The sequence below is a fragment of the Lynx rufus genome, unplaced genomic scaffold, assembly GCF_022079265.1.
Source record: "Lynx rufus isolate CCGP_SWC_20201006 ecotype Redwood Valley unplaced genomic scaffold, mLynRuf1.p SCAF_3, whole genome shotgun sequence".
Lineage (NCBI taxonomy): Eukaryota > Metazoa > Chordata > Mammalia > Carnivora > Felidae > Lynx > Lynx rufus.
Genome location: NW_025814845.1, coordinates 36,931,652 through 37,492,510, shown reverse-complemented (window position 1 = coordinate 37,492,510; position 560,859 = coordinate 36,931,652). Strand labels below are relative to the sequence as shown.

At 39.2% G+C, this 560,859-nt stretch overlaps 5 protein-coding genes and 3 pseudogenes across 8 annotated transcripts; 6 read left to right on the top strand and 2 right to left on the bottom strand.

Moving 5' to 3' along the window:
• Positions 1 to 13,397: 13,397 nt before the first annotated feature.
• NIPAL1 (NIPA like domain containing 1) lies at positions 13,398 to 43,178 on the bottom strand. The gene is made up of 6 exons (XM_047091718.1): positions 43,088 to 43,178; positions 30,762 to 31,049; positions 27,634 to 27,690; positions 19,398 to 19,488; positions 17,732 to 17,892; positions 13,398 to 17,209 (listed from the first exon to the last, which is right to left on the bottom strand). The coding sequence occupies exons 1-6, from the start codon at positions 43,131 to 43,133 to the stop codon at positions 16,590 to 16,592; spliced, it is 1,263 nt and encodes a 420-aa protein (XP_046947674.1). The 5' UTR covers positions 43,134 to 43,178; the 3' UTR covers positions 13,398 to 16,589.
• Positions 43,179 to 51,376: 8,198 nt separating this feature from the next.
• Positions 51,377 to 52,717, top strand: LOC124520678 (tubulin alpha-1B chain-like; annotated as a pseudogene).
• A 22,838-nt stretch (positions 52,718 to 75,555) lies between these two features.
• On the top strand, positions 75,556 to 96,199 carry CNGA1 (cyclic nucleotide gated channel subunit alpha 1). The gene is made up of 8 exons (XM_047092419.1): positions 75,556 to 75,671; positions 76,779 to 76,904; positions 78,352 to 78,414; positions 82,448 to 82,489; positions 82,579 to 82,689; positions 84,367 to 84,474; positions 85,247 to 85,353; positions 94,785 to 96,199. The coding sequence occupies exons 1-8, from the start codon at positions 75,565 to 75,567 to the stop codon at positions 96,197 to 96,199; spliced, it is 2,079 nt and encodes a 692-aa protein (XP_046948375.1). The 5' UTR covers positions 75,556 to 75,564.
• Positions 96,200 to 112,259: 16,060 nt separating this feature from the next.
• Positions 112,260 to 185,023, top strand: NFXL1 (nuclear transcription factor, X-box binding like 1). Its single transcript, XM_047091745.1, has 23 exons — positions 112,260 to 112,303; positions 112,642 to 112,887; positions 116,158 to 116,331; positions 127,947 to 128,056; positions 130,316 to 130,449; positions 133,337 to 133,515; positions 133,748 to 133,909; positions 134,249 to 134,349; positions 134,997 to 135,111; positions 136,259 to 136,383; positions 137,068 to 137,190; positions 142,136 to 142,226; positions 147,886 to 148,006; positions 148,233 to 148,392; positions 149,107 to 149,198; positions 157,461 to 157,482; positions 157,909 to 158,049; positions 164,083 to 164,249; positions 169,821 to 169,890; positions 176,191 to 176,295; positions 180,349 to 180,435; positions 181,233 to 181,286; positions 183,855 to 185,023. The coding sequence occupies exons 2-23, from the start codon at positions 112,644 to 112,646 to the stop codon at positions 184,026 to 184,028; spliced, it is 2,751 nt and encodes a 916-aa protein (XP_046947701.1). The 5' UTR covers positions 112,260 to 112,303; positions 112,642 to 112,643; the 3' UTR covers positions 184,029 to 185,023.
• Positions 185,024 to 192,068: 7,045 nt separating this feature from the next.
• On the top strand, positions 192,069 to 448,840 carry CORIN (corin, serine peptidase). Its single transcript, XM_047090824.1, has 22 exons — positions 192,069 to 192,153; positions 225,191 to 225,335; positions 242,962 to 243,162; positions 271,625 to 271,832; positions 292,822 to 293,003; positions 352,528 to 352,641; positions 363,993 to 364,100; positions 366,002 to 366,112; positions 367,807 to 367,923; positions 371,898 to 372,005; positions 378,826 to 379,057; positions 384,651 to 384,796; positions 385,565 to 385,672; positions 395,555 to 395,668; positions 397,510 to 397,620; positions 399,709 to 399,838; positions 420,417 to 420,533; positions 422,849 to 422,898; positions 423,047 to 423,221; positions 437,579 to 437,850; positions 439,981 to 440,114; positions 448,646 to 448,840. Exons 1-22 carry the CDS (start codon positions 192,082 to 192,084, stop codon positions 448,826 to 448,828), a joined length of 3,138 nt encoding a protein of 1,045 aa, XP_046946780.1. The 5' UTR covers positions 192,069 to 192,081; the 3' UTR covers positions 448,829 to 448,840.
• Positions 282,585 to 283,436, top strand: LOC124520155 (40S ribosomal protein S4, X isoform-like; annotated as a pseudogene).
• Positions 342,769 to 343,752, top strand: LOC124520153 (NIF3-like protein 1; annotated as a pseudogene).
• A 1,757-nt stretch (positions 448,841 to 450,597) lies between the features above and the next one.
• On the bottom strand, positions 450,598 to 559,369 carry ATP10D (ATPase phospholipid transporting 10D (putative)). 4 transcript variants are annotated; one of them, XR_006964262.1, is made up of 24 exons: positions 559,161 to 559,369; positions 531,698 to 532,024; positions 529,387 to 529,581; positions 512,466 to 512,670; positions 510,371 to 510,456; positions 503,877 to 503,983; positions 503,463 to 503,594; positions 502,932 to 503,059; positions 502,558 to 502,810; positions 494,785 to 495,023; positions 487,247 to 487,435; positions 484,210 to 484,819; positions 483,484 to 483,590; positions 482,025 to 482,151; positions 479,754 to 479,938; positions 474,963 to 475,272; positions 472,027 to 472,103; positions 470,424 to 470,549; positions 467,536 to 467,736; positions 462,683 to 462,763; positions 461,368 to 461,472; positions 457,293 to 457,480; positions 450,834 to 453,237; positions 450,598 to 450,627 (listed from the first exon to the last, which is right to left on the bottom strand). XR_006964262.1 is itself a non-coding variant. In XM_047090820.1 (23 exons), the coding sequence occupies exons 2-23, from the start codon at positions 531,985 to 531,987 to the stop codon at positions 452,907 to 452,909; spliced, it is 4,272 nt and encodes a 1,423-aa protein (XP_046946776.1). In that variant the 5' UTR covers positions 531,988 to 532,024; positions 559,161 to 559,369; the 3' UTR covers positions 450,598 to 452,906. The 4 variants fall into 4 exon arrangements, 3 of the variants coding, with proteins under 3 accessions (XP_046946776.1, XP_046946778.1, XP_046946779.1); XM_047090820.1 differs by having other exon boundaries at positions 450,598 to 453,237; XM_047090822.1 differs by lacking the exon at positions 462,683 to 462,763 and having other exon boundaries at positions 450,598 to 453,237.
• Positions 559,370 to 560,859: the final 1,490 nt, after the last annotated feature.

Genomic DNA, 560,859 nt, shown 5'->3' with positions numbered 1-560,859 from the left:
CGCAATAAACAACTCTGCATAACAAATGAACAGGCAGGTTAGGGCTTGGTCGCCGAGGAGAGCCCTAAACAAGAAAAGACAGGAGCTCAAAGGAGCGAGGGAAGCTCTGAAACAGACGGAATCTGCAGGCCAAGCGCAAAATATGTTCAGTGTAAATACTCATTGGGCAAGAGTAGCCAAAGGGCTTTTTTTTTTTCTTTAGTAAACTTTTTACTGAAGTACAATACATGGTTGTACTATTGTGTGGGTAACATGCTCCACCCACAATCAAACTCACACAACCCGACAGCATTTCATTCAGCACTATGTTTTCTCAGTTTTTAAGATGGATTAAGGGCAGGGAAGAGCATGCACAGCCCTTCTGTTTCTTTTGTTCTTTTTTTAAGCTTATTTATTTTTGAGAGAGAGAGAGAGAGAGAGAGAGAGACATGCGGAGCATGAGCAGGGGAGGGGCAGAGAGAGAGGGAGACACAGAATCTGAAGCAGGCTCCAGGCTCTGAGCTGTCAGCACAGAGCCCGACGTGGGGCTTGAACTCCTGAACAGTGAGATCATGACGCTTAACCGACTGAGCCACCCAGGTGCCCCACAGCCCTTCTGTTTCAAGGGGGGGGCCTATCAACTGCCTGTGTGCATAGATGCTTGGGTCCCTCCTCACCCACCTAGAGAGTGTGTATGATTGCTGGTGATAAGGCCATGGTGTGTGGAGTTTGTCCTTAGGCAAAGAAGGTTCTATCTCGGTTTCCCATCTGTCACGTAGGCCTACAATTCTCAGGTTTCCCAGCCCACGTGCTTTCTCACAGAGCAGAGATTTTCGCAGCATACAAAACATATGTCTGGCCCTGGGACCCAACATTCCAAATGTATCTTGGGACATATTGAAGGCACTGTGCCATTCATTTACCATCCAAGTGCTGGGAGAACGCAAACCTAAAATCCAGACAGATCTAGGTCTGGGATAAAAAGAGTATAGGTCTGCTGTTAACACCTTGTTCATGTACATAAGGTACACAAGTCATGTGTACGTAGCTTAGTTTTCATAAAGTGAATATATCCGTGTAACTAGCCCTCAGATGAAGAAATGGTACATTCCAGAATTTCAGAATCCATTCTCATTCCCTATTTGAGTCATTCATCCAACAGTAATCAATATCCTGATTTCCAACACTGTGGATTGGTATGGGCTTTTCGGAATTTTATGTAAATGGAATCCTATGATATGTACTCTCTTGTGCCTGGCTTCTTCCACTCGATATGTTCATTTGGCCCATCCATGTTGTGTGTAGTTGTGTTTCATCAATTCGTATTTCTGTATAGTCTACCACTGTATAATTATACTGCTGATTATTTGTTCTACTCTTGATGGACTTTTGGGTTGTTTCCAGTTTGGCTCTTAGGGTCGGTGCTGCTATGAACATTATCCTACATGTCTTACGGTGAAAATATGTATGTGTATCTGTTCTGTGGATGCCTAAGGGTGGAGTTGCAGGACCAACAAGTATGTGTACGTTCAGCTTTTGGAAATAGCGCCAAGCAGCGTTCTAAATGCACATTACCAAGGACACAACCAGCCGCTATGTATGAACATTCTAGTCGCTTCACACCCTCAACGGTATTTGGAGTTGTCTTTCTCATTACAACGGCCAAAGGATTTGTACGGGCAAGGACGTCTCGTCTTAACTTTTGTTTGTTGAGCTGCAGTAATCTGAGCCCCCTACTCTTTGTGGTCAGCATAGCAGGATGCCCCGTGCACAGCCGAAAGTAAATAGTATTTGAGAGGCTGGAAGTGATTTGGGGTGATACAAAAGGATAATATTAGAGATGAAATGCAGAGAAGGGGAATTTGATAGAAGCAAGAACTTGTATCTGGAGATATTTTGAAAGATCTGGGTGTCTCACCATGTGTGGGATGAATACATACATACACACACACACACACACACACACACACATATTTCTTTCCAGGGAGTGGGGGTCTTATTAAATGGAAGTCCATGATTTGGTGAGAACTTTGATAGGTTTGTCTAAATAAGTTTGGGTGTAGGCATCAGAGCCAGGTGCATTGCTTGACCTGGAGAGAAACTGGAGAAAGGAAGGGGAGGAGAGAAGCAGATCAAAGAGCTAGAGGGAGGAGGACATTGCCTGATGGCAGTAAGAGACTTGGGGGAGCAGGAACATTTGTTTTCTTATGTTTGTCCCACCCCTATCCCTATAACCCCAGCTATTCCTTAAAGTCAATTGGCCTCATGAAGGCTGTTTGGATTTGTGTGTGTGTGTGTGTGTGTGTGTGTGTGTGTGTGTGAATTTCGCATGGTGCAGGGCAGGGACCATATGGAACATGCCTGGGAAGAAGAAACTGGGAGGCAGAAGAAACTCTAAGCATATAAGCCTGCAGAGAATTTGTCTAAATCTTGGGAAAGACTTTGGTTGTGTACAGTTGTACAACAGCTACACTGAGGATTTAACTTGGTTTTGAAGATAAAAAGAACCTCCCCTAACATCTGGGCTACAGACATGTGACTTCATCGCAATCTGGATAACTGGCAGAATCAAGGAGTTCTTCTCTGGTTGATAGCTGCGTTAGCGGAAAAATCCAATATAAATGGTATGGGAAACAGAAGGGAATGTGTAACAGAAGAGTATCAGCCAGTGACACAATGGAAGAAGGAAAGTATGGACCAGGGTGGAGCCATGTCCCTGAGCCACGCCCAGAGAAGAACTGGATGTTAAACAGAGGACCTCATAACACACACACATGTTCACACATAGCCACTGTAAATACACTGCCCAACACTCAGTGTAAGAAGCATAACATTATTTTTCTGAATCAAATTAAGCCTGATTTGGGGTCTCTCCCTTGCTGTGGTTGGTGAGAAATGTCTTATGTGAGAAGACACTGTGCCTGACTCCCCAGGGCAGTATGGGAACCGTGGAAGCTTATGTACTACATGGAAAATAGAGATGAGGGGTGGGCATGGAGGGAGGGCTGTCCTGAGCCCTACGTGTTCAGTGGTTCCTCTTTCAAGTTGTAGCTGTCCCTGGTCCTCTGCTTCTGTCAGGCATACAGATTCCCCTTGTAGGAGTCCTCCCTGCTCACATGGGCTCGGCCACAGAGAACCTCAGCCCTGCTCTCTACGGGGGCCATTTTCATTAGTGCTCAGCTCCCTCCATATCGTGTGGCCACTCCCCCATTCTCAGCACTGCAGAGCTTGGGCCTTGACTATTAGAGAAAAGATATTTTAACATGTGTCAAAACAATAAGGAAGACTTTACTCAAGACTATTGCGATAGGGAAGTTGGAATTCAACTCCAAATACAGCAAAGACACTTGGGACGTACAGCCAGAGTGAGGGGCTCAGTAGATGGACAGTTACCAAATGGAGATATCAGGGGTAGGGGGATGCTTGCTAAACTGACTTGACAGGATTCTTACTATGGGTAGACCATGGATGGGCCTGATGATGAGGCCTAGACAAGAAGAGGGCTCAGAGGAGCTGGACTGAAGTTTGGTCAAGGAGGAACTCTGTTGCCACCTATCACATTAGCCCCAGTGTTGGGAATTCAGCCCCTCAGTCCCAGAACAGCCCATTTCCATACCTCATCTCTAGGCGCCAGCTTCTCCTTCCTCTCCTTTTGTTCCATCTGGCGTAATGGCCCTCATTGGATCTAAGCCTCAAATGCTATTTACTTTGATCCCAGGAAGTCTGGGTGTCCTATGGAGCACATGCCTTTAGAATCACAATCCTGTCTCTTTCTCCTGGGATGAGAGTCGGGGAGCAAGGACTTTCCTATAGGAAACCAACCAAAACAAAATCAGAGCATGAATGCCTTACACCAGTCGGTTGCCTTTCCCACCTTGCTCCTTTGCGCATATTGTCCTGCTCTTTCTTTGTGTCTGCCCTGAATTGTGTTTCCTGGGAAGCTTCTTTTTTTTTTTTTAAACTTTTTTTTTTTTAACGTTTATTTATTTTTGAGACAGAGAGAGATAGAGCATGAACAGGGGAGGGTCAGAGAGAGAGGGAGACACAGAATCCGAAACAGGCTCCAGGCTCTGAGCAGTCAGCACAGATCCCGACGCGGGGCTCGAACTCACATACCGCGAGATCGTGACCTGAGCTGAAGTTGGAGGCTCAACCGACTGAGCCACCCAGGCGCCCCATGGGAAGCTTCTTCTAAACAGACAGAACTTAGGATAAAGTTGGGGGATGATATACTTTCCAGGCTTCCTAAGGACTATGTGGTTTGGGCAAGGGGCAGACTTCCCAGCTGTCTCTACAAAGCCTTCTTCATCCTGACCATAGTTTTTCTAGGCCTAGTATTCTTCCGCTAGTTTAGCGTTTCTCAGTCTCAGTGCTACTGACATGTTGGGCTGGATAATTCTTTTTCTTTTTTAAGTTTATTTATTGAGGGGAAGGAAGGGAAGAGAGAGAAGGGGACAGAGAACCCCAAGCAGGGCTCAAACCCACAAATTATGAGATCATGACCTGAGCCGAAATCAAGAGTCAGACACTTAACTGCCTGAGCCACTCAGGTGCCCCAGGGCTGGATAATTCTTTATTGTAGAAAGACGTGTTGGGGCGCCTGGGTGGCTCAGTCGGTTAAGCGTCCGACTTCACTCGGGTCACGATCTCGCAGTCCTTGAGTTCGAGCCCCGCGTCAGGCTCTGGGCTGATGGCTCAGAGCCTGGAGCCTGCTTCCGATTCTGTGTCTCCCTCTCTCCCTGCCCTTCCCCCGTTCATGCTCTGTCTCTCTCTGTCTCAAAAATAAATAAACGTTAAAAAAAAATTAAAAAAAAAAAAAAGAAAGATGTGTTGTGTCTTGGTAGGGTATTCAGTGGCATCCTTGCTCTCTACTCACTAAGCCAGCAGCACACCCCAGCCCCAATAGTATGACAACAAAAAAAAGGTCTCAGAAACTTTGCCAAATGACCCCTGGGGGGCAGAATAGCTCTTGGTTGAGAACCACGGATCTAGTTACAAAAGCTTCTTGACCTGGGATCAAAGAGATCCATAAACTTGAGCAACAACAACAACAAATCACATATCTATTTTTATGGATCTTTAACTGAAATTCAGTATATTCTGTAATTCCAAATACAGGTAAAACAAAACAACAATAGAATCCAGTATTTTATATTAGCAGTTTCTGTGACTTTGTTGCATTGTGAAAAACTGGTATTTTCATATCATGTGACAGTTGTTTCAGCTTTTTGGGGGAGAAAAATCTACATTTATCACTACTTCAAAGACATGAAACTTTTAGAACTGCCACTAGATCTTTTCATTTTACTAAATAAAAAAAAAAGTATTACTTAAGGCGCACGTGTCTTTAAAATATTTTGATAACCTTTTTCAAGATGATTGCTTACCTTATTCTGTATATTTTGTTTTATGCATTTAAGGGCCTTATTCTGAGAAGGGGTATATAAAGGCTTCACCAGATTTCCAAAGTGATCTGTAGCATGAAAAAAATTAAGAACCTCCATGTTGAACAGAACTTCTGAATCTGGAAAGGTCTTTGTTGGACTACACCAATGAACAGCTGCTTATTGTGGTATTAACAGAAACCCCTTGAGGATTTAGTGTGGCCAGTGCTGCAGGCAGATTCTCCAATGGAAGATCCATCCAGGCCCTTTCCATCCTCAGAGCCATCTCTGTGGCTGGTCCCCATTGCCGGGGATGGTCCTCAGTTCTGGTTTGCACGGCCTCTCTCTCACCCACCTTCTGCCCCCATGGTGAGTGTGATGCGGGTGCAATGAGTCTGACCCCACGTGTGGCAGCAGAGAGGGAGGCTGGATGGTAATCAGACCCTCTAACCTGCATGGGGTCCAACCCCAGATGGGTATTCCTGGCTCTCTTCTCCTCCGGAGCTCTCACACCTAGCTAGCTGGAGGGAGAGAAGGGGATGAGTCAAGTCTCGCGGGATGCCAGGGTGGCTCCATTCCACTTCCAAAACAAGAAGGCAGAAAAAAAAAAAAGCCAAATTCAGATAAACATTTTTGACCATCACCCCCGGTAGGGAGGTGCTACTGGCATCTAGTGACTAGGGACCAATGATGTTGGTAAACATCCTATAATACACAGCACATTCCCTCACAAGGGAAGAATTATCCAGCCCCAGGTCAATAGTGCTGAGGTTGAATCAGGTATTATTGGACCATATGACTGTTAAGTCGAGGGGTGCAGAAATTCACCCTGTGATTATAGTTCCAGCTCCTTTTCTTGGTCCTTAGGCTGCCTCCTCTTCCTCCCCACTTCATCCTCAGAGGAAAAGTGGCTGCTGTAGCCACATACCTCACCTTGACACTTCATATCATCCAAAGGGAGAAGACATCTTTGTCCCAGCATTCGTACCAGAGTCCTGATATTCTCTCTTACTGGATCAGAGCCACATACTTCCTTGAACAAATCTCAGCAGGCTCAGGTATGGAATGCTTTGATTGGCTTAGCCTTGGTCACATGTTCTCACAGGAGCCAGGGATGGAACCCATTTACCCACAACCACTTGGAAATAGAAATGGTGAGCTCTAGAGAGGCAGGGAAGGGAGGGTAGTAACAGATCTGGAATGATAATCAACAAATATGCACTGCTCTACTCTTCCTAATTCCTCTTGCTTTCTGGCCCTTTAGCATGTGATCTGCTATCTTTTCTAGTAACCAGTTGGAGGTGCTCAGCTATGATCCATGCTTCTTTAATGCAGATTAGCTCAAACATAATTAGTAAATTGGGGAATTTTTCTGTTAAGTGACAGTTGGCTAGGTCCAGTTTTCTCCAGCACCTGAACGTTTTGGAAGTGATCTGAAGTAAGCTTTCTCACAATTAAAGAGAGAGCTTTAGCAATATATGAGGCTCTTAAGTAGAAGCTGAGGGGAACCTGGGTGGCTCAGTCAGTTAAGCATCAGACTCTTAATTTTGGCTCAGGTCATGATCTCACGGTTCATGAGATTGAGCCCCATATGGGGCTCTGCGCTGGGCTGGAGCCTGCTTAAGATTCTCATTTTCTCTCTCTCAAAAGAAGGAGAAGGAGAAGGAGAAGGAGGAAGAGGGGAAGGGAGGCAAGGGGGAAGAGGAGGGGGAAGGGGGAGAGGGGAAATAGAAAGGGAAAGGGGGGGAGGGAGAGTGTGCATATAATCAAGAAATGTCACAGACCACTGTACTCCCTTAACTGATTAAACCCCTTTAAACATTTCTGGGCCAGGCAGAAACCTTGGAGTTGGCTTTTGGACAAGACTCCACCTCCTCCCCAGGTGGCCAGCCTCCTGAGTAAAGCTCATATTCCTTTCTAATCAAAAACCTGTCTCTTGAGTATTGCCCTTTCCAGCTGTGGGCCTCTGAACCCGGGTTTCAGTAACATTTCCACACAATGGTGGATTGTTTTTCTTCTGGTTGTATTGTCTAACCTCAGGTAGTTACCAGTTCTTTTTGGTAGAGATCTCACCTTTTCCAGAAAAATTTGACGCACACATGATTTTCTATATCTCCCTTTCCCTACTTACGTAGAGAAAAATACATCACGTTAAAGACTGACACCATATTAATAGAAAAAAAGATGCCTGAATAAGTCCGTAGAAAAATATAAATTCACATAGATAGATAAATGTTTAATAGAGGAAGTAGAGTATCCTTGCGTCTATAGCAAGGATGGAAATTTCGCCACTCCGCTGCCAGATGCAGGCAACCTGTAGCTAACTTATTCATCTGTAACTATCCTATTTTCCTCATGTTTTCTCACTTGCCAATGCTGGGAAAATCCAATTTAGCTTAATCTCGTAACTTCTGCCCAGGACAAAAAAATGAAAACATTCTTCATAAGTAAATAGGGTAGTCATTCAGATTTTGCCTTTCCATCCCTCTGTTTCTGCCAAGGTAGTATCTGGGTATAGAAGGGAGAGGGGTGACTTTATCCAGGGGTGATATTCAAAATATTTAACAACTGATTTGGCACAGGCACAGACCAATCAGAAGCTGACTGGCAGTAATCAGCCCAGCCCTTCCAATGCAGACTGTGACCATCAGCCCCAGCAAGGTGACCTTGAAGTGGTGACATGACTGGGAGGGCTGCTTGGATTGGAACAGGGTCCCCTGGCACCTCTGGTCTCAACAATATTTCTTATCAACCTACTTGGCTGGCTCACCCTGCTGGCATTTGCAGACCAAGTTGGTGGCTGTGTGGGTTGGTCTCTCCTGACTTGATCAGGGCACAGAAGCCCTTCCTGGCTGACTCGACCTCACCCCAGCGCTTGCTGGCACTGTAGGCTCCACCATAGCTTCCACTTGCCCTTGGGCTGGGATGCTGGTGCAGCTGGTCATCCAGCTTCTCATATGGCGGGCGCCATGACAGCATTTCCGGTGCTTGATTCAGCTTCTTCCTGCTCCCATCTTGAGCACATATGGAAACTTCTGAGTCCCAGCCGTATCACAAGGGGACTGAGCATAGCTCAGAAAATGTTCTTCACTTCTTCAGTGTTCTTCTATCTCCGTTCTTCTCAAATTTTAATGTACATACAATCGCCTGCAAACTTTGTTACAATGCAGATTCTGATTCAGTAGGTCCTAAGTGGGACCTTACATTCTGCATTTTTAAAGCTCCCAGCTGATGTCAAAGGTGCAGGTCCTTGGAGATGTCCTTCCTCCCAGGTGACTTTTGCATCCCCATACCCAGCAGGCTAACAGGATTCAGAGAGAAGGAAATGGACTTGTGGGTAAGTACAGGTATTTTGAAAATATCCCCATTACATGTGGCAACAGACAACTTCATAGTTGATGCTGTGGGTTAATCTTCCAAAAGGCAGCTACAATCCTTTGTTCTTCTTTTTAGGCAAAGTTGAAATACTCAGCTTTCAAGGCTCGCTTGCAGCAAGCGTGCCCGTACCCACATAATTCCACATAATGAAATGCAGCCAGAAGCACCTGAGGGGAGCTTCCCTTCCCAAATAAAAAGCTGAGACTCACCAGAAAGAGAACTCTTTTGCCTCTTCCCTGTTGGAGCATGGCTTTGAGACCTGAGGGAAACAGACACGAAGAGGAGGGCCCATAGATAGGGTTGCTGGATAAAATATAGGCTGTCCGGGTAAGTTTAAATTCCCGATAAACAACAAATAAGTTTTTAGAGTTAAGTGCTGTGGTCACCGCTCCTGTGGTGGTCAGCCCCAGAAGTAGATGGAGACCCATCCCAAATTTGGTTCAGAGGTTGAGACTGTTGACACCAAATACATAGCAAGAAGGTACGAAAGGTTTATGACTCACAAAATGAGGGTTTCTGCAGACATCTGCTGGGCATATCCCCAGGGGATCCAGATGGGGCGACTGCCTTGGAGTTTCGTGGTGATGAGGGGGTAGGGCTGAGATGAGGGGGCTGCGGGTGCGGAGTTTGAACTCCCAGCTGGTACCAGGGAGGGAGCAGACAGCCTTTCTTATCAGCTTGCTCGGGTGTGGGGCAGAAAGGACCTTGAAAGCTGTTGGCAAACATCAAACTTGGAGTTAGATTGTTGCAGTGAGTATTTCCAAGTATTGCATGCGACGTACTTCTACTAAATGTATTTGTCAGAAATTCAAATTTAACTGCTTGTCTTGTATTTTTGTTGTTGCTGTTAAATCTGGCGGGCCTCTCCGAGCAGAAAGAATGGCCTGGTCCCTCCTAGGATTGTGGGGCTACTGCTCCAACTCGGAATGGCCCACTTCCAGACTGCTTGTTATATGACACGAATGAGCCCCCATTTATTTAAGCCACTATTAGCTGTTCAATGACTTGAAGCCGTGCCCAGTCCTAAATGATGCTGACTTTTCTGTTGGCAGCTATTGAACTATGTACTTCTCCTTAGGTACGGATTATGTAACTTATTGCAAAGATTGTTGAAACCTGTCTAAGGAATTGAAAACAACCATAGAATATGCAGATGTTATATTTCAGCACTCAAAAAAAAAAAAAACCAACCAAAAAACAAAACAACTGTGAAATTGGGATGTGACTTCTAATAGGTGGGGCCTTAGATTTAGATCTAGGTGGTGCTCAGCCCTGGCTGCATATTAAAGTCATCTGGGGAGCTTTTAACAAACGCTGCTGCCTCTGTCCACCCTCAGAAGTTTTATTTAATTGGTCTGGGGCTGCGCCCAGGCATGATAATTTTAAAAAGCTCCCTCAGTGAATGTAATGTGCAACCAGGGCCAAAAATCATTGCACCGGATAAAATACTTCATGTATGTGTAGACATGTTCAGTCTGCATCAAGCCTTCTTAAGAAGTTTTTTAAAAGTTGGAACAAAGAAAGATGTCCCCTCAATGCCTGATGACTAAGCTGTCCCCTTGCTAACTTGACAAATGCTTTAGCTAACCTGCCCACCAGCCATCAGAATAGCTATGCTATTCATAGCTAAGGAGAGTGGAGGAAATACAGTGCCTTTTTACAAGGAGCCAGAAACCCAAGGCAGGGAGCTTGGTAGCATCTCCTCACTTGATTTCAACCCTAGCGGGTCGCTGGAGAAGAATTTCCTCTGTACATCTCACTGAAGGGGGCCACCCTACATGCTGAATTCCATGAAACCTCAGGAAAGAGCCAGAGGTTCGAATGTTTTAAAAAGGAGTTTGTTGTTTGTTGTGGAGCCTGCTCCTTAAATGGCGGAGATGAAAGTCAGCTGAGCTTACCTCTGACTTTGAAGCAAGCCTCGCTTTCTTGTCTGCTTGCTAACAAAATTGAACGTGTTTCTGCGTGGCTACAGATATTAGATCTCATCCTTGATGTCTCATTCACCATTCTGGAGTTATGGCCTTTCAGAGACATTGGACTCTAGTTAATCTCATTCTGCTGGACTGTAAATTGTCCCGACGTTATGAAAATAGATCCTGTGCTCATATTGTGGGTACCTGCTTCAGCCAGCCCCAGCTACTCCGTGCACTGTGCGGGCAAAACAAGCATAACACTTGATCCTGTTTGACCAGTTCCTCCAAGCTTTTTATTTTTCCTTTTGCTTCGGGCTAATCTTCAATCAGCAGGCACCTCCCCGTAAGGGGACCTGCGCTGTGTGACTTAAATTGCATTGAATTCCTTAAGTCTGTCTGATTCTAAACCAGTTTGGTTCTCACAGTAAGACAACTTCATGGTGCCGTTGATGTTGACTGTCCTTTCTGCCTGTGTAAACTTAATCCGGCAGCTTCCCTTTGCTGAGTCTGTCTCAGCTTTCTGGAAAGATTGAATCGCCGCATTACAAAGTCTACACACTATGATCCTGAAAGCAGTCTCTCCAAACTGGTGGACAGACTTGCCCTTTTTTTCTGTGCATGCAAGACTACTCAGAAGGAATTAAGTTCAAGTAAGGTGACAGGGGTAAATAAAACCCAATTCTACCAATAGGAATTTTTCTGTCTCCTCTAAGGTTTGCCCATTATAACACAGCTTTATAGTTTCATGAGTTAAGGAGAAGAGTAATCTCTTTTATTCCAATGTCTTTTATTTAAAACTCTTGCAGTGATACGATGAGATGTTAGTGGTAAAAACAAAGGCAAAAGTTAATTGATAGAGGGAGAGACTTTCTGAGTCAGAGGGCTATTTTGCCCATTCCTGGTCTAGGAAACAATCTGTTTTATTGAGCTTAGACTGTGGATGTCTTTGAGTGTACTATCCCGACGTTTGTTAAGTACACTTAACTCTAGGAGGAGCCGCATGTCATTGCCCCGAATCTATTCTAGGGGAGATCCAGAGGCTTTCTCCATTGGGACGAATTTGCTTTCTATGGTCCGTGGTCCGTGAGTCCCTGGAGAAGGCATTTGCAAAGCAGCCCACGAGCTTTTGGGCCGGGATGAGTTGATGGCTGTTTAGTGGCAGCCAGGAATTACGGACTGGATCACAGAAGGCAGAAAATGGAAGGGGATTCTGGGAACAGGGTATTCAGAGCATGGCTCCTTTATCTACACTACCAACTCTATCTGCTTTCTCGCCCCCTCCCCCAAGTAGTTCCTGGGGCTTATTCAGGACTGAGTGGGAGGGAGGTCCACATGGTCTTATGAGTGTCCCAGTACAGGAAACTGGTGTCAGGACTCGTCTTCTTAGGGCCAGAAAAGCTCTTGAGGCTGGTAGAGCTTGGCCTGCAAAAATTCTCTCTTCTCAGCCACAGGGGAGGTTCTACATAAAAAGAAACTAAAATGCCTTCCAACTCAAAGATTTTCTCCTGTACCGATGGCATTTATAGAGATTCAGTTTTCCCTCCAGAAGAAGGGTTTGTCATGATTTGTAACTGAAGGGGTGAAAGGGTGGCTTGGGCAGTCAGCTCCCTCAAAAGGCTTTTTTGGTCTTTTTTTGTTTTTTGTTTTTTTTTGCAATCAATCAAAGCTTTCAGTTGGGCAAAATATGTTGCTCATTGTTATAAATGAAATTTAATCCTCTTTGTAACCTATGCTTACCTCTTAGAGGCTTCCTACATACAGCAGCCAGGAGGCTGAAATGTTTAAGCACAGACACAGCTTGCTGTGAAAAATGTGTTCTAACTGCTTCTATACATGATGTACTTCACCAAGCCCTCCTTAGGATCTCTTACGGTCAGTGGATTGAGTACTTTGAGGTGTTGGTAACCATGTGATTTAAGGAATTGCATATTGTTTCTTTGTTTATACAATGGTGGGGAGGGGGGGGGGCAGGGGATACTGTAAAAAGAGGCCTTTTGTATCCTAGACAATTCATTTCCATAGAAACAAGTGAGAGAGTTGTCCTCAAACATGAGTTCAAATCCAAACAGGGCAAATTGATAAAGTCATAGTGATGTGGTCAATGCATGTAAAAATATTTTTGTAAGTAAACTCTATCCCAAACCTGGGGCTCAAACTCATGGTACAGGGATCAGGAGTTACTTGCTCTTTGGACTGAGCCAGCCAGACACCCCCGTGAAGCGAAGATTTAGTCCTACAGGGGCCAGGAGGAAATTTGCTCAGGGTTTGTAAATGCAACTTGTAGTGTAACGCAATGGTACCAAATATTTTTATAATGCTTTCTCCCTCTTCCTCTGTTTCTTTAATTTGCTGAGTTTGCAAATGTGAACTTAATATAATGCAATGCTACTAAGTATTTTTAAAATGCTTTCTCCTTCTAAATTGCTGACCTGAGCAATTTCATTATACTGACTGCTTTGTACTCCTATCTTGTTCAATACAGTTATTGAAAGATAAGACAGTTTCTCCTACCTTTGGTTCAGGTGTCAAATCAATTATACAGGAAATGGTTTTATGGAGAGCCTTCTTCTAAAAAACAGACTTCAATTTCACGGAAAATGACAAAGCAAAGTTAACCTACGTGCAGATTTTTCTTTTAACCTCAAAACTTGGAAAAAAAAAAAAAGTCTCAAATCTAAATGGAGGTATTTTTGCCATTAACATACACTTAACTTCAATTAACTACAAACTGAAGTCTAACAAACATAATTAAAATGCATTTTATTTCAAATGAAAAATATACAGAAACATTAACATTTGTAAACTTTCTGAAATGAACAGTACGTATAAACATTTGAAAAATAGAAAATTTCAGGGCTATAGAGTTTATTCAAAATATTTCAGAACATTTCATATATATTCAGACAAATTACTTTTCCACAAAATTTTGTTAGAATGTGAGCAGTGCACTTAGTTCAGTTTTAGTGGCTCTAAAAAAAATATTTTTGTTGGAATAATTTTGTATTGGTGTTGAGATAGTATAATGATGGAATTCATTTTCATTTGGATTATGTAAAACAAGATAATGTGACACAAATTAAGAAAAGTTGAAGAATGTATGAGAATTGGCAATGAATGGTACTTACCTATCTGGTAATACGACTCCAACAATCAAAATGTTGATTCAGAGAGAACTAAATTCTATTAAATGCCTCATACATCAGGCACAATGCAGAGTGCGTTCCAAGTATTTCATTTAATACTCTTAAAAAACAAAGGCATTAATTTAATTTTATGCTGCTAAATCTAAAGGGTCTTATGAACATTCTGCAATCTGAACTAAAAATAAAGTCACTAACCATTGCCTAAGAATAAAATGAGGAGTCAAAAAATAAAATGAAACTACTACATTTTCAGAATTATGGAAAGCTTTCAATTTGGCTGCATGAAGACAGCTCTAATCCTTAATGACCCATGTGCCGATAGTTATATAATTAATCTTAAGATATCTATGTGAGATAAAGTATAAATATGAAGATATATACATACATGAAACTACCAGTCAAGACTAACATAGTCTGAATATAGGCTTCCAGCATTTTATTCCTTCTTAGACAATATCTTCCTATTTGGGAAAAATTATTCTTAGTTTTAGATTGGCAATAACATTTTAGTTTTTTGATGCAAGTGCCCACCAGGGATTATTTAAGAGTTTTTAAAATATTTCAATGGTTCTCAACACACTTCAACTTATTAAATCTTTCTCAGCCTTTCTCCTGGGTGTATGTGCAAAACCAGTTCATTTTCCAATCCAAGATCCACGTGGGTTCTTGCGTTCCAAAAATCTTTAGCCTGGGCACAATACACGAAGGGCAAAGCTTTGCAACAGGTGGCATTTAGAAATACCTGACACTGAATTTCACTAGAGCAGAGAACCACCATAGCCTCAGGGTGGATGTCTTTCATTTCCTCACTAAGAAAGTGTCCTAGAGAAACCAATACAGTTTTTCAACGGGGGGGGGGGGGGGGAACACTTTAAAAGAATTTTTACAATTTTTAAACACGACCTTTTCAGAAAATACTTTTCCTGCGAACTTCTGTTCATAGCTTATACATCTGATCTACAGTTAAAGTGAAACAGCAATCAACAGAGTAAACACGTACTTGACCTGAGGTATCAACCCATGTGTCTTCCATGGATTATCGGTTTTCAAAAATCAGAACGCACTGAGTTGCACTCAACACTGAAAAGTGCTGAAGAGAAGGTGACGGCCCTTTACAACTTCGCAGTCCTCTCTGGACATCCCTGGGAACATTAGTCATAGCTAATAGAACTGGGAAATGCTTGAAGTCCGTCTAATAGAATTCTAAATAATAGAACTTATCATTATGACCCAGAGTGGACTTGAGCTAGATTACGAACAAATGAAACATTCTGTTGGAACAGAAAAATCCAATCAACCTGAAGGGTTTTTGTTCTTTTTTTTCCCTCTAATATCGTAACTTTTTAGTTAGGATTTTTGTTTTGTTTTGGATGGAAATAAGTTTAGTCTAGAAATAGGTAATTTCTTTCCCATGAAATCAATGAGTGATAAGATACCTGTCCATACACATTAAAGGCTACCAAAAATGTTATTCCTGCTGTGTGCTTAGAGACAGGAAAATTGTGTGTAAGTTTTAATAAGCAAAAGGTATTTTCCTGTAGTAGTCCCTGAGGTCTTAATATTTTGTTTTCTAGGAAGTTAACTTCCTTTCCTAGCCTCCCAAAACACTTGTCAACAAAATGTATGGAAAACATGGTCAGGATGAAATTCAACAGAAAAAGACAGTCTGCCACTTATTGTGACAGGATATGCATATTTTTGTAAAGATTAGTAACGAATTATAATTTTCTTGATAAGCATGAAAGTGCCAAATTTCAAGGGAATAATTATGATAACTCATTCAGGTTTTTACAAAGATTTTTCTAGTTGTTTCCAAAAGCTTACCCTTTGGGAATCAGACAGTTGAGAAAAACCTAAGTGTACAATATACTATTAAAATAATGTGCCAATTTACATTTACAGACTTTACAAAAGTCTCTATGTCAACAGGGAAAATGACCTTTGGGATAATAGTAAGAGAAAGGGACAACATGAATATAAGGAACTCCAAAGCTTAAATCATTTGGTCTTCTCCAGAAACTCAATTTTGTCTCACGTTGTTCAGGTTTGAGTTAAAAGAACCCTTGAAACTAATCATTTGCATTTGTTTTTGTGAAAAGAGAAAACACTGTTTCACTTAAGTATTTCTCTCCTTCCTCTATTCTCCCCTTTTGAATTGGTCGTAAGTTTTTATGATCTGCTAATAAATTACAATTCATAAGCTCTTCATGGACTGTGTCTTGTGCATTCTAACCCACCAAGGAGATTTCCAAAGCAGGCCTATTTTTTCTTCCGCATTCCCCTCTTCAGCCATCTAGTTTAGAAAGAAAGAAGTTATGGAAGGGGCGGGGGGAGCATCAGTGATTTCGCGTCTCAATTTTAATAATTTGAAACGATGACTCATCAGAGAATGATGGCTGATGTTCTGCTTATCAGCACATAGCTAAGTTTATCTATGAATTACTATGAACAGCAGCCAAAGAAATGAAGAGCCACCTGGCACAGCCAAATATATTGTGACCAGAAGAGTAACTCAGAGACCCATGTAACTCTTGAACTTCTTTTGTGCTCAGGGAATGTTTCAAGTTTGTAGAAATGAAAAACACTGGAAGTCCTCTGGAGGAGGATCCAAACCTTGGTTTTCAAATTTGATGGCTAAAATCGAGGCTTTTGGGGGGAGGGGGGTGGGGGGAGGCTCACCTCTAAACTATTAGTTAGAACTTTAAAAATGTCAGCTTTCCTAATAGTTCTTCTAAGAATTAGGTATTTCTTGTCCTCTCCAAGTGTCTTACATTGGCTAAAGTTTGGGGTTTCTAGAGACTTTGATCGTCAATCCTGCTAAACAAAGTAATGTCATCATTGTATCCTGGGGTTGAATATTCTGTGTGCTCCAGTAAGACATATTTGTCTTCACTGCCATTCAGCGAGAGGACTTCTTTCTGTGTGGTGGATGTCAGGTCATTCCAGGTAATGTCAGTGTTTTTAAAAGCATGTAGAAGAAAGATGCCATTGATGATGGTGAAGAACCCACTCAGGGTCCCAATGATATCTCCAGCTTTCATGCCATACCATTCTTGGAATAAGATGGCGGAGCAAGTTACTACCATGGACGTGAAGAACACATAATAAATGGGAGTCACAAGAGATGTGTTAAAGGTGTCCAGTGCCTTGTTGAGATAGTTAATCTGTGTCGTCACCGAAAGCACGAGTACACCTAACAAAACAAAGACCAGTGGGTGCTTATAAACTGGCTTCCATTCCAATAGTTCCTTAATGGCAATTCCCAGGCCCTTGACAGAAGAAACTGAAAATGCTCCAATCAATGAACAGATTGAAATGTAGACCAGTATATTGGTCTGTCCCTTCCTGGGAGCCACGATCAAAATCAGCACCAATGAGATCACAGTTATGATCACAGCAAAGGAAATAAATCCTGTTTGGAAGAAAAAAAGAATTAGAATTCAGAAAATGCTGATAGGATCATATCTTTATGAAAGCTTGTTAGGAGTGTAGGAGCATAGGTGTTTCAGAAAGGGAAGTGAGATTAAAATAACAAAACCAAAACAACATTTTACTGCTTGGCTCTCAATATTTTACAATGGACTATGACAAACATATCTTTTGAATTTCATAGCTAACACTATGGGGCATGGCAGCTATTGTCTGACTGACTTTTTATTTTCAGAGAGGGAAAGTAGCCAAAATTGGGGTTGGAATATATGCCTTTTGCCTCTCCTATCCCCATCTCCTCCTTTCAGGTATAGAGAGGAAGCATGGACAGAACAATAAGTTGTGTCACCTTTACAGAAGACTTGTAATACAGTCAAACCTTACTGTATCTCACAACCCACCATGAGGCTTGCAGCCTTTTACAGTATTATCCCAAATTCACTTGATGAGGAGAGAAAATGGAACCAAATATTGAGTAAGAGTTTCTTTTGGTTGAATCACAGACCTGGGTCTCTCAATTTCATTTCCATTTCATGCAAAGAAGTGACTTCCTCTTCTTGTGGGGCATGGATAACCATCACAGTAGACCCCAATATACTTAATATGCAGCCTATTTTGCCATGAATGTTCAGTTGTTCATTTAAAAAATAGGAAGACAATATTGCACTGTTAGGAGAAGAAAAACAAAATCACTCGTTCAATTAGCTTTTGATCCCATAGCAGCTCAGAAGTCACACTGTGGTATGTTGCACCCTGTATCCCAGTCACCAATGAACTGATCTGAATATGCTACATGACGCTGAAAAACCTGATTAATTTTAAAACTCAGAAATGATGGTCAATCAAATCTGCTTAATTGCTTTTGTACCTAAAGAGTTTTCAGGGACATTCTATATCCGTGTAATCTTCCTATGAGAAGGCATTTTCAATTTCCCCATCTTCTCCTATAATGCCAAACAACATACAAGATCTTTTACATCATACTGGCTTGATACATTTAGGAGATCTGTGCTCACGAAAGCTTCAAAGACAGATACATGCCTAAAGAAGAATCACTCTGCTCAGGGCTGATGTTTGGCTGGTATGCACAAGTACAACCATATGGGTTGTCAAAATATTGAAATATTTCCTTACCGGCTGCTACCGCCCTGATACTTCCACTTATCCAATAGTCCCACTGCTTTGGTTGTCATGGCCTCCGGAAGTCCTGTCGGCCTCACCACAGACACCAGACAGTGGATCCTGATGCTCCTCCAGCAGGTCTGTCGTGATGCCTGCACACCAGCCTTCCCTTGACGCCCTGGCACTCCCATCAGGGTTGTATCTGTACCAATTTGCACGCAAGACCGTGGCACCGTTACTCGGTGCCTTCTTAGAGTCGTGGTCATGTGGCCACTTGTGAGGACTGCAGCCTCCGCCAAAACACTGCTGCTACTACTGATTACCGCTCCTTGCACAGACAGTGTTCTAGTGCTCTCTGTGTACTGACTCATTTACTTCTCACAACAGTCCTACAAAGAAGGTGAAAAGAAATGGGTAGGCCTAGCCGTAAGCTTTCTACTAGAGGTGGTTAGATAAAAGGAACAGACAAGTGCAACAAAACTGTGGCTTAACTGTAAGAGTTCACGTGCCCGTTGAGCACATTCATCTGGGATCATGATAAAGACCAACTCAGAAAAATTAGATGGACATTCTAGGAACATGAAAATTACCCGTTTCCATTACTAAAAGAAACTCAGAGGTCTCCAAATATAACTATCTTACAAATGATGTAAGACTTTAAGTGAGAGTTGAAGTTTAACCCAAACACTCTGCTTTTAAACCCTCTGATAATTGTGGTCATTAACCACTATGACAACAGAAAGGACTAAAAGGGCTGTCCGTGGCAATGTGTTCAGGTAAGAGAGAGAAAAAAATCCCCTAGGCTTCACTGAATAAACGCAAACATAACACGTGATTATTTCATGTTAGCAGGAAATTAGGCCCCCTCTCATATTTTTCTAAATAACAACAACATAATTTATTTCTCATTTCTGTTGCGCTTGATTGTGTCTTCTCAAATTAGTTGTGTGATATTTTGTTTTGAGATATGCCTAGCAATATATTTCTTGTGGTTTAAGCTCATCATGCTATTGACATCTCTACAGAAGCCGAGCTCATTTCTCACATACCTTACGAGCACACTCAGAGCACCCAGCGGGGTGACCAAGGTGGCCGGTGCAAAAGCATAAGCTGCAAAATTCGCCGCTTCTCCGGCTCCCACTGGAAAGCAAGCCGTAGTATTCATATGAGAGATAGACTTGTCAGAAGAGACAAACCAAGGACACAAACAAAATGGTAGACTTCTATGCCAGGGGTACTGACAGATCTAGCTAAAAGGAACAATTTAACTTTTTTAATGGAGGTTGGGGGGAGGATTGGTATTAAGGGATGCAGATAAACTGTAAATACCTGGTGATATGAACTCAATGCAAAAAGTGGTAACAGATGATTACACATTTTAAGTGACTTCCAATAGGGATTTTAGTTACGTCACTACCAAGAACATATTCGGTCACTCTGATAAAATCTAATTAGAGGTAGCTTTAACCTAAGCAAAGAATTTTTCTATTTGTTTAACAATACCTACTGTTACGCAAATGAACAAAAAGCAATGTGGCAAATTAGAGTGCTTTGCAGAGATTTACTGACTGGGCAGGGGATAGCCAGAAATGCCTACCACAGGCCCAGGTAGCCAGGGGTGTCTGAGTTGCACAAGATCCAAAAACACTTTAACAGGATCTTAGAAGCTCGAGGAGATCCAGAGGGCTGTTTTAAAGTCATAAGGATGTGTTCCTGCAATCTTTCTCTCATCTGAGGAACTCTAGATCTCTGTGAAATGATGTCTATAGTGAGGGGAAATCCCTCTAAGAACTACACTCTTGTCTGGGAGCCAAATTATTCTTATGGGTCACATGTGAACATTTGCCAACAGAAACCAGTATTTCACAAGGGCAAACTAAGCCAAGAAAACACTTATATTGTAGACAGAGCTTCTGGAACAGATAAAAGACACCAGAATACTTTTTATTTTTCCATCTGGCTGCTATGTCCCCGGCCTTCCCCCTCTACACCCCAGCCAAAACTTCAGGAGTACTCAGCTTTAGGGACACTATCATAAAACACATAGAAAATTCCAGAACAGATAAATTAGGAGACTGCTCTTCTAGGAAAAGGCATGGCAGTTTTCTTCAAAAATTAAGCTTTCGTGAATACTTGATATTATTTATATTTGTATCTCTTATAGACAGCTTTCCAGGAAAATATTAATTTCATAATTGAAGTGCTGTATGTTTATCAATAGATAAAATCTCTAATGTTGTAGACATCTGCTTTTCTCTCTTCAAAACTAGCATGAACTTTGTACATGATGAGAATAAAATTGTAAATGTAGCCACATAACATTCTCCTTATATTTTCATCCTACTGTGTGGGTAGAGGGGTGGGGAGACACAAGTTGGAGAGAGAGAGAAGGAGAAAAAAAGAATCCAAATCTCTGAAATCTCCCCAGTACGTCCTGGTCAACTTTTGTTCAAATGAAGTAAGAAAACAGAACTGAAAGGGCTATAGACACATTTAAATGATTTTTATTTATCATCTTTTTAGATTCTAACACTAAAGGAAAGTTATCCAATTCCTTTGCATAGGAGGCCCACACAAGTACTGAAATGTGTTGGTTGGTATTGGAAAATAAATGGAAGTTTTTTTGTTTTTTTGTTTTTAATATGAAATTTATTGTCAAATTGGATTCCATACAACACCCAGTGCTCATCCCAACAGGTACTCTCCTCAATACCCATCAGTTTATTCTCAGTTTTTAAGAGTCTCTTATTTTTTGGCTCCCTCCCTCTCTAACCTCTTTTTTTTTTTTTTCTTCCCCTCCCCCACGGTCTTCTGTTAAGTTTCTCAGGATCCACATAAGAGTGAAAACATATGGTATCTGTCTCTCTCTGTATGACTTACTTCACATAGCATCACACTCTCCAGTTCCATCCACGTTGCTACAAAAGGCCACATTTCATTCTTTCTCATTGCCACATAGTACTCCACTGTGTATATAAACCACAATTTCTTTATCCATTCATCAGTTGATGGACATTTAGGCTCTTTCCATAATTTGGCTATTGTTGAGAGTGCTGCTATAAACATTGGGGTACAAGTGCCCCTATGCATCAGTACTCCTGTATCCCTTGGGTAAATTCCTAGCAGTGCTACTGCTGGGTCATAGGGTAGGTCTATTTTTAATTTTTTGAGGAACCTCCACACTGTTTTCCAGAGTGGCTGCACCAGTTTGCATTCCCACCAACAGTGCAAGAGGGTTCCCGTTTCTCCACATCCTTGCCAGCATCTATAGTCTCCTGATTTGTTCATTTTAGCCACTCTGACTACCGTGAGGTGGTATCTGAGTGTGGTTTTGATTTGTATTTCCCTGATGAGGAGCAACGTTGAGCATCTTTTCATGTGCCTGTTTGCCATCTGGATGTTTTCTTTAGAGAAGTATCTATTCATGATTTCTGCCCATTTCTTCACTGCATTATTTGTTTTTTGGGTGTGGAGTTTGGTGAGCTCTTTATAGATCTTGGATACTAGCCCTTTGTCCAATATGTCATTTGCAAATATCTTTTCCCATTCTGTTGGTTGCCTTCTGGTTTTGTTGATTGTTTCCTTTGTAGTGCAGAAGATTTTTATGTTGATGAGGTCCCAGTAGTTCATTTTTGCTTTTAATTCCCTTGCCTTTGTGTATGTGTCAAGTAAGAAATTGCTGCGGCTGAGGTCAGAGAGGGTTTTGATGGTTTTCCTGCTTTCTCCTCTAGGGTTTTGATGGTTTCCTGTCTCACGTTCAGGTCCTTTATCCATTTTGAGTTTATTTTTGTAAATGGTGAAGAAAGTGGTCCAGTTTCATTCTTCTGCATGTTGCTGTCCAGCTCTCCCAGCACCATTTGTTAGAGACTGTCTTTTTTCCATTGGATGTTCTTTCCTGCTTTGTCAAAGATTAGTTGGCCATACTTTTGTGGGTCTAGTTCTGGGGTTTCTATTCTATTCCATTGGTCTATGTGTCTGTTTTTGTGCCAATACCATGCTGTCTTGATGATTATAGCTATGTAGTAGAGGCTAAAGACTGGGATTGTGATGCCTCCCACTTTGGTCATCTTCAAAATTACTTTCGCTATTTGGGGCCTTTTGTGGTTCCATACAAATTTTAGGATTGCTTGTTCTAGCTTTGAGAAGAATGCTGCAATTTTGATTGGGATTTCATTGAATGTGTATATTTCTTTGGGTAGTATTGACATTTTAACAATATTTATTCTTGAATCCATGAGCATGGAATGCTTTTCCATTTCGTTGTGTTGTCTTCAATTTCCTTCATAAGCTTTCTATAGTTTTCAGCATACAGATCTTTTACATCTTTGGTTAGGTTTATTCCTAGGTATTTTATGCTTCTTGGTGCAATTGTGAATGGGATCAGTTTCTTTATTTGTCTTTCTGTTGCTTCATTGTTAGTGTATAAGAATGCAACTGATTTCTGTACATTGATTTTGTATCCTGCGGCTTTGCTGAATTCATGTATCAGTTCTAGAAGACTTTTGGTGGAGTCTATCGGATTTTCCATGTATAATATGTCACCTGCATAAAGTGAAAGCGTGATTTCATCGCTGCCAATTTTGATGCCTTGATTTCCTTTTGTTGTCTGACTGCTGATGCTAGAACTTCCAACACTATGTTAAACAACAGCGGTGAGAGTGAACATCCCTGTCGTGTTCCTGATCTCAGGGAGAAACCTCTCAGTTTTTCCCCATTGAGGATGATATTAGCTGTGGGCTTTTCATAAACGGCTTTTATGATGTTTAAGTATGTTCTTCTATTCTGACTTTCTCGAGGGTTTTTTATTAAGAAAGGATGCTGAATTTTGTCAAATGCTTTTTCTGCATCGATTGACAGGATCATATCGTTCTTTTCTTTTATTAATGTGATGTATCACATTGATTGATTTGCAAATGTTGAACCAGCCCTGCAGACCAGGAATGAATCCCATTTGATCATGGTGAATAATTATTTTTATATGCTGTTGAATTCGATTTGCTAGTATCTTATTGAGAAGTTTTGCATCTATATTCATCAGGGATATGGGCCTGTAGTTCTCTTTTTTTGTGCTGGGTCTCTGTCTGGTTTAGGAATCAAAGTGATGCTGGCTTCATAGAATGAGTCTAGAAGTTTTCCTTCCCATTCTATTTTTTTGGAACAGCTTGAGAAGGATAGGTATTATCTCTGCTTTAAATGTCTGGTAGAATTCCCCTGGGAAGCTATCTGATCCTGGACTCTTATTTGTTGGGAGATTTTTGATGACTGATTCAATTTCTTCACTGGTTATGGGTCTGTTCAAGTTTTCTATTTCTTCCTGTTTGAGTTTTGGAAGCATGTGGGTGTTTAGGAATTTGTCCATTTCTTCCAGGTTGTCCAGTTTGTTGGCATATAATTTTTCATAGTATTCCCTGATAATTGCTTGTATTTCTGAGGGATTGGTTTTAATAATTCCATTTTCATTCATGATTTTATCTATTTGGGTCATCTCCCTTTTCTTTTTGAGAAGCCTGGCTAGAGGTATACCAATTTTGTTTATTTTTTCAAAAAACCAACTCTTGGTTTCGTTGATCTGCTCTACAGTTTTTTTAGATTGTATATTGTTTATTTCTGCTCTGATCTTTATTATTTCTCTTCTTCTGCTGGGTTTAGGCTGTCTTTGCTGTTCTGCTTCTATTTCCTTTAGGTGTGCTGTTAGATTTTGTATTTGGGATTTTTCTTGTTTCTTGAGATAGGCCTGGATTGCAATGTATTTTCCTCTCAGGACTGCCTTCGCTGCATCCCAAAGCATTTGGATTGTTGTATTTTCATTTTCATTTGTTTCCATATATTTTTTAATTTCTTCTCCAATTGCCTGGTTGACCTACTCATTCTTTAGTAGAGTGTTCTTTAACCTCCATGCTTTTGGAGGTTTTCCAGACTTTTTCCTGTGGTTGATTTCAAGCTTCATAGCATTGTGGTCTGAAAGTGTGCACGGTATGATCTCAATTCTTTTATACTTATTAAGGGCTGTTTTGTGACCCAGTATGTGATCTATCTTGGAGAATGTTTCATGTGCATTCAAGAAGAAAGTATATTCTGTTGCTTTGGGATGCAGAGTTCTAAATATATCTGTCAAGTCCATCTGATCCAATGTATCATTCAGGGCCCTTGTTTCTTTATTGATCCTGTGTCTAGATGATCTATCCATTGTTGTAAGTGGAGTATTAAAGTCCCTGCAATTACCACATTCTTATCAATAAGGTTGCTTATGTTTGTGATTAATTGTTTTATATATTTGGGGGCTCCCGTATTCAGTGCATAGACATTTATAATTGTTAGCTCTTCCTGATGGATAGACCCTGTGATTATTATATAATGTCCTTCTTCATCTCTTGTTACAGCCTTTAATTTAAAGTCTAGCTTGTCTGATATAAGTATGGCTACTCCAGCTTTCTTTTGACTTCCAGTAGCATGATAGATAGTTCTCCTTCTCCTCACTTTCAATCTGAAGGTGTCCTCAGGTCTAAAATGAGTCTCTTGTAGACAGCAAATAGATGGGTCTTGTTTTTTTATCCATTCTGATACTCTATGTCTTTTGGTTGGAGCATTTAGTCCATTTACATTCAGTGTTATTACAGAAAGATATGGATTTGGAGTCATTGTGATGTCTGTGAGTTTCATGCTTGTAGTGGTGTCTCTGGTACTTTGTGGTCCTTGGAACATTTCACTCACAGAGTCCCCCTTAGGATCTCTTGTAGGGCTGGTTTAGTGGTGATGAATTCCGTCAGTTTTTGTTTGTTTGGGAAGACCTTTATCTCTCCTATGCTGAATGACAGACTTGCTGGGTAAAGGATTCTCGGCTGCATGTTTTTTTTCTGTTCATCACGTTGAAGATTTCCTGCCATTCCTCTCTGGCCTGCCAAGTTTCAGTAGATAGATCCGTCACTAGTCTTATCGGTCTCCCTTTATATGTTAGAGCATGTTTATCCCTAGCTGCTTTCAAAATTCTCTCTTTATCCTTGTATTTTTCCAGTTTCACTATGATATGTCGTGCAGAAGATCGATTCAAGGTACGTCTGAATTGAGTTCTCTGTGCCTCTTGGATTTCAATGCCTTTCTCCTTCCCCAGATCAGGGAAGTTCTCAGCTATGATTTGTTCAAGTACACCTTCAGCCCCTTTTTCTCTCTCTTCAGCTCTTCTGGAATTTCTATTATATGGATGTTGTTCCGTTTGATTACATCACTTAGTTCTCTAATTCTCCCCTCATACTCCTGGATTTTTTTATCTCTCTTTTTCTCAGCTTCCTTTTTTTCCATAATTTTTATCTTCTAATTCACCTATTCTCTCCTCTGCCTCTTCAATCTGAGCTGTGGTCACCTCCATTTTATTTTTCACCTCATTTATAGCATTTTTTAGCTCCTCCTGACTATTTCTTAGTCCCTTGACCTCTGTAGCAATAGATTCTCTGCTGTCCTCTATACTTTTTTCAAGCCCAGCGATTAATTTTATGACTATTATTCTAAATTCTTGTTCCGTTATATTGCTTAAATCATTTTTGATTGATTCATTAGCTGTTGCTACTTCCCGGAGTTTCTTTTGAGAATTCTTTCGTTTCGTCATTTTGGATAGTCCCTTGGGTGGCGCAGAACTGCAGGGCACTTTCCCTGTGCTGTCTGGAGTAACTTGTGTTGGTGGGCGGGGCTGCAGTCAGACCTGATGTCTGCCCCCCGCCCACTGCTGGAGCCACAGTCAGACTGGTGTGTACCTTATTTTCCCCTCTCCCAGGGGCAGGACTCACTGTGGATGGTGTGGCCCCCATCTGGGCTACTTGCACACTGCCAGGCTTGTGGTGATGCTTTGATGGGATCTGGCGTATTAGCTGGGATGGATCCGCAAGGTGCACAGGGGCGGGAGGGGCAGGCTTAGCTCGCTTTGCTGTCGGTGGTCCCCTGCAGGAGGGGCCCTGCAGCACCAGGAGGGAGGCAGACCTGTCGGAGGGATGGATCCACAGAAGCACAGCGTTGGGTGTTTGCGCAGTGCAAGCAAGTTCAGTGACAGAAACTGGTTCCCTTTGGGATTTCGGCTGGGGGATGGGAGAGAGAGAGATGGCGCTTGCCAGTGCCTTTGTTCTCCACTGAGCTGAGCTCTGTCTTCTGGGGCTCAATAACTCTCTTTCCCGATGTCCTCTCGCCGTCGCTGCTCTCCGAGGGCAGAGCTGTTCACTTTTAACATTGCACATGTTAAGTCCTGCTGGCTGTCAGAACTCATGGAGTCCAGCCCTTCTGCCTTTGCAAGCCAGACTTTGGGGGCTCTGCCTTGCCTGGCGGGCCGCCCCTCCGTGCCCCCCCCACCCCCCTGCCTCCCTCCCGCCAGTCCGTGTAGCATGCACTGCCTCTCCACCATTCCTACCCTCTCCCGTGGGCCTCTTGTCTACGCTTGGCTCTGGAGAGTCCAGTCTGCTAGTCTGGTGGTATTCTGGGTTATTTAGGCAGATGTGGGTGGAATCTAAATGATCAGCAGCATGCAGTGAGCCCAACGTCCTCGTACACCGCCATCTTCTCGGTCCAGGTCTAATAAATGGAAGTTTAAGGCTTCTTGCTGCAGAGGGAGATGACGAGCAGGAAGTATGAAACTACAGTTTATGAGCTCCTATCTTTGGAAGTTTTAGGGTTGGGATTTCAGAGGAGTTAGAGGAGGAGATAGAAATCTGCAAACGTGCCTGTGAGCATCAACACTGCCTTCTATTTGCACAGCATATGAGCATCTACAAGGTGCTCTCCCATCCAACAGTCTCATGTAGTCCTCAGAGCAAGTCTGGGGGGAGGGGAGTGCTGACAGCCTTCATCTTCTTTCCATTCCTTCCATGCTTAGCACCCAGAGGGGACTTTAATTTGCCCATGTTTGGGGCCTGACCAGGAAAATGCAGCCATTCATTAGTCAATATGCAGCTAGAACAGTCACAGATTTGAATTAGGAGCAGGGAAATGTGGGAAGAAGGCATTTTCCTCAATTGTTCTGGGGAATAAAATATAACAGAAGGGGAAGCTTGTGATAAAATATAGTGGTTCAGATGTTAACTTTTTTCTGACAGTACTGAGAACATGGGAGTGCAGGGAGAGAAGAGGAAAAATTAATTCTAAATATATATGACTCACTTTGTATGTAAGACAACATATACCCACATGAAAATTTCTAGACTTTTATGCCATCCTTACCAAGAAGATAAACTAATCATTTTTGAGCAATCCCATGTAATTTATTTATCATTTTACAAGCATGCACTATTCTCAGCAGTAAGGACTTACTTGAGAGTAATCCTGCCCACCAGAGCCATTCCTTGAGGTAAGAATGTCCACCTTGTCCTAAGAAAATAAGAACAATTAAAATTTAGTTCGGAACTGGAGGAAGAAGTTCGAAAGAACTGACTGCTGGGAAAAGTAATGGAAAACGGTTGGAAGAGGCAAGATGTAAGGCCAACTCAGCATAGCTAGTCTTTAGCTTATTTACTTGGTCACTTCTAAAGATCTTCTATTGGTTTTGATTATGTCACTTTTGATTTTTATAGAAAGTAAGTTTTTACGTTTGCAAGAAAATCTTATTTAATCATTATGTTTAGTGTATTTATGCCTGCCAGAGATGTGGACATAGACTCTAAATACTTTGCTTCACCCACAGTTAAAATTAAAGACAGAAACTGTATATTGTAAATTACATCAGTACCTAATGAGGACCTAGAAGGGAAGAAGATGGTTAACATACAAGCTTTTGAGATTTTGGATGGTCAATCAGAGAACAAGTATTAGCCAGTAGGACTCTCCTTATTCTTTACCTTGGCATCATGAAACTGAGTTTCTCTCTAGTTTACTGAAAAGGATAAAAAGCTTTCCTGAGATATTCAAAGTGTTATCTTTTCTTTACTGTAATCTGTGACCTAAAGTCATTGCTATGTTTGCTATAGAAAATGGAATTTTCTCACCAATTCAACATACTTAATCCTGTGTCTTTGACCTGATTTTGTTACAATTAAATGAAACAGAGTATATTAGCTGTGAAGATTATCTTGCAAGGTAGTTTATTTATTTAGGATTTTCTTCTTATAAAATGTGCAAGTGATTAAACTGGAATATTACAATATGATTTCATAATCTATCTTTAAAAAACTTAATAATATATTGCAAATATTTTTCTCATGTCCTTATTTAATGGCTTAATATTACTTCAAAATCTGGCATATCATTATTAATCTGTGTGCAACTACACACACACACACACACACACACACACACCGAGTTTCTAGTTTTGTTCTCATTACATAAAACCTTTAAATAAATATCCTGTTATGTAACTATAGGTGTCATTCTTGTTCACTTCTTACGATACATTTCCAGAAGTGAAATTATTAGGTTTTAAGACATTAACATTTTTAAGCTTTACCAAATTTCTCTTAGGAAAGTTTGTACCCATATATGCTGCCTCCAGCAATGTTTGGGAGGGCTATTTATTTTCCAAATTCCCTTACCAGCATAAGGCCTTTTAACGAAAAAACGAAATCTTGTTAAAATGGTAGACAACAACCCAGGAGCTCATTGTTATATAGTTGGTGTCTCTTTCGGTACTAGTGAAATAATATTTACTTCTATCTGTTTATTGACCACTTGCATTTCTTGCTTTGTGAGTTTCTTATTTATGTACTTTGCCTATTTTACCTTAGGGTACTAATCTTTTTCTTATCACCTATAGTCACTCTTTATATATTATGGATCTTAATATCATTTGTCTGTCATATATTTTGGAAACATGCCCCCCCTCCCATGTCATTTGGTTTTTAGTTTCAGTTAAGGTGTTTCCATGTAGGATTTTTTAAAAAATCAATTTAGGTAATCTCTTCTTTCATATAGAATAGCTTCTTCATTTATCTGTATGGTTAGAAAGACCTTCTTTTAGGTTTTTTGAAAAAAATCATTTCATTTTAAATTGCTGAATAGTATGAAGTAAAACTCTTACATTTTTCTCCTCTAATTTTTGCCGATTGTCTCAACACTTTTAAAAAAATGTTTATTTATTTTGAGAGAGAGGGAGAGAGTGCACGCACCCACTCTCATGCAAGCCGGGGTAAGGCAAAAAGAGAGGGAGAGAGAGAATCCCAAGCAGGCTCTGCATGCTGTCAGTGCAGAGCCTGATGCGGGGCTCAGTCTCACTAACCGTGAGATCATGACGTCGTCATGAGTCGTGAGTCGTATGCTTAATCTACTGAGCCACCCTGGTGCCCCATTAACACTTTTGATTGAATAAGCCATCCTTTCTCCAGTGAATTGAAATGCCACTTTAAAAAATCATATATTAAATTGTTATACGTACTTGGGTCCCTTTATAAGTTTTCAATTATCTTTCATTTTTTTGTCTATCTTTTTTAGTGCCAGTACCAAACTGTTTTAATTATTATAGCATTATAGTATGTTTTATTTCTGATAGTGCAAATCTCCAATAGTACTTTTTATGAACTTATTTGTGCAATTTGTAGTCATTTTTCCATATGAACCTTAGAATATTATTTAGCTCTTCTATGATATTCTTGATAAGAAAGAATAGAAATTCATGGTTAATGGAGGGTAGTCAAGCTAAGTTACTTAGCATGTGAAATATCACTATAGTAACAGCAACCTAATTCTGCTATCCACTTACTGATTTAACAAATACTTATTGGCTGTCAAACACTATGCTAGGGAAGGTTCCTGCTCTTGTGAATCTACTATCAATTAACAAGTAAATAAACATTAAGTGTACAGTGACAGATTTTTTAGGTACAATTAAAGAAACCCTTAGGGCAATGATAGAGAGTAACAGGGCGGGATGAAGGTGGTAAGGGACATCTCCCAGAGAGGAAGACCAGGGAAGGTGATGATATTTAAGCTGAAGTCCGAAGGATGAGTCAGCCAAATGAAAAGCAGGGAGAAGAGCGTTCCATGCAAAAGGAAAAGACCTTGAGGTGGCAAAGAATTTGGTCTATTCCAGGAACCAGAGAAAAGTAAGGGATAGGGACAGTAGAAGATAAAGCTGCAGAGTCTGCAAGGGCCAGTTTACGCAGGAGGTCAAAGACTGTGGAAAGGTGTCTGGATTTTATTCTGAGTGCAAAGAAAAGCCACTGACATGTGTTAAGCAGGAAAGCAGCATCTGACCTTGAACACTGAAATCACACACAACAGCTATGAAAGAAGAATTCATTCCACACTCTAAACCTCTGGAAACAAGAATTTTAGTTTTACCCTGAAGGAGACACAGCAGGCTCAATCCGGGACACCAGAGAGGAGATTTGCTAAGCATAGAGACAGGGAATAAGATAGAGACAGTAAAATATTACTGCTGTAGCACTAAGGTCTTACAATAGGATTATTTCTGCAGAAACTTGAATTCTCTAGTTGCATCCGTTTCTTACCAGCTCTGGTAATGCCCTTCTTTGCCAGTTGCAAGAGGCCCTTCTTTTTCAGTATGAAGCTGGAGCCAATAAAAATACTGGAACTTACTGCCAGCATTAGGCCTACATACAGACTGTATCTGTTTTCTACATTTGCAGAAATGATCAAGTTGCTTATGCTGGAATTCAGGTCCCTGTAGCTGGAATTCAGGTCCCTGTAGAGGACAGGAGAAGCCAGCAGTCGTGACACATTTGTGATCTCACACCAGGCCTGGGAGGAGTTTGCACAGACTAGAGATAGCATGTAGCCTGGAAAAAAGGAAAGAAGGAAATGTCAACAAACACAAAAAGGAGATACATTAATGTTTACCCCTTTTCTGTAAACAGAAAGAGAAACCCAAGTGGATGGTACTGAAACTCTGTTTCTTACTGCATGAAGGGAAGTCTCCGGGAGGTGGTTCCCAGTCCTGTGGACACGTTCCATTTGACTCACACAGGTTCTTAAAAATGTTTTGAAATTGTTTAGTTGTCATCATTTAAAAATGAGAGATTTCACCTGAAAGTCTGGTGAATCTTATAAATTGGAGAATCTGGACAACACTTGCTTGGTTCTTTGTTCTAGCAAAACAACAACATGACTTGTGCTCATTAATCCATCACTGTCCCCCACACACACCTCACTCCTCATGATCAGCATGGCTGGAGAACAGTGTTTATGATGCCTGGGCATAGGGACGGGCAGGGGAATCCATCGGTCAGAATGTTACAGGAAATGCAGCTAACCCATTCTGTGGGGTGTGAACTGTGCCTTTCAGAAAACGTATTTAAAAGTGGGTTTAGGGTTCTGTACTACTTTCCCTGAAGAGAATGATTTTTCAGGTCTACTCCTCTCCCTTCTCCTAAATTAAATAGAATCTAATAAAAAAAATGAATTAAACCTCAGTAAGCTTTTCTTAGAATGGGATTCAAATAAACATGTAAATCTACTGAACCAGACCCAGTATTAGAAGTGCCTTGGAATTTGAAAGCTAAATCTAAAAACACAAATGAACCCACGATAGACAATGTAAGAAACTTTTATTTATTTTTTATTTATTTTTATATGATTGTTTTTGAGAGAGAGAGACAGAAAGCACCTGCACATGAGTGAGGGTGGGGTGGAGAGACAGGGGACAGAGGATCCCAAGCAGGCTCCAGGCTGACAGCAGAGGGCCCAATGTAGGGATCCAACTCATGAGCCAAAGTAGGACAGCCAACCGTCTGAGCCACCCAGCTGCCCCTGTAAAAAACTTTTAATCTGTTCTCCACTTGAAAAGCTAGCTGCGAACAAAGTGACATTGTGACTAGATTTTCTGACTCTCTTCTAACTTTTTTCCTTTTATTTTTATTTTATTTTAAGTATCGTTAACATACAGTATTATGTTAGTTTCATTTTTGTCTTTAAAAAGCATATTTTTTCCATTCTAACAAAGAAGGCAAAGCTAAATGAACCAACTACAATATTAGAGTTCAATGAAAAAAATTAGTTTTACATCTCAATTTTTTTTTTTTTTTTTACATCTCAGAAATCGTAAGAAGGCCAAACAGTTTGACCAAATGATGTCTTAGGGATAAAACTTTGGTAACTGTATTAATGCCTCTCTGACATTATGCAGTTATCTGAATTTACCACTTACAAGTTAGGAAACAACTATAAAATTCAGGCCTTAAAAAGGTAAAATAATTGAATTCAAGCCTTTCATGATTATTATTTCACTTATTTCTTATCATTTGAAAACGAATAAACCGTTTCAAAGATACAGCATAAATTCTAAGTCAAAATTGCTGAATATTCCAAGAAGAATTCTATGGCTATAGGTATAGTCTATAACATTGAGGAATTTTCAGGCAGGTTGTTTTAATAAGAATTGCTACAAATTTTCAAACAAGCTAGCCATAGCAATCTTGTTCCAGTCACTGTTCATCTCATCTAAACCTCAAGAATGGAAAATGATTTTCATAGTAAGAGTTTCCATTCCATTAATTCCTGAGAGAGGAAACATCTGACTTGACTTTCCAGTGAATTCCATGGCTGCAGTGGTGTTACTTACTATGTAATTAACATAACCATTCCAAAACTTCATCTGGGAAAACAGTGTGGGCAGGTCTCATTCCAGTGAAACAATATTCTTTCTAAGCTGTTGACACAGCAAAATGTTTCCGACATTTTAGGGGGGTGTGGGGGCAGAGGGCAATAAGGGAAAGCAAATAATCTTTGTTGTATTTTGTAAGTTCTTATTGTGAACAGTAGATATTAATGTGCAAGTTTTATGGCAGGAACAATAATAAAAATCTTGTCTAGTTTCTGACCTTCGAGAAATGGCTTTATGTTTTGGGTGCATGTTGATGAGAGGAGCCTACAGCAGATGTGACTGAAGCAGGAAGTGGGGGGGGGTGAAGGGTGGGTTGGTGGGTGTGGAGTGGTGTAGGGCAGAAGGAGACAGATGGGTGAAGTACAGTGTGTGGGCAGAGAGTCTGTGGAGTATTTCAGAGGGATCAGATATCTGAGTTGGCTTCTGAAGATTCTAGTAAACAAAGTAAGTTTAATCTAAACTTTATTCAACACAGAGAAAATCTATTACATTCATTATATTTTATTTTTTAAATGTGTATTTTTGAGAGAGAGAGAGAGAGAGAGCACACACGTGTGCAAGCGGGGGAGGGACAGAAAGAGAGGGAGACATAGAATCTGAAGCAGGCTCCAGGCTCTGAGCTGTCAGCACAGAGCAGCAACATCAGGCTGGAACCCACAAACCAAACTGAGGAATCATGACCTGAGCCAAAGTCAGATGCTTAATCAACTGAGCCACCCAGGCACCCATCGTTATATTTTATTTTAATAGACACTATAATACCCTCTAAAATGATGGAACCAACTCATACTCCTACAAGCAGGGAGCATGCATTAATTCTTTGGTACTATTATTATTAATTTGTGTAAATATTGAGTAATTAATATTTAGAAAATATGTGTCAGTTATAAAGAAAAATAATTCAATATGCATCAATGTGTCAACCACCCAATTTAAGAAATAAAACATTACCTCTATCATTATCCCTGACTTCCTGCAAAAGATCCCTATTCTTTACCAAAAAAAAAAAATTTCCCTTATATGACTATATCTTTAAAAAATAAATTATTTAGTTTTACCTCTTGCACCTTATAAAATATAGTCATACAGTAGGTTCTTTGGAGACTTGCTTGTTTTTGAGATTTATCAGTGTTGATGCACCTGGCTTTAGGGTTTGTTTTTGCCTAGTTCTACCGAATTTCACCGTATGATTATCTCACAATTTTTCTGTTTTACAGTTGGTGGACATTTGGGTAATGTACAACATTTTTGCTCTCCAAACAGTACTGCTAACGTTCTTAGTTATGTTGAAACATATAATTAATGATATCTGACAATTTTTGACCCCATGAAAATAGCAGTTTCATATTGTTGAACTTGATATGTATGTTCTATGTACAAGTGTGAGAGTTCACTTATACACATACAACTTAAAAATTTAAAAACAAAGTTAAATTGTCTGTAGGATTGTATACCTTTCCTCACCTCGAGCTCTGTTGCTATCTATAAACATGGACAAGTTAAGTATTCACTCTTGACTTCAATTTCCTCATCTCTAAAATGAGGGAGTTTGACTCAATGATTCTGAAGATGCCTTCTATAATTTGTGATTTGATCATAAGCTATCTTTGTTCCCAGAGTAATTTACTTACAATCCCAGTGGCTCATAAATGTTGCTGATACACCAGCTTTAAATTCACAGGCACTTGGAGTTGAAAGACATTTTAAAGAAACCGATGCCAAGATTATTAAGTGACTTGCCAAAGCCATGTAATTGCCTAAATCACAGCCAAGTATTTGGCTGGCCAATTTCCAGGCCAGTATTCTTATTTCAGAAAAGTAAAAACATAAAGTAAAAATAAAGCCCGTTGAAAGTTATTAATGTTTATACAAAGATGAAATACTTTGAATAATTTTTTTCAGGTACAATTTACCTATGGAGAGTAATAATTAAAATTGTCCAGTTTATTACATACAGTAGGAAGTTGGTTCCTAAGAAGTCAATGATTGCGTAAAACTGCATTTTTAATCACTACAAGATATTTCCAGTTTGAGGAAATCATTGTCTCACCATCTATATTATGTGTTAGTTTGGCTTATTATTCAGCAAATATTTACTCCCTCATACCTCCCGATGTGGGCAGAGCATTCTTCCCCTGAGGTCAGGCTGAAAGTGAGTTGGTGGTCAATGGGACAACAGCAGAGGTGATATGAAGACAGGCTTCAAATGCCCTTATGTGCTTAGGTTGACTCTCTTTTACCTCTGGTCAGGAATAGAGCTTCCCTAAGGAGCTGCTGCCCCTTCAGCCTGAGCCCCAGAATGAAAATACATGGAGCAGATCTAAGTTCATCCCACAGGAAGGAGCCAAGCCTGCACGGACATGTAGCCTGATGCAGAGACACCCAAGTGAACACAGGTTAGTTCAATCACCATCAGCTGATCTACAGACACATTGGCAAGAGTATATGATTGTTGTTTTCAGCCATTGAGTTTGGGGCTATATATTACATAGCAATAGCTGACTGATACACTTGTCTATTCCTATTAGCATACAAAAATAAATAAATAAATGAATCTCTTTATATTCCCTACAATTTATTCTCCAAATATCAGCCAGTGTGAATCAGATTATGTCATTCCTCTGCTTAATTTCCCTCTCCCACCCCATGACTTTTCATTGTTATTATAACAAAATCTAAACTTCTCATCCTGGACTCTTTAAAAGCTTTACATGCTCTGACATTATATTGCATCTCTCTCTCTCATTCATTCTCTGAAATAACACTAGCTGTCTTTTCAATCATTAATTCAATAGTTATTGAGTATCTACTGTCTGTGAGGCATTTTCTAGAAGCTGGGGATACAATGATGAATAACATAGAATTCCTGCTCTCATGTTTATTCTAATGAGGGGAAACAAACAACTAAACTAATAACTACATATCTTGAGTTCCATGGAAAGCAGTAAAATTAGCATAAAGGAATTTTTTTTAATGAAGTGGACAAACCTCTCTGCTATGTATAAATGCAACAATCTTGACGCAGTGATGTGCTTGAGGCTGACTGGGATGATGGAAGGGAGATGGCAAGAGATGAGGTGAAAGTGTGGTAGGGGGCAACATCAGGTGAAATGAGTCTTTAGATTAGTAGGTCCAAACTTGTCATTCTCCCTGTAAAATTCTACAATGGCTTCCTCTCCAAAATCCCCACCATAGTCTATCAGGGCGTACAGGATGCTGCCTCCTGTCATCTCTCTAACCACATTCCCTAAAATTTTTTTTGGTCCTGTTTCTTTCATAAACTAAATTCCTTCTCACCTTAAAGCTTTGTGATGTGTGTCTTAGCCTGGGTAGTGGCTGGCAAGCTAACCACTCCTCATTGAGCTCTTACTTGAAAATGGTACTTCCTTAGAAAGGCCTTCCTGCCTACCCACTCTAAAGAAACTTCTCACTTTCCATCATATCACCTTACTGCCCATGAAACAAACTTCTTCTCACAGCTTCATTATGGCTTTATAACAGCCTTGTAAATTCATATATCTATTTCTTTTTTAAAAATTCTTTTTTTGTTTAATGTTATTTATTTTTGAGAGAGCGAGTGAGCAAGCAGGGGAGGGGCAGAGAGAGAGGGAGACAGAGAATCACAAGCAGACTCCACACTGTTGGTGTAGAGATTGACGCAGGGCTCAAACTCATGAACCATGAAATCATGACCTGAATAAAAAATCAAGAGTTGGATGCTCAACCGACTGAGCCATCCAGGCACCACTTTTTATTTACTCAACAAAATAATTGTTGAACACCTACCATGCAAGGCATTATGTTAGGTATTCATTTATTCAACACTTTGCAAATTCTTATTAAGCAATTCCTGTGTTCCAGGCCCTGCTCTAAGAACAGGTGAGATAGTGATCAACAAAACAGGTGAACAGGTCTCTGTTCCCCTGAAGCTGACTGACAACTTTAGTGAGAGAGAACTATCAGACAGGAACAAGGGGAGCAGAATAGGAATGAGAAATAATTTGGCACAGAATAAGAACGAGAAATTATTTTGAGCAGATATGGAAAGCAAGTCATAGTAATATATCTACATATAAACTCCATTAAGGCTGGGTAAGAAGACCATGATTTCAATTAACCAAAGTAAAATTGAGAAGACACTCTTGATGAAAGAAAAAAAATTAACCGAGATCTTACCACCATCGGTGTGTTTGGAAGCCAAGTACTGTAGGAGGACTGTTGTCCATCAAATCTCCTACATAACCCGCTGCTCTTTTCACACCTTACAATCTGTATATTACTAAAGTTACTAAAGCACTAAAGATAAAATCCTCCAGAAATTAAAAAAAGGCTTAAAGAATGAAGATGTAGGAAAGGAACTTAAAGGACAATATTGCAATAAGGTACATTTATATCAGACAACAAAAGGAAACAAAAGGCATCCAAATTGGTAAGGAAGAAGTAAAACTTTCACTATTTGCAGATGACATGATACTGTATATAGAAAGCTCCAAAGACTCTACCAAAGAAACTACTAGAACTGATAATCAAATTCATTCAGTGAGGTCGTAGGATACAAAATCAACATACAGAAATCTGTTGTATTTCTACACACCAATAATGAAGCAGCAAAAAGAAAAATCAAGAAAAGAATCCCATTTACAATTGTACCAAAATAGTAAGATGACAGGAATAAACCTAAGCAAAGAGGGGAAAGATCTGTACTCTGAAAACTGTAAAACACTGATGAAAGAAATTTAAAAGAACACGAAGAAATGGAAAGACATTGCATGCTCGTGGATTAGAAGAACAAAGATTGTTAAAATGTCAATCCTACCCAAAGCACTCTACACATTTAATGCAATCTCTATCAAAATACCAACACCATTTTTTAAGAACTAGAACAATCCTAAAATTTGTATGGAACCACAAAAGACCCCAAATAGCCAAAGTAACCTTGAAAAAGCAAAGCAAAGCAAAGCAAAGCTAGAGGTATCACAGTTCTGGACTTCAAGTTATACTGCAAAGTTATAGTGATCAAAACAGTATGGTGCTGGCACAAAAATAGACACATAGTCAATAGAACAGAATAGAAACCCAGAAATAAATGTACAATTATATAGTTAATCAGTTTTTGACAAACCCGGAAAAATATGCAATGGGAAAGACTGTCCCTTCAACAAATGGTGTTGGGAAAACTGGATCACTTTCTTACCCATACACAAAAATAAATTCAAAATGGATTAAACCCCCAAATGTGAGCTGTGAAACCATAAAAATCTTAGAAAAGAACACAAGTAGTAACTTCTTTGACATTGGTCATAGAAAGTTCTTTCTAGATATGTCTTCTGAGGCAAGGGAAAGAAAAGCAAAAATAAACTATTGGGACTTCATTAAAATAAAAATCTGCACAGCAAAATAAACAGTCAAAAAAACTAAAAGATAACCTACAGAAAGGCACGTGGGTGGCTCAGTCATTGAAGCAACTGACTCTTGATTTAGGCTCAGGTCATGATCTCATGCTCCTGAGATGGAGCCCCACATTGAGTTCCACACTGAGCATGGAGCCTGCTTGGGATTCTCTCTCTCTCTTTCCCTCTCTCCCTCCCTCTCACTATCCCTCCCTCACTCAGCATGAGCATGCACACTCTCTCTTTCAAAATAAATAAATAAACATTAAAAAAGAACAACCTAAAGAATGAGGGATGATATTTGCAATGACATATCTGATAAAGGGCTAGTATCCAAAATATATAAAGAACTTAGAAAACTCAACACTCCCCAAACAAATAATCCAATTAAAAAACAGGCAGAAGACATGAACAGATACTTCTCCAAAGAAGATACACAGATCATCAACAGATACACGAAAAGATGTTCATTATCACTTACCATCAGGGAAATGCAAATTAAAACTACAATGAGATATCAGAACTGTCAGAATGGCTAAAATCAACAACATAAGCAACAACAGGTGTTGGTGAGGATGGGGAGAAAAAGAAACCCTTATGTACTGTTGGTGGGAATGCAAACAGGTGCAGCCACTGTGAAACACAGTATGGAAGTTCTTCAAAAAGTTAAAAATAGAATTACCCTACCATCCAGAATACAAAAACACTAGTTCAAAGGGATACATGCACCCCTATGTTTATAGAAGCATTATTTACAATAGCCAAATTGTGGAAGCAGCCCAATTGTCAATCGATTGATGCATGGATAAAGAAGATGTGGTGTGTGTGTGTGTATAATATTACTCAGCCATAAAAACAAATGAAATCTTGCCAATTGCAATGACATGGATGGAGCTAGGGAGTATAATGCTAAGTGAAGTAAGTCAGAGAAAGACAAATACCATATGACTTCACTCATGTGGAACTTAAGAAACAAACAAGCAAAGGGGGCAAAAAAGAGGGACAAATCAAGAAACAGACTCTTAAGTATAGAGAACAAACTGATGGTTATCAGAGGGGAAAGGAGTGGGCAGATCGATGAAATAGGTGATGGGGATTAAGGAGTGCACTTGTGATGAGTACTAAGTGATACATGAAGTGTTGAATCACTATATTATAAACCTGAAACTAATATTACACTGTATGTTAACTAACTGGAATTAAAATAAAAACTTACAAAAATAAAAACAATTATGTATAGCCCATATTAAATATTAGACTAAACAATTTTGAGCATACTGTTTCCTGGAAAAAGTTTAGTTGAGAATTTTAACTACCTTTAAGCACTCTTGAATTTCAGCACTTGGGAAATCTATGGAAGGCTGGAAAAACAACCTGTAAAAATCTGGAGGCAATCTTTTTTAGTGCAGTAGAAAAGCAGCTATCTATTACACAAAAAATAATTTTCCTGATAATAAATGTTGTGTTCACTTGGTGAAATTTTTAAAAATTTTTTAAATGTTTATTTATTTTTGAGAGAGAGACAGAGAGAGACAGAGACAGCGTGTGAGTAGGGGAGGGTCAGAGAGAGGGAGACACAGAATCTGAAGCAGGCTCCATGCTCCCAGCTGTCAGCACAAAGCCCGATGTGGGGCTCGAATTCATGGACCATGAGATCATGACCTAAGCCAGTTGGATGCTTAACCAACTGACACACCCAGGCGCCCTCACTTGGTGAAATTTTGAGAAATGTTTATAACAAAGAATTTTTTTAGAGTAAGATTTCAGAATCATTAAAATGAATACCACTGCATCCAACAGAGCCAGAAAATGGGGTCGGGCACCTACAGAAAAACAAAGGCCCAAATAATTTTGTGCCTGGTTTGATCACTAATTACGAAACATTATTCAATTGGCTGGGCCTTGGTTTCTGTATCTGTAAAAAGGAGAAAATGACTACGTGATAAAATTCATAGAATTTAATTACGCGTGAAGATAAACTAATACATCTTTATGCAAACCTGTTTTGAAAATTTAAGATTATATACATGAATACAGGACATATCCTAATCAGTACAAGAGAGATACAGCCAGTCCTCAAAGAATACAGTTCCTTAATTTCTTCTTCTCAGAACCATGACAAACTGAATTAGCCCTAAAAACCATCTATGTCATTTTTTATTCTGCTAGCTGGCTGCACCCTGGAAAAGTGGTCCACTTGGTTAAAACTTTGAAAACCACTGGGTCCTCTCTATCTCCAGCTTATTGTCCCTACTGCCAAACCAGCTCAGAATTCTCAAGCAGAGGCCCTGGAATATATGGTTTGTCCTCCTTACAGCCCAGTCTTTCTGTCCTTTGTTTCCTTTATCACCTTCTACAGTCCCATGGTACACAATCTTCATGCAGTTGGTGCTTCATAGGTGACAGGTATATTTCTTACATTCTATTTTCATGGTGTCATATTTTCATAGTAATAAGCCCCTATTGGCTGTTGGACTGAAATTGAGATCTGTGGAATATGTGACATAATATCAAAAACCTAAATAAAAAAAAACCTTCATATGTATTATTTATTTACTTATGTACTTATTATTTATAGAAAATTATGGCTTAGAAGATTTTTTGAAGCGTCTATGGTTTTAAGAGTCAAAACCAAGACATGGGGTCAACTTTTTCTTCATGGAAGTCCAAAAGGAATATTCTAACCTCAGATCTCATGATGGACTCTTTGTCATTCAGGCCTCAGCTCAAATACAACTTTTTCTAAGGGGTCTTCCCTGAGTACCCAATCTAAACACCCCCTACTCTCTCAAGACATTATCCATAACACTTACCACTCTTGTAATGTCCTTTTTTATTCATTTGTTTCTTGCATAGTATCAGCCTTGTACACAGTAAGCTGCATGCAAGGCTTTAACTAGAGTCTAGGCTTAAAAACTGAGAACAAACTGAAGGTTGATGGGGGGTGGGAGGGAGGGTAGGGTAGGTGATGGGTATTGAAGAGGGCATCTTTTGGGATGAGCACTGGGCGTTGTATGGAAACTAATTTGACAATAAATTTCATATAATAAAAATAAATAAATACATAAAAATAAAAAAAAATAACTAGAGTCTAGGACTAGACTGTCTTGTGAATCCCTTCATACCAGCACCTAGGTCAGTGCCTGGCACATGGGACTCTTGTTATTTGGATGACTGACTGACTGACTGAATGAATGAAAAATTGAGACTCTACTCCATTTCAGGCCCTGAACTGTGTGTTTCCTATGTAATCTCACAACTGTAAACTGTATGAATTATTCCCAATTTATTGATGAAGACTCAAGGAGGTTAAGTCATAGCGCAGAAGACTCATGCCAGAGCCCAATCTTTTCCCACCATTGACAAGGATTCTGATTTCTCTGGTCTTTCCCACACAAATAGAATTCATCACAGGTATTAAGCATTGAGCTTGAGTATTTCTTGTTGGAACTAAAGGCATGAGCAAAGCAGGAAAAACACCTGTTCCTAGAGCAAGTGTAATTCACATACCCTTCTTACTTACAGATCCTTGGGTAAACAAGGGTGGATGTGTTATTAACAGTCTGACTTACTGGTTTAGGAATTATTCAGACAAAGGTCACACCACCTGACTATCTAGGAAATAATTCCAGATCCAGCTGCTTTAGTAACCACTTCCAAAATCTCACCTTTTGAGTAATTCCTGAATTGTTCAGGCGTTTTCTTTTTGTGTCCCTTCTCTCTCTTGCCGGGCATAGTTTTGATTAGCTCAGTGTCTCCCCCTCCAATTCCCCCCACCCAACGTCTTTTTAGTTCAAACTTCCCACATCAAAGATACTCACTCCGGAGGAGCCCAGAGGAGAGAAAAACCGGGAAATGCTCAGCAACTTTGGGAAGGTATTCTTACCACGCCCTTCAATCCTCCCCCCCTTCCTGTCCATACCAGGTAATTTAGAAATCAGCGTTCCCCTAGACACCTTGAAAGCTGTCACGTCGGTTGAGGCACACCCTTCCTGTCCTGTGGCATGCCCTCAGGTATTCCGGTCCCTACTTCTGTCCCAGCTCACACGCGCCTTCTGTACTGAGACTTCAGAAAGCCTGCCAGTGTTGTAAACAGCTGGCAAAGGGCAAGTGGCGTCCTCGCCCAGCGATTTTTCAGGATTCGAGTGGGGGCCGAAACCCCAGCAGTAACAAGCCTACAAATCACTGCGCCCGGTTCCCGGTCTCCTCTTCTGTTCGGCTCTCGCCTTAGGCAGCCAAGAGGTGGCTGCACAGCGAGCCAGACGCGAGGCTAGCAGGGTTGCAGAAGTGTTCATCTCGAAGACAGAGGAGAGAGGTGGACAGCCCAGGCGGGTCCGGCGCCCTCCCCCGAGGTCCAGGGCGCCTGACCTTCCACCGTGTGTGACCCTCTCGGAGCCAGCGCAGGGCGCCACACCAGACTCCCGTCCCGTCCCCGGGCACGCCCTCTGCCCACCGGGTGACTTCGACCGCGGACTCTGGAAGAGTCTTTCTCAGACGAGACTCGAGAATCTTCCCACACCACCCTGAATTTCCCCGTCCCGACACTCAGCACGCTGTAATTTACGTGGGTCTGCCTCCTGGACCAGAGGGAGAGCCAAGTTTATGTCTTTTTCGACTTAGGCTTTCCCAGAGCCTGGCTTATTATAGGCACCAATAAATATTTATTGACTGGCTGACTGGCTGAAAGACCGAATGCGTAAACTCAAGAATGAATGCGTTACGAGCGGGTGTATTCGTGTCTCTTCCCCACAAGTACCCGGGACCGCTCACCCGGTCTCATCACTACCCAGATGCCAGATCCCTCGGCTCGGGGACAGACACTCACCTTCCCGGCAGGGCTCTCCAGGCGGCAGCCTCACCTGTGCCCCCATGGCCCCCAGACGGGGCTTCCCGGAGCAGGCGTCGCTCCTCCTCCACCTGGGCCTCTCCTCCTCCTCCTGGACCCGCGATGGGGCGGAGCTGCAGGGTCTGGAACTGGCGCTCACTGACTCCGCCCCCGGGCAGCCTTAGCCAATGTGACTGGAGCCTCCTCGCGAGCCACGCCCCCGAGGTATGAGGCTGGGAGCCGGCTCCTAGCTTGCAGATCCTGGTCCCTGTGGCTGGCGGGAACGCCACCTGCCGCTGTGGTCGGAGGCTGGAGCCGCGCAGCCGGGAAGCACAGACACACCTCACAGGGTAAAGACGTCTCTGGGAGCGTGGAGGCCGCCGAGCCAACTCTCCCGGAATTTAGTGGAGAAAAGGCTGTGCGGAGGGCCCCTTCTGGCCGCCTAGGCGGTACAAATGTCTTTTTGAGGGCCCTGCTTCGGACGTTAGAGGCTTTGTAAGGAAGTTGCTGGCCACTGGGATTCTGCTCTAATCACCATGCTAAAGTTGATTCTAGTAGATTTTGCCCTTGTGGTGCTATCACATTCTCCCTGCGGTCCCTCGGCTACAAACTCCTGGTCCCCCCAACACCGTTTTCTAAGTCGTGTAGTTATTTGCAATAAACGCTAAAGAAGAAGCAATGTTCAAACTGAAAAGACTTATTCCCACAAAATAGTAATAGCTAACATTTATGATATTCTTGTTTTACCATGCATGTGTATACATTAACTCATTATATCTCACAACCTAGTCTATTAATGCCTAGTTTTTACTGATGAGGGATCAGATGCAAAGAGAGAAGTAATTTAACCAACTAGTTACTGGAAAGCTTGGTAGCAGGTCATTATGCAACACCAAATGGATATAATTCCTGCTAGAGCCCTCACCACAGAAATGGGGTGCCTCTGTGCTCAGGGACTTCAGCAATGAAGAAAAGTCCTTTTTGTGTGCTCACCTTGCCTTTGCCCTAGCTAGTGTAAACAGCACTATTATTTTTATTGACTCAGAGTTTTATAGTAGCGGCCTCAATCTTGCTTTTCTTGTTCTTAGGCTGATGAACAAAGAGTTAAGAACAATCAGTTTATCAATACAAGGCCCACACTTTCACATGTGGATGGCTTAGTGGAGAAGGAATAGCATAGGGAGGGGAATAGGGGAAAGTTGGAAGGGAAGGATGTTTATGCCAAATTTGGAGAACAAGCCTTAAAGCTTAGATTTCTATTTAAACGTATTGTTTTATATGTATTGGGGGTGCCTGGGTGGCTCAGTCAGTTAAGCTTTTGACTTCAGCTCAAGTCATGATCTCCAGGTCTGTGAGTTTGAGCCCCACCTTGGGCTCTGTACTACCTAACAGCTCAGAGCCTGACGCCTGCTTGGAATTCTGTCTCCATCGCTCTCTGCCCCCCCCCCCACTCATGCTCTGGCCCTCAAAAATGAATAAATGTTAAAAAATTTTTTTTTAGTTTAAAGATTTTGTTTGAACATAAGATTGAAAAATTTGCTTTTATTGATGATAATAGTAACTGTTATCTAGAGTATTACTTATTTATTTAACTAGCACCAATATAGCATTTATGTGAACAAGCACTATTCTAAGCATTTATAAATATTTGCTTTTTAAATGATCACAATGCATAGATACTATTATGAATCCCTACATTATAGATAAGGAAAGGGAGGCACATAGAAATTAAATAACTTGCTTATGGATATGTAACTGATAAGTGGTAGAGATGAGATGCTAACTAATGAAGTCTGGCTTTAGAACCTATGCTCTTAACCCATTTGCTCATTGGATATTTTTTGAAAAAAAAAAACACTGAAAAATGTACCATTGAGATTTCTTTTTTTTTTCTTTGAGAGAGAGAGAGAGAGAGAGAGAAAGCATGTGAGGGAGGGAGAGGGGCAGAGGGGGAGACAGAGAGAGAGACACAGAGAGAGAGAGAGAGAGAGAGAGAGAGAGAGAGAGAGAGAATCCTAAGTAGGCTCCATGCTCAGCATGAAGCTGGACATGGGTATCGATCCCATGACCCTGGGATCATGACCTGAGGTGAAATCAAGTCGGTCCCTCAGCTGACTGAGCCACCCAAATGTGCCCAAGATGATTTCTTATGAAAATCAAATCCAGTTTCTTATTTAAAAAAAAAAAAAATGTTTATTTATTTATTTATTTATTTTAAGAAAGAGAGTGAACAGGAAAGTCGGCAGAACAGGAGAGGGAAAGAGAATCCCAAGCAGGCTCTGTGCGGTCAGTGCAGAGCCCCACCCCGGGTTCAATCTCCAGAACTGTGAGCTTATGACCTGAGCTGAAATCAAGAGTTGGATGCCTAGCCAACTCAACCACCCAGGCGCCCCTCTCGTTTCTTATTAAGGTCTATTTTAGATAGGAGGCACTTTGCTGTACTTCTCGCTTTTCAGTTCTGAAAATAAGGAGAAAAACACTCAGAAAAAAAAAATTAACCTTATTAAAGATCCTTGTTTTCTCAGCTTAATTGTTGCCTAGCAGAACTTTATATTTTCCTTCACTGCCTGTTTCCAGATGATTTTGGATTTATGCAGTTACAGCACCATGGACTGTCCTGAGTGACATTAACTTTGGGGATTTTTATTCTCAACAAAAAACATGGTGTTTATGTAACCAAAAGAAGAACATCAAAAAAATCTCCAACTGGCCCACTGTACAACTCTGGGAAAATTCCTTTTCTGACTCAAAACTTAAGATAAGAAAATGAGATCCTCTAAAATGTCAGCTCCTGTGTTATTGGTTTTTGTTTTAAATTGAAAAAAACCCCACTATTTTTAAATGTTTATTTATTTTTGAAAGAGACAGAGAAAGACAGAGACAGAGGGTGAGCAGGGGAGGGGCAGAGAGGGAGACACAGAATCTGAAGCAGGCTCCAGGCCCCCAGCTGTCAGCGTGGGCTGATGCGGGGATCGATATGAGGCTCAAACCCACAAACCAGGAGATCGTGACCTGAGTAGAATTTGGACGCTCAACTGACTGAGCCACCCAGGCGCCCCTGTGTTACTGACCTTTGTGCTAAGTTGCTTAGATTCAGTAGTGGTGGTCAAAATAATGAGTCATCAGTAGAGCCTCAAGGCTTCCAAGGACAAGGACACAGGTTCTGTGAGCAGCAGAGGCTGAGAGGGTTCCTATCCTGTGAAGCTTTAACCTCTCAGCTGCTACACTGTGGAGAGATCTGAGGTTTCTGGAGCAGGGAAGGCATGACAGGCTGGAAGAATGGTGTCCCTGCAGGGGCTTGCAACTATCATATGTTATGTCTTGCCTAGCACTGTGCCAAGCCTACAGTTGAGAATTCGTGGTCCCTTATTTTTTTTCTCAATTAGTCTATCTAGGAGGTTTTCAATTTTATTAATCATTCTAAGAACCAACTGCTACTTTTATTGGTTTTCTTTACTGATTTTTAAAATTTCATTGGCGGGGCGCCTGGGTGACTCAGTTGGTTAAGCGGCCGACTTCGGCCCAGGTCATGATCTCACAGTCGGTGAGTTCGAGCCCTGCGTCGGGCTCTGGGCTGACAGCTCAGAACCTGGAGCCTGTTTCAGATTCTGCGTCTCCCTCTCTCTGACCCTCCCCTGTTCATGCTCTGTCTCTCCCTGTCTCAAAAATAAATAAAACGTTAAAAAAAATTAAAAAAAATAAAATTTAATTGGCTTCTGCTTTTATTATTATTATGTATTCATATTGTATTTATTATATATATTTATTATTTTTACTTCTTTCCTTCGACACTGACTTTAATCTGCTGTTCCTCCCCTAGTTTCTAGGGTGGAAACATAGATCGTTTATTTTAAACCTTTATTCCTTCTAATTTCAGCATTTAAAACTAATTTGCCTCCAAATACTGGTTTAGCTCCTTGCAACAAATTTTGGTATGTTGTGTTTTTATCATTTAGTTAAAAGTATTATGTATGTACGTATTTATTTAATGTTTATTTTATTTTTGAGAGAGAGAGAGAGAGAGAGAGAGAGAGAGAAGGGAAGAGGCAGAGAGAGACGGAAACAGAGAATCTCAAGCAGGCTCTGAGCCGTCAGCTCAAAGCCTAATGTGCGGCTCAAACCCACAAACCTTGAGATCATGACCTGAGCTGAAATCAGGAGTCAGAGGCTCAACCAACTGAACCACCCAGGTGCCCCTTTAGTTCAAAGTATTTTAAAACTTTCCTAGTGATTTCTTCTTTGATCATTGGGTATTTAAGAGTGTGTTGCTTGATTTCCAAATATTTGGAGATTTTCCAGACATCCTTCTATTATTGATTTCTGATTTAATTCTGTTTTGGACACAGAATATATTCAGTATACTTACAGTCCTCTGAAATTTATTAAGATTTGGTTTATGGCTCAGCATACAGCCTATGTTGGTAAATGTTCCAAGTAAAATTAAAAAAGATTTTGTATTCTGCAGTTGTTGGGTATAGTGTTACATAAATGTCAATTAGGTTAAATTGGTTGCTCAAAATCTAGTTTATTATGGCTTTTTACATTTGTTCTATCAATTACTGAGAAAGAAATGTTAAAACCACCTGTAATTGTGAACTTGGCTATAAATTTAGTGATGTCACTTTTTATTTTATGAATTTTTGAAGTATTGTCATTAGGTGCACATATAGGATTATTTTGCTTTCTTAATAAATTGACACTTTTATCATTATTAAATGTTCTTGTTTATTTCTAGTAATACTTTTTTAAAATTTTATTTTTAATTTTTTAAAATTTACATCCAAATTAGCATATAATGAAATAATGATTTCAGGAGTAGATTCCTTAATGCCCCTTACCCATTTAGCCCATTCCCCCTCCCACAACCCCTCCAGCAACCCTCAGTTTGTTTTCCATATTTATGAGTCTCTTCTCTTTTGTCGTCCTCCCTGTTTTTATATTATTTTTGTTTCCCTTCCCTTATGTTCATCTGTTTTGTCTCTTAAAGTCCTCATATGAGTGAAGTCATATGATTTTTGTCTTTCTCTGACTGACTAATTTCACTTAGCATAATACCCTCCAGTCCCATCCACGTAGTTGCAAATGGCAAGATTTCATTCTTTTTGATTGCCGAGTAATACTCCATTGTGTGTGTGTGTGTGTGTGTGTGTGTGTGTGTGTGTGTGTGTATATATATATATATATATATATATATATATATACCACATCCTCTTTTTCCACTCATCCATTGATGGACATTTGGGCTCTTTCCATACTTTGGCTATTGTCGATAGTGCTGCTATAGACATGCGGGTGCATGTGTCCCTTCGAAACAGCATACCTGTTTCCCGGTGGATAAATGCCTAGTAGTGCAATTTCTGGGTCATAGGGTAGTTCTATTTTTAGTTTTTTGAGGAACCTCCACACTCTTTCCAGAGTGGCTGCACCAGCTTGCATTCCCACCAACATTGCAAAAGAGATCCTCTTTCTCTGCATCCTTGCCAACATCTGTTTTTGCCTGAGTTGTTAATGTGAGCCATTCTGACAGGTGTAAGGTGGTATGTCATTGTGGTTTTGATTTGCGTTTCCCTGATGATGAGTGATGTTGAGCACTTTTTCATGTGTCGGTTGGCCATCTGGATGTCTTCTCTGGAGAAGTGTCTATTCATGTCTTTTGTCCATTTCTTCACTGGATTATTTGCTTTTTGGGTGTTGAGTTTGATAAGTTCTTTATAGATTTTGGATACTAACCCTTCATCTGATATGTCATTTGCAAATATCTTCTCCAATTCTTTCAGTTGCCTTTTAGTTTTGCTGATTGTTTCCTTTGCTGTGCAGGAGCTTTTTATTTTGATGAGGTCCCAGTAGTTCATTTTTGCTTTTGTTTCCCTTGCCTTCAGAGATGTGTTGAGTAAGAAGTTGCTGTGGCCAAGATCAAAGAGGTTTTTGCCTGCTTTCTGATCGAGGATTTTGATGGCTTCCTGTCTTGCATTGAGGTCTTTCATCCATTTTGAGTTTATTTTTGTGTATGGTGTAATAAAGTGGTCCAGGTTAATTTTTCTGCATGTCACTGTGCAGTTTTCCCAACATCACTTGTTGAAAAGACTGTCTTTATTCTATTGGATTCTTAACTGCTTTGTGTCAAAGATTATTTGGCCATATGTTTGTGGGTCCATTTCTGGGTTCTCTATTCTGTTCCATTGATCTGAGTGTGTGTTCTTGTGCCAGTACCATACTGTCTTGATGATTAAAGCTTTGTAGTATAGCTTGAAGTCCAGGATTGTGATGCCTCCTGCTTTGGTTTTCTTTTTCAAGATTGCTTTGGCTATTCGGGGTCTTTTCTGGTTCCATACAAATTTTGGGATTGCTTGTTCTTGCTCTGTGAAGAATGCTAGTGTTATTTTGATAGGGATTGCATTGAATATGTAGATTGCTTTGGGTAGTATCGACATTTTAACAATATTTGTTCTTCCTACCCAGGAGCATGGAATATTTTTCCATTTTTTTGTGTCTTCTTCAATTTCTTTCATAAGCTTTTGATAGTTTTCAGTATATAGATTTTTCACCTCTTTGGTTAGATTTATTCCTAGTTATTTTATGGTTTTTTGTGCAACTGTAAATGGGATCGATCCCTTGATTTCTCTTTCTGTCGCTTCACTGTTCGTGTATAGGAATGCAACCGATTTCTGTGCATTAATTTTATGTCCTGCAACTTTGCTGAACTCATGAATCAATTCTAGCAGTTTTTTCTAGTAATATTTTTTTTTTATATTTAAAAAAAAATTTTTTTTCAACGTTTATTTATTTTTGGGACAGAGAGAGACAGAGCATGAACGGGGGAGGGGCAGAGAGAGAAGGAGACACAGAATCGGAAACAGGCTCCAGGCTCTGAGCCATCAGCCCAGAGCCCGACGCGGGGCTCGAACTCACAGACCGCGAGATCGTGACCTGGCTGAAGTCGGACGCTTAACCGACTGCGCCACCCAGGCACCCCTCTAGTAATATTTTTGATTTGAATTTACTTTGTCTGATATTAATATAGCTAAACTACCTGTTTTATTACTAGAATTTACATGTTATATATTTTTCTGCCTCTTTATCTCTAACTTACTGTTAATTTTTTTTTAACTTTTGAGAGAGAGAGAGAGAGCGCACATGTACGAGTGGGAGAGAGGCACGGGGGGGGGGGAGAGAGAGAGAGAGATAGAGAAGCTCAAGCAGGTTCCACACTAAGCTCAGAGGTGGTATGTATGTATGTATGTATGTATGTATGTATGTATTTAGAGAAAGAGAGAGAGCATGCAGGTGGGGTGAGGGGGCAGAGGGAGAAAGAGAATCTCAAGCAGGCTCCACGTTGTCAGCATGGAACCCCTCTCGGGGCTCAATCTCATGACCCTGGGATCATGGCCCCAGCCAAAGTCAAGACTTTGGCACTTAACCCACTGAGCCACCCAGGCGCCCGAAGAAATGTTTTAAATATAAAGATAAGTTAGAGGGTGCCTGGGTTAAGTGATATTGAGCCCCACTGACAACGTGCCTGCTTGAGATTCTGCTTGAGAGCCTGCTTGAGATTCTCTCTCTCCCCCTGTCCCATCACCAGCTTGCATGTGCTCTTTCTCAAAGTAAATAAATAAACTTAAAAAAAAAAAAACATTGTTTATAAATGACATAAAGATGCATTTTATTTTATTCTACCAAAGACTTGAGAAGACCCCTTTGCAAATTTCTGGAGCTTTTTCTCTGCACAACTTCCTTCTCACTGGTACTCTGTTTTGCATATTCTAGACACTTTGGTCTCCAAGATGGTAATTCAGACTCCTCAATTAAGCAAGAGCATTGGGCTGTGCCTGATTTCCTTTTTCTCGTGTCACAATTCTGAAATTGCCTCTGGGCAGGGTTCAACTCATCCCCCCCCCCAGCCCCCGCTTCTCTCAAGTATCACACTCCTGTGCTGCCTGTTGTCCAGTATTTTGAAGATAGTTGTTTCATATCTTTTGTCCAGTTTGGAGTCAAGCTACTTTTTCATGAGCAAAAACTAGGTGATTTGTAGGAGCCAAATGCAATGTTTGAACATGATATTTAAATTTATTATTTCTTTCTGAATCTAAGTAACATATTATGAGTTGTGTTGACAAACAGTACAAAGATTTCTCACATAAGAAATTAACAAAATGATCTAAACTCTACCATGACTCAAAAAGTATTATCTAACTTGACTGCATTACTTACCTCGACTCTTAGCTTGTTGGGGGCTGTAACTGGGACCTGGTATCTGCTCTTGTTGCCTGACCCTGCTAACCCGTAGCCACTATGCATGACTATATTTCCATCGACATTGGTCAGGCTGGTGTCCAGATTGGTAATGCTTGCTGGTAACTCTGTTGCCTGGAACACAGCATCCAACTCAATGGCCAGATGCTAAGTGACAAGAAAGACCATTGTGGGGGGGAGGAGATGACTCGTTTAACATTTGTTCAGTGAGACAGGTGCTGGAAAGCACGTGCCCAGGGCAGTGTTTGTAGACCTGGAACCCACAGTCATTGATGAAGTTTGCACTGGCACCTCCCACCAGGTTTTCCACCCAAAGTAGTTCATCACAGGTAAGGATAATGCTGCCTATAGCTACACCCAAGGGAACTACACCACTGATAAGGAGAACATTGACCTTGTCTTGGACCGAATTGGGAAATTAGCTGGCCAGTGCCCAGGTCTTCAAGGCTTCTTGGTTTTCCACAGCTTTGGAGGGGGAACTGGCTCTGGGTTCATCTCCCTGATAATGGAACATCTGTTTGTCAATTATGGAAAGAAATTCAAGCTGGATTTCTCCATTTACCCAGCCCCTGAATTTTCCATAGCTGTAGTTGAGCCCTATAACTCCATTCTCACTACTCATACCACCCTGGAGCACTCTGATTGTGCCTTCATGGTAGACAATGAGGCCGTGTATGACATCTGCCATAGAAAGTGCAATATTGAACACCCAACCTACACTAACTTCGTTGCCTTATTAGCCAGAGTGTGTTTCCATCACTGCTTCCCTCAGATTAGATGGAGCCCTGAATGTTGATCTGACAACATTCCAGACGGTGCCCTATCCTCGCATCCACTTCCCCTACCCACAAATACTCCTGTCATCTCTGCTGAGAAAGCCTACAATGAACAGTTTTCTGCAGCAGAGATCAACAATGCATGCTTCGAACCAGCCAACAAGGTGAAATGTGCCCTTTGGCATGGTAACTACATGGCTTTCTGCCTGTTGTACCATGGCAATGTGTTCCCAAAGGTGTCAATGTTGCCATTGCCACCATCAAGACCAAGCATTCCATCCGGTTTGTGGGCTCGTGCAGCACTGGCTTCCAAGTTGGCATTAATTACCAGCCTGTGGTACCTGGTGGAGACCTGGCCAAAGTACAGAGAGCTGTGTGCACGCTGAGCAACACCAGAGCCATTGCTGAGGTCTGATCTTGTCCGGACCACAAGTTTGACCTGATGTATGCCAAGCGTGCTTTTGTTCAGTGGTATACGGGTGAGAGTATGAAGGAAGGAGAGTTTTCTGAGACCTGTGAGGACACGGCTGCCCCTGAGAAGGATTATGAAGTGGGTGTGGATTTTGTTGAAGGAGAGAGTGAAGAAGAAGGGGAGGAACATTAATTACCATTCCTTTCAGCCCTGAAGCATGTCCCACTCAGAACTTCAGCTTCCACATTAGCTGAAAGCTTTCTGGTTAGATTGTCTTCACTTTTCACTGCGATCATGTCTTACTTTTCCTTGTGTACCTGTAAGATTTGTCCATCATACCTCAAAGTAAGAAAGAAAGAAAAAAAAAAAAAGTGTTATGTCATTTGGCCATACTGTCAATAGAACACAAATAATGTAAAATCTTGATTGTTATAAGGCACTTAGTAATTTTTCTGAAAAGGCAGGAAAATAAATTATGTGTAATATATAATAACTTATCATTTAGGTGTATCTTTATTTTATTACTGATATGAATATCCCTGGCCCATCAATAGACCAACCCAGACACGTGCAATAATTAAATCTAGTTGTCTTTGAAATTTTGCCAAGTTTCAATAACATTATAACAATCATTTTATAGATTTGATTTTTTTTTTTAATTAAAAAAATTTTTTTTAGGGGCGCCTGGGTGGCGCAGTCAGTTAAGCGTCTGACTTCAGCCAGGTCACGATCTCGCGGTCCGGGAGTTCGAGCCCCGCATCAGGCTCTGGGCTGATGGCTCAGAGCCTGGAGCCTGTTTCCGATTCTGTGTCTCCCTCTCTCTCTGCCCCTCCCCCGTTCATGCTGTGTCTCTCTCTGTCCCAAAAATAAATAAACGTTGAAAAAAAAAAATTAAAAAAAAAAATTTTTTTTTACATTTATTTATTTTTTTGAGGGAGTGGGACAGAGTGCGAGCTGGGGAGGGGCAGAGAGAGAAGGACACACAGAATCTGAATTAGGCTCCAGGCTCTGAGCAAGCATTCAGCACAGAACCCGATGCAGGGCTCGAACCCATGAACCATGAGACCATGCATGACCTGAGCTGAAGTCAGATACTCAACCGACTGAGCTACCCAGGCGCCCCTATGGATTTGATTTTTGTTACAAAGGTATATTTTTCAAGGTGAAGACAAAACACATTTTATTTAATGCTTCATTAACTTGATATTTAGGCATGTGGTATGTAGGCCTCTATTTGTTCTCTTTCCTCAGTCCTGCTGATGGTAGTGGTGGGCCTGTGGGAGAAGCAACCAAATTAAAAAAGTTAGGTATCAGGGACGCCTGGGTGGCTTAAGCCAGACGGTTAAGCATCTGACCCGGGCTCGGGTCGGCTCAGGTCGGCTCTGGTCACCTCAGGTCGGCTCTGGTCACCTCAGGTCAGCTCAGGTCACCTCAGGTCATGGTCTCATGGTTTGTGGGCTCGAGCCCCACATCGGGCTCTTTGCTATCAGTGCAGAGCCAGCTTCGGATCCTCTGTTTCCTTTTCTCTCTGCCCCTCCCCTGCTCACACTCTCCCTCTCTCTCTCAAAAATAAAATAAGGAAAAAAAGTCTTTAAAAAGAAAGTTAGGTGTCATATAGATGATTTGGTTTATCTGAGAAAGCTGAATCCAGGGCCAGTTGTGGGAAGGGCAATAAGCAACCATATTTCCACTGTAGCATCTGCAAAAATCCCGATGTATTTAAAGCACAAAGTTACAAAATATGAAGTGTTTTCATATTTACCTAAAAGACTTAAAATCCTCTGGTACAACCATACACTTTTCCAGGATAGATTCATTCCTACTCTGAATTCTTTGAGCCTTTCTATATCTAATTAGGTCGTTTACGTAGAAATTTGACACTCTGACAGTACTAATTAACAGTGAGCATCAGGAGCTATTTGTCAGTAAAATAATAACAATCTTAATAATTATATAATTGAGGACCTTATTTATGCCAGACATTGTGGGAAGTCTTAATGCGATTACCTCAAATTAGCATAACCTGATAAAAAGAATCCCTCCCATTCCGCTGATAAAACATAAAGAAAATAAACATTTTGTTTATTTTAATTTTTTTTTTAATTTTTTTTTTTAACGTTTATTTATTTTTGAGACCGAGAGAGACAGAGCATGAACGGGGGGGGGGGGTGGGCAGAGAGAGGGAAACACAGAATCGGAAACAGGCTCCAGGTTCTGAGCTGTCAGCACAGAGCCCGACGCGGGGCTCGAACTCACGGACCGCGAGATCGTGACCTGAGTCAAAGTCAGCCGCTTAACCGACTGAGCCACCCAGGCGCCCCACATTTTGTTTATTTTAAATTGCATAATTATTTATGAGGGGATTTTGTAATTTCAGTTACTATAGAAGGAGGGTAGACAGTAGACACACAGTAATGAAAAGCACAGACAGTGCCTGCCACCATGGAATTTGCAGTTCTTGGAAGACACACATTAAACAATGAATTACATGACATTTAATGTATAGGGTTATAAACGTTGAAGAGACATCACTGACCACTCTGGCTAAAAGTCTTGGTGTGCTGGAAGACAGACTATGAAATATTTAATAATTTGGGGTCAAGAGCCAGAATCCCTCAAATCACATGATTTTTGAGATGAAAATACCAGAGTCAATGTCATGCAAATGAGCAGCTGTGGTTAGAGGCAGTTTAAATAGGATTATAAAGATTAGAGGGAGCTGACAAAGCAAGACTGGGAACCAAACTAAAAGTAGCCTACTAAAACAGATAATCCAATGTGGCTATGTTCTTTCCACCAGTCAAGGTTACTGCGGGTCCCAGGAAGAGAAATCCATTGATAGACTAGGTCAGGCTAATCACATTGGAGGGGGAAACAAAACAAAATAAAATCGAACACACTCTTACCCTTTTTAGCCTGAGTAATTTGGAAAAATATCCTAGCATGTATGTTTTATATATGAAAACAACATTCCTACTTACCTTCCATTTCAGCAGAGATAATTTTCCCCTGGCAGCCTTCCAGTCTAGCTCCTTTTCTCCCCAAATCTTAGGGTTCCTTGTTAGTGCTTCCTCAGCTCCTGAGCACCTTGTATTATAAGCATCTCTTCTTTTGCCTGTCTCTCTCCTGTGTACTGTCTCCAGGAAAAAGACTTGTTTATTATGCTCCCAAACCTTAGAACAGTGCCCAGCACAGTGTGGTGCTTAGAAATTACATGTTCAATGAACGAATAAACACTTGGACTAATTCTATGCCTTTATGAAGGATTATTATTTCACATTGTTAAGTGCTCTATACATAAAATACAGTTTTTTTATTAAAAAAAAAATGAATGGGGCGCCTGGGTGGCTCAGTCAGTTAAGCGTTCAACTGTTGGTTTTGGCTCAGATCATGATCTCACAGTTTGTGAGTTCAAGTCCTGCATCAGTGTTGAGCCTGCTTGGGATTCTCTGTCTCCCTCTCTCTCTCTGCCCCTCCCCTGCTCACCCTGTATCTCTCTTTCAAAACAAGTAAATAAATAAACTAAAAAAAAGTGAATTACTTATTTGGTCACACTTACTAGAATTATATAATAAATTATTTAGAGAGAAGGTATAAATAATAGCTCTACAGCTTTCCATAAGGCAGTTATTTAATGGCTGCGTGTACCTTGCTGTCGAAGTCCCATTACAACATATGGAGGACAGGTGAGGCTTAAGCAAAATGCTTCAAATCTCGCGCTTTGGTGCAGTCCGAGGGCTTAGAGGAAAGGGAAAGAGCGGGAGCGCACATTTATTGCGTATACCAAATGGGTGTATGCTCTATAACCATGCTCCATTTATCTTCACAGAAACCTAATGGAGTAGGCATTACACTTTAATTTTACAGATAAGGGAATTGAAGCTCAGAAAGACGAAGTCATTTTCTCTACGCAGCTACTACGCATTATCCCAAGAATCAGTAACATTCATTTCATCCTTAATTATAGTTTTGGAGTGGAAAGGTACAAGAAAGAAGTGTAAAAGCTGGTGAAAAGAAAGGTGCATTGAAGATGAAACAAATGAATCATTCCAAAGAGTAAAGAATTTTGTGTGGGGGGAGGGGGAGGGAGAGAGGAGAAAGAAGGAGAGGGAGAGGGACAGGGAGAGAGAGAGACATTTGAGGAGGACAGAAGCAGGAAAATGTTTACCCTTTGCCCAGAAGGCTGACCTAAAGCCTGCATAGTTCCGATGAGGATCAAATATGTTCTGTTTGCTACATTCTTTAAGGGTCTCACCACTGCCTCACCAATAGTTAATATTGAACTGAGTGATAAGCGCCAGAGGAATCTTACAAAAGTAGTTTTAGGAGTAGAAATGCAAAGAAATTTGAAGACATTTTTGTAATCTGATACTCTCTGCATGCCTCCTCCCCTTTGGTTACTAAGTAAGTATATAACCACCAACCTCACACAGCAAAAAGTCTTGTCCCTGTACTACTTAAATAAACTTACTAAGTTGAGCCATTAATGTCTCAAGAATTGTTTGTGATTGTTGCCCTCAATGACCTCACGTTAAGATTCACTGGGGCAAGAGCTATTTTATAATTATAACAAATTCTATGAAGTTTCATGATGTCAACCAGGAGTTAAGCTGGCAGGAGGAAGAAAGGTTTGTTAGAATGATTGTTCCAACTATTTAGTTCATTAAGTCATTTGATAAAGTTTCAAGTAAGAAACAATCCATAAGAAAATGAATATTCTGTGGAGATATATGGGAACAAATTCCCAATCTGGTCATCTTGTTTTGTTTTTAGGTATATTTATTTTAGTTATGTCTTTCACATGTGAGATAGGATTAGAAAAAGATTGCTCTAATTAAACCTAGTATATTTCTTAACCAAAACATGCATTTTTAACTTTTAAAAGAAACCAGGCAGGGGCGCCTGGGTGGCTCAGTCGGTTGAGTGTCTGACTTTTGATTTTGGCTCGAGTCATGATCCCAGGGCCTTGGGATCAAGCCCCCCGTCAGGCTCAGTGCTGAGTGTGGATCTTGCTTAAGTTTCTCTCTCTCTCTCCTCCTGCTCCTCTCCCCCACTTGCTCTCTCTCTCAAAAAAAATTTTTTTAATTAAACAATAACGAAACCAGGCAAATTTATTTCATTATAAATGAAGCTTAATTCTGCTATTTGTCTTTTAAAAATTAGAATACTAGCCACTGTCAAGTGTTTACTATGCTTTTGGGACTGTAAAACAAATTCTTCATATTAATATAGTTCCTTTTAATCCTTATAACAAATCTATCAGATATTATCATGTCCATTCCATGAATACTGAAACTGGGGCCCAGAAGGTTCACTTACCATGCTCCAAGTCCCAGAACTAGTGAACCATGGAGATGAGATGCAAACTCAGGCCTGGGACTCTAATCCTCTGCACTTAAATCTAGCACAGTGTCATAGAAACCACCTTCCCCCCAAACGGGGGAACAATAATTGGCATAAGACAGGCAGAGGCAAAATCAACACTAGCGTTAAGACCGAAAGAGTCTTGGGGCGCCTAGGTGGCTCAGTCAGTTAAGCGTCCGACTTCCGCTCAGTTCATGATCTTGCCATCCATGAGTTCAGGCCTCTGGGCAGGCTCTGTGCTGACAGCTCAGAGCCTGGAGCCTGTTTCAGATTCTGTGTCTCCCTCTCTCTCTGCCCCTCCCCCACTCACACTGTCTCTCTGTCTCTGAAAAATGAATAAACCTTAAAAAAATTTTTAAAAAAGGCTGAAAGAGTCTTCTGTATTAGACAACGAGTAGCAATTTTCTGAAAACCCTTAGTCCCAAGAAGTAAGATCTAGCTGAGAATATGAAGAAAGTCCACAAAGGGTCTGACTCCTTTCCTGAATGATAGATCCAAACTGGCTGATTAAGACATTTAAAATACTTCAAGGAGAAAATTTCTTAGATGTGAAGAGCAGACTGATAATACAAAAACTGATAGTTAAAAACTATAATTTTTGAGCACTTACCTGCAGATAAAATGCTAAGGGGTTTACAGGTGCATGCAAATAATAGTGTTTTCTCATATGCAATGATTTTCGCTGTTGCTGTTAGAGACACATTGCTGATATGGGTGACCTGATTTGATTTTAGTGCTCATACCTTCCAGATATTAGGGCAGTGTGGTGCTCTGGAGTCAGACAGGACTTGCTGCAGGCTTGACAGATAAAAAACAGAACACCCAGTTAAATTCTAATTTCCTACAAACATCAAATAATTTTTTAGTATAAGTCTGTCTCAAGTAATATGTGGGATATACTTATATTGTATTTTTATTTGCTGAATCTGGGAACCCTATCAGGGTGTAAATTCCAGCTAACTCTGACACAATACTAGCTATTTTGTCCCTGAGGAAATTACTTCACCTCCCAGCTTTCCTTTCCTCCTCTGTAAAATGAAGTTGATACAGTACCTACCCCACAGGATTGTTAAGTTTTAAAACATTTATTTACCACTGAGAAAAGTTAAATTCCTTTCTGTCTTGAGAATTTCCCTTTGTGGGTCTCTTCATTACTTACTATCCTTTATATGGGTGATTTTAACATTTATTACCATTTCATGCTTTTTGAAATGTTTACAATTAATTTCACTGAGATGGGTTTGAGATACTGCCATAGTATTCAAAGAAGGGGCTTATTTTCCTAAGGAGATTATGTAACTCTACTTAAAGAGACTGACACAATAACATTTTAGCATAGAACTAAATTGTGACCAAAATGGCTACATTGATTAGTTTGGAGGAAGTTTATAACAGAGTGGACTTATCAAACACACCCATTCTAGCAGTTTAAAGGGTATGTTTTTAACTACAAGATGGCAAACACGTAAATTAAAATAGTATATTTGGTAACACATTGATTGAAAAATTGAAGGAAGTCAACAAATTACAAATGATAATCTTTTACTTAATGTTGTGAGGTCAAACAGGTAAACAGATTTTCTGGAAATTATACTGGCAATACAAATTGGAAGTAATAAGAATGGTAATACACTTTAATCTAGTAATCTCATTTCTAAGAAAATAGTAATCACAGGTATATATAATGATTTAAAAATAAAAACATTCACTCAAAATGGATGAAAGACCTAACTGTGAGACAGGAAACCATAAAAATTAGTACTAGAGGAGATGGGGTGCATGGGTAGCTCAGTAGGTTGAACATCCGACTTCGGCTCAGGTCATGGTCTCGTGGTTTGTGAGTTCGAGCCCCGTGTCGGGCTCTGTGCTGACAGCTCAGAGCCTGGAGCCTGCTTCGGATTCTGTGTCTTCTCCGCTCTCTGCCCCTCTCCTGCTCATGCTCTCTCTGTCTCTCAATTATAAAGAAATATTAAAAAAATTTTTTAAAAAATGCTAGAGGAGAAAGCAGGCAAAAACCTCTTCGACCTGGCCCGCAGCAACTTCTTACTCAACACCTCTCCAGAGGCAAGGGAAACAAAAGCAAAAATGAACTATTGGGATCTAATCAAGATAAAAAGCTTCTGCACAGCAAAGGAAACAATCAGCAAAACTAAAAGCAACCAACGGAATGGGAGAAGATATTTGCAAATGACATATCAGATAAAAGGCTAGTATCCAAAATCTGTAAAGAACTTATCAAATTCAACACCAAGAAATATAAACAATCCAGTGAAGAAATGGGCAAAAGACACAAATGGACAATTTTCCAAAGAAGACATCCAGATGGCTAACAGACACATGAAGAAATGCTCAACATCACTCATCATCAGATAAATACAAATCAAAACCACAATGAGATACCACCTCACACCAGTAAGAATGGCTAACATTAACAACTCAGGCAACGACAGATGCTGGTGAGGATGCGGAGAAAGAGGGATTCTTTTTCATTGCTGGTAGGAATGCAGACTGGCGCAGGCACTCTGGAAAGCAGTATGGAGGTTCCTCAAAAATTAAAAATAGAACTACCCTACTACCTACCAATTGTACTACTAGGTATTTATCCAAAGGATACAAGTGTGCTGTTTCAAAGGGACACATGCACCCCAATGTTTATAGCAGCGCTATCGACAATAGCCAAAGTATGGAAAGAGCCCAAATATCCATCAACAGATGATGGATAAAGAATATGTGGTATATATATGTATACACACACACACACACACACACACACACACACACACTGGAGTACTACTTGGCAATGAAAAAGAATGGAATCTTGCCATTTGCAACTATGTGGATGGGATTAGAGGGTGTTATGCTAAGCGAAATTAGTCAGAGAAAGACAAATGTCATATGACTTCACTCATATATGGAATTTAAGATACAAGACAAATGAACATAAGGGAAGGGAAGCAAAAATAATATAAAAACAGGGTGGGGGACAAAACATAAAAGACTCCTAAATATAGAGAACAAACTGAGGGTTTTTGGGGGGGTTGTGGTTGGAGGGCTGGGCTAAATGGGCAAGGGACATTAAGGAAGACACTTGTTGGGGTGGGTGTTATTACTGGATTCTACTCCTGAAATCATTATTGCACTATATGCTAACTAACTTGGATGTAAGTTAAAAATAAATAAAATAAAATAAAATAAAATATAAATATTTTAAAATAAAATAAAAAAATAAATAAAATAAAATAAAATAAAAATAAAATAAAATAAATATAAAAATAAAATAAAATAAAAATAAAATAAAATAAAAATAAAATAAAATAAAATAAAATAAAATAAATATAAAAATAAAATAATATAAAAATAAAATAAAATAAATAAAATAAAATAAAAATAAAGACATTCACTCTGAAAAATTTAGACTAGAGGAAATATGTCCAATGAAAGGGAAATCAGTCAATAAATTATGGAATAATGGAAGATAAAATATTATGCAGTCTTCTAAAGGATGCTGTAGGACATACTTAGGAATATAAAAATGACAACAATATAATATTAAAGAAAACCAGAATGATTTTATATAAAAACTATCTATATGAATGTCTAAACGAAAATGTTAATATTGATTATGATAACAATAAGAGTAGGGTAAGAATATATTTCAGTATTTTTTCTTCCTTTCTATAATATCCAAATCTTATGAAACATGTTATTTTATGATTAGAAATTAAATATTATTTAAAAAATCCTGAAACCCAAAAGTCAACTTTCCAAAAGAAAAGAGTGCTCAGTACTGGACTCATTTTCTCTGCTCAGCATCGTGGGGTATTTCCCCTTTTGGGAGCCTTGCAGTCCGTTGGGTGCTGAGGCCATTTAACTGAAACAATAAACATTACCGGGTTGTTCGATGGCTAATTAGTCAGCAGGACAAATAGTTCAAGTACTGGAAAAAGAATGATGTATTTTTGGAGCTGATCGTTTGAAATGAAAGCAGTTTTGCTAAATAGAGACAGTATTTATTTCATGCTGTTCTATTTTCAGTCAAAAGCCAAAGTTTTGTAACTGTAAACTATCAAATGTCGCACTAAAAATTCTTAAGGAAATTTATTTTGGGGTCATTAGAATAACATTTAGATGCTAACTGGCATATCTTAATGTTTTTTCATAGCTGAAGTATGAATTACTCTTTCAGGCAAGTTCAGACTTACCCTATTTTTATCTCTTGCCCAGGTATATTTCACACATGCAATTATTTCACAAAATACACAATAAACAGATCAATGAATAAATAAATGCCCCCTATTTATAGTTTAATAGTTTTTAATATGATGGCACTGTATTTAGAAATGTAATCATACTTTGTAAAAACCTGAACAATTCTTTCAAGAATTCACCCTGGATGAATTGATAGTGTCATTTTAATAAAATCCATTAGGCAGTATTACCTTTGGCTAACTTTACTTTCAGATTTGTTAAGAGGTGTATGTAGTTCTGAGAAACCTCCTTTTATCCTTCACTCTTATACATATTAATGAGCTCCAGCTCCAGCTAAGGATAATGGTGATTTGGTTGCTGTTATTTTCATCCGTATATAAATCCGCAAATCCAATACCGACTCATGAAATCCTCCTTTGGCAATGCCACAGAATTGTTTCTTTCTTTGGGAATGATTAAGAAAACTAGCCGTTTTCACATGTTTAAAGAAAGGAAAAAGATCTGTATATTTATTATTTTAAAAAATTAGGACCTGGCTTTTGACAATGTCAAGATTTGCACTATCTCCCTGTTTGTTTTGGATATACTACTGACTTCTGTTTCTAGAAGACACAGATACATTGCTTAAGCAACCAAAGGTAAGAACCCAGTAGTAATTACTGTTGTATTTTCACATATGTTTACACCTCTGTTTTGATTTATTAAAGTATCAGCTTTTGCTTTGTTTTCTGTTACGTGCTTTCTATTTACAGCAATGATTGCTTGTATCTTTATTGACTTCTCTGTAGTTTTGTCAGATAAATGAATATTACACTAAAATACATTTTTAGTTAAAAGTAATAATAAATAAATACCTGGTAATATGATTCTGTTAATCGGAATATCACAACAGTAAATACTACCTGCTTTTTGCAAATTTCAAGTTCATTTTTAGAGGTCAGGAACAATAACTTTGGCAGATGTGTCTTTTTTCAAGGGAAGTGTCTTATGCTGGGTTTTCTTTCTCTTTAAAATGTTTGAAGATTGAGCACCATTAAATTCATATATATCTTAATAAAAAATTAATTCCTGAAAACATGAGCTTTAACTCATTGAGAGCTTCTTAAGTGTTAGATACTTCTAAGCATTATTATAGCAACCTGCACACTTCCTTTTAGAGATAAATAAGTGTTCTAAGGAGATTAAGAGGGTTCCTCAAGGTAAAATATTATTGTCGTGTGATGGAGACAGAACTGAAATCACCTTGCCTTCTTTTAATTCTCCATGATAGTCAGTATATTTTAATTAGACTTTTAAAAACTATTATTATTTACTGTTATGTTTTATTTTTATAAATTTAAAAACTACTCTTTATCACTTTTATTGTGCCAAGAATACAAAATTATAAATACTTGTCATTTCATTAGGTATAACAAAGTGAGGTGTTGTTAAACTAAGCTTTTAAAATGTTCTTATTAATAAACACACGGCTTCTGACATTTTGGTTTTTTTCATTTATATAACCATTAATTGATTCGTTTAATTACATTCATTTTTTTGCTTAACATTCTTTCCATAGACATCTTTCACTCATGTCTTTGTTAGATCAAGCAGGCAAACGAAACAGGATGGTGTGTGTGTGTGGGGGGGAAGCATCAGAGAGAAACTGTAAATAAAAGCCCTAATAGTTATTGATTACACTTTATATATCATAGAGGGTACACCCTCTTTTCTCTACACTTGGAATGTTTATAAATTGGTCACAAAATGATCTCGGTAAGGCAAAAAAGCATACAGGCTATAATCTCTGCCAACAGTCAAAGTTAGAAATCAATAAGTAAAGTTTATATTAAAGACCCTACCCTTAGGAATAAAAAAAAAAATACTGAGGGTAAACTTGGGGGTGGGGGAAGAATCATCAAAAACTTCTTTAATTGAAGATAGAAAAACAGCAATTATAGATTTTCCTTTTCATGGAGGTAATTTTTTAGGCTGTGATGTTAATATGTGTAAAAGATCTGGATAAAATAGATTATTTTCTATAAAAACAAATGTAAAAAAAAACAAATTCAATGTACATTGAATTTAGGAAGTAAAAATTCAATTGATGAAAAATTATGGGCAAAAGTGAGAAGAGTCCAAGAACTTCTTCCAAAAAAAAGCCACTTGTAACTTAAAATTTTTTACTCAATAATTTATTCAACAAATGTTTAATTAGTACCTATTATGTGAAAGGCATTGTCTTAGCCAGAAACTTTGGTTTGTTTCTTACTGTGTCCTCATCAATAGGTCTAAGGAATAAATCCACATAATGCCAGAACCTTTCACCTTGGGTAAAAGTACGCGAGAATTTGGATAGCATATTTTAAGTTTTGGCTACGGCACTAACCAAACTTCCCACAGCTACATCCCCTTAAAGGAGAAATATAACGTACCTTCCCTTCAGCAGACAACTGTTGTGCGAAGATTTTGAACTATGCTATGAACTATGCTAATATAGGCAAAAAAAAGTATACAGGCTACATTCTCTGTCCACTCTACATGGGGGACAAATAGTTATATTTATGCCTAATTGTTCTCACATGAACAAACGTTCCATGGTACACAAATTTAGCTTTAATTCATATAGTTTTAGTTGATAAAAAGGTAACTGATAAAATTCAACATCTATTTTTGATATGATAGCAAATTAATAATAAAATAAAACTCTTTAACATAATAAATAATTTATCCGAAATCAACGGGCAAAAATAGGAGAAGCTCCAAAGTCTGAAATAAAACAAGGAGTGCCGGGGTATCTATTATTTAACATTGTTCAGTGACTTGTATTCAACACAATAAGACAAGAAAAATAAATAAATACAGTTTTCAGAGATAAAATTATCATTACCTATGGATGATATAATTGTCTACTCAGAGTACTCCAAAGGATCAATTTAAGACTATTAAAACTAATAAAAATGTCAATAAGATAATAGGCTACAATATAAATATGTAAATTAATAGTTCCTAGTCAATACAATAAAAATAGATCTTATTTACAAATAAAAATTTAACTATGTATAATGCATTTAATAGGAAATGTACATGCTTATTTAAAGGAAATAATAAAGACTTGGGACGCTTGGCTAGCTCAGTTGGAAAAGCATGCTACTCTTGATCTCGGGGTTGTGAGTTCGAGCCCCATGTTGGATGTAGAGATTACTTAAAAATAAAATTTTAAAAAAAGAAAGAAAATTATAAAGACTTACAAAGTAGATTTTTAAAGCCATCGATAAATGAGATGTCCCTTGTCATGTGATTTTATTTTCTTATTATTTTTTTAATGTTTATGAGTGAGAGAGAGAGAGAGAGACAGAGAGCAAGCAGGGAGGGGCAGAGAGAGAGAGGGAGACACAGAATCCGAAATAGGCTCCAGGCTCTGAGCTGTCAGCACAGAGCCCGATGCAGGGCTTGAACTCACAAACCTCAAGATCGTGACCTGAGCCGAAGTTGGCCCTTTAACTGACTGAGCCACCCAAGTGCCCCCCTTGTCATGTAATTTTAAAAGTTTTAATATATTAAGCATGTTGATTCTCCCAAAATTCGTTCATACATTTAATGAAATATCTTTTTAAAACATATTGTGTTCCAGGGAACATTATTCTAAAGGCAACTGGGAATAATAAATGTACACGTTGTAGTGACATAGAAATAGTTATTTAAGTGTAGTCTTTAACACGATGATGGGGTGTAGATGTTTATTACCTCTACATGTAGTGTAGATGTGGTGTTTGTGCAATACAATAAGTAACGAAAGTAAAACAATTTTTTTGGTTGTTTATTATGAGCCAGATATTATGTAAAGGGCTGCAGACATAAACATCAGAGCTCACTGGTACCTGCTCTCAAGGCTGGTGGGAAAGACACCGCTATAAAGGGATCATCATAAAAGATCCACGCTCTGATAATAAGTGCTCCCCATTATCTGAGTGTTCAAGGGAACCACACACACCCAGGCATCTTCTTCCAGCCATTAGAAATATTTGCTCTTTTCTTCTTTACCTTTTTCACATGCTGTTTGCTCTGCTAAGAATGTTCATTTCCTCTCCTGTCTGGCAAACTACTCATCCTTCAAAATCCAGGTGCATATCCCCTGCTTTGGAAAGCTTTTTGTGAATCTCCCTGCTGTACGGTGTTGCACACACACAAAATTGTCCCACTGGATTTTTATTACGTACCTGGTTCTCTTACTAACTTTTCTTGGCCCGGAAGCCTGTCTTCATCAACAACCATCCTCTTTTGTTTCTCGCCTTCGCACCTCAGCGAGTTACATGGTGCTACTGTTTACACGGCCTGTGCTCATCAAATGTTGAGAAGCAAAAATATTGAGTGCAGATTGGATTACGTTCTCTGCAAATGGTTTGCAAGTAAAAATATCAGTACTCTTAAGGTGTTTCTTTTGGATACAGGTATAAATTTGTAAGAAAAGCAGGAAAAAAACTATCCTAAATCTCAAATACTCACTGTGACTGACAAAATCTCCATATAATTAGAGTCCAGGGGACCTCAAGTGCTGAGTTCTAAGTATTTTTTGAGTTTTATATGTTTCCTCAATTTTGTTATTTCCATAAAGTTTGTATTTGTGTTGTCCCAGGGCATATACAGAGAAAAAGGAAGTTCTCTGTCCTTAAGTAGCTTAGAGACTATTGGAAAAGTGGGACATTCACATGCAACCATAGATGTACGTACCAAGAAGTAAATGCTTAGGGCTAAAGAAATGATTTAATATATAGTCTCTTTCTGTCTCTCTCTCCCTCTCTCTTTATGTATAATATATATAATTCATAATTTATTAATATATTTATTAATTTTGGGGGGTCAGTTTTTAGAATTCTGACTGCTTTCTGATTTAAAGGAGAAAGTAGAAAGATAACACATTAAAGCCTCTGACCATTGCAAAAAATTCCTTGTTCTTACCCTTGATCAGTAGACTGTATTGATTTTAAAGAAAACTTTCTTCAATGATACAGGGTTTTGCAATACCCCAATGTCATAATATATATGACTTTGTAGTTAAAATCAATTCTTTAAATTTATTTGAAAAAGATTTCTAGTCAGTGGGAATGTAGGAGTGAACAAAACACAATTTTTTGCTCTAATGCGCTTACATTTTCTGACATTTAAACCACTCTCTATCACTGTGTTTTCTTGTAAAATGTTTTGGCCAAAAAAAAGGGAATATTGGAAGATGTATTTATTTGGTTACTTGCTGGTTTTGTTCATTGGCTTTTGATCAATCAAGATTTTATTCTATGATGGTCACTCTATAAATTTTCTGTGGATTTTGAAGGGGATGGTAATGATTATAATAATTACGGCCTCCTTGGTGAAATTGTTTCTTCCTGAGAAAGAATCGTGTTTTCTTCATAAGTTGGTAACAAGTGACTTAGCAAGCCTGTCGGGTCCCAATGTTTGTTAAAGGCAGATAGAGCAACAGTGTTGTGCCAGCTCTGTTTTCGTTTTCACGGGAATTACAGGTGGTTTATAATCCTATAAAGATAATTATTAAATAGTTGCTCTGACCAATTTGACCTCTTAAAGTGATAGTTCAAGGGGGAAGGGTTTAAAGAAAGATTATTTTAATCATTTAACTCTCTTTGTCTCCATGAGAAAGTTGATGGTCGCTTCTCTGAGCCTGGGGATTACATAACAATATCATCAATTTGCATTTATATAGCCCTTCAATATTGCTTTCGAGGTATTTATGTGAGTTTTTTCATTAGCCCCCCATAGAGAATCAATCATCACCTTGGACAGGGCAGGTATTATCATCTCCACTTTACAGCAGAGGCGACTGAAGCTCAGAGAGATCTCTCTGCCAAGATCTCACCAGCAATTTGGGGAAGAGCTGGGGCCAGAACCAACATCATTGCCAAGCAGGTGGTGGCTGTTTCCAGGCACTGGCTGCCTGTCTCTGGTACAGCCAGCAAAGCCTGTTCTGGATGGTTACACAACTCTGGGAGGATTATTAAATATTAAGCAACAACCTTAACTCTGCAACTGAATACTGAGATTGGGCAAGGGCTGGGAAACATTATTTTAAAGAAAAAGTGCTGACACTAATTATTCTTGTTATGAAACAAAATTCCATTTAAGAATACTACCTTTTTTCCCATTAAAAAAATAAATTAGGAGAAAATGCAGAAGCGCGCAAAGAAGAAAGTGAGAACACTAATGATCTCACCACTGAAAACATGTTTACCATTTAAGTGCTTACCCTTTGTATGCACATATACACAATTTTTAATAAAATGGGATGATATTATAAATATTGCTGAACAATCGGTTTTTTCCTGCTTGACACAGTAGCGTGAACATTTCTACAAGTTGTTAAGTTATGCTCTTTAGAGAAAAAAATATCAAAATTTATCCTTTTTTTATTAAGTTAATACATGCCCATTGTATAAAACTTGAATAATACAGAGAACAATAGAGAGTGCTCCAAAACTGTTGTTTACAGTGTAGTGCATATAGTTCTGCACTCTTCTATGAGGCTGAATTTTACCGGTTGCCTCGGCAGATGAGAGTGCCTTCTTTAGAAAAGCTTTGCCCTGTTGGAGAAGGGCACATCATTTATTTTAGAAGGTACATATTTTACTTATTAGAGCCAATATAACAATGGCCGAAAAACAAACACATCATTTATAATAATCATTTGGAACATTCACAAAGAAATCTACTCCAGAAAGCACCAGCACACAGCAATCCTTATACAAGCTGAATCATCCTTGGCCCTCTCCAAATAATTAGGTGGTGTGGGTGCTCTGACCTGCTTAATATGTAACTATCCTCTTTTAAAGATAATGTTTTTGGGTGCCGGGGAGGGGGCGCTTAGTCAGTTGAGCATCTGACTCTTGATTTTGACTCAGGGCATGATTCCAGGGTCATGGGATCAAGCCCCTCATTGGGCTCCACACTGGTCATGGAGCCTGCTTAAGATTCTCTCTCCCTCTCCCTCTGCTCTGCCCCTGTGTGCCCACATGCTCTCTCTTCCTTTCTCTCAAAAAAAGAAAAGTAAAGATGATGCTTCAAAGTCTGCGTACTATGCCGGCCTTGCAAAATGAATTTCTCGGGTCAGTTTTCAATTTTATCCAGAAGTGGTATAAAAGTGCTTGGGTGACATAATACAGCCCATTATGGATCACGACATAGTAGAGATAATAGTTAACTGAGATTAGAGGAGTCAGATTGCTTTGTAAGCCATATACTGGTAAACACGTATTGCTATGTAATTGAAGGGACTTACAGATTAGTAAAGTACACAAATGACATTAGTTGATGGCAGAATTTTATGTTTATTTTAGCAAAGTAAAGTACAGTTAATAATCGGGGTGCATATTCACGTAGGGGATAGTAATAATGTCTGATGCCTAGCAGGCATTTATTAAACACATGTTACATGTTGAATGGGTGAAAGAATCCAACTGAAGAAAAATTAGCCAAGAATATGAACATCTAATTCACAAAGAAGAAATCCAAATGACCAATGGACACATGCGACTTTTGCCACTTTACTAGTAAATGCAAATCAAAAAAGTTTTACTCATCAAATTGGGGAAAACCTTAAAATTTGGTGGCAGGAAGGGTTGGTGAGGATGTTGGGGATATAGCACATTTGTATAGGGTTGGCAGGATACATAAAATGATATTCCACTTCGGACAGTGATTTGGCTGGCTCTAGTAACCTAAAACTAGAACTAGCCATTCCATATTTGGATATGTACATAAGAACCACTCTCGCACATGTGTCTAAGGAGACATGCAGAGGAATTTTGATTTTGCTACAGCGCTGCTCACAATTGCAAAACACTAGAAAGAACCAATCTTTCGTTATTAGAGAGAAGAAATACACATAGAGAAAAGGAACACAATACGATACACGTAGACTGCAATATTTACAAACAATATTATAAAAGGAAAAAGCTCTGTATATTAGCATACTTTTCAAAACATAATTTTGAGTGAAAAAAGCAAGTTGCAAAATTATACACAGGTGAAGCTTTACATGCTTAAACAACATGTCCAAAACTATACACTGATGGATGCATATGTAGGCATGTGGTAGGAGGGAGAATGTTCTGGAAGAACACACCCCAAATTTACAGTAGTGGTTGCTTCTGGGAGGTAGGGAATGGGACAGTAAGAACAGCACTGGGAGGTGGCAATTTCTTAAAGGGCTGTAACTTTAGGCATCAAGTTTTATTGTTTTTCACTTACCATAAAAGGTGTGGATGCAAATTTGACAAAAGGCAAAAGGTAACGGTAATTCTCGGTGGTAGAACTATGGATGATATCATTTTTGTACTGTTTTGCATTTTGAAATAAGGGTCACTACGTGTATCCACTAAGTACTTAATTTATATGATACAAAACTTAAAAGGTACAAAATATTCCCTCTTCCTCTCCTATCATCTAGTCCCATCCATAGTTCCCCTTCTTAGAGGAAGGTAATCACTGGTACCAATTTCTTGTGGCATCTCTCCCTCTGTCTACACATGTGCACACGTGTGTGCACACACACACACACACACACACATACACACACACACAGGAAATTATATATCCTTTTTCCCTGCACATGGTACTATATTATATCTTTGAGGACTTTCAATACCTGTTCATATAGAAGTGTCTTCTTATTAAAAAACTATTTTTAATGTTTATTTGTTTTTGAGAGAGAGAGAGAGAGAGAGAGCATGAGCAGGGGAGAGGCAGAGACAGAGGGAGACACAGAATCTGAAGCAGGTTCCAGGCTCTGAACTGTCAGCACACAGCCTGATATGGGGTTCGAACACATGAGCAGCGAGATCATGACCTGAGCTGAAGTTGGGCGCTTAACCGACTGAGCCACCCAGGTGCCCCTCTTTGGGCTTCTTTTTTACAGCATCTGGCAGAGAACTTTGTATACAGTACTTATTTATTGAATTGGACGTAGACATTACTTGCTTGTTATGTATATATTCAATTTCATTTCATTTTCTACTTATTCATTGCTAACATACAGAAAGAAAATGAAACTTTTATATTGATTTTTATCCTGAGACCTTGCCAAGTTTACTAATTTGTTCAATTTCCTTTTTTGTAGATTCTTTAGGGTTGTCGAATACACTATTATGTCATCTGCAAATAAAGATAGTTTAATTTCTTCACTGTATGGATATCTTTTATTTTTTTATATTTAAATATTTTGGGGGGCTTGTTGCAAGAGACAGCACAATGTTGAACACCTCTAAAATATCCTTGCCTTCTTCTTGACTTTAGGGAGAACATGTTCAGTCTTTTATCATTAAGTATGTTATTAATTATAGGTTTTTTGTACATGTTCTTTATTGGGTTGAGGAAGTTCCTTTCTATTCTGAATTTGCTGAGATTTTGTATTATGAATAGGTGTTGAATTTTGTCAATGCCTTTTCTTCATCTGTTGAAATTATCATATGACTTTTCTCATCTTTCTTCTACTAACATAGTGAATTTTACAGACCATTTTTCAAATCAAAGTCTATATTTTTTACATTCTGTTATGAAATTGACTTCTTGTTACAATAGTTGTTTGTGAAATTTGTCTTCAGGAATTGATTCTAAAGTTTTCAGATTTGTAGATCTGAAATGTCAGAGAAGTAACAGCGATGTTGAAGCCTTTCCTGATAGTTAATTCGTGTCTCTCGATACTATAATCAGAAATACAGATATGGCTGGGGTAGTGCGCCAAGATCAATAGCATAGAGTAATGTTCCTTTAAGTGTGACTCAGGAACCCCTTGAAACAGAATTACTTATGGTGCTTGATGAAATTGTAGATTCGTGTCTGCTTGAATTCATACTTCATTCGTACCCTGAGAGCAGGGCTGTGATATCTGCATTTTAAACAAGTTTCACAGGTATCCTTCCTACTAAATTTAGAATTTACTGCTGCATACTAAATTATGTTTGGATGTGTGGATTTGAGATTGGGGGTTCACAACATCTTTATTGGATATAAAAGAGATTTTATTATTCTGATTTTATACATGATAAAATTGAGGTTCAGTAAGGTTAAAAAAAAACTCACTTGAGTTCATTCAGGTAGTGAGAGAGTCAGGATTTGAACCCAAGTTAGAGCCTGATGTCAATCAATAGAATAGATGACTTCCTGGGAATTCATAGTTTATATTCCAAATTAATTTTTCCTGAACTCTCCATAAGATTTTCCCTGTCATTTGCTTTGCTTTATCTTTGTTCGGGTTTTTACATCCTCATTTAAGTGAGAAATTTTTGTGATTCAGCTAAACATGAAAACTGAACCTTATTTTATTTTTTGAAAAGTTAAAAAAAAAGTTTATTTAGTTTTGAAAGGGAGAAAGACAGAGCACGGATCGGGGAGGGGAAGAGAGACAAGAAAACACAGAATCCAAAGCACAGAGCCCGACACAGGGCTCAGGTTCAGGAATTGTGAGATGAGGACCTGAGCTGAAGTCGGATGCTCAACCAACTGAGCCACCCAGACACCCCTGAAACTTATTTTTAAAAACAGCTATTTCTCTTTGATTCACAAATTTTGATTTAAAATTCATATTCGGGAAAACCAGCAAAGCAATGAATTCTCTAAAAGAAGAATCTTTTCGTTCTTTTCAGATGCCTTCTTAACAATCCTATGATACCAAAAAGAGCTGAAAAGTATATGAAAAACGTCAACATTTACTGTCAAAAACCCTTTCCCAAGCAACAGAATAATTTTGTGTTTTAATACAATGCAAAACATTTTAATGTAAAAATGCAAAATAAAATACAGTGTTAGCGAGGTTCCAATAGCATACGAAAAGAGGAATTTACCATAATCAAGAAGAGTTTATTTCATAACTATTAAAATAATTCATTAATACAGTTCATCATGTTAATAGAAAAAAATTAAAAGGAAAAATACTATTTCTATAAAAGTAAGAGATTCTTTAATAAAAATCAATATTCATTCCTATTTCTAATTTTAAAAAATTGATAAAATAAGAATGAATGGAGACTTCCTTAACACAAATCAAACATTTCTCTCAAACCAAGGGTTGTCACCATGCTTGAGGGTAAAATGCTGAAAATATTTGTGTTGTTTTTTAAATTTTTTTTAATGTTTATTTATTTCTGAGACAGAGAGAGACAGAGCATGAGTTGGGGAGGGGCAGAGAGAGGGAAAACACAGAATCAGAAGCACGCTCCAGGCTCTGAGCTGTCAGCACAGAGCCCAATGCAGAGCTCGAACCCACAGACCGTGAGATCATGACCTGAGCCGAAGTCGGTCGCTGAACACACTGAGCCACCCAGGCGCCCCAATGCTAAAAATATTTGTATAAAGCCCAAACCACACTTAGGTATCTGTTAAGACAATGTTGATATCAAGATACGTATTATGTTCTGGAACTTTTTAGTCAAGATAATTAGCCACCTGGGTGGCTCAGTCAGTTAAGCAGCTGTCTCTTGGTTTTGGCTCAGGTTATGATCTCATAGTTTGGTGAGTTTGAGTCCCATGTCCAGCTCTGCACCTCTCTCTCTCCCCCTGTCTCTCTGCCCCTCACCCCTCATGCTGTTTCTGTGTCTCTCAAAATAAATAAGCCCCTAATGTGGGGCTTGAATTCATGAACCCTACGATCATGACCTGGGTCGAAATCAAGTCCAATGCTTCACCAGCTGAGCCACCCAGGTGCCCCAAAAAACAAGTCATTCCTTAACATATTTTACTATAAAGAATGAAGTGTTTTATACATTTTTTCCATATCAAATGATTCCTTCTCTCTCTCTCTTTTATTTTTTATTTTTGCTTTTCTATGTTATTAATAACAAAGGCACATTTGTTGCCCAAACCTAGAACTCAGTGGTAGAAAAATAACAAAGGAAATCTCCCCAAGTCATACAATAAAAACTTGAGAGTGCAGGCTAGGTGTGTGTTGTGGTGTAGGGGATGGATAGATGACCCGCCATCTTGGGAAGGTAGAGGTATGGGAGGTATTGAAGTTGTCTAGCACCCCACAGTCCTCCTCTCATCGCCTTGACCTTTTTTGGGTCTTCATCCCCAGACCGTGGCACACACCTTCAATACAAGAGCCTGTCAACAGTGGCACTTTTCTTGGAGTGACCAGATATTGATTTTTTTTTTTTTTTCCTGCCGACACTGGGAGCTTTTAGAGTGAGGAAACTTGGTCTGGGAGAGGGGAGGCTGGGATGGACACCCAGCACCCATCTCGAGGGATTTTCCTCCAGGCAGATTTGGAGGAAACACCATCGTGGATGAAAAGCCCAGAGGGCAGCGCGGTAACTGCCAAGCAAGCGGGGTGGAGGAGAGGCGCCCCAGGCACAGCGGGGCCCTGTGGCCCGGCTGGGCTTCCAAGTCAATGGTCGCAAAGCAGCGGCTGTATCTCCCCACAGGCACACCGTTCGTGCCCACCAGGAACTTCTCCGAGGTTCCAGGCGACGTGGTTGCAGCACACCGGAGGCCAGCGGACGACCGTGAGAGGTCGCTAAGGGCAGTGGCGTGGTCTCTGGGTGACTGCAGAGCCTCGCCTGGAAGGTGATGCGCAGCGCGCCTGCGCTCCATTCAGCGCTTCTGTCCAAGAGCCAGAGGTTGGTCTCGAACTGCCAACTGCCGCGGGGTAGGACGTACCTGGGGGAATTCAGAATCCCTTCGTTCTGGGCATTCTCCTGATGCCTGAGATGGTTGCACGAGCAGCCGAGCACTATATGTAATCATTTAGGGGCCTTGCTAAGTGTGTCACATCCAGTTTTTCCTCCAAAGTTTAAATACCGCTCAAGACCCCCCCCCCCCCCGCCCGCCCCCGCTCTGTTTTTTTGGAATGCTTGTAGAAATTCATAGCTGATTACAGTCATTTTGGTATTTTATTTTACTGCTTTTTATTATTACTTGTTTGATCTGTATGTGAGGTCCCTATAGTTTTGTTCTCTGACGACATTGCCTGAATATTTTAAAGCTGGGGTAAATTCAGGGGCACCTGGGTGGCTCCGTGGGTTAAGCCAGGTCATGATCTCACGGGTGGTGAGTTCGAGCCACGTGTGGGGGGCTCTGTGCTGACAGCTCAGTGCCTGAGGCCTGCTTCGGATTCTGTCTCTCTCTCTCTCTTTCTCTCTCTCTCTCTCTCTCTGCCCCTCCCCTGCTTGTGCTCTGTCTCTCTCTCAAAAATAAAAATAAACATTAAATGAAAAAGCTGTGGTAAATCCAAAATTAAGAAAAAAAAGTTTACACGTCTGGTATATTCTTGAATTAAAAAGATACACAAAAAAACTGGCTAGTGGTAATGAAGGGCTTAGGCCACATCTATATTCTATTAGAGAATAAGTCCTATATATAACTGGAAATAAAATTATGATGAGAGCCTTAGATGAATGGTAGAGTGAAACTTTTGATTGTATATGTAAATATATAGTCTTTCTACTAAGAAGACTTTTTTCTCCCCAGATATTAAACTAACCATGAAGAAAAATATTATCAATACACGGTTCTCTTTTATAAACGTTCCCAATGTGATTGTTCCAGATATTGAAAAGGAAATAAGGAGGATGGAAAATGGAGCATGCAGGTAAATCCATGCGTTGTTAATACCAGCCACCACTAATAAATTTAACTAGGCTTGATTTCAGTTTAACTTTTTCTTTGTGACTTTACCCTTTGTAATTCATTTAATTTTGTGAATGTGTTTATACTTTGGAACAGCATAACTTGTCTCACAAGTGAACAGAGATATTATTGTGGTGATTATTTAGAAGCACTTAGGCCAGGCCTTTTCTCATGGGACATTTCAAATCTAAAGGGGTGGCATTGCCATAGATGAATGTGAAAATAATAGTGTGATATGCTGAATGTTTTAGAAGTATAATTTAAAGTGGCTACCCCATGAATGCATAGACATTTATACACATATATTGCATTTATTTTTCGTGGAAAGAAGTGTTATTACAGGTTAGTCCATACAAATGGATAATGTGACCTAAAAACATAGATATCATACTTTCTATTTGATAAATATTAACGTTGATCAATGCGTCAAGTAATAGAAATATGGAAGACCTAGAAAGTGGTTTCTGAACTACAATTCAGTAGTATGCACTGAATTATGCATATATTCTATCTAATTCCATGTATTCTAGAAGTTCTCATTTCCCTCTAATTAAAATGGGGGTAGGGGCACTCGAGTGACTCATTTGGTTGAGCATCTGACTCTTGATTTTGTCTCAGGTCTTGATTTCAGGGTCATGGGATACAGCCCCACATTGGGCTCCGTGCTGGGTGTGAGGCCCACTTAAAAAAAAAGAAAAAGCGTCATATGTTAGTTTGAGAGGGAAGGAGAAAAGATGAGGCAGTGGTCCTCCTAATGAGAAACATTATTCCTTCATAATAATTTATTTATTTTAAAAAAATTTTTTTTTCAACGTTTATTTATTTTTGGGACAGAGAGAGACAGAGCATGAACGGGGGAGGGGCAGAGAGAGAGGGAGACACAGAATCGGAAACAGGCTCCAGGCTCTGAGCCATCAGCCCAGAGCCCGACGCGGGGCTCGAACTCACGGACCGCGAGATCGTGACCTGGCTGAAGTCGGACGCTTAACCGACTGCGCCACCCAGGCGCCCCGCTTCATAATAATTTAAAACATTGATCTAATTCACCTCTGCCTCCTATTGGACCTAGCTCCTTTTCTGATGATGATGATGATGATGACGACAGTGCCTCCATGTTTGAAGAGTCAGAGAATGAAACCCCCCATGCAGGGGATTCCGTTAGAAATAACTCACGCAGAAGGGGACCAACACAGAGGTGAGCAGTATAATCTATCCCTCCGTATCTCTTTCTAAACTATTATTTAGAGGGAAGAAAGGTCTTCTACTCCTCCATTTAGTGGGCTTGGCAATGCTCCTGCTACCCAGCCACTGTGCAGGATCTCAGGAGTAACTTGCTACTTATTCTTTTCCTCTCTTGGAAAGCACAGGCTGATGATTATCGATGCCCACGGGGCTTTGAGTCACAAACACTCTTGCTGATCATTTCCCCTGAGACTGGTCTCTGCCCCTTTAGAACCTGATGCCTCAGTCCTCTCTGACTTCTTCCGCCTTTCTGATCCTTCTTTCAGGGCCCTGAGGCAATGGTATGTGGGAAGGGTTGGCTGTCTTCCTCTGAAATGCTGTATCCCATTTGCCCCTACTTTCAGGGAAGTTGAGCACAGGAGTGCGTAGCTAGAACAGAAAAGCTAAAAGTCCTTAGTAGGAAATGAAGCACTCATGAGAACTTCACACACATGCCTCTAAGGGTGTGGGCACGAATGTGATTTTGGTGTGGATCAGGAGTTCCCATATTGTGGGACACATTTACTTTTTCTTTGCTTTTTCTCCCTCCTTTTTTCCTCTCTCTTATTTCTGCTTCCACCAACAACCTTCAGTTTCCCCAGTGTTTTTTATTTGTCTTTTCTTCTCTTCCAATCTTCTCTGACAATCTAAGTCTTAGATGTCTTGCTGGCATCCAAGTTGCCTCACTTGAGGCCATGGAGGATGCTAATTTTTGGTGCTAGCATTGATTGATAGGTGTTTACTAATCACTCTGGTTCATCGCATTGATATTTAGCAATTCAAGCTTCATGGAGGCTCTATATTTTCAAAATTTGTCTAGACAATAGTAACTGAAGATAATTTGGTCTTGAAAAAAATTTTTGTAATGTTTATTTATTTTTGAGAGAGAGAGAGAGAGAGACAGAGCACGAATGGGGGAGGGGCATAGAGAGAGGGAGATGCAGAATCCCAAGCAGGCTCCAGGCTCTGGGCTGTGTGCACAGAGCCCAACACAGGGCTCGAATTCACCAACCGTAAGGTCATGAACTGCAAGATCGTGAACAGAGAGATCATGACCTGAGCCAAAGTCGGCTGCTACACTGACTGAGCCACCCAGATGCCCTGATAATTTGTTCTTTAAGACTTCTTGGGGCACCTGGGTGGCTCAGTCAGTTAAGCATCTGACTCTTGATTTTGGCTCAGGTCAAGATCTCATGGTTTGTGAGTTCAAGCCCTACGTCAGGCTCTGCACTGAAGGCATGGAGCCTGCGTGGGATTCTCTCTCTCTCCCTCTATCTCTGTCCCTCCCCTGCTCATGCTCTCTCTCTCTCTCTTAAAATAAATGAACATTAAAAAAAACAATTTTTTAAAAAAGACTGTTCTTTAATGGCATTATGCAGATGGTAACTGTTATGATTTTACTGTACTTTTTCATTTTCCAGGGAGCACTACCTGCCTGGTACCATTGCACTTTTCAACGTTAACAACAGCAGCAATAAGGAGCAGTAAGTACATTTACAATAGAAAACCAAAACTTTGCTCTTAAAGAACACCAGTAAAATGTAGGAATATATCTGAATCTGCTATAGAGGAGAACTTTATTAGGAAAACTCTATTTAATGCAATGGCAATGGTATTCTATTATTTTGTCATGTGGTTATTTACTTCTGAAAAATGTGGCTACCCATATTAAAAGCAGAATGTATTTAGGTATGTATGTGTGTTTAAATACAAATAGAAAACCATGTCTCCTGTGTAAATGCAGTTGCCCCACCTGTTGGACAAAAATGAATGAAATATCAGTAATCCTTTCCATTCTGAGCCAGTGTGCCTTAGGTCAATTCCTCAGGAGACGATCTCTGAGAAGGGAGTTAGGGGAGCAGAACGGGGCAGAGGGAGAAGTTGAACTTCAGAGAATAGAGTTGATATGCCATACGATCCCATGGGAAACTCTAGAGCAGGGATGGCCCTTCAGAGTTGTGTCATAGTTAGGCAGTAGGACCGGGCCTTTACCCTCATGCACACTGTAGTCATAGTCACCCTTATTCCTGATGGATTTCAGCCCCTTGTCACTGTGCCTTTCTTGAGTTATAGCTGCCATATTTGTCCATTTACCACTAAAACTGGGCTGGAGAACACCAAAGGCACCAGAGTGGATGATCTATGTGCCAAATACATCCCCCTCACCCACTCTAACACAGCAACACTATCTAGTTCTGATTAAAGAACTTGCTTCATGCCTTGCATGAGGGGCCTAAAGTGACTGGGGAGCAGTCATAGCTTAATGTTTAATGGGACACCTACCGTGTTCCCTGGAAGACACGTGACCTATCTGGAAGCCTTTAGATCCACAGAGCAGAAAGTTGTGGGGATGAGAAGCACACATTTCCTATGTGAATCACTCCTACTTCAACTCCTTGGTTCCCAGACCCATGCATGGCCATTTCCTTTTCCACACAAAAGGGATGACTGGGCACTGCTTGGAGCTGTGACATTAGAAAGATTAACTTTACCATTGTTTTTCAAGGTCACTTCTAAGGAGGGCTATGGTATAGACATAGCCCATTTTGGCTTGTATCCTGATGTCAAGCTGACCCATTCATCGACCAGATCATTGATGATGACCTGTCCTGTAAGACCCACACATATGGCCCTGGTGGAGAGTTGAAGAGTAGGAGCTGATGCAACGGTGGTAGATGACATGATGGAAGGGTAGTGAGCACCTGCTCAATCCCAGATATACCACTTCATCATGTGATAGATTGCTGTACAACCTCATGACTTGTTAGTTCTGACAGAATCCAATTCATGGTCAACAGTCATCTTCTGTTCCACGGTTAGTCAGTCCTCTTTCAAGGCCCTATTAACATGATGCCATTGATATAGTGGGCCAATGTGACGCTCCAAGGAATGTCCAGATAGTCCAGGTCCCTCTAGGCTGTGTCATGACATTAAGCAGGACAGATAACATAGCCCTGGAAGAGACTATAAATGTGCCATCTTCCATCCCATAACTATTTCAGATCCTCTTCCCTGATAGTGATAAAAAAAAAAATAACACAGTCACTGTGACTGGCCCAGAACTTTAGGTATATGGTTTAGATAGCACAAATGCATTGTTTTTCACATTTGCCACAGGAGCCACAATTGGGGCTGCTATGTGCTTGATTTTCAGTAGTCTACTGCTGTTCATGAGTATCCATGTGAATTTTGTAGGGACAAGACATTGAATTAAATGTGGGGGGACTACCACCCCTGCATGCATTAAGTCTTTAAGGGTCTCATTTTCTTTCCCTCCTGTTTAGGATGTAATATTGTTTTCGGCCAGCAGGTGGGAGGCAGCTTGAAAGCTTCCACTTGGCCCTCCCCCTTATAATAGCTCTTACTCTACAAGTTAAGGAACTAGTAGGGATAAGGTTCTGCCAATGACCAAATATATGTATCCACTTACATTCCAGTTAACATTGAGGAACTGGAGAAATGACCACAATAGAGGTCCTTAGATCCAGTGGAAACCCCCACGTTGTAAATCATACAGGATTCTGTTATTAGTAGGTCACCATATGCTGCCCCCCACTTTAATGGGAGGCATGATGACGCTTCAATCCCTGGGTCTCAATAACAGCTTGGGTCTTTTGCCAAACAGTCTTTAATGTATCTAGGTACTCCCTCTTCTCCCAGCGTATAGTCACCTATGTAAGTGACCATGGGTTTTCTCTGGGGAAAGACTGGGGAAATCATTACTGAGTATACTGGTCATAGTGTTTGCAGAGTCTTTCTTTATGGGGGCTTGGCTCCCTCTTCAGTCAGTGGTTTCATTTCTGAGAACTGGCTCAGGTTTAGAAACTACTCATAAGGTTGTGACTTTTTATCCGGTTAAGTTGCCTTCAACCTCTTAATCATCCATACCTGATATGTTTTCATTGTATACATTAAACAGTACCCCAACAAACCAAAAGGATGCCCATCTATCTAGGAATCCAGTATACAATTAACTTCTTCTATAGCTGTCTATGAGTTAAGCCCTCTGGCTACCATGCTCACCTTCATGGTAATTATAGTTATTGGACCCATCTCTCCTCTGATGTGTAAGCACTGCCACCGATCTCTTATTCCCAGGTTCTGTCATATCAGTTGCTCTCAGAGAACCCAGTTTTGCACCCAGTTCAGTATCTCCCACTACCAGCTCTGGCTTATAGAGGACAATACCACTGAGTTTCTTAATGATGCTGGTGCACCTCTCACCAGCATATTCCTTATCATTTTTGTGTCTTCTGAGCCCTCTTAGGGACCATAGTCAGTTGGTGGGTTATCTTCCTTACTTGGTATGTCCACTTCAGCACATCACTTCTCTCAGTCTCCCTGATACCTTCCTCCACCGTCTGTCATGGCACTTTGTAATTTCTATTACACTTAGCACAAATCATCATTTTTTCTGAGCTTCTGAGAGCCATCCCAGCAGTGTGTTGGCACCATTTCCATGGATCTGGGCTAGGGTGTTGAAGCCTATAACACAAGAATATGCTGTCATGGCAGTAAATTCTCCCTTGTCCAGTTTTATGTTCTGTTCCCCTTTGTACGTGACAGTCTTAGGTGCCAAGCCCCATGTCTTTATCTAATTTATTTCATATTTCTCCTCAATAGCAGCATTCTACTTTTCCTGGGCTATTGATATGCAGACTAAATTCACTTGTACATTTGCTCCTGAAAATTTTCTTCCTTTTAGTGTCCTCACTCTTCTCAACCACTCCAACTCTTACCCATGCTTTGAGGCCTAGCCCTATCTCCCTTTAACATCCTCTCTGACTACCCTAGTGGTAGTGCAATGCCTGTTCATTCATATCTGAATAATAAACTTTCCCAAGACATCTGAGCCAACAATGGCAGCCTGTTTTGACCGTAGGTCTGCCTGGCTCCAGAATCCATTCTTCAGCTAATAGAACCAACTGTAGGAAGGAGCCTCAAATCGCATAATCTCCACTGCAGAAGAAATTGTATATAGAGAAAAGGTGATCTCAAATTCAGTGAATGATTCTAAGAATTGGGATTCCACTGTGTGGAGTTTTTTGACTACTCATAAAAAATTGCTTCAGTCAGGATTACCCTTCTAAAGAAAATTGATGGCATTTTCTTGAAATTCTCCAAGTTCTTACTCAATAATAAATATAAGTGATATCAAGAAGCTTACATTTTAAATAATAATTTTTTTTTGTACACATTGAGACTTTTTGAAAGTGCACTCTTGGGAGTTGTTGTTTTCTAAATTTCCCTTGTTGGGTTTATGCCTTTATCCACCTCCCTTGTCTTCAATTTTCCATGTGTACTAACCCAGGAATGTTTGTTTGTTTGTTTTATTATCTAGGTGTAGGTCTATTTTTGTATAACTCTCCATTAGAAGACCAGATTTCTAGTTCTTAGCACGCGGGCAGGTCTCTGAAGACAAGGTTCAGATTTCTTGCTCAATAGAGAGGGAAGTAAATAAGAATGGAAGTCAGGATGTAATTTGATTGTGTGACTTAGATATTATTTCTTCTTTAGAGAACCAAAAGAAAAAAAGAAAAAGAAGAAAGAAAAGAAGAGGTAAGTTAGGCTTTGGCATGAATGATCCCAGATTTTTTGGCCCATAAAATTTTCATATTTTATTACTGACTACATCTCTCACTTTTCAGCAAGTCAGATGATAAAAATGTAAATAAAAAGGACTCAGAGAAGAAAAAGAAGAAAGAAAAGGAAAAAGAGAAGAAAAAGAAAGAGGAGAAAGGCAAAGATAAGAAAGAAGAGTAAGTGTTTTTACTGGCGTTGAAATTAGGAATGAATTTGTAATGGATTTTGGATGCAAGGCTAATTTCCTAAAAGTTTATAATTATGAAACCTTGTGTAAAAGACTAAATAGATTGTTATCTAATGGGAATTAATTTTTTTTTCTTATTTCCTTAAAGTGACCAATGGTAGTTTTATTCTTACTTTTCTCATCAAGACTTTTCAATGTTATGGTTAACTGACTTCCTCAAGTCCTGGTGAAGATAAATTTACCATTCGGAGATATTTGGATTTCAAGAGAATTAGGTTTCTAGGGTCTTACCATTAATTTTTTTTAATTGAAATAAAAATTTAATAATTTTACTAACATTTTTGAGTAATAAATACTGTATGGCAAATACTCCAAAGTAAGCTAGTCTCCTTGCAAAAGCCATGCTTAATTCTGAGAGCAGGACAGGGCGCCTGGGTGGCTCAGTCAGTTAAGGGTCTGACTTGCACTTGGGTCATGATCTCGCAGACTTTGAGTTCCAGCCCTGCATTGGGTTCTGGGCTGACAGCTCAGAGCCTGGACCCTGCTTCTGATTCTGTGTTTCTTTCTCTCTCTGTCTCTCTCTCTCTCTCTCAAAAATAAGGAAACATTAAAAAAAAATTCTGAGCTCAGTACAAATGCTTATTAAAACTCCAACCATTTGCAAGATCTTTTGTAAGCAAACATTTGAGGGTTAGAATTTCATAAGGGTGAGGCCGAATGATATTTTCAAAACTATCTTTTTACTTTTTATTAAAGGGGAAATTGTTTTCTAAGCTTAAAGAAAACTCTTTTTCTTTACCAGATAATATTCACTTATTTGTGCCTGCTAGAAAGCCATTGAAGTTCTTACAAAGGAAAAAGTCCTTTGCAATATAGGCTTGGGGTGCCTGGCTGGCTCAGTCAGTAGAGGGGGCGACTGTTCCTCTCGGGTTGTTAAATTCAAGCTCCACACTGGGTGTAGAGATTATTTAAAAATAATATCTTTAAAAACAAAAAAACCCAACCCCTCTCCCCAAACCCAATAGAGGCTTGATACTAGGCAATTAAAAAAATTTTTCCATTTGACGATATATTTCCTTCCTTCCTTCCTTCCTTCCTTCCTTCCTTCCTTCCTTCCTTCCTTCCTTCCTCCTTCTACCTCCTATTGCCTCTTCATCCTTCATAGATGCTTATGAACAAGTACCTTTTATTAGATTGTGTTACAGTCTTCTTTCCACACAGATGAGAGCTCCCTCTCACAGTGTAGTTCCTGATTATTTTGTTACCTGGTAGGAAAAGTGGTAACACCACCATTCTCTCACCACCTACAACCTACCAAAGAAGTCTACGGAATATTCAGAATCTGGCATGATCTGTGCCATTATTCCTTTTCAGTGGCTGAATTGATGGAAGTATCTGCAGCATGGCAGTAAAACAGGGCTTTAATAAAAGTCTAATGTAAGGTTTAATGTAAGACTAATAATTTAACCATCTATCCAGCCCTCACTAGGCAATTGCTGATGTCTAATACACTCATGCCAAGCTAATGTTCTCCCTGGAGGGTGAGCTTCTCCAGCTTAGTTCTGTTTCATTAATTGTGGATAATGGACATAACCATATTTAACATGTGAAATAAAAATTTTCTTGTTTCTTGGTAACCTTCTACTTCATTTCAAATTGCTGCTAGGGAGAAGAAAGAAGTCACAGTTATTGATCCCTCAGGAAACACATACTACAACTGGCTGTTTTGCATCACCTTACCTGTCATGTACAACTGGACTATGATTATTGCAAGGTATCTATATATTTTTGTGGATCTCAATTTGCTTCTAGTTTCTGAGTTAACTGACTTAATGGTTTGGTCCAGAGCTCTTCAGGACATACATCCTTTCTCCACCTCAGGTTGTAAAGAGAGGTTATGTTATTCTCAATGTGTTTTCCTGACATCAGGAGAAGATGTATTGGTTGCCAGTATACTTGGAAATCCAGTACTGGAATGAAGTGTGGGGGGATAGTTTTAAACTTTTGATTGCTGAGTCGTTTTATTAGAATTTTGGGAGAAAATAAAGTTTGGGAGAAACTTTATTTTCGTGGCCTAAGAAAAAAACATTGCCAGGAGTGGAAGAAGATAAAAAATTTAGGTTGTTTTAGAGCAAGATATGTTTCTCAGGTATGTCTATGGTTCTCTGTCTTTTAGATAGTAAACATCTCAGCAACCTAGGACCAAGCACAATTCCTGGAAGCATTTTGGGTACAGATAGTCAATAAGAACCTGGTTATCAATGTGTATAAGCCAATATATTTTGACATTAGCTTGAGGCCATTTATTCTTATTTGATGTTTCCACAAAGCGAACTAGTGTAATCGAAAGAATGTTGGAATTCAGACACATGAGAAAAATAAATCAAACCATTCAGATTCGGAAAAGCTGTGGTTGATTAAATGGACTCTAAGGACCCTCTCAGCCTTAGTGCATTATACCTCTTACCATGATAAAAAGTATACAGAGAAGACTTTTACTTAAACTGGCTCCCAGTTCATTTTATTTACATGTTTTTCTTTTACAGAGCATGTTTTGATGAACTTCAGTCTGATTACTTAGAATATTGGCTCATTTTTGATTACCTATCAGACATAGTCTATCTTCTTGATATGTTTGTACGAACAAGGACAGGTAAATACGTTCAGCTTTGGATATTTTGCAATGTTGTGCTTTTATCTCTATAGTATAATTTGAAATTTTTTAATTCAAGTCTTCTTCAAAATAAGCTCACAGATCTATTTTAGAAGAAAAAGCACTGTTGGAAACAAGAATACCATATATTCACCCACAAGCTTAGGCCACTCCAACGGATTCAGGTTACTTGGCAACATTTTGAATGTGGATTGGTGGGTTTCCTCCATTATCTTGTTCATTGGTTTTATGCCAGTGGGAGGAATAGAGAGAACAGAAATATTGTGCCAGCTCTGTGGTAAAAAGGTAATTACTACCTCACAGAGAGATTCCATGAAGAGGCATGGGGAGAAATCAGTGTATCCGGCACAGCTGTACTAGACATTATAACAGTACACACATCCTTTTTTTATTTTATTTTATTTTATTTTATTTTATTTTATTTTATTTTATTTTATTTTATTTTTACTTTTTTTTCAATATATGAAATTTATTGTCATATTGGTTTCCATACAACACCCAGTGCTCATCACAAAAGGTGCCCTCCTCAATACCCATCACCCACCCTCCCCTCCCTCCCACCCCCCATCAACCCTCAGTTTGTTCTCAGTTTTTAAGAGTCTCTTATGCTTTGGCTCTCTCCCACTCTAACCTCCTTTTTTTTCTTCCCCTCCCCCATGGGTTTCTGTTAAGTTTCTCAGGATCTACCTAAGAGTGAAAACATATGGTATCTGTCTTTCTCTGTATGACTTATTTCACTTAGCATCACACTCTCCAGTTCCATCCACGTTGCTACAAAGGGCTATATTTCATTCTTTCTCATTGCCACGTAGTACTCCATTGTGTATATAAACCACAATTTCTTTATCCATTCATCAGTTGATGGACATTTAGGCTTTTTCCATAATTTGGCTATTGTTGAGAGTGCTGCTATAAACATTGGGGTACAAGTGCCCCTATGCATCAGGACTCCTGTATCCCTTGGGTAAATTCCTAGCAGTGCTACTGCTGGGTCATAGGGTAGGTCTATTTTCAATTTTTTGAGGAACCTCCACACTGTTTTCCAGAGTGGCTGCACCAGTTTGCATTCCCACCAACAGTGCAAGAGGGTTCCCGTTTCTCCACATGCTCTCCAGCATCTATAGTCTCCTGATTTGTTCATTTTGGCCACTCTGACTGGCGTGAGGTGATATCTGAGTGTGGTTTTGATTTGTATTTCCCTGATGAGGAGTGACGTTGAGCATCTTTTCATGTGCCTGTTGGCCATCCAGATGTCTTCTTTAGAGAAGTGTCTATTCATGTTTTCTGCCCATTTCTTCACTGGGTTATTTGTTTTTCGGGTGTGGAGTTTGGTGAGCTCTTTATAGATTTTGGATACTAGCCCTTTGTCCAATATGTCATTTGCAAATATCTTTTCCCATTCCGTTGGTTGCCTTTTAGTTTTGTTGGTTGTTTCCTTTGCTGTGCAGAAGCTTTTTATCTTGATGAGGTCCCAGTAGTTCATTTTTGCTTTTAATCCCCTTGCCTTTGGGGATGTGTCAAGTAAGAAATTGCTACGGCTGAGGTCAGAGAGGTCTTTTCCTGCTTTCTCCTCTAAGGTTCTGATGGTTTCCTGTCTCACATTCAGATCCTTTATCCATTTTGAGTTTATTTTTTGTGAATGGTGTGAGAAAGTGGTCTAGTTTCAATCTTCTGCATGTAGCTGTCCAGTTCTCCCAGCACCATTTGTTCAAGAGACTGTCTTTTTTCCATTGGATGTTCTTTCCTGCTTTGTCAGATATTGGTTGGCCATACATTTGTGGGTCTAGTTCTGGGGTTTCTATTCTATTCCATTGGTCTGTGTATCTGTTTTTGTGCCAATACCATGCTGTCTTGATGATTACAGCTTTGTAGTAGAGGCTAAAGTCTGGGATTGTGATGCCTCCTGCTTTGGTCTTCTTCTTCAAAATTACTTTGGCTATTCAGGGCCTTTTGTGGTTCCATATGAATTTTAGGATTGCTTGTTCTAGTTTCGAGAAGAATGCTGGTGCAATTTTGATTGGGATTGCATCGAATGTGTAGATAGCTTTGGGTAGTATTGACATTTTAACAATATTTATTCTTCCAATCCATGAGCATGGAATGTTTTTCCATTTCTTTATATCTTCTTCAATTTCCTTCATAAACTTTCTATAGTTTTCAGCATACAGATCTTTTACATCTTTGGTTAGATTTATTCCTAGGTATTTTATGGTTCTTGGTGCAATTGTGAATGGGATCAGTTTATTTATCTTTCTGTTGCTTCATTATTAGAGTATAAGAATGCAACTGATTTCTGTACATTGATTTTGTATCCTGCAACTTTGCTAAATTCATGTACCAGTTCTAGCAGACTTTTGGTGGAGTCTATCAGGTTTTCCACGTATAATATCATGTCATCTGCAAAAAGTGAAAGCTTGACTTCATCTTTGCCAATTTTGATGCCTTTGATTTCCTTTTGTTGTCTGATTGCTGATGCTAGAACTTCCAACACTATGTTAAACAACAGCGGTGAGAGTGGACATCCCTGTTGTGTTCCTGATCTCAAGGAAAAAACTCTCAGTTTTTCCCCATTGAGTATGATGTTAGCTGTGGGCTTTTCATAAATGGCTTTTATGATCTTTAAGTATGTTCCTTCTATCCCAACTTTCTCGAGGGTTTTTACTAAGAAAGGTTGCTGAATTTTGTCAAATGCCTTTTCTGCATTGGTTGACAGGATCATATGGTTTTTATCTTTTCTTTTATTAATGTGATGTATCACGTTGATTGATTTGTGAATGTTAAACCAGCCCTACATCCCAGGAATGAATCCCACTTGATCATGGTGAATAGTTCTTTTTATATGCTGTTGAATTCGATTTGCTAGTATCTTATTGAGAATTTTTGCATCCATATTCATCAGGGATATTGGCCTGTAGTTCCCTTTTTCTACTGGGTCTCTGTCTGGTTTAAGAATCAAAGTAATACTGGCATCATAGAATGAGTCTGGAAGTTTTCCTTCCCTTTCTATTTCTTGGAAAGCTTGAGAAGGATAGGTATTATCTCTGCTTTAAACATCTGGTAGAACTCCCCTGGGAAGCCATCTGGTCCTGGACTCTTATTTGTTGGGAGATTTTTGATGACTGATTCAATTTCTTCACTGGTTATGGGTCTGTTCAAGCTTTCTATTTCCTCCTGATTGAGCTTTGGAAGCGTGTGGGTATTTAGGAATTTGTCCATTTCTTCCAGGTTGTCCAGTTTGTTGGCATATAATTTTTCATAGTATTCCCTGATAATTGTTTGTATCTCTGAGGGATTGGTTTTAATAATTCCATTTTCATTCATGATTTTATCTATATGGGTCATCTCCCTTTTCTTTTTGAGAAGCCTGGCTAGAGGTATACCAATTTTGTTTATTTTTTCAAAAAACCAACTCTTGGTTTCGTTGATCTGCTCTACAGTTTTTTTTAGATTGTATATTGTTTATTTCTGCTCTGATCTTTATTATTTCTCTTCTTCTGCTGGGTTTAGGCTGTCTTTGCTGTTCTGCTTCTATTTCCTTTAGGTGTGCTGTTAGATTTTGTATTTGGGATTTTTCTTGTTTCTTGAGATAGGCCTGGATTGCAATGTATTTTCCTCTCAGGACTGTCTTCGCTGCATCCCAAAGCGTTTGGATTGTTGTATTTTCATTTTCATTTGTTTCCATATATTTTTTAATTTCTTCTCTAATTGCCTGGTTGACCCACTCATTCTTTAGTAGGGTGTTCTTTAACCTTCATGCTTTTGGATGTTTTCCAGACTTTTCCTGTGGCTGATTTCAAGCTTCATAGCATTGTGGTCTGAAAGTATGCATGGTATGATTCCAATTCTTGTATACTTATGAAGGGCTGTTTTGTGACCCAGTGTGTGATCTATCTTGGAGAATGTTTCATGTGCGTTCGAGAAGAAAGTATATTCTGTTGCTTTGGGATGCAGAGTTCTAAATATATCTGTCAAGTCCATCTGATCCAATGTCTCATTCAGGGCCCTTGTTTCTTTATTGACCGTGTGTCTAGATGATCTATCCATTTCTGTAAGTGGAGTGTTAAAGTCCCATGCAATTACCACATTCTTATCAATAAGGTTGCTTATGTTTGTGATTAATTGTTTTATATATTTGGGGGCTCCTGTATTCAGCACATAGACATTTATAATTGTTTGCTCTTCCTGATGGATAGACCCTGTGATTATTATATAATGCCCTTCATCTCTTGTTACAGCCTTTAATTTAAAGTCTAGTTTGTCTGATATAATATGGCTACTCCAGCTTTCTTCTGACTTCCAGTGGCATGATAAATAGTTCTCCATCCCCTCAATCTCAATCTGAAGGTGTCCTCAGGTCTAAAATGAGTCTCTTGTAGACAGCAAATAGATGGGTCTTGTTTTTTTATCCATTCTGATACCCTATGTCTTTTGGTTGGCGCATTTAGTCCATTTACATTCAGTGTTATTATAGAAAGATATGGGTTTAGAGTCATTGTGATGTCCGTAGGTTTCATGCTTGTAGTGATGTCTCTGATATTTTGTCTCACAGGATCCCCCTTAGGATCTCTTGTAGGACTGTTTTAGTGGTGACGAATTCTTTCAGTTTTGGTTTGTTTGGGAAGACCTTTATCTCTCCTTCTATTCTAAATGACAGACTTGCTGGATAAAGGATTCTCGGCTGCATATTTTTTCTGTTCCTCACATTGAAGATTTCCTGCCATTCCTTTCTGGCCTGCCAGGTTTCAGTAGAGAGAATAGTCACAAATCTTATAGGTCTCCCTTTATATGTTAGAGCACGTTTATCTCTAGCTGCTTTCAGAATTTTCTCTTTATCCTTGAATTTTGCCAGTTTCACTATGATATGTCGTGCAGAAGATCGATTCAAGTTACATCTGAAGGGAGTTCTCTGTGCCTCTTGGATTTCAATACCTTTTTCCTTCCCCAGTTCAGGGAAGTTCTCAGCTATGCTTTCTTCAAGTACCCCTTCAGCACCTCCCCCTCTCTCTTCCTCCTCTGGAATACCAATTATGCGTAGATTATTTCTCTTTAGTGCATCACTTAGTTCTCTAATTTTCCCCTTATACTCCTGGATTTTTTTATCTCTCTTTTTCTCAGCTTCTTCTTTTTCTATAATTTTATCTTCTAGTTCACCTATTCTCTCCTGTCTCTTCAATCCAAGCCGTGGTTGTCTCCATTTTAATTTGCAGTTCATTAATAGCATTTTTTTTAGCTCCTCCTGGCTGTTCCTTAGACCCTTGATCTCTGTAGCAAGAGATTCTCTGCTGTCCTTTATACTGTTTTCAAGCCCAGCGATTAATTTTATGACTATTATTCTAAATTCAGTTTCTGTTATATAGTTTAAATCGTTTTTGATCAGTTCGTTAGCTGTCGTTATTTCCTGGAGGTTTTTTTGAGGGGAATTCTTCCATTTCATCATTTTGCATCATCCCTGGAGTGGTGCGGGACTGCGGGGCACTTCCCCTGTGTCGTCTTGGATAACTTGTGTTGGTGGGCGGGGCCGCAGTCAGACCTGATGTCTGCCCCCAGCCCACTGCTGGGGCCACAGTCAGACTGGTGTGTGCCTTCTCTTTCCCTCTCCTAGGGGCAGGATTCACTGTGGGGTGGCGTGGCCCGTCTGGGCTACTTGTACACTGCCAGGCTTATGGTGCTGGGGATCTGGCGTATTAGCTGGGGTGGGTAGGCAAGGTGCACGGGGGCAGGAGGGGCAGCCTCAGCTCGCTTTTCCTTTGGAGATCTGCTTTGGGAGGGGCCCTGTGGCACCGAGAGGGAGTCAGACCCGCTGGAGGGATGGATCCGCAGAAGCACCGCGTTGGGTGTTTGCGCGGTGCAAGCAAGTTCCCTGGCAGGAACCAGTTCCTTTTGGGATTTTGGCTGGGGGATGGGCGAGGGAGATGGCACTGGTGAGCGCCTTTGTTCCCCGCCAAGCTGCGTTCTGTCGTCCGGGGCTCAACAACTCTCCCTCCCGTTGTCCTCCAGCCCTCCCGCTCTCCGAGCAAAGCTGTTAACTTATAACCTTCCAGCTGTTAAGTCCCGCTTGCTGTCCGAACACACTCTGTCCGGCCCCTCTGCTTTTGCAAGCTAGACTCGGGGCCTCTGCTTGGCCAGCGGGCCGCCCTTCCGCCCCTCTGCCCAGGCTCCCTCCCGCCAGTCCTTGTAGCGCGCACCACCTCTCCGCCCTTCCTACCCTCTTCTGTGGGCCTCTCGTCTGAGCTTGGCTCCGGAGACTCCATTCTGCTAGTCTTCTGGCGGTTTTCTGGGTTATTTAGGCAGGTGTAGGTGGAATCTGAGTGATCAGCAGGACGTGGTGAGCCCAGCGTCCTCCTACGCTGCCATCTTTCCCCCCATCCTTTTTTAAAAAAATATAATTTATTGTCAAATTGGCTAACATGCAGTGTGTAAAGTGTGCTCTTGGTTTTTGGGGTAGAGTCCCATGGTTCATTGCTTATATACAATACCCACTGGTCATCCCAACAAGTGACCTCCTCATTACCCATTTTCCCCTCTCCCCCCCATCAACCCTCAGTTTGTTCTCTGTATTTAATAGTCTCTTATGCTTTGCTTCCCTCCCTCTCTGTTTGTAACTAATTTTTCCCCCTCCCCTTCCCCCATGGTCTTCTGTTAAGTTTCTCAAGATCCACATATGAGTGAAAACATATGATATCTGTCTTTGTCTGAGTGACTTATTTCACTCAGCATAACACCTTCCAATTCCATCCATGTTGCTACAAATGGCATGATTTCATTCTTTCTCATTGCCAAGTAGTATTCCATTGTATATATAAACCACATCTTCTTTATCCATTCATCAGTTGATGGACATTTAGGTTTTATCCATAATTTGGCTATTGTTGAAAGTGCTGCTATAAACATTGGGGTACAAGTGCCCCTATGCATCAGCACTCCTGTATGGGTAAATTCCCATTGGGTAAATTCCTAGTAGTGCTATTGCTGGGTCATTGGGTAGTTCTATTTTTAATTTTTTGAGGAAACTCCACACTGTTTTCCAGAGTGGCTGCACCAGTTTGCATTCCCACCAGCAATGCAAGAGGGTTCCCATTTCTCCACATCCTCACCAGCATCTATAGTTTCCTGATTTGTTCATGTTAGCCACTCTGTGGTGAGGTGGTATCAGTGTGGTTTTGATTTGTATTTCCCTGATGATGAGTGATGTTGAGCATCTTTTCATGTGTCTCTTGGCCATCTGGATGTCTTCTTTGGAAAAGTGTCTATTCATGTCTTTTGCCCGTTTCTTCACTGGATTATTTGTTTTTCAGGTGTTGAGTTTGGTAAGTTCTTTATTGATTTTGGATACTAACCCTTTATCCGATATGTCATTTGCAAATATCTTTTCCCATTCCATCGGTTGCCTTTTAGTTTTGTTGATTGTTTCCTGTGCAGTGAAGAAGCTTTTATCTTGATGAGGTCCCAATAGGTCATTTTTGCTTTTAATTCCCTTGCCTTTGGAGATATGTCGGGCAAGAAATTTCTGCAGCTGAGGTCAAAGAGGTTTTTTCCTGCTTTCTCATCTAGGGTTTTGATGGTTTCCTGTCTCACATTTAGGTCTTTCATCCATTTTGAGTTTATTTGTGTGTGTGGTGTAAGAAAGTGGTCTAGTTTCATTCTTCTGCATGTTGCTGTCCAGTTCTCACAGCACCATTTGCTAAAGAGACTGTCTTTTTTTCCATTGGATACTCTTTCCTCTTTGTCAAAGCTTATTTGGCCATATGTTTGTGGGTCCAACTCTGGGTTCTCTATTCTATTCCATTGGTCTGTTTTTGTGCCAATACCATACTATCTTGATGATTACAGCTTTGTAGTAGAGGCTAAAGTCTGGGATTGTGATGCCTCCCACTTTGGTTTTCTTTTTCAACATTACTTTGGCTATTTGGGGTCTTTTGTGGTTCCATACAAATTTTAGGATTGCTTGTACTAGCTTCGAGAAGAATGCTTGTGCAATTTTGATTGGGATTGCATTGAATGTGTAGATAGCTTTGGGTAATATTGACATTTTAACAACACAGCACAGAGTTGGGTGCCTTCTTTCACTTTTTTTTTCTTAGAGGATCTTTGTAGAAGAATTCCTTATACTGGTTTATTTTCTAATTTTCATCATTGCAGGAGATGAGTTTTGTCTTGATGAACTCTTTAGTGAAAGTTTGTGTAGGGGAGTTATTCTTGATTTGGGGTTTTAAGTGAATTTGTTGAGTTTTGCTTCTCTCGAAGCAATGAAGGTAAGCAGCAGTGAAATTCTAGCAACCCAAAGACTCTTTTGTGCTCCTACAGAGACAGAATTCTTACAAACATGGCTAGCATCTGGTTCCTTGGAAGGCTCATCTTTGTCTTTTAATACCATAAGCATGGAATGCTTTTCCATTTCTTTGTGTCTTCTTCAATTCCTTTCATAAGCTTTCTATAGTTTTCAGCATACAGATCTTTTACATCTTTGGTTAGGTTTATTCCTAGGTATTTTATGGTTCTTGGTGCAATTCTGAATGGGATCAGTTTCTTGATTTCTCTTTCTAACAGTACACACATCCTTAACTCAACTTTGTGGTCATGGTGAGGCATTACTGACCAGGGAGCAGGATCTGATAGCTTCCCACTTAAATATGCTTTTTAAGTAGGTATAAGCTTACTGTTTCTACACTGCTGTCTACATTCAAAGGTAACCACTGTACAGAGAATAGCATTTAAGAATCATTATGTAAAATAGGGACGTGTTGTAAATCCCAGTGTGCTGGGGCAATGTTCCTGTTATTCTGTCCTAGTCACAGCTCTGGTGGCCAGTATAGAAAGGGGAACAAATTCTTTCCTTGATAAAATGTATCAGAATGCTAAAAGTCACGGCCTACTGTGTTAATATCGGAGAAGGGAAGATCCCAGATGTCTAAGGAAGCCTGAGGGATAAGAGGGCTAGAGAAAATGAATCTTTGAAAGACATTTATTCTTCACATTGGTGGGACAAGCAAGAATACACATAATACACAGTAAGGCAGGTACCCAAATTTCAAGGGTGTGGCTAGGATTCTGGGAAGAGAGTGGTGTATGGCTTTAGGCACAAGAGCTGGGGTGTTTTAGAAAACTTCCCAAGAACACTGTTCTTGGCTTTACGTGCATAGACAGGCTGGATCTAGAGAGAATTGCAGATATACATTGTATGGAATCTCTCACTTTGCACTTACAAAGTTTTATTTTTTATTTCTGCAAAATAATATTTTCCGTAGCCATATGTTGATTGGTACTCATATCTGATTGCATTGCTAAAAGCATTTTTACTGGAAATGAAGTCTTGTTTTGCACTCAGTGAAGTTCACTGAGGGTTATTTTAGAAAAAATTCCTAATGGCATAAAAGTGAAAAACATTACAAATTTTTTTTTTTCTATTTTAGGTTACTTGGAACAAGGACTGCTGGTAAAGGAAGAGGTTAAACTCATAGAGAAATATAAATCAAACTTGCAATTTAAACTTGATTTTATATCACTGATACCAACTGATCTGCTGTATTTTAAGCTAGGGTGGAACTATCCAGAAATTAGATTGAACAGACTGTTAAGGATCTCTCGGATGTTTGAATTCTTCCAGAGAACAGAAACGAGAACAAACTACCCAAACATCTTCAGGATTTCTAATCTTGTTATGTATATTGTCATCATTATCCACTGGAATGCATGTGTGTACTTCTCTATTTCCAAAGCTATTGGATTTGGAAATGACACATGGGTGTATCCTGATGTTAATGATCCTGAATTTGGCCGTTTGGCTAGAAAATATGTGTACAGCCTTTACTGGTCTACACTGACTTTGACCACAATTGGTGAAACACCACCTCCTGTGAGGGATTCTGAGTTTGTCTTTGTGGTGGTTGATTTCTTAATCGGAGTGTTAATTTTTGCTACCATCGTTGGTAACATAGGTTCTATGATTTCCAACATGAATGCTGCCAGAGCAGAATTTCAAGCAAGAATTGATGCAATCAAGCAATATATGCATTTTCGAAATGTAAGCAAAGATATGGAAAAGAGAGTTATTAAATGGTTCGACTATCTGTGGACCAACCAAAAAACGGTTGATGAGAGAGAAGTCTTGAAGTATCTACCTGATAAGCTGAGAGCAGAGATCGCCATCAACGTTCACTTAGACACATTAAAAAAAGTGCGTATTTTTGCGGACTGTGAAGCTGGTCTATTGGTGGAGTTGGTCTTGAAATTACAGCCCCAAGTCTACAGTCCTGGAGATTACATTTGCAAGAAAGGGGATATCGGGCGAGAGATGTACATCATCAAGGAGGGGAAACTGGCTGTGGTGGCAGATGATGGAATCACTCAGTTTGTGGTATTGAGTGATGGTAGCTACTTTGGTGAGATCAGCATCCTTAACATTAAAGGTAGCAAAGCCGGCAATCGAAGAACAGCCAATATTAAAAGCATTGGCTACTCAGATCTCTTCTGTCTCTCAAAAGATGACCTCATGGAAGCTCTGACTGAGTACCCAGATGCCAAAACTATGTTAGAAGAGAAAGGAAGGCAAATCCTGATGAAAGACGGCCTGCTGGATATAAATGTTGCAAATGCTGGAAGTGATCCTAAAGATCTTGAGGAGAAGGTCACCCGAATGGAGGGGTCCGTAGACCTCTTGCAAACGAGGTTTGCTCGGATCCTGGCGGAGTATGAGTCAATGCAGCAGAAACTGAAGCAAAGACTCACTAAGGTCGAGCGATTTCTGAAACCACTTATTGACACAGAATTTTCAGCTCTTGAAGGATCTGGAGTTGAAAGTGGGCCCATGGACTCCACCCAGGACTGAAAAGCTGGTTGTTAACAAGGACATGCCTCATGATCCTTTTGGTGATGTTATTAGGCCACTCTAATTTGGAAGAAGAGGAAGATTCAGCTGGGGGATTTTTCCATAAGGAAAATGTGCTTTGGTGCAGGGCACAAGGCCCACATACTCACTTGCGAGGTACTGTGATTAAAGAATCATCGTACTTAGGATTTTTCAGAATGGATAGTGTGCAAAGATATAGAATGATTGTCAGTCTCTATATCTTCTGATCTTTTTCATGTATGTTCCTTTTGTGTAATATGCTTTATAAAAGTGAATAAGTATCCCTCACTTTCAGGCATTTTTGGATCACTGAGGAGCAGCTGGGAATTACCATGTACATCATGTTCAGGGTACCATTTTGAAAAGACTTACAAGGCAGTAAAGTAAAATAAATCCTAAAATGAATACTCTTTATCTGATCATTTAGTAGGGAGTTTAGGATCTTACAGAGCTTCAGAGTCATTTTAAGGGTAGTAATCATTGTACTTTTGGACTTGGGAAGCGTGGTTAAGAGAAACTTCTTATGATAAAAACATGACAAATTAGACTTCACATATATATGCTAATATATAAATATGTAACATTAAAAATCATAAAATGTAGGAATCTTTTATAATAAATTTTTTAAAATTTCTCTGATTCTTTTTTTAATTAAAAAAATTTTTTTGAATGTTTATTTTTGAGAGAGAGAGAGAGACAGATCATGAATGGGGGAGGGGCAGAGAGAGAGGGAGACACAGAATCCAAAGCAGGCCAGGCTCCGAGCCCGACACAGGGCTCGAACTCAGAGCCATGAGATCATGACCTGAGCCGAAATCGGACGCTCAACCGACTGAGCCACCCAGGCGCCCCAAAATTTCTCTGATTCTTAAGGCCTGACAGCAATGACTACTATCTTCCTTATCTGACTGGCCAGCAATAAAAAAAGGGATAAAAATAATTCTATTGCTGGGTGATTAACAAAGGAAATTGTTGTAATGTTAGAAAAGGAGATCTGAAAGTTCAATGGCAGCTTCTTAGAAATTCAGAATCTCAGGCCCTACCCTAGACCTACTGGATTAGAATCTACTTTTTAGCAAGACCCTTGGGTGATTCATACCTACATTAAAGCTTGAGAAGCACCTAATTAGACAACCAGGAAGGAGTTAATGGGATTGTTTTAGAAATTTCAGAAAAGGGAACTGTGTGAGAAGTGTGTGGTTGTGGAAGACATTGCTAATCAGTCATACAGCTCTCTACTGCTTAACCCATGTGGTTCAAAAGTTCTTCTTAACACAGATCGCTGGAATTGATATAAAATTTCTATCTCTGCCTATAATAGTATGGCTTGACATGACATCTTGTTAATTTGACATTTCAAATACTTATATGGACTTTGATCAGTGTATGTCTATGGTAGAGTTTCTTCTGTTCTACCAAAAAGGATATTCATTGAACTATGCATGGTATTTGCAGTCTTATGTTGCCATTTTACATGTTATTTGTTCAATGTCACCCACCAAGTGTTTCTTCACTACAGAGGAAGTGGCTGGTTCTGGAGTGGGTGGGTTGTAATTAAAATGTAATATGGTTTCTGACTGAGACAAGTACTCTTTTTACTCTCTCTTTTTCTTATTTTTAATACTCCTTCTCCTTCACACACATTTTATCCTTTGTGCTCCTTGGTGCCTGTTATAAAAACCTCTAAGGCATTGCAAAGAGACTTGATTTAGTAAGATAAGATGGCTCAGGGCTGGGGTGCTTGGGAGGCTCAGTCAGTTAAGCATCCGACTTCAGCTCAGGTCATGATCTCACAGTTCCTGAGTTCGAGCCCCGCGTCGGGCTCTGTGCTGACAGCTCAGAGCCTGGAGCCTGCTTCGGATTCTGTGTCTCCCTCTCTCTGTTCCCCCACCACTCACACTCTGTCTCTCTCTCGCTCTCTCAAAAATCAAGATTAAAAAAATATGGCTCAGGGTCTGGTTCCCAAGGAGAAGCAGCTCCAGTCACAGCATCCAGGAGGGTGGGTACATCGAGTCTGATCTGGGCTAGAGACACCCATTCTGATTTGATGACCTCGGACCCAAAGCTCTGTAAGTCTTTCTGATGCTTCTATTGGACATGTGGCGGATTCTTGGTACAAAGACTTGAGTCAGGAGGGCTAAGCCAATTCCTTTTCCATGACTCTTCCAGGTGGAGGCTCTGACAGGTAGTGGCAAAGTTCCACTTTAGACACCTGGAGTGCAATGCAGAGGTTCACAACTGGGTTCTGGCTTCATACAGAAATCTTTTAAAGAGACAGGAAATATGTGGCTTTGGGAGACTCATGGTAAGGATGCTGACCTGGGTACAGATAGATGCCAAAGCAGGAACTCACCTTTTGCTAATGCAAGAAACCACCCTTATTCTAGATTGATTCCAGACTCCACTTGCCTGTCTTAACATATTAAGACTAGGACAGGGTATAGATAAGGACAAGGGAGAAATGGTTGAAATTTGAAGTTGTTTAGTAACTAATCTGAGAGCAGATGAGAGAGAATTCTAGAACTCATAGATGGCAGATCAAGGAGGGAGCAGAAGCCCAATCAGCTAGTCTTGCCAGTGTGTCTGATGAGTGTTTACTCTGCATTTCCTGCCCCACTCTAGTATAATGTAATGTTTCCATAGGAATGGATTACTTCAGAGTTTTGCATATATCTTTAAAAAACCCCGGGGCGCCTGGGTGGCGCAGTCGGTTAAGCGTCCGACTTCAGCCAGGTCACGATCTCGCGGTCCGGGAGTTCGAGCCCCGCGTCAGGCTCTGGGCTGATGGCTCAGAGCCTGGAGCCTGTTTCCGATTCTGTGTCTCCCTCTCTCTCTGCCCCTCCCCCGTTCATGCTCTGTCTCTCTCTGTCCCAAAAATAAATAAACGTTGAAAAAAAAAAAATTAAAAAAAAAAAAAACCCCAACTTTTCCAACTTGAAATATGATATAGTTAAACTTCTTACCATTAGGTGGCAATGTTGGTCTACAATCACAACCTCCAAAGCCTGAATGGAACTACATTTTTCTTCACAGAAATTATAGGTAGTAAAATCAGAGCTCTTTGGCAATAATGGGCATTTTTTTCCTAACATGAATATTTCCAGAAGATTTTAGCATAGCAAACTATATGCCAGTCTAAAATTAAAGCATGATCAAATAAAATTTAATATGCAAATTTAATGGATACAGCAACAAGATAAATCGAAGCATTTTAGTATTTCTTAATTTCAGAAAGCTCACCAATGCAATAATGACAATTACATTACAAGAAGCTTTTTACCAATCTGTGAGCTATGTATTAGAGGTAAGCACACACAAAAAAAGGAGCAAGCAGCATTTATATTGAAATTCACTTTATATTTTTATTAAAAAATATCCATTGCTTTAAAAAGTTTGGAAACTATTGATATGTTTTAACAGTGTTGGAAGTATGCCTGGCTAAAACACTGTCAATGTGGTTAATATTCTACCTTATGACTACAGAAATTGTATTATTGGATGCCTTTGTTTATAGACCGTTCAGAATATAAAATACCAGACAACAGGCCTATAGACTCAAAAGAAAAGGTTGCTATTCCCTGGACTAGTTTATCTCTAGGTGAAGGAAGAAAGCAGGAAATTCACGGAAAGGAAATTGGAGCACATAGAAAATGCAAAAAGATTCCAGAGATCGTCTAATTCACCCCTCCTCGTTTTACAAGTACAGAAATGATGATGAGGCAACACTACAGTTGGTGAGGGTGTAGAGTGTCAGGAACTTGGAGTAGCAGTGGGAATTTTTACCTTATGTTGGAGAGCCATGTGCTAATATCTGCTAAAGCCAGGGTCAGGCTGATCTAAAAGCCATCAATTTCATTGTTAGGTATAGTCACTACAGAAAATTGGCCACATATGCATCATAAGACATGTCAAAGAATGCTTATAATAGGTAAAGGTTGGAAACAACCTAAATGTCCATCAAAAGGAAGCCAGATACATGAATTGGAATATAGCCCCATAATGGAATACCATACAACATGCTTGAATAGTAACAGATACCAACACTTAACCTAGTGTTTAGTTTGTGCTGGCACTGTTCAAGTACTTTCTAGATTTCAGTGCATTTAATCTTCGTGATAGCTTGTAAGTTAGGTTCCACTATGTGTTCTGTTTAAAAGATGAGGAAAGGGAGGCACAGAGAGTGTAAGTAATTTGCCCAAGGCCCACAGGAAGGAAGTGGTATAACTGCTCTTTGAACCCGGACAGTGAGGCTTCAGGGCTCCTGCTCTTCACCCTTGCATTCATGAGCCGACTTTCATGTGCATAAAATATCACCTGTACAAAATTTACAAACACACAACACAATACTCAGTAGTGTGCATGGATCTGCACCTCTGATGTCACAGTTTAATAACAGGCATGGGAATATTCGATAGCAGAAATCGGAACATCATTTACACTTGTGGGGCTGGAGAGAATGAGACGGGGGTGGAGGGAGAGTGAAAAATTCAGAGGACTTCAACAGTCCGTGATGTTTTATATTTTTAAAAACAATCTGAAAGACATAAGTTCAAATGTTAAGATCTGATGAACCTAGGTACAAATACATGTATTCTGTCTATAATTTTTGGTATATGTGAACTATTTCAAATGGAAGAGAAAAGAGGCGTAGAAGAGGTGAGTATGAATTCACACAGTTAGTTTAGTGACAAAGCCTGGACTTTTGACCCTTGGTTCAGTGTTTACTTCACTGTGAGGTTGCCCTTGATTGCTCTCTACACAGACCAAGTTGAGTGCTTTATGGGGTTCTACTTGGTGATAACATGTCTGTTACCTGTATGTTTCCACTTTAAGCTAGTCAGACTGCATATTGAGTAAATTCGAGACAATATCTTCTAGAATTACATTTCATGTCTGGCTCTTGGTTTCCTGATGAGTTAGAGGTGAAAGAATGCATTTTTCACCAATGGATTCCTTTGGGGTTCTGAAAATAGCAATTTACCACAAAATTACTCATCGGCCTGACAATGTTGGCCCTTAAAAAGAGTTGATATTGGATTTCTTGTCAGATTGCCAATTTCTCTTTTTAGTTAGATTCATTTTTGTTTTATCTGGGTTGAGCTTTAGCTAGTTGGAGGTGGTCCAAAAAGCTACTTGAGTTAGTTCTTTAGAGATCATGGAGCCTGTTTCCTGGGTTTGTCACAAAGATTGATGATGCCCAGGAGCACAGTACCGTTATGGCACCAAAATCCATGATGTTCCATGCTTTCCTTCAGTGGTCTCATTGCTTTCTCTCTGCAGAAAGGGGGACCAATGAGCCAGCCACTCAGAGCACAAGGGATGAACATTTGCCTACCATTATCAGGAGTCTCTAGAACACAGATGTATTTTTTTTCCATTCATTTTTGAATGTAATAAGTCACCGTCCCTAGTTCCTTCATTTGCCAAAAATACTGATAATCAATAGATTTATATTACAGATATTTCCATTGTTCCATTCAGATATAATTTCAAAATGCCCAAAGAGCACAAAATATATAAAATTACTACGGAAGCATACCACAATAATGTAATATGAAATTTACTTCAATTATATTTCTTTTATTTTTACATCTAAAATAATTGGGCATTCGAAACTTTTTGATTAAAGAGAGGCAAGACTCTTTGGTGACAGAAAACTGAGAGTTGTTTTTTACTGAACTGCAATAATGGCTATTTCCTCCCCTTTTAGAAATTCTTTTTTCACATTTTGGTACTAAATCTCTTAACATAGACCTCTTGGTTTAACACCAGTGACCTAGTTTCATTTCTATCTCTTACCTGGCGAGGGAGACTGCTCTTCTGGCCTCCATGCCAAACCAGAAAGACTTTGCTTCTTTGCAGCTCAGAAAGGATGGTCAAAAATAAATCACAAAGGATCTAAAAATACATAATATAGGGCGCCTGGTGGCTCAGTCGGTTAAACGTCCGACTTCGGCTCAGGTCATGATCTCACGGTCCGTGAGTTCGAGCCCCGCATCGGGCTCTGTGCTGACTGCTCAGAGCCTGGAGCCTGCTTCAGATTCTGTGTCTCCCTCTCTCTCTGACCCTCCCCCGTTCATGCTCTGTCTCTCTCTGTCTCAAAAATAAATAAACGTTAAAAAAAATTTTTTTAAAAATACATAATATAGCTTAACCATATTTCAAACACTTATCTGCAATCAAATATAGTATGCCAAAGGTATTGACCATGTGGATTGAGAGTTTGCTCTCTGAGTCCGGTTAAGATCACGCTCTTCAAATTAAATGGTCCTTGAGAACAGGAAGCCATAACTAAATCACCTAGTTGAGCTATAAATAGGTTTGTGGACAAAGGAAATAAGTAAATATCACTTATTTGAACTTCCAAAAATTTATCATAAGGATGCTTACTATTGTTTCAATTATATATGACATTTAGAGTAAGATCATACAACAAGTGGTAAGGTTGAATAGATTCTTGGCTTACTGATCCTGATGGGACCAGTTACACCTAACATGTTTAAATATGATCTTAAAATCAATGGATGAGCTTCAGTATAGATAAGTTCCACTGGAGTACCCCAAGTAAAATAATTCAAATTATAACTTTTAAGTAATTGTCTTTAAGCAATCAAATACAGTAAAGAATACAGTAAAGGCCTAGATAAGGAGTTTTGTAGCCTGTAATGTTCCAGGGAGTACTTACAAAAAAAATCACAAAAAGTTTGGGTTTCGTTAGGAAGTTTTAAGAAGAAATTTTCCTGCCTTTGTAGAAAATCATGAGCATCCAAACTTAGGAAATTGTGTGCTCTTCTGTTTAATGAACCCTGAATATATTTTATTAGAGCTGGGTGGGGTCTGGAGAATGAGTGAAAAGGTGACACATGGATTAATGGTGGTGCGGGAGAGAACACAGGACTCCAGTACAGAAAGACAAAGGCTGGGAGAAATGGCTTAAAAAAACAGCAACAGCAACAGTAAAGATACCTACATGATTATTAAGAGAATGGAAAGACTTAACATTGACTAATTCATCTATAAAGTTCCTTCAGAAGCTGATTATTCCCATACTTGTCTCTGAGGACTAAGAGAAAAGGAATATCTAGTCTTACTGTGCAAAGAGGCCTCAAAGCTCATCATCTACTCCTAAAGCCAAACGTAAGAAAAACAGAGAGATCCAGCAGCTTCGGATTTTGCTTCACTGATTGGACTTCCCTGAGTGCTGCACTTGTAAGACACATGACAACATGGTACCAAAGGAAGGCTATTCCCATTGGGGAACAAATGATTCTCAGAAGTGTAATTTAAGCAGAATGTTGAGGCAAAGAAAAAATATTTCTGAGCTGAGAAAGGTCAGGTGCGATAATGAGGGCAACTGTTTCCAGGGCAGTCTGTTCAAACTTCCTTGATTATGACCCATAATAAATGACCCATATAACATGCATTTTGATTGCGATCTAGAAAACACATAGCTGTAACAAACCTTTCAGAAAAGAATACTTCCCCTTATAACGTGCAATGTACTCAAGGACTTTCTCTTTTATCTATTCTATTTTAGTTCTTTTGAAAAAATGCTTGTTGCAAATTACTAAATTGATATCGTGATTAATTAATGGACCACCACTGGCAATTTGGAAAAAAAATAAGCTCTCTTTCAGAGAATAAGTAGGATTGCTTGGAAGAGGAACGAACTCACTTTAAACTAGGCAGAGATGAGGAAAATCACGTAATGGGAAAGGGGAGGGAAAAATGTGTAATGGTGGAGGTTCTGGAAGTCTCTTCATACAAAACATTAAGAGTATAACTCCTCACAGTGCTGTCACTAGGAATGAAAAATAGCTTATTTGGAGTGGTTGCCTGTTATTTCTTGAGAGCAAACTGTGATAATGAATCACCTTGTTGCCAGATGGTTCCATCATTTTTAAAAAGTGATATGTGAATGTCAACCTCATTTGCAGGAGTTGCTTCTAGTTTTTAGAAGATTTTCTTTCAGCACATTCAGAGAAATAGTGAGTCTTTTTCTAGATCACCTGTAAGTGGCAAGGATGTTTGAAATGTTTTGTAAGGTGCCTTGAATCTCCTCAGAACTAGGGTTTCTCAGATTTTATTTTTCTCTTCAAGAGAAGGCAGTAATTGTGGAAATGAAGGCTCCTACTAACTTCAGAAGCATTAGGCACTGTTTGGCACACTGTCACGCCATATTAGGAACTAACATGTTTCTAGTATCATGGTTTTGTTTTTTTTTAATGTTTTATTTATTTTAGAGAGAGAGAGACAGACAGACAGACAGATGAGAGCAGGGGAGGGACAGAGACTGAATCCGAAACGGGCTCCAGGCTCCGAGCTGTCAGCACAGAGCCCGACGCGGGGCTTGAACTCAAGAGTGGTGAGATCGTGACCTGAGTCGAAGTCGGACGCTTCACCGACTGCGCCGCTGAGGTGCCCCTCTAGTATCATAGTCTTGATGCCAACCCTGGAAAAACAAACACAACAGAATATTCCAATAACAAGCCTGGAAAGGATCTTCAGATGTCAAGTTAACTATTGCTCAGCTCATCTGAGTAATATCTAACGGAATAATATCTAAGCACTTTCAAAAGCCTCAAGGAATTAAAAATTTATCACCTCTTTTAAGCTGATGATTGTATTCTCTGACAGCCATCTCATTTCTGTTGGAATGTTTTTCAAATTCTTGTAATGACTTTTGATTAAAGGTCTGTAGAATATTTATTGAAATCGAATTATCAGCTTTCCCTCACAAAACTGGATTATTTGTGTATTGTGGGTTCAGATGCAAGCAGAGGATAGTAACGGCTTAGAAGAATTCAGGAACTGTCGTTTAAACATGATTAATCTATATTTACTTCTCATGCTGAAGTCCGGATAGAAGCAGGACAGGCCTGCCATGACATTTCTCAGAGAAGTTCTCCGGGATACTAGCTCCTATCTGGATGTCTCAACAGATCTGCCTTTCATCCCGTAGGTCTCCTCTCCCAAGATCGCCTCGTGGTCTGAGATGGCTAATTCAGCTTCTGCCATCCTGTTTACACATTAGGCATCTGGAATGAGAAAGGGGGAGGACATTTCTTTCCTTTAGGACACTTTCATTTCCACTCACATCTCACTGGCAAAAACGTAGTTGTGCGGTTACACCTAAAAGCAAGAGAGGCCGACACGGCATAGTCTTTATATTAATATATAATATTACATACATGATATGTTCCGTATAAAATATATGTAAAATAATAATATAACATATCATATACAATACATAATAATATAAATATAAGTAACATATAATAGTGTATAATATACATTATATATAATATTAAAGTCTAGCAGAAATACCTGTCTTCTTCTTTTAGCAATGGAACCCCTGAATTTATATATATCTCATATTTGGAATATCTGCCCAAATAAATCTGTTGTTTCTTGAAACCATTATGCACTCATGAGTTATCCTGCTCCCAGCCTATCTTTTTTTTTTTTTTTTTTTTTTAAGGTGCTATCTGAATGTCAACCCTACTTCCAGGGCTTTCTCTTCTAGTTTTAGAGAATTTCCTTTCAACATATGCAGAGAAATAGTGAATCTTTTACTAGATCACAGATGAACGGCATGAACATTTTACAAAGTGTGTTGCATTTACTCAGAAGTAGGATTTCTGCTAGACTTTAACTCTGAGCTGGGGGAAGGAAAAAAAAAACACCTGTTGGTTCCTTGGGTGCTCCCCAAGGCTATAGTAGGCCCTCAAAGGAAACAACCAAGTTGAACATGGGGAAGGCTGGATCCTAGACCTGGAGTCCCTAGCCTCTAAAAGAGTCTCATGCCCCAAGTAGTGCACTGAGACCGCACACGTTAGGGTCTTGCCACCACAGCATCGGGCATGGGAGCAAGCCTGAAGAATGTCTGAGACAAGTCTCTTACAATGGACAAGCACCCTAAGTTCCTGTCTGAGAAACTGTATCTTCTAGTTGTGCACAGGTTTCTAGACCCTCTCTTGTACTCAAGGACTTTTGTTGTTACAATCATCTCCCCCTTGCCTTGCCCCCCCCATGCTTTACCATCTTCTCACCCCCTTTGGATTGTCCCCTTCAATGTGCAATGGCTCAAATCTTAAAAGAACATCTTCCTGATGCTTGGCCCTGTATCTGCTTCCAGCCAACACCGCATTCTGCTCTCCTTGACTGTCAAACTTCTGTAGAATTTGTCTTTGCCAACGGAGAGAGTTCCTCTCTCTCTGTTCTTCCTTGAACCTGACACGATGAAGTTTTGCTGCTATCACTCCACTGAAATCTCTTGTCAAGGTGACCAATATCAATGACCCCTGCTTTGCCAAATCTTGTGGTCAGTCCTGAGTCCAAAACTCACCGGATCTCTCAGTGGTATTAGGTAGAAATGATCACTTCCTTTCTGGAAATGCTTTTCTTCACTTGCCTTTTGAGATACTTGGCTTCCAGTCACTTCTCTGACTGGATTTCCATCTCCCTTGGTTCCCCTCCTCATTGAATCTTTAAAGGCCAAAGTGTCCCGTGGCCACCATAATCACTCCCTAAGTGAACTCACATATCCCATAGCATTTTACAACATCTATGTGCTGAAAACTCCCAAATTTGTATCTGCAGCCTCTCCTCTGAACTCCAGACTTGTATATCGAACTGGGCACATGGTATTTTCTTTGCTAAATGTACTTTAATAAGAAATATAAATTTTGGTCTTTGTTTCTGATTCCTGGCCCAAGCTCCTAAAACCGTTGTAGTTCCCTAAGTGATAAGAGCTATAGGAATATCTTTTTTAAGATTTGGTTTTTGTCACTGACTCCTGAAGCCAGCTCCAGAGTGAAAAAAATTTAAAAAGCATTTTTTTTGTTTTTCATAACATGCCTCTTTCAACCACATCTGAGTTTCTGTTGATGAGGTAACTTTTGGAAAGTCCCTAAGGATGGGGGCTGGTTGCCAGGGGAATAAACCATGGGATTAGATAATTGGAACTTTCAGCCCTAACCCCTGACCTTGGGAAGGGGAGAGGGACTGCAGGTAGAGTCAATCACTAACACCCAATGATCTAATCCATTAGGCTTACGTAATGAGGCTCCAATAAAAAATCCTTAACCCAAGGGGTTTGGAGGGCTTCTGACTTGCTAAACACATTGAGGTACTGGGAGGGTAGTGCCCTCAGAGTTATGGAAGCTCCTTACCCCTTCCCACATTCCTTGTCCTATGAATATCTTCCATGTGCTTGGTCCTGAGTTGTATCATTTATGATAAATCAGTAAGAAAAAGTAAACTCTGTCTCTGGCTCCTGTGAGCCATTCTAGAAAATTATAGAACACGAGGAGGGGACATGATTTATAACTAGTTGGCTAGTAGCACATGTGACAACATGAGACTTGTGACTGGGCATATGAAATGTGTGTGAGGGCAGTTTCGGGGGACTGAGCCCTTAACCTATGGGGTCTGTACTCTCCAGGCAGTTAGTGTCAGAACTGAGTTAAGTGTCAGAACTGAGTTAAATGTCAATTCTGCAAATTGAATTGTTTTGTTTGGAAGAAGCTATACATCTAGTGCCAGAAGCATTGTTGTGCAAGCTGGTGATCTTGTTTGTTTGTTTGTTTGTTTGTTTATAGTGAGAATTTGATGTGTCCTAGGCAGAACTCATAACTTTTTTCTCAAGCCTGTTTCTTTCCCTGTCCTCTCTGTCAGAAAATGACACTACCATTGACCCAGTTCCTCTGGTGAAAAACTTTGAGTCTTATTTTCTTGACTCTTAATCTCATACCTGTTATCTAAGCTGTCAGTGAATGTTGTGAGCTCAACCTTCAAGATATACCCCGAGTAATCTGTCACATCCATTGCTCATCTAAACTACCGTCTTTTGGGGCGCCTGGGTGGCGCAGTCGGTTAAGCGTCCGACTTCAGCCAGGTCACGATCTCGCGGTCCGTGAGTTCGAGCCCCGCGTCAGGCTCTGGGCTGATGGCTCGGAGCCTGGAGCCTGTTTCCGATTCTGTGTCTCCCTCTCTCTCTGCCCCTCCCCCGTTCATGCTCTGTCTCTCTCTGTCCCAAAAATAAATAAACGTTGAAAAAAAAAATTTTAAACTACCGTCTTTCACCTAGATTCCTACAGTAGCCTGTTACCCAGCATCTAATTCCACTTTTACTCTTCTTACCTCAACAGTCCATTTCCACGGAGTTGCCATTGTGATCTTTCAGAAGCAAAATCAGATAAAAAAAAAAAAAACCTAAGGCTTCTTTTTAGGATATTGTTTCCCCTTTCTTGAACCTCATAGTGATTACTTAGTGCCATCATTGAGAACGAATTTTTCTACTTCTGTTTTCAAGATGCTCTCCAACTTTCTTTATGACCTTTGCCTTGGGATTCAACGGAATTTTCTCTTTTCTGGTTCAAACACGTGCCATGTTTATTTTTTCTTCTAAACCTTGGCTTACCACTCAGATTGCATCTTTCCATTCTATCCAAATCTAACCCTGCCCCTGGCGTCTTCATGAGTCTCTTCATTCTAATCCTGGTACTTTACCTATCGTGAATCTCTCTCATCTCTGAGTACATTATGTCCAGTGCCTGATAGTATTAGATATCTGCTAGACTCAATTATTGATTGATGGATGGATTAAGCTGAATATTTGAAAACAGTTTACATTAAATATGAATAAATGTTTGTTTGATTTTTGTTTCTCTTGTGGTTTTCCTCAACAAAGTAAAATGATAAAGTCAAAAAAATTTTTAGTTTCATTTTCATAAAATTTACATTATACAGTGCTATTTTTATCATTCAATTCTGAATATTACTAACTAAAGGAAAAAAGAATAAGTCCCCTAAAGTTATATTTTGAAAGTTATTTTAATGTGACTATGGAAACAACCTGATTATTAATATTCTAGTTTTCCTCTGCCCTATGTATGGCAGAAAATCTTTTTTACTTATTTTGGCTGGTATATTTTGCACTTTATGTCGTATCCTTAATTTCCTTAAAAAATTTTTGTTTTTAATTTAAGAGAGAGCGAGCAGGGGGCCCTGGGCCAGTTTCCATGTTGAGTCTGTTTTGAAGGTTAACTGCAGGCCAGGCAGAGACTGCAAGGTTGCTGACCCAACGTGCGGTAGCAGGAAACACCGGAAAAGTTCTTTCCCACGATGTCTCTCCAGCGCCCTCTGCTGAGAAAACTTAAGGTGGTGCTCTCAGACGAGGTGCTTAAAAGAGTGCTGTCCATTATTATAGAGCGTATATTGAAGGGTGAATTGGAGTTGAGAGGCAATAAATTGATAACTGGCATAGTGTTTACGTAAAGATATATGTATCTGTCAAGGATAAATGTATTTGGGGGGTTCTGTATGGGTACTCTGGCAAAAAGAATCCACATCAGGATAATGTACCAGTAATGGACAAATAAATATAATTAAATCACATTTTTCAAGGGGCTGGACAATAGACGTATTCAGATATCTTATTTTTTCTATATTTTATAATTATTTTCAGAATTGAGGGGTATCACACATATCATAAATTGCACAAATCATAAATGTATATATTTTTTGTTTTTATATGTATACACACACATGAAACTACCACCCAGATCAAGATAGAAGTTTTCCACCACTTAGGTGGCTACCTCACTCCTCTTCTCAGTTAAAATCCTTCTACCCCCATCAGAGGTAATCACTAATTTGGCTTCTATTTCTAGTTCAGAAACTTTATGAAATTGGAACCACACGTAAGTACTCTCCTGTGTCTGGCTTCTTTTGCTTAATATGATATCTTTGAGATCACCCATCATGTTATATTCATATATGTGTGTGTGTGTGTGTGTGTGTGTATTCATATATATTCATGTTATATTCATATATATATGTGTGTGTATATATATTCATATATATTCATGTTATATTCATATATGTGTGTGTGTATGTGTGTATATGTATACACACACACACACACATATATATATACACACATACACACACACACATTTGTGTGTGTGTCCATTATATGACTACACCACATTTATTTTTCTATTCTGGACATTAGGGTTGTTTCTAGCTTTTGGTTGCTATGAATAAAGCTGCTCTAAATGTGAGTTTTCTGGACATATGCACTCATATCTTTTAGGGGTATATACAGAAGTGGAATTGTTTGGTTATGGTGTTATAGTACTAAGTCATATTTTAGTAGATATTGCCAAACATTTTTTGAAAGGGTTTCAACCAATTTCCACTTCCACCAGTAAGTATGAGAGTTCCAGTTACTCCACATTGTTGCCAACACTTTGTATTGTCAGCCTCTTTTTAGCTATTCTTCTGGGTACTATTTCCAATAATTAAAATTAATTGGACCTGCACAATTATAGTTATTGATCTTTATAATTTTAATTGTATTTAATTATATTTATTATATAATAATTTAATATATACTATATAATAACATAATATGATAATAAATTAATAATTTAATACATAGGATATATACTAAATAATATAATTTTAATTATATTTATTATAATTTTTAATTATGTTTCCCATAAACACACACAAAAATCTTGTTTCTCCCAAATATTATCTGAAATTCCAAAGTAAAAATAACAGCAATGGTCACTTTGTAAACAGGTTCTCAACTGACATATGCTTCCACATGGTATACAATTCTTCACTGCAAAACTTTACTATCATTCTGTAATAGTTTCCTAACACAGATAACACATATGATTCTGATTCCAAAATAATTATGATTATAAATTTTTATTTTGTCATATGGCAGGGGAAAAATTCTCATTATGTGAGGATTTTTTCACTTGATTAGGCCCTCTAAAAGTAACTGGAATTTCTATGTAAACATTAAATACATTTATACAGTAATCATATGGCATGGTGTTTAAGAACATAGGTCAGGAATCACACTACTCTGTTGCGATTTTGATTTTGCTAGGATTTTGAATAAGAAAATTTTGTGTTTGTTTCCTAATTTAAAAAATGGTAATCATGATAACAATACCTAGTTCTATCAGCAAAGGCAGATTACTTAACCTCTCTGTGCCTCAGTGTTTTCAGGTGTAAACTGGGAATGAATAGGGTTATTGTGAAGAATTCATTAATACATATATATTAAGACACTTTGAATAGTGTCTGCAACTTAACAAATGCCATTTAAACATTAGGTATTTATTATTAATGTAGAGAATTGAGGTTGAAGAGTTGTATAAAGACAGTAGTTCCAAACAGCAATCAACATATTCCTCAATCCCAGTCAGACCCCCAATTTTTTGAAGTTTATCTTTTTTTAATGTTTATTTATTTTGAGAGTGGGGAGAGGGGCAGAGAAAGAGGGAAAGAGAGAATCCCAAGCAGGCTCCCTGTTCAGCGCTCAGCGCAGTATATCTTACTGGAAAAGTCAGCAAAGTCAGGTCATGGCTTTCAATTACTTTCCTTAATAAAATCTACTTTAGGGAGTTGTCATGAAGGTAAAAATCAGCCTCCCTCAGGACCTTACTGTAAACTATAAACTATAAAAAACTGTGAGACTTATCCTTTATATCGCTATAGCAATTCAGAAGGGCGCTTGTCTGTATTCCATCCACTTTCTCTCAATACTCCCAGCTTTCCTTCCTTCTTCCTCTACGCCCAAGTGTTTTCATTGTTTATTTCCGTCAGTGAGAATTCTCCTGCCACCTGAAAGCGCGGAGTCAAGGCTAAGGCTGGAGAATAGTCAATTACAGCCACTCTGACAGAACCCTGATACCCAACTGGGTTTAAGGTACCGTTGGGGAAGCCTTAGTATCCTCTGGAGTTGAGAGCACTTAGGGCCCGCCCACCTCCCAATCTTCCGCCCTCTCTGGGCGACGATCCCACCCAAGCCCCAGAGCACGCCGGGAATTGTAGTTTCCGAAGGCTCGGTGCAAGTCAGCGCACGCGCTTTGAGCAACTCTCCCTCCCAGAAACGCTCCCGGATAAGGAAGTGGCCAGTGATGCCACGCGTTCTGCGGGCAGTCGATCTGGGCTTCTGGGAGTTGTAGTCGCCCGGGGCGGGCGCCGTCGGTAAGGATACGTAGCTTTCCTTGGGGTCCGCTACTACAGTTGGTCTCCCGCGAGAGCCGAGGGGTCAGTCTGTACTTTTATCCGCACTACGCTCCTTCTGAGGCTGAGGAGGCGCTTCCCTTCTCCCGGGCTCTCCCTCTGCGGTACTGGATGCTCCTTGCCCTGAGGTCCATTTCTCTGTCTAGTCCTCTCTCTCCCTGGTCCATCTCCTAAACCTGTGCTTAGCGGGGACTGGCCCTCCTAGTGACAGGGCCGCGACCTTCTCACACCAGGTCCTCGCCCCGCGGGGACCCTCCTCATTCTGCTCCTCGCACTGGCTTCCCCCACTGCCCCTTTACCCGCCTCGGCACCCGCTGCGCTCACTCTCCTTCCACTTATTTTTTTTCCCCCTTCCTCTGCAGGGATGGAAGCTTCCTGGCGCCAGGTGGCCGGTGGCCGAGGCCGAGCCCGAGGACGGGCCACTGCGGCCCCCTCTTCGGGAAATGGACTCCATCTTCGCGGCGCCGGAGGGGGGCGAGAGAAGGGGTCAGTGGGCGCTGTGGGTCCTGGCCCCAGCCCCAGAGGAGCCGCGACCCCTGCGGCCGCAGGTAGTTCGGCCGGGCGCAGCCCCGCGGGATCTGAGGCACTGCAGACCTCCGTAGCCTGTGGTGAGAAACACTCCGTCCTCGGTTTCACCTGGATACCTATTAAGGCACTTACTGCCCAGAACTGCCTCCCTGCCCTTGCTCTCGTTCACTGATTTTCTTCTCCTTCGAGTTTATTATTGCCCCTACATCTCAAACTCTGCAAGGAAGCTACTCATTTCGGCATTCTAGGCAGATTCCCAGCATAACTTTAATTTTAATTGACGTTAATCAGCGTCTCCTCTTTGTCCGGTGTTCTTTTCTTTATTCGTTTTTGCCTACTGAATCCCTAGACCAAAAGTTGCAAACTGTGGTCCGGGGTTCTGATTTAGCCTATTTGGTTTGGTTAACACAGTCCTTTAAATCTGAATTGGTTGCCAGCAGGTTTTTTTGTTTTTCTTTTTAAAAATCTCATAAAAATCTGGTTAATAAGTTTTCTTGTAAAATAGGGTCGTGTGGCTTCATTACCTTTGTTCATGGTAACAGTCAACTTGCAGAAATTCCGTTTAGGCACTCCATTTCACGTGGTCTCTCCTACCTTGGGGGCAGTTGTCATTTTCCACCTTTGCAAGATTGCCTTAGTTTAGTAACTTAAATGGTCTATGCCCCGTAAGCACTTGAGCTTGAGGTGTTTTCCTCAACTTTGGTTGCTATTCACAAATTTCATGTCCTTTTCCGGATGTCTGATGTGGCCGCACCTGGAATGTCAGTATCCTTCATCCAAGGCTGTTTGAGTGGAGCCTGAGAACACACAGGCAACTGAATTGTCCATGCTAATGGAGGATTGCATGAAGCTAAAGAAATAATCCCCCAAATCATTTCACTTTTATGTTTGGAATTTATTTTTCAGAATATATTTTTTGAGGGAGGAGCAAGTTAAGCTTGAGTGCTTTTTTTCCTAAGCTACTTTTTAAAAAAATTAAAAAAAAACATTTATTTTTAAGAGAGAGAGAGAGAGAGCATGCACGCCCGCGCGTGAGCAGGGGAGGGGCAGAGAGAGAGACACAGAATCCCATGCAGGCTCCAGGCTCTGAGCTGTCTGCACAGACCCTGACGCCTGGCTCAAACTTGTGAACCGTGAGATCATGACCTGAGCTGAAGTCAGTTGTTTGAGCCACCCAGGTGCCCCTTTCCTGAGCTACTTTTAAAGTTATTCTCATAGCTTGCAGTTACTGAGTTTATTTTAATTCCAGTATAGTTAATAGTTAACATACAATGTTATGTTAGTTTCAGGTGTACAATATAGTGATTCAGTTCCATACAATACCTGGTGCTCATCACAAGTGCCCTCCTTAATCCCTGTTATCTCTTTCACCCATTCCCCTATCCCCTCCCCTCCGGTAGTCCTTAGGAGTTTATGATAGTGGTGGTGGTGAAATGTGTAAGTTGGAGACCAAGAACAGTTTTGGTAATGTTTCTTGGACTTTGTGGATAGTAGAAAAGCAAGCATTCTTCACCTGTATATATGAGATTTGACTGTAAGAAATAATATATATAGGAAGTTTGTTTTGTCACCTTTCCTTGAGAGGATCTTATGTGGATACCTTGATCAGGTTATGGACGTTTTTATTATATCTTCTAATTCAGCCTTAAAAAATGTATCCTTGGGGTGCCTGGGTGGCTCAGTCGGTTAAGCGACTGACTCTTCGTTTCAGCTCAGGTCATGATCTTGTGGTTTCATGAGTTCGAGCCCCGCACTGGGCTCCGAACAGGCAGCCTGCTTGGGATTCTCTCTCTCCCTCCCTCTCTCTGCCCCTTCCCTATGTGTGCTATCTCTGTCTCTCTCAAAATAAATAAATAAACTTATTAAAAAAATAAATTAAAAAAGGATCCTTAAGTGGTCTTTTCCCAAAATTAATGACATTTATCATCTCTCTTATTGCACATCAAGTTTTGGGTCATATAGCTCATAGCCATTACTTTTTTCCTAATACACAAAGATTCTTATAAAGGCACTGTATACATTTCTTTCAGTTTTATTTGAAATACTGAAATAATCCCCACCTAAACTGGCTTTAAAATGTAAATTTTGATTTAATGAGGGAACAAAAGATAAAACACCATTAAGTACACATACACAACCCAGATTAAGAAAGTTTATCCTGGTAGGGGCTCATCAGTTTCAAGCATAAAGTTTAATTTTAAATTAGTGATTCATAATTTTAAATAAGTAAAATTAAAATCCTCTCAATATGGACATTAATAAGTTCATATCAATTCAGTATGTTTGGGACTTATTTCCTAAAACTGTGGTTGTTGTCCATAAGACTTTATTAATAGTTACTTAGTGCTTAAAGAAATTTCCCCTGGTCCTTGCCCTTAAGTAGTTGGGAATACACTATGAAGTAATCTAATTCTTTTTGTGTTATTATTTAACCAAGTAACAAAATGAGAAGTATAGTCAGTGATAGAATAGTGGAAGAACTGATCAATTTATTTAACATTTCTTTTTGGAATGAAGCTGTTGTAAGAACCACATTTTCTGTATTGGCAACATTCGGGTGGATTAATGTTAAATATATATATTTTGTGACCACATTTTAATAAAGGCAAAATGTCCTTGAGCTTTCTAAGAACAGATGATAAAATAACAGGTATGCAGTGAATATTGTTTGTGCAAAATCTTCGGTGGGCTAGGTAAGGCTGGGCTGTAGTGTGGAAGAGGATTGTTTGAGAAAGCATCCCTTTTAACTGATTCTGATGTGTTCCCAGTTGGCATGATTCCCACCTCTTAAAAATCACTGTGTATGACTTGTTTTTAAACATCCCATTTTTAATTTTTTAATGTCCTTATTTTGGGATTGATTACAGTTTTTTGATGCTTTTATCATATCTTCATAATTTTTTAATCGATTTGTTAGTCACTCTGTTTCTAGAACAATTTGCTGCATTTAGGATATTTAACAAAAGTGAAAGTTTTCATTGTAGTATTCTCTTTTTTTTAATATTTTATTTTTTATTTGAGAGAGAAAGTACATGAGTGTGAATTGGAGGGAGAGGGGCAGAGCGAGAGAGAATCTTAAGCAGGGTCCATGCTCAGCGAGGAGCCTGATGCAGGGCTAGATCCCATGACTCTGGGATCATGACCTAGGCCGAGATCAAGAGTGGCTTGCTCAACTGACTCAGCCACCCAAATGCCCCAATGGTGGTATTCTCTTTAGTTATATGACAAGAAACTTGAAAATACTTTTTTTGTGCATAAAGCAAAACAGAATGCTCCAAGAGTGACTTTTAAATCTGTGCTTTTAGAGATTGTTTTGAAGAAATGAAACTAATTTTTTTTCTTTTAAACAGAGCTAATGTCTCAAAGGAAGTTTGAGGAAATCAAGAAGGCCAATCAAGCTGCAGCCAAAAAACTTGTTGAAGAACACTTTAGCTCTTCCTCTGAAGAAGAAGGAGATGAAGATTTTGAAGGAAAACAGGGAAAAATAGTTGCTAATACATTTACAACTTACACTACTCAGACAGGTGCTGTATGGTCTTTTAAATTTTGATTTTTTATAGTTTTTATTTAAATTCCAGTTAACATACAGTGTAATACTAGTTTTATGTGTACAATTTAGTGATTCAGCACTTATATATAAAACCCGGGACTCATCACAGCACATGCACTCCCGTCACCTATTGAGCCCGTCCCCCCCATCCATCTCCTAGTAACCATCAACTAGTTCTCTGTAGTTAAGAGTCTGTTTCTTGGTTTGCCTCTCGCTTTTATTCCCCTATGATCATTTGTTTTGTTTAGAAAATTCCACATATGAGTGAAATCATACGGTATTTGTCTTCCTCTGACTGACTTACTTCGCTTAGCATAATACTCTGTAGCTCTATTCATGTCATTGCAAATGGCAAGGTTTCATTCATTTTTATGGCCCAGTAATATCCCATTGTATATATAAACCACAACTTCTTTATCCATTCATCAGTCATGGACATTTGGGCTCTTTCAGTAATTTGGCTATTGTAGATAGTGCTGCTGCAAATACTGGGGTGAATGTATGTCTTCGAGTTAGTATTTTTGTGTTTTTTTGGAAAATGCCTAGTAGTGCAGTTGTTGGATCATAGGGTAGTTCTATTTTTAACCTTTTGTGGAACCTCCATACTATTTTCAAGAGTGGCTGCACCAGTTTGTATCCCCACCAACAGTGTAAGAGGGGTTCCCTTTCTCCACATCCTCGCCAACACCTGTTGTTTCTTGTGTTATTGATTTTAGCCATTCTGACAGGCGTGAGGTAATATCTCATTGTAGTTTTGATTTGTGTTTCTCTGATGGTAAGTGATGCCGAACATCTTTTTATGTGTCTGTTGGCCATCTGAATGTCTTTGGAGAAATGTCTGTTCATGTCTTCTGCCTGTTTTTTATTTATTTATTTTTATTTATTTATTTTTAATGTTTATTTTTGAGAATGAGAGAGCGCGCAAGCGGGGGAGGGGCAGAGAGAAGGAAACACAGAATCTGAAGCAGGCTCCAGGCTCTGCGCTGTCAGTACAGGGTTCAACGTGGGACTCGAACTCACGGACTGCGAGATCATGACCTGAGCTGAAGTCGGACACTCAACCGACTGAGCTACCCAGGCGCCCCGTCTTCTGCCTGTTTTTTAATTGGATTTTTTTTTTCTGGGTATTGAGTTTTATAAGATCTTTTTATTTTAGATACTAGGCCTTTATCAGATATGTCATTTGCAGATATCGTCTCCCATTCTCTACATTGCCTTTTAGTTTTTTCGATTGTTTCCTTTGCTGTGCTGAAGCTTTTTATTTTGATGAAGTCCCAATAGTTCATTTTTTGCTTTTGTTTCCGTGGCCTCAGGAGACATACCTAGTAGGAAGTTACTATGGCTGATGTCAAAGAAGTTACTGCCTGCTTTATCCTCTAGGATTTTTATGGTTTCCTGTCTCACATTTAGGTCTTTAATCCATTTTGAATTCATTTTTGTGTATAGTGTGAGAAAGTGGTCCAGTTTCATTCTTTTGGGTGTTGCTGTCCAGTTTTCCCAACACTATTTGGTGAAGAGACTTTTTCCCATTGGATATTCTTTCCTGCTTTGTTGAAGATTAATTGACCATACAGTTGTGGGTTCATTTCTGGATTTTCTATTCTGTTGATCTATGTGTCTATTTTTGTGCCAGGACCATACTGTCTTGATCACTACAGCTTTGTAATATAACTTGAAGTCCAGAATTGTGATGCCTCCATCTCTGCTTTGCTTTTTCAAGGTTGCTTCAGCTATTGGGGTTCCGTACAAATTTTAGGATTGTTTGTGAAAACAGAAATGTCTGCAAAAAATGCTGGTGGTATTTTGATAGGGATTGCTTTAAATGCACAGATTGCTTTGGGTAATATAGGCATTTTAACAATTTTTTGTTCTTCCAATCCATGAGCATGGAATGTCTTTCCATTCTTTGTGTCATCTTCTTCTTCTTTCCTCAGCATTTTATAGTTGTCAGAGTACAGATCTTTCACCTCTTTGGTTAGGTTTATTCCTAGTTATATTATGGTTTTTGGTGCAATTGTAAATGAGATTGATTTCTTGATTTCTTTTTTGATGCTTCATTATTGGTTATAAAAATGCAGCAGATTTCTGTATGTTGGTTTTGTATCCTGTTACTTTAATGAATTCATGTATCAGTTCTAGCAGTTTTTTGGTGGAGTCTTTCAGGTTTTTATATATAGTATCATTTTATCTGTGAAGAGTGAAAGTTTTACTTCTTCCTTGCCAGTTTTACTTTACTTCCTTCCTTCCTTTTTGTTGTCTGATTGCTGTGGCTAGGACTTTCATTACTATGTTAAATAACATGGTGGTGGTGAGATTGTTTCGTTCCTGACCATAGAGGAAAAGCTCTGTTTTTCCCCATGGAGGATGATCTTAGCTGTGAGTTTTTCATATATGGCCTTTATGCTGAGGTATATTCCCTCTAAACCTACTTTGTTGAGGATTTTTATTGTATTTTGTGTTGTGTGTTGTATTTTGTCAAATGCTTTTTCTGCATCTATTGAAAGGATCATATGGTTCATATCCTTTCTTTTATTAATGTGGTGTATCATATAGATTGATTTGCAATATGGAACCACCTTTGCAGCCTGGGAATACATTCTTCTTGGTCATGGTGAATGATTCTAATGTAATGTTGGGTTTGGTTTGCTAGTATTTTATTGAGAATTTTTGCATCCATATTTATCAGGGATAACTGGCCTGTAGTTCTTTTTTTTAGTGGAGTCTTTATCTGGTTTTGGTATCAGAGTAATGCTGACCTCAGAGTATGAATTTGGAAGTTTTCCTTCCTTTTCTATTTTTGAAATAGTTTGAGAAGAATAGGTATTAACTCTTCATTAGATACTGGTAAAATTTGCCTGTGAAGCCATCTGGCCCTGGACTTTTGTTTGTTGGGAGATTTTTTATTACCATTGAATTTCTTTGCTGGTTATCTGTCTGTTCAAGTTTTCTATTCCTGTTTCAGTTTTGGTAGTTTATATGTTTCTAGGAATTTATCCATTTCTTCCAGATTGTCCAATTTGTTGGCATATGGTTTTTCATAATATTCTGCTGTAATTTTTGCATTTCTGTGGTTTTGGCTGAGATCTCTCCTCCTCATTTGTGATTTTATTTATTTGGGTCCTTTCTCTTTTTGATATGTCTGGCTTGAGGTTTATCAATTTTATTATTTTTTTTTCAAGGAACCAGCTCCTTCTTTCATTGATCTGTTATATTACTTTTTTAGTTTTTATCACTTATTTCTGCTCCAACCTCTCTTATTTCCTGTCTTTTGCTGGCTTTTGGCTTTGTTTGTTCTTTTTCTAGCTCCTTTAGATGTAAAGTTAGGTTGTTTATTTGAGATTTTCCTTATGGTGGGCTTGTATTGCTATATACTTCCCTCTTAGCACTACTTTTGCTGCATCCCAAAGGTTTTGGACCAATGTGTTTTCATTTTCCTTTGTTTCCACATATATTCTTTATTTTTATTTCTTCTTTAATTTCCTGGTTGACTCATTCATTCTTTAGTAGGATGTTCTTTAACCTCCATATATCTGTGGTCTTTCCAGATTTTTTTCTTGTGGTTGATTTCAAGTTTCTTATCGTTGTGGTCAGAAAATATGCATGGCATGATCTCAGCCTTTTTGTGCTTGTTGAGGCTTGATTTGTGACCTAGTATATGATCTGTTCTGGAGAATGTCCGAAGTGCACTTGAAAAGAATGTGTATTCTGCTGCTTTAGGGTAGAATGTTCTGAATATATCTGTTAAGTCCATTTGGTCCGTGTGTCATTCAAAGCCATTGTTTTCTTGTTGATTTTCTGTTAGATGATCTGTTCATTGATGTATGTGGGATGTTAAAGTCCCCTAATATTACTGTATTATTATCAATGGGTTCCTTTATATTTGCTACCATTTTATATATTTGGGTGCTTCCACATGTTGGGTGCATAAATATTTACAATTGGTAGATCTTGTTGAATTGTCCTTTTTATTATGAAACAGTGCCATTTTCATGTCTTGTTATAGTCTTTGGTTTAAAGTGTAGTTTTTCCAATGTAAGTATTGCTACTGTGACTTTCTTTTGATTTCTATTTGCATGATAGATGTTTCTCCACCCCTCGCTTTCAATCTGCAGGTGTCTTTAGGTCTAAAATGAGTCTCTTGTAGGCAGCATATAGATGGCTCTTGTTTTTTTAATCCATTTTGATACCCTGTATCTTTTGATTGGCACATTTAGTCCATTTATATTCAGAGTAATTATTGACATGTATTTAGTCCCATTTTATTATTTGTTTTGTCATTGTTTCTGGAGATTTTCTCTGATTCTTTCTTGTCTTTGTCACTTTTGGTCTTTCCTTTTCACTCAAAGAGTCCTCTTTAATATTTCTTGCAGGGCTGGTTTTATGGTCAAGAACTCCTTTAGTTTTTGTTTGTCTGGGAAACTCTTTATCTTTTCCTTCTATTCTGATAGCCTTGCTGGATAGAGTATTCATGGCTGCAGATTTTTGCCATTCAGCACTTTGAGTATATCATGTGACTCCCTTCTGGCTTGCCAACTTTCAGTTGAGAAATCTGCAGCTAGCCGTATAGGTCTTCCCTTGTAAGTTAAGGACTTCTTTTCCTGCTTTTAAGATTTTTTTCTTTATCACTGTATTTTGCAAATTTGGCCTGCTTTTGATGATTTTGATGGGAGTTCTTTCTGCCTCTGGGATCTGGATGGGTGTTTTTTTCTCCAGATTAGGAAAGGTTTCAGCTATGATTTCCTCAAATAAATTTTCTGCACCCTGTTCTCTCTCTTCTTCTTCTGGGACTCCTTTAATATGAATGTTATTACCTCTGATGGAGTCACTGAGTTCCCTCAGTCTTATCTCGTGATCGTAATTCTTCTTTTTCTCTTTGTTCAGCTTCATTATTTCCATTATATTGTCTTCTATGTCATTTATTCATTGCTCTGCTTCTTCCAGCCTTGTGTTCATCGTATTAAGCCTGTTACCAATCTCAGTTATTATATTTTTAATTTCTGACTGATTCTTTTTTTAACTCTTTCATCCCTGCAGTAAGGGTCTCCCTGATGTCTCCCATTCTTTTCTCAAGCCCAGTGATTATCCTTACGATTGTTGCTTTAAATTCTCCATCAGGCATGTTACACATACCTGTTTCGCTTAGATCTCTGGCTGTGACTTTATCTTGTTCTTTCATTTGGGATGAATTCCAACATCTTGACATTCTAAGTCTCTGCCTTCTTCTTTGTGTTAGAAAAGGCTGTGTGTTTCCTGCTTCTGAGAGTAATGGCTTTATGAAGAAGAGGTCATGTAAGTGTCCAGGGCCTGGTACCTCAGGGAGTGTCTCTGGTGTGTGCTGCCTGCACCCTGCTATTGTGTTTTGGTTGCTCTATTCTTCAGGCCAGTCATCTACAGAGGCTGTCCTTGCCTGCAGTGGACAGTGTTTGGACCTTAGCCAGAATGTGGCAAGTTTTAACTAGGTGTGCTCTGGTCTGCTTGTAAGTGAGATCTGATACTACTTCCACTAGACTGAAGCTCTGAGAACTCTGGTTAGGAGATGTGGTATGAGCGGGGTTTCTTCTGGTCTTCTGGGGAAGGAGCCTGCTGTGCTAGGACTGAAGCAAGCTTGCCTGAGAGCGGCAGTCCCGCCAGAGCACAAGGGTGTGGGACTTTGTATATAAGCAGGTTAGGCAGTCAGTGTTGGTGCTGTGCTGCTTTACCACAGGTGGCTCTGTGTTTATACTGGGGGGTGGGGGAGGGAAATGGCACGAGCTGGCTCCCTTGTCCCTAGGGAGACATCTCTGAACACTGCCTCTTAGGAATACACTCCAGGAGGAGTGAATAATCTCCTCCTTGTGTGCCCCAGGTGTTTTTCAGATCACTGTTTCCATGCTGCCTGACCCCAAGCCGTTTGCCTGCCGTCTCTCCGAGAACAGTGCATGCAGTGCTGTCAGGGCTCTGTGCCAGCCAAGCCCTATGACCTTTAAAACTCTAGTGTTTAATCCCTACTGGTTACAAGAACTCATGAAGATCAACCCTTCTCGTTTTCCCAGCCAGTGGTTTTGGGGACAGTTCTAGTGCATTCTGCTATGTGCTCCTCTCCCTTGACTTTCTCTGGGACCAGGGCTCCCTCCCCTCCTCAGTACTTGTGATCCGTTTTTCCCCTAAACCATGTCTCCGCACTGCCTATTCTTCAGTGTGGCTTCTTCTTTCCCTTTAATTATGGAATTTGTTTTGTCAGTCTTCAGGTTGATTTCTGGGGTATTTAGAAGATTTGATAGTATCTAGTCACGTTTGAGGGAAGAGATGAGCCTAGGGTACTCTGTCGCTGTCTTAGTTCACCCTAAATTGACTTTTTTGACATCAATGAATATATATTTCTGATGTTTATATGTTAAAAAAATGTTTTTAATTTTTATTTTAGAGAGAGACACACAGAGTAGGAGTTCAGGAGGGGCAGGCAGAGGGGGAGACGCAGAATCCAAAGCAGGCTCTAGGCTATGAGCTGTCAGCACAGAGCCCTATGCGGGGCTCGAATTCAGGTGCTGTGAGATCATGACCTGAGCTGAAGTCAGAGGCTCAACACTGAGCCATCCAAGCACTCTATATTTCTGACTTTCAAAAAACTAGTCTATATGGAATAGTTGTTGCATTTTAATTTTTTTTTTTTTTTTAACGTTTTCTTTATTTTTGAGACAGGGAGAGACAGAGCATGAACAGGGGAGGGTCAGAGAGAGGGAGACACAGAATCTGAAACAGGCTCCAGGCTCTGAGCTGTCAGCACAGAGCCCGACGCAGGGCTCGAACCCACAGATGGAGCAATCATGACCTGAGCCGAAGTTGGCCGCTCAACCGACTGAGCCACCCAGGCACCCCAGTTGTTGCATTTTAAGAATGAGCATTTTGTATCGTTTTGTGCATTTTATTATTTGAGTTACATGTTCTAGAACACTAATTTTTCCATAGAGCAAATAGAATGGCAGTGTCCCTTATAGGCTTAGAAGTTCTCCTGTATGTGTAATTGGCAGTTCATTAGATTCTGGAGGGGGATGTCAAAGTTCTCTGAAATGCATGGGATCAAGTTGTCCCCAGTTATGATTTGGTTGGGCTGGAGTACTTTATTCCCTTAAATCTATTCTTCATTTTTCTGTTTTTCATTGTGTTAAATGTGTTTTGAAGTCAATTTCATTTCTTCACTTTATTCCTTTATATCTTAAAAAATTGATTTTATACTTTTTTGAGAGCTAAGTCTTCTCATATTTGATGTGTACAGTCACATTAAATGTTGTATGTATCTGGTTTACCCTCTTTAAAAAAAAAATGTTTGTTTAGTTTGAGAGGGACCACAAATGGAGGAGGGACAGAGAGAGAGAGAGAGAGAGAGAGAGAGAGAGATTGAGAGATTGAGAATCCCCAGCAGACTCTGTGCTGTCAGTGCCGAGCCCGTCTCAGGGCTCAGTCCCATGAATTGTGAGATGACCTGAGCCAAAATCAAGATTCGGAAGCTTAAGTTCAAGTCCTGCATCGGGCTCTCTGCTGTCAGCACAGAGCCCGTTTCGATCCTCTGTTTCCCTCTCTCTCTGCCCCTCCCCTGCTCACGTGCTCGCTCTCTCTCTCTCTCTCTCTCTGTCTCTCAAAAATAAATAAACACATTTTTAAAAAAAGAAAAAAAGAGTCAGAAGTTTAACCAACTGAGCTGCCCAGGCACCTCCTGGGTTACTCTTAATACCACATTTGTTTATGAGAGAAGAGGGCCTGTGTGTGCTGTGTGTGCTGCTGTGAAGGATTTGGTACTAAGCATAAAAACAGATTATTTTAAGTTTAAGTGTTTTAACATTTTATACTTAAAGACATTATTGGAAAGATGCTTGCATGTGTTGTCAACATTAGTTAGTCGCCTGAGTGTTCTGATGGCATCATGAGGGCACATATTGTCAGGTAGATTTTACCCTATCTGCTAAAGAATTGAGATCAGGAAGCTTCTTTAAAGTCTGGCTCAGCCACTGTAGGTTGATAAAGTGTGACCTTTATCAACTGGCTCAGCCAGGTTAGTTGATGAAGAGGTAATTTGAGTTTAGTAAGTTTCTTTCTTCTGGAGGACATTATAGGAAGCAACCTTAAGAAGTTTACTGCCTTAAGAAGACCTTACTTAAAATAGTCTAGATAGAGAGAAGTTTTATTTTAAATAGAAAATTGAGTACTTTGTAGTGTTGAAAAAACATTTTTTATGTATAAGTTACTAATTTTTGGTCTGGCTTTCGTCTTAAAGTGTTAAGGCAATTTTTCTTACATTGTTTTTTGTCAAATCCATAAATATTTTGATTCTTGTTCCTTTGTGTTCTCTACCTATATCAAAGGAGGGAAATCTTACTACTTGATTTAAGAACAATAAATGTGGGGCGCCTGGGTGGCGCAGTCGGTTAAGTGTCCGACTTCAGCCAGGTCACGATCTCGCGGTCCGTGAGTTCGAGCCCCGCGTCAGGCTCCGGGCTGAGGGCTCGGAGCCTGGAGCCTGTTTCTGATTCTGTGTCTCCCTCTCTCTCTGCCCCTCCCCCGTTCATGCTGTGTCTCTCTCTGTCCCAAAAATAAATAAACGTTGAAAAAAAAAAATTTAAAAAAAAAGAACAATAAATGTTAGAGTAATGAGGTGTTTCCCATCTCACTTTAGTGAATTAAATGGCAGAACTTTGCCAAAGAAGTTCATTCTTTTTGTCTGAGTCCCGCCTTTGTATTTTCATGATGTTTCTCTCAAATTTCAGAGTTGCATGGTCACCTTCCCGATGGATGTCTCTATCTTGTTGACCCATGGACATACTGAACATCTGTTGAAAGATAACTTATTTCTTCTCTTGTTTTGTTTACTTCAGCACCAGAATTTTTTCACCCAAGCCAGAAATCTGGGCACAGTGATGGCATAGACATAACATGAGTGTGTCTCATCCAGTACCATTCCTCCCCTCTGCCCATGTCAGACATCTCATCAAACACAGCACCCTTTCCTTTGAATGTTGGCATGAATGTTGGCGTTTAAAAGCAGCACAATCTAATTGTCACCAAGCTCTGCTGAGTTTTACTTCCTATATTTCTCAACTCCACCCTTTTTCTCCCCACATGCCATAATTGCCTAATTCAGTCCTCTACAGCTGTTTAATATGTGGATTAAATCTGTATAACTCTATGAGATAGATACTACTATTGCTATCATTACTGTTTTAAAGATGAGAAAACAGACAGGAACAGGTAAGTTGTTGAAAGTCATTTTTTGCTTTATCTGCTGCAACTGCCTCTTAACTGGTACTTGAGGCTTCTGGTCTTGGCCTCCTTAGACTCCTCTTTCTTCTGTTGCCAGAGTGATCTTTTTAAAATGCATGACTTCAAATGCCAGGCTATCCACTATGACATCTTGGACAGTATACCTAATCCCACAGCCAAACTTCAATACACTTTTCAAAGAAATCTTAAATAAATTTTATAAATATAAGGTTGGACTTTATTTTGTTAAAACCTGTTCCATCATGTTCTCAAATTCTGTTTTACATGTGAGCTGTTAAATTAGGTGAAATTTAAAATGTTTTACAGTTGGGGCGCCTGGGTGGCTCAGTCGGTTGAGCGTCTGACTTCAGCTCGGGTCATGATCTCGTGGTTTGTGGGTTCAAGCCCCGCATCGGGCTCTGCGCTGACAGCTCAGAGCCTGAAGTCTGCTTTGGATTCTGTGTCTCCCTCTCTCTCTGCCCCTCTCCACTTGTGCACGCATGCTCGCTCGCTCTCTCAAAAATAAATAAACATTAAAAAAATTATAAAATGTTTTACAGTTGACCCTTGAACAACATGGGCTTGAACTGTGGGTCCACTTATTTGTGTTTTTTTTTTAAATAAATTTATGTACAGTATTGTAAATGCATTTTCTCTTCCTTATGATTTTGTTAATAACATTTCCTATTTTCTAACTTGAGAATATAGCATGTAATACATACACAACATATGAAATATGTGTTAATTGATTATGTTATCAGTAAGGCTTCTGGTCGGCAGTTGGCTACTAGTAGTTAAGTTCTAGGGAGTCACAAGCTATATACCCAGATTTTTGACTGCATGGTTGTTCAGGGGTCAGCTGTCCATTTGTTAAAGCCATCTATGTTGAAAAGCAAAGGAAGCTCACAGAATATGATCATTGAGTCTGCCTTTAAGGATACTCTTTAAACTTCAATGTTTATTTAAAATAAAGCAATCGTGGGGCGCCTGGGTGGCGCAGTCGGTTAAGCGTCCGACTTCAGCCAGGTCACGATCTCGCGGTCCGTGAGCTCGAGCCCCGCGTCAGGCTCTGGGCTGATGGCTCAGAGCCTGGAGCCTGTTTCTGATTCTGTGTCTCCCTCTCTCTCTGCCCCTCCCCCGTTCATGCTCTGTCTCTCTCTGTCCCAAAAATAAATAAACGTTGAAAAAAAAAATTAAAAAAAAATAAAGCAATTGTCTTTAATAATTTTATAATTTATAGTTATGGGAGTGAATTTATGTATATTTTGTTTAATATTCTAAATTATATTTGTTTATAGAGCAAGTTAGCAAGGTAGAGCAAGTTTTTGTAAAGTGCTGTGTTTACTTGGGTGATTTCAGAAACTAAAGAATTAGCCACGTGTCCTTTTTATTTGACTTTTCTCTTTGGTGACTTAAGTTTTGGTTTGAACCGTTGTATTGCCGTGATAGTTTATGCCATTTGTCTACTTTTCTTCGAGATTCAGTTAACCTCTATTGAGGAATCTTTATTGTACCAAGGGCATGTAGTTTTATTTCTCTTACACTAAAGTGACTCAGATTATTAGAGATCGTATGCTTTGAGGTAGTTTTTCAGCCTGTTACTTCTTGGATCTCTTGTAGTAACATTTAGAGGCAGCATAGCATAGTGGTCAAGTAAGGCTCACGTTTAGTCAGACTGAAGTTACTTAATTGTTCTCACATCAGTTTTCTCATCTGTAAAATGAAGATAAAAATAGCTTATTTAATCCCACTAAAATACAAATAGTATAGTGCCTATCAAATAAATGCTCAATAATTGCTTACAGAAAATACAGTTTGGTAGTATTTTCTAAGAAGTTCATGTTCCCCTTTTAAGTAAAGTTGTGAACATAATTTAATGAAACAAGGTTATCATAGTGCAACGACCTTGGGATCACTTCATTTAACACATTTTATTAAGAGTATACTGTGTCTCAGCACGCACACTTATATTTAGGCTAAATGGCTCTGCTGAGCTTTGACTTTCCAGCTTCTTTCACTTTGCTTTTAGGTGTGCTTTTCCTTAGTTACTGGACATCTTGGAGCTCTTGCCTATGGCTCTGCCCCCACCAAATTTGCTAAGGACGGTAATAGCAGTAAAAGCAAGTATGTTCTGAGAGGGCGGATGTACTGTTTTTAAATCAAGTACATAAGATTTAATGCATGTACTTTGTGACCTTTTGGCAGCTCATTGGTTGCTTTTTTTTTTTTTAACTTCTCATTTTTCACCTGTATTTCAAGCAATTGATATGGCTTCAGTCCTCAATGTGATGCTATTAGTGAGTTTGTGTTATTTTCAGATGTTGCTTAACATGAAATTTTCAATTTTTAAATTTCAAGATGGAGATATGCGTGAATTAGAGAGAACCAAACAGTACGTACATGAAGCTTTCCAAGCAGGGGCCATGACTTGCTTAATTTGTATTGCTTCAGTGAAGAGAAACCAAGCAGTAAGTTTTTCTCTTTACCTATATTAATGTATCTTCCCAAAATATCTTACTTTGCATTTATAGTTATTTATTATTTTATTTTATTTATTATTATTCTTTTGCTTATTTTTGTTAAAAAATGCTTCATTTGTGATTTTTGTTTATGAATTGATTTTCATTTTGTGAATCTGAATTTGAAAAAATTACCTCTAAAGGAGCATCCAGTATTTTTAGCACTCTTAATAAGTGAAGCAAGTATCTTCAGTTTTAATGTACACCTCAGTTTGATAAAGCATAGCATCTGTACTTTAGAGATTCCCACAAATACTAAAGTGTTAAAATGCACTGTGTTTCACTACTTTCAGCAGGGTTAAAAAAAAAAAAAGGTAGATATGGTCCCTGCCTTCAAGGAAGTAGAGCCTGGAGTGAGCTTCTCTTGTGTTGAAGACACTGTAGAAAATGGCTAGGGTCACTGGGGAGAGATGGATTCAGATAAAACTCATGGACTTAGAGGTGCTGCTATGGTCTAATGGTGAAGTTATCCATAAATAAATAAGGGCATAAATTAAAAGGGCATTAAAGAAGCAGTTAAGGGGAAGTAATGACTGAATATGGTAGACTCCGTGTTTAGATTCAGATTAATCTGCTGTTACAGCAGCATTGCCTAGACACAGAAAATCAGGCCAGATCAATTGAGTTGGTTGTGTAGAGTGAATCAGAAATTTAACATGCATTGGATAGGATAGATATAGATGGCATGTGCCTTTGGTGTCGCATCTGGTGACTTACTCTGATCTCAAGTGCGGTGGGTGAATAGTTTTTCCGCATATGGTTATAGTCCCACCTTAAACACTTGCTGTGTATGTAGATTTATTTTTTTTTAACCTTAGTCCTTTCTTCTTGGGAACTGACTCAGGTAGTACACAGGCATTGTACACAAGCACAGGGGAATTAGTGCCCCTTGGGGCAACATTCTTCCACATGGAATTAATTGGTGGATGAATGTCCCAACATCCTCTCTGCTAGGGGTTGGGGCCTGGGTAATTGAGATGTGTTTTACATGGTTCTCCACAGGGTCCCTAACAGGACTGAACTTTGGCCCTTAGTGCTAATCAGCTCAACAATTTACTATTTATTAACATTTCCTCTTCCCCACCTTGTCCCCTCATTGCTGCATACCAGTTCTTTATTCAGTCACTGCTTTAGGGCTAACTGAAACTAAGAAATTGCCTTATTTTTTTAATTCTATTGCAGTTTATGCATTATGCTACTTGTCTGATTGTATTGAATAGTTGCCAAATGTTAAAATGAAAGCAGAATTGATTTTTGTCATTGAAATGTTGGCAGGTTTTAAAAATTAAACTACTTTACTATTATTCTTCAAGGTTTAGTATGTGTATATATATATATATACATATATATATATATATACATATATATATATATATATACACACACTTTTTTAATTTTTGGAATTTAACATTAAATGCTAGGTTACGAGATTTTACATAACAAAGGGGCTATGTAGAGAATATATGTACATATTATATTTCAGGATTCCTTGGTGGCATTATTTATGATTGGAAATACCTAAATGTCTAAAAAGAAATCGGTTAAATAAATGGCAATATATAAATCTACATGATACACTGTATAGCTGTAAATATCATGTATGAACATATTTAATAACAGTAAATGCTTATACATATCAGTACAGCATAACCTTATTTTTTATTTATTTATTTAAATTTTTTTTTTCAACGTTTATTTATTTTTGGGACAGAGAGAGACAGAGCATGAACGGGGGAGGGGCAGAGAGAGAGGGAGACACAGAATCAGAAACAGGCTCCAGGCTCTGAGCCATCAGCCCAGAGCCCGACGCGGGGCTCGAACTCACGGACCGCGAGATCGTGACCTGGCTGAAGTCGGACGCTTAACCGACTGCGCCACCCAGGCGCCCCAGCATAACCTTATTTTTAGAAAAGTTTGTAATATATACCAAAAACATTGGAGATCATTCAGAATGTTAGTAGTAGTTATTTCTAGCTAAATGAATCAGGGTAATGAATCGGGGTAAAAACACTTTTTATTCAAAATGTTTTATGCTTAAATAAATAGTTATGAAGAACATTTCTTCTATTAGAATGGAAGGAAAATTTTTTTTCCTTTATACTTCGGTAGCCCTTCAAAATAATTTAATGGGATGCTCATTTTAAAGTATTGTGGAATTATCAAAGAAAATCATGGCATGTGTGTTAATTTCTGATACCTTTTTCTTAGGTTTGGAGCTGTTCAGGATGTTTCTGTATATTTCACATGCCCTGTATCCAGAAGTGGGCTAAAGATAGCCAGTTTCTAGTATCTTCTCCTTTGACAGATGACGATTTTGGAAAAAGAGATTATCCTTGGCCATGGTAACTTTTTGCTAATTTAGTTGGAACAGTAAGTTGTAAAATAAATGAAAATTGTAGCTCCAAAGTTGCTTTATTGGCAGTTTCAGGATCCATGTTGGGTTTTCAATTAGTCATTTGGTTTGTGAAGTTAAGGAACTTTGGTAATGGCTTTTTCTTTCTTTCTTTTTTTTTTTTTTTTAAATTTGTGTAACTACTTGTTCCTTTCGAAAACTAATAAAGCGTTCAGACTTTTTCTTCTGCAAAACGACTCCTTAATTATCCTTTTTAAAGAACTTTCATTTCTTTAAAATTCTGTAGGACTAGAACCCTCCATAATTCTGGTACTTCTTTTCTGGAGTTACTGTTAGTATACATTAATTAGTATCACCTTGTAGAAGACTGTCATCTAATGTATTTTAATCATAGCCTTCCCGGGTTTATCTCTGAAATCTCTCAAACTGCAGGTGTATGTTATCCAGCCTTACCAGTTTCTCCACATTTATTTATTAGTATGCTTATTGTTGATGAGTATTTGTGAACTTCTGTTACATTTCCAGAAAGAATTGGGGTGTGGAGAATTTATATCTCTGCTAAATAAAGATAATAAGAAATTAATCCATACTGGCAGCTCAGAGGGTAGATTTACTGTCAGGGTAATGAAGCATAAACTTTAGGGATTCTGTGTTCATATAAATATTCACTTTTGTAACTTATATTTGTAATTTTATGTTCTTTTTCTTAACAGAGGTGCCCAAATTGTGTAAGATTCAGACCTCAGAAAATCTGGATCCATATTGGACCTCCCCTTTTTACTACAAATACTGATACATTTGTAAAATTGTGGTAGTGTAGTTTTTAAAAAACATTTAGACGCGCTACTTTAAAAATAATTCTCCGCATTCTGTGAAGGTTTATATTCCCATGTTAATAATGGGGATATTGAAGTTGATAAAGCAAATTGATATGTTCAGCCTTCTCTTACTCTTAAATGGTGAAGCCAGCATTTGAAACCTAGGATTTCTGACTTGTAAATTCAGTGCTTTCTCTATTCTACTGAGTTCTCGCTTGTAGTACTACTTTTAGAGATATTATTTGTTTTCTCTTCAATGAATATTAGCTTCTCTGAAACATTTTAAAATTTCGGTCTATATTTGTTTTGCTACTCCATCTTATTTATTTGTGGGAGAATTTCAGTGTTCAATAGGTACAGAATTGAACTAGATTCTCTGGCTTAGTTTTAGAGATCTAAACTTTGTGTATACTTTTTATCACCCTTGCTCTTCTCACTTCTTTTTTAAGAGGTCATTTTGCCACAGTGCTAGGAAGTAAGCAGTTAAGAGATGAATGAACTGCTACTCTTCACTTAAATCTAAAAGGAACAAAAAATTGAATCAACCGTGTAGTAGTAATCTTGCATTCTGTACTTCACCTTTCTTAAGGAAAATCAATGACTAGTCTGGATTTTGTTTAATCCTTATCAAGATGGAGCTAGAACTTGATAAAAATGTTAATGGTTTTAAATTGGTTGTTTTTGTGGAATTCAAACATTTAAAATACATGTTTCTACTAAGATATTGCTTGTTTATAAATAAGATATGGCCTAATTACATTTCATTATTGCATGCCATTATTTTAAATAACACATGCATTTGCACATAATGTCCTTATCTCTCCCAGTCTCTTGGAGCAATTCAGCCTCACTGTTGGGCAGGCAGTATTAGGGTTTTGTGAGTTGCATTTTAGTCATCCATATCTAGCCTTATTTAAAGTACACATCCCCCTCCACACTAGCTTAGAGGAATGTAGCCATTTGTCCTTTAGTAAAGGAAAATTATAACTCTTCCAGCAAAATTCTAGAGGAGCGTCTAAATGAATGTTTAAATGAGACATGGTATTTTGTTTTTGATTTTTGATTACAAGAACAAATATCTGTCATTATTCTGAATATTTTTGTGAAAAAATATTATTTTGGAAACAGAACATGTTCTCAGGACAACGAGAATATATATGATACAAGAGAAAGTGATGACATGACTTTTTCCAGTATAGTGTACTAACTCTACTCATTTGTCTACAGGATAGTAAGGGTTAGAGCATCTTTTTAGAATGAAGTGATGTATAATCTACAAGTGAATTTGATAGAGCTTAAGGTTAACAGTGCTTTTTAAAAATCTTACTAGGTAAGAATCTGCTTTAACAGAGGATTTGAGACGATATTTGAACTTTCTTTGAGGCACATTTGGAATATATCTATTTTGTATTAGATGTAGAAACATTCATTCTTTAAAGGATTTTCCCCTTTAATTGTGGATTTTAGGCAGGTTTCTTGCTGCTGCATTGCCTGCCTATAATCTGGTTTCTCTTTTCTGTTCACAGTTGCCAGTATATTTTACTTATTTGCACATCACCCAACCAAACTTTTAAAACATTGAGCTTTATAAAAATTAGAGTGAATACCTCAGGAATAAAGTTCATCTGCTTAGTAGAAAGCTAATGTGCCTATCTTTTTGTAGCTTCATTCTAACTATGTTTCATATAGCACCAACTAGTCACATGTGGTTATTTAAATTTTGAAAAATTATGAAAATTTCTGTTTCTTCCTTAATTGTATGTATCAGCCACATTTTAAGTGCTCATTGGTCGTATGTGGCTAATGTCTACTGTCCTGGACATGGCAGGTAGTAGAACAGTTCCATCATCTCAAGAAATCATATTGGACAGAGCTGTTCTAGATTGTTGAAAACGGCTTTTGTAAAATCTTATTTCATACTAACATAAAGATGGAGTGGCTGGTACATTAACATAAAATTGAGTATATTGTACTCAGTGTATTTATATTCCTTTCCCTCGTGTCACTTTTAAAAAATGAAATTCATTTCATAATTTTATTATTATTATTTTTTTGTAGTCCAAAATGTAGATTTGAATACAAGCGATCTGACACACCTAGTAGGTACTACTGCTACTGTGGAAAAGTAGAAGATCCACCTTTGGATCCATGGCTTGTGCCTCATTCATGTGGCCAAGTATGTGAGAGAGAATTTAAACCTCCTTGTGGCCATAAGTGTTTGCTCCTCTGTCATCCAGGTGAGCTATATATCACATTTCTGATTATTCGTGGGTGGTTATTTCTTATGTTGAGGCAAAAAAAAAAATTGTGAAGGTTTAATTCCGAGCTTACGTGTACGTAAGAAGGTATCAGAAGGGAATGGTTTTTAAGGCATCACTAAAGACAGCTTTACAAATTACTGGTAGGTGTAGGAATTGAAAGTTTTAAAGTTTGACTTACGATTTTGTTTTTCCTTTCATTGGATTCTAGGTCCCTGCCCTCCTTGTCCAAAGATGGTCACAACTACTTGTTACTGTAAGAAAGCAAAACCGATCCCTCGTAGGTGCAGTGCCAAAGAATGGTCCTGTCAGCTTCCGTGTGGGCGCAAGTTGCTTTGTGGACAACATAAATGTGAAAGTCCTTGTCATGCAGGTAAAAGGTCATACCTCTAAGGTGTTTTGACTTTTTAGGTAAAAATCAAAGCAGCGTTGGGGCACCTGGGTGGCTCAGTTGATTAACGTGTCCGACTTCGGCTCAGGTCATGAGCTCGCGGTCTGTGAGTCGAGCCCTGCATCAGGCGCCATGCTGACAGCTCAGAGCCTGGAGTCTGCTTCAGATTCTGTGTCTCCCTCTCTCTCTGCCCCTCCCCTGCTTGTGCTCTCTGTTTCTCTCTCTTTCAAAAATAAATAAACATTAAAAAAATTTTTTAAATCAAAGCAGTGTTTATTGTTTTTATAACATTTCTATGCTAATTTATCATTGTGACTTTAGGAAATTGTCCTCCCTGTCCACGAGTCAGTAGACAAAAGTGTGTCTGTGGGAAACAAGCCGCTGAAAGAAGCTGCGCCAGTCCACTGTGGCACTGTGATCAAGTAAGTGCATGTGCATTTGGAGGGCTGGGAAGTAAAGACTGCAGAGAGCATAAGCAGTTAGAGGTGCTAATTAGGTTTAGTTGGATAAAAGGAGAAGAATGGTGACTCAAATGAATTACTTTCATGTTTCAGGAAACTGTTTTCCAATTTAATACAATTTTAATTACTGGGAGAAATTTTCTTTTTCAAATTAATAGCTATTTGTTGAATTTTGGATTTAGTACATACGTGCTCTGCTTCTTGCTGTCTCTCCCACCTTCCTTGTCTTTCCCTTCTCTTGAACTGACACCACTCTCTTCTTAACTTCATCCAGTTGAGGAAGTAGGATTGATTTTGTAGATTGTCCAAGAATTGACATGGTTTTCGTACCATTTGGAATTCTTTGGTAGATGGCCATGTGAAGCTATATGTACTTTTTTCCTTTTATTTTTAGACTATACCCTTTGGTACATAGGAAACGTGTGTGTATGTATGTATGTGTGTGTGTGTGTGTATGTATGTGTATATGTTTACATGTATATGACACATGTAAGATACAAAGCATAATAGGAAGAACATAAGTTGCTAATGATCAAAAAATGAGTTATGTGCACAAAGGCTTTGTAACTTTTAAGTCCTTCACTATTGCTTGTTGCATTTTATTTTAGGTATGTGGAAAAACACTGCCATGTGGTCATCATACATGTGAGCAAGTTTGCCATGTTGGTGCTTGTGGACAATGTCCTCGATCTGGGAAAAGGTTCTGTCCATGTCAGAAGTCAAGTAAGGCTTTTTTTTAAACCTTTAACGGAATATGATTATCATGTTCATTAGAGTACTTTCCTAATTAAATTAGACTTCTCTGGGAGTTCATAATGTAGTTTTGGTAATAATACAAATATGATACTAGATTTCTTTACGTTTGGTGAAAGGACAATATAATTTGGTGGGTTAAGAACTCAGACTTTGGAGTCAGGCATGTCCTGGTTCAAAACCCACGTTCATGAAATGATAGTTTTCTAAAGTTAAATGGGGACAGTAATAGTACCTTCCTTATAAAATGAAGAGAATGAAATGATAAAATGCACATAAAGTATTTGATGTAGTGCCTGGCAATAAAGGAAACCTCATGATCAGAGACTTGTCATTATTATGTATTAGGTTACAGGTGAATTTAACTTTTGGCTGCTTTGAGATAAGGCACAGAAGGTTGTAGTTTGAGTCTTTGACTCTGTACCAGCTGTACCAGCACACGTGTTTATAAGATTATTGGCAATATTTGTCTTACTATGTTTATGTTAAAGATTAGTTTCATAATGTTTTCAAGTCTACATCTTTCCTTTTTTTTCTAATCCTGTGAGGTTAAGAGCAAATTTTCCTTTTATAATTCTGTAGATTGTCTAATTCTTCATAGAGGTGTACATGGTCTTACTCTTTTATTGAGATAAGTATTTCTGAAATAGTTAGCTCATATAAACACATGCTTTTTGAGGATGGTAACTTGTCATGTGTCACATTCTTTTGAAAAAACAAACTTTTTTACTAGGGATTATTTTTATTAAATGTAACTGTTGCTGGGCACCTGTGTGGCTCAGTTGGTTAAGCCTCCAGCTTTGGCTCAGGTCATGATCTCACGGTCTGTGGGTTCGAGCCCCATTGTCAGGCTCTGTGCTGACAGCTTGGAGCCTGGGGCCTGCTTCAGAGTCTGTGTCTCCCTCTCTCTCTTCCCCTCCTCTGCTCACTCTCTCTGTCTCTCTTTCTCTCTCAAAAAAGAAATAAAAAATTTTTAACTGTTTCTAAAAATTATGTACGTACACAAATTCATAGTCTAAAAGGGTTGCCATTCTTTAGGAAGTCAAAAGAATATGGCATGTTATTAGTGCTTTATAGTAATGTATCTTATTAACTTTGACTTTTTGTCTGCTCTTAGAGTTTTCTTTGCCTTGTACAGAAGATGTGCCAACTTGTGGAGACAGTTGTGACAAAGTACTTGAATGTGGAATCCATAGATGTTCACAGCGTTGTCACCGAGGTCCTTGTGAAACATGTAGACAAGTTAGTCATCTCCTGTAGTAATTAATTTTAAGAACCACCTAGCATAATATGTCAAGTGAGATTATTCTGTAATTGTTTTCCATTATTTATATAAATATCTATGTCATGATCTGTATGAGTTTAGTGACCTAATACTTATGATGGAGAAGCAAGAGAGTATGCCAACAATCAAATGTAAAAATTACCTTTTGTTTGATTGTGTTTGGTAAAAGTTTGTATGTTGTTATTTTCATAATCCAGCTCGGGGTTGGTTGTTTTCAGAAGACACTCAAGGCACTGATAAAGTTGATCTAATGATAATGAAAGAAACAAATGCCTAGAAGTGAGATGTTAAAGTTATATATGTCATTTTGGTTTTGACCATATTACTAGATAATCTAATTTCTTTTATTATACTGAGACAAGATGTGCAGATGGTATGGTGTAACTAGATGTGATTTTAATGTGTGGTATTGTTTTACTATTTAATATCCAATTTTTACTATAATGAAATTCTATGAAGTCTTTGTTGGAGCAAAGTAAGATACAAACAATATTTTAAGGAAATTTAGCTTTATTTTTGGTAAAGCCTTTGTATGAAATTTTTATAAAACTTTTCTTCATTTTTTACTGATTATAGAGATTGCAATGTGGAAAAAAAGTCAACAGAAGTTGGTTTTAATAGCGTTTATTCGATATTTCCAGGAAGTGGAAAAGCAATGTCGCTGTGGAAAGCATACAAAACGAATGCCATGTCATAAACCTTATCTGTGTGAAACTAAGTGTGTTAAGATGCGGGACTGTCAGAAGCATCAGTGTAGGAGAAAGGTATGTGTAGGAAGCTTGGGAAACTGTTTGAAAAACCGTCTTGAATTTGTCCTTTTTGTGCCTGTGATAAGTGTTACCATGATTTGTTCTTCAGATGTTCAAGCATATTCTTTGCTTTCCATATGAAATACTAATAAATGTTCTAGATTAATTTTTTTTATTTGAGAGAGAGAGAGAGAGAGCAGAGGGGAGAGAGGCAGAGGGGGAGAGAGAAAGAATCTTAAGCCCACTCCACGCTCAGTGCGGAGCCTGACTGCAGGGCTTGATCCCACAACCCTGGGATTATGACCTGAGCCAAAATCAGGAGTTGGATGCTCAGCCAACTGAGCCACTCAGGCGGCTCTGTCTTAGATTAATCTTAATTGTTTATATCAGTGGGAAATCTTATCAAGTTGTTTAAATGATGGGTCTTTTTGGTCCTGGACATAAGCCTTTCAACTTGGTTCCTGGGCTGTTTCTGTTCCCTGGATTTTAAGTCTTTTTTTTTTTTTTTTTTTAATGTTTATTTATTTTTGAGACAGAGACAGAGCATGAATGGGGGAGGGTCTGTGAGAGAGAGGGAGACACAGAATCCGAAACAGGCTCCAGGCTCTGAGCTGTCAGCACAGAGCCCGACGCGGGGCTTGAACTCACGAACCGCGAGATCATGACCTGAGCCAAAGTCGGACGCTTAACCGACTGAGCCACCCAGGCGCCCCTGTTCCCTGGATTTTAAATCATCATAGCAGTGTTAGCGTGATAGTTCATTTGGTGGTAGAGGCTTAACTTTTAGTGTTCAAATCTTATTTATAAACACTTGGTTCTATGTAAGGTTGACTGGAGTATTTTATTGAGTCTGTAGATTTGTGGTTTTTTTTGAGTCCTGTTTATCATTGTGAATTATCCCTTACCCTTCTGGTAAGGTTTTCTTGTGCCTAAATCCATTTAGATATAGTGATACCAACTTTGTTTTTTTTTAAATTTTTTTTTTTTTCAACGTTTATTTATTTTTGGGACAGAGAGAGACAGAGCATGAACGGGGGAGGGGCAGAGAGAGAGGGAGACACAGAATCGGAAACAGGCTCCAGGCTCTGAGCCATCAGCCCAGAGCCCGACGCGGGGCTCGAACTCACGGACCGCGAGATCGTGACCTGGCTGAAGTCGGACGCTTAACCGACTGCGCCACCCAGGCGCCCCATACCAACTTTGTTTTGTTTAACGTTAACATGAGTATCTTTTCCCATTCTTTTACTTTTAACTTATTCATATCTTATCTTTAAAGTAGATTTCCTGGGGTGCCTGGGTGGCTCAGTCATTTAAGCAACCAACTCTTGATTTCACCTCAGGTCAGGATCTCAGAGTCATGAGATCAAGCCCCGAATAGGGGAATAGGGCTCTGCACTGTGTGTGGAGCCTGCTTAAGATTCTCTCACTCCCCCTCCTTCTCTCCCCCCTCCCCTGCTCACATGCACATGTACTCTCTCTCTCTCAAAATAAAGTGGATTTCTTACAGATCACATATAGATTTTATTTTATAATACCTTCGACTTTAAACATTGACAGTCTTTGTCATTTAATTTGGCTGCAAGTCATTGACATTTAATATGATCTTTGGGGCATGTGGGTAGGTCAGTTGGTTAAGTGCCTGACTCTTGATTTCAGCTCATGTCGTGATCTCACGGTTCATGAGATTGAGCCCCACCCCCGAGCTGACAGCGCAGAGCCTGCTTGGGATTCTCTCCCTCTCTTTCTGTCCCTCTGTCACTCATGCTCACACTCTGTCTCTTCCTCGCTCTCAAAAACAAACTTCAAAAAAAGTTTTTTTAAGTTTATTTATTTTTGCTGACAGCAGCAAGCCCAATGTGGGTCTCGAACTCATGAACTGCAAGATCATGACCTGAGGTGAAGTCGGATGCTCATCCGACTGAGCCACCCGGATGCCCTTCCCCCTGCCCCAAATACACTTTTAATGTGATCTTTAGTATGGTAGTATTTAAATCTGTCATTTGCTATTTATTTTCTATTTGTCCATCTGTTGTTTTTTCTTTTACCGTCTTTTTGTTTTCTGTTTAAGTGAGTATTGTTTTTCCATGATTACATTTTAACTCTTTTATTGGATTCTCACACATTTTATATACATGTATTTTATAAACTCCAAATACATTAATTTTACCTTTGCTTTAAATAGATATCTTTTAAAGAGTTTGAAAAAATAAGAAAAGTAGTCTTTTATATTTATCATCAAACTCTACTTCTGGTGCTTTTCATCCTTTTACATAGATTGGGGTTTCTGTTTTCATTTTTTTTCTGTCAGCGGACTTCTTCTAACGTTTTTTGTAATGTTGGTCATGACGTCTTTCAACTTTTATAAACTACCTTTAGCCTTTGTGAAACATAGTTCTATGGTAAAATTCTAGTTTGATAACTTTTCTCCCATACTTTAAAGATGTTGCTCCATTATCATTTAGCTTGCCTTTTTTTCCCCCCCAACAAAGAGTGTGCTGTGATTGTTATCTTTCTTCCTCTGCATGTAATGCCTCTTCTTTCCTTTGGGTATTTTTAGATATTTTTCTTTATACTGTTGGTTTTCAGCAGTTTATTTGCGGTGTTCCTTCATATGGCTTTCTTTGTGTTTCTTTAGCTTAGTTTTTGTTGAGCTTCTTTGGATCTGTTTATAGTTTTTATCAAATTGTGAAATTTTCAGTCTTTGTTTCTTCAAATATTTTTCCCACGTGCACTGCCTTCTGAGACTCCAAAGACATGTATGTTATGTAGCTTGAAGTCCTACAGCTCACTGATGCTCCATTTATTATTTAGTCCTTGTAATTTATGTGTTTTATTTTAGTTTATGTAACTTTGTCTTCAAGTTCACTTATTTTCTTCTACATTGTCTAATTTGATGTTTATATCTGCCTGTGTTTTTTCATCTCAGATATAGTATTTTTTCATCTCTGAGAGTTGGAGTTGGGTCTTTTTTATATCTCCCATGTCTTTCCTTACCATGGTCATGCTTTCCTCTATCTTCTTGAATATATGGATGGGCTATACTTACAATGCCCATTTTAATGTCTTTGCCTTCTAATTCTGTCATCTATCATGTTTGGGCCTATTTCTATTGATTGACTTTTCTTCTTTTGCATTATATTTTTCTGATTGGTAATTTTTGATTAGTTTTCAGACACTGTGAACTTTACGTTTTTGGATGCTGGGGGTTTGTTTTGTATATCTTTAAATATTTTTAAGCTTTTTTCTGTTTTGAAGTTAAGTTATTTAGAAATCATTTGGTTCTTTTGAAGTTTAATTTTATTAGGTGTTTTGAGGCCACCCTTTTAGTTAGGACTAATTTGGTGTTGCTACTGAGGCAATAATTCTTGTAAGTACTCTAGGTGATGCCTGTGTGTTAGGAAGTTCTTCCATTCTGGCCATAGGGAGCACAACCTATTTCTAGTCTTGAATAATCTCTGGAAACAGTTGTACCTTCTTCCACTGGTTCTTTCTCAGATTTTGAATAGTTTCTGCTTCACACATGTAGAGACCAGTACTTAGCCAAAGACTTGAGAGGTCCTTTTGTAAGTTCGACAGAGCTTTCTTTGTACTGCTACCACTTCTCCACAAATTCAAGCCACACTGACCTCTCTGAACTATGAATTTTGTCTTCTCAGCTTGGTGAGACCACCAGACTCTGCTTGTGATCTTCTTCCTTGTCCTGTAGCCTCCAGGTCTGAGCAAGTGCTATCATACGACTCACATTGTTTGTTTCTCTTCTTTTAGGGTTGCTGTCTTACGCTGTCTAATTGTCTAATGTCCATAGTCTGTTGTTTCATATATTTTGTATGATACTCTAGTTGTTTAAGAGAGTAAATCTGATTGTTATTCCTCCATGGTCAAAAACACAAATGTCAAAAGTCTTATTAAGTCACGGACCACATAACTTTCTTTTCTCCCACTGTTAACTGGCAGAATGATAGGCACATAGTTTTACTTGGTAAATATTTGTCTAATTGAATGAACTATTTTGACTTTTAATTGTTTTTCAATACTGCGTGTTCTGAGTTATTTTTATATACTGAAACTTGCTCTTAAGTAGGTTACAACCCTAAGTTTCTTTAAGACAGTTGTAGTATTTTTTTCTCCAAAGTTTGGATATATGAGAGGCCAAGGAAGGAGTTAGCATGGCAAGATGGACTTTAAGTAGTTAGTTGCTTTGTGTTCATGAATGAAAATTGGGAGAAGTTTGCACGAATGGATTGGAAAACAGAGAGGTGACAAAACAAAGTTAGAAACAATTAGCCTTTCTCTTTTTCTCTCCTTTAGTCTTTGATTCCATGATTTGAAAATAACTGCTGGGGTGCCTGGGTGGCTCAGTTGGTTAAGCGTCCAACTCAGGTCATGGTCTTGTGGTTCTTCAGTTTGAGCCCCACATCAGGCTCTGTGCTGCCGGTGAGCAGCCTGCTTGGGATTCTCTCTCTCCCTCTCTGCCCTTGCCCTACTCTCTCTCTCTCTCTCTCTCTCTCTCTAAAGATAAATAAATAAACTTTAAGAAAATAACTGCCAAACTAATCTATACATTGAACTATACATTGATTTATTTTCATTAAATTTAAAAAATAGACTAATTGCCTAAATTGACTATAGGAGTTGACCAGATCCGTTCCTTTGGTTAATGCTGGCAATCTCTGCATAGATAAGTAGAAATGAAATTATCTAATGGGACTGTTGTTAGTCACAGAATAATTAACTGAAGGGCAAGAAACCTTAGCTTAATATCATTAAATTAGGTCATTGTCTATTTACATTTATAAGTTCTTAATACAGTCTGTCTACTTAGAACAATGTGGATACTCTTGAATACTTTTATTCTTATGGTGAAAAGTTCTTTTGCTTTTCATAAGTTCTGAGAATAATGACATTCATATTATGTGTGGTTTTCAAGTGACCTGTTCTCTGTATATTGCTTTCCCTTCAGTGTTGTCCTGGAAACTGTCCACCTTGTGATCAAAACTGTGGACGGACTTTAGGATGTAGGAACCATAAATGTCCATCTGTCTGCCATAGAGGTAAAATTTAATAATAGCTGTAATTTTTTGTTTGTATTTATACAGTGCTTTATAGTTGATAGAGTTTTATATTCATTATCTTACTCTTAACAACCTTGAGAATGTAGGGCAGCACCAGTATCCCTATTTTATGGACAAGGAGATTGAAGCCAAAGATACTTCAATGACTTACTCAGGGAAATACCTAGTAAAGAAGTATGGCTAAGATTTGAACACAGGCTTCCTACATATAAAAGTTCTTTCCATAATACCATGTTGTTTCCTTACTTCTTCCCAGCATCTCCCCCACAGTTTTTAAATTAGTTATTATGTTCTTAGGTTTTTCAGCATTATTTTGAATATTAGACATTTATATGGAATAGACATCTAGTAAGGGATTGGATGTATCCTAAGCCAGTGTTCTCAGCCTTTTTGGTCCCAAGATCCTTTTATATTCTTTTTGTACCCAAAGACCTTTTGTTAATGTTAGTTTCATCTATTGATATTTATTGTATTTGAAGTTAAAATACAATGTAATAATATTTATTATTTTATTTAAAAATAGCAGTAATAAACCCATCACATCTTAATACAGTAACATTTTTTTGGTGAAAAATGACTGTTTTCTGAAACAAATGTAGTGAGAAGAATGGTATTTTACATTTCTGTAAATGTCTTTACTGTTCAGCTTGATAGAAGATAGGCTACATTCACATGTGTGCTTCTGCATTCAGTCTGTTATACCGCTTGACCCATAGCACCTGGAAAACTACTCTAAGCACGTGGGACCTTGCAGACCTCCTGAACAGGTCTTAGGGTTGCTGAAGTTATTAGACAATGAAAACTGCCTGGGTGGCTCAGTCAGTTAAGCATCTGACTCTTGGTTTCAGTTCTGGTCAGGATCTCACGGTTTTGTGAGTTCGAGCCCCAAGTCGGGCTCTGTGCTGGCAGGGCAGAGCTTGCTTGGGATTCTCTCTCCCTTTCTCTGCCCCTCCCCCACTCATGCTGTCTTTGTCTCTCTCAAATAAATAAACTTAAAAAAGAAAAACTGAGTTAACTTTACCCATTTGGAGTAGGATGATATAAAAAAGAAACACTGATTGTATAGGGTAGTAGGAAGGGATGGACTTTAGGGTAAGAGGTCCTGGTTCAAGTCTGGACTTTGCCACTTAGTAATGTTATGACCTGGGGCAAACTAAACTGTGGGATTAGGTGGATGCTTGATACCTTCCTTAATCTCTTAGTCCTCAAAAACCTCAAAAAATATGTTGCGCTGCTGTTATTTTGTACAGTAAGGAAATAGGCAAAAAAACTATTGGCCCAAGGTCATAGAACTAGTTGCAGGCAGGTCAGATGGGAACTCAAACTTAAATGATCTTTACATCATATCACATTGCCTCCCTGTTAGGAAAAGTGGCAGATTCTATTAATCTCATAGACATTTTCCTATGAGTGTTGTCTCATGGGACTACTCATAGTGTTAGTGTCTTCAAATTGTGAAGTTTAGGACTAGTTTTTCAGTTTTCACCATTACTGAAAGAATTTTATTTTTATATAGTCGTATGACATCATTGATTCATTAGATTTCATTAACTTTAAGACAAATTTTTTTAATGTTTATTATTTTGAGAGAGAGACAGAGCATGAGCAGGGGAGGGGCAGAGAGAGAGGGAGACACAGAATACAAAGCGGGTTCCATGTTCTGAGCTGTTAGGTTAGAGCTTAACATGGGGCTCAAACTCATGGACTGCAAGATCATGACTTGAGCTGAATGAAGTTGGATGCTTAACCAACTGAGCCACTCAGGTACCCCAGATTTCATTAACTTTTCTAATGTTACTCATTAATTCAATTAAAAAAGTGTTTTTGAGTGTCTACTAAGTACCAGGCACTGGGAATATATAATTGAACGATATTGACAAAGTGCCTTCTGCTCTTATGGAACATATTTTTTTTTTTTTTTTTTACTTCCCCTCAGAATATAAATAAATAAATAAATTAATTAATTAATTAAATAAATATAGAATATCAGGTAGTGACAAGTATAGAAAGAAAATATAGTGTGATCGGGGAGGACTCTAGAAAGGTGACATTTGAGAGGAATCCTAAAAGAAGTAAGGGATACAAGACATGTGAAAAAGAGAGTGGAATAGTGTTTTGGGCAAGAAAGCAGTAGTTGCAAAGGCCTTGAGACAGGAGCATTTGAAGGAATTGCAAAGAGGACTGTAGTAAGTGCTCAAGGGACAAAGGGTAGGAGATGAGGTCAAAGAGATGGTGGGATGAAGGGTGCTGGAGAAAGAATATGTATAGGACCTTGTTGACCGTTACTAAAATGCTGGCCTTTACTACAATTAGAAAACCTATCTAGTTATATTACCATTAAAGGAATTGGATCAATAGTTTAGAATTGCCAAGAAAACACCAGGCTTAGTTGATTTTTGCACATTAACAAAATTTAAGATACATATATTCAATCTCTTTATAAACTGTTCAAGAGTATATATAAAAAAGGAAGATGTCCGATTATATCATCTGACAAGGAAACTAAGAGAAAATGATCAGCCAATCTAACTCATAAACTCTGTAACTCGTAAATATTTGTAAAATATTAAAGTTTCAGCTAGTCAAATCCAGCTATCCAGTATTACAGTATTAGCTGTCTAAAACCTTAATCTTTCATAACCAAATTGGGTTTATTCCAATAATGTATATGATTGGTTAAACTTTAGTAAATCTAATAATGTGATTTACCACATTAGTAGTTTAAAGGAAAAATGAAACTAAGTAAATGTCTAAAAAACAGTTGATGAAATTCAATATCCATATTTGATGGAAACTTAACTGGAAATAGAAGGGAACATCCTTAGCCTGATACAGAGTATCTGTAAAAAAAAAAAAAAAAATGTAGAGCAAGCATCATATTTAGTAGAGGAGTGTTGAAAACATATCCCACTCTTGTTTATTTTGACGCAAATCCCATAAATCCTTCAGTATTCATTTCTAAAATGTGGATTCTTAACCTGAAAATAGTTAATATATGTAACATCAGCAAACATCAGCTGTTTAGATATCTTGTCTCATAAATGTCTTCATTTTTTACTTTAGTGTGTAAGAATCGACAACCTGATAAGATTGACATATTGCAATTGGTTGATGTCTCTAAAGTCTATGAATCTATACTTTCCCTCCTCCATCTCCTTTTTTTTTTTTTTTTTTTTTTTTTTACCCCTTGTCACTTATTTAAGAAACTAGGTTGCTTTATTTAGTCACAAAGTCTACATATTACAGATTGCATCTCTGTGGTATTGTTTGACATTTTCTTCTGTATTTCCTATAAATTATTACATTATTAGTGGGATGTAGAGGTTTGATCAGATCCAGGTTCTTCTTCTTCTTTTTTTTTTTTTTTTTTTTGGCAGAGTATTTATTTTTATTTAAAAAAGAAGCTTATTAGACCCTAACAAAAATTACTTTAATGGAAAGTATGTGGAAGATACTATTGTGTAACTTTCACCATCTACAGTTATAGAAGACATATAGAACCATTATTCCATACCCTTTTTCATCATTCTAGATACCTTCATAATCAAGGTTATACTGTGACTCTTAGGAAGAGGATGCTAACTGGATGTTTGCACTGTGAACATAGGAAAATTTGACTTAAACTTCTTTAAGTTCAAGGTTATCTGTGTTTATGGTTCCAGAACATTCTGCATGAGTACCCATTTTGGCCGTTGACCCACTGGTCACTGTAGTTACCTTCTGTATGCTGCTTTTTCATTTTTTTTTTCAATGTTTATTTATTTTTGGGACAGAGAGAGACAGAGCATGAACGGGGAAGGGGCAGAGAGAGAGGGAGACACAGAATCGGAAACAGGCTCCAGGCTCTGAGCCATCAGCCCAGAGCCTGACGCGGGGCTCGAACTGACGGACCGCGAGATCGTGACCTGGGTGAAGTCGGACGCTGAACCGACTGCGCCACCCAGGCACCCCTGCTTTTTCATTTTAAAAATCTCTCTGAAGCTATTTTAATTTGTCATGTTGTACAGGTATCTGTAACAAATTCTGTTGATCAGTAGGAAGACCGTTCACAGAAATTATTGCTTATTTTTCTCAAGATTTAATTTTCATAAAAGGAAAAGTGATGCTGTAGGTTAGCGTGGCAAAAAAGGTGTTATGTTTGATAAGTTTTCTCTTTGAATTGCTGAAAGTGATTGAAAATTATCATTGTTAGGGAGAAAATGATATAATATGCTGCATGAGAAGAGTTAAAGGTCATTATTAACTTTTAGAACATTTGACATCTAGTCATTCTTTTGGAAAGATTAAAATTGATCATGTGGATCAGGATAACTTGGCTTGTGTTACCATCAGGGAAATACTTCATGGATTACACTTATCAAAACACTGAAATATAAATTTGGTAATTTGTATAATCCATATATATTTATATTTTTCCCTATTGTACTTTTTACTCTCATTTCCTTACTCTGTGTTCATTATTTCAACCAGAATTCTTAACTTCTGTTCCTTTTAAGAGCTGTTTTAAGAGGCTTTATCCAGGATGCTTTTCATCATTTATCTGTTATCAGGTTAACTGCTATTCAGTATTTTGCTTGGTCTTGACACAAAGGTGGCAGTCTCTTATGATCCTCACTCCTTAGTTGAAGACTCTTATTCCCTTCTTGCTATTTCAGTTCTAGTGAGGAGCCTTAGTTACTGAGAACACTCGAGTGGGAAGAAGATGATGTTGGAACCGTGGGGAGAATGTTATAGCCTGTTTAAAAGAGTTTCTTTGATTTTGTTTTTATGTATCCTTACCAACATACAACAAAAGAAGGTAGAAAGCTGAAACCCAAATAACTGTTCTTTTTGAAATGTTTAGAAGAGAAATATTTGGAATTAGAAGGGTTATAAGGGTATAACCTAAAATAAGGGTTGAGAATGAGTCCTTCACAAAGCACGAGTAATAGAAAATTGAGTATTCTTGTTAATAACGTGAAGAGAGATGTTATTCTTATTGGGGAATTTATCTAAAAATAATATACTTGAATAAATTTAAGTAAGTTTAAATTTATCTCTTGCTGGGGAATTTATCTAAAAATAATACACTTGAATAAGCAGTATGTGTGAAAGTAAGCCAGAAAGACTATTGGCAACTTTAGATTTTCCAAGACTTAAATCCATTTTGCTTGTGCAGCGGCAATTAAATTAGTAGAGTGTTAAATTTGTTATTTAGAGTAGAACTTTTAGGAGTTTTTAAAGAAAATCCTAAAACTTTTTAATGGAATTACCAGTGTAGATATAAAAAGTATACAAATCTTAAGTGTATAGCTTGATGAACCTTTACAAACTGATCATAACCAGGTAACCAGAACTCAAGATGATTAAACAGAACATTACCAATATTTCCAAAACCCTCCTTGTATCCTTTGTAACCATCATCCTGATTGCAAACAGTATAGTTTTTTGTGTTTGTTTTGTGTAAATGGAATCATATACTACATACTCTTTGTGTCTGACTCTTTTGCTCAATGTTATGTATGTGAGGTTCATTCATGTGTTTCCTTTATTCTCATTGTAGAACATCCAGTTGTGTGAATGCTAACCTCATTGATTCTGCTGTTGAGGGGCATTTGAGTAGTCATAGTCCTTTTTAAGTTTCAGACTTTTTTTTCAGGTAGTTGTTATCCCTGCCCGGAAACTGTAGATGTGAAGTGCAATTGTAGTAGTACAAAGGTGACAGTGCCCTGTGGCCGGGAACGTACCACAAGACCACCCAAGTGCAAAGAGCAGTGCAGGTTAGTATGAAGTTCTGCACAAACTTACATCTGGTATCTTACGAATTTACATTCATACTGACTTTTAATATTGTTAGTATCTTTAATTTTTCTTTAATGTTCTAAAATACTGATATTCACAATATTCTTGTTCTGTATGGAGTTAGAAGATAAATAGATAATTGCACTTTAGATGTAATTGTTTAATGATCAAAAGTAATTTAAAAAATTGTACTTTATGATTTAGTCGACCACCAACTTGCCATCATACAAGTCAAGAAAAACATCGCTGTCACTTTGGCTCTTGTCCTCCATGTCATCAACCTTGCCAAAAAGTTTTGGAGAAATGTGGTCACTTGTGTCCTGCTCCATGTCATGATCAAGCATTAATAAAGCAAACTGGCAGGGTAAGGGAATATATTATTAAGAGGTAGTGCATTGCTGTGGGTCATATTTTCTTAATTTTACTTAGTCATTCAACAAGCAATGATTAAGTACCTACTGGGTGTTAAGCACTGTGATAGGAGTTGGGGTACAAGGTAAATAAGACTTGATCTTTTGTCTTACGCTCACAGTATAGAAAAAGCGAGAAACCAGTAAACAAATGTTCGCTAATACTATGTGATAGTCATGTTGTAATCATGATACACAAGAGTTTGGCAGTCTTCCTTCATATATTGTGGTTCAGGGTTAAAGATATCTTTTGGTTTCCTCAAAGATTCATTCACTTACTCAGTGAATATTTGTTAAGTCCATACTGTGTGATAAGCGTTCTTCGAGGTGCTGGGGAGACAACAGTGAACAAAATAATGGAGATTACATTCTACTGGTGGAAGTTGGATTTTACAGTTCTGTTTGTCATTCTTCTTTTGGCTAACAAGAAGTGAAGGAGGCTACGTTGCCTTTGTTCTGCCATTTAAAAACTGGGGTCTGCCTCAATTTTTATTGTCAAATGTGTGTAGAGGGGAACAATCTGATAATGACAATCTGATGGAATAAAATATTTCACTAAGCACAATTTGTTGATGACTTGAAAAAATTTCAATCTGCTTGAGCAGAGGATATGTGGCCCTATGATTTAATTCCTCTGCCTTAAAATTGTTAATGTATTTTACTTGTAGCACCAGCCTACAGGCCCTTGGGAACAGCCTTCTGAACCAGCATTTATTCAGACTGCATTACCTTGTCCTCCATGTCAAGTTCCTATTCCTACGTAAGTATTTTACAATTTTAAAATGTTTATTTATTTATTTTTGAGAGAGAGAGAGAACATGGAGGGGAGAGGCAGAGAGAGAGGGAGACACAGAATCCAAAGCAGGCTTCAGGCTCTGAGCTGTTAGCATAGCATCTGACGCAGGGCTTGAACCCACGGACCATGAGATCATGACATGAGATCAAGACATGAGTCAGACACTTAACTGACTGAGCCACCCAGGCACTCCAATATTTTAGAATTTTAACTTAAAAAAAAAAATCTTTCTGGGGTATCTGGGTGGCTCAATTGGTCAAGTGTCCGACTTTGGCTCAGGTTATGATCTCATGGTCCGTGAGTTCGAACCCTGTGTCGGGCTCTGCACTGACAGCTCAGAGCTTGGAGCCTGCTTCGGATTATGTGTTTCCCTCTCTCTCTGCTCTTCTTCTGCTCATAGTCTCTCAAAAATAAACAAACATAAAGAAAAAAATTTTTTTAAATAAAACAAATCTTTTGACACTTTAATTTGAAGTGTGTCTTAGGCCACCTACTCCCCTTTTTCTTTGTTGAGTTTATCATTCTTTCAGGCCTAGTCCATAAACCAGTCTCTCTTTTTCAGCCTTATTCCTTTCTAAATATATTTTACATACTGCTTGAAAACCTCTCCTATGTATATATTTTTTCAGCCTTTCCCCCAGCTGGAGTTTAATATCCTTATTAGTTTCCATAGCAGCTCTTCTTATCATTACAATAATTCATCCAAGAGATCATCCTCTGTTAGTTTTTCTGACTGATTCCCATGCTAGTCTTTGAGTTCCTTTAGGATGGAGGAAAGCCAGGTTTTAGGTAAGATGTAATTGAAGGAAACATTGAAAATGAAAGCAGGTAGTTTTCTGGAGGGACCAGAAAATGACCTGGATTGAGTTGTAAGGAGCCAAACCTAAGGTAAGAATAGAATCTTGGAATGGTTCATACTTTCAGTAGAGGTTATGGAATATAGAAGAAGAGGAAGCATAGAATTCTGGGAAGCAACATAAAATCACCATTAAGGTTCCAAATTGAATATTGGTACGTCTTATGTATCAACCTTTTCCAGAGGGGCTTCTTGTTTATTTTTAAAAGCTCTCACTCTCATTTTGTCTCTCCACACCTTCTTTTCTGTTTAAGTAGCATGTATATTTTTGTATATTGGTTATGGAGTCAGGTTCGGAGGCAAAGTGTTGCTGGGAGCTATATCTACAGAGTGATTTTAGTCTGGATATTAGTGAAAGATTCATAAACACTAAAATTGTATAATTGTAGTCAGTTATCTTTGAATTCCTTAGTTTATCTTACAGGAGGATTATTTAACAGATATGCCTATCTTCATTCATTCAATTAATTTGCTTGAAATCTTAGGTTGGATTAAATATTTTATGACAATAGAAAAATTGCCTGGAATTACTAAGTCATGTTTACTAGAGGTTTAAAAAATTAATTTAAAGTCTTTCCTTTGCACTTGAATGTGCTGCTGGAAGTTTTTTTGGATATGTATATTAAAATTGTGGTTTAGAGTAAGAACTTTTGAGCCCAGTGTTGTGCTTCCCGCTAACTACTACTATGAATAAGTCATATCCCTTCTCTGTTTGTAAAATAAGGAAATTCAAGATATCTACAAAAATGTCAGTGTGGAAGAGAAAATTTTTGGAGGTCCTTATCAAAATCTATTCATTGTGTCTAATAACAATTTTTTTCTAAAGTCTGTTTTTTCTGATATTAGTATAGCTACTTATACCCTCCTTTGGTTACAGTTTACATGGAGGGATAGACAGATTCTTAGAAACACAAAAACAACTGAAGCTGACTCAGAAGTAGAAAATCTGAATAAAACTATACCTAGTAAAGAGATTAAAGTAGTAACCAAAAGCTTACCATAAGGAGAAGCTGAGGATGGGTGACTTTACTGCTAAATTCTACCAAACGTTTAAAGAATTAACACCAATATTTCACTGTGGGGAGACATTTCCTGATTCATTCAATGAAGCTGGTATTTCCCTGATACTAAAAGCAGAGAAGGACCTCATAAGAAAACTATAGACCAATATCCCTTTTGTATATAGATAACAAAAATTCTCAACAAAATACTAACAAACTGAATCCAGCAACATGTAAAAAGGATTATGCATATGACCAAGTGGATGTATCCCAGAAATACGAGGTTGATTCAACATATGAAAATCAAAATATCAAAGTAATATTTTATCACTAGAATAAAGGACAACTGATAGATTCAGAAAAACATTTGACAAAATTCTACACACTTTCTTGATAAAAAAAACTCAACAAACTTGGAATAAACAACCTCCCTCAACCTGATAAAGGGCATGTATGAAAAGCCCTTAATCATACTTAGTAGTGAAAGACTGAAAGCTTTCCTGTTAAGAACAGGAACAAGACTAGGATGTCTGCTCTTGCTCCTATTTATGTTTACATTGTATTAAAGGTGCTAGCCAGACCTATTAGACTAGAAAAAGAAATAAAAGATGTATTCATACTATTTGTATTGTTAGATGATGTGATCTTGTATATGAAAAATCCTAAGGAATCTTTACATAAGTTATTAGAGATATTGAATGAGTTTAGTAATGCCATATAAGCAACATTGATATACAAAAGTCGATTCTATACACTAGCAATGAACCATCTGAAATGAAATTAAGAAAACATTTCTACCTCCAGTAGCCCTAAAAAAGCAACTTGGGCGGTTCAGTCGGTTGAATGACCGACTCTTTTTTAAAAAAAATTTTTTTTTTTTTCAACGTTTTTTATTTATTTTTGGGACAGAGAGAGACAGAGCATGAACGGGGGAGGGGCAGAGAGAGAGGGAGACACAGAATCGGAAACAGGCTCCAGGCTCCGAGCCATCAGCCCAGAGCCTGACGCGGGGCTCGAACTCACGGACCGCGAGATCGTGACCTGGCTGAAGTCGGACGCTTAACCGACTGCGCCACCCAGGCGCCCCTGAATGACCGACTCTTGATTTCAGTTCAGGTCATGATCCCAGGGTCGTGGGATTGAGCCTCACATCAGACTTCATGCTGAGTGTGGAGCCTGTTTAAGATTATCTGCCTCTCTCCCTCTGCCCCTCTCCCCCACTCTCTAAAAAATTAAAAAATTAGAAAACCAACTTGTTTATTCAACAAATTTAATGAAAGAAATCTAAGGTTTTATGTACTGAAAACTGCAAAACATTGTTGAAAGAAATTAAAGAAGACCAAAGGCTCTGGTACTGGCATACATACATATAGATCAAGGGAATAGAATTGAGAGTCTAGAAATAAATTCATACACTTAATGGCCAGTTTTTGACAAGGGTACTAAGATAATTATTTAGTAAGTGGCAAGATATCCCACTTTTATGGGTGGGAAGACAATATTGTTAAAGACACTACTACCCAAAGTAATCTACAAATTTAACATACTCCTTGTCAAAATCACAGCTGGCTTTTTTCCAAAATTCATATGGAAATGTAAGGACACAGAATAGCCAGAACAGTCTTGAAAGTGAAGAACAGATTTAGAGAACTCATACTTCCTTATTTTAAATTACAAAACTTTAGGGGCGCCTGGGTGGCTCAGTCTGTTGGGCGTCCGACTTCGGCTCAGGTCATGATCTCACGGCCCGTGAGTTCGAGCCCCGCGTTGGGCTATGTGCTGACAGCTCAGAGCCTGGAGCCTGTTTCAGATTCTGTGTCTCCCTCTCTCTATGACCTTCCCCCATTCATTCTCTGTCTCTCTCTGTCTCAAAAATGAATAAACGTTTAAAAAAAATTAAAAAAAATAAATTACAAAACTTTAACAATCAAGAATCTGTGGTATTGTAATGACGGACATATTGATCAATGGAATAGAATTGAGAGTCCAGAAAGAAACCCATATGTTTATGGTTAGTTGATTTTTCACAAGAGTGTCAAAAAAATATAGTGTGTGCTGAGAGAACTAGACATTCACACAGAAAAAAAATGAAATTGGAACTCTACTGCACAACATATATAAATCTTAAAATGGGTCAAAGATCTAAAAGTGAGGTTTTAAACTCTTAGAAGAAAACAGGTGTAACTCCTTGTGTCCTTGGGTTAGGCAGTGGCTTGTTACATATTGCTGCCACCTAAAGCGTAAGCAACAAAAGAAAAAATAAAGTCAGGACATTATTAAGAAATTGTGCTTTAAGGACACAATAAAAAAATTGAAAACGTCACCCACAGAATGGGGGAAGATGTTTGTAGATCATATATTCTATAAGAGTATTATCCAAAATATATAAAGATTTCTTTTTTTTTGTTTTCAAGTTTATTTACTTATTCTGAGAAAGAGAGCACAAGCAGGGGAGGGGGCAGAAAGAAAGAATCCCAAGCAGGCTCTGTGCAGAGCCTTCAAGCAGGGCTTGAACTCACGAACCATGAGATTATGACCTGAGCTGAAACCAAGAGTCAGATGCTTAAGCAACTGAGCCACCCAGGTGTCCCAGAATATGTAAAGAATTCTTAAACTGAGAAGCAAAAAGGCAATCTGTTTTAAAAAATGGGCAAAATCTTTGAATAGACATTTCTCTAGAGAAGATCTACACATGGCCAGTAAACGTGAAAAGATGCTCAAGTAATTATTAGGGAAATTCAAGTCAAAACCACATTAAGATGTCAATTTATACCCACTAGAATGACTAAAATAAAGAAGACATAAGTGTTGGTGAAACTATGGAATAGTTGGAATCCTCTTACATTGCTGATGGGAATGTAAAGTGGTGCCACTACTTTGCAAAGCAGTTTGGTAGTTTCTCAGGAAACTAAACTTGGAGTTACCAATTTTAGGTATATACCTAAGAGAATTGAAAATATGTGTTCATAAAAAACTTGTACATGAGTGTGACAATAATAGCATTATTATTAATAGCCAAAAAGCGGAAACAACTCAAACGTCTGTCAACTGATGAGTGGATAAAATGTGGTATAACTATGCAATGGAATATCATTCAGCTATAAAAATGCATGAATTAACTGATACGTGCTGTAACATGGACGAACCTTGAAAACAGTATGCTAAGTGGAAGAGGCCAGACATAAAAGGCCACATAATGTTTGATTCCATTTATGTGAAATGTCCAGAATAGGCATATGCATAGCACCAGAAAGGAGATTAGTGGTTGCCAGGGGCTGTGGAGTGATTTCTAAGAGTTACAGGTTTCTCTGTTGGTAGTGAAAATATGCTTGATACTGGTGATGGTTACACAACCTCGTGAATATACTAAAAACCACTGAATTGTGCTTTAAAAAATTTTTTTTAATGTTTATTTTTGAGAGAGAGAGAGAGAGAGAGAGAGAAAGAGAGAGAGAGCATGAGCAGGGGAAGGGCAGAGAGAGAGACGGAGACGCAGAATATGAAGCAGGCCCCAGGCTCTGAGCTGTCAACACAGAGCCAGATGCAGGACTCGATTCCACGAACTGTGAGATCATGACCTGAGCCCAAGTCAGAGGCTTAACCGACTGAGCCACCCAGGAGCCCCTTAATTGTACTTTTTTAAAAGTATAAATCTTATCTCAGTTTTAAAGAGACAAACATGTAAAGGTCTTTGTAATTCTGACATAATGATTTTTCAGTGGCAGGTGTAATAAAATTAGTATAAAGTATATGTTAAAAATATTACTTGTCACATGAACGCCGAGGTAGTATAATTTTTTCTTAGAGTAGAATGTTCATGTCTTCTTGTCCCTTGCCTACCATTTTTAAACATAACCTGACTTTTAATAATTTGGCTGTGTGGTAAAAGAATTCTGAACATAAAATACGTGCTGTATCATTATGGTGCCTTTGGCTTCAAGTTAAAAAGAACCTACATAAAAAGTGACATAATAACAATGGTTTTGCCTTGTGCAGTTAGACTGGAGGTAGAGCAGCTCTGTGGTTGGTTAAGCTGATTAATGTAGTTCTGCATCATCAGGGGTCCAGATTTTGTCTTTGTGTTTTATCCTCAGTGTGGCATCTTTGCTCTCAGGCTACTTGGCTTTCTGTTAAACTTCCCATCCAGACAGGAAGCTTTCCAAAGAGAGAAACAAACTGTTTATGTCTTCTACCATCATCCTCTATTTTTAAAGAGTGAGAAGCCTTTTCCAGAAGCCCCATAGCAAAACTCCTTTCACATTTCATTGGCCAGAGTAGGATCACAAGACAGTTTAGAAACTGTCCCTGGAAAGGGAAATGAAATGTTTATTTTTTAGTTTTTTTTAAATAGACTTTATCTTTTTTTAGATGATTTTCAGGTTTACAGAAAAATTACACAGAAAGTAAAGAATTCCCATATGGTCCTGCGACACAGTTTCTTTTGTTAACATTTAGTGTGGCACATATTTTTTTTTTTTTTTTTACATTTGAGGAACTGATATTGAATAATGATAATATTATAAACTAAAGTTCATAGTTTATACTAGGGTTTATATTTTGTGTTGGATGGTTTTATGAGTTTTGGTAAATGCCTGATCTTGTGTATCCGCTAATTACAATATCATACACTATAGCCACTGCCCTAAAAACATCGTGTACTATTCTTGTTTATCCCTCACCTTCTTCCTCAAGTCCCTGGTGACCACTGATCTTTTTAATGTCTCTATCATTTTGCCTATCAGAATGTTATATAGTTGGAATCAGATGGTTTACAGTCTTCTCTATGCATTTAAATTTTCTCTATGTCTTTTTATGTCTTGGTAGTTCATTTCTTTTTATTGCTGAATAATATTCCATTGTATGAATGTACCACAGTTTGTTTATCCATTCACCTATTGAAGGACATTTTGGTTGCTTCCAAATTTTGGCAGTTACGAAGAAAGCTGCTTAAACATTCACGTGTAGGTTTTGCTGGATCATATGGTAAGTCTAGCTTAGCTTTGTAAGACACTGCCAAACTCTCTGACAAAGTGACTGTACCAATTTTGCATTCTTATCAGCAACAAGAGTTCCTGGTGCCCTGTATTCTTGCCAGCATCTGCTTGTCAGTGTTTTGGGTTTTAGTCATTCTAATAGGTATGCAGTGGCATCTCATTTTAATTGGCAGTTTTGTAATGACATGATGTTCAGCATCTTTTCATAGGTTTGTTTGCCACCTGTATGTTTTCTTTGGAGGGTGAGGTGTCTGTTCTCTGTTCACATCTTGACCATTTTTCGTAATTGGATTGTTTGCTTTATTATTATTAAGTTTTAAGAATTTGTCTTACAGTTTGGATACAAAGCCTTTACCAGATACGTTTTTTCCCAAAGTCTGTGGCTTTTAAGTGTTTTTCACAGGGCAGATGTTTTAGTTTAATAAAGTATAGCGTAACCATTTTTCTCTCGGAGATCACGCCTTGGGTGTCGTACCTAAAAAGTCATCCCCACACACAAGGTCACCTAGATTTTCTCCTATGTTGATAATTTCACATTTCACATTTAGGTCTGTGATCCTTTTTGAGTTATCTGTTGTGAAAGGTATAATGCCTGTTTGGATTTTTTTTTTTTTTCCCCATGTAGATGTCTTTATTCCAGTACCAACCATTTGTTGAAAAGACTATCCCTTCTCTATTCAGTTGCGTTTTTCCTTTATCAGAAATCAATTGAGTATATATTTGTGTAGGTCTGTTTCTGGGCTCAGTATTCTGTTCCATTGATCTATTTGTCTGTTTACTGTTACCAGTACCATACTGTCTTGATCACGGTAGCTTTATAGGGTGTCTTTAAGTTGGGTAGTGTTAGTACTGTGTTGTTCTTCAATACTGTGTTGACTATCCTGGGTTTTTTTGTTTTTCTATATAGACCTTAAAATCAGTTTGTTGGTGTCCACTATTAATAACTTGCTGGGATTTTGCTGGGAATTATATTGAATCTAGATCAAGTTGGGAAAGAATCAACATTTTAACAATATTGTGCCCTTCTATCAATGAACATGAAATATCTTTATGTAGTCTTTGATTTCTTTCATTAGTGTTTTGTAGTTTTGCTCATATAGATCACGTATATATTTTGTTAGATTTGTATCTATTTCATTTTTTTGTGCTAATATAAATGGTGGTGTGTTTTTAATTTCAAATTCGAATTGTTTATTTCTGGTATATGGGGGAGCAGTTGGCTTTTGTATGTTAATTTTGTATCCTGCAATCTTTTTATAATCACTTATTCCATATGTGCTTTTTTATGTAGTGAAACTAGTGGCGTTAGCACCTTTGCTTTAGGTAATCTTTTTGAAGAATTTATAATGTTTTCATTTTATTTTTTTTCTTGCAGAGAATGTCTTGGGAAGCATGAGGTGAGTTATAGGTACAAGTTTTAAGTAAAGCTTATAATCTATGCTACTGTATAGGGATTGTTAGAAATGACAAAGTCAAAGTATTGTTTTTTGTGTGTTTTTTTTAGTGCTCTAAAAAGTACAAGAGTTTATTTGCTGATTTTTAAAATATACAGTGCTTTTGAGAATTAGCCTATGTCTATATGGTCATCATTATATTGAATTTCCCTTTTTAGGAATAGAATGTTTTGCTTCTTGGCATTTGTTTTTTTGGATTTTTTGACAGGTTACTTTGATTTTGATAATAACTATTATTAATGAAAACGTGTTAGACCTTTATGAAACTTGTTCTTAAATGATAACAGAGTCATTTCAGACATATGGGTCAGAAGGTTTTGTGTGTGTGTTGCTAATATTTTCTTTTCTTTTCTTTTCCTTTTTTTTAAGGTGAGTCCACTACCATGCCATACTGTAGGACCCTACTCTTGTAAGAGGGTCTGTGGACGAACCTTACATTGTCAGAATCATACATGTATGAAAGAATGCCACGAAGTAACTGAAATAGATGCCTTCATTGGCAAAAACAAGGTAATATCCTTAGGTTGAATATATATGTGCTTATAGTATGCTTGAAACATTCTTTTGGATAATTATGCCATAAATATTTTTCCATTTTGTTATAACTATTTTCCTTTTTCTTGCCCTCATCTCTTCTCCTTCCTTGCCTTTCTTAATACAAGCAGCTTTAACAGCTTGGTGTACATTTCTCTGTATCTTTGTGCTAGCTCATGATATGCCTTTTAATGTACTCTTTACATACTGTACCTGTGTTAATACATAGGCTTTCGTTTTATGATAAAAGTACAGAAATTATGTATCTATTTAGATAGTAGATAGCAATATCACTTCCACTTCTGTTCGTTTATATCTCTGAGTTTAATTCTGGAACACTTTTTCTTAGCTGTTTTTTAAACCTAACATGTATGATAGACAATGTCCACAATTTTAATAAATTTCAAATCTTTTGTTGGGAATAAAGTAAATAGCATCACAGATGTAGGGTATGTGTGTGTGAAATTCACTAAAAGCATTTTACAAATCATGTAAGTCAACCATCGAAAGATCTCTAAAAATTGCCATTTTACAAGGAAAAATAAATATAGCCAATAAAATTTTAAATGATACTAAATTTTTTGTATATAATATATAAACAACATAAAACATAAATATATATATAAGTATATATATTTAGAGTGGGAGAGTATGAGCCAGGGAGAAGGACAGAGGGAGAGAGAGAGAATCTTAAGCAGGCTCCATGCTCAGCATGAAGCCTGATGCAGGCCTTCATGCCACGACCCTGGGATCATGATCTAAGCTAAAATCAAGAGTAGGACACTCAACTGATTGAGCCACTCATACGCCCCTATTAAATTTTATTTTTAAATGTTTAAATTCATCAACAAATAAAACTAACAAAACCCAGCAAAATCATTTAAAATAGCAATAAAATATACCAGATTCCTGTTGAAACAGAATACAGATAGTCTCCTGCTCTGAATTTCCTAGGCCATATGCAAGGTTCTGGCCAATAAAACATAGGCAGAAATGTTATTCAACTTCAGAAATAGTTAGAGAAATCTTAATTTATCATTAACCATTCTTTCTCTGTTTCCATGATGGAGGAGGTTGTATGTCTCTTGTGATACAGTTAAAAGCTAGCAAACTCCTCATCATCCTGTATCCCAGAATCGTTGATTTGCCGGAGTCCCCTGCCAGCCTACATTTGACATGATGTATGAATAAAAAATAAACTTTGTTATATAAAAAATTATATATTTTTAAAATATTTAATGTTTTTTCAAAGACTTCCATTCTATAGGGAATCATAATATTATTAGCAAGTGTGTGTCATGAGAAGTAAGCCAAAGATTTTAAGAATCATTTTATTAAATAACATTAAATTTTCAAATGTTTAAATTATTAATATGAATTGTATGCTATTGAAAAATTCACTTGCATTGTTACTTTTTTTTTTTTGTCTTTGATTCAGTGGTTGTAAAGCCTGATAATATAAATGTCCATAGTATCATTCTTGCTCATGTGCAGACATATATGTAGATATATTGCCTATAATTTCTTCATTGATCCGTGCTTTGATCCTTAATAAAAATGTTCTCATGATAAAATGAAAAAGAGAGTGGAATTATAAAATCATACTCACATAAATATTTCAAAATCACTTTAGTCACAGTACAGCTGCTATATCTTCTCTAGATTTCCAGAACATCAAATGAGTTGGAAAAACTCATTTTAAGAGCTGATAAGACACCAATTGGGGAATTATCTTGGATTATCCCAGCATTGCTTCATGGGCAATGGCTGTGGTAAAGTATGGGTTATAACTTACATGCAATTCATCTCAATTTAGCTACAAGTCCACCTTTGTCTCCCACTCAAGGAAGGCTACTACAGTGCAAGTGAATGAAAATTACATTATTTAGGGGATAACTTTGCAATCATTCTAATTTATATATTAAACATGAAATATATCATGAACTCTTTAAAATTCCTTACTGTAACATCTCAGTTGAGACCCACTGGAGATGATCTCCTTGTATGTCTGTCTTGACCCAAATGGCTCAGGAATTGTTAATTCAGCTTCTACCTTGAGTTGTAGCACAGAGCTTACAACATACTAAAAATATTAAATTAATAAATATTAAATATTGGGTATTTAAAAAGCGTTTATTGACTGGAATCAAAAGTCTTTTGTTTCTTATCTCTGTAGATCTCTCAGTCCAGTCAAAGCTGTTCTTATACGCTATGGCTCTGATTGCTACAATTAGCAACAGATATATCTCTATTGTCTAATTCACTGGCTGCAGTGAGTGGAACTGTGGTTAATTGGGGAAAGGTGTGAGATTGATGGCAATTGAAGTGAGTGTATTTCCCAAGCAAACCTGGGCACAAATAATTTTTAGAGTGACTGAAAGAAGAAATAATAAGTATTTCTGTTTCTTCTACTTGAAGGGAACATACTCTCTAAGAGTACTTTCCATAGTGATTTTGATGTATTAACATAAAAAATAAAACCTTAAAAATACAAAAAAAAAAAAAGAAAAGAAGAAGAGGAAGAAATAATGAGGATAATCTTTGGGGAAAATCTGTACCAAAATTAAATGAAAAAGAAAAAATACATCGGTACATAATCACACATAGACACACACATTTCGTATACGCTTATGTATATGGTAGACCCTTGCCACGCAGCATTGGCATCACCTGTAATCTTGTTGGAAACACAGAATCTCAGGTCGTACCTCAGCATTTAACGATTGCCAAGTGATTGATCATGCACAAAAGTGTTTGAAAATCACTGCTACAAGCAAGTGTGTATGATGTGTCATGTTTCATTGATTTAAAAAAAAGAATTTTGTTATAATCATCAGACTTTGTAAGAGATTGGAACTTAATTATTTCAGCCATTAAAAACAAAGGATAATTCTGTAATGTGATAGAGGTTCTAATTTTTGCTACGATGATAATCATAGTATATAAATGTCAAACACCTTAAATTTATGAAATGTCAAATATATTATAATAAAACGGGAAAGAAAAATTTTACTTATCAAGATTCATTTTCCAATTTGTAATAATAACGCACATGTTTATTCTGCCTTCTCATCGTCTCCTTGCTTATAATTAGGATTGCTATCCTTCTGGGATTTCTAGACATCAGATGAATCAGGAAAAACTCATTTAAAAAAGATGGTATGACTAATTGGGGAATTATTGTAGATTATCCCAATATTGCTCCCTTGGTTAAAATTCCTGTCTCCCTTTAAAAAAAAAATTTTTTTTTAATGTTTATTTTTGAGACAGAGACAGAGCGTGAGCAGGAGAGGGGCAGAGAGAGAGGGAGACACAGAATCTGAAGCAGGCTCCAGGCTCTGAGCTGTCAGTACAGAGCCTGACGCGGTGCATGAACCTGTGAACCATGAGATCATGACCTGAGCCAAACTCGGATGCTTAACCGACTGAACCACCCAGGCGCCTCAGTGTCTCCCCTTTTTAAAATAAGAACTGTGTAAGATATTTGACAGCCAGTCTTGCTGTATTTCTGAATTAAGGTAGATTCTTCTGGAAGATAGAACTTGATATTGGAAGTGATCCAGGAAGATAGCTTAGCAAGTATAGATTCAGTGATTTTTTTTTTTTTTTTTCGTAACTGGAACAAAGGAGCCCCATACCATCTGTATATTTCTTCTTTTGCAGATAGGGAAACTTAAGGTTTTCAAGTGACTTGTTCATGATCATATAACCAAGAGAGTAGTAATAAGAAGGTAGTATCCCTGATAGTACCTGATATTAACTTCCAGCCCAGTATGGTCTTCTATTTATTTAAATGAAAGATTATTACACATGTACCACATAGCCAGGAAGAAACAAATGAGATAGACTATGTGTGTCATCTTTGGTTATGTTTGCATATTTTGAGATTCACTGCTTCTCTTTTTCCAGTCTTTCCCATTTCAGAAAGTTGTTTTATCAGTTTTACACCATTCTGCAGATCAAAGACAGGAACATTGCTTGATTTCTTTCTTATCTTCCTTTCCTTGTCTCACAACAAATCTTGTTAGGTTTATTATCTTCAAAGTAGATCCCTGAATCTATTTCTTAATAACCGCTGACACTAACCTTCTCATTCAAGCCACCATCACCTCTTCCCTAGATTTCTGCAGTATTTTCCTAGCCAGGCTGTCCACTCCCACGTTTGTCTTACTGCATTAGCCAAATTCATCTTTTAAAAATGTAAGAAAACAAAATAAGTCATGTGTCATCTCCGTGCTCAAAACCCATCAGTAGCTTTCAGTTACTCCCAGGATAAAATGCAGATGGCCTTATGATAGCCCAATAAGGCTTTATACTGATCTAACTTCTGATGACATTTCCTACCTTTTCATTCGTCGCTCACTTGTTCCCTTCTACTTTTGTTCTTGCTATTTGAATATTCCACGTTTGTTCTTCTGTCAGAGCTTTTGCACTTAGTTTTTTTTCCCCTCTGGAACTCTATATTCTTGTGGCTTTCTCCCTTAGTTAACTTAATTCCTGTTCAAATATGAACAGGAATTTCTTCATGTTGCTCCTATTACCCTCTCTTATCTTGCTTTATCTTTTTTCAGAATATTTATGAAGACATTCTGTTATGTTCTTTATCTCCCCCATTTAAATTTAAGTTTCTTAGGTCAGGGATCTCTCCCATTTTGCATATTCCCAGTGTGTGAATGATTCCTGGCACATAACGCTGAATAAGTGTGAATAAATTAATATAATTTTTAAATTAAAAAATAGAAATTATTTATAGAAGAATGTTTCATAACTGAGACACTTTTTCTTTTTTTTTCTTTTCTTTTTTTTAAATTTACATCCAAGTTAGTTAGCATATAGTGCAACAATGATTTAAGGGGTAGATTCCTTAATGCCCCTTACCCACTTAGCCCCTCCCCCCTCCCACGAGATACTTTTTCTTTTTAATCATGTATGTTAAAAGTAGCTTGGGTTTTTATTGACATAATAACTCGTTTGTAATCATAGCTTTACTTAGGAATGATAAAACGTTTTTAAACTTTAAGACACTACCCATGTCTATAGCTCTCTTATTTTATTTCGTGTATGACGTATGAAAATAAATACTATCTTGTAATAACAATTTTTAACCTTCTTTTGTTGATATAAATTATTAAATTACTAGAGGAGAGAGGTGCCTTCTTGAGTTACATTCAAGTACATTTATTTTTTTCATATTTTTTTTCAAGTTTGTTTATTTTGAGAGGGAGATCACATGTGTGTGTATGTGTGAGTTGGGGAGGTGCAGAGAGAGAGGGAGAGAGAGAACACCAAGCATGCTTCATACCGTCAGCACAGACCCTGATGGGTGGCTTGATCTCAGAACTGTAAGATCATTACCTGAGGAGAAACCAAGAATTCTACCCTTAAGCTTAACCAACTGAGCCACCCAGATGCTCTGAAGTACATTTACTTGAAAATGTAATGTAATCTTGGTTCACTGAAGTGCATTAAAACATAAACTTCTGGTCATTCTTTTTCCCCTCTATACATGTTGCATTTTGGCTAGATGAGATCAGTAACTTCAGAACACTGAATGCTTTGGGAATTGTTATTTATGTATTAACAGGGTGTTGATTTCTTTAGTTTGATGGTGATTGTGCTTGTTGGGTGGAAATGAATTGATAATGTTTTACTCTTTATTTTTTTTCTGCTACAAACTATTCTTTAGGAAGTAATTTAAATTTTTAGTAGGAATACTTCATGTAATCAAGTACAATTTCAGATGACACAGTTTGATTTAATGAAGTTTGTAGACATAACAGTTTGTGAATAGTGGTGATATTGATAATTTTCCTATTCTTCATTTTTAATATATATTTTTTCATTTTGAATAATTTTAAAGAGTGAAAGCATGCAGCGTTTTATTAACTATATTCTCAAGAGCTGCAAAAGTGCTTTTTTTTTTAATGGGATATGTGAATTTTGTAGTTTTAATATATAGAAATGTTCAACTTCTGTACTTAGATGATTTATTTCCTTACTACCCATCAGGCTGGCCCAGAATGCCTTCAGTGTGAAGAAGGGTGCTCTAAATCACGGCCTCTGGGTTGTCCCCATCCATGTGTTTTGCCATGTCACCCTGGAGAATGTCCTCCTTGTGTTCAGATGCTTAGAATAAAATGTCACTGCAAGATCACAAGCCTTTATGTGGAATGTAGGTAAGTGGACTGAAGAAGTATTTACTATAATTATTTTAACCAGTATCTCTTTGTAATTCAGAACCCTATACAGTATTCTTTAGGAAACATTATTCACTGTTGCCCGTAGACACTAGAAGCCTAGACTTTCCAGTAGAGACCTGAAGAAAGACATGTAGAATCCCTCACCTTCTAGATACTTAGTCCTGGTTTCAAGGGCAATTCTGCTTTTTCCATTTGGGAATTCTGTGTAAGAGTTTTTAAGGGAAAAAGTTGCATCAATCACTGCTTAAAAAAAAATAGAAATATTCCTATAGTGGATTGTCAAGCAACTGTGTCAAACTAGAATTTTGTTGGATCAAAACTTGATGTGCACATAGTTACTAAGGCATAATTTTTAAATTCTGTGGGGCGCCTGGGTGGCTCAGTCGGTTCAGCCCAGGTCAGCCGTCCGACTTCAGCCCAGGTCATGATCTCGCGGTCCGTGGGTTCGAGCCCCACATCAGGCTCTGTGCTGACAGCTCAGAGCCCGGAGCCTGTTTCAGATTCTGTGTCTCCCTCTCTCTCTGACCCTCCCCTGTTCATGCTCTGTCTCTCTCTGTCTCAAAAATAAATAAACATTAAAAAAAAAAAAATTTGGGGCGCCTGGGTGGCGCAGTCGGTTAAGCGTCCGACTTCAGCCAGGTCACGATCTCGCGGTCCGTGAGTTCGAGCCCCGCGTCGGGCTCTGGGCTGATGGCTCAGAGCCTGGAGCCTGTTTCCGATTCTGTGTCTCCCTCTCTCTCTGCCCCTCCCCCATTCATGCTCTGTCTCTCTCTGTCCCAAAAATAAATAAACGTTGAAAAAAAAAAAAATTAAAAAAAAAAAAAATTTAAATTCTAGACTTTTGTTTATTACAAGTGTAGCTGTTATGGCATATGCCATACTAGGCTATGACTTCTATATTTCCTTTACTTAAAAAAATGCACACTTAATAATATGTATATTTTTGCTTATCAATTATGTGGAGGGGAAAAAATTACCATTTTTTTCCTATTTAATCACAATCTAACATAATTTATCTAACTTGTTCAGCTCTGTTTCACCCAAGTTTGTAAAGTGGGCTGTGTGTAAGTGTATTTGACTCAAGTTAAAGTTGGGGATATGACTTTGTTTCTCATTTTTTTAACATAAATACTTTTTGAAAAATGCCTGTTAGTAGTATCTTAAATTTGCTTTTGTCATTTATACTATAGACTACCGTTTTTTTAAATTGGAAAAGTTAAATTTTATTCTTTTTATATATTAAAATTATTTTGTTGAACTTTTAAGAATGAACTATTATAATTTTTAGCTTTAGAGTTTTGTTTGTAGAGTGAAGAGGGCAATTTTGCTTTAGTAATTAGTGATACTAAAGAAAGGAGATTTTCTTTGGTCTTATAGGGTGTAAATTTCCTTTTCTTACTTCTTTTCCCTTTGTTATGTGGTCTCCAAAGTGTGACTTTGCCTTTTTACCTTCTTGTCCAGAGTGGTTGCCTTTCCAAGATTGACTCCTTGATTCTTGTGTAGTTTTTAAAGTTTCTTCCTTTTAGTTAGTGTTCGTATCTACCAGTACTTTTTCACATTTAGGGTGGACTTTCTCTTTCTGGTGTGATGTTAGCTCAGTTGCCCTCTTCTCTTTTCTGCTCAGTTTTTCCAGAACCCTACTAGTTCTCTGAAATGATATGCTGTGGGAGCTTGAGAAATAGCTTCGCTATGAATTGGTATTTATTTTTCTACTTGCCTGTAATTTGAAATTTGTAGAAATTTGTATCTTCTGGTTATATGCAGGTCATGGGATTTGAGTGATTTTATCATTAATGAGCTGAATGATTTTGTGGGGAGGATATGTAGATAGATATATTTGGATTGAGTTGGCTTCCATTACTACAGTTATCTGGAGTTCCTTTTCCCTTTCCTTGAATGTATATTTAAAGTGTATGATTTTCAGCAGAATATACATTCTTTTCAAGTGTACATGGAACATTCTCCAGAATAGATCACACAGTAGTTCACAAAAGAGGCCTCAACAAATGCCAAAAGATTAAAGCCTCACCATGTACCTTTTCTGACTACAACACTATGAAACTAGAAGTCCAACTACAAGAAAAAAATTGGAAAGACCACAAATATATGGAGTTTAAACAACATGCTACTAAACATTGAACAGCTCAACCAGGAAATCAGAGAAGAAATAAAAAATTATATGGAAATAAATGAAAATGAAAACACAGTGGTCCAAAACCTTTGGGATGCAGCAAAAGCGGTCATAAGAAGTATATAGCAACATAGGCCTACCTCAGGAAGCAAGAAAAAATATCAAACAACCTAATCTTATACTAAAGGAGCTAGAAAATGAATATCAAACAAAACCCAAAGCCAGCAGAAGGAAGGAAGTAATAAAAATTAGAGCAGAAATAAATGTTATAGAAACTAGAAAAATAGAACAGATCAGTGAAACCAGGAAATGATCCTTTGAAAAAAAAATTAATAAAATGTGATAAACCTCAAGCCAGACTTATCAAAAAGAAAAGACAAAGGACTCCAATAAATAAAATCACAAATGAGAAGATAAATAGCAACCAACACCACAGGAATACAAAAAATTATAAGAGAAAGTTATGAAAAATTGTATGCCAACAAATTTTTTAAAGTTTATTTATTTTGAAGTGGGGGGAGGGGAAGGGGCAGAGAGAGATGGAGAGAAAACTCCAAGCAGGCTCCACACTGTCAGTGTGAAGCCCAGTGCAGGGCTCAAACTCATGAACTGTGAGATCATGACCTGAGCTAAAACCAAGAGCCAGATGCTTAACCAACTGAGCCATCCAGGTGCCCCTGTATGCCAACAAATTTGACAACCTAGAAGAAATGGGTAAATTCCTAGAAACATGTAAATGACCAAAACTGAAACAGGAAGAAATAAAAAACTTGAACACACTGGTAACCAGCAAAGAAATTGAATCAGTAGTCCAACTCCCAACAAACAAAAGTCCGTGACCAGATTCTACCAAACATTTAGAGAAGAGTTAATAACTGTTCTCAAATAATTCAAAAAAATAGAAAAGGAAGGTAAACTTCCAATTTCATTCTATGGGGCTAGCATTACCTTGGTACCAAAACAAGCTACCACTAAGAAAGAACTACAGGCCAATATCCCTGATGAACATAGATGCAGAAATTCTCAATAAAATACTAGCAAACGAAATCCAACAATGTATTAAAAAAGTTATTCACCACCATCAAGTGGGATTTATTCCTGAGTTGCAGGTGTGGTTCAGTATTCACAAATCAATCAACGTGATACACCACATTAATAAAAGAAAGGATATGAACCATGTGATCCTTTCAATAGATACAGAAAAAGCATTTTACAAAGTATAATATCTGTTTATGATAAAACCCCAACAAAGCAGATTTAGAGGGAACACACCTCAAAATGGCAAAGGCTATATATAACAACCCCATAGCTAATATCATCCTCAAGGGGGAAAAACAGAGCTTTTCCTTTATGGTCAGGAACAAGGCAGGGATGTCCACTCTCACCACTGTTATTTAACATAGTAATGGAAGTCCTAGCCACACAATCAGACAAGAAAAAGAAATAAAAGTCATTCAAACCAGCAAGGAAGAAGTAAAACTTTCACTATGGCATGATAACTATATATAGAAAACCTGAAAGAGTCCACCAAAAAAAACTGCTAGAACTGATACACAAATTCAGTAAAGTTATAGGATACAAAAATCATGTACAGAAATCTGTTGCATTTCCTTACACCAATTGGAATTTAAATAAAAACTTAAAATCACAATGAGATACAACTACATACCTGTTAGAATTCAAAAGATAAAAGATTGACAGGTGTTGAAAAATTAGTTTATTACTAATTATAAATTTTTTTAATGTTTGTTTATTTTTGAGAGAGAGAAAGAGAGACAGTGCGAGTGGGGGAGGGATGGAGAGAGGGAGACACAGAATCCGAAGCAGGCTCCAGGCTCTGAGCTGTCAACACGGAGCCCTATGCAGGGTTTGAACCCAAGAGATGTGAGATCATGACCTGAGCCGAAGTCGGCCGCTTAACCAACTGAGCCACCCAGCACCTCCCTCTGTTTTTTTTTAATGTTTATTTATTTTTGAGAGAGCGAGATAGTGCAAGTGGGGGAGGGACAGAGAGAGGGAGACACAGAATCCGAAGCAGCTTTGTGTATTCATTTTTGAGAGAGAGATGAAAAATTAGTTTATTACTAACTGTAAAATGATAGGAACAAAATGATATTAATTCTTAAGTTCAGAGGTGAGCACCATACTTGTAAGGATGAAAACGTACAACTTCTGGGAGAGCCAGAAATTATTAAGTGATATTATTAAGTGAATTTTTGCTAAGAAAATTGCATATGTTACCTTAGAGTACATTTATACTAATTTGATAACACATATTTAAGATAATAGTTTTGACATTAGGCTAAATTTATGGTATATTTTGGCAATTATGTATACTAAAAGGAAATAGGAAAAGAAGGAAAAGAAACAATAAAAAGGAGAAGAAAGGTAATGGGAAGAGAAAATAAGATTCATATGGTAGGGATTTTAAGAGTATCACCAGTTAACTGACTCATGCGATGTCTGTTGTGGTTGTATTCAACTAGATTAGAAAGTAGGTAAAGCACCAGTTATTCCCTGGTGCTCATGACTTTTCCTGAATTACCCACCAAGTCAAATATAAAAGCACACAGACTGCTCTAAAATGATTGAATCTAAAATGAATGAATTTCTAATATTAATAAATAAGTTACCAAAACAACTTAAAAAGATTTCCTAAAACAAGCTTACTAAATTCTTCAATTTGAAGTAGGTTTTTTTTTTTCTCTTTAAGAAAAAACAAGCAAAGGGGGGGAAAAAGAGAGAGACAGGGAGGCAAATCAAGAAACAGACTCAACTACAGAGAACAAACTGATGGTTGCTAGAGGGGACGTGGATGGGGGAATGGGTTAAATAGGTGATGGGGGTTAAGGGGTGCACTTGTTGTGATGAGAGCTCTGGGTATTGTATGGAGGTATTGAATTACTGTATTGTACACTTGAAACTAAATTACAATTTGTGTTAACTAATTGGAATTTAAATAAAAACTTAAAAAAAAGAAATCTGGGTGAGCATTTTCTCAGGATCAATTTTAAAGTAATATATTGAGCCATCAGTTTTTAACTGTTCATGGAAGTATTAGGAAAATGATAATTATATGATAATATAATGGTTGATCTATCAACAGGGAAAGATAATAGCAGGAACTATTAAAGAGATCATATTTTGTATGTGTTTTATACTCCCTTTTTGCAGCGATTGACTTTTTGGCATTTGATTTATTGGTAATAGATAAAGCGCTGGAAGTTTTCAGTTATCAGACCAGGTAAGTAATTTGAGATAATTATTACAGATGGTACACAAAATAGTTTTCAAGAAAAAAATGAAGTAGGGTAATTTTATGGATATGTTTGAAATTGTGAATTACTTTTAGAGAAATTATGTTATAAAATGGACTTCGGTTTGAATGGCATCAAAATTTCCTCTTTTATTTTTAGAAAAATAACCACTGCTGATATAGATGAAAAGAATCTCCTTAGTTGTTGCAAAAATCAGTGTCCTAAAGAGGTAAGCTTTAATAGAAACTTTTAAGTTGTATTTCTATGGCCTTGTTTCTCTTGGATTTTCTCTTTTCTCGTTTGGTCTTATTTCAGGTCCTTTCTGAACCTGCTAGACATGTGGGTCCAGAAAGGAAGATGTGATTGAGGTCTGTAAAAATGTAATACCTACTAACTGTGGATGCACATCTCTTTATGAAATTTTGGGGCTATTAGGACTAAGACTGACCCTTCGAAGATTGTTTTCTAAGAGCAGTTTTAAATACAGCTTATATACTTTATATGATAGAGTATTGACCTAATGCTTTGCCCCTCCTTAAAATATTAAATAGGTGAAGAACTGTGTGAGTCATAGGCTGTGAGACAGTAAATCCATAGTAGGTTATTTAAGAAGCAGATTTGTGTGTGTGTGTGTGTGTGTGTGTGTGTGTGCGCGCGTGTGCATGCACGTATGTATGAACTTTAAAGTTCATTATTATTTTGAATTAATTCATACAAAGTACTTATGTTAAAGTTTTATTTTTAAATATTCTGATTCTTGTATGTGCATTGTATCCAAACTGAAAGTATTAAAAATAGTTCAGAAAAATTATTCAGAGTGTAAAGGTTAAAAGTCACCAGTGATTTTTCTTGGTGATAATTTGAGAAACCAAAGTGGTCCGTCTATAGTTGGTTAACTTAAAAGTCAGAGTATTCCCTTTTTTGTTGTTGGAGGTAGGGCAGTAATAGTTACTTGATTTGGTTGGACATTTATAAAGGAATCCCTTTGACTTACAGATATACTCATTGTACCACTTTTATTTTAATTCTGTCTTTATGTATTTACCTGTTTCTCGTCCTCTTTATAGTCAGGGAGAGATGACAACAAAGTCTTAATGACAAGTATAGAAGTCATTCTCTTTAATTAAATAAAAAGAAATTAACGCATGATATGCCTTTTTGTTAGCAATATTTCCTTTTAACTAAAACTGGATTCTTTTTATGGATTTCTGTTTAAGAACTATTGGAAGTTGAACCTGTGTATTTTAAAAGTTATGTGAGATTATAAACAGACATTTCAAGCAATAAATGATTATTTTAATAACCTGTCTTTGTCATACAGGCAAAACTAAGGGGGGCATTGGGATATTTCAAATTTAATTTTCTGAATTCTTCAAATCCTGAGTTTTTCCTTTTTAAAATAAATTTTCTTCTGTCCAAATTCAGATTCCAGGTAATAAGTGGTTGAGAATGTTTTATTTTTAATCTGACTCAGTAACTTGGTATGAGATTGTAGTTAGAAATAACAAAATTAAATTTAGGGATTGCTAATTTGCAGTTTAACATTTCCTTGGCTGTGATTCGTTTGTGATACTGTTATGACATTTGGTGGGACTAGATGAATGGTCACTGTTTAAAAATTTGTTTTCCATGCTCATGATTATTTGGATTCTAGATCATTCTGGAGCCCTGAGTATTTCCAGAGTCTCCTTGGGCTCTCTTGAAAAATATACCCTTAGTTTGGGAACAATCCAGGTGGCTGTTATAGTTTGAAACAGTCTAGGAGCGGACAGGTGTCTAATAGAACTTACTCTAGTTTTTGGCCTCTCAACATTGGTAAGGCTACAGCAATACTTCTCAAACAGTCAGTTTAAGAGCTTCTTGAAATGGATTAATGGGCCCTGCCCCAGAGTTTCTGGTTTTGGGGGTCCAAGAATTTGCATTTCTAATAAGCTTATATATAATAGTGATATTGTTGGTCTGGCACCACAGTTTTGAGACTCACTAAGCCATAGAATCAAGTCACACTTGGGATCAACCAAGAACTGTGTCACTTTGCATCTGCAGCAGATATCCTGTACTCAGAGTTAAGGTATAGGATGATGGTAAATTCTGATGTAGCGATAGATTCCTGTTCACTTTCTCTTCCCCTCCCCATACTATGGATTTCTTGGGGGCAGGGACTATGTCATATTTGTCCTTGCATCCAGTCCTTTGTTCCCTGTTTGTATGTATTAGGCAGTTGGTAAATGTTTGTTGAATGTGAATTAAACTGAACCATGGGAGTGATATAGGCATTTCCTTCTAGATATACACACTCTATGTCTTCTGGACTGGTTTGAATTTAACTAAAAGAAAATATAAAGATACCATGAAGAACTAACTACACCTTTAAACTGCCCCACATACACAATTCTGCTTTTAAAACATATTTCTGAATTTGGTTTTATCATCCCCATGCAAGCTTTTTTACTTTTTGCTTGGGAAAATTATTTAATGTCTCTGTAACTCAAATTGTTCATGTATACAATGGGAGAAATAATACTCACTTCTGAGCGCTGAGTATTAATGAGTTAATAACATGTAAATGTCATAGTATATGGTAAGTGCCTTATATGTGCTTGCTGTAGTGATGATGATATATGTGGGTATTTATCCACAAACATTGTTTTGCAAGCTTTCCTTAATTATTTTTAAAGAGCTTTTTTAATTGTGATTAAAATGGAACATTTTGAAGTAGACAGTATTGGTTATTGATGAGGTGTTGGATATGACATATGCAAATGTTAGCAGAATGATGTTAGGGACTGAGTAGAAGAAAACCATTCCGCATTGAGTAGAGTAGGCTATCTCTGCTTTAAATGAATGTGAAGGTTAGATGTTTTAGAAAAACCTCAGTATTTTGGTGTGAAGTCTGTAATGAAGATACAGTTTTATATATTTTGCATTTTAATCAGCTTCCTTTGAAACCGCTTTTCAGCTCTTTTAGAATATAAGCTGGCTTTTAAGATAACACATACTTGTACATCTGATTTTTTTAAACAATGAAATTATTACCTAGTCAGAAATACGTAATACATATGGACAGTTTAACAAATGGTTAAAAAGTCAAGACTGTATAACTCCACCCAGGTTAAAAATTACAGTGTGACTGCATCTCAGAAGTCTACCAAAGTCCCTGTCTGACTGTGGTTTCCTCTTTCTATCCTATATGTTATCTCCATCTCCCTTTTATAGTAATTTACTTGCTTTTGTTTATAGTTTTCATCTGGAAACAATATTGCTTGCCTAATTTTATATTAAAAGTTCAAAAGTATAAACTTATGTGATCTACTTACTGTGCTTTATGTTATGTTTGTCACGTTTATTACATTTGCCACAGTCTTTATTCCATTATATGAGTAGACTATAGTTCACTGTGTTTTCTTTACTGTGGGTAGATATTTGAGTTGCTAAAAATACTGCTATGAACATTCTTGTTTGTACATTCTAATATATGTGGATATAGGTTTCTCTATGTGTCATTGCTTATTCATAGGGGATGTATAATTTAACTTAAAGTCGTATTGATTTCCAAAATAGTTGTACAATTTACTGTCAGTAAATTTTCCTGTTTACTACCAGTATTTTAAAGTTCCAGTATTTTAATTTCCAGTTACCACCACACTTGGTATTGTCATAATTTTTAAGTTTTGCCAATTCTATGGCATCTGGTGATTTTAAATTACATTTTCCTGATTACTAGTGGTTTTTAATACTTTTTCAGGATTAATGACATTACTTTTGTCTGTGGGGCATATGTTGGATACCAGCACAGCAGACTTCTGGATGAGTTTCAGTTCTCCTTGCAAGCTACAGAAATCAGTTTGGTTAACTTACCACACACAAAAAAAGACATATTTGGAGGATTTGGAGGCCAGTTCATAGATTTTGAAGGAAATGCTGTTACAGCAACTTTGGGAAGGGCAGGACCTGGGCAGCCCCCAGGGGCTTGCCAGCAGGGGCTTGAGGGCTCTGTAGTGAGATGACTATTCAAACCACCATCTCTTTCTTTTTAGTTTTCAGTTATCAGGAGAGAAAATCTGATTGGTCCCCTTAGGTATGGGGGCTCCCTTGGCACAGGCAGCAACAGACAGGGAACTGGAATGGGTGGTACAGTCATGGCCATAGCTCCTGGGAGAACTGTGGTAAACCAGGCAGCCATTCCAATTTATGTCTTCTGTTTCTTCTACCAACAGAGAAGGTGAAAGGCAGGGAGATTCATGGAAGAATTGTGAGATGGGGGTAACAGGATCAATACAGTATTTAGAGAAAAGAGGTACATTTTAAAGGTAGAAGACCCAGCCAGAGAAAAGAGACTTTTAAGATGGTAGTGAAGTTGTGGAGAGTGACCATGGGGTCTTTTAGGACTAAGGCAGAAAGATAGGACATCCAGAAAGATATGACATCCGGTTTTTAGCTTTTCATCAAACCCCAACACGTTGAAAATATAGAATACTATAGTCACAATTCTGAGTAACTTCAGAAAGTCTATATTGATTCTGAAAAGCTTCCCTATTCACTTTCCCCATTAGAGTTATTGATTTAAAGTTGAAGTAGAGTGGTTAGTTACTTTTAGAGAGGATGACCGATGTCATTACCTCGATGAAGGAAAGAGCAAGAGGCTACAGAGACCTGTTTGGAGAAGAAGAGAGGATGGGTGGTAAGTTGATGCCAAATGTTTGTCTTCTTCATGAAGTCAGGCTAGAGGCACTGGCAGGAATGGAAATGAGGAAGAAGTTGAGGAGGACAAAGACTTTAAACCACCTTGTGAGGCAGATATTTGATAGTTCAAAAGTATGAACTTTTGAGCTTATTAAGCAGTGTTCAAGGCCTGTAGTTAGGTAGAGAGAAAAACAAAACTGAAGTGGTCCAGGAATGCTAGTGTGGAACTCATTCCAGCAGCGCAGCCCTATGGTGGGACCGATGAAAATGTAGTCTGAGTGATCCATATTTAATTTTGGTGCGAACGTCTCAGCTAAAAATGAAAAAACAAGAAATTTAGTTGCACACCAGAGAGAGACTAAAGGCAATGGAAAAGACTTCTGAATGTTTTAAAGTCAGTAGAGATAATAGTTTGAAGAATCAATCTGGTGAAATATAAAGATCAGAAGTTGGAGAATTCAATGTTTATTAAGGTGTATTTGTTAATGAATATAAGAGACACAAAGAAATAGAAGACCATTGCCCTCATTATAATACCTTTTATTATAATAGCTAAATATATTGAGAACATTTAATCCTCACGACAGCCTTACAAAGTTCTGTTTCCCTTCCCAGTTTTATATGTGAGGCACAGAAAAGTCAGGAGGTTTGCCCAAGATTTCACAGTTGGTAAATAGGGAAGCTGAAATTCAGTTCCAGGCAGCTTGACTTTGGAATTTAACCACTAACCAATGGTGTCTTTTATTCACAGTCTGGTTCTAGAGACAGGAATCTATGAAGTGTCTAAATTTTTAAAAATTTTTAATGTTTTCATTTTTGAGACAGAGCACAAGCGGGGGAGGGGCAGATAGAGAGGGAGACACAGACTCTGAAGCAGTCTCTAGGCTCTGAGCTGTCAGCACAGAGCCCATCGTGGGACTTGAACCCACGAACCATGAGATCATGACCTGAGCAGACGCTCAACAGACTGAGCTACCCAGGCGCCCATAATTTTTTTGAAGACCACACAAACAGTGTCACAATAGTTTAAAAGTAGATTTCTTACATAATTACTATTATTTGTTCAAATATAGGCAAATTTCTATCATGTTACTATGGTGATCTAAGCCATTTATTGAAGTCTGGATAAGATTTGAATACAAAGAAGATCACAATGTTTCATCTGAAAGCTTGACTGTGATAAGAAGATAGTAAATAACTAAAGACAAGGAGCCACGTAGACATCATGGCAATTGCTTAGTTGGTTTGGCTACCTATATAATATGTTTTAATACATAGTGGCAAAGAGAAATGATTTAGAGTAAAAGGCTAAGCAGTTGTATTACAACACAGTGCCTTAAGGACAAGAAAGTTTTCTTTCTTTCTTATATAACCATATAGGGAAGGTAGATGTGTTATCACTGTGCTCCATGTATTCATCCAGGAACCCAAATAAGTCAGGCAGCTCTGCTTCATCTTGACACATGGTTTCCATTCGTGCTCTAAATGTCATCATTTACAGCACATTGGGAAGGGAAGAACATGGGTGTATGCTCTTGAAAAGCTTGAAGGCACAAAAGCACTTTTGCTTACATTTCATTGGCCAGAACACAGTCACATGGCTATAACTAGCCGCAACCCTGATGTAAGATACACTCTTGGAGTGGAACTGGGGAGAATATTTAACATTTATGTGTAAAGTAATTTATATCTAAAAGAAAAAGTTGGAAAATTAGATCATTATCCAGGGTTGATTGACCGACCCTGCTGTGATAGACTCTCTTAAAATAGCTGTTGGAGGAAGGGGAGTTTGTAGAGTATGACTAGAATATAAATATGCAATTGCTTTATTTTCGTTTTATTTTAGCTTCCTTGTGGTCACAGATGCAAAGAAATGTGTCATCCTGGTGAATGTCCCTTTAATTGCAACCAGAAGGTAAAACTTAGATGCCCTTGTAAAAGAATAAAAAAGGTAAGTATTTTAAGTTATTGAATATACTTTTCTGTGTACAAAAATTTTTTTTTTGTCTCTGTTTTGGTAGTTTTTGACTTTACTTTTTGCCTTTTAATTTTAAGGTCTTACCTTTTAGAATCTTTATTGTTAGCCTATTTCTGTAGGTACTTATTTTTAAAATCAGCTTTGTTTGGCAATTTAGTTTTCTGTAATTTACTCATAAAAGAACTTTGTTTTATGTTGGAACTAAGTTCAGTGCCCTTTTTTTGGGTAGAATCAATATGCTCTAGATTTGAGGGGTGCTTGGGTGGCTCAGTTGGTTAAGCGTCCAACTTCAGCTCAGGTCATGATCTCGCAGTTTGTGAGTTCAAGCCCTGCGTTGGGCTCTGTGCTGACAGCTCAGAGCCTGGAGCCTGCTTCGGATTCTGTGTCTCCCTCTCTCTCTGCCCCTCCCCCACTCATGTTCTGTCTCTGTCTCTCTCTCTCTCTCTCTCTCAAAAATAAAGATTAAAAAAAATTTAATATGCTCTAGATTTGAGGTCTTTATACAAGGAACATGGAATGAGTAATAGAGTGAGTTTCATGGTTTAAGAAATGGTCTGGAATTTAACCTTTGTTGCTCTTAATTATGAAATAGTTTTTGCCATCAGTATCATGTTGTGAAAACACAGCCTTAAAAAGACTTCACATGCACAGCCTTATAACAAACTGGGAGAGAATTCATTTTAAGATAAAATAGTGGTAATGGAGGAGTAAAAGGGCAAAACTTTTTTTTTTTGTAATGTTTGTTTATTTTTGAAAGAGAGCGAGAGAGACAGAGTCTGAGCGGGGAGGGGCAGAGAGAGAGGGAGACACAGAATCCGAAGCAGGCTCCAGGCCCTGAGCTGTCAGCACAGAGCCTGAGGCGGGGCTCGAACTCACGAGGTGTGAGATCATGACCTGAGCCGAAGTCGGACGCTTAACCCACTGAGCCACCCAGGAGCCCCTGAAAGGGCAAAACTAAGAACTGGAAAGCTCAGTGGAAGCAAACTATACACCATTCAGCTAAACTAAGCTTACACAGAAGAGTCTCACTGTTCTCCAGTGTCAGCAGCTGGGTGGTCTTGTTTTCAGCCTCCTTTTCCTTGACTTGCCTGTTTACGCTGTTGACCTCTGATTTTTGCTATCTCGGTTACAGTTGTAACTCCTTTTTTCCTTCATATTCTTATGGTCATCCCCTAAAGTTAGTCTTTTTCTTTTCTTTAAATTCATTCAACAAATATTTATTGAGAATCTTCTGCTTTTATTCAGGATATTTGCTTTTTACTTTTTTTCACAGTTCCTACCATCACTTCCTGGGATAGGTAGCTTCTGAATTTAAATTTAGAAGCCTGACCTCTTCTGAAGTTGAATCCCTAAGTTTTAGATATTTAAATTGGACCGCTTTATGTGAAAATCAATGCTTAGTCAAGTCACTTTTCATCTGCGATGTCTCTCTCATGTCCTGTTACTGTCCAAATACAGTTCGCCACCCACTAGAAGAACTTTGGCAACAGCTCATTCTTGGACTCTGATAACAGCTTCATAGCAGATTTCCCTGCCTCCAAGTCTAGTACTTCCTTAATCTAAGTTCTTCAGTGGTTCTTCATCACTATGGGAAAAGAATATACATTTAGAAGAAACATCTATGTACATACTGACTTGGCATTCAAGTGAATCTGTGATGGTGAATGTTTGCCTGCTTATCTCCAGTCTCATCCTCTAGCAGCCATCTCTGTGAATCTGTTACTTGGGTGTCCTAACATATGTGCTACCTTACGCTTTAATCTGTGGCGATGTATACATTCTTCCTTTTGTGTAAAATGCAAAGTTTTTTCCCTTTACCATTCCGTCCACTAGAATCCTGCCTCTAGTATTCAGTGCAAGCATTTCCTTGTTTGGGAAGCTCTTCCTTGTCCTGACTCCCTTAGGAAGACTTAGATGCTGTTTTCCCTTGGTTTTCTTTATCCTAGGTTCATGACTAAGAGCTTGATGATCCTAGGGACGTCTGCAACCTTGTTTTCTCATCCATAAAAGAGAATTTATACTTAGATTTATTGAAAAGAATAAAAGAGGTAATGCTTATGTAGCATTTAGTACAGTGATTGCTATGTTTAATAAATAGCTGCTGTTATGATTAGTTAACCACTTGTCATATTATTCCATTCTTTTCCTTATTGTGTCCCTGTCCCTCATACAGTGCTTGGCATGTAATAGGTACTCTGTAAGTACCTTTTTTTTTCTTTTAAATTTTATTTATTTTGAGAGAGAGAGAGAGAGAGAGAACGTGAGAGAGCACACACAGGGGAGGGGCAGAGAGAGGGAAAGAGAGAATCCCAAGCAGGCTCTGTGCTGCCAGTGCAGAGCCAGACATGGGGCTTGAACTCACAAAACTGTGAGCTCATGACCTGAGCCGAAACCAAGAGTTGGACACTTAACCAAGTGAGCCACCCAAGCGCCTCACCAAAATTTTAAAACTTTTTTAAAAAAGATTAAGTGGTTGAGAGGGAAATTTGTAGCTCTCCAGAAAATCCTCTAGAACTGAATGAGTTGGTAGCCATTGGCCACATATGGCTGTTTATTTATTTGAATATTTTTTAGCTTTATTGATGCACAGGTGACAAAAATTATACGTATTTAAAGTGCACACATGATGATTGTCCACACATATACACTGTGAAATGATTACAGCAATAAAGCTAATTAACATTTACCTCACAGTTCCTGTTTCTTTGTGGCGAGAATACTTACAGAGCATATTTAAAATATATAATACAGTATTAGTAACTATAGCCAGCATGTGGTGTATTAGGTTCCTTAGAACTTACTCATCTTATCACTGAAAATTTGTAGCCAGTGACCAATTTCATCATATTCTACCTAGTCCATAGCTCCTAGAAATTTCCATTCTCTTCTCAGCTTTTCTAAGTTCTTCTCAGCTTTAATTTTTTAGATTCCACATGTAAGTAAGCTCATACAATATTTGTCTGTATCTGACTTATTTTACTTAGCATGATTGTCTCCATGTTCATCCATGTTCTCTAAATAACAGGATTTCCTTCTTTTTTATGGCTGAATAATACTGCATTATAGGTAGGTAGGCAGATCACATTTTTTTTCATTCACTTATCCATTGATGGACACATGTCTTGTTACCATATATTGGCTATTGTGAATAATGATGCAGTGAATATTGGAGCACAGATATCTCTTAGATACTATTTTCATTCCCTGTATAGCCAGAAGTAAGACTGCTAAAACCTATACTACATCTCTTTTAAGTTTTTAAAGAAGCTTCCACACTGTTTTTCATACTGGCTATACCAATTTACATTCCTGCCAACACAGCGCAAGGTTTCTTTCTTTTTTTTTTCTGTAGTCTTGCCATGACTTGTTATTTATTGGCATATCAATTATAGTTATTCTAACAGTTGTGAGTTGATTATGTCATTATGGTTTAGATTTGCATTTTCCTGGTGATTAATGATATTGAGCCCATTTGCGTATACCTGTTGGCACATATGGGTATTTAAAATTTGAATTTTAACGAATTAACATTAAATAATAGTAAACCTCCAGTTCTTCAGTTTCACTAGACACATTTTGAGTTTCAGTAGCCATATGTAGTTAGTGTTACTCTGTTGGGTAGTGCAGATTTAGAACGTTTTCATGATCTCAGAAAGCTGTGTTGGATGCCACTACTCTAGAGCATTTTATCCCCTGGAAGCCTTAGAAATATAATAAACAATAAAAATAAAGAATAAAAATGAAATTAAAGCTAAGTTCGTAGTGGCTCTAGTAAATAATTATTAAATGGATGCTTTGAATTTTATGTTCTTTACTTTTTTTCAATTATGAGGCAATAAAAGAATGATCCCTCTTTGAATTAAGACATTTAATGCTTGTAACCATATCATCATTAAATATTCATGAAGTGACTCTTAATATGCATAACCTTAAGCTGTTAGAGAAATTTTGCTTTTTTGTGGCATACAGTTAGGACTTTGAGGGAAAAAGCTTTTAAAATCAAATTTTTAAAAATATTATTTGTAGGAACTACAGTGTAACAAAGTACGTGAAAATCAGATTTCAATAGAATGCGACACAACATGCAAGGAAATGAAACGGAAAGCATCTGAGGTAATGTTACATTAAATGTCAATTCTAATTTGCTAATTAATAGCCTTTTCATATTTTGTGGATTACTTTATGTGCTTATTACAAACAGATCTCATCTCTTTTTGCTTTTGTAATAAAAGCCTAGTTTTGTAGGCCTATTTTCAATCCCCAGGTGTATTCTTCAGTGTGTACTAGATTTTTCCATACCAGTTAGTGTATAATGCTCTGGAATGGGACATAGTTTTTCATTTTAATGTTAGTCTAAGCCTCCTGAAAGCTAGGTTAAAATAATACAAAATAAGGTTTTGGAATTCTTTGCTGTTTGGGTTACCTCTAGGGTCATCATTTGCCTCCATTAATGCATTCAATGAATAAACTCTTGATTTTGTTTGATACTAAGGATTCCCTTCCAGATAGAACATTTGCAGAAAATGGTCAATTTCAATTCTAGAAAAAGAGTGGTATTGAATAATGTATTATAGACTTAGTATGATAACTCAAGAGAAAAAAATCAGCTTTAAAAATATTTCATTTTGCAGTTTTGTGACTCTTTGAATTGTGATCTAATATCTATTATAATTGTTAAACTGAAATGTTTATATACTGTGTAACACTATCCCTCCCCTCCCCTTCCAGTCGGTTAGACAGAACCTTGGTAACACTTCTCAGTATAACCTTTACATGTCATTAAGTAACTTCCAATATAAAGTTCCTAGAAGTCATTCTGGGTTAGTGGATCCTGGGTGGGAAGATGTTAAAATTCTGAATAAAATTTGATGGTTATGATGGTAATATACTTTTAAATGTCTATAAAACAGATAAAAGAAGCAGAAGCCAAAGCTGCTCTTGAAGAGGAAAAACGAAGACAACAGGTAACTAAACAAAATACCTAGATTTATGTCTTTTTGTATCGTTGTTAGTTTTTAGAGAAACACAAGGTATATTCCACATACAAACTAGGGGCTGGTCTACTGTTTTCTGGACTGAAAATAATACATTTCCTACAAAACAGAAATTAGCCATTCCCTCACTTCAGTCCAGCTATCCTGAACCTCTCAAGAAGCATGAAATCTTGTATATTCCCAGATATTTTGTATATTCCCAAATTTACTTCCTTGCCAGGCTCATCCATTCTCTAGTGATAAGAATTTTAACTCCTCTTTAGGTTGGTGGGTGTTGGTGGGGTGTGGCAGCATCCATTTTTTTTCTTAAAAATTTTTTTACGGGCGCCTGGGTGGCTCAGTGAGTTAAGTGTCCGAATTTGGCTCAGGTCATAATCTCACAGTTCATGAGCCCCATGTCGGGCTCTGTGCTGACAGCTCGGAGCTGGAGCCTGCTCCGGATTTTGTGTCTTTCTCTCTCTGCCCCTCCCCTGCTCACACTCTGTCTCCCTTCTCTCTCTCAAAAATAATAATTTTTTAAATGTTTTTTTTTTTTTTTTTTCTTGAGAGAGCGAGAACGAGAGAGAACAGCTGGGGAGAAGCAATGAGAGAAGGGGACAAAGAATCCTAAGCAGGCTCTGCGCTGACAGCAGCAAGCCCGATGCAGGGCTTGAACTCATGAACTGCGGGGCTCTAACCCACAAATGAGATCATAACCTGAGCCAAAGTCAGACACTTAAATGACTGAGCCACCCAGGCCCCTGGCAGCATCCATTTTAAAGTACCTCTTGGAGCACTTGTCTTCACTTACCTAAAATTATTTGAGTTCTATTTTACTGGGTTGTAAATTGTCTGTAAAAGTCAGTGTTGTTTACTAACCAATGCACTTATTTTAATAATACATTCCCTTATTTCTCCTTTATTTTCATAAATGCAGGATTATTATCTGCTCTTTGTTCTATAGCAGATAACAACTACATTTCTGTACATTTGCTCAAATACTATCTTGATTGTATACTCCAAAGAATGGCTTAAGTTTCTAATAGTGACATGATTGTTTATCAGTTTGCATTTTGAGATGCTCCATACTTAGCAAAAAGGGTATATTATATGCAAACTGCTGCCTTTTGAATGAGGAAATTGAAATTTATATGACTTGAGGGGAGGGCATTGGAAACAATTCAGGTAGCAAATAAAAGTGGGCTAAAATGACCTCTGATGTTAAATGGTTCTATAAAGTTGGTTTGCCTAATATTCCGAAATTAGTTATCAAAGCTCTTACAGTAAAACGTGGATTGACTAGAATCCTGGGAGGTTAATTTATTAGGAATAGTTGAGGGTGAATCTTCTTTCCCTTTTTATAAACCATTGTGGACGGAAATTTTTAATATATTCACTATTTACTGACCTTTTCAACAGAGTGTATAGAACATTGTTTAAATTCTGCATGATGAATATGGGTCATCATTAAAGCATCAATTATTTTACTGTGTCAGTTCCCAAGTTTGGCTCCTTTTCATGTATATTGATCTTGTTCTCTATTTCAACCACCACGAAAAATATTCTGACATTTTGATTCCTTGAAGAATGCTACTTTGTGTTAAATTAAGTCCAGGAGTAGCTCATCTTCACATGTGGTTTACGGGTGAAGTAATGGATGTGTTAACTGAAGTTTGTACAGTTGACTCTCGAACAACACAGGTTTAAGCTGCAGGGGTCCACTTAAATGAGGCTTCTTTTTGATAGCTACAGCACAGTACTGTAAATGTATTTTCTCTTACTTATGATTTTCTTAGTAACATTTTCTTTTCTCTAGCTTATTTTATTGTAAGAATACAGTATATAATACAACATACAAAATATGTGTTCATCAACTGTTCGGTAAGGGTTCCAGTCAACAGAAGGCTGTTTATTAGCAGTTAAGTTTTGGGGGAGTCAAAAGTTGTATGTGGATTTTTGACTGTGGGGTCAGCACCCCTGACTTCTGCATTGTTTAAGGGTTAACTTAAAGCATGAAGCATTTTTCCCCTGAAGAATTTCTACTCTGTTTTTAAATGTATTTGATAAAGAGAAGACTCAATTTCTGGCAGTTTTTTTTCTCTACTCACTTGAATTTCCTTCATAAAGCCATTAATGTTTATTACTAGCATTGTAAAAAGCTAGAATTACAGGTATTTTTATTCTCACTGGGCATCTCTTATCGCTTGCCAGAAATTGTTGTGAAAACTCAGTAGGTTAATGGTGTTGAAGTATAAAACTAATGTCTATATTTAGGGCACCCTTTTTTAATCAGATATTTCTGTATTTTGTGTCAAAGTCAGGCCCATGGTCTGAAATAATCTGTGACTCCCTATTTCCCTTTCTGCTTACTAAACTCTGAATGTGTTGAATGCAATCTGTAGTGGAGAGAGTTTTTTTTAAAAAAATCAAATCAATATATTTATTTTATACCATTACTATTAAAACATTTCACAAATTGATTTTCATCCAAGTGGAGAATTTCAAATCAGCGTACGTATCGAATCTAATAAAAATGATACTGTTTTGTTTTTGACTTAGGCTGAACTGGAGGCTTTTGAAAACAGACTGAAAGGTCGTCGGAAGAAGAGCAGGAAAAGAGATGAAGTGACAGTGGAGCTGACGCTATGGCAGAAATACAAATATTCTCTCCTTCCCGCATGTGCACTGGTGGTTTTAGTGTTTGCCTGGTACATAGCCCGTGATGTGGCATAGAAGTTGTGATCTGTTCACATACCTCAGACTGGATTTAGAGAAGTCAAGTCTGGAACGTTAGGAAGTGTATACTGTAGAACATATATATTCACATTCGTCTCTGTGTTCTCTTCCGGCTGTTGTTAGAAGGACGGAATGCTAAGCTTTCTCCTGATGAGCATACCGGAAGTGGTAGGGTAACATTGTTCACTAGTAAAAGCATGACCGAAATTGTGAAATCTTTCATAAGTCATAGCCAGTGGCAGGGTAGCACATCAGTTGTTCAGTGCGCTTCCTTGTGTTAACACGGTTGTTTCATTGACTATTTCAAACCAACTTTCTTTTCTTTTCTCTTTTCTTTTTCCTTTCTTTCTTTCTTTCTTTTGCAAAATTAAGATGAAACTGAGCCATATGTGCAGTAAAAGGAATATTTCACAATGTTTTGGTTACTTATTAAAAGGTACTTTTCTTGATCATGTAACTTTGTACTTTAAAAAAAAAAACTATTCTCTAAAAGACCTCTTAAATTGTAACATGAAGCTATAATTAGATGTAATTAGATTCCAGAAATTGGCTTATTAGTGAGGAATTTTTATCAGTTATTGAAATAAGTTTTTATGTGGTGGGTTTCTCAGAGGAAAATACAATTGTTTTTAAAAAATGTCAGGCTAGATTTCTCACATGTGGCTATTTCTTGTGTAAGAAGCACTTAACTGAAGTTTGGCATGTTTTGTAAAACTTGTACGTGTCTTCTCAAAGTAACAATAAAAGAAAAACTGATATTTATGAGCAATAAATGCTTGAGCACAGGGCTTATGAGCTTTCTATACTTACTCTCATTTCTTTTTACCATGATCCTGTAAGTAGATTTCAGCTGGAAATCATCAGTTCTTATGAAAAAAACACTCTGATAGAGAACTATCAGTAAGCCAAATCTGTTTGAATTGTCATTTTAAATGGTTTTGCTATTTAATTTTTGTATGATTAATGTTTTCATTAAACTTTTTCATACCAAATTTGTAACCTAGAATATTTACTATTATCTAGAAGATTCAGGAGCCAGTAATTTTAGGTTAGGTATTAGTATCAATGTATAAAAGCTCTAATACTTGATGCAAAACATAGTTAATTGGTAGATACTGAAAAATGCAGAAGTATGTTTTAAACAGAAATACAAAGAAGGATTTTTACACTTTGCTGACCTGAATTCAAAATTTTTTAATGTTATATGCATTCGTCTAGTATTAGTGTCTAAAATGAAAGGGCAGTCATTCTTTTCATTATGGTATTTGTGTTTTGATTTTAGACTTTTTTTTCTTTTTTACCTTTCTCCATGTTAGAGTAACTGGGTTAGTGTTTCAGGAGCTCTAAGTTAGAGCTGCTACACTTATGTCATTTCCTGACTCTAAAAGGTGAATATTAAAGACTGTGAGCAACTAGGTGTCTACCTGAGGAGCTATTTTTCATGTATCTCAGAATCTTGGCCTAATAAATGAGCCTAAAGCCTATTTCCTATCTGTTTGTTGGGCTTCTGTTCTTGCTAGTTTTCTTTCGCATTTGTGGGGAAGAATTTAGTGAGCTGAGGAATGAGACTGATTAGAATAATAATAATTAAGCTGTTTATTATTTTGTAATTGCTTGGCTAGTAGTTCAGAGCTTTGTTAATTTACCCAAAGTCACACAATTATTTATTTATTCAGTCAACAGATGTGTTTCCTGTGTTACAGGTACTTTGTAGGTACTGGAGATGAGAGTGATCCTTCCTCTTAGGGAGTGACTAAGGAGAGGAAGGGGACAGGAAGGAAATAGATACACAATAAAATGAACATCCTTTCATGTGTGATAGGTGGTATTAAAAAATGAAAAGTCATGAAAATGGGGGTAAGTGGGGACTAGCTGTTCTATTCTGGGAAAGTCCCTCTGAGATGGGGACATCTGAGCTGTGCCCTGAATGACCTTCACTTGAAGACGTGAGGGAAAAATCCATGAGGGAGGAAAAGTAGCAAGTACTAAGTCTCTGAGCCCCATAGACCATGGTGAGGAATTGGGGTTTAGTCCATTCGCAAAGGGCAGTGTTGGAAGGCTGTAAGTGGGGAATAGTTAACTGTTGTTAAGGTGACTGGCTGGCTGCTGGCTGCTGGCTGCTGGTGGAGAAAAGACTAGAAGGGAGCAAGGGAGGGGGATGGGCTGGGAGGCAGCCTAGGCTGGAGGTGCTGGTGATGCCTCGCCCCAGTTCCGCATTGCCCTTGAAAGAGTGGCGAGCACGAGGAAGTTGCCAAAACCGCTGCATGATGAGTGGAAGGGGAATGAATGAGATAGGATAGTTCTTTAAGGTCAACGTGAAGTTCAGTTTGGCCTAACTACTGGTTTGGAGGGAAATAAAGCGGTACATATGGACCTTTTTTTGCTTCAGTCTGAACCAGAGAAGGAATGGAAGAGTTATCAAATAGCCACTAGAAAGGACACAGATAAAATTGTGAATGTCATGGCCTTACTTTCCTATTCACTCTGTGTCATTGTAAAAGTTTAGTAGCTTACTATTTGAAATTTGTGGAAATTTTAGTTTTTCGGCTTAAACTTTTAGGGAGTGTTCAGAACCTAGTGTTTGTATTTCAATTACTTTAGTCAAGTCCAAATTAAATTCAAATTTCAAATGAATAGGTATAATCTGCTGAAATTGACAGAGGAACTTGGTTGAAGCAAAACATTGAAAACATTTGCTTTTTGCAAAGAAGTCTGATGCTTGAACTTCATGGCTATTAATGTTAAAAATTTTATTTATTTACTTATTAATTAAATGTTTATTTTTAGAGAGAGAGTGAGCGGGAGAGGGACAGAGAGAGAGAAAGAAGCAGACTCCATACTGCCAGTGCAGAGCCCGATACCGGGCTCAAACTCACGTCAAGATCATGACCTGACCTGAGACAAAACCAAGATAGGGGACGCTTAACCAACACCCAGGTGCCCCTACTTACTTATTTTTTAAATGTTTATTTATTTATTTTGAGAAAGAATGAAAGCCCATGAGCAGGGAAGGGGCAGAGAGAGACAGACAGACAGAATCCCAAGCGCTGTCAGCACAGAGCCCAATATAGGGCCCGACCCAGAGTCGATCTCACGAACTGAGCTGACATCAAGAGACGGAGGCCTAACTGACTGAACCCCCCAGGTGCCGCGATTTTTGTTAAAAATTTTAAACGCAGATAAGTATCTGTGGTAGTGTTTCAAGATGACCTAAAGCTTTTTTGGCTCTTCATGTTATTTCACATGACCCAGGTGACTCCTCCAGGTGTTACCTTTGCCCATCCTTGGGTGTTAGTGAGGCAGATGTTTAAGCTCTGGAGTCAGAATTGATGTAGGGCAGCTATGTCTCCTCTCTGGTCTTTGGAAGTTGTCCTCTGTATTGAGTGGCAGTGATTAGACCACTTAATCCTTGGGGCTTAGAGTCTACTTATAAGTCGGTGAGCTTCGTAGAGGGAAGAAGCACCCCCTAGAAGAGATGCAAATTTGGGAGGGGGAGCTTCGAACGCCTCCGCGGACAAGAGACCAGGCATCCACCTGGAAAACCGTTTCCAGGTATTGCAGAATCTTGGTCTATTGGGGTAAGCTTAGGGCTCTTATTTGCTGCGCTTCTCTTATTTCTAAGCTTCGATTTCAGTTAATGTGCAACATGTACTTATGTAGAACTGTGAAGAGTTACCCACATACAGCCTGAAATTCCACAGTCCAGATTCATTTGAGTTAAAACACTTTCAGAGAGACATTCCCTTTTCATCATCATCTGGCCATCCTCTACCTTACAATATTTTTTCCTCCTAGCACCAAACAGTACCTGTCATTGTATCATGGATTTGTTTGTTGTCTCACCTGCTTCACTAGAACATAAGTTCCATGAGGGCAGGAGTGCAGTTTTGTTTGCCGCTGTAACCTCAGGGGGGCACGCCTCGCCACAGAGTAGATGCTGGCATTAGTTTTCTGGGGCTGCCATAGCAAATGGCCACAAACGGAGTAGCTTGAAATGACAGAAATGTATTCTCTCACAGTTCAGGAGTCCAGAAGTCCAAAATCAAAGTGACAGTGGGATTGTTTGGCTGCTTCTGGAGACCGAAAACTATTCCAGGCCCCTCTCTCAGCTTCTGGTTGTGGGCATCAGTCCTTCGCTTGTGGACATAATCACTCCAGTCTCATCTCTGTCTTCGCATGACCTTCTTCTCTGGGTCTGTGTCCTTTTCTGTCTCCTCTGTATGTTTAAGGTCCACTCGGCCGGTATAATCTCATTTTAATTAATTACATCTCAAAGGACCCTATTTCCAAATGTGGAAGGTGACATTCTCAGGCTCCAAATGGACATTGGTTTTGGGAGGGATGCTATTCACACTGCAACACTTATTGTTTAACTTCTGTAAGCCTCAATTTCCTTTTGTAAAATAGTGACAAGCATTAGCTATTATTATATGTCTGCAACTATTTTAAAGCAGTTTACGTTTTAAAAATTGCCATGACAGCCTATGCATTCTCCTTTTACAGCAAAGGAAAGTAGGTTTGTTTCAAGGATCAAAAACAAAATAGATATGTCACTTTGTGAAGTACTTGGTCACATAGTGGTTAGAAAATCTTAGCCACTCACCTGGGTGGCTCAGTCGGTTAAGCGTCCAACTTCAGCTCAGGTCATGATCTCACAGCTCATGGGTTCGAGCCCTGCATTGGGCGCTGTGCTTACAGCTCAGAGCCTGGAGCCTGCTTTGGATTCTGTGTCTCCCTCTCTCTCTGTTCCTCTCCGGCTCACGCTCTCTCTCAAAAATAAGTAAACGTTAAAAAAAAAAAAACTTTAAAAAAAATCTTAGCTATAATAATATAGGTAAGTGTGACTTAATCTCATAACTTCAAGACCTCTGTTACAAATGGATTCACAAATCAGAGGGGGGAAAGTCTGTCGTGAACTGAGGCACCTCAGCTTTTGCTCATGTGGTCACTGTCAATGAGGTGGGCACTATCCCTCTGAAGACCAGGCAGAATGCTGGCCAAAGGTAGGGGCATTTGGACAAATTGCAGGAAGGGGCCCTGTTGGTGAGGAAACAGCACTAGGTGGGCAAGGGTGCTAAAAATAAAAATTCCTTTGGAAATTTTTCTGGACCAATTCTTATTCCCTTTCCCCAAATGACTGCTCTGGTATAGTAGAGGAGGGGACTGATACACTAGTAATAATATGTACAGCAAAGCAGAAGGTCTACCCATGCTACTCTTAACATATGCACAATATTTCAGTGTGCTGATAAGTGTATGTTGATTTTGTCTTTTTAATTAAACTCTCCCCTGCAACAGGTGAATTTCCAGTCCACCTATTTCTTGCTCTTTAACATTGTAAAAAAATCTTTGCATCTTTAGATCTCAGCTAAAACTGCCACGTTCTAAATCCCCTAAAGCCAGCCTCACATTATTTTCAAGTATTTTTACAAAGCTTATTCTTTGTGTATGTTTAATGCCTCTCTTCTACTAGACTGACAGTTCTCTAAGGGCAGGAGCCCTTATTTTGTTCACCTGGTGGCTAGCAAATCCTAAATGAGTATTAGTTGAATGAATAGCTAAATAGATAGGTCGTGGGGGTAGCGTATCTATCTTAGCCACTGCTTGCCTATTACCGTCCTCGGAGGCTGGCTGCAGCTTTAAAATATCTTTTTCTTGTTCTCAAACTGCCTTCATTTGTAGTACTAAGCACTAAGGAGGTCTGTCATGTATGTGACCAAGGTTTCATCTGTAAAATTATCCTTTGCAGAGATACATTCAGTATGTTTAAGAAGTTGATTTTTCCCATCAACCTCTTTAAGCTTTGTCTTATTTCTTTTAAATGATCTAACTAGTTGAACATACACTGGAAGTGCTAGACAATAAAAATTTCAAAAGGCTACAAATGTTTCTCTTGTAAAATTAAAGCATTTTAAGAGACTAGTGGGCGGTTGTTAAGTTGAAAAGCAAATGTGGCAAATTTTTAAAAAGGAATAACTCAGGGCATTGAAGATTACTGTGGGCCCTCTGCATATCCGAAGCACTTCAGATGTTATGAGACTTCTCACATTTTTGTGATTTCTTACATTATAAACCCTTCGTACAAAGTATATAAAAATAGATGTTTCCTGTCATGCCACCAATACCTCAAGTATTCACTCTGGTACCATTGGTAACCAGAACTGGTTGGGTTTTGGGTTTTTTTTTTTCTGGAAAGAAGTTTAAGGAATTCTTATCTGACACCAGCAATGCAAGCAGTGTTAGTTCTCAGAACACAGCTGGTGTGGAAGAGAGAGGGACACCCGTCCACACCAGCTCTCTCCAATCCACTGATTTATGTACTTTGCTTTCACAGTTCCTGCAGCACCTCCACCAGAGGGCAGAAAGTGGAAGAGAAAGGAGGGGACACAAATCCATACCAGCCTTCGGAATGCCTGTAGAACCCTTGAGGACTGAATCCAACCCTCCTTTTGGAAACGGAGTTAACTGTGGCTCAGGAAGGCCACGTGATTTGCTCAAGGTAGAGCCGGCTGAAGAATCCCCTAGGCTCTTCGTTTTCAGACTGGTGTCCCTGCAGTAATAACTTCTGATGAGGCAGTATTTCAATAAGAACACAGTCCTCAAGTTACAAGGCTTCCGAGGCATCCCAGCTCAGCACTTGTCTAGCCGTGTAACCTCGGACTGGCCACTTCATCTCCCGAAATCTTCCTCATCTCTAAAATAAACAGTAAGAGTACCTACTTCATAAAGGGGTTGATAGACCCAAAAGAGAGAATCCGTGTACAGTGCTTAGCACAAAGCTTGCCTCAGATACTAAGAGCTTAATTTTTTGAATGATGGTAAACTTGTCAGATACTGGATTTCAAATCTGATGTTTGGAACACTGATGAAATCAGCGTTTCTACTATTTTACTATATATATTTTTTACTGTTTCATTTCATTTCAGAAACAAAATACAGATTTCCCCCCAGTTGTACAAAGGTAGACAGTTTCCCTCAGCAATATTATTCAAGGAACAGGTGCCTGGTGCATACTTTGTTGACTATGCATGGCCTCCACCAGAAAAATGGAGATGGGTGTATTCCCTGACCTCATGAATCATTTTTGAAATTTCCATTAAGATCTTGACCGAAGTCGGATAAAAACTCATTTTTCAGAAAAAAATGCAATGTAGTCTCCCTGCCCCCCACACCCCCGGACAGATGACAATGTCTTGGCCTTCACATGAGAAAGGAATCTTTACCCTTGTAAATACCGGCAGTGCCCCCCTTGCTGTCTGCAGAAGAGCGGATGATAGCGAATGACAGAAAAGCAGGGTTGCCGGACCCCTCCGGGGCAGCCTGTGGATCCCTCCTTAGGAAATTGCCACCTGGGCTTATTAGGGAAGCAGCCTGAGGTTCCCCCACATGCCTGCAAAGCTCAGCAAAGTCTCAGGCAGTTTTGCAAAAGCAGTTTCTTCACCAAATATGTAACAGGAGGCAAGTTTCTATTTGTCTATGCAAATAATGCTCGCCTTCAAAACGTTACATCTTTTTTTGAGAAAACAAAGTTGGCCTTTTATTGCCAGTGCCCGCAGTTATTTCGATTTTTACTTGGCTAAGCTCTGGCTAAAAGAAAATGGTGTAGGATGTGATAAGGAGATTTTGGGGCGCTGAGAAGTAACTCTTGCTCTCAACTATTCCGTCTCCCAGGGCCCAAAATTTCAGGTCTTCTTTTCTTGCCGTCCTCGCGGGGTGTAAGTCTGGGGGGTGGGGAGCCAGCAGTCTGCTTGGCCTCCCCTTCTGCCCCTGAAGAGTAACTTCTTTGAATGCAAAAGAGGTGGGGTTGCGGAGGATCTGTCCTCAAGGGCTCGTATGGGTGGGACCCAGAGACGGCAGTGAAGGGAGGGAGTGGTCCGCGGGTGGGATCTGTGGAGCAGACAAAATGTGGGGCCCCTGTCCCTTGAAGTTCAACTTGTCTCTTCCTGAGTGAGGAGCAAGTCGTCCGTAGTACGCTCCCCCTCACCCCCAAAGGGCACAACGGGGAAAGAAAAGCGACCAGGTTAAGAGTGGGCAGAGGAAAAAGCGAGTCATGTGCTCCAGGAAACAGTCCCCAGCCCTGGCTCGGGAAGAGCGCTACCGCCCAGCCGGAGCCCCGGAGCAGGTAAGATCCACGAACTGCGCTTGCCCGCAAACAGGTCGGATGACCTCTCTGTGCAGATGAATTCGGGGTCGACCCCTCCTTCCCCTGCGTCCTCCTCCCCTCGGTGCCACCTTCCTCCCCCGCCGTCGATGAGCTCCGGCTTGCCCGGCGGCGTTGAGCTCCCAGCAACCAGTCCTCGGGGCGCACGATCCTCCACGGGTCGCCCAGCGTCCGCGACCCTCGCTAGGTCATGAGCAGACTTTCCTTCAACGTCCGAGTCGGGTCGGTCCGGAGACCCCGCTCTCCTCGGCAGGGGCGTCGGCACGTCTCCCGCAGAGTCCCTCCTCGGCCGGGCGCCCTGCACGCGGCAAGTGGACTGAGCGGCGCGCGGCCGCCGGGGGAGGCGGCAGCAGGAGCCGTCGGCACGAGCCCCTCGGGGATCCCCGGCTTCCCCTCTGCGCCAGCGCCGCGGACGCTCTGGACGCCCCGGCCCCGGAAGCACTGCGCAGCAGCCCGGCCGGCCCCAGACGTAAGCCTGCTTTCCGACTGTGCGCCTCTCGGTCTCCGTCCCTCGCAGAGCCGGGGCTCGCGCTCGCTCCCCCCGCGGACAGCCGGCCCATTCTGAGCGTTGGCTTATCGCAGAACCGGCCCCTCTTGCAGCGTGCCGCGAACTCCCGCGTCCCCTGCGCGCCGACTGTCTCTGGCGCAAGTCCGCCTGGACACAACGGGCGCCGGCTTCCGGGGGGCGCAGGCTCGGAGCTACTCTGGGTTTGGCGGGCTCCGATCCTGTCTTGGGAAGGGACCGCGCTGCCCCTACTTCGGGAGACGGAAGGGAGGGAAGGGCGTCACAGACGGTTCGCACTGGCCTGAGCCCCCAGGAACGGGGTCTGATTTGCGACCGCCCTTCTTTTTCGGGGTCAGGAGGGTCGCAGAATACGCTCACTGCCGGGCGGTGCCGGCTGCACGGAGTCGGGGACCAGTGACCGCTCTGTGCGAGCGGGGACCGAGGGGTAGGCGGGCGGGAGGAGGGTGGTGTCGTGTCGGATCCTGTGGGGACTCTGCCCCAGCTCCCGTGGCGGGCGCCCCACCCCCGGTGCCACCAGCTTGGGGCCGGTGGATGGCGGTGTAGGCGCTTTTAGCACTGCTGGTCAATCCCAGACCGAGCCCCTGGCGCTCGGAGCTGCGAGCCCGACAGGAAAGCGGCCGGGCTGGGCATTCCCAGGGAAGCTGTCCTCGCAGTTCAGAAAGTGGAGCTGTCCTCCCGCGGGGAACCTCTGAGAACAATGCGCGGCAAAGACCAAGCCTCCGACGGCTTCTGGGTACACATTTGTAGTTTTTAGGTTTTTGTCTTTGTAGAGTGGTTTGCTGGTGGAAACAGAACTCTGCGAAGAAATGCCCGACTGCTACCAGAAAGGGAGCCAAGTTCAGGATGTACTGACGAAGGCGGGATCATTATCCAAGAACACACACTTTAGCTGGCGGTGTTGAAATTAAAGATGCTGCAAAACGTTAATTTTTTGGCATGACCCGGAGAGCATGAGGAGAATTGCACCCATGCATCCCGTTTGCCCCATCACTGTCTTAGGCATTCCACTTTGCCTGGCCAAGCGGAAAATGGGGCTGCTTGGCTAAAGGAATACTGACCAGTACAGAACACTCGATCTGCAGGAAGCGCTCAAGCAACCTCCAGACTTAACCTGTTCCACAAAATCTACCCGGACCAAGTGCACACACATACATGCTTTTGTGTTTGAGACTGTTTATTGAGGGTAGGGGTGGAAAAAAAATCACAAGGGTGAAAGGTGCTGTTAGCTGGGGTGCCTCGGAGAGTAGAGTATGGGTTTTGGTGTCTAAGTTCAAATCTCTGGCTTTACCCCTTGAAAGCTACAAAGCCCTGGGTAAGTCAGATACCCCTGTTGAACCTGGATGTTCCACTTGGATCCAGCAAATGGAGATGATACTGTTGGCCATTTATAAGAACGCTGTGAGGGTTAAGGAAATAAATATGTCCCGGAAAGACTATCCATGATAGTTGTACATTCTATGAAGTCTCCCTAACCTGTTTTTACTTACAGAGCTGGTCCCATCTCAGATCCAATGAGTCTGCAGGCTTTTCTGCACAGCCAGGCTTCTGTGATTCTAAAGCCGTGCTCTCCAATAGAGTAGCTGCTGGTCACACATTGTTATTTAATTAGTGTCATTATTTAAATTCATCAAAATTAAATCAAATGAAAAATTCCATTCTTCAGTCTCACCAGACATTTTTCAAGTGTTCACTAATCCCACGTGACTAGTGGCTACCGTATTATGTTGATAGAACATCTTCAATGTGGAATGTTCTCTTGAGCTTTCTTTTACTTGAGTGATAATTTAATGAGGCTCTTGGATGATAGAGTTTTTCTGTTCAGTTGCCTCCTTTTGCTTCTTTTCTTCCCAAAGAGTGGTTTTGTATAGCTAAATCACTTCTGTTTTGTTGAGGTCTTTGACACGGGGCACTTGTTGAATGGTAAATGGCTAGACTCCTTTATAAATCAACCAACAAGTGTGAATTAGCCACAAAGTCCTTGGGCATCCCCTCTCAGCCTTGATGGTTTTTGCTAATGTATTGTTTTCCCTTCACCATGAGCCTTATGGCTGATGGTTTTCCTAGTTTTAGAGCAGAAACTCTGACATAATAGAGGAACGCTCTTCTCTCTCCCTTATGCCCTCCCATGTTGTACCATTTTTTTTACACGAATGACAGTTCTAGAATACTAGGTTCAATGTTTGCATCGAAATTTACTGGGAGTGTTTGATTTATTTAGATTTGAAACTAATACCTCCGCCTTATTCTGTAGGACCCCTTCCTGAACTCACTACCCTTTGACAGACCATATTTTACTTCTTTATTCTGATTATTTTCTGTGTCCTCCTACACTGAGAAGCTCCTACGCTGAGAAGGAAGAGATTTTTCTGTGTTTGCATTCATTGCTAGAAGAACGCCTGGTACATAGTGGGTACTTATTAATTATTTGTGAATGAACGACTGTACAGAGGTGTACTTGGAACTAGCTAGGACAGATAGATGCTGAGTTGGTTTCCAAGGGCTCTGTAACAAATAACCACAAACTGGGTGGCTTAACACAATAGAAATGTATTCGCTCACTGTTCCAAAATCAAGATGTCAGCAGGGCCATGTTCCTTGAAAGTTCTAGGGAAGAATCCTTCCTCCCCTCATCCTAGCTTCTGGTGGCTGTTGGCAATCCTTGGCTCATAGCTGTATCACCCCAGGCTCCACCTCCATAGTCCTTCTTCCCTGTGTCTCCATGTTCTTTCCTCTTTTTTTTTTTTTTTAATTTACATACAAGTTAGTTAGCATATAGTGCAACAGTGATTTCAGGAGTAGATTCCTTAATGCCCCTTACCCATTTAGCCCATCCCCCCTCCCACAACCCCTCTAGTAACCCTCTGTTTGTTCTCCATATTTAAGATTCTCTTTTGTTTTGGCCCCCTCCCTGTTTTTATATTATTTTTGTTTCCCTTCCCTTATGTTCGTCTGTTTTGTCTCTTAAAGTCCTCATATGAGAGAAGTCATATGCTTTTTGTCTTTCTCTGACTGGCTAATTTCGCTTAGCATAATACCCTCCAGTTCCATCCACGTAGTTGCAAATGGCAAGATTTCATTCTTTTTGATTGCCGAGTAATACTCCATTGTGTGTATATGTATATATATGTATATATATATATATATATATGTGTGTGTGTGTGTGTGTGTATATATATATATATATATATATATATACCACATCTTCTTTATCCATTCATCCATCAATGGACATTTGGGCTCTTTCCATACTTTGGCTATTGTTGATAGTGCTGCTATAAACATGGGGGTGCATGTGTCCCTTCAAAACAGCACACCTGTATCCCTTGGATAAATGCCTAGTAGTGCAATTGCTGGGTCGTAGGGTAGTTCTGTTTTTAGTTTTTTGAGGAACCTCCATACGGTTTTCCAGAGTGGCTGCACCAGCTTGCATTCCCACCAACAATGCAAAAGAGATCCTCTTTCTCCACATCCTCGCCAACATCTGTTGTTGCCTGAGTTGTTAATGAGCCATCCTGACAGGTGTAAGGTGGTATCTCATGGTGGTTTTGATTTGTATTTCCCTGATGATGAGTGATGTTGAGCACTTTTTCATGTGTCGGTTGGCCATCTGGATGTCTTCTCTGGAGAAGTGTCTATTCATGTCTTTTGTCCATTTCTTCACTGGATTATTTGTTTTTTGGGTGTTGAGTTTGAGAAGTTCTTTATAGATTTTGGATACTAACCCTTCATCTGATATGTCATTTGCAAATATCTTCTCCAATTCTTTCAGTTGCCTTTTAGTTTTGCTGATTGTTTCCTTTGCTGTGCAGAAGCTTTTTATTATGATGAAGTCCTAATAGTTCATTTTTGCTTTTGTTTTCCTTGCCTCCGGAGACGTGTTGAGTAAGAAGTTGCTGCGGCCAAGATCAAAGAGGTTTGTGCCTGCTGTATCCTCGAGGATTTTGATGGCTTCCTGTCTTACATTGAGGTCTTTCATCCATTTTGAGTTTGTTATTGTGTATGGTGTAAGAAAGTGGTCCAGGTTCATTCTTCTGCATGTCGCTGTCCAGTTTTCCCAGCACCACTTGCTGAAGAGACTGTCTTTATTCCATTGGATGTTCTTTCCTGCTTTGTCAAAGATTAGTTGGCCATATGTTTGTGGGTCCATTTCTGGGTTCTCTATTCTGTTCCATTGATCTGAGAGTATGTTCTTGTGCCTTTTTTTCTCTTATTATAAAAACACTGGTTATATTTGATTAAGGGCTAACCCTAATCCAGTATGACCTCACCCTAACTAATTACAAAGATGGATCTTTCTTTCTTTCTTTCTTTCTTTCTTTCTTTCTTTCTTTCTTTCTTTCTTTCTTTTTTCGTATTCTTTTTAATTCTTTAAATCCAAGTTAGCTAACCTATGGTGTAAAGACCCTATTTCTAAGTAAGCTCACATTCTGAGTTTCCAGTGGACGTGAGTTTTGGGGGACACTATTCTAGCCAGCACAGAAGCATAGATAGACAGTCTTTTCCCTGCCTGGATTCCCAACTCCCTAGAGGTTGATTTTGTTTCTGGACTTTGCTGGATCTGCTTTGTTCCAAATACAGTCCACAGCGTTTGTTATTCTTACAAAGAATCACCACACGGGTTGGGAGGTTATGTGTGCTGTCCACAGCCCCTTCCTGAGCCTGTCACTGTTCCCAGCCCTGTCCCTGGCCTCTAATATCTCTTGGCTCAGGTGGAGCCACTGTGGTCCGAGAGCACTAGCTTGTCTGCCCGCCTCATCCGTGAGCCTTTCTGCAGGGGTGTTTGCTCAGCTCTGAGCTCTGCTGAAGGGTGCCCATAAATTATGTTTTCCTCTCAGCCTGCTGGCAGTTGCCTCCATTAGCTCACCTTACAGCAGCTGTTTGAATATTCTCCTGCAGTACGTTTCTACACATCCAAGCCATCAGAGCTGGTGGTGACAAGCGACGTTTCAGTGCTCAATGCGGATCCAGGGTGGTCCTGTAGGTGATCCATCTTGCCATTCAATATCGGTGTTGAAACTCTGTCAGCAGCTCAGGAGGACATCTGTGGAGAAAGGCCAGGCAGCCAAAGGTCTGGCTTAGGAGTGGGCAGAAAATATTGGGGTGGGTGGTGAAGAACGTTTTGGTGCCACTACCTGTGCTTAGCCTGGCACCGCTGGGAGCCTTTTGGCTGAAGGGCACCTTTTATTTCCAGCAGTTGGGAGGCTTTTAAAGAAAGGTCTTTGTGCAGCTATGAAAGTGCACCTCCAAAGCCACGAAGGTCATTCTGCTAAAGTGTCACAGTAGCACCAGGAAATCTTGATTGGGGGGTCCCTGAACCCCATGGGTGGTGAAAAATCTCTATGAACAGTTCCATGTGAATTTTTCTGGCTATAATACCCTGAGAGGTTAAGAGTCTTGTGCTAGACCCAAATTGCTTCAGCTTATGAGAATCCAGCCACACAGCCTGGACAGAAGGAGGAGTAGATCCATCCATTTGCTCAACAAACACTTGTATGCCAGGCACGGTACTAGGCATTGGGATACACCAGTGAACAGAACACAAAGATTCATGCGCCTCGGGAGCTTTAGTTTTCAACTAAGCAATGGCCACTTTATCAAGAGTGCAGGGGAGAGAGCTAGCTGTTTAAGTAGTATGAATCACATTGCTGGTCATTCTACCTAGTGCCCCGGAATGAGAACCCGAGATACGAGAAGGGGATCTACTGTTAGTGTCAGAACACTGGTGCCTTTCTGTGTGTTCGTGTTGCAGGTCTACATGTGATTCTGTGCCTTCTTGTCCTCTGACCTCAAGCCAGTTCATTAATCTGGTGCTAAACTGATGAGCTTGCTCAATCTCTGAAAAAACTGACCACGTGGAATTTGTTTACAGAAGTTATATTGGTCTCCAGTGTGGCACTTCTCCTAAGGACTTTCAAGGATTACTTTGACTGCCCACGATTTTCACTTTTGTGTGCCCATTTCAGAGCCTCATCCTGAAAGCAAGATGCTCCCTGAGTTTACTTCATGTATTTCTCTGTGATCATTCAGAACAATTTTGGTCCAAGTTGAACAAAAACAGGAAATCGCAAATGGGCATTCTAGTCTTCATCTGATACTAAGTTGCTCTGAGACTTTACAGAAGTCACTTAATCTGATCCTGGTGTCCTCATGTGTAAAATGAGGTAGTTGGACTAGATGCTCTCCAAGCTTTCTCGGTCTAAAAGCTGAAGTGTTAATGTGGCAGAGAAAATGAGCAGCACATTGTACCATTTTTTTTTTTTCTTTCCTTCCTCTCTTTCCAACCTTTGAGAAGTGCTGTCTGGGGAAGAAGCATCCTAGCAGATCTTAACGTCTGCTTCCCTCTTTGTGGCTCTTTTTGCTGATTCTTCTTATGGTGACCATCTGCCAAAGTGCAGAATTGCCTGTTCAACCCCAAGGAAGACTGATCAGGGAAATCCGATCACCAGAGTTCCAATCTGTCTGGGATATCTTTTCTGGCCAGAAGTCAGAGCTGAGCATTTCACCAATGCATGTGGCTTGCGGGTGGTGGAAAGTGGGGCGAGACAGTCTTGGGTGTTGGGGTCTTCCAACAGATGACCCGGGACCAAGTTGGGAGCCAGGTGTGCCTCTGGGTGTAGCTGAGGAGCAGTTTGACACAGGAGAAAAATCATCTTCCTTAAATGGCTAGGTAGGACATGCACCCCTCTGTATTCAGTTAAGAAATAATAATAATAATAATAATAATAATAATAAAGTGTTCAGAGTAGCAAAAAGGAGTAATTTTTTTTTTTTGAAAAAAGGAAGAATTGTTGGATCTCTGAAAGTTAGGAAGCTTGGTTGTAAAATAACTCAGGAAGTAGAGTGAACCTGATTAAACTGTTCAACCCAAGCCCGGAAATAGGCTCAGGGCAGCCCTGGGTGCTCATGCTTGCAGACCTGGGTCAGACTCTTGCTCGTCACTTAGGAGCTGGTTGTGCCTCCAGCAAGTATGTTTTCCTTAGGCTCAGTTTCTTTCTCTGAAAAATGGGAACAAGGTCCCTCTCACAGGATTATGATGGAGGATTCAGTGAAATAATGCTTTGTGGAGGTGCTTTGTAAGAACACAAGTTGCTAGAGATATATATGTCTCTATATATACCTAGATATATATAGATATATATATATTTTTTTTTTCAGTTACTGTTTTTTAGTTACTGTTGTGCATGTCCCTAGATGATATCCGTCTTGATTTGAAATCTCAATTCTGTGTTCAGTTGCTCTTCCTAGAGAAGGTTGAAAGAAGAAATGTTGCTCTCTACATCTGGGCTCCCTTCTAAGTATGAGTATGACAAAAATAAAGCAATTGCAATTTACCACTACCTTGCTTCCTTTGCGGTCTATAGCAACACTGTCCCTTAGAAATACAATGTCGGCCACATGTGTAATTTAAAACCGTCTAGTAGCTACTTTTGAAAAAGCAAAAAGAAACAGATTAATTTTAATAATGTATTTTATTTAACTCACTGTATCTGGAATTTTATAATTTTAACATGGAATCAATATAAAAATTATTAATGAAATCTATTCCTTTTTTTTTTTTTTTGAGCGGGGCAGGGGAAGAGAGAGAGAGAATCTTAAGCATGCTCCAAGTTCTGTGCAGCGCCTGATGCCAGGCTTGATCCCACACCTCTGGGATCATGACCTGAGTCCATACCAAGAGTCAGATGCTCAACCGACTGGGCCAACCAGGCGCCCCTATATTACTTTTTGTTTATAACAAGCCTTCAAATTTCAATAGTCTTACAGCACATCCCAATTCAGATGGGTCACATTTCAAATGCTCAATAACCACATGTGGCTAGGGGCTAGTGTTTGGATAGTAGAGAATCATATGGAGTATGATAGGTTGAATAGTGCCCCCCCCCATCCACGTCTTAATCCCTGGGATCTGTGAATACCACCTTATATGGCACCAGGGACTTTGCAGATGTGATTCGTTAAGATTCTGAGATGGGGAGATTATCCTGGATTATCTGGGAGGACCTGCTGTAATCAACAAGTTCTTGGACAGGAGGGTCCATCAGAAGAGGAAGCAATGAGATGGTGGATGTGGAGATTGGAGAGAGGTGCTTTAAAGATGCAGGAAGGCCTACCAGCCATGCCCTACAAGACAGGGAGCCACTAAAAGCTGAAAAAGGCAAGGAAACAGATTCTCCCCCAAGAGCCTTCCATAGGAAGTGGCTCTGATAACACCTTGACTTTGGCCCAGTGAAACTGCAGACTTCCGACCTCCAGATTTATAGGGAAATAAGTTTGTGTTGTTGTAAGCCACTGTGGTAGTTTGTTACAGCAGCCATAGGAAACGAATTCCTTACTAGTAGCCTAACAGTAACATCATTTCTAAGACCGCTTTGAGAACGGCTACATCACCTTACACAATTAGAATTACTGGCTTCATCGCAGCCCAGTCTAGGGTACCTATGCACAGTCATTCATTCTTAGGGTTTGCATGCGTCATGGCCATTCTCCCCGAGCAGTGGGGTCTGTTTCTGACTCTGACTCGGTTGCAGCCCTTGATGGCAAAACTCAGTTGATGTCTTGTCATTGTCCTTGAGAATGAACAGCGGAGAGAGGTTTTTCACATTAGGGTATACAGTACACAGGAGGAAAAAAGGTGTTCAAAAAAAGTTATTAGCTCTCTCTACCATTCGCTCAATGTTTTCCTACATCTAAAAATGTACAAAGAATTACTGTCTCTTAGTTTGCAAAAATGTACTGCCATGTGGATTTGGTATGAGTAAAGGTTTACTCTTTATTTTTTTTATTTTTATTTTTTTAACGTTTATTTATTTTTGAGACAGAGAGAGACAGAGCATGAATGGGGGACGGTCAGAGAGAGGGAGACACAGAATCTGAAACAGGCTCCAGGCTCTGAGCAGTCAGCACAGAGCCCGTCGCGGGGCTCGAACTCACGGACCGCGAGATCATGACCTGAGCGGAAGGTGGCGCTTAACCGATTGAGCCACCCAGGCGCCCCTAAAGGTTTACTCTTATGACCTTTTATCTCTGAATGTTAATGAATGTGATTGGACCACTGCTTCTCAGCAGCATGGGAATTATCCAGAGGGCCTGATATAACCTGGGTCGCTGGGTCCCACTGCCACAATTTCCAATGTAGTAGATCTGGGGTGGGGCCCCAGGATTTGCATTGCCAACAAGTTCCAGGTGATGCAGATGCGGCAGGTGGGCTGCAGAGGTGAGTAGGTGGGCGCTGGGAGAGCCCCTGGGAATACTCTGCCTGCAGGAGGACGTCCCAGGCCTGGCTTCCGTGGGGAGGGTGCAGCACTATTGCTGGGAAGGCCCCCAGGCCGGCCTGCCCAACCCCCGCCAGAGTAGACACGGAATCTTCTTCCAACAATAAGCTCCGTGGCGGCTGTTGCTAAGGAACCTCAAAGTCGGAATCCCTCATCTTGCGTCTTGCGTGGCTCTTTTGTGTCTCCCTCCCTGAGGTCAAAAGTAGATGACAATCCTGACATCCCCAAGTCTCAGCTAAAAATACCTCCTTTGCCACACAGGCCTGAGCTGACTTCTCAGATTTCCCAGCTGGAGTGAATCGCCCAGCCCTGGGGCTGCCCCAGTGGAAAGGCTATAAGCAGAAAATACCAGGTTAAAAATAGCCCTGGGGAGGCCCCACAAAGCTCTCACACCCAGCTGCTCCCTCCAGGTGACCAGTTCCAGGCAAGGGGGCAGGTAGAAGAATTAAGCCAAGAATGACTGAAGCCCAGTGTCATTGTGTAGAAGAGTTAGGGCAAATTTTAGAGACTAGCTCCCTCTCTTCTGATGTGTGTGTGTGTGTGTTTAATGTAAATTCTAGACTTGGTAACTATGGTCCTCAACCTGGCCTGTGGTGATTTTTATGCTGCCTTCTTCTGCATAAGAATAAAGCTGAGGGGCACCTGGGTGGCTCAGTTGGTTAAGCGCCACCTTCCGCTCAGGTCATGATCTCACGGTTCATGATTTTGAGCCCCACATCAGGCTCTGTGCTGACAGCTCGGAGCCTGGAGCCTGCTTCAAATTCTGTGTCTCCCTCTCTCTCTGCCCCTCCCCCCACTGACACTTTGTCTCTCTCAAAATGAATAAACATTAAAAAAAAAAAAAGAATAAAGCTGAGCTTCCCACTCTGAAATTAAAATAGAGGTGAGCCTTTCCGAAGGTGTCCTTGGTGAGAAAGTCAAGTGGACCCTTGGAAGGACCTGTGAGAGCTGATTTATGTGCCAAGGTCAGCAGACTGCATCATCTTGTGACCACCTCAGCTTGCCTGCTTGGCTCCCTCCTGATCGCACTGACCCTTTCGTCTGGATTGTTTTGACTTTACCTCTATCAGCTCAATGTCAGTAAGAGAAACAAAAATTCTCCCTAGGTAAGGGATAAATATTCCTAACTAACAATATTCTCCAATCATTTTGTGTCAGAAACTCCTAAAAGCAGGCAACTCTCTCCCTTTCTTCCTTGAAGAGAGTTTTCCCAACAGGTGAAAAAATATCTTCGTTCCAGAAAAATTATTTATTCCCCCTAATGGAAGTAAGCAAAACTCATGGGATAGCTACTGTAATTTTTATTAGAACAAATTTGTAATTAAAACAAAATTTCTTTAAATTGTTTATTGCTTTTTTAATTTTTAAAAGCAGGCTTTTCTTTTTAAAAAGTTTGTTGTTTCTCCACTCACATTTCTCAAAGACAAAGGAAAAATGTAATAAATTATCCAATTTGGCCTTTCCCTCCTTTATGGAGTGCTGGATGTTCTGCCCTGTGGCTGGGAAATTGGTCAGGTCGGGTAGGAAGCAGTGAACACAGAGCTTCAGTGGTGGTCTGGCTGCTGGAGCATAAAACGGGACACACACAATGCATACACTCATGACCTCCTGACTGACAGGTAGGGGAGAAGGTTGGAGGATCTAGATCTTGTCCTTTTATTCCTCTTTTGTGTATGTTTCAGTGAGAAGCCAGTGAACAGAGGAAGAACCTGATTGCCCCCTGTAGATTTCAGACCTTTGTTTGGATCTCCCTTTTCTTGCCCCTTAGTGATCAAGTCCTGAATCTGTTTTATGGGTAGAGAAAAGCAAGCTCTCTGGTCCCAGGAGGGGCAGTGCAGTGTCCAAGACCTGGCTGTGGAGGGGTGCCCTGTGGGGTGTAGGGGAAAGGAGGGCCTGTGTGGGGTTGGCGTGGGTTGAGGGTCAGAGCTCGAGTGGGATGAAGGTCCAAGCGTGGGGCAGCCGAGGCAGGGCATCAGAGCTTGGACAATGTGAGCATGGCATCCATACGACATGGGGCCGGGACACTCCTTGTAGACTGCAGGACTGATCAAATAATTACACATATTAAGAATAAGACACATTCTTGCTATTGGAAAAAGGAGTTAAAGACAGAGAGAGGCAGAAAGTTAAATCTAGAACCCTGTGATATGGGATTGGAATTGGAGATACTTGTGTAAATGTATGTTTCAACATATAAAATTAGATAAATATAGAAGTAATGTGTGTGGATATGTGGATACACGAGTGCACATGCCGTATAAATACATTTTCCCCTCTAGCTCTGTCTGCTGAAAGAGACTGGGCACAGCAACAACCTAAGAGTGATGAGCACACCCTGTGAGTTCCAAGGGACAGCCAGAGCTAGGTTTAAAATACCATTTGTTACCAAAAGGAACCAAGGTTCTTGGAGAAATGATTGATTCCAAGGGTGAAGTAAGAAAAGAGGCTAAAACATCTTGTTCCAGAAAGCAAGGAAGGGCTCAAAGAATGATGGGTGCATGTTAAAAGGACACTGAAAGCAGACTGACGTGGCTCCCACTGACCAAATGGGGGGCAATTTAGCATGAAATAAATAATGGTGGTAACAGATTATAAACCATTCAATAAAATAGGAAACCAAGAGTTCATGCACATGTCAATAAAAGAATAAACTGAAAATTTGAAGGGATGAGATAGTTTCATAATTTCAATACCTCACCACAAAAAGCTTCTTGATTACACAAATGAGATGGGGAGGAGGGGGGTAATATTCTAGCAGGGAGGCGTGGCACATACCATGTGATTGATGTAATTGTACCAGTAGAGAAATACATTGATAGGATTCCCATGAGAAGAATATAGTATCACTTTTGTGATATTTCTTTTTTTTTTAAGTTTATTTTTATTTATTTTGAGAGAGAGAGAAAGAGAGGGAGGGAGCAGGAGAAGAGCAGAGCAAGAGGGAGAGAGAGAATCCCAAGCAGGCTCCATGCTGTCAGCACAGAGCCTGACACAGGCTCCATCCTGCAAACTGTGAGATCTTGACCTGAGTGGAAATCAAGAGTCTGATGCTTAACTGACTGAGCCACCCAGGCACTCCACTTGTGATATTTCTGCCACAGATATCTAAATTTAATCCTAAACCACAGCTAAACATCCCACAGAATAACTGGTCTGTAATTCCCCAAAGCGTCAAAGTCATGGAAGTCAAAGGAAGACTGAAGGAGACCAAAGAAACATGAAAACTGGGGCACCTGGGTGGTTCAGTCAGTTAGATTTTCTCTCTGTTTGTCCCTCTCCTGATTGTTCTCTCTCAAAACAAAACAAAACAAAACAAAACAAAAGCTAAGTGTAATATCTGATTCTAAATTAGACTTTTTGGGTGTAAGGGGTATTATTGAGACTTTTGGCAAAACTTGAGCGAATTCTGGGAATTAGATGGTAGCAATGTTCTAGTTTTGATGGTTGTACTGTGGTTATATAGGAGAATGTCCTTGTTTGTAGGAAATACCCACTAACATGTTCCAGAGTGATAGGGCATCTGGTTAGCAACCTATGAAATGGTTCAGAAAAATCGTTGTTTTGTACTTCTACCTTTTCTATAAATAGGTGGTTGTTTTGAATTTTTAAAAAAGGAGAAAAAGGTAAATGAGTTTCATTTGATAATTTTAAGAGATTTTAAAACTTTTTATGTTTGTCTCTACACTAAGTTTATTTATAATCATGGCAACTTATTTATTTTTTTGGAAAGCAGTAAACAAAAAGTATACTGTTAATACGCAATTTAATCTTATATTTCCAAAAGGAGAATTTCTTCTAACTTCTTCATATGAAAACAGGATTATTTATAATCACTTAGTTCACAATCATATTTTTAATTTTTTTTGTAGAAGATAAGAGTCAATGCACCAAGTTTATGTAATTATTAAACATTGAAAGATATCTTTTTCGTATTAGTTTAGTCTCTTAATTTGGATTCAGGGGTTTGCCTTCTCATAAGCAAATTAGATACATCCAGTAGATACATACTATGCATTTTAAAACATTTATCATTTATACATTTGGTTTTGTCTCAAGGTGTAGAAAACTTTGGCACTGGCAAAAAAAAAACAAACTCAGGAGAGTTAACAGATGTTATTCTTTGCAAAATACTATATTATCATTTTTAAAAATTTCCCTTTCACCTATTTGCCCATCCACCCCCATCCACCTCCCTTCTGGTAACCACCAGTTTGTCCTCTGTATTTAAGTCCGTTTGTTCATTTGTTTTGTTTTTTAGATTCCACATATAAGTGAAATCATATGGCATTGGTCTTCTCTGTCTGACTTATTTCACTTAGCATAATAGCCTCTAGATCCATCCATGTTGTCACAAATAGCAAGATCTTTATTCTTTTTTATGGCTGAGTTTTCCACTGTACATATGCACCACATCTTTTTTATCCACTCATCTATTGACAGACACTTGAGTTGCTTCCATATTTTGGCTATTATAAATAATGCTGCAATAAACATAGAGGTTCATTTTTCTTTTCAAATTAGTGTTTTCATTTTCTTTAGGAAATTGCCCCAAAGTGGAATTACTGGATAATATGGTATTTCTATTTTTAATTTTTAAAAATTTTTTTTTCCAACGTTTTTATTTATTTTTGGGACAGAGAGAGACAGAGCATGAACGGGGGAGGGGCAGAGAGAGAGGGAGACACAGAATCGGAAACAGGCTCCAGGCTCTGAGCCATCAGCCCAGAGCCTGACGCGGGGCTCGAACTCATGGACCGCGAGATCGTGACCTGGCTGAAGTCGGACGCTTAACCGACTGCGCCACCCAGGCGCCCCTCTATTTTTAATTTTTGAGGAATCTCCATACTGCTTTCTACTGGGGTTGCATGAATTTATATTCCCACCAAGAGTGCACAGATTCCTTTTTCTCCACATCCTCACCAACACTTGTTATTTCTTGTCATTTTATACTAGCCATTCTCACAGGTATAAGATGATATCTTATTGCAGTTTTGATTTGCATTTCCCTAATGATTAGTGATGTCAATCATCTTTTCATGTGTCTGTTGGATATCTGTATGTCTTCTTTGGAAAAATGTGTATTCAGGTCCTCTGCCCATGCTTTAATTGGATTATTGGGGGGGGGGTTGGCATTCAGTTGTATAACTTCTTTATATATTTTGGATATTAGTCCCTTATTGGATATATCATTTGCAAATATCTTCTCTCTTCTGTAGGCTGCCTCTTTGGTTTGTTGATAGTTTCCTTTGCTATGCAAAACATTTTTATTTTGGTGTAGTCCCAACAGTTTAATTTTGCTTTTGCTTTTGAGACATATTTTTAAAAATGTTGTTAAAGCTGATGTCAAAGACATTATTGCCTATGTTTTCTTTTAGGAGTTTTATGGTTTAAGGTCTCACATTTAGGTCTTTCATTCATTTTTAGTTCACTTTTGTGTATGGTATAAGAAGGTGGTTTAAGAATGTGGTTTTCATTCTTTTGCATGTAGCTATCTGATTTTCCCAACACCATTTATTGAGAAGACTTTTTCTTAATGTATATTCTTGCCTGTTTTGTCATAGATTAATTGACGATATCAATGTGGGCTTATTTCTGGGCTCTCCAATTTGTTCCATTGATCTATGTGTCTGTCTTTGTGCCAGAACCATACTGTTTTGATTACTATAGGTTTCTAGTATATCTTGAAATCTGGGATTGGGATACCTCCAGCCTTGTTCTTCTTTCTCAAGATTGCTGTGGCTATTCCAGGTCTTTTGTGGTCCCCTACAAATTTTAGGATTATTTTAGCTCTGTGAAAATGCACTTGGTTTTTTGGTAGGGATTGCACTGAATCTGTAAATTGCTTTGGGTAGTACGGACATGTTAGCAATACTAATTCTTCCAATCCATGAGAATGGTATATCTTTACATTTGTTTGTGTCATCTTTAATTTATTTCATCAATGTGTTACTGTTTTCAGAATATACGTCTTTTACTTACTTGGCTAAATTTATTCCTAGGTATTTTATTTATTTATTTTTGGTATAATCATAAACTGATTTTTATTTATTTATTTATTAAAAAATTTTTTTAACGTTTATTTATTTTTGAGAAGAGAGAGACAGAGCATGAGCGGGGCCGGAGAGAGAAAGAGGGAGACACAGAATCTGAACAGGCTCCAGGCTCTGAGCTGTCAACATAGAGCCCGACATGGGGCTTGAACTCACGGAATGTGAGATCATGACCTGAGCTGAAGTCAGACGCTTAACCGACTAAGCCACCCAGGTGCCCCTAAACTGATTTTTAAAATGTTCTATTCCTTGGGAATACTAACTGTAAAGACATTAAAACGGTATTTAAAAATATGATGGATGGGGGGATGCCTGGGTGGCTCAGTCGGTTAAGCATCTGACTTCAGCTCAGGTCATGATCTCACGGTTGGTGAGTTTGAGCCCTGCATCGGGCTCTGTGCTGATAGCTCAGAGCTGGAGCCTGCTTCAGATTCTGTGTCCCCCTCTCTCTCTGCCCCTCCCCTGCTCATGCCCTGTCTCTCTTTGTCTCAAAAATGAATAAAAACATTTTAAAAAAATTAAAAAAAATATGACAGATGGGCTGATGAGGCTTATAGTCTGAAAAGTCTTCTTTTAATCATCAGCCTCTTATAATTTTAGGAAATGTTATACAATTCTTAATACTTTGGACTCTGATCATAAATATTAAACAGCACAGTTTATGTTGTAAATATGATTAACATAGGGGCTATTCGGTGGCTCAGTCAGTTGGGCGTCGAACTTCGGCTCAGGTCATGATCTCATAGTTCATGGGTTCAAGCCCTGTGTTGGGCTCTGGACTGACAGCTTAGAGCCTTGAGCCTCTTCAGATTCTGTGTCTCCCTCTCTCTCTGCCCCTCCCTGCTTGTGCTCTGTCTCTCTCTGTCTCTCAGAGATAAATAAACATTAAAAAAAATTTAAAAAATAAATGTGATTAACATATTAAAAACATTTGAAACCCTCATTGGAAAGAAATTGGGAAGCTAAATTATTTAATTATGGATGAAATAATTCTAGTAATTCAGTTTTGAGTGCTAATAAGCAAGTATTCATTAGAAGTCCTTGTCACTGAAGTATTTTCAATATTAGACTATTCCCTGTTGTAGTTAAAACAACATGTTAAGTTTTAATGAAAAAGTGGTAATTAGTTTTGTATGTTCCTTTTTCACGTTACCACATATTATTTACCCAGTAGTTACTCTGTATAGCACTTAATGCAATTATAATTAAATGAATATTTGAATAACTATATACTCTCTTTCTCCTCTGACAGATTGTGTGTTTCATGAATATCGTTTTCAGTAGCCACTTGACATAGATGTACAATCTTGAAAGCATGGTTTCCAAATTGTTCTTGCAGTGAACTGTCTACTGGCAGCTTTAAGAAGCCAGTTTTCAGTAATTTCTCCAATTCTTTCCTCCTTGGGGGCAATCAATTTATTTGTTCTTTGAGATTTTTGCCTTGCCCCTCCTTCTCTGTTTGACTTCTTTGGGTTCCAGCCATGTATTATTGTCTAATAACTGCCAAAACTATCTTCCCTCTTCTAATAGCCTCCCTAAGAGTAGTAGACCTGGGTGAAACTTTGCCATTCTCTATCTAGACCTTCAGAGTCATGTTTTCTTCTTCCTAACTGCTCAGCCTGTTGGCTCAAGGCTCAGCCTTTCTCTTAAGGAAATCTCTTTCTTCCTCTAGCTTCATTAGTTTGTTGTTAGGGAAGTAAGACTGAAGTGTGTTTTTTAAACCATTCCACATCTCCTTTGACTCTCTGAGTTAAGTTGATTTTGTCAAGACAGATTGCTCAATGCACAGGCCTGTTAAAATGTCTTTTTAGGATTGCATTTACAAAAATTTTATTGAGTTGTGTTCCTAGTTCACCTTAGGAAGATGAAATACAAAATGATAAAGCTGTCTATTCCTCTTTGTTTTGAAACAAAATCTGCCACCTTTCCCTGACAGAATCCATGAATTAGTCTCTAAAATCTAAAGCCAGGGCTAGAGGTTATTTAATTAACAAATCCAGAGTGAATTAGGACCATGTGGTGGAGGATGGCTAAAACTTGTGAACAAGCCCCATGCATTTGGGTACCTCCACTTGTTGGTTTATTTCCATGGATCTGACTATAATTTAAAACAACATCATGAGAAATGGCATCTGGGGAAGCCTTCCTTCCATATCTGTTCTAAGACTGACACAAATAGTCAAAACTAGAAGTACACATCTACTCCTGGAAAGCCAAAGGATCTCAGTTGCTTTGTAGTTTCTCAGAAGCACATTTGGATCTGCTCACCTCTAGGACTACAAAGGCTTGGTCCTACCTCTTCCTCATTGGAAACATTGGACCAAGCTACACCTGGGTAGCCTGGGGGCAGAGCCTGCAAAGATGGTCCAAAGTCTAAAATCCTTCATGGCTCATACTTGGTATGGATCCACCAGAGCTTAAAACCTCATGCCCTGTCTACCCAAGAAGTAATCACTCCATGTATATTTCCCCCCAGTACAACTCCCTCTTACTCAGTATTCCTAGTTTAATGTAGTAGATGTTAGGTTTCGAAGGACCTAATAAATTATGCCTCTCTTCTTTAATTAATTAATGTTGACATTAAGAATCTATGTGTGTGTGTGTGTGTGTGTGTGTGTGTGTGTGTGTGTGTGTTTTATATGCCAAGTACGGTGATGGTCACAATGAAATGATAAAATGTTTGATCTCGAAAAGTGTACCATCTCTCTGTGGACAAAAAGGTATAAATGCTCATCATTTACCTGAAGGCATTAACTCTCAGTGCTAGTTAATGCCTATAGAATGTGGGAGAAATTTGCTAACCTAGGACTTTGCCTTGCATCCAGAGCATAGAGCTTACCGTGCAATATGTGTTCAATAGATGCCGGTTGAACAGCCCCAAATGTTTCTTAACCAGAAAACATAGTACCCTGGGAACACTTAGAAATAATGGAGGATGTGCTGTTGGTCACAATGCCTGGGCAGGGTGAGGAGAATTACTGCTGGCATTTATTAGGTGGTGGCCAGGGATGCCAAATGTCCTGAAATATGTGTGAGAGTCCCATCAGTGAAAAATTGCCCTGCAAAAATATCAATTATGTTGATTTCCCTTGGCTTCCCTCCTCCCTCAACCAACACACACATGCTCCTAGCCCCATCAGAATGAAGGCTGGAGAAATACTGTTGTTTAATCTTGGGGCAAAAGTGAAAACTTACATATTTTTAAAAACATAGCAGTGTGGACTGACTGTGCCCTAGTTCACTTCGCCTTTATGGTTGACTTACTGTCCTTTCTGCATAGTTTTACTGCCGGATCATGGGCTATTGAAGTTACTCATTAAGGTGTGCATCTCCTGGGAGGTAGACTGTCAACTCCCGGAGGGCAGGGGCTATGTCTTTCTCACCTTTGTATCCTTAGAGCTCAGCTGCACAGAGAATAGGCTAAATAAGCATGAGTGGAACAAGCCAAATTAATGTTTTAGCATGTAGCATAGACATGTTTTGTAATGGAACACAAGACAGGACTTCTGAATTTTCCAACTAAAATATTCATGAAATATAGCAAAACAAATGATGACTGTGAAGTTTGGAATACACCCCTTTGCTACAGGTATTCAGAAAGAAATTGCTGCTTCATCTAACACATAAAATCCTAACTTGTACTTTTTTTTTTTTTTTTTTTTTTGCTGCAAGATCCCTTTCAGGTAGGTTCAGTAGGTTAACTGTTTTCGACATCTGTTTATGTTTTACTTTGCATTGAAATGCCTGAAATGGATTGTTGTAGAGCATAAAATCCATTTTGTCTTGTATGCATTCCCTGATTATTTTCAGCTGTAGGGAGTCAATATTTTAGTTCTGTACTCACTTTCCCAATCTGTTTGAATTTTTTAAAGTCACAACATTTCCATTGTTATAGGATCAGCAAGTCAATTAGGTCTCAAATTTGCACGAAGTCAACAGCTTCCTTAGTGCTCCATGAAAAATAGGTTTGGCTTCATTTGACAATATGTTAGGCTCCTCTGGATTTTGCTGTAGCATCCTTAGAAATATAGTAACTTATAGTCAGGATGTGAAATTTAAAACATTTTAATGAATGGATGTCAAATATTTAATTTCCTGAGGGACAGATAACCCAACCCTCTTCCCCCTTTCCCGCTCCCCCCCTCCCCAGCCTCCATTGTTTCCAAAGAAACATACTGAAAAGGCTTTAAGACTCTGTAATACATGCAGAAAGACTTCTGATATTGTGTCTACTTTAAAAGGAATCTTTTATTACTTTACGATTTGTGGCTGTCATAAAATGGTAACATCAACATGTTTGAGATTGGGGGCAAAGTCATCTCACAACAAGGACGCAGGGCCCCATTTATCTATCTTGTCTAGATGGGGAGTTGCCTGCTGTTTCGTTCTGAGATCATCTTCTGTAACTGTAACAGAAATATGACCCTCCCACCTTGCTCTGAAGAAAATGAGGTTTACCTTAAAAGATTTTCCTGTTGCCCCTGAAGACATCGCCTCACTTGAATAAAGATTATTATAACTTTCCCCCAGAGACTGAATTGAACAAACTCAACACAATGTGTTGGAGAGAAATCAAGGCTCTTAGAGCTTTTTGAACTTGAAAGAGACATTGTTATTCTTCTTTTCTTTTGCTTTACCAATTTCATTTTATTTTTGGAATATTTGTGGTTGGCACCAGACATTTATTTTTCAACCCTTACTTTACACATATGGAAATATGGTTAGGACACGGTGATGGCTTATTAAGGTCACCTAGATTGTCAGTGGTGGAGACAATATTGTACAAGTTGTCTCTGAAACATTCCAATCTTCCCTCTCATATTTCAGACTTCGGCTAAACAATGCTACCCTCAAAACAGAAACAATGAAGTGATATGCTGCCTGGGTACTGGATTATTATTATTAGTCTCCTCAGCAGGAAAAATATTTGTCGGTATTTAGTGTCTGTATTGAGCATCCCTTCTGGGATGTGGGGATATGGAACTTGCGTTGGGGGTACTATCTGGTGCTGCTGTTAAGTTAATTTTCAAAGGAGAAAATGTGAGCCTGGTTGCCTTGCAGAACCATGTGTTCTGGTGTGAACTGAGTAATTTCATTTCGAGAGAGCTCATGAGTTCTTTGAACTTTTTATGCTTCAATTAAATACCAGAAAATGGGATGAAAAGACTTACTGAAAACCAGATGCTTGTTTTTCATGCCTCTTGGAATATTAAAAACAAACATCACAACAAAAGACATTTGGGTTTGGCATAATTCACTGATGGATGATTTTGGAGGCATTTTGCTTAGTGGTAGAGTGGGAGCTAATATTTGAAGAATTAACAGATGTCTGGTCTGAGTGTATCTAAATCACTAATCTCTTATTCAATAAATCTACTTTTAATTCATATAGGGAACGCTTCCACAGCTCATTGAGACCAGAGCGGAGAAAGCATCTAGCGCTGGCAGGTTTTCTTCTCAAATATGGGGTAACAGTTGGCTTGTTTTTTGTCAGTGGATAGACAGTGGAAGGGGATTGGAGAAGCTCTTTCTTGGGTACTGAAAGCACGTTTCAAATCACATTTTGGAGTGATGGTCGTACAGGACCATGTTCCATGCTGAATATCGAGCAGCAAGTGGAGTCTTGGGTGTCTGCATGTTTTCGGGACTGTAATTACATTAACACGTGATAGCATAATATTCCCACAGCGTTTAAGGGAGCCTCTACGTCCTGTTCAGGCCACAGCAGGCAGAGTGACCTTGTCCTTCTTGCAGGCTGCTCCCTGCATCACGGAAGCAGCAGAGTACAGAATATATTGACAGTTTATCAGCTTTCTGCCCAGCAGGCTAAGGTGCTAGGTTGGTCTCGAGCCAACACATAGTTTGGCGGTGGGATGAAATTGTTCTTGTGAATTGTTTCTAACACTGTAAGCAAATCTTGTTTGGTAGGACAGATGGGTATTGGATTCTGCCATAGTTTTGCATAAAATCCCATCCACCAAAATGTGTGCTGTCATTTTGGCTTAGGAATGTTTTTGATATTTGACTTGCTCGTATCATAAACCGCGAAGCGATACATAGAATTTTACTAGATCTATGAGTTAGGATAACTTGTGGGTAGTAGGTAGGAATATTTGTACATGGCTAAAATTAACAGGCTATTGACTAACCAGCCCATCTTAACTAAGTCTACATAATTTCATAATTGTATTTAAGAATATAATCATTTTGGGGCACCTGGGTGGCTCCAGTTGGTTAAGCACTCGACTTCGGCTCAGGTTGTGATCTCATGGTTTGTGGGTTCGAGCCCCATGTCCAGCTCTGTGCTGACAGTTCAGAGCCTGGAGCCTGCTTCCGATTCTGTGTCTCTGTCTCTGCCCTTCCCCTGCTCATGCTCTGTCTCTCTGTCTCTCTGTCTCTCTCTCAAAAATAAAAAGTACACATTAAAAAATATATAGTCATTTTGATTTTTAAGAAAATCCATAGTATAGTATCATGTTATAAAGGTAGAATTAACCTCCACATTTCAAAATACTCTGTTAATCTGGAACAGTTTGTATACTACCTCAAGTTTGTCTAATCTTTGGTTGTAATTTAAGCAAATCCTATTTGAAATAAAAATAATCTACATATCTCTACATATGATATTGTACCTTAAGAAGTAGCAAGCTGATACTAGTCTTTTATAAACAGTGTCTTTGGGTGTGCATACCACTTTTGGAGCTATTGTAGGCCAAGGATAGCATATGTTTGGCAAAACCTTGGAATGGTCAGGAAATAGGGTTTTTGTTGTTGTTGTTGTTAATTAGTTTTTTCACGTATTACATATGAACCTGAACCTCCTTTCTATTCTGACTTTTTACTGTTGAAATGATGTTACTTAACACTGTGCTAGGCAGAACAATATCCCTATCTTTGAAAACTGATCATTAGGGCCAATGCCCTGCATTCTCAGGGCAAAATATTCTACACTATAGAAACTGTAGAAGATTCCATATTTTCCAGAATTTCAAGTCATTCTCTGGTAATATTTTATAAATTTAATTCTTGACAGTTTACTTATTTTCTTATGATTTTTCCATCTCTCATATCTAAAAGATAGAGAATAGAAAACTTACGCACTTAAAGATTCCAGGTAATTAAGGTTTTACTAGATAATTAGATCAAGGTTATAAAGGTAATTTTGAAATGTGAGCTCTAGAAAGAAATTGAAAAATACCACAGACAGGCCACTTCTAAAATGTATCTCTTAATGGCTGGCTGTGGTAACCTCCATTATGCCATATCTGACCTGGGAGGAGGGGCAGAAACATGGAGACTCAGGAAAAGGTCTATTTCCTACCTCCAAAGGACGAGCTGTACTCAGGAATGGGTGGTTTTGAGTTTTTTAGGATGAGGGCCATGAGATCTGGTCCTTCATAGGACATCTGGATCCAGCTCTGCATGACTCAGGGTAAAAGCTTAGTCTGTCTTCGCAGGGACAGAGCTGGAGTGTGGACAGTGTGTTCTAAAAAGTTCCGAAAACCATAGAATTCGATCAAATTAAAAAATCATGAGATCTCTGGTCTTTCTACTGAGCTTTAGAAAAAGGAACTGAATGACTGAATATTGCTTTGGATTCTGCCTTTTTGTCAGTTGCTTTGAATTATTTTTATAAGTTATTCACAAAGAGCCTCACACTCATCTATAAATGGGTATGGTAATAGCAACCACCTAGTAGAGTTTTTTGAGGATTAAGAGCATTTTTATATGCAAAACACTGAGAGCAGTGCCTGGCTCACAGGAAATGCCCAATTGATTTTTTGCTGTATTGTTATTATTTCTGTTATTATTATGACGGTAGTACTTATTCCAACATGGAACAGCATTTTACTCCTTGTGTTTCCAGGACTCTTCTGACAGTGGAAGGGCAGATTTAGATGAATTTATTGATTCATCATTTTAATACTTTTATGAAGTGCCTACTACAGTCAAGGCCCTTTTCACGTATAGGGCTACACTGGCGAGCAAAAGCCAACATGGTCCCTGACTTTATGGCGCCTACAGTGTGGCAGGAATAACCAACAGAATCTAATGAGCACACACATATATGTAAATTGCAACTGGGATAAAGAGCAGAAAGATGAGAACTAATCATGGTCGTGAGTGGATGTAGGAAGGGTGAGTCTTGAGGGACACAGGCTGGTTGGGAGATGGAGGGAGGCCGTTCTAGGCAGAGAGTTCTTCTGAGGATCTGGAAGAGCCAGGTGGCAGAAGGTAGAGAGGGAGGCCATGAGAGGTGTCCAAAGAGGCTAGCATTGGCGGTGCAGACCCAGAAGGGTCCCTAGATCCTGCTACTGCAAAGTGTGGTTCTCAGACCGCTAGCATCAGCGTTACCTGGGAGCTGGGGAGGAATGCACAGTCTCAGGCTCCACCCCAGACCTGCTGGCTCAGACTCCTCCCGCATGTTTCACATGTACATCGAAGTCTGACAAACACTGTCTTCTACGCCACGTGAAAGAAGTTTTGCCTTTGTTTCTGGAGGGTTTTAAGCAGGGCTACAATGTGAGGTTGGAAGGGGACAGGTGAGGATAGGGGGAAACCAGATAGGAGATCGCTGAAGTTGGGAGAGAATGTAGGGTTTCCAATGGGATTGCGAGATGACCTAGTCCACTAATTGCCTGCATTTTAACCAACCTCACGTTTTATTGCTTGCTCCCTATTAACTCCTGATGAAACATTTTGGCTACTACACTGTATTTAGAAATTTAAAAAAAATGTATATTTATTTTTGGGAGAGTGTAAGTAGGGGAGAGGTGGAGAGAGGGGGACAGGGGATCTGAAGTGGGCTCTGTACTGATAGGATGACAGCAGCGAGCCTGATGTGGGGCTCAAACTCATGAACCATGACCCGAGCTGAAGTTGGATGCTCAACTGTCTGAGCCACCCAGGTGCCCCTTTAGAAATTTTTTAGAAGTTTATTTATTTATTTTGAGAGAGAGTGCAAACAGGGGAGTGCAGAGAGAGAGGAAGAGGGAATCCCAAGCAGGCTTCGCACCGTCAGCACAAAGCCCTACTTGGGGCTTGATCTCAGGAATTATGAGATCGTGACCTGAGCCAAAATCAAGAGTTGGACGCGTAACTGACTGAACTACCCAGGTGCCCCAGAAATTTTTAATTGAAAATTGATAAGCTATATTTTACTATGTTGTAAATTTTTTCTTCTGAATTTATCCTTGTTAAAGACATATAAAAGGCGCCTAGCTCCTGAGTAGCAGGAGATAATCTACTGTGGTCACACTGAGTTTCTGTGATTCTGGTCAAAGGCAAACACACTTGACAGTTATATTATTTATCAAAAAGTCTCCTATGGTTTTTATCTCCCTCCCATACACAGTAAGTAAATTAAAAACCCCAAACATTTCTTGGGACGTGTTTTGAGCTTTAATTGTGAGTCATTTATTCAATTGAGAAAACATATATTTAATTGATACTACTATGTACTATGTACTATGTACTAGTACTCCTACCTAGTACTGAGATTGTAGATTGATAATTTTAGTTTGTACATACATGACCATGATCCAAAGTAGAAAGTGATAAGTGCATAGGTCAGTTAAAATTGCTTCAACTGCAAGTGATAGAATATTCAGACTGACAGTGATTTATCAAGAATTTATTCTTTTCTCATGGGAATGTAGTCTGGAAAATAAGCAGTTCAGGACTGATAGATCAGCTTCACAAATCTATCAGGGATTCAATTTCCTTCTTTCTTGCTACTCGGCTGCCTTCTGCATATAGTTTTTACTTCAGAGTCTAAAATGGTTGCTTGAGCTCCAGCTATTACATTCATATTCCTACCAGCAGGAAAGAGGAAAGACAATACCCCTCTCTTTGAGGACCCTTCCTGTAAGTCACATTTACTACTTCTAGTTTCATTTCATGAGCAAGAACTCAGCCACATGGCCTTACAGAGCTGCAAGCGAGGCTGGGAAATGTTGTCTCTATTCTTAGTGGCCATTAAATATTGACCCAAACAAAATTTAGGATTCTGTTTCTAAGATTAAAGGAAAGAATAGATGCTAGCAGTCAATTAGTCTCTGCCACCTACCAGAAACTCAGATAAGGCAGAGGGAGATTATTTATAGCTAGGGTATCAAGGGAAACTTTCTGAATGAGGTTAAATATGAATTACTTCTCCGAGGATTTGGACTTAGGCAGGTAGATGTTGGAGAAATAGTGTGGAACCATGATTTCCAAACTGTGGGCTGAGGTCCCCCAAACACTGCAGTGACTCACGGAGGCTCTGCTAGTTATTTTCAGTTTTTGAAGGGAATCCAGTGATACTCAACATTTGTTGGTTATCAAAAGAAATACTAGCTTGAGATAGTTTACAGTTTCCACATTGTACTATATTCCTCTTGATACCATCCTGTCTTCATAAGGCTGGGTTCTTGATGGTTACTGTGTAAAAAGTTGTACCACAGAAAAAATCACACGCGATGAATGGTGGTGATTTCCAATCTGATTCCAAGGTTTGAGGTGTTGTGTGTAAGTATTTGTCATTACTTAAGAATCACATGAAAATTTTGCTTATTTCAATTTATGTGTTGTATTTTTTCAAATGGCTACTAAGTGCTTAGGATGCAAAAACGTATAAAATAGTGGTACCAAGAGACTTAAAAAAAATGGAATTGTTAGGCATTTCTTTTGGTTTAGGCCACTGAAAAAAAATTACCTGGAAGCCGATAATTCCCTGAGCCAAGAATGTCTGGGAATCTCTGATTTAGGGGGTTAATGGTGTTACAAAACCACTTCTTTTCATGTTCTTAACAAAGATAGTATTTAAAAAATTTTGCCTATAAAAAAACTCACTAAAATTTACTCCTTGAATCACAAAAGTTTCTAACTGACTTCAAAGCTCCTAATAGGAAATGTGAGTATGGAATTGTACCAATACTCCTAGTAAAAGCCAATTTTATTAATTTTAGTATATTTTCCCGGAACGGGAAATATTTTTACTTTTTTTACCAAACACATTTTCTACTCCATGATTTTGGAATAGACTTTGTAAGGCGTATACAATTTAAAAAAAGAAGTAGTAATTTCCATTAATGATGCACAGAGCAATTTCTGTTTAGGTGATTTAATTCATTTATTTATTCAATTGGTATTGGTCCACTCCTGATTGTGTTCAGGTGCTACTGTAGACGCTGGTACACTGATGAGAAAAGGGAACGATTTGCATATAAAGAGAGAGTCACAACTGAGTTAGTACTATTTATGCTATGATTACAGAAGCAGGTATCTCCTTGTTCTAAAGCAGCTTCTGCCATTTGCAGCTGTGGAAGTATTCCCAAGACTGCACTATGGGCTAATAAAGTCAGATGTTCTAGGAAGGCAGAACAAGATAAAGGCTAATGTACCTGAAATGTCAACTGTGGTCTCTTTGACCTTTGAAATCTTTTTTAAGTTTATGTATTTATTTTGAGAGAGAGAGAGAGAGAACACGAGTGAGAGAGCATGTGTGAGCAGGAGAGGGGCACAGAGAGAAGGAGAGAGAGAATCCCAAGCAGGTTCCATGATGTCAGCATAGAGCCTGACACGGGCTTGAACTCAAGAACCATGAGATCATGACCTGAGCCAAAATCAAGAGTCGGATGCTTAACTGGGCCACCCAGATGTCCCTGACCTTTGAAATCTTAACAAAATGGACTTGAAATCCCACACACCCCTGTGGAAGTCCAAAGCCCTCTCCAAATCTCTACCAATACACTGGGTACATGCTTCTCATGATCGTATCTTGGTTATAGGCTCTGAATTTTCTGAATTAGTTAAGTTTGGGAATCATTTTTCATGTTGCCTTTTCTCGTATCCAGTGATATACATCCTCTTCATCATTCTGGCTAGAATGTAGAGAACAAATTAGGGAGAGAAATAATGGATATAGGTAAACATGATGGTAAATTTTTATTAGAATATAAGATCTATGAAGCTGGAGATTTTTGCCTGCACAATGATATATCCCAAGTGCCCAAACATCACCTGACACACAACAGGTGCTCAATTACTTTTTCCTGAGATAGGAAACTCTAGAAAAATACCAGATAGGAGGATAAAGATTATTTGTTTTGTTTCAGACATGTCAAGTTTGAGGTATTTTTGTAACATCCATTGAGAAGATGTCAAATGGCCTGTTGGTTACAAAAGTCTGGAGCTCAGGGGAAAGAGTTATGCTCAGTATTTAAAGATGTAAGTCACATGTACAGGGTTGGCAATTGATGCTATTTGTGTAGGTGACATTGCCTGGAGAGTGTGAATGTGAGAAAAGAGCCTACAGAAAGAGAAGGAATGATCATAGAGGCAGGAGAAAGAGAAGTTAAGGGAAGAAAGTGCTTGAAGCAGATGGGAGTGGCTGAGAATTTGATCATTCAAATGATATTGAGATGTCATTACAATGATGACTGAAAAATGTCATTTGGATATGGCAATATGGACATTGTTGGTGACCATACCAAAAAGTCTTTTGGTGTGGTGACAGAAGTGGGTCCCAAATTGTAGTGGCCACAAGAGTAAATAGTAAGTGAAGAAATTTGGACAATAAATATGAACAACTCTTAGGGTGTTTGGGATGCAAAAGAAGGAGAGAAATAGGACAGTGGCTGTTGCAATTAGGCTTGAGGACGGTTAAAAAAATAACTGGAGAAATCTAAACATGATAAAAAGCTGATGGCAGTGAGAGTGGGGTGGGGAATGAGGGAGAGAGGGAGAGAGAGAGAATAAGAGAGAGAGAGAGAGAGAGAGAGAGAGAAAGAGTTTGGGTTTGGATGTATGATTTAATGGAGAATTAAGATGTAAGATTCCTGAGCAGGGAAAAGGAGATGGAGTGTGGGAGGATTAGCCTTTAAAAAAAATTTTTTTTTAAGTTTATTTACTTTGAGAGAGAGAGAGAACACGTGGGGTAGGGACAGAGAGAGAGAGCAAGAGAGACTTCCAAGCAGGCTCTGTGCTGACACAGTGCAGAGCCTGAAAGGGGGTTTGAACTCATGAATTGTGAGATCATGACCTGAGCCAAAATCAAGAGTCAGATGTTTAACTGATTGAACCACCCAGGCACCCCAGGATTAGTCTTAAATACAAGGAGCCTTAAATAGCTTCTCTGTTTGAACAGGAAGGAAGGGTCTATAAATGATCAGGCGTGTAAGTTTAGATTTAAGTAAGTGAGGCAATTCTCATTTGACAGTTTTTGTTCTCTGTGTAAGATGGGAATTGAGATGGGTCATTTTTTAGGGTGAGGGTGAATGGGAGAAGGCAGTTTGAGGAGAATGGAGAAAGCTTTAAGTCAGCAATTGAGTAGTCCTGTTGAGTGACTTTTTACAGCTACATTCAACTGTCCAGGTGTAGATACAGAGAGATAAGATTGTTGGATTCATCTGGTATTGACTTTTACATGATGGGTGAGAAGAAAATTTAGAGGGGTGAGCAGGTTCAGGGCATTAGCAAGAGTATTGTTGCATTAATGGCACAAAGATTTTAAAGAAGATATGTAGGGAAATGAAAAAAGGAGAGAGCTGATAGACTGGAACAAGATAGAGGCATCCATGGACAGCCGGTCTCCAAAGAGTCAGAGGATGGCTGTCATGAAAATGGTTGAGTCAGCAAGTTCAGGGGTGAGCATGAGAGAGTTAAAAATATGAAAGGAGAGGGATGAGAAGGTCTCCCACATGGAATCAAGTTGACTCAAGAAAATATCCTAGTTAGATAGATTGTATCTTTACATGTGGTATAAACCAACATGGCAGCTTTTAAAAGAAATGTAGCTCTTAAGATATAAGAAATGAGTTTTTACCAGCAGGATTAACAAAACACAAGAAAGACATATTTGAAGTATGTGCAGGTCAATCAGATGCAGTCTTGCCCGCCTGTCCCATAGAATGCTGTGCTTGTGCTTGTCTTACAGTTTCAAGCCCGTGGAGGTAGTTTCTGGAAGAGGGTGCCCTCTGGAGAGAGGGTTGTAGTCCACTGAAATAAAGCTTAGGAATTTCCCTAGCAGGTTATCTCATCTGGTGTTATTAACTCAACAAGAGAGTCTAAGAGTTATGTTATGCCCAGGGGAAACTCCTCTGTCCTCTGAGTAATGCAGCACTTATAGCTATAGTCCTAAGTGGTCATGAGTACAGGAGGACAGTTATGAAATTGACAATAGTGCTGGCTTTCTTCTAAGTATTTCTTTCTCTTCTCCCCTTGATAAGAGCAAACAATTTCCTAGACACTGGAGAACATATTTGCACAAATCATGAATTTGGTTTCTGGAGGTCAAGTACTTGTTGACTTGTTGACTTGACTCCTATATCCATAGGAGATATCAGAATGAGCTTCTAGCACTTTCTCCGCTGACTCTTCATGGATCAATACTAAATAGGATGTGCTTGGCTACAAGATTCCAGACAGTGCTGAGGCCATTGTGAATTTGCTACCTAAGAAGATGATCTCTGTAACCTCCTGTGACCATCTTAACAAAGAAACCTTTTCTACTGTTATAGAAGCCAAAGAAAGTTCATAACTTCCTTACCTCTCTGATTGTATCTTACCACTCTTTAAAACTATAGTAGGACTTTTCAGGGGTACTTTTCTCAGAATTATGTTTGCCTCAAGTGCTGGTTCTCTGTAATGCTTTACCTGATCCTGAAGCAAGAAATTGTATTCCTATCTTTTGAATTCTTACGGCACTTCAGCTGTAAGTGTCATGGTGCTTAACATTTGCTACCTTGACATGTAGATATATCGCTTATGGACTTATCTCTCCTATAAGACTGTGAGCTTTTGAGGGACAGTTAGTCTGAAATCATAGTTACATCCATCACCATGCTGATGATAATCTTAGGTTTTCAATAACTAATTGCTGAGTAAATGAAGTAAGTCAGTAGATTCTCCTACTGTCTCTGTTGGGCTGTAGTCCCACACTTGCTTATTTCCATGCCTGAAAGGACACCACCCGTCCAATGCTGGTGTTGTAATTATTATGCTATTGCAGATCTTATATTAAATTGTGTCAGTGTGTTGGTTTGCAAACTTAGGAGCTTCCTGGGTAAAATTCGAAACTGGCTTTTAAACACAGAGTCCAAGGAGATACTGAAGAAAAAGACAGACCACTTCAGATTGGTAGATGGTAGGTTTAAGAAGCAAGGTAACTTACTATGAGGCTTGTCTTAGGCAGACAAGATGAGTGAATTTCCACACCTGCCTGCCTGAATCATAAAAGTTTATATAGAGGCCTTAACTAGGTTTAGTCATGTGTATTGTCCAGATGGTCTCAACAACACATTGCTCTCTCAAGGCTGCATTCTTGAAAATGGCTCTGGCTGTGGGAACAGTGGTACATTTCAAGGACAGGGGAGGGGGTGAGGAGCCTCTGATTGCCTGGGTCCCACTCACGGGTCGATGGGTGGTCACATTCTTTTTATGGTCTCCTCTAACACAGTGCCATGTCTTCGTGCAGATCAAATTGTAAATTCACTCTGATCTCACTTTGGCTGATGGATTAAACCAGGTGCAGAGGGAATGGGTCAGTAAAGACATTAACCTAGCAGATCAAGCCATTCTCAAGCTAACATCATAGGTTCTTTCAAATAATATGTCTCATGGGGTATGCTTAAAATTACAGAGGGTGTCATTACATCACAGTACATGTAGTGAACACTGCCTGCAATATGTGTTAGCAAATAAGAATTGATTCTGATTTAGGGGGAATAAAGCAGAAATGGAATATCACATATGCCTTGCAATCCAGAAGAACGTATCCAAGTTGCCTTTTTATCCATGAGAAATTTTCAAGTACTTGTTATATACTGTAAACGATCAAGTACAGGACCATTCTATTAGGAACTTCTTGATTAGGATAAAGGTCTATCTCAAAGGCCATTCATTTTTCAAAATTAGACATTCGTTATAAGGGAAGAACCAACAAAACCTGGTAATGCGTGGCATGGGGGGATGATGGAGAAGTGAGGAGTCTTGGGGTACTGGAGTAGTGGAATGTCTGTTAGCAAAAATATGGAAATCAAGAGAAGAACTAGCTTTAAGGTAGAGACAGAGAAAGAGATTAATTTGGTTTTGGACTTGTTGAGAAGAGATGCCGCTGAGCACCGGGCATTGGAAATATATGATACAACTTGGAAGGAAGTTGGAGACTCGAGAAAGGTTCAGGAGTCACTCATGCAGAGGTTATCGTTCAAGCTCTGAAACTGTCACAGAAGAAAATGCTAGGAGAGTCAAAAGTCTAAGAGGAAGCCGTGAGAAACACCTTCACATGGGATTGGAAGAATCGCTCATAGTGAGGGACTCAAATCACTTTTAATTTCATCTCAGACTCCTGTTGAAAATGTCAGTGCCCTAAACTAGCCATTTGCAAGAAATGAACTTCCAGACATCATTTCTGGCAAGGGACCAAACTAAAAATTAAAGTATTTAATTTTAGTTTAAATTAGCAAAATTTCAAGTACTTTAAGATAAGAATGTTGTCGGAACCATCTCATAATGCTTTCACAAATAGATAGACTGCAGGGGCAGCCTGGACAGTGGAAGGTATCCTCAGGGGTTGTCAGTGTTTAACTGGTCAACAGGACAGGCTCTCTTTTTCATTGTTCAGCTTGTCACTAAATACATGGTCAGTAATATTTAATCTTGCTGAATTATAAATGGCTGAAAATTAATTTTATCCAGATTCATGCAGATTGGGCTTAGGACTGAGGGGACGAACAACAGTGAAATCTAGATAATGTCCTGTCTACACCTACTCACCAATATTTTATCACTGTACTAGGTAGTCTTTGCTTGTAGCTCTGGGCCAAGATAAGTCCTTGCCATGGAAACTCAGAGCCCTTTGAAATAATACCAAATTGGCAAATATGTTAAAAAATTCAAGATGGGATGTCATTAAAAGTTCATGTACTCCTGAAAAACACTTTAGAAACAGATGATTTTATCTGCCTTGAATGTGGTTGTATAGTTATTTGTTCACTTAATAGTGTGATTTAATGCCTAAGTTCATTTTCATGCCCTAAAGTACACGCACTAGAATCTCTCAGGAATGCTGCTACTCTGAATGGACAGCTGTACTCTATAATTTCATACCGTGTATTGCATTGCCTTGTAATATTAAAACCATGTTTCATATTCCTCTTTTACGTTAGGTCTTGGGAGCTGTTGACAATAACATGGGTGATGGCTGCTCTCAGAAGCTGGCAACTGCGAATATTCTCCGCTTCCTGTTGCTGGTCTTGATTCCATGTATCTGTGCCCTCATTGTCCTGCTCGTGATCCTGCTCTCCTTTGTTGGTGAGTGATGCCACTATTAAAGAAAAATGAAGTCAAAATGAAAATGAGCATAACCGTCATTTCTACTTAGTACTTATTTAACCTGAAGTGTCAACTTGGTGAAAGGGTTACCTGTTGACTATCTAATGCAAATCTGAAGTTTCTGCCAGTGTAATCACTCTGCTAGTGATTATTATCAATATAAATTAATGAAGTAATTAATTAAAAGCACTTAAGGTGTGATTACCAGGTACCAGGCACTTTGAAAGTCCCTGAGAACCTAGGGATGGTTAACTTAAAGTCCTTTCTTAGGAACTCATTGGGGAGAGGAAGAGATGATTACTACACAAGGCAACACAAGTTGATGGAGGTTTACCCTAGGTACTTTGGGGGAAATCGAAGAAGGGTTCATGAGGCATTAACATTTTAACTTTGGGAGAGTTCATAGCAATTCAGGTAAGAAGGCCATAGTACAAGTACAGGGTTTGGCAGAGAAAGTAGCAAGTGCAAAAGTATAACCTTGTGCTAGATGGAGGTAGACTTAGGAGATTGGGTAGAATTTTGGCAGTGGGAGTAAATGCAGTTAGATTGATAGATAAAAGTCCAAATGACACAGGCCCTTGCATGTTGTCCTAAGGGAATTGGGCTTAAGCTCCTAGGTAATTGGTTTTCAAACTCTATTCCATGAAACCAAGGTTCTGAGGAAGAATTCCAAGGATTACACAAATGTTTTCTTTTTTCTTTCTTTTTAAAAAAAATGTTTTAAGTTTATTATTTATTTTTGTGTGTGAGAGAGAGAGAGCACACACAAGCAGGGGAGGGGCAGAGAGGAGAGACAGAATCCCATGCAGGCTCCATGCGGTTAGCGCAGAACCCAGTGTGGGCCCAAACTCACAAACCTTGAGATCATAACCTGAGCCAAGCTCAAGAGGAATATGCTTAACCAACTATGTCACACAGGTGCCCCCCTTTTTTTTTAATTTTAGAGAGAGAGGGGGGAGAGCTGGAAAGAGGGGCAAAGGGATAAAGAGAGAATTTTTTAAAAATGTTTATTTATTTTTGAGGCGGGGGGAAGGGCCAGAGAGAGGGAGAGAGGCAGAGAGAAGGGGACAGAGGATCTGAATTTGGGGCTCGAACTCATGAACCACGAGATCATGACCTGAGCTGAAGTCAGATGCTTAACCCCTGAGCCACCCAGATGCCCCAGGAGAGAGAGAGAGAGAGAGAGAGAGAGAGAGAGAGAGAGAGAGAGAATCTTAAGTTGTCTCCACACTCAGTGTGGAGCTTGACATGGGGCTCAATCCCACTAGCCTGGGATCACGCCCTGAGCTGAAATCAAGAGTCAGAACCTCAACCAACTGAGCCACCCAGCCTCCCTGCAAATGTTTGTTTTGGCTTTCAATTTATAAAAGAAATCTTAAACACATACTCAAACTAAATATTACACACCAATTTTTTTTTATTTTAAATTTTTTTTTCAACGTTTATTTATTTTTGGGGGGACAGAGAGAGACAGAGCATGAACGGGGGAGGGGCAGAGAGAGAGGGAGACACAGAATCGGAAACAGGCTCCAGGCTCTGAGCCATCAGCCCAGAGCCCGACGCGGGGCTCGAACTCACGGACCGCGAGATCGTGACCTGGCTGAAGTCGGACGCTTAACCGACTGCGCCACCCAGGCGCCCCATACACACCAATTTTTAACCGAGTGGAGACCAACAACCAAGTAATTTGTGCTGACAGATTAATTCATTTGTATTTGGATCTTGCTATCTCTGTAAATGAATCAAATGCTAAACTTAAAAGGTGACCTGTTAGTGGGGAGAAACCCCAAAATACTACTTTTGGTAGTTACCTATTGCTATGAATCAGGATTTTTTTGATCATGTGCATTCAAATGAAATAGAGAAATAAATAGCAAGATGATTTTGATCAAATTGCTTACCAACAATTTTGAATTTTTATATTTCATCAAAACTACCTATTATTTTCTAATTGGTTTTTAATAAGTTATACACTTATAACTTATACAGTAAATTAATCCTAATAAAATACAGCTTCTATTTGTAGATATTAGGAACTTATATAGTATTAATTTGAAAATAGTATTTATTTTCTAGAAAAATGCTTGAGAACCGCTGCTATGAGTGGTAGTTTACCACTAGAGGATCTTTCCAAGCAGGGATAAATCTGATCATATTTGCATCTGCAAAAGACAGTAGGTCTAGATAAACCACAGAGGATTGGAGGCAGAAAGTCAGGAGGCCTTTTTGAGGCTCTGGCTATGGTCTAAGTAAAAAAATGATAAGGGCTTGAATTAAGGCATTTGGTGCATTAAAATCAGAAATCAGGACTGATTGGATTTTGCTGTGAAGGAAAAGAGGTATCAATGTTGACCTCTGAATTTTTGGCTTAGGCAACCAGGGTGATTTTGGTACCATTTGTTCAAGGAGGATATAAAAGTGGAAGAGTGTGATGTAGGTAGATGGAAGGCAGGTTGGAAGTTTAGTTTGGACATGTTAACTTAGAGATACTTGTGGGAAAACAAAATATATTGGCATCATAGTTTAAGTGCATTTATCTTGATCAAATTCAACAGTGTAGACAAGACTAAGAAATGAATGTAGGTATAGGGGCGCCTGGGTGGCTCAGTCGGCTAGGCGACTGACTTCCGCTCAGGTCATGATCTCACAGTTTGTGAGTTCAAGCCCCGCGTCGGGCTCTGTGCTGACAGCTCAGAGTCTGGAGCCTGCTTCAGATTCTGTGTCTCCCTCTCTCTCTAACGCCTCCCCTGCTCATGCTGTGTCTCTCTCTCCTTGTTTCTCTCTGTCTCTCTCAAAAATAAATAAACATTTAAAAAAATTAAAAAAAAAAAAGAAATGAATGTAGGTATAGAAGAACATGTTGCTTTCCTAAGGAAATTTCAAGGGAAATTGTGACTACACATGATTTTTGGCTTTCGTGTTCACTTTAGAACTTAGGGTGCCTGAGTGTCTCGGTTGAGTGCTGACTCTTAATTTCAGTTCAACTCCTGATCCCATGGTCATGAGATCAAGCCCCAAGTCGGGCTCTGTGCTAGGCTTGGAGGCTGCTTGGGATTCTCTCTCTCCCTCCCTCTCAGCACCGTGCCCCCCCCCAATAAATAAATAAACATTAAAAAAAAAAGAACTTAACTCTCACCCCACTGTTACTGGTTTGAAGCTAGAAGGATCCAGAAAGGAAGCCGAGTCTGACCAGTTATGAAGGTGTGAGTCTCACTGGCAGTTGAAGCAATAGAAATAGATGAACCATAAACAGGAAGTGTACTGATCAAAAGCTGAGGGCAAAAGCCCTGGGGTATTTAAGGGGAAGATAAAGAAAAAGAAGGAATCAAGAGATACAGGAAGAATGGTCAGAGAAGAAGGAAAAGAACCCGAAGTGCTGGGTTTCATACCCAAGAGAGGAGAGACACTGCAGAGGTTACAAAGTGACAAGTTAGAAGAGGAAACAGGAAGTGGCTCAGCCCAGGAAGACTTCAGGTAATCTACTGGAGTTTTAGTCGCCCTGCCCCCACATGGTACCAACTGTGGTCTGCTCTCAGGCCAGAGACAGGACAAAACTCTGAAACTCTTCTCTGCCACTCTTTTCTTCCAAGACTCAACTCCCCTCCAGAATTGGCCAGCTTCTGTTTCCTTTCCTGGGCCTTCGGGTACTTTTTTGGTGTGTTTTGTCCAGATTTATAGTTGTTATCTTTGCGAGGGTCTGTCTGATAGGAGCTCCCTCAGTCAGACCACTGTCATTTTTAAAGGTCTAATTCTTGTAAGAGGTTCAGAGGCTCACACACACTGAAGAGTATTTCCTTTCATTCTCAGGGTAGAATGCTAAATGTAAGTTTTAAACACATTTTTAAGTTTCTCAGGGGTTGATGGGGGGGTGGGAGGGCGGGGAGGGTGGGTGATGGGTATTGAGGAGGGCACCTTTTGGGGTGAGCACGGGTGTTGTATGGAAACCAATTTGACAATAAACTTCATATATTGAAAAAAAAAATAAGTACCTCTGGGCTTAGAGGCCTCTGCACGGAGGTGAGATGCTATTAAAGCAGTGCTTTAATCGGGTTAAATTTGTTTGTTTGCTTCTTTATTTATTAGATTCTAATTTTTGTACAGCTTTATTGAAATATAATTCACATACCTATTTAAAGTGGATATTGAACAATTTTTAGTATATTCACGGATAAGTGTCACCATCCCTACAATCAATTGTGGAACATTTTTATCACTTTAAGAAGACACTCTATACTTTTTACTGTTAGTCCCCTATATTTCCATCCTCCTCTTGCAGCCACTAATCTATGTTCTATCTCTATAGATGTCCCTAGTCTGGACATTTCATATGAGCATATGTGGTTTTTGTAACTGGAATTTTTCACTTGGGATAATATTTTCAAGATTCATCCATGTTGTTTATGTATCAGTACCCCACTCTTTCTTATGGCCAAATAATGTTCTATTGTATTGATTTACCACATTTTTAAAATCCATTTGCCAGTTGATGGACATTTTAGTTGTTTCCGTCTTTTGGTTATTATGAATAATGTTTCTCTGAATATTCATGTACAAGTTTTTGTGTGAACCTGTTTCCATTACTCTTGGGTTATACCTACGAGTACAATTTTTTTTATCACTATATGTGGGATTAGGAAATGTACCATTTATAACCACTTTTGAGTACGATTTTGGCTTATATTTAAGTAACTTTTAGAAAGTGAGAGTTTCCTGGACAGTTTCTTCAAAAACATTCTTTTCATAGATTCTGCCCCAGATGATTTGATATGGATATGTTAAGTAGTATCTGCTCAAATAAATATTTTCTATTTTATAACTGACATGTTTGTTTTTGTGATAAGCAATAAAACAGTTTTATATTTTTGTTTTTAAAAATAACCTCATTAAATTATTCTGCTTACTTTAAAAAATGTTCTGTTTGGTTTGAGTTTTTAACTACATGCTCTTTCAAAGTTATTTATTTATTTATGGGTCCATAAGTGTTGCTGTGGGATGCTGGGATGCCAATTTTGTATAAATAACAGGAGTTGTAGCTTCAAAAGACAACAATAATAGCGAGAGGATTATGAATAGGAAAAGATAATAAAAGCCTTATGCTAATACAGATGCACTCCGTGTAGTAGTGTTTTGTCCCTTTGGGCTTCTCTCATGCAAAAAGTCAAGTTAGTAAAGAGATTCTGGAAGATAAGGGAGTTGGACTTTCTAAATAATTATTTCAGGAGCAGGATATAGAGGAGAGCAGTAGCAAATTATTTCTCTCCTCAACCCACAAACCTGAAGCTGGAGCTACAAAGGTTTAGTTTAGTATTTCTTTTTTTCTTTCTTTCTTCTTCTTCTTTTTTTTTTTTGAAAGTTTGTTTATTTTGAGAGAGACAGAAAGAGAGTATGAGTTGAGAAGGGGAAGAAAGATGGAGAGAGGGAGAATCCCAGTTGGGCTGTGTGTGATCAGTACACAGAGCCTAAAGCAGGGCTTGAACTCATGAAACTGTGAGATCATGAGCTGAAATCAAGAGTCGGATTCTTAACTGACTAAGCCACCCAGGTGCCCCAGTTTAGTATTTCTAAAATTATTGGATAGTCTGAGCTGTCCATATGGTTCCAAAAATTTGGACTCTAAAATAAAGATTTAGGTTTTTAAAAAGTGAAAGTCCAGGATCAGATGGATTTCAAGGTGGATTTTACCAAACATTTAAAGAAGAACTGGGGCGCCTGGGTGGCTCAGTCAGTTAAGCTTCTGACTTTGGCTCAGGTCATGATCTCACAGTCCGTGAGTTTGAGCCCCGCGTTGGCCTCTGTGCTGACAGCTCAGAGCCTGGAGCCTGTTTCAGATTCTGTGTCTCCCTCTCTCTCTGCCCCTTCCCTGCTCTCTCTCTCTCTCTAATAATAAATAAACATTAAAAAATAATAATAAAAAAATAAAGAAGAGTTAATATGTATTCTCTTCAAACTATTCCAAACAACAGAAGAGGAAGAAGAGCTTACAAAGACATTCTATGAGGCCAGCATTACTCTGATACCAAAACCAGACAAAGACACCACACAAAAAAAGAAAATGATAAGCCAGTATCCCTGATGAACACAGATGCAAAAACTCTTAACAGAATAGCAAACTATTCAATAATACATTAAAAGGATCATTCACCAGAATCAAGTGGAATTTATTCTGAGGTTGCAAGGATGGTTCAATATTTGCAAATCAATCAATATGATCAACCACATCAACAAAATGAAGAATAAAAATCATGTGATCATCTTAATAGATGCAAAAAACCATTTGACAAAATTCAACATCTGTTCATGATAAACACTCTCAACAAAGTGGGTTTAGAGGGAACATACCTCGGCATAATAAATGCCACATGTAAAAAAGTCACAGCTAACATCATACTCAATGGTGAAAAACTGAGAGCCTTTCCTATAAGATTAGGAACTCTCACTACCTTTATTCAGCATTGTACTGGAAGTCCTATTCATGGTAATCAGAAAAGAAAAGAAATAAAAGGAACCCATATTGGTAAGGAAAGAAGTTAAGCTGTCACTATTTGCTGATGGCATGATACTATACATAGAAAATCTTAAATCCTCCACCAGAAAGCTATTAGAGGAAATAAATAACTGGTAAATCTGCAGGATACAAAATTAACCCCCAGAAATCAATAGTATTTCTATACACTAATGAAGTAGCATCAATAGGAGAAATTAACAAAACAATCCATTTAGAATTGCACCGAAAAGAATAAAATACCTAGGAATAAACTTAACCAAGGCAGTGGAAGACCTTTACTCTGAAAACTGGAAAACATTGATGAAAGAATTGAAGATGACACAAACAAATGGAAAGATATTCCATACTCATGAATGGGAAGAATTAATATTGTTAAAATGTCCATATTATCCAAAGCAATCTACAGATTCAATGCAATTACTATGAGAATACTAAGAGCATTTCACCTAGAACTAGCAGAAATAATACTAAAATTTGTATAGAACCCATAAGACCCCAAGTAGCCATAGCCAACTTGAGAAATCAGAACAAAGCTGGAGGTACCACAATCCCAGATTTCAAGATATACAACAAAGCTATAGTAATAAAAACAGTATAGTGCTAGCACAAAAATTGACACATAGATCAATGAAACAGAATGGAGTTCACAAATAAACCCATACTTATATAGTCAATTTATCTATGACAAAGAAGTCCGGAATATATAATGGGAAAAAGTCTCTTCGACAGCTGGTGCTGGGAAAATGACAGCTGCATGCAAAAGCGTGAAAGTGGACCACTTACTTACAGGATATGCAAAAATAAACTCGAAATGGATTAAAGATCTAAATGTGGCACTGATACCATAAAATTCCTAGAAGAAAACATAGGTAGTGATTTCTTTGAGATCAGCCATAGAAATATTTTCCTTGTGTGTCTCCTGAAGCAAGGGAAACACAAACAAAATTAAACTGTTGGGCTACACCAAAATAAAAAGCTTCTGCACAGTGAAGGAAACCATTAACAAAACAAAAAGATAACTTACTGAATGGGAGGGGATATACACAAATGATATACCTGATAAGGGGTTAATATCCAAAATACATAAAGAATTTATACAACTTAACACCAAAACCCCACAGAAATCCAATTAAAAAATGGGCAGAATGGGAAAGCAAGCTGGTACAGCCACTCTGGAAAACAGTATGGAGTTTTCTCAAAAAACTAAAAATAGAACTACTCTACGACCCAGCAATTGCACTACTAGGCATTTATCCAAGGGATACAGGTGTGCTGTTTCGAAGGGACACATGCACCCCCATGTTTATAGCAGCACTATCAACAATAGCCAAAGTATGAAAAGGACCCCAATGTCCATCGATGGAATGGATAAAGAAGATGTGGCATATATATTCAATGGAGTATTGCTCGGCAATCAAAAAGAATGAAATCTTGCCATTTGCAACTACGTGAATGGAACTGGAGGGTATTATGCTAAGTGAAATTAGTCAGTCAGAGAAAGACAAATATCATATGGCTTCACTCATATGAGGACTTTAAAAGACAAACAGATGAACATTGGGGAAGGGAAGCAAAAATAATATAAAAACAGGGAGGGGGACAAAACATAAAAGACTCTTAAATATGGAGAACAAACAGAGGGTTACTGGAGGGGTTGTGGGAGGGGGGATGGGCTAAATGGGTAAGGGGCATTAAGGAATCTACTCCTGAAATCATTGTTGCACTGTATACTAACTAATTTGGATGTAAATTAAAAATAAATAAATAAAACAATTAAAAAAAAAACTGTAAGCAAAAAAAAAAACAAAAAACCAAAAAAAAAAGGGCAGAGGACCTGAATTATATTTTTCCAAAGAAGACATACAGACACATGAAAAGATGCTCAACATCACCAATCATCAAGGAAATGCAAATTATAACACAATGATACATCACTTTACAGCTGTCAGAATGGCTAAAATCAAGAACACAAGAAACACTAAGTGTTGGTGAAAATGTGGAGAAAAAGGAACCTTCATACACTGTTGGTGGGAATGCAAACTGGTGCAGCCCCTGTGGAAAGCAATGTGGATATTCCTCAAAAAATGAAAAAAAAAATAGAATTACCATATCATCCAGCAGTTTCACTATGGGTATTTACTCAAAGAAAATGAAAACACTAATTTAAAAAGGTGTACGTACCCCTATGTTTATTGCAGCATTATTTGCAATAGTCCAGATATGGAAGCAACCCAGTTGTCCATCAATAGACAATTGGATAAGATGGTGTGATATATATACACAACGGGATATTATGCAGCCATAAAAAAGGATGAGATCTTGCCATTTGTGATGGCATGGATAGACCTAGAGTCTGTTATGCTAAGTGAGATAAGTCAGACTAGGAAAGATAAATACCATATGATTTTACTTGTAAGTGGGATCTAAAAACACACAAAAAAGTGAATAAACAAACAAGCAAACTAAAAGTGGAATGAGACTCTAAATACAGAGGACAGACTGATGGTTGCCAGAGGGAAGTGGGTGGGAGGATGGGCAAAATGGGTGAATGGCATTGGGAAGCTTCCTGTTACTAAGTCACAGGAATAAAAGGCACAGCATAGGGAATATAGTCAATGATATTGTAGTAGCATTGTATGGTGACAGATGGTAGCTACATTTGTGGTGAGCACAGCATAACAGAGAGAAGTTGCACTACGTTGCAGAGCTGAAACTAATGTGACACTGTATGTCAATTACACTAAACATTTTTTTTTTAAAGATTTAGGTTTTTGAAAGACATTGAAAGGAAAATTGAAGAGTTGGAAAGTTACAATATTCTCCCTAGATTTTTATTTCTTTAGTTATAACCTAATAATGAAGGGCCATGTGACATAGAAATGTAATTTATAATGTCACTGGGAAGCTGGGGTTTAATGTCTTCCTCTTCCATTTACTAGACGTGTGAGTTTTGGTCAGATGCTTTAACTTCTCTGTCAGCGGAGGAATATAATTTTTATTCATTTCGCAGCATTGTTACAAAAGTCAAATGAAAAAATTTGTGAAAGTGTTTTTATAAATGACAAAATTCATTATTAAAGGAAAGAATTAGTTTTTACTATACTCAAAAATTGACTAAAAATGGGGTTATCTTTTTTAAACTCTATCCATAAGACCTAGAATCTTTGTGCAATGATCCAGTGTCATAGTAATCCCATAATCCATAACCCCATAACCCTATTACCCAGCCATTGCCACAGTGTATTTCAGTTACGAGTATAGTTGCTAGGAAGGAATAAAATTGACTCGTTGTTGGATTTGCAATGTGATGGCAGGTTTCACATGAAACCTTTATGCTTAGACCCGAGTGTTAATTTCAGAGGTTATTCATTTCTTATCAGAACTAAACTGGGGGCAGGTTATATTGCCATCACATCCTTAGAAGAGTGAGTTTATGCCCTGGAGTACTTTATTAGAGACTGAGCTGATATCTGCTTGAAATTATATGTAAATGTATAAACAATATCTAAACATATATATGCAATATTTATTTTGCTATGTTGGGAAACATTTGAAAGAGATAGAATTGTGGCTATATTTGATACTGAATTATTCAGTCCTTTAACAAACATTTATTGAGTGCAAGGCAATCTTCCTTGAATAAACTTGGCATTGAATAAACTTGGCATTGAATAAACGTACCCTCCTGGGTACTGGACCCCACAGTTCAATGAGAGAGGAAGGCATTAAAAAATGATCACTCAATTAATTAATGCCAACAGAGGTAACTGATGTGGGAAGAAACAGTTGCTAGGAGAGCTTATGACAGGGGCCCAAAGCTAGTTTGAGTTGAGAGCAGACTTTTCTGATGGAGTGGCACTTTAATCTTGAACTCCACAATGGGGACAATAAGGGTGTTGGAGTAAGGGAGTGACATGTTTGATCTGGTAGAGGCTTTTCAAAGGTGCCTTTGGCAGGTATAGGGAGAGAAGGTTGAAGTGGGTAGAGTATGTGTCAGGGAGAAAAAATGAGGGGGGGTATTGCAACATTCCTACAAGCGTGGTGCTTTGGGTTTTGGTTTGCGCTGAGTTTTGCAAACCATTGTTCATCTTAATTTAATTTCATCAAAGTTATGGTCCAAAAAAATCTCATTAGGATGCTCCCTATCTTCTTTCCCAGGCTGTTGAAGCCTTGGTTTCAAAGGCTGTTCCATACATCCACATCAAAAATACATTTTGTTTGTTTTAGGCATAAGCTTATTATGAGTGGTATAAGGTAACATTCCTAATTTTCTTAATACTATGAACGGACTATGTGGTTTGTTTGTTTGTTTGTTTGTTTGTTTTTTGTCATGCAGTGAAGAAGAAAGGAAAATGATAGTGGTGAAGATTGTCGCAAGTATGGTAAATAGGCCATTTTTCTTGAACTCAAGAGAAATATTCCTTACAAAAATGCTAGATCAGCTAAAGATCATTGAACTTAGAGTTTTTCTCTTAGCAAATATCTTTGCAGCTTGTGGCTTTTACAAGAATTTGGAATTATAAGAATTTTAACTTCCTAATTTATAATGTTGCATTTTGACTATCACTTTAACCTGGAAAAACCTCCCAGATCCTTATTTCCTTACACCAAAAAATTTAAGATCCTCTACGATCCTTTATGACCTGACTCGGCATTTTATTTAGTTGAGCCCCCAAATTCCTTTAATAACCCTGGCCTTCTGGTACAGATTCAGGGACATAAAGCTTCCAAACTTGAGAATAGTTTTCTTTAACCGCTCAGGTCTGAGGTTATATGTAACGTCTAAAGCTTTTTGAAATGGGAGTCTAAAGCCTTACACTCGAACATCACTTGAGAGTTTGTGTGAAATGCAGATTCCACTCCCACCTCCTGCCTTTGCCTTCCAGCAAGATCCCCAGGTGATTTCTGTGCTTGATCCAGTCCTCAACCCACTGCAATCTGGTCTTCCCCTCTTTCTCTTCTTGTCCTACTACTAAATATTCTTACTGAGGCACTGAGTGCATTGTATGGTGGTCTCACTGAGGCGGTGATTTTTTATCCAATGCACAGCATTTGAAACTGATGTGTGTTTGAACAAGACTCTGAAATGAAGAATGCATGCTTTCTCTCTGTGTTTGTTTACACCAGCTCACAAAGAGCATGTTCATTGTTAGTTGGTGCCAGCAACACTGTCTTTCATTCAAGTAGGGTCACGTGACCAGATATAATCTTGCCCAGTTTTGACTCTCTTCCCAAAATGCTCTTCTGTTTGGCCTGCATATTATCATTTCTGATTTTTCTTCTATTTCTGACTATTCTTTCTCCGTCTCCTGGAGCTTATCTTTCTTTACCTAGCCATTAAATGGTTGGGGTTTCTGTCCTAGGCTCTCTCTCTTCTCACCTTACACCCATGACTCTCTTGGAAGTGTCATCCATGCCCATCCATGAGTTGCTTCATCATTCACACATGCAACAAATATTCTTTAAGGCCTACACTGGTGCCAAGCATTTTGCTGGGCACTTGAGATGCAAACATGCATAGAACACCTTCCTACCTTCAAGAAGGCAGACAAGAAAACAGACAATTCCTCTTGAGTATATGTGTGATACAAACAGTGTGTGCGCTGGGACCACAAAGATCAGATTTGTGGGGGTCTGACAAGGCATTCTGGAGGAAATGCTTAGATTGCTCTAGATTTTATACTCAGTGAATTATAACAATAACGAAAGCCAGCTCCTACAAATTCTATTTTTCATTCTCTGTATTAGTCAGGATAGGCTATGCAATACTGTGTAACAAAAATAACCCTAAAATAATAGTGGCTTAAAAACAGCAAAGGTCAATTTCTCACTCATGCTGCATGTCCTGTGCGAGTGAAATGGGGGCTATGCTCATTCAGGGACTAAACTGATCACCCAGCCATCATCTTGCACCTGTGTAGTTATTGTGCCAACGAGAAAGAAAAAGAGCACTGGAGATTCTTTTCTTTTCCTCAAAGGGGTATGATACAGTATTATTAACTATAATCGCCATGCTGTACATTAGATCCCCAGAGCTTATTCAACTTATAACTGGAAGCTTGTGCCCTTTGAGCACAACATCAGAAATGTCCAGAGACAGAGAATGTGACCCAAGCATATGTCTTAGTGAATGCGAGAGACTTGAAAATATTTGATGAACAGCCTTAATGACTATCACCCTTATCTCAGTGGAAGGTCCCTTCATACACACAGTAATTCAAACCAGAAACCTTGAAGTGACCTCTGACTCTTTCCCTGATGAGCCCATAATTTTTGCCTCTTCCAAATGTTACCTGAGTCCTCACTGCTTTTGTCTTGGATCAGACCTTCCTCTTTTCTCACTTGGATTTGACCCCTTTCCATCACCATGCTGCTGGCACAGTGATCATTCTAATGTGCCACCCTATTTAAGATCCTTCAAAAGTTCTTCATCACAAGAACAACTCCAAGCCTTTAACAGGAACTCCTCTTCATAGTCTGGCTTCTTCTCTCTCTTTAGCCTTTCCTCTTGCCAGGCCCCCATGTGCTAGCCATGTTTAGTTACTTGCCGCTAGGTTTTCAGTATCTTTCTCCCTTTGCTCCAACTAGAAAGTTCTCCATTCCCTATTACTATACCTCCTTCTTCTTCCCCACAGATGCTTTGCTCAAACCTCGACAATCCTTAATTATCCTTTAAGATTTATATTGAGTATGATCTCCTCCTAGGAAACCTTTCCTGGCTTTCTCAAATGGAATGACAGCTACCTCTCTGCTTTCTGTCATCAGATTGTCTTATGCTTACCATTCTCAAAGCACTTGTATCATGGTTTGTATTTTTAGACTACATGCCTATTTCCCTCAACTAATCTGTAAACGTCTTGATGATAAGGAGCTTTTACAAAATGTCGTGTTTTCAGCAGAGAGTAAATACAGCATTCCTGGCACATAGAAAATGCCCAGTGAATGTATTACCGCATGGCTTGAGATGTAAAGATGAGGAATTACTTTTAAGCTCCCATCATAGGAAGATAATTTTTTTACATGCGTATGATGGTTGATTTTTTAAAACCTGCAGACTTTGTCCAAAGTGAGAAGTGTATATGGGTGTATATATGTGTGTGTGTGTGTGTGTGTGTGTGTGTGTGTGTGTGTGTCATGTCCTGACTCCATTCTTGGGTGCATTAAATAACTCTTGAAAGCTTCAGTTTCCTCCTCCCTGAAACTCTATAAATGAGAGTTAATTATAGCATCTGTTTCAAAAGATTTTTGGAAGACTAACTCAGTAGATGCTTATAGTGAAGATCCTTAGCAAGGTGCTTGTGTTTGTTTCCTATTGCTGCTGTAACAAATTGATTACTCGGTACAATGCAAATACCTTACCGTGGAGTTGTAGAGGGCAGAAGTCGAAATAGGTCTCAATGAGCTAAATTAAGGTGTTGGCAGTGCTGTATTCCTTCTGGAGACTCTAGGGGATGGTCTGTTTCCTGTCTTTCCCAGCTTTTGGAGGCTTCATGTGTTCCTTGGCTTGTGGCCTCTTTCCATCTTTAAAATGAGCAATGGTCCATTAAGACCTTCTCACACTGCGTGGCTCTGATACACAAAACCTCTCACCTCCCTCTTCTGCTTGTAAAAACCCTGTGACCATCTTGGGCTCACATGAATAATCCAGGGTAATTTCCCCATCTCAAATTCCTTAACTAATTCACATTGGCAACATCTCTTTTGCCATTTAAGGTATGTAGGGTAGCATATTCACAGGTTCTGGGACTTAGGAGGTGGATGTCTCTGGAGGAACGTTAATTTTGCCTACCACAGTGCTCGATACGTTCATTATAAGTGACCAGTGAAGTTCAGATATTATCATTGGAATTATAGACTTTTCCTTAAACATTTTTATTTTTAATGTTTTATTTATTTTTGAGAGACAGAGGGGGGGGGGTGGGCGGGAAGGGGCAGAGAGAAAGAGGGTGACACAGAATCCGAAGCAGGCTCCAGGCTCCCAGCTGTCAGCACAGAGCCTGACGTGGGGCTCGAACCCACGAACCATGAGATCATGACCTGAACCGAAGTCGGACGCTTAACCAACTAAGCCACCCAGGTGCCCCTCCTTAAACATTGTTAATTAAACAGAGCTGTGTTCCAGAGCTGATACACTTTTGAGCCAAACAACCTTGATTGGTGGGGCCTTGTATTATTAACTGGGCGTGAAAGAGCCACACTTCTTTTACTCCAAAAGTAGGTTAGGCGATTCGCTTTTGAAATTTTCCTTAGCCATTTTGTTATGTAGGATGCACTTAGAGTAAATGGAAATTGATAGTTATTTAAAAGTACCTAAATAGCCCTAAGGAAGACAGTTTTACTTTCATTACTATCATTATGTACTAATGACTAACAGTTATTGAGAACTTACTATGTGCCAGGAACTGTTCCAAATGTTTATATATACATTGACTAATTTGATCTTAACAGCCAGTCCCATGAGGGGAGGGACTTTTATTTTCCTTATTTAATGGCAGTTGAGACTTTGCCCAGTTTCGGGGCTAGTGAGCACCAGAGATGGGATTTAAACCCACGTGGTCAGGCTATAGAACCTGTACTTTTAACCACAGCACTGTAAAAATAAGAGTGTAGAAAATTCTGGGGCGAAATTGGAAGAGTGAACCCTCGATTGTGGGCTAATCACTCTCAGCATTTTTATAGCTCACCGTGGTGTAGCTTGAGGGTATTTAGTCTTATCGAGTTCTAATGTTTGTACGTTTTAAAAAATGACCAACTGTGAGGTGAGAATTGGTCGGTTTCCAGAGCTGCTTGAAAAGAAATTGTCTAGTGAGTTCAGGCTTTTAAAGACAGGTCCTTAGGTTTATTCTCTCTCCTTCTTTGTCGGTTGGTCCATCTGTCTGTCTCTTAAAAATATACTTTAGGGACATTAACTACAGCAACTACCATGTATCATATATTACCTGTCCCTTTCTATCTATTTTGCCAGCTTGTTTTCATATGTAGAATTTAAGAGCAAGGAAGCTGAATTTTTTAGAAAGTTATTATCTCAGTGTTTCCAGTCAGTATTTCAGAAGATGACCCCCTTCTTCCTCTTCTTCTTCTTTTTCTGGTAATTCATTTAGCTAATTTTTTAAATATAATTTATTGTCAAACTGGCTAACATGCAGTATGTGAAGTATGCTTTTGGTTTGGGGGGTAGATTCCCGTGGTTCATCGCTTACATACAACACCCAGCGCTCATCCCAACAAGTGTCCTCCTCAGTGCCCCTCACCCATTTTCCCCTCTCCCTGTCCCACCATCAACCCTCAGTTTGTTCTCTGTATTTAAGCGTCTCTTCCGGTTTGCCTCCCTAAGCAGATGTTATTAACACTTTCACCACTGTGGTTTGATGAAAAAGATAAAGGAAAGATTATGAATATGGTTAATTATTACAAGCAAAAGGTTGAGAACAACTGCCATATGAAATATTTCCATATGGAAAGCAACTCCTTTTGAATGGATTACTCAGGGATGTAACTGTGAGGAGTTTGCATTTGCTAAATGTGTGTTGACAGAGCTGGATGCTGACTCAGAGGGTTAGCCTGCTAAGTAAGTCAACTTTGTGGACTTTAAAAGTTCATCATGGCCACGTTAATGGAATTAACATGTTATTGTGAAAAGTCTATTTATGCCAAAGTAAGGAACGGTGAGAGCAACTAATAAATGGGTGAAAATAAAATTATATCTAATTGATTGGTAAATTTTCCTGTATGAATGAAATCTGTATTACATAGTCATCAAGCCTATCAAATACATTTATTTTGATCTCAATCATTTTGAAAATAAAAAACAATTACATAAAGTCTTTCATTTTACTTACTTACTGCATTTAATACTTACTCATAATCATACACACAGTTTGGAGAGTATGTTACCTGCACCACATGGTCACGATTGAGTTTTTATGCTCCGACGTTTTATTTAGAATCCTTTGGCAGATGAAACTGTTGACCTTAGTTAGCTAGAAAACAGCTGCTTTTCTATTTTGATTTGTAGTTAATGTTTTCCAAGTGTCAAGCACATGTAGGGAAATTTTTTCCATAGACTGATATTAAACATTTTATTTATATTTCTTTTATTTTTAATGGTCCGTGGACTGTTTGGAAAAGTGAGAGCCAATTAGAGCATTCGCCGTAAATTCTTCTAGAAAAAAAATCTCCCTTGGGTATTTCTATAATGAATCAATATCACATATGTTTATTTTAGTGACATACTCAATTGCAGTGCTATATTCTGGAAACAATCTGTTGTCTATTTTTACTAAGTTAAAAATACATGATCTCTTTCAAGGTTTTCAGGAGTTTCGGCCCAAAGCCAAAGTGAGGTGATTTCCAGTAATCTTAGGTTTGACTATTTTGTCGATGAATGAATACCTTGAGAAAGTGACCAGTTGATAATCCTAGTTTTAATGCCTGTATCTTATAGTCATATTTATAGTTCTGGTCAAAGATGAAGGTAATTTAGTTCCTTCTCTTAGTTTTTCTAGAATTAGAGTTTGCTTTTTGGCGGGTTTTCCGATCTAGGCTTGGTAAATATATGAGCCCTATCATTTTTATTTATTTGTTATGCGCAGGTCACTGAAACTTAGTGGAAAATGTGGAGAAATAAAGGCTGAACCTAAGCAGGCACTGTTGTCCTTTGGCGGCAGATATAGAGATATGAAGAGCTTGTGTCCTGGGTACTAAGTAGCGTAAAATGGTGGATGAAATTGAGAAACTGAGAAAGCCAGAAGGAAACACCAAGATTCACCACATTTCATTTATTTGTTGTGAGTCTCAGGCGAAATGGAATTGCCCTGCATTCTTTGGGCACCAGGAACCCTAGATGGGAGGCTCAGTTTCTATGCCTGAAGCTTTTGAGAAAGCAGTGGTTTCTTCACAGGATTAGGTTATTTGTGGTAGAAAAGAAACTCTCTTGGTTGTTCCAATGAAGTGGGTAGTTTTGTGAGCCATCATCTTCCTCTTTGGGTTAGCCAGGATAGAATGAGACCTGGGAAAGTAGTTCGAGAATTTTCTCAATATGTTTTTAAAAATAAACACTTCTAGTTATGTATCAGAATTTTTTTTTTTTTTGTCTTTCAGGAACATTAAAAAAAGCCTATTTTAAATCAAATGGGACTGAACCTTTGGTCACCGATGGTGAAGTCCCAGTGTCTGATATTGTTCTTACAAATACGATTTGTAACAAGAGCACTGTGACGTCTGCCACGCATCCCAACCAGCACATTCCAGCCTGGACCACGGATGCTTCTCTCCCAGGGAACCAGAATCACAGGCACACAAGTAAGTCTGAAGGTACTGAATACCCATGCCCTTTAATGTTTGTAGAACCTACAGGTGGATTTTAAGTGTGGCAACCAAGTGTGACCACGAACTGGCCACAGAGACCACATTGCACTCACTTACCCAGCAACCCTAACTGAGGGTTCTGTTCCTAAGCATGAAATGCCATCAGCTCGGCCATCCAGATAGGGAGGGATAAGGGTGGGAAAGGAAAACGTATGAATGTCATTCAACATTTCTGAGGCACACTGCTTGCCCCGATAGAATGGTAGTGATTTTTATGGTGGTTCATCTCTGAAAGTTTGTGCTTCTGTTTCGAAGTTTTGAAGTTACTTGTTTTGAGATAGATAAATGAATATGTAAGTGAAGTTACTTATTTTGTTATTGGTGCCTTGTGGGAAGGATCTCGGTTCTATAATAGAATGTCAATGATTTAATGGGAACTATCCCCCCCCATTTACTTTTGAAGTGCTCACGCGTTCTTCTTTCCTTACTTCCCTCTTCTCCCCCCTTTATTGGCTGTGCAATTTATTTTATGTGTTGATGACTGACAATCACACCTTAAGGAAAATGGTGTGTATGAAACCCTGCTTGAGGACCAATGCCAGCTATTCCAGAACAAGAGCTGGGAGAGAGAGAGGACAGAAAGTGTGGAGATGCGACCAGGTAGATAGTGGCAGACGGTATGCTGTGGAACATGATTTTATTCCTCAATATCCCTCAAGTTTTTAGTAAGGTCACTAAGCTTCCAGATTGCTGGTGGGATTAGAGTTGGGGGCAAGCGCCTGAGAGCCTCAGCTCTGATCCAGTCAGCTCTGGCAAACATAATCAGAGCGCAGTCACTGTAAGAACTTTCTCTATAGTTGTCTTCATTCTTATTTTCTGCTTCCCCAAACAAGGTCATGTGATTGAAAATTATACAAAACTCATCCATCTGGGGTCATTTCCTTGTTTGTTCCTCCCTCTTTCATGAAAACCCACAAAGGGAGTCACATCCTAGGTGTAGGACAGAGTATTGATTTTCATTCTGAGCCAGGAAGGGAAGGAGGAAGCTAAATTTTAGCGATCATGGTATATATTTGACAGTGTCTGAAGAAAAGTAGCGTTATTCTATTGCTCTAGACCCAAAGAGACAGACTGTTTGGATTCCATTGTTTCACACAGCACCTACATATTAACTGTTTCTGATGCTTGGTGTTTACCAGTGATTAATACGGATTTGTGTTTATTACCTGACGGTAATAACTGCAAACCCAAAGTATGACAAGTAAAATTTGCTTTCCTCATGAGTTTTACTTTGAAGTTTTTAATGTTTTCGTCATGTTTTAAGCCCTTCATTTTTCTTAAGGACAGTGTTTCTCATCAGAAGTGCAGAGGTAATTTAAGCAAAAGCTCAGTCCCATTAATGTGTTTGCAATTATAGCGGTTGTTATTTTCTTTTGCTAAGTGGATTTTTCTCTCTTTTGAAAGTTTTGTCATTTGTTAAGATTCAAGTAGAAGTGGCAAACACATACTGTGAAGAGTAAAGAAACATATGGTATTTGTTACTCAGTTTGGAAGCTTGATGGAGGTCTGTTCGACTCGTTTTCTCTTCCTATGACTGGAACATTGCGTGAGACTAGGAATGTAATTTGACATGTAAAGGAAATCCAGGTGAAATTAGCACGGTTAAATGGAGAAAGGTCAACACCTTTGAATATATGTCATTCCGTGTTGTTCATGTACTTGACAGCATTGAGCTTTACTGCTAACCACATAGACCTTCGATACACTATCTTAACTAAAATTGTTCTTTGCAAGGGATTCGATAGTTTTTCATACATTTCAGTAATACTGCTAGCCTGTGATTGTAGAGCTTTTGGTCATTTTTAGGACATAGTTAAATTCTTTTCTCCTTATATATAATTAACTGATGACGTATGCAGGACAGGCGACACATACCATTTCAAGTTATGGAACTGAGGCTTAGCTGACATATCCCAAATTGCTTGTCTAGTACGTGATAGGCATGAAATTGGAATTCAGATCCTGGGACTTGTAGACCAGTGCTCTTTCAAGTTTTGCATGCTTCTTCATTTAGTCTTATTGCTTTCATTGCAGGAGCAGAGCAAATTTTAAGCTCCAGGAGAGTCGTCTGTTTTGTTTGCCGCTGTATAGCCAGTGCACAAGAAAATATTTATTGAATGAATAAGTAAACAAACTGCAGACATTTCCAATTTTTAATATCTGCTTTATCACTTCTCATTAATAATGTCTGATCACACTTCTGCACTTAGTAGTTACTTAACCAGTTTTATTTAAAGCATCATGTAGTGCCTTGTATCACTACTAACACCTAGGAGAAAATTTGCTTTTGTCCCTCTGAAAAAATTGTTCTCTAATTAAAATGTCATTTTAAATTCCTGGCATATGTAAAAGCTATTTAAGTCCACTTCAGTCCAAAAATACAGTAGCCAGACATTCTGTTCCATCCAAATATCCTGGGTAGGAAACTAACAGAGGACTAACCTTCTGGCAAAAGGTACCAGGAAGTAGCCTCTCCTTAACACATTTGCCCCTGGGCATCCTTAATATCAAGCCAAAGCATAGAATACCTTAGTTTGTAAAGTCTTAATCAGAATCCTCCCTGTATGACACTGTGTGACAGAGCTTTGTAAATGTATAAAGTAGGTTTTATGTGACATCTGTTACTGCTGGACTTCCATGAGCTGCATTTTGAAACCCAGCTGTGATACGGAAAGGGAAAAGGTTGATAGCTCGCATGTTATATTTTAGCAAGGCATTTTTCTAGGTTGCCTTTTGTATTTTCACCTTTTCTCCTTGTATACGTATTGAAGCATAAACTGACTTTTAAGGAAAGAAAAAAAAAAAACTCTTTGACCAACCAACAGCATTTGGGTTAAAAATAATACGGTGGCCAATGGAATAACCTGGAAACTGATCAGGAATTGAAGTGACAAAAGAGTGGGGTACTGTGCTAAAAGCTTAAGATGTTCCTTTTTCTCATCATGTTATTTGATAACCAGATCCGAAATCTCTGCATCAGATGAGAATGCATCATATCTATCATTCACTTTAATCAAAAGAACACTTTTTGAGTTATTATCCACCTACTATAAAATTCACCCTCTAATACGTAAAATACAAGATTTTAAGAATGCATTCACAGAGTTGTGCAACCACCACAACTATCTAATTTTAGAACATTTTCCTCCATGCAAAAAGTGTTGGGGGCACCTGGGTGGCTCTCTTGGCCATCTGACTTCGGCTCAGATCTCACAGTCTGTGAGTTCGAGCCCTGCCTCAGGCTCTGTGCTGACAGTTCAGAGCCTGGAGCCTGCTTCAGATTGTGTGTCTCTCTTTCTGCCCCTCCCCCACTCATGTGCATGTGCGCGCGCTCTCTCTCTCAAAAATGGATGAACATTTAAAAAAAAAAAAAGAAAAGAAAAAAGAAATGTTGTATCCACTGTTCCTCATTTCCCCATTCTCCCATCCTGTGTTCAAAACTCCTACACTTTCCGTCTTTATGGATTTGCCTATTCTGAACACTTCATATAAACAGCATTATATAATAATTATGTGGCTTTGGGACTGGCTCCTCATAGCTTTCTTGAATATGTGCACAGTCTGGCCTTCTAGGTCCCAGAGAATATATCAGAGCCATTCTAAGGCCCCTTTGGCTATCTTATTCTCCAGTTTTTCCTTTTTAAGTGTTTTGGGTCAGCCTCTTATTTCCAAGGGCATCTTTGCCTTAGGTAGCTGTGAAGTTTAGCAATCGCCACACATTGTTTTTGACAAGTGCCCTGGGGATAGGGCTGTTTGCATATAGACAGTTCTGAGTCAGAAACAACAACAACAAAAAGTTCTGAGTCAGGTCAAGTAAGGAGAAGCTCTGAGAATGGATTCTTCCAGGGATCTTCCAGACAGGTTGAATAATGACAGTTTTCTGGGGACGGCTTTTTGGATAGCTTCAAACCCATTCTTTCTTCTCCATTGCCTCCCCCCTCAGTTGCAGGTTTTTGCAATAAATGCAAAGCCATTGGTTTTCAAGGTTACCGCAAAACTGAGGAGATGGTGATGGAAATAGGGCAAGATGAAATGCTACAAAGCTCAGAGTTCTCACTATGGTTCAGTCATTTTTCTTGAATAAATGTTCCTCTAATTGATGCAAGCCTTTGGTTAAATTCCAAAGTTTTGAGAAATTTGATTCTGATAATTTTTTTTTCCAGTGTTTTCACTGCTTTTACATAGGAGCATATTTCTGGAGGATCTTACTGTGCTGTTCGGGAATTGCTTCCTACCCCTCAATCATTTTTATCTTCCTTATCTACTCTAGTGCTTGTTTTTCATCTCCTCCTACATTGGGAGCTTGTTTTCTTCTTTTTTATAATGCACAACTATGTTCATATTATACATATTATGCTTAAATGGAAGTATTTTTCTTTTTCTTTTTCTTTTTTTTTTTGCATAAATCTCTTCATTCCCTCTCCTTCCTTTTGCATTATATTACCCCCAATCTGCCCATGGTTAACCCATGTTGACTACTTAGTGTATATGATTTTATAGTTTTCCCCATGCTCATATAATCATACACAAACATATATGCACATACCTGTATATAGAATAACATACGTACAGGTTTTCTTGTCATTGTTTTTCAAAAAATGGTATCACATTTATTACATAAAATGTTTTCTTCATTCAAGAATATTTTGAGTAAATGTCTCCAAGACAACAATTTAGCTTTAATTCATTATTACAATGACTGAATAGCAGTCCATATTGTCATTAGGCCATACTTTATTTCAACGATTCTCCTAACAGTGGACATTCACCTTATGTTTACTTTTTTTTTTTTTTTCTTCAAGGAACTATATAGAGTCTTCTGAATATAAAATGACTTGGATCAGAACAGTGAAGCTGTCTAAAAAGCAGAGATTTATTAGCACTGATAACTTTGTACCAAAAGTGCCCTAACCACATGCTCAAAATTTGCTGAGTGTAGAAAGCTTATATACCAATCAAAAACCCTAAGGTTATTCTTTCTTCCTGGTTTTCTGTTTGTTACATAGTATTTCTATTGGCTTGAAAATGAGTTCTGCAAGAATATGAGGCTAAGAGGATTAGAGAGCATCTTTTGAAGTTTTGCCACGAGTACTATTCATCAGGCAACTATCCAAGGGAGTACTTGGGAGAGGGAGTCTAATTAGACATTAGAAATCTTTCTTTTATCCCGACGGTTTCTAATACTATTAACAATAGAACCCTAGATGTCTTTATTATATTTTTCAAAACTCAGTTCTGCTGTCCTCAGAGTAAGATACACACCTCTGTAGATTGCTGACTGTGGATTATTGTGCTGTTTGGAGTAGGAATCTGTGCTTATCTGTTCTTACATGTGTAAATGTAGATGAGTGAATGGATTAAATGCATCTGAGAATTGTATCCTTAGCATTCCTCTGTTGTTGTTGGATAGTACTTCTCTATCTGGGGTCTGAGAGACCTCAGATGTATTCTGGGGATCCAAGAATTCTCTGTAACAATTTCTTAAGTCTATGCTTTCATTTCAACGACAATATAAAATAGCTAATGTAAGCCTGATCTCGATAACCTGGATAACCATCTTATAACAAGTATTTACATGGACTTTTGATGCCTGTATTTGAGCTTCTATTTATGATTTATGTTGCTGCTAAGCTGCATTGCTTAGACATTTGCCACGCATCAAGAAAGGAACAGAGGCAGACTTGATATTCTTCTCAATTGCAGAACTAAAGTTCATACCAGCTTCTTGTGCAAAGGGCACCTTCAGGACAACTCAGATGGAGAAAAATGGTGACCCACTTACTCAGCTGGAATACATTGTAGTATAAGTGTCCTAAAGACAGAAGAAACTTGTGCCTCAGCACCATGCTTTTCAGAGAATAATGTTAATATTATTCATTAATGTAATTAACTTAAATTTCATTAGTTTTGTAGTTTTGTTTCAATTTAATTTATACATACTAATTTTGTAGTGGTGTTAGATCTATAGGCATAAAGTGGTTTATATCTAATTGTATATATACTTGCATAACTTTCTTCCCGTAAAAATGCCTATACAATTTTCAGCTTGCAAAATACTGCTTTAGGGTGACAGAATGCTAGCTGTTTGTGTCACATCCCCAGAAAAAGCAGCGATGCTCTAGGGCAAAGCTGCTGCTTCTTCTTTTTCTTCTTCTTCTTCTTTTTTGACCCCACCCCCACCCTAACCCTATGGCAGAGCTTCTTAAATTTTTTGTGCCCAGGGCTCCTTCTGAAACCTGATGAGGCCTCTGGGTACCTTCTCAGAGTATATTGTTTTGGTGCTTAAAAAAAATTACACAGAATCACAAAGGAAGGCAATTTTATTACAATTCAGTTACCAAAATATTAGAAATACAAATTCATGGTACAGTAATTCACGTGTCTATTAATGCATTAAACAATGGTATCTAGCTATAGGCCAATAACTATAATTTTATAACAGGGATGAGCATAAATAATAATTTGAAGTGTCTAGAATAACTCCAGGTTGATATGAAAATACCAGATATAACTTTTAATTTGTTCTCCTACATTGATAATTTAAGTATGCTCAATTTCAGTAGGAGATTAAGGGAAATAGAAATGCTATTTTTCTCCAAATCAGATTCTTCATAGACAGTAAAAATTCTATGTATAGGCACTTTTGGGGTCTTTGAATTATGAGTAAGGACACATATTCCAGATGAAAAAAGTAGTTTTTGGTAGCTAAGAGAGTTGAAGGCCTGTTTAAGCTGCTTCATTAGGAATTTGCTACTACAAAATTTACAGTAGTTGATAGGGAAAAATCTGTTATAAAATGGCCGACAGGACTGATAGGGGAATTTCAGTCCCTGCCTAAAGACTTCCGTTTCCGGGTTCTTCTTCCCACCCTGCTTGCCCTGAGCACCAAATTACTACTAATGAGGAATGCGGAAGTAACAGACTATAAATTGTCCCCTCTGTTGATGCCCTGCACTCAGACCTCTGGAGAACGATCTCTGCCCTGGGCTCAGTCCTCTGGAGAACGATCTCCTCTGAGCCCCCCGGTGTAAAATAAACCTCCTGCCTTCCATTATCTCTGAGTGCCACTTGGTTCTTCTGCTGGGTGATCCAGACCAGTTTCCGTAACACAGTCATGATCCTGGACACCATCGCTTATGTACTCAGCTAACCCCCAGTGTTCCACACCAATGTTCACGTCCAGTTGGTTTCCCTCCACTGTATATTAATCATATTCTTCAGGCTTAAAGAATACTTATGAGATTCAGACATGGGCTTCTGGCTAGCATCAACATCTAAGCAAGAGCCAGCAAAGCATTTGAATAATTGCTTCATGTTCTTCCAGTTCGCATGGTAGCATTCTAGTGAAGACCGGCACACTTCTTGGGAGAGAGAGAAAGGAAATTTGAATGTAACACTGGACTCTCTTTTTTTCCCCCCACTCTTCCTTTTTTCTCCTCATTTCATCTTTGGATGACTGGGAAGTATTGGGTCTCTCCCAGAGAGAGCAAACTTGCAGAGGTAGACTTTTGAAAGGGGTAATGGATTGGTGACTGGCTCACTCTCCTTTGACTACAGTCCCAGTCTTCCCTTCTCAAAGATCTCTGGATAAGACTTTCTGACCTTCTTTCCAAAAGGAATCCTTCCACAGGTGACATATTCCCCCACATTCCACAGGTGACGTATTCCCCCAAAAGCATGTTCCTGTAACACATTACTAAAGTAAGCGAGTCAGAGTTTAGGTAGTTCTGTCAAAGGCCCGTGGCTCAAAATTTTCCTCTCCAGATTTATTATCAATTTCCTTTTCTGAAAGAACAGCCCAATATCTTTGATCTGTATAAAGAAAAAAATAATAATAACAAGGTAATACTGCATTACAATCACAGTCCCAATAACAATTCAAGGTTACAAATCATCTTTTAAAAGACAAATTCTCAGATAAAACTAAACAAACAAACAAACAAAAACAACTGTGTAAATTATTCTACTCTCTGGTTCTGAAAGAAAATTGGCATTGTGTATATTCTTCTGCCTGAATCATTCAATTTGCTGACTGTCTTAGGTTTTTGGTCTTTGTACAATTCTGTGTTGAAAGCAAAAAAAGAAAAACCATCAGTGGGAATCTGTTTGCTGTTATTTATGCCTTTGGAGAATATGTCTTTTCACTTGTAGTTGAAATGAATATGATAATGAGTTTTGTAAGCCAAAAGCTTTGTACCAATTTACATTTGATATAAACCACTCCTTGTCTTTTATTGTTAACATATTTTATGCTTATATTTTTCTCCACTGCATCATTAATCTAATATTTGTATGTGGTGTTTGAATTGATAAAACTTGTACTTGTTTATAATTATGTTAATTGGTGTGAATTCACTCTGATGTGTACGTACTCTTCCAGGCTTTATGAGGTGTCTCAATTTCTGAGAGTTTAGGATATTCTGGGAAGCACCATTTATTCATCAGCAACTGTTTATTGGGTGCCATGCTCTGGGGTTTGGCTGTGCAGACTATAAGGGTGAGTCAGATAGAAATCCTGTCCCCAAGTCGTAGCTGCTGTCTGGTCACTGCCTTAAGATAATGAACATATTTACAACGTGAGAAATTCTATAGGAGTTTCAATGACAGAGGAAAACATGGTCTATTTCAATTCTTCTTATTTCTTTAAAAGATAAGGTTTCTAATTCATACCACTTACATGCTGTAAGAAATACATTTTCCCAAACAATAAAGTTTTATTTATAATTATAAAGGTAAGTTTTAGTTTAAAGGTTTGACCTGGAATTTTAATTTTTGGTGAGATTATACTGTTTCATTATTAAATTTAAAAACTTATTTATCATGTAATTATCTTAGATAAATTGAACAATAGTTTTCAATTTTATGGGAAGGCCAACCTTGCTTTTATAGGTACTACTGAGAATTTGATCACCTCAGGAAGTGGGAGGTCTAGAATTATACAATTCCCTTCTTGAAATTTCTTTTCAAATTTCATTGTTTATTAAGTAATCAGCTCAGAGAGTTTGTTTCTGCTTTGGTTGTATGTTTAGAAATGTGTTCTGACAATGGATATACATTAAGAAACTGATTTATGTTAACTCGATGGCTATTAAGCCACAGTATGTTACCATATTATGTATCCTTTAAAGTCAACAGAAAAGTTTAAACATAAATAATACGAGAGTGCTGCCATGAAAAAGAAATGGACACTTTTTTTTTTAACGTTTATTTATTTTTGAGACAGAGAGAGACAGAGCATGAATGGGGGAGGGTCAGAGAGAGGGAGACACAGAATCTGAAACAGGCTCCAGGCTCTGAGCTGTCAGCACAGAACCCAACGCGGGGCTCAAACTCATGAACTGTGAGATCGTGACCTGAGCCGAAGTCGGATGCTTAACCGACTGAGCCACCCAGGCGCCCCAGAAATGGACACTTTAAATCAAAAGTCTCTGCTAGTTTTAGAGTTCGGGGATTGGCCAAATGGCCATGTTATAGCCAATCATGAGATGCAGTGAAGCAAGTAATGTGTGGGGACACATCAAGTTCTGTCAGTGTTCAGGTGAGGACCGGCCACCCCTTCCTTGTTTCCTGTTTCTCCCTTTGGAAATGGAGATGTCTATCTTATGCCTGTCCCACCATTGAATTTTGGAAGCACATAACAAGTCCGTTTTCAGTTTCACAGCTGGAGAGGAATTTTGCCTCAGGATGAACTGTACCTTGAGTCCCACCCATATCTGATGTGGATAGTATTTAGATAAGACTTTGGACTTTAGACTTTGGAGTTGATGCTGGATTGACTTAAGACTTTTAGGGCTTTGGGGATAGAATAAATATATTTTGCGTTAAGAAGGACATGATTTCGGGAGGGGCAAGGGTGGAATGTTATGGACTGAATGTTTGTATCCCTCTAAAATCCGTATGTTGAAGCTCTGACACCCAGTGTGATGGCACTTGGAGATGGGGACTTTGGGAGGTAATTAGGGCTAAAGCAGGTCATGAGGGGGGACCATCATGATGGGATTAGTGCCCTTATAAGAAGAGGCAGAGGAAAACTTGCTCTCCCTCTCTCTGTTTTCACCCCAAAAAGAGGTCATGTGAACACACAGCCAGAAGACATCCTCTGTAACCCAAGGGGAGAGGTTTCATTAGAAACACACCATGCTGTCACCTTGATCTTAGACTTCCAGTTCCAGAACTGTGAGAAAAATAAATTTCTGTTCTTTAAGCCACCCAGTCTATGGTATTCTGTTATAACAGCCTGGGTAGACTAATGCAAATCTCACTTGTAAAATGTGAAGCTATTAAATAGAATATCAGCAACCAAATCTATTAATACCAAAAAATATATTGCATCTTAACAAAACAGGCTTTATAAAAATGCAAGGATGGCTTAGTATTAGACACTTTATTCGTATGTCTCCAGATTTAATTAATACAGTAGATTTCTTTTATTGATCATCTCAATTGCTGAAGCAAACACATTTGTTAAAATTTGACAGTAAAAAAGAAAGAAAATTTCTTTAATTCTAAAAAGAATATCCCTCAAAAACCTGGATGCTTTGACATTATTTGCAATTACAAAAGAATGGAAATACTCTAAATGTCCATTAGGAGGGAACTGTTAAAAACAAAACAAAACATGGTTTAGCCAAGTAATAGTGTAAGATACATCTGGGAAGATAATGAGGTAGAATGCTACACACATATATATATATTATGTATATATAATGTATAATATATTATATACATAATGATTTCTGGACTAAATAGTGAATCAGTAAGTCAAGGTGCAAAACAGTGTATAAAATGTCACCTTTGTGTGATAAATGGAAAGGGGAAATTATTTATTTACATTAAAAAATAAACAGAGGAGGGGTGCCTGGGTGGCGCAGTCGGTTAAACGTCCGACTTCAGCCAGGTCACGATCTCGTGGTCCGTGAGTTCGAGCCCCGCGTCGGGCTCTGGACTGATGGCTCAGAGCCTGGAGCCTGTTTCCGATTCTGTGTCTCCCTCTCTCTCTGCCCCTCCCCCGTTCATGCTCTGTCTGTCTCCGTCCCAAAAATAAATAAACGTTGAAAAAAAAATTAAAAAAAATAAATAAATAAACAGAGGATACACCAGAAACTAATAAAAATGTTTCTTATTGGTGAAGAGAGGCAGGAAGGAAGTGACAGAGATGCAAATAAGACATGTTCATATGTACCATTCATGTAGCTTTGATTTAGAATCAGGTAAACGACTTACTTAATGAACAATTATACCAAAGGAAGAAATTCATTAAAAATTGAAAACAAGGCAACAAGTTATCTAACTGTATATCAAGTTAGTGACTTGACTGTCTAAAATAAACGAATTATCTCCACTGAACTTAGAATATTTTGATTGTTCATCCCTAGTGGATGTACTCTAAGCACCTAAAGAATTGCAAAGAAAGCTTAAACTTCGACAAGTAGTATTGTTTTCCTCCCAACTTTACTGAGGAAAAATTGACCAATATAATTGCATATATTTTCAGTGGAAAATGTGATGATTTGATATACATATACATTTTGACATGTTTGCCGAGATCAAGGTAATTGATGCATCCATGATTTCATGTAGTTAACTCTTTGTGTGTGAGTGCTGAGAACACATCTACTCTCAGCAAATTCAAGTCTATCACACAGTGTCATTAACTATAGTCACCCTGTTGTACGTTAGATCCTCAGAGCTTATTGATCTTGTGACTGAAAATTTGTACCATTTGATCTACACCTGTCTATTTCCCTTCAGCCCCTAGCAATCACAAGTCTGTTCTCTGTTTCGGTGAAATCCCTTTTTTTTTTTTTAAGATTCCGCATATAAATGATACCATGCATTATTTGTCTTTCTCTGGGTTTATCCATGTTGTTGCAATTGACAGGATTTCTTCTTATGACCAAATGATATTCCATTACATTTTCTTTATCCATTCATCCATCAATGGGCGTTGATGTTGTTCATGTCTTGGCTGTTGTAAATCATGCTGCAGTGAACACGGGGTGCATGTATCTTTGTGAATTGGTGTTCTCATTTTTTTTTGCAGATAAAAAAGAAATTGTGCTTTCCCAGAAGTGGCATGTCTGGGTCATATGGTAGTTCTATTTTTATTTTTGTGTGGAATCTCCACGCTGTTTTTCACAGTGGCTGCACCAATTTACATTCCCATCAACACTGTTCAAGGGTTCTCCTTTCTCTACATCCTCATCAACACTTGTTATCTCTTGTCTTTTTGATAATAGCTATCCTAACAGGTGTGAAGTGATATTTCATTGTGGTTTTGATTGGCATTTCTTGATGATTAGAGATGTTGAGCATCTTTTCATATTATTTTTGGCAGTTTGTATGTCTTTTTTGGGAAACTATCTATTCAGGTCCTTTGCCCATTTTCAAATTAGGATTATTTGTTTTTTTGCTACCAAGTTGTGTGAGTTCCTTATATATTTTGACTATTAACCACTGATTGGATAATGATTTACAAATGATTTTTCAGTTCAGAGGTTGCATTTTCAAGTTTTTTAGTTTTATGTGGTTCCACCTATTTAGTTAGCTTTTGTTGCCTGTACTTTTGGTATCTTATCAAAAAAACCATTGCCAAGATCAATGTTTGGAAGCTCCCCCCTCTCCTGTTTTCTTTTAGGAATTTTATGGTTTTAGGTGTTATATTTAAATCTTTAATTCATTTCAAGTTTCCATTAGGCAGTCTTATTGTTATATTGGGGTTGTTATTTTGAAAGTGTTGTTTGCACATTACAGGAGAAAGCGAGTAAGTATTTACATTCATGTTGTCAGGAACCAACATTTTCAACATAAGAGAAAAGAGATACAGATACAAAAATAAGTAAAACACTGTAATCTTAATTTTGAATTGAAAAGGAAAATATTTTTTCCTTCTTTGAAAATACATAATAGTTGGGGCACCTGGGTGGCTCAGTCAGTTGAGCCTATAACTTCGGCTCAGGTCATGATCTCACAATTTGTGAGTTCAAGCCCCGGGTCGGGGTCTGTGCTGACAGCTCAGAGACTGGAGCCTGCTTCAGATTCTGTGTCTCCCTCTCTCTCTATCCCTCCCCGACTAGTGCTCTGTCTCTCTCTGTCTTTCAAAAATAAGTAAATGTAAAAAAAAATTTTTTTTTAATACGTAATAGTTGTCTCTGTTCAACATAAAGCGAAAGAAGTGACAACTCAAGGACAATGAACAAATTTGGTCCTTACTTCCTGACAAAGTTCTTGAAGAATTCTTCTATTAAGTTTATTAACTTAAACTGTTTGTATCTTGATGTCCATCATTCTGATGTCGTAACGAAATATGGTTGCCTTTTTCATATGCAGATTCATTTATTCCTTCATTTCAGGAAAAAATTTTCTTTTATTTGTTATATTTTTTAAAGATGTTTATTTTTGAGAGAAAGAGATACAGAGCACAAGAAGGGGCAGGGCAGAGAGAGAAGGAGACAGAGAATCCAAAGCAGGCTCCAGACTCTGATCTGTCAGCATGGAGCCTGACACGGGCCGAACTCACAAACTGTGAGATCATGACCTGAGCCAAGGTCAGATGCTTGACTGGGCCATCCAGGGGCCTCAGGAAAAATTTTTCTTACTAACATTTTCAGGACTTTTCTCTTCCACTTCTGGGTTCTTGGATTTAGAAGGATATTTTTTGTTGACTTGCTGTTTTCCTTACATGTGCATCTTCTTAAATGTGCTTATAGTGATTATCCTAAGACTCGTCAATTTTGATTTGTTACTTGTAAACATTTTCAGTGTTAAATTACTATTATTAGTCTTATAGCCACAATTTTCTTAGTTTTCTTTTATTACAATTTTTTCTTTTGTCTTTGAGCTGTATTTTTTTTTTTTGGTAAACATATATTTTATGCATGTATATATGTATATATATATAAAAATAAATATATATATATATATTTATTTTAATTCCAGTTAGTTTACATATTGTGTTATGTTAGTTTCCAGCATACAATATAGTAATGCAACAATTCCATACATCACTCTGTGATCATCATGACAAGTGCCCTCCTTAATCCCCATCACCTAATTAACCTAGCACACCCCTCTGGTAACCATCAGTTTGTACTCATAATTAAGAGCCTTTTTTTGTTTGTTTTGGTTTGGTTTTGGTTTGTCTCTCTATCTCTTTCTTTTTTCCCTTTGCTCATTTGTTTTGTTTCTTAAATTTCACACATAAGTGAAATCATATGGTATTTGTCTTTCTCTCACTGATGTTTTTTGTTTAGCCTTATACTCAGTAGCTCCATCCATGTCCTTGCAAATGGCGAGATTTTATTCTTTTTAATGCATGAGTAGTATTCAAGTGTGTGTGTGTGTGTGTGTGTGTGTATCCCATCTTCTTTATCCATTCATCAGTTGATAGACACTTGGGCTAGTTCCATATGTTGGCTACTATAAATAATGCTGCTATAAAACACAACGGTGTATGTGTGCTTTTGAATTAGTGTTTTTGTATTCTTTGGGTAAATACCCAGTAACATTATTGCTGGATCATAGGGTGGTTCTATTTTTAACTTTTTGAGGAGGCACCATACTGTTTTCCACAGTGGCCACACCAGTTTGTCTTCCCCAACAACAGTGAACAAGGGTTCCTTTTTCTCCACATCTTCACCAGCACCTGTTGTGTCTTGTGTTGTTGATTTTAGCCATTCTGCATGTGTGAGGTGATATCTCACTGTAGTTTTGATTAGCATTTCCCTGATGGTAAGTGATGATGAGCATCTTTTCATGTATCTGTTGGTCATCTGCATGTCTTTTTTTTGGGGGGGGGGAATAAATGTCTGTTCACATCTCCTGCCTATTTTTTAATTGGATCATTTGAGCTGTTGTTTTATTAAACTCTTTCCTTAGTGTTTTCTTATAATACATAGCATTTATAAAGATTTTGGGTTTGTTTGTTTGTTTCTGGGTTATATTTTTTTTTTAATTTTTTTTTTCAACGTTTATTTATTTTTGGGACAGAGAGAGACAGAGCATGAACGGGGGAGGGGCAGAGAGAGAGGGAGACACAGAATCGGAAACAGGCTCCAGGCTCTGAGCCATCAGCCCAGAGCCCGACGCGGGGCTCGAACTCACGGACTGCGAGATCGTGACCTGGCTGAAGTCGGACGCTTAACCGACTGCGCCACCCAGGCGCCCCACTGGGTTATATTTTTTAATGGGTTTTTAATCAGTCTTTTGTTCTTCTCCCCATCCCTTCCTTTTGATTCATTGTATGAATAAATGTGCAACCATTAAAAACAATGTTGTGGAAGAATACATACTGATATGTGGAAATGTTCAAGATAGGTTAGTGAGCGAATAAGTAGACTAAATAATATACTTTGCATATATACAGAGCATTGTGATGCATTGCAACATTATATATATTCATATTATGTTAAGTAATATACAATATATCTTTTGAAAGAAAAAAAGACTAGCAAAATAATGTCAAATTTATTGTGTGCTCAGTATTATGCTATATACTTGATTACATGAAAGCTCTATTACGTAGGCACTATTAATATTTATTGACTATATCAGCAAATACAATAATAATTTAAAATAGATTTCTACTTATGCTTGCCTCATTTCATTGCTAGTTACATAGGTTGTTTTCCACATCTTCTAATAGTAGGGATTGAATTAAAGTTTACATAGGATATGGAAATACAGGCAACAGATATATAGTGTAACGTTCCAAAATCAAAATAATTCAATAATCTGATTTAACTTAAAATACATCATTTTCTTTCTTAGTTCCTTTCTGCATCCAAGGTACAGACTTTCATTTTTTTTTCAAACTTTAAAATACAAGGAATACTCTTATTTTCCTCTATGTTTGTGAGCAAGCAAAGCAATAAGCCCCAGGTTTCTGATTTTTATGGTAATAAATAAGTACCATAGCCAGTGCTACTCAACCTCGCAAATTTTTAGGCAATTTAAAGAAGTCTTTACAAAGAAGCCTCTTGCACTCTTTTTCAATGTGATGAAGGATTTCAAGTACACATGATTTAATAATCACCATTGCTTCTTGCTTCCTGCTTCTTCCTTCTGTGTTAAGTTCTCTTCTTAATTGAAAATACTCCTTGGAGGTTTGACCAGTAGGAACTATTTCAGTTTTGGTTTATCTTCAAATGTCTTTATTTCCCTCTCAAAATGGCATGACTGTTTAGCCAGGTTGGCAATTTTTTTCCTCTCATCAATCTAAGAATTGTCTTTCACATTTATCTGGATTCTTCAATCTGTCAGAAACTTTAGTGCCAACTTAAATTTTGTTTCCTTGTAGGCAATTGGAATTTTGTCTTTGGATGTTTGAAGTTTTGTGTGTGTGTTTTAAAAAAGTTTTGTGTGGTTATATTACAATGGATAGAATGTGGGTATCTTTCTTTCTATTTATCATCTATCTATCTATCTATCTATCATCTATCTATCTATCTATCTATCTATTTTAGAGAGAGAGAATGTGCACAGGGGAGAGGGGCAGAAGGAAGAGAGAGAGAGAGAGAGAGAGAGAGAGAGAGAGAGAGAGAGAGAGAGAGAGAGAATCTTAAGCAGGCTCCACACTTAGCACGGAGCCTGATGCGGGGCTTGATCCCATGACCCTAGGATCATGACTTGAGCTGAAATCAAGAGCGATATGCTCAATCATCTGAGCCACCCAGGTGCCCCTGTATTTCTTTTTATATATCTTGTCTGGAAGATGCACTTCTTGAATTTGGGAAAAAATATTCAGATATTTTTTCAGTTTGGGAGAGTTCTCAGCTTTTAATGCTATGAATATAACCTCCCTCCTGATGTTTCTATTCTGTCTTTCTGGAACTCTAATTACACTTAGGTTGGACATTCTCATCCATCCTTTATTAATCTTTGTGCTAAATTCTGGTATATTTCTCAGGTTTGTCTTCTAGTTCTTTAGTTCTCTCTTCAGCAGTATCTAATCTTCTATTTTACTCTATTCACTGACTTTTAAATTTTATTGTTTATATGTATTTTTCATTTCTAGAAGTTCTGTTTGGTTTCTTTTCAGATTGTCCAGTTTTTTTAAATTTATAGTGTGTCATTCAAATGACTACATTTTTGTCTTTAGTTGTTTCATTCATACTTGTTTTTTTTTAATTTTTTAATGTTTATTTATTTTTGAGAGAGAGAGAGACACAGCCTGAGTGGGGGAGGGGCATAGAAAGAGGGAGACACAGAATCTGAAGTAGGCTCCAGGCTCCATGCTGTCAGCACTGAGCCTGACTTGGGGCTCGAACTCATGAACTGTGAGATCATGACCTGAGCTGCAGTCAGATGCTTAACCGACTGAGCCACCCAGGTGCCCCCATTCACACTTGTTTAATAGCCTCCATTGATTGTTCAATTGTCTGAAGTTCTCAGACTTTTAATACTGCTGCTGGTTATGGCTAATGATTTATTATTCTTTCTCTTAATGGATTGGGTTTATGGGTTTATGGGTTTATGACTTTAGGTTATAAACTTCCTTGGATTCAGGTCATGGCACTCTAGGACAATTTTGCGTTCAGTTTGACCAGGCACCCCAAGGTAATACTGTCCTGGGGCCAATTTTTATGTTAATATTTCATTTTTGTGGTTCTTGGATCACATGCATAGTTGTAATTTCAAACCCTTGGGAAGGCTAGAACTGTGGTAAACAGTGCCCAAATAAATGTTTTGTTTCCAACCAGAATCTAGGCAGAGTCAGAATGGCATCCTCATAATATGCCTGAGCTAACCGAGTCCTTGTTTTTTGTTGGGGGGATCTTTGTTCCTCTTTGTGCTTCTTATGGATACAAGACTTCATTTCTTTTTTTTTTTTAATTTTTTAAATTAAGTTTATTTATTTATTTTGAGAGGGACAGAGACAGTGTGAACAGAGCAGGGACAGAGAAAGAGGAAGAGAGAGACTCCCAAGCAGGCTCTGTACCATCAGTGCAGAGCCCGATGCAGGGCTCAAACTCACGAAACTGTGAGATCATGACCTGAGCTGAAACGAGGAGTCGGACGTTCAACCGACTGAGCCACCCAGGCGCCCCTGCAAGGTTTCATTTCTTTATTGAAAATGATAGCTTCCTTCAAGACAAGGCCATTGTAATATTGGCTCATGTGATATTCATTCATGTGATGTCATCTCATGTACTCACTGCTTTTGTTGTCAGTTTCCTACTGTCTTTCTGGAATCCTGAGATTTCCTTTTCTTGATGGAGAGTTCAACTGTTCACATGAAAGAAATTTGTTTTAGTTTACAAAATATTTCTCAATGTTTATCATGGGTGGGCTTTTAGATTATTTTCTAATATTTCAGAATTCATTCTTTAAAAAAATCAATTTACACAAAAATTTTTAGTCACACACAAAAGTAGAGAGAATAGTACAATGAATCTCAATATGCTGTCTCCCAGCTTACCAATATTGTATCAATTTTGTCAGGATCTTTCTTTTTTTTTAATTTTTTTTTTTAACGTTTATTTATTTTTGAGACAGAGAGAGACAGAGCATGAACAGGGGAGGGTCGGAGAGAGAGGGAGACACAGAATCTGAAACAGGCTCCAGGCTCTGAGCTGTCAGCACACAGCCTGACACGGGACTTGAACTCACAGACCGTGAGATCATGACCTGAAATCGGATGCTCAACCGACTGAGCCACCCAGGCGCCCCTGTCAGGATCTTTCTTAAAGCATTTTTTCCTAGTGACTTCTGTAGCAGAGTTAAACTTTCTCCTGTAATTACACAGAGGAATTTTGACATTAACTAGTTTTTAATTACAATACTATGTTTCATAGTTTTAAGAAATCACCTAGAGAAAGCAAAGGCTTTATATAGCAGTATGTTAAACCTAATATTAAATGCTTAATTCATCGTTATTAAAATTCACATTCCAACATTTTCCAATTATAGGAAAATTACAATGTCCCTACACAGACACAAAATTGAATTGATGTTCCCCCTTGGATTTTTTGTGTTGGGTACTCCAGGGCTTTCACTGCACCATTCAGATCTCTGCCTCTCTTTGTTTGTATTCTACCCCATTTGAATTTAGGCCAATCTCACTAATTTAAATTTTTTTTTTTCAACGTTTATTTATTTTTGGGACAGAGAGAGACAGAGCATGAACGGGGGAGGGGCAGAGAGAGAGGGAGACACAGAATCGGAAACAGGCTCCAGGCTCCGAGCCATCAGCCCAGAGCCCGACGCAGGGCTCGAACTCACGGACCGCGAGATCGTGACCTGGCTGAAGTCGGACGCCCAACCGACTGCGCCACCCAGGCGCCCCAATCTCACTAATTTAAAAAAAATTTTTTTTTCATTTATTTATTTTTGAGAGACAGAGAGAGCACAAGTGGGGAGGGTCAGAGAGAGGAGACAGAATCCAAAACAGGCTCCAGGCTCTGAGCTGTCAGCATGGAGCCCGACATGGGGCTCAAACTTGCAAACTGTGAGATCATGACCTGAGCTGAAAAGTCAGACGTTTAACCGACTGAGCCACCCAGGTGCCCCCAATCTCACTGATTTTTGACTCCATTTCTTTGCTATGTCAACTTCATTCATTCGTGTACATGTTTAAGCTTCCTGTGTTTCTCTTTTTTGGCTTTATTATCCCAGGGCCCTCTACTCCAGTTACTTCCATCTTCACCCTAATGTGAAAAGTCAGAGAGTAGAGAAGTTTCAGAATTTACATTTTTTCTAAGGTCACATTTTACAGAATCCTGTTTTTTGTCATCTGACAAGTGAATTGACATTAACTACTATTGTTGGTGACAAGTAGGAGAAAAGTACTCCCAGTTTCCTGTTAATATCTTCTTGATAAAGAAGAAACACTTTTCTTAATGTTCTACAAATCTCTTCATTTACAGTTTGGCCAAATTCATCTAATGTGTCCATAGTAGGGATACAGTATAGCCATTAATATTTTCTTGAGAAATTCCCTGTGAGTCAAGGGCTCAAAATGTCTGACTCATGATGGGTGGGCTTTACTATGTGCACTGTAATTTAGAAGCAGGTATAAAGCCGCAAATATTTCAGCACAACGTTTGGAACATTGGATCAGCAGAATTAGACCACGTTTTCTCTCCTGGCTAAACGTGAGAGAAAAGAGGCCACTTAACAATGGCAGGGAATGGGCTCCTCACCGGTCCTGTGTAGGCAGCTTCCCTGGAGAGATGTATGACTCTCTCAAGCTGGAGTTGAAATGTAGTTTGCACATACATCCAGTTTCCCAAGAGGAGACACTACTTTCATGCGATGTTTGAATGGGTGGACAAAGCCAGGGATGCTGTGTGTTTGGATATCTCTGCCTCTGACACCTTAAAATCTTAGAAAAAGATAGAAGTCCTCTGACTAAGTTGGAGGCCCCTACAGCTCTTAAACTGTCACCTTTAGTTCTTACCTAATGTCATAGAGAAATCCTGGGACTGCTGCTCAAATATCCCTACGTGGAGAGTGATGGAGTTTTGTGGAGGGAGGACTCCTTTTCTAATCATTGACCAGCTTCATAAACATGCTGACCTGTATCATTGCACAGAACTCTGAGCACAGGGCTCCACCCATTGTTTAATACTCTGCTGTCGCTTTGTTGAAATTATTAACGATAATATAAATATTACAAATAATATAATATAAATAATATAAAATAATTTTTGAACAAGGGGCCCTATATTCACGATTTACCCTGAGTGCCCGAAATTAGGTAGCCCATTCTGTCCCTGGGTTTTACTGTGATTGGACCAACTTCAGTCTCTTATTTGCCCTTGAATTAAGGACAGTGCCAAGGAATGTCATGAGTTAACAGTCATTGGCCAGTCAGGATCCCTGCCTGGAGCTAGGGAGAGGGAGAGGTCTCCTAAACTTCATGGCTGATATTCCAATTAGAGATGAGGAAGTTGATACTGAGGATACAACCAATAAGAACTAGTCCATTCTTCCTCCTTGTTGTTGAGTGGTTGCTTATGTTTTACTTTTACTTTCTAATCTTACATTGCCTTGTAATAAGATAAAAGGTATATTTGTTAAAAAGAAAAAGTGTATCATATGCATCCCCAAAACTAAAATATTCAATATTCCCTTTTGAGATTCCCTTTACAATCTTACTCCCTTTACAATTGTATTCTCTGTAAAGTCTTCCTTTGTAAATTCAGAGAGTAAAAAGGTAAATATCAGCTCAGCTTGAGGCTGACTTGTTACTGATTTTAAAGATAGAGAATTCTGGGGGCGCCTGGGTGGCTCAGTCAGTTAAGCCTCCGACTTCAGCTCAGGTCATGATCTCACGGCCCTTGAGTTTGAACCCCGCGTCGGGCTCTGTGCTGACAGCTCAGAGCCTGGAGCCTGTTTCAGATTCTGTGTCTCCCTCTCTCTGCCCCTCCCCCGTTCATGCTCTGTCTCTCTCTGTCTCAAAAATAAATAAAGGTTAAAAAAAAATTTAAAGTTAGAGAATTCTGAGTGAGAGATGGTTATCTGAATGGGTGTTGTACAAATACATTAAGAACCACAGTACTTAGCTGGTACAATGCAGACCTTGGTATTACAGATCTGCCCTCTCACATATTCTTCCAGTATTTCAATGTTGACTGTGAAGTGGGGTGCCCAATAAAACTACACATGTTGGAAAGTCCTCTTAGATCTCATTGCCTTCGTGAACAGTGAAGTTTAAAACTAACCTCAAGTGAGGCACTGATTTTACAATAAACCCTACCCTCCATGAACATGATGTGTCACTAAGTAGTTTCTTATACTCTCGTCATTTTAGAACTTATTTTTGCCATTAGTGGCATTAAAAACCAAACAATTTTCATGTGTGTTAAAGTACATTTTGGGTAAATAAATAAAATGTGGTCTAATTTCAAATTCTTATTATTATTTTTTTTATTTAAAAAAAATTTTTTTTTTCAACGTTTATTTATTTTTGGGACAGAGAGAGACAGAGCATGAACGGGGGAGGGGCAGAGAGAGAGAGGGAGACACAGAATCGGAAACAGGCTCCAGGCTCTGAGCCATCAGCCCAGACCCTGACGCGGGGCTCGAACCCACGGACCGCGAGATCATGACCTGGCTGAAGTCGGACGCTTAACCGACTGCGCCACCCAGGCGCCCCTCAAATTCTTATTTTTAAATTCTTTAGCACCAAGAGTAATGCCTATATTTAATAGAGAATACATATTTTCTCAATGAATAACTAAGGTTTTTAAAAATAGAACACCCAACATTTGTTTCTTTTTCAAGTAAGCAAACTAATTAATGAAACTTTGAATTTTGACCGTGTGTGTGTGTGTGTGTGTGTGTGTGTGTGTGTGTGTGTAATGGAATATAATCACGGAATTTAGAAGAAAACGGCCAATGAAAGCTTAATGTTTCAGCCTCGGTTTTTCTACCCATACACCATGGATACAAGTATTTCTCCTTTCTAGTCTACAGAGTTTTTGTGAGTCACAAATGAGTTAATCATAATAGTGAAAAGTTTTATAACTCACCATATGTGCTAATGACAGGCATTATGTAACATCACTTAATCCTTATAATAACCCCAAATATAGTAATTTGCAGATGAAGAAACATAAATAGAAAAGTTCAGTAACTTGTGAAAAGCCACATAAATATGGAATAATAAAAGCAGGATTTGAATCAGACCCATAGATATAATTATATAGAAAATGTTAAATCCCAATCCTCATGCTTCTCCTGGCAAAATCTGGTAGCTCATACGTAACTCTGATAATTAGTGTTGTACCAGCCAGGCACTTACATTTTTTGCATGTGCAAAAATTGGCAAGACATTGAGTTACCAATGCCCTTGACTATGTCTGTAAAGACTTTTTACAAATGCCACAGTTGACTCATGTGTTTTACTTTGTCTCATTGATTTTCTTTTATGAGAAATAAAATAGTTACCATATTTGGATTCAAAGATGTTTACAGAGTTGGTTAGGAGGCCAGGATCTTCACAGAAGGACCTGTCTTTAACTCTCTGTTCCTTCTTATCTTACTGTAACTCTTTTACGGATCTTCCTAAGTACACGAAGTCCTTTCATATTGGTTTGTGCCAGAAATTATTCTGACAAGATGTAACTGTCCCCATCAGTTATCTAGAATAGAGAATGGCTTTCATTATTCCATTCTGCTGATGTAGTCCTGACCTGTGTTGACTTTGTAGTACAGCCAGGAATAGATACTAAGCGTTCCCAATCCAAATGGACTCTTAGTAAGGACAGGTGAACTACTTTTAATAGCAAATTCACTGTTTCCTTTGAGAACGTTTAATTTTTGCCAATCTTAGAGAAGCAGCTCTGTTGCTAAATCCAAGGAGAGTCATCAAAATATTCTACAATGAATGAAGTGAATTTACCATGTTTAAAATGGAATAGTATCTTTGGCAGAATTGTACGGAGGAAAAGAATAGGTTATGGGATCAGAAAAACCTGGTTTCGATTCTACAAGTTAACATCTGTGTAATTTTGAGCACTTTCTTACCCTCACTGAATCTATCTCATCATATATAAAATAGGAATAAAAAATCTTTCTCATAGGATTGTAACGTACCTAGAATATATATAACGTATATATTGTATATAACATACCTAGAATCATAAATCCAGCCTAGAAGGTACTCAAGGATCTTTTGTCTATTTTCTTACCTTTAAGTTGTTTTACTTAATACAAAACAATAAGTGGAAGGGAAATTTTAAGTATATTTAATAACAAGAGACAACTTGAATAGATACTAATAATTTATTTAGGCTTTTACTGTAAACCTATCCCAGCCTATCCTCTCTGAATTGTATGTTTTTCTTGCTGAAGGTACCAACACTGTTGAAATGATAGTTGAACATCAGCAGTATGATGATTTCTGTTTTCTCTGCTGTGGTGAGGTCTCATGCTACAAGCAATTGAGCATGCTTAAGGGTAACAGAAGGTATACCTTTTACCGGAAAGGGAGGGCAGCCCTTTCTCTCTTACTTCCAACTGCTGCACTATATAGTCCAGAGGGGAGTCCAAGATAAAAATTAATCTAGTGAAAGAAACAGGATGGGATGACTCCCTAGGTCATGGTAAGTTCTAGGGAACAGATAATTAAAAACAATAGTTGCAGTATTAGCCATCAACATTGGTGCCTTTGGGTCTGAGATATACTGGCTCATTCACATCTACTATCTTTTTCAGGAAGAAATCTTTTAGTGGGGACAATCTGTTCCATTGAATCTTTGCATTCATGCAGTGAATAACTATTGTCTACTCTTTGGTATCCCAGTGGTTTCTATCATTGTGGAAGAACGCTGGGAGGAAATAGATAGACAGACAAACAAGATTGTATGAGGTAGTCCTAATACTATAATGAAAATAAAATAGGATGATGTTATTGAGGGATATAGGAGCACTTTGGATGATATGCTTATGGGAACTCTTGCTGTCCTCTGAGAAGGAAATACCTTTTGTGTGTGTGTGTGTGTGTGTGTGTGTGTGTGTGTGTGCAGCTCACAATGCCATAACACAGTAGCACACCAAATGTGAGTTACCTTACTATTTTGTACTTTTCAAATGATTTCTTAAAATTCATTTCTCAGTATTCTCAATATTGATTCTCAATATTCTTTGGCTAGGTGAGGATGAATTAGCCTTTTCATCATCTCCTCACTTCAAATTTAGTTTATCATCAAGTGTATAAACCCCAAAGCTGTGAGCCCTACAGAAAATAATGTAATATAAAATGAATGATACTGGTAAGTATACATGGGTGCATTATCTATGAATATAAATTCAGAACGATGACATGCCATTACATGCTTTTTAGTCCTTTCCTTTCATGGGCCATTAGGAATTATATTCTTTTTTTTTTTTAATATATATATGAAATTTATTGACAAATTGGTTTCCATACAACACCCAGTGCTCATCCCAAAAGGTGCCCTCCTCAATACCCATCACCCACCCTCCCCTCCCTCCCACCCCCCATCAACCCTCAGTTTGTTCTCAGTTTTTAACAGTCTCTTATGCTTTGGCTCTCTCCCACTCTAACGTCTTTTTTTTTTTTTTCCTTCCCCTCCCCCATGGGTTCCTGTTGAGTTTCTCAGGATCCACATAAGAGTGAAACCATATGGTATCTGTCTTTCTCTGTATGGCTTATTTCACTTAGCATCACACTCTCCAGTTCCATCCACGTTGCTACAAAAGGCCATATTTCATTTTTTCTCATTGCTACGTAGTATTCCATTGTGTATATAAACCACAATTTCTTTATCCATTCATCAGTTGATGGACATTTAGGCTCTTTCCATAATTTGGCTATTGTTGAGAGTGCTGCTATGAACATTGGGGTACAAGTGCCCCTATGCATCAGGACTCCTGTATCCCTTGGGTAAATTCCTAGCAGTGCTATTGCTGGGTCATAGGGTAGGTCTATTTTTAATTTTCTGAGGAACCTCCACACTGCTTTCCAGAGCGGCTGCACCAATTTGCATTCCCACCAACAGTGCAAGAGGGTTCCCGTTTCTCCACATCCTCTCCAGCGTCTATAGTCTCCTGATTTGTTCATTTTGGCCACTCTGACTGGCGTGAGGTGATACCTGAGTGTGGTTTTGATTTGTATTTCCCTGATGAGGAGCGACGCTGAACATCTTTTCATGTGCCTGAGGAATTATATTCTTTAAGATATGTTTTTAACATAATAACCCCTTTGGTGTTAGCCTGGGGTGGTTCCAAACAGAAGTTATTCACAAGACCTAAGTTTGAAGATCTGGAATTTTCACAGAATGGCTCTGCATAGCCAGGCAGATGTCTTAGCCTTTCTGCAATTGTGTTTTCTCATGTATACTATAGATGTGATACCACTTTAGCAGGTTGTGAAAATGAGATCATTGTGAACGAGGGCCTCTGAGTACCTGGTTTGGTGCTTGGCACCTGCTGGTTTTCAATACATGTCTTCCTGAGACTGAATTTTCCACCGATTTTTTTTCACCTTTTTTGGTGGAGTCAAACTCTTACTCTCTTTTAAGTAAGCATCTCTGCTTATAGCACAATACATACAGTTGTGTCATTTTGAAGTTTACTGTCTGTATGATCACTCTGCCTGTGCTTATCTCCCACACTGAAATGTGTTTTAACCTCCCGCACCAAATGACATGACGGTCATATTCATGCAACGTGCCCGGAACCCCTGACCTTAGCACTCACGTGAGGCTGAATTTATGTGTTTATGTGTCTGTTTGTGTTCTGTCTGAGTATTATTTTGACTTGGATTTTCTTCTTCTCTGACTCCTGTCTTTCCCATTTTGTATTTTGAGTTTGAGGAGGTCGAAAAAAGTGTTGTGCCCTTAAGTTTTTGGCCGTGTCTCTCCTATGTTCTAGGATGAGAGAAATTCCACATGTCATTGATTGGCTTTGAAAAGGAAAATCATGTTTTGATCCTGCCCCACTGAGCTCAGCGCATTTTGGGTTAGATAATAAAAACAGTGGTGAAGTGTGCGTTTTCATGAAGAATGAGACTCTGAGCTAATGGCTACAATCTGGTCATCTGGGGGAAAGACTTCTTACACGGTTTGGGCAGTTTTCAGAGAGGTTTGAAAGAGACGTGACAGGGGCGCCTGGGTGGCGCAGTCGGTTAAGCGTCCGACTTCAGCCAGGTCCCGATCTCGCGGTCCGTGAGTTCGAGCCCCGCGTCGGGCTCTGGGCTGATGGCTCAGAGCCTGGAGCCTGTTTCCGATTTTGTGTCTCCCTCTTTCTCTGCCCCTCCCCCGTTCATGCTCTGTCTCTCTCTATCCCAAAAATAAATAAACGTTTAAAAAAAAAAAAAAAAAAGAGACGTGACATTAGGCAGTGTACTTAGGAGACTAGGAAGGGCAGTGAGACGATAAGAAGTGAAGTCTCTGAGGTGACCTATGTGAAGGAAAGAAGCAGAAGAGGAGGTCTGGAATCCTTCTGTGATAGGCTGTATTTGCTCTGTATTACAGATCAAAGGGCGGCCATTTTGTCAGAGATGCAGAATTATTTTTAAACATTGTTTTTATTAAAATGAAATTGGCCTTAGGTTTGGAGAGGTTTTTCCCTTTATTTCTTTGACTGGGAGTTATATATCAGAAGAGATGTTTCCTTTCTTGTTGAGCTCTGTTCCCTTGCCTTTATCCTCCTCAACATAATTAGAATTAATTCTTGCACTGTGTTTCCAAAACCTGAAGACTCTGGGTTCAAGTAGCAGCTTGCTTCAATAATAACCAAAAATTTAATTATCCCCTTCTTAAATGAAAAGTAATAAATCTTTATATAAACCAATAAGAGAATACAGAATTCAAAGAGCAAAATAGAATAGTCTCCTAATATCCCGTCACCTGGATTCATATTAATATTTTTATTTATATGACACCAACCATGCAAATTTAGGGAATGAAGGAGAAAGAGAGGCTATGGAGGTGGTAGTGAGCCAATTATGGAGGAAAATGAAATCGGAGGCTTTGAGCTGACCCTGAACTGGTAGCATGGACAAGATTGGAAACCTTTGAGTAACTGTGTATTTTTAAAAATAGGATCATGGTATGCAAATTGTTTTGTGACTTGCTATTTTTATTTACTACAAGCACCATTCTATGTGATTAAATAGTCTTCTAAAGCATCTTTCATATAGTTAAGTATTCTGTTGTTTGTTTCATAGTATTTTAAAGCAATTCCCATTGGTGAACGTTTAGGTGATTGCTATCTTTTTATTATAGGGGGCACCTGTGGGGCTCAGTCAATTAAGCGTCTGCCTCTGGCTCAGGTCATGATCTCGTAGTTCATGGGTTTGAGCCCGATGTGCTGACAGTGGAGAGCCTGCTTGGGATCCTCTCTTTCCTCTCTCTCTCTGCCTCTATCCAGCTTTTCCTCTCTCTCAAAAAATAAATAAACTTTAAAAATGTTAAAAAAAAATTATAAACTATGCAGAGATGAAGATCCATGTAGATAAATCCATGTTCACAACCATGATTATTTCCTTAGGATAAAAGAAATATCACAGTGTCAAAGGGTATGCATTTAAAACTTTTTTTTTTTTTGGATACATATTGTCCTGCCTAGCTGTAATCCAAAACAGTATTTGCCAACTTATATGCCCATCAGCTGGCTGTGAGAGTGTATTTTTCTATACATTTGCCCAGGACACAGATGCTACCCCTTTGTGAATATTAGTAGCTTGATTTCATTATCATATGCGTGCAGGCGCATGCACATGCACGCACGCACACACACACACACACACACACACACATTTATTTGTATGTATGTGGGTGTCTAGAATCTAGAATCTAGAGTCATTCTTACTTGCAGAATGTATTTTATATTATGAACATTGTCAGTCTATCGTGTCAAATGAGTTTGCAAACATATGATTCTGTCATGCCTGCTCCTAAATATAAATATCTTGACTTCCCAGGTGCCTGTATGAACATCACCCACAGCCAGTGTCAGATGCTGCCCTACCACACCACGCTAACACCTGTCTTCTCATTTGTCAAAAACATGGAAATGGAGAAGTTCCTCAAGTTCTTCATGTACCTCCATCGCCTCAGTTGCTATCAACATATCATGCTTTTTGGCTGTAGCCTCGCCTTCCCTGAGTGCGTCGGTGATGGCGATGACAGGTATTTTGGAACCAAAATCATTCAGTGATAAGAGTCAGTTGTAGCAGAAGTGACTGAGGGGGAATGAGATCATCCCAAGCTACCACCGTATATTTTTGTTAAAGGAGAAAATATCTCATGCCAGTCATAGCCAGTTGTAATTCTTTTAAACTAGATTTTTTTTTTTGAAAACCTAGAGTAGTTTTATTTCTGGGAAGAAATTAGTCAGGATGTTAGGTTGAGGCGATCAGCTGGGATACTGAGTAGCTGTTTCAGTGAGGGTCTGGCAGAAGACAGCACACTCAAAGGGGTGACTGAAAAGAGTTTATTGAAGAGAAGATTTATGGAGGTGTGGACAGGTTAAGAGAACAAATAAATGATGAGAGGCACCAGGGTCTCATGATAGGGGGATGCAGTTCCACCACCCAGGACTTGGAAGGGGAGGAGGGCGGACAGCACCTGGAGAGAATTATAGCTGCGGGTAAGAGGTCTTCCAACAAGCCAAGTGCTGTGACCCGAGACAGAGGAGCACAGCCACTGCCAGCCCTTCAGCCCTGCAGGACAGAGAAGAAGAAATAAATACCCCAACCTCACTCTCCTGCCCTCTCCCCTGCCAGGACCTCCCACCAGATCAACTCACCCACAGCTATTGGGCAAGGGTGTGTTACTGATGTGAGCACAATGGATGAGATCCCAAATCTCGTCTAAATATCATCAGGTCCTAAGTGCCAAATCTCATCCTCTAAATCAGGTAAAGGTGAGACACTAGGTGGTTCTTATGGTCAACACTGGAACCCACAGCAGGTGAGGAGGGTGTGGGGTAGATGCAGAAGGACAAACAGAGACTGTCTAGTGCTCTATCAAATAAGATTGGAAAGAATTTTCTTATTTTAGGTGTGGGGAAGAATTTGTGAGTGAGCATGCTTGTGTATGTGTCTTGTAAGCTCATTTCTTTTTTTTTTTTTTGAGATATAAAATTGATACAAACATTATATTGGTTTCAGGCATACCACATAATGGTTCAACATTTGCATATATTGCCAAATGACCACCTCAGTAAGTCTAGTTAGCACTCACCACCACACGGTGGCAAATTTTCTTTTTCTTAGAATGAGAAGTTTATTTTGCTTATTTTTTTAAGGTTTATTCATTTTTCGGAAACAGAGAGACAGAGAGACAAAGCGTGAATAGGGGAGGGGCAGAGAGAGAGGGAGACATAGAATCTGAAGCAGGTTCCAGGATCTGAGCTGTCAGCACAGAGCCCGATGTGGGGCTCGAACTCACAGACCACAAGATCATGACCTGAGCTGAAGTTGGGCGTTTAACTGACGGAGCCACCCAGGTGCCCCTAGAATGAGAAATTTTAAAATCAACTCTCTTAGCAACTTTTAAATGTACAATAGAGTATTATTAACTATAGTCACTATGCTGTATATTACATCTCCATAAATTATTTAGTTTATAACTGGAAATTTGTACATTAATTTGACCACCTTCACCTTACTGAAATAGCATAACTTCAATATTACATTATTATATTGAAATAATTTTCAGTAAGAGTAAATCAATTAAAAGTATGTTATGGAATATTTTAAATTTACTAGGTATACATCTTAAAAAATTTTTCAAAGCATGTACTAAATACAAAATTACATGGAACATCAGTTGTTTTCTGAATTAAAATGTTAAGGTATCTTTGGAATAGTAATGTTAGAATGAGATGCATTTTCAAGTGTAAATAGATTCCATATTATTTGCGGTATTTTTTTTAATGTTTATTTTTGAGAGAGAGAGAGGGAGAGAGAGAGAGAGGGAGGGAGACAGAGTGTGAGTGGGGGAGGGGCAGAGAGAGAGGGAGACACAGAATCCGAGGCAGGCTGCAGGCTCTGGGCTGTCAGCACAGAGCCCCATGCAGGGCTTGAGCTCACAGACCGCGAGATCATGACCTGAACTGACGTCAGATGCTTAACACTGAGCCACCCAGGCGCCCCTATTTGTACTAATTTAATTAGTGTATAAAATGTGTTTGGAACAGGACACAGGCGTTTATTGTTTTAACTGGAAAATGCCTGAATGGCCACAGAATAAAATCTGGGTAAAACAGAAACAGTAGATTATTGTAGAAATAAGTAAAGAGCTATGATCAGATACTGTGTTCAGGAAAACATTTCACTCGAAAGAACCCTATGCAGAGCAGGCTTTCATGGTGATAAGAGTGAAGCAGTGGGAGCGTGACATGATGGTTGGATTAGTTTTCTAGAGCTGCCATAATAAATTACTACAAGCTGAGTGGCTTACACATTTATCCTCTCACAGTTCTAGAAACGAGAAGTCTAAAACCTGACAGGGCCATGCTCCCTCTGGAGATTCTGAGGGGGGCAGGGGACATTGTCTCCCTTTGTCAGCTTCTGGTAGTTTCAGGCTTTCCTTGACCTGTGGCCACATCACTCTACTCTCTGCCTCCATTTTCACATAGCCTTCTCTGTGTGTCTCTCTTCTCTTATGAGGACACTTGTCATTGGTTTAGGTAGCCCAAGAGGGTCTCATCATCTCAAGGTTCTAATTACACCCACAAAGACCTTTTATCCAAATAAGGCAATGTTCACAGGTTCCAGAAGTTAGGACGTGGACACATCATTTTGGGACCATCCATTCAACACACTGCAGCCGGTGAGGAAGCAGGGCACAAAGCCACACGTCTCAGCCTTATCTTGTACGTAGATAAAACAATGAAAGAGAGTGCATTCAGCTTCCTGGAGACTCTGAATTCCCTTTGGTCATCCTTATTGTAACTCAACCTCCACTCTCACTTCAATCAACTGTAAAAGTTTAGTGATGCTACTCATAGCCTTCCGGGCACTTTTAGGTAAAACTTGTTTTTCTTCTGACCTGGTTCATCCTGAGAAATGCTCTAATATAAGTGTTTTCCATTTTCTGTTATAATGGATAATAATTTATAGTCACTTTTCAGGTATACTTTGGAGACTTATCCTATTTTTTATTATTACATTTATTATTATACTTAACTTTATAATTACACTTTCAGACCAGTGCTTCCTGCTGTCATTTAGTGTGTGCATAGACCCAGCCAGGTAGATTCAATAAGCAAAACAAGTTAATAAAGGTAAAATGTATTTTAGAAAATAGTTCAAACATTTTTCTTCTTTTTCACATAATATCATCCATTATACTAATTTTTTCTACTGTTCAAATAATGGAGCATTGCTTATATTCTATTATAGACAAAATAGCTGTTTGGTAATATTTAAAATTTAGTTTAAAAAGATCTAGTGGGATATATAAATAGCATAGTTTTTAACCTGCCCCTCAGATGCTCATTAACTACATATATAACAATGAACTTTAATAATTTCTATTTACACTAGGATTGCTATGAATAAATATGTGTATCATATACTATAACACAGGCTAATTGAAGTTGTGTATAATTTCTATGGATTCAGTGACATATATCTCAAACTATAGAGATTTCGCTGATAAGCCATTTGGGTAGTCATAAAAATATGAGTTAGAAGCACTAGCTTAAAAATATCAGCAAGTAACTAGAGAGAAATTCACAATTTCTGGGCCAGGAGAATAACAGTTGCTTCTGGATGGCTTTTTGATACACAAGATACAATTAAGGTGTCTGGAAGAGAAACCATCCACATGCTTTCTATGTGTAACTATCTCTCATTCCAACCTTGTTTAAATAATCGGCCTATAACATTATCAAAGCTGTAAGGAAGTCAGTTTGCCTTGGAAGGTCCAGCTTTGCTTGTAGAAGACACCCAGGAGACCTGCTGATGTGGGGTGATGGTCACTCCACTCACATCTTCTAATACTTTGTAGAGAAACTCTGTGCTCATGGAATGAGTCCTTAACATTAAAAACTGGACATGCTTGCTATTGATTCTTTTCCCCCTCTGGAGTATTAATTTGTCACTAGGTCCTTTGTAGAAATTCTTAATATCCGTGGAGATGAAATAATCTTTATCTACCTGGATTAGTTGAGATTAAAGATTATATCTCAAACCTAGGACTACAGGACAGTTTTCTGTAGTGTACTCAGTCCCTGTAGGATTGTGGTAAGGATCAAATGAATTTCCTTGAATGAGCTTCCTCAAAAGAACTATTATGCTTTTTCCCAAATAACTATGTTTGCTGGAAGTTAGAAAATTTAATCTGGTAACTACAGAGAAAGCACTTAAAGTTTGGGGGCAGATGAACACTGACTCAATCTGTAGCTCTGTCAATTGCCAGTTAAAGGGCCTTGGACATATTAGTTAGTCTTGTGAACCCATGGTTTACTCATTTCTATGATGAGGGTGATTATACCCCCTTTATAGGCTGTGTTTGTGTGTATTCGACAGAATGATTTATGCAAAGTGCCCATACATGGTTTCCCCTACCTGGTGCACAGTAACTTCTCCATAAATAATAACTTAGTATTATTGATATGGTAGTCCAAGATGATATGTGTTTTCTGGGAGTATATAAACTTCATCACCTCCTTTAGAGATGCAAGATTTGGAATTTTTTTTTTCTCATTCTTCTCACCTTCTAAACCTGATTAGTGATATTGAGCATCATTTCAAGTGTCTGTTGGACATCTATATGTCTTCTTTGGGAAAATATCCATCAGGTCCTCTGCCCATTTTTTAATTGGATTTTTTTTTTTTTGGTGTTCAATTGTGTAAGTTCTTTATGTATTTTGGATATTAACCCCTTATCTGATGTATTATTCGCAAATATCTTCTCCCATTCAGTAAGTTTCCTTTTTGTTTTGTTGATGGTTTCTGTCACTGTGCAAAAGCTTTTTATTTTGGTGTGGTCCCAGTAGTTTAATTTTGCATTCATTTCCCTTGCCTCAGGAGACATCAAGGAAAATGTTTATATGGCTGATATTGGAGAAATTACTGACTATGTTTCCTTCTAGGAATTTTATGGTTTCAGATCTCACATTTAGGTCTTTAATCCATTTTGGGTTTATTTTTGTGTATAGTGTAAGAAAGTGGTCTAGTTTCATTCTTTTGCATTTATCTGTCCTGTATTCCCAACAGTATTTGTTGAAGAGACTTTTCTCCATTATATTCTTGCCTCCTTTGTCGTAAATTAATTGACCATAAAATTGTGGGTTTATTTCTAGACTCTCTGTGTCTATTCTTTGTGCTGGTGCTGTACTGTTTTGGCTACTGAAGCTTTGTAATATATCGTGAGGTCTGGGATTGTGGTACCTCCGCTTTGTTCTCATTTCTCAAGATTTCTTTGGCTATTTGAGGTCTTCTGTGGGTCCATGTAAATTTTAGTATCATTTGTTCTGGCTCTGTGAAAAATGTCTTGGTATTTTGATAGAGACTGTATTGAATCTATAGATCGCTTTGAGGGGTATGGGCATTTTAACAATATTAATTCTTCCACCTATCGGTGTGAAACATTGTTCCATTTGCTGGTGTTGTCTTCAGTTCTTCCATCAATGTTTTATAGTTTTCAGAGTACAAGTCTTTCACCTCCTTGGTTAAATTTATTCCTAGGTATTTTATTGTTTTCGGTGCAATTATAAATGGAATTGTTTTGTTAATTTCTCTTTCTGCTATTTTGTTATTAATGTATAGCAATACGGCTGATTTCTGAGGGCTAATTTTGTATCCTTCAACTTTTCTGACTTGACTTATTACTTGTAATAGTTTTTTGGTGGACTCTTTAGGATTTTCTGTATATAGTACCAGGTCATCTGCAGAGAGCAACAGTTTAACTTCTACCTTGCCAATATGGATGCTTCTTATTTCTTTTTCTTTTCTGATTGCTGTGGCTAGGATTTCCAGTATTACGTTCAATAATAGTAGTGAGGGTGGATATTTTTGTCTTGTTCCTGATCTTGTAGGAAAAACTCTCAGTTCTTTTTTAATCATTGAATATGTTGTTGGCTGTGGGTTTTTTATATATGCCCTTTATTATGTTGAAGTATGTTGATTACTGGAATGATTAAAAAAATATTTGCTATACTAGAATTATAAAGCCTCTCCCTCATCACCAAATTTATACTCACAATTCCTACTACTGCACATCATTATATTGCTACACCATTTCTGAGTTAAATTTTACTGATAATGTTTTAATAAGAAATTAAAATTTGTCTGCTTCTAATGTAATTTTGGGGAGCTTACTGTATTCTTAAATGTGTTATTTTATAAGACAGCATGGGCCAATCTCCTATGTAAATGCAACCCTGAAGTCATCTTGAAAGCTATTAGAAAATATAATTTGTTTTAAAACCATTTTTGGGGGGCTCCTGGGTGGCTCAGTCAGTTGAGCATCTGACTCTTGGTTTTGGCTCAGGTCATAGACCTAGGGTTGTGAGATCAAGCTCCAGATCAGGTTCTGTGCTGACAGTGTGGAGCCTGCTTGGGATTATCTCTCCCCCCTCCTCTCTCTGCCACTTCCCCACTCTCTCTCTCTGTCTCTCAAAACAAATAAATAGACTTAACATTTTTTTTGAAGCATTCATAAATTATATAAAGTTAGCATAAGCTTATTGTATTAATTTTTTCTAAGTGCAAAGTAATTACATACTGCTAATTTATTTTATTAAAGATTTTTTCTATGTCCCAAGAACTCTATTATGCCACATTTGGGAATAAATGGAAATATTACAGATTAACATTTTTTAATAATTATAATTTTAAAATTTTATATAGGTCAGTAGTCAAATAAATAAACTTTGTTGCTATTACCAAGTAAATATCCTGAAAGCCGTTTGCCACTTGCTTCCCTGATTGTACCAACTAACTTGGAAGCAGCAGTCTTTTCAGCCATACCAGTGTTGACTACATGGCTGTTCAGATGGTCAATTGTGTCTGTTTGCTTTTCAACTTCAGGCAACACAGTTGATGTTGTCTGCTTTTCAGCATTAGACATAAAAGATTAAATGGTAGGGGCGCCTGGGTGGTGCAGTCGGTTAAGCGTCTGACTTCGGCCAGGTCACAATCTCACGGTCCGTGAGTTCGAGCCCCGTGTCAGGCTCTGGGCTGATGGCTCAGAGCCTGGAGCCTGTTTCCGATTCTGTGTCTCCCTCTCTCTCTGCCCCTCCCCTGTTCATGCTCTGTCTCTCTCTGTCCCAAAAATAAATAAACGTTGAAAAAAAAATTAAAAAAAAAAAAAAGATTAAATGGTAAGTAAGCTTCCATTTTATGAGCCAAAATGGCCCCAAATGTGGGTGAGATATAGTCGAATAACTCATATTATTTTTATTTTACAAAGACATAAAGCTAGACAATCCGGCCATGATAGCTCGGCTCTTTGTGATTGTGTCCTGTCACATCACTGATGGTATCTCAAGCACACATATTTTATGAAGCTCAGTGGAATCATTTGTTTACTTTTCTCCTCAAAAGCTCATTGGTATTACGTGGCTGTGACTAGAATTTAGATTTAATCTTTTTGATTCAATTCATTTGAAGATCCATATGTAAGGCGTCATTTCATGATGTACAAAAATCAAAACAGCTGCAAAAATAATTTAACAATTGCAAGTTTCTTGTGTGATTCGTTAATCCTCTCTTCCATGGGCCCTGGTAAATATGCCAAGTATTAATGAGAATCAGGATCGTGTCAGTTAGAAGTTGAGTGGAATTTTATATTCCTTTTCAGGGGTGGTTGTGTGGTTTTACATTATTCACACTCATCTTAATTCAAGCTGTGTTTATCTGTTAGTATTTCCTTGTTCTTCTATTTTAAGGGCGACCCCCTACTGCTGGCATATTAACAAGACACTTAATCTGTAGAGTTTTCATCCTTAGCAATTTTATTAACATTTTAAAAGCATTTTCCTCTTACACGAGAATTATTTCGAGATTGAACAGCACGTGTAAAATTTGCTGACCTAATGGGGAGGAAATCATATGAGCAAGACCGGCATGAGTTCTTGTATAATCTGTAGTTGGGAGTTAGGTAGTTATGGTTTGCTCCCAACTTTGGTACTGACAGCTTTATTCCAAGCAGGACACTGAATTATCCCCTGCATGTGACTCATTTGTTTTTTCAAAAAATATTTGCTGACTGTACATACTGGGTATATAGCCGCAAACAAAATAGATCCTTGACCTCGCGGGACTTTTATTACAGTGAAGGGAAATAAGCAATAAGCAAATAAATAGATAATAAAAAAAATTAAAATAAATAGATAAATAGATAGTAGTATATCACATGTGAAAAGTGCGATGGAAAAAAATTCCAGCAAGGAATTGGAGAACTTTGGGAGAATGGGCTTTGGTGGCAAGATGTGTAATTTTAAGCAGAGCCTTGTTTAGGAGAACTTCACTGAGATCTGTGAGGATATGAGAATCTAGGAGATGAAGGAGACCTGGACATCTGTTGGTGTTTCCAATTTATTTATGCCTTTAGCAAGCATTTGTTGGCACCTACAATGTGCCAGGTGCATAGTTTGATGTTGGGGATGTGGAAATGAATAAAATACAGTTCTGCCTTCAAGGAACTCAGCATAATGGGGGACCAGACATGAAAACAATCAAATTGTACAATGCGATCAGTTCACAAAGTGTGGGGGTTACAGACAGACAAAGGAAGCCCTCTTTCCATCCTGCATTGTTAGAGAAGGCTTCTCCCAGGGAGGAAGCAATGGCTGAATTGGTTTTGCAGGATAAATAGAAGTTCGCCATGTGGACAAGGTAGAAAAAGAAGACGTTTCAGGTAGAGCAACTGTCTAGATCTAGGATATATTAGGGGAACTACAACTAGTTCAATTTTGCTAGGATATAAAGTGGGGAAAGAACGAACATATTTTAGGGAATTTTAAGAAGTAGAATTAATAGCACGTAGTGATTAGTTGCATATGAATGGTGAGGTTGAGGGTGAGGCAAAGGCTTTTGGGCTTACAGACTTAGGTGGACGGTATTACCACCAAGAAAACCATGTATATCAAGGGAGAAGTTGTGGCTGTGGTGGGGGGGGTGGTTAGTGGATAGTGAGTTAATATTGGCGTAATGTCTTTACCTGGTTCGAGAAATGCATGATAGTACTTTTCCTTTCAGAGGAGATAAGAGCATTTTCTCTTCTGTAAGAGATGACATGATTGATATTTTCATCTAGTGGTTTGCTAGTAAACTGGCTCCCTGAACCAAAAAACGAAACAAAACAATCATTCGTGGCACTGGCTGATTTCTGTGGTATAAATACTCCCAGATTTCAAGCTAATAATAGTTTAACAATCTAATCACACACCACATTGTGTTTTATCCCTTGACAAGTGTTTGCTGAGCTCCCGCTAGATACAGGGCACACAGCAGCATGCTGGCTATTTCTCATTTACCACTTTTTTTTTTAAGTTTACTTATTTATTTGCAGAGAGAGCACATGTAGGAGAGAAAGTCCCAAGCAGGCTCCATGCTGTCAGCACAGAGCCTGAAGCAGGACTCAATTTCATGGACCTTGAGATTATGACCTGAGCCAAAATCAAGAGTTGGACACTTAACAGACTGAGCCACCCTGGCGCTCCCCTCTCATTTGCTTCTTGATGTCCACTTGCCACCATCCTCCACTTCACTCTTGTCCCCAGGGGGCTTTCAATCATGCTACTTTCTCCCTTGCTGTGGGGCTCAGCCAGCGGGAGCCACCAACAGGACATCAGCATATGGGAAGAGTCAGGGTGTGTAGTAATCCCGTACTTCTTTCTTTGCCAGATTGCGTGGTTGGCTTGCATTCTACCACGAGAATCTGTGGCTGGTACAGGAAGCCTTCTCCATATGGCTTTCTCTAAGTTCCAATGACTGCTCCTTCCCTTGTTCCTTAAGACTGGGATGCTAACAGTAACCTGTCCCAGTGTACTGTACTACCCCTTGTTGATTTTTCTAAACCCTGCCAGCACCTTGTTAAGTGGCTCTTTCACTAAACGCTCTGCAGTGATCCTACTTGCTTTCCCTCTGGAACCGTGGCTATTTCAAAGGAAAAATAAGACAGACATGGTCTTTGTTTTTAAAGCGCTTCAGACCAATGTGACCAAAAAACATCCTGACATTTCCCATTATTTCTCCTCTGATGTGGGACAATGACATAAAACATTCTCTTGTGCACTTTTCCATCTCCATAGCTAGTGGAGCTGGGAACCAAGGAAACCTCTTTCCTACCTCTGTCATACCCCATCTAAGCCATACCTCTTATGAGGTCTCTTGAGGCCAACAGAATGTGCTGGCATAGGAAGCGGATGTGGTTGGTTCATCAAAGAGAGAACAAGCCATCTGTTGTTTTTGTGTTTTCCAGCAGTGGTGATGAAATCATGTCCTGTGTCATTTGTAGGTTTACTCCTATGTTACTTACCTGTGGCTCACGTCTGTGAGAAGAGACCAGCTAGGTGATGCATTTTGGAGCCCTGGCTGGAGTCATACTATCTGACTATGAGAACTCTTTTTTTTTTAGTTTTCATGTTCCTCACAATGTAAAAAGAGGAACTAGGAGCCAATTATCTTGTAAGACATTTCCAGCATTAGCATTCTTTTCATGCTAAGGTCTGCTGTGACGAGGACTATGTGAGCATTGTTGACGGAATAGCTCACCCTAACAGAAAATTTAGGAATATGGTTTTCAAAAATGACTGTATGAGTCTCATCAATGAGTGGCACATCTAACTCAGTAGCAGTTTCTGACCAAGTGATATATCAAAGAAAAGTATATTATTTACATACTACCGCATAACAAATTACCACAAATCTAGCAGCTTAAAACAACGCACACCGAACTCTTTTCATGCCTAGCACAGCCATGGCTCATGGTCCCAAGAAGCATTGAAAGCGTGTAGCAGCTCCAAAGCTTTGGATGCTGGATAAACTGACTGGTATGTTTGCCCCTCACCCATCTACTGGTCCCCATAAACTGAGAGAATGTCTCCCTCTTATTATTTTCCTAAGGAACAGACTTAAGTATGCCCTAACAGGAGATGAAGTAAAGAAGATATGTATGTAGTGTTTTATGAAGATTGATGGCAAGGTCTGAACTGATATAACCTCCCCTGCTGTTTTTATGGATGTCATCAGCATTGACAAGGCTGGGGAGAATTTCTGTCTAAATTCTCCTTGGTTTTAAAGAGCTTCAGACCAATGTGACCAAAAAATACCCTGACATTTCCCATTATTTCTCTTCTGATGTGAGACAAGGGTGCCACCAAGAGTCGCTTTGCTATTCATTGGATTATACCTGAGGAAGCCACATGTAGGTTATGCAAAGTGAGAAGCATGTTTTGTGGGGACAAAAGGAATCCCTCATCCGATGACCCATGATGCTTGCATCATCTGTTATCCTAATCCCCTCCTCAAGGTGAATGACCATTCAGAAACTGGAGACTGGAAAGGTGACTGCTTTCATCAAGTTTGACACTGGTAATCTATGTATGGTGACCAGAGGGTGCTAACCTGGGAAGAGTTGGTGTGATCACCAACAGAGAGAAACATCCTGATTTGCCAATGGCAACAGCTTTGCCACACGGCTGTGTCCAACATTTTTGTTATTAGCAAAGGCAATAAACCATGGATTTCTCTTCCCTGTGGAAAGTACATCCACCTCACCATTGTTGAAGAGAGAGACAAGAGACTGGCAGCCAAACAGAGCACTGGATAAAATTGTCTCTAGGTGGTGTAATTAGAAATCTTTATACTTTATGGCACAAAAATAGACACTCCGATCAATGGAACAGAATAGAGAACCCAGAAATGGACCCACAAACATATGGCCAACTAATGTTTGACAAGCAGGAAAGAATATCCAATGGAATAAAGACAGTCTCTTCAGCAAGTGGTGCTGGGAAAACTGGACAGCGACATGCAGAAGAATGAACCTGGACTACTTTCTTACACCATACACAATAACAAACTCAAAATGGATGAAAGACCTCAATGTAAGACAGGAAGCCATCAAAATCCTCGAGGATACAGCAGGCACAAACCTCTTTGATCTTGGCCGCAGCAACTTCTTACTCAACAGGTCTCCGGAGGCAAGGGAAACAAAAGCAAAAAATGAACTATTAGGACCTCATCATAATAAAAAGCTTCTGCACGGCAAAGGAAACAATCAATAAAACTAAAAGGCAACCGACAGAATGGGAGAAGATATTTGCAAATGACATATCAGATGAAGGGTTAGTATCCAAAATCTACAAAGAACTCACCAAACTCAACACCCAAAAAACAAATAATCCAGTGAAGAAATGGACAAAAGACATGAATAGACACTTCTCCAGAGAAGACATTCAGATGGCCAACCAACACATGAAAAAGTGCTCAACATCACTCATCATCAGGGAAATACAAATCAAAACCACAATGAGATACCACCTCACACCTGTCAGAATGGCTCACATTAACAACTCAGGCAACAATAGATGTTGGCAAGGATGCAGAGAAAGAGGATCTCTTTTGCATTGTTGGTGGGAATGCAAGCTGGTGCAGCCACTCTGGAAAACAGTATGGAGGTTCCTCAAAAAATTAAAAATAGAACTACCCTATGACCCAGCAATTGCACTACTATGTATTTATCCAAGGGATACAGGTGTGCTGTTTTGAAGGACACATGCACCCCCATGTTTATAGCAGCACTATCAACAATAATCAAAGAATGGAAAGAGCCCAAATGTCCATTGATGGATGAATGGATAAAGAAGATGTGGTACATATATATATATACACACACACACACACACACACATATACGTGTATATATATACACGTGTATATATATATATATATATATGCGTGTATATATATACGTATATATACGCGGATATATATACACGTGTATATATATCCGCGTATATATATGTGTGTATATATATATATATATATATATATACACAATGGAGTACTACTCAGCAATCAAAAAGAATGAAATCTTGCCATTTGCGACTATGTGGATGGAACTGGAGGGTATTATGCTAAGTGAAATTAGTCAGAGAAAGACAAATATCATAGGACTTCAACCATATGAAGACTCTAAGACAGAACTGATGAACATAAGGGAAGGGAAGCAAAAATAATATAAAAACAAGGAAGGGGACAAACATAAGAGACTCTTAAATATGGAGAAGAAACAGGGTTACTGAAGGGGTTGTGGGAGGGGGGATGGGCTAAATGGGTGAGGGGCATTAAGGAATCTACTCCTGAAATCATTGTTGCACTATATGCTAACTAATTGGGATATAAATTTAAAAAATAAAATAAAATCTACTGGAAAAAAGAAATCTTTATACTTTATTAATAATACAGCAGAAAGAAAGAAAGAAAGAAAGAAAGAAAGAAAGAAAGAAAGAAAACATTACACATCTATTATCTCACAGTTTCTGGTGTCTGTAACCTGGGAATGACTTACCTGGATCCTCTGCTTTAGGGTCTGTCATATGGGTACAATCAAGGTATTGGCCAGGGCTGGGGTCTTATTTGAATCATACAATTGGAAGAATTTCAGTTCCTCAAGAGTTATTGGACTGATGACCTATTTCTAGCTGGCTGTTGACCAGAGGTCACTCTTAAATTTTTTTTTTTAATGTTTATTTATTTTTGAGAGAGAGACAGAGCATGAGTGGGGGAGGAGCAGAGAGAGAGGGAGACAGAATCAGAAGCAGCCTCCAGGTCCTGAGCTGTCAGCACAGGGTCCAACGTGGGGCTCGAACCCACGAACCATGAGATCACAACCTGAGCTGAAGTCGGATGCTCAACCGGCTGAGCCACCCAGGCACCCCCAGAAGTCACTGTTAAGTTCTTGTCATATGAGCCCCCCAATATGGCAACTTGCTTCACCAAATCCAATAAGGAAGAGTGTGCTAGCAATAGAGAAGTCATAATCTTATGTACCATAATGATGGAATGACATCCCATTACCTTGTATTGGTTGCAAGAAGAGTCTCAAGGAGAGGGAGGGGCTTACACAGGCATGAATAACAGGAGGTGAGGATCATTAGGGACCATCTCAGAGTCTGCCTGTCACAGAGACTTTTTTTTTTTTTAAATGGTAGAAGAGTTTTAAATCCTAAGCTCTTCTAATATTGAAAGGTTGGTTTCTTTGCCAAAAGTAAAAAGTGGCAACAAAATGCAATGTGAGATCCCGAATGGAGGTCTTGGGAAGATTGGAATAGAGTTCTTCGTTAAAGGTATTGTACCAATATTAATTTTCTGGTTCTGATGATTATACTGTAGTTATATAAGATGTTTGCCTTGGGGGAGCCTGGATGAAGGATATATGGAAACTTTTTGTAATATTCCTATAACTTGTCTGTAAGTCAAAAAGTAGGTCAAAGTAAAAAAATTGAAAAAATAAATCATTTGTCAAATTTAAAACCCATAGCTATATAAGCTTACTTTGTGACCTTGTTCAGGAACTTTAAAATTTATCTCTTTATCAGAACTTTTTTTTTTTTTTTTTTTTGCAAATAACATGTATAGATTTGGGGAGACATGAGATGTTGGTTAAAGGGCACAGTAAAAAAAAATTAAAAAAACTGTAAATAAAGCTAACAATTTTGGTAGATAAATTCACTAAAAATTATATTGGTAAAATCTCCCATTTTTTAGGTAAATTATTTTAGAATGTCCCTGCTCGTGAAAATAAAAGCTTCACTATCATTATATAGTGGAATTATTTATGTATTTCTTTATATGTCTTTGTTTCAACAAATAGTTACAGAGGTGATGCAACAGGTTTTCTGCTTGAACTTTAGTTGAAATGTGTTAGGGACTTGGGCACAACACCAAATGTGCTTCCCACATCAATTTAAAATAATCGCCCGTGCTAAAATAGTATTCTCATAGCCAAATCTGACTCTTCGCCTGTGCGGTGCACTGTTTTCAGATGTCAGTCTGCTTACTGCTTGGGTATAGACACTCCTAATCCAAAATAGTGTGGCCTGTCTCACCACACTGTTCCATGTGATGAAAAGCCAAATACTTCAAGCCCTTGTAGGCAGTTGGATTTCGTGCAAAGCAAGAACAAATGGCTCCTCGTTTTGCTCCCTGTTTAAAAGGGCTGCTTGTTATAAATACTCATCACCATTTCACATGTCCTGCTCTAACAGGTCTCTGTCGGTTACCCCTCTTAAGAGAGCTATTTGGAAACACTCTAGACATTTTTTTTAAGTCCTATTTTTAGAATGGAAGGCCTAATGGTATTTTAATGTCTCTATATATTCCCAGAACAAATCTTAAGGAAAAAAAAAATGTCTGTTACCTTTCGAAATTTAGCAAAGCTGGTGGGTTTAGCACTGCTCCTCTGAGAAGTATTGTGTTAAAGAATGAATTTTGATTTATAGAATGTTAGTAGGAAAAGGACCATGAGAAACCAGCCCTTCCAAACCCCTCACTTTTCGAATGAGGAAAGTGTGAGTCTTCGTGTGAGTGAATTGTTGGCCCAGGATTAGACAGTGAGGAGTGGCTGTGTGGAAGTTTTAGAGTGGTGGACGTATGCTTTCCTACAGAAAATGATCTTGATCAGAGTCCGTAACAGTCTTATCTGAGGTAAGACTCAGCTTTAGAACATGAAAACAATCTGCTAGGTGCTTGCGTGAAATTTTAATGCTCTTCTACAAGATTCTGAAAATAGATGTTGAGTCATCCAAAAATACGTGGGCTCAGAAGTGAGGAAAAGTCCATGAACCTCTCGAGAGAATTGGGCCCTGCGTGTTCGACAGCTTTGCATGGATCTCCCCCACCCCACTCTATTGGATGAATGTTTCCCTGGTAAATGGCACCTGGCATTCCATCAACTAGCGATTCCTTTGCTCCAACCATATTCTAATGATGCAAAAACCTTGGGAAGGTTAAGTGTCCCTCGTTTATTATGAATTACTCTGTGCTATTTTAATCTCTTTTCTTCTTTGGCAGCCTAATTGGGATCTGATCATTTGAGGAATGTAGTTTTGATTGTAGGAAGGGAAGGAAATGTTTAAGAGTGAGTAATGGTCTGGTGGGGGGGGGGGCGGTTATCTAAGTGGGACGCTGGAGGGAGGGTGGCCAGGATCATGTCAGAAACTGGGAAGGTCAGGAACTAGAAGGCAAAGAAAGAATGCTGAAGACAAGCCTGGCTTGCTTGTACCATGACTGTGGGCTGTCTCACACCTGGAAAAGAAAGAGAAATCACTTTACCCTTCCTTTGTGTTCCTTAGCCCCTTGGGCAAATACCGATTCATTGCAGGTTAACTAGGAGTTTGTGGAGTGAAGGGAGAGCCCAACCCCGTGTATACGGCTGGTCCACTCAGAAAGTGTATACAAGCATACCTTGTTTAACTGCACTTTCCATTATTGTGCTTCACAGATGTTTCATGTTTTGCAAATTGGAGATTTGTGGCAACTCTGTGTCGAGCAAGTCTATCAGCGCCATTTTTCCAACAGCATTTGCTCACTTCATGTCTCTATGTCACATTTGGTAATTCTTGAAGTATTTCACATCTTTTTATTGTTACTATATTTGTTATGATGATCTGTGATCAGTGATCTTTGATGTACTATTGTATTTGTTTTCGAGGGTCATGAGCCACACCCATATAAGAGAACGAACTTAGTAAGTGTGTGTGGGTTCTGACTGCTCCACAAGCTGGCCATTCCCCGGTCTCTCTCCCTCTCCTCAGTTCTCCCTTTTCCATGAGATGCAACAATATTAAAATCAGGCCCATGAATAACCCTACAATGACCTGTAAGTGTTCAAGTGAAAGGAAGAGCCACGTGTCTCACGTGAAATCAAAAGCTAGAAATGATTAAGCTCAGTGAGGAAGGTGTAGCAAAAGCTAAGAGAGGCCGAAAGCTAGGCCTCTTGTGCGAAACACCCAAATTGTGAATGCAAAGGAAAATTGCTAAGGAAATTAAAAGTGCCACTCCAGTGAACACATGAATGATAAGAAAGCTAAACAGCCTTGTTGCTGATAGGGAGAAAGTTTGAGAGGTCTGGATAAAAGATCAAACCAGCCACAACATTCCCTTGAGCTAAAGCCTCATCCAGAGCAAGGCCCTAACTCTCTTCAATTCTGTGAAGGCTGAGAGAAGTGGAAAAGCTGCAAAAGAAAAGGGCGAGGCTAGCAAAAGTTGGTTCATGAGGTTTAAGAAAAGAAGCCATCTCTAGAACATAAAGGTGCAAGGGGAGGCAGCAAGTGCTGACGTAGAAGCTGCAGCAAGTTACCCAGAGATCTAGGTTAGGTACTTAATGAAGGTGGCTGCACTAAACAACAGATTTTCAGCATAAATGAAACAGCCTTCTATTGGAAGAAAATGCCACCTAGGACTTTCATAGTTAGAGAGGAGAAGTCAAGGCCTGGCTTCAAAACTTCAAAGGACAGGCTGACTCTATTAGGGGCTAAGGCAGTGGTTGACTTGAAATGGAAGCCAGTGTTTATACACTGTTCCAAAATCTCTAGAGCCCTTATGAATTATGCCAAATCTACTCTACTTGTGCTCTATAGATGGAACGCAAAGCCTGGATAATAGCACATCTGTTTACAACCATGATTTACTGAATATTTTAAACTAGATCTACTGCTCAGAAAAAAAACATCTTTCAAAATATTGCTGCTCATTGACAATGCACCTGGTCACCCAAGAGCTCTGATGGAGGTGAACAATGAGGTTAATGTTGTTTTCATGCCTGTTAACACAGCATCCATTCTGTAGACCATGGGTCAAGGAGTAATTTTAATTTTCAAGTCTTTACTATTTAAGAAATGTGTTTTGTAAGGCTATAGCTGCAATAGATAGTGATTCCTTTGATGGATCCGGGAAGAGTAAATCAAAACCTTCTGGATCGGATTAACCATTCAAATGCCTTAAAGACATTTGTGATTCATGGGAAGTGGCCAAAATATTAACATTAAGAGGAGCTTGGAAGAAGTTGATTCTGAGCCTCATGGATAACTGGGAGGGGTTCAGGACTTCAGTGGAGGAAGTCACTGCAAATGTGGTGGAAATAGTAAGAGAACTAGAACGACAGGTGGGGCCTGACGATGTGACCAAGTTGCTGCAATCTCAGGACAAAACATAAACAGATGACGGGCTGCTTCTTATGGATGAGCAAAGAAAGTGGTATCTGGAGTTGGAATCTACTCCTGGGAAGATGCTGCGAAAATTATTGAAATGACAACAAGAATTTAGAATACTACATAAGCTTAGTTTATAAAGCAGCAGCAAGGTTTGAGAAGATTGATTCCAATTTTGAAAGTTCTACTGTGGGTAAGATGCTATCACACAGCATCATGTGCTACAGAGGAATTGTTCATGAAAGGAAGAATCCGTGGATGAGGCAAACTTCATTGTTGTCTTATATTAAGAAATTGCTACAGCCACCCCGACCTTCAGCAACCACTACCTGCACCCCAGCAGCAGGACCCTGTACCCCAGGGTCCTGATGAGTCAGCAGCAAGACCCTGCACCCCAGCAGAAAGATTATAACTCGCTGAAAGCTCAGATGATGAGTAGCATTTTTTAGCAATAAAGTATTTTTTAAATTAAGGTATGGACACCACTTTTTTAGACATGATGCTATTGCACACTGAATAGACTATAGTGTAGTGTTAACATAACTTTTATAAATGCAATGGGAAACCAAAAAATGCATTTGATTTGCTTTGTTGTGACTTCACTTTATTGTGGTGGTCTGGAGCCTGTATCAAGTTTTGAACTAACCTTGAGTGCTGCTTTTGGAACATGCGTTCTTGAAGTATAGACTCACATAAATAGAGTTTGACTGAGCGTGTCCTGGGATCAATCTGCCTGGGTCTGAATCTTGGCTCTGACACTCACTACCTCAGTGATCTTGGGCAAGTCTCTTCTTATTTTTCCTGTGCTTCAACTTTTTTATTTGTATATTTGGGGCCATAATGAGAAATGAATGAGTTAATGCACATGAAGCACTTAGAACAGAACCTAGCAAAGTGTCACAAAGGAATCGCGTAAGAATTCTGTGTTTTCCAGATTTCCTCAACCATGTCCTTCGGTTTTATTTGAGAAAATACAGTCTCTAACTTCTCTGGAATATGATTTTAAAATGCTATTTAAGTGATGTTTTCTCAAGTCCTATAAACATCTAATGTATTTCACGATGGCAGTCAAGTGTCTTCTTTATACCAAGAAATTTGCCTGAACCGATTCATAATTTTATGTCCCAAACCTAATCTTTCAAATGCAAAACCTCTCTTTCTGCATCTTCATTAATAAATTTAGTTACATTTTAATGTAGGTAGATAATTATATGGAGATCAGGATTCTAAAAGATACTCAGTTTTTTTTAAATTTTTTTTTTAACGTTTATTTATTTTTGAGACAGAGAGAGACAGAGCATGAACGGGGGAGGGGCAGAGAGAGAAGGAGACACAGAATCGGAAGCAGGCTCCAGGCTCTGAGCCATCAGCCCAGAGCCCGATGCGGGGCTCGAACTCATGGACCGTGAGATCGCTACCTGAGCTGAAGTCGGAGGCTTAACCGACTGAGCCACCCAGGCGCCCCGAAAAGATACTCAGTTTTAAGACAAATTCCTGAGAGGAAGGCCAAAAGCATTTGCATCTGAGTGTAATTGTTGAGGACCCCGTTTCCATACTTTTATTGTTCTTTTTAAAGTTTATTTATTTGGGGGGAGAGTTTGCAGCAAGGGAGGGTCAGAGAGAGGGAGAATCCCAAGTAGGCTCCGTGCTGTTAGCACAGAATCCAAAATGGGTCTTGAACTCACGAACCAACTGTGATGTCATGACCTGAGCCAAAAATCAAGAGTCGGACACTCAACTGACTGAGCCACCCAGGCGCCCCCATATTTTTTATATATAATAAGATCTCTCTCCCGAGATTCTTTTATAGATTCTATCAGACTCTATCACTCTATCAGTGGCTGGTACATCCCATTATGTTTCTGCAATCCATAGAAGTATCAATGGGGAATTTTAATGTTCTTGTTTCATCAAAGGGTTTTTAAAGCTGAATTATTCCATCCTTATGTGAGAATAGACAATATGGAAGAGTAGATAGAGCATGAACTGAAATTTCAAACACCTGGATTCTCTTCCCGCTTCTGCCATTAAGAAGATTGTGCTCTTGAGTGTGTCCCAGAATCTTCTTAGGCTCATCTCCAATAAGGGTTTGAACCAGATATTGTTTAAGGTTGTCACAGTGTGTGCTTTGCCTTGACTGACATGTATATTTTTTTCCCCAGTTTCCTTAAAACCACTTGAAATGGCTTAGCCTGATCACCAGCCAGGGTGAGAGATAGATACATTTTATTGCTGCAAAGTAGGAAACGCCACCTGTGTCTGGAAGGGAACAAGTCCCTGGCCTTCGTGTTGTAGCATTCTGATCCAGAAGTGTTCGATTGCCTGGTGGTTGAGTAGAGACAGGCTCCCAGAGCATCATTACCCTTACCAACAGTAGACAGTTGTTTGCATTTTTCTGTTTTGCCAAAGATAAAAGAGAAATCTGAGAAGATAAAAACTTTAAAAACCGAAGATAAATAATTTCTTACTGTAGATAAATAACTGAGTTTCCACTTGTCTCTGCTTTTTTTCTGGGGAGGCTGTGAAGGTTAAGGCACAGCTTTCTGTCTGCCTCTCAAAGATACTTTTAATTTCTCAAAGGGAAGATGAAGAAATGAGATTAACCTATTTTGTGACCTACTTCTGCTTTTCCAATTTGGGGACCTTCATTTCTATGTTAATTTACCCCATTTGAGATTAACTAGAGCTCCTTTTTTTTTTTTTTTGACAGTTTTACTTCAGCACACGAAATTGAGGGAAAAAAATCATTTGGGATAAATACTTCTACAAGAGATAGTGAGCTGATATGTTATGGAACTAGCTTCTTGTCCCTAGAATCATGATAATAGGGTGGCTGAAATCCTTGTTTTAGGACTTAATGTGGAAATTTAAGTTGTTGACTACACTAAATATAGATTAAGATGATGTCTCAGCGCTGGCGGCCAGCTTTTCTTTAATTTCATTGTTATTTCAGGAAGTAGTCTATAAAAACATTAATTTTCATCTTTTCTTTCTTTCTAGTCATGGACTCCTGCCCTGTAGGTCCTTCTGTGAGGCTGCAAAAGAGGGCTGTGAATCAGTCCTAGGGATGGTGAATGCCTCCTGGCCGGATTTCCTCACATGCTCCCAGTTTAGAGTCCAAAACGAAAGCAGCAACGTCAGCAGGATTTGCTTCTCACCACAACAGGAAAAAGGAAAGCAATGTAGGTGTCTGTGTTTCATTTCATTAAACAAAATTTTATTGAAAAATACTATTCATACAAGCACGTATACAAATAATATATACTTCAATATATTTTATGAAAGTGATCAGATCCTTATAAGCAGCACCCAGATTAAGAAATAGATCACACCAAACTTATACATAAATGTTCATAAGTGGCATTGTTTATGGTAACCAAAAAGTGGAAACAACCCAAATGTCCTTCAACTAATGTATGGATTTAAAAAAAATAGTATATTCATACAGTGGAATAGTAATTGACAGTAAAAATGCACGAAGTACTGATACATGCTACAACACGGATTAACCTTGAAAATATTAGGTAAATGGAAGAAGCAAATCACAAAAGGTCCAGCATCCCAGAAAAATCTCTCAAGCCCCCTTTCAGTCGTCTGAAAGAAACCCAAAAGAAACCTCTCTTCTAAGAGAAGCAATCTAAGGTGACTTCTGCCATCTTAGATAGGCTTGCCTACTTTTGAGATTCATGTCATTGGAATTGAGCAGGATGGACTCCTTTTGTATCTAGCTTCATTTGCTCAACATTATGTTTGAGAGATTCGTTATGTTTTCACCTTATGGTTCCTTCATTCTCATTGTTGTATAGTCTTCTAATATATGGTTATATCCCAATATATTTTTTCTATTCAGTTGTTGATAGATGTTTGAGTTGTTTCTAGCTATTAGGAATAGTGACGCCATGACTATTCTTGTACATGTCTTTGAACATGCTCATATGTTTATTCAGCAGAGTTTTTTAAAGTGGTTGTACCAATTCATCCTCCTACCAGCTATGTTTGAAAGTTGCAGTTGCCCCAAATCCTCCCCAGCACTTGTTGCTGTCTTTTTCATTTTAGCAATTCTCATGGTGCTGTGATCTTTTGTGGTTTTAAGTTGCATTTTCCTGATGAGTTAGATTGATTTTTCTGAAACTTTTAGTTATGTGAATATTCCTTTTTGTGAAGTGTCTGTCCAAGTATTTTGTCCAATCTTTGATTGGGAAGTTTCCCTTTTTGTTCTTGATTTGCATTTCGTTATGCATTCTGGGTATGTCAACTCTTGGGAATATGTATTGTGACTATCTCCCACTTGGTTGGCTTGCTTTTCTTATTAGTGTCTATTGTGGAATAGAAGGTTGTAATTTTAGTGGGTCCATATTATCAACCCTTTATTTTGTGATTCATTTTTGATATCTTATATAAGACATCTTTGCCTACGTCAAAACATAGAAGCTTTTCCCCACCCCACCCCCCATGTTTTCTTCTTGGAGCTTTATTGTTTCAGTGTTAACGTTTATACCTAAAATATTCTGGAACTAATTTTTGTGTATGGTGTGAGCTATGGATTAACTTTTTTTTTTCCTGCACATATATTTGATTGACCCCACTGCCCTTTATTTATTTGGAGTACTGTCTTTCCCCTCTGCACTGTAATGTCACCTTTGTTATCAGTCAAGTGATTGATTATATGTACATATATATCTAGACCCTCTATTTGATGTAGAATTAAGCCAATACCACTCTGTCTGGACCACTGTAATTTTATAATAAGTCTTTAAATTTAATAGTGTAAGTCTTTCAGCCTTTTTCTTCTTAAAGATGGTTTGCCTATTCTTGGCCCTTCCATTTTATGTAAATTTTCAAATCACCTTGCAGTTGCCACAAATGCCTTTTGTTTTCTTTTGTTTTGTTTTGAATTGGGATTGTATTAAATCCATAAGTCAAACTGGGGAGAATTGCTTTACAACACTGTGGCCTCCAAACCATCAAAATGATATACTATGATAATCTTTAATTAAGTATTTTAATGACTTACTCCTTAAATTTTGTCAAAAATGTTTGGTAATTTCAACCAGAAAGATATTACACATCTTCCCTTAGATTTATTCATGGGTATTTGATATTTTTGATGTGATTGTAAATAGAAACTCAAAAAATTTTTTTTTCTGTTTGTGTAGAAATAAATCACATATTGATTTTTATAACTCTCATTTGGATTTTCTAAGTACACATTATGTCATCTACAAATGGCAGTTTATTTTCTCCTTTCTAATCATTGTGCTTTCTGTTTTTCCTCTGTCAGAGAAAGGTTTCAATATTTCACCTTTAATTATAATGTTTGCAGAAAGACTTTATGGATATCTATGTCAGATTAAGGAAGTCCTTTCTATTTCTGGTTTGCTAAGGTTTTTTTTTTTTTTTTAATCATGAATAGTTGGGGCGCCTGGGTAGCTCAGTCGGTTAAACATCCAACTTCGGCCCAGGTCATGATCTCACAGTTCGTGGGTTTGAGCCCCGTGTCAGGCTCTGTGCTGACAGCTTAGAGCCTGGAGCCTGCTTCGGATTCTGTGTCTCCCTCTCTCTCTGCCCCTCCCCAGCTCATGCTCGCACTTTGTCTCTGTCAAAAATAAATAAACTTAAAAAAAAAATCATGAGTAGTTTTTGAATTTTATCAAATGCATTTTCTACACTTGTGAGATGATACGATTTTCTCTATATTATGTTAAAAACATAATATTTAGTGATATATAATGCATATTGCCATAACATTCATTCTCTAACATGTATAATTAACTGTTTTTTTGTATACTTGGAGAGTTGTGCAACCATCACAGCCATCTAATTCCAAAATATTTTTATCACCCAAAAAAGAAACCCCATACCCATTATATCAGTAGTGCCATTTTCTCCTCTCCTACTCCCTGGAAACCACTAATCTACTTTCTGATTCTATGGATTTGCCTATTTTGGCCATTTCGCATAAATGGAATCAGACGATATGGGACCTCTGGTGATTTGCTGCCTTCATTTAGCAGTTTTCAAGGTTTATCCATGTTGCAGTATGTATCAGTACTTCATGTATTTTTATTGTCAATTACTATTACTTTGTATGAACATACTATTTAAACATTTTTTTTTAGCTTTTATTTATTTTTGAGAGACAGAGAGAGACAGAGGGCAAGTGGGGGAAAGGCAGAGAGGGGGAGACACAGAACCCAAAGCGGGTTCCAGGCTCTGAGCTGTCAGCACAGAGCCTGACGCGGGGCTTGAACCCACAATCTGTGAGATCATGACCTGAACCGAAGTCCGGCGCTTAACCGTCTGAGCCACCCAGGCACCCGATTATACTATTTTTTTTTTTAACCCATACATTAATTGAGGAACATTTAGGTTGTTTCTACTTTTTGTTTATTATGAATGATGATGCTACAGTGGACTTTCATGTGCAAGTTTTATGTGAGTATATGTTTTCAATTCCCTTGGGTATGTATCTTGGAGTAGAATTGCTGTGACTAGTAATAACTGTTTAACATTTTGAGGAAATGCCAGTCTCACCAGCAGTGTAGAAGGGTTCCAGTTTCTCTGCATCCTCACCAACACTTTTTATCCTTTTTGATTGTAACCATCCTGGTGGGTAGGAAGTGATATCTCATTGTGGTTTTGTTTTACATGTTGCTAATGACTAATTATGGAGTTAATTCAACATTTCATGAGCTTGTTAGCCATTTGTATGTCTTTTTAGAAATATATTTTCAAATATGAGGTCCATTTTAAAACTAGGTAATTTGTCTTTAAATTGTTGAATTAGGGGTGCCTGGGTGGCTCAGTCGGTTGAGCACCTGACTTCGGCTCAGGTCATGATCTCCCGGTTTGTGAGTTCGAGCCCTGTGTCAGGCTCTGTGCTGACAGCTCGGAGCCTGGAGCCTGCTTCGGATTCTGTGTCTCCTTCTCTCTCTGCCCCTTCCCCACTCATGCTCTGTCTCTCTCTCTGTCTCTCAAAAATGAATAAACATTAAAAAAAAATACAAAAATAAAATAAATTGTTGAATTGTAAGAATTCTTCATCCACTCTGGATACAAGCCCATTATCAGATATATTATTTGCAAATATTTTCGTATGTTCTGTGGAGTGTCTTTTCAAATGATTTTCCTGTTTCTTTTTTTTTCTCCAAGTGATTTTCAAGTGACTTTTCTTTTTTTTTTTTAATGTTTATTTATTTATTTTGAGAAAGAGCTAGAGAGAGCACAAGCATGAGAGGGGCAGAGAGAGAGGGAGAGAGAGAACCCTAAGCAGGCTCCACGCTGTCAACATGGAGCCTGATGCAGGGCTGGATTTCACAACCATGAGATCATGACCTGAGTCAAAGTCAGGAGTTGGATGCTTAACTGAGCCACCCAGGCACCCCTCAAGTGACTTTTCTTGGTTGTGTCCTTTGAAGCACATAAGTTTTTTTTTTTTTTTAACTTTGAAGGAAGTTCAACTTATCTATCTTTTGTCACTTCTGCTTTTAATGTCATGTCTAGAAAGTTTTAGTCTAACCCAAGGTTGCTAATATTTACTCCTGTTTCCTTCTAAGAGTTTTAAGATTTTAGCTCTCTTATGTAGGTCATCAATTCATTTTGAATTAATTTTCATATATGGTATGAGATAGGGGTCTAACCTCATCCAGTTATCTCAGGACCAACTATTGAAGAGACAATTCTTTCCCCATGGAATGGACCTGGTATCCTTGTCAAAAATCAATTGGCCACAGATGTATGGGTTTATGTATGAAATCTCAATTCTATTCCATTTATTGATATGTCTATTCTTATGTGAGGATCCACTGTATTGATTATTATAGCTTTGCAGGAAGATTATTACTGGGAGCAAAGAAGGACATTTAAAAATGATACAAGAATCAATGCATCAAGAAGCCATAACCTAATGTCAGAGCTCAGAAATATATGAAGCAAAAACTTATAGAATTAAAGGGAAAAATAGATAACAGTTAATACTCCCCTTTCAATAGTGGATAGAAAAACTAGGTGGAAGATCTATAAGGAAGAAGAATTGAAAAACATTATAAGCCAACTTGATTTACTAGCCATCTGTAGAACATTACATCTAACAACAGCAAAATATATGTAAGCATGTATGCATCTCAAATTTTTCTTTTTTTTAATGTTTTTATTTATTAATTTTTGAGAGAAAGACTGAGCCTGAGTGGGAGAGGGTCAGAGAGAGAGAGAGAGAGAATCCCAGGCAGGCTGGCAGGCTCTGCACTATCAGTGCAGAGCCCAATGCAGGACTCAAACTTATGAACCGTGAGATCATGACCTGAGCCAAATCAAGAGTCAGAGGCTTAACTGACTGAGCCATCTAGTCTCCCCTCAAATTTTTAATTTTTTAACTTTCAACCTATTTGTGTCTCTGAATATGAGTTGAATAGTGTTTTTTATGCACTAGGCAAATCCTTGCCTTTTGACTATAGTGTTCAATTCATTTACATTTAATGTAATTACTAATAAGAGAGGATCTACATCTTCTGTTGTGCTATTTGTTTTCTTTTTTTCTTTTTTCTTTTTTTTTTTTTTAGAGAGAGAGAGACAGAGAGAGAGAGAGAGAGAGTGAGCTGGAGAGAAGGGTAGAGAGAAAGAATCTTAAGCAGGTTTCATGTCCAGTGCAAAGCCCAACATGGGGCTCGATCCCACAACCCTGCTTATTAAGCATCTCTGGTGAAATTTTCATTTTATTGTTGTACTTTTCAACTACTGAATTTCTATTTGGTTCATTTTTTTTAAGAAAAAACTAATTTATATCTCTTTGTTAATGCTCTATTTGTTGAAACATTGTTATTATACTTTAGTTCTTTTGAAATGGGTTGCTCTAATTCTTTGAATATATTTAACATAGCTGATATAAATTATTTGTCTGTAAGTCCAATATCTGAGCCTCCTCAGTGACAGTTTCTATTGACTGTTTTTTTTCCTTACATATCAGTCATACTTTCTTGTCTCTTTGTCATATTTTGTTGCTGTTGTTGAAAATTGGATATTTTAAATAATATAATGTACAACTCTTCAAATCAAAATTTCCCTCTCCCCAGGATTTGTTGTTGTTACTAGTTGGTGTTGTTACTAGTTACTTGTTTAGTGATTTCCCTAAACTAACTTTGTATTGTAACATTTGTATTCTTTGTCATGTCTGGCCATTGAAAGTTTTACCCAGATAGCAGCTCAGTGGTGAGCTGTTGATTGGAGAGATATTTTTTAAAATGCCTTGAACCAATAAGTCTCCCACCCTTTTCCATGGGTTCTGTGTGTATACTGTGGTAGGACTTAAACACTCTGGCAATTTACAACTCTGCCTTAGCCTTCAATTCCTACTTATGTAGAGCCTCAATGTCAGCTAGAGGTAAGACATCAGAGGGATATTCCCAGCTGTTCTTATTCCAACTGTCAGCATTCGTTTTCTTTCTTTCTTTCTTTCTTTCTTTCTTTCTTTCTTTCTAAACTCCCTAATTCAGGCTTTACATTGCCAAAAAGATCTGCTTTCATTAGCTGCTTATCCTTCAGTAGAGCTTGAACACTCTGACTATTAATTCTTGGGCTTGGTCCTCAGTTTTCTAGACTCTCCAGCTACGGTGTTGTAAGAGCCTCTTTCTAAGCTACTGCAGAGGCTTTTTGGCTTTCACACATGAGTTACAATTATCTGTAGCTTTGAGTTATTGTTTTCTAGGTCATTGATGCTTAGCAGTAAGGCATCCAGTTCACTGTCCTTATAGTTACTTTTTTTCACTTCTCAAACCCCATTCAGTGCATTCCTTTGCATAGGTACATTATTCCAATTCACCTCTGATGAGGGTTTTAACAATTGGACTCCCTGATTGTGTCGGGGAATGTCTGCCCTAACTACCAGGAATGACAACACTTTCACAGCAGTGAGTAATCCAGATCAATAACCCTATGTTACAACATGCTCTCTTGGATCACTCCTGAGACTGTCACAAACAAGTCGGGTTTTTCAGAAGCAGTCATTGAGATGGAGTTTGTTGTACAGGATATTCATTAGGCATCAGCACTTGTGTAAAGGAGGGAGAGTAAATAGGATTGAGCAGAAGAAGAAATTGAAATTTGATCCAGGCCCTTCAAAGTCTCTTGCTAAATCCATGCGAAGCTCTGGAGTATATGTGATCTGAGAAAGGAGTTCCATATTAGGCCCAAATAGCTTGTTCTTTACATCCCCATCTCAGTCATTGATGTGGTCCTTTCTGGGTAGGGTGTACCTTTGGGTGAGGCAGGTCTCTGCAGTTGGAGCAAAATCTGAAGGAGATAAAGACTGTTGGCTGACAGTTGGGGCAACAAGACCTTTCTTGAGGGCTAGACACATAGTGGAACAGATCACCTGCATCCAACAGAGACTGACTTTGCTGTTTTAATAAGGCTCCATCTACCTACCTCTGGTTTGTCCTAAGTCTGAGGGTGCACTTCGCCTGTGGTCCCAAATGAGAAACTGGGTTTTTACTGTGTTCTGTTCTTCCTTGGGCAATCCCAAATTCTATTTTTCCCTTCTCAGAACAATAAGATTGCTGGAATTTCCATTTTATGTTGCAGAGGTCTTTGGCCTCTTGCTCTTTGTGGAAAATGAAAGGGGAAAATCCTTCCAAGTGATAGGCCTACTTGTCTCTGTCTCCTTTCTCACCACATACATGGCCCCTTAATACCTCATCCCTTTGGCAGTATCCAAACTCTAACTTTTGTCTCTCTATACCTGTGGGAATACCAAGATCTCTACTGGTTTCTCTGCCTCTTTGCAGAGGTGCTATGTCCAGATTCTCAGTTTATAGCACCATGCCAATAACTGGAAAGTTCCATAAGGGGAAAATATATCCACAGAATGCACACTCTTTGTTCTATAGTTATTTTCTCTCCAGGATCTTGGCCACTCACATCCTAACAGTCTCGAGAGCTATAAGATGCCTTGATACAGATGTTTCTTCTGTTTTATCTGGCTTTTCTAGCTTTACTTGATGAGGGCATAGACCTGCTGGAAGTTACTACACTGAAGCCAGGAGTAGAAGTTTGTTTTATTTTATTTTTTTTAACACAATGTTTAGTAGAGGTCTGATTTTAAGCTGGGTTTCCATCCAAAAGACGGTATACAGCAATAAACCATAAGAACGATAAGTGAGTGTATCTGAAAGAGAAGTCCCTCACATCTTATCTTGTTTAGCTACATTTGCCCCTGTTTTGAGAAGAACACTTTATTAGTTGTCTTTATTAGAAGTCATTTGGAGAATGTAGCCCATTGGTACAGGATTTAAGAATCCATAGAGAAAATTTAAGAATCAAAACATCATCAGTGTTCCTTAACGCTGACGGTTAAAGCGTTTCTTGAAAATCAAAGTAAGATTATCAGTATTATTTAATAGCTCAGACTGAAATGCCAACTGAATATAGATAGGTTCTCCAGATATCAGAAAATATATATTTTCTAATCTCAAAATGTACCTTAGAAGTTTGATGAAGCATTCACATCCAAAAACATATGCTTAAAGAGACAGAAATTTCCTACGAGGATCTGAGATCCTCTGCTTGTCATAGTCTTTTTAGAATTCTTGTTGTAATATTTTCTCTGCGTAGAATTGATTCTCTGAAAATAAACCTGATAAAAAAGTGTTTGATGCAATATTTTCCTAGAATTTAAAATAATTGTTCTGTCTCGTGCTTAATGGATAAATAGGATGTAGCAATTCTAGATATGTTCATGATACATGTCCTAGGGAGAGAGCTACTGCTAGCTATGATCTTTGTGTGTGCCTAAGAACATAATTTCTAGCATACACACACGGTTACTAAATATGTGTTCACGTACTAAGAATATGAATGCCAACTGGAAAAGTCTTTGTTATATAATATAGTCTTAATCATATAAGGGTTTATGCTATAGGGCCATTTGTAAATACAACTAATGAAGTCCTTTTCTCATTTTTTCATTTATTTGACAAATACCAGTTGAGTACCTGCTCTGTTTTGAACATCATCCAGGGAATCTGAAAAAATAAAAGTAATCACAATAATCATAATATTAGTTTATACCCATTTAGTGCAGGAGTTCTCAACCAAGAGTCACTTTGTAGCCCCACTGAGGAACATTTGGCAATTTCTGTAAGACATTTTGGTTGTTACAACTCTACATACAGAAAGAAGTTGGTACCAGCATCTAGTGAGTAGCGACCAGGTATGCTGTGTAACCTCCTACAATGCACAAACAGCTCATCACAACAAAAGAACTATGTGGCCCAAAGTATCAAAAGGGCTGCTTTTGAGAAGCCTTGGTTTAATGTTTTATGTTTTGCAAAGTATTTAATAATATCAATGATAATAATTTCCATGCTTCCTACTTTTAAGGAGTGTTAAGCCTAATCTGGTCCACCCTTATGTGAGAACCAATGTAAGAAGAGTATGAGTGACTACATTTATACATGCTGTCACACAGAAACTACAAAGGGACGCAGGTTAAATGTCAGTGGAGTAGAGGGGAACCAACTGCATAAAGGAATTCTGAGTATCCGAAAAAGAGAAGGATCCCACCTGCAAAGATGAAGAGAAAAGCTATCCTGTAGGCATTCAGCCCTGTGGACTTGTGTTGGGCATCAGGCTCCTATTCAACCCATGAAATGAAGGGTCATTAAAAGTTAATTACCATTTTAATTTTAGTCTTCTCTTTCCCACTTGTGAATAATTTGCCCCAAGAAAATAGTAATTTCCCCCCCTTATGTTATGGACCCCGTTCTCCTTTCCAGAATGCCTTCATAGCTGTTAGCTCACTTGCTTCCAGAGTAGATCTCTGAGGTATTATCATCTTCATTTAATTAATTAGGAAACAAAGGGTCAGGAATATCGTTTCAAGGTTATTTTAAATCTAGCCCCCTCCCCCACCCCCCCGGCCCTATCATCTTCCCAGTAGTCCACCATCATGGGACTATCCCGAGATTCAATTATGAATCCTTGAGCACTACCCTCTGTTACAGCCCCCTACTCAGAGGAGCTTTCTGAATGTCTTTTCAGACTGAATCGAACCTAAACCCATGACTTGTAACAGCTGCTTTTCCCAAGGCACAGCTCTGTGAATTTCATTCTTATTTTAGCATCCTTCAGTCAACACTCTGAAGATATTTTGTTGTCATATAGAAGGATACACGGTTGTCTCGTCCTTTCTGTCTTTTAGCCATGCTACATCCTGTAAAGTAAGTCATGTGCTAAATGACAACGCTGTGGGAAGTGTTCTTCAGAGGTTTCAAAATAAACACTTGTGTGTGTTTCCGTAGTTGAGTTGTGAGAACTCAGGGGCTAAAGGTCAAGGCTCATCAATCATTCTGAGCTTTCTGACTAATCCTTTACTCTACCTTCTCTGTGATCACATATGAAAAGGCTTTTTTAAATGGTATTTCTGTAGGTCTAGAGAAATCTCCCCGGCCATGAAAGAACTTCAGCTATTTATTTTTTTCCTTGTCCTTTTCCTTTTCCTCTTCTCTTATTTGCCTTTTTTTAGCTCTGGTCCCTGAGAGCAACCATTTCAGCCCAGTAGCAGCAAAAGGGTAGTTTTGGGATCTTGGTAAAACTCACACTCTGGATTTCTCCTGTTGACATGTGGATTCATCTGGGATAAATAATGCAATACTGTTTCTCTGAGGTACCCAGTGTCAGTGTTTTGCCAGAGACACTGGCAAAAGTTTGATTATAGGTAGCGTCATGAAGTTACTAAGAGCTAGCCAGGAACTTTTCGTTACAATGAATAGTCAAATAAAATGGGGTTTTCTTAGAACTTCAAATTTTCCTACATTTACGGTTTTAAATTATTCAAATTTAAACTAAGGAAACATTTTCTTTCTTTCATATGTAGATGTTTCTTTTAAAGGCACCAAACTTAGGTCTGAAGAATGGTGTTCAAGCCCTGACTATTCTACTTACGAATTGTGTGGGCTTGAGAAAGTTTCTTAAACTCATCTATCCCCTCTTTTCTCACCATTGATTTTTAAGCTTATTTACTTATTTTGAGAGAGAGAAAGAGCATAGGAAGAGCAGAGAGAGAGAGAGAGAGAGAGAGAGAGAGAGAGAATCCCAAGCAGGCTCTGCACTGTCAGCACAGAGCCCGACATGGGGCTTGAACTCACAAATGGTGAGATCATGACCTGAGCTGAAACCAGGAGTTGGATGCTCAACTGACTGAGCCACCCAGGTGCCCCTCCTCCCTTTTTAATAGGAATACTTATTATTATACATCTGGGTGGTATAACTGTTTTATGAGCAAAAGGAGAGAATGTATCTGAAAGAATTCTGCCAACCATAACACCCTATGCAAATATGAATGCTTCAATTAAACAGATATGCCAGGCAGTTTGCCAGGAACTGGAAAAGGAAAGATTACCTGCACACTTTTAAAAAAGCTTATAGACCAGTGGAGAAATAGAATCTAAGCACAGAAGCAGAGCCTGAGACAAGAGTTGGAGCATAAATGGTGTATTTGAGAGAGGCATGGGACAGTGAGGGAGGGTAGATGTGATTTAGGGAAGGGAAGATGGCCAACAAAAGTAAATTATTAAACCAGCTACCATAGTGGGCAACTGGAGAGCTTAATCTCTTGGGAAAATCTGGGCAATAGTGTCCAACATATGGCTCAGAATTATCCCACCAGAGGAGTGAGGTGGCTGGAGTGTGCACTTACTTGCTTTAGCTTTGGAAACTGATAGTATCTACTATAAGTATTATGTCTTGTAATGGCAGAGACAAGGGATAGTGGGGGAGGATGTATACAATTTGCCTGTGCCCTGCAAAAAGCCTGGGAAGGCTTTTGTCCCATTGACTTCTCCATTTGTAGCACTCTCTTTGCCTTTGATTTCTAGACCAATGCTCTGTTTGATCTGCTTCCCACCACACAGGCCACTCTCTGAACTCTTTCCTTTTCCTCTACAGACTCCTTACGTTTTGGCATTTAACGGATTCTACTCTCAACCTTCTTTCCTTAACATCCTGTATGTTTCCTCTAGGAAATCTCTTGCTTGTGGCCATGTAAGTACTGATGACTCTTAAATCTATATTTCACCCCAAATTTTATGCTACTTCCCCAAGCTTCATACTCATATTCCAATGTCCTTGCTTCCATTTCTCAAACAAAGCTACTTTTCTCCAGGTCTCCGGGGATTTTCATCCATGTTGCTAAATCCCATGGAAAGTTCTCAGTTCTCCTCTGACTTGACCTCCTGCAGCATTTGCCACATTTAATTACTCCCTCCTCCCTGATAATCTCTCTTCCCTTGGATTCCAGGGAGAAGCCACTTATTTTCAGCCTCCTCTGATGTATCTCCTCATTTCTATCACCTCTAAACATTGGAGTGCCCTACAGTTAGTCTTTGGATCTTTCCTGTTTTAGTGATCTGATTCAGGCTGTGGCTTCATGCACAAACTACCAATGTGAGTCTCAAGCCTGAATCTTCTCTGAACTTTGGGACTGCATGCATATTTAGGACTCTCTCTCATTCTCTCTCTCTCTCATACACACACACACACACACACACACACACACACACACACTGCCTTCTATTTATTTCCACTTGAGTGTCTGAAAGGCATGTTAAACATAACACATACAAAACTGATCTGATGTTGCCCCCACACCAGCTCCTCTCCCAGCTTCCCCCATCTTAATAAATAACAATTTTTCTATTCCAGTTGCTCCAGCCAAAAATTTTAGGTCATCCTTGACCCTATTCTCTCTCGCTCATACCGTAGCTGATCTATCAGCAAATTCCATTGGCTCTGTTGTCAAAATATATACATAATCCAACCAGTGCTCACCACCTCCATAACCACCACTTGACCCAAGCCACTTCAACTTGTTCCTGGACTCTCCTTCCAACTCCTTATTAGTTCTTTGCTTCCTTCCTTTGCTCCTGTTTGCTATTTTCCACACAGAAAAAAAATGTTCTTTTTTGCTACTTAAATGTTCACCTCTCTACTCTCCAAGGTTTCTAAAGGTTTCCCATCTCATTCACTTTGAGAGCCACCATCCTTACAACCTTCAGGGCCACCCGTCAGTATTGCATTGCACAACTCCAGGGGAGCACCAGTCACACAGAGTTCAATATAACTAGTGCTTCTCAGAGCAACATACATCCGGCCCTACATTATCTGGCTGTCTTACCCCCCTGCCGCCTCTCTTAATACTTTCCTTTTTTGCTTCTTAGGTTCTAGCTATTCTGTTCTATCTGCCTGCCATGCTGTTCCCCCAGATATCTCCTCCCCGTTCTTTTAAACACTTGTCTGTAAGACCGTTAGGGTGAGTATCCAAAGGCAAGGTACGAAAGAGAAGCTATACCAGTAACAGCTATTATTATCCTTGTTATTGGGGTAGTGAGAGACTCAAGGACATGGAAGAATTCTTTTTTTTTTTTTAATTTTTTTTTTCAACGTTTATTTATTTTTGGGACAGAGAGAGACAGAGCATGAACGGGGGAGGGGCAGAGAGAGAGGGAGACACAGAATCGGAAGCAGGCTCCAGGCTCTGAGCCATCAGCCCAGAGCCTGACGCGGGGCTCGAACTCACGGACCGCGAGATCGTGACCTGGCTGAAGTCGGACGCTTAACCGACTGCGCCACCCAGGCGCCCCAAGGACATGGAAGAATTCTTAATAAAATTCATGATCAACTTGAATTTCATTCTGCTATGAATTGAACCTTGAAGGTTTTTGTTTTTGTTTTTTAAATTATTTAAAGTCCCTAACAACTTCTTTCTATCTATTGAACTGTAAGAAATGCTCATCTGGTGGGTTCCCACTGTTTTTCTGTGAGAACCACAGTCTTGTTTCGATTTCTCTATGCCACATACCCAGCCAGAAGAAGCAGTGCCAAACAGAATAGATTTCTCATTGAGCCTAAATACTACCTGTTCTCTTTGGGCTCAGTAATTTTTGTTTATAGATCATTCGAGATTAGGTTTCTATTCTCTGCCAAACACTGCTTTGCTCGAGGCAGCACAGTGGTTCCTCAAACAGAAATAAGGAGGTGCCTGCCCTCACTTGCATTTCGTTCTTCTTACTCTCTCTACAAGTTGGTTGCATGGCTTAGAGGTTGATGACTCAGAAGCCCAAGAGCACAGACTGAGCCCTGTATTATTTTGTTCAGTGGCTCAAGACCAAGGGCATCCACATTTTGTTCAGTATCATGCCTCACAATCAGAAATCCCCATCTGTGGACTTACAGATTATGATCAAATACAGAAATGTTTAGCTACAAAGGAAAGGTCTGATGTTTTCAACATATATAAGTACATACCTCTAAGCATTTCTGGTCAGTAATCACTTTGATCACTGCAACAAGAATGCCCCTCTGTCACACCCTGAACCATTCAAAACATCCTTTATTTTAATTCTAAATTCAGCTTTATATCCCCCAAGGGTGGTCAATTTCATCATAACACAACCAGGTAGCTGAAAGAAATTGCTGGGATTTTTTTTTTCCCCTTCACATGATTGAAATATTAGCTTAGTTCTAAGTTTTGTATTTGTCTTCAAAAATTCCCAAGAAGGGATACCTTTTTATGTCTTTTTGGTGGATATAGTTTCTTAAGCTCAATCAGTTCTCCTTGAAATTGAACTAGAATGATGTAGTAATTGCCTAGTAACTCAGCCATCCAAGTGTCTGAACTCTAGGCCGCCCGCTGAAAACTAATGTGTGATTCGGGATCGGCACATCAAAATCTGTGAATCTCTTTTGAAATTGCAATTTCATTATGCCAAATAGCACTGCCATCTTCATAACCTCAATTCCATTGAGCTCAGCAGTTGGGAAGTAATTGCAGTCTCCCTTTTCATCTGTTCAATCTGTATGTTTATTTTGTGTCTGAAGCCCTGCACCCATTGAAACAAAATGAGCTAAATTCTTTTTTGCTTAATGTTTATTTTTGAGGGAGAGACAGAGACAGAGTGTGAATGGGGGAGGGGCAGAGAGAGAGGGAGACACAGAATCCCAAGCAGGCTCCAGGCTCTGAGCTGTCAGCACAGAGCCCGACATGGGGCTCGAACCCACAAACCCTGATATCTGACCTGAGCCGAAGTTGGGCGTTTAAACCGACTGAGCCAACCAGGCACCCCATGAGCTAAATTTTAATTGAGGAGGCAGTGTAAGACAGTGTTTTAAAGCTGTGGTCTTCTAAATATTTTTGCCTGTGGAACCCTGAAAGGATTTTGAAAAACGATACACCCCTTGCACAATTTGAAGTTACTGTCTAAAAATTTTAAATCATGAATGTAGTTGGCAAAGAGTATAATTTAAAAGATATCACAATAATTGACATTTTACAATGAAACCATTATATTACTTTTTTAAATGTGTCCAAAGGAATTTAAATACCATAGTGAGGGGGGTTTCACCAACCATTCAAAAATTACAAGCTCTTCTTTTCACAGTCAATGGACATTACATTGATTCTCTTTCTCCCTGAACTCTTATTTCTATTTTCCTTCTACAGAATTTCATTCTAGTGTAATCTCTTTGAAGGCTGTGAATTATTTTCTATCACACTACCATACGTCTCTAGAACTAAACCCTGTATTACTTTGAAACATTTTCCCTCAGTCATGAGATTCCGAGTGTCAACAACTTCTTTTTTGATTAATTTATCATAAAAATTATGATTTAAATCTATTACAAGCTTTTGTAATTACTAAATGTGACATTTGCTGGAGGTTCATCTCTTTTTAAAAAAATGTTTATTTATTTATGTATTTTGAGAGAGAGAAAGCACGAGTGGGGTAGAGGCAGAGAGAGAGAGGGAGAGAGAGAGAATCTTCAGCAGTCTTCACACTTAGTGTGGAGTCTGACATGGGACTTGATCCCATGACTGTGAGATCCCATGACCGGATCCCATGACCATGACCAAAATCAAGAGTCTGATGCTCAACTGACTGAGCCACACAGGTGCCCCTGGAGATTCCTCTCTTGATGTGTTAGAGGAATGGTTGGCTTTCTTTTAAAACTGGTTTGTGTACAGTGTAACAGAGTTTGTGATATATTCCGTTCCTGTATTTTTTCTTCTAGATGATTGTGCTTTAGAACTTATTCACATAATTAAGTACAGGGAATAGAAAGAATTTTATTAGAGTAATGGCATTCAGTTATTTGAACAACTTCCCAGTTTAATGTCAAAATCCACATTATAATAACCTATCATTAAAAATTATTTCTGATGATTAGATGACAACTTTATTAGATTCTCCTTCCATTTTTGAAAGCACAGAGTTGGAAAGAACTGTACTTGCATCTGAATTTGTTATTCCATCAGTAGAGTCTTCATGATCTTAATTTCTTAGACCTTTAGCAGGTTTTATCAATGGTCGACGTATGGCTTTTTCACTTAGAGGCACTTTATTTAATCCTGTATACTCAGAAAGAATTTGGAAAACAGATGTATTGTTAATTTCAATTAATTATTATTTTTTTAAGTTTATTTATTTGGGGGGAGGGGAGGGGCAGAGAGAGGGGGTGGGAAAGAGAGAATCCCAGGCAGGCTTTACACTGTTAGTGCAAAGCCCCATGTGGGGCTTCAACTCAGAAACCACGAGATCATGACCTGAGCTGAAGTTGGACGCTTAACCCACTAAGCCACCTAGGCATCCCAATGACACAATATTTTTGATATGATGGGAGGTGGGTGGGGGATGGGCTAAATGGTGATGGGCATTAAGGGGGGCACTTGTTGGGATGAGCACTGGGTGTTATGTGTAAGTAATGAATCAATGGATTGTACCCCTGAAACCAATACTACACTGTATGTTAACTAAATTGAATTTAAATCAATCAATCAATCAATCAATAACTTATCATATTATTGTGTGCTTTAAATATATGTTTTAAAACTTTGGAGCCATTGATTTGATTCCTTCAGTTTATAGAGAATTTACCTTACTGGTAAAGTCACTTTCCAATGTTAAGTTAATTGGCCAAATTAGAGTTACTTTTTGACAGAAAGAGGCTGACTTTATTTTTCAGCTTATATTAGTGTGTCGATATGTGTTCCCATAATAAGAATCTTTCTGTTATTTATTTCTTTTACTTATTAAGTTATACAATATTCACTTTTTCCCCCTTGTGTATAGTTCTATGAGTTTTAACACAGGCATAGATTTGTATAACCACCAACGCAATCAGGATAAACAGTTCCATCCCCCCAAATATATCCTCATATTATTCTTTGTAGTCAAATCTACATTCCCACCTCAAACCTCTGGAAACCGATGATCTGCTCTCCAAACCTACAGTCATGCTTTTCCCACAATAGAATACTATGCTTCATTATCTTTTGAGACTGACTTCTTTCACTTAGCATAATACCTTTGAGATTCATCCATGTTGTTACCTGGATCAATTTTTTTCATTTTACTTTTTAATAGTATTTCATTTTATGGATGTACCCCAATCTGCTTATTCATTCATTTGTTGAAAGTCATTTTTTGTTTCCAGTTTTTGGTAGTTATGAAAATTATTGCTAAACATTTGATTATAGGATTTGTAAGCAAATTTCTCTAGAATAAATACCTAGATTGGTAAATGTATGTGTTACTTTTTCAGAAACTGCCAAACTGTTTTCCAGAATGGCTATGTTATTTGGCTTCTCCTTCAACAATGTGTAGGAGTTCAAGTTGCTTCACAAGCTCATCAGTATTTGGTATTGCCAGGTTGAATTGTGTTGTTGTTTTGTGTTAGTCATTCCAATAAGGGTGTAGCAGTATCTCATTGCAGTTTTAATTTGCATTTGCCTAATGACTAATGATAAGCATCTTTTAACATATTTGCTGTCAGTATATCTACTTTGGTGAAGTGTCTGTGCATATCTTTTGCCCATTTTTTCCCTTACATTGTGTGATTTCTTATTTGAGACTCCTTTATGTATTCTGGTGCAAGTCCTTTGTGAAATATGTGATTTGGAAATAGTTTCTCCCAGTCCGTAACTTGTCTTATTATTTTCTTCACGTTGGCTTTCACAGAGGAAATGTTTTTAATTTTGATGACATCTAATTTATTAATTTTGCCTTGCATGGAACATACTTTGGTGTCCTATAAGAACTCTTTGCCTTATTCACACACACAGATTTTCTCTATAATGTCTCCCAAGACTTTTTTAGTTTTCATTTTATTATGATTTATAGTGAGTTAATTTTTGCATAAAGTATAGGTCAAGTAGTATTTTTTTCTTTTTGCACATGGATGTCCAATTTTCTAGGACCATTTGCTGAAAAGATTGAATTGCTTTTGCAACCTTGTTAAAAAGTAATTGACCATATTCATGTAAGTCTATTCCTGGACTCTATTTTGTTCCATTGATCTTTGTGTCTATCCCCAAACCAAAAACACTCTGTCTTGATTATGATATCTTTATGTTGTCTTAACATATGGTAGTATGAGTTTTTCAACTGTGTTCTTGCTCCAAATTTATTTTTCTGTTCTAGTACTTTGCCTTTCTATATAAGTTTTAAAATCAGCTTGTCAAAACTCCTTCAAAGATTTTGACTAGAATTATGTTAAAGCTCTAGATCAATTTAGGGAGATACCAGTATGATATCTTAAACATAATGAATCTTTCAAACAATGAACTCTGTTTATCTCTCCATTTATTAGGTCTGCCATGGTTCTTTTATCAGCATTTTATAATTTTCATTTATATATCTTGCACATATTTTGTTAGATGTTTTTAGAGCTATTGTACAAGGTACTGTTTTCAGAATATTGGCTTCATACTGTTCATTGCTTATTATGGTAAACAGAATTCTGAGATGGTCTCCAAGATTCTAGTCTTCTGGTATATAATCTCCCTATTTTTGAATGTGGGTATGAAATCTGAGTATAATGAGATGGTCACTCCTGTGATTAGTTATGTTATGTGCCACAGTTGACTTCAAGAAAGGTAGGATATTTTTGGCAGGGCTGACATAATCAGATAATTCCTTAAACTGAATCTCTCCTCCTGGTTTCCTGAAGAGTTGTCATGAAAGATGTAGAATTCTATCAAATGTTTTCCCACATATGCTGGCATGATTATGCGGGGTTTTTTTTAGTTTGTTAATGTGGAGTTTACATTTATTACTTTTTCAATGTAGAGCTAGTCTTGCATTCCCAGAATAAACCCTATTTGTTTGAGTATTTTGTGTACATATATGATTTTCCTTGAGTTAGTCCTGTTTGGGTTGTGCTGAGCTCAAGTCTAAATTTATAGTCTTCACTGGATTTCAGAAGTTGAGTCATTAATTTTTAAATAATTTTTTGTACAAATCTCATTCTTCTTTCTTTCTTGGATTTTAATGACATCAGCATTAGACCTTTTTATAGTATCTAATAGGTCCCTGAAGTTATGTTCATTCTTTTTAATCTTTTTTCTCTCTATTGTTCAAGTTGGGCAATGCCTATTAATCTATATTCAAGCTCATTGATTCTTTTCATTGTCATCGTCATTCTTCCATTCAGTAGCCTTTTAAAAAAATTGTCCTATTTTTTAATTCTAAAATTTCCATTTGATTCTTATAACTGCTGTTTCTCTACTGAGAACTTCTACCCTTCCATTCGTTTCAAATTTGTTCACCCTTACTTCATGGAGCATGGGTGTAATAGCTGCTGCAAAGGCCTGTCAAATAATTCCAGTATCTAGGTCTTCTCACGAATTGTGTCTACTGATTATCTTTTCACCTGGGGGTTGCTGAAAGTGTCCTGCTTCTTGGTATGTCAACTAATTTTGGATTACATCCTGGGTGTTTTGAATATATTATGAAATTCTGGGTCCTGTTAAAAATCTCTGGATAATGTTAATTTTTGTGTATTTGTTTTTCTTTATAGTCAACTGAGCCAGTTGGGTTTAGGTCACAAGTCCCAATATACTTTCTGTGGTCTTTAGTTCCAATGTGTCAGCTTACTTTTCAAAGATTCTGTGGTGTTACTTGGATCCTCCACACATATTCGCCTCCCAGTGACTGTTGGGCCATGGAATACATTGCAGTTCAGTTCTCAAAGACTTGGTATTCTGTTTCAAGTGATTTTCATGCATGTATCTCCGGGGGCTAAGTCCAGGACTCAATACACAATTCTATGGGATTTTCTCCTCAAGCTCTCTTCTCTCTGTGATCTCTCCAAACTCTCTGACTCCCAGGGACTCTTCTTCCTGGTCCTTTGTGTCCACAAAGCTGTAGTTTCAGCATCTTCCACTGTCATATCCTCCTCCAGGGCAAACAGGCAGCCCACCCCATAGCTGCTCCCATTGTTGTGTGAGTACAGCTCCAGAACTAAGACCTCCCTCTAGAGGAGGGTCAAGAGAGAAAACAGCTTGGAGGATTGCCTCCCCACTCTTTGTTTTGCAGGATTCCTCCCTCCCATGCCTCTGACCAGGGAGAGAGGTTCTACTGGCCATGCCTGTAGCTCAGTTCTATGATTTTGCTGCCCAGACTCTATGTTGGGAAATATGGGTGAAAAAGGAAAATGCCAGAAAACTCACTTCCTAATTAGTCTTTTTCTTTTTTTAAATGAATGAGGTACAATTGACATAACATTGTGTTAGTTTCAGGTGTACAATATAATGATTTGATATTTGTATTACTCTTTTTTAAGTCTTGATATCCCTTCCCAAGCTGCCTGCTATTCTTAACTTTTCAGATCCCATAGATAGTTGCTTTATGTGTTTTGTTTGTGAGTTTTAGTTGTAACCAAAGGAGGAGATAAGATGAAATATTCTTATGCCATCTTAACTGGAACTGGTAGCGTCTAACCTCATTTGCACTTTTAATTTTAGTGTATATATTTAGGAGGACAGTCCGTCAGACAAAACCCAATGGCTGGACTCAAGTTTGTTGTAATGAAATGAGTTCCCTGTCCTTCTGTGTTTTTTGTCGGTGCTCTTTTGACTTTGCCCTTCAAGGGGTTTCCCTGGGAACAATATATTATCTGACATTTGGGGAATGAGGATGCAAGATAGCTAAACTGAAGGTATTTTGAAATGTCTACATGTTTGGAATTTCAGATATTTTGCACCTCACGATGAGGCACTGGAGCAGGTTTGGAATGGATAAGAGACATGTCTTTATTTTGTCAATTAAAAAAAAAAAGAGACATCATGAGATGGGGAAGGGAAAACTGACAACTCCAGCCTTGGACAGGTAGGGCAATTAAGTAGGGCAGTTATAAAAAAGAGGGCATTGAAGAATGTGGACACTGATTCCTTTAAAACTATTTCTACCTGTGTGTAGCCTTGGAAAATCTTTGCTTATGCCCAGGGCTACTGTGGAATCCTTCAGACTTGGCTTTGATCCCGGTTCTATTTCTTTAGTGATAAAGTTGAAAACGGGCACATACGGTGTCAAAATGAATCACACATGACAGAAACTCATAGGCACGTACACAAGTGATTACATTAATACATGGGATAAATATTAAGAACAGAAAAATGCTGACTAACTGTGAGGACGGATAGCTACACGTTAGAGGCTGGTGGCGCTAGTCCGTGCGAGTGTTACTTTGGCTAGAGATTTGCAGAAGGGAAGATCAATGACTTTTAGTTTAAGTTCTTCTCTGGTGAATGTGGGTAAGGCAATTACAGAACTGGAAAAAAAATGCAGAAGAAATAGTAGAGGAGCTTTTTAATCCAAATAATAGTTTCAACAATAGTATAATAATAATAATATATAACACTTGCTGAACATTTGTTATATACTAAATGCCATGCCAGGCGTTTAGAGATATTATCTTATTTACTGCTCACAGATGCACTGTGAGCATCATAGCAATTCTTCCCATTTGGGGCTATATATTGTGTCTCCCCAAAAATTCATATGTTGGAACCTGAACTCCCAAAGGAATGGTATTAGGATATAGAGCCTTTGGGAGGTAATTAGGTTTCCATGAGGGTAGAGTCCCATGATGGGATAAGAAAAGAGACTGGAGCTTGCTGTCTGTGGTATATATCAAGGAAGGCCATGTGAGGACATAACCAGGAAGAGAGCCCTCACCAAGAACTAGACCATGCTAGCACCCCGACTTTAGACTTCCAGCCTCCAGAACTGTGAGAAATGAATGTTTTGTGTTGCCACCCAGTCTATGGTATTGTTGCTACAGCCAAAACTGACTGAGACACTTCGCCTTTTGTAGATGAGAGGACAGATACTTAGATTCTATCATTTGCTCAAGGTTATCGAGGTAGGACGACGCAAGCTGTGATTTGAACCCATTTGAACCCGGGCCGGGTAGAGCTCACAGATTTAGTATATCACTGTTGTAAATGAAACACACACATTTTAAAAGGAGGAAAGAAGATTTCTGTGTATATTTAACTTAATGACCTTCAAAATTAGCTCCAAATGGTGATTTCTGTGTACAAAGACTACTTATTTAAAAATCATTCATTGGAAGCACTTAATTAGAATGGATTAAAGATTAGAACTATAGCATTAGGCCCACAAAGGAAGGGAGGGGTTTATTCCATACAAAAAGTTCGTGTTGCATAAGGAAATTTCTATGTATATGTATATAGCACATGATTTTATACATATACACCAAGTACTGTTCATTCGCCTTATATTTTGTGATTAGATAAGCAAGCAGTGGTCACCTGCACATACTCCAGTTGGCTTCTTCTCTTCTTCATGAGAATGTTCCTATTTTTTTTTTTCATGGTTTGTAGTTCAAATAAATCTCAACATGGGACAAAAAAAGTGGCCATTTAGCTTAGAACTGTTGATGTTGACTGGGTAAGAAGTTTGGAGTTTTGCTTTCAACCTCTTCGGACAAGATGTCAGAAATGCGTGGCTTAATTTAGGCTAAGGCTTTGCACTGAAAATAAGTCTGCCTGCTGGCAGTCTTATAATTGAAGAAAACATGTAATGTTCAGATCTGCCCGGTATAGAATAGTAGTGATAAAAATAAGAGTCTTGCCATATTTTTATCTCATGAAGTCTCCTTATTTTGCAAGTCAAATGCAGATGCAGACATGAATGTACTGACCTTTTATTTATTTCTGTGATTTGTAGCACATTTTTGCTATTTTTATGAAGCAGGCAATGCAAATTGATCTGACTGGACACTTGACAGAAAGTAAAATGCAAGGCCACATACTTCTAGCAATAAAGCAACATGTATCGTTCAGGACCTTGTCCTACTAAAATCAGTTCAAATGGATATGATGTTTTAGATGAAATATGAAAAGACCTTCACTCAAAAATCTTGGGGAACACTTGACAAGTTACTTCTGTCCACTAAGTAGCATCTAGAGGGTTCGAAAGAGTTAATGCTTTCTGAGATTGCCCAATACACACAGCCAGTGGCCCCACAGGATCTGGCTTTTTACTCCATAGGATTTTATGAAATATTATTCTTTGGGGTTGTTAAGCTGTTTCCAATTTTCTCAGTTTGGATTTCAGAAGACTCCCTGCTAAGTATAACTTTTGAATAGAGGATTTTTACAGATTTTTATAAGACAAAATCTGAAGACTAGAAAATGTCTTGCTTATCTGGGAAACTCAACAGCCAGAGGATTAACATTTGAACATTATAACAAAACAAATAGTATCTTGTTCTGATAGAAAACAAAATTGTTTCATATGATTTAACAGCCGTGTTTAAATGAACAAATTATTAGAAAGATTTAAGTAAAAGGGAATTATTTTTATGTTCTTGTTTTTTGAGAACCCAGCTTAAAGAAACGCATTCACCCCTTCCTTCAGCAGGTATGGAAAAGCAGCTACGGGCCATTCATACATACAGCAAATGTGTATGGAGTGCCTATTGTCACTGGGGTTGTTTCGGCCACTGGGGATTCAGGAGCATACAAAACAAAGTCCCTGTTCCAAAGGACTCACACACTGGAGAATTTGATGATTCTCGTGGGAGAGGAAAAGACGGAAGGTGTTTGGTTGGGAGAAGGTGGAGGGTGGTGGTTGTACCACTGGCCACAGTAGAAACCACAGGGAAGAGAACAGTTTAGGAGGAAGAACCATTTGGGCTGTGACTTTCCAGATCGTATCAGTTGGGTGTAGGTACCTGAAGCTCAGGAGACAGGTTTGAACAGGGCAACAAGAGCTTGGGAGTTGTCTGTATAGATACCGGGCTGAAAGCAAAGTGGATGAGCTCATAGAGGGTGAAGGTGAAGTGCAAAGGAGACAAAGAGGAATGAGCTCGAAAGCTCATTGTAAGGTCATGTAAAGGGCAGCTTGCAAAAGCAGTTTTGATATCTGTCCCCCTCTGAGGTGGGAAATGGCTCACCGACTCATCTCTTGACTGTATCACAGACTAAGGAATACTAAATCTTCTATTCCGGTATTTCCCCTTCCTCTCTCATGTGTTTCCCCCAGTTGATTATGAAACAGGCTGGTACCCTGCTGGACCCAGGAGGATTGGGATGGAGGCACTGGAACTCGGGAAAATTGGAAAAAGATGTGACTCATTGTATTCTGTGAGAAGATAAAAAAATGTATATAAATAAACATTGTTTTGCTTAAAAATGAGTTTCTGTTGGTTTTTAGCTCAAGTTAGGCGACAGCTAAAAACAAGGTCCTTAGAGCAATAATAACAATAACAGCAACAACGGTAATGATAAGTTACTTTGATTGCATGCGTGCTGGGTGCCACTTGTGTTAAGTGCTTTTTACATTCTGTTTCATTTAATTTTCTATACAGTGTACTGGGTACATAATATCATCCTTATTTTACAAGTGAGGAAACGGAAGCTTATCACTTTAGGATATTTCCTGACAGAATAACCTTGATACTCAGTGCATTTTTGAATGAGAGAGCGAATGAAGGGGCTTTCAGCAATGAAAAAAAGAATACTAATTTAAGGGGTACTAAATTAATCCAACCGTTTGCATTGCAACTAGAGAATCTCATTGGGGTGAGTATTAGGAGCAACAAAAGAAGCAAGCTTGTAGTCGTGTTTATTGCAGAAAAGGGAATGAACTTTCAGAAACTAAGGCTAAGGAGATAGTGATTCAGGTCACTAATGTGTGTCCCTGTTGGCATTTGGCCCGATCAGATGCCCAAAGGCAGTTCTGCCTGGCAGGCTGGATTGCGGTCTATTTTTATTCCTACTTGGGATGCTGTGCTCTTGTGCTGCCTAGTCCCCCCTTCAGTAACCTGTCTCTGTTCCTCCTTCTCAGCTTGTCACTTTCATGGTGCGATATGAGGTTTTCCATGCCTTTGTTCCTCTCTCAGCTAGTGGCTAACCTTCCCAGTTTCTTCCAGGCCTGGCAGGGTCCCCGAAGCTGTATCAGCTGAAGTTCCTATATCCAGCAGTCATGTAATAGAGTGTCTCTTTTTTCCCTATATTTAAATGTAATGCAGCTGCTTTATTTTTTATTCTGTGTCATGCCTCTAACAGATTGAACGTGAATAACTAAAACACCAGAAATTTGTTACTGGTGTCCCGGTCCCATTTAAGAATCTCTTGTGTACAGGGCCAATGTCGTTAGATTTTAAAAAGAAAAACAAGCAAACAAAAGCTTAGGTCATTTAACTTATCAAGTTTAGGCTTAATCACATTTTGGGGGAGAGGCAGGCTGTTGAAAGTGGTGCGAGTTGAGGGTGCAGAGCGTGGACGTGTGAGAGGACGGGGGAAGGATTGGGGTCAGTGAATGAAAGAGCTGAATGAAGGATTTCTTGGCTGGAAGAATACAGGCTGGTTAGAGAGGAAATGAAGGCTGGGAAAACTGGAGGGGGCCTTTGAAGCTAAGAATGAGGAGTCTGCATTTGATAAGGAGAACAATAGCGAGGCCACTGGCTGGGAGGGGTGACCTGGTCAAAGCTGTGGGTGAGAAAAAACATTTTTTACCAACTGGTAAAATTGAGTATATACTGGTTTTGCATGCCTGAGTCGTCTGTTAGATCCATTGTTGTGAAAAACTCTGAAGGACATTACGATGGAAAATAAATGCGGAGAATCCACAGTTCTGAGATGTCCGAGTTGCTACACAAAACATTACTTTTCCGTTAAGCAAATCAAACGCAACTTTTCTTGTTCCAGGGGGCAAGCATCTTTTTGGTCTTGACAGTTTAATTCTTAAAAATACCGTTTAGTTCCGATTTTCAGAGTATTATTTCTGTAGGAATTTTGTTTATAATGTCAGCTACAACTAATGAGCATCTCCATACGTTACACCATATTGAATATATTCCTTCTGCATTTTTTCCAACACAGTATTCTTTCAGTTCGCATGTATTTTTTTAACAAGTGTGAAAGGGGCTTAATTTTCATTCGCTTTTTAGTAATATCTGTAAAGCATCAACATTTGTGTTAGTTGAAGCCGTCTTAAGTTTTTTAGTTGATGCACAAAAATAAAATGCCTATCATCTATATTGAAAAACTGAGGTTTTTGGCTATAAATTATAATTGCATTGCAAGTGAACACATATGAGTAGAGAGTATTTTATGTATATATATATGAAAACTATTTGTTCTGTGTGATTTCACATTGCGATGGAGTGTGATCCTTAATCTATTAAGTTAACATTTTTCTTTGCTATCTAAAGGAAAAGGTATAGGAAATGACAGTGAACTACAGTACTCAAGTAACAGCTCTGATCGTGTTTCGGACAGAGAGGAAAGGTGTCTAAATGCTTTTTGGCTATAACATCATCATGTTGACTCATAGCCCTTTGAGTTGCAGAAGTTGTATCCATAAAACTTTCATAGTTATAATCATTTATAACCCGATCTCTCGTTCATTGATAGAGCTTCATTTTGTGCCTTTCTGCTTCCAAAGCCATGCAGTGAAACCAAAGTTGAGGTGTGTGAAAGCCCAAGGGTAAATCAAATATTGGAAGATGATGGTTGTTTGCACTAAGCCCTGAATACGCTGAATGAGTCATTGTATAAACTGAACAGATGTTGGGAGCAAGTTGGCACAAAGTAATGAACCTCATTCTCATCATATATCATTGGGTTACTTTTTAGTGCCTCCAAGGGTAGATGTGCTTTTTAAACAACCAATTTACTACTAGGGAGCAACATAAACATTAGGGAAAATAGAGTACTACATTTAGTTCAATTGAGTATGTCAAATGACAATTTGTATAGTTCTCTTAAAATTCAGATGTTGAAAAGTCTTGTACTTCTTTCCTTTCTCTTCAGGGAGGGTACCTCATGCCAAACAGATGCAAAGTTTCGAATTCTCTCAAAAGCTCCCTAGAGGAAATTTGAAGTGTTCCTTGGCAAACTCATCCCAATCTGTCATATTTGTTAGGAAGAGGAAATTTGTCCCTGCCTCAGATTGCAGGAAAAAGAGGCTTTTTCCTCTTTTCCTCCTCCTTCCCCTCCCCCTTCCCCTCCCCCTTCCCCTCCCCCTTCCCCTCCCCCTTCCCCTCCTTTTCCTCCTCTTCCTCCCCCTCCTCCTCTTCTTCCTCCTCCTCCTCCTCCTCCTCCTCCTCCTCCTCCTCTTCCTCCTTTTTTCTGTATTAATCCTTCATGGAGAAGAAAAGGCATTTGGGCACTTTCTTCCATGAAATCTCTCTTTGTGTGTCTGGAGAATATCATGAAGATTATGATCATTGCACCAGTATCATCAAGGGCTCCTGACACAGGCCAAATGCACTTTGGGCATGTTTTTGTTGCGGGGAGATTATTCATGGTTCCGTGATCAGACTCATTGATTCTGATATGAAGCATGCTCCCTTGGTGAGAGGGTGATGTGTTTTCAGTTTGTGGTAACTAGTAGATTTTGATGGCACTCTTTACTTATTTCTTTAGGTTAGAATACTTTGCTTACACAAAACCCCTGATGCCTTGCATTTTAGTTATTTTAATTAAGTTGTATCACTTAATGCATACTAATATTTTAGTTCTCTTCACCATTCTTATTTAGCCAAGATAATTTAGAATTCCAAGTCTCTTAAGAATCCTCTGCTTTCTCAGAGTTGTTTTCTTGCATTTTCTCAATATTACCAAAGAATATAATGGTCTTGAGGCTAGGATTAATCCTTACCAGACATCATTTAAAAATGTCACACTGGCAGCATTTAAAATATATATAATCACTCTCCTGAGTTCTGTTACTGTTATTCAGTTTTTTACTGTATTGACAATAGGTTTGTTGATTTGAAATTATATTGATCATTTTCATTTAGCTAGAGTCTGCCATCTTGTTCAAGATCAGGGTCAGCAAACGACAGCCCATGAAGCCAACTAGAGCCTGTAGCCTGTTTTGTAAATAAACTTTTACTGAAACACAGCCATGCCCATTCATTTATGCATTCCCTATGACTGCTTTTGCTGCACAATGGCATAGTTGAATATAGTTTACAACAGAGACTATATCACTGCAAAGTGTAAAAAATTTACTATCTGGGGGCACCTGGGTAGCTCGGTTGGTTAAGCGTCTGACTTCAGCTCGGGTCATGATCTCACAGTCTGTAAGTTCAAGCCCCGCGTCGGGCTCTGTGCTGATAGCTCAGAACCTGGATCCTGTTTCAGATTCTGTGTCTCCCTCTCTCTGACCCTCCCCAACTCGCACCTCCCTCCCTCCCTCCCTCTCTCTCTCAAAAGTAAATAAACATTAAAAAAATTTTTTTTAAATTTGCTATCTGCCCCTTTGTAGAAAAAGTTTGTCAACCTCTATTCTAGATTAATTCATATGTGCTTAAGAGCATTGGAAAGGACATGAGAAAACCTGGATTCCAGTCCTGTCTCTACATTCTCATTAGCCCACTGATGTTGATTCTCCGGCCTATGCTTCCTCATTCATAGAATGGGCAGGCAGAACTGTATGATCGCCAGTGTCTTTCAGCTTGAAATTTTCAGAAATCTGATTAACACTATTTTACTTAAAGTAACTTGAAGTTGATTTTTTTCTTACAGATTTTTGGGTTTGTTACAATCCCTCTTGAGCATATTAGACACACATCCAAATTTCCACACATATTCAATGATTTAAAAATAATAATATAGCTTGCCTATATGAGCTCCACATGTGCCAAGTATGGAGGCGGGCATTTTACTTTATCTCTTTTAATCTTTAAAACGCCTGTCTAGGGGCGCCTGGGTAGCTCAGTTGGTTGAGCATCCGACTTCGGCTCAGGTCATGATCTCACAGTTTGTGAGTTCGAGCCCCGCATCGGGCTCTGTGCTGACAGCTCGGAGCCTGGAGCCTGCTTCGGATTCTGTGTGTCTTCCTCCCTCTCTGCACCTCCCCCACTCACACTTTGTCTCTCTCTCTCTCTCTCTCAAAAATAAATAAACATTAAAAAAATTTAAAAAAATAAAAATAAAACGCCTGTCTAGAGTGGATGTGAATGTTCCCACAGCTGTAAGAGGCAGAGCCAGGACTTGAACTCAGTTCTCATGGTGAAGATCCCTGCCCTTTCCACGGTCTCTTTTCATATGCCTCCTCTATTGTTATTGTCACTTGCATAAATGGTAGTATCTCATTTATCCAGGGTTGCCACTTAAATTATTCAGAACACAATCAATAATTAAAAAGTAAAAAAAACAAAAAGATTAGATTAACCGAAAAGATGGTCTCTTTTAACCACTAAAAGTATTTCCCAAGGTCCTCTTTTATAGCCTGTTCACTTTTACTTTAAAAAAAAAATAATGTTTATTTTGAGGGGGAGAGAGAGAGAGAGAGAGAGAGAGAGAGACACAGCATGAGTGGGGGAGGGGCAAGAGTGAGAGGGAGACAGAGAAACCAAAGCAGGCTCCAGGCTCTGAGCTGTCAGCAAAGAGCCCAATGTAGGGCTTGAAGTCATGAACCATGCGATCATGACCTGAGCCGAAGTCGGATGCTTAACTGAGCCACCCAGGCGCCCTTATTCACTTTTACTTTTGAACAAATATAAAAACTTGCTTTTTGTTTGTTTGTTTCCCAAACCTCTATAATTAATGGCAAACCAATTGGAATCAGAGATGGGTAAAACCACAGGTGCAGGTTATCTTTAGTAGAGATGGTGATGGTGGGACTATGGATAATGTAAGAAGGATTAATCCTAAATGGCAAGAGCCTAAAGCAGGTGGCGATCCTTGGCAGCTTAGTCTAGGGACAAATTTACCGCAGGAAACTCCCAGGGGCACTGAAAAATTTTTGCTTCTCATCGCAAAGACCCTGGAGCAGCAGGGAAATGTTTAAAATTAGCACACTCGATTTAAGAAGGTGGAGAAAGAGTGCTCTATTTCATGAAACTTTAATACAATGTTGAAGGATATTAGGAATCTCAAATAGATAACGCTTCAGTTATTTGAATTTCTCACTATGTGGAATATTTCCTTCCTTCAAAGTGCTCAGCAAACAAAATACTGCCGAGTCCCGAGTATTTGAGAAATCTTTCTCCAGATTTTCACCGATTTCATCTCACTTTTCTGCTCTTTGTTATTGCCTTAGTCAGTGTTCACACTCTGAAAACAGGGCTCTAGAGAGAAGTAATTAAAAGTCTGACTTTTCAGTTTCGTGTATTACCAGATTTTCTCCACACCTCATTCAGTCTTACATGTTCCCACTACCTCTTTTTATTCCCTATGGCTCTAAAGAAGGTCTTATTGTTTTCCTTTTATTGTTTTCATTTTTTCCAAAGTAGAGACTTTGGTTTCTAAAAACCATCTTGCTTTGATCCATTGAGTATTATTGATTGTAAAGTGAATTTGCAGAAGGTAAACATTTCTTCTACTGGCAGACTCTTGCGGAGGTGGGGGGAGTGGATGGTGGCCCTTCCTTTTATGTTTCTCTCTTGTATTCAGTTCTTGGTTTCTTCTTCCTGACGTGTAGGCATTTCCGGCCATGTTGATTTTCTAACCCATCATTTCTAATTGTCTACTTTGGGAAATGTTTTAAAACCTCAAACATTTTTCGAGGTAATATTTTATGCTATTTAGTTTGGGGAAAATGCGCTAGAATTACTTGTGGAAGTTAAGAGATCTGGAAATATTTAAATCGTTCATCCCTCATACCTCTGACTGTGAGGGTCATACCAAAAGCCTGAGGCACTATACTTCCTTAGAGTAAATTCCTCCTTTCCTTGCTGCCTATATTATGATATTGATTTAATAATGTCAGTAATAGTCCGCTAAATATGTTAAAAGCTCATTTGAAGGCAGATATTATGCATAATGGTTTGCATGTAATATGTCCATTAATCTTCACTATAAGGCAGATACAGAATTCCTGGCAGTCTTCAGCTAATAAATGGGCTATATTTCAAAGATATACTTGCAGATTAGTTGTTTCAAACATGAAAGATATTTTCTCATAGAAGCTCTGTTGTGGGTACGTCTCTAGCTTGAACTGGATTACGAAGTCTATTGGACTCATAGCCAACATGTGTAAATGAATGTCTGTGTGGGAAGGTACGTCCTGAGTCCTCATTGGGATGCAGTGGGCCCACCTTCTTCCTTGGATCCTATATTTATTACAAGTGACTTGGCTTTATTCTCAGATCTTCCTTATGGACAGTGGGAATGAAACCCCCCCCAGATTCAAACCGTTCATATCAGTTATAGAAAAACTAACCTGCTGTAACAAAAGAGATCTTGAAATACAGTGGCTTAAAGGAAACAACACTTTGTTTCTCTGTTAAGCAGTAGAACCAAGATGAATTTTCCAGTTTGTAAGCTCAAACTTCCTCTGTGAACTCATCCAAAGACTTGAGTTCCATCCAATTTTTTTTTTCTTTTCTTTTTTGTTTTTTTCGCTTCTCCAGTTCCTAGATTATGGTCCTTATCTGAGTGATGGAAGCTGGCTGAGCCATGTAGCTGTGCTCCATCTTATGGGAAGGCAAAGAGAGGAAGCACATGGCAGCCAGTCACGTTTAAGCCTGCAAAATAGAAGAATCATCTGCTTATAACATATTGCTGAGAACTTAGTAACATGACCACACTGAGCCACAAATGAGCTAAGATATGTAGTCTTTAGCTGGTCAGCCATAGGGGCACCTCAAACTCCATTCCTACAACAAAGGTGGAGGTGTTTTAGGATGAACAACCAGCAGTCTTTGCCATATCCCGGTGGTGGTACCCACGTCTAGACAGGAACTCTGGCGGGATTGAATTTGGTGCCTGTGGCAGAAGAGATGTGGGTAGAGGTTGGATACAGCGAATAACACAGGGTAGGTTTTGGGGTGAGTGGGACGCTGGGTCCCTTGCCATTGTAACTTCTTGGAAGAACTCGTTGCAGATTTTCATTTCCATTTCACCTCCTGCCTTTCTTTTTCCTTTGGAAGGCTGAAGGCAGGGCTGGTTTCATGGCTGGTGATCTGTGCAGTGAGTGGCACAGGACCCTAAGGTCAGAAGGGTTCCAGGCTTGGTTTTAGGCTATGCTGTCACCGTCTTGAAATTGCTAATAACTTTATATTTATACTTGTGCTTTGTGATGAGGTTGGATGGGACAATGGAGCAGGTGTGTGAGTGGCAGAGATATGCTAGGTAGTAGTGTGTGCACATGTGGGCATATGCCAACAGGCATGGCGAGTGAACGGTGTGGGTACTGAGCAATTGGCCTGGTGCCTCAAAGCACATGCATATGCCTGAGGATCATCTGGAGGTGGCCGGGTCAGGACCTGGGTCTCCATTGGTGGCCATGATGCAGCCACAACAACAGAAACACAACAAAGCAGGTTTTGAGGGTGTAGTGGTAGCCTTGGCCCTGGGCTAGAAGAGGGGCTCCACCCAAGAACCTGTGGGAGGTCAGCCTGGCTGACTGTCCCTGGAGCCTGTCCCTGGGGCATCTGCACAAGTATTAACTCTACAGCCTGAACCTTGAGACGGAAACTTCTGGTGCTTGGGCAGCCGGCTTTGTAAGTAAATTATCACACAATAAAAGCGTACACATGAACATTGCAATAAAGCATTAATCAGAGTTATTAGGATTCTTCAAGGATTTAAAAATCCTTGGTTTTGAATGCTGAAACATTGCAAAATGCATATCCACAGGCTTAGAAATAGAAATCACATTTAACTATTGTCATTGGAAAAGAACACTATTTTCATATGAACTTTGGATGAACCATTTGTTAACAAGGAAGATAACTGAAAATGAGAATTTTACATAAAATTGGCAATACGGCTATAGAATGTATAAACAGGCATTTTGAATTGTATATACATTTTAAAGCCCTTTTTTATTTCTTTTATGATCTCCACAATTTACAGGGAATATCAGAAGAATCATCAAAATATCATTGTATAAATTTACATTTAAAATAAAATTCAGACTTCCATGAAACTGATTCATATGAAGAGTTAAATCTTTTTATTAAAATTGCTCCTAGAGAATCATCAGCTCTAGATATGCTAAAATTTGTATTTCCGAATGGTTTATCAGACATCTATCCTAATGTTGTCACAGCCTATAAATACTGCAAACAGAAAGAGTAAAATTTGCACCAAAGATTCTTGTCAAAATTAAGAACGAACAAAAATCATTTGCAATCTTGCTTTTTTGTTGAGCTACTTACTGAATCTATTTTCATGTATGTAGACTAAAAATAATGTTGCTAAACATTAAATTAATACATGAATTTGCAGAAAAGTGAGCCAGAAAAATCACATTAATAGGGTATTGCTATTTAAAAAAAATTTTTTTTAATGTTTGTTTATTTTTTTTGAGAGAGAGAGAGATAGAGTGCGAGAGGGGGAGGGGCAGAGAGCAAGGGAGACCCAGAATCCAAAGCAGGCTCCAGGCTCTGAGCTGTCAGTACAGAGTCCGATGCAGAGCTCAAACTCACAAACCATGAGATCATGACCTGAGCTGAAGTCGGATGCTTAACCGACTGAGCCACCCAGGTGCCCCAATAGTGTTTTGTTATTTATTGTATCATATTAAATTATGACACAAAAATATGTTTTGTGCTGTTTGTAAGTTTATGTTGTTCTTCATATATCACTATTATTGATATTATGTTTTATAAGTAATAAAGTATTTTTAAAGGAAAATATGTATTTTAGTGTCCTTGAAGCACTTTTTTTTTTCCCTGCAAGGGCCTCTGTGTCTTCAGTTTCCACTGGGCCCTGCACATTATGTAGTTTGTACAGGTTGGGGGACTAGTTTATCTGCTCAGCTTTCTTTTCTGCCTTTTCTATGCCTGCTACGTATAGTTCTTTTGCAGGTTTTAAAGGATTTTGGTTACTAATGATGAATGAGACAGTGAGTCAAGGCCAAGCTCCTCCTCAGGCTTTTTCTGTCTCTTTGTTTGGCGCTTGGCTACTCAGAAAGTAAGAAACACATGTAACTGATGGCTACAAAAGCACAGATATAGCTCTTGGTTGCACCAAAGCCCGATAGAAGATTCATTTACATTTTAGAGTATCATCCCTGAGTCTTTTGAACACTCTTATTACAGGAATAGAATCAAACAGCAATTATCTACCTAGTGATTTTGTGCAGCCAAGATGCCTGCTACCCTGGGCTCCTCTTACACTACAATTGACTGAATCAGGCTGGAGTCAAGGACTGAGACTAGAGATTCCAGACCATGGCATCTCTGACACAGGGAATGGGAAGGAGGAAGAGGAGGGCAGTCAGCAGGTGGGACAGAAGGCACATCTGTTTGAGCCAGTCATCTGCAGGTGGCTGTTCATACGTACGGGGCACACAAATGAAGTAAGATGTTAAGGCATCTGTGGTAGGCCGAATAATGGCTCCCCAAAGAGGTCCATATCCTAATCCCTGGAACCTGTGAAGATGTTAGGTTACGTGGTGACGGGGAATTAAAGTTGAAGAATGGAAGTAAGGGTTCTACCCATCTGACCTTAAGACAGGGAGATTCTTCTGGATTATGTGGGCGGCCCCATTGTAATCACAGGAGTCCTTAACAGTTGAAGAGAGAGGCAGAAGAGAAGAGTCAAAGAGATGTGAAGCACACACAAGAGCAAAGAGATGCTATGTGGCTGGCTTTCCTTATGGAAGAAGGGGCCACAAGCCAAGGAATGGGGGCAGCCACCAGAAGATGGAAAAGGAAGGCATCATTCTCCCCTAAGAACCTCCCAAAAGAAAGACAGCCTGCTGGCACTTTGATCCTAGCCCAATGAGACCTATGTCAGACTTCGACCTGCAGACCAGTGGGAGAATACATTTCCATTGTTTTAAGCCACCTAGTTTGTGATCATTGTTGATGACTGTAATAGGAAACTAACACAGCACCCTTGAGTGTTTATATTAAGGGTACAGGCTCCTGAGTCAGACTGCATGGGTTTTAGTGAGGAGCTGTGCTACTTATTAGCTGTGTTATGGGGGAAATTTCCTAACTTTTCCAAGCCTTGGTTTCATCCTCTGATAAATGAGGTTATCACCGACATGGCTGTGTTCTAAGGAAAAATGAAGGTAAATCCTTTAAGACCTTGCCTGGTAAATAGAAAGTTCTTGGTAAGTGTTAGTTTAAACAAAGTCATGGGGATCTGATCCTGGACGGAGTTTTCAGCAAGGCAAAAGACTTTCTTCCTCATCTATTCCCGTGTCATTCACTGCTACTCCCCTCCCTGACATCTTTGGCTCCTGAAGATCCCATTTGACTCTTGGTCCTCTAGGGCTCTTACCCAGGTATGTCCTTGATGGAGTCACAATCTTTAGATTCCACCGTTTCCTATATTTCATGCTAAGTTTCCAATATCTCTTAAAGAAAAATAAATACACAAGATAAATATATAAAGTACTATCTCCAGAGGTACTAGTCACTGATATTGCCTTCATCTTTTATGGTCTCTGCAAGGCCTTATGATTTCTGCCATGTCCTGCACTATGCCTTCTGCAGACAGCCTCGTGGAATTCTTGGTGGTTGAATAAATGAGGAGTCCCAAGGAACTGCCTTTTAATTGAGGACTTTTGGCTTACGTTAAATGAGTGAAATCCAAACTGAAGAATTTCAGTTGGGAAATATTTTAGGGAGAGAGACCTCCCAGGAGCCCTTCGAATCAAGCCAACTTTCATAAACATTTGGCCTCGTTTTCTGTCTACTTGTAAACAGCTCTGGAATGGCTGTCACAAAAGTTTCTTAGGAGGGTATTTGCTGAGTAAAATTGGCAGTTTTTCTTCAGAGTTCTTAGAGCAGAGGGGTTGGAGCTGATGATGCTAACATTTCAGAAGAACTTTGCTACAGCTGCGAAGTTTCATTTCGATCTGGATGCCGCGGTGAGACGTTCTAACAGGCATTTGTAATGAGATTGATTATCTTGTAATGAGATCGCCTGCTAAAAAATCCGTTTCAGTTCCATAAAAATCGTATTATGGATAGATTACAATCCTAAAAATGTATACAAAGCCATTTGAAAGAAAACCGTCGGAGTCAAAACTGGATCGCTAAAGTTCTTGGTTGTTATGAGAATGGAAAATGTCAATTCCAAAGCAAATGCACAAAGTACGTGTTAGTGTTCCATATGCACAGGTCTACGAGGCTTCCGTATTTTTGGCGTCTGTAGTTAAAATGCAAAATTACACTGTGATTTGATGTTTAATAGAAATGCTGAGAACCCATAAAAGACTGTTGTTTTCAAATACTTTCACACACCTGGCCACTTCCCGCAAGTATAGGGCAGGCTCTGTAGTTTGCTTGGTGGTGGGGTCTCCCTCTGGTGGTTGGTGTTAAGGAAGGTACCGGCTTGAAAGCAGTCACCGGATTTATTCCCCTTGGTGTTTGGCTGACACTTAAATCTGGAAAGCGACTCAAGAGTTCCTTTCTCCTACTCTGTTAAATACAGACCAGGCTACATATTTTGTATTTTGACCATTTCAACAATATGGGAAGCTTTCTTATTTGAACAGAAGTTAGTCAGCCTGTAGCCCACCCCCTATGACCGTGTCAAAATCAGTTTTGACTATTAGGAAAGCTAACCTGGATTTTCTATCTCTATGGCCTATTTTTGGCATATTTTGACCCCAAAACGTCTCTTGATTTGGCCGGGATGTTTTCCATTTGCTTTAGAAAAGGCTCTGAGTTGAATACCACATTTATTCAGCCCACCTGTGTGTCCATCACTTTTCCATGACCCATGGCATAGTAGGAATCAGACAAAAATTACTGCCCTCCTAGAGTTTCCGTTCTGTGATGCATATAGATATGGTTTACAAATACATACATTTTATAAAGATTTTTGGCTTCACCTGTGAAACATTTGTATAGCTCAAGGGACTATGAATTTAAAAGGTAAATAGGGGCTCCTGGGTGGTTCAGTCAGTTAAGTGTCCACTTCTTGATTTCGGCTCAGGTCATGATCTTACAGTTGGGAGTTCGAGCCCCACGTCAGGCTCTGGAGCCTACTTAGGATTCTTTTTCTCTCCCTCTCTTTTTCTGCCCCTCCCCTGCTCACACTCTCTCTCTCAAAATAAATGAACATTTAAAAGCTTTTTAAAAACAAAGAAAAAATGGAACAAAAAGGGCTCCAATAAATCAACAAGGAAGAAAACCAATAGAAAAAATAATTGGCAGAAGTGGGATTTCATGATATCACATTTACCTGGTTAAAGACACAAGCAAGGGTGCCCATTGGAAAAGAGCTATCTCCCAGCTAGAATTCCCTGTGCATCTTTACAACCTCTCGCATAGTGGGGGTCTCGGGCAGACTTCCCTGTAGCACTGCCCAGAGCCTGTGTGCTGAGTATGCCTGCTTGGAAACTGCACGTTCCCTACCCTTTTGGCAAGTGGCAGCAAATGGACCTTTTCCCAACGGTATTCACCCCCTTGCTCAGCTCGGTCCCCCAACCCATCTACCGTTAGCTGATCCCTGTGGCATCAAGTTTCCCAGGATTAATTTAAGCACATTAGATTGATCAGTTGAATATTTCCAGATGAGACTACATTACTGCTCAGACTGCGGTGTTGAGAGTTTATAGTGATAGACACGTAGTTTGTGACTTTCCACTATCTGCTCCAAGGTCTTTCCTCCTCTCAGGGATAACATAGAGCTTTTCCTATTTGACTCAGGGCCGATCTTAATGACAAATTATTTGCCATCCATTTCTAGTCCCTGTATGGCTTTCCTGAAACTGCAGCCTCATTCCAACCTCTCACCTCTTCCTTTCCTTGGCTCATTCCGATTGGATCACTATATCTTGTTCACAGAGACATTCTTCCTGTTTACCTGTACAAAGAAACATGTGAATCCTATGAAAATGTTGAAAAAAAAAGTTAGCAGGTTTTATTTTTCCCCCATCCCTCTGAGCCCTTGGGTGCTGTGTACCCAATCTTCTAGTCTCAGCGCACTAGCAGCTACGACTCTGGAATGCAAGTTAATTAAATGGTGCTTATATTTAGTTTTAGGCAAGGTTGATTTTTTTTTCTGTGTTAGGTTTAGTCTGTGTGGCTTTGCGATATACAATCCTGGTAACTAGGGATACTAGGAGAAATTTTATGTGGCTGTGCTGTGAAAGGCATGCAGTGGGAGAGAGAACTCAGGGACCTCTGTGTTCCACCAGTATGTAAATCATCTAGCAGAACACAAATGCTTTAACAGTCAAAGTCAACTTTCCTGGAGCAATTGACTTCCTTTTCTGTCTCTGAGCCAAAGAAAAGTTAGGAATTCTATCCCTAGATGCTGTTATATTGGTTCCTGTGTGTGTCGATCTCTTCAGAAGCAGGCTCTTTTCCAGTTATCTTGGTTGTTACAAAGAATCCAGTGCCCCCACCTCCCAGCTCCAAGGAGGCAGTGCTATATCCCTTTAAAGTTGGGAAAGGGGACCCTCTACTCACTCACAGGTTAACCCTTGAAGCGCAGGGCATTTTTCGACACTCGGTGATGACCATCTTTCGGAAGTGAGTTACGCATTTCGCAACCTTAGTAAACAGAGCATGCTGGTCATTCCAGGTGCTTTCTATCCATTACTGATCCATATTCTTAAAGGCCATACCAAAGCAGGTAGGATTCAGATAAGGAAACTGAAATTCAGAAAGGTTACATAAGTCACCCAAACTAGCATGAATCGCTTAATTTAAATCCAAGTTCATATTTTTTCTCCACGATTACTTTTATTTTCATATCTCAGGTTCATTATCATGAATAGTTACTTTTCTGGCCTCTAGATCCAGTCACTATCAGTATGGTTATTAGAGTGAGTGTTTTAAACTAATCTCACCATTAATTTATTTTCTTCTAATCACAATACCATTTAGGATTGAAGTTTCCTGATCATTGTGGGGTGGTTTAAGCTTGAAGGGTCGGGTAACTGGAAGTGTCTAGGCTTTCCCACCCCTTGCCCTGACCCAAGCAATGGAATGTGTGCTGTCTCCACGGGCTACTGTGCGAGGGCAAGTGAGTGGGGTTTGTTGCCATCTGTTAAGAGGAAGGAGATTGGAGAAGGTCTGGGGCAGAGCTCTAATTGAGGGCTTGAGAATCTCAGCACCCAGTACTGGCTATCTGACGTGGAAGATAAGTGAGATCCTACAGTATCCTGAAGATTAGTGACTTTTTAAAGATGAGAGTACTTTGGGATACTGTAAATTATAATAATTAACAATAGGGAGTAGGTGGGAAAATGATACAAAGCCATCTTCATGGGATTTGAGGTGAATTTTTAGACAATAAGATAGAACTGTTATCTCTTCTTGAAAGACGTTTCCTCTAAGTTCTTAGAGTAAATTCTAAATATATATGTCTATTCTATGTCTGGGTCTCAGGCCACAATAGTATTGCATCATAAGCAATTTATTCCAGCTTTTAGATTGTCATTATATAAACACATAAAACGAGCTGAAGTAAAAGAAACCAGGATTAAAAATAAGTTTGGGTGAGTTGAAAATTAAATCCATGAACTATTAACTTATAAAATGAAATCAGTCCACTTTGTATAGCTTAACAAGTAAGAAAAATAACACGGAATAGCTCTTCAAGCTTATTATTATTTTTTGTCTGTTTATCTTTCTCTTAAGTCTTTCCATAGGTGTTGTGACCGACTTTCACATGTAATAAAGGTCAGGAAAAATGCTAGTATGTATAATTTTTCAGATACTACCCTGTGAATGCAAGAGACTGTTACTTTCTTTCCAAATAATATGTATCTCTTTTAGTTCTCCTAGATTTATATGCAGACATCTAATTCTTTTCTAAAAAACACCCTACATTTGTTTGAAATTTGTCAATGTAATGTATATATTGTTCCATCATTTTCATTTCATGATTCATAATCAATAATTGCAAAATGTCATATGAGACAGACTTACGTTTGGAGAAAATCTCAAAAATGTTCTAAAGCACCATGAAATGATCATTCTTGTTTGGAAAATAAACTGTTTATTTCTTAAAGCAAACTCAGAAAGTAGCACCCCTCCCCGCTCCGTAAAACCTAAATGTTTGGGTAGGAATCTCTACCTGCCTTGTCAAGAGGGTAGACTGGCTTAGGCATATAGTTTCTAAATTGTCCGCGTTCTCTAGAAAGCTGAAGTTACGTTATTGCACTTACATGCAGGGAATGATAAATAACACAATCATTGTAGGCATCTTATTTTCCAGTGGTTTTTGATAAAATTGTTTTAGGGTTCTATTTGGGACTTTTAGACACTAAAGCTTGGGGTAGTAGATTAGTACATCCTTTTAACTGGACAATTCCTGTTTGGAAGTTTTCCCTTCTTTCCTCCCTCCCTTCCTTCCTTCTGCAATGTTGAATGAATACTTTTTTTTTTAAGTTTTTTTAGACTTCTGCTTGGCAGTCTATTTCTGTCAGTCTCTGATTGTAAAGCTAACGTCCTCCGTTTTCTTCTGCTCTGTCTCTACTTTCTCCTCTGTCTAATTAGATTTAAAATCTGAGCAGGATTTTGTCTAACTCTATTTTATACTGCGATTTTACTTGAGACATTGAATGCTGACATGGAACTGCTCTCCAAACTCTATATTCTCTCTTCTATCAGAGTGCCACCAGGCACAGAACTATTTTTGTTTCCTGCTAATGATTTTTAGATAATTTCACAATGACTGATTTTTCTATAGAATGATAGATCCTCCCTCTATCATGCTGTCAGGCGATACATATACTTAGTTCTTATTTTCAGGATTTTAAGCTGAAGGCCAGATGGCAAAGTTTCCATCGAATCAAAGCATAGCTTTATTTCAGAGAGAGAGAGAGAGAAACGAGTCAAGAAGTAACTTAATCTTGAGGACATTTAATTGGGAGTTGTTTTGGATTTTCTTTGGCCATTTATTTGACAATGATAGTTTCTCACTAATTGAAATATGTTATATACCAGTCACTGAGGGACTTGCAACTAACAAGTTGCACTGTGTAAGGGAACTCGTTGGACCTGGTCTCGGCAGCAGGTGTAGGAGCACCACAGAAAATAAAAGAGAAAGTCACCATGGTATTTCTGCTGTTAGACTATCTAAGTTAAGAAGTCCCCAAGTGCATTTATTCAATGGCATTTACTGACCACTTACCATATTCTGCTTTGGAACAAAGATCTGTATGTTAAAAGGTGGTAACAGAGTGCTTTGCTCCCTTGGTCATGAACAAAATATCTGTGTAATAGAGCAATCTACTAAGAAAACAAACAGGGGGCGCCTGGGTGGCCCAGTCAGTTGAGCGTCTGTCTTCGGCTCAGGTCATGATCCCACGGTCCGTGGGTTCGAGCCCCGCGTCGGGCTCTGTGCTCAACAGCCTGGAGCCTGTTTCAGATTCTGTGTCCTCCTCTCTCTCTGCCCCTCCCCAACTCATGCTCTCTCTCTCTCTCTCTCTCTCTCAAAAATAAACATTAAAAAAATTAAAAAAAAAAAAAAAGAAAACAAACAGAATCTGTGTTACCATCTCTGCATTTTCAGAAGAGATAGACCAGCTCTGGGGAGGGAAGGACTGAGCAGAGATCGTGTGGCATCACCCAGAGTGGGGTGGCACAGGGCGGGGGGAATGTTTGGAGGTGTAAAAGTGGAGCAGGGGATGTGGGAGACATTACCCAAGGCTCAGAAGGGGGCTGAGTTTTGCCATGTCCCTCACGTAGCAGGGAAAGAGGCAGGATCTCAGACATCCTCAGGATCCCACAGAGTGGTTGTGTGGGGCAGCCTAGAAAGCTTGACTCTGGGGACCATGACACTGCACCCTGGGATGGATCAGACATAGTGGAGTGGTCTATTCAGTACAAACCCTAAGGGCGTAGAACCCCAAGTCCCTCAGCAATTCTCTGAGGAATTGAAAATCAGAGTCCCTTCCTCGGTTCTTCCAGGTACCATGTAAGCCCCTTGGATCCTCACAGCGCCCTAGGAAGGCTGAAATCCCTGAAACACATGTCTGAATAAGATTTCTTATCACCTTTTTGAGTGGGGAAGGATGCGTTCATTTCATTTAGAAAAATAAAGCGATGTGGCGTTTCTCATACTGTAGTGTGACAGAGTTAGGTCCACACCCACTTCTGAGCTCATTGCGCTTCCTGCCGTGTCTACTTCTCATCGTCACTTCTCAAGTCATGAAATTTCCCTGAACTCTCCTCCTCCCACCTCGAAAGCTACTCGTCCGATAGCTCATTCTTCCAAGTCTAGATATAAGGAGAAGCACAACAGCCTGTAATTAAATTCAGAACTAAGTATTCATAGCCAAAAAAAAAAAAAGTGTAATTAAAGTGTAATCTCTCTGAGACTTTAAGTAAACACTTAAAATCTTCAGGGTGAAGGGTCGTCAAACTTGTTTGGGCAGCAAAACCCCATTTTCAAAGGAAATTTTCCACGGACCGAAATTTGTAAAGCGGACAATTTATAAAGCGAAATTTGTGGCACTCCCTGGCTAAAGCGGAGAGGGGACTGGAGACACCCCTCCAACCCACGATGTGGCCCCAGAGCCCCTTCCCTTGGTCTCCTAGAGTTCATCGGAAAACCACCATTCATTTTAACCTAAGGAATGAGTAGTGTGGGTGTTGGTTTGGGGGGAGTGGTAGACACATCTCCACAGGCCAGCGGGGAAGATTATTTTACGTAGAAGTGTCCTTTATACCCATTGTCCTACCACACAAGCAAATGCTCCTCAGAAGGCCGGCTTGCCAGCAGGTTTGAGTGAGTATCCCACACTAACACAGAGGGATTTTTAACATTTCATCAGCACCTTATTTCCCTGCCAATTAAAAGAAGAAAGTTATAACATATGTATTGCCTTTGAACATCTCCCCCCAAAGGAATGATCATTTAGTTCTGCTAGACACCTTACACTCTGTCTTTACTTAATTATTTAACAACTATTTAATTCTATCCTAGACTCAGGAATGAGAGAAACTGATACAGTGCTTTCTCTCACGGAGCTTACATTCTAGAAGGGAGAGAGAGGGAGACAATAAACAAACAAATACCTTCTGCTAATATAAATTATGGGAATCATAAAACAGTCTTTTTTAAAGCAGGCTGTAGTTCTGATGGTTTTGAGCATCAGCACTATTAGAAATGATTAGCATGGTGCACCATGTTTAATAGAGGCCTAGTAGATGTGCAAGAAGGTAAAGAAGAGAATGAGAGCATTTCTCACCTTGGAAGACAGATACTTTTCCTGAGGAAGCCGCATTTTAGTGATAGGATTAGAGAGAGAGACAGAATAAGACTGGCTTCATGTTTGGATGGTAAATATATCCCTGATGTTGGTGACTCTTCATCCCCAGCCCCCTCTATCTTCAAGAGTGATCATTGTTTATTTGATTCATGCCAACCGGTAGGCAAAACTGAGTACCACTCTGCTCCCCACAAAGAACATACTCATACAAAATCACTTAAAAATGCCTTAAAAAAAACACCCCACTTCCTTTGATATCTACCACCCATTTATTTGCTTCTGCAGCAGCAAAGTTGTCCTGCCTGAGCTACTTCCTCTCCTTTTATTCTCTCTTAAACATAGACTTTTGTCCTTCGAACTCCGTTGAAACTGCTCTTATTAGAGCCCCCACTGACCTCACATTGCCAAAATGTCATCTGGGCACAGTGGTGTCAAATCGATATGCTGACAACTCACACGTTAATATTAATATTGTTCCTATTTGTATTTTACTCCTATCTTCTTTCCCAGGCGTTGACCTTACATATCCAGTTGTCTACTTAATATCTCTACTTGGGTGCCCACTGTATATGTCAGATGCAACAAGTCCAAAATGCAACTCTTGATCTTTTTTCCCACTGTCTTGCTCCTCCAGTAGGCTTCTCCACCTCAGGAGATGGCAATTCCAGTCTTCTGGCTGGCGGGAAACTTGAAGTCCTCGTTGGCTCTTGTCTTTCCCTCACAATTCTCATTGTGTGGGCCAGAAAACCCTCCTGGCTCTACTTTGAAAACACACCCAGCATCCAGTCAGGTGTCGGCACCCTCACTGCTGCCCCCACGAGGCCGCCATCACTCTTTCTGGACAGCTCCGATAGGCTCCTAACACTAGTTCCCACTGGTTTCTTTGCCCCTCTAGAGTATTTCCAACACCACAGGCAGAGATCCTTGTAAACATAGGTCAGATCATACCACATTTTACTGAAACCTTGTAATGACTTTACTTTTATTTTAAGTCTTCGCAAAGCCCTAGGTGGTTGACTCCTCCCCTCTACTCTCCTTCCTGTCTTGCTACATTCTCCACCACTTGCTCTACTGTGGCCACACGGGTTTCTTTGCTTTTCCCATACCCCACACCCCCACCAGACATGCTCCTGCCTGAGAGTCTTTGCACTGAGACCTCCTTCTGCTGAAATCTTCCCCCTGAAAGTTGGTTAATTCCTTCACCTCTTTGAAATTGTTACTTAAATGTCAACTTTTAGTGAGGCATAGCACTGGCTCCTCTCTTTCCCCATGGGGATGCTTTACTCGTTCATACACAGAGCTCTCTGATACCCATGCATACCTACCCATGTTAACGTTCAACAAAAAGAAGGGTGTGCTAGTGAGTATGGCGTGGAAAGCTGGGTAAGAACGAGTTGACTCACTTGAGCATATCGTTAGATTTTCTTTCTCCTTTCTCATCTTTTATCTTTCACCTCAATCCTTTTATCTACCCAAAGATACAGTGCTCTCCACAAGAGGAATTCTTGTATCAGCTGCTAAAAGATTAGACATGTTCTTTTTCGTCTAGTCAAATACTCTCGTAAAAGGTAAGAGTGATAGAGGTTGACAGTAACTTAATTTCTTTTTTTTTTTTTTTAATTTTTTTTTTCAACGTTTATTTATTTTTGGGACAGAGAGAGACAGAGCTTGAACGGGGGGGGGGGGGGCAGAGAGAGAGGGAGACACAGAATCGGAAACAGGCTCCAGGCTCTGAGCCATCAGCCCAGAGCCCGACGCGGGGCTCGAACTCACAGACCGCGAGATCGTGACCTGGCTGAAGTCGGACGCTTAACCGACTGCGCCACCCAGGCGCCCCGACAGTAACTTAATTTCAAGAAGCATGTAGTATGAAGGGCTAACAGGCTCTCAGCACAGGCTCAGGTGATAAGAGTCTCTGCCAGGTCAGCTTTCTTTTCAGACGTTGAGTTGAACCTGAGCTTCAGACTTTATACAAAGGCTCAAAGACTGAGTGAATGAGGACATTATACAGTCAGTGATCGGTAGGTAGTTTCCGAAAAGGACTCCAAAAATTAACAATCAAAGTATTGAGAGCATTTGCCAATATAAATGCCTCCCATAATACACTAGCAGAGCAAACTGAGAGACCTGGAAGGGGCTCTAGAAAATCTAAAGGTCATTTCAGGATATGGATGTTATTTCAGCAGGCTGTTATCAGAGACCAAAATACTGAAGAGTTGATCATCTTCATGGGTATATACTCTTCAGAATCCAGAGAATTCTGAAATCAGGTGGTTCATAATTATCCCCATCATCTGGACATGTAAACTAGTGTCTTAGGCAATATTCCTTTGTATGCTGCTATTATTGCATTAATATTAATCAGTTGCCACGTGTCTAAATGGAAATCAACTTTGGTGGTGAAGTACCTTTACTTGGTAAAATTATCTTTATCAGGTGACCATCAGTAGAATATATGCTACCAAAGGTAGGGGATTATTTTTGTTTTCTTCACTGCTGTGTCCCTAGATGCTAGAATAATGCCTAGCACAGAGTAAACATGATTAACTAATCAGTAAACTGATTAACAAATGAATCTTCTGTTGATCAATTTGCCATTGATTTACAGTCCAACATGCACCTCTCAGAATCATAGATGATTGTATAGCATGTCAAGATTGTATAGCATGACTTCTCCTCATGGGATCTTTCTTTTTCACCTTAAGGGCTAAGTCAAAAGGTTATTTGAATGAAGATAATTGGTATAAGAAAGTGAAATTTATGGTTGAAAAATTTCAACAGAGATTTTTTATGAGCTCTCTCAGGGTGTTCTCTAAAAAACCCAGAGCTGAGATGGAATGTCATCTCACCTGGTCCCAATCACCTGAAGGGCAGACATTTATCTTTTGTTTAGATAGAAAAATAAAGACAAACTTGAACTTTTACTTGGAACTGATGTCTTTGAACTGACCACAAATAAGGTGACCACACAACTGCTCTGGACAAGAAACTGGGCATGCGTGTGTGGTATGGAGGACTGAGCCTGAAGCTCAGACCTCATGATTCTGTGTCCACCTGGCTATATGACTTTGGGCAATTGTTGTCTTAACCACATGACACTCCAATTTCTGTATTTGTAAATCACCGTTTCCCCTAAGGAAGGTGAATAGAATGCCTGCCTGTCTACTTTATGCGGCTGCTTGGAAATTCCAAAGATGTGTTTGAAGTACTTTGCTAGTTGAAGAGTTTTACACACCAGAAGTGGAAGTGCTGAATACAAGTTAAGGAGAAATCAAACAGAAAATAAACAAAAGTTATTCTGAGTTTACAAAAATAGTATTGATTAATGAAACTACGAACTTCTAAAGAAAGAATAAGAATAAACAAACAACCTACAATGTAAAACCAAGGGCAATCACACCTCCCACTGTGGAACCACACAAAAGAAGTCAGTGTCTGCTGAATCAGCCAAGACAGGGGGATATCAATAATCAAAACAATGCAAGCAATGCTATGTTTTAAATTTGATCCAGATTTGATATAACCATACACAAGAGATGGCTTTACTGGAGTAAAATATTTAGGGTCTTAACGATGAAATCTAGATGTTAAGAGCTATTTACGGGTGAACTTTCAGCTACATTTCTGGAGGAATCATCGGAGCCCTAAGGTGGGGAATGCAATAATTCTTCTGAAACATTGCAGCTGCTGAAATGCAGACAGATGGAATTTCTGCAGTCTCTAATATAACACAGAAACAATCCCAACAATAGGATAAACACTTATGCCTTGAAAATGTTCTCTTGACCCTAGAGAGAGGATATTGTATAGACCGGCCAGTAAAATCTTAGTGTTTTGGGTTCTCCTTTTATATCTGGTTTCCTGTGTACCTTTTAGAAGTCTGTGTTTGTAGGTATAGGAACGCAGTCCCGTGCTGAGTCTTCTAAGACTATTCAAAATATAAACATGTTTCATATTTTAGTAGTTGAGGTCCATAGATGTAATTTGTATTGATACTGAAATGGTAGCATGTAAAGGAAAACCAGACATTTGTTGCTGATCTTTTGACGATTACACGTGAAGTAATATCATAAGAAACTTAAATCAATCAACTGGTAATTAATGTTCAGCAAATCAAAATTCTGATTTCCTTGATACCATTGGAAAATAATTAAGTAATTGCATTTTTTTTTCTTTGCTTTTTTGGTAATATACTGTGCTTCATTGAGATTGAGGTGACTTTTTCTCATCATATATTAACTAAGAACCTTCTGAGTGCCAGCCACTCTCTTAAGAGATACTTTTCTGTATTTCTAATTCTGAGTTAAAATATTCTGTTATTTCCTAGTTCTCTTTAGTTAGTCAACAAAGTTCATCTCATCAAGGAATATACCGTTCTGGGAGCAGTGACAGCAAGCAGGCAACTGACCACACGAATGATCACACTATCTTTTGTGGAGGGACAGAGACAAAGAGAGACAGAAGTTTTCAAGGGTTGCGTTTATTTACTGTTACTCTGAATTGAAAACTCGTGAAAAACTTAGCTTTTTTCTTTTCTGATTAAAAAAGTCAGACATCATGAAAGCCAGTGGTATGCCCCAGCCCAAAGCTCTTAGTCCCGTGAAAGGAAGTGGGCACGATCCCGTCCTGCACTTTCCCACTTCGTTGCTAAAGCCAGCAGGTGCACACAGTCCACATAGGGGATGCTCCTTAATCACCTGGCTCTGGTAGCGAGGCGGTGGCGGTATTTCTGGGCACCACAGGATTGTAACTATTGGAGAGACAGTTCTTGGCAGGCTAGATATATGCACCCTTATGTTTACTGCAGCATTAGTTGTAAAAACCAAGATATGGAAGCAACCGAAGTGTCCATCAGCAGATGAATGGATACAAAAGATGAAGTATATACATACACAATTGAATATTACTCAGCCATAATAAAGAATGAAATCTTGCCATTTGCAACAACATGGATGGATCTACAGAGTATAATGCTAAGTGAAATAAGTCAGACAAAGACAGATACCATATGCGTTCATTTATATGTGGAAATTAAGAAACAAAACAAATGAACAAAGAAAAAAAGAGACAAACAAAAAACCAGACTCTGAAATATGGGGACTAAATTGGTGGTTGCCAGAGAGGAGGCGGGTGGGAGGATGGGTGAAATAGGCAATGGGGATTAAGAGTACACTTATCATGATGAGCACTGAGTAATGTACAGAATTGTTGAATCATTATATTATATCTGAAAGTAATATAATTAATTAATATAAATAATTAATACATATAAAATAACCGCATGTAAACTATACTGGAATTAAAATAATAATTAATTAAATAATTAATTAAAATGGATAGGAGATCTGAATAGACATTTTTCCAGAGACATGCAGATGGCCAAAAGGTAACTGAAACGATGCTCAGCATCACTGACAATCAGGGAAATGCAAATCAAAAGCACAATGAGATACCACCCCACCTCTGTTAGAATGGCTAGTATCAAAAAGACAAGAAATAAAAAAGAAAGACAACAACTGTTGGTGAGGGTGTGGCAAAAAGAGAACCTTGTACACTGTGGGTAGAAGTGGAATTGGTGCCTCAACCACTATGGAAAACAGAATGGACTGTCCTCAAAAATTAAAAGTAGAACTACCATGTGGTCTAGTAATTCCAGTTCTGGGAATTTATCTGAAGAAAAGGGAAACACTAATTCAAAATTATATATGCATTCCCACATTCATTGCAGCATTGTTTATAATAGTCAAGATATGGAAACAACCAAAGTGTCCATCAATGGATGAATGGTATATACATATGTGTGTGTGTGTGTGTGTGTGTGTGTGTGTATACACATAATGGAATATTACTGAACCATTAAAAAAGAACCATAAAAAAAGGAAATTTTACTATTTGTGACAACATATATGGACCTCAAAGGCATTATGCCAAGGGAAAAGTCAAAGAAAGACAAATACCACATGATCCCTCTTATAGGTGGAATCTTAAAAACAAACAAAAGCAAAACAAAACACCAAACTCATGGACACAGAGAACAGATTGGTGTTTGCAAGAGGCAGAGTCTAGGGGGAGGTGGAAGAAATGGGTAAATATTGGTTTTTGTCTGTATTCGTTTAAATACATTGAATAAAAGATTTTTAAAAAACAAATAAAAGACCTTATTTCAAAAAAAAAATCCATATCTAAAAAAAAAAAAAACCAAAAAAACAAACTCATCAAACCATAAGGGAAGAGAGCAAGAGAAGAAGGAACAAAGAACTAGAAAGAAGCCAGGAGGCAATGAACCGAATGGCAGTAAGTACCTACCTAATAATTACTTTAAATGTAAATGGACTAGGACTCACGTTGTGGTGGCTGTGGGAGGTGCTGCTGTGAAGACGAGGAGATGGGGCAGAAAACTGGTTTGTCCCACAAGAGCATAGGGCATGAGTAGGGCAGGGGTCCTGACTCAGGAGCTTCTGGCCATGCCTCCTGGTCTCTTCATTGTCCTGGAAAAGGTCTGACGTGGGACTGAAATGAGAGGGACTACGTGTTCCCTGATCTCTGTATGTTATCATCTCGTGTACACCTCATTCCCACAATAGTCCGGCTTGTCCGTTCCCTGATCTGCAAATCCCCATTCCTTCATGGATTTGAAGGCTCTGCTTTCCTCCTTGAATAACTTTGCATCCCTCTCACTTGCTGAAAGTTGGGACAATGTTGGATTATGGTGGAACCAATCCCACAACACAGTGAACACACTCTTCCTTACCAATAACTTGACTGCGGAAGTGATGCAGGAGGCGCTGCAGAAGAAGGCAGGTCTCACTCTCTCCTACCATCTGCCTATTTTCTGACCCTTGAAGCACATAACCTGGAAAACCTGGAAGGAGTGCCTGGTGCTCCTGGCTCTGGGAAACCGTCCATATTTATTCTTCTCACACAGCCCAGGATGCCGCGCCTCAAGAAGTCAGCAGCCAGTTGGCTTAAGGGCTTGGAGTTTGCACCTCCAGGCCCATACATCCTTCCAAAGCTCCCGACTACCCCACGAGGGGAATGTACAGGGTAGAGTTTGGTGTTAACTGCACCCACGGACCGGCCAAAGTCATTTCTGCAGTGAAAGGAATTGTGCGTGTTTCTGTCACTTCTACTAGGACTGGTGATGAAGAACAAACGTGGATTAGTCTGAATTGTAGTCAGGGGGATTTGATGCAGGTGGTGGCTGTTCTTCCTAAGAGCAGACATTTTATCCGAAGACTGAAATTCTGTCACTGGGGAAGCCTCGGCTCCCACATGCTGGAATGGGACAGTTGTGCACGGTGGATGTGTCTGTTGCCTTGGCAGCCATGATTGTGTGAATCAAAAGTCACTTTAAACTATCTCATGGTCGCCTTGCTCTTAAGGTAAGAAGGACCCTGGTGTCTCCAGTCAAAGCTGTGACCCTGTGCACTGGTTCTAGGAGCACTGTGCTGCAGGTTGGCAGTGGCCGACCTTTCCCTCACAAGTGAGATGTCCCGTCGTGATGCTCTGTATGCTGCACCCCAAGGAATAAATGTCATCCTGTGTCAACACAGCAACATCGAGTGAAGCTTTCTTTCTGATCTTCGAGATATGCTGGGTGCTCCCTTAGGAAAATAAGATTAATATTATCCTGTCAGAAACAGACAGGGAGCCGCTTCATGTGGTGCACAGCATACAGGAACAACAGGATGACAAAGTCGACAAACTGATTGGTTCCCAATGTGAATGCATAACGAGAATCAACGGAGTTGGTATCCTTCTGGAAGAATGTCTTAGAATGTACTTATTTCTGGTTTCTAAATCTGCTTCACCAAATGTCCTGTAGCTCATATGGTGAAAACCATGACATAACCACCATTAAAGAACAAATATTCATCATAAAAGATGAACTAAGAATATACAATGTAAAGTATATATTCATTATAAACTCCAGGAAAGATCAACTAAAATCTGTTTACTTAACGTTCTTGGTAAGTAGCTCAAGTAATTGTCTCCTTAGCTTAATTAAAGGTGGAATGTGTCATTCTAGATCTTTCTGCCCTTAACCAGTTTAAAAACATACTTTTAGGGGCCCCTGGGTGGCTTAGTTGGTTGAGCGTCTGACTCAACCAACTCATGTCATGATCTCCTGGTTTCTGGGATTGAGCCCTTTATGGGGCTCTGGGCTGACAGCACAGAGCCTGCTTGGGGTTCTCTCTCCCCCTCTCTCTGTGTCTCCCCCACTAGTGCTCTCTCTTTCTCAAAAATAAATATTAAAAAAATAAAAGTGAAAACATACTTTTAAAAAACTTCAGATTGGAACACTGATTTCTAGGTAGTAGCCTCTAGAGGGTGATAAGGTCTGTCTGTATGTTCCTGTTCCTAGATTACTAATCTCACCTAAATTTCAAAATCAGAGGGAGTTTTTTTTTCTTAATATACATGAGCATTATTCATAACTATTATTTTATTGCTTTTAGGTAACTCACCTATAATTTTATTAGTAATATATAAAAATGGTTAGCTTTCAAAATAATACCAGTAATTATATAATATTAATTTTGTGCCAGGCACTCTCTTAAGTGTGTTATAAATATTTTCAATTCTTTATAAACAAGAATATAGTTATTATTATCCCCATTTTACAGATGAAGAAACTGAAACAGAGGTTAAAGAGTTTGCCCAAGGGGCGCCTGGGTGGCGCAGTTGGTTAAGCGTCCGACTTCAGCCAGGTCACGATCTCGCGGTCCGTGAGTTCGAGCCCCGCGTCGGGCTCTGGGCTGATGGCTCAGAGCCTGGAGCCTGTTTCCGATTCTGTGTCTCCCTCTCTCTCTTCCCCTCCCCCGTTCATGCTCTCTCTCTGTCCCAAAAATAAATAAACGTTGAAAAAAAAAATTAAAAAAAAAAAAAAAAAAAAGAGTTTGCCCAAGGCCACATAGTTAGGAAGTGATGGAGTTAGGACACAAACTCAGGCAGTCTGGCTCCAGAGTCTGTGTTCTTAACTACTTCTTAATCAGCATGGATGATAAGACTGACATAGGAGGTATGTAAGAAATCCTGAAGGAAAAGTAATCCATTTTAACTGGGATTTTCTCTGGGTGGTATGATGGAAGGTTTTTCTTTTGAATGCTCGTATACATGTATATTTCTAATTTATGCTAAGCATGTTACTTTGATAGTGAGAAAAGAAAATCTTTTAAAAAGACTGTCTAACATGGGGCTCCTGGGTGGCTCGGTCGGTTAAGAGTCCAACTTCGGCTCAGGTCATGATCTCTCAGCTCGTGGGTTCGAGCCCCACGTCAGGCTCTGTGCTGACAGCTCAGAGCCTGGAGCCTGCTTTGGATTCTGTGTCTCCTTCTCTCTCTGTTCCTCCCCTGTTCACGCTCTCTCTCTCTCTCTCTCTCAAAAATAAATAAAGATTAGACGAATTTTACATTTCTTTTGTAGGACCCCTTTCCTACCAATCTTATCTCCTGGAGGATTTGGGATCCTAGCTGACAAATTATTCTTGGTGATTCACCTGTAATATTAATTCACTACAGAAATAACCAATTGGACTGAGCCTTAAGAAATGCACCCAGTTAGAGAATTGGAGGAGGAGCCAAGAGAGGAGGTGGGAGAAGATCAGCAGTGTCAGAAGCCAAGTAGAGAGCTTTGATGAAAGACCGTCAACAATGTCCAAGTGAGAGAATGAGACAGCAGACAGCTTTGAGATACTATCTCAGTGGTATTTGCTTCAGTTATTGTTTGTGTTTTATGTGGGGAGAATAGGGACAGAAATTGGAGAATACTTAAGAGTTTAATACTTCAACTTAATTGGATAATACTTAAGAGTTATTGTGATTGTGCCAAAAATATGCAGAGGGCCTACAAGGAAGGTTTTCTGGGGGAAGTGGGTAGAATTCAGTCAAAAGGTACAGCTTGAACAAACACAGTAAGTATAAAGAAACAGCACAATGCATTGAAAAAACCCAAGTAACCAATTCATTATTGTCAGGGCAGAAAGCAGGAGGCAGGGAAGGTATGGTCAGAGATGATACTTAAGAAATAGCCTGGGGCCAGTCATTATCAAACCATTTTAAATTTATGGCACACTTAAGGTATAGCATGATTTTACCTTTAACAGTTAATCAAGTTGAAGGTTGTGGATTCCTTTGGATAGAGTTCCAGAAGGGGTTAATTGATCATATAATTTCTTTATGATTGGTCAAACTTATTGCCAAATAGTTTTTTTTTTAAAGAATGACATTACTACTGTAACTTTTTGTTTTTTATTTTTTAAATTTACATCCAAATTAGCCAGCATATAGTGCAACAATGATTTCAGGAGTAGATTCCTTAATGTCCCTTACCCATTTAGCCCATCCCCCCTCTCACAACCCTTCCAGTACCCCTCAGTTTGTTCTCTGGTTTATGCGTCTCTTCTGTTTTGTCCCCCTCCCTGTTTTTATATTATTTTTGTTTCCCTTCCTTTATGTTCATCTGCTTTGTCTCTTAAAGTCCTCATATGAGTGAAGTCATATGATATTTGTCTTTCTCTGACTAATTTCACTTAGCATAATACCCTCCAGTTCCATTCACGTAGTTGCAAATGGCAAGATTTCATTCTTTTTGATTGCCGAGTAATACTCCATTGTGTGTGTGTGTGTGTGTGTGTGTGTGTGTGTGTGTGTGTGTATACCACATCTTCTTTATCCATTCATCCATCGATGGACATTTAGGTCCTTTCCATACTTTGGCTATTGTTGATAGTGCTGCTATAAACATGGGGGTGCATGTGTCCCTTCGAAACAGCACATCTATATTCCATGGATAGCTGCCTAGTAGTGCAATTGCTGGGTTGTAGGGTAGTTCTATTTTTAGTTTTTTGAGGAACCTCCATACTGTTTTCCAGAGTGGCTGCACCAGCTTGCATTCCCACCAACAATGCAAAAGAGATCCTCTTTCTCCGCGTCCTCGCCAACATCTGTTTTTGCCTGAGTTGTTAATGTGAGCCATTCTGACAGGTGTAAGGTGGTATCTCATGGTGGTTTTGATTTGTATTTCCCTGATGATGAGTGATGTTGAGCATTTTTTCATGTGTCGGTTGGCCTTCTGGAGGTCTTCTCTGGAGAAGTGTCTATTCATGTCTTTTGCCCATTTCTTCACGGGATTATTTGTTTTTTGGGTGTTGAGTTTGATAAGTTCTTTTATCAAACAAAGTTCTTAGATTTTGGATACTAACCCTTTATCTGATATGTCATTTGCAAATATCTTCTCCCATTCTGTCGGTTGCCTTTTAGTTTTGCTACTACTCTAACTTTTCTTTACTGGCATGCTAACATTTATAAATAACTAAAAATACCCCCAAATATATCATTTATAGTTTAAAAAAATAAAGTATCACTGAAGATTTAAAAAAAATAAATAAATGTAAATTGACTAAATTCTCCCACCAAAAAACATGGAGTGGCTGGATAAAAAAAAAATTATAATAAAATCCATTTTTTTGTACCTACAAGAGACCCACTTCAGATGTAATGGCACTCAAAGACTGCAGGTGAAGAGATGGAAAAAGATGTTCCATGCAAACAGAACCCGAAAGAAAGCTGGGGTAGCTATGTTTATATGCAACAAAATAGACTTTAAAACAAACACTGTAATAAAAGGCAAAGAAGGGCATTATATAATGATAAAGGGGTCGATCCAATGAGAGGATAATAATTTTTGTAAATATTATGCATGTAACATAGGAGTACCTAAATATATAAAGCAAATATTAACAGACCTAAAGGGAAAAATTGACAGGAATACAAAATAGTAGAGGCCTTTAATACCCCATTTACATCAATGGATAGATTATCTAGACAAAAAAATCAATAAAAAAACATTGGTCTTAAATGATATATTAGACCAGATGGACTTAATAGATATTTACAGAACATTTTATCCAAAAGCAAAAAAATACACATTCTTCTCAAATGCACATGGAACATTCTCCAAGATAGATTATATGTTAGGCCCCAAAACAGGTCTTCATAAATTAAAGAAGACTGAAATCATATCAAGCATCTTTTCTGACCACAACAGTATGAAACTAGGAATCAAAGAAGAAAACTGGAAAGGTCACAAATATGTGGAGGTTAAATAACTCCACATAAATATATACATAAATATATAATGAGTCAATGACAAGATCAAAGGAGAAATCAAAAAATACCTTGAGACAATAAAAATGGAAATACAAATCTTTGAGATGCAATAAAAGTTGTTTCTTAGAGGGAGGTTCATAGCAATGTGGGCCTACCACAAGCAACAAGAAAAATCCCAAATAGCAATCTAACCTTATACCCAAAGAACTAGAAAAAGACAAAGAAGCAAAGCTCAAAGTTAGTAGAAGTAAGGAAATAACAAAGATCAAAGCAGAAGTAAATGAAATGGAGACTGAAAAGATAATAGTAACTAAGTAACTTGAGCTTGTAACCAAGAGCTTGATCTTTGAAAAGATAAGCAACATTTAAAAATCTTTACGCTCACCAAGAAAAAAAGAGAGAGGGCTCAAATAAATAAAATAAGAAATGGAAGAAGAGAAGTTACAACTGATACCACAGAAATATAAAACATCTTGAGAAACTATGAACAATTCTGTGCCAGATATTGGATAACCTAGAAGAAATGGATAAATTCCTAGAAATATATAATCTTTCGAGATTGAATAATGAAGAAATAAAAAGGCTGAATAGACCAATTACTGGTAAGGAGATTAATCAGTACTCAAAAACCTACCAACAACAAACAGAAGTCCAGGATCAGATGGCTTCACTGGTGAATTCTACCACACATTTGAGGATTTTATATATATCCTTTTCAGACTCTTCCAAAAAATTGAAGAAGAAAGGACACTTCAAAGCTCATTTTACAAGGCCAGCATTACCCTGAAACCAAAACCAGACTAGGACATCATAAGAAAGGAAGAAAAGAAAAAGAAAAAAGAAAAGAAAAGAAAAGAAAAGAAAAGAAAAGAAAAGAAAAGAAAAGAAAAGAGAAGAGAAGAAAAAGAGAAGAAACCAAAGGAAAGCAATAGGCCAATATCTCTAATGAACATAGATGCAAAAATCCATGACATTTTTCACAGAAATAAAACAATCCTAAAATTTGTATGAACCACAAAAGATCCTGAATAGCAAAAGCAATCTTGAAGAAAGAGAATGAAACTGGAGGTATAATGCTCCCTGGTTTCAAACTATATTATAAAGCTATAGTAATCAAAACAGTACGGTATAGGCATAAAAAACAGACACATGGATCCATGGAAAGGAATAGAGAGTCCAGAAATAAACCCGTGCATATATGGTTAATTAATTTACAGCAAAGGAGACAAGAATATACAACGGGGAAAGGACACACTCTTTAAAAAATGGTGTTGGGAAAACTGGACAGCCATATGCTCAAGAATGAAACTGGACTACTCTCTTACACCACACACAAAAATAAACTCAAAATGGATTAAAGACTTGAATGTGAGACCTGAAACCATAAAATTTATAGGAGAAAACATAGGTGGCAAGCTTCTTGACATCAGTCTTAGTGATGAATATTTGAATCAAATTCCAAAAACAAAAGCAAAAATAAACAATTGGGACTACTTGGAACTAAAAACCTTCTGCACAGCAAAGGAAACCATCAACAAAATGAAAGGCAAGCTACTAATGGGAGAAGATATTTGCAAATGATGTAACTGATAAGGGATCAATATCCAAAATATATGAAGAACTCATACAACTCTATAGCAAAACAACAACAAAACGCAACCTGATTTAAAAATTGGGCAGAGGATCTGAACAGACATTTTTTTCCAAAGAAGACATACAGTTGGCCAACAAGCACATGAAAAGATGCTCAACACCACTGATCATCAAGGAAATGCAAATCAAAAGCACTATGAGATATTGCTTCCCAGCTGTTTGAATGGTTATTATCAAAAAGACAAGGAATAGCAAATGCTGACAAGGATATGGAGAAAAGAGAACCTTCATGCACTGTTGGTGCAAATGTAAATCGGTGCAGCCACTATGGAAAATAATATGGAGGTTCCTCAAAAAATTAAAATAGAGCTACCACACTGATGTAGTAATTCCACTTCTGGATATTTATCTGAAGAAAATGAAAACATTAAATTGAAAAGATATATGCATCCCTACATTCATTGAGCATTATTTACACAAGCCAAGATATGTAAACAGCCTAAGTTTCTATTGATAGATGAAAGGATAAAGAAAATGTGATATACACATACACAAAGGAATACTACTCAGCCAAAAGAAAAAAGAATGACATTTTGCCATTTGTAACAAGACGGGTGGACCTTGGAGGTATTATGCCAACTGAAATAAGTCGGACAGAGAAAGACAAATACCATATGATCTCAATTATGTGTGGAATCTAAAAAACAAAACAAAGGAACAAAGAAGACAAAACAAAACATGGAGACACAGAAACAGAATGATGGTTTCTAGAGGGGAGGGAGGTTGGGTGTGAATGAAATGGGAGCAAATGGGGGTCAAGAGGTACAAACTTAGTTACAAAATAAATAAGTCATGGGGATGAAATATACAGTAGTCAATAACATTATGGTGCATATTTGTAAGTTGCCAAGAGAGTAAATCTTAAAAGTTCCCATCACAAGAAAAAAAATCTGTAACTTTCACTGGTGATGGATGGTAACTAGAACGACTGAAGTGATCATTTGGCTGTGTATACAAACATTGAATTATTATGCTGTGCACCTGAAACTAATATAACGTTATGTGTCAATTATACTTGAATAAAAACAGACACCATCATTATAAGAACATTTGTAAAATACAGAGGAAAAAAGAAAATAAAGATTGCTTTTAATCCCAATACTGGAGATAATCACAGTAACCATTGATTTACTTCTTTCTAGGCCAAATTATATTATGCTTTTTTTCCGTACCAGTGTTTTTCCACTTAAATTATCTTGAACTTTGTCCTAAGACATCAAGTATTTTCTGCAGTATACTTTTCAATGGCTCTAACAGTATTTCTTATTACGAAGGTAACAAAATTTATTTAACCAGCCTCCTACTATTGCATAGTTCTTTTCTATCATTTCCTCATTACAAATCATGATTGTACAAATAGCCTTAAAAATAAAAACTTGCACTTATTTATAATGATTTCCTTTGTATGAAGTCCGAGAAATAAGGTGCTTGGTGAAAGGTCATGCACATTTGAAAGGCATTTGATGCACATTACCAAATATTTAAGTCTATTTTAACACCCATTTTATTTTGAAAAGGAACTGATTTTCCCTTTTGTTAATGATTTTCCTTAAAAAAAAATCTCTCTAGCTTTTTGTCTTACACTTGTCTACTGTAATTTTGAAGCAATTGAATATTGATTAAAAAAAAGAGTACCATAATACTAAGCAAAAAATATTAAAATGTAACTATGCTGAAGAAAAGAATGAAAAAATCATTAGGTCATGTTTCACATTCCTGATGCCAAAACAGACTCTGATATAGCCAACTGACATCCTTTTAAGGCAAGTAAATATATTTCACTACAGATCAGGGTGTCTCTAGGCCTGGTTCAAGCACACAACGATGGACTCTTTTTACTGTAACTTTACTGTGCGGCATTGCGTAGCATTTTAATTTTTTTTAATGTTTATTTATTTTTGAGAGAGGGAGAGAGAAAGGAAGGTGGAGCGTGAGTGGAAGAGGGGCAGAGAGAGAGGGAGACACAGAATCCCAAGCAGCCTCCAGGCTCTGAGCTGTCAGCCCAGAGACGCATGGGGGCCTTCAACTCACCAACGTTGAGGTCATGACCTGAGCCTAAGTCAGACAATCGGCTGAGCCACCCAGACGCCTGGTGCAGCAATTTAGAAGGAGAGGGTTGGGGTTTTTTGTTTGTTTGCGTGCTTGTTTCTTTTCTTTTCTTTTTTTTTTAATGTTTGTTCAACTAACAGCACTTCATTTTTAACTAATTTGCAGTTATTAAGAAAAATATTCACATCTGGTATTTTCCCCACATAAATCGTGCAATTGATAAGAATACCTACCCTCTTGTGCTCTGAACACGGAGACCTCTCACCCCGCAAGCCCAGTGCTGAGTTTTCTTTTGCGTTTCTCAGGCAAACACTGTTTGTATTATTCCCAGGCAATTTCACCATTCATGTTCTAGAGGGCCAAAGGAAACTCGGTGAGGGAATGTGGACACAAATCCGTTGGAGAGCAAGGGAAGGTTTTCCCTCTGTGCTTTATTTCTCCCACGTTTAATGCGAAAACCCTTCTGACGCTGTGTTCCCACCCTTGTATTTCAGCGCTGTGCGGAGGGGGCGAGAGCTTTCTGTGCGCCAGCGGGCTCTGCGTGCCCCGGAAGCTGCAGTGCAACGGCCACAACGACTGTAACGACTGGAGCGATGAGGCGCATTGCAGTAGGCGCGGGGCCCTGGGGGTTGTGCGGGCGGCCGGGTCCTAGTCAGGCGCCTACAGACCACAGCCATTGCATTGTCAGAGCCTGCCGACCACGGGCCCTTGCGTAGACCACTGCTAGTTTGCCTTTCTAAAGTGAGCCAACGGGTACGGGGTTTGCGCTCCTTTCAAAGGCCTGATGCCCTTAGCAGGGCAGGAGCTGGAGGCCGCAATGGAGCTGCTCAAGGACTGGGGCGTTGTGTTGCCTCAAGTGCTCAAAATTGCAAGAAGGCTTTTTTGTTTATTTTGTTTGGGGGAGGATTTTATTTTTGTTTTTAAAGTTTAATGAGCTATAAAGGTCAGCTTTTTGGAAAAGGACGTTTTTAATAGGGAAAATTTTCACCCTTGTGATGCTTAACATTCCAGGTCCAGCAGATGCAAAACCTCTTGTTTAGGTTTTCTCGAAATCTGGAGAGAGACCATGGTGTTAACTGTTTTGAATCCATGCATTGATAGATTCAGCCATAAACATCGTCAGTTTGTTGGCTATTGATTTGATTGCTTGTTTTGACTCGATTGCTGGGTGGCTTGTCTAATATTGTAGTAGTCTGCTTGGGCTGCCTTTCAAAATACTGCAGACTTCATGGTTTCAATAGGAGAAATTTATTCTCTCCCAGTTCTGGAGGCTGGAGAGTCTAAGATCAAGGCCAACCAAGTTCAGTGTCTGGTGACAGTTCTCTTGGCTTACAGGCAGCTTCCAGCTTCCTATGTGCTCACGTGACCTCTTTGGAGGCTGAGAGGGAGGGGGAGAAGGTGGGAGAGGGTGAGAGAGAGAGAGAGGGCTCTGGTGTCTCATCCTCTTATAAGGGTACTTAGATTAGGGCCCCACTTTTATAGCCACATCTAAGCTTTATCACCTTCTTACAGGTTCTGTCTCCAAATACAGTTATTTGGGGGTTAAGGCTTTAACATACACATTTTGAGAGGACATAAACATTCTGGTCCTACATATACACACACACACACACACACACACACACACACACACACACACATTCCAACTTTCAAGTTGTTTTGCACTTATGCAACATATGAAAAAGAAAAATTCATCTCAATAATACATTGCAGGATTTGCATCCAAAGCAGAACCATATGTAGTGTTCTAATTGCTTTTTAATGGTTATACGACCAGCAAAAGTTACCAGGGGAAAAGCTGTGTTTTACTCCCTGTAGGAGTTGCCAAGGCTGTATGAGAGCTCATCACTGTTGACCTTAATTGAGAGGTTCTTGTGGTCTCTTTGCCAGGTGGACCACCTTTTGTTTCTCTGAAGGATTAGGATACTTATTTATCCTAAGTGTTGAAGGCAGTATATTATGATAATATTTCAGGTCAGCGTTTCCCTAACTCATGTTCCATAGTTCCTCAGTCTTGAAAACTGCTTGAGAAAAAAAATAAATTTGAGACATTCTGCCAAATCTACTTTTTAGAGAGTTGCAACACATACACATTGCAAGCTCTGAGAAATGCAGTTAGAAAAAAGACGTACTGGGGTGCCTGGGTGGCTCAGTTAGTTGAGCACCCGACTTCGGCTCAAGTCATGATCTCACGGTTCGTGGTTTCAAGCCCTGCGTCGGGCTCTGTGCTGACAGCTCAGATCGTGCTCCTGTCTCTCTTTCTCTCAAAAATAATAAACATTAAATAAATAAACAAATAAATACTTATTTTTTGCTTAGCTTTGCTTACTTTTGCCTAGCTTTGTATTTTCTCAAAATTATTTGTTCATTTATACCCCCACTTTTATTTATTTATTTTTCATGCATTCTTTTATTTATTTTGTGTAATATCCAGCATCCTATGGAACTTCAGATATGCCACCCATATTTTGGAACTATTTTCACTATGACATTTGTTTTTATATTTTGGAATTACCTGTTCAGAAAAACCTGTGGCACGTGATTTTACATGAAAAACATTTTCACAGGACGTATACTTACATTAGGGAGTACTGCTGTAGAATTAGGAGGAAATATTTTATAGAGCACCCACAGTAGGGAATTTAAAATGATTCAATAGAATTATGGAAATTATGGAAATCGTGGTGGAATCTTTTCCTTATCTCCCAATACGGCCCATGTGGGCATTATTAAAATTCTGCATGTGCCTCTACTCCTGGTGTGGGCTCACACTGGCCCATCATTCTGTTCCTCCACTGCAGTGAGCATTGCACTTAAAACAGTAAGAGCTTTCTGCTGCATTGGTTGCAATTGATTTTGAAGGAGCGAATTTTCCAGTCAGTGACTGAACAAGGAAGGTATTACTATTCTATAAGGTATATAGCAATGTCCTAGGAACTGAAAGTTTATGAAGGAAGATACAGGCTTTCCTCATGAGCATACTTCAAAACCCATGTGGCTTGGTCAGTTGAGGAAATAAAATACATCCCTTCAGAATATTTGTCTATGAAAATGCTTAGTTAGACATTGAAAGCTTTTGCGTGTAATTGTTTCCGGACTCACGAGGACATTTGATTCTGAGTTTTAACCTTCAGTGCTTGTGGCATTTCAGTGCGTTCACTGAGGGTGCCACCCTCCCGCTGTCCACCACCCTGTGGTGAAGGAGGAGTGCTAAGTCTGAAATAGGGCATGGATGCAAATCAGAGCGTGAATGCAGCCTGCATACTCCTGAAGGGAGAAGACGGTTTTGCTGGGCATTCCTAATGAATGAGCAGAAAGATATGCCGGTTCCCAGGGCGCTGGCAGGTATAGGAGGAGGAGGACTCCTCCTCTATGCTAATCAACTATGCTGGTAGCATTTATTTACATGATGTGATTACATTTTTAGCAGAGGAGGTATTATCCCTTTTTGTCCAGATGCAGTGCTGAGGTTGACAGTGATGAACAAATTTGCCACTTGTTCAAAGTGCTAGATTTGAACCTGGTTCTCTACTATTTGTTTGTTTTTATTGAAGTGTAGTTGATACACAAATGTCATGTTAGTTTTAGGTGTACAACATAGTAATTCAACAATTCTGAACGGTACTCAGTGCTTATCACAAGTGTGGTCACCATGTGTTACCTTACAATATTATTGACCACATTTCCTATGTTGTACTTTTCATCCCCATGACTGATTTATTTTATAACTGGAAGTTTGTATCTCTTAATCCCCTCCCCTTATTTCACCCATCCCCCCAGTCCCCTCCCCTCTGGCAATCATCAGGTTTTACTTCGTATTTATGAGTCTGTTTTCTAGATTCCATGTATACATGAAACCATAATGACATTTGTCCTTCTCTGACTTATTTCACTTAGCATAATACCCTCAAGGTCTACCCATGTTGTCACAAATGGCAAGATCTCATTCTTTTTTATGGCCCCAAATATTCCATTATACACACACACACACACACACACACACACACACCCCACATCTTTTTTATCCATTCATCTATCAATGGACGCTTAGGTTGCCTCCACATCTTGGCTATTGTAAATAATACTGCAGTAAGCATAGGGGTGCACATATCTTTTTGAATTAGTGTTTTCATTTTGGGGGGAGTAAATACCCAGTAGTAGAATTACTGGATTATATGATATTCCTATTTTTAATTTTTTTGAGGAACCTCCATACTGTTTTCCACAGTAGTTGAACCAGTTTACATTCCCATCAACAGGGCACAAGCTTTCCTTTTTCTCCACGTCTTCGCTAACACTTGTTGTTTCTTGTCTTTTAGGAACTAGCTATTCTGACAGGTGTGAGGTGATATCTCAATGTGGTTTTGATTTGCATTTCCCTGATGATGAGTGATGTGGGGCATCTTATGTGTCTCTTGGCCATCTGTATGTCTTCTTTGGAAAAATGTCTCTTCAGGTCCTTTACCCAATTTTTATTCAGATTATTTGGGGTTTTTGGCATGGAGTTGTATGAGTTCTTTATATATTTTATATACTAGCTCTTTATTGGCTATGTCATTTGCAAATATCTTCTCCCATTCCATAGGTTGCCTTTATGTTTTGTTGATGGTTTCCTTCACTGTGCAAAAGCTTTTTATTTGGTGAAGTCCCAGCAGTTTATTTTTGCTTTTGTTTCTTTTGCCTGGGGAGACCTATCCATAAATGTGTTGCTAAGGCTGATGTCCAAGGTATAACTGCGGGTATTTTCTTTTAGGAGTTTTGCGGTTTCAGGTCTCACATTTAGGTCTTTCATTTTGAGTTCATTTTTGTGTATGGTGTAAGAAAGTGGTCCTGTTTCATTCTTTTGCATGTGGCTGTCCAGTGTTCTCAATACCATTTATTGAAGGGACTGTCTCTCCATTATAAATGCTTGCCTCCTTTGTTGTAGAGTAATTGACCATATAAGCGTGGGTTTATTTCTGGGCTGTCTATCCTGTTCCATTGATCTATGTGTCTGAATCCAGCCTTGAATGGGTCCAAATCTAATTGTTGTTTTTCCCAAACTGTGCTGCCTTTCACTTGCTCTTGTCCGTGTAAGTTCAGACTTGGTGAACAGTTATATTCTGATCACTTATATGACAGGAAAATGTTTATTTTGGATGCTCTATTATACTTTGGGTGATGATTGTCTATTACGCCGGCGTGCCAGGTATCTGGGACTGCTTACGGACTTTCTCCACTAACTAATTTTGTCATGTCCTTCAGTCTCTTCCTAAGCATTTGTAGAATGAATGGATTTCCAACCACCTGGAATAATTTTAGTGGGGTAGTGAAAATACTTTCAAAAATTAAGGAAAGTTTTCTTTTAGAAATTTCTAACTCTGTGACTTTAGGCAGGCTACCTACCTCTCTGTTCCTGGGTTTCTTTGTCACTGAGGCTGGCTGCACTTTAGCCCTGCAAGAAGCCCCACCTGCAGGGATACTAATCCAGTGGGTCTGGAGGCGGAGCCCAGCAGCACCTTTGCAAAACTTCCAGGGTAACTCTAATATACAGCCAGATATGAAACCACTGGACTAGAGGGTGTCTGGTGTCTCTTTTGCTGCTCACATTCTATAATCTTTTGATTGTATAACCAGCTCTAGAACAGTGTCTGGTAGATAACTAGTGCTTAGCAAATGAATAAGAAAGCTTCAAGAAAAACGGTTGTCACAAGGAAAATAGCGGCCACAAAGTCCACACACTTTATGCCACCTACAATCACCGTCAAATACCTTTGGAAATCATTTGCTCGGAATTAAGAGTAAAATTGGTTGACTTATATTTTAGTATAATTACACTCTAAGCTATACTAATTATACTATATGCTAATTATGCTGTGTTAACTACTTATTCTAAGTATAATTAATTACACTAATGATCACAACGTGTAGTGATTACTCGTGGTGGACGTTCTGGAGTCAGGCTGCCTGGGTTCCTATCTCTGCTTTGCCATTTCCTGCTTCTGTGAACTTGGGGAAGTCACTCAATCTCTCTGGACCTCAGTGCCCTCATCAGTGAGATGGAAACATTAACAGTAACTATCTCTAGAACTATTGTGCAGAATGCCGAATCCTTGGCTAGAAAGCACATAGCCCATTGTCTGTCTGGCATGCTATAACCCTTTCAAGAGTGATAGGACTTCTGGTTGCTATTGTGGTTATTGCGTTTTTATTCACCACATCTTTGCTCCCCACGCCAGCTCACCTCCGCCTCTGCCCACCACCTCTCACCTCCAAGCTGTAAAGGATGGTCACCGGAAGCCATGAAGGCAGCTCATAAAGGTCAGGGGGGTAATTGAAGAGGAAACAGAAACATGAAAACATCCACCCCAACTTTAAAACCAGCACCACGTAAAACTATTTTAGAAAAGAAGCACAAAAGAAAAACTGGTGTTCCATATGATGTTTCTGAATCACCAAAAATGACCACATTGACCATATTCTGTTTCCTAAAAGGCAGGGATGCAAGTAAATACTAGAACTGTTTCCATCAAAATAATAAAAAGGAAAATATTACTCTGTACACTGAAGGAGGAAGCTTCAGATGTCTGGAAAATTCACTTCAGTTTAGTAGCAATCTGATTATACAAATCAGTAAGAGTATTGAATAGTCTTGAATTCCTGCCATGTGCGAAGCATGTTGTAGACACCCAGGAGGTATAAAGACTGTTAAGACGTGGTTTCTTTCTTCAGGAGTCTTTGAGTCTAATCAGAGGAATAACATGAATACGGAGATCATTGAATATGGTACTTTAGAGCAATACAGTAGAAGAGATGTCACAAAGGGAAAGAAGACTGGTGCAAACAAAAAGGCAGGGGCCGTAGGTTCTATGACTATATGACAAGGGCAAGATCATTAGGAGTAAGATTAGTGTGGAGAAAGCTGATGAAAAGATGGGATTGAAACCAGGCCTTGGACACAGGTGATGTTTGGAAAATCTAGTTCAGTGATTCTCAAGAGAGGGCAGTTTTGCCCCCCCCTCCCCCCTCCGAGGGGACATTTTGCAATATTTGGAGACAAATTTGACTGTCACGAGTATGGAGTTTGGAGGAGGTGCTACTGGCATTTAGTGGGTAGAGGCCAGAGATGCTGGTCAGCATCCTACAATGCACAGGATCGTCCCCACAATCAAAGAATTACCCACTCTCAGTTTGTCAGTAGTACTGCTATTGAGAAATCCTCCTTTAGAGCTAAAAACCAATAGTCAGAAACCCCAGGAGTCAAGAAACCTGGGTAACCGTAATGAGCTGGGCAACTGCGGGCAAACTATTTAACCTCTCTGGTCGTCTCAAAATGAGGGCGCCTCTGGGTGGAAATTGAGCATCCATACTTGAATCTTGAATTGAGGCAACACAATGATGTTCATAGACTTGTAGAGACTGAGAAAAGTGAATGAAGCTCTTGATAAAAACTTTTCTGTTCCTTAGTTTTCTCCTTTAATTTAATGATAATTTTGAGGGATGAAAGTTAATAGAGTAAGATGCCAAACTGAAATAAATATCAACATGCAAGAATTGCAGAAGTAACATTTTGTATCAGGTACTCATTAAAGAAAAAAAAATCTGCATCTAGAAAAACATCTACCTTAGGTTATGTAAAGTTATGCTTGTATTGAGCAAGAAAATCATAGCAAGAAGCTTTTGAAAATTTTGATTTGTTGGCCCTAAATGGTGCTGGCATCTCTTTTCAGTCCAAATAAACATTTATTCCAATAAAAGGAGGCACTGTGATCTTTGCTGTTTGCTATGCATTTCTGGCTGCGCTGCGCCTCTGGTTAAGGTTCTGTGTGTTTACTAATCACGCAGACCTCAGGGAGGTAACAAGTTGTTTTCCAAATGCAGCTCATTTTGTATCTATCCTCGGAAAATGGCTTCTAACCAAGGAAGTGGTAACAGTGGAAAGTTCAATCTGCACCTGTGTGAATAATGAGGAATTAAAAAAAAATGCTTGAGTCATCTCCATTTATGAAATAAATGTTTATTTTTATGAAACAATTTAATAGATGACAGCATTAATTTAAAAAAATATCTACAGCAAGGTGTTTTAATATGCAACGTTTTTAGAATGGGCCTCACAGAAGGGATGCATGAATCATTGGAGATTTTTGGCGTGTTCCAAGGTTAATCAGATTCTAAAAGAAGTATTTGATTCCCCAGTCTTACCATCAAAAAAAAAAAAAAAGTGAAATGTACTGCTTAAAAAAAAAGATAATTAACTCATATCGTTTAAAATATGTCACCCCGCCCACCCCACTCCCTCCTCTGAGGAATGCAAATACTTTAGCGCGATGGTCAAATTGAGGCCCCTGGTTATTGCTGATTCTAGCATACTGATTCAAAACCTGCTACAAGAGTAATTTAGATTAAAAACAAAAACAAAACCAAGACAATAATAAGAAATATTTTTTTTCAAATTTCCCAAGGAAATGTATATATTTTGATGCACAAATTCTCTAACTTTGCAGAGTGGGCAGGAGAATCAAAGTTTGTAACCTTTCTTGACTCAGCATGTAGGCAGTGGTTACATGCAGCAGCGTGGGGTGCAGGGTGGGGATTTAGCGCCCTCTGCTGAATGGGAGGAAATAGTCCTGTCAGGTGAAAACTGGGACCTCTTTTTAATTATTTTCCTTTATGATGGTCATCCTTGTTATTAAACTTATTCAGCCTGGGCGAAATAAATAAAAAGCACTTCCAGAGTTCTGTGTGTGTAGAAGTGGGAGCATGTATGTAGACACGTGTGTGTGTTGTCCACATACGCACCCTCTTAATGTAGGCACTGAACAGATAGATGGTCCCTAAGGAACATTACATTTTTTAAACGATATGACCCTACAAGTATGTAAGTAGCTTCTTCGAAGAACGCTTCGTGAAATAGAAACTTATAATTCATGTAACAAGTATAATATTTTGATGTATGTGGCCAACAGTTTAACTGATCCATGCCCAAGAATTTTGGTAAGGAATTATTATAGAGTCTGGGATGTTTACAGTGAAGAGGTACTCATCGCCAGTCATGTGAGATGCAGACTTCTGCTTGAGGAGAAGCAATCAGGTAGAATTTAGGAGACAATTAGATTCTTGGTCTTCATCAGCCAAGTAGACTTGTCCTCAAACGTGTCCCCTTTGTTCTTGCTATTCCTTCTGCTTGAATCATGTTGAAACTTTCATCCCATCCACTCTCCTGAGATCCTGTCTTCCATGATCCCTCTCCAGCCTTAAGAATTTGTATTTTGGGGGCACCTGGGTGGCTCAGTGGGTTAAGCGTCCGACTTCAGCTCAGGGCATGGTGTCATGGTCTGTGAGTTTGAGCCCGGCACAGGGCTCTGTGCTGACAGCTCAGAGCCTGGAGCCTGCTTCAAAATCTGTGTCTCCCTCTCTCTCTGCCCCTCTCCCACTCACACTCTGTCTCTCTCTCTCTCTCTCTCTCTCTCTCTCAAAAATAAATAAACGTTGAAACAAATTAAAAAAAAGAATCTGTATTTTGAACGTAATTCACTTTAAATAAGATAAAATACTTTTAAGAAATCTCATTTCTATTAAATGCAGGCTTCTTAACACATATTGATTTAAAACATTTTTATAACTTTATTGAGGTACAATTTCCATACCATATAGTATCCCATTGATTTTTAGTAAATTTATGGAGTTGTGTGACCACCACCACAATCCACTTCTAGAACTTCTTCATCTCCCCTCAGATTTCCCTCCCACCTATTTGTAGTCAGTCCCCATTCCCACCCCTTCAGCCACAGGTAACCACTGCTCTGATCTCTGTCTCTGTAAGTTTTCTTTTTCTGGGAATTTCATAAATGGGTCATACAATATGTAGTCTTTGTATCTGAATTCTTTTACTTAGCATAATGGTTTTGAGATTCATCTGTACTGTCACATATATCAATAGTATGATATTTTTAATTGCTGGATAGTATTTCATCATTTGAGTATTCTATATTTTGATTATTCATTCACCAGCTGGTGAGCGTTTGGTTTCTAGTCTTTGGCTATTATAAATAATGCTGCCACAGACATTTGCATACAAGTCTTTGTGTGGATGTATCTTTCATTTTTCTTGGGTAGGTTTCTAAGGATGGAAATCATGAATCATATGATAAGGTTTATAGTTAACTTTATGAAAAGCTGCCATACTGCTTTCTAATGTAGCATTATTATTTTACATCCCCAGCAAGTATATATGAGAGCTTCAGTTTCTCAAAATCCTTGCCAATACTTGGTATTTTCTGTTTATTGTTATTGTTATTATTATTAATTACCATCTTAGGGGGGATGTGTAATGGTAGCTTATTGTGGTTTTAATTTGCCTTTCCCTAATGACTAATTATATTGAGCACTTTTTTTATGTCTCCTTCGTATGTCTTTTGTGAAGATTTTCTATTCAATTCTTTCACGTATTTGAAATTGGGTTGTCTTGTTATCGAATCTAGAAGTTCTATATATATTCTGGATGTAAGTCCTTTATCTGATACATGACTTGCAACTACTTATTCCAGTATGTGGTTTGTCTTTTCATTTTCTTAGTAGCATCTTTTGAAGCCACAAGCCTTTAATGAAGTCCATTTGTTATTATTAGTTTTGTAATGGCTTGTGCTTTTGTTGTTATACCTAAGAATTCTTCCAAGGTCAAAAAGATTGTTTCCTGTTTTTTTTCTTCTAGAAACTTCATAATTTTAGCTCTTACGTTGAAGTCTGTAATCCACTTTGAGACAGTTTTTGTATACAGTTTGAGGGAAAAACTAGACTTAATTTTGCAATTGGCCCAACACCATTTGTTGAAGAGTATTATTTTTACATTGAATTGTACTGGCATCTTACACATACTGATTTACATTACACATATTTATTAATCTCTTCCCCAAACCCTATTAAGTAATTGATATTATCCTAGTTTCATAAATCAGTTTACAGATTCATAGACTTTAACCACTCCAGTTATTCAAGTTCTCACAGCTAGTAGTAGATGGCAGAACCAGGGTGCCCAAGTATCTGGTTCACCCAAGTACAAGATCTAGTACAAGGACCAAGTCCAAGTCCTTCCATATTACTTATTTCAACATTAAACTTTAAGCTTCCGGAGGTTACATAGCACTTAATCTTATCTTGTCACCATAATCTAGCCCAGTACTGATTATTTGAGGATCATGTTATGAAACACTGAGTTGACTTAAATGATATTGTGTGTGTGAAAATAACAACCTTATCATCTAAATAACTTTTTCTCTCCATTCTGTTCATGCTTATCACGGACAAAACTAGACTTTCATTTTATTTTATTTTTTAAAGTTTAGTTATTTTGAGAGAGAGAGAGTGCAAGTGGGGAGAGGCAGAGAGAGAGAGAGAGAGAGAGAGAGAGAGAGAGAGAGAGAGAGAGAATCCCAAGCAGGCTCTGTGCTGTCAGTGCAGAGCCCGACATGGAATTTGATCCTACAAACCATGAGATCATGACCTGAGCTGAATCTAGAGTTGGACACTCCACCAACTGTGCCACCCAGGTGCCCCTAGACTTTCATTTTAAAGGAAATGTTTTAAGGAAATAACTACTCAGCCTGTATTAAAAGTCATTCATTCTGCATGAACATGAATTTCATTAGGAACTTTGTTGAGTTGAGAGTGTCTGTGCTCGTATTTGACTATAAAAGAGCTTTCAGGTAACATAAAGTGGATCTCAGATAAAGACTTTCAGAAAGTGTTAGAAGCATTGATTTGGGAGCCAGAAGGTTCTAGTCCTCTCTCTGCAGGAACTTGGTAAGTGATCTTGAACAAGACCTTGGATGTCTCTGCATCACAGTCTCCTCACTGGTAAAACAGTAGATGTGGACCTGGTTACCATTATGATTTCCCTCCCGTGATATGCTTTTGTTAAATGAATATCCTATAACATCCTGTTCTGCTCTGATGACATATCAGCGGCTTCTCTTATATACAGATTGCAGTGAGGATTTGTTTCACTGTCACACGGGCAAGTGCCTTAATTATAGCCTTGTGTGTGATGGATATGATGACTGTGGGGACCTGAGTGAGGAGCAGAACTGTGGTAAGTAGTATTGTTTCCCTGAAGGTTTTCATTTAAAATGACAGACGTGCATAGTCCAGAATTCGTAGCTCATTGTTTGTTCACGTGATTAGCAGGTTAACTTGCAAAATGGCTGGTTTCCTTATTTTTAGAAAGAGGAGGTTTTTCTCAATTACTCGTCTCAGTCATGTCTTATGTGTCAATGTAATATTTCTTAAAGTCACAATAATGAAGTGCTTAAGTAGAGTGGAAAGATGGGTAACGGTTGTTAATATGTTAAAATTTTCTCCTTGAAAGTGTTGTATTTCTTCTCTGGTTAGGTCCAGTGACCCGTATTTAGATTTTGAGCTCTTGAGCAAAACTTCACAGACAGATGTATTGTTGTGTGTACATCATAGAATTTACAGTTGGGAAAGGTCTTATAGATGACCTAATCCAAACCCTCCTTTTACAGTGAGATAACTGGAGAAAAGAGGGGGGGGGAAGGTGGGGGATGGGGTGGAGGGCTTGAGTAGTTGGACAGGTCAATGGAGAGGAGCAGGGAATATAGTTACTGTGTGAAAAAGAATGGTCTTAACCACTCAACATAATTCCTCTAAAGATAGTAGGATATCATGAAGTTTGTGTTCTTAGGGTGACTTTGCCCCTCTGTAACGGTAATAATTACAACTTTCCCTTAGACCAGTCTTTGTCCCACTTGCCCATCATTATTAGCAAGCTGAGCACGTGGTGCTTCTTCTGGTTTCTGCACATGTATCCCATCTATTGTGTCTTTCTTCTTTTCTCAGCACTTCATCTTCCATATACTATACCTTACTTTATTGCTGCAATATGACCTTTCAGATCCATGGTTGCTCCATGAGTCTGTCAACAACAGTGGTACTCTCTCAGTGGATACTCATAATTGTTCCTCATTATTGAATCTGTTATCCACGAATCCACACACATCTGTTAAGTGGTTACTTATATTAAGGCTTTTCCACATCTCATGGTAAGGAATCCCACAGAGTCTGCTCTCTGTGAGAAGAAACTTGACTTAATTCCCTCTCTTTTTTTCTCCAGGAATGTGTAGTTTAGGGAAGAGGTTAAATCTAGGCTAAAAAGGATCACGAAAAAAATATAAATATTCTGCATTTCTTACCCAGGAGTTTTTTTTCCAATATGAATTATATATTAAGATAGTTTAATAAAAAGCCTAAGCTTAGCATCAGGAACGATGACAGGAGATATTTGCCTTCCCAATTTATCAGCGAGAGGTAGGTTACAATTCTTAGACACATGGTAGAGTCGTCACAAATCAAATCAGCTATCTACATTGTGAAACCCACATCACAGATCTGTTTATGTTAGCCAATGTAAAAATAAAAATTTTTCATAAGGAAAGAAAACAACAACAAAACAAAAACAGGAACAACCCGTGGGTCCTGAGAAAGCTGCCCGGTTGTTACTCATTTGAAAAACAGACAGGGGGCGCCTGGGTGGCGCAGTCGGTTAAGCGTCCGACTTCAGCCAGGTCACGATCTCGCAGTCCGTGAGTTCGAGCCCCGCGTCAGTCTCTGGGCTGATGGCTCAGAGCCTGGAGCCTGTTTCTGATTCTGTGTCTCCCTCTCTCTCTGCCCCTCCCCCGTTCATGCTCTGTCTCTCTCTGTCCCAAAAATAAACAAACGTTGAAAAAAAAAATTTATAAAAAAAAAAAAAAAAAAGAAAAACAGACAGATCTTACCCCACAGTGATGGTGGCCAGTGGGTCACATGCTTAGGTAGGAGGTGGCATTTTAATTGTGCCGGAGCCACCATAGAGAAAGCATTGAAGGTATCTGAACAATTGGAACAGACTCTCTTCACCTGGAATCATGAGTCATTCAGCTCTAAGTCTTTGTCGTGCTGGTTCTCTACATCCCCCTGAGTTTTTGTTTCCTCCAGATTGTAATCCCACAAAGGAGCATCGCTGTGGAGATGGGCGCTGCATTGCAATAGAGTGGGTTTGTGACGGTGACCATGACTGTGTGGATAAGTCCGACGAGGTCAATTGCTGTAAGTGCCCTGCGGATTTCCATTTGCTTATTTTTTCCTTTCTGCCTGTTTAGACAAATATAGCGTCCAGCACTCAAATGGGAAGATCACTGTACTTTGCTTCTAATCTATGAAGATAATAATTGAGCGGTGTGATGGCAAGAACAGTGTCACGTATCTGGCTTCCACGTGTGTCTCCCCAGAACTCCAAGCTTAATTTGGCTGCTCTGGCCAGGCCGGTGTCTGTTTTCTGTCTCACTGGCCACACATCTCCTTTCTGCATCTGTAACTTTGTCAAAGAGGATGTTCTTCCCAAAGATTGGGGGACTCTTTTTCTGCAAGCTATGTTTGAGTAACTAAGCTTCCCTGAAGGAACCTCCAAACATGCTCTCAGTCACTATTTGTGGGAGAACATGGAGAGGATTGCCAGAGAGAAGAAAGCCTTCAGTGTTCCTAGGGTTACATAGAGCACATGATAATAATTACAACTTTACGGGCTGTTGTGTTTCTGGGTGAGTAGACAGTCTGGAATAGTAGAAGCTAGATGTTAAACGAGAATAGTATTGACCTGAAGGAGTTAATATGATGCATTTGGTGCATGTTCAAACCAATTAAAGTTTTTATTCCATCTTTTGCTGTCTAATAAAAATAGGCAAATTGATACATATGAGATTGAATATTTAATTTGCCTATAATTTGAGGCAAAAATAGAAATATGGGTCGTATGGGTTTTATTTTGACAGAAGAAAAGCCATCTAAATTAATTAACAAATGCAATACCCAGCTTTCCCTTTCCCTGAATTGAATTGGAACTGAGTCCTTGCTGGTGGACATAGTCAAACAGAGTGGACAATATCTCGATGGATCTTGGGAAAACAAGGACATGGTACTCAGGTCTACCGATTCTGGTGTTCAGCCTCAGTTCAAGCATATGGAGCTTTAACATTAGACAGTAACTCAGTGAAGGCTGAGGTTACATGAATGGGTTTCTGATGCTCGAAAAGACAATAGGGATAGAATTTAGACAACCTTCAGGAACTGGAAGGTTAGTAGCCACTAGACCATCCCTACCAAACGTCAGATGTTATAAGCAGTTTTAAAATAAGGCGTTTATTATATGCGGGGTACTATGCAAATTCTTTCACATACGTCATTTCATTGGCCCATTAGGTGAGATTGGAATAAAATGAAATGTTTGGGCTTTGAGTCAGAGAAGCTTGCCTTCACATTCCGGCACCAGCTTTTAACAGCTTTGTGGCTCTGAGACGGACGCTAACCTCTCTAGACTTTAGTTTCCTTATTCTATACAAGGTTGATAATATCTACTTTGTAAGTCTGTTATGAGGATCTGAGATTAGATACATAATCCTGCTAGCACAGTTATTGCCGTATGCTAAGCCTTTAATAAATTATTGCTTTTATATTTGTAATAAAGCTACTATCATCCTTAAGACAATTTCTCACCCTGCCCTTATCAAGAAAACGTTAGTTTTTAGTAAGTGCTATTTCACATGGCAAGAGAGAGCCTCAAAAGAAAACTTTCCATTCCCAAAACACGTGGAATGAAACAAATTAATGACACATTCGTTCATTTATGTGGAACATGCAGATAGAACGTTTCATTTCTTGGTAATGCCAGATAAGCGGGAATCCTATCTATGATCTGCAGACAGAAGTACAAATCAGTGCAGCGAATATTATTCTGGCCTCCACAGCTTGTCACAGCCAGGGTCTGATGGAGTGCAGGAGCGGACAGTGTATCCCTAGCTCTTTCCAGTGTGACGGAGACGAGGACTGCAGGGACGGCTCTGATGAGGAGAACTGCGGCGACAGTAAGTGTGAGAGCATTCCTCACCCGCGGACTTTTCCCTGGGAACGGAGCAAAGAGTTGGGAGTTACCTAATGCTTACGTAGGATTTCCACATAAACAATTCCAGATTGCCCAGCTCAGCATGGCTCACAGCACTGGCTGGCCGTAAAACCCTTCCTTGTGGTCAGTATAATTCCCCAGCATCTTGCACTGAACAGTCCTCCCTCAGGATAGACGGTGGAGGTTGAACACTTAAACAGCATGGGAGATTCAGTGATCTGTCTTATGGGGAAAGTCAACACGATGATCAAAGAAAAGTTGAGTCTGTAGTATTCTGTTAAATTACATTAGGTTACAATTAGGAGGAGCTGGCTTCTGAAATCAAACGTGACAGCCTCCCCGGGTGCCTCGGTGGCTCAATTGGTTAAGCGCCCAACTCTTGATTTCTGCTGAGATTATGATCTCATGGTTCAGAAGATTGAGCCCCAGGTTGGGTTCTGTGATGACAGTTTGGAGCCTGCTTGAGATTTTCTCTCTTTCCCTCTCTATCTCAAAACTAAATAAGTAAAAACAAATAAACAAATAAAAAATGTGATTGCCTTCTAAAATAACTATGTGCAGAGAAACAGTTTCTCTTTTTTTGTGTGCCCTGCCGTGTCATTTTATTTTCATTTATTTTTTTTATTTTGAGTCGTTATTTAAATTCTAGTTAATTAACACATAGTGTAATATTGTTTTCAGGAGTAGAATTCAGTGATCGATGAGAGAAGCAGTTTCATGCCTCACATTAACAAGTAACATACTCAACTACACTTAGAAAGGGTCACTGATGTCTTCTGTGAAACTCGAAAAGAAAATCAAATAAGTTGGTTTTTAAACTGTGTCTATTTCTGTCAGAAAAGAAGAGCCCTTGACTTAAAAATCACTACATTTGTTTGTAAGTGACCTTGCCACTCACCGGCATAGCCTAGTCATTAACAATGTGGCTGCTGGATGGGATGCTTGGGTGGCTCAGTCAGTTGAGCATCCGACTCTTGATCTCAGCTCTGGGGGACTCAGGTCTTGTTCTGAGGGTCGTGAGTTCAAGCCCTGCATTGGGCTCCATTCTGGGTGTGAAGCCTACTTAAAAAAAAAAAAAAAAGAATGTGGCTGTAGGTGACTTCGGGCTGGTAACTGAACTCTGTTGTGTCTCAGGCTCTGTGCCTGTAAACTCAGAGTAATACCTACTCAGAGGGCTGGCACATCGTGAACACTCAATAAACATGAGCTATTATTATCACACGACTGTTGTGTTAAAACATGTCTTGGGCTGAGTATATCACAAATTGGCCAATGAGGTTGGTCACATGTAGCTAAATTAATTTTGTCATGATGAATATTTATCCTTAGAATAACTTCAATGAAAAAGCATTCCAGGCCTGAAAAGAGGTACTTTTAATCACAGATGTAGTACCTAAGAAATCAGGTAACGAGTACTTCATTTTACCAATTTTAGCATTCAGAAGCAGATTCTTTTCTAGCCATGAGTTATGATGTGCATATCAGCCAAGCACCTCCCTTTTGGATCAAATTGTTCTTTCTTTCGACATAATTCATCTGTGTTTGAGACAATTTTGGATTCTTTACTATGCAATGGCAAGATTTATAAACTATTTCCTAGCATATGTGAGATGTAAGAAAGTCATGCAATAAAGTGGATCAAAAGTAAAATTTTTACCATCTTCATATTACTTAATCTAATGAATCTGACTTAATAAATGTATATTGTGGTGCTAATATGTGGTCAACCACTGGGAATCTGGTGGCAGGCGAAATAGGTCATGGAGTTTGCAGGCCCCTGGGGAAGACTGGCATGACATAAATAATTGAGTAAGTCAGTGTCTACCATGGAGTGACATGGGCCAGGAGGGAAAGTTCAGGGAGCTTTGTGCCGTATATGGGATGCATGCGCTGGGACAGGGCCTCAGGAAGTTTCCCTGAAAAAGAGACGTTGGAGGTAAGATGTGAGGAATGAGTGGAGCTGACTTAATGAAGTAAGGTGGGACTGGAGAAAGCACTTTGGACACAGGGATCCGCTTGTCCGAAGGTCCCAGGGAGGAGAGGAACAAGACATATATGTAGATACCAGGAGAAGGCCACTATGATTAGAGCCAGGAGTGAAGGGGAAGGTGCTACTCCAGAATGTTGTCACCAGTATCCCAGGCCGGCTCTGCTAGGAAGACTGGGGAGGGAAGTAGAAGCCACCAGGGCCTTTGGGCCCCATTCAAGATTCAGGCCTCTACAGCCCTCAGGCTCCCCTCTCAGCCCTGTTGTCTAGTCTCCCCGAAGCTCCAGTGATGCCAACCTGTGCCCTCCCCACTCCAGCCTTTGTGTATTCTGCTTTCTGCTTGGGAAACCATTCTACCTTCTTTCTTTTATTTATTTTTTATTTTTAAATTTTTATTTATTTTTGACAGAGAGAGAGAGAGAGAGAGGGTGCGCGCAAGTGGGGGAGGGGCAGAGAGAGACGGAAACACAGAATCCGAAGCAGGCTCCAGGCTCCGAGCTGTCAGCACAGAGCCCGATATAAAGCTCAAACTCACTAATTGAACTGTGAGATCATGACCTGAGCCGATGTCGGACGCTTAAGACTGAGCCACCCAGGCGCCCCACCCCATTCTACCTTCTTATGCCAACTTAACCCACCTGCCTTAAAAACCCCTTTGAGAAGCTCTCCCCTTATTGTCCTAGTTCGCTTCTACTGCCTTACATATACCTTACATACACAGTGATCACACGGCTTAGCTGTGTGTGTAAGGTTCTGTTCATGGCCACATGCCTAGGTGGAGTATAAGCCATTTCACTTCTTTTATTTTTAATGCCTCATGCCTAGCCTGTCACCTAAGCTTGTCACATAGCAGACGCTCAATATCAGCTGAAATAATGAATGCAGGTTGTCTTATTAAAATTCTTTAAGAGACTGGATGCATTGATATTAGCCTGGCTTACCTTGCAAAAGTGGTTTGACCCTGATGATATTAAAAAAAAAAAAAAAAAAAGGAGTGGTATCTGTTTTCTTTGAAGGCTGTGATATATACTGTTGCACATTAATGGGAAGGAAAGAGTCCAATATAATAAACATTATCTGACAATTATAGATAAGAATGAGTTTATGTACACATATACTGTTATTTATACTTAAAAATGCCTTGCAAGATTTTCTAGATTCTAGATGACATATATGAAAGTAACTGACTATAATGAGCAAGAGGTAGAGAGAGAATGGGTAGTAATTTATTACCCTATCCATTTAACCTACAAATGACCAGGAAATCAATGGGAAAAGCAGTTTCCTTTCTACAAACCTTAAGGAAAAGCCATTAGGCTGATGTTACTGCTTTCATTCATTTGGAAACAAGAAACCCAATTCTCAGGTCATCATAGCTAGGCCAGTGATACTTTCCAAGGACATACAGAAAATATGGATAGCAGCTGCATAAGATTTGCACCATGATAAAGTATCCTTACTGTATTGGTGTTGATGCCCTATTTATTTTTAGGGAAAGCATTTTCCTTACAGGGAAGAATAGAGTTGGGTGCAAATGAGTCCTTAAAATAATATCATTTGATACTCAAAATTCCAAGATCATTATCTTGGACTTTCTCTCCAACCATCTAAATTTTATTCTGTAATCAAGTTTATTCACCCATGTAAACATAAAACACCTTTTCCCCCCCGTTAAAAGTAACAACCACCTGTTTTGTAGGCTAGGTTGCCTCTTATTTCTTCATTCCTACAGAATCCTTTTTGGAGTAACAGTGTTGTATTTAGTTGCCAGGACAATTAATCCAGAAAGTTACATATTTAACATGTGTTCAATATTTTTGGAGAAATTGGAAGGGAATTAAAGTTGTGTCATTCCTCCGCTCCACCAGACGTTCTTGATACTTTCTATCCCCGTGTCAGGACTTTACAGATGATGAAAGCAAATGTGCCTTTCCCCCCCCCCTCTGTAGGTCAGACTCCATGTCAAGAAGGCGACCAAAGATGCCTCTACAATTCCTGTCTTGATTCATGTGGCGGTAGCTCCCTTTGTGACCCGAACAACAGTCTAAATAACTGTAGTAAGTACAGCAGCTGACAAATGCGATCATCATGTCAGGATGTGCCTTTGGCTGTTTTCTTTTGAATTGACATTAAAATGTTGAAATCTGGAATCCCTCCAAGTGTGTGTGTGTGTGTGTGTGTGTGTGTGTACATTTATATACATATTTCTTTTTTAAAGGTTGCATGTGGTAGCGGAAAAGAAACAAAATGGTCTTAGTTAACTTAAATCAGAAACAAATGTGTCATTGTGAATGGCCTATAAATCCACCTTGCTTAATATCATTACCATTATTTTCGATTCAACATCAGCTCCTATATATTACGTTCTTGGCTCCATCTATGGGCAGATGCTATCTTTCTTCCGTTTGAAAGCACAGCTTCAAAAATAGAAACTTTATCCAAGAAGGGAATATGAAGTTCATCTAAACAGCCACCTAAAACCGTGGCGGGTCTGTTCTCCTAATAAGATGTATTCTCACCTTTCCGGGAACTTTGCTGGCCTGTAATGATCTTGAGGCTGTTATGTAAATTTGTTTTGGTGACAAATGGTGGAAACAGGTGGCTTTCTCAAAAGAAGATTTCAGGAGAGGGAACTCCTGGGGAAGAGAGAAGGGGCAGGGATTGCAGACGGCTGTATAGACTCTCGTGGGAAATTGAAAATGAATCAGAAAACCCCAAAAGACTCTGATTTCTAGTAATGAACTCTTATTTGTGGGCTCCGCTTTCATATTCTGCTCACTTTTTTCACTTTTTATAATCAACTTGTGGCCTCATCTTCAGCTTGGGGCTTGAGGTTTAGAAGCAGGTCTGTCAGCTGTTCGTTTACAAGAAAGTATAAAGGTTATCTCTCAGATGAAAGGCCGTAAAGTTCAGGTTCTAGTTTTATGCAGTGACCTTTCTGCGTCACTGTAGAGCTTATAGGGGCTGCTCCTGTACCCACAGGGATGTGAGGGAGGCAGCCAGTGAAAAACCCAGACTGAGGAGTTTTTGTTTATTTTCATGAGCACTTAATAACTGTTTGGGGAAAAGCACAATCCCCAAGCCTTTTCCATTTCCATTCCCATATGAGAGAACGGTTGAGATAGATATTAATGTAACTATTAAGACATACTGCCATTTTCCTCACTCTAAACTGATGTAAATAAGTGTGTGTTCATATGCATGTATGTATATGTATATGTATATGTATATGTATATGTATATGTATGTGCTGGGTCCATTTCACGTTGCTTTATCTCCCAGTCTGCTCTGGAACTTTTTCAGGATTGTTTCTTTACTACACCTTTAGCTTGGCGTAAGTAATTTTAAACAATGACAGTGTCATCTCAAAGATATGTGTTTATTATTGGTTTTGGGGGTTGTCCGACATGGAATGGCACTTTGTGTTAGATTCAAAAAAAGTTGAAAGGGCACTGTGAGCCTGTGTCAAATTTGGGTGGGGAGGAATTGAGGGTATGTTGTCTTATTTTCTCCATTTTTGAAATATGTCAAAATATAAAATTTAAAAATATGTTACACCTGTCAAAAAGAGAAGTGGAAAGAAGGGCACTAGGTAACTCTGGCTCATAGCCTACTGGTATTTATAGCGTGCAGACAATGTTCCAGGCTCTGGGATGGGCACCAGGCACTTTAATGGTGAAGAAGGGCGACATGATTTCTGCCTTCCTGGAGACAACTTTTCAGTATGGGAGAACATAGTGCCATCTTTCCACTCAGGTATACTGTGTGAGTTTTATCTTTATGTTCTTTTTTGAATGCTTATTTATTATTTTTTTGAGAGAGAGAGAGAGAGAGAGCAAGTGTGGGGGAGGAGCAGAGAGAAAAAGGGAGAGAGAGAATCCCAAGCAGGCTCTGTGCTGTTAGTGTGAAGCCTGAGGTGGGGCTTGATCCTATGAACTGTGAGATCGTGACCAGAATTAATATCAAGGGACGCTTAACTCACTGAGTCACCCAGGCACCCTTCTCTTCATGTTCCTTAAATACAATCAAACAATGTCCTTAGCACTTCACTGTCTCATCAGCTTCTTCACTCACCACAAATATTCTCGCTAGCTTCTTCCATATATATTCAGCAGACATTTGATCATCCCCTCTTCTGAGTTCCAGGCACTGGGCTGGTCATTGGTCCCTCACTCCTTCTCTGTTATTAAAAATAGTTTATATCCCTAACTTCCAGTTGAAAGTAAAGATGTTTTTTCTCATTTTTCAAACTTCCAATTGAAAGTAAAGATGTTTTGGGGGGCCTGGGTGGCTCAGTCGGTTAAGCGTCCTACTTCAGCTCAGGTCACGATCTTGCGGTCCGTGAGTTCGAGCCCCGCATCGGGCTCTGGGCTGACGGCTCAGAGCCTGGAGCCTGCTTCCGATTCTGTGTCTCCCTCTCTCTCTGCCCCTCCCCCACTCATGCTCTGTCTCTCTCTGTCTCAAAAATAAATAAACGTTAAAAAAAATTTTTAAAAAGAAAGTAAAGATTTTTTTTTCTCATTTTTCAAAGAGTTTCATAGTGGTATGTCTGTAAAGTTGGTCAAGGAGCATCTTCTCTCAGAAAACGTCATGCATTTGAATATGTGATTAATTATTTGAAGATCCTTACCGCTAGAGAGACTATCGTTACCCAGATTCTGAGGCACAACTACACAGCACTGTCTTTCTCTAGCTCCATACTAATGGAAGTATGAGTTTGAAGAATGTGGATGTTCTGTCTGATGGAGTCAGCCTGTTACTGGAGTTGCTGGGATTCTGGTTCTTGAAGACACTTGTTCTTGCTATCCCATAATATATAACTTACTAATGGTCTCTGAAGATATACTCACTGGGACCCGGGCATCAGTATTTTTTAAATTTCCTGGTGACTCCAATAGGCAGCCAAGGTGGAGAATTATTAGCTTAGTGGTTTGTCCATGGCTAGGCTGCAAGGGTATGGGACATCCCTGAAACTGAATATAAAAAAGTCTTCATAGTTTTCAAAGTTTTCAGTGGAGAAGTCCATGGCTTATCTCAGACTCCCAGAAATACCTACAGTTAAAAAAAACCCCTAAAACCCACATCTCTGATGATATTGTTTACTGAGAGGCTTGAAGTATCACAGTATTCCCACATCCACTCACAATCCCAAATCTTTAATACCTCCTTGAGGCAAAATACAGACACATCCTTGCCTTAGGGGGTAGGAGCAGGGTGTGGGATCCTAATCCTCACTTCCACGTGGCGGTGTGCAATCCAGACAGCCGGGGAACCCTGTGGAAAGAGCAGCTCCTGGGCATGTGTCCTTCCTCCCACTCTCTGTGCCCATGAGCACCATGGCTGTATGAAGCCAGGTATGACTGTCATACCCCAGGGACTCTCAGGTTCCCCATAGTGTTCCATCAACTGTTACTTCTACATGTTTACTCATGCCTTTTTTCCCCTCCAATGCTGAAGAAGCAATGGACCGCTTTGTTCTTTACATAGCTTCCTACTGACCTCCCAATTTACTGTCCTGTCCTTGCAACCTCCAGTTGGAAGGAACAGATAGTATAGGGATGTGGTAAAGGAACCAAACACCGTAAGGGTTAAGGACTTTAGTCCTTGGGAGCAAATGGTAGATGAGAGGAATGGTCTCTTTCTAAAAGTATTCTCAACTAATGAGTGAAAACTAAATGATTAAATTAGAATATTACCATATAGTGACACTGATTGGTTACTATTTGGTAACATTAATCAGTGAATTAATGGGTCAAGGCATTGAGCATCTACAGCTGCTGACATCACAAAAGGAGAGAAATCAGTTATACTTTGCTTTCTGATGAAAGAACACCATAGCACCTATAGCCTTACCTAAGGGATGAAGCCTCATCAGCCCTCTGCATTCAGCTGCCCATGTTCTGGAAATAAGAGTAGCAGAGGAATATATTTAACTTCACCAGGACTGAGTAGTCAGCAAAGTCAAACTCTGGGACACTCTACAGTTCAAATCTCTGGGTTCTTCCATAGTTAAACTTTAATTAAAAATAAAGGATGGGCGTCCAGATGGGTCAGTCGATTAAGTATCTGACTCTTGATTTCAGCTCAGGTTGTGATCTCACAGTTGTGATCTCATCCTGTGCTGAGCATGGAGCCTGATTGGGATTCTCTCTCTCTCTCTCTCTCTCTCTCTCTCTCCTTCCTCTGTCCCTTCCCTGCTCACCAGTGCACACTCTCTCTTCTCTCAAAATAAAAAAAAATATTTAAAAAATTTGAACAAAATTAAAGGATGGAGGGGAAGACAAAACAAGTTTTAAAAAATGGGCAAGGCTTAACTCTAGTATTTAGGGTGAAGTGCACACTTAGGTAATAAAACTGTAAGAAGACTAAGGTAACAACTATGAACTCAGTTGCTACTCTGCGGAGAAAGGAGAAGCTTGATAGAAGATAGGGTATATGGAGGGTCATCTGGGATGTCTGGCAAAGTTCAATTTCTTGATTTGGGTGGTAGGTACACGGATGTTCACCTTATAAAACTCATCAAACCACTAAAAATAATGATAAAAATAAATATAGAGTTTGAGGCAAAGATGAATCTTAGAATATTGTATATGCCAGTAGACGTTGAAAGTGCCGTTTTTCTCATGTAAATGACCATTTAATACATGATTTCCATGGGCGCCTCGGTGGCTCAGTCAGTTACGCGGTTCACTTCACTCAAGTCACGATCTCAGTTCGTGAGTTTGAGCCCTGCATCAGGCTCTGTGCTGACAGCTCAGAGCCTGGAGGCTGCTTCAGATTGTGTGTCTGCCCCTCCCCGCCCCCACTCTGTCTCTCTCTCTCTCAAAAATAAACATTAAAAAAATACACGATTTCCAATGGCTTCATCGTGGCAAGGATGTAACATCATTTAGTTAACAATCCCCTCTTTAGGTTGAATTTAACAAATATGTTTTCAGACTTTGAAAAGTGGGATATCATTAAGACTCAATTAGGATCAATTTTTTTTCAACAGATATTTATTAAATCTCATCTATGTTCAGGAAAATGTGCTAATGAGCACGGCATCAAACTCGCATTGAAAGCAGTCCTGCAGGATTAAACGTCTTCACGTTTGTGACACGACTGCCCTCTAGTGGCTGTCATAAATCAAACTAGTGAGTGAGTGAATAATCCTTAAGATAAAAAAGCTTATTGATGCTGTAAATCATAGAACGTGAGGTTGATAGATATTTTGAGAGTTTATATTGCTTAGCACTCTATGGAGAATTCCTTAACAAGATTCGGTTGCCCTTACCACGTTCAGTAGAGATCTCCAGAATAATGTATGATCACAACTTCACCCTTTCATCTTCCTTGGCTCGGAAACACCGAAAGCTTCTATCTCATCTCAAATCATTAGCGATATAGCTTCCACATATAGAAAAGAAAAAAATATCCATGTGATAGGTCTGCTAGTCATATAATAAAATATACCAATAAAAAGTTAAAACTTGATAGGACGGTAGAGGAAAAGCTAGAAAGGTTTACACAAGAAAAGAAAAAGACTGCATCAAAAATTCATGTGAGTCATCCCATTTTTGTAAAATTACACTAAATAAATTAGGAAAAATATGGTTCGAGTTGCATCTACCGACTTATATGATGGTCATGATTAATAATTAAGCAACAAAAGTGAATTGAGGAATCATAGGAATGGTATAATTCCACTCTGGCAGAAGCAAGCAAGCAACCTCTTTCTATGTGTGTAAATGCTTCTATGTAAATGCTTGTATGTAAATGCATGTATGTAAATGCTGTATGTAAATGCCTGTATGTAAACGCTTGTATGTAACTGCTTGTACGAGCCAGTGAAAGGCATGGAAGGCTCAAACCCAGTCTGTTGGCTTTGAGGGTCAGTGAGAGGAAGGAGGGCAGGGAGACCATGAACTTTTTGTTTGCACATCTTGCGTTGTTTTTATTGTTATGAGGAATATTCATTTTTTGTAATATGAAATCCAAATATTTAATGTTACCCCTCTTTATAAATCAATGGACATGATAAACTGAACCAGCCCCACACCTCCTCTGTGTCTTTTTCTTCTCTCCACCCTGTATTCATTCTCATGCCAACTTTACAGCATTACACTTTGGTCCTGGGTGGCTCAGTTGGTTAAGTGTCCAACGCTTGATCTCAGCTCAAGTCTTGATCTTACAGATCCCAGTTCAGGTTTGGAATCTCAGGGTCATGAGTTCAAGCCCCACGTAGGGCTCTGCACTGGTCATGAAATCTACTTAAAGACAAAACAAAAAAGGAAGTAATAAATCAGAAGACAAAATGGGTAAAAGGAAACCTAAAAGAACATCACCTTGGGGCGCCAGGGTGGCTCAGTTGGTTAAGCGGCCGATTTCGGCTCAGGTCATGATCTCGTGGTCCATGAGTTCGAGCCCCGCGTCGGGCTTTGTGCTGACAGCTCAGAGTCTGGAGCCTGTTTCGGATTCTGTGTCTCCCTCTCTCTGACCCTCCCCCGTTCATGCTCTGTCTCTCTCTGTCTCAAAAATAAATAAACGTTAAAAAAATTAAAAAAAAAAAGAGCGTCACCTTCAGATAGATTGAGCCAAGGGAAAAATGAAAAAAGACTTTCTATGACATGCATACTGGGCACTGTGCTAGCAGCTGCCTATACAGAAATGATTCCTGGTTTGGAAGTTCTTCAACCAAATGATTTACCTTTTGATGCAAGTTATATACTGTTTGCATTCCAGTCTTAGTTGTTTTTTTTTTTTAAAGAAGGTAAGATATATTTCAATTTTGTAAGTTTTTAAGAAATTGTTTTACATATGAAATTTACTATAGGTATAGATGTAGACATAGATATATAGATACATACCTATATGTGTGTTTTGTTTTCTTGTTAGGTCAATGTGAACCAATTACGTTGGAACTCTGCATGAATTTGCCCTACAACCATACAAATTATCCAAATTACCTTGGCCACAGGACTCAAAAAGAAGCCTCCATCAGCTGGGAGTCCTCCCTTTTCCCTGCACTTGTTCAAACCAACTGCTACAAATACCTCATGTTCTTTGCTTGCACCATCTTGGTACCAAAGTGTGATGTGAACACAAGCCAGCGTATTCCACCTTGCAGGTAACACAGTGGGGTCTCCCCCAAGCACCCTCCCTTCCCCTCAGGGAGAACCAAGGGAGCAGAGACTAAGTTTGAGTTTAGACAAAGTCCATGTTGCTAAGGAGCTCTGTATTTAACAAATTATACATTTAAATGGTAAAGAAGTAGGAATTCTGAAATGAATATTTGAGTAAGAAGTAACTGCTGAAGTACCACACAGCGGAGGCATGAACTACCTTTGATAGTAGTTCACAGACTTTAATCCAATAAGATCATCCACGTTTCATTTTGGTGGATCAAGAAGTGTTCTAAAATGTGAGTTAACGGAAGATGGAGTGTATCTGCCTTTTTCTCTGGCAACATGGATGTATTTAAAATGCTGCCTCCTAGGGCGCCTGGGTGGCTCGGTCGGTCAAGCGTCCGACTTTGGCTCAGGTCATGATCTCGCGGTCAGTGGGTTTGAGGCCCGCGTCGGGCTCTGTGCTGGCCTGGAGCCTGCTTCGGATTCTGTGTCTCCCTCTCTCTCTGCCCCTCCCCTGCTTGTGCTCTGTGTCTCTCTCAAAAATAAATAAACATTTAAGAAAATAAAATAAAATAAAATGCTGCCTCCTCACATGTACCCCAATGTTTACAGCAGCGTTTGCAGCAATAGCCAAATCATGGAAAGAGCCCAAGTGTTCATCAACTGATGAATGGATAAAGTAGATGTGGTTTATGTATACAATGGAATACTATTTGGCAATGAGAAAGAATGAAATCCAGCCATTTGCAACAATGTGGGTGGAACTGGAGGGTATTATGCTAAGTGAAATAAGTCAGTTGGAGAAAGACAGATATCAAAAGTTTTCACTCATATGTGGAACTTGAGAAACTGAAAAGAAGACCATGGGGGAGGGAAAGGGGGAAAAATAGTTACAAACAGAGTGTGAGGGAGGCAGACCATTAGAGACTCTTAAATACAGAGAACAAACTTGAGGGTTGATTGGGGGGAGGTGCTAAGGGAGTGGGGAGAATGGGTGATGGGCATTGAGGAGGGTACTTGTTGGGATGAGCATTGGGTGTTGTATATAAGTGATGAATCACGGGAATCTACCCCCGAAACCAAGAGCACAGTGTGTGCACTGTATGTTAGCTAACTTGACAATAAGTTATATTAAAAGTAAATAAGCAAAATGTGGCCTCCTGATAGCACTCAAAAGTTAGAGACATAGGGGCACCCGGATGGCGCAGTCAGTGGAACATGATGATCTCGCGATTCGTGAGTTTAAGCCTCACGTCGGGCTCACTGCTATCAGCGCAGAGCCTGCTTCAGATCCTCCGTTCCTCTCTCTGCCCCTCCCCTGCTTGCACTCTCTCAAAAAAAAAAAAAAAAAAAAAGTTAGGGACATTACATAAGGAGTGGCCTGAAGGTTGGACAAGGGACGCACGTTGCTGACATTTTCCTGCTTGCTGGGATGAAATAAGGGGCAGAATTTCAAGCTTGCGGCTTGGATTGAGAATGAGCGATACCCCACTTCGGGGTAACAGCACTACTCCGGAGTCCACTGTCTGGGCCACGTCCTGGCTCTCCTTCGCTGCCCCGTGGCCGGGGACAGATTTCCCCGTCTCTCTCAGTGTTGGCTCTTCTACTCCTGTCTGTGAAATCAAGAGAGTAGGTTGTTGGGTAGGGTTGTTGGGAGAGTAAATGAACGTGCATCAGGGTGACGCCTTCTGACTGGCAGATCTGATGAACACCAGCTCTGATGGCAGGAGAGGAACACTACTGGCTGGTGGCAGGTGGTTCCTGTCCTGTGCCATAGGTTGTGACGTAGTCAGAGATGGCGCCCTTCCAAGAGGTGGTCACACAGGCGGGCCACTGCACTCCTCGCACTGTTTTCCATCAGGGGTGAATATACAGATGTGCTTGTCCAAATGTGAGCGGTAACTACAGAAGCTCTATGCTGGGATCAGAAGTCGCTTAGAGCTTTAAGAAAAAGCAGTGATATCAATATAGTGGACACATGGGAAAACAATAAGTTAAATACCCAATATCAAGCGATGACAAGGAGGGGGCATCTATAGAGGACAGGAAGCAATAAAATTTCAAAATGAGTTGGGGAACTAGATAACCAGAGTAAAAGTTAATGTTGCCTTGTGCAGACATAATTCTGGAAACTTCTGGAAAATGCCTTTTAAAGTATCGCTAATAAAACGTCTACCCATTTTATGTGAAAAATTTATTTCTCAATTTTATTCCACTTTTGCTAAGCAAGGTCAAGGATAGTGAATAATCACTTCTGATGATACGTTAAAAATGTTTGCCTTGATTTTCTTTTCATATGTATAAAAAATGTCCCTAATGCAGTATTCTCTGGAACAAATTAACATGCACATATGATTTATAATTTCAGGGCTTATGTTTCATATTAAAACGCCCAAGATGAGACTGAAATGTTACTCAATCAACATTTTAGTGAACTTCCTTCAGACACTTTCTTTCTGTTTCTCGTATCTACAAATACATCTGTCATTTTCAGTGGCTTTCAAAATGACTTTTGCATTTTGGTTATTTGTTCGTAAGAGTTTTTTATATTCGTTCAAGAATAATATACTGATATGTTCATGAAGCAACGTTGCTTTTGCCAATCTTGCTTATTGATCTTAAAATGTCATGAAAAATTTTTTTAACATTTATTTATTTCTGAGAGAGAGAGAGAGAGCGAGTAGGGGAGGGGCAGAGAGAGGGAGACATAGAGTCGGAAGCAGGCTCCAGGCTCTGCACTGACTGACTGACAGCAGTCAGCCTGATGCGGGGCTCCAACCCATGAACTATGAGATCATGACCTGAGCCAAGGTCAGACGCTTAACTGACTGAGCCACCCAGGCGCCCCCTGACTCATAACTTAAAAATAAAATTTTAAGGGGCGCCTGGGTGGCTCAGTCAGTTAAGCATCTGACCTTGGCTCAGATCATGATCTCACAATTCGTGGGTTCCAGTCCCTCATCAGGCTCTTTGCTGTCAGTGCAGAGCCTGTTTGGGATCCTCTGTCCCCCTCTCTCTCTACCCCTCCCCTTCTACGCATGCATGCACTCCTTCTCTCTCTCTCTTTCCAAAGTAAACATTAAAAAGTCTTTAAAGGGGACCTGGGTGGCTCATCGGTGAAGTGTCAGGACTTCCACTCAGGTCATGATCTTAGGATTTGTAGATTTGAGCCCCACCCCCACCCCATCAGGCTCTGTGCTGACAGCTCAGAGCCTGGAGCCTGCTTCAGATTCTGTGTCTCCCTCTCTCTCTGCCCCACTTCCACGCACCCTCTGTCTCCCTCTCTCTCTCAAAAATGAATAAATATTAAAAATGCTAAATATTAAAAATTAACATTTTAATTCTTAAAAAGATCTTTTGAGCCTGAAAAACTTAACATTTTCGAGCCCTTACAACGTGTTAAATATGTTAGGGTACTGCTGCTGTCTCCTTCTCAAAATGTCCTTCTGAGAGAGGGCCCTACCATCAAGGCTGCTGCCTGTGGCTGCATTGTCTTATTTTGATTGTATTGTCTTATTGCACTACTATTGTTTTACTTTAAATTTTTTTTTCAACGTTTATTTATTTTTGGGGGGACAGAGAGAGACAGAGCATGAACGGGGGAGGGGCAGAGAGAGAGGGAGACACAGAATCGGAAACAGGCTCCAGGCTCTGAGCCATCAGCCCAGAGCCTGACGCGGGGCTCGAACTCACGGACCGTGAGATCGTGACCTGGCTGAAGTCGGACGCTTAACCGACTGCACCACCCAGGCGCCCCGCTATTGTTTTATTTTAATGTATTCTTGTGTTATTTCCATTTTATGGAAAAAATAGGAAGTGGTAGAGTCAGGCACTAGACAATGTTCCATGTAATTAGGTATCCTATGGCTAATTTAAAATCGCAGCAATTAAGTCATATACATTTTTTATAAATCTACAGTAACACTCTTCAGTCTAACAGAGGGTTATTGAACACTATTGAATTTCCCATCTTTGCAAAACTAATGTGGAAATGCCATGGCTCTGTTGTTGCCCCAAATTCTGAGGCTAAACCAGCATTAAATTATGCTCTGCCTTGTGCAAGAGTAAATGTAGACAGAGTTTTCTCTGAAATTTCCCCGCATTCTATTGTCAACCTTTCCCTACCAGTTTCTGGCCCGACTGGAGCTGACCCTTCTAGAAGGCCTGCCCCATTTTATTGAGGGAGAGACCAAGACCTTTGTTGAAATTAATAGTTTAAAGTTGAAAACTTCTGAAAATAAATAATACATTTGAAAGGAAATAAAAAATTTGCCTGAAACTTATTTGGTTATGTTTCTTTTTCTTTTTTAATTATGTAACTCATTTCTTGGTAATGTGGTGAGGCAAGACCATTCTTCCCCCACTGGAAGTAAAAGAAATCTGTGAGACAGGTTGATACCTCACTTTGTACAGGGGCGCCTGGGTGGCTCAGTAGGTTGGGCATCGGACTCTTGATTTTGGCTCAGGTCACGATCATGGTTGTGAGACTGAGTCCTGAGAAGGGTTCGGCACTGGGCGTGGAGGCTGCTTAGGATTCTCTTCCTCTCCCTCTGCCCTCCCCCACTGGCACGCACGTGCTCTCTCTCTCTCTCTCTCTCCCCCCCTCAAAAGAAGCAAAAAAAATATATATATATATATACATATACATATATATATGCTTTGTACAAATGTGATAACGCAAAAGGAAGCACCTAGCACAATGCTTAGTATATGTTTTCTTTCAAAAAGAAACGAACACATTTTATTTTAGCCAACTTGAGCTCAGTGTAGATGGGTTTGGGGGGAGATGCCAAACTTGTCAACACCACTGATCCAAGTTGAAGTGATGATGACAGTGCCTTGGGTAAGCCAAGCTGGCACATGGAATGGCTCCCATGGCTGTTCGCCAGAGGGAGAGAACTCTGCGGCTGAGGGTATGGTATAGATGCCATGACCCTTGGTGGCCGACTCTCCAAACCAATGCTGGGAACTTCCTGACTTGGAATAAAAGCATTGGAGAATGCGTCTGCTTGGAAGACAGAAGAGAGAACAGAAGGGTATCTGTGTTCTGGATGCTGTTCAAGGGCGTAAACTTGCGACTAGTTGATATATAGATCCTGGAGATCTTATGCACAATATAGTGAATATAGACAACAGTATTGTATTATAATCATCAAGCTTCCTAAGAATCTGGATCTTAATTTTTCAACCACTAAAGAGAAATGGTAATTATGTGATGTGATAGAGGTTCTATCATCACATTGTAGTATATAAATGTTATCAAATCAACATGTTTTACACCTTAAATATACATCATGTTATATGTGAAATACATTTCAATAAAAACACACACAGCAAACTTTTATTTCTATTTCTGCAACGAAGTTTCTTTTGGTGAAATTGTGTTGCTGGCATGCATTTCCCTTGTGGAGGTATTACTCTTTTTGTTTTCCCAAATATCTGTTACGTATCTGTGCATCTATACTGGTATATACACACACCAGATACACACACAGACCCACACTCGTATTAGAACCCTACGTATATTCCTGACATACCATTTCAGACGTAGCTATTTCTGTTACTCATGTTTACTCTTTCTTTCTCTTTCAGAGCACTGTGTGAGCACTCCAAAGAACACTGTGAGTCTGTTCTTGGGATCGTGGGCCTGCAGTGGCCTGAAGACACAGATTGCAGTCAATTTCCAGAGGAAAATTCAGACAACCAAACTTGCCTAATGCCTGATGAAGATGTGGAAGGTTAATTTTTAAATCAATTACCGCCGGTTATCTAACATGGACGAATAGAGCAGCTCCCTTCTTGACTTTCCCAGTTGTTATTGTTCTTGCTGTGTTCTATTTAGTTGTCGATCAGGCGGCATGGGTGAGTGAGTCTATGAACTTGATTCGTTGAAGAATGTGGTGCTGATCTGTTAAACGCTGTCTTCATTTTAAAAATAAATTGCAGAGATGTATGTAATATTCCAGGTATTTATCTTAACCATACTCAACTCACAGAGCCCATTATAGGCGGCTTTTATACTAGGGTTCCTGTAGGTAATGGTGAACATCGAGCCTTGGTTACTTTAAAGTTTTTAGAGACCTTGGCAACATAGGATCATCAGGTAGAGAAAGGGAATCCGGGACCTGCCCACCTGGTGGAAGGATTAGAACTGGAAACAATTGGACACATCAAGGTGTCATTAGAAGCATTGGCCCCATGGGCTATTTCAGGCTCTGACAATCCATGGAATGGACATGGTTGTCCATTCGGGAAGGTAGTTAATTGCTGGAAAGCATAAAGACGCTAAACAACTGATGGGAGAGACGATGCCAAGGGTGAAGGAAAAAGATCCCCATCAGCAAGCAGAGAAAGCCAAGCTAACTTTGGTTGGCTCAGCTTTGTGGAAGACCATCTTCTCTTCAGGAATAGCTCCTTGGCAATAGCCCACCCGTAAATGGATAGATCAGTTGATGCTTCCAGGTTTTCTGTCCAGCGACAATAAAGTGGCTTATTGTTTTTAACAGAATGCTCACCTAGTCACTTCAAGTGTGGCTCTGGACGGTGTGTTCTGGCTTCTAGAAGGTGTGATGGCCAGGCTGACTGTGACGATGACAGTGATGAAGAAAACTGCGGTATGCGTGTGAGATGACACTTTTCTGGAATATACGTTAATGCCTGGCTAGGATAAAGACCTATATTTAAAAATGTGAGCTGTTCTGATAGTCATGGGCAGGGATGAGGATCGAATGCTAATGCATTTACTTTTAATATTACCAAATGGCAAGGTATGACTCAGTAGGTATTTTTCCTGTTAACTCTATTGATTTTCCCTAAATTATACTTCCGTTTATGACCTAGCTGATATATGTCCCTAGTAAAAGGAGAGGCACTTCACAAATGCAAGGGATTATTTTTATGATTAGAAACGTTAAAGCAGTTGTCCTCTGTTTAAAAGTCAGAATAACAGTGTCTTTGCATATGATTTCCATGTTGCTAAATAGACATCTAAGGTACACAGACAGAGTTCAGGCTCCAACGTTCAAATTTAATTGGAATTCGTTTCCATGCCCTCTCTGATTTTGTCTCTGTCGGCAAAGGATAAAACTCTTTCTGACGTTTCTTCGTGGAGTTCCAAAATCACCAGTGGAAAGGCCAGAAATGCCAATGGTAATTTGAGTGAAGCTAATTCCCATTTTATTTCCCTGCAAACCTCTGTACTTGTAACCTCAGAATGTGTCAGGCAATAGAAAGCGGGCAATACTCTTTACTAAGCAATATTCTAGAATAAAGCAAAATGATTGAAAGGCTATCCAAAGAATAGTTTGGCTATGATTATTTACCTTGTTCTGCTTAAGAATGAATTGACACTTTCTGTCACTAAACCACACGAGGCAATACATCTTTTGAATTCATTTTATTCTTTTGGCCTTTGAAATACGAACTATTGCCTGGCTTCCCAAAATGAATTTTCTGTAGTAGACGTTGTCCTTCTGGTCTAGACAAATGTCACAAGCAATAAACTGAAATCCTATCAGTTGTTATAAATATGGACAAGTGCATCTTCTAGATAATTAGGGCTGTCAGGATGATGACCCAATGACCAGGGGTAATTCTCTTAGAGAAGAACATACAGTGTTTGGAGAAGCTACTGTTGTTTGCTTGTTTGTGGTCTTTATGTGGAGAAATAAATCCAAACTCATTGAAATATCCCTTATATAAGTCATTTGTCGAGAATCTATTGGATTTGTTTGCTAAACTATGACTTCAGTGTGTTATGGTATTATGAGATGCAATTTAAACTAGATTAGCTTTGATGACTTAAAGAGGTTACATGGCACTCTGCTGGGGTGGCTCGACCTAAATCTAAGTAGGGGACTAAATCTATCAGTAGGGGGCTAAATATTTGAGAAATGTAAAAACTTAGTTTTAAATGGTCTGAGTCCTAGAATATGTTTTGCAAAAAGAAATTCAAAACTCTGTAGGGTTTAAATGACCCTAAAATGTCAGGTTTCTAGTTTAGCAAGGAGTTTTTATCAAAACTTTATTCACTCAATTAAAGGCAGTCAATTCACACCAGAATGATACAATCTGTTGTTGAATCTCTATCAGCACTCAATATATTGATGGCACTACTGAGAGCTCTCGGTAAGGAAAGTTAAAAATGGGAGAGAAATTAATACATTCGGATTTACATTAATTGCTCCAACAGTAGTCAGTTATGAGAAAGCTCTTATTAAGTTTTTCAAAGTGACCAATGATAGAAATTTTCCATATATTTATTTCCCTTTGGGATGTATGTACACACTTGAATGGGCATGTCTGCTACTCTGAGAGAATAAGACACTTAAAATGAAATAAAGAAGTCCTGTGGAGGAGGGCCCGATGAAGGACTACCACCCAGCTTCCATTTCTCATCTTCTCAGTCTGGCCCTCTGGTTCCATGGCCATGCATGTCACCATCCAGCAATGCAAACACCAGCCCCAGTGAAGCCGGGTTTCACCTCAAGCTTCAGACAGTTTTGATTTATTCTGCCCATTGTGAAGCTTAACGCACTTAATGGCTTGGGCTTTACTGAATAATGTGACAATTAACCATTCACTGGCACACACTGCGGATCCTCCAGAACTTCTAAAAACCCTGTAGGGTTTTCCTCTCAAAACAGGATTTATTTATTTACAAAATAATTGACGCGTTGGAAATTTATTTTGTGTTTCTTTGGCAAATCTGGAGGAGGAAAACATGGTAGCCGAAGCACACCATTTATAACTATGCTTTTAAAATACAGACTTCCCCTGCGATCCGGAAGTACAGCATTCCTATAAAAACTTTCCTAAGCCAACATTGTGTGAAGTGAAGAAGCAATTGCCATTAATTTATGTAGAAAAAATTTTGAGTATTCCCAGAGCCTAAAAATATCCTCCCTTAGGCTTTCAAATACCCACCACACATCTTGCTAGTGGGTATACAAAATAAATCAGGACAAAGCAGAGAGAGAAACATCAAAGCTTCCGTGGCTTGACGCTGAGAGGCTGAGTGTAGTTCCCGGGGAAGGAGCTGGGGGGCGCTACTCGCTGCTCGGCCTGCACGCTGCCTGCGTAAAGCCTGGCGGCAAAACCAATGCTGAAGCTCTTTTCCTTTTTCACTCGCTGAAGGTATTTTCCTGTTTTCCTTTCCGCTGTTTCTCGTGAAAGGCACAATCCTCTTCAGATTGCTCGGGGTCAGTAAAAACAGTTGCTAATGTAGATCTTTTCCTAAAAGCGAAGTGGTGTGATGTGAACTTTCGAAAAAGGGGGGGTACCTGTACATGCGTTAGAATTTAGCAACGACCAGTGTTGCTCTGAAGTGTCATCTGCTCTGGTGGTAAATTTTTGTTATAGTTTTTTTTTTTCAAAAAAAAAAATTTTTAATGTTTGTTTATTTTTTGACAGAGAGAGACAGAGCATGAGTGGGGGAGGGGCAGAGAGACAGGGAGACACAGAGTCCGAAGCAGGGTCCAGGCTCTGAGCTGTCAGACCAGAGCCCGATGCGGGGCTCGAGCTCACAGACCAGGAGATCATGGCCTGAGCCCAAGTCTCACGCTCAATCGACTGAGCCATCCAGACGCCCCGTTAAAGTTTGTTTTGGTTGTATAATTGCTAATGTAAACAACCGTTGAAAACACTGTGAAACACTGTGAAAACCTGTGAAAACACTGTCCGCCATGTGGACGGAACTGTCTGTTAAACTAGCAACTTGAAATAAGTTGATTTTCAGCATAACCTTTTCCAAGCACTGATATCTAAGCCATGAAGAAAAAGGTGACGATCTGGGCAAAGAATTGAACAGGAATGGCATAAAAGAGAGCTGAGGGAAGTAACAATGGATTGCATTTCTGGGTTTTGCCTTCATGCATAGATTGAGTTTGTGAGACTGAGGTTAGAGTTTGCTAAGCCTATGTCCATGCTTTGGCTGGGCTACCAACCAGCAGGAGCCAGGTGGTACCTGGTCTGTGACGTGAGCAGCATGTCTTCTCAATGGGGCAGTTAAATGGGAATACGGCTAAGACAGTTTCATTATATATACTGTAGACATAAAACCCTTTATGACATAAATACAGCATCACGATTACTAATTGATCGCTGTTCTGTGTATAAGGATATACACCATATGCAGAAAGACTGACGACAATACAAATACTCAGGTGTCATTAAGTGCCTTCCTGTTTATCTTCAAGTGATTGAAAATCACTGGGCTCAATGGGGCGCCTGGGTGGCTCAGTCGGTTAGGCATGTGACTTTAGCTCAGTTCATGATCTCACGGTCTGTGGGTTCAAGCTCTGTGTCGGGCCGTGTTGACAGCTCAGAGCCTGGAGCTTGCTTCAGATTCTGTGTCTCCCTCTCTCTCTGCCCCTCCCCACCTCATGTTCTGGCTCTGAAAAATGAATAAACCTTTAAAGAAATCTTAAAAAAAAAAATCACTGGGCTCAAATAAAATAGAATCTTCAAATATAATCTTTTCTTGGGATCAAAACCCCTTTGTGCTGCAATCAAAGCCTCTGACTCTGATATTTGTGGGGTGTACAGCTTGATTTTTAAAGTTTTCCAAAAGACCTATTTTCCTATCCATTTGGATTCTTTAATAGTATTTCTATGACTTCTCAACGAGAATGGCTTACGTGGCATTTTTAGCAAATAGTAGTCTCCAGGCCTCTCTTTCTCTTTGCTTGTGGATGACCCCGACTGTGCTCTGTAACTGGCCGAAACAGAGTTCGAGTCACTATGTCCGTATCATGTTGGATACTCACAAATGGCTTTCTCTTTTGATATTTTGCTACTTGGTTCACTGTTTAGCTATTTCATTTGGCATCTTGGACAGGCAGCCTGAAATGTCAGGGGGTGCTCTGTGTAGACCTAGACTTGGATTTTTTTTATTAATATGAAATTTATGTTGTTCCCATACAACACCCAGTGCTCATCCCAACAGGTGCCCTCCTCAGTACGCATCACCCACCCTCCCCTCCCTCCCACCCCCCATCAACCCTCAGTTTGTTCTCAGTTTTTAAGAGTCTCTTATGCTTTGGTTCCCTCCCTCTCTAACCTCTTTTTTCTTTTCTTCCCCTCCCCCATGGTCTTCTGTTAAATTTCTCAGGCTCCACATAAGAGTGAAATTTAAATCCCAGCTCAGCACCTAGAGACTGTGTGACTTTTGGCCAGTCACTTAATTTCTCTGGGCCTCGGCTTCCTCACCTGCAAAACGTAGAGAACGCCCACTTTATCCTCCAGTGCTTGGGATGTTTATTCTGTGCCTTTATTCATTCCTCAGAAGGCAATAACCAAGCACCCATCTGCCATGGTGCTAGCATATCCAGGGGGCAACTCAAAGGTCACCCTGGGGATCTCCCTGGAGGGGAGGAGTCCTGTCTTGCTTGGTCTTGTTTCAGACGGACCAAGGTCTTGTTTATGGCAGAGGAGATGAGGCTGGCATGTCATGTCCGAAGCGCGAGCTGGGCAGAGCCGCTGGTTCGCATCGTAAACACCAGCAGCAGGGAGCTGTCTCATCCTGGAGGTAGACTTACCTGGAGGCAGGTGTCCCCATCTCCCTCCAGGATGAGTCATGGAAGGGGGCCCCCAGCCTGCAGTTTAAAGCCTTTCCATTCCCCCATCCTGCCTCCTCAGAGGGTCCTAAGCCAGCATATGTTGAAGAAGGTGACATGGGGATGTCACCCCTAAATGGGGGAGGAGTTGGGAGGAGCTGCTGAGGAACCATGAGCCCTATGGTTTGTGCTGGTGTTGCTGTTCTACAGGTGCTGCCGCTGGTCCTTGAGATTGGAGTTCCATCTCCCAGGGTTCCATCTCCCAGGATTCCATCTCCCAGGGTTCCATCTCCCAGGGTTGCATCTCCCAGGGTTCCATCTCCCAGGGTTCCATCTCCCAGGGTTGCATCTCCCAGGGTCCATCTCCCAGGGTTGCATTCTCTGCAGGGACCTTGAGCCTAGCTGCTGCAGCTTTCTGATGCCAGCCCAACATGGATGCATCCAGACTGTTCCAGCCCCAGCAGCTCCAGGACCCAGATTCACCTTTCGTCTTCTTTAAAAAAAAAAATTAATGTTTACTTATTTGTGAGAGAGAGATCGAGTGCGAACGTTGAGGGAGATTCACACAGAATCTGAAGCAAGCTCCTGGCTGTTAGCTGTCAGCCCAGAGCCCTATGTGGGGCCCGAACCCACGAACTTTGAGATTATGACCTGAGCCCAAGTGGGATGCTTAAGCAGCTGAGCCACCCAGGCGCCCCTCCCTGATGTTACGTTTTAGTTCTTACAGCTCAACTTAGCAGACCTAATGAGCCCACCTACTCACCTTATATTTGCCTGGGAGATCCTTCCAATACAAGAAGAATCCACTTTAAGGTGGTTTGCTGCCTTTACTTATGATGACAATGTTTTTGGTAGAGAGAAAAAATACCAACGGTGCCCCAGTTCAGGTGGGACCTGCTTCTGGTAGGGAAGTCTGCTGCTTCACAGAGTCTTTGTGAAGACGAAAGCTAGAGTAAGCGAACGACACAGAGCAAACTTAGCCCACTTAGGGCAAAGAAGCATCTGGTTTGCCTGGGACCGGGAGAGGTTTTGGACTGAGGGACAGTTAGTGCTCAGAACAGGAGGTCTTGGGTAAGCTGGGATGGCTTGGTTACTTTAGCCACACACCATGGCCTCCAGGAGTGGGTGTTGTCATGATCTCTGTGGTGGTGGTGAGCATTCTGACATAAATAATTATTTGGTTTCATGACCTGAAACTCCATTAAACATCCCACTCCATCCATATCTGTCTATATATTTTTTAAATTTTTTAAATGCTCATTTGTTTTTGAGAGAGAGAGACAGAGCATGAGCAGGGGAGGGGCAGAGAGAGACGGGACACAGAATCCGAAGCAGGCTCCAGGCTCTGAGCTATCAGCACAGAGCCCAGCACTGGACTCGAACCCACGAACCATGAGATCATGACCTGGGCTGAAGTCCGATGCTTAACTGACTGAGCCACCCAGGCACCCCCATAATGTGTTTAATTTTTAGTGGAGGCACACTCTTCATTTTAAAGCATATATTTAAAACATAATTACACCAAAAACATCACTTTTAAAAGAGTGGTTTCTTTGCAAAATAATAATACTATCTTCCATGTGACTAATGTCTTGACCTGTTCATCCTACTTCATTTATGCTCATCATAACTCCACAAAAGAGGTATTAGGCCACACAAACTTCTATGAGAAAAGAGACGATACAGAGGATAATGCTCATACTCATTTAATCTGTATAGCAACCCTATGTAGCAGGCATTATTATTACTATTTTATAGATATTGAAACTGAGGTTCAGAGAGGTTAAGTAACCTATCCAAAGTCACACAGCTAGTGAAATTAGAGGTAGGACTCAAATTGCTTTCTACCCCTTATGTGTATGATACATTCTCATTTTACAGAGGACTGCAGCTAAAGACTTGCACCTAGATCCCAACTGGATCTTTCTCTGTAAGGCTGTGATTTGGAACAGTTGATTTATTTTCTCTAAATGTCATTTTTCTCACTTATAAAACAATGATCATCACCTGACATACTGATATTGTGGTGTTATTATAAGAAATAAAACTGGGGAGCCTGGGTCGCTCGATTGGTTCAGCATCCGACTCTTGATTTCAGCTCAGGTCATGATCCCAGAGTCATGGGATTGAGCCCCGTGTCGGGCTCCCTGCTGAGCATGGAGCCTGCTTGAGATTTGCTCTCTCTTTCTCTCTCTTTCTCTGCCCTTCTTGAGCTCTCTCTCTCTCTAAAAAAAATAGGAAAGAAAGAAAGAAAGAAATTTGAGCGCTGAATATTTTTTAAAAAATGAATATTTATAATGTGTATATATAGTGGATAATGAATTCTATCATTATTATTATTATTACTGTTAAGAATGCAGGCCTTATGGATGTCCCAGAAAATCTACTCCTGTGGTCGTTCATGGCCCATTCCAAAAGTCCACATTCTCCGGACTTTTAGGAAGGGTACCTTGTGAATAATCAGAAAGGCTCATACTGTTTTCTCTCATCCTCTGCTGGCAAGTGGTGATGTTTGTAATGAGACTGATGAGACTGTTATTGTCAGAACACTCCAGATGATGTCTATATCCTCTGCTAGCTGAAACTCCATAATATACCCATGAGTTCCTAGAATAGACATCTCTGGGCCTAAGACTGTTCCAGATGTACCGCTAGTGAAACACCCTCACTGTTCATTTCCTAGAGTTTTGAATGGTGAAACACTTTAAATCTAATTGTAGCTCATAATAAAAATTTCTCTTCTAGTGACTTATTTTGGTAACTGTTTTCAATGAAAATTTTGATAAGAGCAGATTTTTTTTTCTTATAACGGATTCCAAGAAAGCTGAGTCAATCACCCACAAAATTTCTCTGAATTATTTGTAGTAGGTCAAACAGGAAATAGCCTCTTTTAAGAAAGTCCTTGGGGCGCCTGGGTGGCGCAGTCGGTTAAGCGTCCGACTTCAACCAGGTCACGATCTCGCGGTCCGTGAGTTCGAGCCCCGCGTCAGGCTCTGGGCTGATGGCTCAGAGCCTGGAGCCTGTTTCCGATTCTGTGTCTCCCTCTCTCTCTGCCCCTACCCCGTTCATGCTCTGTCTCTCTCTGTCCCAAAAATAAAAATTAAAAAAAAAAAAAAGAAGAAGGTCCTTATTTGATCACTGCTTTGCATTTCACTCACCTTAAACTAAATGATCTTTTCCTGGGAAGTGAAGACACTTTCTGTTCCCTACATTTGTTTGTTTGTTTGTTTATTTATTTTAATATGAAATTTATTGTCAAATTGGTTTCCATACAACACCCAGCGCTCATCCCAAAAGGTGCCCTCCTCAGTGCCCATCACCCACCCTCCCCTCCCTCCCACCCCCCATCATTTAAAATGCACATGTGTTGAAGGCCTGCCAAGGGCTATTGTGACATGTTGGGGGGCGGGAAGCCAAAGATGAACAGCATGTGGACTCCTCCTTCGTGCACCTAGCAGCCTAGTAAGGACCATGGATCCCACTGGAGTGACAAGAATGCATTAGACTCTTGGCATGTTTCAGCAGATGTATGAAATGCACTGCCTTTGATGCAAATGGCATTTTTTAAGTTCATTGCAAGTTCTTGCTATTAAATAGGCAAATTACAGTTCAAGCTTATGGTCCTGATCTTGTGCAAATTACGTTCATTTCTCCTATTAATTGATGAAGTTGACATCCTTAGATCTCTTAGACTATGTTACTGAAGTAACAGCTTTTGTACCTGGCTTTTAAATGAATTTTGTTGGACTGATGAATGGATAAAGAAATTCTGGTTTATATACACAATGGAGTACTATCTGGCAATGAGAAAGAATGAAATATGGCCCTTTGTAGCAACGTGGACGGAAATGGAGAGTGTGATGCTAAGTGAAATAAGCCATACAGAGAAAGACAGATACTATATAGTTTCACTCTTATGTGGATCCTGAGAAACTTAACAGGAACCCATGGGGGAGGGGAAGGAAAAAAAAAAAAAAAGAGAGGTTAGAGTGGGAGAGAGCCAAAGCATAAGAGACTCTTAAAAACTGAGAACAAACTGAGGGTTGATGGGGGGTGGGAGGGAGGGGAGGGTGGGTGATGGGTATTGAAGAGGGCATCTTTTGAGATGAGCACTGGGTGTTGTATGGAAAGCAATTTGACAATAAATTTCATATATTTAAAATAAATGAATAAATAAACATTAAAAATTAAAAAAAATAAAAATAAATTAATTTTGTTGCTATTTGGCATAGGAGGTGCCTCTTACTAAACACACAGATGGCCTTTCTATTTGTTGACTGAAATTACATTTTTAAGATAATATGCATCTAAATCACTAGGTTTTAGCATATTTACTTAAAGCATAAGTTATCATTTCATAGTTGAGTCTAATGCATTGGCAAATGGACTCCGAAGGCAAAAAGAACAGCTAAAGATGAGCGTCAGTGTATAGCTGTTTTTCCATTTTTTCCCCCTTTTCCCATATGTCACTTTTGATCTTCTCTTAGGAAAGCTGTCCTATTTATATTGCAGCATGGAGATTATCGAATATTTCTGCTCTAAAAATTACAGTTTTCATGGTATACAGAAGTCAAGCCAAGCCTTTTAAAAAAAATGCTTATTTATTTATTTTGAGAGAGAGAGAGAGGAGAGAGAGAATGAGCATGTGAGTGGGGGAGGGGCAGAGAGAGAGGGAGAGAGAGAATCTCAAGCAGGCTCTGTGCTGCCAGGGCAGAGCCTGACGTGGGGCTCCATCTCACGAACCGTGAGATCATGACCTGAGCCAAAATCATGAGTCAGACACTTAACTGACTGAGCCACCCAGGCACCCCCAGAAGTCAAGACTTTTTAAGAAGACAGAAATCATGACTTTGCGCTATAATTTTTCTACATTGCTTCATCAAATCCATCATTATTTTCATCTCCACATCTATTGCAAATAACCTTTTCTTCTGTCTTCAGGCTGTAAAGAGAGAGATCTTTGGGAATGTCCATCCAATAAACAATGTTTGAAGCACACAGTTATCTGTGATGGGTTCCCAGACTGCCCTGATGCCATGGATGAGAAAAACTGTTGTAAGTGCTTACCTTGAATTGACCAACACAACTTTTTATATGTTAAACACTGATTACCTCTAATTTTGAATATAATCTAGAAATTTGGAAATATGTATCAAAAGCTTTTAGTATGTTCAGATCTTACGAACAAATCTCCACTTATAAAAATATATGCAAGAACATAAACATGTGTAAATTATATGCACAGTGATATTATTCTAGTATTATTTATCACATGGAAAAATTATAATTTTATCCAACTATATAAAAAAAGAGGACAGAAAATACAACCCTAAAATGCAATAATATGCAAACATTAAAAATCAAATGGAAAGAATAATTTCTCCTGGGTTCATTACATGTCATTAGGCAAATAAAACAAAATATAAAGTATTATGTGCACTATTGTTGTGAATTTTTAAAGTGCTGATACCCACATATAGGAAAAGATCAGAAAGTCACAAGAAACAGTTTACAGTTCTTATCTCTAGGTGGTGGGATTATTAAGTGTTTTTGCTTTTCTGTCTTTTCTACATTTTCTAAATGAATGGCCACTACTTTTAGAACCAGAAAAAAATTATCTCTCAAGATATTTTATCTACTAGTAACAGAAAGCCCAGCTCAGGCTGACTTAAACAGTGAAGACTTTATTTTATTTTATTTTATTTTATTTTATTTTAATTTTATATCATATGTATCACTGTCTTGTATTATCATTTTAAAAGTCAAGTACAGGAAGGATTCTTGAGGCTAGATGTTGGAGTTCAGCACCTCTTCTTAGATTCTTTAAGTTCAGCTTGACTTCAGACTAGATCTGCGAGAGTCAAAAGATGGCTGCCAAGAGCAACTGAGATGCCATGCTTTCTTGATCATATCCAGTGAGAAGGAGTGATGATGACCTTGCCCTCATCTCTGGAATATCACTTAAGGGTTCACTCAGATTGGCCAACTTTGAACAAGGTTCCAGCTAGCATTCAGGGGTCTTTGTGTGAATTAGAAAAGATACCACCTAAATAGCTGGATTGCAAAAAGAAGCACCCCTTAGTGAAAACCAATTAGAAAAAGTGCTGTTTCCTTCAGGCTGCCCCTGTCCCAGGTTGGGATGCATGATCTGGCCAGTAGGGTTTGGGTAGGAACTCTCTTGGAAAGCACAACCCAAGAAATGGTAGGCCAGAACTCTGATCTTGGGTCCCATCTTTTCCGTTGGGCTAGTAACTATACTCAGAAGAAAAATAGTTGTAGCTAGAAAATGCAATGTCCCACTTACACTAGTCAGGATCTTCTGGAGCTGTGGGAAGCTGAACAGAATCAGGTTCCCTTAAAAAAGGAGGAAGAAAGGAAATGGATGTTAGGCAGGCGGGCAATCAAGGAGTGTCACTATGATTTTAAAAACCCAGCAGAATTAGTATGTGATTCAGGGAGTCATTTAATAGTAGAGATTTTTAAAGAATAAACATTATCCATGTATGGGGACAGAGCTGGTTTCCATCTTGTGGTCACTTCATTCTGCTCATCCCCAGTGCTGGCCTCATGCCACATCAGATTTTAACGCTGTTCTCTCAATCTTTGGAAGTTCTGCTGCTCTGGGTACCACTTTTTCAATCCTGGTGTCAGAACTAGACAATTTAGTGACGTGGAGATGGTAGTATCATTTAAATGCTCGCTATTTGCATGGATTGGCATCTGTGATAGGAGTTTTTACCAATTCAGTTATTCTGTCCTGAAACCTGTTTGGAGGCCTCAGGGACCCGCAGCTTTTCTTCCTTCCCTGCTCCTGCTGACAGATGATAATGTGCATATGAATGATGATCACACTTGTTTAATGTTTCCATCGTCTCGCTTCTTGTTCCCCATGCCAGCATTTTGCCAAGACGATGAACTCGAATGCGCGAACCATGAGTGTGTGTCCCGTGAGCGCTGGTGCGATGGTGAAGCCGACTGCTTGGACAGTTCTGATGAGTGGGACTGTGGTGAGCTGTGTGTTTCTGCCATTGGCCACCCACTGGAACACCTATCAGCTATTTGAGCTTAATAAGTCCTAAGTGACTTCACAGGATTTACTGACCAATTTCATCTGTTTTGTTTTACTATGATAACAGCTGGCAGTAGTGATTCAGAGATGTTATTTCCAACACACAGAACATTTCCCCCTAAGTTATTTTGTTATTTGAAATGTCCATATTATATGTAAAAACATCTGGGTTTAAATTGTTATGACCATATAGCTGCTAGAATACAATTTTTAGACTCTTTATTATCACCCAGCTTCAACAATTATTAATATTCTGTCATTCTGATATCATGGACACCTCCTGGAATAGGGTATTAGAGTGGGTCTTCCACATGAATAGACATTTCTCCAAAGAATACATACAAATGGCTAAGGCACATGAAAAAATGCTCAACATCACTCATCACCCGGGAAATACAAATCAAAACTACGAGATACTACCTCAGAATGGCTAAAATTAACAACTCAGGAAACAACAGATGTTGACGAGGATGCGGAGAAAGGGGAACCCTCTTAACACTGGTTGGTAGGAATGCAGACTGGTACAGCCACTCTGGAAAACAATATGGAGGTTCTTCAAAAAGTTAAAAATAGAACTACCCTACAATGCAGCGATTGCACTACTAGGTATTTATCCAAAGGATACAAAAGTACTGATTCAAAGGGGCACAGGCACGCCAATGTTTATAGCAGCTTTATCAATAATAGCCAAATTATAGAAAAAGCCCAAATGTCCATTGACCGATGAGTGGATAAAGAAGAGGTGGTATGTACATACAATGGAGTATTACTTGGCAATCAGGAAGAATGAAATCTTGCCGTTTGCAACAAAGTGGATGGAGCTAGAATGTGTTACGCTAAGTGAAATAAGTCAGTTAGGAAAAGACAAATATCGTATGATTTCACTCATGTGGAGTTGAAGGAACAAAACAGATGAACACAGGGGAAGGGAAGGAAAATTAAAATACTATAAAAACAGAGAGGGAGACAAACCATAAGAGACTTAATGATAGAGAACACACTGAGGGTTGATGGAGGGGAGGTGGTGGAGTGATGGGCTAAGTGGGTGATGGGCATTAAGGAGGGTGCTTCTTGTGATGAGCACTGAGTGTTGCATGTAAGTGATGAATCACTAGATTCTACTCCTAAAACTAATACCACACTGTATGTTAACTAAGTTGAATTTAAATAAGATCTTGGAGGGAAAAAAAAAAGAGAAAAAAATGTAAAATGCTCATGGAAAATCCAACAAACTATATTCAAAGTTTTGAAATAAATTATTATTGATTGTTTTTAAAAAAGCGGGTCTTCCGTCTTCACTGTGCTCTTGCTCTAGATCCAAAGGAAATAGATATCTACCTAGCTCCTTACATGGACAGGACCTAAAGGCATCTCCCACCAGTATCCAGTGTTGCAGTTTGTAATCTTGGGTTTGATTAATTCTGTTGTTCCATACTCATCATCCTTCCATTCACTGAGCTCTTATTTCAGTCCTTTGCATCATCTGGCCACACCATGATCATCATTTGTGCTGTGATTAATTGCACAGTGTTTCACAAGTAATCTATGGCGTAGGAAGTAGAGAGGATGCTCTATTGTAAAATAGGAATTAGAGCATATACCAAATTAGTCCTAATTTAACATCGCTTGCCTACCCTTGCCTTCTCACATACTCTCTTGAAAGGAAATGAAATGAACAAAGTGACAACTAACCCCTGATAGCTGTGCAAATCACTGGATAAACTCAAGGGATTTGAGTGCTGCCTCTGGTCGTCTTGTAAGTCGTAAAGAAAAGTTAAGAACTGCCCATGTCTTTCACTAGAGCCTGTGGTTCCTGGAGGGCAGAGAACATTTCTAATTCACTTTTTGCAGTCTTCCACAACACTGAGAGCAGTGCTAAGCACAGGGCAAGCACTCATCAAGTGGTTCTTAATTAAAACAATGAAACACAAACGCAAGCAAAGCGAAAGCATGTTAAGTTAGCCTTTGGTTTCCTGAGCAGAAATGTTTCTAATTAGGGTTTTCCCTTTCTTTTTTTTCTCTGCAGTGACCCTCTCTAAAAATGTGAGCTCCTCCTCATTCCTGACGGCTCACAGATCTGCCAAAGAACACCACGTGTGTGCGGATGGCTGGCAGGAGACGTTGAGTCAGCTAGCCTGCAAGCAGATGGGTTTAGGGTAAGGTCAGTAGTTTGTAGCACTGATGAGTTTCTCAGAAGGCTTCGTGGAATTGGCAATAACATCTTCCTTATGAATGCAGTGAATTAGTGCTCTCACATAGAGCCCTCCAGGGCATGGGAAATGAATCAGGTGAGAGAACCATATTTAATGACAGGCACCTGCTCTGAAGAGGCTGCGGTGAAAAGCCACTCTGACGAAGCCTCTCGCTACATGTAAATGCAGTAATTGTATTTTAACAACTTCTGAAAGGAAACACTTTGTTTGCAAAAGCATTAAGACGGTTTCCTCCAAGCAACCTGGATGGGGAAATATTGAGGTTTTTCTCCCAAGAGGTTACTGAAAATTTCTTTTTAAGCAACACACATTTTTTAATAAGTTGAGAAATAGAACTTAAAGTTGACGGCATTTCAGTTTACCCTCAGTAGTAATTAGGAAACGTAAATCAGGAAATAGTTCGCCATTTTGGCTCCTTAGTAGAATGAAAAGACACTAACTCTGGCTTTGATACAAATAGACTGAAACCTATACTTTGAAAGTTGGATACTTGCTATTTTGTGGGGTTTTCTTTTTCAGTTCTGTTGGGGATGGAAAGCAATAACTGAGGGTCTTAGATGTATATGTGAGGATATGTATTCACATATATATTTTTTTTACCCCTGCTGTATGTGAGATTTGGGGGGAAATGTGTAAATGATGGAAATAAAAGACAAACAAATTTTAAAATTCTAGAATAAAAAATTAAGTAAATGTCATTTCCCAGGATTCCACTGAACAAACTTGAAACAATTTTTCAATAATGAGCTATGGATTATGGGATAGAAACTAGCAGCGCATTTTTGTTATCTCAGTTTGAAGAGTGACATAAATCCCAGTATCTTCAGCCTATTTTCGCCATGTAAAGTCTTACATCTTTGGAAAGTTGAGTAACTGATGCTAATATGTAAGAAAGAACTTTCAACTTTGCCAGAGCAGAAAAATTATATCCATCAAGATCCATTAAATTATACTTCATTTTCACAACATCCTTACGGATATCTAAATGAAATGGTATGTGACTGTGATCAGAGATAAATGAAAAGCCTTTTGAATGAGCTTTATTTTCCTCTCACCAAAACATAGGTTATTTCTTAATATGAAAACTGGATTAACATAATGATCGATAACTCTGTTGAGAGTTCTGAGGAAAAGTCGCAACCACAAAGATTTTGCCAGCCGAAAAATTCTTCTGACAGGCCACCCTGCTCTATTATAAACAGAAGGGATCTTGTTTTAAATATTCTCTTTGATATCTCTTCTAATTTTTTTGTATATTGGATTTTCATTTTTTATTTTGGTGAGATACATATAACATAACTCACCATCTTAACCATTTTAAAGGGTAAATTCAGTGGCATTTAGTGTATTCACAACGCTATGCAACCATCTCCATTATCTGGCTTCTTTCACTTAGCATAGTGTTTTTATACAACTATGGACCAGCATTTCATTGCTGTTTATGGCTGAAAAAATACTACATTGCATGGATACACCACATTTTTAAATCTGTTCATCCAATGAGGCACATTTTGGTGATTGCCATCTTTGGCTATTTTATGCATATTGGATTTTTTTTTTAATTTCTTCATTTCCTTAAAATAGTGGGAAAATGTTATTTCAATATATTAGATATTTAAAATGGAAAAAGACATTTAGATTTTTTTTAAACATACCTTTATTTCACAGAAAAGCTAGGAAAGTCAGAGAGCAGCGTGGCTGGAAAACCGTAAGCATTATTTGAGTGAGTGAATGGGTAAGTAGTGATAAGTCTTTGAAGGAAATGAGTAGGAAGGGTAACCTTAGTATTTTTGTACTTTCTGATTGCCGTCAAGAGAACTCTTCAGTTTTCTTGGGTAGATCGTGAATTGACAGAAATCTGGAGAGCCAGGCTGGGGCAGGAATGAAGATAATGGGCAAGAAGAGGCCATTGATTCCTACAGTAGGAATGGGCTACTTAGGAATCTGCTCTGTTCCCACTGTCTCTGGAGAGCCGCAGCTGTACTGTGAATTCACAGTTCTGCCACTGATGCCTCAAACTCTAAGTGAGCCTGCATCTGAGTCATTTCCTCTAGATTCAAAGTCCCTACAGAAAGGTCTGTCTGGCCATGATTAGTCATTGACCTACACTCCAGCTGCCAAAGGAAGGGAAAACATTATAGCTGTCCTCTTTAAGCTTCTGGAGTGGAGTAGGTCTGTCTTTATACCTTCAAACATGCTTTACACCCAGAAACTTGAAGCTTAAAGCACAACCCCAATTGGTTCTATTCAGTATGTCTTTCCTATTGGGTTTTTGTTTTGTTTTGTTTTGTTTTGTTGTTGTTGTTGTTTTGAGAATCTGCTTATGGGCCTTGAACTAGAGTAGGCATTATGTGGAGGATGCAGGGGTGAAAATATCATCAAAGAGCTTACCATGTAGTGGGGAAGACACATAAGGAAACAACCTAGAACATAAAGTTGTTGGAAAAACTTCCAGACTCTTTGTCATCTGAGAATGGTTCATGTACAGCATAGCACCTGGCATACCTATTAGAAGTATATAAGAAAAATATTCAACTCTATCATTGTCTTGATATTATAATATACATTTATTAAGTCATTCATTTAGTCATTCAGTAAACATTTATAGAGAATAGCGTTGTAGTGTAGTGTCCCAAACTAATATACTTTAACTCCAAATGCAGGGAGGGTACAGGTTGGAGTTAGTTTATCAAACTGTAAGTCTAGACCAAATTACATGTTTTGCGGGGCTTCTATTGAAATACTTTCATGATAGAGGCAGTTGATTAAAAAACCTACACTTGGAGTTTTTCAGATGCAAATTACACCTTCCATGTCTAACAGCACAAATGCTCAGCTCTCAACTAAGTGCTTGCCCAAATGAGAAGAATGAGAGTTCTTTGCTGAATCTGTACAACTTTTTACGCCCATCTGCAGATATCTTGAGTTCACCCCAGCCTGGAAGTATGATGACTATTTGATTAGACAAGGATATAAATCAGCCCCTAATTCTCATGACAGTATATTGACTTTGCTACCTACATGCCCAGTATTAGAAACATATGGACATTTATTTAATCAACAATACAAATCAGAATTTAGACTGCCCTCTAATACTTGCCAAATGTTCAGTTCAGACATCTGGTATTTGAGAAAGTTGGTCTAAGAGAATGTGATTCTCGGTGTCCCTTGGCTTCATAAACTTTATATAAAACCAGATCATCTGGAAATAGGCTATTCTACTTTGACAAAAATTCCTATATGGGATTGGTTGAAGTTTGATTTTGTGTCCTAATGTTTTAGAGTTGGTCAATAGAAGCACCAGGCTTCCAAAGAATATTTCTTTATTTTGGGCTAAACCACAAAGATAGCCTCAATTGTATTACCTGAGAGTCGCTGATATAAGGATTTATATCGAAATTTTTCCCGGAAGTGTACTTCCAGGGAAAATCTTCTAACTTCAGATTCCATTTGTCACATAAGGATGGTTTCCTTATTGATTGACTTCCATGAGACTCGTGAAGCTCAAAGACAAGACTAAATCCTGTGTAGTAGTAGATTCAGCCCAGGCTGCTGGTCCTGTACAAGGAAACCATGGAAAAGAAGCTTGAATCCTTATGGTCTTTTTAAAAAATATACAATATAATTCATATACCATAAAATTCACGCTTTAAAAGTGTACAATTCAGTCGTTTTTAATATATTCACAATATTGTGCAGTCATCACCACTGATTCCTAAACATTTCATCACTTGGAAAAGAAACCCCATGCCTCTAACAGTCACTCCCCGTTTCTCCTCCCTAAACCCCTGACAAACACGACTTTCTGCTTCTAGAGACTTGCCCATTGTGCACGTTTCATAAAAACAGAATCATCTAATATATGCCTTTTTTTGTCTGGTCTCTTTCACTTGGCATAATGTTTTCAAGGTTTATCTATGTTTTATAATATGTATCAGTGCTTCATTCCTATCTATGGCTGAATAATATTCCATTGTGTAGATATATCCACACTTTGATTATCCATTCATCAATTGATGGATATTTGGGTTGTTTCCATTTTTTTGGCTCTTATGAAAATGTTGCTAAGAACATTGATGTACAAGTTTTGTGTGAATGTATGTTTTCAGTTTTTCCTGGGTGTAGACTCAGGACTAAAATTGCTAGGTCAGATTTTTAATTTTTTGAAGAACTGCCAAACTGCCTTCCAAAAGGGCTGCACCACATTATACTTTTCCCAGCACTGCATGAGGGTTCCAATTTCTCCATATCCGTGTCAATACTTGTTATTATTTACTTTTTATTGTAGCCATTTTCTGACTAAAAGGTATCACTCTGGTTGTTATTGAGAATATGCCATAGGAAGGCAAGAGTAGAAGCAGGAAGACTAGTTAGGAGGCCACTGAAGTCATCCAAGTAAGACATTTGGGTGGCTCAGATCAGAATGGTAGCAGAGAACATGGCGATAAATGATTTAATCCTGGATATATTTTAAAAAGTGGAGCCAACAGGACTCCCTGACAGATTGGATATTGATTGGAGATTGAGAAGAGTCACTAATGACTGAAAGGTTTTTTTTTGACTCAAGCAACTGTAAAGATAGTATTGTAGTAAACTGAGATGGGGAAGACTGTAGATGGAGCAGGTCTGGGGAGAAAGATCAGTTCTGTGATCTTGTGAAATTTGGGATGTCTATTAGACAGCCAAATGGACTCTAGTCTGGAGTTTAAAGTTGCTTTTTTAAAATTTTTTAAAAATTTGCATCCAAATTAGTTAGCATATAGTGCAACAATGATTTCAAGAGTAGATTCCTTAGTGCCCTTTACCCATTTAGCCCATCCCCCCTCCCACAACTCCTCCAGTGACCCTCAGTTTGTTCTCCATATTTAAGAGTCTCTTATGTTTTGTCCCCCTCCTTGTTTTTATACTATTTTTGTTTCCCTTCCCTCATGTTCATCTGTTTTGTCTCTTAAAGTCCTCATATGAGTGAAGTCATATGATATTTGTCTTTCTCTGACTAATTTCGCTTAACACAATACCCTCCAGTTCCATCCACGTGGTTGCAAATGGCAAGATTTCATTCTTTTTTTTTAAAAAATTTTTTTTTCAACGTTTATTTATTTTTGGGACAGAGAGAGACAGAGCATGAACGGGGGAGGGGCAGAGAGAGAGGGAGACACAGAATCAGAAACAGGCTCCAGGCTCCGAGCCATCAGCCCAGAGCCTGACGCGGGGCTCGAACTCACGGACCGCGAGATCGTGACCTGGCTGAAGTCGGATGCTTAACCGACTGCGCCACCCAGGCGCCCCAAGATTTCATTCTTTTTGATTGCTGAGTAATACTCCATTGTGTATATATATATATATATATATATATATATACACACACACACATATATATATATACACCACATCTTCTTTACCCATTTATCCATTGATGGACATTGGGGTTCTTTCCATACTTTGGCTATTGTTGATAGTGCTGCTATAAACGTTGGGGTGCATATGTCCCTTCGAAACCCCACACCTGTATCCCTTGAATAAATACCTAGTAGTGCAATTGCTGGGTTGTAGGGTAGTTCTATTTTATGTTTTTGAGGAACCATCATACTATTTTCCAGAGTGGCTGCACCAGCTTGCATTCTCACCAACAATGCAAAAGAGATCCTCTTTCTCCACATCCTTGCCAACATCTGTTGTTGCCTGAATTGTTAATGTTAGCCATTCTGACAGGTGTAAGGTGGTATCTCATTGTGGTTTTGATTTATATTTCCCTGATGATGAGTGATGTTGAGCATTTTTTCATGTGTCGGTTGGCCACCTGGATGTCTTCTCTGGAGAAGTGTCTATTCATGTCTTTTGCCCATTTCTTCACTGGATTATTTGTATTTTGGGGGTTGAATCTGATAAGTTCTTTATAGATTTTGGATACTAACCCGTTATCTGATATGTCGTTTGCAAATATCTTCTCCCGTTCTGTCAGTTGCCTTTTAGTTTTGCTGATTGTTTTCTTCGCTGTGCAGAAGCTTTTTATTTTGATGAGGTCCCAGTAGTTCATTTTTGCTTTTGTTTCCCTTGCCCCCGGAGACATGTTGAGTAAGAAGTTGCTGTGGCCAATATCAAAGAAGTTTTGCCTGCTTTCTCCTCTAGGATTTTCATGGCTTCCTGTCTTACACTCAGGTCTTTCATCCGTTTTGAGTTTATTTTTGTGTATGGTGTAAGAAAGTGGTCCAGGTTAATTTTTCTGCATGTTGCTGTCCAGTTTTCCCAGTACCACTTGCTGAAGAGACTGTCTTTATTCCATTGGATATTCTTCCCTGCTTTGTCAAAGATTAGATTAATCTTTGTCAAAGATTAGGTTTGTGGGTCCATTTCTGGGTTCTCTATTCTGTTCCATTGATCTGAGTGTCTGTTCTTGTGCCAGTACCATACTGTCTTGATGATTACAGCTTTCTAGTATAGCTTGAAGTCCGGGATTGTGATGCCTCCTGCTTTGGTTTTCTTTTTCAAGATTGCTTTGGCTATTCAGGGTCTTTTCTGGGTCCATACAAATTTTAGGATTATTTGTTCTAACTCTGTGCAGAATGCTGGTGTTACTTTGATAGGGATTGCATTGAATATGTAGATTGTTTTGGGTAGTATCGACATTTTAACAATATTTAAGTTTTACTTACAATATTCTTCCTATTCAGGAGCATGGAATCTTTTTTTCCTTTTTTTGTGTGTGTCTTCTTCAATTTCTTTCATATGCTTTCTATAGTTTTCAGTGTATAGAGTTTTTACCTCTTTGGTTAGATTTATTCCTGGGTATTTTATGGTTTTTGGTGCAATTGTAAATGGGATCGATTCCTTGATTTCTCTTTCTGTTGCTTCATTGTTGGTGAATAGGAATGCAATGGATTTCTGTGCATTGATTTTATATCCTATAACTGTGATGAATTCATGAACCAGTTCTAGCAGTTTTTTGGTGGAATCTTTTGGGTTTTCCGTGTAGAATATCACGTCATCTGCGAAGAGTGACAATTTGACCTCCTCCCGGCCGATTTGAATGCCTTTTATTTCTTTGTGTTGTCTGATTGCAGAGGCTAAGACTTCCAATAGTATGTTGAATAACAGTGGCGAGAATGGACATCCCTGTCTTGTTCCTGACCTTACGGGGAAAGCTCTCAGTTTTTCCCCATTGAGGATGATATTAGTGTTGGGTCGTTCATATATGGCTTTTATGATCTTGAGGTATGCTCCTTCTACCCCCACTTTCTTGAGGGTTTTTATCAAGAAACGATGCTGTATTTTGTCAAATGCTTTCTCTGCATCTGTTGGAGGATCATATGGTTCTTGTACTTTCTTTTATTGATGTGATAAACCATGTTAATTGTTTTGTGGATATTGAACCAGCCCTGCATCCCAGGTATAAATCCCACTTGGGGTCTCTGTCTGGTTTTGGAATCAAGGTAATGCTGGCTTCATGGAAAGAGTTTAGAAGTTTTCCTTCCATTTCTATCTTTTGGAACAGAATAGGTGTTAACTCTTCCTTAAATGTTTGGTAGAATTCCCCTGGAAAGCCATCTGAAGTTTTTGTTTGTTTGTTTGTTTGTTTCTTTGTTTTTAAGTTTTACTTACTTTTGAGAGTGAGAGAGAGAATGCAGACTGGGGAGGGGCAGAGAGAGAGAGAGAGAGGGAGACAGAGGATCCAAAGCAGGTTCTGTGCTGACAGCACAGAGTCCAATATGGAGCTCTAACTCATGAACCATGAGATCATGATCTCAGCTGAAGTTTAATGCTTACCTGACTGAGCCATCCAGGTGCCCCTCAAGTCTGGAGTTTATTAGAGATGTTTGAACTAGAGCTATATATTTGAAAGTCACCTGGATACAGACAGTATAAATTTATGGGACTGGTGACATAATCAAGAGAGTGAATTTATGTATTTATTTTTTAATTTTTCTTAATGCATATTTATTTTTGATATAGAGAGAGATAGAGCGTGAGTGGGGGAGGGGCAGAGAGAGAGAAGGAGACACAGAATCTGAAGCAGGTTCCAGGCTCTGAGCTGTCAGCACAGAGCCTGATGCAGGCCTCAAAGTCACAAATAGCGAGATCATGACCTGACCTGAAGTCTGATGCTTACCTGACTGAGCCACCCTGATGCCCTAAGAGCGAGTTTAGATAGAGAAGATAAGACCAAGAGCTGAGCCCTAACATTAAGAGGGTGGGAGAAGAGAAGTAGTAAAGCCAAAGGAGATGAGAGAGGACAACCCAGGGGTAGGAGGATGTGATATCCTGGAAACCAAGGGAAGAAAGTGTATCAAGGCAGAAGCAACGGTCAGTTGTGTTAAAAGTTGCTGAGAAGTCAAGTAAAATGAGGGCTGAAAACTGACTTTTGGTTTCAGCAATGTGCATGTCATTGGCATGAGTAGTTTTAGTGGAGTGAGTGGGGCAAAAACATAAGATAGTGAAAGGAGAGAAATAAAAGATAGTATAGAACTTTTTGGAGGGGGCCACCTGGGTGTCTCAGCCGGTTGAGCGTCCGGCTTCGGCTCAGGTCATGATCTCATGGTTTGTGAGTTCGAGCCCCGCGTCGGGCTCTGTGCTGATAGCTCAGAGCCTGGAGCCTGCTTCAGATTCTGTGTCCCCTCTCTCTCTGCCCCTCCCCCACTCATGCTCTGTCTCTCTCTGTCTCAGAAATAAATAAACATTAAAAAAAATTTTTTAAAAAAAGAACTTTTTGGAGGGATTTTGTTGTAAAGAGGAGCATAGAAATGTGAGTAGTGGTTGGTGGGGGAAGTAGGATTAGGAAATGTTTGGTGCCTCCATTTCCTGGGAAGCACTCAGTATCCCATGGATAAATTATTAATAGGGACCTACCTGCCATTGTAGGAACATCATGTTCAATTGCTATTGAATGTTTGTGTTCCTCCAAATTCATATGTTAATTCCTAATGTCAAGTGTAATGGTATTAGGAGTGGGGCCTTTGGGAAGTGTTTGGGTCATGAGAGTGGAGCCCACATGAATGGAATTAGTGTCCTTGTAAAAGAAACCCCAGAGAGCTCTTTCACCCCTTCCACCGTGTGATGACCCAGCAAGAAGATGGCCATCTTATTATAAACAAGGAAGCGGGTATTTACCAGACACCAAATCTGCCAAGACCTTGGTCTTGGATTTCTCAACTTCCAGAACTGTGGGAAATAAATTTCTGTTGTTTACAAGCCACCCAGGCTATGGTAATTTGTTATAGAAGACTGAATAGATTAAGGTAGAAATAAATAATTTCTCTGGAAAAATCTTTCATTTCACATATATTTTTTTTTAACCAAAAAAGTTTGGACTATTTTCCCCAATTAGTGGACTCACCATAAACTATTTCATCTTTCTTTAACTTTGTATCCCTTTATACGCTCCTTCTCTTTCAAGACTGGCTTGTCCTTTATCCGTGTTCCACGGGCACATTCTTTCCTGCTTCTGTGTCTTTGTCCATAAATGTCCATACATTTCCTCTCCAAATTCTGAGGGCCTCACTCAAGCCCCATGACATCTGTGAAGACTTTCTCATCTGCATGTCCTTTTTTTCTCTCTATACTTTCTGTGGTACGTAAGAATTGGTATTACACAATTTCCCTCTTAATTCTACAATGCCATACCATTTTACTTTTATTTTTTTATTCTTTATCTTATTTCCCAGAAAGGTTATACAAAATAGTAATGGCTAATTTTCATTGTGTGCCAGGCTGCTCTGAGTCCTTGATACATATTAACCCAATTTATCCACACTATAATCTTGCAGTAGACATAGCATTATTATTTCTACTTTACGTATGAGGAAACTGAGGCTTAGATCAAGGAACTTTGCTAGGTCACAGAAAAATATGGTGCTGGGATGCAAGTCCAAGCAAAGGCAAAGGGCCTCGTGGGGAGTAGATCCCCTGTACATCCAGTTAATCAATAAACGTGACCCGATTGATGTGGCCAACCAGCTTCTTAAACATAAATCCCTTTTAGTATTGCTCCCTTCAAGATTTTTGGTGCAAGTCTTAGTACCATACCACCTAATGATCTTATCACTGTGGCATTTTTTTTAAAAGTCGATTTATTTATTTTGAGAGAGAGAGCGAGCAAGTGTGAGCAGGGGAGGAGCAGAGAGAGAGAATCCCAAGCAGACTCTATGCTGTCAGCGTGGAGCCTGACACAGGGCTGGATCTCACAAACCTGAGCCAAAATCAAGAATCGGCCACTTAACTGATTGAGCCACCTAGACACCCCCAATGTGGGATTTTTAAGTAGATAGTAGTGAGGAGGTGCAGCAGTGGAGAAAATTCATCATGCATGCAGGACAACAATACAAGTGTTTCTCGGTTTTCAAAAAGCCACTTATAGTAATAAGTAGACGGTAGGCATATTCTGAGTAGAAGTTAGCTGAAGCACATCCATAAAAAGTTGTTTTCTTTCACACAGCAGCTTCACGGTTTTTCTGGCAGGCACGTAGCTTGGGCACAGGGAATTCAATCCTACACATTTCCAAGAAGCTGGTTAAGTGACTGCCTGGGTGAGAAGAAAATCAGATAGTCCAGAGTGCGAGTGTATCGTTCCCTGGAACGTGTTATTCTGGAGTGAGGATGAGGAATAATTTCGCAAAGAAGTGCTGTATCCTAAAGGAAGTTAAAGTGTTTTTTTTAAGTTCTTCCATGAGACTACTGGGTATGAGGCTTTAATAAACAAAGCAAGGGAAGTCTATCAGTTGTCCTGAAAGCATTGCTGTATGATCACCAACAGCAGGCTCTACCAAGAATTTAGATATTTGTTAGAAAACTGAATCTCGGGGTGCCTGGGTGGCTCAGTCGGTTGAGCGGCTGACTTCGGCTCAGGTCATGATCTCCCGGTCCGTGAGTTCGAGCCCCGCGTCGGGCTCTGTGCTGACAGCTCAGAGCCTGGAGCCTGTTTCAGATTCTGTGTCTCCCTCTCTCTCTCTCTCTGACCCTCCCCCATTCATGCTCTGTCTCTCTCTGTCTCAAAAATAAATAAACGTTAAAAAAAAAAATCTAGCAAACTGAATCTCAAACTGTGTTGGTAGAGTTAATGAATATTTTATGAACTTAAAAGGAAACTTCTCAGTGGTGTAGAGAAATTCGCCGTTATTAATTAGAATGGAACTACGTGGGATTCTGAATTAATCAGATTGTTTTTTACTCTCTTACATTCCATTTTGTGGTGAAAAGTTTATCAGTGGAAAATGGACTCATATCCTGATTTTTAAAACCAACAGATGGTTCTCCAGAATTAAGTACTGTCAAGACTCAGCTTTTAGCCAAAAATACCAGGGCTGATGTGAGCCAGAAGATTCTAGAATGGAAAAAATGCATCTCCATAATGTCTCTGGGGGACTTGGATTCCCCAGTCATCATAATGAATATAGCATTGCCATTGGACATAAATATGAGTGAGTTCTGGGAAGTTAAGAACGTGATTTAAGATAATCCATCAATAATTGACCAAAGAGGCCTGTATTCTTTCTGTTAGAAGTCCTTATCTGGCAGCTTACTCATTTTGGAACTTTTACCAGAAGACTCCTGGTGATGACTAACTTAAGATCTGTTACCTTTTTCATAGTGTCTTTCAAATTTACTGCAGTTTGACCGGCTTTTACCTCCAAGACAAGACTGACAGTCAGCAATGACATTATCTGCATGGCAAACCCACTAGTCTTTTCTTATTATTTATATAGTTTGGGCTCAAAATCCAATTCTTACTCTGGCTGTAAGACACTGGCCCCTCCCTCCCTCTTTTCTAGCATTCTCCGCGTGTCCATGAACTTTAGACACAATGACCTTATTACTGATGTTCAAACTGCAAACCCATTTCCACCTCAGGGGCTTTTGCCCTCATTGTTCTTCCTGCTTGGAATGCTGATCTGTAGACCTTTACGTGATCACCTCCCTCTCATCATTCATGTCGTCTTAGCTCGTACATCAAACACTTAGAAAGGCCTTCCTTAGCAACCCTAGTTGAAGCAGCTTTCACCCACACCAAGTCATTCTCTGCTTATTTTTCTTTCTTCAAAGCACAGTATTAGAAATTATTGTTAACATGTTTGTTATTTGTTTCTCTAAAATAATAGCCCCTTGAGGAAGGGACTGCGTCTAAATACAACACCCTTGTGTTGTCTCCATTCGCATTACACCTTATTAACCCCATAGTCATCAGGTTTAGCCTTTGTCCATCTGACTGCATCATTTGTTCAATTCTGCCAGGATAATGTTCCTCCTGAGATCCAGTTCACCTTACAACATTATCAGCTTGAACACTTACGGAGTAACCCAGTATTTCATTTATGAACATAAGTCAAATCTAATTTCTACCCAAGTTTTTATCGTTCCTACCTCTTCTCAACAGTAACAAAGGAACATATAGAATCTTGACTCTGAGGCATAATCATCTTTTAAGTAAAAAATTTCAATTAAAATCACTTGTAGCAGACATTTATTAAGTTGCTTCCCTGTATCCCTTCCTTTTGGGGACTTGCTTCACTCCTCATTCTATCCTTGGGATCCAAATGGGAGCTGCCATTTTGTACATGAACCACTCTTCTTGGCCTCAGTGACTGGTTGAGGGGGAGGGACCTAACCCAAGCTGAACCAATCAAAGGACTTCACTTGTAGGTCACAGTGATTGGATTTGGGATACTTAAAGTTCTTCAACGAGATTTGTTTTTGGCTGAGCTAGAAGAAGAGACTTCTTTCCTTTTTGTTCACAAAGATGAATGAATTTGAGTTTAGAAGAGCAGGCAGCCTGTCCTCTGGTCTGTGGAAAGTCACATGGAGACAATAAAGCCACCCTCACATCACCTCCTGCTTCTTCTCACAGAAGAGGGTAGATGAGAGGTAGAGGGTCCTGAGGGCTCTTGGTTCTCTGGCACCCGCTTTTCTGAAGACCATCCACATCTCCTTAGAAATTGATTACATTTCTAGGTTTTCATACTCAGATATTCCAGTGGTATTTTAGGGGCTAAAATCCTGAGGTTTTTTTTTTTGTTTGTTTGTTTATGTAAAACTAGTAACTGAATATATACATGAAAAAAAATATGTACATATATACTTAATATATATGTATATATATACATATACATATATATAAGTGTACACTTATACACACATGTATATATGTATATATAATAAATATGTATATATAAAATAAATATGTATATATAATAAACATATAAAAACCTCAGTGTATGTGTATGTGTGTATATATATACACATATATATACATATACATATATGTATATACACACATACACATATATGTATACATATATACATATACATATATATACATATACACATATATGTATACATATACATATATACATATACATATGTATACATATACATATACATATATACATATACATATATGTATATACACATATACACATATATGTATACATATACATATATGTATATACACATATACACATATATGTATACATATACATATATGTATATACACATATATATATACTGAAATCCCTAAAGTTTGAATTATTTTATCTTATATCCAGAGACATAGTCTGTCTTAAGTGAATAAAGGGGTATTTTCTATACTTCTATAGTTTTCAAGAGGAGGAAGAAACAGGCACTTGACAAAGCAAGACTTCTGTTAGAAAAATTAATTCTACTCTGGCTCACAGTCTTTCTGAATTAGTGGAACAAAAAAATGGCGTATTGTAGTTGAAATCGGTAATCTCTGCTTTTATATTGATCAACTGAAAAGTGAAGACAAAGAGGAAACACTTTCTTTGAAACTAAACTCAAGCCACTCTCAATAAAATGTTGAATCTGTTTCTTAAAAAGAGTTTAAAAAATTTTCCAAAGGTTTTCTGCAAGTTATCAAAAAAGCCATGGAATTTTCTGCACATAAAATAGACCAAAGGACCGAAGGAAAGAGTTGGACAGTGTAGATTCTTTCTTTTTAAATAATTTATTTTTTTAATGTTTATTTATATTTGAGAGAGAAAAAGAGAGAGTGCATGAGCCAGAGAGGGGCAGAGAGAAATGGGCACAAAATCTGAAGGAGGCTCCAAGCTGTCAGCACAGAGCCTGACACAGGACTCAAACTCACAAGCTGTGAGATCATGACCTGAGCCAAAGTTGGACGCTTAACCAACTGAGCCATGCAAGTGCCCTGGGCTAGTGTGCATTCTAAAAGAGGCAGACACTTTTGCTCAAAAGTATACTTACCACTTGACCCCATGTACTCCGTTTGCTTCATAAGATTGAATTTTAAAAACGATCAAATGACATTTTAATTAAAAATTTTTATGATTGGTTGATTGTTTCACTTTTAATGACATGTTTATTTTCAACAATACTTTTTAAAATTAATTTAATTTAACTTAATTTTTTTTAACTTAGAGAGTGCACACACATGCAAGAGCAAGGAAGGGGCAGAGAAAGAGAATCTGAGCCACCCAGGCATTCGATATTAATTTTATTTTCTAACTTATGTTAAAATAATGTATAGTTAATAGTTATATTTTATAAACTTATATTTTACTTCATGTTATAATTTTAGATAAATATGGATTAAAAACCTAGTTTTATTGATGTTTAAATTTTATGAAATATCAATACTGTGATTTAATTTAAATTCATAACATCCTCCTCTCTGCTTGGGGATAGTTTTTGTCACTTGGACCTATAGCTCATTGCCTCATACAGTTCTTATACTCTACCTCTGAGACAGACCAATGAATAAAATTATATGCCTTCAGTTAGGATTTCAACAAAAATATTTTTAGAAATACTAAGTTTACTGGAAAAATTAACTCAGACTTTATGCTGTCCTTTAAACATTACTACCAGGGGGAAGTTTTCCTGTATAAAGCATAAGCTGAGCTAACTTACCAGACAAATGACTCTATAGTGATACTCATTCCTGCTTTGTTTTAAACCTATTATGCCTTCTTGTCAGAATTTCCAGGTCATCTTTCCATTTGACAAAATAATTTAACTAATTTTTTAATAACATGTCTAGTCTATAGAAACCAAACAGAGATAATAATGTGACAGTGTTCACGAAAATATTTCTGAATTCAGAGAGCTAAATGTTTAGTGGAGACGTTCCAAGTTCTGAACAGGATATTTAGAAGAGCAAATAACGTATTTTGTCTACTACACTAGACATTTATATTTCAAGACCAACTGTTAGTATTGAAGGTGAAAGCTCAGATTATTTTTCCCCAGCAGTAGCCACAAGAGAACAGACTTTGCCCTGCTACTGAAATGTGTAACCTTTCTAGGTAATTCCTCCCCTGTTCTCTTGCTGCCGAAAGTGAAGAAGCCCTTGGTTTCTGGGAATTTGTGCTGACCTTCATTGTTTAAGTAAGCAACCCCAACATAAGGATAACACAAGCATTGAATGCCTTATTACTGAACACTGGGTGTCTTCAGTGTGGGAGGACAGGTCCGACTATCTAGAGATCTGGTTGCTCACCTAAGCCTTGAAATGCATCCATGTGTCATTCCTTTCAGAATGTCAAGATGTTTTAGAATTCTGGAGAAGTTCTATCTTCTCATTTTGGGGGCAGAGGAAGAATTATACATTTTTAAATATATATGTATGTCTTATGGCCACACAATTCAAGAAGCAAATTTGGAAATCCTTTTGCTTTTCTGTGCAGTACTGCCCCTCGACCCAGAGCAGAGGGCCCTGGCCCTGGGCTCCATGATTTAGAGCAGTGGTTCTCCACCAGGCTTAACTTTGCCCCTCAAGCGGCATTTGGAAACGTCTGTAAGACCCTTTTAATTGTCAGTCCAGGGGTGGCTACTAGCAACTCGTGGGTAGAAGCCAGGGATGACACTAAACATCCTAAAGAGCACCAGACGACTCCGCACAGTGAGTAATTATCTGGTCTAAAATGTCAACAGTGCCGAGGATAAGAAACCCTGATTTAGAGTGAACACTCTGGCCTTCCTCCCCAGCCATGCCTCACCCCATGGGGCAAGGAATCTGTCTTGCCCACCTGGAGCCTGGTCTGCTATCTGAAGCAATGTCTTCAAAGTGTGGTCCCAGACCAGCGGCGGCCGCATCACCTGCGATCTTGTTAGAAGGGTAGCCTTTGCGGCCCCATCTCAGACTCACTGAATCAGGGAATCTAGGAGTGGGGCCAGCAAGCTTTGTTGTAACGGGTCCTCCAGGTGATGATGAATGCCAAGGTTTGAAACCGCTGTTCCAAAGAGGCCAAAATCCTATATTCCGAGCCTAAAAGATACGTTGGTCAAGATGGCAAGATAGAAACAGGTGAACATAGGGGAAGGGAAGGAAAAGTAAAATAAGGTAAAAAACAGAGAGGGAGGCAAACCATAAGAAACTCTTGAATATAGAGAACAAACCGAGGGTTGCTGGAGGGGAGGAGAGTGAGGCTAAATGGGGGATGGGCATTATGGAGGGCACTTGTGATGAGCACTGGGTGTTATATGTAAACGACGACTCATTAAATTCTATTCCTGAAACTAATACTACACTATATGTTCACTAACTTGAATTTAAATAAAATCTTGGGGGGGAAAAAAGGGAAGATAGAAGACATGTTCTTTAACAACTTGTGAATTTGATTTATAACATCTAAATATGTAGACATATCTTATGTGGGCCTCCATTTGTACCCTTACTCACAACTGTTTGGCCCCCACGAATGTTTGGGATGGGTCTGTATCTGTGTCTCAGTTTTCTCAGACTGTCAGGCTGTCAAATGAGGGCACTGGATTAGATTGTCCCTTATTTTCTTTCTCTGTATATGATTTCATGGCTGCTATAGAAACATTCAGGGTTGATTATATTCCCTGAACACACTTTCTTAGGATACAGTGACTTTGATGCCTAATTACTAGTAAAATGGGTTTTGCTCTTTCGCTGTCTACCCAACAGACTTTCTTTAATTTGGTAAAATATGGAAAAAGGTAAGTCAAAATCACTACCGACTGTCAAACCAAATTTGAGCAGCTAAGTTCCAGATACCTTTTAATAGCATGATTTACACTATGTGCATAGTTATAAAAGTTAAAAAGTCCTTACACATATATTCTTGATGAGTATGTAAATTGCCATTAGTGTTTGAAGGGAAAATCCATACTGTGAGTCAAAGATTTCCATTTTGATTTGATACTTTTATATCTAGGAAATTATTTTTATTTTGGGAAACTGTGCATGTAGGCAAAGGTGAACAGTTAAAAGGGTTAACTGCTGTTTTTTGTTGTAAAAAAAATTGGAAACAGCCTACCTGTGGGTTAATAGTGGTCTGGGTAAGTAAATGTATGTACATCCATATAATAGTAAAACTCTGCAGCTGTAAAAAGAACACAGCATGTGTTGTTAATGAAGAGGGACCATGTGGTGTTCGAAGTGTTAGGAGTGGTCCTCTGGCATCATACCACCGGGATTCAAATCCCAGTTCTGCCATCTAATCACTGTGTGACCTTGGGCAAGGTACCTACTCTCTTTTTACCTGAATTTTTTCATCTCCGAAAAAGGGAATAATGATGTCTACTTTCCAACATTGTTCAGAGGATTAAAGAAGATAAAGTAGTGCAGTTGACAAACGTTAACTATTTTTACGGAAAGCCTTCCAAGATAAATCACTAAATAAAAATATCATCAGTACAACACAGAACAAGGTGTGTAGATTAAAAAAAAAATACAACAGAAAACAAGGTGTATGGACTAAAAAAATCTGTGTATATATACATGAATTACAGCTAAAGCTTGGCAAGGATACTCTCAGATGCTATTTATGGAGGTTGTTTCTATACATCTGGAATGGGAAGAATATTTTTTCACTGTATAATTTGTATTATTTTTTCCAGGTATAAGTATTTTTTAATTTTAAAAATTATCTAAAGAAAAAATTTTAAAAACTGAAATCACACAGATGCTCAGATTCTGTATGATGGCAGAAATACAACCATATGGATTTCCTGATATTTTTTTAATGAGCCATAGAATGGCATTTCTGGGGCTGAAAGATTTGTTTTTTGTGTATGAAAAGCATTCTAGTATTTAAGAATTTCATGGGAAACTAATTTTTGTAATGACATTCCCCTCTTCTTGATGATGAATTTCTTATATTTTCCACTTGATGTAAGTGAGAGATTCAGACTAAATTGCCTTTCTTGTTGGAGATTAATGAATGAAATGCAGAAACATCCCATGTGCCTTGCTCTGTGGAGACCTTTTTTCAGGGTAACTGAAGTTGCCTTGCAGATTGAAAGACTGAAGCTTCCTTTGCAATGATTTTTCTATCCACCATCAGTGCAAATCCTATGCTGAATAGACTTCCCTGTGCAAATCCCTTTTGCCTTATAAATACCTGCCTAAAGAATGACTTAAACAACAAATTTAATCTGATGCTTATCTTCCTTTGTCTTTTGGCCAGTAAAATGCCTGGAGTTAGGAGGCTCCCAAGTTGTTCTACCACAGAACATAATTCTCAGGATGCAGGTATCAGGAGAAATACTGTCAGTGGTATTTGTGACCTCTGTCTGACATTGAAAGTTTCCCTCTCACTATGCCTCCACATACGCAACTTCTGAGATTGACAGAAAGCCATACTCTCATTTTGGTCAAGGACAAGGAAAACCCTCATTTTGCAGTAGGTTTTGTGAACTCTTCAACGACCTCACTGTTCATTCAAGTTTCTAACTAAATTTAAATCTGGTGGAACTCTTCTTAAAGTGTGGTCAGGGTGCATGCTCTTTGCTTTAACATCCAGTGATTAGAATCCATTCATTATTAAGGGCTCTGTTTTGTTTTTTTCTTTGGCTCTTTTTCTGTCATCAGTTCTCTTTAGAGGGTTTCCCTCTTTTTAAAAGTAACAGGATTTGGGGAAGGTTTTGTTCCTTTTGTTTTCTATGATGAGATTAGTTAAATCTCATAAAGTGAAAATTTTAGAAATAATTTTTAAATAATAATCAGCTGCAATGTTCATTTCCCTTTCAATGCCACTGAACCGAACTTTGCTTCCCTTTTGTGCCCTCTACACCACCCCCTCTTTTTTTTCAAAAAGCGTCATCCATCCGTTATTGGAAAAGAAAGTCACTAAGCATGAAGACTTGATGCTGGCACAATTTCAGGATTTCCAGGTTCATTTGAACCCTCAGTGCTGTTGCCATTGTCCTCAGTTATCTTTGATGTGTTTCTTCAAACACTTCCACCAGGGAACGAATCCGTATACCTGTCACTTTCCTTGTCATCATGAGCCCCTGACATCCCCAACTTTCATCTGAGGAGCTCACCTTTTACTTGGAAAGAAAGATAGAGGCTATCCGATTTGAAGTCTCTACTCCCCTCCAACTTCAGCAAAGTATCATCTTCCTTCCAGGTTTAGAAGCAGCCCTCCTTCCTCCTGTCTAAATTCATTCCTCCACCTCATCCACCCTGGGGCTTCAGGTGATGGAACTGCAAAAGGTTTTCGGCAAATACAGATCGCCTAAAAGAGCCAATTATTTCATGAAGAATAGAATATTTTACATAAAACCTGCATACTTTTGAACCCCAATTTTCAATCTTTGGATTGAAAACCCAAGGTTTTCAATCTTGGATGTGGTGTAACCATATGTACTTGAATGATTGAATAAGACATTCACAGAAAAGGATTCATAGAAGTTGATTAAGAAGACAGGTAAAGAGGAAAATAATAGTGTTTAACTCCCATTTCTATTTTGCAGAGTTTTTCCTGACTTTTGGTGCATAAAGATTTTATAGTATGTTGAGAAAAATCATTACAGTTTTGTGCTGTCCAAATAGATATTACATAGCAATCAATTTACTTATTTACTTCTTTAGTTTTTACTGTATTTACTTCATTTTAAGGTATCGCTGCATTGCAGGATTACATTGGGCAAGAAGAGAGGAGAAAAAAATCCCAGGCAGATAAATTTTATCTTGCTTTTTTTGATCCCTGCCCGAAGTTGCTCTTGTTTTTGAGATATTGGAACTTTTATGTCATATACGTTAGAATTCGAACACCTCACAAAGTTCAAGTACATGTCAGTGGAGAGCATGATTAAAACAGCTGTGACAGTTGAGATTTTTATTGCTTTAGTATATACTTTTAGTAGCTTTCTCTTCTATTGATCACATTCCATGCCAAATTTCTAATACAACCCCCCCCCCATTCTTGAAATACTGGCTTATAATGTAATGTTTCTTTTTAGGTTTTTTTTTGTTTGTTTTTTAAATTTTTTTTAATGTTTATTTATTTCTGAGACAGAGAGAGACAGAGCATGAGTGAGGGAGGGGCAGAGAGAGAAGGAGACACAGAATCAGAAGCAGGCTCCAGGCTCTAAGCTGTCAGCACAGAGCCCGACGCGGGGCTCGAACTCACAAACCATGAGATCATGACCTGAGCCGAAGTCGGTCTCTCAACCAACTGAGCCACCCAGGCGCCCCTGTAATGTTTCTTTTTGAAAGAGAATGAGTGTTAAATAATGATATGGCCTGTCAAAGATCACTGTGCTTTGAATATTTCATTGTTATTTGTCCTTCTATTAGAGAACCATCTGTGACTAAATTGGTACAGGGACAGGAGCAAGACCAGGAGTGGCTGACATTACACTCCAACTGGGAGAGCCTCAATGGGACCACTTTGCATGAACTGCTGGTAAAAGGGTAAGACACTCTTCACAAGAGCTGTGTAGAGTGGATTATGGAGCAGGAATCTATCATCAGGGGCTTTCTCCTGTTTCTAATTTAGCATAATCCAAATGTATCACATCAATAAAGAACTTCCATAGAGTGGTGATTGGCCTTTATATTTCAACATTGTTTGGCTTTATCTCTTCTTTCTAGACACAGATTCTTTTCTCTTGCTAATTGCATTTTTATTTAATGAAGATTACAGAAACTATTATGGTGAAGGAAGAGGAACTTAGATTCTAATTTTGGAGCTTTTTCAAATCCTATCCAAAGTAAATTGTCATGTCTAATATCCTACAGATGCTACATGGAACTAGTTAGGAGGGAATTGAAATGATGAGAACTGATCAAACTTGGAGAGTCTGAGGGAAAAATTGACACAAAATAAAATTATAATCGAGTAGCCTTGAAAGTCCACTTGCTCTGGTCTTAAAAAACCTACATTGTATAGGTAGACAGAGAAACTATAAGCTAGTAAACAAAATAAATTTCAGGTATTTGGAAATACTACAAAGAAATTAAGGATAACAAGATAGAGAGTAAGTAGGAGACAGGACTTCAGGTTGTGGGAAGGCAAAAAGCAAACATGTGTTTTCTGAATTATATAACTTATTGATACAAATAATTACACATATCCCCATGCAAATTTACCAAGAAATGAAAATATAGCAGATCCTCAAAAGGGAATGTGGACGTGGCATATTTAGGGATACTTCTTTTTTTCTGAGAGGTCTAGGATTCTAAGCATGTCACGGTATTTTTTTTTTTAATTTTTTAAAGTTTATTTAGTTTTGAGAGAGACAGAGACATAGTGAGTGGGGGAGGGGCAGAGAGAGAGAGAGAGAGAGAGAGAGAGAGAGAGAATGCCAAACAGGCTCCATGCCCCCAGTACAGAGCTCGATGCGGGACTTAAACTTACGAAACTGTGAGATCATATATACTAAAGCAAAAACCGTCGAAACTGAGTCAGTAGCCTAACCGCTTAACTGACTGAGCCACCCAGGCGCCCCATTGACAGTCTCAAAGTATCTTTTGTTTTTTTAAATGTATACTGTGAATAAATGCTTCATGGTTGAAAGAAAACTTTGTGATTGAAACTTAATATGCCCTACATTGAATTCTCTTGTGCAGTCGCATTGATAGATGCTTAAACATGGCCCATGTTCTTACCTTTAAAGGTTAACCCTGGGTTTTAGAAAAGTCTTTCTTTACTGAACCCATTATTCCTGTAATTCTACTGACTGGTTCTGATCCTGCCATCTAGAGTTACATGGAATAAATTTAACCGCCTTCTTCTTGTCAGCCAATCATAGATCCACATTAAAATTTTATTTTAAGTTTACTTATTTTGAGAGAAAGAGAGAGAGAGAGTCAGACAGAGAGAGGGAAAGAGAGAATCCCTAGCAGGCTTCTCACTGCCAGCACAGAGCCTGATGTGGGGTTCGAACCCACGAAACTGTGAGATCATGACCTGAGCCGAAACCGAGTTGGATGTTCAACCAACTGAGTCACCCAGGCAGGTGCCCTAGATCCACATTTTATTATCACAAGTATCTTCATGATTCTTTTCCAGTCTAAATATTCAATTCCTTTATCTGTTCTCTAACTTTCTGAAGTAATATTTTATCTCTCCAAACTATTTGCAACTTGTTTTGAACATCCACACCCTCTCCCTAAGCATAAAAATCTGACATGCTTCTTTCTCACTAGAGATTCTAAGAAATCACCCAATTCCCTTGCCTTCCTCTCCTTACTTTGAAAATTATGGTTTGACATAAGACTCTTAAAAACGGAGAATAAACTGAGGGCTGAAAGGGGGTGGGAGGGAGGGGAAACTGGGTGATGGGCATGGAGGAGGGCACCTGTTGGGATGAGCACTGAGTGTTTTATGGAAACCAATTTGACAATAAATTTCATATTAAAAAAAAGAAAAAAAAGAAAATTATGGTCTGAGTCAATATTCTGGGCGGTGCCACCAGCCAAGATGATGTGGGAGACTTTGCTAAAAGTAGTTTCTTTTCCCACACATGTGAAAATATATTATGATGATATTAAATAAACTAAAAAAAAAAAAAAAGTAAACATCCTCCATATGCCGTCATTTCCAAGGTGGTATTTGACAATAGCCCTGCCTCAAGAATTCCTGCACCAGTACAGATAATCATTACTCAAAGAATACAACCTCTGGGAACAGTGGAACCTATGTCTTGCTTTTCGGCAGTAAAGGGTTTGAAGTGAGTGATAAATATGTGACTTAACACTATGCCATTTTATGTTTCCAAATCTAGGCAGCCTTGTCATAGCGGAAGTAAGATTTCTCTTCTGTGTACTAAACAAGGTGAGAGAATTAGTGGTGTAGCAATGGAATACGAACTTAACTGGGTTGGCTCAGGGCAAAAACAATAACTTGCACTTAACAGCAAAGATCCAAGCACGGAGCTGGGTTTGTTGGTGAATCACCCGCTGTCTTCCCTGCTCCCTGGTAGACTGTGGGCGCCGCCCTGCTGCCCGAATGAACAAGAGGATCCTTGGGGGTCGAACGAGTCGTCCTGGAAGATGGCCATGGCAGTGTTCCCTGCAGAGTGACCCCAGTGGACACATTTGTGGCTGTGTCCTCATTGCCAAGAAGTGGGTCCTGACGGTTGCCCACTGCTTTGAGGGGTAAGCTCCATCCTTCGGCTTTGCCTCAACCTGATCATTCTGTCACTCGGGCATTCTTAGTGTCTTATATAATTCTGCGAAGCCACTTCAGTGCAGAAGCCACAGTTGATTTACTTCCTTTATCTGCTTAGATTTTCCTACCCTTGATGTTGTCATCCTATGTATGTGCTGATCACTTATTGGCAATCATATTGTTTATGATTTTTCCCTAAAGAGGGGGGAAGTGGAAGAAAGAGGTTTAGAAGGTTGGCTCTCCAGCTAGCATTAGTCTCTTTTCCAGCCCCCTTAAATACGTCAACTACATCTGAAGTTCAACAGAGGGGATTTATGTTTCCTATAGTGAGGTTAGCTGGGAGGGTTTGTGAGGAGTTTGAGAAGCAGAGTTAAAGGCACCCCAATATGTGTATTAGGGTTCTCAGAGAATGAGAGAGGAGGGGTGAAATTATTTTAAGAAATTGTCTCACATGATTGTGCGGGTGCTGGTGGGTCCAAAACCTAATGGTGTAGATTGGCAGCCTAGAGTCTCAGGGAGAGGTTCAGTTTGAATGCGAAGGCAGACTGCTGGCTGAATTTCTTCTTGCTCAGGGGAGACCCGTCTTTGTTCTCTTAAAGTCTCCAGTTTATGGGATGAGGATAATCATATTATGGAGGGTAGTCTGCTTTATTCAAAGTCCACCAATTTAAATGTTAATCTTGCCCAAGATACCTTCACGAAAGCATCCAGAACAATGTTTCACCAAATATTTGGGCACCATGGCCTAACTTCATTGGCATATAAAATTCATCATCACAAGATGCCTGAAGGGACTAGAAAAATAAGATAAAGGGGAACCCTACCCTAAATTGACAAATATCACTGCACCTGTTCTGACTATCGACTGTGTATTTTAAGAGCCAAAAAAAACCAAAAAACAAAAACAAAAAAAAACAAAAAAAAAAGCAAAAAAGAACAACAAAAAAAAAACCCCAAATCAAACAATAACAACAACAAACAAACAAAAAATCCAATTCTGGGGGTCAGACGTTTGGACCTGACATAGCCAGTGCAGTTTGTCTCTGATCATCAATGTCTGGGGCCTTGGTTGAAGGATTCTAAGGCTGAGGGCTAGAACCATCAGAAGGCAGGCAGTCGATGCTGCCTGTTGGCTGGGGCCTTAGTACATCTATCTCCATGTGGGACTCAACACCATGGTGGCTGGTCCCCCAGAACCAGCTGCTCAGAAAGGGAGCTGGGAGGAAGGTGTGTTGCCTTTTTTGACCTAGCCTCCAAAGACACACAAAGAGGTAGGTACCTCACCTCTGTGGCTGGTCGGAGCCCCCACAGGCCCTGCTCAGCTCCAAAGGGAAGAAGCAAGGAACTCTCCTCTCAGTAGGAGGAAGATTTGACGGCATGTGTTAAAATCACCGCACCTTTTTTTCTATTTATTTTTAATAATTTTACTTTATTTCAAAGTAAAATTAAATATTAAATAATAGCAAATATTCAAGACAAAATAACTCATAGTTCTATCACCTAACCAAACTGATTCTTTTCATTTGATCAGCTTAATTTCTAGGAAAAAAAATGCAATTTCTTCTTTCTCTCTCTTTTTTTTTTTTTTTTGCCTATTCATATTTTTTCTTAGCGTTGCCACTTGCTGTGTCATCACGGGTCAATTCATTAACCTCTCTGGGCCACAGTTTCTTCACTTATGACATGAGGGAAATAATAGTCCCTACCTCACAGGGCTGGTGCGGGCAGTAAGTGAAATAGTCTTATGCAAAGCCTTGAGAACCATGCCTGACATTGATCAGTAAGCTCTCGATAAAGGTCAACTGTTCTTTTAAAAAATTACTGCTGAAAACGTGCATTCTACGTTTTCCCTTTGCAGTATCGCATGAGTATGTTTACATTTTGTGTATTTTTGTGTATTTTTGTGTATTTTACAGATTTGCTGTATTTTTGTCTTCTCCCTTCTCATCGTCTTCCACAGTAACCCCTGTGATAGCTGAGGAAGTGTTCCTTCACAGCTGTGAACACATAGACTTTTCGCAGGGTGCCACTGTTTACTTTTACGATTTGGAATCATACTCTGTGCTTTTGTTTGTTAAGTTGTTTTTCTCATTTGATAATATATCATGGACCTCCCTCTAGGTTAAGAGACGTGGCTCTCCCTCACTCTTTTTCTAGGTTAATAGATGTGGCTCTCCCTCACTCTTTTTCAAACCTAAATGATACTCCATTATATAGATTTACCATAACTTTTTCCATTATCCCCTAGTCAGTGGACGTTCAGGTTAGTCCCACTTTGCTACCATTTTAGCAATACTGCAATACATCTTCTCAAGCACAGCTACTCACCTACTGGTCCTTGTTGCTATGGGCTACAGTCCCAGTATATATATTCAGCTCTACATGGGGGTTACAGAGATGAATACATGTTTCCTTCCTTGAAGTGCTAACCTAGTAAGGAGACAGACATTTAAACGAGTAATTAGAGTACAATTGTAAAATGGAAACGTGTATTTCCAGTTGATTGCTCGTTTGGGGAAAAGAAAATATAAAAAAATCAAACCAGTACCTCCTCTTGAGAACTTTTAGTGTGTAAGACCCAAAGCAATTGGAAAAGTCTGTGTAGTATGTCAGGAAAATACACTACAATGTTATTGCTTTGGAAGGGGCCAGATGTTTCCAGATGCCTTTCCCAGTTTTGGTGTATAGCTCTGTGATAAGCAGAAGATGATACTAGCAAGATTACATTCATCAAAAGATGATCACCTAAATAAATCCAACAGTACTCTTTACGTGCTAGCTAAACCAGGTTCATAAACCACTTTTGTCATTTCCATATGTGGTATCCAAGCTTCCTCTGTCATTGACAGCTCTGTAAAGTTAAGAAGAAACCTTGCATTAGAAAAGAAATATGTGTTTACAATTAAGGAAATGGATATAATATCAAAGGTCTTGGTGAAATTTCATGGAACACTAGACTTAACAGAACTGTCAAGAGGGATCTGGTCTGTCCATAAAAAGCTAGAAATTGCCCAACTTCAAATAAGCCTTCTCCTGAATATGTGCTAATAACTGATTCAATTTTACAATCTCTCCAGTGGCCGACAAGCTTTGAGAATGTCTCATTGTAAGCCCCATTCCCTGCTGGAGTCATCAACTGCTGCAATTAATGGGCTTTACTTCACACTGTGATCCCATACTTTGGCAAGGCTCAGCATGACCCATCTGCAGGTCTTATCAAGCCTGTCTTTTTAAATTATATTGGTAGAAAGAAAAAAAACCAGAGAGACAGGTTTGTTTTTCTCTTTTATGAAAAAGTATTTAAAAATCCCAAATGAAAATTAAAAACATGAGTTACTAAGCTGATCAGACCAAGGCCCGTATGCCCTAATAACAACTCAACTTCAACAGCTCTGAACAAGAAAGACTTTGACTTTCAGGAGTAATTTCACATGCATTGCTCTTGCCTTCTCTTGCCTCTGAAAGACTTAAGGCTGGACTTCCTAAGCTGGCACACAAGTGGTAATTGTCAGAAGCATCTAATTGCTCACCAGGAAATGCGCATAAAAAATGATCACCTCACTAGATGACCACAACCCTTAACCCCACCACGTTACCCATGCTGTGATTTCACCCAACCAACTCTTCTGTCCAACAGGACTGTGGCTGCTAGTCTGCACATGTCCCCCAGTGATTTCAGTCCCCTAGTCTTCTCATGCCCTCCTCTTCACAGTTAACCTTGTGTGCCAGGCTAATCACTTCAGTCCTCTCACCCAGACTTTCAATGTCTTTGTCCCTGGATTTGCCTGCCATTCAGACCAGGCAGATGTCCAAAACTGAGTCAATGCAAATACCTCATCTTCTGATCCTAACATTCTTGCTTTTCGGAATTGAGGGAGGACATTACCCAAGAGTGGCGATCAGCACCATCCCTGACATTCAACGTCAGCTAGACTTTTAATATTACTCTGTCATCTTTCTACATCCTTCTGGAGAGCTCCCTCTCTCATTCTCCATAGAACAAAGCCACTGTGCTCACCCAGCTCTCCTAATCTAACAGTCTGTTACTGCACTCAAAAAAGGAAGTGAGAGGTTTGGTCTGACTTTTTCTTAAAAGTTAAATCATGTTGTGTCCTCATGATTCCCTCTTTATCTCTAGGTGCCTATGAACTGTGCCAGTAATTCACAAATTGTTTTTCTGTTCTATTCCCTTGAGGAATTTTATCCACTCCCATCAGTAATAGTGCCCAGTAAAGCAGAAATTCTCCATTTTGGATCCATATGTCCCCTGGGGTGCTGTTTTCCAGTGTCACTGAAGAATAAGCAAGTATAGTTTTGAAAAGTCCTTGGTGACAAGGACCTGACTCCATTCTTGCCACTGTGCTGCCTCCTATGGAGATATTCTCTCCCCTCCTCTCTCCAGTGGAAAATATCTGGGTCTAGGATGTAGTCAGAAGTTGGCTTAAAATATGGGCCAAACCTCATAGTTTCTGGGGCTCACTGAAAATGGGAGCTCCTCCTCTCTTAAGCTTTGTAGTTACTTACTTGTTTCTTCTAGTCATGCCACCTACTATGTACTCTGCATCTGCACCTGAACAGCTAACCACATTGCTGAAGAATATCACACGCCCAACTGCTGAGTTCACATAAAGTGTGTGATCACGAGTCTCAAATGAGCATCTAACAATGTGGGACACTTCTAATCTACTTCCATAGTAAGATCACTTTTCTACCCTCAGAGACAACTATCTGACATGTTCTCCTCTCTCCCCAAATCCTCTTCACCTTCCATTGGTCTCACCTCATGCTTCATGGAGAGAACAGACACTGCCATATATTCCACCTTGCCTCATCCTTAATCCCAACAAATTGCCTGTAAATATGGCCATATCCCCTACTCTCCCCTGAGTTATGGTGGAAGATGTGTCTATTTCTGTTTAAGACAATCATGTCCTCCTTCATCTTTTTCAAGACTTTATTTTTAAAATCACCATTTCTGTTTTGTATCATCAGTTTCTCCCTTTTTTGCTGGGTCATTCTCTTCGACAAACATGCCTTGATATCACTAACTTGAGCCCCCTTCTCTTGACTTTCCATCTCTCTTCAACTACTGGCCATTTTGGCTACTAGTCACAGTAAAACTCCTAAAAGACTTCGGCACAGTCACTGTCTCCCCTTTTCCACTTTTCATTTTCTCCTCAACCCACACTGGTCGAGCTCTCATCAGGGTCACCACAAAAATGGCACTTATCAAAGTCTTTGATGACTTCCATCTTGCCATATTCAATGGTGACTTTTCAGTTTCCAACTTATTGGAACCCTCCCTAGTATTTCATCACTACATCTTTCTTGAAATACTTTCTTCACTTTTATTTTAGAATAACAAAAATGTTCTTGTTTTCCTCTTATTTCACTGACCTACCTATTTCTTTTTCCATCTCTTCCTTTTTTAGGCCACTGAGTGCTTTAGTGCTCCTGAGCTATTATGGACCTCAGGCTTTGTTTCCCCTCCAAATTCATATGTTGAAACTAATTAGATGAAGTTAGGAGGTGGGGCTGTTGGGAGATAATTAAATCATGAAAGTGGAAGCCCCATAATGGGAATAATGTCCTTACAGGAAAAGAAAGTGAGCTTGCCACCTTTTTCTGCCATATGAGGTTACAACAAGAAGACTGCTGTCTATAAAGTAGGAAGAGGGTCTTCACCAGGAGCTAACCATGCTATCCCCTTGATCTCAGACTTCTGGCCTTTAGAATTATGAGAAGTAAATGTGTATTATTTAAGTCAGTCAGTCTATGGTAATTTATTATACCATCCCAAGCTAAGACAAGGGCCCAATTTTTGGCTTTCTTATCCATCTACGCTCATCTAATAATATGGTTTAAATATGTGTTCATATGTGAGCAAATATGAAGATCAAGTATTGACATGAATATCATTTTGAATATCACATTTTAATATAAAATATGAATATCACATATTTGTTCATGACTTCCAAACATATATCTCCATCCCAGCCCAGATTCTTCCCACCCCTCACTACTACCCATTGACTTTAAACATGTATAACTAACTGCTTAGATGAGATGTCCATTTGAATATGTAATAAACATCCTGCTTTACGAGGCCAAAACAAAACTTGATTTCTTGCCTCTCCCACTGATCAAATAATTGTGTGCTTCACAAACTTTCCCCATCTCAGTAAAAATCATCATGACCCATTGGTTCACCAAACCTAGGAATTATCCTTAATTCCTCTCACATTTACTCTAATAATAATTTCTGTAGGATCTTCTTCCAAAATATCTCTAACCCAACCGTTTCTCACCATCTTCACCCTATATTCCTAGTCCAAGTCATTATCATAGCAGGTCTTCACTATTGTATTAGTTCTCTAGGGCTGCCATAACCAAATACTATAAACTGGGTGGCTTGAGCAACAGATGTTTATTGTCTTACAGTGCTGAAGGCTAGAAGTCCAAGATCAAGATATGGGAAGGGTTGGTCCTTTCTGAAGGCTGGGAGAGAATGCCTCTCACCTAGATACTGGTGGTTGCTGTCAATCTCTGGTATCCCTTGGTTTGTGGAAGCATCACACAAATCTCTGCCTTTGTCTTCACATAGTGTTCCCTTGGTGTGCATCCCAATCTACAGTTTCCCCTTTTTATAAGGGCAGCAGTCATTGGATTAGGGCCCATCCTAATGACCTCATTTTAACTTGATTATCTCTGTAAAGACCTTATCTCCAAAAAGGTCATATTCTGATGTACCCATGGTTAGGACTTCAACATATGGATTTGAGAGAGAAACACAATCAATCCATAACAACAATTAAAACAGTTTCCTGTCTGGTCTTTTGGACTGCTCTCTTGTTCCCTTATTGTCTATTATCCACACGGTGAGATAGTGATCTTTCTAAAATGTAAATCAGACCATGTCGCTCCCCCTATTTAAAATTTCACAATGGCTTCCCATTGTAGCAAGAATAAAATCTTCTCATCATAGCCTTTCAAGATCTAGTCCTACTTCTTGGACTACATCTTCCCCTATACTCCCATGGTTCACTGGGCTGCAGACATCTAGCCTTCTTCGTGTCCCTGAAATCCTCCAAGCTCATATCCACCTTAGGACACTTGAACTTGCTGTTTTCACAGTTAGAGCCACAAAGCTACCTCCTTCTGGTTATTAAAGTCTCTATTTAAGTATGGCTTTGTCAAAGGCCTTCCCTAACCATCTTGGATACAGTGAACCCCCACCCCCTTCAGTCATCTATCAAGTTCTCCTATTTTGTCACTTTTAAGTGCCTGAGATAATCTTACTTCTTTATATATTCTTTAAGTAGAATAAAAGCTCCATGAGGGCATGAACTGTCTTCCTCATCCTTGTGTTTTCATTTCTTTCAGCCACTCATCTTCTAGATGTTTCAAAGATGCAATTGTTTGAGTAGTTAGGACTATAACTTGTGTGGAACTAGAAATGTTAATATATCTCACAGAAGGTCAATGACGTCTCACTGAGTCCTCCCAAATCTTAGACCACACATCTGTTCAACATTGTAATGTATTAAGCCCCTATATGTTTTATCAAATGGAAAGATGAATCTTCTGCATATTGTCTGAAGAACATTCTCTTTGAATGGAGAAACTGGAAGCAAAGGAAACTTCCAATAGTTTTGTTTTGTCTTAGTTCTTTAGTAATATTATTTGCCACAGACAGAAATTTTCCCCTTTCCTTGTTCTTGCACATTATTTTGCAGAGAAGCCATTTTTATTTTTCCTACTTTTTTCCTACTTAAACAAACCACTGCTCAGCCTATGACAAAGACTTTCCAGTAGTTACTATGCTTTCATGCCAGTCTTTTGTGATAGTTTCCAGTTGCAAAGCTCTGGGATCCTTGTGCAGTCACATTTGCTTTTTAGATGACTCTTCATTTTCTTACTGCAGTCACTTGTGACAGTAGCATCAGAATTTGGCACTTTAATTCTCTCATGTCTCCTGAGTTATACTTGCTTTAAGAGTCCCAGGGCACACTATCATGTCTGCCTTCTTTTTTTTTTCAAAACATTCTGAAATCTGTTTCTTGAATGTCTATGATATGTATCTGACTACCCCCTTCTCTTGCTTTTTCGGACCCTGGGATAACAGGATTTTTCACCTTCTGTAATTTTACCGCTGGTGGCTAGCTCCCCATCATGGCGGGATATGTTCAGGAAAAAGAAGATATCTTCCTGCTATCTCACCAGTGAGTCTCCACCATGTTACATGCTTTCCTGTGGCCAGTACCTGATTCCTATGTAGATGCCTGTAGATCTTTCTCTTTGTTTCAGAGAAGTTTGGTAGAAAGGGTGTGCTCTAGGGGTTTAAAGGACCAGCATTCCGGTCTATCACCATCATTTACTATCTCTGTGACTTTAGATATGTCACTCATCTGCTGTGAGTCACTGCTTTCTATTCTCTAAAATGGAATTAGAATTCCTATTTACATCTTGCAGTTGGTAAGAAGATAACTTGAAATATTGTGTATAGAAATACTTGGAAAGCTATAAAGTAGAACTCTTACACTAATAAAATCCAGGCTGTTGGGGTTTTTTTTGCCTATTGTATTGCCATTGTTTGGCCAGCATTTAAAACTGTGGATTCCATAAAAGGAATCCAGAACTCTGGCTTCCCTTGAACATTCAAAAAAATAAAAGGTCAGGTTACACCAAGCATTCCAACATGACAGCAATAAGCAGGAGCTGAGATGTGGACGGTAGACAGAGCCTATGATTGACACACTGTACTTATGACCTGTATCCAGTCCCTTCACACATTCACTCTGCAATCACCCTAGTCTAAAGTCTGTTTACCAGAAGTGTTGCAGAGAATTCTTTAGAAATACCAAGGACAGAGTACATTAAAAGAGGTTTGTAAGATATGTAGAACAACAATGATGCCATCGTGTGATATTTCTTTACTTAGTGCAAATTTGGTCCTCTTCAAACAACCTCCAAAATCACCACTTAGCTGTGCTATTTCTGTAGTAATACTTGTAAAACTAGGGTGACTTCTATCACAGGTGTTAATTATAAATATTAGTTTTCTTTTCTTAAAATGATAAATATTAAATATAAGATATTAAAGCAAAATCAGAAAGGGTGAAAGAAAGGGAAATTTTGTGCTCTTAAGAGAAGAAGTTAGAAAATCTCTAAAGCTGGCTAGCTGAATTAAGTAAAAATGTGGCATTTTTGTGTCTAAACTAGAATTCAGGGTGGCAAATTATAAACCAAAGTGACCAGTTCTGACGACCAGAGACATTGTGCCTGCAATTTCGTGTAAATTTTCCTGAATGTCATCTGAGATGTGTACAAAGCTGGGCTTTCTCTCTAGAGCTGATGTTTGAAGAATTCTAGGTGAAAATCATATCATCTCAATGTTCTCTGTAGAGTGTATCCATTATTAAAGCAGTCATATAGGCATGAAGCAAATTAGACCTTAAATATGAATTTCAGACAAGGAAATAACATCTGGGGCAAGAATGAAAGGAGAAAAGGGGTCTCTTAATGTCTTCCTCAGCCATTTTTTTAAGAGAAAGTGAGAGTGCACACATGCATGGGTTGGGGGAGGGGCAATGAGAGGGGAGAGAGAGAGAGAGAGAGACAGAGAGAGAGAGAGAGAGAGAGAGTCTTAAGCAGGCTCCATGCCCAGCAGAGAGCCCAGTGTGGGGCTCATCATGGGGCTAGGTCTCAAGACCCTGAGATCCTGACCTGAGCCTAAATCAAGAGTTGGAGCTTAACCAACTGAGCCACCCAGGTGCCCCATCTGCCATTTTCATTTGATTGGTGGATTTTCACTGGGCTTCCTCTCTGCCTGCTTCATCCCTCCCAGAACATGACGGGTCTCTGCAGAAACTTAAGGATGCACCAGCTCTCTGTACTGATGCTTTGATGTCTGACAGCTCAGTTTGAAAAAAATCCTCCTTTTGCTGAAGATTTTCAGCTTCTATAATTGGCTTTTTTTCTTTTGTCATTCAAACGCTTCACTAAACCGCCCAGGTGAACCTCCTTGTTCTTATGTGTTTCTCCACAGGGTAATTTTGAACTGAAACTAGACTCCCGTGGCATTCATGAAACTCTAAATTTTCTTTCCTCTTTTTGCTTCCACCAACACGGGGTTGTCTCTGCTATTATTCCTGACTCATTCTTTCCAGCATGTGTTTAATATGCCCATTTACCATTTATACACAATTCCCTCACTTCACATGTCCATTTCAAACAACAGCTTGTGGTTTTCCTGGTTTTTGCCAGCCTTGGGAAAAAAAAAAACATTAAAAGAGACTTTATTTTTTTCCATCACACTCATAACAAAAAGTATAAAGAACAATATCTCACAGATTACAAAAATTATGTGAATTTCCTGTGTTACTCTGTTTGTTTTTGGTGGATGCTAATGCCAAAAAGACCGTAACTTATGTAGCAAGAAACTACTAGATACGGGTTAATAAAATTTAGCAGTTTTACTTTTCACTGTTAGAATTATATTAAGCACAGTACAGTAATTAAGTCTGAAATTGATGCTACTTCATCTTGTTACAAATAATTTGCAGTGTTCAATTATTTGAAATACTGCTTATGATTTAAGCAAATGGATGAGTATTTGTTATAAACAAAATTTAGTAGCTCTGAATCAAGGGCAAGGAGCTATTAAATAAGCATAAATTTGAAATAAATTGTTGCTTGATTTCAGATGCCTTAAATGATAGAATCTCAAAGGAATATTGAATTTCTCAAATGGTCATGCACTTACTTCTGTAGGATGGAAAAATGGAAGGAACAAGGGAAGGAGGGAAGGAAGGGAGGAAGTGAAAGAGGGACAGAAGGGAGGAAAGGAAGGGGAGGGGGAAGGAGGAGAGAGAAAGAGAAAGAAGGAAAGGAGGGAGAGAGAAAAGTGGGGAGAGGGAAGGAAGGAAGGAAGGAAGGAAGGAAAGAAAGAAGGGAGGGAGAGGGGGAAAGGAAAGGAAAGAGGGAAGAAGAAAAGGAGGGAGGAAAGAAAGAAGAAAAGAAGGTAAGGAGGGAGGGAGAGGGAAGGGAGGAAAGGAGGGAGGGTGGAGAGGAGGAAGGAAGGGAGGGAGGGGGGAAGAGAAAGAAAGACATATTCTTTGAGTGATAGCCTTCTTTAATGAAAAATAATTCTTCTGTAATATCATCTTGAAATGCTCATGAGGTATCACTTCCTACATTTTACTATGATTGTTTCTTTAATTGTTCATCTTCACTCAATTCTGAAGTTTGTTGAGCAGGAATCATATCTTGCTTATTGTAATCCCTAGCACCATGTTTGGCATGGAGGAGTGCTATATGTCTATAACTATCTATATATCTATACCTATCTACATGTTGATAGCTAATATCTATATCTATATCTGCATTCGAAGAATGACATCAATTCCTGTTCATATAGCCTAAAATTATTTTTCTTTACAATGGTAAAAGGATAGAACTCATGGACTACGTTTTTTAGAAGAGTCATTTAGTAGAGTGTACTCCAAGAATCCAGCAAAGCTGTAAACAGTTTGAATGCTGACCTTGGCCACTTCTTTCCTAACCCTCCTGAAATACCAACTCTTTGAATCTTTGCCATGCATGAAAACACAGTAAAGAAAAGCATGCAAAGGAAAGAAGGAATGTGGGTGAGTTTTTGTCAGAGAGTCCATTGAGAGCTCTTATATTGATTCCCAGTCCCCACCTAGCCTAAAGCTTTCAACTGATGTGGGGTGTTGCCCAGAAAATCAGTATTTAAGAGTTCCCCACATGATTCAGCGTTCAGCCTGGATTGAAAAACAACTGTCTAGTGGGTCAAATCAACCTGCTTTAGTTGAGCAAGCTCCCAAGTGGGGACAGTTGACATGGCTCACTTATGCTAACACCATGTAAGGGGGTGTCCACTAGGAAAGCTCTGCTAGCACTGTGGTCCTCTCCACTCCTCTGCTCCTGGCCTATTCTGGAGGAGGAGGGACTGGGAAAGGTAGAGAGGGTGGGGAAGTGTTGACGAAGAATAGACTTTGCCTAGGTGGCCATTAGTAAATGTTTTTACTAGTGTTTAAGTGCATTGAGCCACCATTAAGCAAATACTTGTTGAGAACCTGCTACATACTAGTTCATGGGGCCTGTGAATACAGCACTGAATAAGACCAACCAAGTCCCTGGCCTCATGGAACATCTATGCTGGGTGCAAGGCAGAGTATAGACAAACAGCTGTGTTGATGTCATTGATACCAATGAGATAAAAATTAAAGCAGGGTCAAGAGTAGAGAGTGATGGAGACGGAATAGAGCGTAGACTGGGTGGCCAAGGAGGACAGCTATGAGAAGGTGGTGTTTGAGCTGAGACCTCAAAGAAGAGGAGTTAAGGTGGGAACCGTATGGGAGCTGAGAGAACAGAAAGGGAAGAGCCTCTGGGTTGAGGATATCCTCAGCATGTCTGAAACTAGAAAGTTCTTGGGGTTGGAATGGAGCAAGTCAGCTCAGGGGCCATGGGGAGAAGTCTACAATGTCTCCAGTGTGATTCAATTTCCCCGGAGAATTATGAGCATGAGATGGACTCAATATAATTTTTTAAAATATTTATTTATTTATTTTTAGAGAGAGAGTGTGAGAGAGAGCAGGGGAGGAGCAGAGAGAGAGAACCCCAAGTGATCCCTGCACTGGCTTGAACTCATGAACTGTGAGATCATGATCAGAACCCAAATCAAGAGTGAGACACTTAACCGAGTAAGCCACCCAGGTGCCCCTCTAATGTTGTTATTAAAAAGATCACTCTGGGGCGCCTGGGTGGCGCAGTCGGTTAAGCGTCCGACTTCAGCCAGGTCGCGATCTCGCGGTCCGTGAGTTCGAGCCCCGCGTCGGGCTCTGGGCTGATGGCTCGGAGCCTGGAGCCTGTTTCCGATTCTGTGTCTCCCTCTCTCTCTGCCCCTCCCCCGTTCATGCTCTGTCTCTCTCTGTCCCAAAAAAATAAATAAACGTTGAAAAAAAAAAATTTAAAAAAAAAAAAAGATCACTCTGCTGCCATGAGGAAAATGAGCTCAGGGGGCTAAGGGTAGAAGGGCCTCCTTTTGGGAGGTCATTGCAGTGGTCCAAGCACTTGGCAGTGGTTCCATTAAGATAGATTGTGGAAGAGGGAGAAACATCAAGATTCAGGGTATATTTGAAAGTGGAGTGGTGAAGATTTGCTGATGCAGAGGATGTTGAGATAAGAGAAAGACGTTTCAACTGTGTCACATGGTTATAAGTACTAAATACCTGTAAAATGCATTCTGAATGCTTAGAACACTGTCAAAAATGTGGTAAGCACTAAAAAATCTTAGCTACTGTTGAATATACAAGCAAATGTGTTGAGTAGATGATTCTCTATTCAAATTTGTAGCTCATGGGGGAGGGGGGAGCTAGAGATACATGTTTGGGAGTTACCAGGACTTGGTGGCATTTAAAACCATTGGACTAGATGAAATCTTCAAGGGGATGAGTATGGAATAAGAAGACTGACAGTAGAGCCCTGGGGCACTTTGACATAGACTTGAGAGCAGAGAAGAAGAGGAGACAAGAGGAAAGATGAAAAGGGAGGAGAATAAAAAGCCAAGACTAAGAAATTCCCCCAAGAAGCAGCAAGTGCCTCCAAGAAATGGCAAGTTTTTGGAAGAACCTTTTGAAAATTTCAAGCCAAAGGCTTAAAAAGGTTACCATAACTTCCGGTGGTCAGGTTCACAAGGCTGCATTGTTTTTGAGCACTTGCTGGGATTATTCTAGTCAACTCCCACCTTAAAACACTTTACTCACTTACCTTTCAGGACTCTCCATGCCCCAGAATTTCCTCTTTCTTCTTCATGTCTTTTTATTATTTCTCCCACTCATTGAAGCAAGAAACCACCCTGGCTGCCTCCCAAATTGAACAAATTTTGCTTTCCAAAATAGCCCCATTCTAGAAACACGAGCTTTTCTTTCTACAAGAATACCTATTTACAAATTAACTCAGGCCATTATAGAGGTGCAGGGAAAGAGCCATTATTTACATAAACAAAATATTTTTAAAAATCACATGTACATTTTAGGGGTATCTGGGTGGCTCAGTCCGTTAAGCATCCGGCTCTTGGTTTCGGCTCAGGTCATGATCTCAAGGTTCATGAGTTCGAGCCCCATGTCGGGCTCTGTGCTGACAGCACGGAGCCTGCTTGGGATTCTATCTTTCTCCTTCTCTCCCTGTCCCTCCTCACTCTCTCTCTCTCTCTCTCTTTCTCTCTCAAAATAAATAATTTTTTAAAAAAAAATTTGCATGTACATTTTAAAATGTAAATTTGAGTTTAAGCCAATAGCTCTTGAATTCATCATTTTAGGAGAGAGAGCGCTGCCGTCTGGAAAGTGGTCTTTGGCATCAACAACCTAGACCACCCGTCGACATTTATGCAGACGCGCCTGGTGAGGACCATCATCCTGCATCCTCGCTACAGTCGAGCTGTGGTTGACTACGACATCAGCATAGTGGAGCTAAGCGAAGACATCAATGAAACCATCTACGTGCGGCCCGTCTGCTTACCCGGCACGGAGCAGTCCTTGGAACCGGATACGTACTGCTACATCACAGGCTGGGGGCATATGGGCAACAAAAGTAAGCCACCGTCCTCAGGAGCACTTGCCTTTCAGTTTGTCCCTGGAAAACACTGTGTGACCGCCCAGCCGTCGGCGCCAGTTTCCCATTTTCACTTCTAAAAGTGTAGCCACAAATAGCAAAGACGAGGTGCACGTGTCACACCCACCTGCCATGCACATGGAGGTGTCAGCACCTCACGGTACTTGAACCTGCCAGGCTCACGTGCAGCCTCAAAAATCCTTCTCTGCACCCCAGATTCTTTCTCCAGGGAGCCGCTGCCGATGCCCTGGGGCTGCCCTGTGAGATAAGGCTTATCTTCCTGGCTTCAGACCGGTCTCTACCGGTGATTTGCACTCTGCAGGCCAAGTCACTCTCACTGGGAGCCCCCTCTCTGGAGATCAGGCAGTTTCAGTCCTGCGGTCAGGCTGCATGGTCACGTTTCCAATTCTCTGTTATGATTTGGTCTTGTCAACATCCATAACAAGCTGTAAGTCCTTCCAGAAGGAAACCTGATTTGCCATTTGCCTGTTTAAATTGATTAAAATAGTTGGGCTCTCTAGATGCTTGAAACCTACAAAACACAAAAATTAAGCAATTGGTACTGCCTACTCCCAGCCCCCATAATGGATTCTCTCATTTTGTTGGACCTGTTAAAAGTTTAGAATAAGAATGTAATCAGTGAGGCATTTGCTTTACAGTAAGTGCTGGCCACCCCAACTGTATCAAGAACACCAGCACGGCTCTCGGGAATGCCGATGTATATTGATATCCTGTTATCTATGTTAGCAACTGCCGATTTGAATGACAGTTTTTTTCTTCTTCTCAAAATTTAGTCAGAAAAGTTATGGGCTAAGTTGAGTTTCTTTTCTATGTTATCACTTGAGGACAGAAAGAAAAAGTCAAACGATAGAAATGAGTCAATGCCATCTGAAGAGCTCCCATGGAAGACCTTTGAAGGCGGTGTCGGACATATGATGTCACGATCCCTGTGGCTCTTGGTTTTTCAAAGCTATAATTAGTACCGTGATGTGATATAGCAGCAGAATATGCTTTATATTGTGTCTGCTTGTGTTTCCACAATATCCACATCAAACTCACAGCAATCATGTAGCATCACACAGACCACATATATGGCATGGCATGAAGACCAGGGGTCCGAATTCAGTTAGAAAGGTTTGATTGACCCTGACTTTCTAGCTTACTCTAAAATGGAAAAAAATAATAGCAACTGTCTATTTCACAGGATTATTGCAAAGATTAAAGACAAGAGGCCCAGAAAATGCCGAGCTCAGGTCCTGGCCTGTACCCAGTAAATGTTGGTGATGGTTCTTATCACTATTCTTTGCACAATTCATTGAAACTGTTCCCGTCACACTGATTTCCCCATACATGCCTCTTTCTTCCTATAAGCTGTCCTGTACATAGGCACTGCTTTACCATCACTATCTAAAAGGAGAACAATGTGTATAATTTGGTAGAAGGTCTAAACAACAAAAGATTATGCTCCAAGAAATCCGTTATTATTCTGTGACAATGTAGAAACAAGATGGAATTCACATGTTCCCTCTGCTGACAGTAGGGATGGCTTTGTCCCTTTCGACATCTCCCTGTCATCTCCTCTAGGGATTAAAGGTTCTTACCTCCAGTAATGGCTATGGCAGTACATGATGAGACGTATTCTGTAAACCTAAGATAGAGCAATCATTCCCCTGTTAGACCAGATGGTGTTCTGTACCTTAGCAGAAGGGGGCTGGCATGCTCCGCTGACATTGATCCAGCAGCCTCGCATCTGGGGGCAGTTCTTTGGCTTGATTATTTCCCTTTTCATTTTAGTAGTTGTTGTTCTTGTTGCAGGATATATTAAGGGGGGGCGGAAGCACGAGCCAAGTTACCTAAGCAAGTTACTTGACCAGTCTGTACCTCAGTTTTCCCACTGGTAAAATAAAGGGGTTTGATGAGATGATTGCTGTCAACACTTCTAATTGGAAGATTCTGACGCCAAACAAGACTTGTCTTTGAGACGACACTTTAAGTAAAGGTTATGGTTCTCTTGGTATACAGATGTAATCATTTCATATATAGCTAGCCTCATCTTTGAGTCATTTTACCCTCTTATATATTGTGTTTCTTCTCTTTTAAAAAATCTAGTGCCTTTTAAGCTGCAAGAGGGAGAAGTCCGCATCATCTCTCTGGAGCAATGCCAGTCCTACTTTGACATGAAGACCATCACCACCCGGATGATATGTGCCGGCTATGAGTCCGGCACAGTCGACTCGTGCATGGTAAATTGCTTTCTGGTTACCGAGGAGATTCAGTTCAGCAGTAACGTCGATGGGTCCATATAAACTTGTTATGATTCATTTGTGGCCCTTTGGGAATGCTTTTTGAAGATTGCTTATTACCAAATGTTTAATTATTCACAGTATATACTTTATCCAGTACCCGAGTGATCCCCCTAACTACCTCCATGCCCTTCACTCAGGTTGCCCTCAGCTTTCTCATCTACTGCATGGGGAACAGCACCCTGGGTCGGCAAAACGAAGAAAAACAGTTGTCTGGCCCATCTCAGCAGCTAGCACAAACAAGGTTCTGTGAGGAGCTAGTGGTAATCATGGCTCCAACCAGGCTGCCCCTCCCCACCTCCCCTCCCTGCCCACAGCAGAGGAGCACCAAAGGATGTTTTCAGCCATCAGGGTGACGGCGTTAAAGCACACACCACATCCCACCTTCCAGGCTGTGTGAGAGAACTACCTTTGTCTCAAGAGTTGATTGCTCCTGAGTTGATTGCTTTCGACACCCAGGATTCCTGGTCGCAGTAGTTTCCTGAGCATGCTAACTTAGCAATACAGGGAGGCGTTTTTATTTCTATATAATAAACATTCATTGAATATTATGTTGAACTAGAAACCAGGGAAGGACAAAAGAGTTATTTTTTTCTTTCCATTTTAAAATTTTAATTCCAGCATAGTTAACATACAATGTTATACTAGTTTCAAGTGTACAAGTGATTCAACAATTCCATTCATCACCGGGGGCTCATCACATGTGCACTCCTTAATCTCCACCACTGATTTCACCCATCCCCCTCCCCACTTCCCCTCATCAGTTTATTCTTTATAATTAAGAGTCTCTTTCTTGACTTGTCTTTTTTTCCCCTTTGTGTTGTTTCTTATATTTCACATATGAGTGAAATCATATGGTATCTTTCTCTGACTGAGTTACCTTGCTTAGCATTATACTCTCTTGCTCTATCCGGGTCATTGCAAATGGCAAGATTTCATGCTTTTTATGGCTGAATGATATTCCATATTCCAAGATATCCGTATTCCAAGATAAATACCATATCTTCTTTATCCATTCATCAATCAGTGAACACTTGGACTGCTTCCACAACTTGGCTATTGCAAATAATGCTGTTATAAACATCAGGGTGAATGCATCCCTTTGAATTAGTGTTTTTTATTCTTTGGATAAATACTCAGTAGTGCTATTACTGGAACTTAGGATAGTTCTATTTTTACCATTTTGAGGAACCCCCATATTGCTTTCCACAATGGTTGCATCAGTTTGCATTCCCACCAACAGTGCAAGAGTGTCCCTTTTTCTCCATATCCTCACTAACTCGTTTTTGATTTTAGCCATTCTGACAGGTGTAAGGTGATACCTCATTGTAGTTTTTAAAAAAATTTTTTAATGTTTATTCATTTTTTGAGAGGCAGAGTGTGAGTGGGGGAGGGCTAGAGAGAGAGAGGGAGACACAGAATCCAAAGCAGGCTCCAGGCTCCGAACTGACAGCACAGAGCCCAACGCAGGGCTCAAACTCACAAACCGTGAGATCATGACCTGAGCCAAAGTCAGACGTTTAACCGACTGAGCCACGCTGGCGCCCCTGTAGTTTTTAAAAAATTAATTAATTAATTAATTTTTAAATTTACATCCAAGTTAGTTAGCATATAGTGCAACAGTGATTTCAAGAATAGATTCCTTAATGCTTCTTACGCATTTAGCCCATCCCCCCTCCCACAACCCCTCCAGCCACCCTCTATTTGTTCTCCATATTTAATGTTTTGTCTTATGTTTTGTCCTTCTCCCTATTTTTATATTATTTTTGCTTCCCTTCCCTTATGTTCATCTGTTTTGTATCTTAAATTCCTCATATGATTGAAGTCATATGATATTTGTCTTTCTCTGACTAATTTCGCTCACATTGAAACCCTCTAGTTCCATCCACGTAGTTGCAAATGGCAAGATTTCATTCTTTTTTATTGCCGAGTAATACTCCATTGTGTGTGTGTGTGTGTGTGTGTGTGTGTGTGTGTGTGTGTGTATACTACATCTTCTTTGTCCATTCATCTATCAATGGATATTTGGGCTCTTTCCATACTTTGGCTATGGTCGATAGTGCTGCTATAAACATGGGGGTGCATGTGCCTCTTCAAAACAGCACATTTGTATCCGTTGGATATGTATCTAGTAATGCAATTGCTGGGTTGTAGGGCAATTCTGTTTTAAGTTTTTGAAGAACCACCATACCGTTTTCCAGAGTGGCTGCACCAGTTTGCATTCCCACCAACAACGCAAAAGAGATCCTCATTCTCCACATCCTCGCCAACACCTGTTGTTGCCTGAGTTAATGTTTTCCATTCTGACTGGTGTGAGGTGGTATCACTTTGTGGTTTTGATTTGTATTCTCCTGATGATGAGTGATGTTGAGCATTTTTTTATGTGTCGGATGGCCATCTGGATGTCTTTGGAGAAGTGTCTATTCATGTCTTTTGCCCATTTCTTCACTGGATTCTTTGTTTTTTGGGGGTTGAGTTTAATAAGTTCTTTATAGATTTTGGATACTAACCCTTATCTGATAATCATCTCCTATTCTGTCAGTTGCCTTTTAGTTTTGCTGATTGTTTCCTTTGCTGTGCAGAAGCTTTTTATTTTGATGAGGTCCCAATAATTCATTTTTGCTTTTGTTTCCCTTGCCCCCGGAGACATGTTGAGTAAGAAGTTCTGTGGGCAAGTCAAAGAAGTTTTTGCCTGCTTTCTCCTCTAGGATTTTGATGGCTTCCTGTCTTATGTTTAGGTCTTTTATCCATTTTGAGTTTATTTTTGTGTATGGTGTAAGAAAGTGGTTCAGGTTAATTTTTCTGCATGTCACTGTCCAGTTTTCCCAGCACCATTTGCTGAAGAGATTGTCTTTATTCCATTGGATATTCTTCCCTGCTTTGTCAAAGATTAGTTGACCGTAGGTTTTTGGGTAAATTTCTGGGTTCTCTATTCTGTTCCAGTGATCTGAGTGTCTGTTCTTGTGCCAGTATCATACTGTCTTGATGATTACAGCTTTCTAGTATAGCTTAAAGTCTGGGATTGTGATGCCTCCTGCTTTGGTTTTCTTTTTCAAGATTGCTTTGGCTATTCAGGGTCTTTTCTGAGTCCATACAAATTTTAGGATTGTTTGTTCTAGCTCAGTGCAGAATGCTGGTGTCATTTTGATAGGGATTGCATTGAATATGTAGATTGCTTTGGGTAGTATCGACATTTTAACAATATTTGTTCTTCCAATCAGGAGCATGGAATCTTTTTCCATTTTTGTGTGTCTTCTTCAACTTCTTTCATAAGCTTTCTATAATTTTCAGTGTACAGGTTTTTCGCCTCTTTGCTTATGTTTATTCCTAGGTATTTTATGGTTTTTGGTGCAATTGTAAATGGAATCGATTCATTGATTTCTCTTTCTGTTGCTTCATTATTGTTGTATAGGAATGGTACTGATTTATGTGCACTGATTTCATATCCTGTGACTTTGCTGAACTCATGGATCAGTTCTAGCAGTTTTTTGGTGGAATCTTTTGGGTTTTCTGTATAGAGTATCATGTCATCCGCGAAGAGTGAAAGTTTGACTTCCTCCTGGCTGACTTGGATGCCTTTTGTTCCTTTGTGTTGTCTTACTGCTGAGACTAAGACTCCAATACTATGTTGAATAACAGTGGTGATAGTGGACATTCTTGTCGTATTCCTGACCATAAGGGGAAAGCTCTCAGTGTTTCCCCATTGATGATGATATTAGCAGTGGGTCTTTCATATATGGCTTTTATGATCTTGAAGTTTGATCCTACCATCTCTACTTTCTTGAGGGTTTTTATCAAGAAAGGATGCTGTATTTTGTCAAATTCTTTCTCTGCATCTATTGAGAGGATCATGTGGTTCTTGTCCTTTCTTTTATTGACATAAGAAAAGTTAACACCTATTCTTTTGAGGCTATTCCAAAAAAATAGAAATGGAAGGACAACTTCCAAACTATTCTGTGAAGCGAGCATTACCTTGATTCCAAAACCAGACAAAAACCCCACTAAAAAGGAAAACTACAGACCAATTTCCCTGGTGAACGTGGATGCAAAAATCCTCAACAAGATACTAGCCAACCAGATCCAACAATACATTAAAAGAATTATTCACCACAACCAAGTGGGATTTATACCTGGGATGCAGGGCTGGTTCAATATCCTCATTGTAGTTTTGATTTGCGTTTTCCTGATGATGAGTGATGTTGAACATCTTTTCATGTGTCTGTTGGCCATCTGGATGTGTTCTTTGGAAAAATGTCTATTCATATCTTCTGCCTATTTTTTAATTGGGTTATTTGTGTTGTGGGTGTTGAGTTGTATCAGTTCTTTATATATTTTGGATACTAACCCTTTATTGGATTTGTCATTTGCAAATATCTTCTCCCATTCCATAGGCGGTTTTTTAGTTTTGTTGATTGTTTCCTTCGCTGTGCAGAAGCTTTTTATTTTGATGTGGCTCTAATAGTTCATTTTTATTTTTGCTTTTATTTCCTTTCCCTCAAGAGACATATCTAGAAAAATGTTGCTGTGGCCAATGTCAGAAACATTACTGCCTGGGCATGTACATGCTGACTAGTTTTCCCAGCACCATTTGTTGAAGAGACTTTTTCCCATTGGATATTCTTTCCTGTTTTGTTGAAGATTTATCGACCATATAATTGTGGGTTTATTTCTGGGTTTTCTATTCTGTTCTATTGATAAATGTGTCTGTTTTTGTGCCAGGACCATACTGTTTTGATCACTACAGCTTTGAAATATAACTTGAAGTCTGAAATTGTGAAACTTCCAGGTTTGTTTTTCTTTTTCAAGATTGCATTGGTTATTCAAGGTCTTTTGTGGTTCCATATAAATTTTAGGATTGTTTGTTCTGGTTTTGTGAAAAATGCTGTTGGTATTTTGATAGAGATTGCATTAAATCTGTAGACTGCTGTAGGTGGTATGGACATTTTAATAATATTTGTTCTTTCAATCCAAGATAGTGGAACATCTTTCCATTTCTTTGTGTCATCTTCAATTTCTTTCATCAATGTTTTATAGTTTTCAGAGTATAGGTCTTTCACCTCTCCGGTTAAGTTTATTCCTGGTATCTTACAATTTTCGGTGCAGTTGTAAATTGGATTGTGAATTTCTCTTTCTGCTTCAAAGAAGTTTACAACAGAGTGCAACTGCTATGGAAGACCTTTGTTATTTCACTGCTGTTCAGTAAATCAGATTGCCCCTCACATTTTAGAATTGATGAAGAGATCAACAATGTCATTACCACTCACACGACATAACAAGAGAACATTCTCAGTGGCCTATTTCAAAACGGGCAAATCAGGGGACTGGAAATGGCCCAGTGGTGATTCTTTAGTTGTCATGGGAAAGAGGGAGGCAGGCGCCTCCTCTGCAGTTTCACCAAGGCCACAGTCTCTTCTGCTTCCTGACCACGAATTGTCCAACTGAGGTGGGCAGCGGTGGAAGAATTCCTATCTTCATATGAGAGGCCCAGGTTTGATTTCCCAAGCCAAAAAAAAAAAAAAAAAAAAGTGTTTGGGAAGGCAGCTTGGTGTGGGTCTTGGGACACAGAATGTGCAGCCTGAAAGTTTTGGGTTGGGTCCTATCTCTGCCTGTAAGAACAAAGTGACCTGGAGAAGTTTCTCTAGAAAGTTTTCTCATAAGATGGGGCTGATTCTAATATTCAGGGTGTTTGATGATTACCCACGTCCATGTATGTGAAAGCCCTTTCACCTATCTGTGTGTGATGTCTGACTCAATGAATTGTGCCTTTAGCATCAGTATCTATCGGTTGGTGCTTGTTGTGTTCCAGTATCTCTTCCAAGTGCTTTTTAATAACTCATTTAATCCTCACAATCAACGCTTGTGGCAGTATCATTGTTTTTGCTATTTTACAAATCAAGACAGCAAGGGAGCAGAGAGGTTAAGTAATTAACCCCGTATCACCCAGCATGAAGGTGGCAGAGTGAGGATATGAACTCAGGAAGTCCAGCTTCAGGGTCCAAGTGCTCAACCGCTACACTCTCCTGGTAACAGTGATGAGTGTGTATACATTTCTCCCTGTTCCCAACACCATTCGGAGACCCACCCCAAATTAGTGCCTCTTCATCCCTTGGTAATTGCTAAAGGAGAAGAAGGGAGGTGTTCTTTGAAAGAGAATTGAAGCCCAAGCACAGGCACAGGCATGTTCATATCATGTCGCCTGGTAGGAACTAGGTCCTAGGAGTTCAACACTGTGGGTGTCTTAAATGCATACCAGATACTCTATAATACATCCCCAGGGAGCATACAGAACAAAACAAATAATCAAAAGCTACTTTTTCCCCAGGTCTGGAGCAAGATTATTTACCAGAACCTCTCGTTATCTTCCTCAATTACATCCATAGCATACATTGGAAGCTGTTAGACCCTTCTGTTAAGGTCTAGAAATAAATCATGGGGATCAATACTGAGGCCAAACATAAACTTTGGCCTAACGCCCAATATTATGAAAAGGAAGAGGACCAAAAAAGAGCAAATTATGCCTTTTTGCTGTATAATCCCTTGTATTTGAATTGCTTCTTTCTCCTCTCTTGCTTTCCACCTGACACTTGTTTATTTGCCTCACGACGCTTAACTCAAAATCCACATCTTGGGAAGGCACTTTTGTTCTTCTCCAGCTGGCAGTAATCGCTCACTCCTTTGAAGACTCCTTCGTCATGGTCCTTAGTCCTGGCTTTCAAGTAGAGTTATGCTTGGTACCCAAGCAGACTTGTGACCTCTCTGGGACAAAAAAAAAAATGGTGCCTTCTTCGTCTTCATAGACCCTAGCACAGAATCTTGCAGAGTAGATGCTGAATAGTTATTTGGCTAAATTCCTGATCTGAAAGTACAGAGATGCTGACCTGTACACGTCTCATTTTTTTTTAGAAATGCTAGTTACATTTGATTTTATTGGCAGCATCTTTCAGTATACCGAATTCCCAAGTTACCGTGTACCCCTTTCCATTCTCTTCTCTGAAGAGGCTTCTTTTTTAGAGGCAACGTAGGCACGTCCAACTTTAATAGCACTCTGGCATAATAAACAGCTTATCCTAAATAAGTCAGCATTTTACTCTTGCCTTTACCTAAGGGGAGATAAAACAATTGTGGAATTTGATAAAATTTTTCTAGTAAATTTTGCTTTAAAAAACTCCATGAGGCTTCCAGGCAGAACGGTTTATTCAGCCTCTTGCAAGGTCTATCCTGACTATTCAGGCTTACGGCATTGCTAAGTTAGGAACGTAAGGATCGCCATTGCCACAAAAGCCCACAGCACAGTCAAAACTCTATTTCTAATAGCAGTAGTAGTTGCTGACACTTCTGAGAAGTAGTTATGGAGCTGGAGTCATGGTGTCAGGACGCCTGCATCTAACGCTAACTCTGCCAACGAACACGTTACACACATGTGCCTCAGGCTCATTGCCTCCAACACGCATATTATAATTATTGTCAACTCATAGGGGTTTCATGAGGATTAAATGAGCTAATCCGAGGGCAAGGGTTTAGAGGAGGCATCAATAAACATAATTACTGTTTTTCTCCAACATGACCCGAGCGGGAAGACCATCTAGCTAATTCTAAGTCTGAAATTCTTACAGGGCAAGGATTATTGGTAAACTCCCACTATGAATTTCCACACTTACTTCCTTATTTTACAAGGTATCCATCCCTCTCTTTTGAGGCAGTGTGGAATGCACTTAATCTCTGATCTTTTCAGATGTAACAAATAGTAACATTTATAAAGTCATAGTGTCTTAATTACATGTGGGCAGAAGAACTGCAACACCTGAAGTTAGATGTCAAGAACGAAAATCCCCAGCATGTGAAAGAGAATACAAGCTATCCACAAAATACCTTGCCGGAAATAATTCTTATGTGGTGTTTTCCATTCAAGCATACTAATTGAAACGGTCCTAAAAACTATTAAGAAATCAAGCAAGTTGTCAGTGTCTTTTACTGAATGCACACATTAATGGAGCATGAATCTTGAAAATAGGGTTATTCTGGAGTATTTTTCTAGTAATGCTTTGTGGAGAAAATCAAATCTCTGAATGTCCCATTTGGGTACTTTCCACATTTATAAAATGACTCAAAGTTAAAGAACGAGATCAAACTAGCAGAGTATTAGTTCTGATACACCCATTTAAAAAGAAATTATGACCTATTTGAATTTAGCACAGGAAATGACTGAGAAATCTTCTGATTTCTTGGGGAAAAAAAAGAATGTAGTCCTTTCCCAAGGCACCTCCGTTTTTTTCAAGATCAGAGTGTAAGTGCAAGTTCCACTTGCGTAGGTCGAAAGCACGCTCCCTCCACCAGTTGGCAATGAAAGCTTTGTTAGAACTTTCCAAGAAGTTGGTTAAGCTGGGTTTGGCTTTATTGCACCCTCAGGATAACACAGACGCCATGAGGGTTCCGAAATACCAGTGACTAATGTGCACTGCTATTCATTACAGGGTGACAGCGGCGGGCCACTTGTTTGTGAGCGGCCTGGAGGACAGTGGACATTATTTGGTTTAACCTCATGGGGCTCCGTGTGCTTTTCCAAAGTCCTGGGGCCTGGGGTTTATAGCAATGTGTCCTACTTCGTCGAGTGGATTGAAAGACAAATATACATCCATACCTTCCTCCTAAACTAATCCCAAAGATGATCAGAGACTTTTGCCAGCTACATTCAAAGAAAATGGCCTTTTTGACTGTGGAGTGCTTCCCGCAGAGAGCTGAACAGAAGCACTTTCCGTGGACCGGGATGCTCGGCAGTGCACTGCAAATTTTCATGTTTGTTTTGGTCTAATTTTATTCCGTTTTTTTTTCAACTTTAGTTTTCTCTTGTTTCAAGTTTAATGAAGTCTTTAAAAAAAAAAAAAACCCAAAAACAAAGAAAAGCAGATTTTGTTCTCTTGCCAGGCCTAACCTTGACCTTAGCACAAAATTTATCAGCCCTGGAATATGACAGGTGCTAGGGGAGCAGGTTATGGAAAATTCTCTTTCAGTCACAAAGAGGACCTTGAGATCCAGGATGACTAATCTTTGCCGGTTTTTGTTTCTTGAGCACAGTGGCAAATTGCAATATTAATGCTGGAGACTTGCTTTTGATTTATTAAAAAGCCAGGATAATTTACAAGCTTAAATGATTTACTGGTACTCTTCTCAACTTTGCATAATTCTGAGAACCTATGACGGACAGATATAAAAGACAAGTAGCATCCACTGCGGTAGCTGAAATGGAAGGACATTTTGAACACAAAGTTCTTCAGACATCAACATTAGCACTCCCATAGAGGACTGCACGCTCAGAACTCAAATCAAGGATGTTGCTTTATAGAAAAGTCTCCACAAAAGCTTCTCCAGAGCTGGGGTTTGTTCATTGTGTATCGGCTGACTGAGATTTTAACAACTAGAAGCATATTCGTGGAAAACATTTTGTTTTGCCTGTGTGACAATGAATGGAGATTAAAGCTTGCCAAAGGAGAACTCGCTTTAGACTGGAGAGATTCAATTTTGGAAGAGGAAAATTAAATTGCACCCGACCTCCAATTCCATATTTTCCAATTGTCCTGTGTTCACCCATAACAATAGAGTCGCAGAACCGCATCTCAAAGCACGGTGAAAGTTTGCCTGGAGTACCACATTTTGTCCTTGAAACATGTTTCATATCTGGTGTTGTTGCCATTTCCTCCTGTTGATGATTAAAACAAAATTTTTTTACTGCTTTTAAGCACTAGGCCACTTTATGCACATCAATCTCTCCCCACTAAAAAGCTCCAAAATATAGATTTTCACACGGAAGTAATTTAGTTAGGCGTTCATTTTGCAACATCCAAATGCCTTTTGAGCAAGTAGTGTTCCCTACTAACCTTCACCAGCAAGCAACCCGGACTGCCTCAGCAGAGACACTACCTGCTATTTTATACATGTATTTTTGTACTCTTTTCTATGTGCCCACATATTTCAGTTTCAAAAAGTTGTCTTGACACGTTCCATGTTATTCCTCTCCTATTCTCTAGTTTGTGTGAACCTACTCAGAATGTGAAATCCAGCAACGGAATTGCAGTCACAATTGTATGAAAGTTTAAGAACATTATGTCAGTTTTGTTATAGTTGTAGGTACATACTTAATGTAATAACTTTTAGCCTTGCTCAACTTCTGTTCAGTCAAGTGTACCTGTTGTACTTATTTTCAATAACCTGCAATACAAATAAAGTGGTACAATCCTTTTTTTTTTTTTTATTGGACATAGAACATGGATGGAAAGTCCCAGGAAACTGTGTCTCCCACCATAATTGTTGGCCCCAGCCGCCTACCAACCCGAATTTACCTGTCTTGGACTCCCTCTCACAGGAACGTGCTCTTTTATTTTAGGTAACGGATGGCTTTTTGAAGTGAAAGGTTGCTAATAGTCTCAGGTTACTTCAGTGTCCAAAGAAAACTTTAATCCTGGAAGAGTGCAAGGATCTTTCATGTCTACAGAGTACATTTTGGGAGCCTGGAATAATTCTTTTATAAATCTTTTGGGATAAAATTATACCTCAAAATATACATTATTAACCATTTTTTTCTGGCTATAAAGAACAATGATCCCTCAAATTTGGGAAAATATATTGAACACCAAAATGCAATAACTTTGTGTAAAGGTTACTCACTTGTAAATGAGGCCTGTTAAGGGCTTGATATGGATCCCAAATCTTTTTTTTGCCTGAGGGCTAGCTGTGTGACAGAATCCTGAATTTTTCAGAAACTAAAAGATACAATACAGTTTAGCACCCAGTAATACATTTTTATAGTAAAACATCTGAATAATTATATTACATAGTTTTACATATGTCTGGTACATTTAATTTGTGCCTAACTTATGAAAAAACCCTCAAGTTCCAGACCTCTTGGGATTTTAGAATTGTGGATAAGAGATTGCGGACACGTAACATGAACGCTCGAGTTTCTTCTACTCTTATGTACGGATACTTGACATCTGGAAACTTAACTTTTTTTCTTAGTCTTCTTGGCTTATTCTTTTCTCTTTACATTCTAACCCTTTATTTATATTCAGAGAATGAATGCCAGCTGCTATGACATTACTGATTTTTCCATATAAGAAAAGGTCACTACAATACTCTGGTAAAAGGTGTGCTTTAAGAGCTTCCTTCTAAGCTCAGGTAACAATTACTATTAGGTTCAGTGGTATCTACAGGAATGATGACAGTTTTTTGTACAAACTATTTATTAAACAATTTAAAAAAAATCTTTAAGAAAGCAGAAAGCAACCTCTAATATCATGTGGGATTTTGAAAGTTCTAGAAATCAGTCTGTATAAAAGACTATTTGTAGTAGCATCAGACAGTTATAAAAAAAAAAATGTCAGACCAGGAAAGTAGGTATCAGGAAAAGATCAAGCCCTGAGAATAACAGATTAATAGTCATAAGACCTTGATACAGACAGAGAACATCAGCATGGAGATTTCAGGAAGGAGATTCTGGGTGACTAGTGGCTGACAATGTTCAGATGAATAGATACTGAATTTTAAAAAGATCTCAACAAGAATAGATGGTCTTATAATACCTGGGCTTACTTGGTAAACTAGACTTTGTTCCAACTAAAGCCAGCATACATGATTTGCAACAGCAAGTAACTTGCTATGGACATTCCTGTCCTAAAATGTATTTAAAAAATGAAGTTTTCTAAGAACCTCATGAAATCCTTCTGAGAACCACCTGTATCAGTCCCAATTCACAGTAAATCACTTTTAAAAGTTGTAACACCAGAGAATTTGTAGGATTCTGTAAGGACCATGAACCCTCAAATGGTCTCTGAAAGACTGTTTTGAAATTGATTGTCTCATTTTGATCAGGCTTTTGATTGTAAGTTTTAGAATACAAGAAGTTGCCAAATAGGCTAGAGACTCAGCTGATTCTGTCTGCCCCTACCTATGGTCTGTGTCCCAACTGACAACAGCTGCATAGAGGCAGACCTCATAAAAGGTTGTCTTTTGACTGAAAGCTGAGAGAGAAACACATTCCTACGGAACCCTGGCATCCCTCTGCCCTTTCCCAATGAAGACTCCCCCTCAAGAGAACACTGACATGAGCAGAAAGATATGCCTAACATCTGCAGGCGACCAAAGGCATCTTCCTGCATGAAATAAGCTACTAATAATCACTAACTCCATTTCAAATAGTATAGCTATTACCCTATTTTAGGTACACTGTCATTAGAAGGTTCTTTGAATTTTTTTTCTGGAAGTGAACCATTTATATGTAACATTTTTTTCTCTTTGGAGTTCTAACTGATCTGAAAACTACTTTTTCTTCATTTAAAACAATTCAGATTGGAGTCTGCTCATTGAAAACACTTCCCTGGAATTGGAGATCTTCCAATTAAATAAATACATCTCAAAGGAATCCCTTAAGAATGTCTGCACTTGTAAGACAATAAAAGAGCTTTTACAAAGTCCAAAAAGTTTCATAAAAGCATTTGATTCTGAATTAAGTATTTCACTTCCCTAAACTCTGTTCAGGTCACACTCCAAGTCCTTTTACAAATGTATCTACAAACATACGATAAAGGTCATCACATTGGCTTTTCCAAGCACGGTAGAATGAATGTTCATGTCCCTTAGGGAAAAATCCATTTCATTCTTGATAGAGGTGCCTCTTCAAGGTCCCTCTTCCAAATCTGAGGGAATACTTGCAACTCCAAGGAGGCTACAATGCTTTTTTTTTTAACCCTTTGGGGGCCCAGCCATCCCTGAGGCCTTGGTTTCACAGTAGTCTGAGTCCAAAGCAGTTTCATGGACAGAGAAGTCTCCCTGGTCAACAGGATGAGAAGGTGCTGACATCATTGCAAAGCTGTCAGCAGGGCCAGACTTAGCTCTTTTCTCTGACTTGGAGTCTGAGTGGTCAGCATTCTTGGGTGTCACTTGGCCCATCTTTCCAGCCTCTGCCCACTTCTTGAGAGCTTTAGTCCTCTCCTCTGGAGTCAGTCTGTCAAAGTGCTTCGCCCTTAGAACTGGAGATGGAAATAGGGATCCCTGAAGAACTCGGTATACAAACCTAGGTTACAAAAAGCACCACAGAGTTACATTCACCTCAAATGTAGCACAGGGACACAAAAAATACTCACCAATTAGAAAAAGTAAAAGGGTCTGGTGCCCATTTGTCTTCCTGAGGTAAAAGGAAAAGATAAGCAAACTACAAAATGGAGGCAGTAACAATATTAAATAAGTTGATATTTGTAAAGCACTTGGAAAACAGTGAGTGCCCTAAAAGTGCTTGTCAAATCAATAAAAAAAATAAAATCTTAGCAGGAGAGGTGCCGACACTGCTAGATCATAGGCTGTTAGATAAGTTAATACATGGAAAGCAGACAGAGTGTCGGCACATAGTAAGCATTCAAAAAATGCTAGCTCTTAGTTTCCCGTGAGTACTATGACACATTGCTACAAACTTGTCCCTTTCAGTCCAAGCTGGCAGTGTTTATGCTGGTACAGGATTCTCATAAACCTTGTGGGTCTCCAATATATATGTCATGCAGAGTTACGCCGTTAATTGAGGGTCCTCCACAGATCTTTCCTACATAACCCCATCTCCTTTCCTGGTGGCTGTCAAGATGGATGAAGGGATCCAGAAGTCACAGACCTGATCTCTTCAGCACCAGCAAAAGGTTGTCCGGCCACACTGTTCCCCTTTTCTCTAGAGCATATTCCCCAAAGCCAATCTCTTAATTGTAACAACTTTTAGAATCCGGATAGGCTGAGAATTTTCTAAATCTAGCTTCTCTGGGTTTACCAGGCCTTCCCTCAGTCTATTTTCTCTCACATTTTACTCAAAGCAGCATGCAGAAACCAGGCCAAATCTTCAACACTAAATATCCAAGTTCATAGTTCATCAATTCTGTTTTCCACATAACAGAACACACTTTGGGTACGTTTTCTGCCACTACATTGCAAAGATCCCCTTCCCTCAAACTTCCAATACCATGTTCCTCATTTCTTTCTAACTCCTCACCAGTGCCTTTAACACCCACATTTCTAGGAACATTCTGTTTAAGACCGTCTATGTATTTTCTAAGATGATATGGTTTTTTCAACCCGTGCTTCTCACTTGCTTCTGAATCCCCACCAGCAGGAACTTTAATGTCCCTGATCATCTACAGTCTGTTTAAAGAAGTCTAGCATTTTTCTATCAGGTACCTCTAAATTCTTCCAGTCTCTGCCCATTCTCCAGTTTCCAAGCCACCTTCACATGTTTAGGTATTTGTGATAGCAACACCCATCTTCCCCATATCAAAGTCTGTTAGTTTCCTAGGGCCGTTGTAACAAATTACCATCAACTTGATGGCTTAGAACGACCAAACTTTATTCCCACAGTTCTGAAGGCCAAGAGTTTTTGTTTTTGTTTTTGTTTTTGTTTTTTTTTAAGTTTATTTATTTTGAAAGAGAGAGCACAACTGGGGAGGGCAGAGACAGAGGGAGAGAGAATCCCAAGTAGGCTTCGTGCTGTCAGCACTGAGCCTGACTCAGGGCTCAAATTCATGAACCATGAGATCCTGACCTGAGCCAAAATCAAAAGTTGGATGCTTAACCTACTGAGCCACCCATGTACCCGCTGGAGGCCAAAAATTCTGGCATTAGTTCACTGAACCAAAATCTAGGTGGAGGAAAGGCCATGCAACTTATAAAGGTTCTAGAGGGGAATCCAGTCCTTGTCTCTTCCAGCTTCTGATAAGTGCTGGCATTCCTTAGCCTGTAGCCAAGGAATCTCTGCCACTCTGGCTGGAGTGCTTTCTCATAACTGCTTGTGTCAAATTGTCCTCTGCCTCTCTCTCATAAGGATACTTACGATTGCATTTAGGGCCCACCCAGATAATACAGGATAATCTCCCCATCTCAGTATCCTTAATCACATCTGCATAAGCAAAACACTCAACATTCACAGGTTCCAGGGATTAGGGCATGGGTATATTTTAGGGGTCACTTTTTTCAGCCTACCACAACAATGTCAGATAGAATTGTACTCTTTCTTAGTGGTACAATTGGGAGGATTTTTCTTTTCAGGCTATAGCTTTTTAGGAATTATGTCTTCATAAATTCTACAAGCTCATCTTGTTAGTTTTTATTCTATTTATTTATTTTTTCATTTTAGTTTTGTTTTGTTTCTTCTTTTATTTATTTATATGAAATTTATTGTCAAATTGGTTTCCATACAACACCCAGTGCTCATCCCAACAGGTGCCTTCCTCAATGGCCATCACCCACTTTCCCCTCTCCCGCACCCCCCCCATCGACCCTCAGTTTATTCTCAGCATTTAAGAGTCTCTTATGGTTTGCCTCCTTCCCTCTTTGTAACTTTTCCCTCCCTTCCCCTCCCCATAGTTCTCTGTTAAGTCTCTCAGGATCCACATATGAGTGAAAACATATGGTATCTTTCTCTGCCTGACTTATTTCACTTAGCATAACACTCTCCAGTTCCATCCACGTTGCTACAAATGGCCAGATTTCATTCTTTATCATTGCCAAGTAGTATTCCACTGTACATATAAACCACATCTTCTTTATGGACAGTTGATGGACATTTAGGCTCTTTCCATAATTTGGCTATTGTTGAAAGTGCTGCTATATACATTGGGGTACAAGCGCCCCTCTGCATCAGCACTCCTGTATCCCTTGGGTAAATTCCTAGCAGTGCTATTGCTGGGTTATAGGGTAGATCTATTTATCATTTTTTGAGGAAACTCCACACTGTTTTCCAGAGTGGCTGTACCAGTTTGCGTTCCCACCAACAGTGCACCTGGCGCCGGTCAGAGTGGCTAAAATGAACAGATCAGGAGACTATAGATGCTGGAGAGGATGTGAAGAAATGGGAACCCTCTTGCACTGTTGGTGGGAATCACCTTGTTAGTTTTTGATCTGAAAGCTGGTAATCACAGTGAGTAGCATGGAAGCATCTCAGTTGAGCAGTAATACTGTCAAGTACACAATCGTAAACACCATAGAAGGACTCAAGAGGGTTTTTCTTACACATTTCTAGAAGGAACGCCCATCAGTAACAGAGTTTGTGCTCATGCTGTCTTACATTGGTGTTACAAACTGGGGGTGGCCAACTTTCTTCCGCCGAGCCAGATAGTAGTATTTCAGGCTTTGCAAGCCAGACGGTCTCTGTTGGAACTACTGGAATCTGCTATTGTAGTGCGAAATCAGCCATAGATAACTCATAAATAAGTATGTCTATGTTCCAACGAAACTTTATTTACTTTTAAAAACAGGCAGCGGGTCAGATTTGGCCTGGGAGTCAGTTTGTCAGCTCTCTTAAAGAATCATCTGAAATCACCATTTGACTCTCACACCATGTTTACAAAGGTAGAACAACTATTTGGCAAAGTGTTTCCAGCTAAACAGATAAATTTTATAAAAATATAAAGAGAAAGAGCTATAGATTAAAAACCCACGTATACTTCTTAGCCAGTTCCATCACGTACAATATTAGAAATTCCACTTAAACTAAAATGGGAAAGGTAACTGAACTCAGATTAAGTTTTCAGCAGTTATAGGCTGTAGAAAGACCAATGCTGTCCCTCAGTATGCATTCTCCCCTTTTTCCTTTTAGAAACACTCAGATTTTAGCCACTAGTTAAGGGGATATGAGCAACTTCTGGGTCACTTCTGCATCAAAAAAAAAAAAAAAAAAAAAGGAAGAAGAAGAAAGCTGCTGGCACTCCATTTTCTCTCTTTCTCCCTCCTGCAGGCAGGGAGGTGGATGGGCTGAGGGTGAGCCACCTTCAATCATGGAGATAAGGGCAACACCCGTGGGGGTTGGCAGAACAAAAGGACAGACAAAAGGATCCTCATATAACATTGTGGGTGAAGCTGCCCCATCTTCGGGGACTGTCAACCAGTCAGAATTTTCCACGAGAGAGAGACCTATCCCTTCCAGTTCGCTTAAACCATATTTGTTCTCTGGTAAAGGAGCTAACACACCAATGTTTTAACTAGTACACAGGCTGACCTCTCCACTAGTAAACAGGATGGTCTGCCATCCATTCTCAGCAGTTGCCTGAAGAATTCTCAGCCTGTGATCTCACTTACTCTCTTGATGATAAGACACCATACCTGGGCAGAAGGGCGACGCAGGCTGCGAGGACACAAACCAAGTAGAACACTGGATCCAGCATGTGCTCCTGCATGATCCAGTGGGGGTTGGATGGTGGGTTGCAAGTCACACACATGGCTCCAAACGCCAGGGCAAAGAGGAAATAAGACAAGACACTACCAACGATGACCAGCATGTGGATCCAGGTCTGCAAGACATGAAAAGCGGGGGAAATTGGAACACTCTCTCACTGACAGGGTTTTGCACCCCGATGCACTCTGTTCTGTTGAAGAGACGACATGTCTGAGCAATGAATAAACGTCACAAACCTTAGAGAACAAAACACAAAATACCAAAGAGATGAGAGCATCTTTCGTGAACAGTTCATATCACTGTTGAAATTCTGTAAAGCTAAGTCAAATGCCAACAGGTAGATTCTGATGCCTATTTTATATTGTCCACACACCATAAAGTGTCGCATTCTCGCTTTCTCTCTCTCTCTTTTTAATACAGTCACTAATTGGTCTGTTTCTTCATTAAGTTATACTTCAGTCCTCAAACTTTACCCATTCACAGGGCTGGCAGACATTACTGTTCCTCACCAATATTCGAATTTCTTCCCATCATAAGCACTTGGAAGGATTGCATTTCCTCATCCCCGTGAAATTAAGTATGGCCATATATCCTGCTTTAACCAATGAAATGTGAATGGAAGAGAGATGCAAAATGTCCAGGTTAGAGGCATGGAAGAGCTGGTGTGCAATTTCCCATGCGGTCTCCTTTCCTTCCATGTTGATCAAGAAGATCCCCCTCTTGGGGACAATTCCAGATGGTAAAGCTACAAGACATAGCCAGGGCACTCAGCCCCCCAATCAGAGAACAAGTACTCTAGAGCTATCTGGAACCTCAGCTGACTTTATATGAACAAGAAACAAATCTTTTTCTTCACACTGTAACCTAGCCACCTTTGTATCTGTGGATAGCTTGGAATTTTTCTTAATATATATATTTTTAAGTTTATTTATTTATTTTGAGAGAGAGAGTGAGAGTGGGGTAGAGGCAGAGACAGAGGGAGACAGAGAATCCCAAGCAGGCTCCGCCTCATCAGCACAGAGCCGACGCAGGGCTCAAACTCATGAACTGAGCCGAGGTCGGAGGCTTAACCCACTGAACCATCCAGGTGCCCCTCTTAGTATTTCCCTTAAACTGGCTTACTATTTAAGTAACTTCATTTCGAAAAACAAGTAGATGACTTCCTTAAATGCAATGTCGCCATTACGTATTATCGTAACTGCCGAGTCTACAGTCTGACCTTTGTTACAAAGGGAAATTGCCACAATGGGGTATTCAGTGTTATTAGTGCAGTGGATACTACCACCTAAGATCATAGTGTACACCATGGTGGAAAAGGTTATGCTTTTGCAGGGAAGCACTGCCTTCAGTAATATTTTCTAAGGCTATAATTTTCTCCTTTTCTCTCTTAATTCTGCAAAGTATTTCCCCAAGGTAGACATCTTCACACGCATCACAAAGACTGCTCATTTTGTGTAAAATGTACAAACTGCTCAGAAAATGTTGGCTACATCCTGATGGTCATCATGCCTCTAAGGCAATGATTTGTTATCTTTTGTCTTTCTTTCTCAGATGTCTTTCCTTCCCACTGAACGCTACTGCCTGAATTTTTTTCCCTAAGGATGTGCGTTTGGCAAGTGAGACAGCAACTTGATGGTTGGCACGTTTACAGAAGTTGATACAGTTAGAGTCAAGAGACACTGGGTGAAAACAGGGAGGTGGGGGGTGACAATGGGATGAGGGTGCTTCACACCCTCCCAATGGCTGACTCTTACTGACAAGGGACCTCTGAGGCTGTGAGCTCTAGCGTCCCCTGGCATGAGAAAAAAGTTTAATGATGCGTCCTATAAAGGACACTATTTGCTATATAAATAGCAAACACTGTTTTTCTTGGCGCCTGGCTTTCACTTTCTTCCTTCTCAGCCCGACATTGTGCACAGTCTTGGCACGATATCCCTCCTCTAGCCAAAGTCTAGGACTGAAGCTAAGGAAACAGAATTCTGTCACCAGGGACTAAACTTGGAGCACAGTGAGGCAAGAGCAGAAAGAAAATGACTATAGCCAATTCAGAGCAGAGCAATCTTGTCCGTTAGTTTGTTTCCTGGATGTCTGGAGCCACTCTCGTTTCTCAGGATGGTTTGGTTTGATTTTATCATCGTTCTTCAGTATATTTTTAATAACTTTTCTATTTGCTCAGGTTGCTGTTCATAACCAGTGAACCCAAACGGACACACTTGATCCATTAGATCCTTTGAAACGCTAATAAATGCTAGAACCTATGACAATCCCTTGGGTAGTAACTAAGAGTGCCTACAAAATTGTTTAAAAATGAAATCAAATAGATACTAAAACAATGCCAAATATTTTAGTTCTAGAATTCCCTTTAGTCTCCCTACCTGGTATTTTCAGATATTAACCTTTTACTACACTTTGGGCTTGTACAGTTTGATTATAGAAGGTTGTAAGCAAAGGAAGTTATGGCAGAAATATTCAGCTCTACTTTAGAATTTATTATAAATAATTTTACAATATAACTGCACATAACATTTCAACTATAGCCTCATTCAGCTATTCCTGTGTGAAATGCATTCACTACCAGGGTGGTAAAAACACTCTAAATACTGGTTAGTCATTTAATTATTTGTTTATCCATTCAAATATTTTTAAGCATCTACGATGTGCCAGTCTTGTCCTAGATTCTGGTATACAGTGGTCAACAAAATAAATATGAACTCTGTCCTCACAGAGATTATAGTTTAAGGCAGAAGGTAAACATGAATCAGACAATCACGTAACTGCTGAATAATAAGAAATTATTATTAGGGTGATGGATAAAAGCAAACGGATGGCATGAGACAATGGATGGTTAGGGAAGGGCCCCTGGGGAAAGCAGCATTTTTGCTGAGACCCAAAATAATATTTGAGCTGGGAAAAGTGTGGGGAACCAAGGGAATAAGAATACTCCCCTCAGGAGGTATGGTGAATGCTAAGGACCCGATAAGGTAAGGAGCTCACTGTATCGGAGCCACTGAAAAGGGACAGTGTGTTTCCAGTGGAAATGTGATTGGAGAGAAAAGGAGAGGTATCACTGCATGAAGTCTTGTAGGCCATCTTAGGGCTTTTCAATTTTATTCCAAGTACAGTAGGAAATCACTGAAGGGTTTTACCCAAAGGACAGCAACAAGACATGGTTTGTGTTTCAAAAGGATGATTCTGGTTGTTTTGCAGAGGACGGCTAGAGGAGTCAAGAGTAGAGGTTGGTGGGAAGACTAAGGAGGCTGTACAATAGTCCAGGAAGAGATGATAGTGGCTTAGACTATAGCAAAGATGATGCCAACGGAAATGAGGAACTGGCATCAATAATCACAGAGGCAGTTTATTCTTCAGAGTTGGGTAGAATGTTCACCTGCAAAGGAAGGTTTATAACCAAGCTCTCATGATCTGAATCCTACACGTTAGCTTTGCTGCAGAGAGCTACAGTGCAATCATTTTGATGAAGAGACCTAACTTTATCATTAAGTCAGCAAATAAGATAAAAAAGACCTAGATTTAAATGAACAGTAAAAATTCTGGAGGGAAGATAATATGTTCCTGTATCATGAGAAATTTTGTTGTGATAAAATCATCACTTACTAAAGTCAGTATACCAGGATTATGGCACAACCCCTCTTTTTAGTTGAGTTGCAAGACATCAGCAATATCTAATAATGTTGGCCATCTTGAAGAGTATTGGCCATCAATTATTTCTCCAGCCGGATTCACGCCTCTATGAACCATCCATCATGGCTACCACCAAGGGGACCAGGTAGGTATCTTCCACTTTCCCTGGCTATACATCGAGCTCAACATAATGGCACTCAACAGTCAACAAGAGTAGCCATGAATCACCCCTCTTATTGGGAATCATTACTCTTGTTAACATGTGTCTTCTAGGCATGAAGGGTTTAAGTAGGGTCACTGCTAATAGAAGACACTTCCCCAAGCACAGTTTCAGCCCAATTCAGAGGCAGGAAAACCACTCACCAAACTGTTGCTTTCAATCACCAGGTGGAGGATAATGATGAACAGAGCAGCTGTGTTCAGGGGGTTTCCAAATGCAAAGATGTCAATGTCTGAGCCCTGGTAGGTCTACAAAAAGGACAACAGGCGGTGATGCAGGAGAGTTGTCACATTCAGTGGTGTGAATACCATTCCTTTATTGTACAGCTCAACTGTGGATGGGTCCCTTCTTCAACAATGGGTCATTTAGGATAAACTCGAACATTTCCAGAAGAGAGAGACTGACTCTTAGCTAGGCCGTCTAATCTCTGAACTTTTCAGTTGGAATGCCTCTTTATCCTGAGTCATAATTCATCCTCCCAGAACCTTGTACTTACTCTCCCAGCTCTTTGAAGTATAGAAATATAGGAAATATGTCCCATTGAACAGAGCTGCAAGCCTCTGAGGCAGATATTAAGGCTATCTTGAGTATATATCTCTGCTAAGTAAATATCCCCTCCTCTCCTACGTATATGTCCTCAAGTCCTTAAAGTATTCTTTGAATGACACTATTTTCTGACATTTCACAATTTCTGGCATTTCATAATTGTTCTCCTCTGCTTTACACTTCAGATTGCCTTATCTGTATTCCCTTGAAATGCCGTAAACCTGGAATATTCTAGCTGGGAAAATTCAAGTCATTTTATTTAAATAAACAACTAAAGAATAGAAGTTGTTAACTTAGAGACTATAACCTTTCTCATTCTTAACACTGTGTTTTTTGTTAACACCAATCTATGATCAAACTAGTGTTTTCTTCTGGGTAGGGCTGTGTATGGGTGGGCAGTTACATCATGTTTTGTGCTTGGTGCTGGCAAAATTTTAAAGTTCATTTTTACACATTCTTTCCTTAGTCACATTTCTTCTATTCCTCACTTGTGAAACAGGTTTTTTAGTTTTGAAGAGACTATGAATAAGAACTTAAATTTAATACTATGAATATCATCCTGGTAGAATCAGCCCAGCACTAATAATAAATCTCATATTCTGACTTTGCCTTTCTGATTTTGACTCATCTCATCATATGCCTGGACTCTCAATTTTATTCAGGTCATTTGCAAAACTGATCAAGCAGTACAGGGCTAAAAAGGAGACACAAGAGGAGTCAACTAGGTACTTATCTCCAAACTTAACCCATTATCTAACATTTTCGGGGGGACATTATAATTTAGTCAGCTAATAATCAACTTGATTATATGAGCAATCTACCCTAATATATCCATCCTGTGTGTTTATACTGGCAACAAAGAAGCCTCGTTGATTCATTAATAGCATATTCTTTGAGTGAACGGGGACTCACATAATAAGGCACAAAGAAGCAGACCAGGCTTTGATAAAAGGCATCCAACAAGGTGATCCAGAAGGTAAGGGGTAAGTATGCCTGAAAAGGAAACAGATATTGCGGAGGGATCAAGATTAAAATGGGTCAAAGCAAAGTCAAGGAACAGCACAAGCCAATACTGACTTTTGCTTCTCTAAGAAGACTATATTCCCTTCATGGGAATTTGTAAACAGTGGTGGCATTTGTAAACAGTGGTGAACACATAAGGTGTGACAGTTGAATAAATTCCTAGGTGAAAAAAATCCATAAAGGAACTCTGTTCCGCTCATGTCACTCATATCTTTTGATCAACCTTGGGCAAGCCCCACAGTGGGCTCCGTGCTTAGCACAGAGTCTGCTTAAGATTCTCTCTCTCCCTCTCCCGCTTGGGTGTGTGCACGCACTCTTTTTCTCCAACAAGAAACATCTCTCATCACCATTGGCAATAACTGTATTTGTGTACCTAATGGGTCATTCAACAAAATGCAAACTACATACAGTGGGGCTTTGATATTTTTTTTTATTCAAGTGATTAAAACAGTACCTGGTACCTATCAAGTACTCAGTAAATATTTGCTGGATTAATAAACTATTCCTATATAGTTTTGCATGTGTTAAACTGCTTCTTACCAAAAGCTTATAACAAAAAAGTTCAAGCAGAGACACTACTCTCTACTTGAAAACACATTTTCAAACAAGAGCCACCTCTGACTGAATGTTGATGTGTGTGCAGAATGATTCTGAGGCTGCATTCAGACCCAGGAGGAACAATAGAGTGCTATGGTCTATCAGTGATGTCTGCCATGGACAAAAATGGCAACACATGTATTATATCCCTGCCCTAGTCTTCTCTTTTCTTAACATGTTCTCATTCTCATTTCCTTCCAAATACGAAAAGGCTGAAATTTCCTTGAAAATAACCAATGTCTTCTAAATAACAAAGTTTTAGAAATACACAAATTCTCCATATACACTCTTTTATTCTTCAATAGACTACACTTAGAGTTTTAAAATCTATCCTTTTTTAAAAGGATCTCTTTGTCTTCCGGAAAATCAAAACAATGAGGATTTATTGTTTCTGATCTTATTACTATTATTGTTCCTTTTATTACACTGTCCTGTTCCTTTTCCTTGTGTGTCTTTTACTATTTCCTCCTTAAAAATGATAGGATATTTTACCAGCCTTTCATCATCCAAATGTCCATAAAATCTAAGCAGAAGCACAATCAAATGATAGAAGAGAATGCAGCAGAACCAAAGGGGCGACCAAAATGCCACTAGACAAGAGAGAACAATTTGGGGATAAGCTAAAATGTAACTTCATGCTTCTGGATGAATGGAAGTTGCTCAAAAATCCTAGCGCAAATAAGGTAAAAGCACAATTACTCCACAGCAGTTACGTGAGTAAGGGGACTTGGGAAGTAGAGAAGGGTAAAAGATGAATGAGAGGCTAAAGAGATGAACTCATCGGATCTCTTGGAAACCGAAAGGGAAAATGTGGACATGAAGTCCAAGCCAGAAAAGATGACTGTGTGGGTGATGAGAGATGGTTAACAGATGATTGTTTCTTGGAAGGGAAGCCTCTGCTACAGCCCTCCACATCATCTCCTTCAGGGGAAGATCCTGAAACCTCGGAGAGTATATTTCATGATGCTGAAGGCAGGAACTGGCTCAAGCATAAAACAGAATTCATTTGAAGACCAAGTTCAAAGAAAGGACAACTCCTCTGGAAGGTAAACTCAATGAAATCAATGACCTTCTATCAATAGCCACATGCTGGGAATCCTCTTGCTATTACCATGTATTATAAAACTGGCCAACTCAATAGAACAATGTGTGCAAAGGATTGATAACAGGGTTCAACAATAGGAAACAATGACCTCAACTCTTCCAAGGGTAAGAACCAACCAAAGTCTGTACAAATGGGCTTTTAAAATGCCAGCTACAAAAATTTTGAACGTTCCCCCCTCACCTCTCTTTCCCCAATGGACTTGGAATTTAATTTAGGTAAGGGGTACAGGACAAGCTTCATTAATATCAACCATACATTCCTGCATCCTGGCCTTCAACTTTAAGTCAGACTGGATTCCTTTAGGAAAGCCCTATTTAGCTCCTTGATCCAAATGGATTGGATGGTATTAAAGGATTATGAGGATTTCTTCTCCCCTGAAAGATGAATGTGTGACTTCTCTGTGTTGCCTACTGCAGGTAGCCTGTGGACATTAACTTACTCCCCAGCCTAGAAAGGAAGTTCAAGTCAGGATAAAGTTAGACTGAGGAAAATAAACATATTTTACATTTGAGATTTCCTCAAATTTCTGGTTAATTCTGGAGAGTAAAAATAACAATACTGAGAGCTTCATGTGGATGGAACTTTTTATCTTCCTCAATCCTCATACCATCTCTATAAAGAAACAGAAATGCAAGCAAGTTAAACAATTTACCACGGTCACACAGCACAGAACCAGAATTTAAACACTCAGAATTTAAACATAAACTCAGCATTATTTTTAACTGATCTGGGTCAGTGTCTTTAGAACAGTGGGTGAAGCACAACACAGAGATTTCTTATGGTGGGTTTGATTTTTTGTCTGTCCAGTACTTCTATAGGACGCCCTTCTTTCCAATCCTGTCCATGTGATTCAGCTCTGTCCTCACAAATGATAACTGTCCCAGCCTTGGTCAAGGAGAAAACGAAAAGGCATGAGACTCAAGCTAGGCCAGTGAGTCCTAACCTGGACATTTAGAGTTGCTTTAAGAGTAACAGTGTTCTGTCATCATTACCTGTGGATTTTGCAGCTATGCAAAAGTTTATTAAGCCAATAAACTTCCCTTTTTTATTAAGCCAGTTCGAGTTGGTTTCTGTCACTTGCAACTGAAAGAGTCTTGAGTAACAGAGTCTTCTTTCAAGACAGACTATCTGACTACACGGACCCCTCAGCTTTGCCCACTTACAGGTGTCTACAGGCTCCTGGCCCGCCTCAGTCCCTGTGATCCTGACAATGCACCTGTGAAAGCACTTTGGATTCTTGGCATTAAATAGCATGTGGAGGCAGGGGGTGACCCAAGGACTGAAGACAGCATCAGTGTTCTTTCTGCCACATAGCATAATGGTGGACAGGAAGGGCTAGAGATCCAGAGTTCACCTGTACCACTCATGAACACTGTGACATGGCAGATTACTGAAGGGACCTTCTTGTGCCTGACCTTCCTCACCTACAGTGTGGATAAGGATAGCACTTACTTATAGGGTCATTTTGAGGTTAGATTTATGTATATTAAGGACTTAGTGCCTGGCATATAGGAGGCATTTACAAAAATGTTCATAAGTGCTACATTAATTACTATTAATTTTGTAGAAGAGAAATTAGAAAGAAAAGAGTTTTGGGGGGCCTGGGAGGCTTGGTTGGTTGAGCACCCGACTCTTGATCTAAGCTTAGGTCATGATCCCAGGGTAGTGGGATCGAGCCCCGCCACTGAGCTCCACGCTGACAGTGTGGAGCCTGCTTGGGATTCTCTCTCTCCCTCTCTCTCTGCCCCTCCCCAGTTTGTGCTCTCTCAAAATAAATAAATACACTTAAAAAAAAAAAGATTCTCTCTCTCCCTCCGCCCCTCTTCCCTGCTCATGCACTCTCTCTCTCTAAAAAAGAAAAAAGAATGAAAAGAGTTCTGAGACAGCTAGCCCAGTTAATCAGCAACCACAATATTCTGGGTAGGAGGCAATGAGGGCAGCGAGAGAAGACTGGAAAGTGGGGACATACATAAATGATCCATCGGTAGACTGACAGCACAAAGATCAATTAAGTAGAGACGGGGCATGGTTTTAGGTAGAGGGGGCCATTCAGAACAAGCCACTATTTTGCATGACAGTAGAACATGAAGAATTTGATTTTGGCTTTGGAACCAGACTAAGAAGGAGTCACATCCTGGCTCTGCCATTTGTCTAGCTGCAAGATTTTTGAGGTTCTCCCTCAACATGTTTTGTGGAGATAAATGAGATGGAATGTTCAGTAGTTTGCACAAGAGACGGCACAGTGAGGTTTAGCAAATACTAGACATTATTTAAAAAAAAATTTTTTTTTTAACATTTATTTATTTTTGAGAGACAGAGAGAGATAGAGCACAAGCAGGGGAGGAGCAGAGAGAGACGGAGACACAGAATCCAAAGCAGGCTGCAGGCTGACAGCACAGAGCCTGACGTGGGGCTCGAACTCACGGACCCCAAGATCATGACCTGAGCCGACGTCGGCCACTCAACCAACCAAGCCACCCAGTCGCCCCACAAATACTAGACATTATTAGCTGTGAGGTCTAAACACCAGATTTCTTCATATAAGTACCTAAGGTTTTTCATAGTTTTACCTCTGTTCATCTCAGAAGCAAGTAACTTAATATTTTCCTGTTATCTCTCTGTTAGCAGAGATCTTCTGAAACAACCATATAATCCAAATAGGTTTTTTTTAATGTTTATTTAAACATTAAATAACGTTTGAGAGAGAGAGAGAGAGAAAGAGAGAGAGAGAGAGAGAGCACACGGGCATGTGCACAATCGGGGGAGGGGCAGAGAGAGAGGGAGAGAGAATCCTAAGCAGGCTCCATGCTGTCAGCACAGAACCTTACGTGGGCCTGGATCCCACAAACTGTGAGATCATGACATGAGCCAAAATCAAGAGTTGGATGCCCAACCGGCTGAGCCACCCAGGCGCCCCCTAATTCAAATTGTTTTAAGTAGTCCTGAATGTACCACAATATTTGAGCTGCGCTGACTGGAAAATGCCCTGGCTTTGACAATGGATGTGCACTGGTCCAAGCATTTTTGCTTTAGCACCTACCTCTGATTTCTGACCACTCTTGTAAAGTTCGGGCAGTTGCATGAGGGTCTCTGCAGACACATCTTTCTCCAAAACACCATAAATGACAGGAGGAGCGGAAGTGAAAAGGAGGTTGAACAAGATCAAAACCCAGTAGTCAGTCATGGATGTTCCTGAAAATCCACAAAAGAACTGGTACCAGAAAAGGAGGTTCACATAGGCCTACGGACACAAAGAGCGACATTTGCATCTTAGAAACAGCAATGTGTGCCGTCACCGCACCAGCCACACGCTGCCATTTTCAGCTGTGTAATCTCCGCCTCTCCCTCGGTGTAGTTCCCTCACTTACAGAATGGAAGACCACAACTTACCTTGGCGTCCCTTTTAGGTAAATGTTTTATTTAAGTGAAACACATACACACGCACACGTACTTAACATACACACATGAACACACACATGCCACTTACTGTGTGGTCCTAGCACTGTTCTAAGAGCTTTACAAATGATTTGCTCAAGCTTCCTAACAACTTGGGAATTATTGGTGTCCTATTTTACAGACGAGGAAACTGAGGCAGAGAGAGGCTGAGGAATTTGCACAGAGTTACCTGGCTGGCAAGCAGCAGAGCCAGTTTTCAAACTGAGGAATCTCTTCTACATGAAGAGACCCTAGCCCAGTGCCTGGTATGAAGCATGCACACAACAAATATTCATTCTCTTGCTTTCATGGTTTAAAATTATGTGTTTAGTGGTGCCAGCAGGGTAGCCAACCATCCCACTTAGTTTTGGACTGAGGAGTTTCCCAGGACAGGGACTCTCACTGCTAAAACTGAGATAGCCCCTGGCAAATCAGGACAGGTCGTCACCCTAGAGGCAAGACACATACATCCTACGGTGTTTCCTCCAATATTTTTCTCAGACGAACTAAGTCCACTATGGCAAAAGTTCCGTGCCCTCAAGCAAGGCAGGCCACAGGAAAGGACACTGGACCGAGATTTAGGGGTCCTCTTCAAGGCCTGAGGACACTTCATATTGCTCTTTTCACTTTAAGCCATTTTCCCAACCCCTCTGAATTTTTGGTTTCCTCATCTGAAAAATGAGAATTACACCACCTCAGAGCTTGATATCAAGATCAACTCAGAAAGTGCCCATGACCTGTAGAGTGCCTTAAACATATCGAGATGTTATTGTTGGCATTCTAGACACACTAGAATACTTTAGGGTAGGGGCCACAATCCTTAGAATAATCCTTAAGTCTAGGGTCTATGGACATACACCACACCCTGCTCCTGAAAATGTATTAATTTGGTGCATGTGTTTTGGGGAGTGAATTCATAGTCTTCATCAGTATCTCAAAAGTTTTCTCAGATCCAAGAACCACAGTCTCAGAAACATACGTTACTTGAATGGCTTCTGGTACTGGGCCTTTTTCTCTGTAGTTTACAAAGCATTCACTGTTTTGCTAGGTACAAAAGAGGTAGAGATAAATTGTGAGGTTATCAGTGGGAGTGGCCATCAAGGGTTCCACAGCAGAAAGTCGCCTTTCAGTCTCTGTTCCGTCTTTGTTCCCTGGTGACAGTCTCTAATAATAAACAGTGCCCCACTCTCTGAAGATATACGTCACCTCTCTTTCTGACAGTAGTGTTTCTTAACGCTTGGGTTTAATCTGGGCTTTATGGGGAAAGAGGAGCTGCACCACAAGAGGAGAAGGTAGGAAAAAGCAAAAGTATTTACAATTTTTTTTTTTTACACTTACTTATTTTTGAGACACAGAGTGAGAGCACAAGCAGGGGAGGGGCAGAGAGCGAAGGAGACACAGAACCCGAAGCAGGCTCCAAGCTCCGAGCAAAAAAAAATGCAAAAGTATTTTAAAAAAAACTTGGGAAGGCAGTTCCTCCCTAGAAGTCAGTGAGCATTAAGCCCCAGAATTTTAAAAAAGCTAATTGTGCTACAGGACAAAAGAAAAAAAAAATGTTCTGCTGACCAACAGACAGACAGACACACACACACAGATACATGGATCTAAATTACACATCTGGAGTATCTGAAAAATGACCTACTGAAGTTATTTTTTTCCTAAAGGTGGTATTTCAATAGAGTGGTGTAAATTTATGTTTACTATTAATGCACTGCCTATGGACTTTTTGAAGGCTAGGAATAAATTTAGTCTAAAAATCATGACATATTTACATAATCACTCTGCCTGGAAGGAACTTAAGTGAAGCGAAGCAATCTGAGGTCACCACGATCTTATAAAGGAGGAGACTGAAATTTAAATGGTATGTCAAAGATCAGAAGCTCGGAGTCTCATCAAATTCTGCCCCTTTAGGAACTATATAATCAAAATTAAGTTCCTTGGCCATCAAATAACTCTCAACCACAAATACATTTTACAGGTTTGCCAGAGAATTCTTCATTTCTGAGTGTTAGCCAGCTACAGGCTAAGGCATGATAACTGGGTTGTCCCTGGCATCTGTGTCTTCCACATACAACATGGGACATCGGTTTGAGGACCCCAGGTATTTTTTGGTATCTTCTGTAAAATGGAAGCAAACATTTTCATTCTCTACTGACAGACGGCATTAAACATTTCATAATTCTGCTTGTCACCACCTTTTCATGGAAGGTCAAAAATTAGGTCTTAAATGAACCAGACAGGACTTAATTGAATTTAGAAGCATAGGGAATAGAAAACGCCAGCAGACGGACAAAGCTAGCAATTTGCTGTCAGCAGCTGAAACGGAGCACATTCGCAGATTATTTCTGGTAAGGCAGCAGGAGTGCTCCTGGCTGCTCCCCAAACATCAGCAAGCAGAGCCGCTTAACGTGGGGGCATTTCCTCCTCATCCCTTATGCTAGCAGAATAAGAAAGTGTAAAGGGGGAAGGGACAGATTGTCTGGAGCTACGTACCACGTTCTTGTAGAAAAAATACAGAATCATGTTGGAAAGCCGTGTATAGCACCAGTGCCCGTGGACAAGGAGGAGCTTGCTGAGATGCTTGAACTGAGAAATGGCAAAATCACTGGCCATCACAGCCTGCAGAGACAAGGGGGAGAGAATGCCACCCTGAGCAATCAAATGTGTTAAAACAGACACAGCATGACAGCCTGACCATCATCAGGCTCCAACTGGTCCGATCTGTTGTTTAAACGTTACACGCAGACCAGACGAAGCCAAACCAAACCGAAACAAACGAAACTCATGAACACAGAGACTTGATGGTCTGCCTGGAGTTACTATTCAGCTTTCCAGTCTGGTCACATGAAACAAGACTTCTCTTTGGTTACCACTCGACCCAATTTCAGCAAATGTACTTTTCTGGAAAGCAGCTCCCGTAGCAAGAATGCCATGCATCACAATATGCATCTGCTTCTCCCTCACTGGGGAGAATATTAAAAGTATTGTAGTCTTGACACTATGTAACAATGTAGAATGTGCCAGGCAAAGAGATCACTGAATTTCTCAACTGTTGGAGAGAATGTCATAATTTACAATTCTCTGGAAATCCTAAGCCTCTATCCTACCTTTCTCTAACAGCATTTGCTCTATACATGAAAAGCAGTCTTTGGACAAGCTTTTATCTGAATTTTGTGCCTAAAACACGATCTAATATTCACACATGTACACACACACACACACACACACACACACACACACAAAGAGCACCCCCCTCCCTCTCAAATATTATCTCCCTCCTTTCCTCTTTAGGTCTGTAGGTCTTTCATTCAAATTCTTAGTAGCTCTCACCAGTGTCGAAAGTCACACAGCTAGAATAAACTGAGGGCTGCTGGAGGGGAGGTGAGTGGGGGGATAAGCTAACGGGGTGGTGGGCATTAAGGAGGGCAATTTTTGGGATACACACTGGGTGTCATATATAAGAGACGAATCACTGGGTTCTACTCTTGAGGCCAAGACTATAGTGCATGCTGATTAACTTGAATTTAAATTAAAAAAATAAAATAAAACCATAAGAAAATATCTTTAAAATTAAAAAAAAAAGTCACACAGCTATTGCAGGACTAAATATATATATTTTTATGTTCTAGATGAACGATATTTAAAAAAAAATTTTTTAACATTTATTTATTATTGAAAGACAGAGCATGAGCATGGGAGGGGCAGAGAGAGGGGGAGACACAGAATCCGAAGCAGGCTCCAGGCTCCAAGATGTCAGCACAGAGCCCGATGACGGGCTCAAACTCACAGGCCATGAGATCATGACCTGAGCCGAAGTCGGACATTTAACCCACTGAGCCGCCCAGGCGCCCCGATGAGCTATATGTTTTAAACTGAACAAGGGAACCACATGGTTAAAATTACCCAGGAAAATACCCTAACACCCACACAGTAGATAATGAATAAATGCAGAGACCAACTCGCTGTCTTCCTGCCTCCCACTCCTGATCTAGCCACAGCCAGCCTCACTCTACCACAGAGATTTTACTGTGAAAAGACGTTGCCCTGGAGTGGGCAGGTGAAGTCTGTGGCACATGGGTGGACGGCGTCCACTCACCTGCATGCCTTCTTGACCGGAGATCCCCATCCCAATGTCTGCCACCTGTATCATGCTGACATCATTGGCACCATCACCTTCAGGAGACAGAAGAAAAGCTGAGAAACGCATGAAGGGTAAAGAAAAGATACGGACTTTTTGCAAAGCAACAGCGACCACCCAAGCAAACAAATCCTTCAACGTTGATCCTAGGTCTGCAAATGACCTGGAAGCCAGTTAAAGAGAAATGAAGCGCGGCATCCCACTGCCATGAGGAAGGATTCCAAATTCGACACTTAAAATCCTTAAAAATCCTTCCCGCTAAGGCAACCTTTCTGGACTTCTCTCCCCTTTTTCCATGCCACTCACTTTACTTTCAATTTTCCAGATATCCCTGCTCCTTCCAGCCACAGCTCACGCAGTTTCTGTATCCTGTAACACTGCCCTCACCACCCCCACCTCACGTGGCTGGATTTCAATTGCTCTTGCCCTCAGCTTAGAGGTCAGTTCCTCTGGGAAATCCTTCTCATCCTCCCTTTAGGTCAGATGCTTCTTCCTTAGACTCCGGCACCACCCTGCGTTTCTCTATCATATGATATTACGACTGCTACATATTTCTTGGTCTCCCCAACACACTGGCAGCTTCTTTTTTTTTTTAATTTTTTTTTTAACGTTTATTTATTTTTGAGACAGGGAGAGACAGCATGAACGGGGGGAGGGTCAAAGAGAGAGGGAAACACAGAATCTGAAACAGGCTCCAGGCTCTGAGCTGTCAGCACAGAGCCCGACGCGGAGCTCGAACTCACGGACCGCAAGATCATGACCTGAGCCGAAGTCGGATGCTCAACCGACTGAGCCACCCAGGCGCCCCACACACTGGCAGCTTCTTAGGGGAAGTATTACATACCTGTTGGTAATGACCATTTGTTGTCCCCAAATGCCCACTGATCATTCACTGTTTTCTGGTAACAGTATCCTGATTTTGCTTGGGAACTCTGAGTCCATGTGGTTTATTAGGGATGAACCGAAAACCCCAGATGTAGGACGGCAACTCACCCAGATCTAGACAATTAGCATCATCTGTTTCCTGGCCTTGGTGATTGGCTCAGAGATGGGCACCTGACTCCAATGATGTAATTGACATATCCAGAAGTTCTAGCCTCAGGAACATCTGGATCCAGGGGCTTGAACAATTCATTCATTTATATGTTCATTCAATAACACAGCTGAACAAAATTCCACTCTCATCCTGATTCTTTACTCCAGCAACTTGAAAAGAGTTGCTATCTTTTCACTCAGGTTGCTAACAGGATAGGATGTAAACCTAGGAATTTTTGGCAGCTGTATCAGCAAGCACGCTGAGGGGAGAAGCTACCTGAGACTGAAAGCAATCCAGGTAAAAACAGAGGCTACAAGAGATGGCTGAGTCCTCATCTTGCCATTTCTGAACACTGCGGATTCAGAGCTTAATCTCACACAGCTTCTCTCTTCCATTTATACTCATATTTTGGTGGTCGCATCTACTAGCCAGACCTTAAATATCATCTAGACTTATAATTCCCCAATTTGTATCTCCAGCCAATCCCTCACTGCTGAATTCCAGACTTCCTATCGAGCTGCCCACCTGACACATCCCTGCTCAGATCTCTACGGACCTGTTCAAATTTCAGATGCATGTGTCCCAGTTCCTGATTCCCCTGCCCTCCTGGTTCCATCCCCTCCGCTCTCAGAGACAAAAATCTTCTTGTTTCCTTTAACGCCTTCTATCATACAACACATGAAATTCATCAGCATGTGTCACCAGCTCTTTTTCCAAACCATGTCTATTAGCTGACCGTGTTTCATGTCTCATCTGGGCTCAAGCCACCACCACCTTTTGCCTGAATTATTCCAGTAGCCTTCCAACTCTCCATTCCAGTAGCCTCTTTACCTATGTCCTTGCATCCAACAGTTACTCTCAACACAGTAGCCATGTGATCCTCTTAAATTTAAAGCAGATCATTTTCCTTCTCTGTTCAAAGTTCTCCCAAGACTCCCTACCTCCTCAGATAAAAGCCAAAAACGTATAATGGCCTCCAGGACCCTACGTGATTTGGCCACCTGCCACCTCTCTGCCCATCACTCACCTAGAAAACTCTTCCCTTTGCTCAACCTGCTTGGGTCTTGAGGCACCCCAAATTTAGCCCACAGTCTTCACTTTCACTGCCCTCAACAGGAATGTTCTCCCCTCAGATCTCCGTGGCTCCCTGATCATTCTCTTCAAGTCTCTGCCCACCTGCAAACTTCAGAGATTGTCTCTGAAAAACATTTAAGCTAGCAGCCCCCCTCCCTCCCCTAGTGCTCTACGTCTCCCGGCTCTGCTTTATTTTTTTTAATAGTTTGTCACTATCTGATATATATGTATGGCTTTTTTGTTTTGTTTCATTTTTTACTATATGCATTCTAGTGGATATAAGCTCCTTAGGAAAAAGTACTTTGTCAATTTATATACTCCTTTATCTCCAGTGCCTAGAAAAAGGTCTAGTACACAGAAGGCACTCGATAAATATTTGTTGAATGAATAAATAAATGATTTGTTCATGTCCCTAAATTTAACTTTTCTGAAGGTAGAACCCCTAGATTTTCCAGTTTTATAATTCAGTACATTTACCCTCCTTAACTTAGTTGATTTGGGGATCTCACATGTAACCCAAAGTCCTACTATGTTGTTTTCCGCATCACATCCCTACCACGTGGTTCGAAGCAAGTGGTCAAAAAGGTGATGAAGGCAAGAAGGGAAGGAGTGGAGGATAGGGAGGAAGCAGAGAGGAAAGGGAGAAGGAAAGTGGGGGAGGGAAAGGACAGACAGACAGAAGGGTAGACAGAAGTACAGAAGGAAGGACGGAACAGAAGGATCAGCCCCTAGTGTGGCGTGGCATGAAAGTGAGGAGCACGCGGCCGCTTCCATCCCCACTCACCGATGGCCAGCGTCATCACCTGGAGATGGTTGCGCACCAACTTCACTACCTCGCTTTTCTGCAGGGGGGTGGCTCGGCAGCAGACCACAGCTTGACAGCAGGCAGTCAGCTCCAGGAACTGCTTCTGCAGACTCTCCTGCAGGGCGAACTCCAGGGTCTTCCCATTGATGATGAGTCCAGCCCGCAGCCCTGAGTCCTGTGTGGCTGGGGACTGGTGTAAGCCCTCACTTAACAATGCTTGCTCTGGACAGGCTGGATTCTTCTTCTGAAGTTCCTTCAAAATTGTGCTCATCAGCATCTCACAGGCATCCTTGAAACAAGAGGCAAAGACACTTGGCCTTAGGGCTCCCTCGGTGGCCATACCCAGCTAAATTTATCATTGTCATTCTTTAGCAACTGTGTATAAAGGCAACCCCAGGTACTTCCTCAACCCGTTACTTTTGAAGACCTCCCAGCTTTTTCAAAGAGATCGGCGGGGGGGGGGGGGGAGGGAGGAGGAGGGAGGAGATCAGTTAATAGGATGGAAGGATGGAAGAGACCTCTCATCCCCAATCCTGCAACTAAAAATAGCTGAGAATTTATTTATTTGTACAATTTACCTTCTCAAACAGTGACTCCCGAGAGTTCTTTGGTCTTTTTCTACCATTTACTATCTGTTTGACATTAGGAAAATTATGTAACCTCTCTGAACCTCAGCTTTCTCATCAGAAAATGCAAATGTCTACACATTATAACATCATTGTCAAGAAGAAGTGAAATAATGTGTGCAAAGTTCCTAGTGTAAGGCATGACACAGAATTTAAAAAATAATAGTTACTATTTTTATCTTCTTTTGGACTCAACATTCATTCATTCACAGTGGTTTATTGAGAAACCACTTTATACTAGAAAACATCCTAGGCACTGGGGATTGGCCAACGAGCACAAGAAGACCCCTGCCCTCATCGAGCTTATGTTCTGGTTGGGATGTTTTCAGTGGTGCTTGTCACGTTTGGTCTGTGTACATCCCTCCACTCTCTTCACCCCACATAGTTAAGAAGTACCATGAAGACAGATATCATTTTTAATTTACTTTTGAAGCCTTCACAATGCCTGAAAGAGGGTCACATCAGACACTCAATAAATACTCATTGGATGGATTCTACTCAAGAAGACTGACAATAAAATTACCCAGAAATTATTGTGTCAAGTGACCACTAAGGACAGAGCCTAACAAAATCCACGAGCACTGCATTTAAGTTTAGACATTAAGACTGAAAGAAAAAGAAAAAAAAAGACTGAAAGAGTTCATTCGTAAGAGATCCCCTCACTCACAGGTCCCATACATGTCACTCTGATCCCATACATGTCAAAAACTTCTGAGGAAAAGTATACAAAGGTGAATCAAATATGCCCTTTATAGGCTCAACATATAATAGTAAAAAGTTATTTTAAAAAACCTTCTAGGGGCGCCTGGGTGGCTCAGTCGGTTAAGCGTCCGACTTCGGCTCAGGTCGTGATCTCACGGTCCGTGGGTTCGAGCCCCGCGTCGGGCTCTGTGCTGACGGCTCAGAGCCTGGAGCCCGTTTCAGATTCTGTGTCTCCCTCTCTCTCTGCCCCTCCCCTGTTCATGCTCTGTCTCTCTCCGTCTCAAAAATAAATAAACGTTAAAAAAAAATTAAAAAAAAAATTAAAAAAAAAAACCTTCTAGAGTTTGGTTGTATTAAAACGATATATTCAGAAGGTAACATACCCTTGAGTCATTGAAAATCAGCGTGTCTATTAACAGGAGATGATACTTAAGGCATTTGTTAAGTGAAAAAACACAATTACAATACTATACAATACATAATGACAGCCTTTGTATGCTCAGGGTGCACAGAATACAGGCTTGAGTAGAAGCCCTCTAAAATATGAACATAAATTATCTGTAGTTTTATGTTTATAGAATGATTATAGACATTTCTATCCTCTTATTTGAGCATGCATTTAGTTCTATAAATTACGTTTTCGTTATAGAAATATATATATATACTCAATTTTCATTATTTGCAGATTCCATATCTGTGAATTCACCTACTTGCTAAAATTTATCTGTAATCCCACAATCAATACTTGTAGTGCTTTCATGGTCATTGGGAAACATGCACAGAGAGAAATTTTTTGAGTCACGTGATATGACTCCAGCCGAAACTGAACAAGGTGATGCTCTATCTTATGTCAGCTCCTGTACTGTAAATAAGTGTCCTTTTCACTGTTTGGTGACACATTTTCTGTATGTTTGTGCTTCTTGTTAATTTCACTGTTTAAAATGGCCTCCAAGCATAGCGCTGCTGAAGTGCACAGTGCTGTCTAGGGGTCCTATGTACTAGAAGGTTGTGATTGGCCAAAAATTCAATGTTATAATACATATAATAAATTGTTTTTAAAGAGAAACACGCACAGAACAAGGTTCTATATTGATTGGTTGACACAATGTTGTGACCAGAGGCTTATGGCAACCTAATCCTACGTTTGGTTCAGTATTCACTAATACAGCATTTGCAGCAACTGTATAGAACTTAACTCCACGAATAATGAGAATAACTACAGATGGATATAGATTATATAATATGTAATTCAATACAAAATGTATGCTTGACAAGTAATCAGCTGTGGGTAGACAAACCATAACGTTTTGGAGTTTCAGGCTATAAAAATGAGGATAATTTTACCTGATCTGTGGCCTTGTTGTAACTGTCAAGTAAGATCACGAATAAGAAAGCCTTCTATGGATTCTAACCAACATGAAAATAAAGTTACTATCTCAGGAAAAAATTATAAGTGAAATAATAAAAACAAAACTTAAAAATTAAGTGATGAATCCTGAAAGGCCTTTATATATCGAAAGGCAATAAAGAATCCAATATATAATTATATTAACCTTTCCCCCCCCAAAAAACAGACCCAGGACTTTTATGAGAATGGAAACTATGTAAAGTTTGTAAGTGGCGACATTTACTGTAATCTAACTTGCAGATTTAGGAACAAGAGTTGATAGAAATTTGTAAAGCTGAAGTACTACACTACAGAAATGACCAGATATTCTACTGGTTTCCAGGTGGCTCACTTAGAATGTCACAGAAGCAATTTCTTCACTAACTGGCCAACCAGGTTCCGTGATCTTTCTTTTTTAATTCTTAGCATCTCCTGATGGATAGAGGAGAATGGGGGAAAAAAATGAAAATAATATAGTGACTTAGCCCCTACTATGTGCCTGGCATTTTATATGGATGGACTTGAGTCACCATAAAACTAAATTGTGTTCACTGTGCTCTGTTACCTGGAAAATTCACATAGGTGGAACAGCTTTTGATAATTTTTTAAAAAATGTATTTTTTGCATTTAGAACAGTCCACAGTGGATACTCTATAAAGACTTCTTGAATTGGTAACTTTAAATATCTTCAACTATAATTGTGTATTTACAAATAAGATCTATGATCCTATGGATTTTACTGCTCATAAAAATGTCAAAGTTGAAATCAAATAAAAAGAACTGACTTCCTTTTCAATGGTAATTGAACCCTTTCTGACAGGTACTACATGTTTAATTTATAGTTTATATTTTCTCATTTAATGCCTACAATGACCCTATGAAATAGATGTTACTCTCACATCACAGGTTAGGGAAAAGGTCCAGAAAAAAACTCTCCAAGGTCACATACCTGATCACTGGCAGACCAAGTAAATGAACCAGGGTCTTACCAGCCTTAGGGCACATCCATTTTAGTGACCAAAATGACTAATGACAATTTTCTTGTGCTCAGACCTGGCTGGTACTAGGAGCTGGCTGGAGGTTGTGGTTATGGGTCTCTGGATCACAGCCAACTGCCAAGGAGAACCCACCCTGTGTTGAAAAGGAAAGTTCTCTTTCCTTAAAATATATGATCTGGTTAGGTATTGACTGAGGCCCGACCATAATAACATGGCTAACCAAACATGGCAGCCTGTGACAGCCCCAAGATGTGATCCAGATGAGAAGCTCCAGAGGATTTCTGAGAGGCGGGTTGCTGGCAGAGTATGGATGCCACTGATGAAGTCTGACTTTGAGGAAGGAGGGAGAAAGGTTTTCCAAGCTAATTAAGCGGCATGCACAAATCTCAGAGGTTATTACTATACTGGAAAATTAAAAACAAAAAAAAAACCTATTCAACTCATTAGAAATTCGTGTTAGAATTTAATGGGAGGTGGGGCAGGGACAATTATAAAAAAAAAAAAATAAGCTGTATCCAAACCTCTTAAACTCCTTAAGGAAAAAAAAAATTTTCCCTTTCCTTAAAACAGTTCTACAAACTTGACATTCTCAACGGTACTATCTAAGAATTACCACTAGAGGGCATAATTATCCCGAGAGTCTATTTTTGGAATTAACCATAAAAATACCAATTTACTCACCTAATTCTGATAGAAATCATCACTTCCCCTCAACTTGAAACAGAGGTATATTCCTGTCCAAGAATTTGACATAGTTTTTCATTATGGGCTAAATCTTATCAGATCCCTGGAAATCCAATGGGGGGTGAGGGAAAGCAGATAGAAAATAAAAAGGCAACTTTCTATAGCAACAATTTCTTTGAATCATGTTAAACCATGAAGCCTTTAGAAGAACTATGGTACCTTCCCAAGCACTAGCTAGGTTGCTGGATAGAAGAAGTAATTATCAAGGAGCTAATGGTTATTGGTTTTTTTTCCTACTTCCATTCATCAAATCACAAATGCTCCCTTGGCTATGAAAAAAAAAAAAAAAAAGACTCAATCTCATTACACATACTTTACTCTGGGTATTGAGGATAAAGAGCTTGTCATCTGGCTCCAGTAGTTTGCATGCATAAGCTATGTTGACAGCTGTCTCCTGCTTGTCCCCTGTCAGCATCCAGATCTTGATGCCGGCTTTTTGAAGGGCTTCTATAGACTCGGGGACTCCCTCCTGCAGACGGTCTTCAATGCCAGTAGCACCTAAAAGATAGCCAAAGTGCAACAGAGCCTGTGAGAAACTGAAGCCAGTAGGAGCTCACCTAGGCTATAAGTGAACTGTATCTGTTTGTCAACCCAATCCTGAACTACCCGAACTGTGCCAGCAGCTTCCAGAGATTCAAAGAAGTGTGGACCCAGACCAAAATCATATACAAAGTAATATTCTGGGAGGGAAGCCTTAGGAATCAATGAGCTTATTAAACTTACTTGTTTTCCTTGTGGCTAGCTTTCCTCTCCGTAAATTGAGGGGGACTCGTTTCAGTTACTTATGCAATCTTTCTCTATGATTTTGTAATTCTGTGACACTCCCAAGGGTAAGGACAGGCTTTCAAAGAATGTTCTTGCCAATAAGTGGCTTATATTATGAAACAGCATTAAAAATAGATATTAGAAGTCCATAATTCCTTTTGCTAAAACAACCGGGGCCAGGTAAGTTTTGGAATTCAAATTTTTTCATATTTTATGAAGGTAATATAGTGCATCTATCATATTTTGAAGTATCTGATAACCAAACATATTAATATTTCTGTGGAAAACTTTCAAATGTCCACACTAGTTAGGAAAATAAAGACTTACAAAAGTTTATCAGACCAGGCCTGATTTTTATAGCCAAATGAGTTCTGGCACTAAACCCACAGAGCGTTTTTGAGTTTGGAATTTCAGACAAGGAGAGGTAGACCCATACAACTGATGCTGTCACAAAGAAATGACGTAGGACAGCACTATTACTCTAGTGACTCGACACAAAGTGGGATCACTGTTTTTCTCTGAACCAGAGGAATGGAGCTCCGATACTGGTCTCTTGCTATGTTAGCACTTAGATTAGAATCTAGATGTCCAGACTCGGAGACAGTGGTTCTCAACCTTGGCTGGCTCAGCATTCCTTAGGGATATTTTGAAAATTCCAATGTCCTAGTCACACATCAGACCAACTGAATCAGAATCCCTGAGAATAGGATGCAGGTTTTTTTATTAAAATTTTTTTCTTAATGTTTATATATTTTTGAGAGAGAGAGAGAGACAGAGTGCTAGTGGGGAGGGGCAGAGAGAGGGAGACACAGAATCTGAGGCAGGTTCCAGGTTCTGAGCTGTCAGCATAGAGCCCAATGCGGGGCTCATACCTATGAACCGTGAGATCATGACCTGAGCCAAAGTCGGACACTTAACCGACTGAGCCACCCAGGTGCCCTTTTTTAACTTTTTTTTAATGTTTATTTATTTTTGATAGAGAGAGAGAGAGTGCATGAGTGCGGGTGAGGGGCAGAGAGAGAGGAGAGGGAGGCTCTGAAGCAGGTACTGTGCTGTCAGCAGAGAGCCTGACACGGGGCTCAAACTCACAAACTGAGATCATGACCTGAGCCAAGGTGGGATGCTTAACCGACTGCACCACCCAGGTGCCCTGCACTAGTATCTTAAAGTTCCCCAGATGATTTCAAGGCACAGCTCAGTCTGAGACAAGAGGTGTAGTTTGTGCAACTTTTACCAGCAATCAGGAAGTAAGAGAAGAGAGAAAATTTCATTGGTCCAGTTGCAGGTACATACAAAGCACACAGGCCCTGTTGCTAGGTAGACCCGAGTTTCTCTGCAGCTCTATCAGCTGTTAGTGTGACTTTGAACAAGTCAATGAGCTGCTCTGTGCCCCAAGTTTCCTCCAAATAATTTAGAGATTTGTTGTGAAGGTTCAAAGAGACAACACATATTAAGTACGTTATCCAAGGCCTGGCAAGAAACTTAAGCTGGAAGTCCTCTTGAACCAGGGGGAACCAGGATATTTATTTGACTTGGTATTCTAAGTTAAAGTGATAAGGTTTTAAATGATCTTCTTAAGGACGACCACCCTGATCCCATAATGGAGTCTAGTTCATAAATGGAGTCTAGTTCACTGCAGTGGAAAACAGAATGAAAAGAATTGGAAACCGGGTAGAGATCAGACTGGACACGGTAGACAGAACTATGTGCTCTATTAGATCAAAGTAGGGGGGAAAAAACCACTGGTGAATAACTTACTTAGAGAGAGCCAGTGTTTTTCAAAATTGTCCATTCAGACAACACAACAGAGTCTACCTACCAAGTAAAGTTAGCTTGTTCTCCAACCTCATGGCAGATTCAAGGAGTAACTCTTCCCTGTGGTCAATGCTGGTTTCTGCTAAAAAGTGGTTCCTCAGCCACTCTGCGTATTCAGTGTCACTCATGACCTAGGGGGGTAAAAAGAGCTATGAGACAGTCCAGATCATCTTGTGGGATCCCACCAGGACTGACCACTAGCTGAATACCAAGCCATCAAGCTGTTTTCGGTATTCCTCTCTCTAGACATACTTATGCCAGGTTCTCACACCACCTGGTCACAACCTTCCCAAGCTCTATGGTCAGACTTCTTTAACACTGATAATGGATGGACACGATAGCTCAGTAGTTCTTGGAAATTCTAGGCATCATACATGATGAGAGTGGGTTAATTTCTTTAACCCAGGGGGTACGCAGTTGGAAGAGGTCTCCACGTGGTAGTTAAATCTAGAAAGATTCTAATGGTGCAGTTGAGAAAGTGGTGTCAGGACTGCTCAGTTTGAGGCATTACATAGCCAACAGCATCGCTAATATCTTTTGACGGTTAGTTTGTGGAGTTAGTTATTTGTAAAGGTGAAAAGAGAGAGGGAGCTGTATGAGTGGAGCAAGGAAGTACTCTTCCAAAAATATTAAATGAAATTCCTGGAGAAGGAACCAATGATACATTTTCCTCTTTCTTCAGGTTGCCATAGAGGGAGAAATCCACATTTCGGTTCTCAAAAAGCAACGTGAGGTGGAGGGGGTGAGGCAACTTCTCTATCTACTTATTCTCACTCACAAGGTAATCTGACTTAGGAAAAATCTGACATCTATTGGGCTGCATTTTTATCAGGGACAGGATCATTCCACTTGAAAAGGCAGCATTCTCTCCTCTTGCTTTCATTTTGAAACTCTCCATTTTTCTTACAACTTTGGGTGGGGCAGGCTTTTGATTCTATATGCAGCTGGGTGACTAAATATTGACTAAGAGTCTGCAATGGATCCCAGCTTCCCAAACGCAGCTTGTCAGAACTAGAATTTGGGTGAGAAATGAGCAATCCCTACATTTGTCTTAGGTGCTCGCTACAGTCTCCAATTCAGGCTTCCTGGAGAGCCTCGTATTTAAAAATTATAATGGATGGCAATTAATGCACTGATACTTTGATCTACCTCTATATCCCTGTCTTTCATACTCGCTAGAGCCCAGAATGACACACAGAAATTGATACTCTGGTTTCTAACACAGCACATGAGAACTCAGAGAACAGAACTTTTAGGTACCCTTGTGGCTTGTTCTCCAAGCAAAACACTGCTTTGGAGAACAAACTCCAAGCAGCCAATACATATGGAAGGGAGAAGCTGTGAACAGAAAGCCCATGATCCAGGGGCTTTGCCAATTATCCGGACCAGGGTTTGACACACGCTCGTCATTAAACAATGGCTACACGGTGGAAGAATAAAGAAGATGCGCCTGAGAGCCTCACCTTCTTCGCTATACATAACGTGCGTAGGCCTCGTTTGGCATAGTCGTCCAAGTGTTTCTGGGTTTTCTCTCTTATTATCATCTGTTGTTTTTCCAGACTTGCTCCATCTGAAACAATTAACAAAACACAAGTATTCCCTCCAGTCTGCCCAATTAAAGACAAAGTTTTACAAACAATGGTGGCTTACCCCACAACAAACAAAAGACCTGTAGTTTTGAGTCCCAACTGTGCATTTATTAAAGGGGCCCTCAGAATAAAGCTTTCCCTTGTTCCTTCCTCCCTGGGGAAAAGCACCATGAACTTAATACAAACACCATTCCCACACCATCAATAACAGTAGTAACAGTAACTAGAATAATGCTATCTGCCATTCACTGAACACCTGCCATTTGGTAGGCACTGGACAAAGGCTCTCCATATACTGGATATGGCGTGTCATTAAACCTCTGAGGAACCTACAAAAAAGGTACTACAATCCCCATTTATTGAACACTTAGGCACAGAGTAGTAGGTAACTTTACCAAGACATAGGTCAGATCTGCACCCAGGTCTGTATAGCCCCCAGACTTACAAGCTTTCTCACCAAATCCTAGGCAGCTTCCCCTACTTTGCCAAGTGCAGCTGATCCCCCAAATATCCACTTGCTTGTCTTTATAAAACCATCTGGAGTGGCCTTTGAATTTCTGAGCCCTTCATATCCCCACTTTCAGTTCTGTATGAACTCACCCGGAGAAGCCACAGAGAGCAACTCCATGATTACAGAATCCGCACCCTTTGTGTATACCACGACTTGGTTGGAAAGGGGGTGTCGAACAACAACAGACATTCTTTTTCTTACTGAGTCGAAGGGCAGGATGTGCAGGAGTTGAAACGTTAATGGCCCCAAAGCAGCGAAGTCCACCATGACCTGCTCTGGTGTCCGGGACCGTAAAGTGCATTGGTAAGCCCGGGCGGCATACACCAAGGCCGCCTCGTCTGGGCTCTCAGCCTCATAACACAGGCTGGAGGCCAACGGCTGTCCAGGGGAGCATTCCACCTTGCCATCGGTGAGGCCTGCATCACAGTTCTGTTTCTCAGTCTCCGTCGGGCGAGCAGAGTTACTAGAGTCCCGAGGGCTCTCGCTAGTTTGGGAGACCTCTTCCTCCACAGGTGAAGCCAGTTTCACTCGACTAAAGAGAGAGAGTCTGCTCACAAAGGCACTTGGTATCCCAGAAGATGGCTCTTTCCCACTGGCAAGTGATGGCGAACTTGATCTTCGCACAGACAATCTCTGGAAGAGGTTTTTAATCTCTTCCAAGGACTTGATAGGCATTCCACTCAGTGATGAGAGTCCAATCTACGGAAGACGATTTGGGAGGGTCTCCATCATATAGTCAAAAGCAGTTCATAACCATGTTGAAGTCAAACCAGGAAAAAAGTAGGTAAGAATTACCCCTCCTTAAATAACTAGCAGCCTGCTTCTTCATACTTAAAACTGCCCCAGAAAAGGGGTGCCTGGGTGGCGCAGTTGGTTAAGTGTCCGACTCTTGATTTCAGCCCAGGTCATGATCTCAAGGTTTGTGAGGTTGAGCCCCGCATCAGGCTTCGTGCTGGCAGCACAGAGCCTGCTTGGGATTCTCTCTCTCCCTTTGTCTGCCCCTTCCCTCCTCATGTTCTCTCTCTCAATATAAATAAACATTAAAAAAAAACTGTCCCAGAAAACATGAACAAAAATTAAAATGGCCATAATGAAAAAGATGTGCTAACGTTGATGGCACTATAAATTTCTACAACCATTTAGAAAGAAATTTGGCAAATAATAGCAAAAGATATAAAATGCCAATATTGCCAGCAGTGGGCATATTAAAGCAATTTTTCCTAACAAATAACTTAAAATATAGGTGATCCATAATCTTTATTATGTACATCCTAGCAACAGCAATTTAAAAATCATAAGCGAATTAAGTATTCAAAAATAGCAAAGCAGAAAAATCTTCCTGAAATGTTATACAGTCCTTACAAAATAAAGTTTATAAAGCCTATGGGGCAAAATTGGTAAAGCTTTAAAATATAAAATTCATGTGAACAACATAAAAATAAAAATTGTATGAACATAAGAACAAATGAGTGATAATATGCATTTAAAACATTGAAAGAAAGCTAAAAGATTAACAAAATGGGTTGTTTTCCTCTTTTACTTTTCAGATTCTATAAGATTGTTACCATGACTTTTCCTGTTGTTTTAAAAAGGCCAGTGAACAAAGTCACTTAAAGTGTTATCAGCAGAAATTATTAGCTTATCAGCAGAAATGCACAGTGAATGTGAATTTCTATTACATATTTTTTTTTCTAATTTGTAGCCTTATTTTCTTTTCTAGCTCTCAACTTTTATCAGTGATTAAACTTAGAGTTTAATATTAATTATGAAGGCCAATTAAATCCTAAAATCTTCTCATTCTGAAAAGCCCAAAATATGGAAGTGTTTTCCTAAACATTATTAATCTTTGGATAGTTGGAGACACCTATGCTGGTCAATTTTCAGACTTATCAGCAACTCAGAAATGAAGAGAAACAACCACAGATGAGGTTTTCATATTCCTGACAGATTCTGATTAACTTATTAGTCATGGTCTATCATTACCTCAAAATATCATAAAGCTTAGGCTTTTATAGCTCTAGAGATTTTCTTTCAGACAACAGCGTATCCTATTCTTTGGGGATAAGGCAACAACCTTTTCAAACAAAAAAACACCAGAAGATGCCTACTTTGGATACAGATGCATGAGAAAAACTGTTACACGAGGAGGAAAAAATATCCAGTAATTTATTCTCTAAGTACATAATCACTTTCCAAAGAGCAACTCTCTAATTGAAAACGTTATAAAAACAGTTTTCTGATAAAAGCTTAATTGGAAATAAGTTATTTTTATGGTAAAGTTGACCACCTCTGAATTTGCCAAAAAAAGACGATCTGATGGGAAATTAAAATGTAACTGGGTTGTGCTGCAAACTGAATTTAAGTGGGTGTGTGCAAAAGGGAAGAGAGTTCTTTGCACGAGGAACACAGCACAGCATGTGGTGAATCACCAGTCTTTAAAACAAGTTTTTCTTTTTAATTGAAAATGAATTTTTCCATAAATTCTAAGCTACAAATAGGCTTTTTAAATCTAGCTTTTGTGGGAACTGCAGAATCTTGGTACACTATAAATGTGCTGGATTTTAAATTGAGTTAGAACTAACCCAACTGGTACATGAAAAAGGTACCCTATCGTGAAACATGATAATGAATCTAATACTTTAAATTTTGCCTGATGTAGTGCATATGACGTTGGAGGTCTCAGAAGCCTCAAAGAAGCTTTGATTGGGTAAGGAAACTGCAAAATGAGCACAGCCACATTCCACAAGAACTGTTCTCATCAGCTATCCTTCTAGAGGCAAAATAGTAGAGCAGCACTGAGTCCTACTTCATGGGTTCAAATCCTGCTTCCCCCACATACTGGCTCTGTGACCCCAGGATAGTTACTTAACCTCAATGGCAAAATGGGGAATAGTGGAGTAATATCACCCAATTTAGGAAGTTGTTCGGAGGATTGCACGTGTTAATACCAGTAAATCACTTAGAACATATGTCCGGAACACAGATTAAGTGGTGTGTGTTAACTGCTATTATTATTATCATTAGTAATAGTGTTAATTATTATCTACATAACAAGGCCAGTACAAGTACATTTAAACCCAAAGTTCTCTTCTAGAAGGTGATCCTTGTTTGCATTAGAGACTTTACCTTTTGTCGTGGTTGGTTAGGAGCAGAAACCACTACAGTGTTGCAAATTGCCAATGCAATAAAGAAGTCAATGATATACAAAGTCTCCAGTGGTGGATTTGGGGCAGTCTCATCTAGTGGTGTAAAAAGCTGAGGTGTAATCTGATTAAATTTGTCCAAAAGCCTGGTGTCTGGTACCACATCTGTTTCCTGAAAACCCAATTAGAAAAAGTGTTGTTATGTTAAGTATCTAAAAATGAGAGCTTTAAATTTACATGAGAAGTAGCTTTTATAACCACACTCTATGCACAATGAGATAGTAAACTTTACTCTTCTAAAAAACATTTAACATGGCATCATGGCAAGTGAGAATAGGAAAATAACAGACCAAAAAAAAAAAGGAAAATCCAGAATGCACAATACTGATGGAGAACACCTTGACTATTAACTTAAATTCAAAAGGAGATAGGAACAATGCCTTCCACCAAAATCTAGTTGACTGTTTTTCTATTTTGAAATACATAGTTGACAAAAGTGAACTATTGGGAGTTCATCAAGATAAAAAGCTTCTGCACAGAGAAGGAAAAAAAAATCAACAAAACTAAAAGACAACCGACGGAATGGGAGAAGATATTTGCAAACAACATATCAGATAAAGGATTAGTATCCACAATCTATAAAGAATTTATCAAACTCAACATCCAAAAAAAAAAATAATCCAGTGAAGAAAGGAGCAAAAGACATGAATAGACACTTTTCCAAAGAAGACATCCAGATGGCTAACAGACACATGAAAAGATGCTCAACATCACTCATCATCAAGGAAATACAAATCAAAACTACAGTGAGACACCCTCTCATGCCTGTCAGAATGACTAAAATTAACACAAGAAACAACAGGTGTTGGTAAGGATGTGGAGAAAGGGGAATTCTATTGCACCATTGGTGGGAATGCAAACTGGTGCAGCCGCTCTGCAAAACAGTATCGAGGTTCCTCAAAAAGTTAAAAACAGAACTACCCTATGACATAGCAATTGCACTACCAGGTATTTATCCAAAGGATACAAAAATACAGATTTGGAGGAGTATATGCACCCCAATACTTACAGCAGGACTATCAACAATAGCCAAACGATGGAGAGAGCCCAAATGTCCACTGACTGATGAATGGATAAAGAAGAGGTGGTATATATAAACAATGGGATATTATTCAGCCATCAAAAAGAATGAAATCTTGCCACTTGCAACAACATGGATGAAACTGGAGTATATAATGCTCAGCAAAATAAGTCAGTCAGGAAAAGACAAATACTGTATGACTTCAGTCATATGTGGAATTTAACAAACATAACAGATAAACATATGGGAAGGGGGAAAGGAAGAGAGGGAAATAAACCATAAGAGATTTTTGTTGATAGAGAACAAACTGAGGGTTGATGGAGGGGGATTGGTGGGGGGTGAGCTAGATGGGTGGTGGGCATTAAGAAGGGCACTTAGTTATGATGAACACTGGATGTTGTATGTAAGTAATGAATCACTGAATTCTACTCCTGAAACCAATATTGCATTGTATATCAACTAATTAGAATTTAAATAAAAATTTGAAAAGAAAAAAAAAAATACAGTTTCCAGAGCATCCAACAGCAACTGATGATTCATCTAACAACTGATGAGTACCACCTCTTTTAAAAGTGAGGACATTACTCATACCATGTTATTTTATGGTTAATACAAAAAATTTTATGGTTCAAATCATTACTATAATAAAAACAAACAAAAGAACCTCTCCAAAATAAACATTAGTATGAGCAGGCAAACATATATAAAGAATATTACCTAGTAATATACATGACATTAATGAGGGTTCCTCCAAGAGATTTTTCTTTTTTTTTTTTTAACATTTTCATTTTATTTTTTGAGAAAGAAAGAGAGCATGAGCACGGGAGGGGCAGAGAGAGAGGAAGACACAGAATCCCAAAGCAGGCACCAGGTTCTGAGCTGTTAGCACAGAGCCCGATGCAGGGGCTTGAACCCACGAATGTGAGATTGTGACCTGAGCCAAAGTTGGATGCTCAACTGACTGAGCTACCCAGGCGCCCCTCCAAGAGATTTCTGATCATCAAATATATTGGCAATATATGCCCTGTGCCCTCCTCTTAAAGATTCTTAGCATAGGGTGGTTCAGTCGGTTAAGTGTCCAACTCTTGACTTCAGCTCAGGTCGTGATCTCACGGTTCTTGAGTCTGAGCTGCACATCTGGCTCTCTGCTGACAGCATGGAGCCTGCTTCAGATCCTCTGTTCCCCTCTCTCTGCCCTTCACCTACTTGTGCTCGCTCGCTCTCTTTCTCCCCAAAATAAATATTAAAAAAGTAAAAAAAAGGGGCGCCTGGGTGGCTCAGTCGGTTAAGCGTCCAACTTCGGCTCAGGTCATGATCTCACAGTCCGTGAGTTCGAGCCCCACATAGGGCTCTGTGCTGACAGCTCAGAGCCTGGAGCCTGTTTCAGATGCTGTGTCTCCCCCTCTTTCTGACCCTCCCCCATTCATGCTTTGTCTCTCTCTGTCTCAAATATAAAAACGTTAAAAATTTTTTTTTTAATTAAAAAAAATTTTAAAAAAAGATTCTTAGTACAAATTAGCTCTAAGAAGTTCTGCTATTGAAAAAACTACATATCCATTTTAACACAGTGCTTCTCACATTTACTGAAGAGTACTAGTTTTAACAAAAGAATGTTGTGCTAGAAAATGGTTTATAAAACAGTCACATGTAGACAATTGCTTTAGAAATTTTTCAGATGAATCAAAAGAGGGATCATCAACTACAAATCAAATTTCACTAAAATGCCATTGTATTCTAGAGAAGTCGTGCATGTAGTCGGTTGGCATACTGACTTCAGGAAGCCAGGAGAGGTGATTTAGAGATAGGAGAAAACGGTGGAGATGTGAGACGTGTGATATTAGGCTCAAAAGACCATGGCTTGTATTTTATGCTTAGTTTGGGGAGAACTACCGTAGGCTTAATAAGAAAACAGCACAGGCTGAAAAATCGCATGAGTTTGAGTTTAGATCCTGGACTCACTGCATAGTCGCTGCTATCCTCAGGCAGCGTGCTTCACTCCCCGAGCTTCATTTTCTTCTTCTGAGTAATGGTAAAAATAACACCTACCTCACAGGGTGGCTGTATAAAGTCAATGAGATAATGAGTGAGGTGATACCCGTACAACAGGAACCTATAGGCAGATCACCAGGCTCACAATGGGTCCAAACTATATGCTGTCACAAAGCATTCTCAAATTTCTATTTAAATACATCAACATCTACTATCCTGTGATATGAGACATAGTTTGGTGGAGTTCATAGGCACTAATATCCTGATGGCTGTTCACTAGTGAGTCAGCCATATTTCCTCACGCATCTCACGTACACAGTAACACTGAGCCAGTGTCTGGGCCCTCAGTTACTCAGAGAATAATCCTTTCCTCGGGACCTCCTTGCCAAAGTCAATAGAAGACAGTGGTAATGTTTGAGAGATTTCTTTCTTACTCAATGCTTAGTCAGCAAGGGATGCTTGGGAAACTCGTCACATGATATTTGGCAAATATACTGTCATCTATTGCTTGTGAGATCCCATGAGTTAGAAAATATTTCCAGAGGCATCTCAGAATGCTAATGTGCACTAAGTCAAAAACAAAAACAAAACAAAACAAAAAACAAAAAAACATTTCAGAGTGGAACTCTTAAGAAATGTTTAAAAATTTTTTTCTAATATTTATTTATTTTTGAGAAAGAGAGAGAGAGAGAGAGAGGGAGGGAGACAGACAGAAAGGCACAGAATCTGAAGCAGGCTCTAGGCTCTGAGCTGTCAGCACAAAGCTGATGCGGGGCTCGAACTCAAGAACCACGAGATCATGACCTGAGCCAAAGTCAGACACTTAACCAACTGAGCCACCCAGGCGACCCTCTCTAAGACATGTTTAAATATCAATTTAAACTTAGTGGCTTTCCTTCAAATCATGCTTCCTTTTTAGTAATTCTCGGCCACCTCCCCCACCTTTTCTGGCTTTATTTCCCACCTATGTTTATCAATTACTGACCCTCTCTCTTCAGGTCCATTTCTCTTACCCCAATTTTCATTTTTATTGCTGCAAAGTCTAGGTCTTTTGGGCTTGAGGTTGCTTTCTTTTCTGCTCTGTAAATCTCTCCTTATTAGTTTAATCCTAACTCAAGTTTTACCTCTTTTCTGCAGCCCTTCTTGATCCCTCCTTCTCCCTTGAGAGTTGAACACTCCATTCTTTGTGCCCTCACTATACTTTGGGTTCACCCACTATTACTGCATCTTTAATATAGGATTGTTTTTATTTATTTTTATGTCTGCCTCCTCTGCCTAGAAACAAAACTGAAGGATAAGGACATGTCTTACTCATTTTACATCCCTGTGTCTAGTATTTTGCCATTGTTTTTCATTAATTCATTAATTCATTCATTCATTCATCCCATAAATATTCATTGTTGCATCTATGGCATCAGGCACTCCTCAAGGACAGAGGGATGCACAGGACAGATACGATCCTGGCTTGCGTGCAGCTCACATTCTAGTTAGGGGAGATAGCAGATACAAAAACTAACCTATAAACAATAAGATGCTTCTGGATTGAGACAGAGAGAGACAGGAGGGGTGGAAAGAACTCTGGATTAGGTGGTAGGGAAGGTTTACTGAAGAGGTGACACTAAAGCTGAGATCTGTGACAGAAAGGAAACCCACATAGAGATCTAAGAGAATAGTCACCTGGGTAGAACAAACAGCACTCCTGTTGAACAAAAACATAAAGAGGATGAAAGAAGCATAAACAACCTTGGCTTACAAAGAAAAGGTTTCTATTTCTAAGTAGGTAGTATGAACCCAGGAGCCTGGGGCTTCAATGACATGTTAATTCCCAAAGCTTGGAATATTTTTGCCAGCAGCCCGCCTAGGATCCTTACTCCCTGGCTCTTAACTTGCATCTCCATGCAAGGTGCTAGCTTACAATTTTCCATTTCTAGACATCACAGCTCTCAGTGTGCTCTCAAGCTGGTGCTCTTAACCTGGGCTCCACTGACAGGCTTCTGGAACTGGATGCAAAAATTTAACAGATGCTAATATTTCAGGTCAAAGAATCTACAGCTTTCTCAAAATAATCTTTAGTCTCAAAAGGATAAAATCAACTTGTCTAGAGCAAGAATGAGATGATCTCATATTTCAAGGAAGACCTCTTTATCCTATATATAATGGTGTGGTTTTGAAAACATAAAACACCGGGGCGCCTGGGTGGCTCAGTTGGTTAAGCGGCCGACTTCGGCTCAGGTCATGATCTCGCGGTCCGTGAGTTCGAGCCCCGCATCGGGCTCTGTGCTGACAGCTCAGAGCCTGGAGCCTGTTTCGGATTCTGTGTCTCCCTCTCTCTGACCCTCCCCCGTTCATGCTCTGTCTCTCTCTGTCTCAAAAATAAATAAAACATTAAAAAAAAAAAAAAGAAAACACAAAACACCCCCAGTGCATCTTTACAATCAAAATGGCACATGGCATTGAAATAAAGGGCAAGTGAAAACAAAATGCACTGAGTGGGGAGGCTGAGCCTGTTAAGCAGCTTCACTTAACAACCTTCAAAACTACTTTATTGAGAATGGACACATGAGTCCCTGAGACAGATCTTGAGAATTCAAGATGTTAAGTCCTTGCTCTTAAGGAGCTATTGGCATATTTCAGGGGCGTAAATAAGGCCTGTGTAATGAGAACTAAGGAAGGGAGGGAATGGGTACACAGAACGCAGAAGCTGAGAAAAGAGAGTCTGGGAAGTCTTCAGAAGAGAGTATTTAACGTAGTCTTATAAGAAATAAGTGTTTCATCAGATTTGGTAGACAGAGGTAGGTTGCCAATGGGAAGAAAAAATGTTAGATGGAGAAAATGGTACAGATAAAAGAACAGACTTTAAGAAACATCACTTTTTTTCCAAGGAGATGAGGCTAAATCAGGAAACTGAGAGGGTGGGTAGGGCACAACCCCAGTGGGTCACCAATGTCCTATTTCCAAGTGAACATGGGTCAACATGTGGTTAACTCTGCATGGGTGGAAAATGTAAAAAGATCAGTACAGGAATAGGTAAAAAGAGAAAAAAATATATATCTATTTCTGATACAGCCTTATAGTGAATGCACAGAAGAGGCTATATGCATTCTTTTCCTATATTCCTTTCAGAAGTTGGAGAAAAAAAATTAAGCCTAGATGTTTGGAATAGTCTGACATGTGGCCAAGATACAATAGGACAGGTGCTATATCTTCAGTGCCACAGGAATGAACTAAATGAGTTGCACGGAAATGATTACCCTCACTCTTGAAATTTTTACTGGCAACTTTGAAAAGAGCCAGGAGATTCCCTTCAAGGCCTTTCCAGAACAAAAGAGACCACTGGCATCTACTCAGATCACATCTCTGCTACGAAAACCATACAATAAATTCAATGCAGACACACAAAGTTTCCCCAAAGTGGATTTGTTCTTGTTACGCCACCTACTTTAGACCAGTTGCCAGTCTCAAGCCTGGGGAATCCTCGTCTTGGTAAACCACAATAGTTAATGAGATGTGGAAGGCAGAAAGGGCAGCTGAAGGTTTACAGAAACAATTCTAAGTACAGCAAAACTTTTGAACTCTGATTCTTTCATGTTAAGTATCATTCCTCTTTCCCATCTTCCACATGGCCCTCTAGATTTTTCTTCAGCAAAATGGGTTTGTCAATGGGTATAACTAAACAGCTTCCAAAACTTCCCTCAGGAACTCAAGTGATACCCAGATGAGCTCTAAAATAGAAATATCAGAAAATGTCATTCTGAGGACTCAGAATGGGGAAGAGGACACAGGTCTGGTGGGACTGGGGGGAAAAATGCAGAAAAAAAGGCCTTGGAGGGTACTGACAGTACGTATGTCATTCAGACATACTTAGCTTATCTATGAGATAACTCTGGAAAGCTTTGCTGGTTCTGAGAGTGAGTCATAAACTGTAACCCAAGGCAGCTGTTTTTGTTTTTGTTTTTCCAGAGAGACAGAGAGAGAGAGAGAGAGACAGAGAGAGAGAGAGAGAGAACGAGAGCATGAGCATGGGGGAAGAGAGTCGGGGGGGAGAGAACGGTAACCAGGTTCCAGGCTCAGTGCAGAGCCCAATGCGGGGCTTGATTTCACAACCCTGAGATCATGACCTGAGCCAAAATCAAGAGTTGGACACTTAGCCAACTGAGCCGCCCCAAGGCAGCCTTCTTTAGGCTTAGACACCATTGGCCCTGATCAGAAATACTATGCTATTTCAGAAATGATACACTATCTCTCAACACTGAAGTATCCCACAAATTAGGAAGCTATGATACTGTTTGCTTATATTTCTAATTTTGTGCGGGCAATTACACTGAACCACAATTATGTAGTCTCTTCTCAGGTAGAAAAGACAACAGTGTTTGGCTCTGTCATAATTAGGGGGATGTTCTTTCATTATTCATTATAGATATACAAGATTCAAGTCACATATTCACACTTACAATGGGGCTACTGAAAGCAGCCTGTCTGGAGCGAGGCACTTCACTGGCTCCTTCTCCACTTCCCACAGCTAAACAGCTCCCAGCAAGATGATTCAAGGATTTACTTCCCAAGGGCCCATTATGAACTGTCCTGCAGCTGGGGGTCCTCGGTTTTGTCATATTGGTGAGGGAGCCGCTGGGAGTGTCCATGGAATCTTCATCTTCAGAGGCAGCTTCCTGGTAGGACTCTAACCTCTTGGCTGAGCGATAAAAAATCATACTGGGTCATTACCTGAGAAGAACCATTTGCAAGCTGGATATGTCAGACATTTACTTAAACAGCTATTCCACACCATCTCCTCCCTTTTCAAAAACTGCCCTCCAAACTCCCCTCTCCAGATTCCCTTCATGAACTTACCTCGTTGGGAAAAGTAAAAGCAATCAGACAGCAACTCCCTTCTTATCCTATCGTCAAATCTACCAACCTATCCACATCTGTATCTAAACCCTCCTACTACTATGGATAAAGTTTCAAATGCCAAGCTCTCCACTCATGATCTGCCTCCCACTCCTGTGGCCTTCTCAAGGACTTCACGTTTACAACTTTCCCCTCCTTTGCTTACACCAAGCTCCCCTCAACCAATCTCATGGCTTTCTGTCCCTGTCTGTCCACTGACACTACTTTTGGCAAGGTCGCCCATGAGTTCCACATTATCAAATCCCATTACTGCATCTGTCCATATCTTATATGCATCCTTAGCAACATCCAACAGAGGTGACCGTTCTCTGCTTGAAATGGCTCTTTTGGTTTCTCTGACACCATGTGTACCTGTTTTTCCTCCTACTTCAGTGGCTATTCCTTCTTATTTTCTCCTGCTATCTTCTCTTCAATCAAATACTGGGTTGCTGCAGGAGCTCCTTCCCTTCTCCACCTATACACTCTTCCTTGGTGATATCACCTGGTCCCACATTTGAAATGCCAACTCTGTGCACATGTTTTTTAAACCTGTATCTTCAACTCCAACTTCTAACTGGAATCCAGACTCCTATATATATCCAACTCTCCACTTGATACTTCTAGTTAGATGTCTATTCGGTTCTTCAAGCAGATTATCTGCATGGCTAACTCCTTTACCTTTCTCAAGTCTCTTAGCATGTCCCTTGTCAGCAGACTTTCCAGATATAACCACTTCAGAGCTTACCACCATCTACACACTATAGATCTTATTTATTTTTTGAATCATCGAGTAGAATATAAACTCCAAAAATGCAGAGAGTTTGTCTGTTTTGGCTTGTCTGTTTTGTTTTGCTGTAAAGCATCACCAATAGCTGTCCATTATTTATCCAAAATATCTCTAATATCTCGAATTCTCTCCATCTTCATTACCTTAACCCAAGCCACCATCATCTCTCAACTGGACCAGTGCTAACAGCCTCATAACTGGTCTCCTTACCCCTCGGCATTCCATTCCTTAACCAGTAGCTACAGTGATCTTCCTAAAATATAAAGCTGATCACATTACTCCTGCACAAAATTTTCCTTATGTTGGCTTACATAGCTCAAAATGATCCGACCTTTGCTGACCTTCTTGAAGTTTCTTGCCCCTTCCTCTTCCACATGTCCACTAAAATCCAGCCTCACTGGCCTTCTTTTCTTACTTTGAAAATTGCCAAGCTCATTTCAGCCTGAGAGCCTCTATACTAGCTGCTGCCTGTAACTGGTAGGTTTTCACATCTGAACTTCAAGATTATGTTATTCAGATCTAAGCTGTAACCCTTAGAAAGGCCTTGCTCCCCTACCCGACCCAAAATGCCTTCCAATCATTCTATATCATATCATCTCATTTTAATTCTCTGAAAAGCACTTTTCATTATTTATTTTTCTTGATTTAAGAATTAATTTATTTGTGACTATTCAATAGAAGCTCTGTGAGAGGGCCCCTGTCTGCCTTGTTAATCATTATGTCCAGGAGTACAGAGTAAACAATCAGTCAGTGTGTACTTGCTGAATTGCTAGCTGCATTCAAGCCAAGTCTAGCTACTTAGAGTATGGCTTTTGCCAAGTTAATTTCAAAATAAAAAATATTTTCATATTCTGTTCAATAGTTTTTATCTGTATTTTTCAAGGACAAAGAGAAGCTAAGAGGCAATGTTGTGATCCTGAGTTCTAGAACCAACTCTTCCAAAGACTCAGTGTTTTCTAGGAAATCACTTAACTCTTCCCAGGCCTTTGTTTTCTCACTGGCCGAATGAACAGTTTGGATTTAATGACTTTAAGGTCCTTTCCAGTTCTGCAAGTTTCATTATATTCTCTGACTAAATAATACAGAATGCTTCCCTGTATGGCCTTTCAGCTTCAAAAACCCATCCACTTACTGAATCCCAAACATACTGAAGTTCTCCATTTTCACCTGTGCCCTTGTCCAGAATATCCATTCTCTTTTTCTATGCTTACATAAATCCTCAACATCTTTGAAGGCTTAGTTCAAAGGCCAGTTCCTCAATGGTGACCTCTGTAACTATACTGGCCCTCACTCCCTGGGCCTTTAAAGCTTCTATCTACTGAATGTACTGAATGTTACTATGCACCAGGCATCTGTCTCATTTAATAACTAGGACAACCCTCTGTGGCAGATACTATTAATACCTCAATTTTAGTAATAAAGAAATCAAACAAATTTTCCCCATTTCACAAAAGTAATAATCATCAGTCTTACATCCAGTTCTATAAAGTTCACAGCCAGTGCTCAGAATGTTATGTTCTGAATGTATGTTAACATGATATTCCTTATAATTTTACAGCAATATTCCCTGCTTGATTTCAATGAGTCCATGTATTGTAGTTTAAACATTTATCAAATGAATAATGAATGCATGTTTGAATAGACACATAAATGGAATATCCGTAGAATCAAGGGAATGTTGTGGGGTAGGGACTTGACATTTATTGAGTACTTCCTGGGGTGCCTGGGTGGCTCAGTCAGTTGAGCTACCGACTTCGGCTCAGGTCATGATCTCATGGTTTGTGAGTTCGAGCCCCGCGTCAGGCTCTGTGCTGACAGCTCAGAGCCTGGAGCCTGCTTCTGATTCATTCATTCATTCTCTCTCTCTCTCTCTCTCTCTCTCTCTCTTCCCCTCCCCCACTCATGCTGTCTCTGTCTCAGAAGTAAATAAACATTAAAAAAAATTTATTGAGTACTTCCTGTTCATCAATCATCTGTTTAGGTCTTTATGTAAATATCTGTATCTAGATCTTCCCTTTTCATCTTAAAAATAATGCTAGCAGTTAGGAACTATCACTGTTTCACTTTGCAGGTAAGAGAGGCTAAGAGCCAGAGAGATTAAGTACTTTGACCATGGTTAAACAGCTAGTTGGGGGTAGAGTTGGGATTTAAATGTAGGTCTTCCTGACCCTGAAGCCAGTACATGTATCCACTATGTTATATCTCCTTGGCAGTTACCTGTATAGGTTAGTTCAGTCATTCTCAACAAGGGGTGAATTTGTCCCCCAGCGAACATTTGGCAATGCCTGTACACAGTCTGGTTGTTATAACTGGGGGAGGAGTGCAATTGGCATTCAGTGGTCAGAGCCCAAGGAGGCATCTAAACATCTTAGAATGCACAGAACCGCACCCATCTCAAAGAATAATGCAGCCCCAAATGGCAATAGTGCTGAGGTTGATAAATCCTTGAGTAGCTAAAGAAACTTATTGGTGATGTGACACCATTTTAAAAATAAATAATTACACTATTACAAAACCTATAGAAACATAAAGGCTTATAGTTCAGGAATTTCTCCCGTACATCATTAGGGAAATCAGTCCTCATGCAACTGTGTAATTACTACAATGCCAGACAGCTCAGCCCTTAGGACAGGACAAACGTGCTCAATAAATAACACTGGAAGAGTGGACTCAAGAACACATGGAGCAACCTTTAATCATTTTGTAAAAAGCTATGGGAAGGAAACAGAACAGTAAAGCTATAATTTGATTCAGAAAACAAAACTATAGGTGTAATACTTGTAGACTCAGTGAAGGTTTTTCAAAAATTGGGTATGAGATGGCTCAGTCGGTTAAGCGTCCAACTCTTGGTTTTGGCTCAGGTCATGACCACACAGTTTTGTAAGTTTGAGCCCTGTATCGGACTCTGTGTTGACAGTATGGAGCCTGCTTGGGATTCTCTCTCTTTCCCTCTCTCTCACTGGCCCTCCCCTGCTTGCATGCTGTCTCTCTCTCGAAATAAATAAACTTTAAAAAAAAAATCAAAAATTGGGTATGAGAAAGGAAAGCTTATTACCATACTGATAAACAAAAATCTATCCGGGGCGCCTGGGTGGCTCAGTCGGTTGAGCCTTTGACTTCAGCTTAGGTCATGATCTCGGAGTTGGTGAGTTCAAGCCCTGTGTCGGGCTCTGTGCTGACAGCTTGGAGCCTGGAGGCTGTTTCAGATTCTTTGTCTCCTTCGCTCCCTGCCCCTCCCCCACTCAGGTGCGCGTGTGTGTGTGTGTGTGTGTGTGTGTGTGTGTGTGTGCGCGCGCGCGCGCGCTCTCTTTCAAAAATAAGTAAACATTAAAAAAAATTTTTTAAATCTATCCAGCTGATCATGTAGACTTTTCATATGTCTCTTAAAACAGGTTTCAATTAGTTCCATAAATGCCTCAGAGTGGGGCAGGAATTCTTGCTTTCCAATTCACAGGAGAAAATGCAAAGTATGTAGTCTTTCTATCAAGGTAGGTACTGATTAGATGCTAGGTTAACTATTTTAATTCTCTTTCTTATTTAACCCCTAATCTTCTCTTTTGAATCCTCCTTCAAATATCTAGTAACCTGTTCAGGCCCTATTACTTACATTTATTTGATATTTGGAAGAAGTGAGCAAAAATCTGTGGAACAAAAAGTTGATCATACTTTTCAATGTGCTCCTCAAAGGGCCCACAACAAGGGTGAACAGCACAACGTGCACATGGATTTCTCCCAACTGTATCATCCCCATATCCTCCAAGCATTTTGCTATGAACTAATCCCCCAAACATTTCCAGCATCCCGACTTTCACCTGCTCATAAACAGCACGCTCAGCTAAGCTTCGGCCAACTGTATCATCCATGTATCCTTGATACACACAAATCTTTTATTCTAAACTGATTCCTTACGCATTTCCAGCATTCCAAAAATTTCTTGCCCAATATCTTTCTAGGTCCCAAACCTTGATCAATGCTAAAATCACCTCCAAAACACCAGATTTTCATCCTATGAGACGAAGTAAGATATTTTTACGTTTCCATGCCTGTTTTCCATATCGGACCATGAACTCCTCAAAAGATAAATCTCTTACTTTGACAACTGTAATGACAAAAACAATGGCTGCTCATACTTCAAAGAATTTATTCTGTGCCATGCTTTGAGTGGCTTTTCATAAATTATCTTCATGAATACTATTATGGATCCTTTTTAGCGAGGCCCAGAGAAATTATGTAACTGGCCCAGAGTCATACAGCCCATAGGCAGTAAAGATGGGAATCAGATTCAGGAGGCCTGATTCCAAAATCTTTGTTCTTGGAAACTACTAAATGCTCTCACCATGTAGATCAGATTCACAAACTGCATCATAAAGGCACTCTCTAGACAAACCCAAATTGAGAAACATTCTACAAAATCCCTGAATAGTGCCCTTCAGAACTAGGGTCATCGAGAAACAGAAAGCCTTAGAAGCTTTCAAATCTAGAGCAGTCTAAATGAGGACTGTCACATGGTCTTCTGGATGGGATCCTCAGACAGAAAAAGGTATAAACTAAAGAAATCTGAATAAAGTATGGATTTCAGTTAATAATGATATCAATATTAGTTCATTACTTATCATAAATGTATTATACAACTAATGTAAGATGTTAATGACAGAGGAAACTAGATAGGGGTGCATAAAGGAACCCTCAAAAGCATCTTTGTAACTTTTCTATAAATCTAATGCTATTCTAAACTAAAAAGATTACTATTATAAAAGACATTCTCTTTCAGTAATTTTTTAAAGGATTGCTTTAAAATTTTAATATGCACATAAATCACCTGGGAATATTGTTAAATGAAGATTTTAATAGAAGTTTTAAAGAGGAGCCTGAGATTCTGTGTTTTTAATACATACTGAGGCGTTGCTGATGCTACTTAGTTCATTAACCAAATTTCTAAGTTGCAGGGTTTTATTTTTTTTAAGTTTATTTATTTAAGTAACCTCTACACTCAATGTGGGGCTTGAACTCACAACCTCAAGATCAAGAGTCATAAACTCTTCCAACTGAGCCAACCAGGTGCTCCTAAGTTGCAAGGTTTTAAAGCATAAAATGGTGTCGTCAGATGTGTTTAGTTCAAATGCATATGTGCACGGGGCTATTTCCTAGCAGTGATGTTTTTTATGGACAGATCTCCTAGGCAGTGATTTTTGCCCCCAAATCCTGAAGGGTTAACCAGCTTTAATTTCAGTAAAAATAATATATCTTAGGGTTAAATCCTGGAGAGAAGTAGCCCCCACTACTCCTTCCTTCATCAATCAGAGTGTGTATACATGTCCTTATTTTTAAACTATTACAGAAAAGAGACCAGGATCTCCGTATGTATGTGTAGTAGAGAAGTGTTTACAGGCGAAGTTGGTACCTACAGAAGCAGTGCAACACTCCATGGTCCACAGACAGTTCAGTCATGATAGCATGTGATTCTCAGTCTCTTGGTACCTTCTCTGCATAAAGGGCTATAGAAGAGAAGCACTCACTGGGCCCAAGTGTGTGCTCAGGAACTGTGGCGGGAAAGGGCTGATATCAGCCCTTTTAAATGCTACAAACACAAAATTTGAAATGCTACGGATACAAAAAAAAAAAAAAAGCGATGCTCCTCATCACATATTTTGTGAAACACTACTATAAGTTACTTGAAAATAGGGATCTACATAGTCAACTATTTTGGAAGACACTCCTCTCACAAACAGGTGTGAAAGTTTAGCTAGTGAGGTTCACTGCAGCATTGCTTACCACAGTAAATGTTGACAACCGAAATTAATGGTGGATTATTTACATAAATTTTGGCAATTATTACAGTGCAATATAGCATAGCCTCTAGAAGAGTAAGGAGAGAACAGAAAGGCAGTCACGATGAAGTCTTCAGAAAAATGGTTGTAAAAGCAAAAGCACACTGTAATTTCATTTTTGTTTAAAAAACATAAAGTGTACAAGAAAAAGAATCAAAAGAAATGTATGAAAATGTTAACAGTGGTCTACTCTGGTGGGGGTTACTTATGGCTTTTATATTTTTCCTCATTTAGCTTACCTGAGATTTTCTAAAATATTGTTTTTGTAACAAAAATGCAATAAAGAAGATAAAACAAGGCAGAGTATCATCATATCCAGTATGGCTAGCTATTTTTTTACATTTGTGTAGTGATTATGTGATAAACATTCAACATTTTATCCCTTGCATTCACAGGTAACAATAAAACCTGGCTTAAAAATGTATGTGCCTAAGAGAAAATACAATGTATTTTAAAAAAAAAAAATTTTTTTTAAGTTGATTTATTTTGAGAGACACAGAGAGCAGAGGAGGGGCAGAGAGAGGGAATCTCAGGCAGACCTTGCACTGTCTGCACAGAGCCCGATACGGGGCTTGAACTCGCAAGCAGTGGGATCACGACCTGAGCTGAAGTCGGATGCTTAACCGACTGAGCCACCCAGGTGTCCCTAGAATTATCAAACTTTTAAGTGGGTGCCAAAAAGCCCAATCTTCAGGTTGGTTTTCACAGAAACCCACACTTACCATTTTCTTCATGGCAGTAATCGAAACCTGCCACACTACATCTTCGAAAAACCATCTTATTCTCAGTGAGAGTTCCTGTCTTATCAGAAAAGAGGTACTGAATCTGCCCAAGGTCCTCGGTGATGTTCAGTGACCGGCACTGAATAGTAGAATCCATTTTCTCATTGTAGAAATCCACATCACTTTGAATAAAATATATCTGTCCAAGCTTCACAATTTCAATGGAAACATAGAGAGAAATGGGAATCAAGACCTAAGAGGAACCAAGCAATTTAAAAAATATTAGAGAGGGAAAATAATGGGTGAGAAACCAAATGTAGTTGGATTAAGTAACAAAGTCCTCAAAATTCTATGATGAACTCAACATAAATTACCTGTAACAAAATGATCATGGTCCAAAACATATAGAATCCTGCCAACACTGGTGATATGACATGTCCATCAGGCTCCGGGATATTAAAAAATATTATGTTTTCATATCTACTCAACCAGATTCCATGACCTTTCAAAAAGCACAGAGACATCAAAAGAATGCTACATATACACTATGTAAATATAGAACTTCATTCCTAAAGAGGAATAAAAGTATTTATTTTGGTTGAAGACCCATTGTTTATTTTTTAAAACAAATTAAAATTCAAAAGGTTCCAAATTCTCCTGTCTCGGTCTCTCTTTAAATCTCTTGCCAGGTCCCTTTACTACTGTGGCCCCATGTAACTGGATATAATCAACATTAATGTTTTTCAGATCAGAGATTGAGAAAGATAAAGATGTGAGGAAAAAAATGAATGGCGAATGAAACCTCCTTTACAGAAGTCAAATATTCATCAATATTTTGAAAATAAAATACTTTTAAATGAATACCTTACTGAAAAGACGTCAGCAAAAAAATCAAATTTACCTACCCAATGCACCAGTTAAACACATCACAAGCAAAAGTAGGACACACCAGAGGACATCTGTATTTGCTCTTCTTTCTAATTTGCTGCGCTTATACCTTGGACCACTGTTGTTCAGCATTGCTTTGGTTTCATGGCCTACGTAGGTAACATGTCAGAAAATTTGCAAATTAAAGCCAGATAGCAAATAGCATATTTTTAAATCTCTGCGGCAGATAATTTAATAAAGAGTAATTGCACAATAGATTTTGTTAATTTAGTTTGCTTTTGTGATCCATTTAGAAAAAGAGACCGAGGATTAAGTTTACGAAGACAAAATTTCCTTTCTGCTTTTGTAGATTGCATTTTGAATAAATGAAAAATGTTAACTTGAAGAAAAACACAGAGGAGACAACAGTGAAAATCAGAAGTGTAACTAACCTGCATAAACCACGATGCCCACAACAGCCTCTGTGTTCCTAATGGTGCATCCTCTAAGTAATAAATTTTCTTTACTGAGACCCACGCGTTCTCTGTTGGAATGTTCTCTATAAGAAAGATAGCATAGAGATTCATCTTTAAATAGCAAAAGTGGGGATGTAAAAATAAAAATCATGCATTCTGAGTTTTCTTGACTGGAGTATTAAGTCAAGCAGGTCACAAGAAAGGTTTCAAATCTCTGGGCCCTTTGTTTTTCTTATCTTGCTTTGGCTTGGTAAAAGATGCAACAAGTCTTAACTACCATCATTTTCTATCATTCCTGTTTGTCAACTTCTCATACTACAAAACCTAAAAAAAAAAAAAATATTCCAAATAAGGAACCTGCTGCTAGTACAAACTGTGTTTCAGGTAACTTAGTAACTGACAAGGGAAAAGTTCTTGATAGAATTAGAAAAATTCCATTTTCAAACTGGATGGAATCAAGGACTGTTCTAGGGAATGGTAATTTGTGGCTGCTAAACCCACTAGGTGACAGCCTGATGAGGATTTTATAATGAAAGAGTAAGGCTGACAACACCAATCTTAATAGAACCACCAATGGGACAGGGGACATCACAGGCCTCCAGATGATACACAATAGCAAGTACCTATTTCCACAGGTACCTAATCAAGCGTCTCTAACAGCAAATCCACCTGGGGTGGAGATCAAGAGATCCATGAAGCCTTTGAAATTGTATGCAATATTTCCTGCATGTACGTGTGTGTGTGTGTGTGTGTGTGTGTGTATCATTTTGTAGAAAAAGAAACTATGTCCTTCATCAGATTTGAAAGTGTCCCTGGACAGTTTACAGGAAATCAGATGGCCAGAAAACAATGTTCACTACCACCACAAGGATGCAGCCTGGTAAATGTGGTAAACTGTGATGTGGCCGGGGGGGGGGGACAAAACTGGCAAAATTATGAAATAGTTAAATCTGGGTGAAAGCCCATGAGTGTTCATTATATTTTTCTTTTTGCTTTTGCCTGTTGGAAATTTTCTGTAATAAATGGTTTAAAAATTATCAAAGCAATTACTTGACCAAGCTACAACAGTGGCAAAAATAAAGAGCAAAATAATTGGACTTTTTTTTTTAAATAAGCAAAAGTAATGTATTTCACCTATTTTGAAAATGCCCCCTTAACTTCAGCATTAAAATTAGGTTGCTTTCTAAGCAATATACTTCAGTTGATAAGTTGTTTCTTCTTTCTTAAATATAGGAGAACTGTAATTGTTATCTGGTATCCTTGCTACCTGCAATTACTAAGGAAAACTCTTCAAAGAAGGATACCACAAAGGAGGAAGAAACAGATGTGTCATTTCACTCCTATAATTTGCAAACACCTTATTCTAGGAGATCTATGTTTATATGCTTTCACATATGTGGTTTTAGGTACAAAGAGACAACTATAGTGTAGTGTCCTTGGGTTTAATTTAATTCTGCTTCCTGGTTTTGCAGATGAAAAATTTTTTATATAAAAAAATTTTTTTAACGTTTATTTTATTATTGAGAGACAGAGAGAGACAGAGCATGAGCATGGGAGGGACAGAGACAGAAGGAGACACAGAATCCAAAGCAGTTTCCAGGCTCTGAGCAGTTAGCACAGAGCCCAATGCGGGGCTCGAACTCACAAATGGCGAGATCGTGACCTGAACTGAAGTCAGATGCTTAACCAACTGAGCCACCCAAGCACCCCTGCAGATGATGAGTTTAAGTTCAACAGTAACATTTCTATGTAGTGTTCCCAGGCAAGCCCCACACAATCCTCATCAATAACATTCATTATCCCTAGAGCCTTTATAGGAACAGATTCAACATAGAAACCATTTCCAAAGTTCCTCAGTAAGATTTAAAATTCCTACCCCCCCACCAGATCCTTATTTTTCACCATTACATCACTCTAGGTTACTAGTTATTAGATCAAAGCCTAACTTCTATCATAATAGCATCTGCCCAAACATTAAACAGGTCCTGCACTTGACAGGTATATGATATTTGGCACTTATGATGTGAGACCTCTGGACTCTATATGAAGCACTGACTGTCCACATAGAGCTCTCATCCCCTGAAATCACTAGGCAACATCTATTACAGGCCCAGCATTCCCACTCAGATGCTGGGAATAGAAAAACACACATAGTCTTGCCTCCTGTGGTCTAAGGGGAAGTGACTGATACAGAAATATGTAAGTGTAATAATTATAGATATTATAATAGAAACTTGATATTCAACATGCACTGTGGACACAAATAGGGAGAAAGCTCTACCTGAGAGTAAGATCAGAGAAGGCACCATATAGAAAGTGAGCCTGAGCATCTCAATTTTTGTTGATTTTAGAAAACAGACCACAAAGCAGGTAAAGGATAAAGAGTTAGCTTAGTGGATAAAAATAATTCCACAGAAAAATCACTCTATCTACCTGGGCTGACTCTATCATTCAATGCTTCCTTGCAAGTTGCTGAAGCCAGCTTAATAGAAGCTTCAACAGAGCAGACCCAGGAAAATCTAATTACTGAGGAAGACAGAATCTGAGGGAGGGAAAAGAAGCAGAGAGCAGCTTTAGTTGCGGATTCCAAGAGAAAGGCAATTCCAGTGGTCAGATCAGACTAATCAGAAAGTAAGGCAGCACAGTTGAAGCAGACAGACATCAGAGGAGCCCATCATGAATGGAAAAACCAAAGAGCAGGTGAACGTGGCATCAGAGAATCCAGAGGCAAGTGATAATTAGGACAGCCAAGAGGCTAGTGGGGCCTTAGAAGTAGGTAAGGGTTCTAGGGCAAGACTGAGTACTCACAACAGCAAACGATGTTCCAATGTGTCTATTAAGAAAAAAAAATATGTCCAAGCGGGATGAAGAGAGAGGCTGACAAGGTAGACTAGGAGTCCAGTTCCAGAAATTTAGTTAAGGCACTCACTTATCTGCTTTCTATTGCTTTAAATTAGGTTTATTTTCAAGAAATTATATAAATCAAACCATAGAGCATATATTCTTTCCTGCCTGGCTTGTTTCACTGAACGTGACATTCAGAGATGCATCCATATTTTAGCATGTAGCACCAGTGAATTCCTTTTGCTGAATTCCCCCTGCAATGAATTCCATACACTGTATGGATATACGATTTGTTCATCCATGCTCTTGTTGATGGTATTTGGCTTGTTTCCAGTTTTGGACTATTACAAACAAAGCTGCTATGAATATTTGTGTACAGACTACTCTACCGAGAAATGTTTTATTTTCCCATGGGTAACTACCTAGGAGTGGAACACCCAGATCATACAGTGGGCATATGTTTAACTTTTTAAGAAACTTCCAAGTTGTTTTTTAAAGTGGCTGTATTGCTTTATATTCCCACAAGCAGTAAGTGGGCACTCCAGTTCTCCTACTTACTCACCAGCACTGGGTATAGTTGGGTCTTTTGAACTGTTAGTAGTTGTAGCTCTGTGGTTTTAACTTGTATCTTTCTACACAGCTATTTGTCACCTATATATGTTTTTTGGTGAAGTGTCTGTTCAAATTACTTGGACTATTTTAAAACTTATTGTTTGTTTTCTTATTACTGAGGTTTTTTTTTTTAATGTTTATTTATTTTTGAGGGAGAGAGAGAGCATGCACACATGCTAGCGAGAGGGTAGGGGCAGAGAGAAAGGGAAATACAGGATCCAAAGCGGGCTCTGCACTGACAGCAGACAGAGGACGTAAGGCTTGAACTTAGCAACCATGAGATCATGACCTGAGCTGAAGGTGGACACTTAACCAACTGAGCCACCCAGGCGCCCCTTATTACCAGGTTTTAAGATGTCTTTGTATAATCTGAACACATCAGTTACACGCATTGAGAATATTTTCTTCCAATCTGTTACTTATCTTTTCATTCACTTAATAGTGTCATTGAAGAGAAAAAGGTTTTAATTTTGATTCTGAAGTTCTTTTATGTATTTTTTTGTCCTTTTATTGTGTTTTGGGTGTTCTGAGAAGTCTTTGCCTAACTGAAGATAGCAAAGATTTCTGTTATGTTTCCTCCATGTTTAAGGAGTTTCAAATCTTAGGTTTACATTAAACTATAGAAGCCATTTTTAGTTCAGTTTTTTAAACAGTGAGAGGTATGGCTTGAAGTTTATTTTTTACAATATGGATATCCAATCGTTTTAGCATCATTTGTTGAAAAGAAAAACCTTGCTTCACTAAATTGCTTGTGTGTACCTTTGTCAAAGGCACATTTATGGACAACAAAAACCAATCGTCCATAAATGTGTGGGTCAATTTCTGGATTCTATAATCTTTTAATCTTTTCTGATCTGCTGGTCTATCTTTATGCCAAAATGATGCTAATTTGATTACTGTACTTTACTAGAAGTCTTGAAATCAGGTGGTGTTGGCTCTCCCACTCTGTTCTGTTTCAGTGCTGTTTTGAGGTAATATAGGTTCTTCGCAACCCCATATAAATTTTAGAATAAACTTGTCAATTTCTTTAAAAAAAAATAACAAAACCATGCTGGGATTTTGATTAGGATTACACTGAATCTACAGATCGATTTGGAAAAAAAATTAAAATAAACGTGCCAATTTCTTTAAAAAAAAACATGCTGGGATTTTGATTAGGATTACATTGAATCTACAGATCGATTTGGAAAAAAACTGAATCATAACAATACTGAGTCTTTCAACCCATGAACAGCATACATTGCTCCATTTATTTAGGTCTTTCATTTCTTTCCGCAGCATTCAATGGTTTTGAGTGTGCAGGTGTTTCACAACTTTTGTCAGGATCAGCCTCAGGTATTTCATTTTTTCTGATGCTATCATAAGTTGTATTTTGAAAAATTTCAATATCTGATTGCTCATTGCTAGTATATAGAAATACAATGGATTTCTGTATATTGATCTGTTTCCTAAAACATTGTTAAGCCCAATTGTTAAATTCTTATAGATTTTATCAGGTTTTCCACAAAGAGCATCAAGCCATCTATGAATAATAAACAGTTTTACTTCTTTTTTAGTTGAAATCTTTTATTTCCTTTTCTTGCCTGACTACACTAATCTAGAATCTCTAGTGAAATCTTGAATAAAAGTGGTGAGAGTAAATATCCTTGTCTTTTTCCTGATCTCAGGGAAAAAACATTCAAAAGCATTTAGTCTTGCACCATTAAGTATGATTCTAACTGTAGGTTCTTCATATATGCCAGTACCAGGTTGAGAGAGTTCCTTTCTAGTTCCAGTTTGCAAGAACAGAAGTTAGATTTTGTCAAATGCTTTGTCTACATTCATGAGATGATCACTTGGGTTTTTCTTTTTTAATTTGTTAATTGGGGCTTGTTAATATGGTGGATTACATCATTTGACTTTCTAATATTAAGGTTTTTTTTTTTTTTTTTTGAGAGAGAGAGAGAGAGAGAGCGAGCATGCGAATAAGGGACAGGGGAAGAGGGGAAGAGAGGGAAAATCTTACGCAGGCTCCACATTCAGGGTGGAGCCTGACGCAGGGCTCAATCCCACAACCCTGGGATCATGACCTGAGCTGAAATCAAGAGTTGGACACTCAACCGACTGAGCCACTCAAGCACTCTGCTTTTCTAATATTAAACCAACCTGCATTTTTGGGATAGGTCCCACTGGGTCATGATATATTATCCTTCTTATATATCGTTGGATTTGATTTGCCATAATTTTGCATCTGTGTTCATGCAGGACACTGATCTTTCCATAAGTGTCTTTGTATGTTTATGGTATCAGGATAATCCTGGTCTCCAAAATGAGTTGGAAATTTTCTTTACCATTCTCTCATAAGATCACTACTATGAAGTAGATCTGATTGTCTCCTCTCCTCTTAAAAATCAGGGAACTGAGGATCAAAAAGAGTAAATAACTTGGTTCAAGGCATAAAGCACTTAAGTGGCTGAAATTAGGTAAGACACCAAATTCTAGCTGCCCTTGCAAAAGGGATATAGATGCCTCGAGGGCTCCAGAATGAACACTGTTGTGACTTCCCATACTTTTTCTTACACATTTCAATTCCTTGGCTAATTTTGCCAACCAGAAATATCCACTTGATACTCTAATTCTGCAGGAGGACACTATCCTCTCATGTCACGTAGGTTGCCAGTTCTGTGAAGGCCCCTCCTTCCAAACAACATGTCTTAAGCTTAATACAGAGCTCATGTAAAACATTCTTACACCACTGACCGAGATTTTGTGATTATTTTAAGAACAAGCTTTTGTTGTGGTTTTTATTTTTTTATTATTTTTTAAATATAGTTTATTGTCAAATTGGCTTTCATACAACACCCAGGTAATGATATTTACCAGATTATTAAAATAAAGACAAATTAATAGGTGGCTAAACACATGGCCTTTGGTGATTTAACTTGGATATACATACACAAAAAATATTGCATTAAATATAATTGCAACACATAATTCTACTCATACCAATGAAGGTTAAGTCATGTATCACTCACAGGTAGCCTCGGAATCTGTTGAGGTCATTGTTTGGACTTTCACATTCTATCTTACTGGAGAATTTCTCTGGATCAACTTCAGAGTCCTAAAAACAAACAAAATATATATATATATATATATATATATATATATATATACACACACACACATATCTACATATTTTAAAATCATGACACAAGAAAAATTCAAAGTTAAACCCTTGATATTTAAGTGTTTATCCTTTCACCAACTCTTAAGATAAAACTAATGCATTCTTGCTACAAAATTTAGGTCACAAATTGCCCAAATAAAGAAAATGAAGAACAGTAGAGGCATAATCATAAATGAATATGTGGGATGGGGATGTTCCTGGAGCATTAACAAACATCTATAAGGTCTTATTCATACACTAGAATCCATGCAGGACTCTCTGCAGAGAAGACCTTCTATTCATACAGCAGACACTCCTTTATGCAGAAATCACTGAAAAGCTGAAAATACTTTGTTGTTATTCTTTTATCATGTAGGGATTTTCGGAGATTAAATGTGTATGCGAACACTCGGAGCACATTATGCATTTATCCCAGCAAATTTTCTTTAAAAATTTAAAAATAAGCTGGACGTCAGCATCTGGACGTCAGACAAAATTCTCTAATGGATTAAATAGTAATTTTAGTATGCTTTATGAAACCCGTGAGCAAATAAACAAAATGTTTTTATAGAACACAGGCATGGATTCACTAAGAATAAGCCATGGGAACCTTATCTCATTTCCTTGTTTTCATATGAATGTTTGCCTAGTAAAAAAACTATCATTGATATATCTCATCAGGTATTAACGTATCACAGCAAAACATATGGAAAATGAGTTATATAATTAGATGATTTGATTTGCTAATCATTAATTTTTTAGTTCTTTTGATGTAGTAGAATCTCTATTATGTACTTTAAACATATTAATTTCTTAATATGAGGTAGGTGCTATAATTAGGTCTAATTAACAGATAAAGAAAGAGACACAGAGAGATCAGTAATTTGCTCTAGGTCTCCACACAAGGAGGTGTTTAGAAACAGGATTATAATCTAGGTCATGGGATTCCAGAGCACTCACCCTTAATTGATCCCAAAGTGTACTGATTAATCAACTGGTGTTACCTTCAGAATAGGTACTTAGTAGTATATAATGGAATCTCAAGTTGTACAAGATTTTTACAAACGTCTTAGTAATATAAATGTTCACAAAAGTGACAATGCAAAGCTGAGAGGCTTATCAATCACAGGATCTAAATTAAATCCATAGATAGAAAGGCGGCCCAATGTTACATCATATCATGAAACTTACTAAAGATCAGGGCATTTATTTGGCTAAAACACTTTTTAGTTTGCGAACTTAATGGTTCAGTTTAAGTCAGTTACCTGACTTAATGGTTCAGTTTTAAAAAGACTATTAAATTTTTAAAACCTTCATCTCAAGTGCTTCCAGAGACAGGGAAGGGAAACGAATATTTAAGCAATGTACATGATATTTTTACATACATTACTTCATTTACATCTCACAGCAATGCTATGAGACAGGCATCATCATTTCTATTTTAAGATAAACTGAGGCACAAAATAAGTGACTTGCCCAAGGCCACACAATAATGTAATAGGAGAGCTAGAATTCATTCAAACTCATGTTCACAGAACTTCACAGTTCTTGTTTCCCTCGCCACAGTGTGGTGAAGGGTCTAGAAGCCCTGTGGCATGAGAAACTACACAAGTCTCAAAAGGTCTGGGTATGTATGCAATTATACATTGTAGGAACAGAAGGTGATCGTTTCCATTGCAAAATAATTTTCCAAAGTGCAAAATAATTGTTAGTTTCCTTTAATTCAGTTCCAAAAAATATAGGATCGCCAGACTAAAATGTGTGAACTTCAAAGTCATTACAGCCTATTATCTATAAAACACTTCCAGGGATATCTGGAAATGGATTAAGCCCTCTGGGCTTCTACTTTGTAATGGTAAAAATAAATTTAAAAATCTCATTTTCTGTCTTTGTGAAAAATGAGCTCGGTCATCTTCTGAAAGGAAAAATGTTAATAAGTCACCAAGTGAGAACACAGTATTTACCTGCTCTGCATATCCCCGAACCACCTGCCTCTGTTTTAAATTGCTCTCTCCATCGAGACCCGAAGTCTCAATGTGACAGATTCCATCTGGATCGGTGGAAAAGAGTAAGACCATGTCTGCAGGAATAACCTCATTACAGGAAAGGCGAATGAAGTCCCCAACAGCAACGTCTTTCCAGCATTGGTCAACATATTTTTTCTCTTTCCTAACATTGGGGGAGGAAGGGAAGTTTAAAGAGAATATTAAGACAGAAACACAGATAATCTTATTTTTTAGGTTTTGTGTATAATTTGAGGCATGTTTTAAGCATTTGGGGTGAATTTTAATCCATTAAATGCTAAAACGGAAGCCAGAGAAAACCTAAATTCCAGAATTTGCTTCACCTGAAAATTTAGTTATTTAGTTACTAAAACACATTTTTCAGCTCTTTAGTCCTTGAGATTTTTGAACTATTAAGCTGCTTGAGAGTAATTCTGGAATAAAACTAACGTTTGATAAGTTTATTCACGCATAAGGCAATTACTGTGTGCTGCCCTGTGGTCAGGTATCAAGAACTCACAAGTGCACAAGACATACCATCTACTTTCAAGGAGCTTCCCATCCTTTGGATAGGATGAATAATGAAAGAAAACATCAAGGAAATGAAATAAAAAAATAAAATGAAATAAAATACTCAGCGTTTTAAAAATCATTATACTGCTATTAACGCCTCTAACTATCACTTAATGGAAATACTGATAAACAGTCATGAGTCTGCTGTAGCTGATCATTAGAAAGAAGAATGGCAAATTTTAAGTCTTTTCAAAAGTGTAGTTTTCCCATTTATATATTCATTTTAAAGGAAAGATAGATCATTTGAGATTGTCTGCCTTAAATACCCTGCTTTATGTTAAAGTTTTTCTCATGCCTTTTCATACTAACCAGCATGAATGACGCTTCACAAAGCATTTTCCTTAGAGTAGAATGAGGAAATCTGTATCAAAGAACATCATATCGACTAGTTCAGCAGCATTTCATATACAATGCTATCAATAAATATTAGGAAGGTCTGTCTCATTCCTCCATTGCCTACCAATGCAACTGGTAATTGTCACAAAAATACACTTATTTCCAAAGTAAAGATTTCTCTTCAATTACATTTATAGAGCTAAATATTCAAATTCATTGTCAAAGAGGCCTGAGTGACAGCTATATTCTAAATTATGCATCAGATCAAATAGAAATGCCACCTTAGGCCAATGCTTGTACACTTTCTGCTATAGGGAATTATATCCGTTATCTCAAGAAATATTTAGCTTAAAAGGATACCTAAGAAGTACGTTTTCAGGACGCTTTTCCCCCAAATACCTAATGCACCAGGTTGAATCCAGCTAAAGGAAATCCTCAATTACCTAAAGAGTTGGTTAGTGTAAGGAGAAAGGCAAATCAATGGTTTGCACCATCCTTTTTTCCTACTGTTTGTATACACCAGTTCACTCTTCATGGAAGGAAGTAAGAGAGAAGATCAAAAACACAGGCATGGGTCATATTTCAAAGGTTCAGTCCTACAACTCTAAGAGTAGTGATTTCATTCCATAGAAAATGGGGAGTCACAAGGTTCACCAGAAGAAGGATTTGATACTGTCTCTACTTGCTAACTCCTGTGACAGAGTAATGGATGGATTTTGGGTGTCAGGCTAATTTGGAGTAGGAATGGCCAAAAAAAACAAAACAAAACAAAACAAAACAAAACAAAACAACAATGTAAAGTTATCAAAATAATTCAGGAGAAGAATGAAGATGATCAAAATTAAGGCAATAGCAACAGAGATAAATACAAGATTAAATCAAGACATGTTTGGGTTTTTCTACTTAGTACATGTTTTACGACTTAGTACACCATATTTCATGACTTACTACATGTAAAGAAGTTACAGAAGATGACATTATGGTTTCTAACTTGCCTGATGGGATGAGGAATGGTGCCTTTCGCCATGTGTCAAATTTTAGAAGCAACTGGTCACATGAGAGGGCAGATAATAAAAACTCAGACTGGAAAGGTTTTATCTGAAGTGGGATATAAATTGAAGATGTGCAGCAATTTGAGGGTTCTGATCTGAATTTCCAGATGTGAGTTTGGAAGTCCTAGGTACACAGAAACCTATGTCAGACACCAGGTAAGGACATGAGATTCCTCAGGAAAAGAGACGTCAAGGTGATAGAGAAGTGGAAGGAGACCCAAGAGAAAACGATATCACAGAAATCTAGGGAGAAGGAAAGTTCAAAAAGGGAGTCATCATAGTAAAAGAAGCTGCAAAGGGGCCATTCCTACAGCATTTATTTATTACGATGTCTGCTGACTATGGAAAAGGCTGATGGTGTAAAATTGTTGCTGGGGAGTGTGAATGAGAAAGTAAGACATCCATGAACCTAAGAATGCCTGAAGGTTGAAGAAGTAGAGCATGTCACGTTTAGCCTCTGAAAGGAATAAGGGGTAAAAGTAGCCACTGCAATGAAAGGTAAGTCAAAGGACAAAGGATGAGAGAACTGGACATGAACAAGGGCTGTTGGGAAGGAGTCTATGGAAAAGGCAAGGTAGAAGATAGAACACAGAGTAGGAAAGGTGGTTGAGGTTTTGAAGAAACAACAAGAAACAGAAGTGCCTGGGTGGCTCAGTCAGTCAAATGCTTGACTCTTGCTTTTGACTCAGGTCAGGATCTCATGGTTGTGAGATCAAGGCCCCGTTGGGCTCCACGCTGGAGCCTGCTTAAGATTCTCTCTCTCTCCCCCCCCCCTACGGCACACGCATGCATGCTTTTTCTCTCAAAAAATGAAAGAAAGAAAGAAAGAAAGAAAGAAAGAAAGAAAGAACGAACGAACGAACAAGGAATAGGATTAAGAACACAGATGAAAGGGGGCACCTGGGTAGCTCAGTCAGTTAAACAACTTCGGCTCGGTCAGGTTATAGTCCATGGGTTCAAGCCCCAGATTGGCTCTGACAGCTCAGAGCCCAGAGCCCTCTTTTGATTCTGTGTTTCCCTCTCTCTGCCCCTCCCACTCTTGCATGCACGCATGCTCTCTCTCTCGCTCGCTCGCTCTCTCTCTCCCCCTCTCTCTCTCTCTCTCAAAAATAAAAACATTTTAAAAAACTGAAAAAAAAAAGGAAAAAAAGAACACAGATGAAGGGTTACTATTATAATAAAATGAGTTAATTCTTCATCTCAGGTCTGAAGAAAGTAGGTATAAATGTGAATGATGCACAAAGGAATCTGGGATACATACATTCATGCTTAACGACCTCTACTTTTTCTATGAGGAAAGCTATGAGGAAAATTTGCTAAGAATTTGTGAAGTGTGAAGATAGGAAGAGAAGACAGACTTGAATCTTAGGGTTAAGATTTTTATTTTTCTTTCAAACATAAAAAGTAGGATTCCTCTGAAGGACAAGTTTATTTATTCTACATTGGAACGAAATTCAAATGAAGCCAATTTCATAACTGAATTAACTTCATTGTCCCCTATTTGGAGTAAACACCAGGATTTCAAAAAAAAAATAGCTAATCTGCCCAACAACTAGCTCATTCAGATCAATAAACATATACTGATGTTAATTTATGTCAGTCACCATGTTAGGTGCTAAGAATACACAAATGGTTAATATATGTTCACCACCCTATTGAAGTTATGGTTGAAATTTGAAAAAGAGACACAAACAGTACTTTCTTAAGAGAGAGGTCTGTAGGTACAGGTTACTACTACTACTATGGAAGCCAACCGTTGGGGCGTTTAGTCCTGGAGGAGGTGATTCTTGTAGGATGATCAAGACTGACTGAGGTGAAGACAGTGGAACAGTGTATCAGTCAGGGTACTTAGGCAGAGTACAAAGACATAGGGCAAGAGAACACAGTGTGAGAAACCAACTGCAAGCTGGTGACAATGCTCACCACATTTAACTAGCTCTGAAGATTTATCATCATGGGAGACTCAAAACGAGGCTGTATTTCCTTACCCAATCAAGAATTAAAACTAGTAAAAGGACCTTCTTCTTCTCCCACAGCCTGAATACACAAGTAGAATTTGTTGCATCTAGTTGTTTGCTTGTGCTCCTGAACCACTGTCACTGGACAGGACATAGCCTTCACAATCCCTCCTTCAGGCAAACTCCTAGACCCAATTCTGCTTCTCTAAGAGTTCAAGATCAAACAGCTCTGCTACATAAGCATGGGAAACGTGGGGAAGAACACACTGGACTATCAGCAGTGATTACACTGGAGTGGGGGTTGGGAGGAAGGGGAGACGTAAGAAGAAAGAGTGGAGGATGTAAACTTCTATTTCTTACTTAAATTTAAACAGAGGATTCTGAGTATTTCTCTTTGATGTAGCATTTTTCCCACAAAATACTAAAAAATTTACAATAATCAAATAATCACTGTATAAACAGCAGCTAAAATTTATCAGATGCTTTATACACACCAACTGATTTAATTTTTGTATCAATGTTATGTGGTTAGTACTATGAAGGAATTACGATCCCTGCCCCCTACCCTACCTTTTACAAATTAGAAAAAACTGGTTTTGGTAAGTTAAGTAACCTTCTCAAGGTCCCCCAGCTCCTAAACTTGTCCTGGGACTTAAAACAAGGTCCATAGGTCCAGGGCCCACCTCTCAAGAAGGAGACGTCACTCCAAATATATAGTCACTTACTGAGGACTGCCAAATAAAAAATGGTTTAGAAAGTGAATTTCAAGAACCATCACTTTAGAAAATATCACACAAAAGATTAATTACTTTAGAAGGTCACTGATATTTAGTCTCATTTTAAGACTGCTGGAATCCTATAAATTTATGAGATAATCCTAAAATGTTAACATTACTATTTTGAAACTCCTAAAATCAACACAGTCATTCTTATTATATATTTTTTAATGCTTATTTATTTTTGAGGGAGAGAGAGAGCATGCAGGGGAGGGGCAGAGAGAGAGGGAGACAGAGGATCCAAAGCAGGCTCTGTGCCGACAGCAGACAGCCTGATGTGGGGCTTGAACTTGCAAACCATGGGACCATGATCTGAGCCAAAGTCGGATGCTTAACTGACTGAGCCACCCATTTGCCCCAACACAGTGATTTGTCAAAATCAGAAAATAATGTAGGTTCCTGGAAGAAAGGTATTGTATTTACCTTTTTTTCCATTTTTTGTTTAAATCTCTAAATCTCTCAGTGCTTACAATGAGTAGGCACTCAAATTTGTTGAGTGATTAGGTTTTTTTCATATTTTAATTTTTTTATTTTTTTATTTTTTTACTATGAAATTTATTGTCAAATTGGTTTCCATACAACACCCAGTGCTCATCCCAACAGGTGCCCTCCTCAATCAGTGCCCATCACCCACCCTCCCCTCCCTCCCACCTCCCACCAACCCTCAGATTATTCTCAGCTTTTAAGAGTCTCTTATGGTTTGGCTCCCTCCCTTTTTTTTTTTCTTCCCCTCCCCCATGGTCTTAAGTTTCTCAGGATCCACATAGGAGTGAAAACATATGGTCTCTGTCTTTCTCTGTATGACTTATTTCACTTAGAATAACACTCTCCAGTTCCATCCACGTTGCTACAAGAGCCATATTTCATTCTTTCTCATTGCCACGTAGTATTCCATTGTGTACATAAACCACAATTTCTTTATCCATTCGTCAGTTGATAGACATTTAGGCTCTTTCCATAATTTGGCCATTGTTGAAAGTGCTGCTATAAACATTGGGGTACAAATGCCCCTATGCCTCAGCACTCCTGTATCCCTAGGGTAAATTCCTAGCAGTGCTATTGCTGGGTCATAGGGTAGATCTATTTTTTGAGGAACCTCCACACTGTTTTCCAAGAGGGGCTGCACCAGTTTTCATTCCCACCACCAGTGCAAGAGGGTTCCCATTTCTCCACATCCTCTCCAGCATCTATCATCTCTTGATTTGTTCATTTTAGCCATTCTGACTGGCATGAGGTGGTATCTGAGTGTGGTTTTGATTTCTATTTCCCTGATGAGGAACGACGTTGAGCATCTTTTCATGTGCCTCTTGGCCATCTGGGTGTCTTCGTTAGAGAAGTGTCTATTCATGTTTTCTGCCCATTTCTTCACTGGATTATTTGCTTTTCGGGTGTGGAGTTTGGTGAGCTCTTTATAGATTTTGGACACTAGCCCTTTGTCCGATGTGTCATTTGCAAGTATCTTTTCCCATTCCATTGGTTGCCTTTTAGTTTTGTTGATTGTTTCCTTTGCAGTGCAGAAGCTTCTATCTTTATGAGGTCCCAATAGTTCATTTTTGCTTTTAATTCCCTTGCCTTTGGAGATGTGTCAAGTAAGAAATTGCTGTGGCTGAGGTCAGAGAGGTTTTTTCCTGCTTTCTCCTCTAGGGTTTTGATGGTTTCCTGTCTCACATTCAGGTCCTTTATCCATTTTGAGTTTATTTTTGTGAATGGTGTGAGAAAGTGGTCTAGTTTCATTCTTCTGCATGTTGCTGTCCAGTTCTCACAGCACCATTTGTTAAAGAGACTTTTTTCCATTGGATATTCTTTCCTGCTTTGTCAAAGATTAGGTGGCCATACTTTTGTGGGTCCAATTCTGGAGTCTCTATTCTATTCCACTGGTCTATGTGTCTGTTTTTGTGCCAATACCATGCTGTCTTGATGATGACAGCTTTGTAGTAGAGGCTAAAGTCTGGGATTGTGATGCCTCCCTTTTTGGTCTTCTTCTTCAATATTATTTTGGCTATTCAGGATCTTTTGTGGTTCCATACAAATTTTAGGATTGCTTGTTCTAGCTTCAAGAAGAATGCTGGTGCATTTTTGATTGGGATTGCATCGAATGTGTAGATAGCTTTGGATAGTATTGACATTTTAACAATATTTATTCTTCCAACCCATGAGCATGGAATGTTTTCCCATTTCTTTATATCTTCTTCAATTTCCTTCATAAGCTTTCTATAGTTTTCAGCATACAGATCTTTTACATCTTTGGTTAGGTTTATTCCTAGGTATTTTAGGATTCTTGGTGCAATTGTGAATGGGATCAGTTTCCTTATTTGTCTTTCTGTTGCTTCATTATTAGTGTATAAGAATGCAACTGATTTCTGTACATTGATTTTGTATCCTGCGACTTTGCTGAATTCATGTATCAGTTCTAGCAGACTTTTGGTGGAGTCTACCAGGTTTTCCACGTATAATATCATGTCATCTGCAAAAAGTGAAAGCTTAACTTCATCTTTGACAATTTTGATGCCTTTGATTTCCTTTTGTTGTCTGATTGCTGATGCTAGCACTTCCAACACTATGTTAAACAACAGCAGTGAGAGTGGGCATCCCTGTCGTGTTCCTGATCTCAGGGGGAAAGCTCTCAGTTTTTCCCCATTGAGGATGATATTAGCTGTGGGCCTTTCATAAATGGCTTTTATGATGTTTAAGTAGGTTCCTTCTATCCCGACTTTCTTGAGGGTTTGTATTAAGAAAGGATGCTGAATTTTGTCAAATGCTTTTTCTGCATCGATTGACAGGATCATATGGTTCTTATCTTCTCTTTTGTTAATGTGATGTATCACATTGATTGATTTGCCAATGTTGAACCAGCCCTGCAGCCCAGGAATGAATCCCACTTGATCATGGTGAATAATTCTTTTTACATGCTGTTGAATGCAATTTGCTAGTATCTTATTGAGAATTTTTGCATCCATATTCATCAGGGATATTGGCCTGTAGTTCTCTTTTTTTGCTGGGCCTCTGTCTGGTTTAGGAATCAAAGTAATGCTGGCTTCATAGAATGAGTCTGGAAGTTTTCCTTCCCTTTCTATTTCTTGGAACAGCTTGAGAAGGATAGGTATTATCTCTGCTTTAAACGTCTGGTAGAACTCCCCTGGGAAGCCATCTGGTCCTGGACTCTTATTTGTTGGGAGATTTTTGATGACTGATTCAATTTCTTCGCTGGTTATGGGTCTGTTCAAGCTTTCTATTTCCTCCTGATTGAGTTTTGGAAGTGTGTGGGTGTTTAGGAATTTGTCCATTTCTTCCAGGTTGTCCAGTTTGTTGGCATATAATTTTTCATAGTATTCCCTGATAATTGCTTATATTTCTGAGGGATTGGTTGTAATAATTCCATTTTCATTCATGATTTTATCTATTTGGGCCATCTCCCTTTTCTTTTTGAGAAGCCTGGCTAGAGGTTTATCAATTTTGTTTATTTTTTCAAAAAACCAACTCTTGGTTTCGTTGATCTGTTCTACAGTTTTTTTAGATTCTATATTGTTTATTTCTGCTCTGATCTTTATTATTTCTCTTCTTCTGCTGGGTTTGGGGTGTCTTTGCTGCTCTGCTTCTATTTCCTTTAGGTGTGCTGTTAGATTTTGTATTTGGGATTTTTCTTTTTTCTTGAGATAGGCCTGGATTGCAATGTATTTTCCTCTCAGGACTGCCTTCGCTGCATCCCAAAGCATTTGGATTGTTGTATTTTCATTTTCATTTGTTTCTATATATTTTTTAATTTCTTCTCTAATTGCCTGGTTGACCCATTCATTCTTTAGTAGGGTGTTCTTTAACCTCCATGCTTTTGGAGATTTTCCAGACTTTTTCCTATGGTTGATTTCAAGTTTCATAGCATTGTGATCTGAAAGTGTGCATGGTATGATCTCAATTCTTTTATACTTATAAAGAGCTCTTTTGTGACCCAGTATCTGACCTATCTTTGAGAATGTTCCATGTGCACTCGAGAAGAAAGTATATTCTGTTGCTTTGGGATGCAGAGTTCTAAATATATCTGTCAAGTCCATCTGATCCAATGTATCATTCAGGGCCCTTGTTTTTTTTTTTTTCTTCAATATATGAAATTTATTGTCAAATTGGTTTCCATACAACACCCAGCGCTCATCCCAACAGGGCCCTTGTTTTTTTATTGATCCTGTGTCTAGATGATCTATCCATTGTTGTAAGTGGGGTATTAAAGTACCCTGCAATTACCACATTCTTATCAATAAGGTTGCTTATGTTTGTGATTGTTTTATATATTTGGGGGCTCCCGTATTCGGCACATAGACATTTACAATTGTTAGCTCTTCCTGATGGGTAGTCCCTGTAATTATTATATAATTTCCTTCTCTATCTCTTGTTACAGCCTTTAATTTAAAGTCTACTTTGTCTGATATAAGTATGGCTACTCCAGCTTTCTTTTGACTTCCAGTAGCATGACAGATAGTTCTCCATCCCCTCACTTTCAATCTGAAGGTGTCCTCAGGTCTAAAATGAGTCTCTTGTAGACGGCAAACAGATGGGTCTTGTTTTTATCCATTCTGATACCCTGTGTCTTTTGGTTGGCGCATTTAGTACATTTACATTCAGTGTTATTATTGAAAGATATGAGTTTAGAGTCATTGTGATGTCTGTAGGTTTCATGCTTGTAGTGATGTCTCTGGTACTTTGTCTCACAGGATCCCCCTTAGGATCTCTTGTAGGGCTGGTTTAGTGGTGATAAATTCCTTCAGTTTTTGTTTGTTTGAGAAGACCTTTATCTCTCCTTCTATTCTGAGTGACAAAGTTGCTGGATAAAGGATTCTTGGCTGCATATTTTTTCTGTGCATCACACTGAAGAATTCCTGCCATTCCTTTCTGGCCTGCCAAGTTTCAGTAGATAGGTCTGCACTAGTCTTATGGGTCTCCCTTTGTAGGTTAGAGTCTGTTTAACCCTAGCTGCTTTCAGAATTTTCTCTTTATCCTTGTATTTTGCCAGTTTCACTATGATATATTGTGCAGAAGATCGATTCAAGTTACGTCTGAAAGGAGTTCTCTGTGCCTCTTGGATTTCAATGCCTTTTTCCTTCCCCAGATCAGGGAAGTTCTCAACTATGACTTGTTCAAGTACACCTTCAGCCCCTTTCTCTCTCTCTTCCTCTTCTGGAATTCCTATTATATGGGTATTGTTCCATTTGATTGCATCACTTAGTTCTCTAATTCTCCCCTCATACTCCTGGATTTTTTTTTTATCTCTTTTTCTCAGCTTCCTCTTTTTCCATAATTTTATCTTCTAATTCACCTATTCTCTCCTCTGCCTCTTCAATAAGAGCTGTGGTCGCCTCCATTTTATTTTGCACCTCATTTATAGCATTTTTAGCTCCTCCTGACTATTCCTTAGTCCCTTGATCTCTGTAGCAATAGATTCTCTGCTGTCCTCTATACTTTTTTCAAGCCCAGTGATTAATTTTATGACTATTAGTCTAAATTCTGGTTCCGTTATATTGCTTGAATTGTTTTTGATCAATTTGTTAGCTGTCGTACTTTCTGGAGTTTCTTTTGAGGAGAGTTCTTTCATTTCATCATTTTGGGTAGTCTCTGAGGTGGCTCCAAACTACAGGGCACTTCCCCTGTACTGTACAGAGTAACTTGTGTTGGTGGGCAGGGCCGCAGTCAGACTCGATGTGTGCCCCCAGCCCACCGCTGGGGCCATCATCAGACTGGTGTGTACCTTACCTTCTCCTCTCCCAGGGGCAGGACTCACTGTGGAGTGGTGTGGCCCCTGTCTGGGCTACTTGCACACTGCCAGACTTGTGGTCCTGGGGATCTGGCATATTAGCTGGGGTGGATCTGCAAGGTGCACAAGGGCGGGAGGGGCAGGCTTAGCTTGCTTTGCTGTCGGTGATCCCTTGCGGGAGGGGCCCTGTAGCACCGGGAGGGAGGCAGACCCTCCTCCGTGGGCCTCTTGTCTACGCTTGGCTCTGGAGAGTCCATTCTGCTAGTCTTCTGGTGGTTTTCTGGGTAATTTAGGAAGATGTGGGTGGAATCTAAGCGATCAGCAGGACGCGGTGAGCCCAGCATCCTCCTATGCTGCCATCTTCATGATAGCATCTTTAATTGTGATGTAAGAAAATAAGCAGTCAGGCAGCTCCTCGGATTGCACAGTCTTCCACAGGATCATGACAGATTTTACCACCAACAGATCCGTGGCCCTGCAATTTGTGATGGTCACTATTGGGTGGTTCCCGGAGACCAAGCCGAGATAATCTGGTGGCAGATTTCTCAAAGCACACCGTAGGCTCAAGTCAGAAGAAATCACTAGAGAGCAGGTCCTCAGGACTGCTGCTGACTAGCTGAAATGGGGGAGACTCTGGGGCAATTTCCAGGGGTCTAGCTTGGGCACCTGAACACTTGGGTTTCAGTAGTTTTGTTTTTGACACACTTCTATTCTCTTGAAACAAATCTTAATACCTTATACACGGCTGCTATTTTAAAGGCAATCTTATGAAAGTTAGGTTTTCCATAATAGCTAATTCCAACTTAATTGAGGTATAATAAAGTTTAAATGTTTAATTTCTATATTAGTGTTTGTTATTTCCCAAGATACTTGCCCAAAGACAAGCACCATGTGAAAGACCACATATTACAAACAAGAATCAAATTATCTGCACAAAAATGTTAATATGCTTCTTCCAGAAGCTTGTACAATTTAATGGCTCCCACCTTCACCTTAATTTTGCTGAGGAATAATTTGTTCTCTAAAGTAATGCCTTTGTATTTCATGGGAATTTAAGTTGTTAGCATGTCTAAATCAACAAGGCATGATCTTAGAGCCTACTTTTATTTCTTTATATCCTTATAATTTGTTCCAAGAACAATGTGAGGGGAGGGGGGAAAAGGTAAGCAGTATTTCTTCTGCAACACCAAACAAAATAAAATTACATAAAATAATAGACAAAAAGAAAATTACCTAATTCTACTTTGAAATGCAATCACAAAATGGCATCTTGGGATAGACTATAAACAATTAAATAGAATAGTGCATCTTATCTTTAAATTTGTATGCAAATTATCTAAAATAGATGTGGACTATGTCCAAAAGGACACCTTAGAAAAAAATCATACCAGGTCTCCCACTAGGCAATTTTAATATTTACAAAACAGTGTCCTAAGGAGTTCTCAGATGTTGATTAAATGACTTAATAATGTGACAACTGTAGCTAGTAGTTATTACTAGCCTACAAAAATGATCATAATGGCGAACCTTTACTTAGGACTTAGAAAGGGCTGAGTTTATTGCTTACTGTTTTATTACTATTAGATTCCTAATGAAGGGAACTGGGGTTCCGCTAGCTTATGGAGTGTGCCTAAAGTAATCCAGCTACTAACTGAGAAAATCAGAATTACAGTTTATTTAGAACAAGTTAGAAAAGCAAACAGGGGTGCCTGGTGGCTCAGTCAGTTGAGCATCCAACTTCAGCCCAGGTCATGGTCTCATAGTTCATGAGTTCAAGCCCCACATCAGGCTCTGTGTTGACAGCTCAGAGCCTGGAGCCTGCTTTGAATTCTGTGTCTCCCTCTCTCTCTGCCCCTTCCTTGCTTGCTCTCTGTCTCCCTCTCTCAAAAATAAACAAACATTAAAAAAAAATTTTTTTTAAAAGAAAAGCAAACAAACACATGTTATCAACTTTAAACTACCACTTAAAGTCAGTAATTATTTATATACAATAACTTGTATTTAAAAAATACTTATAAGAAGCATTCTTCCTGTTTGCTAAATTTGGGACTCTGGGTAATCTTAAAATTGGTCAAAATCTCGATTCATTGCTCATCATATAATCATTCTAAAATACTGTTTCTTGCAGTTAGTTTTTAAGGGTAAGGTTGTATCAACACCACCTGTCTATCCTTGGCATATGATAAAGACTCAAATACCATCAAATGATTCATACCAATGTTTTAGTAAAACACTCATGACTTTAAAATAAAAACCATGAGCTTTTACTGTTATTCTCAGTTTTCTACACAATACAACAGTTTTTCCTGGTTCGCTTTAAATAGACAAGAGTATAAGAAAAAAAAAACACAGACCAAATTTTCCCTTATCTAAGTACAAGTCACATCATCTTACAAAGGAGAAAAAAAAAGTTATTTGTTTTGTTTTGTTTCTAGATCTTTAAAACAAATATTGAGAAAGTCACTGGAGAATTCTAATAACGAACGCAATTCAGAATCCCACAGGTTTTAGCTTAAGTATCACTTTATCAGAGCAGCCTAACTATTTCCTCTGTGGCTCACATAAAATTAAAGACAATTCCATGAGGACAAGTCTTTGAGTTCTTTTTCTCCCGAAACTAAACAACAACAAAAATTATGTCATCTGGTTGAACTTTTGGTCAGCCAAAAGAGCCTAAAATTTGTTCAAAATGTACTGCTTTTTATTATAAAACTAGACTTTTGAACCTACATGTCTCTTATTCAGACGTGGTAACTAGAACAGAATCTCTAGTCTGACAAATTTAGAATTACAATCTAAAAACTTAGAGTCTACGTAAGAACACTAACGTCAATCCAAGAAATGTACCAAATGCTCTGAGATGTCAGAAGAAGGAGTGGCAACATCTGCCCAAAGGAACCTGGAAAGTCTGCTCAAGGAGCTGAGAAGTGCTTGCCTACCTCTGGGCTCAAAGCTCAGCCTTTCAGCTCTTCATCTGTTTTCTCTTAGGGCTTTAAGTCCAACTCCTCACTTCAAAATCATCTCTACACAGACTGATGACTTTGTCATTTCTTATCATAGCTTTTCCTTCCTTCCAGAACTTCTGCACTATGTTCCTGTTTGCCTGGGGGGCATTTCCACTTGGATGCCTGTCTTGCTCTCATTTCCAACTCATCCTACCCCTAAGGTGAATGTAATGCTCCCTACTTCTATCAGTGGTACTTCTACTCAAAAATCACAGAAGTTCACCAAATTCAACTGGGTTCTTCTTCACAGTACCTCTGTATGCACCCCTTCCTGTACTTTGCATCTACTCCCAGCAGTGCTCTGGAATGATTTGCAGAGCCAGATCTACTCTATTAGGAGAGGCTATTCCCAGGACTTGAGTAGACCAATAATCCTAAAGCATAGCTTTTACCCATTCCTTCTCTGCTCAAAAGGGGGTGGGGGAAAGAGAGAAGCAGGCAAGCCAAGAAACAGACTCTTAACTATAGAGAAATGATGGTTACCCCTGAAGGAAGGTAGGTAGGGGGATGGGTTAAATAGCTGATGGGGGTTAAGGAGGGTACGTGTTGTGCTGAGCACCAGGTGATCTATGGAATTATTGAATCATTATATTGTATACCTAAAACTAGTATTACACTGTATGTTAACTGGAATTTAAATAAAAACTTAAAAAAGAGAGAGAGAGATGAATTCTCTGCCACTAAAGGAAAACATCTCTGATGGTTAATTTTACATGTCAACTTCACTAGGGATGCCCAGAAACTGGTTGAACACTACTTCTGGGTGTGTCTGTGAGAGTGTTTCTGGGAGAAAATAGCATTTGAATTGGTGAACTGAGTAAAGCAGATGGCCCTCACTCAATCCCTTGAGAACAAAAAGGCAGAGAAAGGTTGAATTTACTATCTGCCTTTCTGATGCTTGAGCTGGGACACTGATAGTCTGACCTCAGCATTCCTGGTTCTCAGGCCTTCAGATTTGCACTATAATCTACACCATCAATTCTCTGGCTCTCAGGCCTCCATAGTGCGCTGCTGGCTTTCCAGAAACTCCAGCTTGTGGATGCTGGGGTTTCTTGGCCTCTTTTATCGCAGGAGCCAATTCCTTATAATAAATCTCATTCCTATTTGTTCTATTTCTCCAGACAACCCTGGCTAGTGCGATGTCCAAGCAGTGGCCTGGTGGTAAAGTCCCTTCACAGTAGGCCTAACACTCCCTCTCTTCATTTCTCATCATGGCTCCTTTAGTGGGTTACCTCAGGCCAAGTTAATATACTCCGTTTCCTCAGAACACTCCTACCCGAGAATGAATGAATGAATGAATGAATGAATAACATTATAAACTTGTTTGTAAAGCTATTAACATATTAGATTCAGAATTTCACAAATCTGTTCTAGTGATGACTTTTTAAAGTTTATTTATTTTATTTTCAAGAGAGAGAGTGAGCATGTACACATGAGAGGGAGAGAGGAAAACAAAGAGGGAGAGAGAGAATCCCAAGCAGGTTCTGCACTGTCAGTGCAGAGCCTGACATGGGGCTTGATCTTATGAACCAGGAGATCATGGCCAGAGCCAAAATCAAGAGTCAGACACTTAACCGACTCAGCCACCCAGGCACCCCTAAAGATGACTTTTTAAAAAGTAGATACAAGGGTACCTGGGTGGCTCAATTAAGTGTCTGGCTTTGGCTCAGGTCATGATCTCACAGTTCATGAGTTCAAGCCCCACATCGGGCTCTGTGCTGACAGTACAGAGCCTACTTTGGATCCTCCGTCCCCTTCTCTCTGGCCCTCCCCCTGCTCATGCTGTCTCTCTCTCTCAAATAAACATTAAAAAATTAAAAAAAGAGCATTTTAAAATAAAAAGTAGATACATTTCTCATGAAACATAATGCCAGAGAGTATTATAAACTTTGTAATTCATTTTCATAAAAGTATGAAATAGGAAAATTTCATCTTCACAAAGACATGGGAAATGTTTGTGGTACAGTATTAGGCTAAAACAACTAGGGTAAAAATATATGCAACACAATCTTAATTTTGTAAAACACATGTACACAATGAGCACAGGACTTAAAGGAATATACAGCCGTGTTATAGTTATCTCTGGATACCAGTATCGTAGGTATAATTTGTAGATGTAGATTTACAACATACAGCACAGTTCAAAACTCATCTTTACAGACTTTATTCTTAGCTACACAGTCTTTCAGTTTAATAAATACTGGAGATACACGTCTCCAACAGAGTATATATGCTTCTGAAAAGACCTATTATGAATACCTTTTGCTGCTGCAGTGGGAAGAGTTTTATAAGCCTCCAGTTTTGTGTACAAAAAAGAACACTCTTGGGGTGCCTGGCTAACTCATTCAGTAGAGCATGCAACTCTTGATTTCAGAGTTGTGATTTTGAGCCCCACGTTGGCTATACAGATTACTTAAATATAAAATCTTTAAAAAAAAAAACAAAAAAAAAAAACCACTCTTCCCCAATTTTCAGTATTCCTTTCTTCAACAGGTACTTCTGGTCTTTTCTTCCATATCACATCTTGTTTTCATATCCGTTCATATTTTTCTTATTCCATCCTCTTCTTAATCCCAAATTATAACATCCAGTATTAAAAACTATCTGCTTGCTTTCTTTCTTATGGTATGAAGTTTAATGCTTTCAATTCCACTTATAATAAGTTATAGAAGCTTTTGCTTTATCAACTCCTGGGTTGACAATAACTTTTAGAGCTCTTCCTTGACTTATGAAAGGGTTACATCCCAAAAAACCTATTGCAAGTTGAAAATACTGTAGGTTGAAAACGCATGTAATACCCCTAGCCTACAGAACATCATAGTTTAACCTAGCCTACCTTAAACGTGCTCAGAATGCTTACCTATGAGCCTATAGTTGGGCAAAATCATCTAACACAAAGCCTATTTTATAATGAAGTGTTAGTGCTCGCTTCGGCAGCACATATACTAAAATATAATGAAGTGTTGAATATCTCACATAATTTATTGACTACTGTACTGAAAGTGAAAACCAGAATGTTGTATGGGTACAAAATAATTATGTACCCCCCTGATCACAGGGCTGACTGGGAACTGAGGCTCCCTGCTACTATCCAGCATCATGAAAGTATCTTACCGCATCACTCACCCAGGGAAACTGTCTAAATTTGAAATCTGAATGCATACTGCCTTGTATCACAGTAAAGTCAAAGAATCCTAAATCAGACCATCCTAAATCAGGACCATCTTACACATTTTGGTTCTGCTATGACACCTGAACTAAACTCACTGCAGGTCTTCAACAAATATTAGCTGAAAACATCACCACCACCACCATCACCAAAAAGGGTCCTGATCACATCTAAGGGGGAAAAAAGTAACATTCTAAGGGGGAACACATCTAAGGGGGAAAAAAGTAACATTTCTAAGACATGGGTATTCCCTAGCACAGCTCCTGTTCCACTTACCTACTGTAAACTTTAGTTACTAAATTATTGATCTGTTTGTCAATCTTGTATTTTCGGTAATCTTCCAAACCATCTTTAATTGCGATAATCGTAAGGACTACCACCAAAGGCAGCATCGTAATTTCCTTTTGGAAGGCTTCGACCAAAGGCACCCAGTTCAAGACAGCTAGAAACAGGAAATATAAATTGGCAGCTCTGCAAATCCAAACACACACAAGCAGGTGTTAACAAATCACATACAAGTTTAAAGCAAGAGGGGCAACAATACCACAGGGTGCCTTCCGACGAATTTCTACTGTTTCATTTTCGATGCTACGGAATAGATAACTAGCACAACCTGACGGATCTGAGCAATGTGTCACTCCTGCAGACATCCAGCTCAGGGCATTATTTCAATAAATAGGAGGTATTTTTTATTAAATACATAATAGTGAATATTGGAGCAGGATAGTCTTGGGTTGTGTAAAACATGATATAAAGCATAACAGAAGACACTCTTTTCATTTTAAAGGCTCCAGAAATTTAGAGGAAATTCAGTGTTTAACGCATAGTAGAAATAAATTTTTAAAAACTCCAATTCTCTAGCCTTCAGAAGTTACTTTGCAAGTCCGAACATTAGATTCAAACAAGGCTCAAAATAAACAGAGAAGCCCGAGAGGGTTTTTTTCCCCTGGAGACCTACCCTTCTATCTCAGCTCTTCGGCTATTCACTTTTTCAGGAACTTCCTCCACTCCTTTATTTTACATATTCAAATACTTCTCCACTGGTCCCTAAGGTAAATTCAAGTGGCTCATTTCCTTAAAATCTCAATCCTGCATAGCCCCTTGAGTTTTTACCATGAATTTTCTCCATTAACCATTAAACTTCTCAAAATAATTTCCCCACATTTCTCCCTTCCTCGCCTCTAACTCCTTCTGCTCTGAAAATTTCTTTCTTAACTCTTTTTGCTACTTTTTTGGCTTCTATTGTTTCCATGTGGACTGCGTCCAAACTTACAACACTGGCCCTGGACTCTGTTCAAGTTCCAGATTCTAGCTCCATCAAGTGTACTAGATTATGAACTTCATAAAAGACAGACTCACCCATAGCATTTAAAGCCATTAATTCAACAAATTCACATCTATACTGTAAACATACCCACCGTTCAATAAATGCATGTGGAACCGAAGTAGAGTGAATAATGAAAATGAATATGTGTAGAATGAATAATGAATGCTGAGAATCTCTCTATTCACACATTAGCATCTCAAACTCAACATTTATAAAAACAAAATAATCAAACCAACTTTCTTTTCATTCCTGTCTTCTGCTAATCCTTCTGGTTAACTCAGATCAAAATGTTCACACCATCTTTTTACTTAATTCTCCATATCTAACCCATAACATCTGTAATAGATCATTCTTTTCATTCCCGCATTTTTCTAAGCTCAGGTCTTACCACTCACCAGAGTATATACGGAATCTTCCTAAATGTTCTCTCTGCCTTTATTTGCTTCTAAGGGGTCAGGCCTCAGTTAGATCTATGCTACTGCCTTTCTGCTTTTACTCCTATTCCTTCCTGCATCTGAAATGTGCTTTGCCGACACCTTTGCCTTGAAAATCTCACCCACTCTCCACAATTAAATTTCAACGCCATTTCGTCTTCTATTGTTCTACTATTGCTCATTTTGAGGCTTCCATCCTACTTGGTAGGACTTTATAACACTCATCACATCCACTGTGTCTTTTCATTGTATACACCTCCTGTTTCCTTGGCTGAATGGCAAACTCCATTAGGAAAGGAGCACCATTTAGACATTTCCTTCAATGCCTAAACTCACAGGAGAGCTTCAATAAATACATATTAAACTGAACTATGTCGTTGCTTCACCTACTAACATCTTATATCTGCATTTGCTTCAGAGCTCTATTTCCCCCTACAATCAAGTAAGAAAAAGTGAAAATAAAATGCAGCTTGGTCTAATGGAAAGAACATGGAAGCAAATGTGAAAAGACTCAGAGCTATGGCTCCTGGTCTGCTCCTAATCACTGGCATGACGTTGGGTAAACCCCAGCATCAAACTTTGTTTCCTAATCTAGAATATGAATACAACAGTATCTTCCCTGGTCAAGAGAAAGCATTTTACCAATTGTAAAGCGTTGTGTAAACGTGAGGGGTCATCTTTTCACAACAGACTCTACCAGAGTCATCAAAGGAAATGTCCCAAGTTGTAGGCTTAGGTAACCTACGTTATAGAAATGAAAAATCTTGTATCAACCAGAATGACAAAGAACGTAAGATCTTCTTTTTCAAAAAGAGAATAAAAGTACCTGTGAAATTGTTCAAATAAGTTTCTTGGCACAAAATTTAGAAGTGTGTACTTTGTTGTTCGTATTCGGTTATTGACGTAGGTACCAGAGAACTTTTCATACTCATCCTTGAAGGGCCGAAGGTGGGGAACAACAACGCGGTGCTTTGCTGCCAGTTTGGGAGCGTGAGAGGACACACTCCCACAGGCGAGCAGAGAGGAATAGTTGTACGCCCTCTCATCGTCGTCCCTGTGTGTGCTGCCCATCAGCCGCTGCCAGCGATACCTGGCCCACTGAAGACACTCAGTCATGTCCAAAACGCGCTGAGATCCAGGAGGTGTAGGTGATCTGGCAAAACAAACAGACACCCACTGAAACACTCCTCATAAACTTCTGGAAAGTCTTAAAGAACAGGAAGGATAGTAAAATTTACAATTTTTTCCATATCAAACAAACATATGACCCAACCTCTGAAGGTATAAATGGTATGAGAACACTTTCATTAGGTGCTCTATTTACTCATGTATTGTCTTTCCCCTTCCCCCGTTCTCAATCCCAGGGAATTTTAGTGAGGACTGAATTGGGGCTGCCTATTGCCCTCCCCAGCATCCTCCTCAGCCATTGAATTTCTGTCCTTCTCTCCAAGGCCAGGTGACTCATCTTGTAATGCCTTCCCCTCAGCACTGCCATTCTCTCCTGAAGAGTGAATACTGGATCAAAGGACTGATCTACACAAGACAGAGACACTAATAGCGTCTTCGTGGGATTGCAAAAAGACCAGATGCAGAGGTAATTAAGATGTGGTTAATATCCTTTCAAATTTCCAGTTTAGAATTTAAACCACTTTATATCGAGCAGGAATGACCAAGGATCTACTTAGACATCCTAGCTCGAGCATTTTCAAAATTTGTCAACTGTCAGACTGGTGAGAAATACGTTCTGTGATGTAACCTAGAACCTCCACACACACAAATACAAACACAGCTGAAACAGAAGTTATAAAACAATTCTTATCCTTATTACTTGCAACGCATGTTCTATTCTACTCTATTTTCACTCTCGTTTGGTCTCTCTCCCATTTTAATACTGGTCAAGATGCACTGAATTGGTCTTGAGATTAACTAGTATGTTGCTATACACACTTTGGAAAGACAATGATTGAATGTGGCTCCACAATGGGTCGAAGGTCGACACGGAAGTGAACAGACCTACTTTCTGTTATGGCAGAAAGGCAGGGGAAAACAGCAGCCGAACTAGAATGTTCAGGGATGGCAACACTTCCTATCATGGCCAGGAGAAGGTAGCCTTTTAATCTTTCTTTATCTATCCCAGTAAAGCTAAAAATACATTACTGCTTAAAGAAGGTTGTTATTAATAATAGTTCACATAAATCTACAGCAAAACTTAAGATATCAAAAGGAAAGCAAATCAGAGTAAGTCATACCTCATTAAGAATCAGCATGAATCATAGTATTTTAAAGCTTAGACTTTAGAGATTATTTAATCTAGAGGCCACAAACCAGTGGCCTTTAAGCAAAATTCCACCCAGTGATGTATCTTGTATCATGGTGTCGGTAAACACGTTATTAGAATTTGTTTTCTGATACAGGACCAACCTTTGCAAATAGATATAAATTCACATAAAATACTGATATTTAGTTTCTCTTAAATCAAAAAAAAAACAACAAAATATTGGGCACATATTTTCACATGATAACAACTGTCAGAAGCCTTTTTACTATAACCCCTGACCCTAACCCTGCATTTTCTGGTTCACCTATTTTAATTGAGTGAATGAGCACAATGTTTACCACTTTTTGACAAATCAAATTCTTCCTGCTCTATAGACTCCAGCTCATATATCAGTTGTATAACTTATTAGGTATGTGACCTATGTAATTAACCTCTGCACCTCAGCTTGCCAATGAAAAAAATGAGACACGCTGAAGAATCATGGGGCACACTGTTGACAAACATTGTTCATTCTATTCCCCACTCTCACTCTCCACTTTGGCTATTTCTCAGGTTATACAGAATCAAGGCTGTAAACCCTGTAAATTGGGCTGAGATCCAATCTTTCAATATATTGCTTTTCAATGAAATAAAGTTGTCCAACTCTAAGTAAATGCTCAGTCCAATACACCTGTAGATACGTGACAAGTAACCAGCACTAAGTAGGATACATTTAGAAGAACAAACATTAACAAAATACAGGCATGACATAAAATGACCCCCACACCACCCGATCTCATCCTCAACCATTCTATCCGAAATTCAAACTATGTTCACGAACAAACTGTATTCCACTTGTCTGGTGTTTCCCAAGCTTCTGTCGTAACAGTTCCCTAGGCCCCTTCCCTGGACATCCTGATTAAAAGAATCTAGAATGGAGCCCTGAATGTGGAATCTAGTACCCAAATGACTTATCAGGGAGGTTGCAAAGCACAGGTTATACCTCGTATCTCTGCAAATGCTGCTCTTTCTGGAGGGCTGGTCAATCATTTCACCCACTCACTGCACCAGCCCCTATTCATCCTTTTGACTGCTTTAGTTTGACCGTGGAGTGGGGGAAACTGAGGAGGGTCCACACAGGAGATACAGTAAGGCATTCCCTGCTCTGCTCCCATTACAATGCTGAGCCTGGCTCATTCACCCCACTTGTTTCAGGGTGCAGCAGGTAGCTTCTTTCTTCAAAGTCAGGCAATGCATCTAATTGTTTCCAGACTCCACAACAGAGTCTAATGCTTGGCCAAAGTTAGATGATCAACAAATGACTGTTGATCATTGAATTTTATAGAAATGAGGAAGTATGGGGAAAGGAGACGAAACACCCCATTTCCTCTTTCATGGTTCAGCCTGGCTTTCCTTCCATTAGAAGCAGGAGTAATAAGATTTAAGTTTGAGAAAACAGAAGCAGTCAGTTTGTGACTGCATTCCTTCTACCTTTATTAATAGAAGGAATCTGCTTCTCCAAGCCTGAAAGACTCTTGCAGAAAATCATCGTTTTCTTTCCTACTGGCTTTATAAGACCAGTAAGCAGTATAGTAGTGATTAAGAGCATAGACTCCAAAGCCAGACGCTGACATCAATTCCTGGCACCTTCACTTGCCAGCTAACCTTGAACAAAGGGTTGTTGTGAGGATTAAGTGAGTTAATATACGTAAAGCCCTTACAATGGTGTGTGAACCATAATTAAGAGCTAAGTAAAGCAAAAAAATGTAGTGATTATCTGGAAAATGTTCTCTCAATTATAGCATTTATTCATAAATATTGAGAATTTATATGCACAGTGTTGATATTAACAACTATACCCAATTATTGATCTATATTTAATTTCTTAAACTGTATATAACTCACACTCAGCTTTAGCAACTTTGCATTTCATTTAATTGGAGAGTTTGCCAGGCAACCAACCATGTGAGGATAGCAATACCTTCTTCTTAGCTGTTCCCAGAGGTAAACAGGAGTAACCTAGTAGACAAAACTCTAAAGAACAACGTGCTATGAAGCATGTTTACGATTTTTCAAAACATCATTCATCATTCCAAGATTTAGCCCACTCCAAAGAGAGTTGATTTGTCATGGTGTTCTGCTAATACATAAAATGGTCCCATGCTTTATTTGACCTACTACTCTGCCACTGATTGAAACACTGCCTTCAGAATTAACAGCAAAATTACACACACACACACACACACACACACACACACACACACACACATACACACACACAGAACCAAAGGCTAAAAGTTCAATTATCATCACTTAGAAACAGAAAGAATTTTCAGATCTAGATACTTGACTTGTGAGTGAGCTACTGTCCCTAAAGGTAGGGAGATTTAGTATTTCGTTTAAAAGGAAAAAAAAAACCCAACATTTACCTAGGTTTTATTAAAGTCTCCATGCCTAACATCATTTTTACTTCAGGAGTAAACTACTACTTGTGAAAATTTGGGTTACAACAAACTTGCTGCTGGTCAGTGATGGAAAAATACCATTAAAGATTAACTATATGAAAAGGCCTGCATGTTCCCAGGCTAAGCATGGAAACTTGAAGCCCAACATTACCCAAATATGCAATGTCAAAAAACACCTGACTCTGGACACTTTGCTTTCACTAACGGACATTAGCATTTTATCTAGAATTTAAAAATTAATTAATATGATCATAGATCCTAAAGGTCAAGATGCTTTTTTTTTTTTATTTAAAAAAAAATTTTTTTTTCAACGTTTATTTATTTTTGGGACAGAGAGAGACAGAGTATGAACGGGGGAGGGGCAGAGAGAGAGGGAGACACAGAATCGGAAACAGGCTCCAGGCTCTGAGCCATCAGCCCAGAGCCTGACGCGGGGCTCGAACTCACGGACCGCGAGATCGTGACCTGGCTGAAGTCGGACGCTTAACCGACTGCGCCACCCAGGCGCCCCAAGATGCTTTTTTTTTAATGTTTATTTATTTTTTACAGACAGAGAGGTAGAGTGTGAGTGGGGGAGGGAGAGGAGAGAGAGAGGGAGACACAGAATCTGAATCAGGCTCCAGGCTCTGAGCTGTCAGCACAGAGCCCCACAGGGGGCTCAAATCCACCAACCCGGAGATCATGACCTGAGCCTCAGCAGAAGTCGTCAGCCACTTAACCAACTGAGCCACCCAGGCACCCCCTAAAGGTCAAGATTCTTAACACACGTGAATACTGGGAGAGAAGGACTGGGTATGAGATTAACATGAACCAAATGCTACATACACCCAACTTGCAACACTCCTTCACAGCAAGGCAATTATATGGTAAAAAAAATCAAAATAAAAAAGTTTCACTGCGAATAACCATTTATCACCATAATATAAATATCTATACATATTAAAAACATGTGCAAACTTTTTCATAATTGCCACAAAAAATTATAAACCACTTTTACTTAGGAATATTGATGGAAAAACTCATAAAAATCTAGCAAATTAAATACAATGCAAAAGGATGGCTGCTGGTTGTCTCTAGGGGTTGAGAGCAGCCTTCCAGTGACGGCCAGCAAGAAAACGGAGACATAGGTCCTACTACTGCAAAGAACCAAGGTCTGCCAACAACCTGAGTAAAGTTGAAAGTAGATTCTTTCTGGGTTTTCAGTTAAGAACTTAGCCTCGATGACATCCTAATTTCAGCCTTTGAGAACCTGAGCAAAGAACCAAGTCTCACCATACCTGGACTTTTCATCAACAGAAGTATACTCATAAACTAGCGTTTATGAGTGGCATGGACTAAGCCACTAAATTGTGGTTGTTATAATGGCAAGACAAAATTAGCACAGAGGGCCCAAAATTAGATCCTTGTATAAACAGAAAGATAGTATATGGCAAATATCCCAATTGTGGGATTTCAAATCAGTGGGAAAATGGTGACTTAACATACCTGAATAAATGGTTATCCATCTTGAAAGCCAGAAAGCTAAAATCCTTTATACCTCATTTAAAAATAAATTTTTATTTCAAAATATTTTAATAAATTTTTGATTTAAAAAATCTCTAGGTAGATTAAAACTTAAATGTAAAAATTATAGTAAATTTACTGGAAGAAAATTCAGAACACTTATTGTTAGCTGGGCAAAATTGTTAACTTCTCTCTTGCTTAGGAAAGTTCTCTTGTAGTCAGTGCTGGTGAGGATATGGGGAAACAAATCCTCTGGCAATGGGAAACGAATTGCTTAAAATCTCCCCTCCACCAAAAAACAAAAAAATTTAACAATATCTAGTAAAATTGAAAATACATGTAACTATTGACACAGCAATTCCATTTTGGGGAGTCTTACCTATAGGTATAGGTATATGTACGAGAATGTATACTGTAGTTTTGGGGTTTTTTTTGTAGTAACAGTTTTGGAAATATCATGAGAGTCCTTCAATTATGGAAGAGCCGATACATACACTAGGACACATCCACATTACAGAATATTACACATTTATTTAAAATTATATATATCCATCCATTGACCTGAACGAATGACTATTATGTATAGTTAGGGGAAAAAAAGGAAATAACGGAGACCTGCAAATAGAAATGATCAAAACCAAAAATTAATAAACATGAATGAAGTACAGACCAAAATGACTGATCTGGATTCAAAGAATGGTAAGAATAAAAACGTGGGCACAGTTGAAGTTTCACTTTAGTTACCACCTACCAAAATAGGCAAAGGTATACATAGATCTAGGATGCACATAAGCCGGTGCAGCTCTTGTCACCTCCTTAGTTCCTCATGAAGACAAGACCGTTTAGTAGTGCTGTCGGCTGTGAGGAATGTGGAGCCTGCCAGTTCACAAGATGCTGGAACAGAAGTCCACTGCCTTTTCAAATTCTTAGGCTGGAAGAAGGGCCACATCAGCACATGAGGGTCTACAGATTAGATTATCAAGCCTTGATTAGAGAATCAAGGGCTATCTTAGTGTACTGCAGCTCCACAGACCTAGCTTGTATTTCTTAATGCACTGTTGAATCCACAACTGGCCTGGCCTTGGTTTGCTTCACTTAATAACACAAACGGTGTGTATGTTCACATACATTTGCAAGAACATGGATAAAAGTATAGAATTATTTACACAGGGCTATGACTATCGGTTATCGATAGTGAGAATACAAAGGGAATAGAAGATGAACTCTTCTTTCTTATCTTTGGCACAATGAAGATGTATTGATTTATAATTTTTTAAATAAAGTTTTTGAAGGGAGAATTTATAATTAATAGCTACAAACGTCTAATGTTGCCCTAAGCATTAGGTCTGCGTGATGCTACATGATCCAATATTCCATTCAGTCACAGAAGCTGAAAAAACCAATAAAGTTCTAAAATATACAAGAGATCATTATGCACAAAACCAATTAAGATTAGCAATAAAGAAGTATAGGGATGCCTGGGTGGCTCAGTCGGTTGAGCATCCGACTCTTGATTTCGGCTCAGGTCGTGATCCCAGGGTCCTGGGATCGAGCCCCACATTGGGCTCTGTGCTAAGCATGGAGTCTGTTTAAGATTCTCTCTCGGGGCGCCTGGGTGGCGCAGTCGGTTAAGCGTCCGACTTCAGCCAGGTCACGATCTCGCGGTCCGTGAGTTCGAGCCCCGCGTCAGGCTCTGGGCTGATGGCTCAGAGCCTGGAGCCTGCTTCCAGTTCTGTGTCTCCCTCCCCCATTCATGCTCTGTCTCTCTCTGTCTCAAAAATAAATAAACGGGGGCGCCTGGGTGGCACAGTCGGTTAAGCGTCCGACTTCAGCCAGGTCACGATCTCGCGGTCCGTGAGTTCGGGCCCCGCGTCAGGCTCTGGGCTGATGGCTCGGAGCCTGGAGCCTGTTTCCGATTCTGTGTCTCCTTCTCTCGCTGCCCCTCCCCCGTTCATGCTCTGTCTCTCTCTGTCCCAAAAATAAATAAACGTTGAAAAAAAAAAATTTAAAAAAAAATAAATAAACGTTAAAAAAAAAAAAGATTCTCTCTCTCTCTCTCTCTCTCTCCCTCTCCCCTGCTCACAGTCACTCATGCTGTCCCAGAAAGAAAGAAAGAAAGAAAGAAAGAAAGAAAGAAAGAAAGAAAGAAATGTAAACCAAGCATTGCTTATAAAATAAGTACTAACATTTCTATCATGGCTACTCTTTATGAAATACATTTCCCAGTGTCATTTATGACTTCTATTTTTCAAAGTAAGAAACAAAAAGTCAAAGAAGGGTTTATAATAACTCAAGGCATGCAATTTTAACTCCAAAGTCATGCCTTTCCAACTATACAATACTACTTCTATAGAAAATTTAAAGTCAAATATTATCATTTAAAACTATATTATTTCTAATTATAAAATTTTTTCTAGAAGATATTAAAAACAAAAATCCTTCATAACAGAGCGTACCTAAAATAACATATCACACTATGCTCCTTCTTGAATACAAATGTACTTGAAAGCAAACAGTTCTCAAAAACCCTGTTTCCCTTAATGAATGCTTAATGAAAAGTCTGTAGCAAGGCAGATTACCAAAGGTAAATATGCAGTAATGAATTCCCTTGGGCCCAGTTAGCATTTAAAACTTTCTGAGGTCATCACCACCCAACAAACAACTTGAATTACACACATAAGCTCACTTGCCTGAAAGAGAAAAACATTCCTATGTATAGTCATGTCAAGATGCTCCGTTTGTGGCTGTCAAACTCCAGCATGCATCAGAGTGTCCTGAACCACATCCCTGACTTTCTGATTCCACAGGTCTGGGGTGAGGGTTCAAGTATTTGCATGTCTAACACATTTCTAGGTAGTGTTGATGCTGCTGGTCCTGAACCATACTTTGGGAACCACTACTCTATGCTAAATCAGTTTATTTCAAAATGTGAAGTTGAAATTAAGAGTGAACAGTTTATTAGGTACCACTCCTGTTACCAGCAAGCCTATCACCTTTGACTGTATAGACCAAGGCTATGACCAGTGACTTGACAACCTGCACAAACAGAAGTTGGTGGTGAGGCCTGCAGGATCAATTCTTTCTACAGATTTAATATAGTTACAGTCAGTTTCAACCAACATTTCCAAAAGCTCAGCAAGGGAGAACAGTAAGTCCCGGCCTTGACAGACTTCTAATCTTCTTCTCAACTAAGAGAAGAAAACCCTAACAAAATATCAAAGTTGTTACATGTTCAAGATCTTGGAAGAAAGTCAAGTTATCTAGTAGGGTCAATAAAAAATACAGAGTAATTTTATAGCTATCAGTTTCCGAGAATAAGATAGGAACTGTTCACAGTAGAAACTTACAAGCTATGAAAGTCTCCTTGACCTTGATGTGTCAGGTAGCCCTCTCTGAAGCACAATGAGCCCTGATAAAACTTGGGCTTGTTCCAATCTGGGTCATCCCTGACTAACTTATTCAATTCTCTCTGTAAGAGCCCTATTGCCCTCAAGGAGATCAATTCTCTCTGACAGATAATAACAATGGCAGTAAGATCATTTGATATCTTTGCTGGTTTCTTTGTCGTATCAGGGGCCAAAGTGACAGGTTGGCAGGGCTCCTTTAGTAACTACTATCCTGTGATCTACAAAAGGAGAAAGTATTTTCATCACCCCACATAGTCACTGGAAAAAACATGAACAGTCATAGATGGATCTAATACAAGTTTGGTGATGACAAGGGTCAATTTATTTAGTGGGAAAACTGGATCTTGAATAATGAAGTCCCATAATCCTCTGTGCTCTCCAGGTGAGAGGAATCAGATTTGCCAAATAAAGTCATTTTGGAGTTCCGTGTGCTCTTTAATATTCTCTATTAATTTAATTTCTTGAACTAAATCCCCAGTCGAAGTATATATTCTTTTAGATGTATGCAAGAGGCCAGGCAAGGAGAATATGTCACCAAAAACAATGAACTGAAGTAATTACTTTCGATAACTGCTGATTATTATCATGGGAGGAAGTGCTACATAGGAGTATAAAAAACTAACTTATAGTATCTTTCACTTCTACCACTAAGGAAGAAATCTTTGTGAGAGCTTTGTCATTTTTTAGGACCCTAAATAGGAAAAGGTCACCTCTACTCAAGCACATAGCCCTTAGGCATCTTTAGAAAAGAGTGCTTAAAGGGGCACCTGGGTAGCTCAGTCAATTAAGCATGCAACTTCGGGTCAGGTCATGATCTTGTGGTCTGTGGTTTCGAGCCCCATGTCGGGCTCTGTGCTGACAGCTCAGAGTCTGGAGCCTGCTTAAGATTCTGTCTCTCCCTCTCTCTCTGCCCCTCTCCAGCTTGCTTGCTCTCTCTCTCTCTCTCTCTCTCTCCCTCCCTCCCTCTCTCTCTCTCTCACACACACACACAGATAAACATTTTTTAAAAATTTTTTAAGAAAAACAAGGAGTGCTTAAGCCACGTTTCCTCAGTCCATGACCTGAAAACCAGACACTGGCTGATGCAGGGGGAGAGAAACAAAAAATACTGTTCTACATCACAGAAGCAGCCTCTAAATCAGACTGAGGGAAGGAACCCTCCACAGCAATGGAGGGTCCTCATGTTTAATATCATTGCAGTTGAATTTTCAAAGACAACATGTTTATTTTAAAAGAAGACAGATACAAAATATGACTGTGGAATCCAGATGCATAGTTTTATACTGGGAAGAGTTATTCATTCTTAATGTTTCCAAATACATTAAGTATAAGACATTCTTTAATTCTCTTATGTGAGTGTGCATGTGTGTGTGTGTGTGTGTGTGTGTGTGTGTGTGTGTATATATATATATATATATATATATATATATATATCTTCATCCATTCAGACGCTGAAAGCTTTACCATCTCTCATCTTCAATGTATCTCAACTTTCTCTTGAAAGGACCACACATCCAAATGAGTTACATTTGCTGGTGCTTGGGCTTCAAAACTGGTTTAAGCTAGCAAAAGGGCAGGGAAAATGCTGCAGTTGTATGAATGTCTCTCTGGTACTAGGAACCAAAAAAAAGCTCACCCATACTCATGGTTAGTTCCCAATATGTCTTTGTCTATTCTTAAAGCTGAAAAAACATATATTAAAAGTTAATAACAATTTTTAATACTATGTTTTGACATTGGTAATTCTAGATAGTACTCCTAAATATGGAGATGACAGAAAAGCATGTTTTTGAGATTTGGTTATTCAACTCTAATAAAATATTAATCCAATAAACCTAAGATCATAACAATATCTGCCACTTAGAAAGACATGCCGAGTTCTGTGCTGGGGATAAATATACAGTAACTTTCATCCTTACAACAAAGGACATACAATTATCCCCATGTTAGGATGAGAAAACTGAGGCTCAGAGCGATTGAGAAATTTACCCAAGGGACATAGCTTGGTGAGTGGTTGGTTACCCAAGCGTAATCCAAAGAACATGAGGGTTGGAAGAAAGAAGACGATGAGTATAAAAAATCTGAACTTATGTCGTTTAGGGAAAAAAAAAGAACTAAAGACACACTTCATTTGAAAAACTAAAGTTAACAAGTTCAAATATTCGTATTTAATTTTAAAACATTCTATTGATGCATTCAATAGAACAATCTTTACATATGTTTGAAACGTGACTCAGTACACACAAATAAAATTTGCTTTTAAATGATTCATTTTTAACCTGACTTCAGTATCATCTGCCCCCACAGGGACCTGTAAGCAGCTAAACTGCGGTCTTTCACTGTTGCTCCTTCGTGCATGGCCTCACTTCCCTGCTCATCCAAATTCAATTTCGTGGTCAACCCTGTTATCATTTCCTTCTGTAGTCTCTCTACCCCTTAGCTCTTCTTTCCTCTCTTGGCAAAACTCTTATCCTAGTTCTATTCAAATCAGTTATATCCAGATCCCTGTTATACTCTGTTCTAGTTAGTACCTCCAAGTTGAAAGTGTCAGAGAGAAACGTGTAACATCCCTCACTGGTGTCACTTTAAATTACTGACCATGGACCACCAGCCAGCCACACCTGCTGATGGTAATCACACAGCATTTGCAAACTCTTCACTTTCCCACTTTCATAGACAACTGTTTCATACCTTCTCCTCTAACTTTCCATATCTCCCTCCTAACATTCTTCCTGCTGATGACCTTGTTTCTACTGTACTGAGAAACCAGGGCCATCAAACCAGAACTTCTACAGGTTCCCCCCATGTAACTGCCCTCCAGCTCAGACCTCTTCCCCCAAACTCCAGACTCCTATAACTGCCTGCCAACGAGGCAGCCCCTCTCTAGATGGTAACATGTACAGAACTGTGCTCTTCTGCCTCCTCTGCAGATTAGCCCTATCAGTTGATGGCAGCTCCATCCTTCCGGATCCTCAGCCTGGGGTCCGGTCCTTTCCTCAAAACCCACATATAGTCAGTCAGCAAATTCAGCTGAATCCAGAATCTCACCACATGGCATCACCTCTACCACTACCATCTAGTCCCGTTAAACCCTAAGTTACATCCTGAATTTTCCACAATTTAAAACTCTCTAGAGGCTCTCATCTTAATTATGACAATAGCTGGCAGCATCACGTGTATCTGCCTCCCAAACTCCTCTCCACTCTATTTTTTTAGTGTTTGAGAGACAGAGCACAGATGAGCAGGGGAGGGGCAGAGAGAGAGAGAGAGAGAAGGAGGGAGGGAGGGAGAGAGAGACAGAATCCCAAGCGGACTCCATGCTGCCAGCACAGAGCCCGACGTGGGGCTAAAACTCCCCAATGGAAGATCCTAACCGGAGCCAATATCAAAAACCAGATGTTTAACTGACTGAGCCACCCAGGTGCCACAGTCCTCTCCAATCTATTGCTCCTCCCCTCCTTCATGCCACCTGCCACAGGCTCACCTCAGCCATCCCTGTTCTCCTTCCCAGTTTTATTTTTCATAGAACTTTTGCATCAATTTCCAACATCATAAAATTATTTTTGTATTTTAGCACTTGTCTCTCCTCTCCATTAGAGGAGGGATTTCTATCTTTTTTGTTCACTCATACAGACTAGTCCTGCAAAGTACCAGGCACAGAGTAGATTTCAATGCATATCTGTGGAACGAACATAAGAATCAGGTACCACCTCTCATACTTAGCAAAAAGAGGAATATCTGTGACAATCTTGTATACACCATTTCCATAAGGTATATAAGTTATTCCATGATCTCATTGTATCTTTTATTGTGCATGCTAAAGTTATTAGAGTTTCAGATTTAGATTTATAGCATGTAACCCTAAAATGACCACTAACAAGACTCTGCAACAGGTAGACATAAAAAGGTAAATAAAACAAAGAGACCGTATTTTTAAAAATTACTCAGGTATTTGAATTTCTTTGTTGTGAAACTCTCAGGGAGGAAGTTTTCTGAATACCTATTTTTTTTTCACATAGCTTAAGGTTTATCCCTTTAAGTACCAAAACAATTTTATCTGGGATGAAACAGCAACATGTAAAAGAATGAAACTGGACTACTCTCTTACACCATACACAAATAAACTCAAAACGGATGAAAGACCTAAATGTAAGACAGGAAACCATCAAAGCCCTAGAGGACAAAACAGGCAGCAACCTCTTTGACCTCAGCTACAGCAACTTTGTACTCAACATGTCTCCAGAGGCAAGGGAAACAAAAACAAAAATCAACTACTGGGACCTCATCAAGATAAAAAGCTTCTGCACAGCAAAAGGAACAATCAGCATAACTAAAAAGCAACCAAAGGAATGGGAGAAGACATGTGCAAATGACCTATTGGGTAAAGGGTTAGTATCCAAAATCTATAAAGAACTTATCAAGATCAACACCCAAAAAAATAAATAATCCAGTGAAGAAATGGGCAAAAGACACGAATAGACACTTTTCCAAAGAAGACATCCAGATGGCCAACAGACACTTGAAAAGATGCTCAACGCTGCTCATCATCAAGGAAATACAAATCAAAATGACACTCAGATACCACCTCACACCAGTCAGAGTGGCTGAAATCAACAACTCCGAAACAACAGACGTTGGCAAGGATGTGGAGAAACAGGAACCCAGTTGCACTGTTGGTGGGAATGCAAACTGGTTACAGCCTCTCTGGAAAACAGTGTGGAGGTTCCTCAAAAAATTAAAAATAGAACTACCCTATGACCTAGGAATAGCACTACTAGGAATTTATCCCAAGGATATAGGAGTGCTGATGTACCTACAATGTTTACAGCAGCACTATCAACAATAGCCAAATTATGGAAAGAGCTCAAGTGTCCATCAACTGATGAATGGATAAAGAAGATGTGGTTTATATATACAATGGAATACTACTTGGCAATGAGAAAGAATGAAATCATGCCATTTGCAGCAACGTGGATGGAACCGGAAGGTATTATGCTAAGTGAAATAAGTCAGTCAGAGAAACACAGATATCGTATGTTTCACTCATATGTGGTATTTGAGAAACTTAACAGAAGACCATGTGGGAAGGGAAGGGGGAAAAAAATAGTTTCAAACAGAGAGGGAGGCAAACCATAAGAGACTCTTAAATACAGAGAGAAAACTGAGGGTTGATGGGGGCTGGGGGTAGGGGGAATGGGTTATGGGCATTGAGAACAGCACTTGTTGGCATGAGCGCTGAGTGTTGTATGTAAGCGATAAATCATGGGAATCGATTCCCAAAGCCAGGAGCACACACTGTATACACTGTATGTTAGCTAACTTGACAATAAATTATATTAAAAAAAATAACTAAATAAAAAATTAAAAAAATAAAATTAGAAAAAACACAAAGTGGGGAAACAAACCAATAGGATGAAGTGTGAAGAGTGTTAAAACCAGGGGAGTATAAGTGTGTGTGTGTGTGTGTGTGTGTGTGTGTGTGTGTTGTGTGTGTGTGTGTGTGTAGTCCCTGTGTGTGACTGCCTTTTAAAATTAAATATAAATTGTTTCTTGATTACTATTTTGGAATTTATGTGCATTCTTATATACCACTACTTTGGATAATCAAGGTTTGATCCTACACAGACTTATGGTTTTTCCCTCTGTTATGTAACATCTGGTATTCAGAAACTGTATTCCCTTCCAGATTGTCTTTATTTTTTCCTTGTTCATGTTAGTGCTTCCCAGGATTTATACTGAACAATTCAACTTTGTCAAAGAAGAATCATGCTTTCACAACATTGTACTTAAAAAAAATAAAATAGGGGTGCCTGGGTGGCTCAGTCAGTTAACCATCCGACTTTGGCTCAGGTCATGATCTCACGGTTCGTGGGTTCAAGCCTCGCATCGGGCTCTGTGCTGACAGCTCAGAGCCTGGAGCCTGCTTTGGATTCTGTCTCCCTCTCTCTGTCCCTCCCCTGTCTGTGCTCTCTCTCTCTTTCTCTCTCTCTCTCAAAAATAAACATTAAAAAAATGTTTTAATAAAACAAAAATAAATAAATGAATTTTCCTATATATTACACAGTTTAAATAAATTTTCTTCTGAGAATTCAGTTCCAATGTTCTAAGCACCATTACAGCAAAGTGTTCTATATAGTGACACCTTCAGGATATTTGGAAACACATCCATAGGTTCTCTTTCAGTAGTTGAAGGCCTCCTTGTTTTGAATGCTCATGTCTGACTTTATAGGTTTCTCCCTTGGATGCCCAAATATCCGACTTTATCAAAATTTAACTCATACTCCCAACTCTCTTAGAAAATCAATATGCTTAAATATTGAATTAATAATGACCTCAATGGTCTTCAGGAAGCAGAACACAGAAACTTATGGCTTATTTAGTGATATCTATTTTCACTGTTCAGAGATCACTTTTCCTTCTATCTGTTTAATAAACAGGCACCAAGGGTTCCCTGTGCCAGTCTGGCACTTTTCCTGGACTGCAACCACAGTAATGAAAAGTCCTATGTAAATTCCATGATTCCTGCCCTCAAGGAACAAAGAGCCCAGAAGAGGGATCAGGCATGAACTTATGAGATTCCCTCATTCCCTGAAATACTTCAGAGATTAACCTCCATGAGACAAACCTTGACATGTTTATGGCCAGGTTTCAGAGTGGTAAATACAAAGAACATTAAAACACTAACCTAATCAATAAACAAGTAAGTTGATATGAAGCTAGCACCCAGATAAGTGCCCATTTTGAAAACAAGAGCCAAAATACCTTCCTAAACAGCAGAACACAAATTTCATGGCGTGGTATCTTTATTCATCACACAAAGGACAACAAATTCTAGCTCTATGTGACAAGCTGTGTGTGTAAAACATAATAAACACACTGGATTGTGATTCTAAATACATGCTGTAAAAGACTGTTAGTAAGAAAGAGGGGAATGAACTGTAATTATTTAATAGCTGCTTCCCCATTAAGACCATCCTATTTACAGTTTGAACCAATAACCAGACAATGCCTACCACATGACAAGTACTCAATGAATATTAAAAAAAAAATTGTTAATGTTTATTTATTTTTGTGACAGAGAGAGACAGAGCATGAGCAGGGGAGGGGCAGAGAGAGAGGGAGACACAGAATCCAAAGCAGGCTCCAGGCTCCAAGCTGTCAGCACAGAGCCCGATGCAGGGCTCGAACCTATGGACCATGAGATCATGACTTGAGACAAAGTCAGACGCCCAGGCGCCCCAATGAATATTTTTAAATAAATTAAATAAGTATTTTAAATAAATATTTTAAATAAATTAACTAATCTCTAATAAGGTTCATGGTCATATACTATGCATCCCAGAAATGAGTGTTCTCCAAAGAAGAAAAATCTCAAGAAGATAAAGGTCAAGCGATCAATAAGTGTGCAATAAGTATTACTGAATGATGGGATCCTATTTGGTCTATTCTACCTTGTTTTCTATAATCCAAGACGACCTAAAGCCACTTACCTCTGCTTGAGATAATTATATTTGTCCTATTGATGACTTAGGTTGCATTAAACTAGGGGTTCTCAACTAGGAACAATTTTGCCTCCCCAGGGGACATTTGCAGTATCGGGAAGCATTTTCAGTTGTCACAACTGAGGGGGTGCTAATGGATAGGTGCCGTGGATGCCACTATAATCACAGGACAGCCCCTACGACAACAAAGAATTATTGGCCTAAAATGCCAATAATGCTACTGCTGAATACACGTCTAGAGCAAGCCATCACATTTGTTCAAGAGAGAGGAAAGTAGCAGAGTGGAAAAAAGAGCTTTTCAGGCAATCATGGGGTCAAATCCAGATCAGTAAGTGGCAGCTATTCTTACTATTATGGAGCACTTATTAATCATTTGATGGCAACATTTCACTAAGTAGGAAAAGCATTTAAAGGTGATAAGACTTAGCAACTTAAAAAATTCATAATTTAAAGCTAGAAAAGATCTTAAATATCCAACTAAATACTTCATACACAAGAAAACTGAGGTTCAGAGACACTGACTCACCCATTATTATACATCAAGTTAGTGGCAGTCACATAAAATAATCCAGCCATCCTCTCCACTACCGTTTAATTACTCATTCATATATAGGTAGGTTTTTATTAATTCCTAAATTGCACACTTATAAATATGTCGTAAGTTATTTAAGTCATAGTTTGACTACAAGATTTTATGCCTGCTAAAATTTTGTATGATAGTGTGCTTACCCTATGTTTAAAATTACTAAGATTTATTCACTTTTGTATCTACCTTAAAATTTTCACAGCTAATTTGTGAGCTCTGCCTTATTTCATTTTCATCCTAATGAAAATGAAATTTTCCTATTAGCACTCACAATGGCCTACTTTTTACTTTGATATTTTATAAAAGCAATATAAAAAATTATTCACTTCTGGTTTAAATATTTGCTAGAAGGGCATGAACAAACACGTAGACACTGACAAACTGCAAATACATAGGAAAAAAGTATTTCCAACTTCACCAGTAACCTTAAAAAAGCAATTAAAACAGAGTATTTTTTGCACTGAATGTAGCAAAGAATTTCTTTATTCATAATGCTCAATGAAAGCAAGCTTTCATACAGTTCTGGGGTAATCTAGCCCACTTTTTCACTTCTCTGGAGCCAAGAGGTAATACGCCTTAAAATGCTCATCGTCCTCGGCCCTGAGTAGAAAGATGATCAACTCAGCACTGGAAAAGGGCACTAATTCAAATGCCGAGAAAAAGAGAAATTGTTAAATTGTGGTGTATCTAAATGGAAATATAATATTTAAAAAATATTCAAATGAATTTTTGAAGTTTATAAGGTTTTATAAGTTTATAAGATTTTAATCCATTATTTATACCTGTATATCACTATGAACTCAAGTGGAATGAATATATATATATATATACATACACATACACTCTTTATATACATAAATTTGGAATAAAATATTTTTAAAACATAAACACTGGTTATTTTGAGGTAGTATATTAATAGATAACTTTTAAATATGTTTTGTAACTGTCCATATCCATGAAAATATATACTCACTTTATCATTAGAAAATATATCTTCATTTCAGTGAAAAACTATTCTAAAACTAATCCCACAAAACATGTCCCAACTTTAATCACAAACCCAAATGCTTATGGTAGAGAAAAGCATACAAGTAAGTTAATGTTTTGCTTCTACATTTAAGATCAGGGATGGGGTGCCTGGTGGCTCAGTCGGTTGAGCGTCCAAGTCTTGGTTTTGGCTCAGGTCATAATCTCATGATTTGTGGGTTCAAGCCCCACATCGGGGTCTGTGCTGATGGCACGGAGCCTACTTGGGATTCTCTGCCTCTCTCTCTACCCCACCCCTCCCCAGGCTTGCTCTCGCTCTCAAAATATATAAACGTAAAAAAAATAAAAAATAAAAGAATACAGCCTGTAAAGATGCACTATGAAAATACTTTTATGTGGAGACTCTATATATAATTAATTAATTACAACTTTAATGATCAAAGTAGGTACCTATATCATTCCTCACCTCCACAAAGACACTCAGGACCTCTGGTAAGAAATCTTGATTCCCTAGGCACAAACTCCCTACTGAGAGTCATAAGGATTCATATTTGCTTTCTTTAATCATCCTCCAAAAATATACCCAAGATCAAAGGATGAGAAAAATGTCCCCCTCTTTTTGTCTTATGAAACACAAAAATGTTTAATTATAACTTTTGAAGCTAGCTCACAAGTAGCACACAAGTATTTGAAATGGCACACAGGAGTCCATGGAATTGTCTTTTTCAGAGACCTTTTAAACTAGACCAGGCACCTGTCCACCAAAACCCAGTGACTATGGCCTGCTCATTAAGGATCTTACCCTAAGCCTGTATTCTCAAACTATCACAGATCAGAATCACCTGAAATTTGTGAAAACATGGCTTCTTCCCCTGTGCATGCACGTGCACACGCATGCACGCGCACGCGCGCACACACACAAACACACACACACACACACACTCTCCAGTTTCAGATTCAAAAGGTTTGCAGTGGGGCCTGAGAATTTGTATTTCTAACAAGTTTAAGTGATGCCAATTCTGGGTACCAGAATCTGAAAATCATTGACCTAGGCAGCTCAAATCTGCTCTGGAAAAACTTATTTATAATTTATAAATATATTTTCTCCATAGATTCACTATGACTAAATATTTTTATGCAACTAATCATTTCTAGCCCAATAGTGTATATGTTACTGTCGTTCAAATAATTAGTGAAACTACTCTTTTATACACAAGAAATGGAATATTTTCTGGATGTGTAACCACAGAAACTTTTATCAAGGCAAAGAAAATAAAAGAATGAGGAATAAGAGAAAAAATTAATGGATAGGGAAGGGAGTTATTTGTAGCTAAAATGGAAAGAATTTAACTCTGAAAGATGGTATATACTTATAAAACTAAAGGTTAAGTTAATTGACTACATTAAATTGTTTTCCAAAGGTTTTTTGCAGACTATTAACTTGAGTTATAAATACAAACTAAATAAACACAACAAAGACTAAAATTTGGGGTGTCTGGGTGGCTCAGTTCATTGGGCATCTGACTCTTGATTTTGACTCAGGTCATGATCTCACAGCTTGTAGGATCGAGCCCCACATGGGGCCCTATGCTGGCAGCATGAATCCTGCTTGGGATTCTCTCCCCTCCCTCTCTCCCCCTCTCCCGCTCCTCTCTCAAAATAAATAAACTTTTTTTTAAAAAAAGACTAAAATTTTAAGTCATAGTTTCCTTTAAAAGTATATGGTATCACTGGATATATGAAGACAGGCATTTCTTTAGCTGAACTGTAGAAAGGAGATTTCAGTATAATGGATGAGATTTAATTAATTTCTAAAAACTATTTAAAGATTCACTCCTGGAAGTGCTGGGTGACTTAAAATATGTTACAAGTATTTCAGAGAAGTATTAGTTTACAATGGCTAAAAATGACTTCAGCACATGACTTAATGTAATGAACGCACAGATCACATACATCAACTACAGGTATACCTTGGAGATATTCCAGTTTGGTTCCACACGCTACAGTACAGTAAGCCAATGAATTTTTTGATTTCTCAGTGTATTCAAAAGTTACGTTTTTATTACACTGTAGTCCATTAAGTACAAAATAGCATTATGTCTCAAAGAGAATGTAAATACCTTAAATAAACAATGTACATACCTTAATGCCTGTCTTAATTAAAAACTGATTTATTGCTAAAATTATGCTAACCATTATCTGAGTTTCCAGCCAAGCTGTCATCTTTTTGCTGGTCGAGGGTCTTGCCTCAATGTTGATGGCTGCTGACTGATCAGGGCAGTAGTGGCTGAAGGTTAAAGTGACTGTGGCAATTTCTTAATATAACAATGACATTTGCTGTATCGACTGACTCTTCCTTTCACAAATGTTTCTCTGTAGCACGCAATGCTATTTGTCAACATTTTGCCCAAAGAAGGGCTTCTTTCAAAATTAGAATCAATCCTCTCAAACTCTGCCACTGCTTTATCAACTAAGTGTATGTAATATTCTAAATCCTTTGTTGCCATTTCAATTATCTTCACAGCATCTTCGCCAGTAGATTCCATCTCCAGAAACTACTGATCACTGATCGCCATAACAAATACAATAGTAATGAAATATTATAATAATGAACAAGTTTTAAATATGGCAAGAATTACTAAAATGTGACACAGAGACATGAAATGAGCAAATGCTATTAGAAAAATGGCACTGACAGACTTGTTCGACACAGGACTGCCATAAACCTTCCATTTGTAAAAAATTCAGCATCTGAGAAGCATGATAAGTTCAAGTACAATAAAGTGAGGTATACCTGAATTTTAATTGTCTTGACATGTATATTTAAATTGTCTTTGGGGTACCTGGGTGGCTCAGTTGGCTGGGCATCCTGCTCTTGGTGTTGGCTGATCTCACGGTCCATGGGATCGAGCCCCACATAAGACTGTGCTGGCAGCGGGGAGCCTGCTTGGGATTCTGTCTCTCTCCTTCTCTCTCTCTCTCTCTCTCTCTCTCTCTCTGCCCTTCCCCTGCTCAGTTCTGTCTCTCTCAAAATAAACATTTCAGAAAAATAAAATTAATACAATAAATTGTCGTTTACGCCTATATTACAAGGTAGAGCATATAAACACCAATAAAGGACAGATGAAAGCTGTAAACGGTATTGAAAAGAAATTAATGATATTCAATGGGATTATAAAATGAATTCATAATAAATGGTCAACTCCAACAATCAACACAATGCTACTGACCCTTTAAAGCACATTCATCTTGAACAAGAAGTGATGATATAATTAGCTGTTTTCAAACCAGCAATAAGTGCAGCAACAATCTGCAGCTAGTAGAAAAACACAAGCTCTAACAAGTTCAAGTGTCACTGATGCTCAGATTGACAGTCTGCCACTTAGCACAAGCTCTTAGCTCCTGAGTCTCAGTTTCCATATCTGTAAAGTAGAAATAATCATCACCTACCTCACAGAGTTTTGTAAAGAGGTTTATTAAATAATGCACTATGTCTAACATACTGAATAACTTCATTCTTTCAACTAATGTTTGCTGAGCTTCGAGTATATGCCAAACAATGTTACAGACAGCAGAAATAAATCAGGGAACAAAAGACAAAAATCTCTGCTTCCTAGGAGCTTACCTTCTAGTGTTCCTTTATTTTACCTTGTCTTAGGCACAGTGCTGGGTACTTTGAGAATGAATAAAAGTGCCCAGAGCAGGTCAACATACTCAATTCAACAACAACAACAAAAAGATAACACTAGTGTAATCATACAGCGTATAAATTTAGAAAACAGAAAGTCTTAGGAGAGGACATGACATGAGGTTGGAAGACAGAAAGGGAGTGGAGGGTAGACTTCTGGGAAGAGAGGGCATGTTAAATGAACTCTGGGAAATGACAGGAGAGATTTGTAGATTTTAGAAATATTATGAATGAAGGCTAGGAGACTGAAAAGCCCTGTGTTCATTTAAGTAACAGTGAGTAGTTCAATATGGCTGGAGTTTCAAGTACACATTAAGGAGTGAGGGCAAATAAAGATGGAAATCTAGGTTAGGACCATGTAAGTCCTTACTTACTAAGATGAAAAATTTATACTTATTTTGAAGGAAATGGGAAATCATCGAAGATATGAAGAGGATATACGATGGGAATGCAAGCTGGTGCAGCCACTCTGGAAAACAGTATGGAGGTTCCTCAAAAAACTAAAAATAGAACTACCCTATGACCCAGCAATTGCACTACTAGGCATTTATCCATGGGATACAGGTGTGCTGTTTGGAAGGGACACATGCAGCCCCATGTTTATAGCAGCACTATCAACAATAGCCAAAGTATGGAAAGAGCCCAAATGTCCATCGATGGATGAATGGAAAAAGAAGATGTGGTATATATATATATACAATGGAGTATTACTCGGCAATCAAAAAGAAGAAATCTTGCCATTTGCAACTACATGATGGAACTGGAGGGTATTATGCTACGTGAAATTAGTCAGAGAAAGACAAAAACCATATGACTTCACTCATATGAGGACTTTAAGAGACAAAACAGATGAACATAAGGGAAGGGAAACAAAAATAATATAAAAACAGGGAGGAGGGCAAAACAGAAGAGACTCAAATATGGAGAACAAACTGAGGGTTACTGGAGGGGTTGTGGGAGGAGAGATGGGCGAAATGGGTAAGGGGCACTAAGGAATCTACTCCTGAAATCAGTGTTGCACTATATGCTAACTAATTTAGATGTAAATTTAAAAAAATTAAAAATAAAATTAAAAAAAAAGAGGATGTGATACGATATGGACATTTAAAGGATTTCTTTGCAAGAAGTTGAAAGCACATTGGAATGGGGGAGAAAAGGCAGGGAGGCTAGACTGAAAAAAGGAAAAAAATGTGCTTCCGAACACAGTTGACTAGTAACCTAACAAGGAGTGGGATTACTAGAGATTTCCAGAGGCATCTCGGAGTGCACATTTGTGACATCAGCAGCACCAACGGCTGGCGAGGACACCCCAACAACCTGGCAGGAACCACGCTCATATTCCCCACTGTACCTCCTGTCCTCTGCCTGTTACCAACACTGCTTCCTCAACAGGACATACTCTGTCCACACACTCCTACCATCACCCCATCCATCTGGACCATGACCCAAATCAAGCAGGCAAAAAATGTGACTAATTGGGCACTGGGGACCACAATACACCCTCTTTTGCATTACTTAGCTCAAATGAAATGTTACAATTTGAGAGAGAAAAGACAGCTTAGGACTCTGAGTAAGAATTGTTTTTTAAAATACCACTGCCCTACTGAAAACATTTCACTTTTCTCTAGGTCCTTGGTTTAGGAATCTTAAAAGTATAATAATAGTTCAGGGGCACCTGGGTGGCTCAGTTGGTTGAGCATCATCAGACTTCAGCTTAGGTCATGATTTCATGGTTCATGGGTTTGAGCTCCACATCAGGCTCTGTGCTGACAGCTCAGAGGCTGGAGCCTGCTTTGGATTCTGTGTGTGCCTCCCTCCCGCACTCTGTCTCTCTCTCTGTCTCTCAAAAATAAACATTTAAAAAAAAATTTTTAAGTATAATAATAGTTCAGAATCAGGCATTTTTCTAACCTGACAAGGTAGAAATGGTGATTTGTTAGCTGAAGGGCATCTCAGGTAAGTAGAGAGAATATATGAGAACACCTGTCTTGGAAAGACTTTAGTGAAGAAAAGATATTATAAATTAAGATTTTTAACAATAACCTTCAGTGTATCATTATAGCATGTAAGGGAAACGACAATGTTTTTAAATAGTGCTAGTTATGAAAACTATACCTTGAAGAAAAAGACTTCACCAAATTTTTGGATAATTTAAAACTGATTTTGACCTTCTTTCTCATAACTAAGCTATTATGATTTTTTTATTACCTTTCCTACATACAGAGTTGAAATTTTATAAATTTGTGTTGCTGACAGAAATATAGACATGTACTCCTCTTCCTCATTCATAAAGGCCTTGAATGAAATGAATAGATTTTAGAAAAAGAAATTAAGAAGTGTTTAATTAAGGCCTAGTAGCTTGGGCCCCAAGAAGATGTGATCAACTGGACATGAATAGGAATAAAGCTTTCATCAGTCCAACACCGCTTATTATTTCAGAAAACAGCTGGGGGCACTAGAGTGAATGTGACTAGAATAAGTTTTATCTTGAGATTTCCCTTTAATTTCACATGTTCTCACCATCAAACATAATCCGGAAACAATGACACTTGACACGGAATTACACCCTGAGACTATACAGGCTTTGTGAAAGAAAACAAAGAGAATATCATCCATGTACTCTTCGCTCTAGAACAAACTGATTTATTAGGATAGCAATTTTTTCCCCTGATAACCAAAATATATTTACTGTAGAAATTTTAGAAACTACAGATGAATACCATGAGAAAAACAGAAATCACCCATAATCCCATCACCCAAACATAAGTAACATCACCATTTGGTTTACTCTCCACCAATAAAGTAGTTTCTGTGCATTAAACTGGATTTTTTCAAAAGTAAGATTCTGTAACTTTTCATTCCTCCTATCCTAAACATATTTCCATATCATTAAAAAGTCTTCCTTCCCAACAACTTCACACATTTTAATTTGCTTTCCAAGTTTACTGATGTGATGTGTGAAAGTGTGCTTAGTAAACATCCCTCTCCTCCTGACCTTAAAAAAGTCCATTTTTTTCCCTCTGTGAATTGCCCATTTATGTCTATTTTTCATTGGGCATAATTTTTCACATGGGTGTTCATTTATGTCTCACTGCAGTTTATAATAGCCTTTGAAAAGGGTTTACTAGTATATAAAATATAGACCTCAGAGTTTTAATTTCGGTTTTGGTATCTCTTGGCAACATTTTTCAAAACAGTATTTTTGTGATTATTAAAATAATAGTAGCTATAGAAGATTTGGGAATGTGAAGAAGAATATTTTCAAAGAGCCACAACTCTACCACCTAGAAATCCAATTTTTTTTCATATATGTCAGTGAATACATCCATTGATACAAACAGGAACTTGTATACAAACAGGAAGTACAACAGTCTTGTCCAATGTTTAATTTAGAACAATGCCTAATATATAGTAAGAGCTGAATATGTGAGTAAATGATATTTTATCTTTTTAGAATACTTTCTAAGTAATGAAATTTTTTTCAAAACTATTTTGGAAACTGAATTGCATCAATATAGATATACAGTACAATAATTTAGGTATTTTGCTATTGCAGGCTTTATTCTTCTTTTTCGTATTACATTCACGTTCACTGTAATGAACATATTTATAAATCTTCATATAAAATTCATAGGATTACCTTGGTATATATTTCTAGACCCAGTATGACTGAGTCAAAGCCTGAAAGGATTTACAGGTTTTAATACATACTCTCATTTTATCAGCTTATATCATTGCATGAACATACCCTTCATTTAGAAGCACAAAAGAAGATTCCATGAAAGTCACAACTCTTTAACAAAACTAGTGTCACTGTTACTTCTTACTCTAATGGTGGCACTAGCTCCATGAAAAGTGTCGTTTCTATGGCTAAGATGATTTCTGAAGTGAAAGAAATCCATCTAAGGTAATAGGAAGGGAATAACGTCTTTAAGAGAGTACATTCACATCAAACCTCTTCTTAAGTGATAAGAAAAGCTGTTCAGCTGCTATAACTATGACCAGGAATAGAGACAGCACACACACTATTGTTCCAAGAGTTGATCCACAGATTCTCCTTCTCGCAAGCACAAACTATTCAATGTATCTTCACCATTGCACTGGGTTTGGGCTATTCCCAAGCGATTTTGCTTGTAGCATTTTCTTTGATTTTCCTTCATCAAAAAGGCTATGTCTAATTAGATCAGACAACAACTGAGACATGTACTGAAGCCTTCAGTATGTCAACATTCTTGACCTCTGAATTTAAAAACAGATTCTAACAAGTTTATTTGTCTAGCCAATAAGTCATTTCCTTCGTTTTACAGACATCAAAATAAACAATATCCTATTCAATTTCTATTTAATCATTAAGTAATTGTATTAAAAAAGTATTTGATTCTTGCCATCCAAAGGTCAAGCATTCCCGAAATCCGGTTTTAGACTGCGTAGATTATCCATTTATGTATACAATTTAACAAATGTTAAATTAGCAGCTAGTGCTGGGGCACCTTGGTGGCTCAGTCCGCTAAGCCTCCAACTTTGGCTCAGGTCATGATCTCATCGTGGTGAGTTCAAGCCCCGCTTTGGGCTCTGAGCTGACAGTGGGGAGCTTGCTTCCAATTTCTCTGTCTCCCCCTCTCTTTGCCCCTCCCCCACTCGTGTTTTTTTTCTCTCTCTCAAATAAATAACTATTTAAAAAATTAGCAGCTAGTGTTATTTTTTTTAACTCCCTAAAACTTTTTGAATGTTGCCAATTTGCTTTTCAATATATGTAGTATGACCACATTTTCATAAAAACAAATCATCCCAATATAATAAGTATGTAATATGTATTTGTAATGAGAACAGAAGAGAGTCCAGAAGGAGTAGACATTACTCCTTGGGGTAGAGTGGAGTGAGGACTCACACTGGGGCACTGAAGGAGTTTACAGTGTTACAACAATCATAGGTCACGCACCTGTTCTTAAGCCAAAGATTTTTTTTTTATGATGGCACTCTTCAGATATTTGACCTAGCCCAATATAAAAATTACTCTCTCCTCTATAGTTACTTTTCTAGTACAGCAATCAGTTGGTAGACAAAGAGCCCCCATTCTTGTGGATCAATCTTCTAGAGCTGATGAGACTGAGAAGCTTGCTCTCAGACTACAGAACTGTTTCTCCTTGCAAAGAACTAGCATGAAAAGAAGAAACAAGAAACTCTGTGGTCTTATTGAGATAACATTCTAAACACCTGAGTTAGCATGCCCTTATGATTAAGAATAGTTTAAATATATCCTTTAAAAGCAGAAAGGCTTGACTCTCCAAACTGGAGGGTTTCACTAACCAAGTTGATGTCTCTCTGCTGTACATAGGAAAGTATGACTATGTTTTATAACGTAAGAGGAAGGATGCCTCAAACCATTAAGTTCTGCAAAGTTAATGTGTGCGGGGACGAACGCGGGCTTTTCTGCAGCGCTCCTTTAGAACCATTTCTGAGCAAACTCCAACACAAACACCTTCCTAAGGAATAAACCCGGCTTTTCTACTGGGTTACAACTTCAACCCCCATTGTCTTCCTTACCCTTGAGACAAAGCCAAAATTGCCTTTAGACTGCTGGATTTCACAATGAGATGACAAGTGTGTGCGCGCATAATTTACCTTTTCACAAAACCCAGCATTCAGAATAGATAAAATAATTCCTCTTTTGCAATCAAAATCAAGTAACTGAAAACGGGGTCTCTCCGTTTTGGTTTTGTTTTGTTTTTTAAGTTCAACAACAGACCTAAAGTCTAGTTTTGAGGCACTGCATCAAACCTGAAAGCAATTATTGGGGAAGCGGGAGAGGAAGAGGGGAAGGGAAGGGGGAGCAGGGTGAGAAGTGAAACAGAAATCAAGGAAACAGACCTAGGAGTTCGCACGTTCACCCTTACCAATTCCTCCATCCGCACACATCACAGCATGACGATCACGACTCTCAAGGTGCAAGAGAAAACCCAACACAAATCCGAAGAGTGGAGGCGGGTTATGCGTCTCTGCCAGCCATTTGCTTTTTGGGGAAACAAAAAACAAGAAAACAAACAAAAAAAACCACTTCTCAGAAGACAGCACGCAAACCGCTCGGCTGAAGCCTGAGCCAAAGCCGCGACCTCCTCCCCCTCCTCCCCTTGCTCCTCCAGCCCTCCTGGCCTGGCTCCGGAGCAGCAGAGCTTCCGCGAACAGCCAATCGCCGGCAGCCCCGCCTCCCGTGACGCAGGGGGGCGTGGCGTGGCGGAGGCTGGCTTCCCGGCCTCAGCTGTAGCACCGAGCTGCCAGCCCGTAGAGAGCCCGGGCCCCGGTGGTCCAGAGCTTTTACAGCCCCACCCCGGCCGTTTATCCAGACTTGAAGCGCTTGGCAGTTATTTTTTTGGAGGGGTAAAAGGAACAAATCTAAACTTTTAATGTTATTGTTTTATAACTGGGAAAGGAATTGAGAAAAAGACTACAATTCTGATTTGGCCTCGCTCAGTGTAATGTACTTTGTCCGTATACCTGCCATGGTCTGGGGCTTTAAGCAAAAATATTTTTCTCCTAAATAAATTCCAGCAACCCATTTGGTCCCTCAAAACTTCTGACCAACTAACTGCTTTGAGAAAGGAAAAAAGGGATTTGGGAAAAGACAGCCAATAATGGCAATAATTCAGACTAAAAACTAATAATCACTGACCGCCAATTGTTTTATCCCACTGAAACAAAAGGAGCCAAAACCTCCACAGCTCATTTGTACATCTATCTTACATTTTCTTAACTGTTGCTCAAATGCGCAGACAAAGTGAAGAAAACTAACGATCCTTCAAATGTTTCACTAACAGGGAAGAGCTCTCCAGGGCAGACCCATGGAGCCACTTGGGAGGTTTGCAGACTCTCCCAGACCAGGCTGGAGAGGCCAAACAAGTTCCTACATTCACTGGGAACGTGCCTCTCCCGGAGGGGAGAAACAAGTTCTGGGTGTGGCTTCCTGTGATGGCAGAACTTGGAAAGCAACTTCTGCAGGCAAGGGCAAATCTCTATAGAGTGTAGTCAACCCTGGGAATAAATTCAGTTGATTCAAGAAGACTGGCATTTACGCGGCCTCTGAAAATTCCTAGCCTTGGTAGCACTTTTTGCAGTCGTGTGAGTGTCCCTAACAGGATTTAGGATTAAACTTAAAATTACATTTTCTATCTGATAGCCAACCTTCTTGAGGAGACTTGAAATTTAAGATGGGCCTCCCAGAGTTTCTCCAGTCAGCACCCATGCTATAATCTCTGTGAAGGGCCTTCCTGGGAGGATGCATACCAGGACAATTCAGGCAGGCCACTGGTATTTGCCGCCTGTTTGGATTGCTTAAATCAGTGGTTCTAACCAGCTACACCTCAGAGTCAACAGGGGAGCTTGATGCCAAGGCTCAACCCAGCCCAATTAAACTGGAATCTATAGGGGTGGGGCTCCGGCATATTTCTTTCTTTCAAGTTCCCTGAGGGACTCTAATCTGCAACAAGGGTGAGAATCACTGGCTCAGATTTAAATGATTAGAGACAATTTGACGTAATATTTAAGTTAAAAATGTGATATTTTGTAAGTAAAAGTAAAGTAAAAAATTAGGTAAATGTT

Coding starts and splice junctions, on each gene's coding strand:
- NIPAL1 (XM_047091718.1), bottom strand. CDS start 43,133: ATGGGGGCACAGGTGAGGCTGCCGCCTGGAGAGCCCTGCCGGGAAG. Junction 19,489..27,633: donor GTGGGCAGGATTACTCTCAA/GTAAGTCCTTAC, acceptor CTTGCTTTCCAG/TGGGAGCCGGAGAAGCGGCG. Junction 17,893..19,397: donor GCTCTGAGTGTGCTCGTAAG/GTATGTGAGAAA, acceptor TTCTCCTAACAG/TGCAATATTGTCTTCCTATT.
- CNGA1 (XM_047092419.1), top strand. CDS start 75,565: ATGAAGAAAAATATTATCAATACACGGTTCTCTTTTATAAACGTTCCC. Junction 82,490..82,578: donor AAGAAGAAAGAAAAGAAGAG/GTAAGTTAGGCT, acceptor CTCACTTTTCAG/CAAGTCAGATGATAAAAATG. Junction 84,475..85,246: donor TGGACTATGATTATTGCAAG/GTATCTATATAT, acceptor TTTCTTTTACAG/AGCATGTTTTGATGAACTTC.
- NFXL1 (XM_047091745.1), top strand. CDS start 112,644: ATGGAAGCTTCCTGGCGCCAGGTGGCCGGTGGCCGAGGCCGAGCCCGA. Junction 164,250..169,820: donor AGCCTTTATGTGGAATGTAG/GTAAGTGGACTG, acceptor TTTTATTTTTAG/AAAAATAACCACTGCTGATA. Junction 169,891..176,190: donor AAAATCAGTGTCCTAAAGAG/GTAAGCTTTAAT, acceptor GTTTTATTTTAG/CTTCCTTGTGGTCACAGATG.
- CORIN (XM_047090824.1), top strand. CDS start 192,082: ATGTGCTCCAGGAAACAGTCCCCAGCCCTGGCTCGGGAAGAGCGCTAC. Junction 364,101..366,001: donor GAGTGAGGAGCAGAACTGTG/GTAAGTAGTATT, acceptor TGTTTCCTCCAG/ATTGTAATCCCACAAAGGAG. Junction 395,669..397,509: donor CATGGATGAGAAAAACTGTT/GTAAGTGCTTAC, acceptor TCCCCATGCCAG/CATTTTGCCAAGACGATGAA.
- ATP10D (XM_047090820.1), bottom strand. CDS start 531,987: ATGACTGAGTGTCTTCAGTGGGCCAGGTATCGCTGGCAGCGGCTGATG. Junction 502,811..502,931: donor CCATGATCATTTTGTTACAG/GTAATTTATGTT, acceptor GGTTCCTCTTAG/GTCTTGATTCCCATTTCTCT. Junction 475,273..479,753: donor TCCTCAATACCCAGAGTAAA/GTATGTGTAATG, acceptor TCTTGTTTCAAG/GATGCCTGTGAGATGCTGAT.